At 40.0% G+C, this 515337-nt stretch overlaps 3 protein-coding genes and 3 long non-coding RNA genes across 8 annotated transcripts; 1 reads left to right on the forward strand and 5 right to left on the reverse strand.

Moving 5' to 3' along the window:
• Positions 1–26136: 26136 nt before the first annotated feature.
• On the reverse strand, positions 26137–353137 carry grid1a (glutamate receptor, ionotropic, delta 1a). 2 transcript variants are annotated; one of them, XM_037781636.1, is made up of 17 exons: positions 352526–353137; positions 350486–350641; positions 158764–159048; positions 134777–134982; positions 91793–91846; positions 79386–79559; positions 72825–72986; positions 71027–71146; positions 57563–57664; positions 54654–54851; positions 52889–53219; positions 48259–48397; positions 37664–37859; positions 35099–35265; positions 32125–32365; positions 28133–28271; positions 26137–27069 (listed from the first exon to the last, which is right to left on the reverse strand). In XM_037781636.1, the coding sequence occupies exons 1-17, from the start codon at positions 352605–352607 to the stop codon at positions 26657–26659; spliced, it is 3165 nt and encodes a 1054-aa protein (XP_037637564.1). In that variant the 5' UTR covers positions 352608–353137; the 3' UTR covers positions 26137–26656. The 2 variants fall into 2 exon arrangements, with proteins under 2 accessions (XP_037637564.1, XP_037637565.1); XM_037781637.1 differs by lacking the exon at positions 28133–28271 and having other exon boundaries at positions 352526–353128.
• On the reverse strand, positions 201576–218893 carry LOC119495292. Its single transcript, XR_005208426.1, has 3 exons — positions 218883–218893; positions 210801–210806; positions 201576–203145 (listed from the first exon to the last, which is right to left on the reverse strand). It is a non-coding gene; the product is annotated as an uncharacterized LOC119495292 (long non-coding RNA).
• On the reverse strand, positions 266986–276571 carry LOC119495290. The gene is made up of 3 exons (XR_005208424.1): positions 276381–276571; positions 271006–271009; positions 266986–266996 (listed from the first exon to the last, which is right to left on the reverse strand). It is a non-coding gene; the product is annotated as an uncharacterized LOC119495290 (long non-coding RNA).
• Positions 281229–293103, forward strand: LOC119495291. Its single transcript, XR_005208425.1, has 3 exons — positions 281229–281239; positions 288600–288604; positions 292843–293103. It is a non-coding gene; the product is annotated as an uncharacterized LOC119495291 (long non-coding RNA).
• Positions 353138–442041: 88904 nt separating the features above from the next.
• On the reverse strand, positions 442042–466809 carry wapla (WAPL cohesin release factor a). Its single transcript, XM_037782791.1, has 20 exons — positions 466497–466809; positions 463139–463549; positions 462220–462937; positions 459505–459812; positions 458994–459124; positions 457927–458022; positions 456364–456525; positions 455248–455384; positions 453838–453949; positions 452422–452652; positions 450963–451074; positions 450699–450796; positions 450321–450397; positions 448051–448226; positions 447432–447547; positions 447058–447291; positions 446291–446507; positions 444470–444558; positions 444263–444358; positions 442042–442579 (listed from the first exon to the last, which is right to left on the reverse strand). Exons 2-20 carry the CDS (start codon positions 463518–463520, stop codon positions 442514–442516), a joined length of 3558 nt encoding a protein of 1185 aa, XP_037638719.1. The 5' UTR covers positions 463521–463549; positions 466497–466809; the 3' UTR covers positions 442042–442513.
• Positions 466810–474087: 7278 nt separating this feature from the next.
• Positions 474088–509951, reverse strand: LOC119496095 (serine protease HTRA1A-like). 2 transcript variants are annotated; one of them, XM_037783163.1, is made up of 9 exons: positions 503114–503145; positions 497275–497374; positions 496408–496612; positions 480296–480490; positions 480182–480214; positions 479716–479830; positions 478945–479002; positions 478696–478791; positions 474088–474769 (listed from the first exon to the last, which is right to left on the reverse strand). In XM_037783163.1, exons 3-9 carry the CDS (start codon positions 496609–496611, stop codon positions 474601–474603), a joined length of 870 nt encoding a protein of 289 aa, XP_037639091.1. In that variant the 5' UTR covers position 496612; positions 497275–497374; positions 503114–503145; the 3' UTR covers positions 474088–474600. The 2 variants fall into 2 exon arrangements, with proteins under 2 accessions (XP_037639091.1, XP_037639090.1); XM_037783162.1 differs by lacking the exon at positions 503114–503145 and adding an exon at positions 509489–509951 and having other exon boundaries at positions 474601–474769.
• Between the last annotated feature and the right edge of the window lie 5386 nt (positions 509952–515337).

Below are 515337 nucleotides of genomic sequence, written 5' to 3' on the forward strand. Positions count from 1 at the left end.
TCAGCAAATATCCACATTTCACATTCATTTGTTTCATTGCTTAAATGACTTCAACAACTAACCAGTCATCACTGACGTTGCAGATATATTTTCTATCAATTGGCTTATTGATTTAACTCTCCGTTGCGCTATTCCTGCTGATGGTTTCTTGCTATCCTACTGATCAACACCTAATGGTAGAAACATGCCAAAAAAAAGTAGCAGTGCACCAGCAAAATGTGTCCTCCTAAACTTTGAACATGGATCTAAACAACCCTGGTTTTAAAAATGTTTTATGTATAAGAAAATCCCATTCAACACATCCAATTCACATTCAGAATGCGTTTTGCTGAGAAACACTGAATATAAAGATACCGGTTTGTTTACATGAAAACACCACAAGGTAGAGCTTAAAAAATCTAATGATTTTTACAAAGGACACCTGAAACATTTTTGATAGATCAAATAAAAGTGTGTTCTCGGCTTTGGGTGATCACACTTTGGTTTTACTTTGCAGACCAAAGGCAGTTTCTTCATGGAAATATCCCAGAATGGATAGCTTAAATCCTGTTACATTTTGTTCTTGTCCTCATGCAAATAAGGCATTCTAAAAGTCATTAAATGATAAAATGCATCAATAAACAATTAACTGACAGAATGTAATTGGCATTTCCTTGGACATGGTATTTCTCTATATGTGTCTTTCTTGCTTTCATGGAAAAAGGTAAACAGAAGAAACCTCATTACCTACTGTTCCCTGTGTCCAACCTGTGAACTCAGAATGTTAAAAGCAGACCTGAATTTTAATTTCTGAGCAGGCATTTAAATGAGCTAACCGACTTTGTGATGGTAATGCCAGTTTAATGCTCGCAATTCACCTTAAATCCACTTTTGAATTCAATTGGCGAAGCGGCTACTGGAGCTTGCAGCAGTTTAGTTCTGCCCTGCTGGCACAACTCGCATGACGCTATGGAACTGATGGCACTTGGGATTGAGGCATGACACCCTCCACCCACGGCCTCCACCAGCTACAACACACACACACACCACTCTGCAACTCTTGTCTGCTTTTGTAGAGGACAGGCTGACTCACCCGAACTGTCAGCATGAACTTGAAACGCGGACAACTTGAACTTTGAATAGTAACGATGAAGGACGTCATGTGAAAGTTGTAGTGTCTATTTTATGAGTGTGAGTGTGTGTGATTACATGTGTCGTGTCCTGTTTTTATAGGCGGGAGGGTGTGTCCGTATCTCTGTGTTTTGTCACTTGACTCGGTCTGGAAATAAATTCCTGTTCCGTCCTTCTAACAGAGTGACCACATCTGCCACGCTTCTGAGATTAATATTCAAGCTACGCGGCCGTCTGCCTGACTCCATTACTCATGTGGCGTCCGCGCACGGCGGTTTGCACTACAAGGCCTAACAGCGCTACCCAGAGTGCACCAATTATTTTCTAGCACTCCTATCTCCCAAACACAATTCGTCAGATGGGATACAGTTTCTAACAGACACACATTGATTCTGACTTTGTGTAATAAATATTTCGAATTGTCCCTGGCCCTGTCAAGTCCCAATTGACCATAAACTGTGGGAAACTAGTATAGAGCAAATCTCCCATTTGTTTTATACTGATTCCCCAGAGATGAAGTTGCAATCTGAGTAGATAATCAGAAAGATCATCACTCAGAAACAGAGGGAGTAGCTGTTTTTGTAGTAATACTGTCTCCTAGACTGGGCTTAACACTTGACTCTGTTAATGAGAGAGCACATACATCCAGTGGACATTATACTGTAGGCACACCTGATTCTCCCCATATAATGCTTTAGTTTTTGTTGGCACTGCAGAGAGATTTTAATACAACTATATACTGTAATTGAGGTCGTAGATACTGTATACTGTAGATGGTGTTGTATTGGACTGAAGTTGTGAAAACTCACTCATTAGAACCCTATATTTTTTTTATGCCTTCATGCCGGCGACAGCCTTGGCCAGAGGCTTTATGTTTTTGGGTTGTAAGTCCGTCGGGACCATTCTTGTGAACGCGATAGCTCAGGAACGCCTGCAAGGAAATTCTTCAAATTTGGCACAAAGGTCCACTTGGACTCAAAGATGAAGACTAATTTGATTTTGGTGGTCAAAGATCAAAGTCACTGTGACCTCACGTCCGTCCCGTTCTTGTGAATGTGATATGCCTTGAGCGAATTTCTTCAAATTTGGCACATTGTTATGCTAATTCTGACAATTTCACAGACATGTATAATAGGATAAAATGATAAAGTGATGACATTTTGGACGGACTGCAACTTGACTGGTTGGTGGAGGCGTGTGATATATGATTCAGGAAGGCTCAGGCTGAAAACTAGCTGTGTTAACCAGGATGCATTTACATTTTCTCGTTTACATGACGTTTTTAGAAAACTGTTTTACAGCAGAAAGTCGACAATAACTTGATTACCGTCGTGTAAATGCGTTTCAATTTACTAAACGAGATGAATATTCATGACAAGTAAACAGATGTTGCTGTCGTGTAAAAGCAGGAAGGCGAACGCACTGGATTCATACATTGTGAATATCTCTGGCAGAAACATTAGTTAATATTAGATGACTCACAGTTTGACAGATGTCTCCTCGTACATTCACTTTCACCTCTGAACAGACAGGGACATCAATCACCACGCTTCTTTGTGTGAATTATTCAGCAATTAAAAACATTTTATCGTCATTTTTTTGCATTTTTATAACAGAAATCTCATTTAATGGAGATGTTTTAGAAACCAGGCTATTCTTGTGATACTAGTGCAGTAATCTTAATTGATTCCTCACCCAACAGTCAGACAACATTGTGTTTTCCCATGAGAGAGACGCCTAGGGGGAAAAGAATTCCAACTGGAAATGACTCTGACAAGTGCAACATGTTCACTGGTGCTCTGAAGTGTAGTCGGTGGTTGCATCTCTTTCTACTTTGAGCTGTGGGTGTCTGAGGCGGTTTACTCTGTGCCCAGTGTGTTGGCTGCCTCTCAGTGAACAGCAGCTGGTTCATAAACCTATGCTCGGCTGTGGGATTGCTGTCGAGGCTCGGAGGTTTTGTCAGAGATGGTGAGCTGGACTGAAACAGAAACAAATATGTACAATATTTTGACAGTCTAGTGTGATTTGGGTTACCACACCATAATAAAGGAGTATTTGTTAAGTTTGAAACTAAAATAATTCTACTTTTCTACTCAAGTTTGCCTGAGGTTGTATAAAATTGAATTCCTTGATTGTCCTCCAAGATGTGTTTAACTTTTTCCAGTCAGCCTTGTGTGTAACATGGGAAAAAAATGTCAGTCTTTGTCTTTCTACTGTTTTTCAGAGAGATATGAAACAACTGTGATAACAAGCAAGCAACCTCAGTGTTACTTTGCTGCAACAGGTTTAAGTGGGAAAACGCCAACTCTTTTCTGCAGAAAAATAATTGCTCCTCACAAAATCACCAGAGGTTGCCAGATGATATCGCACTAATTTGCATAGGAAGATATTTCCTGCAGTACAGCAAGAGGCTAAACTTTGTGTGGGACGCACTGTGATCATCAGATCTTTTTTGGATTAAAACAAGCAAGTGGAACAAATTGGTAGAGAAATAGCAGTACCAGCTGTTCCTAAATGGAGTGCTACAGGAATGAGTCCGAAAACAGTGAAACGAATTAGTGTTTTAGCAGATCCAAATGTAAGACATTTTAACGTTTTGGTCTACAACATCAAAATATGTCAATAAATACTCCACACGTGAATTTTTAAGCCTTTACGTGTCTTAAAAAAAGGCGGTTGCTAACATGTGGTTAAATGAGACTACTAAACGTCATCACGTCGACTCGTCCGCCTTTACGGCCTCGTTGTGTATACTTGCGTTCATGTGACCGTGGTGTAGTTTGTTTATAGCCTAACGTTAGCTTTGTACTTCTGGCGATTGGGTTCAGGCTTCAAAAATCATAAAAGTGGTGTTCATTTGTGAAGATTATCTTGCTGAACCAAACGTGTTTGCCACAGAGCTTATTTTCGGCAATAATCAAAAACCAAATGGAAAAATCCCATTAACTTTTTGTGGAGGGAACCCAGGGTGATGCGAACTTCCTTATTGGCCTACACAAATACATCATCCCTGTAGCACTCTCTACATTGATCAGAAATCCATCACACTTAAAGAAACGGAGTGGGCCATTTGCTAGATTTATTTAGTTACAAGAAAATTAAAAAAAAAATCTAGTAAATACAATTTTTAAAGAGCAAAGAGTTTTTTGCAGAAATGAGTCTTTATCGGACAAGTTTCTGTTGTTTGAGTAAATGATGCCTGTGAATTTGGTTTTAGAGCAGCAGAATGTTGCAGATTAGTCAGCAAAGCAAATTACACACAACATTTGACCTTATACCAAAATTACAAATCATTGAGAATAATTAATTCCGAACAAATTCCCATTCGGATTTGTGATATTTGGAATTGAACATTTCTGACTTTGACTCGCCTTTTGGAGAATGACTGCCGGAAGCAACATAGTTATTATGCCAGTTTTCACTCGGGTTGTCTCATTATTTTACAACACAAACTTGTGCTATAAGAATCATATAAAGATTCTATAATCACATAAAAATGGTGGTGGTGGTGAATTTGGTAAATGTTTCAAATTAAAAAGTAAATATTTAATAACTACTGTAACAATAAGTTCCTTATTGCATTGTGTTAAAGCAGCAGTTGGCAGAATATTTTTGGCATCATTGGGTAAAATGTCCATAATAACCTTTCAGCATATTGTAATTCAAGTGTTCTGAGAGAAAACTAGACTTCTGCACATCCTCATGGCTCTGTTTTCAGGCTTTAAAAATCCTAGCCCATGACGGGAGACTTTTGCCAATCACAGGTCATTTCAGAGAGAGAGAGTTCCTGTTGGCTGTTCATTCAACGGAGGCAGCTGTGAATCACTCGCAAACTCAGATCAAACAGTCAAACTGGGCAGCGCTGATCAAATATGAATCAATATTCTGTTGCTGTAATGCCTATTTTTCGTCTCAAATGTTTTCAGAAACATCTCGTAGTGTACTGTTTAGCTGTAAAATGAGAAAGTTTGCTCCGGCTGGTGGGCGGTGCTTGGTATTTCCTCAACTGATCTCAACATGGCTGCCGGGTCACAGACTTTCTCATTTTACAGCTAAACAGTACATTACGAGATGTGTCTGAAAACATTTGAGGCGAGAATTAGGCATTACAGTAACAACATATTGATTCATATACTCTTGGCTCCAGCTCGGCTCTGATTGGTTGGGGGACACAGAGGCACATGATTTTATTTCAGATTCCATGTCTCATGCACTACTGTCAGGATATAGTGACTGCTTATAAAAATAACTTTTTGTAATCATATTTGCTCCATTTCTACCCACTGCAGCTTTAAGGCTGGTTTATAGGTGATAGATTTTTTATAGAGGAAAAATCGTTAAAGCCATTTGGTGTTAAAAATCCACAACATAAATGGTATTTGTGTTTATTTAATATCTGTTAGTTATAGGTTAGTGCGACACAAGGACACCCTGTTTTTAATTACTTTATAAAACTGAAAATGGTAAATGTAAAAACTCAAGAAAGCAGCTGCTGTAACAAAAATGAAAGAAAGGTGCAGTTGTAAAACTCATGGCCTACAGATGGTGCGAGCATCTATTGCTTCCTTTACCTACAGGTCACAACGTTAACATTTTAACATCTGCTGGTCCAAACTGCTGCTATTATCATCCTTTCCTGAATAAGAGAGCAACAAGTTAGTCTCACAAGCCACGCTAGCGTCTCTGTGAGGCTTTGATAAGGCACGGTGGTGCTTTGAGCAAGATGGTAACATGCTAGCAATGACAATGACTCACTTGGACATAAATAACCGTTTATGATCGGGTTATTGGAGTATCCCGTTTATGCGTTTGAGCATGTTAACACCATATCTAGTTTTCAGAAACCACGGCACTGTGCTCTGGCACGGCACTTCTCAGAGGCTGCGGATTTATCAACACCATGTGTCCTGCTGCCTTCAGATGCTGCAGGGATTTCATGAACTGAAGGAGAAGCTTTTCATACAGCATAAAGCAGCTGTGCACAGCAGATACTGTAAGAACAACCACCGTTTATGTAATGCAGACTGGTTTACTGACTTTCCTGCTTTAACCATATTCATATCTTTTAAGTAGGACTGTGCCAAATTGTTTGAAGCGTCATTCTTAATGTTGACATTCAAATTTGATAAAGATTAGGCTCCACTAATATTAATAGTATTATACTAGTTATAGGATTAGATTCCAGGTGTGGCTGTGTAGGACTGTTTCCGACTTGTGTGATCCAAAAATTTCCAATAACTCGAGAGTGTTGTAAAGTCCAAAAGTCCAAATTTATTGAAAAAAAGATAGATGTAATAATTTCTTAAATTCACAACATGTTTTATCTAATGAAAAATTCTGATTTAGTCCATATCTGTTGTTGTTTAGCCTTTAAAAAACTACATTTTCACTGAGGTAAAGAAAACTGTTTGGTCTCCCACATGCAAAGGGATCACGCACCTGTATTACAGTAACAGGGCAGTCAAGCAGCACCATAAATTACATTTATATAACCACGATAACACAGAATCTGTCTAAATCTCTGATCATATATTCATATCATATATTCACTTATCTGAATCAGCTTCTTGAGCCATATGTTGCTGTGAGACACGTCAGAGTCGTGCGCTTACATTCCCTCACACTGTATGCATTGCTTTGCTTTACTTTGCTACTAGTACTTCTACTGTATGTATGCTGTGGGTGACTATAAGATATGAAAGTAAGCCTGCTTACCACTTTTAATTATGTCTTTGTAATTATATTTTATTTGCATCCCAGATCTGTTTCACACCAACAGGGTTGTAGCTGAAAGAATAAGTCTAATATTGTCATACACGCCATAATTTCCATAATAAGGGGATGAATAAATACCGTTTATCTATTCTATAAGAATACATCTAAGCAACCCATTAACTTAACGGAATTGACAAATGTAATTATGGTCACATATGTGCGTGCGCCACAGCTGCGCTCCGGTACTTAAACAAATAGCAGGCTAATAGAGAGTGAGTGGATGCACTCAGAGCATACAGCTCTTGGCGAAGAGAAGAAATTAACAGTAAAGTTGTCAAGTGGTAGTAAATGTACAGTGTAGTTTAATATTTCCTGTCGCTCTCATCTCAAATTGTTTGTTTTTGTAATGCAGTAATCAGTAACCAGGTTACTAGTATTTCTCATGTATACAGGGAATATGAAGAACTCGATTTCTCTGTGCTCATGTAAACACCATATCCCAAATATGATCATTACCAGGATAAACACCATAAACGGGTTATTCATTTCCATGTAAACATAGTCAATGCTAACATACTGATGTTTAGGTAGCGTTGACGTTGCTAGTTTCGCTTAAAGGTGCCTGTGGAGTTTTCTTGTAATCAAAGTTTCTGTTTGCATTCAGTGTTTCTCACCAAAACACATTGTGTGTATCCTTAAAGGTATAATATGCAAGAATTTCCTTAAAAAAACAATGTATGGACTGATACAAAAATAATCCCTCTCAATCATCACGTATGAGCCACCAGAAGAGTCTGGGGGCCAGCTTTTCTCCTTAAAGTGATGAGCCGCTCCTCTGAGTTCAGCTCAGCTTTTTAATTAATTAGTAATATTTCTTTTAACCGTATAACCGTTATTGTTAACCGGATACAATTCTTAATGTCAGTTAAAGGTTAAACGGTTGATTATTAACATCCCTACTCAAAACCACAAATGTCAACTTTTGTGCCAATCCATCTGGTAGGTGTTGGGATATTTACCTGGGTAAGTGAAATCCACCTACTGTTGGTGCTAGATGAAAAGTCAGGGGATCACCAAAGTCATTAGGATTCATCCTCTAGGCACCATGAATGTCTGTACCAAATGTAATGGCAATCCGTCCAATAGTTGTTGGAATATTTCAGTCTGGATCAAAGAGGTGGACTGACTGACATTACCATTCCGAGAGTCATTCTGCCAGTGTGACTAAAAAGTCCACCTCTGTACCCACAGCTCCTGCTGTTTGGAGCAAAGGTGCATCAGTTTTGTTCTCTGCCTCATTCCACTGACATCCACACAGTCTGTGGATTTCATCTCATGTTCTCTTCAAGTTATTGGCACATTATCTCCAGTATATTACTACTCATCTGAGAACAGGATAACCTTTGAACATGACACTGGTGTTTCCATCCAGCCAAATCAAACACACACAAAAGCTTTTTCTTACTGACCTTCTGGGTTCATCTCGATCCAAAATCATGAAGAAAAATGTCAATACATTTAAACGATAAAATAGGGCTTTCAAAGTTAACGCAATGATAACGTGTTAACACAAATTTGTTGATCTTTCGTAGGATGTAGTTCAGTATTAAAGCTAGATTGAAGATACTGGTATCATATGAAACTAGAAAACCTAAAGAATCCATGACAACACCATTTCACCTTCGCTTTCCAGGAATGAGGTTAAATAACTCTCCAAACTTATGCTAAATTTTGATAGGAAAAACTGTCATGGCCATTTTCAAAGGGGTCCCTTGACCTCTAACTTCAAGATATGTGAATGAAAATGGGTTCTATGGGTACCCACGAGTACCCACATGCCCACTTTATGATAATCACATGCAGTTTTGGGGCAAGTCATAGTCCCGTGTTGATAAGAGTATTAATTACTCCTTTAAGTTACATTTTGAATAGATAATAAATGTGCAATTCATTTGTGATTAATCCCAATTAACTATAGACAATCATGTCATAAATCGCGATTACATATATAAATCCCAAATAATTTAATGTTTACATTTTTTGTTTGTATATGTTAATGACTGGATGCTTCCCTGAAATGTGATATTTAAATAACCAGATAATATGTGGCCTGATTTTTGACCCAAATGTCCTCAGCTATTGACCAAGACAGTCAACAGTCAAACTAGAAAGAAATCTGCATTGTAATTGCAAAATTGCTTTAATATTTTATTTTGCAACTGCCACAGTCTTTCTGTTAACAACATAATATAATCATTAGATTCATATTCATAAATCTGTAAAGATAGTCATTACAAAAAGAATGGGGAAACACAGAGATAACGGAGAGTAGAGAGACACTGAGACAATGACAGGCCAGAGAGAGTGAAAACTGATTCTTTTCTCCCGCAATCCCATTCTGTCTGGCCGAGCTGTATAAAAATAGACTTGAAGAGTAAATACAGACAGTTTTTGCAATTTTCTCTACACCAGTAGGATTTTGCCACAATAAAAGCATTTAATTGCATTTCCAAAAAGTTAATATCTTCAAGGTGTTAAACCTGTTAGTTTCTATGTCTGAAAGAAATAATAGAATCTTCATGAAGTGTCGGTCAACAGGTCTAAAGACTATAAGCAATCAGGATAAATACGATTTTTGTTCAAGGAGAGACACCACTGAAATAATGTCAAATTAGATGAAATGGAAAATGAAATTTGAGTGCTTAACATTTATTCTTGATAGCCCAGTTATTTAATGTTCATCTCAGTTAAAACAGGCCTATTCATGATAGATAATATAAAGGTCATTTTAGTTTAAATAGTTCTTTGTCAATGTTTTAAGGTGCTAAATTTGATATCCAGACCATTACTATAGAAGCAAACAACAATTTGCTATGTGAAGATACAACATCGGACCAATATACCATATTTTACCACTAGGTGTCGCACTTGACACAGCAGCAGCTTGTCACAAAATGGGAATAGCTGGTCCTCCTTAATAGCCCACCTTAAGTGAACCTGGGCCGAAGTTGTTGCTAACATCGGGGCTAACCCACTTCACTTTAATCAGCAGGTTGCCTATTGTACAAGACACAGGAACTTGGCTTGGGTCTTGATGAGTTGTAGCATTTATTCACCGACAGTCTAAATTGTATACACACTGCACTGCTACGTTCACAGCTATAATGTTACTATAACTTCATTCACCATCACATCCTCACTCGTTCCATCACTCTCTCTCTCTCTCTCTCTCTCTCAAACGCACACTTGCTAACTTTACGGGCCGCTGGACTTGTAACAAACTGGCTGACGAAAGCCCGTCTTGTCACGTCACTCCAAAAAAAACGTGAACCTTCTAGTAAACAAACATGCTGTGCGACGTACGCCCCTTCCCCTCTCCCACCTCTACTGAAATGTGACCTCCTTCATGTCGACGATGTTATGTCAAAGCCAACAGCCTTGGTTCGCCAGATGTGCACGACACTAGCGGTTCCGTTCACCTAATCACCTTGTCATATTGCTTATCACTAATGCAAGCTGAATTTAACACCGTGACGCCGCTGGCACCTGTTGCTGATGTTGGCTACTTTTTAATTTTTCAGAACTTATCAAATGCCAGTGACAAGCGGTTAACAAATGCCGGTTCAAGCGGTTGGCATAAAATCATTATGGGCCGGGCATAGCCGCGTTGGCCGTGCGTGCTTTTAGTGCATGTTAGTGTGTCCCACTGGCTAGCTCACGGCCGCTGCTCTACACTGTGCTCATATATGGCAGTTATAGCTGATAATGTCGTCCCGACAGACAGCATCATCATGGAAGCGTAGCACCCACCCTCCGGTTCCCCCTCAGGTTAACACTGTTATCTCTGTCAGCATTTTGCACTGTTAGAACTAGTAGCACCGTTAGCTTGCCGGCACCATATTGATTGCCGTTGAGAGGCAATAGAAATGCTCCCAATCCCATATTTAGCACCTTTAATGTTAAACAAACTAGGCAACTAAGTTGTTTAATGTGCAGTTGTTACTGCGATGATTACATTTGCTGAAAGAGCTCAATCACATTTTCACCACTGGCAACACATATGTCACATTTAGAAAAAAAACACTAGCAAATTAAGGACCGTTTTCACCAATTTGACAACACATTAAGAAATGTGCTACCGATGTAGAAAACACGAGCAAATACAGAAATGCTGCAAGTTGTTCAGACCAGAAAAGTTCAAACCAGAATCGCACAACACAAAATTAAGTTTTCACCTCTAAAAAAGTAATGAACCCAGTAGTAATTACAAAAAGGCTGGTTTATCTCCACTAGTATAGGAATCATACAGTTGAAATACACATTACTATGCTTCCAATCATGATAAAAGATTCAGAGAGTAAAGTTGTGGTCCACTTATTGTACTTGTTGTCATTTTATTTCATTGTCCTGTGATCTAGTCATTCATATAAAAGATAATAATTTCTTCATCGCAAATTGTGTTGTAATTCTGTTCTCTATTATTCTCCCACTAGCAGATGTATCAGCATGTATCTGGATGAGCTTCCTACTTTAAAATGCATGTAGCCTGGAGCTGAGGTAACCAGGGCTCGTAAAGGCCATAGACCTGGCTCCAGTCTGCTTTTCATTCAGTCCCAAAAGACGGGGAAAACTCACCCAGACTGCCTGCTAAAGAGGGCTGGGGCTTCTCATCAACACAACACTGTCATGTCTGAGTAGATCATTTGGTGGGAGGGCGGAACGTACACATCTTAACAAGCTGAAATGATATTTAAAGATTCCTCTAAGGTTTGCTGTTGCTGTTGGGAAGAAGAACAACAACAAACTTTTTGGTTGAGCATATTTTGGCTAGATAATAGTGGGTTAGCTCTGAGTGGTTGACAGGGCCCATCTCTTACAATAACAGGTTGTGATTGTTGTTAAAATGCCCTGTTGCAATGGAAAACAAGCAGTGCCAAGGATGCTGAAAATATCTGCAAACATTTAAGATTTCAATTAAAGTCAAATCTTTCTTCAAAATTTGATCCACCAACTACTCCAATACTGACCAAAAAAATAGTAGAGTTATTGCATGATGATGTTTGACAAGCCAAATGAAGGCGCATCCAATCAGCCTTCAAAACACACCATTCACTGGCCGCCTGGTTAAAGTGTCTGGGTACTCTAAATGCCCACAATAGGACAGGACAACTTGTGCAACAGTGTGCAATAATGAATACTGTGTCATCGTTCATCTGTGTTTGCTGTGTTTTTGGCTTCTCTTTCCCTCCCCCTTTTTAGTTTGTGCTGGACTATGACTAGCATAGATAAGCCATAACAAAACACTATTAGTTGTACCCACTGCAAAGTTGCAATTTCATAACTATGCACCACCAACAAGACTTAAAAATGAACAAATCGCCTACTGCCTTCAGCCATGCCACTAGTGTGACTTAAAATAAAGGCTGAGCGATTTTGAAAAATCTGATTTTGATAACTGATATTGCAATTGCGATTTGATTTGTGATATTAGAGGGAATGATAGTTTTTTGCAGTCTTAAAGCTAGAGTGAAGATACTGGCATCATATGAAACTAGAAAACCGAAGGAATCCATTGGTACCATGTAATAATAGCTTGTTGGGAAGGACGCAAAATAACGCTATGAAATCAGGCTAAATTTTGGCAAGAAAAAACTGTCATGGCCATTTTCAAAGGGGTTCCTTGACTTCTGATCTTGAGATATGTGAATGAAATGGGTTCTATAGGTACCCACGAGTCTCCCCTTTACAGATATGCCCACTTTATGATAATCACATGCTGCACCTATGCTACAAAACATATTAAAATAATGATGGTGTGATTTATGCGGGGATCTGTACCAAACAGAGATGTTTTCTTAAGTCTGTAGAATATGATGTGTAGGCCAGGACATCTCGGCAGCATTTTGAAATGGTATTTTTGACACACATTTTGCCTTTAACAAATATTGTGCCTCCTGTAATTTGAAAATTACTGTAGGCCATATTGCGATTTCGCTAAAATGTTGATAAATTGTACAGCCCTACTTAAAATAACTCCTCAATAGTCCAGTGATCAAAAATCCATCAGAGAGCTCTAAATCAAATGGACCAATGTTTTACATCCGTCAGTACATCCATGACAATTATCAATAAAAATGTGCCAAACTATGTATTCATTATTTCTCTACATTCTTATTTCCAACACTGATAATCTGAAGTATAAGAAACACACGAGACAAGAGAATGAGATTTACAGATTGTTACAGTCCAGTAAGTTTATGGAAGAATGTGTATGATGAATACTATTAAGACAGCAAAGTGATGGATCTCTAAGGTCTGTTTATTTTATTTTAACCAGATGGTCACACAAATTGCCACTCCAAAAAAATCCCCAAATAAGCAACAGTCTGTTGGTGTGTCTTATTAGATATCCTCCAAAACAGTGTGTATGTGTTTTTTTTCTCTTTGGACAGTTAACTGTTTTCTCTGCACTAGAAATAGCATCTTCATTAACTGGCAGTCTGCAGGGGAAGAAGAAGTATATCAAGACTCATACACTGTGGGTGCACAACAACCTGTTGGTGTGAAGAACATCTTTCCCAAGCATACACAGAAAAAATATATATATATCTCTGAATACCAACATTCAACACAAAACCAGCAAGAGAGAAGGAGGCATTTTAGATATATTTGAAGAGACCGACATAGTCAGGGAGAAAACAGATGGAAAGAAATAGAGAAATATTGGGATTCTGCCCGCTCCCTGAGTTATGTCTGGTTTTCGGTGAGAGAAAGAGCCTCTGCGGCTCAGGGCATAAAACTTTCATAGCTCTGTCTGTGTTTCTCTTGGATTATTTATCAAATAGTGAGGAGTTGTTTACCACACAGCTAATACGGCTCTGCTCAGGTAGGAGCTGGGCAACTTCACATATACTGGGCCTCATAATAAATATTAATCTGTTTTACAGCAACACAAAGAGGGAAAAATGAATGTGCCACATTCATTTGACCTAAGTGTGGAATAAGGTGGATGGTACGCAGCTCAACTTGAGAGTTCTTCCTCTGATGTTGTCTGGAAAAACATATGTGACATACATGATTTAATGAGGATTATTATAAGTGATGGATATAGTACAGTGTTGTGATTCACCCCGTGCTGAAAGACAACAGAGTCAATACTAAAAGAACTAACATACAAAGCAAAACAGTCCCACAGAAGCAAGAGAACTCCTGTTATCAAAGGCAGTGTCTGTTGAGGTAATCAAAGGTCATTGCTAATTGACCCTATTGAGCCTCTGAGGCCATTGTTTTGGCTGCACACCAAAGTCATTATCGCATCCTAATTAATCCCATTATAAGCCATGCACAGGTCACTGATGGTTGTATGTTGGAGAGAGGGCGAGGTATCAGAGGCCTCTGCAGTACTGACCTGCAACAAGAATAATAAGACGATATGATCAGTAATGTTGTTGTTGCTACAGTTGATTGAAAATATCACAGTTTGAACAAGCAATTAGGTTTTTCCTATAGTTCACGGTCCCAATCATACATCGATTGAAGGAAGTGGTACCTCCATATTGATCCTGCAGTTGAAGCAAAGTTTCTGTTTGCATTCAGTGTTAACAAAACACATTGTGTGTATCATTAAAGGTATAATATGCAGGAATTTCTCAAAAAACAATGTATAGACTGGTACAAAAATAATCCCTCTCAATCATCACTTCTCACCCACTAGAAGTGTGTGGTGGTGTGTGTTCGCTGTGAGCTTCTCTGCTCCTAACCCTCTGCTTTTTGCAGAGCAGTGGGCCGGTACTCTACGGCGTACCGTTTTCTTGCGCACCGGCACTTCTCACAAGCTGTCAGTACTCTTCTCTGCCCCGTCAGGTTCTCTGGGAGATTCATAATGGCAATTCATAATGGTGCAGCCCTAATCCTGACCACAAATATAATTAATGAAACATTATTTAAAAGTTTTCTGAATCTGCCCTTTTGATTTATATAATCTGATTTTACAGGGTAAACATTTTCAGAAGAATTGAATGGTCAGACGAAGGCTGTGATAAATATTAAAAATGATAATTTAATTAGTAATAATGATGGTCCAAAATGATGTAAAATTGCATAGTTTTAAGTCAAAAACCTTCAAATTTTCTTGGGGGAAAACCCCCAAACCCAATATCTCCTTGTATCTTTTATTCACTGCTGAAATTCAGAATGTATCTCTGTGCGTTTACAAACACCAACCAAAAACTGTAACATATTATACCTTTAAGGCCTAATAAATGTGTTGAATGTATCTCTTTCCTCATAAAACATTTGGCAAGCCTTTTTTAAAAAACCCTGCTTTGTTTACATCCATGTTTACTTGCTTGCAGCCTTCTTCCCTGACATTGACGCTAGCTAATTAAGAAACAGATGTGGCTTGTTGTGTGAGATATATCTGCACTCATTATATTATGGACGAGAGGAGGACATTACAGGATATAAACATAATGACTACAAGAGGTAGTCGTTAGATTTATGATTTTGTTTTCCTCAGTTGACCTGAGGGTGGATGTGGATGCATGCTGTTATTTTTAGGCATGTAAACACTTAAGCAGGAACAATATGGCATCACATTTATGTGTTTCTCTTGCTTTACCACTGTACCACTCTCTAATCAGAGCTAAATTGAGACAGGTGGTTAGAGGGTGGAAACTGGTCCAGTATTACTGATTCAGGAAAAAAACAATGTGTACTACTTGAGTTTGTCTCACAGCCAAACACGGACACCCATAGACCTGAACATAAGGCAAATAAAATATCTGATAAACATACAGCATATGCTAAAACCTACAATTTAAGCTCCCATTAACTACAATGTACATAAAAGTGACAGCTTAACGTAAAACCTGGAGCACTCCTGTCTGTTTCTCGATGCTGGGTGCATACCTACCGTCATCTACTGTAAGTAATACACCTCCTATGGATAAGTACCTCATATAACCCCACTTCAAAACACCCAAACTATCCCTTTAAAAACACAAGTACCATAGTGTTGCATTTGGGTAACATTCATTTATTATGACGAGCATGGCAGCTCATCACACTTACAATGCAGTGCAAACTTGCTGTGCGTTCCAATACATGTATACAATACCAATACCCAATACATTCTACCATACTATTTAGTTTGCCAGAAAAAGATTAAGTATGTCCCTATACTGTACATAGTATCTCAAATGCAGTATGACAAAAATAAAATGATGTCCTACTACGTCCTGTTGCTTTATGCAGTATGCAAGCCAGCGGCCTTCTCTGACTATTCAGACTCACAATATGGGTGAGCAAGAGGGTCAAAGTTCAAGGTGCAATGTTATTATGTTACTTTGTAAGGGCAGCTGCAGTATGTACAAAAAGTAATAAGAAAAAGTATGGGATTTGGAACGTAGCCTAAGTCCTTGAGCATGCTCGGTGACCTCCGCCTGACATGAAGCTACTCTGCAGAGATTAAACATGTAGTAACAGAGTTGTTTCAGAATAGGGTTGCGGCTAAAGATTATTAACTTTGGTCGGCTGTCTTGCCGTTTGAGCAGTAATTCAAGGTCAGTTTTCCCTTATGGCTGCTGTCAAAATATCTGTTATAAACTGTAGTGAGCTTGCTTGAACTTCATCGGAGTAGTACTTTAAATGTGACGGTTCTGGTCTCTTCTGCAGATTTGTTCATGATAATAAAAAGATAAAAATAATGCCAGCAATATCCTTAAACCCCTCTGCTCTATACATCTGCTGCTGCTAAATGCTGTTTACTGGCCAGAGGCTGAAAACACGTAAACACCAGCCTTAAATGATATGCTGATGGTTTAAGTTGATTCATGGACACTAGTTAACCGTATCAGCTATAGTATATTTATTATACACAGGGAATTTTAAACTACTGTGTCATTCAGCCATGTTGTACAGTATGTTGTCATGTGTTCAGATAACCACAGTTTTGTTCACTCTGCTCCCACTTGGGGAATATTTTTCTTACTGTGACGTGACTCTCTAACCAGGCCGGGAGGCTGTTTTTAAATGCACACATTATGCTGAAGTCAAATGTATTTGCCTCAATAGAAAAGGGCAATCTCCCACATTTGAGAAAACACTTTTCAAATTCTTTCCACAACTCAAAGAAATGTTTTTTAAAGTTTGGACATTGTTTTGCAGGTAGTCAGATTTAAGAAACATCTACTGTAGGTGGACCACCAAACAAGTTTAATAAGAAGTGAAGAATACATAATTTAACAGTAAAGCACTTATGCAGCTTTACCGATATGAAATAACATTGGTAACACTGAAACTCTCACAGCAGAGGCCCTTTTGCTTCATGAAAAATTCAACACTTTTTAAGCAACTTTGTTTTTTATTATAATGCCAGGAATGAAATGCAGTTCTCTTTTCGCTATTGTTTAAGTTCAGTAGGTTTAGGTTTGTTTTAGCCCCAAAGGTCTACAGAATAATTGTGTACAATAGAGCGGTATTCTGTTGTTTTCCTTCTCCACATTGTGGTTTGTTTTTGTCTTATTCAGGAAACAGTGGACTAATTTATTCTACTTATGAGGGCAGCTGAGTGTAGTCGGATGGTGGGTCAACAACTTTAGTTCAGAATGAAATATCTCAATAACTATTGGCTGGATTGCCATGACATTTTATGTGTTTAGTAGGGTTGTGAAAAAAAAACACGATTCACCTATATATCACGATTGTTGTTTTTTTTTACGATTTTGAAATACATTTTTTAATGCCAGAATCAATAATTGTATAAAGAGAACGCAGCTCCGTTGTCTTTATACATCCATGGTCAGCTCCATGGGAGAGCTAGAGACGGACTTGGCGAAGTTAGCATAAGAATACACGTGTGACTACGTCCGGTTTTCAAAATAAGGTGTTAACAAAGGGAACTGTATATACAAAATGCATATATGGAAATAAGATTGATTGGATTATATTCACCAGAAGTATAAAAACGTTACATGTCATTAAATTACATTACATTAAATATAAATTAATAATAAAATACCACTAATTTGTGAGAGAAATGTGTTTATTCTTTGATTTTTGGGTTGCTTGAATGTTTTTTATAAATAATTAGGGCTGTCATAGTTCACGCGATAATAACAAGTTAATTGCTATTAACTATGGACAATCATGCAATTAATCGCGATTAAATATTTTAATAGATTGACAGCCCTATAAATAATGCCTGACAATGACTGATATATCTGACTTCAGGACATCTCTGACTACATACATGCTGAAAATCAAAAAATGTTACTGTATCGATTAAGATATTTTCCAAAGTAAAAGTCCCTAGAAGTGTATGATTCAACTTTATCCCATGGTTTAGTGTTAAAAAAGTTAACAAAAATCGCAAGAAATCGCAATGTCGAATCGCAATACTTAAAAATCACAATATATATTGAATCGGCACCCAGTGTCGTGATAGTATCGAATGGGGAGATAGGTGTATCGTCCCAGCCCTAGTGTTTAGTGCTAATTAGCAGACTTAAACAGGCTAACCGACTAAAGTCAGATGGTGATCATGATAAACATACTGTATGTGCTAAATGTCATCTTTATTATACAGCCTCACAGAGCTACTACCATGGCTGTAGACTCTGTCTTGTTTTTACACTACTACTTTCTTTATTATACTCACTCAAACTTAAACTGTTTTGCGTTCATCAGGTCACCATTTCATTAGTTTTGTTGAAAGCTGAGCATAAAGCAGATATTACCAATAATGTATCAAGGCAGCATAAAAACAGTTTTGATGAAAATGGCTCTGGTTGAAAGCACCAGTTTATTTATTTACCCTCTCAACTTTCCACTGGAACAGCTGGTGTGTTATTAAAAGTAATGCATGTTAAATTATTGCAGTCTGAACAGTATGAAGTCTGAACCACTGACTATCAGTTTTTTGGCTTTATGATTGTTGTTAAACTCATTTAACCTTGTACATATGCTGTTATTGAATATTATTTAAATTTGATGTATCTTAAGAGCGAATATCTTGCATACAGCTCCGTGCACAGTAATACTAGTTTTGCCTGCCAGGACACTAACAGCGGTCTACCAGGTGAAAGTCCTGTGTATTTTTGACCCACCCATCCATTCCGACCTGCTCCATATGAGGACTATGATTAGAAATTTGTGATACGTAAAAAAGACTGCCAGAAAGAGACCAGACTGCCCTGAGTGCTCAACGCACTGCAAATTAAGAAACCACATGCAAATGGACACAACACAAGCAAATGAAGAACCAGCCACATCAACTTGACGACACTCGTAAACTTCAATTTGACGACACATGTACAGCATTTACAAAAAGCGCTGTGAAGAGCTCACAACACAAAGGAAACTGTTTCTAGGGGACACTAAAAAGTGATGCACACGGCTGGGACATGCTTGTTGTTGCCATGGTTTGTGGTTCCTGAAGTTATTGAAGTCGGCTATCCATCATAATGATCACATGATTCAGATATTAAAATAAGTAAAAGGCGAGGTTAACAGCAGATGTCTGCTATAATATCTGAATCCTGACATTACAATGTTAAAATAATATTAAGATAAGATAAGAAATAAGTACATTTTATGTAATTTTCCAACACCACGGGTAGCTGACTTCAATATCTTCATAATCCACAAGCAACAAGTGTGTCTCAGCTGTTGTCAAAATGGTGAAAATGTTTCTTCATTTGCTTTTGTAGTCTATTTGCATGTGTTTCCTTAGTTTGCCATGCGTTGAGCTATCTGGGCCCCCGTAGCTATGTGCCAAAATGTTGTTTATACACTTTTTGTATGGATCAAATTGGATAAAACATGTTAATTATTGAGATTTAGCAGTGCTGGTGCACGGCTTTTGTTACCAGCATAGCTGTTTCCCCTTGTTTCCAGTTTTTATGCAAAGCTAAGTTAGCCGGAAGCTTCATATGTATCGTACAGACATGATATCTATCCTCTCATTTAACTCTCGGCTAAGACAGCAATTAAGCGTATTTCCCAAAATGACGAACTGTTCCTTTTAAGACATGTAGTTGAGTCAATTTATGTTTCCTAATTAAAGCTCCCCATCTGCTATTCTTGTACTTGAAAGAGTGAATTATTACGTTGTATATAGATGGCTCTGTAGGTAACAGATGGGCCTTAAAACAATCTCAGCCTCCAAAAAGATTGTCTGCCTTGAAGAAAGGGAGAGAGGCCACATTTAAAATGATTCAAATAGTAGATAATCATGACCCGTGTGATCTTGAGCCATGTTGTGTAGATCGTGCTTCTATGTCAAGCATTCTAGGATCAAGTAAAGCTGAGAGGCTATTTCTATTCCAAGTACTAAATTTGGAAACCAAGTTAATGTCATTAAAAATTTAAAGTTTCGGGGGCTAAAAAGGCAAAGAGCTTCCCTGCGGACAAGAAAGTGAAAGCCCTGCATGCAGTTTAAGGTATGATGGCCCAATGAATGTATAATAAAGCTGCAGCGGCAGTCTGGACAGGCAGACGGTCAGTGATCTCCCCGCAGGGAGAATAGAAGTTATTTTACAGCAGATTGCCTCACACTGCCCACACGAGCTAATTATACAGACTATTCATGCGAGTCATGTATGGCAGAATTGTATAATTACAAAGATCCTGTTTCTATGATAATGTGGGTTGTGGAAAAACTGATGGAGATTTTGGTTGAACAAGTAATAAGCCCATTAGGTGATTTTTTTTATCCATGCACAGTACATTATCTATATTCAAACATTAAGATACATATGTATTCATTTTATTCTGCGTTACGCAATGTTTAACACTTATCCCAGCAGACCCCAGAGGTATACTTTTTTTATAATTTTTCATAACTTTGTCAATCAATTTGTTCATAATGACTTCATAGCATTGTTTTGTTTCTGTTTTAATGAATACTTTTTAAAAAGACCAATGTATTGGGTGTCCTTGGGGACCCCAGTCAAAAGCGCCCAATTTCAGGCTATGCAGTTAAAATAAATAAAATAGAATAGATAGATGCAATTTTTACCATGGGTCCTAATTTAAAGGGATAGTTTGGGTGTTTTGAAGTGGGGTTGTATGAGGTACTTATCCATAGTCGGTGTATTACCTACAGTAGATGACAGTCGGCACACCACCAGTTTGGAGAAAGACTGATTGTGTTTGTGGGTTAAAGAAATTAGTGGCATTAAAACAAATTTGCGTTAACACGTTATTATCGCGTTAACATTTTAAGTTAACATTTTGCTAAGATTGTTGTTTTTTACAATAGTTATTCTTGGGGTCCCAAAAACATGAACTTGTGTTTTAACATGACCTCTTCAATAATCTCTTCCAATGAAAGTTTCCTCAGTAGCTTCTCCGGGGAATTGGATTTTTCTATTAAAGCGTTCGAAATGAGGCTTCTGTATGTGCTGTATCTGATTTGGAGGTGAAAAAGGCCATGCCATAGGATGAGTCATAAAGTGGTGGCAGCGGACAGTCTTAGGCAAAAATAGGACGTACGTTCCTGACAGGACTCGGTTCAGCTCTCAGAACAAGGTCAGTGGTTCCTTTTGAGCGCAGCCATAGAGACTTTACAGCATCGCTCAGCACCATGTCTAAGGCTGGCAGGCAGGACCGCCGGACAGGAAAGGTGACGAGGGCAAATCAACAATCTCAACACACATACGAACGCAGACAGATCTCCTAACTCGAGTATGCTGAAGTGCACACACAATCTTGCACAAGCAATTTTAAAGTCCTTTTGAAGTTTTCAACTTTAGGGGCACAGTGCAGTCAAGTGGAGCCTCCTTCGTTATTACTTGAAAAGGTGAGCAAACACTCTGCCGCCATTGCATGAACCCGGCCAGGTGCCATGTTTGCAGAGAGGGATCATGTCCTTGTTGCTGCAGTCGTGACTCCTCCAGGAACTTTTCCTTGTTCTCATCCGGCAAAACTCTTTGCCTTCAGGTGAACATGAGCAGATGGTGGTTCCATGTGTTTCAGAGGAGGCACATGTTCGTCTACAGCAGCCTAGCCAGGCCAGCAGAGTGGATCAGTGGCTGCAATGACTGTGGTACACAAAAATGAAATAGGCAACAGCATTTCCCCCCTAACACACAAAACCCCCCACTAGTAGAAGTGCTGCTGGCTCAGGCAGTCACAGTACCGTTGATGATGAAGATGATGATGGTAACACCTGTTTTCCTTGCATCAGTGGTGACCGTGACAAAGTGTACTGTATTTATTTAGTATTTTAAATTTACTGGGGAAAAAAATCCTTTGCCATGAAATACACAGACTAAACACAATCAAAATTTACTTTTGGTCTGCATCATGCAATTGCAGGCTGTTTTCATACCCTGTTCATAGCTATACCTATGAAGGTGAATGCACTGTGATTCATAAATATATATCCCACAAAATCAATTTGTATGTAATCATGAACCACGAAGTATAAAGAGCGACAAATGCCATAGGGAGGAGGTCGTGGTGGACGGGTGGTTCTGTTACTGATACCCGGGGCTTTAGGTATCGTCTGATACCGAATACCGATCCGATATCACTGTGTGATTAATAAGCTGCGTGCCTCACTGTGTGGAAGTGACTGGGATCATTCTTTTATGTGTAAGGTAACATCAGGCTTGACTTAAACACTGTTTTCCTAACTTTGTAAAACAAAATGTGACCAATAAATACATGGATGTAAATGTATTGAATTGTTATTAATTATTAAAATAATAAATCATACACCAGCAACTTGGTAAAAAAATCTTAAAAATCAACAGGAATTACAATTCAAGTGAAAACTTTTTAACGCCCGATATCTGATTCAGTATTGGTGCATCCCTACAAAAAAACACTGGACTTTGGCCCAGGAGACTGCTGGTCATACCCTGTGTGAAACCAGAAATCAACGGTGATTTGTCATGTAACTTCCGTACTTAATTTTTGCCACTTTCGGAGTTATTTTAACCCAAACCGCAATATTTTTCTAGACCTAACATAGTAGTTTTGTTGCCTAAACCTAACCAAGTCTATCTTCTCCTAAACCTAACTAAGTAGTTTTGTTGCCTAAACCTAACCAAGTCGATCTTCTCCTAAACCTAACTAAGTAGTTTTGTTGCCTAAACCTAACTAGTTTTGTTGCCTAAATCTAACCAATTAGATATTTTTCTAAACCTTACTAAGCAGTTTTGTTGCCCAAGCCTAACCAAGTTTTTTTCCTTTGAAGACAGAAGTTTATTTTGAAAAGACTGTATGCATGTAACATTTTGTATGAAAAAGTGTAGTTGATGAGTTATTGGCTTACATACCGTACAGGTCTTTCCCTGAGACCTTACTGTATTCCTCTAAGTGATTTTAATGAGCTGTTCTTATCGCTCCGGTAGCAGTTACTGCATTTTAATTGTATAATTATTTCTCTGATTGTTGAATGATAGATAGAACCAGAAAAATCGATCCCTCAGGGGTCTTCATCCAGTGACTGTTTTGATCTGCTTGCGGAATTAGACAAACTAAATGTTACCTAATGCACACCTGGTGGACAGGTTGGGAGGAAAATGTAAGAAAAAATTGAATACATGCACATTGTTTGCACTGAGTGGCACTGTCAGACACGTTTTGGTCATTGACATTCGTCAGTTGTGTGTACTCAGTGCTGACAGTGAAAAGAAATCCATTAAAAAAATGCACATTGACCAGAAAGATTGCCCAAAATGCAATTCTCAGCTCACTATTTTTTTTTGTCATTTTTTCAATAGGTCTTTAAATGAGCCTACTTTTCTTGGTTGGGGCTTGAGGTTGCACTTGCCAGAAGTTTGCTTGATTAGTTGTTATCTCCAATGGCAGACTGTAGGATTTGAGTTAAAGATCTTGTTGTTCATAAACAGACATCAGCAGTAAGCTCCATGTGCACAATTGGAATCAGGTCAGGGAAATCAGCAGGAGAGCGGGGAGGAACGCTTTGTTTGTCAAGAACATCGCTCTACATTTGTTGAAATCTCACTGGCTGGAAGGAATTCTGCGCGATATGATCTCAAATTTATATTTCCATATATTGTCAAATTAAACCATTTATTCTATACATGAGTACATAATGATTTTCTCATTCTTACTTTTTTGTTTGTCTGGATGAATTATAGTTTGACCAGTTCTGGTCCTCTGAGGCCTGTACTACGAAGCAGTCTATTGGGGTTAACGAGGTAACTTCAGGGTTAACCCTGGGTTTTCAGTCCTACGACGGTGATCACTTCTTACTGGGGTAGAAGATCTCCATGGAAACTTATGCTGAACACCTAACCTGCTCCGGAGCAGGTCATGTTCGAGATAAGAGATCAACTCATATAAAAGCCCATTTACTGACCAATCAGAGCTTGGTGTGCAGATCGTAAAATTTAAAAAGTTTAAGTCATAATCCAGGCTAAAAGCAACACAGTTTAAACTGCCAAATGCAGAAAGGACAGCTGGCTGTATGCCTTGGGTGATTGCCGCTTTGAATTATGTTTTTATATTTCTTTTTTCATTTGCTCCCAAGTCCATTTCACGCTGCCGTAGTTGGGGAAGCAGTTGAAAGAAGGCATGCCACGATATTATCAAAGGTCATAATGACGTGAAATCTATTCATTTATTCTATTCTGAAAGCTATTGATATATCACTGCCCCATCTACACGACTATAGGCCTCTCTGACTTTTGAGTATTCCATTAAATTAAGAAGTCTGTTAATTTATGCATTCACACATCGGCAGTGTTTTCTTTTGCCAGCTGTCCTTCCTGCATTTGGCAGCTTCAACTGTGTTTCTTTTAGTCTGGATTATGTTTATGTTTATTATGTTTAACTTCTTCATATTTGTCTGATATTATAGTTTGCTCTTCCTTTGTAAAATGTGCTGTTCTGCTGACAGTAAACTTGTCCATGTTTGTGATTGGTCAGATGCTGCAAACACCGCCCCTTTTATGCTCATTGTCAGATTGAGAAACGCTGGGTTGATTTACAGAGTTGATAACCACCATCGTAGGAGCACTTAGCAGGAATGTGGTTGTTCGGGTTAGTGAATGTTGAGCTCGCTTCGTAGTACAAACCTCTGGACTGGAGTTAAAGCTGAATGGTTGGTTGAACGTCTGGTTAGATGTCATTGGCTTTTATAGATATGCTTAGTTTAACTATATGGGATTTAGACTATTCATTTATTGAGGACTATGATTACAGTAAATTAAGCTCAGTAAGAGATTCACAATGCTGGTTATTCGATAAATTAAGTTTATTGTCCAACCCTAAGACTGGATCCAGACCAACTTGAGCTTTCGGTCTGAATCCCCAATATGGCCTCCTACACAAACACCATTACTCTGGCCAGCTACACATGGCCAGCCCAGCGGAGTCTGCTTGGCTAACGTTTGCTTTCCCAACTGCCATGTCCATGTGGGCCCCTCATGCTACGGCTGGCACTGGTGTCCAGTTTGTTCATATAGGCCCCATGAGTGTCTGCTTGGACTGGTGGTGGTGTGACGGTGGCTCCAATGTGAGCAATTATCCTTGATCCCCACATAGCTGTTTTTTTTCTTCCTTTTACAGTATTTGTGGGCTGATAGTTGTGCCAGGATGGACCACAAATGAGGCCCTTAGCGGCAAACCTGGGCATGAAGTGAGATTATCAGTTGGTATTAAATAGATTAAACGTGGGTATAATGGACAATATTATTGTTTTTGGGGCATTATTCGGCTTTCCCAATCCCAGTTCTTGGCAGGAACTGGTAAGTATTTAAAACTAGTTAGATATATGGATAAACAAATGGCAGGTCTGATGAATCCTTTCTTGGCAAAAATATGTATACGGCTCAACATTTTTTGTTTTTATCAAAAACACATTGTTTTAAACTGATACCTAAAGGTGTTGTTTCGTACCGCAAGAACAGTCATTTACAGTAAACCGTGCTTATTACAAGGAGAAATCCTTGTAGTAAGCACGGTTCAGAAAAAAAAATCAATAGGGGAGATGGAAAAAATGCAATGAGCTGCTGATAATGGAAAAAAAACATGATTATCATACAGTTGTTGAATTGCAAACAGTATTTTGCAATTCCAATTCTAACTGTTTTTTCCTAATATTTAAAACATCAACTCAGCAGTTCAGACTTTTTTTTTAATGAAGGAAAAAAAAGAAAAATAATGAGACCCTATTTATTGTACAGGAAAATGTGTGATAAACATTTCTGGCTTTCATTTCCTTCCTATTATACTCTAAAAACCATTTTATCAGCGATCCCAGAGTCACCGATACACACTGGCAGCATGGCACAGATATTCTAAATATGTTTAAAAGCACACGTCTCAATGTTTTTGTATAATAGTTTTTATTATTTTCATATGAAACAAATCAATTCTTCCAATGTCTTTTGAAGTGTGAAATGTCTTTTTTAGCATGAATTCTCACAGTACATTCAGTTAATGTTGATCTGAAAGAAAACATCTTTAAACTTGGCACTTAGAAAACAACCACAAAGAATTGTCACCTTTATTGATTTAGAACAAAATTTACAAAGCCATTCAAACAGTCATTTTTTTTTTTTTTAATACTTTTGTGTTTTTTAAACTCAACTGTTGAGAATATTCAAAATACTCTTTTTAATGTTGCTTCTCTCTCTCTTTGTACTTACAAATATGTACATTAAAGTCTCAGTGTCTTGTCGCGTGTCGTCCCACTGACTCGTCATCACTGGTAATAAAAACCCTTTTTTAGTGTTTTATTTATATCTCGTCACGCGGTTAGCACTCTTGTTTAGCTCTCCGCTATCTGTTTGAGCTTGAGTGTCTGTGAGTGTTTCGGTGTGCTCAGATGGATGTCCCGTGGCTGGGCTCACTGGCTTCTGGGATGGGTCCTCCTGGCACTGGTTGGTAGGACATTGGCATGGGTGTCTTGACTGGGCTCTGCCGGAAGAGCCCCCCATTGGGCGCCCTGTGTTTGCAGCGGATAGAGGGCATGGTGGCACTGCTGAGGGGCAGGGGCAAGGTCCTGCCGGTGGCTGCGCCCAGTATCCTTCCTGATCTGTGACCCTCCTGGAGGAAGGTGGTCACAGAGAGCCGCGGCGGCCCCCGATGGGCTGGGTAGTCCCGAGCAGACAAGGCCTCCAGGGACTGGCTGGGCTGCATGCTGCCAATGTCCAGGGCAGAGATCTCGATAGACTGGCCTGGCAGCTGCTTGTGGGCCAAGTCTTCGTCCAGGAGGCTGTTCAAACGATGGTGGACCTGTTCCAGGTTCACCTCTTTGTCCTAAAGATAGATAGATGGAAAGAAAGAAAAGGCAGAGCCACAGAGTGTGTGTGGAATAAAAAGGGGCCAGGAGAAAGGATGGAGGTTTTAATGGAAGGGGAGAGCATGAATGTAATTAAAGAGGAGTGTGATAAAGAATGAAAGTGAAAATGAATGTGCAGTGAAAGGGTTTAGGAGGTTATAGGAAAGAATGGGACGGGGATAGAGAGTGAATGAAGACAGAAAAAAGACAGGTTATAAGGGTTGTTTCTTCATCACCATCATGACCAGTTTACATGCAATGCAGTCTACTCTTATTATTATTATTATTATTCAGTTCACATGAGTTTGAAGGGTGCTGAAATAACACACTGGTTAATTCCAGCTTTATTCAGGAAACCAAAATATATAATAATATACTGGAATTTTTCAAGCAGCCAACATCAAGAGAGACATTACCTTAGAACACTAAATCTTAAATATTGGGTCATAAAAGGTAATGTCTCTACTTCTGAAATGAACTTAAACGGAGATGTCTCTTCATGAAGAAGTGTTTAAATTTTCTCTCCAATTAGGTGACCACACATCAGCATGTGGGCGACTCTTGCATGAAGAGCATCTGCTGTTAACAAGACAGGCTCCAATGGACGCACAGATCCAATGAATCAGACTTTGTGAGACAATCAAATCTAAATTAAGACAAAGTAGTAAATGTCGCTAGATCAAAATAGTCTAAATCATATTTTAAAATATTCCTATTTTTTCAAAAACATACATCAATGAGGTAACACAGATATGGGAGAGGGGAGGGAGAAGCCAAATACAGAGCACATGATTGTTTATCAGACACATTTTGGCGACACCCTGCCCTCCACACAGAAATATTTGATTCTATCATCATGCACCCATTTAAGTCGAGCCACACTGAAGACAGACAAAACAAAAAAATAACAGGAGAGACCATGGGGTGAGATGACAAATGAAGCAAACTACAATCTACCCAATCTGCCCGGCCCCATGCCCCGCCCCTTTGCCCTGACACAGCCAATGGGCATCCAGTACAGTACGCCAGGCCTCTCCTGACCTGCGTCAAGAGCCTCAGCCTCCTCCCAGTCTCTCTCTCTGTCTGTCCATATGTGTCGCCTCCCTTCTGATGAAGCGCTTGTTAAGTCATTATATGTCAATGGACCAGAAACCCTTTCCAGACCGTAATCCTTAGTCACCTGCTGAAGATCATAGACAACGATACATTACCAAAACGGTCCCGTGAATCCGGACATTGACATATAATTGCAATTAATTACTATTTGGGTAATAAAAGGAATAGTTTGACATTTTGGGGAATACTCTTATTTGCTTTCTTTCTGAGAATTAGATGAGATTATACATACCACTCTTGTGTCTGTGCGTTAAGTATAGAGCTGTGAGATGAGAGGGGCGACTTCAGGCACACCTGGTTCTAGTTTGATCCTTTTCTTCAGAGACATTGGGCCTCATGCAGCAACATTCTCTTAAGTTTCTCTTATATTTTTTTCTTAATTTTCAGTTAAGAGAAAAACTAAGAGAAGTCAACTCCAGATGCACCATCCAAATCTGCTCTTACCGAGGTGTGCTGAATGATGAATCCCACTTGATCTTCAATTGGAGGCGTGTTGCATATTGTTTATTATTAGCATAGGTAACGCCCCCTAAACACTACATAAGGGCAGGTATTGGCAAAGGCAACGCCCCCTAAACACTAAGGGAAGGTATTAGCATAGGTAATGCCCCCTAAACACTACATTACGACAGGTATTAGCTTAGGCAACGCCCCCTATATGCATTGAAACAGACATAGGTCTATATCACTACTGTTACTGGTACTGTTAAATAAACCTAAACAATGTAAACATGTGATTTTCCAGAGGGTCAGTACTGGTGTTTACAGGAAATTCAAAAAGCATCTAAAAGCAGTGTGTTGGCCACGCAATATCATTAAAGGGTTTTTATAGTATAAATAGTAATTGGGATTAAAGGTCCAATAGTACTTATTTAACCCACAAATGTTATAGTCCAATCATTATAATTACTCTAAATATAATAATCAAAATTTAATGATATGATATTCATATGTTTTTTTTTAATGTTCCTCAAATTTAAAACTTTTGTTTCTTTACATTGGACAAACAATTTTGGACTTTAATGTTTTTGTCGAATTGGTAAGAGTGCTCTCGACCGCTCGTAAAATGTTCTCTTACAGAGAAGAACAAAAATAAGAAAACATCAGTGAATCCCAGAAATCAATGGGTACTGACAAAACGAGAACAAATCATAGATTCGAACAAAAGTAAGAGAACATTTTGTTCGTATGTCGCTTCCTGCATGAGGCCCAATGTAAGGCAACTGACTTCCTTGGCTAACCATCTCCTGGCTGTAGCTTCTTATTTAACAGACAGATGTGAGAGTGGTATCAATCACCTCATCTAACTCTCAACAAGAAAACAGATAAGGCTATTACCCAAAAAGTCAAACTGTTCCTTTAAATGGTTGATGTGTACAGGTTTGCAGTAGGTTCTGTTTGAAATGGCTGTCATAATGTCCACATACTGTATGTTTGTGCCGTCATGGTGCCAGCGATGCTTAGAACAATTTAAAGTGAAACTCCACCCAAATCTGATCAATATTAAGCACTCGCTCTGCGCAGGCTTGAAAGGTAGCTGTGAAAAGTTTGTAGTGTGAAGAACAGCTGCTGTGGTCGGCTTGAATTCATTACTGTTAAGCAATGATGAATGAATGTCCAACTCTAACTGTGAAAATTGAAAGCTATTCAATTAAACGAGGGTATAAAACTGAGAAAAGCAGCAAATTCTAACATTTTAAAAAGCTTAAACCAGATAATTCTTGCTCTATAAATGACTTAAATTTGTATTCTATTTTAGGGCTGCAACTAATGATCATTTTATTTTATTAATGATTAATCTGTCACAAACAAGGGATTATAAAAATTGTTGCCAAATAATTTTTTCTGTCAAGCAACTAATCAGTTACTCTTTTTTTAATTTAATAATCGATTGATATCTTCTTTATTACTGAGAATGCAGATGGACAACAGGGTATTGAAGCTGAAGTCGGTAACTTTGAGCAAATATTATAAAAAAAGTTATTTTTATTAAACGGTGACTATATCCTGATAGATGAGACAGATAGTCTGTGAAAAATCATATTCCTCTGTGTCCTGTGCTCCTAAAGGCATTTGTAAGATTTCACAGCGCCGAAGGAAAAGGAAAACAACCAATCGGAGCCGAGCAGTCTCTACAGCAGCTGTCAATCACTGCTCGCAAAACTCGCAAACTCCGATCAAACTGTCAAACTAGGCAGCGCTGATCAAATATGAATCTAGATTCTGTTACTTTATGCTTATTCTTCGCCTCAAATGTTTTCAGAAACATCTTGGAGTGTACCGTTTACTTGTAAAATGAGAAACTTGCTCCGGCTGGTTTTGGCTCGACTATTTCAATATGGTGGCCGGGTCACAATTCACAGCTAAACAGTACACTAAAATATGCTTCTGAAAACATTTGAGGAGAGAAATAGGCGGTAACAGAATATTGATTCATATATGATAAGCGCTGCCTAGTTTGACAGTTTGGGCAGCTGTCAATCACTCCTCGCGAAACTTGCAAACTCCTATCAGAGACAGCTCGGCCCTAATTGGTTGTTTTTGTTTGGGCATGGTGGAATCTTGCAAATGCCATTAGGAGCACTAGGAGGAAGTACAGGAACATTACTTTTTTTTTCACAGATTATCTGTCTCTTGCACTACTGTCAGGATATAGTGACAGTTTTTATCATATTTGCTCAAAGTTACCGACTGCAGCTTTAAGGGTTTTGACAAATTTCTATGCAGATTCTGATACTTTTTTTCTGGTTTGAAAACCTGCCACCATGTAGAAAACTACAAACTTTTTACGATCGCATTTCCATCCCACAGGGATGTGAGTGTTTGATGCTAAAAAGATACATTTTGGGTGGAAAATCGCTTCGAGACATGTCAACAAACATAATAATAGCGGAGCACACAACAATGATTATACTCAAACAAAACATCGAACACATCCTATGTGCTATAAATAAAGAGACGGTGATGTTTTATCTGTTGTGAATCTCACATGACAGCAGTATGTGGTTATTATGACAGCAGCTACACACAAAGACTGAAATAGAAATCAACAACAGTAAGTCAAACTCTCATATGCACCAAAAAAACAGCATGGGTGGAGTTTGATTTACTGGGTGTATTTTCAGGACAGGACTGGGTCTTTGATGGGTGTCCTAAGCCAGTGGTTCTTATTGGATTGTTGGACTGTCAAGTCAAACAGGCAGGTCAAGGCTCAGATTCTTTACTATCTGCTTTTGCTCACACTTTAGTTTAGGGATCCATGTCAAGCCTTAGTTGTCTGGACGCCTCATGCAGAGGGGCTGCCCAGTCGACAGTAGCGAGATGAAGTCTGAGCTCTAAAGCATTAAGACTTGAATGGATTAGCTAAAGAGAGCTATTGTACAACTGAAGCACTTATTGACTCAGAAGTACAATTTCAGTATGTGGTTTTGAATTTGCAATTCAACATTATATTTACTGTTATGCGGTTTTCTCACATGAGCACCAGAGACTGTGATTGTCTGTTCAGGCCAAAGGTTTGGCAATTAATCTGTTTTTCTGTGTCAGTATGAGAGAATCGCAGTGAGTGTGTTTGAGAGAGAAGCCTCAGAAGTCCCTAACAAAGCACCCCAACCTCTCTCCCAACATGAGAAGGAATGAGTAGATTGATCACATGATGTCTGGACTATCATCAGGGGGCACACCTATTATAACTGGGTGTACTGCAGCTCTACTAAATCGGGGCTGGCGTCAGCGCCTGCTGGATCCATAAAGTAGAGTGTGGCAGTGGCATCTCTGGGCAGGACCGGGGGGCCCGGGGGTCTGGGTCTCGACCGGGGCCTTGGTGGGGCAGGGGGACCCGTGGTGGCCACCATGGCCCGGTTCTGGGTTAGCAGGCTCGGGACTGGGCCCTGGCCCGACGAGATGTCAGTGGTCACCTCTTTGGGCTGCTCTCTCCGGCAGTGGTTGCTGTTCCACCAGGTCTCCAGTGCGGCCACCAGGAGGGCCAGCAGCAACCCGGCAGCCAGGATGCAGAAGACGCCGGCAAAGCTGTGGAGACGCAGCGCCCGTCCCTCCGGCTGGGCGTCTGCGTGGCTCTGCAGGTCGCAGCGGCCTTTCGTCGGCCACCATTTCTGCTTCAGGATGTCAAGGTCACCTTTTTCCTGAAGCTCCAATATCCTGTGGACAAGAAGTAGTTCTTTCACACAAGTAGGTGCAAAGTTTCATGTAAAAACATCACAAGACGAGGCTTGTCGCGGTGGTCGGTGTTACCGGTGTTACACAGTGCATCCATACGGAGTCTCAGCTCAGAGTAGCAGGTGTCATATTTCACACACAAGGGACGAGAGAGAGTTGGCAGACCGAGAGATGGCAGAGGATTTGGTGTCGAAGCGAGAAGCAAACGCGCCTATTTGGCAATATTTCAGATTTTTAACCCAGTGCTATAAGGAAACCGTAATGTTAATGAGGCAGCGTTAATCGCCGCAAGGAGGACAGAGCGGTCACAGCTGGTGTGCCCGGCGCTAGGTAGACCCCTGCAGCCCCTCAGCAAAAGCTCTACCAGAGAGGCCAAGTTTGTTAACCGGTGGGAAAATTTCCTCACCGTCACATCCCTCATCCTATATTAAATTATTTTATTACACGGCTTGGTTGAACACTCAATTCTGAACTCAATTCTGATTGGTCAATCACAGTGTTCTACGGTCTGTTATTTCTTTATAGCAGACCGTTGCTACAGGCGCAGTTCTGATGTCAGACTCAGGAGGACTGTTTTTGTGTAAAATTATTGCTTTCATAAGTAAGTAGCCATGTAATAAGCGGGATAATGTACAGCTAGCGGGGTCATTGTTGTGAAATAAACCCCTTCAGGGCGATGCAAGACCCCTTCGCTTCATGTCGGGGTCCACCACCGCATTGCCCTGTTGGGGTTTATTTCACAACAATGACCGGCTCACTGTACATTATCCCTTACATAGCATTCATTCAGAAATGTTGAATGCTGGCTAATCAAATGACAGAGTCATTGGAGTAGAATAGAAATTAAAAATAATTTTCATAGTGAAACATGAAGGAAAATTAGGAAAGCAATATAACTGCTCTGAACGACTACAATTACATGAAAATACTGTGTAGCTGCTAATGTACTGCATTAGCATTGATTGTTAGCTCACTAAAGACCCATAGTGGGTATAAAGCTATTAAACGCTGCAGTTTGCACGGCAGCAGATTGTAAGATGTGTGATACTGACTCATTGTTGCAACAATTTCCAAATGCTAACAGACCAGTTCTCTGTTAACAAGGCAAAGAAAAACAATCCCATTAATTGGTTTCATATCAAATTGTATAAGCGTGGAAACAGAGATGATCAAATACTGCAGCTCATTAGTTAGCGTACAGAGAGGAATGGATGGATGCTGGGGAGGAGAATGATCTGTCACTGAATCTGTCCCATCGGAGCAGTTAGCTTTCGGCATAATCATTATTCAACCTCTTCAACAGTCACTGGCACATGTGTGTTTGTGCACAAGCCTGCACAGTCACCATTTCTGTCCTGCAAGTCATGTATTTAAGCTCTTTCTCCGAGGCAGTGTTGCTAGTTTACAGGGTGATCAATCGTCCAATTCCCATCAGATTGTGTTTGTCCTGAATTTATATATTTAGTATTTTGCTGGCATGATTTGAAATTGACTTCTATCAATCTTGTAAAACTGCACTGAAAATGTATAGAGCAGCATATTTCTTTCTTGTGTCTGGGGAAAAAACAGATTAACCAAAAACAATGGACTGAAAAAATGAAATATGTACTTTTCAGTCTGCGTCTTCAAGAGAAACTGTGACTATAAATGTTCAAGTTCCATTGCACTGTACCTAGACATCAGTCAACATTAACAAACCAACTTCCTGGTTTAACTTTGACCTACCTTACTTGCCGTAGTTGTGTGTGCTAAAGGTTTTCCGGTGTTATAGAGTGCTACAGGAATGTGTCCAAAACCCAGAAATGAGTTTGCATTTTAGCACTTCCAGTTCCCTCGTTTGGAAGTCAATGGGTTTTTTGAATGTGTTTTTAGTTAGATGCCTGAAATCAGGTCTGTGGTTAACACAAGCTTAATAGATTTTAAAGTTTTGTTCTATGAATTAAAATACGTCTGTAAATACCCTTGCTATTTTAAGTTGCTAACAAGTGGCTAAACGAGATTATAATACCTCATCACAGCGACTCGTCCGCCTTTACAGCGTTGTTGTGTATGCTTATGCAACCGTGGTGTAGTTTGTTTATAGCCTGACGTTAGCGTTTCACTTCTGGTGATTGCATTTATGCTTAAAAAATTATAAAAGTGTTGTTCATTTGTGAAGATTATCATACTGAACAAAACGTGTAAGCATCATAAATGTTTGTTTGCCACAGAGCTTATTTTCTGCAATAATCCAAAACCCAATGGAAAAATCCCATTGGCTTTTTGTCGAGGGAACCAGGGCGATGCTAACTTCCTGGTTGGTCTACAAAAATACGTCATCCCTAGAGCACTCTATAAGGGATTATTATCGCTCACTTTTGGTTTTTACCTCCAAATAAAGTTGTTTGATGACCTGGCTGAAGTGTCGGCTCGTGATCGTCTGACCACTTGTATTTCATGCCCAGTTGGACCTATTTTTAGGGATGTGTCTGTGTTTCCAAATCTCAGCAATAATTTTGTATGTTCAATGTTATCAAAACTGTTGGAACCGATGACCAGAACTATGATAATAAAACCCAATTTGTAATACACCGTAGCTTTCAAATAATTTACAGGTTGAATGATACCAACGTCGGGCAATATCAGCTCGTTCTACTACCGTTTGGCTAAAATTAATTCTTCGCACCTAATAAATATATCAATGCATAGGTGTAAAATATATACCAATATACGTACTTCTGAGAGAAGAGGTCTCTGTAAGGACTGCCGTGCTGCAGGGCCATGCCGTAGCCTCGGGTGCTCATGCTGTTTCCTGCTACAGTCAGTGTGCAGTCGTCATCTGTTAGAGCGGCGTACTCTACCACCGCCATGTCCCACAGAAAGGCATATGACTCTCGCTTTGCCTGGATGGTTCAACAAAAGACATACAAAGGATAAATACATGGTAGATGTGTTTATAGCTGAGTGACACTAGCTTAGCTGAGAAACCTCTATAGACACAGTAAGTATATATAGAGAGACTGAGGTTTGGAAGTCAGTTTTGAAACGTGTCCACACACGTCATTTATTTGTGCCCGTCACAGGGTCTTACAACACAATGTAGTTCAGAGAGTCCACTGGTCTAAAAGCAACCTAGCTCACATCTATCCTGGCACTGATGTACACTGTGATAAATGTAACGACCTAACCTGACGTGCCAGATGGATTATTACACTGAAACATCTGAGAAGCTGTCATTGTTGTTAGGAAAAAAGAGCAGGCACTTTCAAAAACACTTGGCAGGTTATTGGATGAACTATCCAACATTCGCTCCTTGTTGTCTCACACACACCTAAGGCACGCTTGTAGCTTCTCACAGGACGCTGATTGGTCCGTGATCTGGCTTGCCGGACACAAACGCATTACTTGAAGCCTGACGAGACGGATTTTCATGTGATATGTGATCTCGCAATTCTCGCGTGATCTCGGGACATCACAAGAATGAACGACGGTGGTTCACTTCTTACCAGGGTAGATCGCCACGGTAACTTATGCTGAAGATAAGAGATCAACTCGTATAAAAGCACCGCCTACTGACCAATCAGAGCTCGATGTGCTGATCGTATGATATTACGCAAATAAAAAGAAGTTTAAGTCATAATCCAGGCTGAAGAGTATGTTATTGTCTCCGAAATATGCTGTATATTGGATGTATCTTTAGTTGTTTTTTGTTTTTGTTTTTTCTCTATTTATTTATTTATTCTTATTTATTATGTTATATTGATTTTTCTTTTCTTGTGGTTGTATCATTGATACTACCCTATGGTCTTTACTGGGGGTATCATTACTACCTCTGCCAAATGTCTACTTCATACTATAGAGTGCGGTCTAGACCAGCTCTATATAAAAAGCGTCTCAAGATAACTTCTGTTATGATTTGACGCTATATAAAGATAAATTGAATTGAATTGAATTGAATTCCCACAAATCCCACGAAAGTTGTGCACAGGAAGTCTTTTTCACTAGGAAAAAAAAGATGAGTAGAGCAAACACTAGAGCTAAATATTTGCACAGGAATTAACATAACCATTCTGCCCACTCAGTAATTATTAAACAGCACAACATTAGAATTCTTTACAAAGATGATGAAAATAGTTGCATCCCTATTTATTTTCCAGCTTTCCATTCCTCTGCACGTAGCATATTTTCAGAGACGCGATCATATGCTTTAGCCTTAAGCGCACACTGTGGAGAATATGTAGAACAACCACAGCTGAAAATTTGTCTGAAATCATTCTGGACTTTTCTTTTTTTTTTATACGCACTTTTCCGGCTTTCTTCCCTGTGGTGTCACTACATCCTACGTCTTCCAGAGTTAGACTGTGCTCTCAACAAATACAGCTGAGCAGCCTTTTCACCTCGTATCTCATTAGGACTGCACAGGGCTCTCAAGTTCACTCAGGTTTAATAAATAAACACATAGTGGAGAAATGACATTACCATCAAACTATAAAACTGAAGACAGAATGCGGCACATGCAATATAGTTATTGGGCTTTAAGAATCACTTTAGTAATTCAGCAACTGCGACTAAAATGGCTTCTTCTCATCAAATATGGTGGAGATGGATTTAAAACAGAGAAGAGTTGTTCAATTAATCTGTGAAATGCAAACTGGCCTGACTACACTGAATGCTCAGATAACGAAGCAGTTTAATAACAAATGCATACGTCTAGAATCTGTAATCTGTTTAATTATGGATTATTCTTTAATCTTGTGTTTGTTTGTGTGTGTGTGTTTGTTTAAAGGAAGATAGAAGAGAGAATGCATGACATTTAAATTAAATTAATCCAGCAGCACACAGAGTTTTTGAGAATAATTGAAAAACCCTGACAATTCAGTAGATTAAAAAATATCATGTTACTCACAACTAACTCACAGTTTGTTCCTACCTGGTGGTGTGACAGTCAAAAAATATATTAGATTATAATCAAGGCTGAGCTTATGTTTCGCAGTATTCATTTCTCTCTTAGCTGAAGATATAATCATATTACATTTTACATTTCTAGAGGACAAGGCAATCCGTTCATTGCCAGCCTGTTTCATGTAAAAGAATAGCTAAATGCATGCTAAATTGATTGGTTTGAACCAAAATTATGATTTAAATACCACTGACTTGATAGATTGTTTTGTTATTATTTTATCATATTGCTGTGAAAGAATATAACGTTTGCAAAGATGCCTACAGAAGTCTAACAATAGCAGCATGATTTAAAAGTGCTCTGACAACATTTAATTTAGGAATACCAAAATAAATACTCACCTTCTTGATTCCTTCTGATGGGCTGGAGACAGAGTTGTCAAAGGCGTTGTTCTTGTTGATGGTCTTCCAGAGCTCAGCGAATGTGCTGTCCTGCTCCAGAGGGTTGGTCCCTTTGGCCTGGAAATACTCGTACACCGCAGAGTCCCTCACTGTCCCGTAAACCAGGTCCACCTGCTTGGACAGGTCCTGGAACGACCTACAGTTAGGGGCACATTAGTGAATTAGTTTAGTAGGTTTGATAAAACACTGTGATTGGAAAAACAGGAAATAACAAAAAAGAATCAAACAGAAACAAACCTTTATAGGAGAACATTTACCTATCATTATATTACAATCTGTAGGAAATATGAATATAGTGGAAGTTAAAGTCCATGTATGTACATGTAGAATTACTGCCTAGCGGTTATATGCCTCTGCCAACAAGTCAAGTTGTTGCAATTTACATCCATTTCTGTCCAAAATGTCATCAGTTCATAATTTTATCCAATTAGACATGTGTGTGAAATTGGTATAATTAGCATATGGATTCTTGAATTATGGCCAAAATGTGTTTTGTGAGATCACAGTGACCTTGACTTTTGACCACCAAACTCTAATCAATTCATCCTTGAGTCAAAGTGGAGGTTTGTGCCAGATGCAATGAAATTCCTCCAGGCTTTCCTGAGATATAGTGTTCATGAGAACGGGACAGATTTGAGCTCACAGTAACCTTTACCTTTAACTGAAATAGCCATAGTATAGTATGCCATAAAACAAGTTATTAAAAAGGTCATAAAAAAATGCCAGAGGATAGTATGTTGATGAAATGCCATAACAAAAGCCATAGTATGGTATGTCATAAAAAGTCATAGTATAGTATGCCATAAAAAGTCAATACAAATGTCATAGGATAGTATAGTATTATAGCTATTATAGGATAGCTTAGAGACACCATTATTTTGAAAAGGAGACATAAACCAGTGTAGCAACATAGATTACAAATATGACTAAACAAATAACCCATCCTGACATTTTTCAAAGCTTTAGAAACAAGGTAGCTGACTTATAAAAGCCATTCCATTCTGTCATTTACAGTATATGTGCAAGGCACAGTCTACTGCAGTGCAAGATTTTACCGAGTCCATTTCACCAATGCAAGACCAGCCAATATATACCCTGGCAGTACTGATACATACAACAGATGTACATATCATAAAAAGTCACCTTTGTGCTTTCTCGTCTCGCAGGTTTCCATGGATCGGGGTTACTGCTGGATTGTGGTTGCGCCTACTGCCATTAGTCGTCATATTTCTATTATCATTACTGCTATTATTATTGCTATTATTATTAGCAGTAGTCCTATTTCTATTACTGCTATTATTATCATTCTATATAAATATATTATGTATACTGTATATGCAGTATATGTTCTTGTTGCTGTGCATCTCTCTCTCTCTCTCTCTCTCTCTCAACCCAACCAGTCGAGGGAGATGGTCTCCCACCCAGAGCCCAGTTCTGCTCAAGGTTTCTACAAAGTAAAGGGAAGTATTTTTTCTTGCCACTGTCGCCCCAGTGCCTGTTCATGAGGGAATGTTGGGTCTCTAAATTATAGAGTATGGTCTAGACCTGCTTTATATGAAAAGTGTCTTGAAAAACTTCTGTTATGATTTGATGCTATATAGGTAAATTGAATTGAAATTGAAAATTTAATTAAATGTTTTAGCCTGCAATATTTGTTGCACTTAGTGGGGTCTTACCCAAAGCAACACAATAACTTGTTGACGTGTGAAAATTTGTGAATGTTTCCTTTGTGTGTTTGTGTAAAATGATTGTCTAAACAGAAATGGAAAAATGGCCTTTTTGGCCTCCCTCTGTGCGAAATATCCCAAAAAGTGTGATTTTATGCAATGAATGAGAAAATTATCTCATTCTACTGTGAGCTAACCTCAATTCTCTTACAGAGACCGTCCAGTTTCCTCCGAAGGACAAACCGAGCCAAAATATTCAACCAGGAGACTGGGTCTGCATCAGAGAGCTGCACCAACAAATACCCTGAAACCCCGCTGTTCAACACAGAAAAACATCCACCTCCACCATGCACCAAACATCGGCAGGTCCTCTCTTCATCGCCTACGGAGCCATAGAGGTTTGCCTGCATCCCTGGGAAGTACCTCCCACCCGAAGGACAACACATGCCCCGGAGGCCCAGAAGAAGACATAGGACACCCACAACCATCCAAAGAGTAGAGGAGCGACGCAGGCCCTGGAAGCCCAGACAATGATCTAAGACACCCACAGTTGTCAGACTCACAGCCTTGTTACAGTATATACTGTAACAATTGTAACAACCACCTATGAACACGACAACAACACAACCCCAGAAAACTCGACACATCCTCCCCCTCTGGGACCCTTTGCCATTAAACTATTTATATGCCAAAATCTCATGGTATAGTATGTCGAAAAAGTCATAACATAGTTATCATATGTAGAAAACAGTCATAGTATAGTGTGTCGAAAAAATAAAGTGCTAATATATTATGTTGAAAAAATAAGTCATAGTATATTATGTCGAAATAAGTCAAAGTATAGTATATCCAAAAAAAAAGTCATAGTATAGTATGTTGAAAAAATAAAAAAGGTCATAGTACTATGTTGAAATAATTAAAAGATTCATAGTATAGTATGTCGAAAAACAAATATTTTTATTATATTATATTATATATGCCAATGTTATTGTAATTAGAGTTTGCTTCCAGTGTAATTTGAATGGCAATCTATCCAGAAGATTACACAATTCCTTGACTGGTATTAGGTTGATATGTTACATTTCTTTAGAAAATCAACATATTAGAGTAGTAGAGTAGATTGTCTTCCCTAAAAAGTGAATAGCTTATCTCAAGATAATGATGTTGGGACTAATTCAACCATTTAATTGGAAGCCTACATGTTGCAGCTGTGGTTGTAGGGGGGTGAGGGGTGGGGAAACAAGTGAGAGAAACAACTGATTAGATATTACATCTTATTCTGTAAGAATAAACTGCAAGCTTTACAGCACGGAGTAAAATATTCTGCTTTAATTTTGTCGAACAGCTTACTTTTATGTAACTACACAAGCACGATCCACCAGCTGGAGTAAATAGAATTAATAAAAGAGGTGAAAGCACATGTACTGTAAGAAAATATGAAAAACAATAGACAGATGGCACATTTTAAAAATCAAAGATCCGAGTGATAACATTGGACAAAGACTATTTGAAGTGGCTTGTCCAACGCGCGGTGTATAAAATGACTATATCACGAACATCAACTACAAATTGTTATGTAATGTTTTTAAGCCGACCCGCCGGCATGAGACTCGCTTTGGCATTCCCTTCTCTCCCTCCGGCTCCCTAGCACAGACACACACGTCACAGACACACACGTCACAGACACACACGTCACAGACACACGCGTCACAGACACACACGTCACAGACACACACGTCACAGACTCCGTGTCCATCCAGACCACTCTCATGGGCGGGTGTGTGTGACATATGCGGCCGTCGTGTATTTATATTTGGAGGGACGCAGCGGAGAGATACAGCCCGGAGCCGGGAGAAAGCGGAAGACGACAACACGACCAAAGCAACCAGAACCAGCCAAGAAGCAAATGACTCTTGCTTCCTCGCTTTCCAAAGCAATCCCATATGGCAAAAAAGGTGTAAAATGCAAAGAAGTCATGGCCGTTGTAAACACCTACATCGCAACGCCGGTTAGCGTAGTTGAAAAGCCCAGATTCGAAAGACTCATTAAGACACCTAATATGAAATATGAACTGCCTGGTCGCAAATCTTTTGCGGAGAAAGCTCTACCGGAGTTATACATTTCAGTGAGAGTAAAGTTGGCCAACCAGCTAACAGAGGTGACCCACTTCTCCACAACTACCGATCTGAACGTCCAGCTAACAAAACCAAAGCTGTGAGCCTGAATAAGTGGACCAGACTGCTTTGGCCATAGGCTGTGAGTCTTTCTATACTAGTGGGAAAATAATCATTTTTATTATCAGCAATGTTATAACAGCTTACTGGTAAACAAAATGGCAGAGCAAATACTGAAATAAGCACAATACCATACACATTTCTCCCTCTCTGCCATGCACAGCGACAGAGACACAAGCTTGTAACAAATATTATTCTCTTCTTATGTGTGCATGTCTATAATTTGCTCTAAGGTGTTCTTGTTGGTATCAAAGGTGCTAAATGACTGCCCGCACGGTCGGTCATGGTTATATTTAGCTTTATAAATGTAAAATTGGCCATAGCAGCAACAATTAAAGCAACATTAAAAACAAAAAAACAAAAGGGTTCAGCAAAAGAGTTCACTTAATTAGCATTAATCCATGCGATATCCTGGAGGAGAAAAAGTTGTGAAGCTAATTTGACTTTCTCTTTTTCTCCCTCTCACACATATAATAGTTTTATATCGCAGTGGGCAAGGGTAAAAACACTGTTTCACCTCTGTGTCCCAAGGCGTAGGTGTTTTGTAAAGGCTTATTTACAGAAAGAACAAACAAAAGGGGAGAAAGCCATGCGGTGTTTAAAGAAAAATTCTAATATGCAAATGCTGGCTTAAGTAACCACACTATTTTCAGACTAAGTCGTTAATTGTTCCCCCAGCACATGAACTTAATGTTTAATGGACACACTCAGTGGGAAGCATCCTCATACACATACTAGTAAAGGAGGGTATGTAGTCTCTGTACATACTGTAGGCAGTGAACCAGCGTTTGTACAGTAGCAGACTTGTGGAAGAAAGAAAGAATTGATTAAAAGAATAAAAAATAACAACAGAAAACTTGACTTTTGATGTTTTTAAAATGAAGGAAGCTGGACTGAACCCTCAGTCTATTTTTTAAGATTCAATACATATCTGTCAGAATCTTTCCAAGGTTTGAATATTGGATTCATGTTGGAGGACAAACTGCTGATGCTTTTCTGTCAAACTTTCCAAAGCAGGTAAGAAATATCCAATTTACCAATTTGGAGATATCCACCCATTTATGTGAGACACATCATAGCAGATCTGTGGTTACTATGTATAATAAAAAATATGGCTGTCAATCGATTAACATATTCAATCGCGACTAATTGCATGATTGTCCATAATTAATCACGATTAATCGCGCATTTTTTATCTGTTCAAAATGTACCATGAAGGGAGATTTGTCAAGTATTTAATAATCTTATCAACATGGGAGTGGGCAAATATGCTGCTTTATGCAAATGTTTGTATATATTTATTATTGGAAATAATTAAGAATTAAGAACACAAAACAATGACAAATATTGTCCAGAAACCCTCACAGGTACTGCATTTAGCATAAAAAATATGCTCAAATAATAACATGGCAAACTCAAGCCCAACAGGCAACAACAGCTGTCAGTGTGCTGACATGACTATGACTTGACTAAAACTGCATGTGATTATCATAAAATGTCTGTAAAGGGGGAGACTTGTGGGTACCTATAGAACCCATTTTCATTCACATATCTGGAGGTCAGAGGTCAAGGGACCCCTTTGACAATGGCCATGCCAGTTAGAGATGCACCGATACTGAATCAGATATCGGGCTCATACTGACTCAAATAGCTGGTGTTATTTAGCCTTCTCGACAAGCTAGTATGACATGGTTGGTACCAACCAAAAAATCCTTAGGTTTTTTAGTTTTATACGATACCAGTATCTTCACTCTAACTTTAAAACTGAGCCCGCTATAACTTCAGAAAAATTGATTCTGTTATTGCGTTTAAACAAATTTGCGTTAAGGCATTATTATCACGTTAACTTTGACAGCACTAATAAAAAGGTTATCATCTGCATAAAAAGAGACATTGCATTCTTGCCAAGTTGCCAAGTTAGAGCACAGAGCGATAAAAAGATGGCACCTAGAACTGAGCAGTGAGGGAACCCTCCAGGCATAGTGTATCAGGCGAGGAAGATTAAAAAACTGCCTATTGTAATATAGCAATCCAAATTCTCATAGGTCTTTTGCTCAATCCTTGGGAGACAGCACTGCCTTCCCACATCTACCACAATGACTCCAAAGCAGCATCTGGTTTTGTGGGCATTGTGTAAGGATTTCTGCAATCATCTTTCCTTTTCCAAGCCAACCTACAATCTGTTCATTTACTTGCAATTCAGTAATCAACTTATAGTCGGCTTTCTCCAGTAAACGAGAAATCTGTTAACTGTAATTGAGGATAGGGGAACCCTAATTTCCCCAGGAACATTTCACCTGGAGAACACTGATTTCTTCGCCATGTATACAGGAAACCGGTTTTCTAATCTGCAATTTACAATTACACATGTGCATGACAGAAAACTGCATGTAGAGAAAGTAACAGCTGAGCAGCTGGATGAAAGGAGAAATAATTACAGAGCGATGCGTCCTCGTCTTTAAACTGGTTCCTCCCAAAGTCCGACTAAAACTGAAACTAACACAAAGTAGTCTACAGAAGTTTACATGAGTCAGTTTCCGCACACACGCACCTGTACCCGCACCCGCACCCGCACCCACACCCTAATCCAGAGTTTTCCACCCTGTGCTTTGAGGGGAATTACAACTGTGTTTTGTAGTTTGATAAACATTGATTTCATAATAGGAAATCAATCACTGGTGTGCGTTGAAAAAAGCCTACCCTTTCACATCCACTCGCTAACTGGTAACATTACTCATGTTAAATATCAGTCCACTTCCGTGTATCCTGATGCGAACCGTACCCCAGTACCCATGAACCGTACTCAAGACCATCTTTTCAAGTGGACTCGAGTACGGATCGACGAACCGTGCCCATAGTTCTTTACGGAGTGTTCATACAAATCAAACGAACTAGACTTTAGGGCCAAGTGTACTCTGATCCGGGCCGGGGTCCCTGATGTGAAAGCGCCCTCAGTCTTTTAGTAAAAAAAATCCTCAGAATGTTAATCTACCTGTTCCTTAATATGTCCAATTGATTTTTTTGGGGGGGGGGTTCCTGTTTTAATTAAGACTTTAGGGAGCAGATTTACCAAGCTGTCACGTCAGGGTCACAAAAGATTGTCCACAAAGTGTTCACAGATAGTTTTACATTTTAAATACATTTAGCAGAGTAGTCACTCATAAATATTATGTAATTGGGAAGAGGGGCAGCAGAGTTAAGTTGAATGCACTGCTGCTAAGTACGACCTAAAGCCCGGGCAATTTGTCTTATACATGTCAGGAAAGCAATGGAGTACTAAAGAAAGGCCTCTCCTACCTCAGCTTGAAATGCTGGTTGAAGAAACCAATTAACACATATTGGAATTGCAATGAGTTGATCTTTTTCTTGCAAAAAAGGAAAGCTACATGTAAGCTAGTGAATATATATATATATACCATATGGGCTGTTCTCATATTCTCCTCTAATGAACAAAAAGTATGTTTTTAGTATGCAAGCAATTCTGGTTGCTTGACAGTTCATCACCTCCAGGACATCTGATCTTGAGATAAATGTACTGTACATCTCAGGTGTTATTGCCTTAAATCTGTTCACAGTTTCTGCACAATTAATTTAGATTAGCCAAGCATGAATCCCACACAGGCTACAAGTTCTCTCTTCACAGGTGAGCTGTGTGCTGCTTAGCATTCACTCCCTCTCCTCACATGTCCACATGTGGCTATTTGTTCAACAGAAGACGGACCCAATGCAATCAAATGCCTCTCTGCCCATTCTTCGGGGAAAGACAGCACACCAAATTGGATTCACTGACAAATAGCATTTGGACTGAGGACAGGCTAGTTGTTAGGCAGCGGGTCAAAAATTACAGAAAAGCAGACAGACCGAGCACCAACTGCAGCTGATGAGAGATGCACTCAGATAAATCCTATATATGATAAAGACCACCACACACTGGCACCACACACTGGCATAAAAATGCCTTATTTCCACTACACAAAGATCTTATTATGATAGAAATAGTTCAAGAGACATATATATTCAAGAGAATAATTATTTGAAAGCATGCAGAAGCTTTACAAATTTTACACTTCAAAGTCTGTTTACAGGTCCTAGGGAGTACCACTCAGTGGGGAACCTCCGGGTCTGAAAAGTGAAGCCAATGCAGAAGTGCGTTAAACTTGCATTCTTTCTAAAACCCAGCAGGGGGGGCGACCCCTCTGGTTGCAAAAAGAAGTCTGATTGTATAGAAGTCTATGAGAAAATCACCCTACTTCTCACTTGATTTATTACCTCAGTAAACATTGTAAACATGAGTTTATGGTCTCAATCGCTAGTTTCAAGTCTTCTTCAATACAGCATGATGTTCATTTAGTAAATTATGGTCCCATTTAGTAAAATAGATGATAAAGCCGGATATGCTTTAGGGCGTGGCTACCTTGTAATTGACATGTCGCTACCACGGTGTTGTCCGGTCTGGGTGTTGTCTGCATTTTTGTCTCACAACGTTAACCCTTTCACAGTGTGTTTTCAGTTCATGAAAGTTAATTAGAATCTTTTTGGTCACCTAAAAATGGCTTATTCAGCATTCAGTTGTACTTAGCTCCACCCTCTCGTGTCACTTCTGGTTGCAAAAAAACAACATGGCGATGGCCAAAACGCCAAACTCGAGGCTTCAAAATGGCAGTCCACAAACCAATGGGTGATGTCAGGGTGACTACGTCAACTTCTTATATATAGTCTATGGTACTACTGCATACAGTATGTATACAAGTTGTATGAAGCATTTTGTGTCTATCTGACAATGTTATAGGAGTGAAATGCTAAATCGTTTTAAAATTTGAGGACATATACAAACATTTTTAGAGACAGTCCTTGTCCGGTTAAGTACATCTACTTCAGTGATTGAGAATCTACTTATATTCACATTCACACACAATGTGTGTTGTCCGCCTCAGCCTGCTAGTGTTGCAGCACTGCTCTCCTTAATGACAGCTGGGCTCTGCACTGCAAGCACTTCACTGCATATGAGAGTGAAAATTAATGTGAAAAAGGATTTGGTTGCACTGGCGATTGACTGTTTTGGCACCTGGGCTGGCAACATTTGCTGAGCTCCGATGGTAACAACTCTGTTATTTCTCCTCTCTTTTTGTCAAAGCTCAGTGTTCAAAACATTTATGAAGCAACTCCTCACTTTTAGCAAGCGCTGACCACCACCGGCTGCAGGTCATATCAGCTGTCGCCAATTAAAATGAATTCCTTAAGTAACTTGATGACAGTACAAAATAAAACTGTCTGGGTGTTGTCGGGTGTTGTCGGGTTTATGTGCTCCTGTCTGTACTCAGCCAAATATTGTTTATGAGGTTAAAACAAATAAAATCATCACTCTGTAACTCTGTAGTTCCAACAACTCTAACAGAGGGAGACGTCTTCTCTCTGGAGGAGTCATATTCTTTCACTTGTGTCAAATTTAGAGGGCTACATCTGTGTGTCAGATACATATTCAATCAAGATTTAGGTAAACATAAGTATAATAGATAGAAGATTTGGGCCAAAAAACATGTTTACAGAATGTACTGTACTATTCCCACTGTGAAAATGGTAAATGGAAATGCATTTATATAGCGCCTCTCTAGTCTTCTGACCACTCAAAGCATTTTTCACTACATGTCAGCATTCACCCATTCACACACACATTCATACACTAATGGTAGAGGCTGCCATGCAAGGTGTCAACCTGCCCATCAGGATCTAATCTAAATCCTCATTCACACACCGATGGCACAGCCTTCGGGTTCAATTTGGGGTTGCTCAAGGACACTTCAACATGTGGACGGGAGGAGCCGGGGATCGAACCGCCGCCCCCAGAATAATAACATAGAAAGAAATCTCACACTGCAAGTGTAATTGAGCCTTTGCTAAGGCCCTCTCTAGAACTGAAGATACTGGCATCCTATGAAATTAGAACCTAAGGAATCCATTGGTATCAACCATGCCATACTAGCTTTTCATGAAGGAGCCTAAATAGAGCTCCAAACTTCTGCTAAATTTTGGCGAGGAAAAACTGGTATGGCCATTTTCAAAGGGGTTTCTTGACCTCTGACCTCAAGATATGTGAATGGGTTCTATGGGTATCCATGAGTCTCCCCTTTACAGACATGCCCACTTTATGATAATCACATGCAGTTTTGGAGCGAGTCATAGTCAAGTCAGCACACTGACACACTGACAGCTGTTGTTGCCTTTTGGGCTTGAGTTTACCATGTTAAGATTTTAGCATATTTTTGAGGTGAGTTGTCAAGACGTGGGGTGTGTGACACTTTCCTTTGATTTTAATGGCCTCTTCATTCACAATACTCTGAATACTGAATGTAGCTCTCAAATGCACACTGTAATGACATGTTGGGTGCGAAAGCCTAGCAACAGCAACCAAGGGGACGAAGGGTAAATTCAAGGTTAAAAAAACATAGAATAATAGGAACTCACTTATTCATCTATTATTCATTATACAGTACATGTGTACTTGAAAACACATGCAGCATAAATTAATAAATACTTTTTGCAGGTGAAATCCTGTTGTGTGAAGGTTCCACAATAATAGAATTAACTGCATTTGACGCAGTTCAAACAATGTGTACATTAAGGTATTGTGCCTTACCTGACAGCATTGTCCATGCGTGAAACGGTGAGGTAGGCAGCCAGGTTCGCTGTATAGGACGAACAGACAATGAGGGTGAAGAGCCACCAGCTGCCCATGACAATACGCAGAGCCACCGATCCCAGGATGGAGTCACTGCCTGTGGAGGAGCAGGTATAAACACATGGGTATAAAAAACTTCACAGACAAGCACAAATCATCATCATCATCATCATCATCATCTTTACTATACATCATCTCTTATCCCTACTCTGGTGTAAATACCAAAAAACATGTTATGCACTGTAATCCCATTTAAAGAGACTGTATGTAACTTTTTACATGTATAAATACATTTTTATTGCCAATATGTGATCAGGATGTAACCTAACCTAAAAAATTAGACCTTCCGCAACTTTCTGGGTTTCTTCTATCAGCCTGTAGACTGCTTTTAATGTGAGGAACCCGGGCCTGTTTTTCTAGGAAAATCCAACGGATTTGATGTCATGCGCGCTCGCGAGTACCTTCGCCGTAGCTAACGTTCGGTTAGAAATAACGCAAACTAACGACCAGCCCCCACCACAACTCAGACGCTAGTGAAGCCCGTCTTGCAAAACAGGAATGTGACCGACGTCGGGCGAAAATTAGTGTTGTGGGAGAAAAGCAGACCATTGTGGAGGAGTGTGTGTGAAGGTGAAAGTGAGTGGTGAAGCAAGAGAGAGAGAGAGCAGCGGCAAGTGTGTGAGAAAACAAAGTCGCAGTTTGTGCAGAAATGTGTCTTGTTTCCCTGCTGCTGAGTGGAGTGATGGGGGGTTAACTCCGGAGCGAGTAGCGTTATTGACTCCAACCCAGGAGACCAAAACTACGGTGTCTCCCCTGTGCCTTCTGACCACGATCGGGAGGTTGAAGCAGGAAACGTTAACACTCGGATCAACATCTGCCGGGCCTTCGATTCATGGAGGGACCTTTGTTTGGTAACATTACTGCCAAGCATGTGAAATATATAGTGATACTTGGTTGGTTTTAGCTGCCTAATGTTGCTAACATTAATCAAAATGATGCCTGTCAATCATGTTCAGTCTCGTGTGTGTCGGTAGTGTGAGCGCGAGCAACAGGACGTTGACTTTCGTCGACTTAACGGCCACAGGTGTCACTGTTAACATGCAATTTGTGATTCTTACAGATAATCCCTTTAAGCAACACATTTGTATATGTCATGCATCTCATGTAGAAGCTCTAAGGCTGCCAAAACACGTAGGCGTGCTTTATTATTATCGGGGTCTCGCGGCCTGATTTTATTGTTTCAGTTGGTAGTTATATTATGAGAGGGCCAAGAACAGAAAGGCTTTTTATCTTACTATCTTGTGTTTTGAGTCACTTAGATTATTCCCTGCATTTCAAACAAGCTTTTAGGAGATTGGTCAACTCAATGACAAAACAGACATTAACATTTTGTCTGTGTGCGTGTGTGTCTCGTAGGTAAACTGATTGTTCTGGTACAATACTTTATCATCAAAAAAGGGATTTTGTAGTATTTTGCAGTGGCTTTATGCATATCTATAACAATGATAAAACCTACTGAGTTTCCATCAACCCTGCTATTTTCTCTAGGTTTGAAAATATGTCTATCAAAAAATCTTCTTCTTAAAATGTTTAATGGACTAGTGATTATTGGGTAGTCTTTTACTGAAACTCACACAATTTACATACCTTTAAAGTACCCATCATTTTGTGTTAAAGCTGCTGCAGGTTGTAATTTTATTCTCACTTTTACGATAATAGTCATTTTTGAATGTAAAACTGGCACAGTCGACTATACGCACATGATGATTTTGTGTAATAACTGTGCGTTTTCATCACCTATTTTCTCGAGAGCTTAGCGTATTCAAAATCATCTCGCCTGAAATGTTACTCGCTCACTTTTATATTCTATTACACATTCCAATCCAATTTTATCAAAGAGTGCAGTACTCATTAATATTCATTCTTCTTCCTTGTCTTTTTAATGTTCTTTCCTTCATGTCTTTAATCCATTGCCCTTCCTTGTTTTCTTTGAGGGGAAAAGACTAGTTCGTCACATTAGCTTTTCTATCTTCACTTTCTCTCTGTCATACCGACTCTTTCTCTCCAAACATCCAACAGCTTATGAGGTGCATGAGAAAAATGTCAGCACGCATTCTAATTTTGAGGAGTAAAGCCATAGAAATGTCATCGGAGAGATTCAGGAGTGTGAAATGTAATGAAAACATATTTGTCTGAAAGTGTCACAATCAACACAGCTGCGGCCTTAGGACAGTTTGGGAAAAAAAAACTGAAGGACTTGTCAGATGCATAGCACTCCGGCATCAATCATTTTTATTACATATGGCTTTGACTGATTTCTTAAGGTCATCGAATGTGAAATGTGCATCTCAAAACTTTACTGGATCTTAGCCTGCTGCAACCGTCCAACGCGGTGCAGCCTCTTTCATCTTTGAAACAAATTGATTTAACTGTCTGATTACAATGCAAACGTGTTATCTTCATCAGTTCTCAGATCATTTCCAACCTCTCCCTGACCTCCTTATAGAACAAAAGAAGGGCAGTCCTTGTTTGAATACGGCGGTGAGGAAAGTCAGTGTATCTGTGGGTGTATAGTTAAATCCGCATTAACATACAACAAACCCCAGTGTGTTGGCATATCATTATGAAATCAGCGGAGGGGATACGGTTGCCAAGTTTATGCTCTCTGACAATGGCACACTATGCATCAGCAGTCAGATCCATATCAAAGCGACCTACGTCATCCCAAGAAAAAACATGCAATCCACTTGACTGAAACACAAAGTGGCGACGTTGGAATGCGAGCCAGAAACGAGGGAAAAAAAGAAACGAGAGGCAGAGAGAAGACATTGAATTTAGCTTCTCTTGAAATATAGTGGGTGTTGGGTTAAAAAAGGCTCATAGGCGGCGTGCCAGACTTTGATAGATGCTGTTCAGGCTTTAACATCAGTTGCTGAAGTAGTCATTTATCCAAACTGGACATACCTGGATCACCACCAGACCTAAAGATGGGATGTTCTCCTTGACAAGGGCACCTTTAGAAAATGCTAGGCTGGGCGTTGTGCCTCAAAATGACTCACTACTGAATCAGCATTTGTTGTATACGGACATCCACATGTGCATTTTCATTGATTGGACTCCTTTTTACATTAATCATCTGTCCTTAATCCCTTGTAGTAGAAGTAGTTTTTGGTGTTTTTTCAATTTTGTTCTAAGAAGATATAGGGTTGCACCTTCAAGGATCTTATGGGTGGTGCTTCCAATGATGCACTATTGAAGGTCAAGAGCAGGCAGGTTTTCATTATAGACTAACGTAACGTCACCCATGTGGACTACCATTTTGAAAACTAGGTATTGGGATTTTGGCCATCGCCATCTTCTTTTTTTGCAACCAGAAGTGACACGAGAGGTTGGAGCTAAGTACAAACGAACGCTGAGACATTTTAGGTGACCAAAAAGGTTGTAATTAACTTTCATGCTGCTTTATCATCTATTTTACTAAATGGGACCATAATTTACTAAACAAACATCATGCTGTATTGAAGAAGACTTGAAACTAGCGATTGAGACCATAAACTCATGTTTGCAATGTTTACTGAGGTAATAAATCAAGTGAGAAGTAGGCTCATTTTCTCATAGACTTCTATACAATCAGACTTATTTTTGCAACCACAGCAGTCGCCCCCTGCTGGCTATTAGAAAGAATGCAAGTTTAAGGTACATGTGCACTGGCTTCACTTTTCAGACCCCGGAGTTGCACACTGGTTTTCATTCATTCAACAGTGACACTGACTTTAACAGTTAAAGCGGCAGTAGGCAAAATAATATTTTTGGCATCATTGGGCAAAAATTCTATAATAACCTTTCCGCATTTTGTAATTCAAGTGTTCTGAGAGAAAACTAGACTTCTGCACCTCCTCATGGCTCTGTTTTCAGGCTTTAGAAAATCTAGCCCATGACAGGAGACTTTGGCCAATCACAGGTCATTTCAGAGAGAGAGCGTTCCTATTGGCTGTTCATTCAACGGAGGCAGCTGTCAATCACTCGCAAACTCCTTACAAATGGTCAAACTAGGCAACGCTGATCAAATATGAATTAATATTCTTTTACTGTAATGCCTATTTCTCACGTAAAATGTTTTCAGAAATAGATCGTAGTGTACTGTTTAGCTGTACAATGAGAAAGTTGTAAGAAAGAAAGATGTTTCAGAAATAATTTGAGGCAAGAAATAGAAATATTACAGTAACAGAATATTGATTCACAATTGATCAGCACTGCCTAGTTTGACTGTTTGATCGGAGTTTGTGAGTGACTGACAGCTGCTCAAAGACAGCAAGGCTCAAGCTTGGCTCTGATTGGTTGTTTTCCTCTGGTCGGTGAAATCTTGCAGATGTCATTAGGAGCACCGGAGGACACAGAGGCACATGATGTTTTTTCTTTAGATTACCTGTCTCATGCACAGGATATAGTGAACATTTTATAAAAATAACTAAGAGGTTGATGTATATTTTGGTAGAATAAAAACTTGCCTAGTCTATATAACAAAAAAATAATTTGTAACCTCTGTCCTTAAATGTTGTGGAGGACAGACTCAAACTATATCACCTACCTTGTTGCACAAAAGCACCGTAGACAATCCAGATGGCGCTCTGAAGCGAAGTGGAGACAGATGGGGGCGGGTGGCCTCCTGCACTGCTCTGGCAGCGCACTGCCTGGATGCGCCTGAGCAGGAAGATCATGATGCCCACCACAGGTATGGCTGCGGCAATGCACGCCCACACTGCCAAGTCAAATGGTGCCAGCAAAGAGAAAATGTTGATCTTTTCCTCTGACTTGCGCATCAGGATTCCCACTGAATAGTCCAGGTAGCGCTTACTGAAATCCACCACACTCTCACGCTCTGGGGTGATGGTGATAGCTGATAGGGCCAAGTCTGCTCGCTGTGGATGGGGAGTCATATGTTTTAGTAACATTTCTATTTTTCAAACAGTGGAATATGTGTAAGACTTTTGTATGTTGTTAGACAGTGGGAAAGGGAATCTAGTATATTTGACCTCCATGAGCTGGTCCATTGAGGTTTGTTTGTGACAGTTTTGAAAACTTGTGGCTGACTTCAAATACTCCCAAGAGTACTCTCTAGATCTACATCACGCCACTGTTTATGGTCAAATTGGAAGGTCATTTGGTGCGTACAACTTCATTACTAAACAGCAGAAACCTATAGGTTTTGTTAACATTAATACTTTTCCTCAAGAACCACCATCAGTCCACATTTTCAATATTAAAATCTCTCTCTCAGACAATTTTTCTGTGCACCTTCATGCTCTCAGCAGGATGAAAACCTTTTGATATTCTGACACAATGAGCTTTCATTATCATCATTCATCTCCCCCATACGCTGTTGACTTTGAAGCTAATAACCAGGGAGATCATTAGGCCTTCGTGTGAAGGTTTTAACTCCAGAGTGCTTTTTTGCTGATCTTGGGTTACCAGATTATTTCCACTCTTTTATTATTTCGCTATTTTATGTTGAGAGATATGGGTGAAAGTAAGGCCGACTCTATACCTCTCTATTGGGCTTTTACTCCTTCTTTTTTCTCCGTTTTCGTCCTTGTGCACATGAAGACTTGGACCTTTTCATAATGATGAAATAAAATGTAAAAATACTAGATATCTTGACATCTGTCCGTCTAGCAATCTCACAGGGGAGTTACAGGGGTGAAAAGTGTATTTCTTTATTCCTTATGTATTAGTTCATCTGTTACTTCAATGCAGAAAATGAGGAAGGCGCCCACTGGCATTTTTTAAATGTATTTATTTTTTTAAGGGTGCTACCAGAGCCCCCCAGAAGGTGGCGTCCTAGGCGACCACCTATATGGCCTATATCTATAGCCAGCCCTGGGTGAGAGTGTATGTACCTTACAGTAATAAAAAGTGATTGAATGTGAATAATTCAATTGCCTTTATACAGTAAACACTGTCGCTTAGATACAGTGTATGAATCTGAGATTGATATCATTTATTTAGCCACTATATAATGGAAAAACAAGTAAACTTCTATCTCTATCAAAGGGAATTAAAATCCCATTACCATTATGACCCAAAACAGCATTTGTCAAGGTCTCAAACTTCTTCCAAAAAGCAGAAATCAGACTGAGTTCAATCAATCAGTGATGTCACCCACTGGAGAAAACTGATGTGCAGATTGAGGCTATTGGCCTGTGCAATGTTTTTCTAATCTTTTCCATTTTACTGAGCCTTATAATTGGGATCCCATTTCAAAACAAGACAATGTGGCCTGACTCCCAGAAAAAAAATCATTTGGACTGAAATCTGGACATTGATTGACAGAGATAAAAAGAAAACACACCGACCTTGCCAATGAGTTCTCCTATCATGCCATTCCAGGATCCATTAGGGAGTGCTGAGCCGTACTTCCCATCTCCGACTTGGTAGATGTCATACTTGAAGCCCAGGATCTTGGCCAGGGCGTCCAGGACATCAATGGAGAAACCCTTGTATCTCTTGGGTTGGCCCAGAATATTCTCTGCCACCATCACAAACGGCTCTTCCTGTTTGAACGAATATTGTACTTTTTGGATAACGCATTACTGACAACGATAATGCTGAGGTATGTGAACGTGTGAGCATTTTGTCTCTAAGCCAGCAATTTATCCTCAAACTTTGGAAAAGTGTATGTGCACTTAATCACAGTTATGCCATTTATCAAGATGCACCGTAATATCCTCGGGGCCAGATTGGTGACCGAAGCGAGGACACATTCAGTCATCTTAAGAACTTTGAGGTGACACCTTTATGAAGAGTTTCTAAGGTGATCTAAGCTAAACTTCATCTTAATAAAATAGTTTCCTCAGCAACTGTTGACCTGTAACACATGGCGCCATGGCAACTGCTATGGTTAATCAACGTGGAAATTGCCATTTTAAATTTATTGCACCCAACCGTGGTTCTTCTTTATGGGTTGAAAGTGTCAGGGCAGAACTAAATGGGTAAAGAGAGCTGAAGACGACAGAGGGAGAGGGACAGAGACGACAGGGGGGGTGTTATAGAGGACAGGGGCAAATGTCTTGATTAAGTGACACTGCCAGGGCAGAGCTGAGCAGAGCTTATGTGAATAAATATGGTGCAGGTATATCATGTGTGAAGAAGAGGAAGAGAGGGGGAGGGAAGTGGCTTTAGCTGCTAGAATTGGTGAAATTAGTGAAAGAAAAACTGCTGCAATGTAGGATTGATTCTTACGGCCTTCAGTTGCTCTAGATTCACAGGACAATATGGAGAGGAAGACCTTGAATTCCCTCTTCTAAATGAGTATGAGATAACAGTGCTAGAAGAGATCTAGTTTTCCAAGATCCTGTGTTGTCCTTGTTGGTTTTTCATCGTCCTGTTTTAACAGGTCACTGAACCCAGTAGAACCTTGACTCAACTGAGGCTTTTCTTTAAAGCTGCAGCCGGTAACTTTGAGCAAATATGATAAAACGTTTTTATAAAACGGTCACTATATCCTGACAGTAGTGCATGAGACAAATAATCTGTGAAAAAATCATGTTCTCCTCTATGTCCTCTTGTGTTCCTAATGGCATTTGCAAGATTTCACCGTGCCCGAAGAAAAACAACCAATCACAGCTGAGCAGTCTCTAAAGCAGCTGTCAATCACTGCTCGGGAAACTCCCAAACTCCAATCAAACTCAAATAGCTGTAAATTAATTCTAAATTAGCTGTAAAATGATGAAGTTTGTGACTTTGTTGCCATGTTAAAAACAGTCGGGCCAAAACCAAGCACCGTCCAACCGGCCGGAGCAAACTTTCTCATTTTACAGCTGAACGGTACACTACAAGATGTTTCTGAAAACATTTGATGCAAGAAATAGGCATTACAGTAACAGAATCTTGATTCATATTTAATCAGCGCTGCCTAGTTGACCATTTGATCGAAGTTCGCGAGTGATTTACAGCTTCCGCCGTTGATTGAACAGCCAATAGGAACTCTCTCTCTCTCTGAAATGACCTGTGATTGGCCAAAGTCTCCCGACACGGGCTAGATTATCTGAAGCCTGAAAACAGAGCCATGAGGAGGTGCAGAAGTCTAGTTTTCTCTCAGAACACTTGAATTACAATATGCTGAAAGGTTATTATGGAATTTTTTCCCAATGATGCAAAAAGTATTCTGCCTATTGCAGGTTTAACTTTTGATCTCACTTGTGGTGACATGTAAATACAGATTTATTTATTTTTAAACGGTGGGGGAAATATCCTTTTTTAATAATATCTGTATACATCTAGACAGGGCCTTAGTGAATAATTTGATGTATAAAGAACAAAGAAATCTTGAATCTTGATTTATATTTGATCAGTGCTGCCCAGTTTGACAGTTTGATCAGAGTTTGCGAGTTTCGCAAGCAGTGATTGACGGCTACTGTAGAGACTCCTCGGCTCTGATTGGTTGTTTTCCTTCAGACACTTGTTTCACAGATGATCTGTCTCATGCACTACTGTCAGGATATAGGGCTGGTCAATATGATGATATATATAGTCAAAACGATATAAAAATGTCTATCGTATTTGTACCGCGATATAGGCTAGGCCTATATTAATTTTTTTCTCTCTATAATTTCACTTAAAACTTATGTTCAAATTGACATAATATTCAGTACTTCATCTGTCAAGTATTTAATTCACACAGGAGTATACAAAATAGGCTTTACCATGCAATTACATCACATAGGCTATTTATTGAATTACCAGAAAACATGCTATATCTTGATATATATTGTTATCAAGATATGAAATGACCGATATCGTGATAGAGGATTTTTGCTATAGTGCTCAGCCCTAGGATATAGTGATCATTTAAAAAAAATTAATTTTTTTTTATCATATTTACTTGGAGCTGCAGCTTTAAGACAGTTTAGCATTAGAGACAGGACTTAATTTATTAAGCCCTCCTGTAGTCTGCTCTGCTTGCTTGCTGCTGTATGCTTTTAATGCAACCTCATTGTTTTATTGTGAAACATCTGCGTCATTAACAGCGGCTGAACATAGAGAGGGGAAGGCTAAGTAGTATTAATCAAAATGAATGTATCAGCGGGTAAAAAAAACATTTTTCTGTTAAAAAGAGAAACGATTGCTTAATCTGTGGGTGTAAAGAACAACCTAATGACTGTGTTGATGTGTTTGCCTCTATACTGTGGTGTTTGTTTTCTTACTCAGATATTTGCCTACTCAGGTCAAGTGTTAATAGATGCAGTGTACTCCCACTACTCACCAGTAATGTTACAATCTTCAGCGTCACTCCCTGCATCCCGCTCTCTATCCGATTCTCCTTTAGGCTACCATTCATTCCACGAGTGGAGTCCCAAGAGGCCAGCTAATAGGGAGAAAGAAACATCCGATGGATGAGGAAAATAGATAAAAATGCAGCAGGTCTCTGAGAGACAAAGGTGGCAAACACCTCATAAATAAACATTGAATAGCAGCATAACAAAGTGAGTTAGCGATAAGTAAAGTTATCATTCTATCTGCTATTTTCTGTTTGTAGAGACATTCAACACTGAGAGGCCAATGTCTAGATCTATGTTCAAATCTAAGCTGGTTACCAAGACAACAAGCGTCGGCCATTAGTATGCTATTAGCACCCTCTATTCAAGCTCCACCACTGAAGGCTGCAGTGTATTGTCACAATCACGCAATCTACAGTATACTTTAACAGTAATCATACAGATGGAGGTGATAGTGATGATGATGATGATGCGAGGAAGGAGGAAGTACAATGTTAAATAATGAGGATTTTAAGTAGACGTGATGCTCAGCATGTAAAAAAATGCAGAATAAAAGCCTAAACCACAATTTTCAGACATGTAACACATCAGTTTGAGTTTGTTTCTTGTATCTAAACTAGCCCTCACCTTTAAAAACTCTCATTCCACACTGTCGGCGTTTTGAGCTATGTCTCAGGCTGTGAAGCTGATGTTTGTTAAATTCTTAATCAGTGCTGCAAGCTGGACAAGGATTCCCAAGGATCTGACAAATCATTTGGAGCAGTCAATGCGATTTGAGCTGACAGGACAAGAATGGTGGCTCCGGGCCAAACAACAGGCCGTTCTGGCCACAGCACACCTCAGTCTGCGGCACATGTGCCCCATGGGCTGGAGACTCATCGAGATACCTCTCCCACAGGAACAGACTGTACTCCACAGCAAAGAGAGAGACTTCATTAAAAAGCAGGAAGCTTTTAAAAGGTATGCAAATAGCTTTTTTTTTTTTTTTAATTACTCAATTTAAAATGTCCATGCAAATTTCTGTTTTGTTTTCAGTTTTAGCTTTTCATTTAAGATCACTTTGGTCCTCTGATTAACAGACTGTATCATAATTACATTTAGTTTGCTACCTGCCATCACTATTAAATTCAGTCCTCCTGTTGTCTGCTCTGCTCTCTGCTGAATGGTTTTAATGCAAACTCATTGTTTTATTGTGAAATATCATTAACAGTTGCTCAACATCGAGAAAGCAAAGCTAATTAGTATTTATCAAAATTAATTTATCTTCACGATGGGTGTACCAGTAGCTCATGGGGCGCCTGTGTACTAGAGTGCTTACCGCAGCGGCCCGGGTTCAAATCTGACCCATGGCCCATTGCTGCATGTTATCCCCTCTCTCCATCTCTCTCTTCCCCTTTCCTGTCTTCATCTGCACCATTAATAAAGGCAAAAAGAGCAAAAAAAAATCTTAAAAAAAAGAAAGATCTGTGGGTGTAAAGAACAACCTAATGACTGTGTTGATGTGCCTCTATATATGTTGAAGTGTCCTTGAGTGAGACAATGAACCTCAAGTTGTTCCCCGGGCGCTTTACAGCAGCCCACTGCTCCTAAGGTTGGGTTAAATGCAGAAGGAAAATTTCATGTGTATATCTGAATGTATATGATGATTGTAATTAAGTTTTTTTCTTAAGTTTAAAGGTTCTCTATTCGATATCCAGAGCGTTAAAGGTGTAATATGTAAGTGTTGTCTGTTGCCGTTTGTAAACACGCAGCATTCAAAGTTGGCCACACCTCCACAGCTCAACAAACCGAGAGGGAGAGAGAGCAGCAATGGTCGAGCGAGCTATAGAGTGACTGAAGAGATGGAGCGGCGTTAGTGAGAACAAAGCAGCGAATCAGAGAAATAAAATCGTTATTTTCTGATTGTTTCCCGGCGGTTACGTTCTAAAACACAAATAAACACACAACTAAGTCCGCAAAACTCCGAATAATCCTGCAGGAAGATGCCGATTTGCCGGATTTTGAATGAATGTAGGCTTCCTGTCTTCTGGCTGTCGCTTAGCGCTGCTCTCGTCAAACTACAGATACACACCGATCATAGCTGCACTCACAGCTCAGAGAGCCATGCGGAGGCAATAGAAATGCTCCCAACCTCGCATTAAGCACCTTTAAAGGAACAGTGTGTAGGATCTGGTGGTATCTAGCGGTGAGGTTGCAGATTACAACCAACTGAAGCCTCTCTTGTGTGCCAAGCATGTTTGAGAGCTATGGCGGTTGACGCAAAAACGCAAATGTATCTCTCTAGAGCCATTTAGACAAGAGCCCCAAGCAGGAAATGTTAAGAGAGTTTGGTTTGTCTGTTCTGGGCTACTGTAGAAACATGGCGGTGCAACATGGCAAACTCTGTGGAGAGGACCCTCTCCCTATGTAGATATAAACGGCTCATTCTAAGATAATAAAAACACGATTCTTATTATCAGGTGATTATACACTAAAGAAAACACACTTATTAATATTATATTCCATTTCTGCAAATAGATCGCCCTAATTGTTACACACTGGTCTTTTAAGTTAACTAAATATAACAGCACATATTTCAGTACAACCATTTATTAATTTATACATTATTATATACATGTTAATCACTCACTACAAGTTATTGCTGCCAAACTATCAGCTTGAACAAGATAATTTCTAACTAGGAGAAACTGCACACGTGTCTCATTTTGGCACATTTACATCCAACTGAATCTTAACAGGCAGTTTGTATGACTCACTTTCATCAGTGAGGGAAGGTTTATACAAAATGCTGAAAGGCTGTTGGCCCCCTCGAGAAGATGGATCTGGACATTCCATTCAATATTAAGTAGAGAAAGGTACCAGAGATCAAAACCGTGAACAGGTGCAGAGACATTTTTAAGCTTCAAGATTTCATCACAAGTCCTGCACTTAACTTTGAACTCTTGCTTCATGAAATGTTGAGGGTACTTTTGCTCTTTTTACTTGATTGGACATAGGCAGTTGGGTTTGAAACTGGAAATATCAGAGCCAAAACAATGAGCATATTGTCTCTTTGTTTGTTTGTTTTAAAAAAAAAACTCAATTTTGTATTCTTGTGATGTTCCATTTGGCTACCAGTGGAGATTGATGCAAAAAACAAAATGAACAAACATAAATCTCTGTCACCATTTGCAAAGGCAAACGATTATGCAATCAAAAGAAAACAACAATTACTACAGATACACAAGGCGGCAACAAAGGCTTTCAAGTGTGAAGGAAACTGAATCATGAGAGGCAATGAAAGAGGCTCGCAAAAAACTTCACTATTAGTTAAATCTTTTGTTTCACAAACCATCTGCAGAGCATGTGATGCTCCAAAGACTCTCAGTCTTAAGAGTTACGCTGCTATGTATAGCTTCACTGCAAAAACTGCTAGTGAATCATGTTTATAACCTTCCAGCTTGTGTGGGTGTATATAAACTGTTTCCCCATTCAGGATGTCACTCATGAAATGTGCCTTCTAGGGGTCTTTATCAAAGCACTGTGTGCATGTCAACGATATGGAGATCAGTTAGTCATAGAGCTGCTCATTGTAAATGTAATATAAGATTATGCAGCATGTATTTACATCACTTTGCGCACCTAAAGGCTGCCCTGCACTTTGCTCAGAAAACTGTGTTGATATGATAATGAGTGCAATTCTGTAGGCAAGTACAGCACAATCTAATTGTAATAGCTTGTGTACTTGTTCATCTGTGTATATGTGAATGTGTCCGACTGTGTCCAGCCATGTTGTGTGTGTGTCTGAGTGTGTGTGTGTGTGTGTGTGTAGGGACAAAATGTCAGTCTGCATTGCCGGCTTCACAGGGGGACTATTTTCTCCATGAGCAACTTTGTCCTCAGTGAAAAACACGGAGCAATCTCTGGTCTGTAAACTGAAGAACACTAAAGAGGAACACTTCTACTTCACAGAGCTTTGCACACCAGCACGCCACCGGGAAGGTCACAAACAATACATACAGCCGAGCCAAACCACCTGCATATGAACGAGTTAACACTTGACTGGACACACTGTGATCTTTGAGTACCAGGTTTTCAAGGACATGACACTGAAACAGGATGCATATTTCCACTGAGGACCGATGTATTATATAAAAATATGCTTAGCAATACATGACAGGAAAAACAATATTTGTTGCTTGACACCCAATCTTTAAAAAAGGGGCTTTTCTAGCTTTTTCCCTGCTTCTTTCTTTGAAGTGTCAGCTCATTGAAGATTTAAGTTTTAGATAAGATGCCTTCAAATGGGGTCGTGTTTACCGTATTCACAAGAAGAGTCCATATGAAAGCCCCCGCCTCTTGTAAGTAGAAAGTTTCTGAAAGCTCCAATGTCACGAGTTGTGACGTGTTTGTTGATGTTGTCAAAAATGGGGGAGGCCATGGAAATTCCTTTTTCGGTGCATAATAAGTTAATGTATTGTAATTTTAGTCGTACATTGTTTTTCTTCATAATTTTATAATAGGTCTGAGGAAAATGTTGATATTCCCAACGCCTCATCTTTTTCCTCTGTCATTACGCCTTTGCATTCCCTGCATTACCTTACCCCCTTACCCACTCGCTAAATTGTTAGCATCTGTGGCTTCTATACACTACAGTACCGTTAATATTGCCGTTGCTTAGCAACGGTGTTCTCACGACTTAACCACTTGAACGCCAGATATATCGTGTACAGGACAACTAAAAAACCTAAGGAATCTATTGGTACCAACCTTGTTATACTGGTTTGTCGCCAGGGAGGTTAATTAACCCTCCGAACTTGTATAAATTGTGGCGAGGAAAAACTGGCATGGCCATTTTCAAAGGGGTCCCTTGACCCTCTGACCTCAAGATATGGGTACCCACGAGTCTCCCCTTTACAGACATGCCCACTTTATGATAATCACATGCAGTTTGGGGCAAGTTATAGTCAAGTCAGCACACTGACACACTGACAGCTGTTGTTGCCTGTTGGGCTGCAGTTTGCCATGTTATGATTTCAGTATATTTTTTATGCTAAATGGAGTACCTGTGAGGGTTTCTGGACAATATTTGTCATTGTTTTGTGTTGGTAATTAATTTCCAATAATAAACATACTCATACATTTGCATAAAGCAAGCATATTTGCCCAACCCTATGTTGATTAGTGTATTAAATGCTTGTCAAATCTCCCTTTAAGGGTACATTTTGAACACATAAAAAATGTGCCATTAATTTTGCAATTAAACATGGGCAATCATGCGATTAATCTCGCAATTAAATATTTTAATCTATTGACAGCCTTGTATTTTATAGTTGTGAACGTACACATTCCACATGTGTCCCAGTTTGCTTCATGTTGCAGTGTATGTGAATGATAGAAGCCGACAGCACGTAAACATGGCGCCAAGCTGCTGCCTAAAGCAATTCGATTGAAACGGTCTATACTGTATGCTTTGTTTTTATCCTACAGTACAATGGAGAATATTGAACCATGGGATAAAAGTCACAAAAATAACAAGGCTGCTATTTAGCTAATGGTTAAGATGCTCAATAACCTAAAATAATCATCTGTAATGGGGCTGAGCAAATGCCAATGACCATTCTAAAATGACAAAGGGATGGAAGTCAAATAGCCCTGGATTCTTAACGCTATACAACTGTCTCAATTACAGTATCTCCTAAAAATCCTATAGAAAGCAGTCTGTTCTCTTTCATGGAACCATTTAAACTGCATCATTATGATCACGGAACCACAGTTTGAGGAAGTTGCTGCTTTTCTGCTTCTTCTTTTCCCCTTTGCTTGTTCAGTTCACCAGGTGCTTACATATTGACGAGCCCATCATGCCACTGAGCTTCTTATTGACCCGCAGTCCTTTGTTTGACCCACCAACTGGATTGACGAGACTGTGCGTGCTTGCATGTGCAAGGTTGTGTTATGTCACATTGTAATTGCCTGCCTTACTTACTGCTTATTTAAATGCGTCAAGACAAAGAGATATCTCATCTGGCCAAATATATTAGAGATGAGTTGGGCTGACATGGTGCCAGTCTATCGCTCTATCAGTCTAATGAGCCCCGTGGTTCTGTAGGATGTGCTACTTTGAACTAGGGAACTTGATGAGTCACTTATCGAGGTGTTGTGCTTTGCAGCATAATTTTCCGTCCAGCTCAAAGATGCCGGGTGACTTTACCTCACCCCCAAGACTTCATAAATTTCCTTTTTGGTTTTCGCTCAGGTTTATTCGGTTCTTCGTCAGTTGAATCAATTTGCACATTCATTTGTGATGTTGACGGGTTAGTCTAACTTTTCAAAGACAACTGTCAAACAACTTCAGTTGCTTCACCATTGTTTCTAAAACAGATGCCTGTCCACCCGTGAGTAAACACACAAACGCACGAGCAGCGTTTTCACATGCAGCGTTGTCTGGTTCTGTTCCTGACTGTAACAACACCATTTAAATGTCACTAATGCAACACATGTTTAAAAAAATATTTATTTTGGCGTACACATCTTGGATGTCGATTTCTCAAAATAGTTGCCAATGGCAACCTGGCAACTGCTACTGTCAAGCCCTGCACTATGTCAGAAAAAGAGAGTAAAAGAATAAAAACCAAACACATTTAGAAAAGACGAGACAGGAAGGAAAAGAAACAAAGAGAGGAGATGAGATGAGATGACGTGAGATCATTCCTCTATTTAAATGAAATCACTGAGGGAAAACACAATAAGAAATCTGAACCATGGAAATTAAAACTCTCCATTATCAAATTTTTTCCCGTTTTCCTTCATTCCCGCATTTATTCACTGAAGTTCCCCAGATTTGAATACAATATGTTATCTTGGAGAAAAGACTATCTGTATCAGTAGTTAGATTAGTGCAGTATACAGCAGAGTTATCCTCTACCATCATTGTTCCAGCATTTATTATCATGTTGCTTAAAAAAGACTGCATGCAAGACACGAAAGAAGACAGAAAGAGAGCCAAAGCTTAAACAAAAGTGTTGCAATCTAAATGTGAACATATGACAATGAAAGGGACAAAAACTTGTTATCATAAAACTTGAATTACCGCCTCACGTTGTATGCCTCCGCCACCCAAGTTGCGGTTTACATCCATATCTCTCCAAAATGTCATCACTTCATCATTTTATACTGTTCGACATTTGTGTAAAATTGTCATAATTATCATTTTCTTGAGTTAGGGCCAAAAATGTGTTTTGTGAGGTCACAGTGACCTTGACCTTTGACCATCAAAATCTAATCAAATTTTAAAAAATTCCCTCCAGGTGTTCCTGAGATATTGCATTCACGAGAATGGGACGGACGGACGGACGGACGGACAACCTGAAAACATGCCGCCTCCGGCCACGGCTGTCGCAGAGGCATAAAAAGTGAGTTAATGATTCTGCTTTCAACTCATCTTATCCATCCATGAACTGAAAAGGATTTTTTTTTTACATCACCTCATGAAGTGAGGGCAACAAAGAGCAGGTACTGTAGGTGATGTTGTGCATTTCAAGTGAACTGGTTGATGATAAGGTTGGGAATATTTGTTACATCCACTTTTACTAAATTATTTACTACTTACTATTATTTAAGAGGATTTACTTTTGCCAGTGTAGCAGTCGGAACAACCTACAAAAAGTAGGTCCTGCCACTTTAATGCTTTCCTTTTAATGCAGACTGTGAGAAATGGCAATTCACACACAATTACGGTTCAATATATTACGGTATTATTGCCATGTTGGAAATGTGGCTGTCATTTAATTATCCGTGGCTAAGCAACTTGATCAGTCTAACACTGTTTTCAACGCTGCTTAATTGGATATGGATATATGCCATTATTACATAAAGTTGCAAACTTGTACAATAGAGTGATGTTTTATACTAGCTGCTGTCTCAGTGATGTTCTTTATCTTCCTGCAGGTGAAAGTCCCAGCAGTTAGGGGAGATTTCAACAACTGTTGGAGCCAGAAAGTAAGTTTCTAAAAGCTAGAAATCTCAGTGCCTGGCAAATGGATCACTGGGTCAACAGCTCTACCAACCCCATGCAGATCTATTGTTGGCAAGAGAAAAGCATCCTTAGAGACTATTTAATGCCATTTCAGCTTCATGAACCAGTGAGAAACAGGCTTTAGCAATAGCACGAATACATCAGCTTTGAACATCTGCAGTTTGGTTGACGCAGCATGCAAGGGGGCACATGGAGCTCACATGACTATCACTGGTTGAAGGGGTGATGATGGCCAACAGGAAACATCTGTCCTATCATCCAACCTGCATGGTCGATTGCAACCAAGTGGTCAGAATACCTGGCTAATGCCGGGTACACGCTACACAAGCCCAATATCCAATCCGGTATCGGTGCATCTCTACTTAATAACAACATAAGACTACTGTTTAAAAAACAAAGAATACATGTATTAATCAGAGCACTCACATAAGAACGTAGCACTAGCAGAGCGCAACATATTTTTTTGTACTTATAAATGATTCTGACAGATGATAGAAATAGCTGTTTGCGGCTTGCAGCCCTCTCTTTTTCTCTCTGTCTCTCACTTCCTCTATTTGTAAGGCTAATGGCACAGTCACATGTCTCAGGGAGCCAGGCTATATATTATTTCCAGCACAGGTTCAGCTATTTAGAAATGACATCATGTGGCATGTTAGAGGCACTATAAATCCTATTTTACACGTTATGAAAAATGCATTTTCATGCACTTTGCAACCGGAAAATTGAATGAGGGGAATTTGGAGCTGCCCCTTTCAGAGACTCTGCACATCAAGCAGGCACACAGCATTAGGCTGATAGTTTTTTTTGCAATAGAGTAGTACAAATGTCACTGAAAATGTGATTTTGAATAATACAATAATGCCAGCGCTGCTGCCGTGGACACATTTGCGAGATAACTGCCGCATGATGCGTGCAAGATGCTTGGCTAGGAACAATTCCATTCAAATGAATTGACTTTTCTCTATGACGAGCTTTGTGTAAGCTGGAAGTCATTAGCAATATCTGCTTAGAGACGAGCTGACACATCAATAAGAGCAAACTGGGAAACCAAAACAACAACAACAGCATCGATCACTCCGCCGCAGCACAGGATGGTGGAGAAAACTCACGGTAGCCATCCAGGAAATAGTATTTCAGTCTTCATTACAGTGTCTAACCAGAAAGACGCCTCATCTAAGAGCCATCAGGCTGGGGAGAAAATGGACTGAATGCAGATAAACGATGATGGAGAGGCTGGAGACCGGGGCTGAAAAATGGGGAGAAAGGGTTAGGGGGGAAGAGAAGAAGGGAAAGAGGAGAGGATGGGAGATGAGATGAGAGGAAAAGATAAAAGAGGGACAAAATGAGGATGGCTCTTTGGGGCGGGGGTTTGAGCACCACATGCAATCACTGTTACACTCCACTCAAAATGAATACATAGGCCTGACAGCACGACATTATAGTGCATTTCCGAGAAAACCATATAATGGTGTAGTGGCCTTTCTTGATGGACATCACTTTTGCACCACACGAGGCAAGAAACATGCTGGATGTATATAAAAATTTCCTATTATAGAGAAGCAGAGAGGAGAGTACAATTGTGTCTGCTTTCCTACAGAAAATGGTTCTGTCAAGTAGTGGGCAGACACACAGATATATATATACATGAACAACAGCACTGAATGCATTTGTCATCCCATTATCTGGCCTTGCTGTCCCCTTCTGCATCTAATGATTTTGAGATACAAGCACCCACATGTTGATGAGATCTCATGTCTGAGATCCAAAACAGTGAGTTAATGTGCTTCGGGGCTCCATTGTTTGTGTGTCTCTCGCTGTGCGACTCTGCTGGCAGACATTAAAAGTGTATGTATGTTCTTGTGTGTGTGTAAACACATGGCACCGCATGCAGCGCGTCTCGTCCTGGCTAATGCTAATGGCCACATTATGATGAATTGGCTTCATGATTTCAGTTAGGCTGAGTGGTGATTAAATCTTCATTACCGCTTCTGGTCAGTCCTGCTCTACATAGATTGCCAAGAAACTCAATCCCTCTTCATTCTGCAAGGAGTCCCTGACTGAATCAGGACATCCACTACGACAAACAAATTACAGCTAAGAGAAGAGGGCGCTGATGGCGCTCTCAATCTCTCACTTCAGCACTGCAACGCTCAAAGAATGGACTCTCGGTAAAGACTTCATGGTCAGCTCATACAGCCAGCTCATTATTTTTTTAAATGTCAATGTACAACACGTTACCACAAGATCAAACATACTCTGACAAGTCAAAGGTGAAGTGGAAGTAGTATGTTTTGATTTTGTTTGTGAGTAAAGTTGAGAAGCACACATTTCATTTATTCTAACAGCCGGGACACGCTGCCCTCATGAGCAGTGCGTGACAGCTACCGCGCTGAACTGCTGCGTGTCTCACACGTGGGTTTTCCACACTGGCAGCGTCTCTGCTGCAGCACTGCTGCCAGCCCTTTCTTTCCAAATAGAGTTTGCCTTTCATAATGGACATTTTATTTAATGATAATTGTCATTTATATTTGTTTTAGACAAAAAAAAGGTTAAGAAGCATGTGCTCATTTGTAAATAATAGTTATAATCCACAATTAAAACCCGGTACTTTGTTCATTCATGGAGCCCTGAAAGTCACTGCATTTTCTACAACACTGTCCTGTTAATATTTCAGAATAAAAGCCTCCTGTTGACAAATTAAGGAATTCTGTCCACAGAATAAACGCTTGAGGGCTTTTTGTTTTGAAACAGAAGCAGGAAACGTTGATTTAAAAAATAAACCTTTACTTGTTTTCATGTCTGTGACATATTCTACAGATATCTAGACATTGAAAGTGTGGTAATGTTGTTGGTATAATGTCAATACAGTCAAAAGAACATTTTCACTGTCTGTTGTTGTTGTGAACTGCGAGCAGCTCGCGGTAAAAATAGGAGAGACCTTGAATCTCAAGAAGAGATGCAGCTGACACATTGGTCAATAAGTTAAAAGAACATCAGGTGAACGGCAGTATTGTTCCTCTCCCTCTCTCCCTCTCCCTCTCTCCCTCTCCCTCTCTCCCTCTCTCCCTCTCTCCCTCTCTCTCCCTCTATCTCTCTCTCTCTCGTGGAGGTAGAGAAACACAGAACTGCATGATCAACAGAAAAAGTTTTATAAAGATATAAGTTAAAAAAAAAAAGCATGGGAAGAAGTTGCCTCAGCTGTTGGTTCTGATGATAAATTTCTCTTTTTTGACCGAACATAATTAACTCTGAGCGAGGAGAAATCTGTTTGTATTAATATTTATAAATTACCACACTGTCTTAAATAAATAGAAATCACATTTATAATGAAATGAAATGGCCATTATGAAATGCAAACTCTATGTAGAAAGAAAGTGCTGGCAGCAGCAGCGCCGCAGCAGAAACGCTGTGGACACCACACGCGTGAGAGGTAGCAGTCACACGCTGCTGACATGCCCAGTCTGGCCTGGGCGTCAGTCTCAGCTCATCCAACCCAGGATGTGTGGTGTGGTGAAATGGAAGGTGATAGTCTGATGTGGTTAGTTCAGAAGCTCCAGTAGAGGGCACCCTGATACCTGACACCTCACTGTCAAATATGAAGCCCTGCCCTGAGACAGTGCTCCTCAGGGATCAGAGTACAGCTGATTCTAGTCCTACCAGCAAGTTAATTGCATTCACCTGACATCCCAGAAAGGAAAAAAAACAAACAGCAGGATCCTGAGGATTAAGATTGAGAACCAGCGGTCCATGAAAAAATAACAGAAGCACAATCAATAGACGGTCGGAAGCCTTTCTATAGAGCTTTTCATCGCCAGGGCAACAGCTTTGGTCCAAGGTAACTTCCTGTAAGCTACTGCATTAGCAGCATTGGAACATTGTGTCTCCAATGGAGCCTTAGGGTTTCTAGAAGCGGTATTTAATTCCGATCCTCGAGGGCAGGTGTCCTGCAGGTCCTTTTACCTCCCTAGTGGTAAATCAGCCACCCCTGGCAGGTGCTGGATAATAACCTATTAGAGAGGAACTAAAACCTGCAGGACACCGGTTCTTAAGGACTCAAATTGAGTACCTCCACTTAAGAAGTTTGCAGGGGGGATTTGAGAAAATGAGAAATTGTTTAATACTTACTCTGATTTCTCTCCTCAAACAGCAAGTGGTCACATTGACACAATGTCTGAGAACAGCTATTTTCATCAGTGGTTTCACAGTACCTGCTGTTTCCTCAACACCTACAGAACGGACAGTTATGCAAGTCCGTGCAAAATCGCGTCTACGAATGAAAAGCTTCTAATCGAATGGTCTGTGGACTAATGCACCAAGTGTATACACTAACTGTGACATGGCACAGTTGTGAAATGAGAAAGGTGGGGCACCCTGCTGCGAAATACATTACGCTAACAAATAGCACAGCTACTCTGTTATTTCTGACAGTGAAAGGAGAAAAAATGGAACACTGTTACTGAATCTCTGAGCTACTGGAGAACAAGGGAAAAAAGAAAGTATTGGCAATATTGGCAAATTTCACAGGTATCAATTAATTTTAAATGCATGAACTTAAACTGTCCTTATTGTCTGGAACACTTTGATTTACTTATACGTCAAATTATTCACTAAGGCCGTGTCTACACCTATACAGTAGAGGACTTTATCGTGTGATTTCCACACAGATAAAAAGTAACTGGAGTTTTAAAAAACTCCACCTTAGAAGGCGTTTTCAAAAATATTTGTTTTTGTTACTCAAAACTCTGTTTGTGTGTAGATGAAAAGCCAAAGTGTAGAGAAAAATATCCGTTTTTAAAAATATCTGTACACGTGTAGACAGGGCCTAAGACGCTCGGATCAGATCCTCTTCGATCTGAAGAAGTTGGTAAAAAAAGCTTTTATGTTTCAGGCTCCTTTTGATTGGAATAAGTTACCTTTAAATATTTATTCTCTTCTCTGTCATCTTTTCACGTATTTAAAAATGTTCATCTTAAAACAGACTGCCAATGCTTTCAATAATGCCATCACTGTTCACCTCTCTATTTAGATATTGATCATTGTTCGTTTGATTGTGTCTAGTCTAAGGTTGTACTCTTTTTCTTTTCTATCTTATTATTATTCTTTTTTTTATTATTAATATTTCTATTTTCCCTTGGTTATTTAGTTTGTTAAATGTTTGGTTATATGTTGTTTGTTTTGCCACTGTTGTGTCTTGTACTGTTCTGTTTTCCATTTGTTTTGTGAGTGTTTGTTTGGGACCCCAATGAAAATGATTCATCAATGGTTCATCCTCGTATAATAAATTAAATTTAATTGATCTACCTGCTACACCATAAGATTTTATGAAAAACATCAAGATAAAGATACGTAGTAAGTGTCTCATGAGGTGTCCTTAACAGACAAGTAGACAACATATATGTGTATATATATATATATATAGCAAATATTCTGGACTGACCCGTTTCACATCCTTCCCAAACGTCTCACTGTAGCTGGTTCCAAGAACCTCAAATTGCACATGGGAATTAGAGCCTTCAGCGCGGAAGTCCATCATTCCCGTCAGGCCACTGATCCGTCCCTGTAGTAACAACAAGCAGAAAATAGTTACTGTGTGAGATATCACAACACAGGAGCAGCAGCAGTAATGGTGGGGTTTAATTGTGTTTGTGTTTCGGTTCCGTAGCTGTAGGCAAAGAAAAATAGCCTGCAAGCATTAATTAGTACTCCTTAGTACATTGTATTTATCATCCCATGCTAGTTTAAATGTTTGCACTGAATGGATTAACACAGTGACACTTCAATGTATATACTGTAATCATCAAGGGGAAGTTTTCACTGTTGTTCACCATCAATTATACCATAGGATTTACGCAAATGGCGAGGTTAAAATCACCTTTCATGACAAATTCTGTTACAATTTTTAAACAATTATGAAATGTGACGGGAATCAAATCAATTTAATTTAGTTTATGTTCGGTTTGAATGACATCAGCAACACAACAATATGACAAGAGCACCACTTCTTTGTTGCTCTTAATGCCCAGCTTGGTCATCTTACTGTATATCACACTTGAGATTAAAGCAGCGGGACTCTCTGCAACAATGCAAAGCTCCATTATCAGATTGAACTGGATGAAAGTAAGCCACTTTCTAGAATGTAGCCTTGTTTCAATGAGAAAACTAAGAGGGTTATACACAAGCAGGTCCAGAATCTGCACCGAGGCCAAACCTGGAGATCCCATTTAGTTCAATTGACTTTCCAAAAGAGTGTTTGGGCCCTATCTTACACCACAATTGTCATTTTCACACCCAGCGTCCCTGTTGTCTAAGTATGTACTTGCGTCCATCTATGCGCACATGGGCGTGTTGGTCTTAAAAGGAGGTGTGGTCAGGCGCTTTGTTGGCGCGTTGTTATCTTGAGGGAGCAGAAAATGATTGCTCCATTGACCAACAAAAACCTGGTCTAAAGTCTGGCGCAGCATTTTCCTGCTATTTAAAGGGCGCATTATTCAGATAGTAAGATGCATCAACATAGGCAGGTTCACAACACGCGTACATTCTGCTTACACGCACAGGGAAGGCGTGATCAGAGAGATCACGATGCACACACACTTCTGTGGCATCTCCTCTCATCACCCCGCTGTGTGTGCGAGTGTAGGCTACTTCAAAGTTTACTTCTAAAGGGTTTACTTCTAGGTTAAATAGGTTATCGGGGTATTTTCTCATATGCAGTCAAATGGAGTTGTTGATGGGACAGCAGATTGGGAGACGGTGGAGGCAGAGGGTCCACCAGCCAAGCACTACATACATCTGCTCGTGCACTTTCACTTCACACATGAGCAGATCCGTTTCCTCAGCAGAAAACAGCTCGCTTCTCCAATTTGCCGAATCCGCCTTTAAAATAGCAATGTGCCCGGTACAGGCACACCTGGCTTTTGATTCCTGTTACGCCCAAAACACACCTATGATTAATTAAGAGACTAAATACAACCTCTTTGCCCCTTGTGCCTTACTCTGCATCCAGATTATGAGACGCTTAACTAGGAAAGTGGAGTTGGACATGCCCTAAATGTACATCAGACCATGCGCTATAGACATTTATACATGTTCTCATAAATCCTTGGATGTGCAGTTTTTGCACATAATTAATTGAATCATCTATGATAGAATCATTCATAATTTCTTACAAAATAGCAAATACAAAGCAGCAGCTTTGTTAAGCAAGAAAACAAAAAGGTAACTCCCAACTCAAATACCTTTTGGATGGTGTCCAACATAGACCATCCTCCATTCCATGGCTTAGTGGACTTCCTCATGCAGTTGAGGCTGGCCATACTGTGCCACTTCCTGTCCTCCAGTTTTCTGTAGAAGGCGTTGGCTAGCATCAGAACGCTGTCGTACAGGTAGAGATTGGACACCTGTTGGAGAAAAAAAAAAAGAAGCAATTTCAATAAATACATTCTCGGATTTTGTTGTCATTGTTTGTGCTGTGCAACAGAGAACAGAACGCAAACTCTGGAAACAACAAAGAAAACATATATTACTTTTTTGGGCTCCAACAAATATCACACAGCCCCTTGGTGAACCCTTATGAGTGAAGCAGTGACACAAAAGACACTTGTCTTTCAGTCCTGTGAGGTTTTGATGGTGAAATAAAAAATTCTCAGAGGGGAATAAAAGCTTGTCTCTCGCTCGGAGAGAGAATGGAAAGCAACTGACGAGCAGTTTTTTTTTTAGTTTGTCTGTCAATGTTATGGCTGTCATTTGGTGTCGAGATAAAGACCTAGTTTCTTTCTTCATTACAACAACGTTGAAGGATGAACAATCATGGGATTGTACTCCCTCCAGCAGGTGAAATGACATGCACGATATAACAAGAGGCAAAGGGATTATCTGAAATCAAGAGAGAGTGGCCAAACTAAAATTATTTCTGGTTCAATCATCCTCCGTCGAATGAATTTCAGAGCTGCCATCAGTCCAACTGTCTCCCTCCGACTGCAGTTCACCCTGTCAGGATGCATGTCTACCCCTCCTGTCTTGGTGTGACAGTGGATTTGATAGGTCCTCTGGGTCAAGTCAAGTCAAATTCTCCCACAGCAGAAGATCCACCGAAGCAATACTTGCTGCCACTCCAGGCATTCAGTTCATGACACCTCCAAGCCTCTCAGTGGTAAGACATCACACAAGCCGCAAGGTCACTCAGTCAGAAGTCCAGATGCAATGCAACGTAGTAGCTCTGGATATCTGAGGCTACACCACTGCTGAGTGCTTATGAGAAGGGATTAGTACGAAAAAAGCACTGCCATCTCCTCTGCGTAACTATTCTGATGAATGCTTAAACTGCCATTTGCCGATATTTAACCCTCTTTCATGTAAAATATTGAGAGCTGTGGATGCACACATCACATGGTTTTTGCCATCTGTCTGGGAAAAGGAAAATTAACGTTTCAATAGAGCTACAGGGAACACAGCTATTGCGCTCCAGATGGGTCGAGCAAAAGAAAAGTCCAAGAGGTTTAAGGAGGAGCTCTTAACTCACTATAGAAAGTAATAAGTGGCAGGGTGAGTAAGGTTACTACGAAGACCCAGGGTAATAACATTGTGTTAGATAGATAAAGCTCTGATGGTGCTGAAGGGCATATCTCCCTTTATTGACTCTCGTCGTCATGCATAATTTACCGTATGTTGGGTTCCTGGTTGACAAATCCTTAATACAAATCATAGATAGCATAATCTCTTATAGAGCATAGAAAACTTTCCACAATGGGAGCCTTTGTTAAGCTTGTGATATCTCAGTAGTTTATCAATAAATAATTAGGGCCGTCAAAGTTAACGCGATAATAACGTGTTAATGCAAATTAGTTTTAACGCCATTAATCTCTTGCTATTTTTAGGTTGTGGCGGGTTTTAACGATAGTCAAGATACTGGTATCATATGAAACCAGGAAACCTAATGAATCCATTGGTACCGACCATGTCATACTAGTTTGTCGGGAAGGAGGCTAAATGACGGTACAAACTTGTGCTAAATTTTGGCGAGGAAAAACTGTCCATTTTCAAAAGGGGTCCTTTGACCTCTGGCCTCGAGATATGTGAATGAAAATGGGTTCTATGGGTACCCACAAGTCTCCCCTTTACAGATATGCCCACTTTATGATAATCACATGCCGTTTGGGGCAAGTCATAGTCAAGTCAGCACACTGACACACTGACAGCTGTTGTTGCCTGTTGGGCTCGATTTTGCCATGTTATGATTTGAGCATATTTCTTATGCTAAATGCAGTACCTCTGAGGGTTTCTGGACAATATTTGTCATTGTTTTGTGTTGGTAATTGATTTGCAAAACTAAATATATACATACATTTGCATAAAGCAGCATATTTGCCCACTCCCATGTTGAAAGAGTATTAAATACTTGACAAATCTCCCTTTAAGGACAGCCCTAATTTAAAGATGTGATCATGGGCACTGGAAACTGATCATGACCATTTTATAGATTAAACGTTTAATTTATTAATTATATTCCCACCACTGCCAGTCATACCCGATCTAAAAAATGATTAACAGAATAATAAATGATGAAAATAGCAGCCCTGAAAATTGATTTCCAATAATAAATATATACATACATTTTCATGAAAAACATATTTACCCAATCCCATTTTGATAAGAGTATTAAATACTTGACAAATCTTCCTTTGGTAAATTTTGAAAAGATAAAAAATGTGTGATTAATTTGTGATTCATCACAACAATTATGCCATTACATATTTTAATCGATTGACAGCCCTACATATAATATGTTGTTTTTAGGCTCTCTACAATTTGAATATGTTCAGTTTTAAGTAGATTTGCTCGTTAATGAAAAACAAGCTTTTCTTTACTTTAAAACTATATTTTACTCTGTTCTGCCACTTATTCCCCAGTCGCATTGAGCTCAAGTCATTTATATTCATGGACATTCATGTCCCTCATAATTGCCTTATCTAGGGAGTCTAATCTATATTCAGTTGCATACATAATCAGTTAATATTAGTATTCATGTGGCACTTGGCAGATGCTTGTCTATACTGTCCTACACCATGGCTGCATGCTGTACGGTCACTACTGAAACTGTGAAAAATGTGTGATCAGGCAGATAATCATGCCCATAACTCCTTACAGTACAAGAGGGACACTTGTTATCACCTGGGTTGTCAGAATCACACAACAAGCACAATGTGGTCTTTTTCTTCGTAAAGAAAAAAGACCACATTGTGCTTGTTGTATGATTGTGACACTCCAGGTGATAACAAGTGTCCCTCTTGTTTGCTGCAGACAGTGGATGAAACATGCTGGTTGTTACACAACGTTGCTGTCCTATAAATACTCACAACAAAAGGGGTAAAAATAACAAGAAAAACACAACCTTGCCACTAGTCGAATGTTCAATACAGCCTCATCCATCATACTGCTTCCGTGTTGTGCATTCACCATCCTCAAAGCTCAGAATCTCCACTGAAAGTAGCTTCTGCTGGTGAATCTGTGACTGTTTGGGGCATACCGAGTATTTGCATGAACAGTGGAGAATTTAGAGTGGTTTGAGAATCTCCTTCGTTAGTTTTACTTTTTCTTGAAATCGTCACCATTGGAATTCATTGTTACCGACTGAATTCAAACTGACCACAGACACTATCTATGGAGGATGGAACCTGACAAAAAATAAAAATAAATGAATAAAAAAAATGACTCAATAAATGAATAAATGTATTAAAAATAATATTAAAATTAATTTAGCCATTAAAGAACTGATAAAATATTTTTATTTTTTTTATTTCTATCACTTAATTAATAGCTACATTTATTTTAAATATTATTTTTGCTGCATTTAATGATTTTTTTTATTGTGTCATTTATTTATTTATTCATTTATTTTAGATTTTGGCAGGTTCCGTCCTCCATAACTACCGAACTACAGTGGGTGACCTTTTGAAACTCAAAATCTGTGATTTCGGTATCACTGCAAATTGTGAAATAATTTGAATTCTAAATCAAATCGGTCACAGCTGAAACAAAATGTGTCTGCATGTTTTGCCCTGTCTGCACTGGGAACATGTCGTAATTTGTCACAAATCTTGATGGCCCATAAAAAAGGCAAGAAGACCACAGCTGCTTCCAAACAAGATGAACAAGATTCCAGTCATCTACCTGCTTGTCCAAGAAAGTTTATGGCATCCAGCTGCTTCTTAGCTCCTTTGCTGCTCCGTTTACTTTTATATATGTCACTGATTTTTTAAGGGCAACAATGTCAAGAAACTAAATTGAACTTTAAATGATCTCCTCCTTTAGCCACATTCACTCCTCTCTCTGTTCTCTTCCTTGCTGCTTTAGGTATTTGATTTTCCCTCCCCCCGCTTAGAGGTGTGTCTCATTTATCTCCCCACCTTCTTTTCCTGTCAGGCTGGAAAAGGGCTACTCTGTACTTTTTCTCTATTTTCCCCCTTTCTGCTACAGCTAAGGCTATTTAAAGTTAAAGTATTTCCTCTCTCGTACAACTGCCGATCCTCCGGCTCTGCGACTACTTCACTCAGAGAAGCAGTCAATCCGAGCTGTCAATCATGACGTCTCACCTCCTTTTTTTAGCATCAAATAACTAATTAAAACCAAACTTATCAGAAAAATTAACGCTTGAACATACATCAGTGTGATAAGAACTACCTAAAATCCATCTTTAAGAATTTTTTTTTTGACGTGTACTTTGACTTTTTAGTTTGGCCCACGTCCCATCCGCTAACATGGAGGAGGCGGGATTTATGACCTATACTGCAGCCAGCCACCAGGGGGCGATCCAGATGTTTTGGCTTCACTTGTAGGGGAGCTGTAATGTCGTCTATCTTTGTGTACAGTCTATGGTAAGTAATCATTAGATAATGATGAAGTAATAAGGGAATACTTTGTATATACTCAGTAATCTGGTTCACTTTACTTGATGGGGAAACAAAAACAGTAACTAATGTTTATGTAATTCAAATTAATGAGCCGGTACTAGTTTTGTGCCGCTAGTGGTCAGTGTAATCAAGTCACACATTTTTATGAACTAATCATTAATTAATGATTCATTAAGATAGGATCTTCCAGTCTGTTCTCTAGTAACTCATCATTATCTACTATATAATCCTCCATTTGGAATTATAAGGGAAGTACTTATTAATGATTCATCAACTATCAAGTTTGACACATTTGACTCACTAATTATAAACTTATCATTAGCTATTCAATAAAATTTGATAAGGACTTATGACAAGAGTCATAAGTCCTTACCAGGTGTGTTTCGGGAAGGGAATCTTTTTCTTTGTTGCAGATTATATTTGTAGAGGTTGGAAAGAAAAAGTAATTTGTTTGTTTGTGTCTACTTGTCATTTAGCAGGATGTCTCAAAAATCTGTTAACAGTTTTCAGTGTAATTTGGTAGAAGGTTAGAAGGCCGGCGACCAAAGAATAAGTAATTTGTTTTTGTTGTCAAACAAAAAGGCATTTTTCTACATTTCAGCAGTTTTTTTTCTTCAAAAATTAGTCACTCTATCGCCTCCAACTAGTTCAGTATACAGCAGCTGAGCTTCTCGCTGCTTTTAACAGACGACATCACTTCACCCCAATCCTGGCTTCTCTCTATTGGCTCCCTGTTTGTTTCAGAATTGATATTAAGTAGGGCTGTCAAAGTTAACGCGATAATAATGCATTTATGCAAATTTGTTTTAATGACACTAATTTCTTTAACGCAATCGATTTTTCAGAGGTTGTAGCAGGCTCAGTTTAAAAGCTAGAGTGAAGATACTGGCATCATATGAAACTAAAAAACCTAAGGAATCCATTGTCATACACGCTCGTTGCAAAATAGGTTAACTAACGCTCCAAACGGCGCTACATTTTGGCGAGGAAAAACTGGCATGGCCATTTTCAAAGGGGTCCTTTGACCTCTGAGCTCAAGATATGTGAATGAAAATGGTTTCTGTGGGTACCCACGAGTCTCCCCTTTACAGACATGCCCACTTTATGATAATCACATGCAGTTTGGGGCAAATCATAGTCAAGTCAGCACACTGACACACTGATAGCAGTTGTTATCTGTTGGGCTGCAGTTTGCCATGTTATGATGATTATGATTTGCATATTTTTTATGCTACCTCACCAGTACCAGTGTGTCATTGTTTTGTGTTGTTAATTGATTTCCAGTAATAAATATATACATACATTTTCATAAGGAGAGCATATTTGCTCACTCCAATGTTGATAAGAATATTAAATACTTGACAAATCTCCCTTTAAGGTACATTTTGACAGCCCTTATTATCATATTTTACTGATCACTTTTAAAGCATGTCTAGGTCAGGCCCCAAGCTACATAGCAGAAATGTTGAACCCATATGAGCCAGCTCGCAGCCTTAGATCCTCAGGTGGGGCCCTTCTGGCTGTTCCAAAGTCAAGGCTTTAATCTAAAGGTGACCGTGATTTTGCCATCAGGGCCCTTTGGAACGACCTGCCTGAGGAGATACAGTAAAGCTTGCAGAATCAGTAATGATTTTGGTTGGCTTTCTGTTGTTATAATGCTTTGTATCCCTTTTGCTTTGCTTGTCTGTAACAGCACTGTGTTACTTGAATGAAAAATACCTCATGTATCCAGCCATTACCTATCACCATCTTTATTTGAATGTCCAGTCTATAAAATAATTCTTACGATTCTCTTTTGATGAAATAAAATAAGGGGATTGTGGCCGATCTTATCAATCTAACTAACAATATTTCAGGGGCTTCAACAGTAAATCTTTAAGCATTTTTTACCTCCAGGGACTGCAGGTAGCCTTCCTGCGGGTCACAGAGCAGCGAGGAGATGCGATGATTGTTCCTCATACAGCGAACGTTGGTGTCTCTCCACAACGGGAAGATCTGACGAATGATGGTCATCCTCCCCAGAGAGCTGTGAACCAGCTCCATGATGTCGGCATCACTCACCTCCTGAATATGAACACAACAAGATGGATTTTAGTTCAATACATCTTTGTCTTTAATCTCCGTGTAACGTATGGTGGCGCTTGTTATCTTAATGGGATTTTTTGCACAGTGGGGAATCGTGACACAAACCGTGAATTTGCAGTTTTTGAAAAACAGTTCGAGTGTATATTTGGATAAGAAACAAAACCCCAGAGGTGTTTGCGTTGGCTGTGCCTGCTTCTTAAGCAATTAAAATATCAGATGACACATTGGGGGGCTACAGAGCAATTAGATACAAGACAAAGTGAGGTAAAGTGAGAATAATGGAAACAATGGTTAGAGGCTAGGGCTTGAAATATCAACTTTTGTGCTCTACTTGATTTTGAGAATTTTCTTTCTTTCTTGCTGTTTGTGAGACATAAATCCAGTGTATACTGTAAAAAACAGTCATTGCCAAAGACTGGGTCCCGACATACAGGTCAGTTGCAGGAGATTTTATTAAGGTAACCGAATAAATTCACAGAATTTCTTCCATAGTTTTTAACATTTATATCTGCAATACACCTTTGAGCTACATGAGGAAGCCTGAATGCTCGTATTGTTCTGCTAATTGTATGAAAAGATCCTGCAATCTCTGCCTAAATGCATTTATTTGGTCTCATTAAAGTATTTAACATGTGGATGTTTTCAATAATGCGCATAAAACAAATTTGTGATCCACGAGGTTGAGCGGTTTGGCATTTTTAAAAAATGGGTCCCCAGGAAAAAGTTTTGAAACACTGGTATAAACGATAAACAACCAAAGCTTAATTCACATAGCATTTCCTTCCCAACATTGGTTTATTTAATAACTTCAATCAACTGAGTCCGTGTTTTAGACCAAAAGACACAGACAAAATCCTTTCAATGTATTTTCGTATGTCAAATTTTATGATAGAATTCATCATGTAGGAAATTCGCCTTATTTTGTCATTCACATGAGATTGACAAATCAATGAACATTTCAAGTATATCCTTCACAATAATAGTGCAGGTGACCCTTGGCCCTCTTCTGTGGGGAGAAACGTGAGTGGAGATCTCCACTGTGAAGGGTCAGATCAATATTCATGAGACATTGAGCAGTCGGCTAGTCTCCAGAGCAGGACAATGGTCAATGCTGAGGCAGACGGTCTCTTGGGAAACGCTGGGTTCATACGCTATCTGACAATAAAGCTGTGAGGTTACTGTCGGGTCAGAACTTAAGCAGCTCTGGGCTGTTATAATCCTTAACCACACATGCCTGAATCCATGCTTCCTTATCAGACATTCTGATCTCTCCCTATTGCATCGACCTCTGTTGTTACTGCTGGTTTCTGTCGTCCCTCGCTGTTAATCCCTTCTGGCTTATCACTTTGTCTTTCTTTGTATGTTTACTAGGGCAATAGTCAATGAAAATACTGAATCGCAATTAATCACGTGTTTTTTATCTGTTCAAAATGTACCTTAAAGGGAGATTTGTCAAGTATTTAATACTCTTATCAACACAGAAGTGGGCAAATATAGTTTCTTTATGCAAATGTAAGTATATATTTATTATTGGAAATCAATTCACAACACATAACAATGACAAATATTGTCCATAAACCCTCACAGGTACTGTATTTAGCATAAAAAAATATGTTCAAATCATAACATGACAAACTTGAGCCCAACAGGCAACAACAGCTGTCAGTGTGTCAGTGTGCTGACTTGACTATGACTTGCCCCAAACCGCAATGGATTATCATAAATTGGACATGTCTATAAAGGGGAGACTCGAGGGTACCCATAGAACCCATTTTCATTCACATATCCTGAGGTCAAAGGTCAAGTTTTGAGCATTATCTAGCCTCCTTCGCGACAAGCTAGTATTACATGGTTGGTACCAATGGATTCAATAGGTTTTATACCCCCGCGACAACCATTGTTGCGGGGGTATAATCAGAGTTTAACTTTTAAACCCCTTTTGTTTTTCTGCCTTTTCTCTCATGTGCATACCTCATGTTATGTACATATCTCTATTTTCAATGAAAAACCCCTTGATGGTGCGCAAACTGAATAAATTATATGGATTCTTTCTTCCAGAGCCAGTATTCCCAGATCTTTCATCTGTGTACAGCGTGAGTAAAACACTCCTCGGGTGATTCTAGCTCATTTAGTTTAATCCTCTGACTCTTTTTCTGACTCAGTCAGGTGGAAACTATGAATATTCATGAGTTGCCGCGACACATTAATCAGATGAATTATGCCGCATGGTTCACAGAGTCGAACCCTCACGTCCAAGCTAATAACTTCCAGTGCCACCCAGTCCAAGTGTTCTGTCACCATCGCGGGTGACATTTGTGTCATAACCTGACCCGGCGATGACACTGACCAATGGGACATGGCTGACGTGCCTTTTTACCTCTGTTTGAGGAGAAAGTACAGGCGGTATGATATACTTCACGTGTACAAAATGCACACAAAAATGATCCATTAAAGAATACAAAGGACTGATACATTCAGGCCTCTGACTACAATGGTCATCCCATGGATTCTTAGAAGCACTAGAGAAGCATTATTAATCTAAATGGTGTACTGTGTGTGGTTATGATAGCAAGTCGAATGACAAAATCACTTCTGAACTGTGTGAATACACAGTGAATGCAGCACAGCTATGTTTCAATGACAGCCGACGACCAAGATACACACAAATCAAGTTCAGATGACAGATTATCCTCTTTGTGCTGCTCAGTCAATGTCATTAGTCATTTCCTAGAAATAAATAAATTAAATTACCGGTAATCATGACAGCAATTTAATTAGAAGTTAAGGTGCTTTCTGAAAACGGCAGGCAACTAAATTGAGAAGTAATGGGAGTCAGGGAAGAAGAGCAAAGCACAGTGTGTATGACATTATTTTGAGCTGTACTTGCCTGTAAAACACACAGATGTCTTTTTTTATGTGCTTTCAGTGTAAAAGTTAATTAGTTAGACAGAAAATAACCTCAAGATTGCATCATTATCTAGTTGATAAAACCGAATAATTGGTGTCCAATTGTCCTTGCAATGGAGAAAAAAAAGATCATCACAGACTTCAATTAACACAAGGCACAAACAAGCCTTTGCTAGAAATGATCTGAGTTGTAATTCTCAATATTCCAAACATCAAACAATAAAAATGATAACGCTTAGGGCTGTCAATCGATTAAAATATTTGTGATTAATCGCAAATTAATCTCACATTTTTTATCTGTTCAAAATGTACCTTAAAGGGAGATTTGTCAAGTATTTAATGCTCTTATCAAAATGGAAGTGGGCAAATATGCTTGCTTTATGCAAATGTATGTATAATTTATTGATTGAAATCAATTAACAACACAAAATAATGACAAATACTGTCCTATTAAATATTTAACATAAAAATATATGCTCCCTTTGAAAATGGCCATGGCAGTTTTTCCTTGCCAAACTTTTGCGTAAGTTTGGAGCGTTATTTAGCATTCTTCCCAACAAGATAGAATGACATGGTTGGTGCCTATATATGGATTCCTTAGGTTTTTCTAGTTTAATATGATACAATCTTCATTCTAAATTGAAAACTGAGCCCGCTACAACCTAAAAATCTGAAGTTGTGTTAACGCATTAATAAAATTAATGACGAATTTGTTATTATCTCGTTAACTTTGACAACCCTAATATCACAATATCACAAATATCAAATAACACAAGGCACAAGCAAGACTTTGCTGAGTTGTTATACTCTGACCTAAAGTTTTTTTTTTTTTTTCCTCCAGTGCTTTAAGAGCTTGTTTAAAGGCTAAAGCCTGGCCTAGCATACTGCAAAAAAACTGAGGAACGCAGTATATATACTGCATACTGCTTTTGTCAGTAGCATAGGGTTTTAAACACAGCCTATGTCACTTCCCCAGCAGATCAAAGTAGTTATTTCTTATTTAATATCCAATGGTGGGTGCATCAGTGTGACACACCACGTCTATGGCCTTTGAATTTTTTGAAAAAGCAAACGCTAGTGCAACCTGCGGGCGCCTGCATACGTGTGTGGGGCGTAATTTCTGCAGCTTTGGTGAACAGATGTGAATGTAAAGAGGCTGGATATGGATGAACACATTTCAATTAGTTGGCGGAATGCAGTATCAGGAGATGGAGTTCTTGTCTGTTTGCAATGATGTGAGGTTATTTTGTGAAAAGAGGCAGCAACTACAGCAGCATTTAATATGTTTAAATGTGTTTCAAACCTTACTGCCAGTTCCTATAGTTTATCAATTAATTAAAACATTTGCTGTCAGTTAATCACGTTTGTACATCTTCATGCATGTAACTCCACTATTCATAATAGAAAAAAGAAAAGCGATAGACTGGCTGCTCACACTTCATAATTGCCCAAAAGGGAAGGACTTTAAATGAAACTGAAACAAAAGGAGGACCATTTGCAATAACATGTGGTCTGAGCAGGCGGAGATGCGACGCAATTTCATGCCAAATTGCACTGCGCAGTCTGATCTGCATCAACATAACCATAGTTTTGCCACGCCAACTGCCTCTGTTCAAGCAGGTTTGGTTTGAGGTAAAAAAATATTGACTTTGACCTAAGAGGATAGTACTGCGAGTGTGTTAGCTCTTAAGATTAGATTCGCTGCTTAATTCAAACAGGATATCTCAAATGCAACATGAAGAATGACATGTAAATAATTACGTTAAACCTGCAGTAGGCAGAATGTTTTTGGGCATCATTGTGCAAGAATTCCATAATAACCTTTCAGTATATTGTAATTCAAGTGTTCTGAGAGAAAACTAGACTTCTGCACCTCCTCATGGCTCTGTTTTTAGGCTTTAAAAATTCTAGCCCGTGATGGTAGACTTTGGCCAATCGCAGGTCATTACAGAGAGAGAGAGAGCGTTCCTATCCTACTGTTCATTCAACGGAGGCAGCTGTCAATCACTCACAAACTCCGATCAAATGGTCAAACTAGGCAGATCAAATATGATTTATTATTATTTTACTCTAATGTCTATTTCGAGAGTAAAATGTTTTCAGAAACATCTTGTAGTGTACTGTTTAGCTGTAAAATGATAAGGTTTGCTCCGGTTGGTGGGCGGTGCTTCATATTTCCTCAACTGATCTCAACATGGCTGCCAGGTCACAACTTCTCATTTTACAGCTAAACAGTACACAACAAAATGTTGCCATTACAGTAACATAATATTGATTCATATTTGATCAGCGCTGCTTAGTTTGACCGTTTGATCAGAATACTCGAGTGATTGACAGCTGCTCAGAGACAGCAAGGCTCCAGCTTGGCTCTGATTGGTTGTTTTCCTCCGGTCTGTGAAATCTTGCAGATGCCATTAGGAGCACCAGAGGCACATGGATTTTTTTCAGATTACTTGTCTCATGCACTACTGTCAGGATATAGTGACCGTTTAATAAAAATAACTTTTTTTAAATCATATTTGCTCCAATCTGCCTACTGCAGCTTTAATAAATAAATGAAGGTGCTCATTTCTAAAGTACAGTAAACTATATAAACCATCCCATCACATAGCTCATTGTTCATGAGTACGGTGCAGTGTAGTATCTACTGTGCTGTATATATGAGTTGCTGTATTGCTACATAATGGAACTTACAGCTCAGCCCGGAGGAGCAGCGGGTCTTATTCAATGAAACATGCTGGATGTGATTTGAACTGCCCACCTAATAACCCCAGTGACATAAAATGACTGTAACTGTTGTAACATTTAGATAAGGTGGTTAGTGAAGGGAGTCGCCTATCTGGGGTCCTTGATTTATGACCATGAAGCAGGATGTCTCCTGTGGTCACCATTTGTGGGTTAGTACATCATTTTCTGACATCTGCATTGGGTTTCTGCATAGATTCTCATTGTGGTTAATGGCACAAAGAACAAGAACAGCCAATCCAGGGGTTTGATAAATGCAATGTTATACAGTACTTTGAGTAATCAATAAGCTAATTGGAAAATGAAATATGTCTTTTTCTCGTAAGTGGCCTCTTCAGTAATCCAACCTTCCCGTCCCACAGTCCAGTGTGGTGGAGACGGCGTCAGAAGAAAAGGGTTTCCATCTCGTCTGCTTGACGGGCAGTTACCCAAGACATCAGTCATATCATGACTGTCCTCCTCGACTCTGTCTGTCACAGCAGGCACAGCCACCTAATCCATCAAACATTCAGAGGTGTCACCGTCCCGCCTTTGAAGGGGGGAAAAAAAACAACAACAAAATTCTCCCAGAATGTGCAATCCATCTGAGTCCACTAGACAGTGTCAGAGGCAGACAACCTTCTGTGTGCTGGCAGCTGCAGCACCCTGGTTCTGTGGGTGGGTTGGAGAGATGCACGCCTGCCTGTCATCCCCGTGCCCTCCTGCTCACATCAAGCCGCACTTCTAAAACTGAATTTCAAAGTTTTTTGCCCTAAACATTATGTTGGTCATTTGTGTGTTGGATAAGTTTCGTACCCTGAGGCTTCATGAACTGTGGGCCGTTCAAACCCACTCCTTTGGTTTTATAATGCATTAGTGTCAAACTGAAATGTTTGCAACTGAAGAAAAGTTTGTTGAGAGAAAAGTTCATTGTTTTCAACCCAATTTGTTTTCATTAAAGGGGCACTCTACTGATTTTAAACATGAACATTTTATAATGTCTTCTGTGGCTCTGTGGCTCTGGAGAACCACGCGAGAGTCGTGGAATCACACATCGCACGAACATCCATCTCTTCAGGCTTCAAGTAAAGCCAGATCATGGACCAATCAGCATCCTGGGATGAGCTCCTGGCAGCTAAGAGTGTGGCTTAGGTGTGTGAGATGAGACGGAGGAGAAGCGACTGTTCATTCTCAGACAGTTCTGTGTAACTGACGGGTCGGGTTAGTAGCTTAGGAGCAAGGCTGAGAAAATGACTCAAGTGACATGACTTGAATGCAGACTGAGGAAGTCAAGTTTAAAAGACCAGTTAGGGTCTAATGAAAAATGCTCGTCGGATGCATTATGGGAAAGAAATTTGTGGTTTTGGAGTTTGACCCATACTAGGGACTAAAGGTCAGGTCATCTAAGTGTGAAACTAAATTGCTGGAGTTCATCCGTGTGTGATCAATAGCTATTAAAAGGTGCTAAATGTGATATTGGTTGCATTTCTATTGCCTCCACACAGCTCTCAACATGGCGACAGCTGAGTCGGCGGCTCATAGCTAACACTGCAGTCAGAGCTAATATTGTTAACCTGGGGGGAACCGGAAGGTGGGTGCTTTTGCGACGGCGCCATCGGTAGGGACGGCGTTATCAGCTTTAACCGCTGTTTGAGAGCAGTGCAGAGCGGCGGCCGTGAGCTAGCCAGTGGGGCATGCTCACATGCACTAAAAGCATGTGCTGCCGGGCCGGCTATGTCAACAAAGCGAGGAGAAGCTCCGATTACAAAACACAGAGGGAGAGAAACTTCATCCTCTGCTCAGGTAGACATTACTCCTCTAGATCTTTACAAAGAAAATAGTTGTTTTCTGCTTTATTAATGCTATGGATATCGTATAGAGCACCTTTAACCTATTACTGTATCTTTATACCATCAAGTTACTATATGTATATTGTCTATTGTATGCTTATGTATCCCTGAATGAAAAGACGGTCTTATCATGATCTGTTTTATTCCTTTTTTGTTTATCCGTTAGTCTGTTACGTCTTATTGTTTTCCGACTTGTGATCACACTCACTCATCATCATCACTTTCCATCTCTATCCATCTCACTCTGTGCTCTTATCACAATTCTAGCTTGACAGCTACATTCATCGTGCCACATGTTGCCGCTGGTGGGCAGATTAGCATAACCGCTTGTCGTGAGAGTTGAATGAAATGTGAGACCTTGCCGACTGTGGTGGGAGCCCGGGGCGCTGATGGGGCGGACAGCGGCGAGCCTCGAGATCAACTGGTTAAAATGAATGTCACAACTCAGTCATGACCAGGCAGCTGAACAGGGGGAGCTGTCCGCGGGGACCGTCGGTGCATACAGGGGGCAAGAGGTAACATAGAAAGCTGTTATTTCCCTGCAGGTTTTTGTGATACAGCCGGGCTGCATCTGGTCAGACTAACAGGATTTCCTTCAATGCAGGAAACATTATCTAGTATATTATAGCTGTGCAGTAATGTGGGAGTACAAAATTCACCAGCAGCTGCTACAAAAGGATTCATAGTTTCTGCCGTTTGTAAAATAACCCAGACAATATAATAAAATAGAAACATACTACAAATCCGACAATCAAACACAAAACGTGTGTATGCTCTAGGTGCCATCAGGCATCTTAGCAGCTTCTCAGAAATCAAATCACAGGCTAATGGAAACAAATTCCTTTAAATCTCCTTCTCCTTCAGAGATAAGCAAGGATTGTCGCTAAATCATACACGCCTGGATTCAATTTAGTGAACTTGGTGACTCTATTTTCTGATAAAAGTATAAACATTTCGATGAGAAAAAAAATAGTATTTAAGTGAAATGTGAACTAGTAAAGTAAGCTTAAAGTTTTCATGTTATTTTTTTTCCCTTTTACATGAGAGGAGCTCTGGAGGCCAACGTCTGTGAGAAAAACAGGTCGGCATGAGTGGTAATTGAATTTTCTTGTTAGCCTTTTCAACAAGGCTGAGTTATTCTTATTTCAAGGTGACTGCCAGCTTCATGCACAGTTTATCTTGGGTGATGGATTGAAAGGTAAGGAAACAGAGAGAGAATAGAGAAAAAGATAATCAAACATTACAGGAAGAGGAAAAGAAAACATGGGGAAAAAGCGTTCATCATTTAAAAAAACTAAAAAATGTAGTTTTCATTAAAGGGGCACTCCACTCATTTTACACATGACCCTTTATAATGTCCTCTGTGGTTCTGGAGGGAGCTGTGTTACCTTGGGCTTGATGTTATTCGTATTAGCTAAGAGGTACTTACCTATATTATGTATTGATAAATGTGTGTATATTGATTTTTGTATATATTGTTGTTTACTATGTATATATAAGTTTTGCGTAACTACTATACTACTATACTTGGGTCACTGGCGGTATCAAGTGACTATTATATAACCAAAGTGCTTACCTTTTACGATGATGTCTCTGTGCAAGTTTATTAAGTCTGAAGACGAGCTTGTGCTTGAAATGTCACTTACTAAGATGTGCCAATAAATTGCACTTAAAGGGAGCTACAGTATGCAGACTTTCTTCTACGTTTTTCATAGGTGTTTTACCTCGTACGGCAGCTGGATTCTCACAATGTCACAAGATCACACGAGATTTCACATGAAAATCCATCCTGTTGGGCTTCACGTAATGCGTTTCTGTCTGGCAAGCCAGATCACGGACCAATCAGCATCCTGTGAGGAGCTACTGGCAGATACAGGTAGGGCTGCATAATTAATCAAATATTAATCTTAACATTAACTGTTAAAAAGCATGCTCCGCTTATAGAAAAATCAAGTGGAAAGCAGTGCTCTGTTGATTTAATTTCTGGTAAAAAGTTTTGGTTCAATTTCATTTATATTTTGCTTTGTGGAGATGCACTGTGACTAAGAACCGGTCTTATTTTGATGCAAAGATTTGTACATTAGCTGGAATGTAGCACAACATGGAAGTGAAAGCAGTGCTCATTGTGAAAGCACAATAAAAATATTTTGTCCCTTAAATCGATGAATCATTTGTGATAAATAATCGTGATCTCAATTTTGATCAAAATAATCGGGATTATCATTTTGGCAATAATCGTGCCGCTCTAACTATGGGTGTGGCTTAGGTGTGTGTGAGACGACACGGAGCGACTGTTGGTTCTAAACAACAATGGGCGGTTCCTGAAGAGGTTAGAGTAGATGATGCAACAGCATCAGTTATATCAGAACTGAAGGAAAAGAAACAAAGAACGGCACTGAAAGTTTTTCTTCATGGAAAATATGTTTTCGCTCTTCTCCCGAGTCAACTGGACGACTTTGATTGACAGACGATTCATCAAATTATCAAAGTATTTTTTGAAAGTCTATCTCGGGTGATGGATTGAAAGCCAAGGAAACAGAAAGAGAAGAGAAAGAGATAATCAAAAATGACAGGAAGAAGAAAAGAAAAAAGATCTTTCCACTCTCTTTAGAAAGAGAACAAAAAAAGAGAATTGGGATATGATTCATAGCTCACAGATTCATTCTCCCCATTCAAATGTGTACCAGGGAGAGATAACTCTAGAGTAAGCCACATCACATCAACCATAAAGGGAATGCCATAGAAATTAACATGACATTAGTTCATACTTTCCCGGAGTCTGATGCAATTAAAGCTAATGTCTTGGTGGAAGTCTGTGGTAATTGACTGTAAGCCATGCATGAGTTTAAATGTGAATACTGCTTCAAATAAAGAATATCTTATCATCTCGTTTGAGACTACTTAAGCCTATTTGGAGATATATCAGCAAAACAATACGGCTTAAGCTGCCAGACACAGAACAAAGTTTCAAACAAATCAAGGACTCATTAGCTGATGTAAATCAATACCTCGGTTATGTGTTTGCTGAAATGCACGGTGAAAAAGGTAGTTATTCTATAAAGGCTCATTATAGTCTGAAATTAGGTAATTTGGGCTTCCACATACCAGAAGGTTTTCAACACACTGAGCCTCATTAACTTTTGTAAATCAATATTTAAGCTACTGAAATACACTGAAATGCTGCACTGTGAGTTTCTAACTAAAGCATAAATGACAACTATTTCTTACTCGTCTAAGTCTAATGTGTGCTGTATTGTGTTTAGATATTACGATTTATTGAATTTTTTTTATTTTGTAACACTAGACCATGGAGAAAAAGTTGAATCATACAATTCTGGGGACTTTTACTTGGAAAATATCGAAATTAATACGGTAAAAATGTTTGATTTTCAGCATGTATGTGGTCAGAGGTGTCCTGAAGTCAAATATATCAGTCATTGTCAGGAATTATTTATTAGATTTTTCCAGCAGTCGCAAAATCAAAGAATAAAGACATTTCCCTCACACATAAGTGGTATTGTCTTTTTAATTTATAAGGGACACGTAATGTTTTATACTTCTGGTGAATATAATTCAATCATTATTATTCCCATATATGTATTTTGTGTATACAGTACAGTTTGTTAACACCTATCTTCAGCGGACCCTCCGCCGTTTTCTGCGTTCTCATTCTAATATTATTACTTATCTTAATATTATCCATGGTTTCTGATCACTGTGGCTTTATGTTTTGGTTATTGAAACAGATGTGATGTCCCGTTACTCGGACTACAACAATAAAATCAGTAACATCCTTCAATCGCCGTATAGACTCAAATGATGCAAATATATTGATTCTGGGACTAAAAAATCTTTTACAAAATCGTTAAAAAAGAAAAATCACGATTCATAGGTGAATTGATTCTTTCCTCCTACCCCTAGTATGCTGTGGCCAATTTTTTTTCTTTGAACTTCTGCATCAAGAGTTCATTTCCCATACATGTCTGAATATTGAATGTTGCTTCAATAACATGGCTCTCTGGGCTACATGCGCACATTAATCATGCGCCATGGAATACGGATCAACACGTGTCATGTTTTGGATGTTGAACACAGGTTCTGATGTTTGTATAAGTGAGGAGGTGACATTTCATTGAAACACACGGACATTGATTTATGCGTGTGTCAGACAGGATGTTCCTAATAGGCACAGGAGTGCTAATATTCTAAAGCAGGTGGGAGAGACATTTTATCTAAATGTCTCTCATCCACTGCTTTTAGTATCGGGCCAATCCTCCCCCCTCCCTTATCTCCAAATCACTTTGAATCAATAGAAATGCAGCGCTGAGGCACTAGAGCTAAACACAGAGTCCACTGTTCTGTATTCACAAAGTGCACCTGGATTTTGTGCTGTTACAGCCACTTTAGAAGACCATTTAGGTCAATGTCAGACACACAGAGAGAGCACTGGTACAGAGGGGGAGAAGACACACTAGCATCAACAGTTAAAGGGAGGGCAATTATACAATATCAAATAAAGGGCCAGTCCCTCAGGCAGCCAACATAAAATTAAAAACAAAAGATGTGCTGCTAATTTAACTGAATATGAAAGTGTACAGAGTGACAGTGTTGTAGTCTTTCATGTGTTTGTGCGTGCCTTGGCAGCATATGAGACTGTGTTGACAGTGGCAAGCTGACACCGAGGTCTAAATTCACTCAGGTGCATACAAGTGTGTTTGTGTTTGGCCTCACCTCATTGGCATAGACCCAGTGGCTGTCCTTGGATGCCAGGTTGGTTTCCACAGCCTGCAATGATGAATAAAAAAGAGAAAGAGAGAGGACAGACAAAGAGAGAAGGACATTTTAAGAACCTGGTGTGCAAATTCGTTGAGATCTTCAATGTCAGTCAACCCTCAGGTACAGTATCTCTGGAGCTTAATTTGTGAATCAAGACGTCCTGTATCACAGAGAGAGGGTGCTGCTCCGACTGGTCAGGGGAGGAAAACACATCATGGGATGCATCACAATCACACTGCCCGGAGGCTACCGGACAAACCAGCCTGATGAATTATGCTATGTTGAGCACAGCTATATACAAGCTGAATATTTTTACATTGGCTATGAGAATGAAGCATGTACAGATACGCATAATATTATGTCCACTGCTATGGGACTTCATTAGCTTTACTCAGTTCAGACCACAGAGATTGGTGTCAGTGTTGGTTATGAATCTGTAACCTGTCATATTCAGTGGCACTAGAGGGTAAACTCTGAAGAAATACTAATTGGCAGTGGTGGCCTAAATTTTAGAGAAGCAAGCAAGGCCTTTAACCCCTTCCTATTCTGCCCCCAGTGCAGCTCAGCACTGTGTGTCAAGTTGTTCTAGTCATAAATAAGACATTGAAATTAATCAATTAATTTATTGATTCATTAAAATAAATTCTGAAAGTGTATAAGGGCTTAGAACATTATTATATAAGTTTGTGATGGCCTTTCCAATGCTCTATACGTTGTTGCAGCAATTTTTTGGTTGATATCATTTGTTACACAGTTTTGGTGCTAAATCTAGCCATTTTTTACCACTCAAGAATTGAAAAAAATGTTCAATAATCCCTCCAAAATACCACATTAAAACCCCAAGACCTTGAGGAACACCATAGAAAAGGCCATGCTTTTGACATTTGGAGATTTCTGGAGATTTCATTTTTCAGCGATTGGATGGCAAGCACTTCTGTTCTGGAAACTGCTCGAAAACCCCCTTATTGTCAGTATACCAAGGAAAGCCACCCATCCTCTGAATGCCCTAGGTCTGCAGTTAGTGGTTGTACAGTTTCATAAGGCTGTGATTATCCCAGAGGTCACCACAGGTCAATTTATACAGTGAAGTCAAGTTTCAGAAAATGGTCTCACTATACTGTATGAAATGGCTACTTCTATAGTTGTCTAAGTGCACAACTTTTCTCTACAGTGCGACTGATTGAACTTTCAGTCAAAACTCCAGCAACATGTGTTGTCTAAAAAAAACAACTTCATTGTCAGACCAGCACATTTGCTTGTGGCGTCAACCAATGATGATGTCTGTGCACTCTCACAACACTTTTGACCCCTTCACACTTCATGGGCAGAAATTGGCACATGTTGCTGGACATTCATAGGAGAAAGCACAACAAATGAAGAATAACTTAGATAACTAAGATATCATACAAACCGTCGTATGAGGATACATTGTGGAAGTACATGTTGTGCCAAATATCCAATGTTGGAAACCTTATATAGACATATAACGGCTACTTTGTGAGAGTTTCGGTTTCAGTCAGACGTTGAATGGAATTGTTTGAATACAAGGACGCACCTTTCGTAATACTCTCTCCCTTCATCCCGCTGCTCTTCTGTCACAGTGATACTTTCCCTATCTGAGGTCTTTGTCAAGCAAATGTGTAAACCCTGTAAACCCTGTCACACACAGCAAATAAATTGGCTTTTTCCGGGAGAAAATCAGGTTTCTCCACTTCAATTACAGAAACCATGTTGCTCTTATACATGATGTTTAGAAATCAGGTTACCGGCTTACGGCAGAAATTGGACTGTAATCTGGTTACTGAGGTGCATGTAAATGTGATGGGAAACCTCTCAGTACAGGTGAAAATAACCCCCCACGGGATTACCATAAACCGTCCATCTCATTATGAAGTTCCTACACCTGTCACGAAACTGCACACATTTGACATCTGTCATGCTTAACGTCGCGATGCATGCCCTCTCCTGCAAATTGCTATCATTAGTGTCTAAATGAATCCTGTTCACACAACGCAATGAAGACTGATGTCTCAACATATTACGGCAAGAAACATGCTGCATTTTTACTCAACAACACGCTCATCGATAATAGCTGGTGCAGAGCACAGCACCAAAAGCTGCCAATCGATCTTCTAACCTTGGAAGAGTCATGATTTGATTTTAATGCTCCTCTCATTCCCAGATTGAGCTCATCAAACTGCAAGAGAACCATACCAGTGAAGGAGCAATATTTACCTCCACGGTTGAAATGCCACGTCTCTCGTGCTTAAAATTAAAGACTGTGGCTGTATGCCTTCATAAATTGCCCTGACATTCGTATGTGTATGTATGTATGTAATGTAAAGCCCAACGTTATCAATGGGTGCTATGAAATACCAGACAGATGCTGGACTTGAAGATTTATTAAGTAAAAGAGCAAGAACATGTGTTCATGGGGACTACCTTCACCAAAGAAGGTCAATAAATGCTTCTAATCTGTTTGAAGTTATGGTTTCATATTTGACAACAAGATTTCGGAGCAACATTTATTGTTACACAGACAAAATGGTTAATTCCTCGATTGGTGGGCTAGTTAGTTACTAGTGAAACCATAGACTTTAAATAAGAAGTGGACGTAGTCACCATGACGTCACCCATTGGTTTGCGGACTATGCTTTTGAAGACTCGAGTTCGGCCATCGCCATCTTGGTTATTTGGCCGTTGCTATCTCTGTTTTTGTCCGTTACCGACTGCGGTCGAAAAGTCAAAAAATTAAGTCCTAACGTTTTTTCCTAACCACTTTTCCTTGACCTCGATGGAAAACGTCATGAAGTCAAGGAAAGATGAGAAGGAGGATTCAGAAGGATTTAAGAAAATACAACCGTGGTGTTAAGAAAATCCGACTGCACCTTCACTAGGCTCCGTAATTATTATGCCATGGCGGCGGATATTAGTGACGTGAGTCTGCCGTGGTGAAACTGCAATGTTCTGAAGATGAACTACAAAAGGCGTTGCTTTTTCACTCCGTTAGGAACCTTCCTACTCAAAAAGGACTTTTCGACCGCAGCCTCCACCTTGTTTTTTTGTGACCAGAAGTGACACAAGAGGGTGGAGCTAAGTACAACCGAATGCTGAATAAGACATTTTTAGGCAATGGACTATCATGAACTGAAAACACACTATGAAAGGGTTAAAGTTCTAAGACGGAAACGTGAACAACTCCCAGACCGGACAACACCGTGGTAGCGACCTGTAATTCACAAGGTAGCCACGTCCTAAAGCATACCCTGCTTTATGGTCTATTTGACTCTAAGTGGGACCATAACTTACTAAATGAACATCATTCTGTATTGAAGAAGACTTGAAACTAGCGATTGAGACCATAAACTCATGTTTACAATGTTCACTGAGGTAATACATCAAGTGAGAAGTAGGCTCATTTTTTCATAGACTTCTATACAATCAGACTTCTTTTTGTAACCAGAGGAGTCGCCCCCTGCTGGCTAATAGAAAGAATGCAAGTTTAAGGCACTTCAGCATTGGCTTCACTTTTCAGTCCCCGTAGGTTGCCCACTTGGTGAAACCACTCAGCTGAATTAAGGCATATTCAGATCAAGAGGGTTCAGATCAATATACAAATCAGATCAGTATATTTATACTACAGCAAAAGTGTCACATTTCAAATTGATGTACAGTTTAGCACTTTTTCATTCCAAACATTGTCCACTGTGCATACTTTACTACAAGGGCCGGAAATGAGAAATAGTTTTGCAGTACTTCCATCAACCATTAATTATATACATTCACAATAGTGGTACTGTAGATGATATCGTTATTTATGTAATGTAGGCAGTTGTCACGCCGTGACATTTCAAATGCGATAAAGGAAGAGAAGAAAGGAAATATTTCTCTACTGTGTAGCACAACCTTAAGGCACAGCATAACACTGGAGGGCCTGTGTATGTGTGTATGTGTGTCTCTGTGTGCAAGTGTGTGCATTTGTTTGCAGGCCTGGAACAAGTGAAGATTCTGAGAAAAATGAAGGCTACACTACCAAACGTAGAGCCGTAGGGACCACTTTAGGCAAAAGGTGAACAAAAAGAAAGAAAAGCAGATAGATGAAAGGGAACTGTATGTGCGTGCGTGTGTGTGTGTGTGTGTGTGAGTGTCTTTGGAAGTAAATTCTTAACAGTATTATTTTAGGAAATTGTTAATCTCAATAAATATGCTCATACGGAAACACTATTTTATTACTATGTTTGAGTTTTATTATTTTAGTTGCAGTTTTCCAGCTCTTAATGTGCCGTGTAAAACACATCAGCACATATTGCAGATAATGCAAGACCTATTTCTTCACATGGATAATTACATTACAACTTGAACGTGTCCCTGAATAACACAATAGGACTGGTTGCTTTAAAAAGAGACATAACTCTACACATTCTTTTATCAGCAAAACACCGCACACCTTTAAGTTCAAATAATTGAAAAAAAATCACTAGGGGATTCCTGTAATTGGTATGATGGGAAATATCTGTAAAATCCTTTCATGTGTGAGTAATCCATTAATTCAAATTAGTATAATGTTTCTTCAGCCCCGAATTTTTTTTTTGCGATGGAACTATTGTCTGCCTTGAAGAACAACCTTGACATTCAAGAGAGATGACAGCTCCTTGAACTGCGTTAATTGTTCCAGACTAAATCTGTCAGATGCCATAATGGCAAAAAACAAAGTCAAGTACAGTTGTATGGGTTAATTAATGTGTACCAGCTGGAATACAGTGTTTTGTTGAAGCCTTGGGCACAACAGAAACCACCATGTGAGAGGTTCAGCCCTAGTTCACAGCACAACTGAACACTTGACGACTTTAAACACTCTAGAAATAAAGTGTTGTTAAGCTAAATGACAACTGTGCACTGCTGTATGGATGTGATAAATGCACAATTGTGCTGACATACAGAAGTGTTTGAGAGCTGCTATAACAGACTGAAAGCTGATCGCTGCGTGGTCATTCATTGTTGGTCGTCTTTGCCATTTTCTCCAACATCAATCTAAGACATAGAGTTGTTCCAATACCGATACCAGTATCAGCAATGCGTCCAATACTACCCAAAATTCAGGATTGGGTATCGGCAAGTACGCCAGTCTATGCACCGATCCGATACCATAATTTATTAACCCAGAAAAAAATCAACTTGGTTAACCGGAAATCAATTCTTCTTCGCTGCTCCAAAACAGTAGCCTTCACTGAGCTGTTGCCCTGGATGTATCATGGTTGCCACTGGTAACAACTGTTTTAGAGCAGCGAAGAACAACTGCCCATACCGCATGTTCAGGTATCAAAATCAGTATCGGGAAGGAAAAATGTTATCAACAACAACTACCGTTTTGAACGTCACGGGAATTGAAATATACCGTATTTAACAGAACACTGAACTTAACATTCATTGCTGATTTTGTTTCAACTGTAACTGTGAGTGGCCCATAGTTCAGATTTATTCATTCCAAATGAGAAATAGCATTTTAATTGAAAAGCGCCTGGATGCTGAGAACTCAAAAACATCACAAAACATGCTGTGCTTACAGTTCTTCAGGGAGTTGCTCATTAGGATTCAAAACTTGCAGCTTTTAAATACAAAAGCCCCTTATGTCTCAGTACAATTCTTACATTATTTTGCCTAATCAGCCCTCTCCTAATCGCACGTAGTCCTATTTCATTTGAACTAAGCATGGGTTTTCCCCTTTGCTTAAAATTTATCACACCAAAGCCTAAAAATCCATTTGAGACCTTAAATGTTATCGACATCCAGGCAGAGTAATTTCGGCTTTGTGTGTTTTCTTTCTTTCCTTTCACTTCGGGAGATGATGTAACACTGAAACTCTGGAGAGCAATGTGGTTTTGGAGAAGGAGGCTTAAGACAAGAGCCTGGAGTGACATCTGAGGAATATTCTATACTGTTGATACAGCCAAAGCCTGGCGACGGTAAGATCTCTAATCAGAGAGGCAAAGTACCCCAGGCATGTTCTTATACAGTAGCAGCGCCACAAAGGCAGCCAGAGAATGCCAACTCCAATTTAAACCGTGACAGCCGAGGAGGGATTGAGAGGAATTGCAGTGAGAAGGATGTGAAAATAGGTGGGGGGAGATTTGGGCAAGGCTCACACGACTGAGGATGAGTCTTCTGAATGTGAAAAGATTGAAGAAAGAGTGCTCAGTGTAAACTCATTCAATAGAATTATTATACAGTTATCTCAATTATTTATTAAATGTTTGAAAGCAAAGCCGGCTTGTATTGTACACCCTAGGTTATTAGGTACATCTAACTAAACGTATTCAGTCTAGGAGAACAGTCCTGCAGTAAGTCCTACCTTCATGAAGGTTACAGTGTTCAGTTTTTGTTAAAACTGTTTTAGAGAGGTGTTGATTTGACTTTATGATCATTTTGGAGGATGTCAATTTGTGATGCTGTTTAACCCCCTGAGATCCGCGGGATCGTGGGAAATTGCAACCAACTTTACTGTCTTTCAGAGACTGTAGCAACTTCAGTTACTAGTTTTAGAGACTAGTTTTAGAGCTATAGTGGGGTTCCTGGTATCATATGATACTAGAAATCCTAAAGAATCTGGACTCCTACCAAGAGTGAAGATATTGGTATCATATTAAACTACAAAACCTAAGGAATCCATTTGTAACCATGTCATGTTAACTTGTCGGGAAGGAGGCTAAATAACGCTCCAAAGATAGGCAATATTTTGGCGAGGAAAAAGTGGTATGGCCATATTTACAGGTGTTCCTTGACCTCTTATCTCTAGATATGTGAATGAAAATGAACTGTTTCAGTACCCATGAGTCTCCCCTTTACAGAGCAGTTTGTTTGTGATTATTAGTTGTTTGCTTCTTATATGACCTACAGGAGATTTAAATCACAACAACTACTGTAAGTATTCCAAATTTGGCAATTTCACTTGAAACTGGACTGAAAAATGAGAAAAGAAAAAAATGCCTTGCTTATAGAAACACACACGCGCATGTATAAATGTTGTTTGTGTAATCAACGACTTTCTCATTTGCTCACATCACAGTGTACAGATCTTGCAAGTGAAGCAAATCCCCACCCTGCAGCTTACAGTTTAGATAATGATCTAAATTCAAAGTGTCTTCACAACAAGTGGCTACAGTATCACCATGTGGAAAGAACAAGCACCCGTCTTCCCAGCTGGAAAACAAATAAACAAATGTATTTGTTCAGTCGGTGCATTTGCTGTTCACTGAATGATACAAAAAGGATGTCTTGTTTACTTTAAAATAAACAAAGATATGAACGATTTGCTCATTAAAAATTAGGGCTGTCAAAGTTAACGCAATAATAACGTGTTAACTCAATTTTTTTTTAACGCCACTAATTTCTTTAACGCAACTTGCAATTTCAGGGGTTGTAGCGGGCTTAGTTTAAGTGAAGATCATATGGTATCATATGAAACTACTAACCTAAGGAATCCATTGGCACCAACCATGTCATACTAGCTTGTCGCGAAGGAGGCTAAATAACGGTCCAAACTTGAACAGATGATAAATGTGCGATTAATTGTGATTAACTATTGATAATCATGTGATTAATCACAATTCAATATTTTAATCGATTGACAGCCTTATATTAATGTATAATTAGTTTCAGTCTATCAATCTTAATCACTCAATGTATCTATCTGAATCTATGCGTGTATCAGTCTGCCAGTACCTACCCATCTATGTGAATCTATATCTACTAAGGGTGGAAATATTAATCAATCTCTACAATCACATACCTGCTTCAGTTCATCCTCAACATTCCCACACTAAAACAAATGTCAGACTATCATGTACAACCCTGCGTGAATTCTTTACATTGCACTTGCAGTCTCTTCAAACACCACTATTAGCAGTCAACAAGAGGAAAGCGATAGCAGTAATGCAAATTCTAAATGGCCCCAACTCCTCCTGCTTCCTGTAGCCAAACAGCATTATTGAAAATACTAAATTCAGAGGGCTGACACTGACCCACGAGGTAAACAGTGCTCAGTCTGCATCATTTGAGAACTCAAACTGAACTGGCTAAAATATAATCCAGTGTCCCTGCCTGTGTTTACTGTTGTTTGTGTGATAGAAGACATGAATTGTCTGACTGTAGACTGGGTATCTAGATACTGAATCGTCTGGGAGGGAAAGATACAATCATCTAATATGTATCTGCCCATCCATCCATCCATCGTATATAGTATAGTGAGTACATTCATGCACATTGTTGCATTTTCTTGTAGCTGAATTGCTCTCAGAATGCAGAAGTAGCTTTGTTTACCCCTTTTCCTCTCTCACACACTTACTCAGTGATTTCAATGACAACAGATTTCGCCCCTCGGCCATGCACCATAGTTTTAAGGTCAGCTCTGTGTGCATAGCAACCAAGGGCCCCCTTTTCGTTTGAAGTGGGAGTCTCAGTATTTGGCCATAATTTGAAGAGTCTCACCTTTCTGTGTTCTCTCGGTGTAAGGAGCTCACAAAGAAGCCAGGAAGGACAAATGAGGTCTGTCATGAAAGATTCACAATAGTCCCTGTGAACCCAGCCTTGCCACCGTTGCTGGGGAAACACACCTTCAGACCACTTAATCCGCTCCGTCGACACAGCCTTGAACACAAAGGTGCCAGCAAAATGGGCATGCCTTTGACAAAAGCACACATGCCTATATGCCTATTGAATCCATACATGTACGGGTTAGTTTAAAGCCTGGGTTCATCACCGCTATATGAACTAATGACTGATGCTCAAAAGACACAGCAACTGATGAAACCAAGAGAAAAGTCATCTGGGATACTGATCCGCAGTCCTAAGTGATAATCCAACACCTGATCAAATCTCTTCTGACCTTCCACTGTCAGTATTCAAGACCAGGTGGCCCTCCCTAGAAGATGGCACACATGTGTCACATTAAAAACAAATCACGACTCCCATCTGCCATGGTGCCGAGGCCACTAGCTTCTCTCTGCATGTAGTTAGCTTCCCACAGGGTTACGCTATAGCCATGAGTGGAATAGCTAATGTCCCCACTAGGACACTCACCAGTTGGCACATTAGCCTCGTTATATGGACTAAATTAGAGGAACTTTAGTACTGTGCCCAAGGCTGCAATACAGCACATTTTGTATGTATATTAATGCACCAAAGGTACATTTGAACTATATTTGCAATAAGTTGTAATATTTAATCTTCAGTACAATTTATAAAAAAAAATAAAAAATACAAATTTTGTCAGATTTTATTAAAAAACGTAAAAGGTCTTATTGAGAATATATATATTATGATTGTGAATGAATCATTTTAAAAAATGTTGGCGGGTCCAAAATTAATGTTTTGTTTATCTCTGTGGAAGATATCCAATGTTTGGTTCCCACATCTAACAAGGCTTGTGAGCCAATAGTAAAATGACATGAAAAAGAAACAATAAACTGCTGAAATTGATTGAAAATGCCTGGCAGCGCCTTGCTGTGAAGTAACTGCAATGGAACAGGGGGAGGGAGAATGTGACATCTAGTGGCTGAATGATATCAATATTATCAATAGCACCTTTAATATCTGACATGTTCCATAATAATTTATTCAGTTAGCCTAAATAGTTGTCACATGAATGAAGAAAAGTGTTCACAAAGAGTGAATGAAGCTGGGGGAGGAGCATCAATATCAATATCAGTCTTGGTACAATGAACCAACCATTCTTCTATAACATCTGTATTGTTGGCATGTTCAGCAAAAGAATGTGGTGGCTACTCTTTAATAGTCCCTATGAAAAATTCCCCCTGTGGACTGCTGCATAATTTGTGAGCTGTAATGTTGTGAGGGCGGTTTCTAAGCGTCACTAACAGGATTAAAACTAGGTGTGACATTTTATGAATACCATAGTAGGCTGAAGAGCCTTTTGAGTGCAGGTATTCAGTCTAAGGCCTAAAAACCTTCAGTTGCTATTTTTCAAACTGTGCAATGGGCATGGCCTTAAGCATGGATTTAAGCCACCACACCAACAAGTAGTTTTGCTGCCTTCAAATGGGGTCGTGTTCACCGTGTTCACCAGAGGAGTCCATGAACGCCCCCCTTTTGTGGTATTCACGATCTCGTAAGTGGACATTTTTTTGCAAGCTCCGAGTTCATGAGTTGTGACGTGTTTGCTGACGTTGTCAGAAATGGCGGAGGCCCTGGAAGTTAATTTTGGTGCACAATAAGATAAAGGGACTATTTGTAACTTTGTACGCGCATAAATGTAGCGGGTCGTCACACATGCGCGCTCGCATATGCCACAGGTGTCGCTGTTAAGAAACATTTCTGAAAGTTACAAATAGTCCCTTTAACACAGTGGAAACCGCTTATAGTGATCACGTCTGTCTGGGTCAAATTGATCACTATAAGCGGATGATTATTATAACCGGATTTCTGTTGTTGTGCATCATTTCTAATGCAGATTACCATCTAAAGTGACATTTATATATTTAATACATGGATACAAAGTAATGAAACAGACCGTGTCGTTATTTACTGGCTCGCTGTTGATTCTTCTGCTTTTTCCCTCACCGAGGGTGAGGCATTGCTGTTTTTGGCCGGCTCTGCAGCAGAGGGAGGAAGACGGGTGCCGGTCTGCATGAACTGCCAGCGCTGGAGTGCCGAAGAGCCGGTTGGCAGAGTTTCACTTTGGGGACATTAGGTGATGAGGCACTATCAATCCACTTGACGATGGTGGCTTCAACCGCAGGTGCTTTCCTTGTGCGCTTTTGTTTTTTATTCAGAGAAAATTCCTTTCCTTTTCGTTATCCGTTATGATTTCAATGTGCACGCAGCCTCAGCCTCAGGTATCCAGGTAAAACAGATATTCCGCGAGGCAAAGTATCAAGGGAGTAAAGTAAAAAAAACGAAAATAAAAATTCAATTAACATTAGTCTAACGTAGTTTTAAAATGTTTTTCCATGTGTTGTCATGTATGAAAAGACCAAAAATGAACATTGTAAGCGGACTACTTGATTACTAAAAGCAAATTATTTAAACAGCGTTTGTAAAGGAATGATTCTGTCCCAAGCTTTTTGATCCATATAGCAATTGATCACTGTAACCATGATCACTATAATAAGTTTCAACCGTATAATGCAATTTTAATCACATAGAGTTTTTTACATAATTTTATAATAGGTCTGAGGAAAATGTTGATATTCCCAACGGCCTCATCGTTTTCCTCCGTCATTATACCTTTGCATTTACTGCATTATGCTACCCTTGCTGGCTTGCTAAACTCTTATTCTTAAACAACTTCCATTTGGAGGCAGCATCTGACACAGTCGTGTAATTATAGGGTCTGTACATAAATAAACTGGATCTAGTCATATCCCATTGAAGCTACTGAATGAAAATGCTTTCTCTCCAACCAATTCTATAAAATATTTATAGTATTCAAAGCTTCTTTGCCTACATTTCATTAGCCTAGTTGTAATTGCTTTAATTACTCAAATCATTTTTTTTTTCTCTTTGCATAATGCAGCCAAAATAACTCCTCCTGTTTTAAAGCAACCATCAAAACAGATGTCATGAACACCACAGAGACATTCATTGTACTTTTAAAAGGTCTTGCACATCATTTATCATGCCGTTGTCACAGACATCAAACTACTTATACAGCCAAGATGATTGATTGATTTGGGTTTAGTCCATAGTTACACTCTTTTATAGACAGGAATCTGAAGCCCTGGCAACATATGCATATGTTTCATATCCAAAATATTCTACTTACTCATAATCAGCTATTTTTAGCCAGGTTGCTGTTATATTTTAAGAAACAAAGCACATCAGTAAGTGTGTGACACTGTGAGCAAGCTTTGAACAAAGATAGTTTGTAGGAAAATCTAAACTTAGTTAGCATTTTAACAAGACACCAAAGAAGAACACCTCTTGAAAAATACATCTTAGCAGAATGCGAATTACTTTGCATTTCTGCAGGGTGCCCTTGGGGAAGCACTGAGCATAAACTAAACCCCTGCACCTGGGGGAAATTTATGTTGTGGATCTTTGATGGTATTTGCAATTGGATTTTTATTGCACAGCTGATGAATGTAATAAACCAGGATAATTAACAGAGAAGAAACTGATTACTTCACTAAAAGTTATTTTGTTCGTCTGTGACTACAGTTACAACACAAGGACAAGCAGATATCAATGTACTGCGAGAAGCAACACACTCTAAGATACAAGCTTATATTATATTTACCTAACACCAACAGAAATCTAGCGTTATATTAAAGGCTAGCAATCGATTAAAATAGTTCATCACAACTTAATCACACATTTTTTTTATCTGTTAAGAATGTACCTTAAAGGGACATTTATCAAGTAGTTCATACTCTTATCAACATGGGAGTGGGCAAATATGCTGTTTTATGCAAATATATTTATTATTGGAAATCAATTAACAATACAAGACAATGACAAATATTGTCCAGAACAGGCAACAACAGCTGTAAGTGTGTCAGTGTGCTGACTTGACTATGACTTGCTCCAAACTGCATGTGATTATCATAAAGCGTGCATATCTGTAAAGGGGAGACTCATGGGTTCCCATAGAACCCATTTTCATTCACATATCTAGAGGTCAGAGGTCAAGGAACCCTTTTGAAAATGGCCATGACAGTTTTTCCTCGCCAAAATATTGCGTAAGTTTGGAGCGTTATTTAACCTCCTTTGCGACAAGCTAGTATGACATGGTTGGTACCAATGGATTCCTTAGGTTTGCTAGTTTCATATGATGCCAGTATCTTTACTCTAGTTTTAAAACTGCTTTGAGCCCGCTATAACCTAAAAATCACAAGTTACGTTATTGCATTAAAGATATTAGTGGCGATAAAACAAATTTGCGTTAACGCCTTATTATCGTGTTAAATTTGACATCGCTAGTTATATGTATTAACAATCATATTCTATTATACAGCTTTGCTGAATATTCAATTCTGATTGGTCAATTCCAGCGTTCTATGCTCTTTTATTTCTTTATAACAGACAGTTGCTATGGATACAGTTCTGATGTCGGACTCTGGCGGAACATTTTTGTGTCAAATTATTGTTTTTTTTAAGTCAGTAGTCGTGTAATAAGAGGGACACCCAGATGCGAAGCCATGATCTTACATCACCCTGAAGGGGTTTATTTCACAACAATGACCGGCTCGCTGCACATTATCCCTTACTTAACACGTGCAAGTGTAAAAGGAGAGGACAATATTACAGAACATTAATGTTCCACAGAAACAAAAATTAACAATAATTGTACACTGCATGAGGATTGTATTTTTAGAAACAAAGGAACGTCACTGAGATCTTTCCCGACCTCGCTAAGATCTTTTTTTAATTCATTTTTCAAAACATGTCCACAGGACTGTAGCAGCCATGTGATGCTCTTTGGTGTTATTTGAGTGAGACACAATGGTTTCTGCCAGCTAACAGATGACCTGAGACAAGGACGCCTGGGCAAGACCTGAAAGCTGCTAGACCCAAAATGAAGTTGACAAGCAAAATCCTATTTAAATTAAAATCTGTAATCCATGGGACTGGCTCCAAGCAAAGACAATAGATAAGCAGAAAGAATGCTGTTTAAATGCAACTGAATAATGCATGCCACCATTACGTGACATTAGTCGAGTGATTTAAGGTGAGTGAAATACAATAATTGCTTTCCATAAAAGCACTTCGTACCATTTCGAGGCCATTAGCTTCAAATAATGGATCGCAGAACTTTCCTTTCACACTGAACTTAACACCCCAAAAAAACACATCTTAAGTGAGAGATAAGTGATTTTTATTTGGAAACATATAAATAAATTAAGCTGTCCCTTTAGTCATTCAGTGCAGGATCGGTAGTGTCTTACAAAACTGGCACAAACAGAAATCTCTCCATTGTTTTACACAAACTTCTTGAAACAGTTTTGTGTAGATGGTGTTGAGTAAATAGAAGCTGTTTTGTTCTGACAGAGTGGGAAGCTGAGACCTAATTGCTTCTTTTTGTATTGCCAAAAATAGACCACTTTAAATACACGCCAAGACGATTCCACCAGGGTCCTTTCGGAGCATTACAGTAAAGTTATAGAGGCCTCTAACTAAACTCACCTCACTACAATGCAGTGACCTTACATCACATCCATGTCAGTGTCCTTGAATGACACCCATGGCTCTCAAAGCCTCTCTGGCTCTTCATGATGTTCTCTGGACTTGATTCAACACGGCCTATAAAGAGGCACTGCCCACCAGGTAAGAACACCCAGACACACACTCGCAGGCGACTACAGACACACTGCTGTAATCTCCGCTCGAGGGTTCACAATCGCACTCTCATACTGATGAAACCGCCTCAAAGTCACGACTCACAGGCGGCTGTCAGGGAAGAAGAGGTGAAAACAATGGTGAGGTAAGAAACCTGAAAAAAACTAAAGGTGGTATTAAGATACGAGGGCTTAGTCAGGATATGCTGAGAAGTACGGTGTCAGGCGAGATCCTACGGCACGTCATTCACACCACTTATTGTTTTTTCACAATTCTTTTTCCCCTTTTAATTCAAACTTTTTTATGCTTGGCTGTCTGTCTACTTAGCTGTGACCTGCCTCTGGGATATGGAGCATATGTGGGCAAGAAGTACTGCAAATGCTTTAAAAAAAAAAAAAAAAAAAAAAAAAAGAAATACTTCTAAAAACACAGCTTTTTGAGGGTCCAGCTTGTGTGCAAGTATTTAAAGAGGACCTTTTGTGCTTTCTCCCTTTCCTTGGATTCATATCTCTAGAAAAAATATTGTTTTGGTGCTACAATGTTAAAGCTGTAGTGGGTAGAAGTGGAGCAAATATGATAAAAAAAAGTTAATTTTATAAAACGGTCACTATATCCTTTAGCCGACAGTAGTGCACGAGATCGGTATTCTCAAAAAAAATCATGTGCCTCTGTGTCCTCCGGTGCTCCTAATGGCATCTGTAAGATTTCACAGACCGGAGGAAAACAACCAATCAGAGCTGAGGCCGTCCAGCCGCCTGTGAGCAGCTGTCAATCACTCGCAAACTCCGATCAAACGGTCAAACTAGGCAGAGCTGATCAAATAATATGAATATATTTTGTTACTGTAATGCCTATTTCTAGCATAAAATGTTTTCAGAAATATCTTGTAGTGTACTGTTTAGCTGTAAAATGCAAAAGTTTGTGACATGGCAGTCGTGTTGAGATCAGTTGAGGAAATACCAAGCACAGCCCACCAGCCGGAGAACAGCCAATAGGAACGCTCAATAGGAAAGCTCTCTCTCCCTGTGATTGGCCAATGTCTCCCGTCACTGGCTAGATTTTTTAAAGCCTGAACACAGAGCCATGAGGAGGTGCAGCAGTCTAGGGTATTGTGGAATTTTTGCTCAATTATGCCAAAAACATTCTGCCTACTACTGCTTTAACTGTCATATCACATTGTCATGCACTGCCTCTTTGGAGGCACGATTAAAACCTAATTGTATTATTTTCATTTTAACCAGGATTAATTGCAGTTTGCATTGCTAAATGGAAAACAGAATACACTTTCAATACTTTCATCATCAGTTCTCCATGTGTGCGAGATGAAAATGCAGGTATATATGAATACACAATATGCTTATTACACACACAGCCTTTAATACACACTGAAAATAACAGGCAATTCAACTCACTGTAGAGGTTTGTCTGTCATGTATCCAATAATGGAGAGATTGTTGACTATGTATACTGTATGTACAGAGTATGTTCTCAAGCATTAATGTAGGCATAAGTACACATTATGTATATGTTTATTACATAAGTATGTATTTACTTACATGTAGATGTAATCATTGTGATATCTATGGTGATGTTTTTGTACATACTTGAACTTTATATATATTTCAGACCTACTTTGGATCTTTTGCACTAATGGAGCATTAATGGTAGTATTTGTAGTGCTGTTCAAATGTTTTTTTTTTCTTATATTTGTTAAAATTTTCATTATATCTCGACAGTAATCAATAAATAAAATGCTCTGACAAAAAAAGGGGAAAACAAATGGTATCTGTGGCTGTCGCAGGACTGTAATAAACCCATCCAATCGTTTCATTCAACCTGAATAATATGATTAGACGGGCTATCTGTTAATGTTTATTATGATAATTTTGGGGGAGTGGCTTTGGAGGAAGGCCTGGACAGTCAGTGTTGCCGACTTTCTCACTAGATTTAGGGACTTTCATTGGAGAAGAGTCGGCAACACTGGGCTGTTTTCTTTTGGTTGGATCATTTTTAAAATCTAGTGTACTCATGCTAGTTTCTCAGTATTACTATCCCTACCTTTAATGCTTCAGGTTTTGTACATTTCCATTGGAGTGTATTTCTTTGTAGTATTAATAGTAATGTCCTAAAGATTGGAGTAGTGAGTATGTCAGTCCCCTCTGCTTAAACCCCCTGTAGTAGAGGGGAACATCTGCACAGGGTGCATCATTTAAAACCCTTAGCACTTTTACAGAACCTTTGTCTCTCCTCGTCCACTGTGACAGACAAGACCACAGAAGAAGACGTGCTATCGCCTGCCAACAGACAAATAGCCTGGGATGTGCCAAATGAGGGACATAGTTTGAAGAAATTGCTGCTTTTCTGGAACATTAACACTTGGAAAACAAGACAGGTGGTGTCCACCTATGCAGATATGCACCTTACTGCCACCGGTGTGTGAAAAATAACAGGTGTGGCTGGCCAGCATGTCGAAACGTTGTGGATTTTAACAGTCCATCCTCCCTCAATAACCGTTCTTGAGGTAATTGAGCACTTACCATAGTGCTCAGTGGCTGGTGGTATGAGACTGCAGGTGTGCTGGGCTGGGCAGCTCCCTGTAGTGTACAGTGTGTGAGTAAGAGCCAAGGAGGTCCGGAAAAAGACCATTCATGCTCAAACCTACTCTAAGTAAATACAGACTGGTCTACAGGGGAGTAAACAGGGATATTTTGAAGTGAGAAGCCTGAGAACACAGACTGAGACTAAAAGGAAAAGATGTCAATGCAGGAGCAGAGGCCTTAAAGCGGGGGTAGGCGGTATATTTTTGGCGTCATTGGGCAAAAATTCCATAATAACCCTTCAGCATATTATAATTCAAGTGTTCTGAGAGAAAACTGGTTCTATTTTCAGGCTTTAGAAAATCTAGTGCATGATGGGAGACTTTGGCCAATCACAGGTCATTCCAAAGAGAGGAAGTTCCTATCGGCTGTTCTACAAATTCAGATGCATGTCCCTTCAGATGATCATCTGAAGGCCTAATTCAATGACAGAGTATCCCTCAGGAAAAGCTACAATTCCATCACTGGCAAACGACTGCCTACACTGGAAAACAACCCAAAAATGTGAACAAATGAAAATGTAAAAATATTTGTTTTTCCAGACTATTGCCCCTTTTCTACTTTCTAAAATATAACATTTTGAATTCATAAAAATAAATTGATCGTTCAAGCTGAGTGTTTTTTCATGGCATTTGGAGCACGCAGCCAGTGCACCCAGAATGTTTACCACTGTGTGATCGCGGGTCAGACATGGATGTATAAGCATCCATTAGCCATAGCAAGCTTGACGTTGTCTAAAGCAAGGCCAGAAGTATAGCGTGCACACTGAATGCACCCTCCTACGCAGAGCAAGAGGCGAACTGGCCATCGGGAAGCTCTGGAATTTTTCCGGTGGGCCAGTATTGTGAGGACCAGTCTCTGGCAGTTTATTTTTATTTTTATAAAGACCTTTATTGAGTTTTAATAAGTTTAAATGTACAACCCCGGCAAGGGCCAGCCTGTCCCTCGCAGCCACAGACAAATTATGTTCTACCCAAATATTGGTAGGTACATGTCCCTACTGTCCATATGCAAACCCAAGCCCTTGTACCACAAAAACTGTATTAGTGCTAAAATTACAGCAAAAAAATGTTCTGCTCTAGCCCTCCGGCCTCTCGCATTTAAAGACCTCTCCGTGTCAAAGTCGTGGGCTTAATTTCAGACCCAGTCCGCCCCTTCACAGAGCTGCCTCTACGCCTCTACGTCACAGCCTGCAAAACGGCTCACAGTATCTCAAAGGGCTTTACAGGCCCACAAGTTTGCAAAGAAAACAGGACGGTAATTCTCATAGAATTGACACTATATGATGGCATCAGGATCACAATGATGATTGGGATGACTAATACAGGTTACAGTATGGAACGTGTGCATGTGCCCATGTTTGTCTGGTGGGAGGGGCTTAGGACAGAAAGGGGAGAGAAGAGAGCTGCTGGGTAAAGGCTGTATTTCCAAATTCTGTTTTTTTTTTTACTTTTCCAGACAACTGCCTACCCTGGGGTACTACTTGAATTACAATATGCTGAAAGGTTATTATGTCATTTTTGCCCAATAACACACAAAAAAACCTACCTCCCCTTGCTTGAACAAATGTCCAACAGGTGACATCAGGTGCAAGGTTGTTTTCTCCAAAAAAAAAAACATCACTAAATAGAGCTGTTTTACAAATCCCTGCAATGTGACCGATGGGTATTGATGCCATTTCCCTCTTCTTGAACAAATCAAGGACATCTTTGTGCCTCCAAGCACCAATCTCTTCCTAATTGGGCATGAATAAGCAAGATAAGTGGGCAGGCAAATAAGAAAGAAATAAGACAAGAAGGGCGCAAGAGAGGTAACTGTGGGAGGTTAGCTGGGCCAAAGATGAACGTGAATCTCATCCTAATTATTCCAGCACGGCGTGAGACGCGTCTTCTCAGAACACCATGGGAAAGAAGAGGTGTTAAGAAGAGTGGGAGTGTGAAAGTTTAAGTTTTGACACAATGCTAATTCCAAACTGCACTGACAGCCAGGAAGGCTGCGAGAGAAAAGGAGAGGAGGCGGCGGCGGCGGCGGCGGCGGAGATGGCACTTTGCCAGCTACATCTCCTAACAATGTCGAGAGATATCGTTAGGCGTTATTTGTTTTATGAAATGTTTTTAACGTTTGCTTAATCAGCATTGTGTTTACAACAATGGACTGAAAAGAGCATACATACTAGCATGTACTTGTTCGGGGCAATGGGCACTTTAATAGAGGCTTTATAGATAATAATTCCCAGTAAACAACACTCCAGGGCAATTAGAGTAAAGTCAGAATAGGTTGCAGTTGTACATGTACAGACAATAAATTAGTCAAATGTGCTGTAAATAAAGCATTTCTGAGTGTTCTTTTGTATTCCCCCCAAACCACTGGGGTTGTATCAAAGATACAAATAGTTTGTCTCTGAGCGGTAGTTTATGCTTTGCTTGGAAGGAATCTAATTTTCCAGCACACTCTGGCTGTGCTATCGAGCTGGCACAAGCTTTTCAATACACCTGAGGAGCACTTTAATTTAATCCGTCTCATCAAGATCAATAAATGTGTCTGAAATGTGATTCTTTGGGACATACAGTACTACCCGTTAATAGGTCACAGTGATTTTAGAGTGACCATTTTCTGCACCCTCGCATACGCATATATTTGGCACTATAGTGGGAATCTTATCAAGCCGGAGAGACGCAGCACTGCCAGAATGTGCGAAAGCAAAGCTCTTACGCGCATTAACAGAAGACTAAAAAGGGCATAAAAGGATTCATTTTTCCCATCACACAGCCCTGTATGTGGTGAAGTGCACATGGAGATGGGCTGTGAGGAAAAAGAGGATACGGGAGGGTGGGAGGAGAAGGGTTCCCAAAGCTCAGAAGAAGGCGGAGTTGTGGGAGAGGATAGAGGGTGCATGATCAAAGCCTATATTTTGAAATCACTTACTTCTCCATTAGTTTGATTAATGGGACCAGCCTCACAGCCAGACAGAGGCAAGGGCCTTGAAAAATGATGCAATTACTGCTTTTTGAATAGAGGGCTGAAAAGGCCTGCTTGAAAGAAGGATCTGGAGGAGATTCTACAGGGCATCCTGGACAGTAGACTCCCTCCTCTTCCATCCATCTATCCCCCCTGCCACACACCCTGAAGCCCAACAGCACTGCCATAACCCTTCCCCCCTCCCCCTCCGAGACTTCTCTCATCAGGCTTAGCGGCATGCTTCACTGGCCCTCTCTAAGCTGGGGAAGCACGCTATAAATTGTGATTAATATGTATCTGCAGTATCTTCCAATGTTTACGTCGCATTGTCTTTAACACTCAGATGATGCTCCACTTCATTCCCTTAAACGTGGTCTTTCTTCATTTAACGCCTTCTTTGTCAACATCATATTTTCAGCGCACTCGTGCTGTTGATGTTACATACGCTTATCGTGCAATATGAGAAGAATATTGTGTAAACCTCTTGAATGATCAGCAGTAATAGAAAAGTCTCAAGTGCCTCTTGGGAAAGCCGTTTTAATAAAACAGTGTGACAGTCATCTCCAAGGGCTTTGAAATCACGTCCACTTTAATTGGGCGGAAATAATTAGACATAATGCACACAACAAAGGAAGCCTTTCCATACCTTATCTGAAGTGTTCACATCTGCGTCAAGTAAGAACAACAGAAGACAGTTGATACCGTTTTAATATTCGGTTGGTGTTTGAGCCAATTTAGGTTTTAGGTTTCACTAAATTAAAAGAGACAAAAATAATCTGCCTGGAGATACGCTTTAAAGACTTACTTAAGTATCACTCAGACAGATTTTAGGGTGGCCTTCCAGTAGAGAAAATGGGATGAAGTGCCAAACAGACCAAAATCACCCTCTTGGATGCCCTTGCAGTTGAGAAAACGGGATGAAGTGCCCTCTAGGGTGCCCTTACAATAGAGAAAATGGGATGAAGTATGCTCTAGGGTGCACTTACAGTAGAGGAAACGGGATGAAGTGCCAAACAGACCAAAATTGCCCTCTTGGATGCCCTTCCAGTTGAGAAAACGGGATGAAGTGCCCTCTAGGGTGCCCTTCCAGTAGATAAAATGTGAAGAAGTACGCTCTAGGGTGCCGTTCTAGTGGAGAAAACAGAATTAAGAGCTCTCCAGGGTGCCCATTCAAGTTGAGAAAACTGGATAAAGTATGCTCAAAGTGCCTTTAAAATTGAGAAAACACAATGCAGTGCCATATAGGCAACCCCTACACGCTAGAAAACTTTCTGCGTGCTTGGTCCCCAACGCATGCAGCTGGTACCCTCTTTTATTGTTTTTCCCCGCTACCCCTCAGACAGCCTGAGTCCGCCACTGCCTAGATGAACCCCCTCCCCCCCCATTGTCCAATCACAGCTGCTTTCATGACCCACTGTGTATGGGAAGAAGTCTGCATGAGATTAAGCAACAAATTGATCAGTTAGATTCAAGTTTACTAATTAGCCACCGAGAGAATGAGAGGAGGAGATGAAAGACTAAAATGAATAGAAGGAAAAACAGACAGACAAAGACAGACAAAGAAAAGAAGGGCATGTAAGGCTGAAGTCATACTTGTCAAAATCTTTATGCATTGGAGTTTTCAGCTGAATGCAGCAGGTACATGGCAACTCTCCTGGAAAGTAGAAAGGGCAGGAAAACCTTTTCTTCTGCAGTTCTTAAATGCCACCCAGTCTGTGTAGTTTTGGATAATAGCTACTTCTCACCAGCTCTCTGTTGTAACTATGATTACATTTTGTGCTATGTGGAGGTCTTCCTGATTATTTCTGTGAGACAGCAAATGTCTATTTTACCGGCAAGTCCCGAGAGAACTTTTAACTCTTTAGTTTCTTTATCTGCTTGGGGTAAAATCTCAGACAGAGTCACAATGCCCATGGTTGAATGTAGCACCTCAGAGAAATCCTGTCATGTTATGCCAGTGTGTGGGCGTGCATGCTTGCTTGTGCGTGTGTGTATGCATGAGTGCAAAAATTGTTTATCAGGAGAGGTGAAGCATGGGGATAGGGAAAAGACAGGAGAGCGCTTCAGGAGAAGCTTTAGGGACGCCCCTTTGGAGAAAGGAGACGTTTAGAAGAGCGAATGGATGGAAGAGAAAGTTTTAAAAAATGAAATACATTTCTAACAAGGCCCAAATTTCAATTCGAAGGAAGGCTTGTTGGCATGACAGTGTTGAAATACTTCAGCTCTAAACTATGCTGCTATTAAATACGAGATCACGGTAAGTGTTGGCACAATAACATCAAGCAACATTCTTGGCAGAGTGTGAAATCCGAGTTCAAAATATGTCCCCGTGTGCTCATTTACACATTAGCATTTACAGTGATTCTCTCCAGAGTGCTCTTTGGGTTTTTACATCAAAATCAGTTAAGGATTTTATTCAACGATCCCAATGCAAAGTAAATCCGCTAATGCAACTGCAGAGGCACTTACACCAGCATGAAACTCCCACAGGCTGGTGAGAAAAACTCAATCTCAGAACAGCAGGTTTCTGCACTGAGGTGTTGATGACCTGTTGCGCAAATAATTGTATGATTGTGACTAAATCCATAATACCCATAATTATGGATACCCGGGAATCTACAGTTTGTACCTTTGTAAACTATTAGACTGTAATGGTCAATGAAAATATGTGTTACTGTAAACTACTCACAATGAATGTTGTTCTATAAGGCTAAATAGGTTCTTGAATTTCTTCGTAACCAACAAACCTGAGGCAAGCAAACAAATCAGAAAAAAGCACCAATATCAAGCTGTTGGTAATTTCCAAAAGAACAACATATAAAAATAAAAACATACTGACTGATATGTGAGAAAGATGCTACTAAATTCTTACATAAGATCATTTATACTGCTGGAATAATTTTGGAAAATCTCCCTTTTCTAAATGGCAAACAGATTCTAGTTCCTCACCGAATAATGCCACCTACATATCTTTATATACAGTATGCATAAATGGGACACAGTATATGGTTATATCTTTCAACTGTGGGCGTTAACACAGACCTGCAAAGGAGACATCAAAGGAACATATGAATATGCATGTGCACATGTTGAACACTCACTCATACATATTTGTGCAAGAACAAAATAAGGACAGGAAAAAGCCAGCAAGTAAAACAGGTAAGGAAAGGGTAATAGGAGGTAAAATGGAGTTTGTATTTATATTCTTTCCACTGGGACTGCACTTTAATCGAACATTTTTCTCCAGAGCTTTTGGGTGGCTATACGCTGTGTGCTGGGTACCAATACAGTACTTGTTTTCCGAGTGGTTGGCTTTGCAATTACGCTTACAACTCCTACTGTATTTGAGTCTACCACTTGGGAATTGGACAATAATCCTGAGCCCACAGCAACAATTTCACAGAGACAGAACTTTCCGACAATATACGGTTTTGGTATAATTACATCTCATATTATGCTGCAGGGAGACAAATATACAGAGTGATAAAGCCATTAACACATACTGACAAAGTAATGTGTGTTTCTCACTATTCCAATTTAACAAGAATATGAAGTACACAAGTGTTTTGCAAAAACTTAGAAATGTCTTAAATGTCTCTACAACACTTAAAAAAATACAACTAAATTAATAGGGCTGTCAATCGATTTAAATATTCAATCACAATTAATCGCATGATTGTCCATAGTTATCGAGATTAATCACAAATTAATCGCACGTTTTTCATCTGTTCAAAATGTACCTTAAAGGGAGATTTGTCAAGTATTTAATACTCTAAACAGCATGGAAGTGGGCAAATATTCTTACTTTTTGCAAATAGATGCATATATATTTTTATTGGAAATCTATACACAACACAAACCAATGACAAATATTGTCCAGAAACCCTCACAGGTACTGCATTTAGCATAAAATATATGTTCAAATCATAACATGGCAAACTCAAGCCCAACAGGCAACAGCAGCTGTCAGTGTGTCAGTGTGCTGATTTGACTATGACTTGCCCCAAAACTGCAAAGGATCATCAAAAAGTGGGCATGTCTGTAAAGAGGAGACTCCCGGGTACCCATAGAACCCATTCTCATTCACAGATCTAGAGGTCTAGAGAACAAATTTGCACATTATTATCTCATTAACTTTGACAGCCCTAAAAATTAGGATTGCATTCACTTAACACGTTCTAGCCAGCTGGTCTTTGTGCTCTAGTTTTACTGTTGGCTGATTCACTGAAACAAAAAGGGAACAACAGGCTCTGAAAAAGCAACCCTGCTTTTTAAAGGACTTCTGACACTTCTGTACAATTCCAGAGGTCATCAGATAAATGAGATCGACTTCAGCGGGTACCTTTTATGAGATCAACCGTTTTCCCTCCTGAAGAAATAAAAATCGCCCAAGAGGTTTACTGTTTCAATAATGCTAAGCATGACTCATAATAGCAAACATCAATCAAAGTTTATCACCCTCTGTCAAGACAAGACCTAGTTTAAGGTGCTGCCACTGAGATACACAAACTGAGAAGGGGCCGGCTGTGCTAAACAGTTCCTTTTCTTACTTTATGCAGCAGCATAAAGCACAAGGTTAGAGTGATCGCAGAGGCTAGGAAGCTGCCAACTGTGGGGCAGTTCTGCCAATATTGTTGTTTCCATCACTTTCCTCCCCATCGTCATGATAATCACTTTCACCCACCGCCGTCATCAGTAAAACAATGTTCAAGTTATTTGCCCTTCGAAGGCTCTTTCCCACATTTTAAAAAGTCCCCTGACTGACATTGATTAATGTGAAGGTAGAAGCCATCACCTCAAACACACCGCACTTTTAATTCTCCAGCATTACTTATGAAAAGGCAAATTATTTATGAAAAGCTCTTTAACTTCATCGGATGATTCATACTTGCGCATGTAATAACGATCCATCAAGTAAAGAGCGTGCCAACTGCCCCGGTTTCAATTTTTTAATACCAGAGTTTGGATATACAACCATTTCTCTTGATTATTCTGCCCTCCCGTGAAATATGTACCTGAAGAGGTGGTTTTATTTAGATTTTGTTGGAGTAAATTACTGCGTAACACGTTGCTGTGCTGTTGGATATAATGTATGTCTTGTATGTATAGGTAAACACGTTCTGAATATGTGAAACTCACGGAGACAGAACGTTGCCGAGTTTCCCACCAGCTCCCAGGAGGGGAGGAACCATTAATTGATCACGGACAGAGAGGGAGCAATTATTTACCTGTCAAATTGTAGCGTTTATTCATCACGCAGTAGCAATTAATGTTTTGTCTGTGTGCACTACAGTCTTTCAATGCTCCACGGTAATAGCACTTTGCTTATTATGGAGAAAAATCACAAAGAGTTGCCAAATTTAGTCACACAAACTAAATGGTTTGGCTTCAAGCCAGGGATGGTATTGTAAATGAGTTAGTGAGTATACAGGGCTACAAAACGGCACTTGCACTACCAACACATCTGCTACTAATACTTGGGTCTATATTGTAAGGCTGGGATGATACGCCTATCTCCCGATTCAATACTATCACGATACTTGCATGCAAATTTTATATTGTGACTCTACATACAGTATATCGCAATTCAATATTACGATTTATTGCGATTTTTGTCAACTTTTTTAAAAGTAGACCATGGGAAAGAAGTTACACTTCTATGGACTGTTACTTTGGAAAATATCTAAATTGATACATTAAATATGTTTGATTTTCAGCATGTATGTAGTCAGAGATTTCCTAAAGACAAATACAGTATATCAGTCATTGTCGGGCATTATTTATTACATTTTTTCCAGAAAAAAACAAAATCAAAGAATAAAGACATTTCCCTCACACATTAGTGGTACTTTTTTTTTTTTTTTATAAGGGACATGTAATGTTTTATACTTCTGGTGAATATAATCCAATCAATTTTATTTCCATACATGTATTTTGTGTATGTAGTTCGTATCCTTGCAGACCCTCCGCCGTTTTCTGCTTTGTCGTTTCCGGCTCACTGCGGTTTGTTTTGGTTGACGGATACGGAATGAATATGACGTCACGTTACTCAGACTAGTACTACTATAGACTCAAATTAAGCAAAAATATTGATTCTGTCATTAAAATCAATTATGACTAGGATTTCAAAATCATAAAAAGAAGCAGAATCGCGATACATAGTTGAATCTAATTTTATTTCCCACCCCTAGAATTTAGTCACACCAACTAGGTTGTTTTGCTTCAAGCCAGGGATGGTATTGTAAATTATTTGTTAAAGTATACAAGGGCTACAAAATGGCACTTACACTACCAAACACATCTGCAACTAATATTTGGGTCTATATTGTTAATACTATACACATTAAAGTGTCTAGGTTATTAAATTACTGCAGGGGAATAAAGATATCATGTTTTTGAAGAGTGTATGAATCCATACCATAATGTATCCGTCTGTAACGCAACCAGCGAGGTGACAGAACAAATAGAGAATATTACAGAACAAAAACAAGTTTGCAGAGAGGGTGAGGAGAAATGAACAGAGGAAGAGAAATGGAGGCAGAGACAAAAGTATACAGTGCAATAAGAGAGGAGACACAAAGGAGATGAGGTTATGGGTGGTGGGAAAGAAAAAAAAAGCAAGAGCAGAAAGATAAAGTGCCCATGTAGAGGAAAACACAAAACCATTAAGATGGGAAAAATACAAAGAGGAAAAGAGGGAATGTCCTGTAACAGGGACGGAGGGGGAAAGAGATACTAAAAGAGAGAGAGAAGAGAAGGGAACAGAGGGCAGAGGAGGATGAGATGTAGGACGATGATAGATCGTTTTCTGGCAGGCTCAATTTGTCACTCTGTTATTGGGAGGAAAATGGAATAGAGGAGCAGCAGTGAGGGTCAGAGGGAGAGGACAGGGGTCCAGAGGTGGGAGAGTTAAGCCAGGAGGGAGCGACGCCAGCGGAGGGTGAGAGAGATAAACTCCACACACCTCTTCACCTCTGGCCTCCAACAGATGATCACTGAGGTTACAGCGCTCTGATGACTCCATCTACACGTAACCAGTGCCCCATCGTACACCCGTGGACTAGTTTGTGTTTGAATTTCAATATGTGCGTATTGAATGTGCATGTGTTTTTGACATAGATTAATGTACTCAACCTGCAGGTTGCTGGTGTGTTGGATGGATAAAGACACACTTTATTTATTAAAAGGGGCGTGCCATGGAAAAAACACTTGGCCCAAAATGTGGAATCTAAAAATCTAATCTGGAAATGTGGGGGTATTTTGGGGATACTATGACAAAAGACACGAGGGAGTGTAGCCTCAACATGCGCAGTGGAATTTTACACTTTTTACACACATGCATTACATTTAGGGCCCTATTTAAACAATCTATAGCGCATGGTGCAAGTGCATTTAGGGCGTGTCCAACTCCACTTTTGCTAGTTAAGCGGTGCTTAATCTGGTAGCAAAGTAAGGCGCAAGGTGCAAAGGGTTTTTATTTAGTCTCTTATTAAAGTGGCAATAGGCAGTATATTTTTGGCATCATTGGGCAAAAATTCCATAATAGCCTTTCAGCATATTGTAATAAAGTTTTCTGAGAGAAAACTAGACTTCTGCAGCTCATCATGGCTCTGTTTTCAGGCTTTAAAAATGTTTTGCCCGTGACGGGAGACTTTGACCAATCACAGGTCATTTCAGAGAGAGAGCGTTCCTATTGGCTGTGCTCCGGTCATGTGACCGGAATTTGGCCTTCCTTCAACAGATTTCACAATGGCGGCCGCGTCACAAACTTTCTCATTTTACAGCTAAACCGTACACTACAAGATGATTCTGAAAACATTTGAGGCGAGAAATAGGCATTAACGTAACATAATATTGATTCATATTTGATCAGTGCGGCCTAGTTTGACCGTTTGGTCGGAGTTTGCGAGTGACTGACAGCCGGCTCTCATAGTAGGCTGCTGGACAGCAGACCTCAGATCAGATCCGACTGCTTGTTTTCCTCCGGTCTGTGAAATCTTGCAGATGCCATTAGGAGCACCGGAGGACACAGAGGCACATGATTGTTTTTTCAGGATACCTGTTTCCTGTACTACTGTCAGGATATAGCTACCGTTTTATAAAACTAACTTTTTTTAATCGTATTTGCTATAATCTTGCCTACTTCAGCTTTAATCATAAGTGTGTTTTGGGCGTAACAGGAATTAAACCAATCAGAGTGTCATCTCCCATTCCCTTTAAAAGTTAGGTGCGCCTGCACATTGGTGCATTGCTATTTAAAAGGCGGATTCGGCAAATTGGAGAAGCAAACCGTTTTCTGCTGAGGAAACGGATCTGCTCGTGCGTCAAGTGAAAGTGCACGAGCAGATGTATGTGGTCCTCGGCCGGTGGACCCTCTGCTTCTGTGGTCTCCCAATCCTCTCTCCCATCAACAACTCCATTTGTCTGCATATGAGCAAATGCACCGATAACCTATTTAACCGGTGCAGGTTAAATGAATTATATGATAATAAGCACTAGGCTAAATATGATAAACATGTATTAATAAATAATGGAAACTGTATTGCTTTCCGATGCAACCCACGGGGGGCTCGGACTGGCTGAGCAAAATCCTCGGAGATGCATTACGCACAGGCTTGCAGCCGGGCACTGCTGAAGAGGCGGTGCGTGACGCGCAGATCCATCAGCCTCAAAACGTTGCGTTTAGGGGGAGAGGGCCCGCAAACTTTGAAGTAGCCTCGACTACACTTGCACACACAGAGGGATGATGAGAGGAGAAGCCACAGAGGCGTGTGTGCACCGTGTTCTCTCTGATCACAGCGGGCACCCCCAGTGACCGGAGGAGCGCTGAGAGTGCACAGCAGGTTGAGCAATACAAACTGCCCGAGAGTCTTACTTCATCATATTCCATTATATTCTGAATTGTCAGCCGACGTCTGAATTTAGAGTTTTCCTTAACATGAATAAAAACACGTTTTAGCGCCGACCCCGTATTTAACTGAGGAAGAGGAGAGCTGCTGCGCTTCCTTGTGTGTGTAACAAGCAGAGTGTACATGTGTTGTGAACCTGCATATGTAGATGCATCTTACTATGCACCCTTTAAATAGCAGGAAAATACTGCGCCAGACTATCAGGTTTTTATGCAATCGCTTTCCGCTGCCTCAAGATAGTAACAGCGCCTGACCACACCTCATTTTAAGACCAACACACCCATGGGCGCAGGTACATTTGCTGCTTGCTTACACAACATGGGCGCTGGGCGTGAAAATGACGACTGCGTATGTCTGAAACTAGCAATGGCCGTTGTGGAGCGCTGTGCCGAATGTAAGATAGTGCCCTTAGTGAAAAGCGCTTTGAGTGGTCAGGACACTAGAAAGGAACAATACAAATGCAAGTCCATGTACCATTTGAAGCTAATCTTTATCCACAGTACTTGGTTAGCCTTTTGACAAAACATAATGCAGCTTTACAAAGCTTGGAATTCAGTTCATATCAAAAATATGCAGAATAGCAAATGCATGCAAATTTCATTATGTGAAACTTAATAATAACATTGTAATTTATAAATAAGTGCACAAATGCAGTTTTTTTCCAAACAGCCCATTATATGGCAATTATCATGTTCAAGCTGTAGCACAACTGAACTTTTAAGTATGTCTGAATTATAAATGGGGATATCTCCCATCAACTATTCACTAGTGGATTTCCATCTAAACAATAATGCAATCAGTAAACATGATTAAAATCTCAGACTGCAGCCATTGTCTGTTTATACAGCACAGATGATCTCGATAGTGTGTATTCTCTCACACAGTGTCCTCTACTCAAAACTTTACCTGCACTCCCCCTGCCAAGTACTGGCCATCCCTAATGTGTTGCTTTGTTTTGTCACCTCCATAAACTCTTCCAGCCTCTCATTCCAAATGATGCCAATCAACCAATAACACACTGTGGCCTTCATTTGTACTCTGGGGCCAGTCTGATTGAATCTTCTGGGTGTGTTTTTCTATGGCTGAGAAGTACTTTTGGAGCCATGTAATTATACCTGGCCTGACTCATTAGCACTAAGGGAGGGGGTGTAGACAGAACTGGCAGTGATAGATCTGGAGAAGGGATGAGGGGTGACGCAGTGAAGGTGTTCTCGTGTTTGGGCATCCTTCTGTGTGTGTGCATGAACGCAAAGGATGTTGTTTGTGCCAGTACTACGCTCCCCTGCACCAACACCATGCTCTCTGTGTCAGGTTAATGAGTCATGCTGGGATAAACACTTCCAGGTCATGGCCAGCTTTATTCCGTGTGAGAGGGGGAAGTCCAGGTGCCAAGACACAACTGTGCTGCAGGAATATTTAGAAAAATGGGAGGAAAAACAAAAACAGAAAAGGGGAAATCAGCACAGCTACAAGAATCTAATGATTGTGATTGTTTTTGATGTTATATCTTCATTTGTATAGCTAAGAAATACTGTCAAACACTGGAGCAATAATGAAAACGGAGTAAAAATTGTAAAAAGTAAGCAAACTAAAAGGTACTGGACACAGGAAATGAAGACAGTCTAGACAAAGGGGATATTAGCAGTTATTACTGAAAAGGTGCTGTAGGTGTAAAATGGTTTTAGACCTTTTCCACAGTTTGGTAACAACTTAAAGTGCTGCAGATAATAAGGAGGAGGAACATTTGAATTGAAAACATGGCAGACAGAGACTGAGAAATTTTCTTTTGCTCAAATTATGCCCTCTTTTCTAAGTCTGATGTCTGTTTTTTGGAACATTTTAAAAATGTTATATGCATCCTGTAACCTTAAAGTGATGGGTGTTTTGAAATGGGGTTGTATGAGGTACTTCAATTCAATTCAATTTATTTTTATATAGCCTCAAATCATGACAGAAGTTATCTCAAGACACTTTTCACATAGAGCAGGTCTAGACCTTACTCTATTTATCCATAGTATGTGTTATTACCTATAGTAGACGGTCGGCACGCCCCCAGCTTGAAACAAACAGGAGTTACCGCACTGAAGCAAATCAATGTAATGGGGCCCGCAGCAAAACATATTTTAACCATCTAAAATAAAGGCTCAGTTTATCAATATCAGTTTAAGAGTATGCTATATTCAGAATACTTTCACCGCTTTACCTTGCCGTCACACAGACCTTTCCGATAGGAAACTTAAGTCGTTGTATCCATCTACTGTATGCTCTCGCCAAAGCCACCAGACTCAGTTAATACGGATTCACCGAAGTCACACAATAGCACAAAAAGGTAAGGTGAAAATATTATGGCTGTCAAAGTTAACGCATTAACGCAAATTTGTTTATATGCCACTAATTTCTTTAACACATTAACACAATTTGATTTTCCGGAGGTTGTACCTGGCTCAATATTAAAACCTGTGGCACTCTGACTTAGACAAAACCATTGTGAAGGACACAGAAATGTTACAAAGTGAGAGCTCACTGTCAATAGGCATCTACGACTTTCATGTTAGTGTGTGTGAAGTGTGTGTGAGACTTGCATGTTTGTATGCTTATATGTCTGTGAGTGTGATTTACGCCTGCACAAGCTGTCATGTCAACAGCACTGAATTCCCCAAGCAAGAAAAAGCCATCATCGCTGTCTTTTTCTAAATGACCCCATAATAGCATGTCAACTCAGACTGCTGTTAAATCGCCGTACACAAGTATTTGTGACAATAAGACGGAAAAGTCCTTGGCATCAAAACACAATTCCAAGACAAGGGCAAATGTGTTTATTACATCTCACGCTCAGGTGTCACAGGGGTCCATTTTTAATCAGCGATCCATGGTCTCAAGTCCTGACAAGTGAATCTGTTTCCAACACGGCAACCTCGTCTGCCATGCAGTCAAATTGGTACACAGATATGTTCTGAAAGCCCTTACGTGCTTCTGCTGTCATCCAGAAAAGAGGTAATGGTGAGCGGTGGTGGAAAAAGTACTCATACCTTTGACAAGGTAAAAGTAGCAATACAAGTCTGACATTCAAAATCTCACTGCAGTAAAAGTACAACAGCAAAATGTACTTTAAGTGTCAAAGTAAAAGTTCTTGTTGGGCAGAATGGTCCCTTTCACAGAGTTATATTATTATTAGGGCTGTCAATCTATTCAAATATTTAATTGCAATTAATCGCATAATTGTCAATAGTTAATCATGATTAATTGCAAATTAGTATTCAATAATCTTATCAACATGGGAGTGGGCAAATATGCTGCTTTATGCAAATGCATGTATATATTTATTATTGGAAATCAATTAACAACACAAAACAATGACAATTATCGTCCAGAAACCCTCACAGGTACTGCATTTAGCATAAAATAAATATGCTCAAATCATAACATGGCAAACTGCAGCCCAACAGGCAACAACAGCTGTCAGTGTGTCAGTGTGCTGACTTGACTGACTTTCATTTTCATTCACATATCTTGAGGTCAGAGGTCAAGCGACCCCTTTGAAAATGGCCATGCCAGTTTTACCTCGCTAAAATTTAGCGTAAGTTTGGAGCTTTATTTCGTGACAAGCTAGTAGGATATGGTTGGTACCAATGGATTCTTTTAGTTTCATATGATGCCGTATCCTCACTCTAGCTTTAAAACTGAACTCGCTCCAACCTAAAAATCGCAAGTTGCGTTAACTTTAACAGCTCAAATTATTACATGGTACATTATTGGAATATTATTCCTGATGCTTTAACACATAAGCAGCATTTTAATACACCTGGTGGGGCTGTAACATTTGACTACTTTACATATTGTTAGATATTCTATATATATATATAGCACAGTATCATATTTTATAAATTGATCACATGTTTTGCTGTTTAATCTGTACAGTAACTCCACTTGCTGATAAATGTAGTGGAATAAATTGTACAATACTTCCCTCTGAAATGTAGTGAGTTAGAGGTATAAAGTAGCATAACATTGAAATACTCAAGTAAAATAAAAATACCCCAAAACTGTATTTAGTACAGCACTTGTCTAAATGTACTTAGTTAATTTAACCACTGAAGAAAACTCACAGTTTCAGTGTTAGGTGTGATTTTTGTTTTGTTACACAGGATGACATTTAAAAAGAGATTGGAAAAAAACAAAGATGGAAGGAATTATTTACTGAAATAAATCATTTCAATCATCGAGCCAGATTTGTTGAACTTGCTGAGGTTATTTCTGTGACAGAGCAAGCAAATAAAACTATGTTTCTGCTGAATGGCTGACCTTGAAAGAGTACTCAAACCGCTCCGGTATATTTGCTTAGTGCTGGCATTTATATTGCTTCCTTCCCCTTGAAATAAATACGTGGATGTTGAACGAGATGTTTCAGTTGGCAGATACGGTCCATAAAGCGGCAGGAAAAAGCAACATACTCAAGAGCACCAGCTACAACTTAAAAGAAGGCACTACTAATCCACTACTACCAGCAGGTGAAGGTCATCTACGTCTTGAATCCTTTGGCAGCTCATATGGAGCCATGCTGATATGACTGCTACTGCTTTTCGTACTGTAGCTTCTATTCAGGATGGAAAATAGAACAGAAAAAAAATAAAGTCCCATTTTTATAATATAGAGACAAATTCTGGAAATCTGCTTTTCAATCTGAGGTTTTCATGACAAAGTTGAATAATGATAATATATTCTCTCAAAGACAGGGAGAGTTAATGCAGTATACTGTATTTCCTATGCACCACAGTTGAGTCACCAGTTCTGACAACTCATCATTCCTGCACAAACATAACTTTAAATATAAGCAGGGCGTTCTGCACTAAGACAGGCTGGGAGCGGCTGTGGCTCAGAGGTAGAGCGGGTCATCCACCAATCGGCGATTCGATCCCCGGCTCCTCCAGTCAACATGTCAAGTGTCCTCGATACTTAACCCCAAATTGTTCCCGAAGGCTGTGCCATCGGTGTGTGAATGAGTGCTTAGATTAGATCATGATGTGCAGGTTGACACCTTGTATGGCAGCCTCTGTCATCAGTGTATGAATGTGTGTGTGTGAATGGATGAATGTTGGCATGTAGTGTAAAGGGCTTTGATTGTGGGAAGACTAGAAAGGCGCTATATAAATGCCGTTTTATCACTCTGCGGTCGAGCAATTGTGGCTTCATGCGCCACTGAGCAACTCTCTGAGGAATGAGCAGGAGCCTCCGTCCGACGCTGTATCCAGTTCTCTTTATACATCCATGATGTGAGGCTGAAAGGAAGTAAACATGGACCCAGTGATTGCAATTTGGTTGAAACAATCTATTGCTGCTTGCAGCTTTCTCTAGAATCGCTCATCCCAACAACTTCAAACTCGACACTGACACAGTTGACTGATTTAATTTGTTCTGTGGGACCACCGCAGTCCCTAGACAGTGTCTAGTTAGCTCACTAATGTTAGACACGCTAGCTAAGCAGTGTCATCTTAGCTGAAGTCACTTGTTTCGACATGTCAGGCTAACGTCAGGGCAGCTGAGAACTGCTCAGGCTCTTCCCGAACTCCTAGACATCCTTGTCAAAAGTAACTTTCATAGAAGGTAAAGGCAAAAGTAGAACATTGTAGACTTGTTAGGAAAGCTTGCCTTTAAATGTGTGCTTATAGGGAGACGCCAACGCAATAATGGCGACTTGTTTGCGTCCAGTATATCCCCAGATTTGTGTATTGGCAGTGTTGGAAGAAGGAGACTCAAAACTTTTTTTACGAAGTAGCTCTGCAGTAGTTTTGGTTAGATGATAATTATGAGCTTTTTTTTCTGTGCAATATGTCAGTATTCTAAAATGTCATCAGATGATTATGCAGCGAGTTCTGGAGGCAAGTTTTTCTTACAAGTTTAAAGGGGCCGATGGTTACAAGGCACAATCTAGTCTTTGCTGATTTTTTTAAGGAAAACAAGCTGTACCTCCTTCCAACTGAATTCATTAAAACCGTCAAAAAGTGGAAGAAATGTACAATAAACGTGAACAATTTTTCATATTTTCCACATGTGCAACGTGGGTTGCATTCACACTTTCACAGACATACAGATTAAACCGCTTACAGATGTCTAAATCTATACCTTAATTATCTCTTTGCACATAAGCCATCTTTTTTTCCAATAGTTAAACATCCTCCCTTCTTAAATAGGATCTGCCTGTTAGTTAACATACTCCGCTCATGTCTCTCAGCACTACTCTCTTTTGTCTCTCTTCCCTGCCATCTCTTCCATTAGATTTCACCCATTACTGTTTCACACAGAAGTGCTTTATGTTGGAAGAGCTCCCCATCTCTTTCTCATCTTTGACCTTTCCTCCCTACATCCATCTCCCACTGTCCTTTATTTCTCTCCCGGCCTTTGTATCCCTCTCATTTGTGCTCTCTTTCTCTCTTCCTGTCTCCCTCTCTTTACCCTCCTGCCAAGCTGTGCAGCATCTCTTTCTCCCTCTCACGTTCCCTGGCAGCAAGCAGCAGCGCTTGTCACTCTTGTAGCTCAGTGTAGCCGCCTCACAGGAGGCAGACCTCACCCAGCCTCTCTGCTCCATCCATCAACTGGCCTGCAGAGCTCGCATGCCAACTGACACCTCCCATTCTGTTTCCACTCACATCAACACTTAGGAGGCTACTGTCCCGCAACTGCAGATAGACGAAATGCAATAGAATACAAGAATAGATAATAGATTTAACATGTGTTACATTACAAAAGCTGACACAGACCAAAACTCACAGGCCTATGAGACCAAATCCATAATTGTAATCTGAAAAAGCTTGCTTGCTAATAATAATGCAACCCGTTCTCACTCCCAACTCGTCAAATACCAGTAAGACACACGGCGACACCCTCTAGCAACAGTATGTGACGAACCGGGCTTTAAACTAACTCCAATATGAACCCACCCACGTCCTTATTCGACGGTAGGTAGTATTAATAGCATGAGGGTCCGTTCAGGGCGGACGGGAGGGTTGGTGGATGAGTCAAATAAACACAAGACTTTCAACCAGGACACCGCTGTTCGTGGCCCGTGCGAAACCAAAAGTAACGTTGACTTATTTTTTCACGTCAGTCTTTAGTCACATGATTCATCGGTATCGTCAGTCCCGTGAGTTGGTAGTGACGTAAGTCGTTAGTGTCGTCAACACTGTGAGTCATATGAGTCGTTAGTATCATCAGTCCCGTGAGTCTGTGAGTCGTTAGTATTGTCAGCCCTGTGAGACATGTGAGTCGTTAGTATTGTCAGTCCTGTCAGTCAACTGAGTCACTATTATCGTCAGTCTCGGGAGTCACATGAGTCGGTAGTTATGTTAGTCATTGGTATCATCATTCCTTTGAGTCACGTGAGTCGGTAGTCAAATGAGTCGTTAGCATCGTCAGTCCCGAGAGTCTGTGAGTCGTAAGTATTGTCAGTCCTGTGAGTCACGTGAGTTGCTAGTGACGTGAATCGTCAGTATTGTCAGCCCCGATGAGTCGGTGGTCATGTGAGTCGTTAGCAGTGTCAGCAGTGACGTGAGTCGCTAGCCAGTGAAGTTAATGTCAACTACGACCGTTTCCTAACCCTAACTAAGTGGTTGTGTTGCCTAAGTTTTCCAGTTTTCCAGGTCACTATACATGTAATGAGCGTATATTGACACGCCGTCCCTGGTCCGTCCAAAAGTAACGCAAGAGGGACACTGACCAAACGCCGGTTTGACGAGGAGTGAGAATGTGTTGCATAATAATACACTGTTAATACAAATTTTCAATCTAATGTTAACATGTATTAGTCTTACTATTCTGGGAAACTGTTCATTTCCACATTTCACATTCAGTACAGGTATTTCAACTGCTTAAAGCATTTTAATCAATGTTGGTGAAAATGAATGATTATCTCCCAAAGCCAGGACCCAGAGAGCCAAAAATCTAATTTGGGTGTCTTCAAGATATATAGCTTGGAGCTGCACCGTTGACAATTAATTGGAGAGTGACTTTAGTAATTCATAAAATGTGTCACGTTTCTGTACCTAAATGTGCATCATTTTATGTAAGTGATTTAACAAATGCTCACTAATCCAACCCAAGGACGTCGAAATGGGACAGTTGAAAGCTTAAAGTTCCACTTTATGACCCTCTAAAAGGCTCGCGTGACTCAAGTGAAGTTCCCCTATCATAAAGGGAACAGAGAGTAGTTGGCTGTCAGGAACGAGGCGGCACCGGAGCTGACAGAAGACGCTACATCCTCTCACGGCCGAAGTGAACGAGAGGCGAGATGGCAACTGTCTGCATGGGAGAAAACAAGAGCCCAGAGTTTCAGCGTAAAACCGCAGACACTGTCAATGACATATACATCTTGTTCAAAGTAGAAGAAATGACTTTGGCCTCAGAGTAGACTAGAGATGTGACAACTGACTTGTGACAGAATATGCTACTCAGGGAAGTAGAGCATTATCAGAATAGAATAGAAAAGAATAGAATATGTGACTTAGGATGACTTCTGCTAATGCACTCGTCCTCTGTTGGTGAACTTGAAATTAAAGAATATATTAGTGTATGAATAAAGTCCAGCTCTATTAATCCTTTCATGAACAGTCGGCCTGACAAGGACGCCTCTCTTTCATCTGCCCAATGCATATTGAGCATTTTTCCCTGACCCCCACTTGACATTGTAGAGGGATAAGTAAGTAGGCATGGACAAATTATGAGAAAATGGACTCTGGACACAGACAGAGGCCCCTTCACCCTACGTAGGAACAAGATGCACCGACTGAAAGAGACGCGGTCGTGTCATTTGTTATTGTTTTGTCTCTCCTTGAAGTCATTTTGCATCTCTTTGGGGTAATTTTGCACGTCTTTGCGGCTGAAGTGTGTCTTTTTTTAATCGTTTATGTCTCTTTGTAGTTGTTTTGCATCTCTTTCTACACATTGTCTATCTCTTTGTCATTTTTTTTTGCGTCTTCTTGTTATTTTGTGTCTCTCTGTAGTCATTTTGCATCACTTTTTGGGGTAATTTTGCCTGTCTTTGCAGCCAATGTGCGTCTCTTTGTAGTCATTGTGCGTCTCTTTGTAGTCATTGTGCCTCTCTTTGTCGTTATTTTGCGTCTCCTTGTGTTGTTTTTGTGTCTCTGTGTTAATTTTGCATCGTTTTGGGGTAATTATGCATGTCTTTGAAGCCGATGTGCGTCTCTTTGTAGTCATTGTGTGTCTCTTTGTAGTTGTTTTGAGGCTTCTTGTTGTCGATTTGTGTCTCTCCGTAGTAATTTTGCATCTCTTTAGAGTAATTTTGCATCTCTTTGCAGCCGATGTGCGTGTCTTTGTAATTGTTTATGTCTCCTTGTAGTTTTGTTGCATCTCTTTGTAGTCATTGTACATCTCTTTGTAGTCATTGTGCATCTCTTTGTAGTTGTTTTGCATATCTTTGTTGTCATTTTGTGTCTCTCTGTAGTCATTGCGCATCTCTTTAGGGTAATTTTGCATGTCTTTGCGGCCGATGTACATCTCTTTGCAATCGTTTATGTCTCTTAGTAGTTGTTTTGCATCTCTTTGCAGTCATGTTGTGTCTCTATGTAGGCCTGTTCAGTAATCCATGCACGTCAGCAGGTATAGAAATGAATAAGTGTACAGTAGAGCAGAGCAGAAGAGAGGAAGAGAAAATAATGGAGCCGAAAGAACTCTAAAACACACAGACGACAGATTCAGAGAAGAACAGGTCTGTGTGGTAAACAGCACTGCTACCCAGCTATAGCTGATCAACTTTATATAGTTTCACCAACGCTGCCTTAATGCATTTTTTGTCACGCCTTGTGCAAATCGTCAAGACCACTAACACCATCAATCCTACTAATTAAGCACATTTCTTAACATTTACATTAGCATCATGAACAAACTCTAGTGCTGACACAGCACTGTGGAGATAGGCCTGGCTATGCGAGACGATGAAAAAACAACAGATTTGTCGCCTGTGATGAATTTTTGATTCGGCATTCTGTCGACTTCTAGTCACCATGGCAACTTTACTTTTCTTCTCTCGTGCTGAGAAACTTCATGAGTGCTTAACCCTCCAAGGCATCATCATCATTCTCCATTCAGATATTAGCATATTTACATTTTCTACCCCAGTATCTCTGGTGCGAGAGCGGGTACGCTCTGTGACAACAGTTACTGTACCAAGGTATTAATGAAGCTTTGATGAATTAACAAATCCGCACCACTTCTAATATATTAACATATTCACAGGAGGATTCGGGAGCTGTGCTCCAAGATGTCTCATGTTAATTGTATAAGGAATGATAAAGAATATACTTGGCGGGATTAAAAAAAGGAAGAAAATATTTCTACAGCAGTGTGTGTGTGTGTGTGTGTGTGTGTGTGTGTGTGGGGGGGGGGGGGGGTAAAGGAAAAGATCAAAGCAGTATGTCATTAATAAAACTTGAAAGCCTGTTAGTTAGTGTATTCACAACCTGTGCTCTGATTTATTTATTCATACAGCAAGTGCTTCACTTTTAGATTAATAGTGAAGAATTTACAAGAAGCCAATTGGAATACAAGTGAGATTTTTTACTTCCTGTTAGTTGAGGCTTTTTTCTACTGTATTTGCTCACAATACATAGAAAGATTAAATGAGTTTGTACAGAAGATGGTGGATATGCAGAGATAGAGAGTAAATCTTTTTGAGACATAGAAACAATCTCATGAATACAGTACTGTCTATGTACAGTATGTTGTGTGTTCTTAGAGATTTCAAGACAATAACTTGGTTACGGGCAGGATTGCAGTGCATGTGCAAGCGAGCTTAAAATTCAATGAAAACAATCTAAATCTGGACATATATAAGTACAATCATACCTACATAAAGTGGATAAATAAATACTTATAGATACATATTATAACTAAGCTTAAGTATTTATTTCATTGCAAGTGATATTAAAGGAAGTGTGAACAGGTTTTCCATCCAGAAAAAATACTTTCCCAGTGTCCTGGGAACAAGAAAATTATAATGAATATAAACCTAACCATAAAATAAACAATAAACAATTACCCGATCGATGCAGCTGTAGATCAGCAAGTCCCGTGTTCCTCAAGGTAAAATTACTGTTTTTGTGAATGGAGTCTGGTCTGGTCTTGAAGACTGATATGGCCACTTCAGTCCCCTGTCATAAAGGGCTGTCTGATGGTAAGGTTAAGCGGTGAATATATTCTAAATATAGTGCACACTTAAACCAATATTGATTTTTTTAGGTGGCTAAAATAAGTTTTTCTGCTGCTCCCGTCCACAGCCGCTTTACCTTGCTGTCAGACAGTAAGTTATATCTTGGTCAGACCAGACTCAATTCACAAAACACTGATTTTATCTCGCGGAACCGGGAGTATACATACAACCCCACTTCAAAAAATCCAAACTAACCCTTTCAGTTATTTCCAAACTTAGCACAACTAACTTTGACTCAGCCAGTGCTAGCATTCACATTTTTCATAACCACATTGATTAGCTTAGCTTGATGGCGTTTCCATTTGAAAACAAACCGAACAGAACACAGATGGAGCCGCCCTTTAAACATTGGGCTCGACACATAACATTGTTTTTTTTAGGTAGTAATACAGAAGCAACCATTTTGAAAAATATAAAAAGTCAAATGAGAAATATGTATTACGTCTGAATGGAAATTTTACATATTTCACATAATAAGATGCATAATCTTTTAATACTCCGCATTGCCTTCTAAAATATGTATTCACGTTTTTGTATTTTCTGTACAAATATGGGCTCCTTCTGCTGATCCAAACGACATGAAATGTGTAGATCTCACTTTTGTTTTACACTGTTAATTTTAAAATCAACCGCCTTGGTCCTCTGACTATTACATCTTGACCTTTATGAATGACATTTTACTTTGACAGAAGTTGAGTAACATTGATGAGTTTGCTTACATGTCTAGAAAGCTGATCAACCAAGCATCATAAATGGATTTGTGATAAAAAAATATATTCAGTTAATAAAAAGGGTAGATATTGTAACAATGAAAAGACATATTCAAGAGTTTACTGTTAAATGGGAGGTTTGACTTTTACCTAAAACCGTATGTTAACAACCACTTGTCTACTGCCCTGTATTTGAGGTCCAAATTTTTCATTTATTTTGGAAATCTTCAATGTTTAATAGTGTTTTCCTGTCTTTGCCAGATGGGCAGAAGATTAAGTGTCAGACGTTGACGTGTTTACTGGGCAGAACAAGCCACTCAGCTTGCTTTAATGTTGCCATATTTTTCACTGTCCCCAACACTGCCAATGCCACGCAAATGTGTTCTTCAATCATGCCAAAGTACTACAGTGCAAAATCATTCAACATGGTTTGACGAATTGGTTAAAATGAGTAAAACCCCTGCAGCTGATTAAAGGAAAACCTTCCACTTGTGTCTGCCATTAGCGGGGGGAACATAGAGAAATGTGTTCTTTGTTATTGCAACATCTAACCCAATTACTATTAGTTTACTGGACTTTAGGTCAGTCATGGGCCAGGCAGTTCATCTCTTATGAACCGTTTTGAGGCCAGGACAGCTGATTAACGGATGAGCTTTGAACTTAGTAAGGTAGGATGAAAGAGGGAAAGATGTGCGCTAAAGTTGGAGCTGGATGCATTAACTACTACACGTTCAATAATTAGCAAACATGATGTGGAAGGAGCAAATAGGTCAGAAGTTAGCTTCCATGTAGGATAGTATGAGCTATAGGCGGCAATGACTAATGATCAGAAATAAGCCTCTGGTGGCAAAGGGTCTATATTTCTGGGGTTCCGGTGTAGCCAGCAGATATCCGGGCCCAGACTTTATTTTCTGTACGTTGCTCGTTTTTTACAATCCGATTATCAACTTCAGATGCAAGACTGGAGTTGGAGTTGAGAGACGACATGTACGACCGGATTGTTTCACAAGTAGCCAGTTTACAAGCTAATTTTAAACCAATAAAAAGCAAAATCATCATCAGACGATGGTCGATGGGTTCCCAAATTACATTTCAGCCAATGTGTTTCGCCTCTTTTGCTCTCCACACAAGCTGCTTACCTGCATTCAACCAAAGCCTGCTCAAACGTGATTGGTCAACACTACTCGGATTACAAACGTAAACCATAAATCTTGTCCGGTTGCCTAAAGACTCCGCACGTGAATGCAAAATCTGTTTCAAGAGATTAACTAATCGATTAAATTGATTCTAAAAGTAGTTGGCAACAAATTTCATCATCGTTTAGTTGGGTCTATGTTATGTTGGAATATTTCATGCCTTTAGTCACAGACGGTCCAAAAAAGTGAATCCTTTATTTTTTCATAACAGAAACTTTAGCAAAATCTGATCCCTTTTATTCTCAGTGCATGGCTGAATCCCCAATGTCCATTTATTTAATTTCATTTTTTTATTGTAGAAAAAGAGCATTGTATAAGAAGATGAGGAATAAGTTTAGTTTTTTGGATACAATTCTGGAAATCATAACATTCAGCTTTTTTTATTGTTATCTGATTAATAATCGATTAATAAAATTAATAATCAACAGATTATTTGACTATCAAAATAGTTGTTAGCTGCAGCTCTAGTGAGCTAAGAAAGGTGCAAATCATGTGGCTACGACTTTAACTTTTTTTGAACTTTGCCTGGGGTTATATATAGTGTTGCTGATTTGTGCAGTAAACAAGACTCACTTCACTGGCAGCGCACTGAAGGTAGAATTAATGTTTTACTGTAGAAATACCATTTCTGCTGTCCAGAGATATATTTGTAACATCTGATGCAGAATATTGGCACCTGAAAAGTGTTTTTTTTTCTGGCCAGCTCAATATCGAAGGCAACACACACAGTCTGATCACTGCCATTTGCTTTGGGTCAGAACTTGGGTTGAGTCAGGCATCTTTACATGTTGTTTCATCAGTTTTAACAAGGGAAGGGGTCACGATTGTGGCAAGTTCCCAATACAAACTTGGTCATTTATCTCCTATTACTCAATTATTTTGCTGTGTTTTTCATTCACCACAATTGAAGCAATGAAATGTTTGATCAACTGTCAGATTAGCGGTGCCAGGCAAATGTGCTCCCTTCATGGGTGATCTTTATTGAATAAACTGTTTCACTGTCTCTCTGCTTGTGTTGCTGATCCCTAGATGAAGAAAACTCTCAGCAATATAACTTACCTGGTGGATGAACACCTGTGCTCCTCGAGGGCTCATGAGCAAAACGGCCCGCCGCAGTGTGTCCCGGTACCGGTTGAGTTCCTCCGTGCGCATCGTGTTGAAGAGGTCATTAAAGACTCGGCTGACGTTGCGGTCCACCCTCTGCAAGGAAACATCCAGACCCAGCCGCGACGACTGGTCCATAAAGGTTTGCAAACCCCGGATGTCTGGAGGAGGAGAAGGAATGACAGAGAATGAGTGATGGGGGGGAGACACAAACAGACAGAGACAGAAATACTTAAATGGTAAATGGACTTGGACTTATATAGTCTTCCGACCACTAGCGCTTTACACTACATGTCAGCATTCACCCATTCATACAATGATGGCAGAGAATACTAAGGTGCCAACTTTGCCCATCAGGATCTAATCTAAATACTCATTCACTCACCGATGGCTATGCCTTCGGGAGCAATTTGGGGTTAAGTGTCTTGCTCAAGGACGCATCGACATGTGACCTGGAGCAGCCGGGGATCGAACCACCGACCTTCTGATTGGTGGACAACCTGCTCTACCCTCTGAGCCACAGCCGGCTTAAGGCAGGTACTATGTTATATAATACTTTATTACTGCAACATTTCATCAGAATTGTGGGTAAACGCTAGGGCTGGGACGATACACCTATCTCCCGATTCAATACTATCACAATACTTGAGTAATATATATTGCGATTCTACAAATATTGTGATTCGATATTATGATTTATTGTGATTTTTGTTAACTTTTTTAACACTGGACCATAGGAAAAAGTTGAATCATACACTTCTAGAGACTTTTACTATGGAACATTTCTAAATTGATAGCCTAAAGATGTTTGATTTTCAGCATGTATGTAGTCTGAGATGTCCTTAAGTCAAATATATAATATATCATTGTCAGGCATTATTTATTTATTTATTTTCCAGCAACCCAAAAATCAAAGAATAAAGACATTTCCCTCACAAATTAGTGGTATTGTTTTTAATTTATAAGGGACATGTCATGTTTTATACTTCTGGTGAATATAATCCAATCAATCTTATTTCCATATATGTATTTTGTATATACAGTTCCCTATGTGAACACCTTATTTGGAAAACCGAACGTAGTCACACGTGTAGACTTCCGCTAACTTCGCCAAGTCTGTCGCTAGCTCTCCCGTCAGCTCCGTTCTCTTCATACATCTATGGTCAGCTCCATCGGGGTCGTTTGAATGCATTTAACATAAATGTAAGTATGGGTGCTCTACAGTTGTAGCGTCGGCTGATTTGACTACGGAGATGAGAGTGACGGCTGGCTCGACCGCACATTAACGCAATACAATAGCGTTTCCTGTCCGTGACAGAGTTGGCATGCAGCTTTAGCCATGATGTCTAGCTCTGCTTCTCCTGCAATGTGTGAAACCCAAAGTGTTTCCATACTTTACTGTACATTTAGTGTTTACCACGTTGGATTTAAAATGTGAGGGTTCAGGTCGTATCCATGCAGACCCTCCGCCGTTTTCTGCTTTGTCGTTTCGGCTCGCTGCGATTTGTTTTAGTTGACAGATACGGAACGGATATGACGTCACGTTACTCAGACTACAACAGTAAAAGCGGTAACTTCGTTCTACCTCCATATAGACTCAAATGAAGCACATCGATTCTGGCATTAAAAAAAAAATAATTGCGATACATAATTGAATCAATTTTTTACCACTCCTAGTAAACAACCTGTACTTTGAGAAACTGCACATGCACTCTATATTTTCTGGCTTTATTCCAGTGGCTTCAAGGCAGGTTTCCTTCTTTGCTCCTGATCTGAAGCGTGACAAAACACAACAGGCACTCCTGTCTCTCTGTTTCCTGGGGTTTACAGGATCTGAAACTGCAGGCAGGTGTTGCTGTCCCCAGAGATCTAAGTTTGTGTGTGTGTGTGTGTTCTCTATATAGGAAACCACTTAAAAGAAGCCGGTGCTGCACACACAAATCAAAGGTGATGTGCAGCGGAGGGCTCACAATAAGCACACCAATCCCAGCAGTCACAGGGGGAGCAGGAGCACAGCATGTGCCAAGTCATGCCGCATTGTTAAAGAGAGGTTAGGCAAAATTGCTATAGGGCCAGACCTTTTTCTGGATCAACAATGGTGTGTTGTGTGTGTGTGTGTGTGTGTGTGTGTGTGTGTGTGTGTGTGTGTGTGTGTGTGTGGATGGGTGGGTTTTCCCCTGTTGCATCTCTGGAGGTTTGATGAGTCATCGAGTGCTTTAGTGCTCAGAACAGGCAATATACAGAAAGATAGAAAGGCAGACTAGCTCAAACAGCCATATAGCTGCTTAAATGCACAATACACACAGACACACAAACCTACAACATCATACTGTATGTAGGGGTGTATTGTCGTTATTTGAAGTGATATGGCACATCGTTTTTAGATGCTCTGGGCCAAAACTGGAAATTAGGCTAATAAGAAAGCCCCTGACCCGGTCTGAGCAGTGAAGCAACATATTGGTACATCGCCCCCGTTTTCTCAGTCTAAACCTCGGGGCAAAGTGAGACAGCAATATGACTAAGTACCATATGAAGCAAATCCTAAAGAATTAGATGCAATGTTCGATTTTTTTTTTCCTGGCATTGTTCTTTTGCAATTTATTTTTGGGGGTAACAAAAATACTCATGGAATAAAAATGTTCAAAGGGCAGAACAAAACCCGAAATTAAATCATTCATCATTTTTGAAGCGTCGCCAAACTCTTACTGCGGCACTCTCTGAAAACTCTTCCAAACACACACACACACACGCACACACACGCACACACACACACACACAAACACACACACAGACACACACCTCTTTGCTTTCTTTGTCTCCAAATTGAAACAGTTACCCTTGGTGGTTGTTGCTTTGAATACAATGGGCAAAAACTCAACCCCGGAGTAATCCCTCCTTTTGTTAGAGCACAAACAATTTGTAAGTTAATCATAGTTCCTTCCCTTCTGTTCCACCACTGGACCATTGCAATTAATTTTGGATACAATATTTTCTATATGCGATTTTCAGCTGCAGTAACTGACTATATACTAAACATATAATTGGATTTCATATTTAGGGGCCGTTCATAAGCCGCATCAAAAACGCGTGGAATACGCCAGCCGAGCCACATTCATTCTTTTATCCAAGGTGCTTCAGAGGTTACGCTATTGTCGCGCCTTCCGTTACTAAGCAACTGAAACATGTGTGCTGTGATGATGACGATGAAGTTGCTGTAATTTAGCAGTAAAAGCCTCACTGACTAAACTAAATGAAAACAAATATTAATGGATTTACAGCAGTGTAAACCTCACAGCAGCTTTAATGCTTGATTCCTCTGTGTCAGTTTGGCTAACCTTTCACCAGATGTTATGGCGTCCTCGGTCAGAAAGGATGAAGCAAGTAAACATAGCCCGTGGGACAGATGTAAAGCTCAGGGTAGCAGCCTTCCAAAAGGTGAACTATTTTTATCTCAGAGCACAGCCGTTGCGCCCTGAAAAACAGGTGCTTTGGAGCGCTTGTGCGTCACGACGGCGTCGCTCCCGCGTTTCAGCGCACCAGCCGCGTCTACATTGACAACAATGGATTGAGTGTACAAAAAATGCGGCATGTGGACAGCCCCTTATTCTGTTCTTCAGTGCGAGGCATCTCTGTTGTAGGAAACCCAGAGAGTATAAAAGGGTAAACCTTTTGTACATTCGTGATGACTCAATAAGCAAACAAATTACTAACCCATAAACACAAATTAACAAGTTGTAGAGTTGAAGACATTTTATTACTTATCCAAGAGGCTTTGCCAACATTATTATTCGCACGCTGATGTTTACAAGAGTCTTAACATGAACAGTGTTGTACAACCTGCATAAATAAGATGAACCCACGCAGAGGTATAAACAACAGACTTCCAATGCAACAAAAATATATCTTGTCGAGGCCTACTAACTCCTTGAAGAACAATGCAGTTCATATTAAATCAACAAGACAAGAGATCTAGAGAACTGATCAGAAGACAAAACCTACAGTATACAGTAGTAACATACAGTAGTGTAATGTTGCTACTGGCTGAAAACCTTGTATCTCCAAATGGGAAATAGAAGAAATGTAACAAACAAACAGAGTTTTTAATCCGCTGAGGTGGCGGGGGAAAGCTACCATGCGATAACTCTACTCTAGGACCCCGATAGAAACATTGGACTTCAAAGCCAGCGTTCCAAACCCGTAGCAGGCTTTTCCACGGGGCAACCGTGTCAGCCATGGACGGGGCTGCAGAAAAGAGGATTAACGTGGAATTAAAGGTCTGATTTCTGGACATGTTTACCCGAGCGTCATTTCTGAACAGAAATCTGCTTCTGAAAGTTTCAGATATCAAAACTTAACCCTTCTCTGCCCGTCATGTATCAGCATCCTGCTCTCTCACTCAACAACTTACTCACTCTCCCTGTTCTTTACTCACTTATCTTTTGCTTTAGCAGTATGCATCTGTTTTAAAAAAGGACAGGAAAGACAGATCGAGGGAGACAGGGAGAAATATCCCAAAAAGTGGCTCTAACATCCTTTTCAGCTCTATCTTACTCGAGTTGTAACTTAATCGGGACTCCCTCTTGGATTGGAGTGATGCAGAAATGAGCATCTCCTGATCAAAGGGCTCAGAGGTTTTTACTGGGCTGTCAAGCTGCGTTGCAATCCAAGCGGAAAAATTCTGAGAAATGGCTACGCTACCAGCCTGTGTTTACTCAAAATTGAGATGAATCGAAGAATAACATCAGTTAATTATATGCAATATAGATTTTTTTTTGCAAATCTGAAATGTATCAGGCACTGAGTATGCTGTGCTTCGCCACAAGAGCAACTAAAAGGAGACAGAGAAAAAGCAGTAAGTGAGAAATTACTGCTTCAGTTTGAATCCACCTTCTTTTTACTGACTGCTGGTCTATACAAAGATTTTGTTCCCGTACAACGAAATTGCATTGTGGATTACGTTTCAATGGAAACATATTTTGTCATGAATAACATTTGTTATCACAAAAACTTTTGTTATAATAGTCCGTGGAAGTCTACGTAGGAAGGATTTGGGGTATATGGGTGGATCAAAAAACAACGGATGCCCAGGAGACCAGTGTTTGTGTCAGTGTATTACGGCATGGATATGAGGTTTTGTACCTCATATCCATACAGCAGTAACTTTGTCAGTCATCATTTATTTCTGTGGCTTGATGCACCTGCCAAACACAGGAGTTCAGTGCAAGGCTGACATTTGTAATATCAGCTCATATCTACTTGTCATGCAGTCTCAGGTGAAGTCAGGCTCATTCTTTTTCGGTATTTGACAATTTTCACAGAGAAAAAACAACCCAGATTTTTTTTTAAAAGTAAAATCAGTTTAAACAAAGTTTACTTGGATTTTACGACCACACTCATCCAAATGTTTGAAATGTGTTGTGTGTCAGTGATCAATGCAATAAATACCAAATAAAAATGGGGTTGGGGGGCAAAAGAAATTGGCTGTTGATTATGCATCAGCCTCTAGTAAGTAACACAAATTGACAGCTGAACCAGCTAAGGATTGGAGCTGCAATTGTTTTTTTGTTTTTTTTACAAAATGTAATCTTCAGTTTGATTTTTTATTTTTAATGTTATTTGTATTATCCAATTTGGGTAGTCAAAATATAACACAAATTTCTAAATTTCTAAAAAACTGAAATATTGAGCCCTACACAAAGGTGATAATACATACTTTGGAAGCAATGTAGCAGCATTTAAGGGACTTGAGAAAAGATCAGTGGGATAAAGTGGAGAGAGCACTTCAATCAATTATCAGATCATGTAAATGAAATAACTACATTTTGTCTTCTAATCATATTTAAGTAATTATTTTCGGTGAGCAAAGAACAGGGCATATTAGGGTAGATGAGGATATTAGGGCATACACAGTCAGCCTTTGTATGTCTGTCTGTACACGTACATTATGTGTTATGAACTGGGCTGTGGAGACAAACAAACCCAACACATTTGCAGAGGAGAAACACGGGGTGGAGGAAATTATCCTTTAATGAATCGTTTGTAAAACATCTAGAAACATGACATAGATAAATGGACCAGAAACCAATTATTAACCATTGACAAAGTATTAACTATCTATCTAAATTTTGTTTGCCTTACAAGGTATTTATTAACAATTTAATAAGGTATTATAATTACTAGTTGAAACTTTATAATAGCCATTCAAATAATGTTTATAGAAAATGTACAAACAAGTTAATAACCTTTAACAAAGTGTTACAAATATCTATGTAATGTTTATAGATGAACAATTTCTGTAAGGTTTACAAATAATATCTTAATCATTACCAAATACTTTATTATAGCATTACTAATAATTAGAAAACATTATTAATTACCATTAGTTGTTTTTTAACAGTAAAATAACTTTTAACAAAGTTGAATTAACTATCAATTTACCATTTATAAATGATGGTCATTATAAAGTGTTACCAATAATTCAAAGAAAACACAACACTAGGTGCTCAATAACATTCAGATCTGTACCTACACTTCCTCTGCTTTTGACCTCATGGTAGGAACTCTGCTTACAGACACAATTAACACTAGGACCGCCATGGCCCACACCATTTAACACTGTCATTATGTATGATATGTTTCCCTCCTGCCCTGACTTTTTCTAAATACCTATTCTGCACATGCCTGTATTTTCATAATGATAAAATAACATTAAGAAAACCAAATAAATATGTTTTTGATGGCGTTTTTTTTTCATGACAAAAGCCCCATTTAGAGTAGCGCCGATTAACTGTGGTACTCTGCCCCAACAGCTGAATCGATGCATTTGCATAATGGTTGTATAAGTGCATTGAGACCATGAATGGGACAGAGAAACTAATTTGCACGTCAATATTCACTCACATGCACTTATAATCACTTATAATCACACTAAGGTATGTAGGCTCACAGTATTCATCTTATCGTATGTGTAAAATATCAGAAATGACAGCAAAATTAATCACATTTTTTGTTAAATTATTAAAGTTGTCCCATGTGTGTACTATATAATACTATCAGAAATGTCACACAAACGTTTCTAAATTGTATTAATTGTATAAGCTATTGTGGCTGGCAAGTTGTGTGTGGAACTGAATGACCCACGGTGCAAGGATGGAGAGATGGAGGGACAAATATAAATGCTGAAGGGGACTTCTTGTCGTTCTTTTGTAAGACAAAATGTGATAATGTAATAATTTGCACAATCATTTAGAATACATTTACCGTATATTTAACTTGCCAAATTTAAAAAGCTGCTGACCTGAATGACACAGCGCAAGTATGGCGAGATGCAGTTGAGTCAAATTAATTATACTGTAATGTGCATTTAGCATAATGGCTGCATAAGTGCTCAGAGACAATGTATGGGTCTTGGAAACTAATTTTCACACCAATATTCACTCACATACACTTATAATCACTCACATGTCTTCAGCACAATAGTTTAATGAATAACTGTAGGAGGTCTTATTACTTTGGTTAAGGCTAGAAATGGTATATGCAGAGAAGTTGAGGAAAATGTCATACCTGCCCAGGCTGATGCAATGTATTAAATAAAGAATAATATAAATGACATCACGTTATCAACTCTCATTTGTGTCATTGTAGGGACAGTGAAGAGTTAACACAAGGAAATGATTGTTATATTCTGTCCCCTTCATGTATGTAAAGGGAGGTGGTCAAAACAATAGCAATATCTTTCAATTAGAGCTGTCAAAGTTAACGCGATAACACGTTAACGCATTCACGCAACTTTTAGGTTGTACCGGCTCAGTTTTAAAGCTAGATTGAAGTCATATGAAACTAGAAAATCCAAAGGTACATCCATGGGGACCAACCAAGTCATACTAGATTGTCACATTGACACACTGACAGCTGTTGTTGCCTTGAGTTTGTCATGTTATGATTTGAGCATATTTTGTATGCTAAATGCAGTACCTGTGAGGGTTTCTGAAATGTGTCATTGTTTTGTGTTGTTGCAAGCATATTTGCCCACTCCCATGTTGATAAGAGTATTAAATACTTGACAAATGTCCCTTTCAAGGTACATTTTGAACAGATAAACGTGAGATTAATTTGCGATTAACTATGCTATGCTATTAACTATGGACAATCAACAATAAACAAACAATACATATTTGAATCGATAGCCCTACTTTAAATATAATACAGTCCAATACAAAACCAACACTACACAAAGCCTTAAAATGACCATAGTACTGGATTGTATTGGTTTGTACAGGTGTACAACTTCACAGATAACGATTTGTGCTGTTCTGCTTTATGGAGAGGGGGACATTGATTTTTTGAACATTTTCAGTTGAGCCTGTTGAAATTAAAATGATCACTACCGAGCCTCAAAGCTTTTATGCATTGTTTGGACACGGGTGGTCTATATCTATTATTGTCATTTAACTGTGGTCCATTCATCTGGGAAGAAAGAAGCTGTTTACTATTATACTTTTGGTTGGCATGAATATATTGCATCACTTTTCTCCTTTTGTGAGTCAAAGACTATAAAAACCACAACAAAATGGTTCCAATACAAGCAGTCGGATCTGAATGTGCAGAACGGCTGGAGTTACAGTCCCGGACTCAATTATTCTCTCAGTCCGGGCCCGATGAATGGTCTCAAAGATACTGTCCAGTGATTGCATTTTTGGCTTGCAACACCGCCATGCGAGCTCTAGTATGGAATACAATTAATTGCCCTACTTTGTTACTAAGTTTAGCTGGTATGCCTTTGAGACGCTGTGTGCTTAGAAAGGAGACCGTCAGACCAGAATGCAATCATTTGAATGATACAAATATAATATTAAAAGCAGGAAATAATACAGGAATAAATCAAAACTGAAAAATTAGCCCTGCATAAGACTGTAGAGTCAATTTTTTAAATGAGGTCAGTTTTAGGGTTAAAATAACTTGAGATTCAGAAAAATTGGCCTGAGACATTTTCCAGTTTTTGTCACCGAGTTGTTGAACTTCAACACAGAACTATGCAAATCAGGTCTTAGCAATTATTTTACTCTTTCACAAAAAGGTTAAGTGTCTTTCTGTGTGGTCATGCAGGATTTAATTCTGCATTTCCAACTGGTCATCAGCATGTTGGTGAGGAGAACAATGGAGCAATATCTATAGACAATATCTGTATATTTCCTACTGTCATGGTGATTAACATTTCTTAACATTTATTTTCCAGATGAAATTTATTACAGACAGCTATCGGATGTAAAACTGTTTTCTGACTGGCAAGTACATACATTTCCTGTTAATTTTTATCAGGATATGTTAAGTATATGTTTGTTCATCGACAAATATTATAATGTGGTGTACATATACTCTATATTTGTTATTTCAATCAAACTTTTCATTGTGCCACTTTAGGAAAAGTGGGACAGCATGATTTGCCTAATATGGGACAGCATGGATTTGCAATAGCAATGATTATTTATAGGGTTTTAGTCTTCTAATGCATTATTTTATATATTATGCCAATGCATTACAGGTTATTAAACCATTATCCATAATGCAGTGAGTGGTAAGCAATGGTTTTACACAGGTTGAGGTTTTATGTGTTGCTTCAAGGTTTGCTGTATTGGCTTCAAATAGGCCCAATTATATGTGTTCCCTTTTATTTTTGGCTGTGCATTTAATTATGCTTTCTTACCATAACGGATATGATAATATACGCTATTTAATGTCTTTCTAATATGCCTAAATGCTTCAAAACTATTGTAGTCTACTGTGTGTTTGATGTTGTTCGATTCTTCATGTATCATCCACACCTATAAGCCTAGGTTTTGTAACCAGGGATTGCACATTTAGCCTAGAGTGTTTCCTTCATTAATAAAGGTGATTTCGGCCTTTTAACAGACTTTTCATTATCCCACATTTCGGACATGACCACATTAGGAAATAAAGATTTGTCGTAGGCAACTTGGCACTAAGAGTACTTATATGTCTACTATTTATTTTGTGTGATATCTGCATTTTCTTTTTTGGTTTGATTAGGATACATTCTGGGGATTTCAGAGTGGTACTGGGTGTGGATTTAATGTATTGGCTTTAAAATCGCAATATATTCCATAAGTCTGAAATGCAAATGTCCCACGCTAGTCTAATTCACCGCCTACTGCATAACATAGCTAAAAATATTCTCCATATTTATACAGTTCCTCTTCCTTCGCACACCTTTCCTTCTCTATTTGACGTTCTCTTCGATCCTCTCCTCTCTATTCTTATGAAAGCCAATTAATTGAAGGTCACCAGCGTGTTCACTCCCTGTGAAATTACCTGACAAGTTAGTTTGGCAGTGTTACAGACCTTATGGCCTAAATGTAGCATTCATTTTGATTAAATAAAGTAATACAATAAGAAGCGTGCGGAAGAGTATGCCATTACACAGAAGCGTCTTCACTGCTATCAAAAAGCCTTGCTTCATATTCGCAGATCTGTCACTAACCCTAACATTACAGACTTGCTTCAAACTCTGCAGGAGACTTCCTTTGTGATGTCCTGCCTGTGTTATAAGAGCACTTTCTACATTAGGAACCACCCCTTACATGGGACCAAAAGCAACTTAATCAATCTCACACCTAATCCCAGCCTAATTCTCTCCTCTTGTAACAGAGAGCCAGTCACCACAGGGCGGGCAGAGACAGATGCAGCTGCTCCACAGTCATTACTAAGTGCAGGACGGTCCTGCCAAGGAGCCCTACTGATTTTTCAAGAAAATCGACCCTTCTTTAAGATTTCCGATAACCGTGCCTCAGTCGCCTCTTATGCTCTCTTTGTTATGATAAAATGACATGGTAATTTTACATGAGCTTTTGTTTGTAGATGCTCTACCCACTGGCCACCCTCCCACACAGAATCAATAGCTGGCTTCCTTTTACATACACACAATTGTGAATACAGTGTGAGCAGACCTTAAATGACATTTGCACAGGCTTACAGATAATATATTGCAAACCTTTAAAACAAGACCAAGAGTCTACAGCCATACTAGCAGCTCGGTCAGGCTGTGCTAAGACACAGTGGTGCTTTGAGCTAAATGCTCACAATGAAACTGTAACAAGCTATGTGTTTGTAGTAGGAGGTATTATGTTTACAATATTACCAGTTGACATACCAACTTAGTTTACATGGTAGTAGGTAGGGCTATCAGAGTGAACGTGAAGGAAAAAACGGCATGGCCATTTTCAAAGGGGTCCCTAGACCTCTGACCTCAAGATATGGAAATGGGTTCTATGGATACCCACGAGTCTCCCCTTCAAAGACATGCCCACTTTATGATAATCACATGCAGTTTGGGGCAAGTCATAGTCAAGTCAGCACACTGACACACTAACAGCTGTTGTTGCCTGTTGGCTTCAGTTTGCCATGTTATGATTTGAGCTTTTGGTTTCTGGACAATATTTGTTTTGTGTTGTTAATTGATTTCCAAGAATAAATACATACATACGTTTGCATTAACGTCCACTCCTATGTTGATAAGATAATTAAAAACTTGACAAATCTCCCTTTAAGGTACATTTTGAACAGATACAAAAATGTGAGATTTATTTGCGATTAATCGTGATTAAATGTTTCAATCGATTGACAGCACTAGTAGTAGGCTAACGTTTGCTAATTGTGGTGGACATCTTAACCAAATTTCATGGCATTCCATCCAATAGTTGTTGAGATATTTCACTAAAAGTCACACATGTAAACCTCATGGTGGTGCCAGAAGAAAATTCAGGAGATGGCCAAAGTCATTAGGACTCAGCTTTATAGACTTTACTTAATTTCATTGCAGTCCATCCAATAGTAGAGATATTTCAGTCTGGACCAAAGTGGTGGACCGGCCAGGCGACCGACCTGCAGGCTGACCAGATGGTCTACTAGAGCCATCATTTAAAATCATCTATGTTAGCACTACCAGAACAGTTCAATTCAATCAGTTTAAGGGTGAATGTAAAGAGTTTGACGGATGTCAACGGTTAACCGTTAATTGGTTAACCACCAAGAACATTTTTATCAGTTGCACATGTCGGGCTATAGGTTAATTTATGGTCTATATGTTAATCTAATGTGGCTGTCGTGTGTGTATGTGTGTGTCCAGCTGTGTCGCTCTCAGAGAGAATTAAAGTGTAGGTGAGAAAGACAAATCAATGAGTAGCGAAAACGTTTCAATTCAGAATTGATGCATCATCTGATCGACTCTTCTGATCGGCCTTTATAGAGACCACCGATCAGACTATTTTGAACGTATATCAGCTGATAACAATTGGCGACCAATCGAAGCACCTGCGACCTGATCAAAATGCGGCAATGAACTTCAGCAGAGCTAACAGAAAATAAAATAAAAAACGCATTATTGGATTGGATGGATATAGAGCTTCAAAATGCGCGGTCAAAGCTCATTGAGTCAATGGAGCACCAGAGTGAAAGGAAAGCATCTATTGTATTTCACATCTTTTTGCATTTTTGTTCTTAAAGATTAACCGGTTAGTTACAGGTTAATGGTTGTCGGACTATTGAAAATTACCGTAACTGACATCCCTAATATATAGGCTATATAAAATTATTATTATTTTTTGTTTTCATTTTCAAATGTAATCTCTGATTGAACAGATAGAGATGACATATTGCATTCAAGGTATTTTCAGTAGCTTACTGTTTGGGAAGATGTGGGCCAAATAGAAAGGCACGTGGTGTCTGATTTTAAACAAAACACGGCATAATAATTTGCAGCCATTCTGCTGAACAGTATCTATTCAAAGACATGATTGGTTCAAAGCAAGGGGAGAGGACAGCATGACCCTCAACTGTTTCTGGTCATGGTCAAATGTAAAATGAAATGGAATAAAACAACATCTTTTGAGTCACCGCACGAGTCAAGGCAGCAGCCAACAGTTGTTTGTGTGTATGAAAGTTTCATTTGATATCTGGACACTGGTTTGTTTGAGAAGAATGCCCAAAATGCACAAGGGGCAGCATAGTCCTTGACGGCAAAGCGAGAGTTTGCCGTCAAGAAGTTTGTTTTTCAGTGGGAGAGAAGAACTTTTGTGGCCTTGACATGCACTGGGTTTGTTTTGTCCATTTCAAATAAAAAGCTGAGGCATTAGACTACCCTTCAGCGCAGTCAGAGAGCATGGCTGAAATCTGCAACAGAACGACTGTTTGAAGAAAACAAAACAGTATTGGCAAAAAAAAAAAAATAAAGGTGCCGACGAGAAAGAAAGAATGAAGAGAGGAAATAAAAAGAAAGAAACAAGAAAGGCCAAAGGGAAGAATAAAGAATGTGTAAAGGGTCTTCTGGTTAGCAATGGGCTGTGATAGGATTATCATATAATTTTGTTCTCTTTTATTTGCCTGAAGACGCAAAAGGCAAAACCACATAAGGATGCTTTGCAGTCATAATACAAAGTCGGCTTTCTCCGGCACAAGAATAAGGTTATTTCTGTTATAACTGAATCAAATTATGTGTTGAAAATGTACAATGGCAAATGGAACCAGAACGAAGTTGTTTACATAATGTGCCTTTTATGCAACTGATGCATTGGTGGAGACTGGACTGAATCAGATCTCCCGACACACTTCATTACACAGAGCTACACTTTGCCCCTGAGGTCAGGGAAGCCAGCTGTTTAAGCTGTGCTACTGCAGAGTCTGGTGTTGCTCTCACCATCAAAAAAAAAACAAAAGGATTAAAGAAACATGATTGATCATAATGATAATTGTGCAGATAAGTGTAATATAGATAATGAGGTTTTGAACAATTCTTTGTGCGTTGTGCTACAGTGTGATGCCCGGGGGCTATGTGCAAGAAGGTGCTCTATCTTTTCTAGCATCTGCTTTTTTGTAGACGAACGCAACACCAGCAAATTGATGACACAGCAGTGCTGCGAAAACACAGCCTTATCATGCCATATCCAGAGATGCATCAGTTCACTGCTAATTTATGTGTTCGATAAAGATGGCCTTGGTATAGCAATCATGCTTCTAATTAACATGTTCATTCTGACAGTCTTTCATTTTGGTATGAGTTTTATCAGATTTAAAAAAAATAATAGAACAAGATGATCTTTCTGATCTCTGAAAGAATAAAAACCTTCCATCTTTCTATAAGCAGTTACTATATCAAACATTACACTAAACGGAGATACACAGACTGAGCACTTTGATGATCATAAGGCATGTTTCCATCAAACAGTCCAGTTCAGATCAATTCAGTTCATTACACATTAGAGCGATTATTTATTTTATTATTATTTCAATTAGAAAAGTTGTGGATGGTACCAATAGAACCACTCCATTTCTGTGTACCACCTCGGTCGAGGCTCCAAGCAAGTTTTGCCGACTAGAAGGTGGAGTTAAAACACTGCAGACCACTGATTGATCGGAGAGAATAGTCAATAGATACTAACGGCACAAACCCGCGATTTTCAAATAGCCAAACTGCCGTCATTCAATTTTTAATTCACTCGACCCAGATTATAAAAAAAGTCAGCTCGCAAAGCTACGGCGTACGATTGACATAGTGCAGACGTTTCTCTGTTTGGTTACCGTTGAAATGATTCAGTGAGTGTGTTGTTGAAGATAATGTCAGGGCAGTTTCATGCGCCACCGCTATGGCCGTCAGCTGAGAATCGCGTACGCCTACAGTGAGGGGGTAACATCCGCTGTGGAAAATCATCAAGAGAAAAGGACCTGGCACCAAAAGTGTGTCAAGTCGAGCAGAGCCGCATCATGCAGTGAAAACACGGTTACAGATCAAGACGTCTTGAACATAGTCTCAGTTAAGGGGGAAAAAAAACACATGCCATGGCAGTGCAGACAAGATTCTTGTCCAAAATATGAATGTACTGTAAATGCTATTTAAGGGTTAAATAAAGTCTAGACGTTCAGTGCATCAGCCAGTGAGTCATTTGTTTTAATGTCACATGTTGTATGTATAAACTAATATGACAAAAGCATCGCAGTACTTGATAAACCATCTCAATGTGCCTTGCAGAGATGTTATTGTAATTTAAAATAAAAATAGCCATATCTGCAGAATAATGACATATTACAGGTAATGTAACAACAAGTTTTCTGCTCTGGTTTATGAGTCAGGATAACAGCTAGGAATGCACCGATTAGACTGTTCAGTCCCGATACTGATAGCGATACCTGGGCTTTGGGTATCAGCCAATATTGAGTACCGATCCGCTACCAGTGTTTACTTAATAAGCTGTATGCCTCACTGTGTGGAAGTGACTGGGATCATTCTTTTTTGTGTAAGAAATCATCAGGCTTGACTTAAACATTGCTTTCCTAACTCTGTAAAACAAAATGTAACAAACAAATACATACATACATTTAGTGAATTGTTATTTATGATTAAAATAATAAATCGTACACCAGCATCTTGGCAAAAAAAAAATCTTTAAAATGAACAGGACTTAATTCAGCAACAAATTGGTCAAAACTTAAACAGGATTTCAAATTCCAGTATAAAATGCATATAGTATATAAACATTGAATTGAATTTGATAGATCAGCCCCATTGTCGTGATAACCGATCCAGCTATTTGAGTCAGTATCGGCCCGATATCTGATCCGTTATCGGTAGAGGTGGATCCCTAATAACAGCAAAGTTTCCTATATAAAGGTACTGCTATTTGCTACTGGAATAAAACAAAAGATTTACCATGCCACCAAATGTTACCAAAACTCCAGAGGGTAATCTCAGGTTTGTGTAGGGATGGGTATCGAAACCCGGTATTAAATTGGCACCAGTGCTAAATTATTAAAAACCGTAGTACTGATAAGGTGTAATTTATTATCACGCTGCACCATCTCCTCTGCTCTGCTCCTCTGCACACAAAAGCAAAGTCAGCGAACAGCAGAGCAGAGAGGCCTCGGTGGAAACAGGTGAAGTGAAGAAAACTTGAAGATTACTCGAGTTGATGACAACTACGCTGTAAGTGCAATGAAACCTTTGCTTTTTACAATACACCTCTTCAACAATCATTAACATGTAAACATGTAGAAGAGCAATATTTTAATCTGCTCTGTCTGCGGTCTCTCATCCGCTGCCACTATGTTTTAGCACAGCGTCTGCTGTCTGTATGTAGTCTTACTGTTTAGCTTAGTTTGCCACATTTCTTAAAATTCTAGCTGCTGTTAGAGACAAAGCAGCCCCTCCTCTCTCTACCAGCGGTAACGTTACCTGCAGGCAGTGAATCACATCAGCAGAGGGAGGAGGAAGGACTGATACTGACTCATGTCTGTGGTCTTCATTCTTTATAAACTTCACTCAGGAATATGAATTATTTTATTGACATTTTAGATTTGTTTCTAGTGATATATTATTGAGTTTATATAGTGACGTTGCTGTTGTAAACAATACCGTTGCTGCTCTAGAAACAAATTGTTATATTTAAAATATAAATAAGTTATAATCCTCTTCTGAATTTATTCTTTTTTTTTAAAAAATTGCAATTTTTTAGTATTGAAAAAGAATCGATAAGAGTATCGTTAACGAACAGAATCAATAACGAGTGTCGATAACAGTAGTAGAATTGATAAAATCCTAACAACACCCATCCATAGGTTTGTGACAAAGCATGGATTTTGATAATGTTACAGTAGCTCTGGTGCTCGAAAGCAGCTTACTTTATCATCATTTGTTGATTGGCTGAAAGCACTTGCACTGGCGGGCGTGATTATAGTTTGGTGGGCAAACAGCTCCGGTATTTTTGTCATTAGTTGACAGAAAATGTATCAAAAATAATTTTGAAAGCAAAAATGACAAAAATGAAATTCACTGGTTCCACATTCTGAAATGTGATTTTGTGATTTTTCTTAGTCTTATATGATTGTAAAATTAAACTCTTTTCAAATGTTGGATAGGAAATCTTGAGAGGCATTTTTTAATCAATAATGAAAAAAAAGCGTTAGTAGTAGCGCTTAATGAAACTAAAGATGTATCTGTGTAAACTATTAAACTAAATAGACTAGTTCTGTACTAGTGTTGGACCTGCTGCCCTTTCCATGTTAAACATACTGTAGACTGGAAAGAGAAGACAGGGAGGCTTTGACAAGATCCCACCTGATAGAACCTGATCTGAGCTCCGGTGCTGTGAGTTAAATTACATAATCTCATTTCTGCTCTTTGATTATCGCTGATCTGACAGCATGAGTTGGAAATGATGTGATGTTCAACATCTGTCCATATGAAGGTCTAGCAATGATGGAAAAGGTGGTGGGAGAACAGTAGTAACACAGATTAAAGTAGTTTCTGAACAGCTGGCAATGCAATATACCCTTTATTTATAAATGAAAACAATGCATAGCCCTGGAGATTCACTTTAAATAAAATAAAAGCAAATCACTAAATGAAAGAGAACATAAGTATTTTACTTTTCTATATATCCATTGGAGAAACTGTACATTTCCATATATTAGGTACATTTCAATTTTGAAATTCATCCATTGAAAGCAAAAGCAAAGAAAAACAAAAAATAACGATAAACCACCTGATAGTCCATTCTGAATGTTTTTGTTCACTTTAAGTAGATGCCTTTGTTTTTAACTTAACCCACATCATTAAGAGAAATAATTTAATTGACCAAAGAAATCAATGTGTGTTCAAACAATGTTTCTAACTTTAAATTAAGTATAATTGACCAAATGCTGTCTAATTAATGTTGTGCATTTTTCCTCTATTTCTTCTTCAGGTAACAATTATGTGAGCAAACTTTACTGAGTAACTTTGCATTGAGTTTTACACTTTATTTTGAGTGTTTAACATAAACCATCAACCTGTTTTTATACGCATTTTCAATTTGAGCATAATTGCATCATTGGGCAAAAATTTCCATATCAACATTTGAGCATATTGTAATTCAAGTGTTCTGAGAGAAAACTAAACTTCTGCACCTCCTCATGGCTCTGTTTTCAGGCTTTAAAAAACTTTGGCCAATCACAGGTAATTACAGAGAGAGAGAGAGCGTTCCTATTGGCTGTTCATTCAACAGAGGCAGCTGTCAATCATTGCTTGGTATTTCCTCAACTGATCTCAACATGGCTGCCTGGTCACAAACGTTCTCATTTTACAGCTAAACAGTACGCTGCAATAAGAATTACAGAAAGAGAATCTTGATTCATATTTCATCAGCGCTGCTTAGTTTGACCGTTTGATCGCAAGTGATTGACAGCTGCTCAGAGACGACAAGGCTTCAGCTCGGCTCTGATTGGTCGTTTTCCTCCGGTCTATGAAATCTTGCAGATGCCATTAGGAGCACCAGAGGACACAGGAGGACACAGAGGCACATGATTTTCTCCAGATTACCTGTCTCATGCACTACTTTCAGGATATAGTGACCGTTTTATAAAAATAACTTTTTTTAAATCATATTTGCTCCAACCTGCCTACTCCAGCTTTAAGCTCCATACCAACGGTGGAGCACATTCACAGATGTATTTTTCATTTCTCCCGATTAGACCTCTCCTCAGGACTGTGTGAGACTGACAACTCCCTGACTCTCTTGTTAACTTTGTTGCACATGCTAAAGCACAACACCTTTGTGATTCTTTGGGGTGTACAGACTTTGGCTACCTCAGCAAATCCACAGGATATTCTCCAACACAGCTAAAACTGAAAAGATGTCTAATCAGCCGGATCAACTGACAGCCCCAGAGCGGGTGCGCAGTGCTCGTTATTGAACCTCAGTACTTTTTTTGGTATCGACCGAAATATGTCCATTAAACCAAGTCTCAAAACCTGTCAAATACCAAAAGCTGGCATCCAAATGTCAGATTCATGATCTTGTTTACTTCTTCATTCTTTGATCGTTTTCTCATTTCAATCAAAATGCTAACAATTTTGAAACTGTTTTGTTTAGGAAAAGTTCTTATATGGCTAGTTGTGATTGGACAGTGTCTAAGATTTGAAAAGATTGACTTCTTTTATTGAATGAAAACAGGGTTTTGTAGAAAAACGTGTTTATATATATTTTTATAAGGCTGTCAAAGTTAATGTGATAAAGCTTTAACGCAAATTCGTTTTAACACCACTAATTTATTTAGCACATTAACATAACTTGCAATTTTTAGGTTGTACTGGACTCAAGTGGGTTTTAAAGCTAGAGTAAAGATACTGGTATCATATGAAACTACAAAACCTAAAAAAATCCATTATTATCAACCATTTCATACTAGCTTGTCGGGAAAGAGGCTAAATAAGGCTCCAAACTCGCATTAATGTTGGCGAGGACAAACTGTTGTCGCCATTTTCAAAGGAGTCCCTTGACCTTTGACCTCAAGATATGTGAATGAAAAAATTGCCAGTTTTCTTTTATGCTAAGTGCAGTAGTTTCTGGACAATATTTGTCATTGTTTTGTTAATGGATTACCAATAATAAAATATACATACATATGCATAAATCAAACATATTTGCCCAAACACATGTTGATAAGAGTATTAAATACTTGGCAAATCTTACTTTAAGGTACATTTGAACAGATAAAAAATGTGCCATTAATTTGCAATTAATCATGGACAATCATGAGATTAATCGCGATTACATATTTTAATCGATTGACAGCCCGAACTTTTTAACCTAAAAAAGAAGTCTTGTTTTGCATTGTTTCAGGTATTGTTACAGCACTAGCAGTGAAAAATACACATACAACTCATACAACTCGAATCAGGTTTGAGATGGTTTGTGTAAACACTGATTACATTTATCATTGCACCATGTTACTCATTACCACGCACAAATACATAATCTGAATAGAACTGAATGAACTGCTGCAGCTGCTTCTTTCTATTCGTACGTCTAAAGTTCAGCATTCGCTATCTCTTTAAATACTAAGTGCCAACACAGATTTACAGACAGCACTTTTCTCTCCAGGCAGTGGTGTGGGTCACTGTAGTACTGCTTCAAGGCAGGCACCAAGGGTATTTTGACTGTTCTGTGATGAGGATCCTAATTAGCCGCTACATTCCTTAATTTAACGAGTGCAGAGTTAAACAGTGTAACACAAGCACAAATGTCAACGGTGTCGACTTTGTAGCACCTAATTTAACTGGCTTAAAAAGGCCGTTTTGTTAGAGCTGGTATTCCCATCAACTATTTCTTACCGACGGCGCCTTGTTACGCCGAGCCTTCATGCGTTAGACATAGGTTCCCTCTCACAGGACTTGCAATTTAAGGCTATAGTGCACTGTGCTGGGGTGAGATGTTATACATAAAGAGTTTCTGATAGGATATGATTCAATGAGTTCTCTCTGAAACTGATTTGAAAATTTCTTAAAGTGCAGATGGATGGATAGATAGAAAGCAAGACAGACAGTCAGATAGAGAGCTGGCTAGTCAACAAATAAATACAGTAGAAACTGCTTATGGTGATCACGGTTACATTGATCAACCGCTTATATGGATCAAAAAGTTTGGGACGGAATCACTCCTATACATACAAATGTTATAAATGTTACAAATAATTTGCGTATAGTAATCAAGTTGTCCACTTACAGTGTATTTTTGTGTCTTTTCATACAGGAAAACATATGGAAAAACATTTTTAAACTACGTAAGACTAACGTTAATTCAATTTTCGTTTTGATTTTTACTTTACTCCCTTGATACTTTGCCTCGCGGACCGACTGCTTTCAGGTTGGATACCTGAGGCTGATGCTGCGTGCTGAATAAAATAACAATATGCACGGGGAAAGTACCTGTGGTTGAAGCAGCCCTCGTCAGGTGGATTGATAATGCCTCATCACGTAATGCCCCCAAAGTGAAACCCTGCCGACCGGCTCCTCTGCACCGCAGCACCGGCAGCTCATGCAGCCCGTCTCCCTCCATACCTCTACCAAATGAGAGAACGAGGAACCCCGGCAAAGGGGCGCCGTTCTACATGCACGCTCGCGATGCAGAGCCGGCAAAAAAAATGAAAAGCGTCACCCTTGATGAGGGAAAAGGCAGAAGAATTGGCAGTGAACCGGTAAATGGCAAAGCGGTCCGTTTCATTACTTTGTATCCATGTAATAAATATACAAATATCAATTAGACGGTAATTTGCATTAGAATAGGTGCACAACAACAAAAATATGGTTCTAATAATCATCCGCTTATAGTGATCAATTTGACCAGGACAGACATCATCACTATAAGCGGTTTCCACTGTAGTGTAAAAGAAAGACTGATAGATAGCAAGACGGCTGGTAAGACTGACAGAGAGCATAAGATGGGTATTGGTGGGAGAGTTATTAAACTGGATAAAGGATTTTCTTTTTGGAAGAAATCTTCAAGTACTGATTGGGTCAGACTTGTCAAATCAGTATACACGGCTGGAAATGGCACACCTCAAGGCAGTGTGATAAGCCCGCTATTTTTCATCATTCTGATTAATGATGTCTTCTCAGAGGTACCAGTACCTATAGGCAGGCCATAGGTTTGTGGATGATGGGGCCTTGTGGAAAAGAGGAAGGACTAATAGCATGCAATCAGGAAAGTACAATGTGCATTTGATGATGAGGTTGTAGAGTGGAGTTATGACTGAGGGTGTCGGTTCTTTTCGGCTTAACAGCTTTTTTCATCAGGAAAAGACTCAGTGTATGTGGCCTTGAATTGGATTGCGGCAGTATAGCGTATGGATCGACAGCCAGGTCTCTTACATGTATAAGGAAATTGGATGGGATTCAGGCACAGGCATTGAGAGTGTGCAGTGGGGCTTCTAAAACGTCGCCAGTACCTGCCCTACAGGTAGAAATAGTCAGACAGACAGTGACACTGCTAGTTAGATAGACACCAAGTTAGCAAGTCAGACAAACAGAAAGCTAGTCAGAAAGAGAGATATATAGATAGATAGACAGTTACAGTAGTCAGACAGACAGACAGACAGAAAGAAAGACAGAGAGATAACTGGTCAGACAGACAGCTAGTCAAAAAGAAAGAAAGGTAGATATTAGCAAGGACAGCTCGTCATACAAACAGATAGATAGAAAGATAGACAGATGCTCTTCCATAGTGGGATTTTAATCGATCCAACTCAATGCTGAGGCTGCACTTACTACAAAGAATGTCAATGTCAGAAACAAATCCAAGGACAGATCTCTGTACATTCACAGAGGCCGTAGGGTCCAGCCTGTGAGGTGGAAACTTGTATGGCGTTAGTGTGTGGATGTATTCCCTTGAGGGCTTGCTTTACTATACACTTTATCAACAGTAGCTACTAGCTTCTACAATACTGGAAAAAATAAAACAGATTTACGCCCTCTTCTAGATTGCACTCTTCCAAGTAGTAAAAAAGATTAGCCAGCAGTGGCAAAGTATCATCTGAGAAATGCCAATGCAGCAATATTCTCTTCATCTTTCTGCCCCTGTACGGTCTTGCCAATCACTCCTCGATCCACGATCCTTTGCTTTTAACCAAAACGTGGGTCAGGAAAGGTCTGGTCCACGGGGGCGTCGTGGTGAGAATAATTAAACACATTTGAGAATATATAAAGAACTGTTGGGACACCGTCATTCTCTGGTGCTTCAAATGAGCCAATTAGGCTCAGGCTGGTTTCTTCATGAGGATGCTACTAAGGGTGAATGCGGCAATGAGATCTTGTTTTTCCCCACAATTTCTACTGAACTTTGATTTTTTTTTTTTTAGCAGCGTGCATGTACAGCAATGTGTGTGTTTATGTGTGTGTGTCTGTGTGGGAGTGGTGATGTTCTTTTATCTTAGTTCCCACTCCATGTATTCTTTTCAGCATATGAATTCTTAGTGTTGATGCGGCTTTACTTCAGCCTGATTTCCCCCTGACATTGGAGATGGTTTTAAAGCATTGACATTTAAATGAAAGAGCTGAAATAATCTTACATACAATGTTTACTAAGGGTGGGATAAAAAAAATCGGTTCACCTATATATCGCTTTTTTTATTTTACGAATTTGAAATCAATTTTTTAATGCCAAAATTAATATAAGTGCATCATTTGAGTCTATGCAGAGGTAGAAGGAAGTTACCGCTTTTATTGTTGTAGTCTGAGTAACGTGACGTCATATCCGTTTCGTATCAGTCAACCAAAACAAACTGAAGCCGGCCGTAACGAGAAAGTACAAAACGACGGAGGGTCTGCGTGGTTACGACCTGCATCCTCACATTTCTAAATCCAAAGTATGGAAAGACTTTGGGTTTCACACATTGCAAGGAAAAGCACAGCTAGACATCACGGCTAAAGCTGCATGCTAACTGTCATGGACAGGAAACATTATCGTATTACGGTAACGTGCGGTCAAGCCAGCCGTCACTCTCATCTCCGTGGTCAAATCGGCCAACGCTACAACTGTAGAGCATCCATATACTGACAATTATGTTAAATGCATTAAAACTGCCCCGATGGAGCTGAGAGGGGAGGTATAAAGAGAATGGAGCTGACGGGAAAGCTAGAGACGGACTTGGCGAAGTTAGCAGAAGTATACAAGTGATACTACGTCTGGTTTTAACAAAGGGAACTGTATCCACACAAAACACTTATATGGAAATAAGACTGATTGGATTATATTCACCAGAAGTATAAAATACTTATAAATTAAAAAGAAATACCACTAATTGGTGAGGGAAATGTCTTCATTCTTTGATTTTTTTTGGTTGCTGGAAAAAATGTAATAAATAATGCCTGACAATGACCGATACTGTAATGCTTTACCTATTTTCCAAAGTAAAAGTCCCTAGAAGTGTATGATTATAATTTTTCCCATGGTCTAGTTTTTAAAAAAGTTAACGTAAATCGCCATAAATTATAATATCGTATCGCAATTCTTAAAAATCCAAGTATCAAGATAGTATAGAATCGGGAAGTAGGTGTATCGTCCCAGCCCTAATGTTTACGAGATACATTTGGCCATTAACTGCTCTCATTCGTCTCAACTCACCGTAGTCGCTTTCATAAAAGATGATGAACTTCTGCCAGTGTAGCTCTGAGATGAGGGTGAGCAGGACGTCGTTGATTCGAACAGGTGGACGGGCGGCCAAGGTGTAGCTCTCTCCTTCTGGGCTGGGGTTGAGCTGGCAGGCGGTGCGGGGCGTGCCGTCGCCATTTCTCTGGATGAAGAGGTGGGGAATGTGCATTGCATCCGTCAGAGACTGTAGGGCACTTGCGGCCGCACAGCCCGTGGATGTGACCAGAGCGAGGATCCCCTGGTTCATCAGCTCACATGCTGGATGGAGGAAAGAATAAATGGAGGGAAGGAGGAGAAGGAATAAGATAAAACATGGTTAGATATGTATTTCACGTCAATTCAAACTGTTATCAAGGTTTTCATTTAAAAAATCTCTCAGGTTTTAAGAGCGCTGTACATTATTCAAGAAAGTGTGCTCTACTGGTTTTATGAATTCAATACGGTTCTTTGTGTATCCTACTTAGGATTACGTCTGAGCCTCTGCAGTCGAGAACAGATCAGAGAAAGGAGGGGGTTCATACTGAAGTTGTATGATAATGCGTAAATGAGAGATTCAGTGGGGGGCATCCTCTAATGATTAGAGTCTAATCCTTGTCCCCAGACAAAACTGAGACAGCTGATTAAAGCAAAAATGCTCGCACAAGTCAACAGTCACTTGAAAACAGCAGATGAATCAGAGAGCTACAGGAGTCAGTGTGGTTCTCAGCAAAAGCACAGAACAGCGAGTCACAAATCAGGAATATTTTAGCTGGATGCAGAAAGTTAGATGCAAAATGATGCCTCAAATGAGTATGAGCTAAACTTTGTCCCATATGGTGAAAATCTGTAAACCAGCACAGACTCAGACTGCAGACACATACTTGTAATGTTTGTGGTGGGTCTTAACGTCTCGACATTTTTATTTACACGTGTTATTTGGGCGGAATCTGTTTTAGATCCTCTTAGGGCCGGTCAGCATGTCTGCTGGAACAAAATGCCAAATATCTTTTAACCCTCTGAAACCCACAATAGACATGTTTTTGTCTTTTTTTACAGGGTCCTTACGGGGAGATAGCAGGTCAGCAATAGATGTCATACAGAAGTAGTGTACATCATCTGAAAGCTGGGAACCCGAAGATTAATTTGAGATGCAGCGCAGCACTGTGTGTCAAGTTGTTGTAGTCATAAACCAGATTTGGTGCTAAATTTAACAATTTTTTATCACTCGAGAATTGATAAAATGATCAATAATCCCTAAAAAATACCACATTAAGACATCAAGACCTTGAAAGAAAAAGCCATGCTGTGATTTGGTATCACAAACTTTTGACATTTGGAGATTTCTGCAAAAATTGTATTTTTCGCGATTGGATAGCAAGCACTTCTGTTCTGGAAAGTGCTCTGAAACCCCCTTATTATCAATTTACCTAGGAATGCCATCCATCCTCTGAATGCCCTGGGTCTTTAGTTTGTGGCTGCACAATTTTATGAGGTTGTGATTATCCTAGAGGTCACCACAGGTCATTTTATACAGTGAGGTCAAGTTTCAAAAATCGGTCTCAATACAGTGAAATGTCTACTATGGGGACTAACATCATCACACATGAATACAATTGGGCTCATTGGATCCACAAGAGTCTTAGCTTTACAGTAATACCCAACGTATGTCATTATAAGACTGTTTGGGGACCCAAGTATGCAGAAATAACAAAAACAAAAATAACTGCATGGTGTTTGCCCCAAACTGCATGTGGTTATCATAAAGTGGGCATGTTTATAAAGGGGAGACTCGTGGGTACCCATAGAACCCGTTTTCCTTCACATATCTTGAGATCAGAGGTCAAGGAACCCCTTCAAATATGGCAATGATATATTCATTCTAGCTCTAAAACTGAGCCTGCTACAGCCTGTAAAAGACAGTAAAGTCGATTGGGATGGCATGCAATCCCGCGGGTCTCAGGGGTTAAAAGCCAAAATGCCATCTTCGACATTATTAATATGTCTGAAATTGACGGGAAAAGCTGCTCCATCTAAGTGGAGGTAAATATTTAATGAGAGTGGGTAGACTTGAATTTGCTGTGATATGACATATCAGGCACTCATTATTTGCTCTTCAAATTATCCGACAGTTGATCAATGGCCTAAAAAGATGATTCATTCTACCAAAATGACAATATGTTTAGGCTAGGGCTTTCAATCGATTAAAATATTCAATAGCGATTAATCACATGATTGTCCATAGTTAATTGTGATTAATCCCAAATTGATTGCACATTTTTTATCTGTTCAAAATGTACCTTAAAGGGAGATCTGTCAAGTATTTAATACTCTTATCAACGTGGAAGTGGGCAAATAGGTTTGCTTTAGGCAAATGTATGTACATATTTATTATTGGAAATCAATTAACAACAGAAATCAATGACAAATATTGACCAGAAACCCTCACAGGTACTGCATTTAGCATAAAAAAAATATGCTCAAATCATAACATGGCAAACTCAAGCCCAACAGATAACAACAGCTGTCAGTGTGTCAGTGTGCTGACTTGCCCATAACTGCATGTGATTATCATAAAGTGGGCATTTCTGTAAAGGGGAGACTCGTGGGTACCCATAGAACCCATTTTCATTCACATATCTTGAGGTCAGAGGTCAAGGAACCCCTTTGAAAATGGCCATGCCAGTTTTTCCTCGCCAAAATTGAGTTTGGAGCGTTATTTAGCCTCCTTTGCGTCAAGCTAGTATGACATGGTTGGTACCAATGGATTCCTTAGGTTTTCTGGTTTATGATATGCATATGATACCAGTATCTAGCTTTAAAACTGAGCCCGCTACAACCTAAAATTAACAAGTTGTGTTGATTGGTTAAAGAAATTAGTGGCATTAAAACAAATTTGCATTGAAGTGTTATTATTGCGTCAACTTTGACAGCCATAGTGCATACTTAAGATAGTTAAAATGTCTTTGCTATCACAGTAAACAAGTACTATACAACACATTTTAACAATGTATTTTGAACACAATTTCATACCTCTATCTTTAGTACAGTTATGTGTAGTGTAAAAGTAACATACATTCATAGGCTATTTTACTTTTTACTACAGTTTTCAAGTGCATTTGAAACATTTATCTGCAGAAAAAATATTCACACTCTCAGGTTTGATATAGGCTAACCGTGCATAGAATAAGGCAATTTTTCAAGACAAGATTTATTCTAAAGCAATATCACTTTCTCAGTCGAAACCACGGCTTATATTACTCTCATTTATCTTCGAGGACGAATTCATATTCATAATTGTTGACCCTATACTCTTGACCTACCCTTCTTGTGGAGTATATAGCCTCCAAAAGAAGAGTATTTTATATAATTTCTTAGGTTAAAAGATGCAATACACAGAAATAGGCAATTAGCAGAAAAAGAGAAAGTGATGTGAATCTGAATCCAAAACCGTTTTAATGAAGAATATTAAATTTGCATGTAATTTTGGGCTCTATCTCTGTTATGAGCTGCATAATCATCTACTACAGGGATTGTCTAATTTTGCATGTAACACGGGACAGGCTACTGCAAATTCTGCCTTTAAAATTCAAGTCACCATTTCTCACACAGCAGGGCTCTTCCAATTTCGGTATAAACAGCTGAACATATTGTACAAAACAGCAATTAAATGTTCTCTCACTGCATTTCATAATAGCACCTAATTATGCAATCTAGTTCAATGTCTGCAAAATGTAGCACAACAGCACTGCGGTCCAACAAGACCATATGATATCAACAAACCCTACAGAACCCCTTGATATTGAGCATTTTATAGAGCACAAGGATTGCACGGCAAGAAAATGCAGGTATGATTCCATTAAATTAAATCCGCCATGATACCAGAGGAAGGCGTGAAAAAGGAGGTGAAGAAAAAGGAGGGGGATTTTGGAGAAAAGGCATTAAGGATGAGGCGAGAGAATGAATGATGATAAGAGCGGGTGTTCTGTGAATGGAGCCATACTGGGAGAGGGTTGTGTATGAGTGTGTGCATGTATGGCAGAGGGGGAGGACTATTAATGTGACAAATGACGATTTCATTTACTGACTGCAAGCACAGGAGTACATTAAGGCTCCGTAAATCACGAGTACAGGGGCAACTTAATAACATGCCGAGGAGGAGCTGGAAAGTAGGAATGTCAGGTAGAGGGAGATGCGCTGTAGGTAAAGTAGAACAAGGAAGTGAGCGCAAGAGAAATAGAGGGATTATTTGTAGCTTTTTGCATGAATGCTCAGGAGAGTACAAGAAAAGAGTTCTCCAGAGCAGGAAGTGTGTGTGTACGCCACAGAAATAAACAATTACATGGACGCCAGCATGTGCCACCAGGGCACTTGGCAAAACATTCCTTTGTGCGACATGAAATGTTAATACTCCGCTCAGCGGGAAGCCATGTGATTGACAGTAATACAAATCTAGAGCACGCTTTAACGCTGATCCAGTGTCTAAATGTGTCAAGTGATAACAATAAACTGTGTGCTGTACTACCCATTGAAAACAGAGACAGTCTGTTCCTGACAGTTGCTGGTGTTATTGAGTGCTACAAGAATGAGTCCTAAAAAACGGAAATGAGTTAGCATTTTAACACTTACGGTTCCCTCGTCTGGAAGACAATGTTTTTTTTTAATGGGTTTTTAGTTAGATGCCTGAAATAAGGTCTGTGGTTAACACAAGCTGAAGAGATTTTAACGTTTTGTTCTACGACATAAAATACGTCAGTAAATATCCAACTTGTGAATTTTGAAGCCTTTTGTATTTGTCTTAAAAAAGGCGGTTACTAACAAGTGGCTAAATGAGACTGCTAAACTTCATCATGCCGACTCGTCCACCTTTATGGCCTCATTGCATACTCACACTCATGCGACAGTGGTGTAGTTTGTTCATAGCCTAACGTTAGCTTTTTGCTTCTGGTGATTGCGTTCACACTTCAAAAATCATAATGTAGTGATAAGTATCATAAACGTTTGTTTGCAACAGAGCTTATTTTCTGCAATAACCCAATGGAAAAATCCCGTTGGCTTTTTGTCAAGGGAACTACAAAAACATCCCTGGAACACTCTATTGCTGCAAAGATTCTGCATGTACTATTGTAAAACGTTATATTAGAGCTGAAACAATTCAATGAAGTAGTCAATATCAACAAAATTAATCTGCAACAATTTTGATAATAGATCAATTGTAAACTGGCAACAACATTCTCTGATTCAAGCTTCTCAAATGTGAAGACTCGCCACTTTCCTGTGTTTTATATTAATCTAAATGGAATCTCTTTGAGGGAATCTGACAAAACAAGACATTTGAAGACGTTGCACAACTTGTAATGGACATTTTCTCACTATTTTTTTGACACTTCATAGATTAAACAAATTGATTGACACAAAGAAATAATCCAACAGATGAATATAATCATAAATTGCAGCCAAAAAATTATATAAAAATTAAATTAATTACTGTAATCAAAAGTGGTCAGAATGATTGGCAGCCTTTAATTTGTGCCTGCAGTTCTGTCAGTGTTCGCAAAATTACTACAGAACCACATCTATCATTTATGTCACTTGTTCCGCCATCTGCTGATGCAAGAAACTCCAAAAACTTCACCTTCATTTGTGCTAAAAGAACAGCGACCCATAAAGAAACATCCTTTTTTCTTTTTATGATGCCCCTACCACCCGTCCCTTGGCCACTTTTAGCCGACTGTGGCTTAAGTGTGTCTGCGGCCATTTTGGCTTGATAATGGACACCCCGGGCCCATTATACAGCAGACAGCCCACTGACAGGAGGCAGGAGCGTTCCACAGTCATTGGCAAGGATGATAATGGTGGAATAATGACTCTTAAATGTTCCCCCCGAAGTGGACAGGGACCATCACTCATTTCCTGCTAGCTATATGACATCTAATGTCAGCAGTCTTAAACATACACCTTAAAGGAGCAGCTTCTTTTGCCAGGATAAAGCATATGAGGCATCCTAAAACCATTTATCTATTATAATTCTATTGATTTGGACTAAATCGATAAATGCATAGACTGTGTTTATGGATGGCAATGGATGGGTGGAATAATTTTAAAAGAGTCAACAAGTCTACTCTAATTAGGAGTTATAATAGGGAGATGCAGACAACAGCTGCTTTCTTTGGAAAAAAAGAGATTTACTCATCTATCAAAGCCTTTCTGGAGAAGCCGTGATTTTCTTCTCAGTAATGGTATGGTTGATCGATGGATGATGAATTCAGTAGCGGTGGATGCATTTTAAAACACATCTAATCATCACTGCATATCTTTAAAACCTTGATACAATTACCGTTATAATGAGATCATGTATTTTCCCTTAACTGCAAATTCACAAATCAGGGAAGTGGGGCTGGGAGATTGTAAGCAAATCTTTCATGGTCCTATACTCATAATTGAAACCATTATAAAGGACATCTGCCATGCTGATTAGGGCTGATCAACAAAAGCACACACGGTATTTTTACCGCAGAAGTCGCCTCATCAGACCAGTTCAGTCATGCACGGATGGTCTAGGGAGCGGGGAAATTAGCATCAAGACACCAGGCTCAAAGAAGACATTACAACTTTGTGCCACACAATCTGTTTGCCCATGAAAACATGATGTCATCAGTGTCTTGCCCTCATTTTACCCATGTACTATGAAGGGAGGAAACAAACCACCACACCACTGATGTAGTGAATATTGCATAAATTGGGTCTGTCTTGGTGATTTCACACTCTAGATAAGACAGTCCCATTTAGTTTGCTCTGACTCAGAGCACAATCCGGGGATTCAAAGGAGTCACCACTGAGATAAACGCTGCAATGTTTTCAACACCACTCTACCCTGCAGTGACAGTGGTGTAACTCCGATCTAATTGAGACAGCTTGTAAGACGTGATTCAGAATTAAATGGTGTCTGTTTTCTATCAGTCAGAGGCAGTTTGAAAAGGCTTTGAGAGTATTCTAATGCTCCTTGTTATTTTTAGGATGAGACATATTCAAAGTATCCTCATTAGGGCTGGGACGATACATTTATCTCCCGATTCGATACTATCATGATACGTGGGTGGCGATTCCATGTGTATTGCGCTTTTTAAGTATTGCGATTCTACAAGTAAAGTGATTCGATATTACGATTTAATGCACTTTTTTAACAGTAGACCATGAGAAAGAGTTAAATCATACACTTCTAGGGACTTTTACTATCGAAAATATCAAAATTAATACAATAAAAATGTTTGATTTTCAGCATGTATGTAGTCAGAGATGTCCTAAAGTCAAATATATCAGTCATTGTCAGGCATGTATTCATACCTTTTTTTCCAGCAACGCAAAAATCAAAGAATAAAGACATTTCCCTCACAAATTAGTGGTAATTAGTCCTAAAACCCAGAAATGAGTTAGCATTTTAGCACTTCCGGTTCCCTCGTCTGGAAGTCAATGTTTTTTTTTAATGGGTTTTAATTAGATGCCTGAAATAATGTCTGTGGTTAACACAAGCTGAAGAAATTTTAATGTTTTGTTCTACGACATAAAGTACATCAAGAGATACCCCACTCGGGAATTTTGAAGCCTTTATGTGTCTTAAAAAAGGCGGTTGCTAACAAGTGGCTAAATTGTGTATGCTTCTGTTCTTGCGACCTTGTTGTAGTTCGTTTATAGCCTAACTTTTTTACTTCTGGTGATTGTATTCACACTTCAAAAAACATACAAGTGGTGCTCATTATCTTACGGAACAAAATGTGTAAGTATCATTAACGTGTGTTTGCCACAGAGCATATTTTCTGCAATAATCCAAAACCCAATGGAAAAATCCCATTGGCTTTTTGTCGAGGGAACTCAGGGTGATGTTAACTTCCTGGTTAGCCTACAAAAATATGTCATTCCTGGAGCACTCTATTAATATCTACCATACATTACATACACACCTCTGTGTACTTCATATTCCTATTACGTCGTATCATATTCCACGTCTTTTCAGCACAAATGACTGATTACAAGATAAAGTGCTGACGATATTGAGGACAGCTAAATTGGTCATTGATGGTTGTAAAGCATTCAGCAGCGACAACTGGCACAAAGTGAGTTTTTTTTTTTATGTTTTAGCTTCTGGGAGATTCATAAGAGCTTTAAATGATCCATATCACCCTCAGCTAAGAGAAGACTGGATTTTGTGTCATTTCCTCATTATGAATGGGCCCTTCCACTCTGCTTTTGGCAGCTTCCCACAACATAAAAGCTCTTCGCCACATAGACGGGAGAAATGGGAGAGATCAGTATTATATGGCAGCTGGACCACAGCTTCGTTCGACGTTTAGGTGTACAGCGGCATTGCGCCTCCGGTAAGAACGAATCATCTCTCCATCGCTCCCTCTCATTCAGTCGCTCAATCTCGTCCATGGCCCTTTCCTCACGCCTGCACTCCTGCTGTCAGACTAAGATAAGGTTACATATCCCCGTCAATACTATTGATGCTAAGACTGCCCATGTCATCTGAACTGTGAAGGAGTGTTTCATTGCTGTAAATTATACCCTCTGGACAACTGACAGGTAGAACGGATGAAATGGACTTAGTACAGTAGATACTGTTTATATAAAGGGAGTGGATACAATAACAACACATGAACAGTATACAGCACAACCCAATGCAATAGCCCTGCAATAAATATGACATTTGTGAAGCTTAGATATTCTATTTGTGGGCTGGACAGCGACACCTCACAATACAATGTGATTTAATATAACACCACCACAACCTACAGCCTCTGAAATCAGGTGGCACCTCTCTGACACAGCCTGAACAAATATTTAACCTACAGTAGAGTCATCTGAAATTGCCGGCTGGGCCGTGACAGGGCCCAGGCTGATCCGTGGCTGATCCCCGCTGGGTCCCTGCTCGGTCCTTGGTGGTATATGATCCCCCATCGATGACGTAGTGTGTGCCGTGCCGCCTCATAATGCCCTTAAGCATTCCAAGTGTGGAAATCAATTGCAATGCTTTATCTATCCACCAGAAGGAGCAGCGATTATGAAAGCTGAAACGGTTTACTGCCATCAGACTGCTGTAGTGTGACCATTTTACTTGCCACTGGAAATTTTCATCGACTCAGTTCGCCAAAAATCAGTTTTTTTTAATCATATTTGGTGTGTATGAGGGAGTGTGTTTCCATGCTGAATTTTGGTGTCTAAAATGATTCACAAGACATCAACAATATTTCCATTTGATGTAATGGTGTAGCCATAAAAACACTGAGCATTAAGTTTAAATATTTCAGTCAATGTTTACATCATATAGTCCAACTTCAATGAAGTTGAAGATAATACACAATATGTACAAAACACTGTCAGATGGAGTGGTTTTCTTTTTTTGCTTCAAAGTCATTAAAAGACAAGTCTGTAACAATTAGTATGTTTTCTTTAGTGCATAGTCACCTAATAATAAGGATCGTTGTGCTTTTGTTACCTTAGAATGAGCCCTTCATATCTACATAGGGAGCAGGTCCCCTCTCCATGGAGTCCACCATGTTTCTACAGTAGCCCAGAATGGACAACCCAGGCACTGGGCAATATAAAGATGGACGACATGACAGCTCCCCAAAAGTGAAGCCAAAACATCTTGATTGCCCCCTGGTGGCTGGCTGCTGTATACGTCATAAATCCTGCCTCCTCCATGCTAGAGGATGGGACATGGGCCAAGCTAAAAAGTCAAAGTACACGTCAAATAAATGTTTCCCCAAAGGTGGTTTCTGTCATTTTTATTAGTTATTTGATGCTATAAAAAGGGGGTGTGATATCATGATTGACAGCTGCTCTGAGTGAAGTAACGTTAGTTGCCAAGCCCAGCTGGGGACTTGTTGCGTGACATCTCAGTCCCGTCATATCCTGTTGTCTGTCTAATAAAGGAAAGAAACATTTTGATCTTGTATTTAAGAAAAGCTCTCTTTAATGAATATAACTTCATCAACATAAATAAAGTGATGACGTCTTGATGTATTCACTAAGTAAATGCAGATACATAATTTAATCCTTTTTTTTGTAACGACTTAATTAATTTAATATAATAATGTCAAAGCCAACATTTTTGTTATTGTGGTTAAATAAATTTAATTTATGGTGTTGTTAGATTGCTGATAGACCGCCTCGTTAATACAAGTACAGGCCTGCCTTTATGTGTGTCAAGCAAAAGAGCAAACAGGTTTTTTGACTGCAGTAACTTAACGCTCTGGAGTTATTGGACATGTTTGGATCACACAAGTCGAAAACAATCCTACATAGCCACCACTGGAATCAAATTCTACTAATCGTATAATACTAATAATATTAGTGTAGCCTTATCTTTATTCGCAGCTTTGCACAAATACTGGGTTCAAACTGTGGCCTACTAAGTAGCAAAAAATATATCTTTTTACATAGACCTCTGTAAAAATTATTCAGTAAGTGTGTTATTATGATAGTTATACAGTGCATGTGCAAATCTAATTTTGACAACCTCAGAGCAGACAAATCCTGGCGCACCGCCTGTGATCTTTGGCGCCCCCTGAGGGGGACCTGAACCCCAGGTTTGGAACCACTGATCTAACACAATCAATTTTTACTGAACTAACAAGCAATATGTATTCTATTCTCCAATCTCCAAAATCTAATCCACTTTCCTCCTGGAGCAAGAACTCAAAAGTCAATGGCACTTGACTAGCATATCTTATGACTACTGCAAAGCCACTTAAGGTTGACTCTTTATTAATTTGTAATGGCCAAGATGGCTCCACTAACCTGTGAATAATCCACTGTGATGTGTCAATGATGCAGTACAAATGAGAGATATAGCTTGTGTCTTTGTTCCTGTTTTAAAACATGCCACACTAAATCATGTTATTCTCATCTTAACTTCATGTGACTGAACATGAGTATTAACCTTTACAAGCAATTTTCTAAACTTTTCTTACACAATTTACTGTAAAAACGCAATTCCTCAATAGAAATGTAAAAAAAAATATTCAGGCATTTGTAGTTATCTGGCCCGCACCATGCACAGATAAGCTTTAGTAACTTGCAAAAGAACTGGCTGCTGTTTGCTCTGTGTGCAATCTAAAGAACAAACGTATACATTAGTCATACATAGTAAAAGCTTGCAAAAGTATGGATAGTGTGTCCCTCTTTTAGTCAAAAGCTTTGTGTTAGGGCTGCTGCTTTGTGTTCGTTTCTCCAGAAGTTGCATCAATCAAAAACTATAGAGTTTATCAAGCATCGAAATGGTTTGTAGATTGACAATGAGACCCGGTTTGTTCTGTAGTGCTTTCATGTCTCCTCGCCTGGGTCCCTACGTTAAATATACGTTTGAGAACTGGTTCTTATTATTTCTGACATTGGAGCTGACAAAAGAAGATAGCTGCTGTGCCGTGTGAAATTTATGCTTGGGGATATTTTCCGTGTTCTGGTACCCGAGGGAGGCGACAGAAAAAGGCCTGCAGTCTAAATCTCTGCAGCCTGGGAGAATAGCTTGACCTAATGCAACAGAATCCACTCTTTATACATTCGGTAAACAAAGTAAAAAAAACACAGAGCAGAATTGTTAGACTGGGGAGACACGCTCAATGCGTAGTTCTCAGAAAGTGCTGACTCACTGACTGCTACTCCGACACTGAAACTAATGCCACCAGACAGTGATACAAACACCACCACCAAAATGTGATACAACTAGCTACCCTGCCGTGTGGCATCAGTTTCAACTGTCGAACAATTGGTAGTGACTTGGTTCGCTTCACAAAACAAACACGGGTGGGGAGTCTCAGCCTGTAACATATACAGAGCATTAATATAGCACCAAACAACTATATGTAAAGATATAGAGGAGTAATGTCTACCTGAGCAGAGAATGAAGTCACTCTCCCTCTGTGTGTATTGTAATCCGAGCTTCTCCGTGCTTTGTTGACATCACCCGGCCGGCCCCGCATGATTTTAGTGCATTTTCGTGCACGTGAGCAGTGGCTAGCTCACGGCCGCCGCTCTGCACTGCTCTCTTACTGTGGTTACAGCTGATAATGCCGTCCCAACCGACAGCACCATTGCAGATGCATAGCACCAACCTGGTCTTATGGGAAGGCGTATAAATACCACAACATTACACGGACATTCTGCGTGTTCACAGGTAGGTTTAGGCAAGAAAACCACTTAGTTTGGGTAGGGGAAAACGTCCTGGTTGGGCTAAAAATAAGTAAGTATACTAAGTAAAACATGTACGGAAACCATTACGAAAAACGTGACAAACGTCAACAAAAAACATGTGACATTCGTCACGTAACATATTGTATAGGCGGATGTGTTTATATTGCAGTCAGCACAGGATACATGGCGTACAAAAGACGCGCATAACTCAAAAAAGACTTACTTATTGCACACTTTTATTGCACGTTTTGAGCATTATCGTGGCATTTATGCGCCTTTTTCTGCGAATGGGCTGGTAGCACCTACCCTCCGGTTTCTCCTCAGGTCAACACTGTCAGCTCTGTCAGCCATGTTGCCTTTGTTTTCACTGTTAACGCTGTTAGCATCGTTAGCTGCGAGCTGCCGGCTCAGCCAGTGCTGATCACCGGCTGCTATCAGTTAACACTGACAAGAAAGCATTAATGCAAATATCCCGATCCCATCCCACTTCATGAATTAGCCGATCCTTGTCCATTGCAGACCTTTCAAAGCGAGCGACAGGAATGAATAGAAGCAGGGCGTCCGACAAAAGTTCAGTCGCGCTGTGCAGCACTGCACTGCTTCCGGACAGTTAGGAAACTCAATATAAAACAATGCAATCAAACTGATTTTGTTGTCGACACCTGCTCGCATTGCATTCATTATACAGTTTACAGTTAGGACATGGACACCGTAATCTCTTTGAGATGCAGTTCCAAAACTACAGTGGATGTTCGGTCGGGCCATCGGGCCTTGGTAATGTTGAACCCTGTACATAATATTGATGTCTCTGTTAAAACAAGAAGACAAATGCCACTCTGAAACTGCATTTATATTAAGCCATTTAAATAAATCCCCACCACTCTGTGTTTCCTTGTTATCTCTCCGCTGCCTCCTTCTTTTTTCAGAGTGCTTTCGACTCTCTGTCAGTTGTTCTCTCATCAACTTAGCACAACCATTGTTGGGCTAATATGGTCAGTCTAATGTGCATAACATAGTCCTTTGCATACACAACGATGTGTATTTGTTTGTTTTTTCCGCTACTATGAGGCTGATTAGCCTTTTACAATTAACATGCAGCAATGCCTGTTGGGACAAGGTAGTCCATTGGCAGCACTGTGCTGACTGTTGAAACAGGTGAATGGGGAGCCCAGTTTTTATATGGCAAACATGTGTTTGGGTTTTGTGATGATTGATTTGGACGATGGTATCGAGAAACATTGGCTAGCATTGTCAGAGTATAATCATGACTCATTCACCGTTGGGACAGGCTGGGTGTTTGCTTGTCTGCTGGAATTAGAAACATTAGGAAACATCTCACGCTCTCTCTTGGTAATGTGTCATTTGCTCTGATATCATCTCATTTCTTTGTCTCTCTTTGTCCGTAATCTTCTGGTCTCTTTCTCCCTGTCTACATATCTCATTCTACATATCTACATATAGTATATTTTCTCTCATCTGATCCCTCTATGTTTGCCTCTCACTTGTCTTCTTCATCTCACCCCTGCACGCTGCTTATCACAATCTGCCCTCGTCTTCCTCGGCCCATTTGTATCTCGAGCAACACCTCAAACATGCAAGATAAATAATGAATTACCATATGTTCATTCATGGATGCTCTCTTCCTTTGTGCTACGGTATAATAGAATATTTTATGAGAACTCAAGGTTGGAGGATTAAATAACATCTTTTATAAGGTATTTTCATCAACAATTCAACATCAGTGGTCAAACAATAAAGTGCTCCAGGGATGAGGCATTTTTGTAGGCCAACCCGGAAGTTAGAGTCACACGGGTTCCCTCGATAAAAAGCCAATGGGATTTTTCCATTGGGTTTTGGATTATTGCAGAAAATAAGTTTTGTGACAAACAAACGTTCGTGATACATTTTGTTCCGTAAGATAATCTTCACAAATGAACACCGCTTTTATGATGTTTGAAGTGTGAATGCAATCGCTAGAAGTAAAAAGCTAACGTTAAGCTTAAACAAACTACACTACGGTCGTATGAGCGTGAGTATACACAACGAGGCTGTAAAAGTGGACGAGTTGGCGTGATGATGTTTAGTAGTCTCATTTAACCACTCGTTAGCAACTACCTTTTTTAATACATACATACAAATTCACGAGTGGGATATTTACTGACGTATTTTATATTGGCACAATGACTGCGCAAGATCGCCGAATGATCCGGGTACTTCCCAACTCGGCAGTCGATCCATTTTGGCTTCATGCGCCACTGAACAACTCTCATAGGAATGAACGGGAGCCCGCCTCCAACGCTGTATCCACTTCTCTTTATACATCCATGGTAGCACCCTATAAGACCGAGTGTATGCCTGTTCTATGAAAGTCAGAGCCAAATGGAAATTTGTAGAGTCTGATTTCTTGTCCAGCACCTTGTTCTTAATTTTCCTGACAGGGCTAACATGTGGTTTACGTGATAACAGTGTGAAGGGCTCAGGAGTATAACCTCTTTAAGTGCCTGGGTGATTTATGGTTCTTCCCCGACATCTCACAGATACGTTTTTAAATTCTTTAGGCAACCCTGAGTTCCCTTTATAAGTCGACTCTATCTGTCTGCAGCAGCTAATTTTCCAGTAGCAATAGTGCACCATTAGCAGCTGCTGCACTGAGAAGTGGGAAGAAGTGAGTCTTTGGTCCTCTGACGTCAAGAATAAAGGGCAACCACTAGCGAAGTAGTACCACAGCTGGTTATTGGTTCAAAGTGGAAATAATGCTACTACAGTGTGGAGGGTTAGAACTTGTACTTGAGTGGCAAAGCGCCATGTGATAAAGTACTGGCCGAGAGAAATTGTCATGTCATTGTTTGTGTTTGTATTTTGGCAGCAGTGTGCATTGTTTCGATAGCAACCAAAGGCCAAATTTAGCTGAGCTGTTTTGTCTTTACAATATCATTTGGTTGAAGAGGACATTTTCTGTTGGAGAAGAAGAAGAAAAGAGAGACAAGCACTATATAGCACAATACATCAAGTACCATACAGTACTACAAACCAGGCCTGTGCAATTAATTAAATTTCAATTCACACTCATTTTGTCTGGTGTTATAAATCCAGCGTATCCCTTTCCTTTACAGCGGTGCGCTTTCGTCCCGCTCGGTTGGTCAGCGACGGCTGCTTGCTATGGGAGGATCTCCCTGCTGCAGGCTGGCCCTCGCCGGACGTTTTTCCTACATGGTGGTGAGCCGTGACAGACTCAAGGTTGGCTTGGAGAGGCCTAGGGTGAACGTGACGCTTTACAGTTATGTTGATGGCATTTCTATGCCTAAATTTCCTCTTTAGTCACTTCACTGTAAAGGAATAAGCTCAGCTACTTAGAAAGCTCCAGCACTATCCTCCTGCAATGACATTGCATTCATCATTTCAATTGGCTAACGTGAGGCTAGCATTAGTAATCAACTGCATGAAGGCTGTGCATGACCACTAGAGCGTGTTGGCCGTAATACAACAAACACTGACCAGCTCCACTGAGGCTCATGTTGGCACACAAGATCACGGCCACCTGTTCTCCCAGTTTGAACATGTGTTCATATGCAAGCCTGATGGCAGATAGGTGTTCACCTACTTCACAGAGGAACTCATCTAAATCCAACCACCACTACCATTATTAACTGAGACCTGACTCATAGTGAGGAAAAGCCTCCTTCTTCAATGTTAAATCAGCTTGATGGGCTGATTCTGCTGAGTTGACAAATACATCAGTGCAATGTCAAGCAGTTAAAAGACACAGGACCTGCGTAATGTAGCTTTTGGCACTGCTACTGTAAGTAAGGGACTTCCTTGAAAAACCCAGTGCTAAAAATGCATATAACCTAATTACTGTGAGGTACTTTAGATGAAGCATGTAGATGTGATCTGCTTTCTAAGCCCTGCAAAGGTTGACAAAGAATTGGAATCAAGGATTTTGAATAGGGCTGTCAAAGTTAACGCGATAACGTGTTAACGCAAATTCGTTTTAACGCCACTTGCGACACTCTTTTAGTCGCAGCAGGCAGGTATTGGTATGATACGAAACTAGAAAAACCTAAGGAATCCATTGGTACCAACCATGTCATACTAGCTTGTCGGGAAGGAGGTTAAATAATGCTCCAAACTTGTGCTAAATTTTGGCGAGGAAAAACTGGCATGGCCATTTTCAAAGGGGTCCCTTGACCTCTGACCTCAAGAAATGTGACTGAAAATGTGTTCTATGGGTACCCACGAGTCTCCCCTTTACAGACATGCCCACTTTATGACAATCACATGCAGTTCGGGGCAAGTCATAGTCAAGTCAGCACACTGACATACTGACAGCTGTTGTTGCCTGTTGGGCTTGAGTTTGCCATGTTATGATTTGAGCATATTTGTTATGCTAAATGCAGTACCTGTGAGGGTTTCTGGACAATATCTGTCATTGTTTTCTATTGTTAACTGATTTCCAGTAATAAATATATACATACATTTGCATAAAATAAGCACATTTGCCCATTCCCATGATGATAAGAGTATTAAATACTTGACAAATCTCCCTTTAAGGTACATTTTGAACAGATAAAAATGTGTGCTTAATTTGCGATTAATCGCTTTTAACTTTGTGCAATCATGCAATCAATCACAATTAAATATTTTATTAGATTGACAGCCCTTATTTTACATAATCAAATTACGTGTGTTCTAAAAGTGACTTTTTTTCAGCTCTACTGCCCATCCCTCTGAGAACCAGAGTCTGCAGCTATGTGCATCTTTCAGCCATTTTAACCTTTTTATTTTGGTTTGCCAGTCCATATGATAGAGTTGGTCTGGTTCTTAAAAAAAACATAAAACACTGTATAATATATATATATATCAGTGTTTTAGTTGGTGATTTGGTTGGCATGTAGCAAGCTAAAGATCCCAGATATTCAGAGGAGCTGGATGACTAAACCAGTGAATACTGGACTTGCGGTGTGAAAGAAGACTGTAATGGGATGCTTGTGTTGCTCTATGGCGGTGGTTCTCAAACTGCGGGGCGGGGCACACGTGACTGGGGGAAAATGTGATGTGCAATTAATGTTTTGACATCGGACTTTTTTCACAAATGGGCACGTTATACATTCATGGTAGCAATGTAGTTCATTCAGACACGTAGTTTGTAGGTTTACAGAATGGACAGATGTTTGACAGGGATAAAAAGAAAAACAAGACAACGTGCTCATCTGATGGTAATCAAAAGAAAATACATGTATGACGAAGCAGGACTGCACCGAGTAGTTCGAAGCTTCATTCATAACGTCGACATTCCAATAATTAATAAACTTACGGAAACATTAGCCTACCTTCCACTTTCTCTTCCCTCCTCTCTCTCAAACACACACAAAGCGAGCGACGCGGCGCCTCCTCCGTCTCTAATTCCCTCAGTTCTCATTCCAAAAGTCAAAAATGTATTGAAAAAAGACAGATCGTAATAATTTCCAAAATTCACTGCATTCTTTTTCTAATGAAATATTTTGCCTCAGACAATTTTTCGTCCTTCAGCCTTTCAAATACTGTTCCACTGCAATTAAAAACTGTTTTCTTGTGGCGTGAAAATATTTCTTACTCCAAAGGGGGGAATGATGTTTAAAAAAAGTTTGAGAACCACCACTCTATGGACATTTTTAAATGTCAGTCTTTATAATAGGAATGCTCAATTGATCTTTATAATTTTATTTTCCTAGTGAGTGCTGTAAACTCTACAGGCAGTCTCCACGCTTTAGAAGAGGTACACATTAATGAAACTGCAATTAACACAAGTGAGGTCTTTAGATGAGGGTAATGGTGTGGCTAAAAGTAAACAAACAGCAGCGAGGCAGATGGAAGACTATTAATTTAAACTGTTCACCGTTCTAAGTAACGTTTCTCTCTTAGGGGGGTCGGCTTATGTAAGTCATTTGGAATGATTTTTAGTAAATTGGGCATTGACCAATTTATTAATGCAGAAGATGCAACGTTTCTTTCTCCTTCACCCTGGAAGCAATGGTAATCTCTATTCATTTCCTGTTGTCAGTAGTATTTCTAATTCAGAGCACCAGAATCTTTTGTTCTTATCTGAAATTCACACGGATGCGAGGTACAAAATTTTTTGATTTTAATGAGATCAACAGCCAGCAGCTCATCCATCAAAGTACGCGCTGTAATTAGGAATGCCTTTCTCGAGCTTATATTCATAAATCTTTGTGGATTTGTATCCAATAAACAGCAATAAATCACTGATATATGATATGAATGTTCTGTAACATGATATGAAAACAGTTAAAAGAATAATTTGTAGTTTTGTCAGTTTGTGATAAACATGTTTGGCTTTCGTCGGTAAAAGGCTCTTGTGCTTTTGCTCTCATCTTGCACATTATTACCTTGTCCTACTGTATAATGAGCCCTAATAACTGAACACAAATGTGTATGAAGATTGAAAATGTATCATTCAGAGCTATTCTGCGGCACATAAAAGATGATGGTTCTTTCTTTTGAAGGAGAAGAAGAACCGAGTTTTCCCTAGCGAGCTGCTCCCTGCTTAACGCTAGCGCTGTCCTGTTGAAAAACAAATTAGCTCATTATCCTTGGAAGGCTGGGCACATAGGAGCAGCATGCGTGACGAGCCAAGCCTTTGGATGTGCCAAGCTGAAAATGTCAACATACTACCTTGAGAGTGCACATTAAACTCAGGCGGTAATGGCTGTCACAAGACAGATCCCCATTATCAAGTCCATTAAGGCACCACACTCCTCCTTGAGAAAAAAAAAAAAAACACCCAACAAGCAGCAGGATTTTAAAGTTCGGAATGAGCGTCTGTAGGTAAATGCCAAGGTGACACACTGTGTATCGTGCTGCCAACAACACACATTCCTGAGTTCATTAACTATCTACTGATGGAGGCATGTCTCAAAACATACTTTTGTATGTGTGTGTATGGATGCCCAAGGACTGCCATGTGAAAACATATGTTAACACCTTAATAACTCCAAAGTGTAATAAACAATTGAGTTCACTCTTTCAATCCGTCTATCCTGCCCTCATATACAATACATAGCATCATCATTCATTCAGTCAACAAGGCGAATATCTGCCGATACCGATGTTTGGCCGGTAAATCGGTGCATCCCTAGTAGGGCTGGGATGATTCACCTATCTTCCGATTCAATACTATCATGATACTTGGGTGACAATTGAATATATATTGCGATTTTTAAGTATTGCGATTTAACAAGTGTTGCGATTCGATATTGCAATTTTTGTTAACTTTGTTTAACACTAGACCATGGGAAAAAGTTGAATCATACACTTCAAGGGACTTTTACTTTGGAAAATATCTATATTTTCAGCATGTATGTAGTCTGAGATGTCCTGAAGTCAAATATATCACTCATTGTCAGGATTTATTTATTACACTTTTTCCAGCAACGACATTTTCCCTCACAAATTAGTGGTATTCTTTTTCATTTATAAGGGACATGTAATGTTTTATACGTCTGGTTAATATAATCCTATCAGTCTTATTTCCATATATATATTTTGTAGATACAGTTCCCTTTGTTAACACCTTATTTTTGAAAAACGGATGTAGTCACACGTGTAGACCCCCCGATAACTTTGCTAAGTCTAGCCAAGCTAGCTCTCCCGTCAACTCTGTTCTCTTTATACATCCATAGTCAGACTAAAACAATAAAAGCGGTAACTTCCTTCTACCACCGCAGAGACTCAAATGAAGCAAATATATAGATTCTGACATTAAAAAATCTATTTCAAAATCGTAATAAAAAGAAAAAACACAATGTGTTTCCTAATCTACCTAATCCCTTGTAATTTAACCCATACCTGTTTTTGTTATTTTTCTAAAGATGTTTTTATCTGATGAATGATATATTTGCCAAAAGGCACAATCCATGTCAGTGAACTGTCAGTTACACCTTATTTTTTTGTCATCATTTCACAAAACCATGTAGTGCCATGATGAAATTGGCCTCTGTGTGGCAGGCACAAAAACTACCTAAACCCAGCAACACACCTTCAGATAAAGCCCGCACAACCATTTGTTTTATTCCAGGAGTTCTTATTGTCTAAAGTCCTGGACAGTAAACCACTAATCATTTCTTGAATTAGGATCCAATTTCCTAATCGCCAGCCCTTCTCTGCATTCGGTTGTGTTCTGCACTCTGGTTTTTATTAATTTCCTCTCTTGGGAGTTGAGTTGTGAGCAGAGAAAACAACAAAATGCGGAAGAGAGGCTCCTCATGCATGAAATGAAAGAGGGCTTTGCCTTCCTGTAGGGCCTGACACTGACGTATTCTCTAAAGGTAAAAGCCTGCATACGTTTATTGCATTTTACCGGTCCGAGTTAGATGGAATCCTCTATATTTGTCCTCTGTGACTTTATGTGCCAGTGCATACGTCAGTCTATAACGTGCAGGTTCTCCCTGGCAACCACTTCACAACCGTTTCCCTGGTAACATAAATATTCAAGACATGTGTGTTTGCCTGCATGTGCACAGTTGTTGGGGATATTCACAGGGTTGTATGTGAACTTTTGTTAAAGAAGAAGCAGTGTAACATAACAAAACTAGAGTAGCACTGAGATGTCTGTACCATCTTGAAATAATGTCACACAAGTGAACTATGGGAGTTGTTGTTAGAGGTTGCACCTCTTACATTATGAGAAGAGTCAGTTTAATTGATGACTAAAACTATAAGCATTAGACACCACAGTGATAGACAAACTACTACAACATGGATGTTGATGGGATTTTGTGACATGATGCTGTTTTTACAGCAGATGTGACAACATTATTTTAATTTACAGCCCTGCAGTACATGACAGAACACAGGTACCTACCAGATGCAACAACCTCTGAGATATATGTTTCTGTCCCGACTGTTCTTTGAATACTAATTCATATAGTCAGTCACTGATCATTTGCTGCAAAGGGTTTTACATTATCTGCACAGAAGGGAAAACCTTCGTTGACACCTGCTCATAGGCCATATCTCAATGTAATACATTTCCATCTAGTTATTATCATGATTCTTTGAACAGAGAATAATGTACAGCACATATCTCCATTCGGCAGCTTTATTAAATGGAACCCTAACCGCAGATCAATCAAACGTTACAAAAATTAATCTAATCCTAGATTAACCTTAAAGGTGCAATATGTAAGATCACACAATCTAAATTTACATTCATCGGTTATAAAAAGAAAAAGCCAACTACTAACTAACAGCAGGGCAAGAATACGCATAATTTGACCAAACTGCTGAAACTCTGAGAACCGGTCCAACAAACACGGCTATCTTAGAATCTTCATGTGTGGCGTTGGCCTATATTGTGTTTACTTTACCCCTAAACCGGGGGCTGTACAGTCCAAGTACACTTTATAGTTTATTTATTGGATTAAATCCCCAGTGGTAGAAATGAGAAAACGACTCGTAATGCCACCAGAAGACTATTTCGCCGGGAGGAGACCTTCAGTTAGCGGAGCTACAGCAATACAAATTCAGCCAGCGCAAACTCCAGCGCTGGGGGTCTGATCCCGGGGAACTGTGCCAACTCCCCGCCAACTATGTATAGATATATACATACATTTGCATAAAGCAAGAATATTTGCCCACTCCCATGTTGATAAGAGTATTTAATACTTGACAAATCTCCCTTTAAGGTACATTTTGAACAGATTATGTACATGGACCCTGTACCTTGTGATTAGCAAGCCCTCGGGACAGCTCTACTTCTTCATCCTCTCATGATGGACTGAGGTCAGACTGGACGCTACAGTGACAGTGAAGTACGAGTGGTATTACAAGACACTGGCCAGATCTTACACATTACACCTTTAATGCAGTACTTGTGTCTCCAGGCACGGCTCGAAGGGACATAATGCCACATATTTTTCAGTGAGCCAGTTCAACAGGTGGCATGGAAGACACGCAGGCCAGGCCATCTGCTCGTAGATACTCAGGTAAACGTGAGCAGACAGAGAATCTAGTGGAAATATGATCTACTTTATGTAGTCCCTAAGTAAACTGTCATCTCCCATAATGCATGAAGGGAGCCGGCAAAAGTAGGTCTATTACCATGTTGATAACATCAATTTGAAGTGTCAGTACGGGGTGAGCTAATACCCGGCCCTGCGAGGCTGCTCTCTCGTCTCCTCAGCCACAGGGTTTCTGCTTTGATTAAAATCACAAACCAGCCATTCTTCCATACACATCTCACCCACTACCTCCTGCAGCAATTAGATTTATCAAATACCCCCCCACACCCTTACACTATTAGATAGACTGACGGGTTCGGAGGTCAGGACTCTACTGTAACTGTGATGGATGCTATGAAAAGTGAAGTTTGACTGGGTATTTACAATCATTTTAGAACTGGATTTTATAATATGACATTGGGTGACTACTACTGCAAAGTTACAGTGTCATCATAGTATCCAATGACATCTGTTGTAGCAGTTTGGTGAAGTGACATGCTTGATCTCATGGTAAATACTGTATTTCAGTGATAGAAGGAAGTTACCGCTTTTATTGTTGTAGTCTGAGTAACGTGACGTCATATCCGTTCTGTATCCAACAGAAAACTAAAAAAAACACAGTCTCTGACTACATACCTGCAGAAAATCAAACATTATTACTGTATTAATTTAGATATTTTCCAAAGTAAAAATCCCTAGAAGTGTATAATTCAACTTTTTCCCATGGTGTAGTGTTAAAAAAGTTGACAAAAATCGCCTTAAATCGTAACATCGAATCGCAATACTTGCAATACATATCTAACCAGCAACGAAGTATCTTGATAATATTGATTCAGGTGATAGGTGTATCGTCCCAGCCCTACTTACCTCCGAGATGTGTGACATCTTCTTATCTCACTTTGAGTAACAGTAAAATGCCCAGTGTAATATCGTAGATGTGATTGTGAATTTAATACTTCATGTATCAGTTATGTTTGTAATTATCAGCTTCCTGCTCCCATACTGTTGAAAGTTATTTTTTTTGGTATGAGACACAGGTGGCTTACTGCTGAATCACTGTCTTCTGCACTGTGCTCCAGTGATAACCGCTCTAAATGACCCAGCAGACCTGAGCTGCCATCTGCTTGAGGACCCCTGCTGTCTCCACTCTGTCTCTCAGATCCTAACGTGTTCTACGTGTGATGTTTCTAAACCCCATTGCTTTTATCCGTCTGCCTGCATCCTCACCTTTCTTCTCTCTGGTGAGTGTTCCTTTTCCCTCATTTATTCCTGTTAGGATGTGATCTCTCTACAGCTGCATGCATTTCAAGTGCCTCGGTAGTTTCAACCCACAATGCAGTGTTAGCTATGTAAACATGCTATCCACTGCTATGTTTGCTGTCTCTCATATATAGGGGCTATAGCACCTGCCAGTACAACGGTATCATTACAGTATTCATGGTCTAACGGAGAGTTATTCAAGGTCTCTAGTTATCCTCAATGCATATAATTAAATGTATGCAGACAGTACCAGAGAGACTCTCTAAATCTCTCCATAGGTAGAAATAGCTGTGAATAAATCACAGTCCCTGCAAGAATGATCTATACTACATTTACCTCCACTTCTTTATAAAAAAAGACTATGTGAAGATATGAAACACTGAATAAAACAAGATAAGCTAGTATCAAGTCATTTGAATAAAAACTTTATCAGAAGATATTGGAATTATTTCTCTTAGTACTGTGTCCATTCAGGCCTCCTACACACTCACCACTGTAGCTTCAACTGGACAGTTGTTTTTGCTTTGCTATCTTTTATTCCCTCTCTGTTAAAGCTGCAGTGGGTAGAAAATGGAGCAAATATGATTAAAAAAATGATATTTTTTATAAAAAGCTCACTATATCCTGACAGCAGTGCATGAGACAGGTAATCTGAAAAAAAACAACAACATGTTCCTCTGTGTCCTCCGGTGCTCCTAATGGCATCTACAAGATTTCACAGACTGGAGGAAAACAACCAAGCAGAGTCAATCACTTGCGAACTCCGATCAAACGGTCAAACTAGGCAGCGCTGATCAAATATGAATTAATATTATGTTACTGTAATGACTATTTCTCACATAAAATGTTTTTAAGAAACATCTTGTAGTGTGTAGTGTTTTTTTTCCTGGTCACGCACAATGTCACAGACGCGCCAGACGGTACCAGAAGCAGGGTTAGTAAACAGTAAAAATGTTACAGTGGTTACTTCTTTTTTTTTTATCTGTTATTTATTCAGTCTCTCTCTTTCAGACTCTCAAACCAGAGTTGGTGATTGTTGGAACAGTAGAAAGATTAACAAAGACGGTTTTGATGAGTTTCATTTTGTTTCTGTCCAGTTTGAATGAAGTGTGTTTTATGACGATCTGTGAGGTAAAATTACTGTTTCTGGCATCTGGTGGCTTTGAGCAGAGCATATTAAGTATGTTTTGACGTTTATAAATTATAATAATTGTCTAAATCCCTGTTGATTTGATTTATTATATATTCACTTTAACGCACGTCACATAGCATCCTAACAGAAAATGGGCGAAAATTGGCACGTGCACTCTGGTGTCATGTTTCCATCACTGGGCTGGAGACTACTGAGTCATTCTGTCCCACTGAAAGCAAAAGCCGGATATTAGTGGGCGTAAGTGGGCTTTTTCTCCAGTGGGAAAGGGGCTTTACTCTCCCCAATAGCTCTACTGGTCAAACCATCTCACTTATGCTCTCTCTGACTGTACTTTAATCTCCAGTCCTTGGCTTCATCTCCCTCAAGTCCCTTTTGCTCCTTGGATGTTGCCATCTCTCCCTCTCTCTCTGTATTGTAAATGAGTGCAACAAGCAGGCGAGCACTCCATTTCCCACTGGCTTTGTAATTGTTTAGCCTTGAGGTCAAAGTGAGAGCAGCGGGAGCGCAGAGTAAACTAAGCAGCCCAAGACTCGTCCATTCTCGTGGGAGCTGACAGCTCAGAAGATTATTTTTAGATGTTTACATGCTCTGTATTCATGTAATGAAATGAAGGAACCTACATCACTTCAGGAGCAGCTTGACCATTTCGAGATATGATTTATTAATTTCCTCACCGAGAGTCAGTCGATACCGCTAAATATGAAGCTTACAGCTGTAGTACCGGCCAGTTGTCTAAGCAATAAAGACTGCTAGCAGGGTGGAAACGGCTAGCATGGATGAAAACTGTATTACATCAAGTTGGGGCTGTTAAATATAAAGCAATAACACAAATTTGTTTTAATGCCACTAATTTCTCAAGCGCATTAGCGCAACTAGCAAATTTTAGGTTGTAACTGGCTCAGTTTTAAAGTTAGAGTGAAGATACTGGTATCATATGACTCTTAAAAAACCTAAGGAATCCATTGGTACCAACCATGTCATACTAGCTTGACAAGAAGGAGACTAAATATTGCTCAAAACTTGCGTTGAGTTTTTGCGAGGAGAAACTGGCATGGCCATCTTCAAAGTGGTCCTTTGACCTCTGACCTCAAGATATGTGAATGAAAATGGGTTCTATGGGTACCCACGAGTCTCCTCTTTACAGACATGCCCACTTTATGAGAATCACATGCAGTTTGGGGCAAGTCGTAGTCAAGTCAGCACACTGACATACTGACAGCTGTTGTTGCCTGTTGGGCTTGAGTTTGCCATGTTATGATTTGAGCATATTTTGTATGCTAAATGCAGAACCTGTGAGGGTTTCTGGACAATATTTGTTATTGTTTTGTGTTGTTAACTGATTTCCAATGATAAATATATACATACATTTGCATAAAGCAAGCATATTTGACCACTCCCATGTTGATAAGAGTATTAAATACTTAACAAATCTCCATTTAAGGTGCGTTTTGAAAAGATAAAAAAAATATGTGATTAATTGCGATTAAATATTTTAAACGACTGACAGTCAAGTACATCTAAAAGTGAAAGACCAACTTGGGTCAATGTTTTAAGGATAAAGAATCATGTATAGTTGCCCCACATGATTGATACTGAAAGTTAGATTTGATCTGAAAATGTTTCATCTTTGCCGGCCAAGCTGCTTTACCATACCCCTTATCGGAATGTAAAAGCACATGTGCTTTCATAGAGAATACAATGTTCACATTAGTTCATCTGGCTATTCCTCCCAAGACTTCAGATGCTAACAAGGTGTAAAGATCATCTGGCCCGTGCACAAAGAACCCCATTCTTCAGTCCCTATCTAACAGCTAATAAGCAGATGCCCTCCCGCTCGTTCTCCTTCGCCTACTTGTCTGTTAGTTTTATTCAATTTACAAGCCTCTTTATATGGGCCCTGTGATGCTAATTGGCTAATCCCACACTCCTGCTCTACTAAGAACCTCCCGCAGGTGGTATGCGGACCTTAACAAGGATCCTGCCTCTCCCACTTAACCCTATGATGGAGAAAGTAAATGCCTTCTTCTCCAGCTTCAAAGCCCTAATGGTACACTATACAGCATATGCAGCAGGTAATGCATTTCATCCCATCACTGAGCTCTCAACAGACTTGTTTCATTGGTATTGGCACAATATCACCAGTGTATATATTTGAGTGTAATATATTGCTATTAGCTTTGAACTTGTCCATTTGAGGGTGGATAAAACAAACAATGCATTAGGTCTTGATGCGATGGTGTAATTGGCAGAGTGGGTTAGCGAGCAGCTGATGACGCACTGAGCAAGATCTGGGCTCCATCTGGAGCATTACTGGATGGAGAATGATTGACTTGACCATACCTCTCAGTAATCTCACCCAAACTGCACCTCTTCCATCCAGAACCCTTCTTGCCGAGTACCTGTTGGTGAACCTCTCAACCACGACTGATAAGTGGAAATTAAAGCTCCCTTTGAGGGAGGGACAGCTTTCTCATATCCCCACTACAGGCCATCTGTTTTAAAGGATAAAGAATAACAGACAGCTCTGAAGTCTGACGACGGATTTTATTATAGACTGCTGTCTAAGAAATTTAGCAACAAACACATACTTAATTACATCTATATTAAATCTATCTGCCCTGCCCTATCATGTTTTTAAAAAAACAAAAAATCAAATGCTTTCCTTGGTAAAAAGTGAATTATAACGAGCTACAACCAGTAACCAGCTGTCCGTAAAGAGACTAGTGAGTAAATGTAGTCCAACTTTGGAACGTTATTTAAACCTCCTTCCCAACAAGCTATAACGTGGTTCGTACCAATGGATTCCTTCGATTTTCTAGTTTCACATGCTATCTCTATCTTCACTCTACCTCTAAAGCTGAACCTGCTACAGCCTCTGAAAGACAGTAAAATCGGGATCGCCTGTGATCCCGCGGGTCTCAGAGGGTTAAAAGATCAGAAACAAACATTTCAGTACAGTAAAACACAATACGTGCTATACTGAATTGTTGGTGTAACTCGGCACAGTGCAGTGTTCTGACCTAGAACAAAGCATCATCCACAAATACCTATAAATGTATCAAAGTGCAGACAAAAGCCTTTTTTTATCATCCTGCTTCTGCTTCTTGTGTTTTTCCAAGTGCTTTTCTGTGTTGCAACGTGTAGGGCTTCTGGGAATTACGTTTACGATTATTCCAAATTCTCTCATCTGTTGCCTCAGGTTTCATTTTACATCTTCTTTATTCGTATTTCGCTACCTGTTCCAAACACTGATCGCTCTAGGCTTTTTTTTTTTCTAGGCTCAATATCAGATCTTTTGTTGAATGCCAACGCGATAAAAAGCAATGTCTAAATATATGTTTAAAAAAATATATTTGTGCTGTCAGGAAATATTCCATACACATCTGGTCTTCATTTAATGCCACACATCCGCTACCTTTATCAGGCTCATATCTATTTCATTCACTGTCACTTTGGTTCATCCACTATCACTGAAAAGATCAGGCGTTTAATGCGTGTAGAACTTGGCTATCTTATCCTGTCGAGTCCCCCGGGCCTATTTGTTAGCTCTCACTGACTATCTACCTTCATCCCTGCCCCATTGTGTTTGCTGGCTCGTGCTACCAGGAACTGGATCTGTCAAATGGCCGTCCCCGTGGGGTAATAGCAGAGCTCTGCATTTTGTTAAATCGATCCTGGGAGACGCATAAAGAAAGAAAGAGAACAAGGATGAGAGGGAGAGCGATAATACCGCACCAAGAAGCTAGTTAGAGGGTGATGCCGAGGAGCAAGCAGACAGGTTTGGGTTGACAGAGCATAAAGATTAAAAAAATAAGATGATGGATAGTAGAAATGAGACCGAGCTCTAGCAAGGGAGATCTCCTGGCGCAACAGATGGCCAGTGGGTAAAAGGAAAAGATGAAATGATGAGATGAATGAAAAAAATAGAGATGGAATAAGCTGAATGGAAAAGAACGATAAGGAACAAGTATGAATGTTTTTTTTTTTTGGAGCAGTGCAGTGGTTATGCCGACTGATTTACCTTTGACTGACCCCTGACACCTTTTCTACCCACATGCACAGACTACCAAGGAACATGCTAACAACGGGAGGATGCAGCTCTTCTGTGTGTGTGTGCCAAGCCAAGGTGGAAGAAACAAAGATTACAACTCAGTAGAGGAAGGAATTGACAGCAGAAGCCAAGAGGGAAAGAAAGAGACTCAGTAGAGGAAGGAGGGATAACCAGAGAGAGAGAACATTCAGTGAAATTGTATGCATTTCTTTGCAGCAGAGCAGCCGGATGGCAGTCTGCACTGAGAGCCATACATTCTCATTAGAAACCCTGCTGCCGCCCTACACTTACATCAGCAGAACCACGCACAAACTGTTGGAGGGGAGTCACATGTACAATGGCAGTCTGTTTGCTGGCAGTGGAAGTGCATGCAAGTGGGCAAAAACAGGAATAAATCTTAGGGATACACCAATCCGATTCGATTCAAATGTTCAGTCCTGATACCGATAGCGATACCTGGGCTTTGGGTGTCTGCCGATACCGAGTACCGATCTGATACCAGTGTTTAATTGATAAGCTGTATGCCTCACTGTGTGACTGGGATAATGTTTTTATGTGTAAGGCAACATCAGGCTTGACTTAAAGCTGCAGCGGGTAGAAATGGAGAAAAATATGATTTAAAAAAAAGTTATTTTTATAAAACGGTCATTATATCCTGACAGTAGTGCATGAGACAGGTAATCTAAAAAAACTCATGTGCCTCGGTGTCCTCCGGTGCTCCTAATGGCATCTGCAACATTTCTCAGACCGGAGGAAAACAACCAATCAGAGCCGAGCTTGAGCCTTGCCATCTCTGAGCAGCTGTCAATCCCTCGTGAACTCCGATCAAGCGGTCAAACTAGGCAGCGCTGATCAAATATGAATCAATATTCTGCTACTGTAATGCTTATTTCTCGCCTTAAATGTTTTCAGAAACATCTTGTAGTGTCCTGTTTAGCAGTAAAATGAGAAAGTTTGTGACCCAGCAGCCATGTTGAGATCAGTTGAAGAAATACCGAGCACCGCCCGCCAGACGGAGCATAGCCAATAGGAACGCTAGATTTTTCAAAGCCTGAAAACAGAGCCATAAGGAGGTGCAGAAGACTAGTTTTCTCTCAGAACACTTGAATTACAATATGCTGAAAGGTTATTGTAGACTTTTTGCCCAATGATGCCAAAAAATGTCTGCTTACTGAAGCTTTAAACATCGCTCTCCTAACTTTGTAAAACAGGATGTAACAAATAAATACATAGATATACATTTTGTGAATTGTTATATTTTATCAAAATGATAAATTGTACATCAACAACTTGGTAAAAAAAATCTTCAAAATTAACAGGAATTACAATTCATATGTTGATCTTTTTTAGCGCAGCAACAAATTCGTCAACACTTGAATAGGAATTTAAACTCCAGTATATAATGTATATAATATATAAACATAGAATTTGATTAAATAGATCGGTCTCATTGTCACCGATATACGATCCAGCTATTTGAGTCAGTATAGGCCCGATATCGAAAACGGTATCGGTGCATCTCTAATGCCGACTGATTTACTTTTGACTGACCCCTGACACCTTTTCTACCCACATGCACAGACTACCAATGAACATACTAACAACGGGAGGATGCAGCTCTTCTGTGTGTGTGTGCCAAGCCAAGATGGAAGAGACAAAGATTCAAACTCAGTAGAGGAAGGAATTGATAGAAAAAGCCTAGAGGGAAAAAAGATAGACTCAGTAGAGGAAGGAGGGATAACCAGAGAGAGAGAGAGCTGTGACTGAAATTGTATGCATTTCTGCAGCAGAGCAGCCGGATGGCAGTCTGCACCGAGAGCCATACATTCTCATTAGAAACCCTGCTGCTGCCCTACACTTACATCAGCAGAACCACACACAAAATGTTGGGGGGGGGGGAGTCACATGTACAATGGCAGCCTGTTTGCGGGCAGTGGAAGTGCATGTAACAGGAATATATCTAAAAATAACAGTGTCAGCCATAATATATTGAAACTAAAACAGCACATAGAAGTCACCTCTCCAGATTCTTGTCCAACCTTGTACGGAGAAAAATCTCATGCCAGAGAAATGAGTCCCATAGCCAGGGATCGGATCCCCTAACAGTGAATAAACAGTACATGTGCTAATGTGTTGTCCTTCGTTTTTCAGACGTGGCTGTAAAGTGGATATTATAAATTATATGACAGTCATTGGAAATGTCAAGCCTCTATTGGCAGAGAAAAATGATTTTCCATCATAAACGTTGTCCTTTCTGTTCTTTAACTCACACACACACACGCACATATTCACACACACACTAAGGGCAAAGTGCTCTTTTGTCTGACGGTTTGCGGTTGCTCGAGTGATGGAAGGCAGACCGCCGACCTGACAAGGACAGACAGAGACATCTCTCCGTCTCCTTCCCTCTAGCCCCGAGGGCATTGATAAGAGCAGACATTTTAATTTGCTAGGTCAAAACAAATGCTTCAAGACCGTGCTGGCAGGCCCAGGGAAAACCTAATGGGCTCCTGAGTACTGCACTGGCAGAAGGAACATCAATCTAATGCAGTTTCTTATGGTCATCGTTTTCTAATGGGTCCCGAGCCAAAAAAAACTTTAATTAACTAAAACAGAGAATGTACCATATAATTACTGTATCAGTATGATATACTGTAGCGTATGCCATTTACAGGGGATTCGATTAAAGGTAAATGGAATAGTTTGACATTTTGGGGATACACGTTTAGTCATTTTCCAGCTGAGAGTTGAGACGAGATCGATACTGCTATCATGTCTGTCCATTAAATACGAAGCTACAGCCAGTTAGCTTAGCTTAGCTTAGCATAAAGACTCTCTCGCTCTGTCCAAAGGTAAAAATAATTCCACCAACCAGCACCTCTAATCACTAAGTCCCAGTAATTATACCATGTTTGTTTAATCTGCATGATCACTGAATTCTGTTGTCTTATGAGGAGTTATGGACGGGACTATTTCTTGGCCGGGTGCAGTGACTTCCTGGAGTCTTGTTAGTGTGAGGTTGTAGTCACTTTCAGACAAGTAAACAAATACAAGAGCAATTGACAACTTGTGACAATCCACACATACACACCCACATACTAGTGTGCCCATTCATCCTTTCATCAACATCCTACAACATCCATTTCAAACAACTGTACAATATAATTAGGGCTGTCTGGATTAACGCAATTTTTAGGTCGTAGCGGGCTCAATTTTAAAGCTATAGAGTGAAGATACTGGCGTCACATGAAACTAGAAAACATAAAGAATCCATATCCATATGTCATACTAGTTTGTCGTGAAGGAGGCTAAATAACACTACAAACCTATGTTACATCTGTTTTCAAAGGGGTCAATCGACCTCTGACCTCCAGATATGTGAATGAAAATGGGTTCTATGGGTACCCACGAGTCTCCCATTTACAGACATACCTACTTTATGATAATCACATGCAGTTTGGGGCAAGTCATAGTCAAGTCAGCACACTGACACACTGACAGCTGTTGTTGCCTGTTGGGCTGCATTTAGCCATGTTATGATTTGAGCATATTGTTTATGCTAAATGCAGTACCTGTGAGGGTTTCTGGACAATATGTGTCATTGTTTTGTGCTGTTAATTGATTTGCAATAATAAATATATACATACATTTGCATAAAGCAGCATATTCGCCCACTCCCATGTTGATAAGAGTATTAAATGCTTGACAAATCTCCCTTTAAGGTTCATTTTGAACAGTTAAAAAATGTGTGATTAATTTGCGATTAATTGCAATTAACTATGGATCGTGATTAAATATTTTAATTGATTGACAGCCCTAAATATAATGCAATCCAGAACAATAAACTGGCAATAAATACCTAAACTGGTTTTAGCAAGGCTGTTATGGGGAAATTACAAAAACATGTCACTTAAAATCCCTCTCTGATGTTATCCTTTTTTTTTAGAAATACTACGCTGAATCACACTTAGCACAGCTGAATAATGTCTGTCCCCTGATGTATCTGAATAATTATTGTCCTCCTTCTGGAAATGAGCAATGTTTCTTGTGTAAGAGATTCAGAAAGCTGAAATGTTCATCACAAATGCCCCTGTAATGATCTGCCAAATGGCACTGTTCTATTTCAACACAGCTTAAGTGTGCAGTGTGTCGACCGAAATGTCTCTATTACAACATTGTCAAACGTGTGGTAGTCTCTGTGTGACTGTCCTCTGTAGAACAGGAACTTTGAAATATGTCCTTAAACAGCAAAATGTTAAACCATCGGCTTTGTATCAAACAATACACCGACTGGGGATGGGTACAAAAACCCGGGCACCGGTGCTAAAGTATAAACGAGTAGTATTGATAAGCTCCGACATTACCTGTTCTTTTATCAGCATTTTTTAGTGTTTTGGTTAGAGATGTACCGATGGATCGACCGCAAATTGAAACCGGCCGGTTTTCAGGTGATCGGCCATGACCCGTGACTGGTCGATCAGTTTGATAATTCATATTTTTTGCCGGTCACATTTAGACACGTGAGCGCATGATAGTTTTACATCAGCACACAGTGGCACAGACAGTAACGTCACACACACGCAACATGTCGTCGGTGTGGAAGTTCTTCAGGGTGAGTGAAGAAGACATAAAGCTCACAATAGCTGCAAAATAAGCAGTGGAGGAACAACCTTAAAACATCTCGTCTGCCGACAGCACAGAGCTAGACAACTAACTTGCATTATGATGAGTTCAGGTTCTATTCCGTAAAATTGAGGATTAAATTAAATTATAACCTCATCATGATGTGCTCAAAGGTCATCTTGTAAAATGTAGTTTTTGCCAAGAAACTCGAATAAATACAGCTGTTTGAAGGAGATGTTTTCACAGCAATATGAAATAGATATTAGAAAGGGAATTATACCTGTTTATCTTCTTAATGCTAGCTCTAAGCAGCTTATAATATATAATTAAAACTACTAGTGCCAATATTGTTTTTTAATTAAAGCAAATATTTAAATAAAAATACAATAGTTTATTTCCTAATATTTTTTTCCAATATTCTAATTATAATGCAGTGCTCTTCAAATGTCACGCACATACAATGGATTGATTTTAATAACTTGAATATACTTGAAGTGTGAACTGTGCAGCTGTATTATCTAGGAAAATAGAAGTATCGGATTGGGACTGGGTATCGGAAGATACTCATTATTAAATGACTTGGATCAGAGGCAAAAAAACTTGATCGGGACATCGCTACTTTATATGGGCAACGTAACCCTCGGCTACAAAAGCTAAAACAAACCTGCCTGTATGTAGTCTAACTATTGAGCTCAGTTTGCCACGTATCTTAACATTCTTGTAAACTAATCTGCTGGCTGAGACAAGCAGCCCCTCCTCTCTCTACCAGCGGTACCTGCAGGCAGTGAATTATATCATCAGAGGAGGACAGAGGACAGAAGGTATGACTGATACTGACTCATGTCTGTGTTCTTCATTCTTTATAAAATTCACTTAATGTTGATGTCAGGAATATGATATTTTTTATTGACCTTATAGATTTGTTTCCAGTGAAATATGAATGAGTACATATAGTGACTTTGCTGTTGTAAACATTACTGTTGCTGCTCTAGAAACAACATATTTAAAATAAAATTAAAATAAATTCTAATCCTGTTGATTGAATTGATTATTTTGTTTTTATATATTAAAAAGGACTTATTTAGTAATGAAAAAGAACCAATAGGAGTATCAATAAAGAACCAAAACGATAAGGAGTATCGATAAGAGTAGTATCGATGAAATCCTAAGGACACCCATCACTAACACCGACAGGAAACTGTGATAATACATTGTCTTCTTGGTGCCAAGTTCAGTTATTTTAGAGCTCATCTAAGAGGAAACGTGCTGTAAATAGCTTTTCAGTTGATCAGAGAAGTGCTCAAACTTCCCAGAGTACACAACAGCAGTGGATTTCCAAATCATGCTCTCAGCAGGGTTTGCTCCCACTACGCAAAGTAAAAATATTTGTTCTGTGAACAGTATTTGCAGGGGTTATTACCCTGGAGTTGCTTTGACATATTTTCCAACAAGAACAGACTCTAAAAGTGCACCGCACACTGCACAAGACAATAGAAGATGCAGCATGTTAAGTAAGTCAGCTCGGAAAAACAGATATCTTGAATTCTCGTGTGGACATAAATACAATGGCAAAGGCAATGTTTAATGAGGAAGCAAATCTACGAACAGCAAACAGAATCAATGAGGTGCGGTTATAAAACCTTCTTGCTGTTAACAAGAAATACAACAACACAAGGCAAACACACGGTTTGTTTGCAGGGAATCGAAAAGCTATTTTGAAGACTTTCACACAGAAAAAAGTTTTTTTTTAATATTACACCTGAAAACCTGGGTCTGATTTTGTTGCACTTTGGCAAAAAAATAGCTTTAACCCTCTGAGACCCACAATAGACCTGTTTTGTCTTTTTAGGGGGGACAGGGGGTCTTTAGGGGGAGATAGCAGGTCAACAGTAGATGCCACATAGAAGTGGTGTACATCATATCAAAGCTGGGAACCTGGAGATTCATTTGAGATGCAGCTCAGCACTGTGTGTCAAGTTGTTCTAGTCATAAATCAGATATAACCATCAATTAAGATCAATTGTGAAAGTGTATAAGGGTTTATAACATCATAATGGAAGTATATAATGGCCATTCCCATGTTCATTTATGTCTCATATTGGTGTTAATTGTAAAAGTTTATAAGAACTAAGAACGTTATGATATAAAAGATACATGATGGCCATTCCCATGCTCTATTATGTCTCATACTTTTTTTCAATAATTTTGGGGTTGATACCATTTGCTAACCAGATTTGGTGCTAAATTTAACCATGTTTTAACACTTGAAAATTGATTTAAAAAAATGTCAGTTATTTCTCTAAAATACAACATTAAGACACCAAGACCTTGAGGAACACCAAAGAAAAAGTCATGCTGTGATTTGGTATCAAATACTTTTGACATTCTGAGATTTCTGCAAGAATTGCATTTTTTGATTGGATGGCGAGCACTTCTGTTCTGGAAACTGCTCAGAAACCACTTGATTGTCAATCTAGCTAGGAAAGCTATCCATCCTTTTAATGCCCTAGGTCTTTAGTTTGTGGCTGTTAAGTTTCATGAGGCTGTGATTATCCTAGAGGTCACAACAGGTCATTTTATACAGTGAGGTCAAATTTTAAAAAATGGTCTCACTACGATGAAATGGCTACTAACATCACCACACATGAATAATTGGGCTCATTGGATCCACAAGAGTCTCAGCTTTACAGTGATATCCAATTTATGTAATTCCAAGACTATTTAGGGACCCCAGTATGCAGAAATATTCAAATACATCATTTTTAGATTAGGCGAAAATAACACATGTATACTGCATTTAAAAACGTCATGGTTTTGCCCAAAATTGCATGTGATCATCATAAAGTGGGCATGTCTGTAAAGGGGAGACTCGTGGGTACCCATAGAACCCATTTTCATTCACATATCTTGAGGTCAGAGGTCAAGGGACCCCTTTGAAAATGGCCATGCCAGTTTTTCTTCTCCCAAATTTCCCGAACTTTGGAGCGTTATTTAGCCTCCTAGATGTCATGAACCGACACAAATGAAAGCCAGACGGACCAATCTGTAACTTTCAAAAGTAATTATGATAATAAACACATTCCAAACAAGATTAAAGGGGTAAGTGTAAATCTGACTCTGGCAGTTTTATATCAGTCATGTACCACAGAGCCATCAAGACATCTGCAGCGGGAGTTCTAGTTCATTTCAAGGTGAAGTAAATATTTCGATGAAATGCTGGCGTAGATTCAGAGGTATGAGGGAGTCGATTTGGAGCATTCTTTGATGCCTTCCCTGGTTGGCGAGATTCGTCAGTAATGAGCAGGTTCAGGGTTTTTCGCTCTCTCATCAGGGAGCTTTAAAAACCTTGCTTGGCTCAGGCTGACAAGTCGTAGAGGTGCAGAAAAAGGTAAGCTATCAGTGTGTCATATTCAGCTGTAAAAGGAGAAAGGCAGGAGAAAAATCAGTGTCTTTTACAGGCAAAGATTAAAAACTGTAAAAGCCAGGGCTGATAACACGCAAGCACAAAGCCTCATCAGAGGATCAGGGTAGATAAAATACTGAAGAGGATACCCACACTATTAATCCTTGTTCTCATATTTACACACCTCTGTGTGCCTATTTCTTGCAGATGACATGTCAGCACTCCGTGTCTGATTAAGGTGTCTAATCAATTTAAAATATTTTGCAAATTTATCCTCATCAAACAGCAAACAGCCATTGATCTCTAATCATTTTCAAATCCAATAAGTGATCCATTTCAAGTGGTTTTAATTGACCATGAGTTATTGACAGAACAGTTGACTGTCATGCTCCATTATCTTAACATGTGCTTTTTTATTTTCTTTAGTTTCAGCCTGACACAAAATCTTTTACATTGCTTCATGCCAGTGTGTGTGTGTGTGTGTGTGTGTGTGTGTGTGTTAGCAGTTTAGCTGAGGACACATATCAAACAGAGCAGTGCCATGTTTACTTTGTTTGCTTGTTGGAGAATTTGCTTGCAGTCTGCTCGCCAATCGTGCGTTTATGTGTGCAAATATCTCTGTTTGATTCCTCGAGATCTGAACTGTCATTTAACTTAAAGATAAGCATTTGTATTTTTCAGCAAAATGCATGATTTCATAAAATGTAGAGATTAGATTTATTTTGACAGCGAATAACTTTTTTTTTCAGCGAAGATTTATGTCAACTGTTTGTGGAGTTTTAGTTGGAAAGCAAACCATCCCTCTGAAGTGATGGATCTTGGTCGTGCCAAAAAAAGCTCCACCTGCTGCACCCATCCATCCATCCACATACAGGGAGGCGGACAGGCAGGCAACAGAAAAAGAAAATGTTCACTTTCACCCTGATGGATTGGCACCCGCGAGACCGACACAACTGTAACTCAGCCGGTGGTTACAGGATCTAATGGATGGATGAATGGATTGATAAAATCAACTCATGGTCTCCTAAAATAACAGCGACAAGACTCAGTCAAAACCAAGGTCCGGCGAGGACACTAGGGGACGCGCTGCTCCACTCAACCAGACGGGACTGTTCCCTGGTTTTCTGCTTGCCGTCAAACAGTATAGAAGCAAAGAGACGAAACGCTGGTGTTTCTTTGACAACAACCACTGCCGCCATTTTGGACTGAACACGCTTATTATATTTATAATATGTTATTGTTCAACACAGGGCATTTAGAATATGACAATAAAATAGAAATTATTTTCTTTTACTTTGTACGGCACTTTGTATGCGGACGTTTAACTGGTGTCCAGTAGTCGATTTCAGTCCAAAATTGCGGAAGCGTGGCTTTGCTGCTGGGTGCTGATGTTGCAATGGAACGAACAATTGACTTTCACTTCTTGGCAATACACGTTCTTTGTTGCCATTTCAAACAGGAAACAACATGGTGGCCTGCTCGTAAACTTTCTGTTATTCCGTCTCAACAATCCACGAAAAACTACTTCTGAAGACATTTTACGCGAGAAATAGGCGATGCCACTGCAACACAAGGCCTACCAATCCTGTAACTTCATCAGTCAGTCACTCAGTCACACAATGTCAGACTTTTGCGTTTGTAGGGCTGGCCCTCTGCGGTCCAGGAGAAGCCCTGGACACAAGCTCATTAGGGAGAGTCTACACTACCTTCTTTGTAGGTGAAGAAACACTTTCTTTCATCACAGTGCATGCCTTCAAGTAAACATAGATCTTTATGCTATTAATTAAAAGCTAATGAAACTGTGGACATTGTGTCCTGCAAATGAACATTCTTGAATAGGTATTTTTTTGTAAGCATACACATTTCTATATTCAGGCTTTCTTGTTTTAAATGTATGAATACTGAAGGGAATTAACAAGACAATAATGAATTCTGTGACATCTTACATTCATGCATGACGAGGTCAATTTAACATTCTGAACTACCTATAATCTGTTCAGGTGAAGCAAAAAAAAAAACTAAGCTATATAGGCCAGAGTAATGTGCCTTTGATTAAGATAACAAGTGAAGAGAAGAACAACTGGGTATAATGGGGTAATTATATCAGCCGTGTTCTGATGGCATCTCATCTTTTGTGATCAATTTAGTTAGAGGTTAAATGAGACTCGGTCATGTTGCTGCGTGAAACACACAGCCTAAAACCTCATTTCCAGCCTCTTTCCAGTCTTTTTCAGGCCAATTTTCATATTCTGTTATCTATCTCCGGTTAAAAGATAGCCATCATCTTGTGATGGATATAAGGTATAAACTGCTTGCATCTTTGCCATTATGCGCAGAGCAGGAAAAGCGCCCCACTGTTTCGGGAAACATCTGTTCAGAATACACATCTAAAAAGGCATAGCAGAACTCATATTTTGAAATGCTATTATGTTTTGTTGTAAAGATTTTTTTTGTTATTATGATGGTATTTACACAATGACTTCCCAAATAGTGTTGCACGGTATATCGATACTAGAAAAAGGTATCGCAATACCCTGCCGTTATAAATGGTAAAATACTCTATTTATAAGTACAGCTACTTTAAGGTTGACAGTGTTCTAATAAGAGTCTTTGGCTATTTCATATGAGTTGCGTCGATGTGCGACAGCTCTGCTTTAGAGGACGGCATTGGGATTGGGATCCCACGAATAGAGGGGCTTTATGGCTCCAAGCTATAGACCAGACCAGCATGGCGTCATCGCCTGCATTCCTTTTCTGGGAAAGAAACTCGCTGTCACAGGCAGGGTCTGAAATTAATCTTCCTCACCTGCCACTGTGGCAGGTCACTGAACATTTCTACCGGCCACTAAATTTTTTTGTCTGCCACTTCTGAAATCTAGGTAGAATGCTTTAGAGTTGTAAACACTGAGTCAGTGGTGCCAGACTGTAGATTTATGGAATATATGTTGTAACCTTAATCCATGACTAAATTTAATTTAGGAATTGCTTCTTGAAAATAATATTTCTTAACATAAGGAAACTCTATCTGCCATGGTGGCAGGTGACCTGGAATTTTGACCTGCCACAGCCAGCATTTACCCTTCATTTGGCAAGTGGCAGGTGCCAATTTCATTCCTGGTCACAGGAGTGAAATGGAAAATGAAGAAAAGCTGTTATGTAGCGGGCTAACCGAGGCTTTCACACTGAGATCTGAGGCACATACGTGAATATTCACTGTCAGTGTGGTAAATGACTAAATGATGCTGGTGATAGTGACTAGCATGGCGTCTAGCTAACAATAGCTTGAGTAGGAGGCTGCTGCAGTAATACAGTCATACATCAACATTATAGCAGCATCAGACTCGAATGAAATCTTAGCCTACAGATCAAACAGTTGGCTATTAACACGTTGGTTATTTACAGACAATACTTAGCCTAACGGGATTCAATCAAATATGTTTAGAAGTCTGGATAAGCAATATCCACCCACTGTGTTGTATAGGGGAAGACTGAAGGGACATGATGGCGATCAACCTTTTATTAAGGTATCGCGAACGCTCAGGTTCAGGCAAGGTCGCAAAATTATTATTAGACGTGCATGAAACAAACATTTTTATAACAAGTGATGAATGTAAAAAAAATAGTGTCAAAATTATAATCCACACGAACATCAAATTGCATTGAAGTCTACGGGATCTTCTGTTTTCTGACCCCAAAAAGGGGTCAACTTCTCACAGAACTTCATCTGATTTTATTTTCGTTTTGTGGGTTTTTGTTTTGGAAGCCTCTCGCCATCTCCCGTGCACAGGCACCACTCTCTGCCTGAACTGTTGCTATTACGCCGGCAGGGTTACCCAGTATATATAGTTTTTTTTACCAAAAAAAAAGCATTATACAAAACTGTTTAATAAGTGATATCTGGTTGCAAATAAAGTTAACTATCAAAGAAATCATAAACTCAACTATAGGGGACATCAGATTACTGCATGTTATGTACATTTTTAATGAATACATTTTAACATATTCAATTTATTAAAAAATAATAATTTTAACTTCTATTCACTGTCATCTATTATCCCGTTACTTTTTCTGTTTTTTTTGTTTTTTGCCGTGTTGTTCCATATCTGTTTTGAGATATTTAGGCAGGGTATTGTATCAAAGTCATCATTTTGGTATCGTGACAACACTATTCCCAAACAAGATTCCCTGACCTGCTTCAGTGTCCAATACAGAGGTAAAAATTGGCAAACACACGTATGCATGCCACAACAACACTAAACAAAAGCATACACTTGCTCAAACACATGAACACACAAATATCTCCTCGTCCTGGAGTTGGGGAGAAGAACAAGCCCGATATTGGCATTGACCATGGGCCTCGTTAACAATGCCAAAACAAAATGCTGCACTAATCCCAATTAGGCTTCTGTAATGAGGGGAGCCTGCACACAAGGAGGAAGTGCCAGGCTGCATCCCCAAAACCCAATTGCACAGCCATCCAGGCAAAGAGAGCGGCGACGGAGCCCAGTAATGTGTGTGTATATGTAAATTTATACATGCGTGTGGAGATATGGCTCTGAACAACAATGGACACGGAGTGGGGAAGCAAAGGGATGCGGAGGAGGCTCTAACTCCAAAAGAACACACACAGAGCGAGGCTTAATTCAAAGTCAGTGTTGTTCTTCGGGGGGCTTGAGGTTCACACATGAAGTGCCTTCGGAGCTGCAGGCAGCAGCCATTTCAAATAACCAACAAGTAAGAGCAAACTTTGTTACTGAGCTGACACATGAGGATGTTTGGCACGCAGGAGTCAAACAAACGGACATAAAAAAACATCTCGGTGAAAGTGAATAAAAGTAACAACAATAACAAAAGTTTAAAAGTTTTTCCATTGATGTTAACAAGAAGTGTCCTCTCTCATTCCGTAGAATCAACAGGCAGGAGTCAGGGTCTGAAATTCACATTTTTTCACTGCCTGCCACTGTGGCAGGCAAGTATTTTTTTTGTCTGCCACTCAGAAATTTTATCCGCCACTTTTGAAATCTATGCGCAAATGAAGGAATCAAATTTTAGATCTGATGTCTTTTGATATTTTTTACATGAAAAACACATGCATGCAAATTCCAGTGTTTGAATTACACCGTGGCTTCCGGGGGAGTTCTATTATTCGGGGGTGGGAGGGTACTGTACACATTATTGTACTGAACTTTGTTATTGTCATCTATAGTGGTTATTTGCATTATGATTAGTTAAAGATTTGCTCTGATAAAAAATATTGGCAAGCTGTTTAGAGCTAGTGTTAGGAAGTTGCAGTCATAATTCCCTCTCTAATATCAATTTTATATTGCTGTGAAAACATCTCCTTCAAACAACTGGATTTATTCAAGTTTCTGGCCAAAAAACTTAATTTAACAAGAATTTATTTGAACACATCATGATAACGTTGTCATTTACCTTCGCCCAAGAGTCATTTTCACTGAGCAGGACTTGAACGCCTCATAATATAACTCAATGGAACCTCCGTTAACGTTAGTAGCTCCATTATTAACCAATCAGGATTGTGCTGCCCACCGGCTGTTAACAGCTAACGTTTATAACTCTCCTCTTGTTGATTTCCACACAGAGTTGTTGTTCACAGTGTAGCATTATCAGGGATAAAATAGGGTGTGTCTTCTCAGGTTTAGTAGTAGCGCCCTGCTTTTGAGTGCTTTTTTTTCCCTCTCCGCCTTGGCTCCGGTCCCAAATAAACTGAAACATGACACAGCATGCGTATGCGTCATTGTGCATGTGTGACTGTCGGAAAGCAGCAAAGAGGACTGGATAGTCACGGAGGCATGAGATGCCAAGGAATCGGACTCGTGTGTGAAGCTTTGGTGAGAATACACCATCATGATGTGTGTAACCCCCCCGACTGACTCTCTTCTTACTGTCTCAGGTGTGCGCACTTGGAAATTAGATCTTTAAAAGTGCAGAACCTGCTCTAATTCAACATTCTAATAATAATGTTGGAGTTATCAAAGTTGAGTTAATTAAAGCATTAAGGGAAAACGTTATTCGAGCCAAAATGAGCACGAGAATCTCCACCGTCTGGTGAGCTATACTCAATAGGCCATTTGCCTTTTTTTTCAAGCAGGCTTATGGACGCTCAGTTATGTCTGCATGCAGAAAGACTCAAGGTGTGAAAGTCATTCACACTTCCATTAGGCCGTTTTACTCGAGGACCAAGTTATTGTGAGTATTCTCTCGGGTGTAAGGACACCCCAGTCGAGTAGAATGAGACGAGGTGATTTCATTTCAGTACAATTACAGTGTGATCAGATCACCCTATTACACACTCTGCGCACAAATTCAGATGTCCTGCAGGCAGGAGCCATATTCATAATGTGATACTGATTTAGTAAAAGATTAAAATTGATTTCTTAACTTTTTTTGCACAAAGTTTTTGATTCTCCAAGTTTTATGAATCCTGCATGTCTCACTTTCTCTGTCTGTGGGTGTGTGTCGGTGGAGGGATGAAAATGTATGAGCCAGGGCTGGACGATATGGACAAAAATGTTATCATGATATTATTTTTTATATTGATCGATGATGATAATTGTCACCATATACATATTTATTATTCATAATGCTCAATTTACAGTTTTAAGAGTATTCTCTTTAGGACGTTGAACCCTAAAGAAACCAGAAAGTTAATTAGTAAGGGCCATGTTGGCGTGGACCCCGACAAGGCCTAACCGCATCGCCCTGTCAGGGTTTATTTCACAACAATGACCCGCTAGCTGTACATTATCCTGCTTATTACACGGCTACTTATTTAAGAAATCAATAATGTGACACAAAAACGGTCCGCCAGAGTGCAACATCAGAATTGCGCCCATAGCAACGGTCTGTTATACATAGCAACAGTCTGCTATAAAGACATAACAAACCGTAGAACAAGTAGGCAGAGTGGAGAGAAAAAAGAAATACTGGGAGAATCGCTTATCCTGCTTTTGACTTCAAAGTTCTAAATCAAAAGCTCATATCAATACATTTTCGATTCCGAATCAAAATCCTGACACTGCTAGTTGTGACGCTCAAAATGATTTATTTATTTAACAGCCACAACAGTAGCGACAGAGTATGGTTAGACAGATTGGCTGTTCATCCAGTGTTATAAATCTCATAACTTTATCATCGTTATCATGAAAGATTTTATCGTTAACATTTTCAAGATTGTTTTATTGTCCAGACCTGTACTAGATCATGGTCTATTTATGATGCTTTAATGTTTTTGTTCTGATAAGGGGTATAATGTTTCATTAAATGGAATAGGAGGGGATCATTTGTGCCACATTACCTGTCAATTTCACTTGGAGATGACAGATGAAATGGCATACGGTTTGGTGATCGCGTGCTAACTCACCGGATTAACAGTCCTTGACTGCAGTGTGTGTGTGTGTGTGTGTGTGGCTGGATGGCTGTGTAGGGGGGAAGAAAGTAGGGTGTCTCCTGTAAAGGTCACCCAGTCCCCGATTAGACATCAGCAGGCTATTAGCAACAAGGGAACTGCCACCGCCTTTCTCCAATCAATGAAAAGGATGCCATGTAAAAGGACAGCTACCAATTGTATCAGCCTATACCATTAAATCCACCTTCACAAATGAGTCTGAACTTCTAAGCAGTGAGGGAAATAACACTCAGAATTTACCTCAAACCTCTTTATAGCAGAGTAACTCTGCTGCAATAAAATAGATGAACTAAGAAAATGAATTAAAAATGTCTTGAGGTTGAATTGGATAATGGTTTGCAATGCTATTACAGGGCCTATAAACGGTGGTGTTTCATACGTGGTAGACAACGCCGTGTGTGCGTTCAGGAATCTGTGAATATGTGCCATTTTCTTTTAATTCTCTTATCATTTAATGTTTCAGGCGAACTTAGTCCTGGATTTTTAAGCCTACCGCCACCACTGAAACACCTTAAGAATGCCTCACCTCCAAATCCCTTCACACATAAATGCACAGCCATAATTGAATTCCTCCTTTTTCAGAGTAATCGGCGAGAAGCCCTCACCTCTGGCTATTTTTATGTTCATGGTGCTGCAATTCAAAGTTTGAATGACAGTTGCATTCTGATGAGGTGCCTTTATGACTAACCCCCACCACCACACACACACACACACACACATACCCATGCATACATACATAATACACACATGTTGAATCACACTGCATTTCTCACTGAGCGGACAAATCTTTTATCTGTCACCCGTTTCTCTCATCTCTTGATGACTTCATTTGAATGATGCCCTTGAGGAGAAATAGTAGAAAGAACATTAAGGAATGCCCAATGTATCCATGCATGATGCCTCCAGGAGTCATTGCAATGCTTTGAGTAGCTTGGTGATCTATCATAGAGTTGTTCTGATACCAGTAATGGAAATGCATCCGATACTGCCCATAATTCGGTATCAGGTATTGGCGAGTGCACCAGTCAATGCACCAATCTGAAACCATAATTTATTAACCCAGAAAAAAATCAACTTGTTTAACCGGAAATCAATTTTCCTTTGCTGCTCCTAAACAGAAGTCTTCACTGTGCTGTTGCCCTGGAGGTATCATGGCTGCCACTGGCAACTACTGTTGTAGAGCAGCAAAGAAGAACTGATTGTTGATTTAACAGCTGTTAAATAATAATAATAATAATAATAATAATAATAATAGTAACAATATTAATAATAATGATAATAATAATAATAATAATTACTGTTAGCACTGTCAAAGTTAAAGTGATACGTAATTCGTTTTAACGCCACTAATTGATTAACTAACAACTAATTAACGTAACTTGCGATTTTTAGATTGTAGCGGACTCAGTTTTAAAGCTAGAGTAAAGATACTGGCATCATATGAAACTAAAAAACCTAAGGGTACTCGGCTAAATAATGCTCCAAACTTGCGCTAAGTTTTGGCGAGGAGAAACTGGCATGGCCATTTTCAAAGTGGTCCCTTGACCTCTGACAAGATATGAAAATGTGTTCTATGGGTACCCACGAGTCTCCCCTTTACAGACATGCCCAATTTATGATAATCACATGCAGTTCGGGGCAAGTCATAGTCAAGTCAGCACACTGACACACTGACAGCTGTTGTTGCCTGTTGGACTTGAGTTTGCCATGTTATGATTTGAGCATATTTTTTTATGCTAAATGCAGTACCTGTGAGGGTTTCTGGACAATATTTGTCATTGTTTTGTGTTGTTAATTGATTTCCTATAATAAATATATATATATATATATATATATACATTTGCATAAAGCAGCATGTTTGTCCACTCCCATGTTGATAAGAGTAATTAATACTTGACAAATTTCCCTTTAAGGTACATTTTGAACAGATAAAAAATGGGTGATTAATTTGTGATTAACAATGGACAATAATGCGATTAATCATGATTAAATATTTTGATCGATTGACAGCCCGAATAACTATATATTCTTTTTTAATCACGCCGGTATCGGATTGGTACTCGTTATCAGCCGATACCGCAAGTTCAGGCATCGAAATCGATATCGGCAAGAAAAATTGTATTGGTTTAATTGGTTTTGTTGAGATAATCAGATCCATCCAGAAAGATAGAATGCCATGGCTTTGGATGGAGAAAACAGAAATGTGCTATAAAAGATCAAAGAATGAGAGCTGTCCATGAAATACTTGAGTAACTCTAAAAACTAGACAGGCTAATTGGACGGGTGCAATTAGTGGGGATTATTCTGAAGAGCACTTAACGGGGATTGAATGGCTTTGTTATCTGGTTCTAACTCGGGTATTTCAATAGTAGTTTTAACATTACACACAATGACAAAAAACCTTCAATAGAGCGTCAAAAGTCTGACAGCGTATCATCCCAAGCTAGCCCTTCACCAGTAGGATTACAGTAATTGAAAATAGCAGCGGGTTTGCATTTGCATCCATTTTTGTATGGCTAAAAAGGATTAGTGTTGAGGGTTTACAAACTATCATCCAAGAACTAATGGTGTGATTAGAACGTATTTTTTCTTGTTCAGTGAACAGGTCAAGTGGGGGACTAAACTAATGTAGAGGGGGTAGCGATAAAGCACCTGCCTTCTATCCTTTTCATTTCCGTCACTCCAGCTTTGTTTCAGATCTGCCTCACTTTCTCATGGTCCTCCAGTGTGAGTCTCAATCTTCCCTTTTTTTTCTATCTCACTCTCACTTTGGGTCTCCCAATCTATTTCTTTCGGGCCCTAATTTCATCAGCAGTGGAATGTGGGACACATGGGCTCCTTTTCATCTCGACCTCGTAAAGATGTGTGAGGAGCTGGAAGCTGAGAGCCAATCTTAGGACAACAGACAATTAATCTCCCCTTTTTTTTCCATTTTAATCTCCACTCTCTCCGTCTTTACTCTGTTCTTCTTTCTTTCAACCCCCTGCATCCTTCTACACCCAGTTATCCAGGCCAATAAGGAAACAGGAGCCTGGTAGTTATCTGTAATTCCAATTACAAAGACACAGTAATTAGACGAGTATCAGAGGTCTAGCAATTACAAAAGACATCAGCTCCTTCCAATGACTCTGTTTTTCAGCTACATCCACACTAATACGTTTTTCTTTTAAAACGACAACGATCTTCGTCCAGACGGGCGTTTTAGGGGCCGTTTCAGAACACATCTCCGTCCATACTACCAACCTGACCATTCACGTACACTGGGCATGCACATACCGGTGTAAACAGGAAGCAGTGCTGGACACAGGAACTGATGCAAAATGCTTGAATAATAGCTGCCCTCCTGTGCATGTAGGCAGTATTAGCATTATGAAATGCAGAATGTAACTGCACAACAGCTGCTAGCGTAGACAACAAGGTCAGCAACGCTGGGAACTCGTTATCCATGTTGAATTAACCACTGGTGGTCAAGGCTGATGTAGTTTGTTTTCTTCCGGAAAAGGTTCACCCAATGGGGCATGATGAGACAGGGAAGGACATGTCATGACTGATAAGATCCAATTAAGAAGCGAAAGTCGGTGTCTGCATTATCGTTTTCAAAAGGTCTCCATTTCTGTCCGTCCAGACTACAACGCAACGCCTAAAACGGGGTCAGCAACGTTTTCAAACGTCTCCGTTTTAGGTGCTCGAAAACGCCAGCGGAGTGTGAACGCTAGGGACAGATGTAGCAAAATGTATGTGTTTTAAAACAAAAACATATTAGTGTGGATGTAGCCTTAATTAGTCCAGTGCTTGAAAAAAAAGTTATGCACAAATCAAAACTGATTCATACTACTATTTCTTAATTGAGGGAAATAATGATCTGCCTTTTTCCTCCTGCACATACAGTATGCTGACAGACTTAAATCACTGATATGATTTCTCTGCTGCTGGAACTCCGCTCACAGACATGAAGTAAATCCATTGGTTCTGCAGCTGAGGTTGCCAGGAATAGACCCTTTCATTCATCCACAGCTAAATAGCCCATTAAAAATATTATCTAGTGTCTCCTATTAAAAGCAAAACATAATTATTGTTACTAGGGATGTTAATAATTAACCGTTTAACCATTAACCGACACAAAGCATTTTAACCGATTAACGCTATCGGTTAAACGGTTAAAATAAATATTAACAATGAATTAAAAAGCTGAGAAAAACACAGAGGAGCGGCACGTGTCTTTAAGGAGAAAAGCTGGTCCACCTTAAGAGCTTACCTTAAGAGGCTACTTTGCAAATAGGCAATTTTAGAAACACGAAGAGCAAATGTGTAATTCCTTGTGTTGTGGGTTTTTATTACTTTCACTTCACAATGATGTTAGCCTTGGGGCTTAGTTCAAACTATGCACCAAACTGAATGACAAAAAAACTGTGCCTTCAAGGATTAATATTTTCAAAAACTACAGCTGACATTAAATTGTGCTACCAAATCATTTTGAGCTAACAAGCCAATAGGTTTGCCACACAGTCATGCTAGATACATTTATACTGTGTCTCTCTGGAAGTGTGTGACTGTGAGCTAATTTCCTGGCCTTGTTGAGTGTAATGTTTTGGTTCAAAACAGACCGTTAAGAAATGAATATATATATTCTAAGGGTGCATCAGAATTGCAATCGTTTGCAGCAGCCAGATTTATAATCTTCTTAAAGGGATAGTTCGGGTGTTTTGAAATGGTGTTGTGTGAGGTATGTATACATAGTCAGTGTATTACCTACAGCAGACGGCGGTCGGTACGCCCCCAGCTTGGAGAAGCAAACAGGTGTTACCACACAGAAGCAAAGCAATGTACTGCTGTGAATGGGGCCGGCAGCAAAACGTATTCTAGCTACCTAAAAGAAAGGCCCACCTAAAGAAATCAATATCACTTTAAGTGTACACTATATTAAGAATATTTGCACTGCTTTGCCTTGCCATCAGCCAGCCCTTTCTGACTGTATCTATCTATAATCTTGCCAAGGCCACCAGAATCTGATGTACCACTGCCTCGATCGGTTAATTTGTTTAGGCTAGGCCTGCGATGTGTGATATCATTGTTGTCTGTTAGTATTGTCAGTCTGGTTGTCTTTAAATACAGAACGGGATTATAATTCAATATTTCAAATATAACTATGCTAAATGTTGTTTCTAAAGCAGCAAAAGTAATGTTTACAACAGCAAAATCACTGTATAAACTCAATATCTCACTGGAAACAATCTTAAATGTTAGTAAAATAAATAATATTCCTGAGTGAAATGTAAAAAGAATGAAGAACACAGACATGAGTCAGTGTCGGTCATTCCTCCTCCCTCTGCTGATGTGATTCACTGCCTGCAGGTAACGTTACTGCTGGTAGAGAGAGAGGACGGGCTGCTTTGTCCCAGCCTGCAGATAAGTTTACAAGAATTTTAAGATAAGTGGTAAACTGAGCTAAACAGTTTGACTACATACAGGCAGCTGTTTTTTTTTTTAGCTTGTGTAGCCGAGGGTTACTTTGCACATATACTTTATGATAATAACACAGAGGCTCCATAGTCTGCACCCAGACAGCGAGACCTTGTCAACAACAGCACATCACCTCTTCACACCTTCCGTTCCAACCTTCACAATAAAATCCCTGCATGGACACATACACTGGAACTGCTTACCGGAGGAAACTAAAGCCATTCAGAGCCTTCACTAAGAGGTACCTCAACAAAAATACTTGTTTGTAACAATTCGCTATTAGCCGCGCTAGTGCGCTGTGCCTGTGTGAACATAGCAGCGGTGGATGAGAGACTGTGGAAAAAGCAGAATGAAATATCGATTTTCTACATGTTTACATCATGTTTATGCTTGTTGAACAGGTGTATTGATAAGGTATAGGCTTTATACTTGCAAAGGTTTTACTGCACTTACTTACAGTAACAAGTGTTCGTTGAATTCAATGCATGAATGTGTGTGTGTGTGTGTGTGTGTGTGTGTGTAGACCCGTGGCCCGTTTAATACTGGGTTTCGGTAACTATCCATAAATAAAAGGATTTATCTTATTCATCACGGCCCAGGAAGTCGTTTGCGATGTGTTTATCGTGCATGTTTGTATCGGGATGATAATGAAAATAGGATTTATCGGTCAGCGCTCTGGTTAGTTCGGATCACCAAAGTCACGCAATAGTGCAAACAAACTAACCGATCGAGGCAGCAGTAGACCAGCAACCCCCATGTTCTGCAAGGCAAAATTACTGTTTTTTTTCAACGGAGTCTGGTGGCTTTGGCGAGAGAATAAAAAACAGTTCCCTGTCGGAAACATAGACTGTATAGCTCTCTCATTGCAAGATAAACCGGCGAAAATATTCTAAATATAGCGTACACTAAAACTGATATCGATTTTTGTAGGTGGGCCTTTCTTTTAGGTGGCTAAAAAACGTTTTGCTGCCAGCCCCGTCCACAGTAGTACATTGCTTTGCTTCCGTGCGGTAACTCCTGTCTGCTCCTCCAAGCTGGGGGTGTGCCGACTGCCGTCTACTGTAGGTAATACACTGACTATGAATAAGTCCCTCATACAACCCCACTTCAAAACACCCGAATTATCCCTTTAAGAAATTATATATCTGATACAGACATCAGTAATCATTACTATAAATTAAATATTCTAAGGGCGAGCATCAGAGCTGCTGAATCGTGCATAAGCAATCGTTTGCAGCAGACAGACTTTAAATCTTCTTAATAATTAAACATTTATAAGGCTGCAAGCTATGAGTCATCAGCAGGAGTTTGACATACACTTTTTTAACTGACATTTGATATTCAGTCTGCCTCAGCAGTAAAAAACACCAAGGAGGTCAGACAGTGAAATAACCCCTTGATTCCCCCTCAATCTGAAACACCATGAATATGTGGTGACTTCTAATTATGCATTTTCTTTGTCATCCAGTTGCCCCAGATCACTCCACCCCTGGCTGGAGATCTGCATTATCGTGGCTTGTTCTATTATCTGTGTCAAGACTGAGAGGTGAAAACTAAGCCGGGGATTTGAGTGCAAAAAGACGGAGGGTGTGTGAACTGTAGATCCTCTGAAAAAATGCCATGCTTAGCTGAGCCAAGCTGGCTTAGTGCTTTCAATGGGTGATCGCATTTCTACTCTTTCCAAGGGAGGCCTCGGCATTAGAAAGTGCTTACTCGCCACGGACGGGACTGGACTGTGCTGTGACGCAAACACACAGCTTGTAGAAATCAAAATTTACAACCCCAGAGCGACATATAGTTTGTATCAATGTAGTGGGGATGCACCGATTTACTTGACTTGTTGACTGCCATTGGCCTGGTGGCAAATAAGATGACATTCGCCGACGGTAGTGCCCCGATGTTTATCTGTTGTGTTGCATCAATTTTGCGTTGGCTAGATGTTGTAATGGTTATTTGCGGTCGGTCTTGGTCAACAGTAACCAACTGCTGATTCAGAGAAGAAGCCACTGGCTGGACACGACTCTGGCATGACGGCTGGTGCCGTGCGCATGTGTGATTTCTTTACAAAGAAAGATCAGCAACAAGAACGTTATGTTCAGTGACAAATTAAGCAGTAAAACAATGGATTACAAGATTTATTAAAAACAATCACTGCGGTCTGAATGGGAATGAACCTCGTGAGTGCGTAATGTGTCACTAGAAGCCTGTCAGTCCAGCGAGGGGTGACGCAGCACTCAGTGCGTTACAGTGGGACCATCCTCCATGGTGTGCAGCTCGTGCAGCAGTCCGTCCCCTCATACCGGGATTCAGTTTCGGTTGAACGGAGTACAGCAGCACGTCAAGGCAGCCGCGACTCCGCCGTGGGTTTGTCCAGCCTGGACAGCTGAGGCAGAGAGACCCAAGGCTGCGCCTCAGCAGCGTTCTGCTGCTATTAGTCCTCTAGTTAATCGATTGCAGATCATGACAGCGTTCTCTCGGACGGATAAAAAAAATAAAAATGAAAACTGCTCAGATGGATCGCCCAATATACTTGGGCAGCCGTTAATACTGTATATGAGCAAGTAAGTAAGAGCAAGCAGAGCAAGTAAAGTCTATGCATGGAAAACACTGATTATGTTTCTAATTGCTTGATTAAAAAAAATAATATTTTAGTAGGGCTGTGTATAAGTACTGAAACATTCTTCTCAGGTAGGTGTATAGAAGCTGAAAAGGATTTTGAAGCGGTTATTTAAAAATTAAAAAAAAGAATCTTTTTCATGTGAAAGAAGGTAATATCAAAGGTTGTTTGACAAATTTGTATGATTGATTTTCTGCTCATTCAAAGACAGTGTAATGAAATGCTGAATAACTTTAAAACAGCATTTTATAATGAAGTGGTCTTTAGTTTCTCCGGCACAAAAATGGGAATAAATAACAGCAAAAACAAAATAAACAAAAACATTGGTATCGGTAAGCGGCCAAATAAGTTTTTTTAAACGTCGTTATCGGCCCTGAAGTTTGCAATCTGTGCATCCCTACAATGTAGGAAGACTATTCAAAATCAATAACACAATGGATAATCAAAACAGAAATGCTGCTACAAAGTGACCAGCAGGGGACACCATCCAACCTTGCTGTACCGTGAGGGCAAAAGGTCAGAGTCAAGGGGAACGAGGATCGAAACCAACTACATCAATTACATATTAAGCAGACTACAGAGTATCTTCTTAACAACCACAGTAGGAAAGGCAAAAAGAAGGGCAAAAACCCATTACAGAGGGCACACTACAGTACGGCAATCAATGTCACTTAACACGTCATAGTGAACCTAGCCCACTTAAGCTGGAGCGAATGGTGGTTGAGCACTCAGCAATCTTAATTAGTAAAATATTAAAGGCCTCTAATAGGCACTTTAGCTTTGATGGATGGTATGGACCTTTCCCACCCATTGTGATGTCACAACAGTGACCTGCCCCTTCCGACCCCCTGCGAGGAGATGTGAAGGGAGTGGAAATGTCAGATTTGAGTGGTGACGCAACATTAGTAAGTGTCTGTTTTCTACCACTCGACAAGGAGGCATGAGTCCATGACGTGCTGATGCATCCTGCTGATCCCACTTTAAAAAGGTGCAAAGGTGAACAAGTGACATCAGTCTGACCTAAATGTCATGGTCTTGTCTTTTCATTGCGTTTTTACATCTTGTATCTCTGTTTATATTATTACTTTGTGACCCCATTACACTCTCTCCTGCATGTATTTACACATCTTTGCCTTTTTTTTTTGTGTCTCAGCTCAATATGTCTTGCTATTTCTGTCTCATGTCCAGTCTCTCTGCACTGACCTTGAGCTGATTGGGCAAAGATTGATCGTCACTCAGATGGAAGGAAAGGAGGAGATAAAAAACTGAAAGCAAGAGATAGAGACCCAAGAATGAAAGTAGACAGTTTATTTCCTGTATGCCATCTTTCTGGGACTTGTGATGAAGGCTCTTTTTTAGCACCACTGGACAGTATTAATTACCCCTTCTTTCTACAGAAGTACATTGTAAAACCTTTAATTTATTACACTCCTCCCCCTAGCTGCTGTGTAATAACAATGTTATTCTTAGGCAACCTCTCATTTATACACAACGATGAACACATCTCCTGCAGATGTCCATGTTTCCAATTCCAACTGGCATCCAGCAGAACTCACTGGGCAGACAGAGTCCACACTCCATATTAAAACCAGACAGAATACAGAGTGCACTGCTCGACCTGCCCGTCAGCCAAGACAGATGCTGACGCTAAAACAACACATTATGCTGCTCAATTAATGATTGAAATTTTTCAGCTACAAAATAAATGATATTGGCCAGGGCTCCAGAGTGCGACCAAAACTCTGTCAAGTGCTACTAAATATTTTCATTGGTCGCGCCGGTGCGTCTCACAGGTCTGTCTCTGTGTGTACGTGTCAAACCGCGCACTGTACTCCTCTTTGAGCAATATCACAACCATAAAATATATCGATAATTCAAAATGAAGAGAACTATTGATTATTTTTTTGTCAAGAAAAATGTTGCTGTGCCCGTTACACCTGTCCCCGGCCCTGAACGGCCAAGCCCAGACCCGACATCACCGGCAGAGCACCGCTCCCCAACCTGTCTCCCCGGTCCCCAGTAAGATGCTTAATCCTGATCAGAGACCCATTTCACAATTGGGGAGAGCAAACGGTGTGAATGTGTGTGTGACATCTGTACATTTAATAACACAAGACAATTTGAACACTAATTTCTTCTCTGCTCCAATGATCGCCAAACAGATGATCTGCTCTGCTCGCATCTCTCTCTCTGTCACTTGACTACACACTCGCTATGCACTGTAAACATGTAGATACCTGACGGTACCGTAGGTAGACTGTTTGGGACACAGTAACATAAAAATATCAATAATGCTACAGTGTGAATAACAAATCCGTGTTGAAATCATCAGGACGAGAGCTTAACGGGAGGTGCCATTGTTTTACATTATGATGCGTTCAGGCTCTATTCGGTAAAGATGAGTATCGGGCAAAGGTAAATTCTAACGTTATCATGATGTGTTCATATGTAATCTTGTAAAAATGTAGTTTTTGGTGAGAAACTTGAATAAATCCAGTTGTTTGAAGGATATGTTTTCACGGCGATATAAAATAGATAGAGAGGAAATTATGACCTGCAAATGGTAATAAAGGAGTGGATGTTGAAGTACATGGGATTTATTGTTTTACTTTTGATTTTTACCGTTGTATTGAACAAGTATCGTGGAAGTATCGGTGCACCTAAATTACGTGCTGGTGCAACCTAAATGAAAAAGTTAGGCGCACGAGTGCAACCAATGTAAAAAGTTAGTTTGATGCCCTGTTTGGTTAATCACATATACTTTATTAGTAGAAGGACTTTCTGCAGGTCTCTGGCTGTCGAAGAGTATTTGATCCACTGCAGTCACATACCTTTGCCTTTAATTATAACTAACTTCACCTATACCGCCTACATCAACAATGAGTACCCTTGTGTGAATGAAAACAAACAATCTCTCACTAGCTTTCCCTCGGTAGAAGTACTAATAATAAGTACAATATTGACACTTTCATCCTTGCTCAAGTGTACAGTGGGACTTAAGTTTACTTAAGTTAAGAAGTATGTAGGTGTTAAATGTGATAACTATTTCAAATCGAATCATAACGGGAACAGAACCTTGTACTTTAACATGTAAAAAGTTATGAGAGTTACAGTAGAGAGTACAGTATCACCATCAAAGGAGAAGAATTCTTTGGAGTACAAACGTCATGGAAGAAATCTTCAGACGGATGCGCAGTTGGCACGTTCTTGTGCATGTTTGCATGCGTCTATCAAAGAGAAAGCGAGCAAATCCTGCACTTCAAAGGAAGCATCAACTGTTGACAGGTATTCTCTTTGCAGGCTCTTTCAACAGCTCTCTCTCTACTGGAAGAAGCACAACAGTTGTGGTGAGAGTACGTACAGTAGTTGATAGAGAAAAGCACCTGAGGCTCGTGTGTAATGTTTTATGGAAAATGCATAACTTCGGTGCCTTCACATCAGAGCTGTGCTCCTCCACACTGTTGAGGCTTTGAGCCAGCGGAGCCATTAGGGCTGTGCTGTACTTTTAGACAGTGTTTACTGGGCAAACAGACAAAACATCACACAGCTCTGTTGACAAAGGGGAGAAAAAAAACATTGCGCAACAGGACTGCGCAACACCATAGCTGGATCCTGAATACAGAAAATGTTCAGAGGTGATATAAAGACAAATACAATAATGGAATCCAATGCAACGTAACCTCAAACTGAAGCCTTCAATGTTACCATAGAAGTAACATTTGCACTTCTATGTCTCCTATAGATGTATTCATATAGTGTGCAACTAATTATGGTTGTGGAGGTCTGAGTGGTGGATGGTTGTATAGATGTTTCCCTTGAACTGGTGTATGCTCCATCTCATTTTAATAGGTTCCATATATATATATATATATATAATGAAGCAACACGATCCTGTACACTTAAAGAGAATTTTCTCATTATTATATATTGCGGAGTTTACAATAAGAATAATCATTGGACTGCACACTTATTAGTATGGAGCAAAAGAACACTTTGACAAATGCAGAACATGTATAGCAGAAAAGGGGTCATAGCAATGACAAGGTTTTGCAAAAGCCAAAAAGAGAGTACTGAAAATAGGAATGCTTTGGGCGAACAGCCACATACACCAACAACAAATAAAAAGAGGACTTTTTTTAATAGTGTCTTTAGTTGTTGAAAGAAGGTGATGTGGGCTTTAAAACTTTTATTTCCTTATTATAACAGCAGACCTTGGGCACTTTACCACTCTGAACACAAAGATGAATGTGTCCTCTATTTTATCTGACAGATTCGTACTGTGTGTACTGCTGTGAGATGAAAATCAAAAAGGACTAAACGGCAGTGGCCCTATTTCAACAGTGACCGTTACTGTACGGATAGCTAAAAAGCTGAGCAAAACTCAGAGGAGCGGCTTGTTACTTAAAGGAGAATAGCTAGTCCACCTTAACAGCCCACCTTAAGTGAGTCTGAGCCGGTGTTACAGGATACGGGAGCATGGCTTGGAGGAGTTGTAGCATTTATTCACCGACAATTAAACTGTACACACACTGCGCTGCTCCGTTTACAGAATCGATGACCGACGCACTTCCTGGGGGCTTGGTGCGCACCCCTTGTCGCTTTCCGGGTCCAGTTTCGACCAAACCATTTTCACAATAACAGCAGGGGGTGGGGGGTATGAGACGATTAGTTGAAAGGTGTTTTAATGATACCAATATATGTATTTATCATGTAAATATATTTAACTTGTACTGTCAGTGATATAAGTGTTGTTCTTTATCCCATTTAAGGGTCAAACATAGACCTTTACATGGGCCTCACTCCCTGGCCTTGGGCCCACCCTATCCATGGGCCTGGGGACAGCTGTGCCCTTTGCCCCTGCCTGACAGCGGTCCTGCTCAGTTGTCGGTTTTGCGCAAACACTGCAGCTGGTGATAAATGATGGATTTAACCTGTGTGTGCATCAGCTTTTCGTTGCAGCTGGGTGGCTTGTTAGGCACTAAAAATAGCACCGCTGCATGCGACGCACTAATCTTGTCAGTTATCGGTTAATAATCAGCTTATTTTGGCCCAGACCGGCCCACACACACCACCCATCTTTGAGCTCCCCTATGTATACCAACCGTGCTGCTCCGTAAAGACACTAAAGCACATTGAAATGCCACTATTCCATCATATACACTAATCTTAATCATTGCATATTTTAATGAGTTTGCCTGCCTGACTGTAACCATGATGTGAATTATTGTAAAGAAGAATTAGGCATCTCCAGCTGTGACCGCTCCGTCCTCCACACAGCGATTTCCTCATTAACGTTATTGTGCCCTTCTGGTATTAGGTTTAAATCTGAAATATTGCCAAAGAAGCGCTTTTACTTTTCGCTTGAATACCAAATCCTCCGCCATCGTCTTGTCTGTCAACTCTCTCTCGTCACATGTGTGAAATCTCCTGCTACTCCAGTTTTTTATCATCCGTCGTCCAAAAGTGTATTGATAACACGCCGCTGATACGCGAAGGTGAACTAAATGGGTTTTATTTCTGTTAAAAATGCAAAAATGACGGTGGGGGCGGTGGGCAAGTAATGTAATGGGTGTGTGCTCGAAACACCATGTAACACCGGTAACACGACTACCGGGGCAAGGCTAGTGAAAAAAATCGGCGAAGCGTTTCAGAGACGGAGAGAAAATATTGATAATAGTTTAGCCTTCTGCTGAAGGCTGCAGCAAGGTCACAGCTGTTCTTTTTTTACCGCTAATGAAAAGATAAACACACCGATGGAAAGCTGAAGATCTTGCCGTTCTAAAGTTGTATTGGTTGTCATGCTATCATGAAGGCAAGGGGGTGAAGTTTGACCCTGAAGTGACCATGCTCCTTTTATTTGGTTTTCGCATTTTTCTCAGGTTAAAAGCTTTTAAAAAGTACCCTTAAGAAATTAAGAGGTAAAAAAAACATCTCTGTGATCTTTTGACAGCTGATTTAATCAGCTTTAACACACCTTGGAACTCATCAAGAGTCATAAAATCAGTTTTCTACATCATTTTGGAACATTTAGCGCCTATTTGGCAGCGCCCCAATATCTATATTTTTTTCTAACATATAAACCTTCATCTGTGCCAAATTTGTTGCTTTTATCGCAAAATGCACAATTGTTACAAATATTTCAGCTTAGCTGCCCCACTATAAGCAGAAGGCTAAACTATTAGCAACATTTTCTCTCCATCTCTGAAACGCCCCGATATTGTAGTGCTCGCTAGAGCCTCAAATCACAGTATGTCATCTCAAAGGGCTTTACAGGCCCACCAATTTGCAAAGAAAAGAGGACGGTAGTTCTCATAGAATTGCCGCTATATATCGGGATCACAATCATAATCAGGATGATGTTTGAAATGATGGACTAATACTTGTATTGGTTACTGTATGAAGTGCGTGCATATGGCCGTGCTCGTCTGGTGGGAGGGGCTTAGGACAGAGAGGGTAGAACTCCAGGATGAGGGCTGTAGAGACACACAGGAAGGACCATTCATCATGTGTCTTTCCATCCGCCCCCCAGTTTCATGGTCCTCCTGTGTGATTGATAGTCAGCATAACTGTGACTAACGCGTTGTCCGACTTAATTAGCAAAGATGAATGGCGGCGTGTTGAAGCAGTGTCAGCCTTGTTTGTGAGGAAGCCTGTGTGTAGAGGGCTGCCCACCAGAAGCAGTGAAGAGTAAAACCACAGCACCTTGCCAACGCAGGTTAGCGCTCACTGCACAGTGTGAAAGACGAGGCAAAGTTAAGCTATTCAGTGCATCAAGACAGGCAAGAATTATTGATGTGCAGGTTTATAGTCAGGACCACTATATCACATCTTCAGTCACCTAACCTACCAGTCCTCCGATGTCTCTCAACACTCAGATAGATCATTCTATTAATCATACAGACAATGACCTCTCAGGGGGTTTGACCAAAGAGTACCACATGTTGCTCTATAAATCATTACACAGCATTACATAACTCTTATAACTGTTGCAGAGTCAAAAAAATGAGACAGGGCTTCAACATCAACTCAAATATGCAAGGCTAGTGCAAAGAACTACTAATAATCCCCCACTGAAGGATAGTTGTGTCGTTGACTCATTCAGTCAGAAATAGCAAGCGTTTTCACACCACAGTGGCAGCAAAGTGGAATTACTTTTCAAACTGACCTCTGTTAAACAGCCCACTTCAGTTAAGGATAGCAGCAACACCTAAATTTAAAAGAGAGATAGATGCTACTGCATATGCCACACAACCAAACAATGCTCTGTGATAAACTAGTGGTCTGTCCAAGTTGTTTTTTTGCTTTGTTCTGCCCAGTGCATTTTGGGATGGGCTGTACCCCCATGCGTATGCCACATTCTCGGCTGTATTCTCCTTGAATCACAGTCTTAAGCCCCTTTCAGACTGGATTTATATCTCTGAAGGTGGACTCTTGCAGAATGTCCCTCAGTGACAAGGCACGGAGAATAGAGAGCTAACCTGTGAATGTGCAAACTCTGGATATTGTTCTGCTGCTGTGACTGACACATCTCTTCAATAACTGTGCCCTTGGATAGCACAACAGGAGCGTTGTATTGAGGTTTCAACACACACAATCCGGCCTCCTTTGGGAAAGCCAATGACAAGGAGATTACAGCTGATTGTCACATCTCACATCCAGAGTGTCAAAATCACTGGGAAGTAGGGCTGGGATGATACACCTATCACCCGATTCAATACTATCATGATACTCGGGTGCCGTTTCGATGTGTATTGCGAATCATACACTTCTAGGGACTTTTACTTGGGAAAATATCGAAATTGATAGACTAAAAATGTTTGATTTTCAGCATGTATGTAGTCAGAGATGTCCTGAAGTCAAATATATCAGTCATTGTAAGGCATTGTTTATTACATTTTTTCCAACAACCCAAGAATCAAAGAATAAAGACATTTCCCTCACAAATTACTGGTATTTCCTTTTTAATTTATAAGGGGCACGTAATGTTTTATACTTCTGGTGAATATAATCCAATCAATCTTATTTCCATGTATGTATTTTGTATATACAGTTCCCTTTGTCAACACCTTATTTTGAAAACCGGACTTAGTCACACGTGTATACTTCCACTAACTTTGCCAAGTATTAGATGATACATTCTTTGTCCTACCCTAACCAAAAAATGTTGTCTAAAGATATTGTCAGTAGCGGCAGATAGTTACAATGTGTTTTATATTTTGTGAATGAATGAATAAGAACAATTTAAACGGTTTGAGAGGAAAGAGGGAAAATAAATAACCGTACAAGTTTGAAAAATTTTAATCCCTGCTTTTTCCATCAATGAAGTCAATGAATTATTTGCTATTATGAGACTCTGTAGCAAAAGAAAATGAGTACCTTGAGTCCCAGTGTTCTGCCTCAACAACAAAAATCACTCTCTGCAAAAACTTGATTGTTTCAGGCTGATGGTTTTTCAAATGATAGAATTTCCCCACCAGCATTTGTTCGTGCTATTCATTACACAGAAGAAGAAAAGGCCTCTGGGGACATGGAAAACACAATTTAACTAATCTAAATGATTCTGGATTAAAAAGGTCGGAACAAAGTTAGCTGTGTGCAATGAGGGTAAAGTGATGCAGAAAATCTCCAATAGGCTTTGTCAACAACTTGAAAGCAGGTGAGAAATTTGATCCAAATTGAACTGCTGGAGTAGACCTGCAGACACGTGTTGAAGACATTTTAATTTAATCAGAGAAGTAATGTGCTAGATTTGAGAGAGGTGAGGAGGAAGGGAGGCAGAGTGAGCTTTGAGAAGAGTACTCTCAGTTTTATTGTTTTATTGCCATAATATACATGACAGGCACATATTGCACATCACAAAGAAAGCCATCCTATTGTCCCTATTGTTATTATAATAATTATTATTGTTAGTAGTAGATTTATAGCAGAATTCTGCATGTGAAATAGGGTTGGGCGTTATTGAAATTCCTCTACTGATGATATTGCTTTAAGAAAAACAATATATGAAACTGTCGTCCAAAAAAAGCTGAAGAGAGATGCACATAGGTATAAATATCTATGGACTGGAGAGAAATATGCAATATCCATAAGTGGCCAAAACGTTTTGGGCAGTAAATGCTATTTTGCACAAGCTGAGATCAATCAAACTGGTAGTAACTGCCCTTGAACAGTCTCGCTATTGTTGACTGTCACGTTTATAATTTGTGGTAGGAGTTTTCATCCAGCTGCTCTTTGTGGATGGAGTATGAGGCAGACTTGCATATTCTGTTGGATGGTGAGTTTTAAGATGGGAGTCAAGATTTGTGGCGTTTCAACTTTAGTCCCGACTTTTTTATTGCGCAGCTTACAAATCATCTCATTTGCATTCTCTGGCTCTCCTTTTTCATTTGGTTTAAGACCAAAGAATCGCCAAATAGGCACATTTCCATTCTTTTTTTGCTAACGTGAGCGAATATCTTTCCTGCTGGAGTTAGGGCTACCAGATCAGTACATGGTATCGGCTGAAATGGTTTTGGTTTTTATTAATAAACTGCATGCCTCACTGTGTGAAAGTGACTGGACCAGGCTTGACTTAAACATTGCTTTCCAAACTTTGTAAAACAAAATGTAACAAAAAAATACAGTGCTAAAATTTTACTGAATTATATTAGAATAATAAAATTGTACACCGGCAACTTGGTAAAAATAAATCATCAAAATTAATAGGAATTACAATTCAATTGTAAACCTTTTTAACGCAGCAACAAATTGATCCAAATTTAAAAATTCCAGTATATATTATATATTGTATACAAACATAAAATTGAATTGAATAGATCAATACCATTTTCACCGATACCCGATCCAGCTTAAGTCAGTATCGGCCCAATATCCAATTCGGTATCTGTGCATCCACAAACAACTACTTATTTTTTTCTTTTAACCACATTCAGAAAGCATGTTGGGTCTTTTTACAAGTGTAAACAAGGCCAGTGGGCTGTCAGTTTATATGAGTTAGCATCTGTGGCCCTTGAGAGTAGTGCTCAAATGTTTGTTACACACTGACATCTGGTACCGACTCTTTGCTCAGTGGACAACATATGTTAATGTGGTGATTTAGTTTGAGAAACAAAAAAAGAGCACTGGGATGTCAACACTGACAAAGCCACGGATAAAGTGATGACAACAAAAACACCAATTACCCCAAAAAAAATGTGCTTCAAACAACCAATTTGCAGTCGTGATAGACAGCAGATAAGATTCAAAACAAAAACATAAATATACTTCCCACCACCAACCCAAACTCTCCCCAAGCCTTTCGCCAGCATGAATTTGGTATCATTTGATGCCCAGAGGAAGTGAGCCACGAGGCTGCACCCGCCAAACTCTCGGCAGTCTGGTTTAGCAACGGGGCCTTCCATTTTGAGAAAATTGTATAGCACCACTAACAAGATATCCAGCCAAACAGAAAGGATAACAAGCTGCATGGCAGAAGAATGCTCACACATGCATCTTGTGTGGGCCAGGGTGGCAAGACCCCGACTTGCGAGGGGTCAACAGCCATTTCTGAATCCTCTCCCTGAAGCAAAAAGATGTAATATGAGCCAGTTAAGTATTTTTGTAACACCACAAGAATAATGACGAGCCACTGAAAAGTGAAAATGGTCTCCCTCCTGTTTGTACACACACACAAACATCTGTACATATCCGCGCTTAGACGTCCAGCTAGCCTGGCGGTGACAGGGCCACGTCACGCTGTACTAATGGACCCTCCTGCTTTTTAAATGAGATCATGGCTCTCTGCAAATGAGGCGCGGAGAGAAGGGCAGTGGTCGGCTGCTTCAAAAACCGTCACCCTGGACTACTCAGCGGCTTGGGTAAACAAGAAAACAGCAACACACATACACAAAGCCACGTATACACACAGAGGTTTCTAGCTGCCAGACTCTCATTAAATCATCAACTCCTCCTGAAGTCAACTCATGAGGTGGGTGAGGTGCCAGCAAGTCAGCAGCACCCCTTTTTTTCCATGCCTCATTTACCCAGGACGGGTGTCACCAGAAAACTAGGCACCATAAATATTTACATGCAGGCTACGGCTGCAGCTGGGAATGCAGTCTGCATGTTCAGTAGTTTAAATGTATTTATCTATTTATTTCTCTAAGTCGGTGTATAAAAAGATCATAAATATTGAGGGAAGAAAAAAGAAAATCCCTAACATAATAATAAGGGATGATGCAAAATATATTAGAGCTTGTAAGACGGGAACAGAATAACATCTTTGCAGAAAATCTAAGCAAATGAAAAGAGATAATAAGCAAATACAAAGATTTTTGTTTCATGAAAAATACACTCTCATTCTCTGATTTAATAGCAACCTACACCAGACCAGATAATCCACTTCTCCAATACCAATGACTCTCTTTTCTTTATCCACTTCTATTTCTCACTCTATTTGTGTTGTCCATAATAGAAGGAGGCCATTAAGTGATAAAGCGTGAATCCATTACGTGCTTTCAATCTCTCCTCTGACCTGTGAAAACAGTTTGGCTTTTGTCTCATGGGGGGGAGGAGGGTTCGGAGTGAAAAATGAATCATTAAAGTGTGCGACAACCTCTGCCACGGCGGCTGTCACAGCGAGCCACTGCAGTTAGACTTGGCCGAACCCACGGCGGGGCAGAATAAGTGGACAGACCTATGACTCCTATGACCGAGGCACCGCAATAAGGCCACCAGAGGCTGCAGGCTCAGCAATCATACAGTCTGTCCACCGCAAAGGCAAACAGAAAACTCTCTCGGAAATATGCTGCCGTCTCCACAATGTACCCTGGCAAGAGGTGAAATCTGATGTCATCTCATGAGTGGAAATGAAATCATGTACATGTCATGTACAAATTAGGTATCGCAGCACTGAAGTGTGCAATAGAAATTACATAGAAAAGATTACCTTGGTTATGTTGTTGCACTTTAATATACTGTGTGTATATATATATACATATATATTTTAGATAAATACTTCTAATTGATATTCGTTTATGGCCATGAATAACAAACAAATTAATTTGAATTTGCAATGACTTATGTGCAAAATATTTTAATTACGTTGAGTTTTACTAATTGGAGTCATGTGTTTTCATTAATTGTGATAAGAAGAAAAGTACAGTAGAAAGAGAAACACAAAGAGAGAGAGAGAGAGAGCTCCCCGGCTCTCTGGAGCGCTGTACCCCTACAGGCTGTTGTCTGGCAAAAGCAGCGGTGCCGGCGGCGCGGAAGTCCCCGGGGACCGACGGTACAATAACCTTTTATTTTGATGTTAATACAATGTGAGTTTCTGATGCCAGGTGTGAACAGACGTACTTTAAGCTGTCCACTTGCGATCCTCTCACTGAGGACGCATGTTAATACCAGTTCTGAACAGGGCCAAAGAGGCTCCTTCTAAACACTTTTCTTCTGCTTTATCCCCTCTTAGATCTGCTTAGACAGAGTGAACATATTGGCAGGTTATTGACTAACCCACCTATTTTATTAGAACTTAACGATATGTCAAAGTGCCAATCGTGTAAATAGCCATGGACGAGCCGAGATCTTTCCCTATCCAATTAGCTAGAAGTAGAATTTGACAAAGGTCAAAGTCGATCAATCAATGGGCGTTAAGGTCAAAGGTGGATCACTTGATCTCCATATTTCAGTCATCTCAGTCCTTTATCTTATAAACCAATGTGCATTAGGTCTTCAGTTCCTTCGTGACAAAAGGAGAAGCACTATCAGGAAACCTTTTTCTTTCTTTTCTTACCTTTCTTTTTTACACTACACTAGGGGTAGGCAACCGTAAGCACGTTTTTCAATGATGGCATATATATAAGATCGGCAATACGTCATCCAGAGTAGGCTCTCATGACCACGCCCCACAATCCTGTCTCCCTCATAGATGGTAACAGAGTAAACAGAAGAAATTGAAATATGTCTACTTTAAACAAACTGCTAATAGTAATAATGCTATGCAGAAGAGTTGCTGTGTAGTCGGTTGCACCAACAGTAACTCCAAAAACGATGATCTCCCATTTGCTCCCCTGCCATGACCTAAAGAAGATATAATAGAGGTGCTTTATGGCTCCAAGCTATACAGTAGACCAGACCAGCATAGCTTCATTGCCGAGGCTGCGTTCCATTTGGGGGGGAAAAAGTCGCCATCACAGTAGAGAAAACGGAAAATGATGAAAAGCTGTTGTGTGGCGGGTTAACTGAGGGTTTCAAACTGAGATTTGAGGTACAAACGATACGTGAATATTCACTGTCAGTGTGGTAAATCGCTAAATGATGGTGGCGACAGTGACAAACATGGCTAGCTAACATTAGCTGGAGTGTGATCCTGCTGCAGTGATACAGCCATACATTGAAGCTTCAGTAGGCAACAATTTTTTGGCATCATTGGGCAAAAGATAACCTTTCAGCATATTGTAATTCAAGTGTTCTGAGAGAAAACTAGACTTCTGCACCTCCTCATGGCTCTGTTTTCAGGCTTTAGAAAATCTAGCCCATGACAGAAGACTTTGACCAATCGATTGGCAGTTGATCAGACCAGTTGATATAGCACACTGATGCACAAGAAAATGTAAGATTGGCACTTCATATCAGAAAGGTTGCCGACCCCTGGACTATACTTTTAGTAAAGAAAATCAAAACTTTGCTGAGTGCATCTGCGTATAATTGAAAACATGCTAAATCAACATTTACATGAGCCAACTGGATTTCAAGGATATTCTCAAATCATTTTTTTTTTTTTTAAAGTTATTTTTTTGGGGGCATTTTCCATTTTTATTGACAGGACAGTGGATAGAGTCTTGAAAGGGGGGAGAGAGAGAGTGGATACGGAAAGGGCCACAGGCCGGATTCGAACCCGGGCCGCCGCGGTCAGGACCAAGCCTTAATACATGGACGTCCGCTCTACCAACTGAGCTAACCCAGGCGCCCCTCAAATCATTTTTGATGGGAATCCTTACCTATGGAAATAGAAAGAGTAGAACGAACATTCCCAGATGGTCAGAGCGGCTGCCTTTTATATGTGTACTGTTGACATTGCAAAGAACTGTAACCATTGTAGCGGGCTAACTCATTCTATTTGGTCAATGCACAGTGTTGAGTGCCATTACCTTTTAGTCAAATGACCTTGGCAAACAGTTCAACGTCCGTTCTACTCTCATTCTTTTTCTACGTCCTTGCCTCTACAGACACAATAGATGTGGTACAGACAAGTATGCTAGAGTCGGGTTTTGCTTGCTGCAGATTCTTCCACCGCTGGATTGTTATAGCAGAGATTGAAATAACGGCCTATGAGATTGGTAAAGGACGAATGAGTTCCAGCAACACAATGATGTGTGTTGCTCTTCTTATTTCTCTGCAGCTACATCATTTTGAGTTTCTTTCAGCCGAACCTAGGCCACTGCTCTGTGCCTTCAAATCAATCCAAAAAACAAACTGCTCTAGTGCTCCTCTAGGCTCGGTCCAGAAGCTAACAAGATAGTGAACAACATAGATAAAGCACTGAAGTATCAATTTACCAATTTTGAGTTGTCTCACCTGTGTTTTCTCAATCCATGTGTGAACTTCCTCTGTGCTAATTTCCACCAGTTTGGCATGTGATGCTGATGGATATAAACGCTTAATGACTACATGATTGCTTTTATTTTGTTTATTACAATACTTTATTAATTTGAGTTATTTTTAGGGCTGTCAAAGTTAACGTGATAATAACATGTTAACGCAACGTTAGAGTGAAGATTGGCATCATATGAAACTAGAAAACCTAAGGAATACATTGGTACCAACCATGTCATACTAGCTTGTTGCGAAGGAGGTTCAATAATGCTCAAAATGTACCCTCAATTTTGGCGAGGAAAAACTGGCATGGCCATTTTCAAAAGGGGTCTCTTGACCTCTGACCTTAAGATATGTGAATGAAAATGGGTTCAATGGGTACCCACGAGTCTCACCTTTATAGACTTGTGCCCACTTTATGATAATCACATGCAGTTTTGGGCAAGTCATAGTTAAGTCAGATGCCCAGAGGGTAGGTCGGTCCTTTTGTCTCAGATTAAGCGCACAACATCCAAATTGTCCCCCTCAACAAAAATGTAAAACACAAACACATTTGCCATGATTGAAAAACTGACAATGCCACTTTGTGTCTATTAAAGCACGGCCAGCTCACTGGTTGTGCCATGTCACACCATGTTTGTAGGCTATTTTTAAAAAAACAACCACAACATCAACAGCATAAACACAGCATCACAGTTTGCTGGCAGGCTTTTTTTCAGGCTATTATACTGGCTGGTTCAAAGGGAGCAGGTGTTCACAAGGCCTTTCAGAACAAGCCAGCCATCCCAACTTAGATACATCTCAATTGCCTCTTACAGGTGGAGTGGTTGGCAGTGTGCAGAAAGTTATCATTCAGGATTTAAATTTGAGTGTATTTTTAGAGAATGAGGTGGGAGGAAGAAGGAGATGGCTGCCAGACTGTTCTCAAAACACCACCAAAAAGCAAGCCCAAAATGAGCGATGCAACAGAACACTTGCAGTGAACAACAGGATTCAGGATACGGAGTAAGACACAACTTTTATTTTTTGAATTCAAATCTATATCAAATTGAAAAAACATCCAGTGATCAGGGGACAAACCTATAAAACCGGTCAAGATATACACACTTCTTTATTGAGTGTGTCTCAATTTATCACTTTTAAGACTGTGAGCCAGCTTTCAGAGAGATTTACTGTAAGTAATAAACTCCAAATCCAAAGCTCAAAGTCAGTGGGAGACATGAGACTACATTACCAATAAAATTACTGTATGATATCACTTGGTTCAATGATAAATGTAGTTATATAACAGTAATGAAACTCTTAACATAAAACAGCTGTGGATACATGTTTCTACATTCTCCTATTGCTGCAAAAGAAAACGTGACCTAAAATAATAATAATAAAAAAAATGTTTCCTACACTAGTGTAGACATCTATTTTAACAATAAGGGATTTCTGGTTATTTTTTTAATTTTCAGCTTTTGTTTTGTCACCATGAAGAGTGAGCTCAAAGGTAGCTTGTACTGTACGTTAATCTCTGGACTCTTCTTAATAACAGTGTTTAATTTGTGACATAATTTCCATTCATGATAGGTATTCTGAAAAGTTAGGTATTATGTAGCCAAACAACACATTCTCACTCCCAACTCGTCAAATACCGCCGCTTGGTCAGCGCCCCTTGGCATCGGAGACTGACGCACGGGGTACCACTCTTGCGTTAGTTTTGGGCGGACCAAGGATGGTGTGTCAATATAAGCTTGTTACATGTATAGTCTCCTTTCAGAATAAACATCCGTTTTCACAGGAAGTTAGGTTTAGGCAACACTACCACTTAGTTAGGCTAAGGAAACGGTCATGGTTGACGTTAACTTCACTGACCAGTGACTCACGGTGCTGACATTAGGCTCGTTCAAGATGAACTGCGCCTCGCCTGGAAAGTAGATGAGATTAGGCGGCAGCAACACGGGGCGATGATGACAAAAAGCTGAGGTCAAGTCGGACAGTTTCCAGCAGCCTTCAAATAATTTACAGGAAGTCACAGAAATAGTTACATCCTGTTAGATCCGATCTGTAGGCTACTTCTAGTTTGCAGACCACGTTCAAATTCATATTGTTTGTAAAATATATGTGGGAATGTGCGTGTATCTGGCATTGTATTCTATCTTTTATTATTTTTATGTCTGCCTTGAAAAGCACTTTGTAATGAGCACACTATTTGATAAGTGCTATATAAATAACATTCGTTATCATTATTATCAACAAACCACCACACAAGATGTGTTAGTTAACAGATGAAACCTTCATTGCACAACATGAGACTAATTGCTTACAATTAAATATTACAATTACACAGAAAGCTGGGACTTTTCTACAACACGTGGTGATTTTGTTCAAACAACATCATACCCTGGGTCTTGCAGTCGGTGAAGAGCAACTGCGACGGCTGGCTCTAAAAACGGCGAACTACCTTGATCTCGTGAGGTCATCGTTGCCCACGTGTGCATGACGTCAGAGCAAGTCGCGATCAAGTCTGACACTAATCTAACCGGCATGCATTGTGACTAACGACTCATGGGACTGACGATACCGATGAGTCGCATGAACAAAGTGTGTTTGTTTGACCCATCCACCACACCTCCTACCGTCCCTAGGTGACTCAAGCTTTTAATACCACATCACTTGCTCCAACCATTGAATAACAGCATGGTAGGGATTACAACGGAGTTAGGTAAAAGCCTGGTTTGTCACATACTGTTGCTAAAGGGTGCCTCTGTGTGTTGGTGTTTGACTATTTGAGAGTGAGAATTGGTTCAGCCAAATGCTGAAGCTTTTCAAAATAACATAACAAAACTGGTATGGTCATTTTCAAAGGGGTCCCTTGACCTCTGACCTCATTATATGTGATTGAAAATGTTCGTTTTAAAGAAAAAGAAAGATACAAAAAGAGAAGGATAAAGTGTGTATTCAGCTTGTGTTTGTGGGTGTGTGTGTGTATGCTAAGAGAGTATGATGTGTTGGTGTGCATACTTATGTGTATGTGTGTATGTTTTGCACATGCGTATGTATAAGAGAGATGGAGTAGAACGGAGAACATGGCTGCTTGAGCCCCAGTAGCTCAGTCGCAGAGACAGAATACTGATAGAGAAATCCACAGTCGTCACACTCTACTAGCTGCTATCTCTCTATCTGCCCCCCAAACCTCCCTCCACCTCTACGTCTCGCTCCACACTCCAGCCCTGATCTATCCCTTCCTGTGTCAGGCTTTCTCTAACATTTTTATATTTGATTCATGCACACTCCAAATGCTCATCTCCCACAATCCGTGTTTCCCTCCCTGGTCAATATCCTCCCCCAGTAAATACTATTTTATCTAATCCCTCTCCGATTCTTCTCCCCTTCCATATTACCACGTCCCGCTGCCCATCTCCATCACTCACTTAATTTCCTTCTTTCCCACTCTCTTTAAATACGTGTTAGCTTAAGCAAGACTCAGGAGTCCCTCTAGCTTTGCCATCTCAATTAAGAGACCACAGCTCATTCAATGAGCCCTTAATCCACAGTGAGGAGTAACATGAACGCCTTTGCCCCTGAATATGTCCCTCTTAATATGGGCTCAAACTCCGTCCCCATTGGGTGCTGCGTGCTGAAGTGAAAACTTCTCAACAAACTAGTGCAAAGAGTCTACATGTATTAGATCAGATCTCCCATGGACTCTTTTTTTTTTTTGTTTACTTATTTTGTTCTTAGTGAACCACATGACATGTAGTCCAAAACCAAAAACAGATAGGCAGCTGCTTGCTTTACCACAGGGGGCAAACCCAAGGCAGCCAGCCAGCATTCACTCATGATGGGGTGTTTCAAACCTCTATAATGTACAGAGGCATCTGTTTTCCAATCCCCTCCTGCTCCCAAGGCTGTGCATCTCATTATGAGCAGAGACACAACCAACACTTTGCTTTTTAGGCATTCAAAAAATGTAATTATGTGCACATATGGGCAGAGCTGTGAGCCCCCCCCAGTGCCGTGGCTTAGTGTGGGATTATGACAAAGTGGGCCAATGTGATTCCATTCAGCGTTCAAAGTCATATTAGCAGGGACCAAGACACCAATGCTGTCTTGGTGAGTGTGTGCATTTTTTTTTTTTTTTCAGGCCAGCGAGAGGCAAAGGTCCAACAGCTTATATACAGGCATGTCTTCTTCTGCAGTAATACAGCCCAGTCACATAGCAGTTTGTAAAATAGTCACAAAATTGAATGTATTGATATAGACACAAATTTTACATTTTTTCATGATGGTCAGCGCAAAATCAATTTCTATGTAATTGTGAACCGGGAAGTATAAAGGGCAGCGAACGCAGCATAGGGAGGAGGTCGGGTTGGATGCATGAACTAAGTAGTTTTGTTGCCTAACCAAGTTGATCTTTTCCTAAACCTTACTAAGTAGATTTGTTGCCTAAACCTCACCAAGTTGATCTTTTCCTAAACCTTACAAAGTAGTTTGTTGCCTAAGCCCAAGCAAGTTGATCTTTTCCTAAACCTAACAAAGTAGTTTTGTTGCCTAAACCTAACCAAGTTGATCTTTTCCTAAGCCAAACTACATAGTTTTTTGCATAAGCCTAACCAAGTTGATCTTTTCCTAAGCCAAACTAAGTAGTTTTGTTGCCTAAACCTAACCAAGTTGATCTTTTCCTAAGCCAAACTACATAGTTTTTTTGCATAAGCCTAACCAAGTTGATCTTTTCCTAAGCCAAACTACATAGTTTTGTTGCCTAAACCTAACTAAGTTGATCTTTTCCTAAGCCAAACTACATAGTTATTTGCATAAGCCTAACCAAGTTGATCTTTTCCTAAGCCAAACTGAGTAGTTTGTTGCCTAAGCCCAACCAAGTTGATCTTTTACTAAACCTAACTAAGTAGTTTTGTTGCCTAAACTTAACCAAGTTGATCTTTTCCTTAACTTAACTAAGTAGTTTTATTTTTAAAAGACTGGAGCAGGTATTGACACGTGACATTCGTAGGAAAAAAACACGAAAAATGCATTGTTGAAAGTCATGCTGAGCGTCACGAAGAAAAAGGGAAATTACACGAATCAAATAGATTCAATTTTGTGACTATTTCACGAATTGCCGTGAGACTATGTTGAATAGTACTGACATAGTGGTGATATTTCTTTTAGACCACATGCATAGTAGTTTCATAGTTTCCTGACATAGTTGTATACAGTGTGGGTGTGTATGTGTAGAAAACTTTAAAACTTGTCTTACCTGGAGTAGAGGATGGCGATATTAATTCGGAACCAAGAATGAAAAAGGGAGAGATGGGCAAAGGAGTGAAAGAGAGAGAGATGGTGAAATAGAAACAGGGAGAGAAAACGGAGACACACAGTTAGTCATGCACTGTACCAAATCCATTTAGGAGTGAGTTAAAAGCGTCATTGGCAAAGTGACATCTATCAATGTCATTGTTCCCACGTCCATATTTGAACAGTCATTAATCATTGAGGCTGGACTGATGTGGGCCATAATGGCACATGCTAGTCCCAGCTCTTGATTATAATTGGCATGGACACCTAGTTGGAACTTGTTTAAAAAAACTCCTTAACATAATCTCTTACTGCCAGGCAACTTTTGTGAAAACCCTCACTTAACCAATCACCTCAGCCAGTGCCACAACTTTTCAATCAAAGCTACAGCTGTGATTTTCATTTCTTTTCGAGCTGAAATAAGACTTGATTGTAATTTCGTCACAAATCTGTGTTGTACTCGCCACCTGACTTCCCTGCACAGAGAGGCCAAATGAATATTTCAAGATTATAATTCTCTATTTGCCTTGCAAAAGATCCATGTTTAATATTGTTAATATATTTGTTCAGTGAAAGGTCAAGAAACATAGACCTTAGCTAAGTGGTTTCTGCCCACAATGAACTACTGTTAAGCATATATTTTACTACGACAGACTGGAGATAGATATCCTTAAATAAATCTGAATCCCAGGCACTCCAGAGTGTGCTAAAATGCTTGGGGCGTATTGTCTCAGAAATTTAACTTTATAGAATGATAAGCCAGAAGATTTGCAGGGGTTTTTTAACAGCCTTGCAGTCCTACTTTCATATGGCAGCTGAGGAGCCTTCCCAGTTGAAGAGCCAGGTTTTTAAAACATTACAGGCTTGGTACCATTTTTATCTCCTGTCTACGTTCATACAATATTTAAATTTTGTGTGCCAAATTCTTTTTTTGTACGTGGCATCAACCAAATAAATTATTGCACAATGACTACGAATACTCCAAAAAAAACAAAGCTTTATTTGTTTAATAGTCCCTCCGTTCATCCCCTTCTCCCAGTCATCTCAAGGGAACAAATAACCAGTGAAGTTAATCTTCACAGAGTCTTCTCCAGCCTTGTACACGATCAAGGATTAAGGAGATTAGGAAACAGCTCATGTCACATATGGAATTACTTACAAACATTTTAAGTTGAATTGTGGGCTGTTGCCATTCCTCAACCAATCAAATGCAGGATAATTAAGTTTATTTTAATGGCAATCAATGGTTCGAAACAACGATTTAATCAGAGCAATAAAGGGCAAGTTCTTTTTTTCAAAGTTGTTTTCCAAAGGGAAGTCTTTGATTACTTTGGCTGAATATGCTTTAACTGCTTTAGGTACTGTAGCCTGGTCTGGCAGACTGAGCTTTTAGTAATGAAACCAGTGGAGAGTTAGAAGATTATAGAAATAATCTGTGGTTAATGTGTTGACTCAGCTCTAACACACTGAACTCTGTGGATGGCATTTTTGACTGCACTGGTTACAAACATAGGGCCAGATTTCTGTACAGCATATTAAAGCACAGTGCACATTTACAGTATATGATTTTGAAATCAATTTTTGAATGCCAGAATCCATATATTTGCTTTATTTGAGTCTATGCAGAGGTAGAAGGAAGCAACCGCTTTTATTGTTGTAGTCAGAATAACGTAACGTCATAACCGTTCCATATCCGTCACCAAAACAAACGTCAAAGTAGAAAACAGCGGAGGGAAAATAAGATTGATTAATTATGTTCACTTGAAGTATAAAACATTACATGTCCCTTATAAATTAAAAATTTGAATTGTGGGTTGCTGGAAAGAATTTAATAAATAATGCCTGACAGTGACTGACATATTTGACTTCAGGACATCTCTGACTATATACATGTTGGAAATCAAACATTTTTACCTTATTAATTTAGATATTTTCCAATTAAAAGCCCCTAGTGTATGATTCAACTTTTTCTCACAGTCTAGTGTTTAAAAAGTCACAATAAATCGTGATATCGCATCACAATACTTGCAGAATTGCAATATCTAAAAATCGCAATACATATCGAATCAACACATAAGTATTGTGATTATATCAAATCATGAGATAGTTGTACCGTCCCAGCCTTTCTTCTTTGCATGAGCATTCGGGAAAAAAATGTGATTATTGCACGTTTCTACAGATGGCAGGTAGATGTCATTTCCGTTCGAGTGCACCTGTTTAATAAATGACAGGTAGGTCTATGTCTTTAGGCACACAATACATCAGGAATGAGGTACACATCACAATAAATCTGACAGTCTCAGCTGGTACTGTATGACCCCTGTTTGCTGCTTCGCTGCCTTATCCAAGAGGATACCAGCAAATAACAAGGTGCCCCTCTCATCCAAAGTGCAATTAAATTGCTTTACTTTACGCATGAAATGACTGAAAAGGAATACTCTTCTCACTTTTGCCTAATCTTCAATGGTAGTACAACAAAACACTCCCCTGTATCACAAAGATGTAAACCAGAGCAAACATCAGAAGAAGGAAGAAGGGAGGAAGAGACAGGTTTGGCCCACCAACAGTGAGTTGGATTATATTCCCTAGTCACTCATTTATGTTAGCTCCTCCATTTAGGCAGGTGGGGTTGTGTGAGCTTGATGGCTGAGTGTTTTTTGAATAGAGTCGCACAGTGGGATACTGACTCTCAGCTGGATCAGTGGTACTCACGGTCCTTTCACATTACCATCAAAGTAAATATGAAAAAAATACAGTAGTAATGGGTGTACTGTATATTTGTTTAGTGCATAACAGGTTGGGTGGTTTTATATACACTGTTGGAAAGCCCTCTGTGGATAGTAAAAAAAACATATCTTGGACTGAATTATTCCCCTCTCTCTGTCTCCATCCTTCCCTCTGATTGGTGATAAGATGCTCTGCCTATTTGGACCGGACTATTCTTTTTGCTCTTATCAAAACGTTTGATCACACCACTTTTAAAATGGGTGGCTTGAGAGTAAACGCTCCTTGCTCTGTTCTCTCCTCACTTGCCCTGTCATTGCAGTGTTCAATTAGGCCCTGTGGGCCCCTGATCCAACCCCTTTTAGCTTCCCCTTCAGGTCCTTCCAAACACCTTGACTGCAACCTTCCTTTTTGGCTGTCTAGTCTGAGGCAACACACACACACACACACACACACACACACACACACACACACAGGTGGATGTGCACACACACCTGATTAATCACAATTAGTGCGCAATTATGTGCTAATAACGTGTGAGCATCTGTGTTTGCGCGTGAGTGTGAAGCGTCTGCGTTGAGCTAGTGTATGTAGTGTGTAGTTCCTAGTGTCTGTCGGCATTCCAGTCTGTTTGTGTTCTGTGACTGCTCCTCTGAAACCTCTCTGTGTGATTATTACTGCAAAAACCTTTCTCTCTCTCTACACAGTTTCAACAGATTAGACACACTCCTAAAGACTTTCAAAAATCCCTGCAGAGTAAAGCAAACATATCACAGAACACACGATGACATGATCAATTCAGGCTTTAGGTTGAAAGTTGAAATATATATATTTACTAGGGGTGGGAAAAACATCTATTCACATATATATTGCTATTTTTTTTTCGATTTGGAAATCGATTTTTTAGTGCCAGAATCGATATAATTGCTTCATTTGAGTATATGTGGAGGTAAAAGGAAGTTACCGCTGTTACGTGACGTCATATTAGGGATGTCCATAATTTACCGATTAACCGTTAACCAACATTAAGCATTTTAACCGATTAACGCTATCGGTTAAAAGAAATGTTAATAATTAACTCAAAAGCTGAGCGGCTCAGAAGAGTGGCCTCTTTTTCCAATGGTCTAGTGTTGAAAAAGTTAACAAATGGTAAACAGCTTTATTAAGGTTTCAGAATCGTAGAAAACCTTGTGAAACATGTTAACTAGAAATATTCACAATGATTGGATACCAAGGACACTATCACTGTGGGGATTGTGTAAGGATAGAGTGTTTTTTGGATAAAGCAAGTGATCACAGTCGGAACCAATCAATGCAATGTGCTCATTTAAATGGATAGCGTGGGGTCGTGGGAGAACGAAACATCACCCAAGGACAGCTATTATTAGATGTTTATAATTGTGGGCTGCTTGTTCATTCACATTGCCTCCTTCATCATAATCAAATTGACACAACACAGGAGACAAAATGGACACCCAAGCCTTTGTCTCCTACAGCGACAGTGCCACTTCACACAATAATGTCTGCACTGAATGCAACCACACTGAAGGAAAAAGTACATATACAAAAAATCTCATCCCTCGCCTTTCTCTACATTCACTAACAGCATCAAAGCCGCAAAATCCTCTTGAAAGCTTCACTAATTCAAGCCACAAGAGGATGGTCATGTATCATATTTGACGAGATGAGCTGGACATGGACGGGATGATGATGAGGCCGGGCTGGTGGGGATACCAGCAGGGTGATGATGTGGCACGGTACTTTATTCAGCTGATAGGATTTGTAAAGGGACAGGCTTTGTTGGGATGAGACATTTGTTGAGGTGTGGCAGACTGAAGTTTAAAGTCCCCATGAAATGAAAAATACATTTTCCCAGTTTCAATCCGGTGTCCCTGTGTTAATTGTTCATTTACCTCTTGTTATATGCCAAATATATGTAAAAAAAACAGTGCCATTTTTGGAGGGTAGCGTACGGAGCTACAGTAGATTGTCATTATCTGTCACCAGTCTATTCATCTATCATCTGTCAATCGTTCATCTACAGAAATGTATAAAGTACGTATGAAAGACAAATGTCCATATAAAGAGAAGCTGACAGAGGAAAAGGGGCGATATATTACAAAATTGAATTTAGTTTATGATATTAATCCTCATGATTTAGGAGGACCTTGATAACTTGCACCAATAGTCACTGATGTGTTTTGGCGTTAGTAAAAATATTTAAATCTTTGGAGGCCCATGTCCACTTTACAAACGGGTAGGTATATGACCTTCAGATCTACAAGCCAAATGCCAACTACACAATCACCCGGACAAAGATAAGCTAGCCAATGTTATGCCAACGAAATACTAAGAAAATGTCGGCTAATACTGCATATTTAATCTATCGTTATCTTGTAAAATGAAACCCATAACATTAGCCTACCTTGTGTCTGACTTTATACTATATACCGTATACTACAATTCAGCTTTTGAATGTTATTGACTGTGCATTGTTTTGTGTTATCTTTTGAAACTTGCCGTAAACAGGCAGCGGATTGCAGTCTTACCCTTTATCCTCCAAAAATGGCCAACTTGCTGTCAAAAACGAATCCGATCAAATAGACATTGGGCGACTAGCTAGCCAATCGATTGTGGATCGAATCAATATAAGTTCTTTGATCGAAGTAGCTAACAGAGCAATACGGAGACAAACAGGAGGAGATGTTTTTTGGATATCACCGGGCAAAAAACGCTGTAGCTGAGGTCGAATTCATTCATTGATTTGCGATTTTCAACCGACTCGATGTCACTGCAGCGTGGCAGTACATGCAGTGAACGTCCACTGGATGAAGACGCTGGACGCCGTTCATCTGCATGTACTGCCCACGCTGCTGTAACGTCACCACACAGCCGATGGAGCAGTGTGGGGCCAACAGTCCTGTACTCTGTAGCTCCTGTCTCCATGTCGAGCTAAACTCTAAGCCCGCCCACTATTTAGTGATCCAATAAATTGCGAATGATTGGATTTAAAATCCCTCTTGTAACTGCACACCACTCAAATATTCTGTTTCGGATACGTCACAGTAGAGCAGTTAGAGACACTCTCAACTTCCGTTTCATGGGGACTTTAATACAGTGCAGTCTGTAAGTATTAGTCTCTTTTGATTTGGATGTGTACTCAATTTTTGTTTGTTAACTACCCACTGGGTTATTGAATTTAATTGAAATGAAACAATGAGTATGAGGTTAAAGTGCCAACTTACCACTCAAAACTCCATAAAACTGATTTTTTCCCCAGGCCCATATTGTACTCTTTACTGTGTTCCTCTGTTCGAATTTTGCAAAGTCAGAAATAATCCCAAGGGTCTGGAGTCTAAGGATACAATTACTTGTTAGAGGACTTCATGGAGGTCGTTCACAGAGGGATGTATAGAACTCTAGCCAGGCTTTGGTAAATGTTTGCCTGCCTATCCTGGCCTGCTGTTTAGTGCTTTAATTATGTTCATTTCAGTCCCCTCAGTGTGGGGCAAGCAGACTTGCCATTCAGGAGAAAACAATCATCACGTCAAGACATTCAAAAGGCAAATCCATTCACAATGCCCCTCAGCATTACTTCACACTACGAGCTGCCAGATAAGCCTTGCAGGAAACTGCCATTTCAATTGTGTTCAACTGTACAAGTGTCGACAGCAGGTCTCAAAACAATAATACATTATTCTACTTAATTAGAATAGGTAGGAATTCTGTATAAATAGAAGCAAATATACTATTCGAAGTTGACCCAAAGAATGTATATCGCTAAGAAGTGAAAGCCAATTATTCGTTCCATTGCAAAATCAGCAGCCCAGCAGCAAAGCTATGCTTCCGCCATTTTGAACTGAAAGCGACTACCAGATGCCAGTAAAACGTCCGTCTACAAAATGCCGTACAACAGTAAAACTAAATTATTTCTATTCTACTGTCATATTTAATGTCTCTAGCGAAATGGCCTGTGTTGAACAATACAAATTATAAATATGCATACTATTATAATTATTTACTTACTTACTTATTTATTTATTAACTTAACTAACGGGCCACTTCCCAGAGTAGCATAAAGTGAGCGATGGACATAAATGGAAGTTAGAAAAATCCAGCACAGATTTTGAGAGCAATCTCAAACGTTTTTGTGTTAAGGACCTCCAAAATGGATGTCCAATAGACCACAGACCATGGATGTATAAGAGGTTGTGTCCTGTGCTTTTGCCCTGCGTGTTAGTAAATAGCCTACAACTACATTAAATTCTGTTTATGTCATGCTACTAGCACTACTAGCTATTGGCCGATAGCCGGTTGTTTGGGAACAGAGATGTTATAACATCCACTACGGTACAGGCTTACAGTATACAGCCCATGGGTATATTATAAGATAATAAAAGTGATGAATTACAGCCAATATATCCATTATTACAGCCGCATACAGCTAGCAGGGAAGTGGCAGAACCGGATATGTCATATCAGCGCGCAGGGCGGTGCAGTCGCGTGGAAAATATGCCGAGGAAAATAACTCTGGATTCAGCTATTAGTTAATTTTACAACTTCGGACATAACGATTTAAATGAGGGCTATTTAAGTGTTCGTACCGGGAAGTTGATTTACCTAAAAAAAAAAAGTTATCCATCCATGGCCACAAACTCATTGGTGTTTTCAGTCCAAAATGGCAGCAGTGCTGTTGTCAAAAAAGCACCAGAGTTTCATCTCTTTGCTTCTATACTCTTTGGTTGACCTGTTATACACAAATGTAAAGTGCAGCTTGTTTAAAATGTACCTGGCCCTAGACTTAATGCATTCAGCAGTTGATTTTATCCAAAGGCAGAGAAATAAAAGAAAAAAAAAACATTAATCAAGATAATGACGAGAGTGAAACTAAATATGAAATGTATAGATATAAATAGATAACTTTCTATTCTAAACAGATACGGGTGTCATCAGGACCAGAGACATCTGCCATCTCGCGTGCAATCATCTGGCTGTTATGTGTAATCATCTGAAAAGGTTTTCAGATGATTGCAAGCAGGAAGTGCATAAAGGAAAATTGTAACTATTTTTATTTCATAACCTGATCACAGGGGCTCTTGTCTCAAGAAATGACAGCGCGTGTATGTGTTAGACCTGATAGAAGCCACACATTAAGGCAGCTTAAGAAGAAGTACTTTATTATTCCCTGGTGGGGAAATAAATTGTCTCATTCTGGTATATATAAGAGAAGTCACTCATCTTTCCTTTGCCTTTTAGCTCTTCAAATTGTAGCCTACTGTCGATTAATAGTGGACATTTGTCAAGCAGGTCATTTTCTGCCTTATTGCCGCCGTGCAAAGGAGAATGTTTGATAAATCTCCAGAAGAATCTCACGTCATTTAGCTAGAACAAAACAGGCCACTGCAGTGGATGATAATAATAAATGAATGCATAATATAAGAACACAAACAGGTTTCAATAGTGTCTCGGTGCTATTTGTTTATGTTTTTTCATGAATAGATTTACTGTCAACAACATGATTCACTGCTATTCATCTAGCCAAGAGAGAGAAGGGGCGCTTACTCATTAACTTAAAACTACTCTGGGACTGCTTGAATGTGATGAAAAATAGTACGCCACATAGAAATTGTATAAAAGGCGATGGCAGCCGAGACAAAATACCAGGGACAAAAGACCATTTCAGACCACTTCCTTTGTGCATCCTCTCGCAGGTATGAATACAGACATGTTTTCAACTTCAGGGATACAGTTGCAGACAGTGGTTTAGCTCTACTCCTCTACAATTGGTACAAGATGGTGAGTCTAGGACAGAGGGTTTTCTTTTTAGCTCTGAAGGACTGAGAATAAAGCTTCATTTTGGAAAATGTTTTGCTGTAACCTGACAGTTTACAGATGTGTCAGCGGGGGCTTCAGTATGGATCATCACTCTTTTCCTCACCAGCATGTTAAATGTTAAGTCTCGTAGGGCATGGGGTGAGGGAAAGAATCAAGATTCTACTTCTAAGATTATGAATCTATTCACAACTTCCAAACAACTTTTAGTTGTTTTTTTTTTTACAAAAGAGCCTAGATATTGAAGCAGATGGACAGTAATTCTACACACCGAGTCAATGTTGTGTCAAGCAGTATAGTGTGATTTGGTGAAAAATCACACAATATTTCAGTTTTATGTGCAAATTTTTGTTGTACTTTTTTTTCTGTTTCTGAGAAATAAAGGCAGCTAGCCTAAGCCTACCAATTGTATTTTTTAACAGCCACTTTATGATAATCACATGCAGTTTTGGGCAAAAAAACTACATTTCATTGTAATGAGACCATTTTTTTTTTTTTGACATCACTGTATAAAATGACTTGTTGTGACCTCTAGGATGATCAAAACCTCATGAGGCTTTACAGCCACAAACCAGAGACCTTTCAGAGCCACAGAGCCACCATTCAGAGGATGGATGGCTTTCCTAGACTGACAATAAGGGGTTTTCTGAGCAGTTTCTAGAACTAAAGTGCTCGCCATCCAATTGCCAAAAAATGCAATTCTTGCAGAAATCTCTAATTGTCAAAAGTTTTTGATACCAAATCATAGCATGGCTTTTTCTATAATGTTTCTCAAGTTCTTAGTGTCTTAATGTGGTATTTTGGAGGGATTGTTGATCATTTTTAGCAATTCAAGTGGTAAAAAATGGTTAAATTTAGCACCAAATCTGTGTAACAAATGGTATCAACCCCAAAATTGCTGCAACAACTTATGAGATATGATAGAGCATGGGAATAGCCATCATATACTTATATCATGATGTTCTAAACCCATATACATTTTCAACATTTATTTTAATTAATCAAACAATTAATCAATCATTTTTTTATTGCTGATACATGAGTAGTTCAACTTGACACACATTGCTGAGCTGCATCTCAAAATAATCCTCAGGTTCCCAGCTTTCAGATGATGTTCACCACTTCTATGTGACACGTACTGTTGACCTGCTACGATTTCCAAAAATAGAATGAGCTGTGTAAGCTGTCGTAGCTCCTGCAGTTATACTATAAGCAAAACGATTAGGCTAATTAATAGACCAAACATATTGAAATATGCCAATTCTGATATGTTCAACCTCAAACCCTAACAAGAAGTGCAGGTCACATTTTTTTTAAATATCCACCGCACTCCCCCGACCCGTTATGAGTGCCATCTGCACCGCCCAACCCGCAAAAATGCATTAATCAACCAATTCTGATCCGCAAACTGCCAACGTTATGCATTATACTTGCACAATTGTCAGGACTGAGGTCTGAGAGACAAGGACAGAAACACTTGAGCGCTGCGGCACTCACCTCATAGCTCCTGCGCTGGGAACATCAGAACAAGTAACCCTTCATTAAAGTCTCCCGCCCCTAAAAATAATTGATTAGGAAGCATTTTTCTTATTATTAAAGTAACACCAGCGATGATAACTTAATCGGGCAAGAGCATATCAGCCAACCAATCGACCAACCGACCAGAAGGTGTCAGCCCTACTGATCTCTACAAGGAGCCCCCTGGTACAAACTGAGCATTTCGTGAAGATTAATCTGGAAGCATGATTACACCCTGGAGAAGTATAAGATTATTCAATTACAGTAAAAGGAGCAGTTATTACTTGCAGCCATGGTCTTTTCCCTATGGAAATTAAATATTTACAAATCAACTGGATTATCTATACTTCCCTAGCACAAAGCTGCAGTCATTAGCTACATGTACAAGTGCGCAATTAAGTGACTACTGCCAATTCTGTGACAAAGGCAATAGTCTGATGAAGCCGTTTACATGAATACCCCCAGCAGCAGCGGAGGACACACTGGAGTAAACCATATTGGGGCCAATAGGGCAGAATTGACAGGGTTTCTCTTCCCTCGCAACGTCTTTCAGTAATTGCTTTAAGTTGTCCCCGTTTTGGTTTGGGTTGTCTTGGAAGGGATTGTGCGGGACCTAAACACCCACCTCATGCCAGTCTGTACTGGCCCCAAACAACATGACATAGTCGGCACAATTATGCCTGGGAGGCTTAAAAACCAAGTGGCGATATTCTAAAAAGGTAGGGGATAAGAAAGATGCTAAAGGAAGAGATGTTACTTTACACGACTGCTTAGTGTTTGGAGTTGTTTATGTGCACATATTTAATCTGTTACTTGTCTGTTTATTTATGTCTTCTGATAAATGGAAGGTCATCTCTGCTTTTTATAAGTAAAGGGATATTTTTTCTGTCTTCCGTTGAAACCAGTTTGCAAGATATTCTTCAGATTTATTACCATACTCAAAGAGTATATATATTTTTTAAAACGGATATTAAAAAGGTTGAAGAGAGGGGATTAAAGTCATATATTATGAAGATGTATGCCACAGTCTCTACAGCTTAGTTGGCATGATTTTGAAGAGCAATGTGGGGAGTAATGTTGGAATCACAGTATGTCTGTCAGATTTGAACATTTGTTTTCGTCTGTATTGGTTTGTTAAATGGATGTAGTAAGTATTTAGCATAATTCATTGATTTCATATGGGCATTAGTCATTGAGTCTGACTTGTATGCCTTCCAATTTTTTCTTGCCTTTGCTTTTGAATAGTTCCTCGTGTTTGAAGTGATTGAGCTTGGTAATGATGGGTCAGGGTGATTTGTTCGAACATGATCCAAGACTGTGAAGTTCGAAAGTGATCTGGTTCACAGAGTCTGCTGGGAGGAGTTTGGGTTGGGCTTTTTATAAAGTCTTTGATCAGTGTCTGGGGACTGTCAGCCGGGTGTTCTGGGATATGAGAAAAGAGGAGATTGTCCTGTGGGCTTCTTGTTTGAATGTCTACCGTGGATCATTTCATAATTGACTGCAGTGTAGTTACGGGTGAATTCAAGGCCAGAGCAGCATGTGGCAATTGACAAGAAGGTCCACTTTATTTGTGCCTATTTTATAGAAGATATGCTTTTTTCTGTTTATGTTGGATGGATTGTCTTTATGTCATACTGAGGTCTTTGCACACCCAATTTTCATCAAAAATTGTTGCACATTTAAAAATCATAACATAGCAAACTCAGGCAACAACAGCTGTCAGTGTGTCAGTGTGCTGACTTGACTATGACTTGCCCCAAACTACATGTGATTATCATAAAGTAGGCATGTCTGTAAAGGGGAGACTCGTGGGTACCCATAAAACCATTTTAAGTCACATATCTTGAGGTCAGAGGAGAAGGGACCCGTCTAAAAATGGCCATTCCAGTTTTTCCTCGCCACAATTTAGCACAAGTTTGGAGCCTTATTTAGCCTCCTTCCTGTCAAGTTTGACATAACACGTCATTATCGCGTTAACTTTGACAGCCCTATTTTATATACTGTATATCTTGACTGGTGTTCATTAATGAGATTACAATGGAACTACTCCATCTTACTATGATGCTTGATGCTTCTTCACTTTATAGCTTATTCACATTGTCATAATGATAATATTAGTGATTATATGGGCTATGCTCTACTCACATTATTGTTCTAAACAAATTACTATGATATGAGCATAACCAAGTGTGATAATGTTTAACATATGTACTGTACAGCAGTTTTCAAATAGTGCATTCTCTTCTATTGTTAGGGTTAAGGCACATAATAGGTATGCATTTAACCTTTTCAACCATTTGACAAAATGCAGTTACAAGACAACTCTCACTCTTTTCAAGTGATCGATCGCTGTGAAATGCGCCTTTTAAAGGGCACGATATCAATGTTTTCTTCCTGCCAGCACACACTGGGGCACATTAATGTCAACTCTACGATGTGTCAACTTTTAAAGTGAACAATATTGTCTGAAATACACTATTTACTAAAGAGCATGGAGGGCTCATAAGTGGACTTCAGTTCCTTGAGGATAGTGCTATTTTTTAAACCTCCATTTACAGTCTCTAATTGACTCTTCACTCGTGACAGGAGGAAATGGTATTGAACCAAACAACCTGGATGCTGGAGGGGATAAATGTGACATAAGATATAGTCAACATTTAAAATTTCACGCAGGTCATTATTTTTAAGCTGCCTCACCTCTTATGTTGCCAGAATTACTAATGCCGCTGCTGAGTGCCAACAGCCGTTTGAGATGCCAATAAATGTTTAACACTACCACTGTCAAACTAGAGACCTCTGACTTCCAAAAAGCTGTTCCGTGTTCCAGGCAAAAATCAAGAACCCTATTCTTCACCTCTCTATAACTGGTGAACTCAGAAAGTTCCCTCCAGCCCACTATTATTTATTCAGTACTTTACTCAAAACTTTTGTGACACAATGAATTGCTTATATAATGCTATGGGTGATTTCCTTTACCATTTGTGCCAGTGTCATTCCTGTTATGCAGCAACATTTCTATCCCCATGACTTCCTCATATTTTCTTTAAAATGTGTCAAATATTTATAAAAAAATCGCTTAAATTATAGATTTAGGTCTACTTTAGCAATTTTACTGTATTGAGCGTTTTTTGGTAGATGTGCACGATTTTACCATGCCCCCGCATGCAAAGTAATCAATTGTCACAAGAACTATAAGCCATATAATTATAAAATATTCTTTAATTAATTTAAAGGCCATGTTAATCTCTATGATATACAGTATATACGTATATATATATATATATATAAAATGTATTATATTTTTATTTTTATTATTTATTATTTATTATATATTTTTTATTTATATACTTATTATATATATATTTTGTTTACATTATCATCATTTACTTTAGTTTCTCGCCCTCCAAATTAAAAAAAAGACTGCAATACCGTTGAGACCGTTTCAGAAAGTGACATTTCTTTTGGAGAGAATTTAAAGGAGTAAAGTAGGGAGAGCATACATTTTCACTCATGTCTTTCCATGTTTCATGATGTTAATCTGTTTGTCCCACTCTTAAAGATCCAACCTGTTTTGCTAAATTATGAAAGCTGGTCAAATCAAAATACCTTTTAGAACATTATTTGATATATTTATAAAACTTCTGTTTATGTGTAGAAGGTTAGCTCGCTAAATCTGGATCACTCACAGAGCTATGGCTAACTTAGCTCCAAATTTTCCAGCTTGTTAGGTTCAACCCTGTTAGGTCTATAGACCAACAAAAACCAGTCGACCCACAAGGATTATTATTTGAGTGATTGGCCAATATGTTTTCCTGACAGTTAAACGTGTCATTATTCTTATATAATGTAATTTTAAATGCAATGCAACATTTATTTTTTCCAAAAGTCATGAGGCTGAAATGTTGCTGCATAAGAAGAATGACCCTCCAAAAAAACCCGGCCAAATTTGAAATAACAGAATAGCCGTTATCCTATCTTCAACCTGTACCTTTCATAATAGCAAGAAAACTGGACATGAATCCTATGAACACATATAGGTGTTAACATGAGAAAGAAATGACATAAAATGTGCCAATGTTTGAGAGTAGTGAGCCTGAGGTAACTGAGGTCAGGTTGAGGCTGTTTGAATCACACTCTCCCAGAGTGTTTCCAAACAGATGTAGACACAGGCATATCAGCTTTCACCACTTTTTTTACCTGAGAAGCAACCTCAGCTGAAGCACTAGGACAGCAGCCAACACTCACTGCAGTCGCTGTGCTGACTCAGCCCAAACAAGTACATGTTTGTCTGTTCTGAAGGGGTTGTCATTTAAGGATGCTGTTGTCATCACTGTGACTCAGCTCATCAAGTGTTGCATTCATTATGGGCAAAGGGGAGGAAACAACACCACAAACACAGTCAGTGTGTTCGAATGCCAGATAATGATTCGGTTATAACAGCTTTGAGGCAGTTCTGTGATTACATTTCCCAAGTTTTGGTTAAAAGCCCTCAATTTATTATAGTTGAATGAAGGATTTGGAGTAAGCACACTAAAATTAGTTGACCTGGATTACAATACAGTGTAAATGTACCGACAAACACATTCACATCTTTGGGTAATTTAGTCTTCTGTCTGCGGACTTAACCCTTTAACGCTTCGACGGCTCGCCGGCAGTTGAATATTTCTGCATCCTGGGGTCCCTAGACAGTCTTGGAAATAACATAAATTGGGTATCACTGTAAAGCTGAGACTCTTGTGTAGTATAGTCCCCATAGTAGCGATTTATTTTTTTGAAATTTGACTTCACTGTATAAAATGACCTGTAGTGACCTCTTGGATAATCACAGCATCATGAAACGTTACAACCACAAACTACAGACCTAGGGCATTCAGAGGACGTATGGCTTTCCTAGGTATATTGATAAGGATAAGTTAATAATAATAAGTTATAATAATAAAGATAATACGTTTCTGAGCAGTTTCGAGAACAGAAGTGCTCGCCATCCAATCGTTGAAAAATGCAATCTCCAAATATCAAACGTTTATTAAACCAAATCACAGCATGGCTTTTTTTATTATGTTCCGCAAGGTCTTGGTGTCTTAATGTGGTATTTTGGAGGAATTATTGATAATTTTTATCAATTCTTGAGTGGTAATACATTGTTAAACTTAGCACCAAATCAACCCAAAAATTGAAACAACTTATGAGACATAATAGAGGATGGTAATGACCATCATTACTTCTATCATAATGGTCTAAGCCCTTATAAACTTTCACAATTTATTGAAATTAATCAATTCATTTGTTAATAAATCATTTCTGATTTATGACTAGAACAACTTAACACACAGTGCTGATCTGCACCTCAAATTAATCTTTGGGTTCCCAGCTTTCAGATGATGTACACTACTTGTATGTGACATCTACTGTTTACTTTTTATCTATCCCTGAACATCCCCTGTCCACCATCCGTCTAAAAGAAGAGGGCAGAATGGTAAAGGGTTAAAAAAGGAGAAAAGGAAGGAAGAAAGGAAGGTCATTTAAACCTGAGGAGAGCATGCTTACTTCGGACAAAATAGGCCAAAGCTAAAGCTTTACTAAAGCCCGGGTTTCCTTGCTGTGAGGGTTACCACTGAGCCACCCGGTCCTATAAACACACATTCAAGTCCTTTAGAGTAAACAGAATGCAGCAAACCATCACCTCAACAATCCTCCCATTAAATTAATATGTGTGTCTTAGATGCTGCTCCAGGTTATCAATTACTATTCATCATGCTGCGATTATTCTCTTTAACAAAGACGTTAGTGGACAACAACACCATTGTTCATCAGCTATTTAAACAGCTCCTCGCTGCAGTGCCATGAGGTTGAATGTGATTTTTCGTTTTTTCCTTACTGTAAATGGATTCTAAGCAGCGGGAGGTACAGTGTGAGGGAACAGTCTGTGTGAGCGGTGTGACAGAGAGGGCTGTTTTGAAGTTTGTTTTCCTGCTCTCATAATCCACCTACTCAAACCCCTCTGGAAGGAGGTAGAGCTGTGAGCTGAAAAAACACAGCGTTTTGAAGCTTGACAGCCAAAGAGATACAACACAGAGCAAAGAGGACGATATTGGAATATGAAAATTACATTTAAAATGGTGCATTCCGCTTACTCTAGTGCCTCAATGCCATTCACAAAAATAGATAAGTGCACAAGTAAATAGTCAGGCTGTTCTCATACACCGTTTGTAGCTATACCTACAGAAAGTAATGCACTGTAATTCGTATATATCCCACAAAGTACATTTTTATGTAATCCATGAAAACATGAACCAGGAAGTATAAAGAGCGACAAACATGATCGTGTCTGGAAGGTAACCTGCCAATTGAGAAAACTTGCAAAAACGTGCAAAAGCTCTTGCGAGACTCGCTGACCGGCAACCTATCCTAGCCTTAACCATTTGAGGTCAATACCTAACTTTAACTATTCTAAAAACACAACTGACAAACGCCGCATAGTGAGGATGTCTGGTTAGTTAGGTGGGTCCAAAAAAACAAAAAAAACATTGTTATCCCAGGAAACCGGAGTTCGTACTAGGGATTTGCATTCCAAGCAAAAATACTATTTGAAAATCACTGGGAATTATTAGATTATTTTACCCCGAAACCATAAATCGAAATGGATTTATTTGTCACGCAACTTCCGGAGTTAATTTAACCCAAACCACGATCTTTTCCTAAACCTAACTAAGTAGTTTTGTTGCCTAAACCTAACCAAGTTGTTTCCTTTGAATCCCATTTTCAATCACATATATTGAGGTCAGAGGTCAAGGGGCCTCTTTGAAAATGGCCATTTCAGTTTTTCCTCTCCGAAATTTAACGCAGGTTCGGAGCGTTATTATCCTCTTTGGCGACAAGCTGGTATGACATAGTTGACACCAATGGATTTCTTAGGTTTTTTAGTTTTGTATGATGCCAGTATCTTCACTCTAGCTTTAAAACTGAGCCTGTTACAACCTAAAAATTCCAAGTTGTGTTTATGGGTTAAAGAAATTAGTGGCATCAAAACAAATCTGTGTTAAAGCATTACTATAGCGTTAGACAGCCCTAGTTCAAATTGTAGCAACTAAAGCCTGACTCATTTATCGGCTGATATTGGCCTATCGCAGATATATCGGTCAACGGCGAACATGTTCTCTGATTTGCGCCGTTACGAACACTTTTTAAATTAACATAATTCAGTTACAATGTTTTGATAGCTCATTAATATTGTTATAACTTAGTTTTCCCTGTAGAAAGCACTCTGCGCAACCCTGTGGATTACAGCATTAAGCCAAGGAGATGCTCTTGACAACGTCATCTTTACATCGCTCAAAATAGGCAACAATCTAAGAAATGTAACAGCCACCTCACTCATGGTTAAAACTACCAGCACAAAAATCACAATTACAAACATAACCATAGCCACCGTGTTCTGAACAGATACATAACATTACAAACACCAACAAAAATAACATTTTCAATATGTAACATAAAACATAAAACTTAAACTACTCAGTCCAGCACTCGAGACTTTGCAGGCATGATGGGAAATGTGGGCCGTCCCTGTTGCTACAATACCCAAGTATAAAGATAAATTCATCATTAGTGAAGATTAAGCTATTTAGACCAGAATACAGAATAGAACACACAATCAATGCAAATACATATTGGTTGAATTATCGATATCAGAATTTTTCTACTCCCCAATATCTGAATCGGCATCAGCCCCACAAATCCCATATCGGTCGCTCTACAGTAGTAGCAACCTGCTTGACAGCTTAGTTATAGATGCTGCTCCATGTTGCTCTGTCCGTGTAAAGTCCTCTCACTGTCTTGATCAGCTTACTGTATTAGTGCTTTATACATGCAGCTCTTCATACAGCAATGGCTGATGAGCAGAGTTAATTAGCAAGAGGCAGTGATGGCTCTAGGGTTTATGTAATGTTACACCCACTCTGTCAGGCCAGATTAGCCCAGTACAGAGGGGAAAAGGGCATGAACAAGCAAATGAACAAGGGAAATAAAGGAACAGATTCCTTCCAGTCTGGCTGACTGCCAGGCTGTGACATAGTCCATGTTGAAATCCTGCAATTATGTTGGGATACAGCTGGCCACAAATCGAGAGTAATTCAGCACAATAGTGCGAAGTCTGAGCAGATGTGTGGAAAAAAACGAAATGGGAATGATTCTAATTCACGGCAATACTCCATGCATCCATCTTCTTCATAACACTCAGCTCAAGGCTGGCCAACACTAAAAGGTTTTTTTACCCCACACATAACGACATGTTATATTAAATTTAACAATTTTGTTCCTATAGTGTGTGGAGAGCAACGATTTGGCCAAAACAGCACACTACACACTAACAGATTCCATTCATGAACAACAACGCGATCAAATGTGACTTTAGTGTAAACAACATGGCGGAAAAATTAGAGATGTTAGTTTTTGCACTACTTTCTACTGAAGATTCACGAAGGATGGACGGATGAAGTCATGGAGACACGTTGAATAAACACTTGGGTTGTTGCCACAAATCAAGAAGTTGGTCCTCCATTTATGAGGTCTGTCTTACTACTACTTTATGCTTCATGTTTTGCTTTAGCGCATGCATTAGCCGCGGCCGCCATGATGGCGGATGTTGTCCTTCTGCTTCAGTCAGCTTGGTTCTCAACTGGCTGTTGTTCTTTCCCACATGACTGCCACATCGGCTGTCCTCTGGGTTCCCCACACACAACACTGTCAATCACTCGCAAACTCCAATCAAACGGTCAAACTAGGCAGCGCTGATCAAATATGAATCAATATTATGTTACATTAATGCCTATTTCTCCCCTCAAATGTTTTCAGAAACATCTTGTAGTGCACTGTTTAGCTGTAAAATGAGAAAGTTTGTGACCCGGCAGCCATGTTGAGATCTTTTGGGGAATACCAAGCACTGCTCACATGAAAAGGAGCACAGCCAATAGGAACGCTCTCACTGAATGACCTGTGATTGGTCAAACTCTTCCGTCACGGGCTAGATCGGGCCCAAAATTGTCTTGTTTCTCGTGTAGTGTGTGCCCGGCATCAGGCGATCTATCCAGAGATGGCAACTTATTGTAAAATAAACTACCTGACAATAGTTTGATTATTGGAACAGACTAGTGCAGTGCATTATCGCATCACTCTACACGCTTTCTAGTCCAGGTTTCAGTACATTCACTGCTTTCTCAGTTATTCAAGGAAACTTAAAAAATGTCTCTCCACAAGTCTAGTTCTAGCCGCTAGCAACTTGCCTGTATCTCTGTCTCATCATGACACCTAAAGGAAGGTAGAGCATATGAATGTAAATACCTATGGAACTGAAGAAGCTGTGTGTTGCAAATTTTACAGAGGTTGTCACATAGAGTTATGTGTGAGTGCACATGGCAACCGGCAGCAGGATTCCTGGGAATGTGCCATGAGATCTCCTGGCTCACAGCTCTATAAGCCAGCGGTTGACATCTAACAGCAGTAAAAAATCCCCTCAGCACCCAGGAAAATAAATAGTGCTTATGCTCTTGCGGGGTCCCTTCAAAGCCCCCCAAGACCTGCCTAGATGGGCTGTCATGCCAATTAAAAGAAGAAAATAAAGAATGGGAATGGATTATCATGCACTATTTGTTCATGTCACTCTAGAGTCAGGACCATAGACATAGGAGTAGAACAGACATTGAACTGAGTGCTATGGTCACTTGACTAGGTCAAAAGAGAATGGCGATTGTTGTTAGTTGCTATGGTGACAAGCCACATCAGTGGGGCCGAAAAGCAACGGAGATAGAGCACAAAAGACCCTCTCCATGCTTCATACTACTGCACTGCTTGTTTGGTTGTTACTGCAAAACCTCAACTCAGTCAGTCCGTGACTTGCTGCAAGTCGGTTTATACGGAATAAGGTTGTGCCGATAGGCAATGATCTCGGGGATTGACGACGGTCGGAGCGATCGCCAATAGCCGATGCCTTTGCCAATGTCAAGTCAACATTTGGCTCTTTTCCACATTCATTTATTATTTTTTATTAGTAGTAGTAGTAGCTAATTAAATTCATATTTAATGTGCCACGTCATTAAGGGTGCACAGTTAGTCAAATATCAATAGTGATCACTATTTTGGCTTCCCAAAATTATATGAACAAGACCGACTGCAATATTTACGTTTAAAATGCAGGCTTTGCTCAAAGAAAACTGCTGCATAAATCAAGCGCTTCCTAAACTAACAGCTAGAGATGCACCGTCAATCAGCAGCTGGTCTCATTTGTCTCATATATTAATTTATTTCACACCTAATTTATTTCTATGAGCAGGACACAATTGCAGTGCAGTTGTGCTTTTTGTTTGATCCCCCACAATATGATGTGGTCAACAAGCTTAGAGTAAAGAACATTTTTAAAATTGTGTGTATATAAAAATACTGTCTTTGCCGGTTTAAGCTTGAATGTCAGAGAGCAGCCAATTTGGTTGAATATCAATTCACACAATCAAGAATATGTGAAAAGCTGTTGGTCAAAAATCACTTCAGTTTTGATGTTCACCTTTTCTGGGCAAAATAAGTATCTTCGCTACAATTGCTTCTAAAGTGATTGCGGTCACCGCTGCTGCTGAAATGATTGAGAAAGCCTGCCAAGCTGCCGTTCAACAAGCAATGATGGCGTTGTCTTCAGGGACAGCATTTCTTGTTTTCAGAACAATGTAGCTCAGGAGAAACTCTGCCCTTCATCTCTCTTCACCTCTCTTTGTTGTTGCTTGAATGAACATGATGCGCTTGTTCTATATAATTGAGGTGGAATTAAGCGACCTCGGCACAATGTGACAAATGTTTTAGAGGAGATGGAGTAATCATAATTTGTTGCTCCACCATTAAGAGTCACATTGGTGTTGTCTGCATAACGGTAGCGCAGCTGTCGGTCTCAAAAGAGCTCAGCTTACGTGAATTTCACAGTCATAACAGCGTTAAAAGTGAGCAGTGCTCTGCTGGGTTCAACTCACATACTGTAAACAGCAGTCCATACACAGAGTCTCCAAGGAAATACATAAAAGAAAAATCCTTGACGCTTGAGTGCATTTTTGCAGTTGCCCATTGATTTGCTGACTAAATGAATACATTCAACAATAATGTCGAAACATCTGCAGGGCGTTTATCAATCACAGTGAGAGTCATGGCTTTGGACCTCGTGGGTTGAGTGCCACCCACTGTGATGGACACGGGGGGAGTCGGACTGACCTTGGCATGCATATTAACTTAAATGCTCACACACGCATGCAGGTGATGCATATTTCAGTACACATTCCAGTCAGTGAGCATGGCTCAGAAATGACATGCAGCTTTAAACTGGAAAAACAGACCGCAGAGGAAGGATGAGAGGAAATGATGCAGCACTATGTTGCTTTGACCTTCAATGGCCACTTATCACTTAAAAAAGGGAAACCGTTTCTATGTCGGGTCATCTAAGACAGAGAGCTATAAAGCATCAACAGAGAGAGTGCATTATAGCGTTTAAACCCACTCGAATTGGAATGTGACCAGATGCAGCTCAACATTGCGAATGAATCTCAGCCAGGGGCCAGATAAAAGATGCGTGCGTACGAAGAAAAAAAATACGTACATGAACACAATATACACTGCTCAAAAAATTAAGGGAATACTTAATCATCACAGTATAACACCAAGTCAGTTAAACATCAGGGACATCAATCTGTCCATTTAGGAAGCACACGTGATTGTGAATCACTTTCACCTGCTTGGTGCAAATGAAAGTGACAACAGGTGCAATGGAGAGGCAACAGCAAGACGACCGGAAAGTTGCAAAGTTGGAAAATACAAAGACTGTAAATTACCGGTTATTGTTTGCTGCCTCCTAGAAAGGAGTTGCAAAAGACAACCTTCTCTGTGTAAAATGAAAAATACTGTCAGGCTGCTCAGTATCATGTGAAAGGATCAAGTGCTGGTCGTTTTAGGTGCTGACAGCGGCATCTCCCCTCCTGCTGTTAGCTTTGTATTGTGTATGAAAAACATGGGCTGATGAAAATGAGGACAGAACAACAACGCACATAAATACCAGGTGCAATTGTATAAAATTCATAATCAACCGCCTCTTCTCTTCCTTTACTTGGAGATCCTTGATCAAAGAGGTTCTTTAATCAAAGCATGGCCTGATTGCTACTCAACCAATTCTGTCTCACCTGGGAGAGGAGGGAGTTTCCCTAGACAGGTATAGAGACTCTGTGAGCTGTCCAGAGCAACCAGTACCCACTGTGACCAAGCTGAGCAGTCCTTTCATAAAGTCTATCAAACACAGGCTGGAAAGCAAAACCGCAATGCTTTGATGTGAGAAAAATGAAAACAAATTCAATTAAGTTGCGTCAGATGTGCCTGGCAAGGGTGATTTGCAAAACTGCTCACAAATCCAGCACAGCAAGCAAAGACCGGGTTGAGTATTCATAAGGAGGTGAAGAACGATGAGGGGAAACCTAATGAGACAAGTGGTAATTACTAAGGGTCGGGGCTGAGACGACACATATATCTCCCGATTCGATACTATCACAATACTTGGGTGCCGATTCAATATGTATTGCGATTCTACAAGTATTGTGATTTGATATTACAATTCATTGGGATTTATTAACTTTTTTAACACTGGACCATGGGAAAAGTTGAATCATACAGTTCAAGGGACTTTTACTTAGGAAAATATCCAAATTAATACAGTAAAAAATGTTATCAGTCATTGTCAGGAATTATTTATAAAAGAAATTCCAGTAACCCAAGAATCAAAGAATAAAGACATTTTCCTCTCAAATTAGTGGTATTTTCTTTTTAATTTATAAGAGACATGTAATGTTTTATACTTCTGGGGAATATAATCCAATCAATCTTATTTCCATATATATATTTTGTTCATACAATTCCCTTTGTTAACAACTTCTTTTGAAAACCAAACGTAGTCACACGTGTCTACTTCCTCTAACTTCGCCAAGTCCGTCGCTAGCTCTCCCGTCAGCTCCGTTCTCTTTATACATCCATGGTCAGCTCCATCGGGGCCGTTTGAATGCATTTAACATAAATGTCAGTATATGGGTGCTCTACAGTTGTAACATTGGCTGATTTAACCACGGAGATGAGAGTAACGGCTGGCTTGACCGCACGTTACCGTATTACGATAACATTTCCTGTCCATGACAGAGTTAGCATGCAGCTTTAGCCATGATGTCTAGCTCTGCTTTTCCTTCCTAGTGAAACCCAAAGTGTTTCCATACTTTACTGTATGTGTAGTGTTTACCACTTTGGATTTAAAATGTGAGTGTACTGGTCGTATCCATGCTGTCCCTCCACCTGTTTCCTGCTTTGTCGTTTTGGCTCATTGCGGTTCGTTTTGGTGACGGATACGGAACGGATATGACGTCAAGTTTACTCAGACTACAACGGTAAAAGCGGTAATTTCCTTCTACCTCCACATAGACTCAAATGAAGCAAATATATTGAATCTGGCATTAAAAAAAAACAATTTCAAAATCATAATGCGATAGCTGAATAGATTTTTTTCCCACCCCTAAACCCTACTAACTACTCCCTATTATCTTCCCTACATCTGTCTCTTTGCCATTCTCTTCCCCACCTTCTAAAAGAAAGGGGAGCAGAGAGGGTACAGGGACATAAATGGGACCCAGGTGCACCTCAATGTTTTATAGAGTCTCCTTTTACCTCTTTCCACCTCTCAGCTCACTTGTACTCGTTTCCCACACATTGACAGTACGTGCTAGAATGGTGCGATACTGCCTGCTAGATAGATAGAGCTTCATGATTCCCACACTTTTAATTCAATTACTTTTTTCCCTGACTTGTACAATAGCTTAGACAGAAGTAGCAGGGTCTTAAACAACCTCATTTGAATAATCCTATAGCGGAGGAAGGACACATTTACATAACCACAAGCTGGATTCCACTCAAGGCACTGACTGGATGCTTTGACTGCATCTTTGGATTTCATTCCATCTCCTAAAATTGGCTGGGAATTCATACCATTTTCTGGAAAATGCAGCAAGTAATGAAGTGACTCTTTTAGAAAGACAATTGAATATATCCTAGAATGTTTCAAAGCATAGTGCACTAAAATAAAATGGTATCAAAAGCTCACCCTATTATATTTCTATTACTGTTTGGATATGCCTACGCAATGTGTATCCTTCTTAACTAACAGCAACATCCTTTTGTAAAGGCTTTTGACTTATGCTGCCTTCATGTGCAGAGCCCTCAGTATCTCACGCTGATCAAAGCGGTGTCCATGGCTCGACGAGACGAGGCCGGAAGATCTCCAGATAGATGAATAGATTAGCATCATTAATGACAGTGACACAGGGATTTAATTGTGGCTCTTGTATTCCGGCTAGCGTGGCCCCCGGAGGGGCTATCTCTCAGCGGTGAAGCCCAGCCGACTCCGGCAGTCACAGAAAGGCAGGGCTGACTGATTGGCTGAGATGTTAATTCCACAGAGCTATATCCATGGCTACACTTCCATTTCATTTGGAAAGAGACGCTTGTTCATCTAGTTGCTACCACTTGACAAGCGAGCTAATCATCAGTGGCTGGGACTTGCCCAGAGATCGCCTGATTACTCATGCAAGAAGAAATTGAAGGAGTATTTTGTGTATCTTGAGAAGCAAAAAAAAAAAAAAAAAAGTAGGAGGTAAAGGGCTGTGAAGCAGAGTGATGAATGATAATGACTTAACTGGTATTTGGTGCTGATGCCTAGAACTATAAGTCTGTAAAACATGTCCTCAATAATGAATAATAGGGAAGATAACACGCATACACAGGAGGTAAGATATAAAACAATACATCAACAAAATATGCGAGCCATTTATAAAAGACTTTCCTTTTATAAATTGAATTTTCCTGTTGCAAGTGCTTTTAGCAGCTCCATTGAAATGTCAAGGACATTTTAAACCTAGATGCAATTTTCACTTAGATAGATGTTTCTACACTCCATTACAATCAATTTGGTTACAACGTTTTAAAGAAAATGAAAATAGAAAAGTATTCAACACAGTGCAGTGGTCTCATTCACAAGATTGGTGCCATAGTGCAGGGTAGAAAAATCCCCTAAGCATAATGCTTACTACCATTTGTTCTCTTAGATGCCATTAGAACTATTTGTATTCTAAAACATTTCAACCTAAATAATTCAGACCTGTTTCATAAAATAATTTTGTTCAAATTGAAAGGGGTGAGGTCAGAAAGTGATTGATTTCTGACGAAATGCCCCAGCACACGTCCTGCAGTGGTATACAATCCATACCTGAGTAAATGAGTATCTTTATAATACCAACATATCAAGAAAAACTGTTCCAGACATGAAAAGACATGTTCCAAAACGTTTAAATGTGGACCGCATGCTGTAATTGGCCAAACATAACAGTGGCTCTGAACCATGCACACTTAAATTGAATGAAATGGACCAATACGGCGTTTTCTCTCATCAGTGATATATCTTTGTTCAAAACGGAGTCGATCGCGAGCACACAAGGAATTGGATATCATGCGTAGAGATGGTTCTGGTGGTTGAGTGAGTTCCATTATGCCGAGCAAACTTAATCGATGGCAGAGATGTATTTGAGAGAATGTGAAGGTTCATTCAATAATACTCAGTCCTATAGAATATGATCACAAACTGAGCAATGTGCAGAGTGAAGAGTGAAGAGCACCGCTCTCATGACTGCTTCTGCTACTTTAACCTTTTCTTTTTCTTTACTAGACTATCCATTTCCAACAGAAAGGGAGAGCAGAAGATGAAGCAAAAGAAAGCACCACAGATAATGGGGAACGAAAAATGCCACATGGCTGCACAAGGGAGGCCCATTTAATTTGCCAGGACCAAAGCATGACCAAAGCTGGGGAACATTATGAATAAATGACATGCATTATTTCACATGGATCTGCTTTGACTTTCACTGTTTTTGTTAACTTTGTCATTTCCCCGCTCTCTCCACTCGCAGCGCCACGCCTGCACAAATGGGAGCTTCTGAATTAAGTCCAGAGAGCCAGCATGTTCCTCCTCCCCTTTGTCTGTGGTGTAAAGAATGTTCCCTCATCACTGCTGCTGTGTAAATGTCCCCTGCTTTGCTGATGGATCCTCACAGGGTGGATTCAACAGCAGGGTCTGATTGAATTCCCCACCATTAGATTAATCTCGAGCAGACACATGGAGCTGCCTGCACAGGACTACGAATAAAAACGCTTATGAATATGACCATTATCCCATACACACCAATACACAAACAAATGCAGATATACACAGCAAAATGTGCATAAACACAGCCACACACTCCCAGACTACACCGTATGGTCCCCTTTGTAATACCCAGTTTAAAAAAGACTGTCTATCATGTAGAGTAAGGTACTGTATGACTAAACAATATACCCCCGTCACACAGTGCATGTACACAGTGACTAGCCTGGATGAACAAAGGAAGCTCAGCAGTCATACCTGAAATAGTTTTTTAATAATAAAAGACCCTATTCATATTCAAACAATCCACTCTTCAAACCAAATTACCTATTTATTACGACCACAATGCAACAATAACACAATAAGAGTTGACAGCAGTGATTATTTCTCCCGACGTGACTGTACTTTGCAGCTAATTACCACTTTTTTAATGTGAAAATGTCCACTTTTCTTTGATTAGAGCACACTGTTATGGGCCTCTGGTGGCAGTCAAGCTGCAAAACAAAACTCAAGACGGAGTTGTAGGCAAGGTCCACATGGAGACAATTATCGCCTCAAATTCCATTCAAGCATAGGGGATTTAGTTTTGTTATAAACTGCAAGCCATAATCATCTATTACTGTGTTACTGTCTATTATGGGGTTGACCCATTCCACCCTTTCTCCACTCCAAATGGTTCAAAATGCAGCTGCTAGACTTTTAACTGGAACACAGAAAAGACAACACATCACTCCTGTCTTGGCTCATCTGCATTGGTTACCAGTGAAATACAGAATTGATTTTAAAATGTTACTATTAGTTTTACAGGTGGGTGCCGTCAGAGTCGCTAGCTGTCTGCTAGATGTCACCTCGGATAATTCGAGTCCCTGAACCTCTCAGCCGTGTTTATGATGTATCATGCACATATCGGACAAATGATATGGCATGCTGTGCGTTTAATGGTACGCCAGGCATCCTGCTGGCCAATGTGCGGTCGACCTCCGTGTCCGCATCAGTTTCCAAAGGGATATCGGGAACTGTAATGTCTGTACTGTAATGTAAAATAAAATACTGGAAAACAGGACAGTGCCATTCAACCGCACTTCTTTTTTTCTTAGAGGACTCTAAAAATGTGCGGAAAAAAGCCAGCCATGCCGCTTTCATTCTTTTATCTAAGTTGCTTGGGAGATTGCACTTGTGCCTGCTGTTACTAAGCAACCAAAACCTGTGCACTGCAATGACGCTAATGATGTTGGGGTAATTTGGTAAAAAAAAGCCTGACCGACTAAACTAAACAAAATCAAAACAAAGCTAAATACATTTCCAACACCGTAAGTCCCTCACTGTAACATTACTGCTCGATTTCTCTGTGCCAGTTTGGCTGAACTTTCAACCGGATGTTGTGACATCCTCGGACGGAAAGGGTGAATCAAGTAAAATAGTCCATGGGACAGACCATAAAGCTCTGGGTAGCACTGCACTAAAAGGATTAACCTCTCCTCCATATATTTACAGTAGACTGATATTTACAGAAAAAAGAATAGAAGTGATTGGTTGTTCCTCATCACATGACACGTGGTGCACGGTGCAGCGTTCCAAAGGTTGAACTGTGTTCATCTCGGGGCGCGACGGAATCGCTCCAGCGTTTAACCGCACCTGCCACACGTCTACATTGACAAGAATGAATTAGTATCTTTTATGCACCTTTTCATATCTTTAGTTATGAACACCTGTACTGAGGCAGATCCTGACCCATCCGCCTTGACTGGAAAGCACTTTGGATCAACTCACCTTTTTAAATGTGCTACATAAATAAACTGTCTTGACTTGCCTAACGATGTATTAGATTAGTCAAAGCAACAGTATGCATCTGCAAACTGTTTATGGTGGATTTTTTTACAATAATGGGCGCCCATGACCTCTGTTAAATAAAGCACACTTGCAGAAACAAACGCTTGTGGCAAAAAACATCATTGAGTTTAAAATTGAAGGCGTTAATTGTGATTGGACATAAATGAAATTACACAGACGCTTATCTTTACGTTTCTGCTGCAGTCTGTAATTGTTGTGATGCAACTAAATTGATGGTTAACTGGGCCATGATGTCTACTTAAACTGAAAAACAAAACATCTGAGTCATTATCAAGGAAGGACTGTTTTAAGTTCTAACACGTTTATTCACAATTTTCATGGTTTTTGAACAGTGGTGTCCGTTTTTTCAGGGTGAATTTCTCTCTCGCCTTGCAGTTCAACATTTTTAGTATAAGAAAATTGGATCTAATAGTTTTGTGTGGGCTGCAAATGCCCCTGCTTCTGTCGAACAGCTGTTTGTAGATAGGGTAAATATACTGAGCAGGACCTTCCCTGTTCCCTGTGCATATGTTTATGTTCAGAGGAAGGAGTTGGAATGAACCTCTGTGGAACAGTTGGTTCCCGACACATCTGTTTATGCTCAGACAAGGGTGTCATTTTTAACAATCTTGCTGACTGTCACAGTGCTATGCAGTTGTTGGTTCTAAATGAAACTTTTTGAAGTTCCACTAAGAAAAGTTGCTTGAATGTGCATTTATTTTTGTTATGGTTTCATTTGTGAGTCTTTAACTAAGATAACATGCTACAGTTTAAAGGATAAAAAACAAATCAAGATTCATAAAAATGCAAAATGAAATTCTGATAGTCTGAGATTTGTTGTGTGTTTGGCTACCAGCATGTATATATGACGTATAATGAATTCTTCAGAAAAAAGCTGGCTTAAGTTTAACCTAGAATATAGAAGTTCAAAATGCATTCATTAATTTATGACAATTCTGACTCAGAGAACAAATGATTTGAACTTCTGATACTCTTAAAGACTTGTTTACATCAGTAATGTTGGAAAAGAAAAGTCTGACCACCGGTGTAATGTCCGATCGAGGATAGTCCACAAGCATTGTTGTACTTAAAAATGGTTGCCATAGGCAAGCTATTCTGTGTGACTTGGAGCAACAGCTAATAAACACAGAGCACCATTTTTCTGTTCCATAGTTTTGTTTAGCCTGGTTTAGGCTTAGTCTAAGGCTTTAAAGTTGGCAATAGTGATTGTATCCTGCATACAGTGCCTGATAAAATAAGGCAATATTAGTAAGATACTAAAATAGTAGAATAGCAGTAAAATTGAAGTACTTGATAATAACATAAATAGGAGGTTAGTGGTCAGCATGTAAAATATCAGGGAAATACATAGAGAGATTAAAGCTTTACAACCAAGCCTGTAATAGATGACTTTGAACACGATTACTCACTGACTTTGGAAACATCATGCATTTATAAAGAAGATTTTGTAGCTTATATTTTAAAGTTAAATGCATCAACCTGGTGCACTTAAGAGGCTAGAAGTCTATGAATGACTTGTGCTCCTGTAAGCAATTTTGTGCTCTAGTAAATTATTTAATCATAAACACTTTACAGCAAAAAGTCACACCCACAAAGCACGGTAAATGAGACGGGGTCCGTATTTTAAGACGGGTCTCACTGAGGATGATTGTCGCGCCGAGAGCAGGGAGCTCCGTCCCTCCCCGTAGGGAGAGAGTGCACAGCGAGCACTGAGCAGCGAGTTCTGGACGATGGGTGCTGTAAAGCACCACCTTCACTGTGGGCCTTTCCAAGCCAACCTAGAGCCGGTCGCGGTGCCAGAGCGTTCCCACGAGGGGACCCTCTCACACCGAGTGGCCATCCCTGACCCGCAGAGCGGGTAAAGGAAAGGGGTGCTGGATTTATAACACAAGACAAAATGAGAGCATAATTTCTGTCGATTATCTTGTTTTCATAATCATTGGAAGCTAAAATCATAATTGGATTTAAAATTTGATTAATCGCACAGCCCCTGCATCTTAAAATCACGAAATGACGCCATGCACTCTTCCTGTATTGTGTAGTAAATATGAACAAATGAAAAGACCCCCTGAGGATTTCACTGTGATCATTCAATTAGCCTATGATCCTCTCATTAGGAGGGAAAAAAATAAAAAATCAGGCTCATACTTTGTGGAAAAAACGAAATGAGTCAGCCTAATTTTTGCAATGGGATAAGCAATTATAGCATTGTCAGTGATCTGTATAGTTTTTATGTGTTTTTTTTGCTATAAAGAAACAGCATGGTATTGGCCTTCTATATCAGCTAAGGCACAGGGACACATTTGTGCAGACAGCTTTGATGATTTGGAGAGTAAAGACAGCATGAATAGCTTTCAAAAGAATCTTCACTAAACAAGCTTATATAGTCTGAGTCATGCATCACAAATATACAAATAAAAAAAACACCATATTCTATATACAGTGTATCACAACCAGTACAACACATATTTCAAGGTGGTTTCTATGAAGCAGGATTAAATGTCACATAAGCTGTACAGCTAAATGTATATCAACATCAGACAACCAAAAGTCACCACCGCACATTTAGTTTAGTTTAGCAGATTGTCAGCTGTGTGTCTGCCCGGCGTAACGATGCTCTGTCTGCCCAGATTAACGATAGCGATTGTCCGACAAACAGCGTGTGTTTTCATGCTACTTTAGCAGCTGTAGCTCTGCTGGTAGCTTCGTGCTCGCTGCTGCTCTGTCATTGCGGCATAACTTTTGCGCGTGTCCGACAGACCGTGTGTATGTGTGTGGCGGCGGGGAGTGTGGGTTTGTCAGTGGCGTTATAGCTGTGAACGTATCTGTAGCAGACAGTGTGTACAGTTTATTTGTCGCCATAGTTTCAGCTGGGAGATGTGTTTGAGCGCCGGTGCATTGTAAAAACACACTTCATTCAAACTGGACAGAAACAAAATAAAACTCAAAAACAAAATACAAAAACCGACAGTCTTTCCAGTGTTCCAATAATTTGGGTTTACTTTTTCATCAATTAAGATAAGCAGTCACATGAATCTGAACTCCCTTTTTATTTAGAAAAGACCTTCCAAAAATCAGACTACAGCAGTCTATAATATAAAAAGCTGCATCTTTTCAATGCCAGTATCTGTGTGACCCACCAAAGACAAACAAAAACAAAGCATAAATGCTTCTGCAGTGCATTACAAGTGTGCTGTAATCTACAAAAATAACATAGCAGCTCTAAGACGGGGCTCTTTCTAAATGCCTGTGGCATTTTACAACGCATGAATTAGCCTACAGGCAAGCAGACTTCACCTTACTCATAGCTCTTCTACTTTGTGTTTTCAGTCTGCGTGCACGTTTTTTCCAGCCCGACATTGTTGAAACAGAGTTAAAAGTGGTAGCAAGAGCAACAAGCTGCCGGACTGCCGAGAGTGTTTGAATGCAGTCTCTCTGCTCCCTGCACACGGAATGTGTGTGTGTGTGCAATGCATCCGCCCTCACTGAATCACCAACGGAAAGGGGAGGAGATAAACTAGTGCGACAGTAAAAATGATATTCTGTCACAGCATCGATGTGGAATCGTCCACGTCCGCATTGCGATGCATCTTAGAATCAAGACATTTTCTCACATCTCTAAATAGCGTGCAGAGACCTTTCATCTACTGTACACTCGAGGCTAATTTTCCATAATGAGAGGTGGACTGATAATGACATATACATTGAACGCATGTCCAGAAGACAGAGGTTAAAGAAGAATAGCAGAGAAGCCCTTGTTAGGAAACCAATTTTAGGCATAGCATATGGTTAGCTGCCTTGGCCTGGAGCAGCTTGAACATTATAGAGGAATTACTCTCCCAGGACAGATCATAATCACTGTGTGCCCAGCATCAACATTAGGGTCATTTTTTTCCACCCATTTCTCTACAGCTATATTGTAGGTGATGCAGCATTTTGGACAAATAAGCGAGTGCGGACACCGAGGTCATCGAGGTGCTGCTGCTTTCTGCCTTCGCACCAGATGGCGAGCCCCGTCTCACCTCTTTCTTCCCTTCTCTCCGCTCATTCCTCTCAGTTTTACTACGGATGGCAGTCGACGCTATTCTTGCTGAGAGAGATATCGCCAACTGCCAAAGACGGCGCCGTGAGGCCCTGCCGTCAAGTCAAATGAATGCAGATGCATTTATGAGATGCAAGCTTCTGTTTACAGCAATAATTTCTCTCAGCGGGGGTTATCACTGCGAAGCACCCTGCGTATAGATCATCTGTTAAACACATCTCATCTCTCATGCTCTCTCTCTCTTCCAACCTCCCTCATGCAAAACAGTGGCTAATTAGTTCTACCCTGTTTTGTACTAATTTACTGCAGTACTTTTGCGCCCGTCCTCAAATCTCAAAGGTGTTTAAAGATAAATGTGTCTGCACCATTGTTGTCCATTTGTGTGCGTTTGTGCTCGTCAGTGTGTTCCGCTTGATGAAGACACGTCTTGCCGGGATGATGTATGCATGATAAGCGACTGTGAATCAAACTGTGAGCTGAATCGCAGCATCGAGAGAGAAAATGACTGAGGGAGAGATGAAGAGGGTGAAAGGGGGAGAGACAGAGAGACACTGAGAAGTGAGAGAACGCCGTTGAGCCTCTGGGCTGGGTAATTGTAATGGTGTCTAATGAATAAGGTCATTACTGTTAATGTCTTTCAGGGCATTACAGTCTATGTGTTATGTCCTTTCTACACCCAGGCATTGGCAATGACTGGATTATGACACAGTGGCTAAAGAATAATTTGCAACACTTGAATATATAACAAACATTTCTATAATATTGTCTGAGTTTAATATGTCACACTGATGACTGTGCATGAAATAATGGAGTCACTCTTGGCCTCAAGTGTCTGAACAAAGATGAGTTCTCCTGCAGTATCTTTTTGTTTTATAAAATGATCAAATATTATCCTCCCATAAAACCCAAATCTAAAATATATCTTCCTAACAGCTTGTACAAATCCCAGCAAAAGATTTTAAAATATAACTCTAGCTACTAGAAAAGCAACGATTAGTTGATTCATAAATTATTTGATAATCAATTAATATGGCTGTTAATCGATTAAAATATTTAATAAATCACTGAAAATCAATTAACAACACAAAACAATGAGAAATATTGTCCAGAAACGCTCACATGGACTGCATTTAGCATAAAAAATATGCTCAAATCATAACAACTTGCTCATAACTTGACTATGACTTGCTCCAAACTGCATGTGATTATCATAAAGTGGGCATGTCTGTAAAGGGGAGACTCGTGGGAACCCGTAGAACCCATTTTCATTCACATATCTTGAGGTCAGAGGTCAAGGGACCCTTTTAAATTTGAATCGATTGACAGCCCTAAAAGAAATGCAAACATATTGCCAAGGGCTGCTCCTGCGTCAGAGCCACTGACTGCTGTCACGCGCACCTACGTGCTGCTAATGACCCTTGACCTTGTTGGATGCCCCCAGGACCTGGACAGCGCCATTTGTCTACTCGATGTGGCTGACAGTCTGTCTGCCCAGCAGGTCCTCTCAGGCCTTACTTTCGGCCACTGACCTGCACTGATGAAAATCCAGGCCGTCTGTTAGCTTTCTCAAGCCAGGCTTGTTGGCACACGGTGCCACTGCCACCCACAAATACACACTCATGAGCACACTTAGACTGTACACAAACAGTAAACATATGCCGGCACTTAAGCACAATTATTGGTGCATGCCTGAAAATACTGTACACATAGATGACAGTATATACACAGATACATACACAAACATGCACAGTTGCCATCTTAGCCTATCTCAGCTGGTGCGGAGTGGCTGTACTAACACCATGAATCCTGCCATATGGCCAATGACATACTGCTCTTCATTAGGGCTCAAAGCGACAGCCCTCTGGGGCTAAGCTGTGACTCACTGACACATCATGGGCAAAAAGGTTTCTGCCAAAATGGCTTTTACCTTATGAACAGCCATTGTAATATGCTTATGTTTCAAAAGCTGTTTCAAATAAGTCTTCTCAGATTCATCTACCAAGACAACAGTAAGTGTTTTCCACATTTAGGAGGCATTTCAGTATTGGCGAGGGCAAATATAATTATAGCCTACTTGTAAAATGAGGGGTGTTGGTGATTAATGTTGAGTACTGGTTCATTTCTGCAATAGTCTAATATAAGCCATTTCTAACAGCAACCCTTAAAGACGATATATCATAAAAAAACTGACTTTTTCATTGCTTGTACACATACATTATGGTATCTGGAGTGCCTTCCAACCCACAAACTATGAAATAAGACAACCCAGTCAGTTTTTTGTGGGCTCCCTAGATGAGAAAACATGTGATTCAACAAGCCATGAAGATTTAGCTCCACTTATATGTCACATGCAGGCTCTTTAGAATATACCATCCATGGCTTGAGAACTACCTTTGCAAAGATGCCCCATATTTTTCTAGCAAGGCAATCAAAACAGAGCGTTGCAGACAGAGGGTGACTACAGGTATACTCAGACAGACAAAAAGAGAAAATAATAATGTTTTTTGAACATTAAAGCATGTAAACATGTTCTAGTAGAAACCCAAAATACATATATGAACCTGAAATGAGCATGATATGTCCCCTTTAAAAGCCAAGTTAGAAGTACATAGAGTGCTCCAGGGAACGATGTATTTTTGTAGGCCAACCAGGAAGTTAGCATCGCCCTGGTATCCCTCAACATAAAGCCAATGGGATTTTTCCATTGGGTTTTGGATTACTGCAGAAAATAAGCTCTGTGGCAAACAAACATTTATGATAATTACATGTTTTGTTCAGAAAGATAATCTTCACAAATGAACACCACTTTTATGATTTTTGAAAGCTAACGTTAGGCTATAAACAAACTACACCACGGTCGCATAACCGCGAGTATACACAACAACGCTGTAAAGGTGGACAAGTTAGCGTGATGACGTTTAGTAGTCTCATTTAACCACTTGTTAGCAACCGCCTTTTTTAAGACGCAAAGGCTTCAAAATTCACGAGTGGGGGATTTATTGACATATTTTATGTCGTATAACAAAAGGTTAAGATTTCCGGGAAAGGTCCATAGAGACAGACAGCCATTCACAGTCACATTCACACCTACAACCTACGAAATGATCATGATATTTTTAAGAGTTTTAATGTGTTGATCTTTCTTTAGATAGATACCTGTGGACTCCCAGTAGCTGTTTTGTCCTGGAGCTTTTTCTTTAAGACTTTTCAATACTTAAAGTAAAACTTATGTCAACTTATGACAACTTCTGTTTGTGTGTTCTTTTGTCTTGATCTGTGTGCATCTTTACATTGTTTCTGAAAATGTGACTAAGTGAGTGAACAATCTGTGTGTGTGGGTGTATTGCTTTTAGTTTGAGTTCTTCGTGGGAGATATTCCTTGTAGAAGGGAGTGGGTGTTATTTTTCTTTAATATTTAATTTGTGTATTAAATTGTAAGTTTTCTTTTAAGCTGATTGAGGTTGAAACCCATGAAGGGCTATATAAATACACAAGTTGTGTTAAAGTTTATTTGGCTGTCAGAATAACTTTGCTTCTGTCGAGCTGTAACACCTGCAGCTCTACACCCACACCGATCTAAGTGAAGGTTAGAAAGACTGCATAGACTATATTTAATTGGTTAATTCATTGGTGTCACATTGTCAGATTGTGTCATTTGGAAACACACGTAAAATAGTTTCCGCTGTGTGCACCATCGGATTGCTTTGACGGAAACTGTTACTCATGCTTCAGCAGGCTGTTCAGAATCACAGGGCATTTAAGTGCTTTGAAAAGCTATCATTTACAATTGCACTTGTGTGCCCCGCTCACTTCTACTTGGCTGAGGTTGTGACTTATAATAACTGTAATTGGTTACAGTCAAACTTTGATTTTAACACATTTTTGTATTATTTATATATATTCTCAATCTTTCATTGTTAAGATTACATTTTATTGGATCATAGTGCTGTGTTATGTATTTTGTCTTAAAATCCCTGTTCTGTACCACATGTAGTAGGGCTTTTTCATTTAATCTATCATTTATTCAACCAGCCGTCCGAAAGTGGCAGGTTGCAACAGTTGCAACAGTTGCCTTTTTAATGCTATATAGCTGGGGTTGATATTGCTGATAAGCAAGAGTACACTATATTTAAAAAATTATCCAACTAAAAAACCCAGCACAGTGTTGCCAACTCTTTTCCAATGAAAGTAGTTAGCAGCACTAGCTCCAAAAATTCCTACATCTAGCGAGAAAGTCACCAAGTCGGAAACACTGACAGTCGGTCCCTTCAGGCCTCCCTCCAAAGCCACTCCCCCAAAATCATCATAATGAAGGTGTATGTGGAAGTGACTGAGATAATTCTTTTATGTTTAAGGAAACATCAGGCTTGACTTAAACATTGTTCTCCTAACTTTGTAAAACAAAATGTAACAAATAAATACATGGATATTAATCTATTGAATTGATATTTATTATTAAAATAATAAATCATACACTAGCAACAAAATTAAGAGGAATTACAATTCAGGTGTAAACCTTTTTAATGCAGCAACAAATTGGTCAAAATGTAAACACTATATACTGTAATGTATATGGTATTTAAACATAGAATTTAATTGAATTGAATAGATCGGCCCCATTGTCACCAATACCCAATTCAGCTATTTGAGTCAGTATCAGCCCGATATCTGATCCAGTATCGTTATCGGTGCATCCCTATGCAGAGTGCATGCATGCAGGCAGGCGAGTAGGTTTATTACAGTCCATTACAGGTACCGGATTTTTTTTCTTCTTTTTTATTGATTTCTGTCAGTATGTAATGACAACAAATACAACACAAAATGCATTTGAACAACACTACCAACCCTACCTTTAAGAAAGTACAAGATGGTCAATTGACTAGTTAAACAGATAAAAAAATAGTGTCTTAAATCACGTGTGAAAAGCATATATGAGATCAATATTGGTGATATTAGCAATGAGATTTCTCACAGTGTAGTGTGAGAAATAAAATGGCTGTATACATATTTAGAAAAGGAACTGCATAATTGTAGTCTGTATACAAGCTAGCATTTTTCATTAGCTCAAGATTAAACATATTGGAAACCTTATTAAACCCATTCAAATGAGCCAGTCAGTAACTGTAAATAGGTCAGGACCTTCTCACATTTCCATTATAATGTTGCTAAAACAGTCACTTTAGTTTGCCTGTGGAAATAACAGTATTTTTCTGGTGTGATGCACATTTTAATGTATGCTCTTGGCATAGATATTCATATTCATATTTCATACTCTGTGAAAATATGACACACATGCATGCAAACACATTCATATACTTTAAATGACAAGCTATTTTCCACAGCTCTGTATGTGTCTAGAGGACTCACCAGATTAATAGGGCATTCTGCAAACCATATTGCTTTTGTCTGTTTGTCCCTAGTGCAAATATACAATACCATATATACCATATACAGTGAGGTTTCACCGTGAATTCAAAAATGGAGAGACAGGTATGGTAGGGCCAGTTTCCAGAAAAAAACATCTGTGTTGGAGCGAGGTGGAAGCAGGAGCTCCCCCGTGGGACTATCTAACTTCCCATCTGCCCTAAAAACCTTCACAGATAACAAGACTAAGGACTTCTACAAACATCCCCATCATCACAGCAGAAAGAACAAACTCCGTTGGAGTGCAATAAATACAATGAAATTATGACTCACACTGTTATGGTGAGCGGCGGGCGCTGTCTTTTTTTTTATGTTTTGTTGTTCTGTTAGCCCAATGCCACCCCAATCAATTCAAAACAACAGTTAGAAACAAGCATCACTATTTGTTTGATAAATATTGATCATGACAAAATCCCTATAATTATGAATGTCCAGAGTATTCAAACTAAAACCGTTCTGATGCGGACTACAGATTTATTGTATCACATTGTTCACCGGCAATGGATTGTATTATGTTATCTGTTAATGATTGTGTTGGCTATCTCAGTGCATAATCATAAGAGAACTGCTTGTAGACGAGTGGTTTTGTTATATGCATGCACAAATAGATAATTGCAGAAAAAAAATTGTTGTGCCTTTCAGTTTATTGGCCTAACTGGCCAATGGAGTGTGCAAATTAGAGCTCGAGCAGCCGTTCCCATGGAGCAACAGAAAACATTAATGCCTGGAACCATCGAGTCATAGGTGGTAATTGTGTTTTAGATTAAACGCTTAGTAGGCTGATTGTTGGTGCTGGCTGAGTCAATAAGCAGGCTTGGTGAGAGGAGTGCACACTGGACACGCCTTGATGATTAACTTCATGTTCCTAAATTGTATTTGTTATCAAGCATGGGGATTAAAAGCAGCAGTGGTCAGGAAGGAAACTGCATTAATAAAAGGTGCACTGGGTGCAAGGGGGTCTTCACTACAGGTTTGTTAGTGGACTTATCTGGAAATACAAAGCCCTCAGATGGCTGTATCCTCTAGCAGTGCTTGGAGGTTCACAGCAAAACATGCTCAACAATGTGTTCCCATCCGATTATTGCCTAGTTCACACAACACGACTTTAGCCCTGATTTTCCGCTCCCCAACAGTTTTTGGAGCTCCTTGACAAAAGCCCAAGATCAGAGGCACATCGGCACTTGAGCTTCCTGTGTGAACTGCTCCAAGACGCTTGCAGGTACTTACTGTATGTGTTGCAATACGGAGAAAGTTGTTGTTGCACCTAGAGGACTAAATAGTAAGAAAAGAGTGTAGAAAGGTGGAATCCAAGCCCCCAGGAAGAGCACCGGGCTGTGATGCAAATTTTCATAGTGGCCAAACGGTGGTACTACAACTTTCTGTGTCCGTCACGTGATGCCATTGGGCCCAAAAAAACTTTTTCCCATAGACGTACATTGTGAAAGAGACGTCTGTAACTCAGCGGATCTTTTTTTTAGGTAAATCAACTACCCAGTACGAACACTTGAATAGCCCTTATTTAAATCATTAGGTCCTAAAAGTTGTAAAACGCACTATTAGCCGAATCCAGAGTTGAGCAATTCTCATAGGAATGAATGGGAGCCTGCCCACAACCCTGTATCCAGTTCTCTTTATACATCCATGGTGGAAACAGGTTATTTTGTAAACACATGCCAACAACAACATCAGCAATATACTGTATCTTGCGCATGGTATCACGTCATTTACTATGTATTTCTCGCATGTGTTTTCATGGCAAAACATAGTTTGGAGACCTCATCGGGGATTCCTCCTGGTGAAAGTTCTTGTGTGTGAACCCCTGTTGCCGGTCAGTCATGTAGTGTGAAAACCACAACGACTTCAAGACTCCTGATTACAAGACAGCAAGTTGTGTAGTGTGAATAGTACTGCGATCTGACGACTTTGAAAGTTTGAAGTGTGAACTTAGCTTAAGCACCATCGTAACTCCTCAAAGCACCCCAGTTCGAAAAGGGACTTAGTTAGATTCCTTTGGTTGGCACATCTCTAACCTGACTGTAAGGCCAGGTTTCTTCTGAAATGAGATAGCCGTGTCACACTGAGCTATCACACTGAGCTGTTGACATTTTGAGAAATACCTACTGTGTCATCCCAGGTGAAAAAATTATCTTCAGCTCAATAACAATCTATTATGGATAGGGTTTTGTGGAGACACTGAGCCCTCACAATGGGTTATCATTCTAAAGGTGGGAAATTGACTGGTTCTCTCAGGGTCTCTGATATGTAATTATTTACAAAAATATCTACCTCCTTGTGTCACAACTGCAGAGGAAGATTAATCAATGTCGCTGACAAAGTATAGCAACCATAATTCAACAAAGATAATCACAACCAAGTTATTCATATAGAAGCAAAATCAGTACATTTTAATCTATGTAGAAAATGTACAAAAAAGGGGAAAAAGATGTGGCTTTCACTATTAGATAGAATCTTTGGAGCAATAAATCATTTTTCTATTTTTCATTCCATCTGTCACGCTTTGCTTCTTCACATTATTTACACTCTGACTCAGACAAAAACTAAACTATGGTTTCAGCAACAACACAACAAGGCATGTTAGTGGTTACAATGCTTTTCTACACAGCTAATGGGGCACAAGATGGTAACACTGGTGAGCAAAGCTTTGCTGCAGTGGGTGTGTGTCAACACTTGATTTGTGCAGCACTGACCTGTCAGACTTTAAGTCTCACTACTTCCGCGCTGTGCAGACAGCTTGTAATTCATGTTTTTTATATATATATATTATAGGCAGGGCTCCGACCCAGATTTTTTGGTCACATATGCAGATCTTTGGTAGCATATGCGACAGATTGTTTTGTTAGTCTGGAGCCATGATTGTAGGGCTGTCACTTTTTTTTCGAACATGGGAAACAATTAAATATTTTAATTGTAAAGACCTGTTTGAATTCAAGAGTTACAATCTATAAGTGGAAAGACAGTTTGAAGTAGTTTGCCTCGTGGTCCAGCAGTGGGCATTCTTAAAATTCACATCAGCTTGACCTATTGCACGCTCTATTGACCTATCAGTAAACTAAGGTAATAGATAAAATTAAAAGGAGGACACTGGCAAGAAAAGCTATACTAATCAGATATTACAGCTCAATATCTCAGACTACACTGCACTATAGCCCCGTTTCCGCCGGAGGAGTTTGCAGGGATGATCGTCGCTGATTGGTAAAACACACACACAGCACCGCTGCTTCAACTCCTTTACTGCTTCATTCATCTACAAGGAAGTACTCTAGTATAAATTTAGGACCATTTCAGGACGAGGGGAGAGCATTTCATTGTATTTAGTTTCTTGAAAAGTAGTCCCAGGGACTAAAAGTCCCAGAAACTTTTGTTGGAAACCCGGGTTATATGTTCAAATTACGCACCAGACTTGCTTAAATTATTTAAACTTTTTGAAAAAGCAACAGCCCTATGTATTGTGCTGTAAAGTTAAAATTCACACAAACAAACTCCCTGCACTTGCTGTGGACATGAGTAAAAATATTATTCATCAGTTTAGGAAATAAGCTCAAGCCCACCATGCTGTGAAGCAGTAGCACAGCTGGGGCACAATAACAACAACATTCTACATTTAGATTTTTTCATTTCTGTTTTGTTTTGTTTGGGTTCACACTGCTGAGCTACAAGCATGCATGACCAGCAGTTTTTCAGATGTCAACACCCTTCCCTTTACACCACTGTGATCAAATGCATTCTGAAGTAATTCCCAGTACTCTGGAAGACAAACAAGACGGGTATTTTCAGGCAGTTATTTGGTGTGACCAGAGATTTTTTTTCACCTGACCAAACAATCCAAACTAAAGTAAATGCTTCAGAGTGTTTGGTGTAAACACACCTTCAAAAAGTCCTTGAGCAAGACAGTGACGCTCTATCTGCAGGAGGATTCACCTATAGCAGACATGTACTCTCACACAATAATATGATATGGGTGCCTACTGTAATATGAAATGTTGTTCCATACATTTAATGTAGCTAATCTATGGCATTTATATTGTGAAACAAATATTTAAAGTGAGAGTCAATCAGTTGCAGGTTATTTCTCTGTCTCTATACACACATTTTATATCAATAAAAGTGTCCCTCCAGATCAAAATAGCACGCCATTTCTTGTTTTAAGGCACTGACATGGTTTAGGCATGGCCGTCCTTTCTAGAGAGTTAAGTTTAACGTGACAGGCACCTGCTGTACACAGGTGGACGCATGGCTGATTCCGTTATGGGAGGGTTCAATTTGCATCACTTAGCGTGCGCTGGGAGGTGCATTACAGAGATGAATACAGTTAAGCTGGATGCAATCTATTTACTTATGCAGCTGACTGTCGTTTTTGTTGAAAAACTGACAGGCCCAGTGTAACTAGTGCTCCAGTTCACCTAGGCATGCCTTTGAAATCAGTGCAGGGGTGACGTGTTTATACGAAATGGGGGAAGGCAGGTGTCTGCAGGCCAGCCAAGCGTCGTGTCTAGAAGGGACTCCGCAAACTGCGAAATCTCTCGCGCATGCGCAATAGATTCAGCACATTAAGCCTCTGAAAAGGGGTCGTGTCTAGAAGGTAGCCTCCAAATTGTGAAATCTGATCTGAGATCTGCAAAAACTCTCGCGAGACTTGCTGCCCGACGACCTATCCTAACTTTAAAGCTGCCTTGGGTAGAAATGTTACTGTAATGCCTATATCTCATATAAAATGTTTTCAGAAACATTTTGTAGTGTACTGTTTAGCTGTAAAATTAGAAAGTTTGTGACCCAGGAGCCATGTTGAGATCAGTTGAGGAAATATCAAGCACCGCCCACCAGCCGGAGCACAGCCAATAAGAACGCTCTCTCTGAAATCACCTGTAGTTGGCCAAAGTCCCCCGTCACAGGCTAGATTTTCTAAAGCTTACAACAGAGCCAAGAGGAGGTGCAAAAGTCTAGTTTTCTCTCAGAACACTTGAATTACAATATGCTGAAAGGTTATTATGGAATTGTTGCCCAATGATGCCAAAATATTCTGCTTACTGAAGCTTTAACTATTCCAAATCAATGCTTAACCTTAACCATCTCGCTTGAGTTTCCCCAACTTGCGGGTTCCCTTCTAGACGTATCCTAAAGTGTTTTTAAGGTCCTCAGCATCATCAGATTCTCGTTATAGCACAAAAACAGCATTTATGTTAAAATTACTGCCAAAAAATGTCAGAGGCTGAATTTCAGTCCCGTATCCCTGTCTACAATAGGCCTAATAATAATAATACGCATTGTGGTACAGAAATTATATCAGCTTTCTGTCATTGACACAGTTTGATAGCATACCAGTTCATGAATATCTTTGAAGCAATCATTACACATTAACATCATTAACATCTACTAGTTAATTCTCAAATTAATTATTTTAATTTCCTCTATAAAATTAAAATAATCCTATGATACTAAAACAACTAACTCTAAAGACTATTTAGAAATATTGATTCTGAGTAATTTAAGAACTAATTGTCGGTATTTATTTGTTAATTAGGTTAGAGCTGATTAATTAATTACATGATTAAAAGGGAAAAAAATAACTGATGATGAATATAATGATCTGTTGCAGCCTGGATTTGTTAATTATTTAGTAAGATTTTGGGTCCCTCACTGTAAAGTGTTACTACAGGCTATAGCTAGTCACCTGCCACTCACAAGTATGCTTATAGGGCTTATAGAGAAAGGTGTGTGGAAGAACCACTGGTGTTTCTTGCCATGCATGAGTGTGTAAGCTATACAAGCGTGTGTGTGTGTGTGTATTTATGCAACTCCATTTCTATCTTTTGTGTATGTGTGATGCAAGTCTACCGGAGTATTTCCACTGTGATTGGAGGGCGGCTGCAGCATTGTAAATGCCCCATCATTCTAGTTTTTCTTTTCTCCACCAGTCACATTTTCATATAAAGCGCTGACAGCCTATTGGACATCATTACAGCTGTGCTTTCAGTGCCTTCTGGCACTGTAATGAATACCCCTTTTTTGTGGTACTGCAATGTGAAAGTAAACAGTACCTGCTGCCTCTTTACACCTGTCACACGCAAACACACAAATAAAACACACACACACACACACTGACACCCTGAAAAATCGACCGACTCGGTACCTGTAGCTATTCAGACACGTAGCGTCGTATTTCAGGAAAATGCAAATTCTAGTTTTCTCTCTCTCTCGTGACCACACACACAAACGTATATATTACGATTGTGTTTGAGGGTGAGGAGAGCTGGCGGGTGGGAGCGGGACATGCACTTGCAGCCATGCTGCAGTAATGGAATCAAAGACTGATGAGTGTGCATACCAGACTATTTACTCTGCCTGGCTCCAAAACAAAAAGCCACGATCCCAACTATCTTTCATCCAGTGGCCCTTCCACCCCATCTCATAACATATGTCCCTCTGCCCCCCCTCCCTCCCTTTCGTCCTCCCTCTGAACTCCGAGTTAATCATTTAGAAATAATTAAATTCAATAAAGCGGAACAGATTAAATAAGAAACAACGATTGGGCGTTAAGGGGCAGTAGCAGTAGCTTCCTCTCCCCCACTGTAGGGAAGAGCGAGTGAGAGAGGAAGGAATGACTTACACAAGTTTCAGGGGGGGGGCGACAAAAAGGTATGACAAAGGATAAGAAAAAAGGCAACAGGGAGCACAAAAAGAGATGAGAGGGTCAGTTTAAATATGCATAAAGGCTGCGTGGTGATGGGTAGTGACGTCGAGCAGCGAGGGAGATAGAGGAGGCTGACGAGAGAGGCGAATAATGACCATAGAGAGAGACACCCCCATGCTTTACGACACAGCTGGAGGCTCACAGGCAGTCAAGGCAAAGAAGCTCACGAGTCGAAACGTGCAATTATAAAGAAGCAAACACACGTGCATGCGTATACTCTGCAAGCAAACCTCCCCATACACACAGAAAATGATCCGTTTGCTCTGAACATGTGCAGGCTTTGTCAGGAGTAAATTGCTAGTAAGTTAAATGCTGGCTTTCAATATTACTCACTGTTAACAATTCCAAGAAATATCAAAAACAACAATGTGTTGGTTTTATTTTAATACTTTCCCACTTCCCTACCCTGCCTGTAGCTGTCCTGAGCCCATTGGTTACTTCCTACTGAAGATGTAAATCTTAAAATAAGGGCCACAGATAGGCCTTCTTGAGGTTTAACTTGAAAAACTGCTCAGTCATAGTTTTCAGCAAACTTTTTAAACAGGAGTAAATATGTTATGTACCATTTTCAGTCCCAAATGAAGACACATTTGGTGAGCTTGTAAGTGTTTATGGCAGCAGGACGGCAAAACTCTGGTGCTTTTTTGACAATAACTGCTAGATGGCACTGCGGTAGCGCTGCTGCCATTTTTAACTGAAAACGCCAATGAGTGTGTGGCCATGGATGTATAAATAGACGTCTGTAAATCTTGTTCTTTCTTTTTTTTTTGAGGTAAATCAACTTCCCGGTACGAACACTTAAATAACCCTCATTTAAATCATTATGCTCTAAAAGTTGTAAAATTAACTAATGAACGTGCATCAGACCCTCGGGACTGCACCGCCCTGCACGCTCATACGACATATCTGGTTCTGCCAGCTTCCTGCTAGCTGTATGCGGCTGTAATAATGGATATATTGGCTGTAATTCATCACTTTTATTATCTTATAATACACCCATGGGCTGTATGCTGTAAGCCTGTACCGTGGTGGATGAATTAACGTCTCTGTTCCTAAACAACCGGCTATCGGCCAGTAGCTAGTAGTGCTAGTAGCATGACATAAACAGAATTTAATGTAGTTGTAGGCTATTCACTAACACGCAGGGCAAAAGCACAGGACACAACCTCTTATACATCCATGGTCTGTGGTCTATTGGACATCGATTTTGGAGATCCTTTCCAACTTCCATTTATGTCCATCTCTCACTTTATGCTCTTCTGGGAAGCGGCCGGGCAAAAAAGTTATTAAATAGATAAGTAAGTAAGTAAATAGTTATAATAGTATGCATATTTATAATATTGTTATTGTTCAACACAGGCCATTTCGGTAGAGATATTCAAATTATGACAATAGAATAGAAATAATTTTGTTTTACTTTTGTACGGCACTTTGTAGACAGACGTGTTGCGTAGCTCTGCTGCTGTATGCTGATGTTGCAATGGAACGATCAATTAGCTTTCACTTCTTATCAATATACGTTCTTTGGGTCTATGAGAGCTATACCAGGCTTTGGCTACACACATATACAATTAATTTATTTCACTATGGGTCTTTTCATGGGATTTGCAGACAATAAGAAACATAGAATATCATCGGACTTATCCTTTAAAGATGTAGTAAACTGGTTAGGTGTTGGTTCTCCCACAAATTGGATTCCTGTTGGCCGCTGCCTCCAGAGAGAAAGCACACCACTGTTGACCTTGATAAACAGATTACTCCTTCTTGCTGCGGTTTACACTGCACCACCTCACCACTGCTCCATATTCAAGTATTCTCGCACAAAGATGAATAAACTTGCTATTCCCCCTGCGCCTTGTTTTCAAATGGAGATGATTTGTAAGTTGGACCGTAGTTCCAGCTGACATGTAGGGCTTTTCAATTATGTATCATCTTTTAAGTTGGCTCCGGCCCCAGGAAAGTCCCTCTTGGCCCTTGCACTGGAGAAGAAGCTATTGACCGGGCTGCACTGGATTGAACATAAACAGTGTATTAGTGTGATTGGTTGGATAGAGCTGATCCATGCTGGGGGCAGCCTGTCTGCCTGCCTGCTGCTGCTAACCAATCTCAGAGGAAAAATCTGAATTCAATTAGTCTGGCCAGAGGAGCTCTCTCTCTCTCCCTCTCTCTTATGTTTGTTATCCAATCTCTTGGCCCTTCTCTAACTTGCTCTCTTGCTACCCTTCCTTATTCTCTTTCTCTTCCTCCCCCTTTTCTCTTTTCTCGCCTAACTCAGTCAGAATATCCTTATGACTGCTGCAGCTAACCCGACTCAGACTGGAGAGTGGAATTCAATTAGTCCAGCCGTAGGAGCTCACTGTGGTTTACTATTCATCCTCACATTCTTGCACTCCATCTGATGGTTATACTCTGATTTCTCCTCTCCCTCTTGCAGGTATCTCCTCTGTTCTCTCCCTGCCATCTGCTCCCAGCAGTAGTATAAATCCTCATAGATGGATAGAGGATAGGGCATGGGCGGAGAACAAAAGGCAAAAAAAAAAAAATAAGAAAGCTAGAAGGAGAAATGGAGAACGATCGTCATAAGAGGCAGTTGACATCCAGGGGGCTATTAAGAAGAGAAAGAGAAGATAAAAGAGGCGGGGAAAGGGAGAGATGGACCTGTAAAGAGGAATGATGGGATAATGGAGTGAAAAAGTAACAGGTATAAATAACTGGTTATGATGGCAGCAAGAGAAACGGAGAAAAAAAACAAAAATGAGAGCTAGAGGGTGGAAATACAAGACATAGAAAGTGATGGACTGAGAAAATAGCGTTGCGAAATAAGAAAAAGGCAGATGCTGTTTGCACCCAGGTGTGAATAGCCAACAATACTATCCGTACAGAAAAGGGCTTTTAGGCAGAAAGCTAACTATTGCACAATTAAGCAGCATATTCAACTTGGCCAGGTGGAAATAGCCGAATAGCTGCCGTGTGACTATTCTCACCCGGGTGCAACACACTCTTTAAGAAAAAAGGAAATTCAAGGTATGCATATTAAAAGGTAATACCCCCATTTTCAAAATTCATACTTATTCCTATTGTCTAAGACAGTCCAAAAATATTAGTAAACATGAACAACTCCCTCCCAAATCCCAAAACTAGAGTAATAAAACTCAAACTTGCGATGTCACAGGATATAAAGTCTGGAGCTGCTCCATAGACAATTAATTGGGAAAGATATTGTAGATCAGGGGTTCTCAAACTTTTTGGGGCCAGGGACCCCCTTAAGATAAAAAAAAATTGTAACACTGATTAAGCATAATGCTTACTACCATTTGTACTCTTAGATGCCATTGGAACTATTTGTATTCTAAAACATTTCAACCTAATTACTTCAGACTTGTTTGACAGTGGTAAACAGAAACACATTTCAATTTGAATTCTGTTAACGCCACTTTGTTTCGTCCTGATATTCTGGGTGCTTTGCCATTAGATTTTGCTTTAGCTTGGCCGGCTTCATGACTTCGTTTGCCAGCACTTGAAGACACATGACGGATTTTAGTCTCCCGTCTCTGTCGCTCAATATAACTGTAGTCATATTTTCTCAATTTAGCTAGCTGGGGTTAGTGTCACTTGACGATATGGAATGACTCAAATATTTCTCTAATAAGTTAAGCTAAGCAGCAGCAGGAACATTAGTTGTGCCCTGAGTGAAGTGACTGATTCATGACAGATTGATATGATGTGTCACAATCATATCAGAGTTTCTATAGGCCCAAAGCTAACGAGGGTGGGAGTAATGGACGCAATATGCTTGTTTTATTGGCACAAATGGTCCCCATCTGTAGATATGTACTTTTTATTGATACAGCACAATTTTATAATTTATAGCTAATTGTTTTGCGGACCCCCTGACAGAGTGCCCCAGACCCCACTTTGAGAATCACTATTTTAGATGACACTGAGTGCAAATATGGGGATGTTCTGAGTATATAATGGGAACATGTTCTGTTTCACAACTGAGAACACTACAATAGAATAAAGGTAATTTGGTTATAAAAAAGAAAACAAACATTTCGTGGGTCCATAAAATCAGCCTCCCAGTCATTGTCTATGGAGCAGCTCCAGACTTTATACCCTATGACATCAAAAGTTTGAGACTTACTTCTCTGGTTTCTGGCTTTGAAAGAGTGTAGCTCATGTTCACAAATATTGTCTGAACTTTACTAGGCCATGGAAATAACATATTGGAATTCTGAATTTGCACCCGATTCGACTGTTATCAGGCCATTGAAGAGGCGTTAGTCAGTCGGTATAAGCACCGTAGATATGGGTCATAAGGGGCCTACTACGCTTACTGCGTTGTAAAAGTGAAACATAAAAGCAACACGTTAAGATGTTGTAAAACTGAATGAAACATTACCTTTTGAACACAAACAAAACAGCTTATTTAGGTTTAGGCAACAAAACTACAACTTCTTTAGGTTTAGGGAAAAAAACAACAACATTGTGTTTTGGGTTGAAATAACTACGACCACAAAGACAACTACAAATTGTTGGTTTCACACGTGATGCAAACTCTGGTCTCCTGATAGAAAACCCTGTGTTTTGTGTCCCATCCATCGTCCTCGACCTCCAGCCCTTATAGAGTTTCACACTGTCTATACTACAGCACCTGACTACCGCTTCTGCTCCTGTCATAATTACTACGGTCGCTAGAGGTCGCTGTCGTGTTCTTTTATACCTCCTTTCGGTGATCTGCCATGTGAATAGATGATAAAAACCTACTAGTGTGTGTAGTGGGCCCACATCTATGGGGCTTATAGCGACTGATAACGGCTATTTAATAGCCTGACAACAGTCTAATCAACTGTAATTTGGATGGTGTTCATTTTTAATATGTACGATAGAAGCCAGAGAAACAGAAAATGAAGAGACAAGATATATAAAAACACAGACAGAGAGAAAGATGGGAAAATGTGGGAGGCTAGTATGAAATATATTCATGATGAATATCTGACTCCTCACACGACAGATGTTTTGAAACCCAGTCAGCACCGCCGCTCCCTGCATCTCACCCATTATCAGGCTACGCTGCCTGTAAACACACAGAAACACCTGCACTATCACTGCCTCATACACGCTGCTCTTGTGAGAGTGCAGATGCGGGCTACTTTCAAATCCTCTCAAACAGCGGTAAATGCAAGTCGCACAGTTGTTAGACGTCGCATTTCCACCCGAACCGGCGTGTTATCCGCCACCACCGCACACCCACCTGCGGACATTTTTATTGCTTTGAGTCTTCAGTGGAGGGAAATGGTTAGAGTTGCCCGAAAGAACTTCAGATTTGATCAATACTGCTACAGTGTGATGTGCATACTGTGCTCCAGCGCCTGCCAACGGCTTGCGCTATCCACAAATCCCAGGAGTATCATGAGTAGTCCGCTTCCCTTTGACGAGCATCTACTCTCAGTACTTTGCAGGCTTTCACAGTTGTAGGGGGGTGTAAAGTTTTCTATTACGGTCTACTCAAAGAGATGGAAGTACCGCTCTATCAAAAGAAAGCAGTGTGGCATGCCAGGCACGGTATCAAAGAAGTTGGCATAAGAGATCGGAACGGATTTAAAACATTTATTTGGTTGTACAATGTGATCGCAAGTAGCAGCTACACTTCACTACAAGACTTACCAACTGTCAACTTTATTTTACTCACTCAGGATTTTTTTAAATCTACGACAGACCAGTGCTTCTTACAGTAAGATTACCAGTTAAACCAGGCTTGCTTGTGTAAATCAGGCTCCTTTTCTGGATCATAAAGCAGGTTTAAATAAGTGTCAGCTAATCGTCACTCCCATGGAGCTTAACCCTCCAGACTAGCCTTGTAAGACTAGTTTTCAGGCTTTGCTTCAAGTTTAACATGGGTTGATTTATTGGCTATGTTGAACGGAGAGCTCATCTCTTTTTTAACCTTAAGTATATACACACATGTATGTAGTTTTAAAAACATTTGCTTTAGGCTACTTGAATACTTTAACTGAAATAATAAATACAATTGACCAAAGGCTCATTTAAAATATTATTCAAATAAAATTAGGTCACCTTAACGTAAATTTGGTTTAATGCCACTAATTTCTTTAACGCATTAACGCAACTTGCAATACTGATCTTATGGAGGTTGTAGCGGGCTCAGTTTTAAAGCTAGAGTGTAGATATTGGCATCATATGAAACTAGGTTTCCCTTTGAGGGTTTCTAGACAATATTTGTCATTGTTTTGTGCTGTGAATTGATTTCCAATAATAAATATATACATACATTTGCATTAAGCAAGCATTTTGTCCACACAAATCTCCCTTTAAGGTACATTTTGAACAGATAATCGTGATTATCTATGGACAATCACGCCATTAATCATGATTAAATATTTCCATCGATTGACAGCCCTAAATAAAATTAAAGAAACATACAACCAGAAATCCCTCTATTGAAATTACAAAAGGGACAATCTGAATGATGTTTTAGCAGCATGTTCACCATGGAGGCTGTTATGTGTCTTGTACATGCAAAGTAGCATATTGTAATCCAACTGAAAGATAGATCTCCAGATAATGTTAATTAACTTATTATCTTGATCTAAAAATATATATTAGTTGGCTCCTATGTGATACTCCTTTGTTATATATCATGTTCATTTTGTGCAATTATGATAAAAAAGAAAATTCATTACTCTACATGTTTAATACATGCTGCTCAGTATTTGTGAACATGGCGGTTTTCTCTTAAAGGAACAGGCCGACGCGAAAATGCGAAATGCCCTATCTAGAGCCAGTTGTTGTAAGAGTAGCGTAGGTCATTTAGAGAATAGCAGAGCCAGAGTGTGTGTGTGTATGTGGGAAGTGAGTGGTGAAGTGAGAGAGAGAGCGGTGGCGAATGTGTGCGCGCGAACAAGTGAGCTAGTGGAGTAGAAGAGAGTTTGTTTAGCTTTGAGAATATCAAGTGAACGAGTAACATTATCGACTCCGGCCCAAGCAGGAAAAGTTAACAGTCGTTGGTTTGTCCGTTCTGGGCTACTGTAGAAACATGGCGGACTCCGTGAAGAGGACCCACTCCGTTCATTCAACGGAGGCAGCTGTTAATCACTCGCGAACTCCAATCAAACGGTCAAACTAGGCAGCGCTGATCAAATATGAATAAATATTCTGTTACCCTAATGCCTATTTCTCACAAAAAAATCAAACAAAATGAAACATCTCGTAGTGTACTATTTAGCTGTAAAATGAAAAAGTTTGCTCTGGCTGGTGGGCGGTGCTTGGCATTTCCTCAACTGATCTCAACATTGGCAGCAATGCCACAAACACTGAGCCTTTTTAGCTCACTGAACAGATTCACGTTGTTAAAAGGAGACGGAAGCTGTAACGGAAGCTGCCTGTTCGGCATAACGGTCACCATTCCAACACCTTGAGACGTGATTTGTTACGTCACTTTGTTGGCAGTTGTTTTTTCCATCTTTTGATGTGTGTTACATGGGATTCAAAGCCAACACAACACCTGTCCTAATTTAAAAGGTGCTGCTTTTAAGGCATTCATGGCAAGGGCTTAGACAAAACTGCTGATCCCATGGAGAGATAGCAGGGCGCGACCGATTTTGATTAGCATGCTGTACGGGGAAGATAAGATGGCATGGAGGAGTGGTGGACGACTGGGGAGTTAAAGGGTTTTCAAGACCAATCGTTCTCAACATCTTTTTCTCTTTTGAGGGGAATTGCTTTGGAGCAAGCAAATACTATTTGTGGTGTTTTCTTTCCGTGTGTGTGTGTGTGTGTGTGTGTGCATGTATACCCGCCTGACAGAAGGCACAAGAAAGAAGGCGAGGAGGTAAACGGAGAAGTAGCGCTGTGTGTGTTTATGTATTTGTGTCTATGTGAGTGGGAGCTTTTCGAATCCCCAGAGAAAAAAGGGTGTTTCTTATCTGTCCTTGTGTTTCAAGGGGGGGATGAAAGCAATCTTCAAATGGCATCTGCAGTCGAGGAGCACTTGAACCCAATCAGCACCCGTCAGACCCAAATGGACCACAGGAGTGTTTCTGTGGTGTAGGAAGCTTAATGCCAATCACACCAAACGCTCACACTCACACACATCAGTCAGGCATCGTCATACGGTAGGGGGGTAATAAAAGCACTAAAATCGGACACCGGTTGCACATCTGGAAGGATGACAAACTCCAAAGAGTGAATAGCAGGAAACCATGTGGTTAGGGGGTCAGATCACACAGGTGACAGCCGCAGCCATGTAACGGGCTGCTCATTTGTTTCACTGCCCAAAAAAAGAGGCTTGTATCCTTTTTGTCCTCCCGTGACTTCTGGTGGCTCTCCTGCAAGGACCTCCATCGTCGACAAGTTCTTTCAAGCTTTAATTTCTCTGAACTTCAGAGTCCACGTGCCAAAACAACTCACATTCAGGCCACTCGGGCAGGTATGTAAATGTCACTGGCAGTGCAAGCAGACGCTGAAACACATGCATATTCTTAAAGCTGGTTGTAATGGACAAGGTTGGGTCAATTAAAAATAATGAGCTGTGGATTGTCCACGTGCCAGACATAAGAGTATATAAGGGTTATACAGTATAATGTTATTTTGGATGAGTAAAGCTTCAGTTCCACATTCAGATCCATTGTGGAGGGGGGTCTTTCAGGGCCTTAAGGCATAGGCCATATATGCGGTCGCCATAGGGCACCACATTCTGTGGAAAAAAAAAAATTAAAATGCCAGAGGGCGCCCTTACTCATGTTCTGCATTGAGGTAACAAATAAGGGCTGTCAAAGTTAACGTGATAATAACGTGTTGACACAAATTTGTTTTAACGCCACTAATTTCTTTAACGTAACTTGCAATTTTTAGATTGTAGCGGACTTAGTTTTAATTCTAGAGTGAAGATTCAATTAGAAGGTACGATATGAAACTAGAAGACCTAAGGAATCCATTGGTACCAACCATGTCATACTAGCTTGTCGCAAAAAAAGCTAAATAACACTCGGGACTTGTGCGAAATTTTGGCAAGGGAAAATTGGCATGGCCATTTTTGAAAGGGGTCCCTTGACCTTTGACCTCAAAATATGTGAATGAAAATGGGTTCTATGGGTACCCACAAGTCTCCCCTTTACAGACATGCCCACTTTATGATAATCACATGCATTTTGGGGCAAGTCATAGTCAAGTCAGCACACTGACACACTGACAGCTGTTGTTGCCCGTTGGGCTTGAGTTTGCCATGTTATGATTTGAGCATATTTTTTTATGTTAAATGCAGTACCTGTGAGGGTTTCTGGACAATATCTGTCATTGTTTTGTGTTGTTAATTGATTTCCAGCAATAAATATAGACATACATTTGCATAAAGCAGCATATTCGCCCACTCCCTTATTGATAAGAGTATTAAATACTTGACAAATCTCTCTTCAGATACATTTTAAACAGATAAAAAAATGTGTGGTTTATTGCGTATAATCAAATCTATGGAAAGTCATGCGATAAATCATTTAAAATATTGACAGCCCTAAAATGAACAAAAGAAATTCACTTTTCACCCCTGTAACTCTTTTTCTCAGACTTTTCCATCTTCCCGGCCGCACTTATTTGTCAATAAAAGTGTAAATTGTAGTGAAACTAACTAAATAGTTTTAAGCCAACCATATTAAGGACCAATTGTTTATCTATATTGTAATAAATACATACATAATTATTCACAAAAATTTAAATCCTAATTTTTGTTTTAAAAACATTGTGATGTCTGATGTATGTTGCAGTTTACGGGCTAGGGTTAGGGTTCTGGGGGGTTGAACCCTAACCCTAGAGCGGAGGATGGGGTATCAAATCCAAATTCTGCCTAGGGCACCAAAAAGGGCGAGAGCCGGACCTGGCGTCCTTCCTTATTCGCAGTGAGGGTCTAAGAGTAGAGGGTGTTTTATGTTATGCAATACATATTAAGCCATTGGAGGTAAATGTATAATTTTACTACAAACAAATGACTAGACTTGTTTTACCTGAGCGTTCACCTCCTGGGTCCAATAATAAGGACATGCTTCTGCTGTATCTTCAAACTGGCTCATTAGTGAATTCCACTTCCTCATGCACAACAAATCAGAGGGTGAAATTTGTTGAAAATGATATTTCTGTGTATATTAAGGCAGCAGGAGGTGCATTGTATTTTAGAGCGGTACTACATTAAAAGATATAATTTTTCTCACCATTAGTAACCTGGAAACTCCATTATTTGGATCACACTCTCCATTCAGCCATGTAAAGAAGAAGAGGCTTTTATGGAAAAGAAATATAGAGGCTACTCTTGATGAATACACTTTTTTTAGAAGATATTATGCTGGTGGTGAATTTACCAGTATGCAAATATTATCAACAAAAATATACACAGTATTTCCTGGTAAGGGAGAGAAAGAGATGAAAGATAAGTGGGATGCTCTATAATAGGAGCCAACATTTTATTCAGTGTAGATGCACGATTTGTAAGATAAAAATGTTTTTGAGCGTTATGAATATTAAAAATATTCATTGTTCGGCTACATTTGGCTAAGAAAAGAGGATTATTATGACCTCTTAGATCCATTCTGTTTATCAGGTGAGATCGGGCTGCATGCCAAACGTCTGAGTGTGTTATAATGACAAACTCCACCTGCGCCCACTTAAATCCAGCTTAGGTGGACATAGAGTGGTTTGTATAATTTGGAGAGCCTATGCCAACTAAAGCGGGAAAAGGGCACTGCCATGGCCAAATGACACTTTGTCACAGTGCCAGGCTGCGATGCTACGCAGCTGAAAAACCCCTCTTGTATGTAGGCAGGAAGCTGCTCATATTTATACTATAATGATTGTGGAACAAAAGGTGGCACTTAAGGCAAAAAAAAACTTTTAGATAGCGTCGGTGGGTGGCACTTCCCTGCGGTGTCGCCATGGCAACCTCACATGTGGTGAGTGCAAGCTGGTTTGCAGTATACGTTACTTCAGATTCTGGCGTTGCCCTTCGTGCTTTCTTGCTGAAAGTTGTTTGAACTCTCACCTCGTGTTTATTGTCTCTCATGTTCCATCCTGTATATATATATATATATGCTGTGAGCTTATCGTACCGCATTTTAATACAAAACTGCAAGTCTGTGCATGCACTGTGTTCTCAGCACATGTTGCAGGTTTTACCTATAATCAGCGCTTGAAGTAGAAAAATAAGTGCCAGATCTCCTTCTATTCACATGTTGGCGTGTGTATCAGCCGGTATCAGCAATCTCTTGCGACTTGTTCCTATGTATTCATTATTTCTTTAAGCATGTTATACTGTCAGACATAATCAGCTGTGGTTTTATTGCTATATTATGATACTTGGGCTATGCAACTTCTATAGTAGGCCTATAATACTCCAATAATATTCCAACTGGAACATTATAGGGTTAAGGTGGTGTGTTAAGTGCTAATAGTTGAAGTGCTTTCTTGTGTTATTTGCAGCCTATAGTAGGGTATCATTCAGGTTTTAGGAGCAGTGTCCCAGTCAGGATGCTCTTACATAATATGCAGCAGGATAAAGAGATTTAATCTCAATATTAATAAAAGATACTAGGAGATAGTAGGTTTGGGGGTCCTTCCCCAAGAAAATCTGAATGTTTTTCACTTAAAACTATGCAATTTGACATCATTTTGGACCATTATTATTACTAGTGAAATGATTATTTTATAATTTACACTTATCACAGCCTTTGTCTGAACATTTGATTCTTCTGGAAATGTTTGCCCGTATAAGAGCAGATTCAGAAAACTTTAAATATTGTTTCATCATTATATTTGTTCACAAATAAAAAATAAGTTATGACGAACAGTTCACTAATTATTTTGCAAAAAGGACGTGAACATTGTATTGATAAATTACAGCGCCCTTGTACTCATAGAAGACAATGGTTGTTTTATCGTCACCAATTAGCAGAATAAAAATTGGCGTAACAAGAAATCAGAGAGAGAAAAACAGAGAAAGAAATTGTACTTCATACAAAAACAAAATTCATGGAAAAAGAAGGCCGCTGTGCTTAAAATGGAAAGCAACTGTCTCTGAGCCAAACATAGAGCAAACATTGGTATTGAGTTTCTAAGAAGAAAAGCACTTAAAGACATGAAAAGCCTGATGAGTGATGTAGAATCGCAGCTCTTTTCTGTCTGTGGCTCTCCGCAACCTGTTAGTCTTTCCATTGTCTGTTAGCTGCAGTCGACGCTAAGTAGCTTCTTTATCATTGGTTTGTTTCGGTGTCTACACAGTAACGAGGTTTCTATGTTTTGACATATGTTGTTTTTTTTCTTTTTTTTTCTTTAGTTTCTTCCCTCAGGTCATCATTGTGTTGAACATTTACATCTGTCATACACTATCAGTAACCCTCTAACACCGGAATAACCATATCATCTGTCACTGTCAATATAAATCCTACATACTGTACATACAGTATATAGACATCTTTACATGTACATACTGTACATAACCAACCAATCCATGTATATCCAGTCACTATTTATTTCTTTACACTATTTATACTCTTAAAGAACACCTGACCTGCACATAGATGTTTTTATTCTATTCTTATTTTATTGTTGGTCATTGGTGCTTTGTATATATATTAGTGCTGTCAATCAATAAAAAAATATTTAATTAAAAATCATCGCAAATTCATCGCACATTTTATATCTGTTCAAAATGTACCTTAAAGGGAGATTTGATAAATATTTAATACTCTTATCAACATGGGAGAGGACAAATTTGCTTGCTTTATGCTAATGTATGTACATAGTTATTATTGGAAATCAATAACAACACAAAACAATGACAAGTATTGTCCAGAAACCCTTTAAAAGTCTGTAAAGGGGAGACTCGTGGGTACCCATAGAACCCATTTTCATTCACATATCTTGAGGTCAGAGGTCAAGGGATTCGTTTGAACATGGCCATGCCAGTTTTTCCTCACCAAACGTTGGAGCGTTATTTAGCCTCCTTCGTGACAAGTTAGTATGACACGGTTGGTACCAATGGATTCCTAAGATTTTTCTACTTTCATATGACTAAAACTGAGCCCACTACAACCTCCAAAAGATTGATTGTGTTAAAGAAATTAGTGGGGTTAAAACAAATTTGCGTGAATAGGTTAACTTTGACAGTCCTAAAGAATATATGACATGTGAAGACTATATCTTCATTGAGACCAGGATACTAAACCTTGTTCTACAATTTTATTTACAATATTAACAGCAGCAGGGTTAATAGCTCCACGTGACCTTTGACCTCTCTGTAGAATCAACACAATATGACTGTCAATGTCAGAAAGCAGCAGATGAGGAGGAAATGAGAGGGATTTAAAAGTTGAAAGCAGGAGGCTGCCACACTGGGGGTTTACTGTTTATGCCTTTGAGTGTGTGTGCATATATTAAAGTACAGTATGTGTCTATGCGTGCTTGTAATCAATAGAGAACTGAGAGGCGGAGGAGGAAGTGTTTGTGTGTGGTCCTTTGAGATCTTAGCATCTGTGTCACAGTAATTAATATGAGATTAGCCCTAAAAAAAAAAATCACCAGAGATATAAAACAGATCCACAAAGTAGGATTACAGCATTCTCTACATCGTTTGATCCTTTGTATCTCCGTTTCTCTCTCTTCTCACCAGCATTACTGAACAACTATGCACAAAAAAAAATCCAAACACACACACATGCAACAAAGTACGCTCACACACAAACTCAAAAAAAGAATGTCAGGCGAACAATTGGATATGTACAATTCGTAGTGACACAGAGTACAGGAGTGACACAAAGTGTATGTCAGCTCCAATCAAGAAGTATTTGTGTGCTTTTTCTCCTTTGTTATGTTCTCCCCCAGTGTAGTGTTTATCTCCATCACTTCACGCTTGCACAGGCTCATCCAAAGTGACTGGGAGTGAGCAGCGCCCTCGGAGTTGAGTGGCTCACACATCTAACAAAAGCCTAAAAGCACAAAAGGGACAGCTAATTAAATATGGATGGGGCTAAACTTATGGCTCAGGACATTTTGCCAGCGGTGCCAGTGAGAGCATGGAACCACTTCTTTTGTTTGTCACTATCTATTTATCTCATTTGAGCTATCCAAGGATTTTCTTGTACACTGTCGGTCACTGCATTTACTAAAATGGCCTCTACGTATCAGTGCTGGAAACTGACTGAAAGTACATTTACTCAAGTACTGTGCTTACAAATTTGAGGTACTAAGTATTTCATCTCTTTAATTACATTCTTCTCTCTACATTTCAGAGGGAAATATTGATAGCTAGACCTACGAAAAGTAATGCACTGTAAAGGTTTTTGCACATCAAGTCTAGAAGAAAGAAACCTTGCACACTGAGTCTGACGCGTTTTATTGTTCTATTTGTTGTGAAAACTCGCAATACAAGACAAACTGAATTAATTATGTAGGTGTAATGGATAGAGCTAGTCCCAAACGTGGCTAATGAATGAATGATATTAGCAATAAGCTATCGTTTAGCTGCCTAGAGCACAATCACTACTGTCTAATCTTCCCAACATCCTTTGTTTTGCTATCATCCCCGATTCCAAGCTGTTCTGCAATTACCTGACACAATTTATCTTTAAATTATGGATCTCTGTATTCTTTTATTTCTTTATCGTAAAGCGCTTTGTGCTGGGAGAGGAAGTGAATGTTTATCAGATGCCATTTTGGATGATTACGTTTGCACGGACGGTGGCTCTGAGTGGTCAAACAGCCCTCTTTTGCATTTTGACAGATGCGAAAAAACGCAGAAAATTGAACCTGAGCAACAAATGCCACGTAGGGAGGAGGTCAGGGTGGATGGATGGGTTAAAAAAAACACCGAGCTTTCACCCAGGAGACCGGTGTTAGTACCCTGTGTGAAATTAGAAGTCAACGTTGATTTATTTGTCACATAACTTCCATACTTAACGCCACTTCTGTAGTTATTTTAACCCAAATCACAATTTTTTCCAGCACCTAACTAAGTAGTTTTGTTGCCTAAACCTAACCAAGTTGTTTCCTGTGAAAAAGTTTATTTTGAAAAGACTGTATGCATCTAGCAAGCGAAAATTGTCACATGTTGCTGGACATTCGTAGGAAAATGCATGAAAAATGAGGAATAACTTTTCGTAAGACATCATACACACCGTTGTTTGAGGAGACGTTGATCTGAGAGCTATAGCTACTATTTTTCAGATTAAGATTTTACATTTTAAGAAAAGCTTTTGATTAGCTTCTGAAATACAATACATAGTTAAAGATTAAACCAGCGGTTTCAGATATCTATGAGTTGTTAGCAGTTCCTCCAAAGACAGATTCCCTTTTGAAACTTCTCAAATGTTTTAATCTAAATAACTGTTTGAGGCCCAAAGAGATAAATTATCCAATATTTTGTAAAAAAAAAAAAAGAAAAGAAGCAAAGATTTGCGAATAGTCTGAATACAAATCTGCGAGTAGTATTTTTGTTCTTTACTAACCATTAATCATCTCATAACCACCCAGAAATATATTGCATATTGTATTTAAGTAAATGTTATTGATAATACTTCTGTACATTTATTTAAGTAGGATCCTGAATGCAGGGATTTACTTGCAATGGAGTATTTGTACATTGTTGCATTGGTACTTTTACTGCAGTAAATGATATGGGTACTTCTTCCACCACTGGTCTTGACACCTTATTATGTATATTTAGCTCTTCCCTAGGAGCTACATGAAGTGTGCAAATGATGTGTAGCATCGAACAGACTCCCCCATGGGCTTCACCTGTTATGTTATCAAATACACGCTGCATATTTTATTACCATATAGGCCCTTACACACCACCACTAAGGACCAGTGCCAAGCAGAGCGAGGGTACCCTCTCTGGAGAGCCACAATAACAAGCAGGCTTGTCTAAGCAGATGGCAGTCATGACGTGTGGTATGGCCAAGTGCACTTGACTTACAGTGTCAGATCCGCCACAGTGGTAAGAATCATTTTCACATTAAACTCGAGGCGGAATAGATGGTTTAATTAAGGCCTTGTTGTGGTGATGGGGAGGAACGGTGTAGTCAATATATATTACAGAAAAAGGTCAAAGGGAAAAAAACAAAATCAGGGAAGTGCTTCCTCCCAATTTGACAATAATTCCTTGACAAAGCCGCAGCTCCCGGAGGGGGAGAGTGAAATCAGAAATGAAAGGAGGAATATCTGGTAAAAAGCAGCATGTGCTATTATCATGCTGTAAGGAGAAATGAGATGGAAGATTATCTATACCTAACCTCAAAGAGCTGAGCTGATAAGAGATGAAAATGACAAGCATGGGGACACTTTAGTGCAAATGGGATAAAAGAGTGATTTGAATTTTGTTGCATGGTGTCATTGTTATCTTCATGTTACACAACCCTCGCAGTCAAGCTGTCGCGTATCTGTGTACTGTTTGAAGGCATTTGCCTATGTATAGCAAACACTAACATATTCCCACTTGCCTTTATGTGTTCTTTTCACTCTCCGCTTTCTGCACTCCATCACAGATCACTTTAAACAACCTACACACATTACCACACACGCAAACACTCATCCACGTTCACACTGGCCACGGCTCATAAGGAACATCCATCAGCGCCGAATACACACTTGTGAATCTAACGCTCAATAAAGCAAATATAAACCGCCAGTTCCTGTTATCTGTCTTCAGCAGGTGCCAAAGCTGTGACGGAAAGCAGACAGAAGAGAAGAAAAAAGGAAAGGAAAAGAGAAAAGAAAGAAAAAAGGATGAAGAGCGGTCACACCTATGCATCTCCACATCAACTTTCTGGCAGTAAGTGTATATGAAACAAGGCCCCGTTATCAGAAAGCCACACTGTTACGCATAGAGAGGTAAAGTCCCACCCATTCCGGTGGATCCCATGAACCCTTATTTTGGAAAAAAATATGTGCGGTAGTCAACGGCGAGAGACAAATATTTTGTTTTAATCCTGTTTGAATTGCGCCATGAATCACACATATGATGTTTGTCAATTTAAAACATAATTTTGCCAGTTAAGAAAGTGGCAGTTTGTGGTAGGTTTCTCGTAGTATCATTTAGTTTTGTGTAAAATTGGGTTTATGGTCGCCGTAGTGAAGATGGTGCGAGATGCACGCGCCAGAAAATGACGTCATACCGGCTTTCGAGTGCGCAAAGGCTCCGCAAGTTGTTGCAAGATGTCTGTTGTTTTGTAACTACGCGCCCACTGCGCAGACATCTCTGCAACTGTTCATTGAGAGATCACAGGGACAGTCACATGCCAATAAATTCTTGGAAAGAAATAGGCAACACGCTGGAAAAAGAAAAGGCTTTTTTGCCGCAGGCTGTCAAAGAATACGAGAGATCGTTTTGGAAAAGCTACCCGAGGAAAAGCACTGAGAGACGGAAAGTAATTTTGAATTGGAATTAAGCGACAGTAATAATTACAGTACACAAATGCAATGTGTTTTACTACTGTTGCCAGGCAGCCTACTTTCCTTTCCAGTAACACTCGCTGACTTCTCGCTTATCCACAGAATATTTCTCCTGGCGTTTTGGGGCATAGCTACTGCAGCGAACAATGCAAGTATAAACAAAGCTTAAGACGGCTTAATGAACTACATCTCTAGTCTTGCACAATATACGTCACCAATAGCTACCTAACTTAGCTGAGACCACACACAGATGTAACGTTATCTTACCTGATGTGTTTCGTCCAGCGACTCCTGGTCTTTTTATCAGCCGGGAAGCAAAAGAACAAGCGAGACCCGTTGCCGGTGTGAGTACATCCCAGTACGAATCACACAGGCATCGGGACTTTGCCTCTCTATGCAAAGACACACATACAACTACATATCTCCATCTATAGCCACATGCACGACGGACACCTCCATCCTCCGCTAACAGACAGTTCAGAGGAGAGAGGTGGTTCAGCAAACTGCATTAAGCAGAAGCTCAGTCTTCCTATGGGAGAGAAATGAAATCCCATATTTCTCATGTCTCACTGCTTCTCTTTTCTCCCTTTCTCTTTATTTTTCCGTTTCTCATCATCTCACTTTACATAACATCACTGAGCATGTCCTCTCCACTGAATATCCTACATCTATAACTCTTGTAAGTAGTTCCACAGAGACCTATGCAATATAAATACATGCACCGTTGTGTGTGCAGAAGTGTGCGTCTGTGTATTTGAACTCATACTTTTATGCAAATGCGTGGCGGAGGTAATGTCGGGTGCACACTGCACGAGATTCAAGCCGATTTTGGGCTTGATTCCCCCTTCTTGACATTGGTTAGCAAAGCCCTGATTTTTTTGATGATTCCAAATATTATCTTTCTAGATATATTCCTGTGGTGTGAGGTATGTTAAGAGCGTTTTTTACATCCCCCAAATTGGCTCGGAAGTCCATCCTGGTCGCACAGATTTCAAATCGTAAATATTAAATATGTTCAATATTTACAAATCGGATATCCTGTTGTGTGTGGGGGAACCCAGAGGACAGCTGATGACACAGTCCCGTGCAAAAGAACGATAGCAAACGGAAAAGCGAGCTGACTGAAGCAGAAGGACAACCACCGCCGTCATGGCGACCACGGCTAATGCATGAGCTAATGCAAAACGCGAAACATAGAGTAGTAGTGAAACAGACCTCATAAACGGAGGACCAACTTGTTGATTTGTGGCAACAACACATGTGTTTATTTAACATGTCTCCATGACTTCAGTACAAAGTAGTACAAAAACTAACATCTCTAATTCTTCCTGCCCGTTGTCCAACATGTTTCTTTACACTAAAGTTACGTTTGATCGTTTTAGAGTACGACCATTTCAACATTCATACATGTTATTCCTATGGGCTAATACAGTTCTAGTTAGTTGAAAAATATTAGTAAACATGAACAACTCTCTCCCAAATCCAAAAACTAGAGTGCTAAAACTCAAACCTGTGATGTCATAGGGTATAAAGTGTGTAGCTGCTCCATAGACGATGAATGGGGAGAGATGTTCTAGATGACACTGAGAGAACCCAGAGTAATGTTCTGAGTATATGGAGACATTTTCTGTTTCACAACCAAAAACACTACAATAGAATAAAGCTCATTTGGGTATAAAAAAAGAAAATAATCATTCTGTGGGTCCACAAAATCAGTCTCCCATTCATTGACTACGGAGCAGCTCCAGACTTTATATCCGATGACATCACAAGTGATGCTGGTTTCTGGCTTTGAGAGAGAGTAGCTCATGTTCACAAATATTGATTGAACTTTACTAGGCCATAGAAACAACATATTGGAATTCTGAATTTGGGTGGTGTACCCCTTTAAATCCCACATTGCTAACATCCATGTTTACTATTGTAGCTAAGAGTCTTCTTCCCTGCCTTTGTTGGCGTATTACCACCACCATCTGTTAATCAGTGGAATGGCATGAAACCAACAGCAGAAGGCGAAGCGTGCTACCCGTGTGCTCCTGCATGTGCATTCTCGGGTGCATGCATGTTACAAACAAAACGTTGACCCGCTCGTAGAGGCTCTCCGTAGTGGCCAACAACTCCACAGGGTGCCTTTAAGGCAGGAGGCTGGAGTAATGACTGACTTTACAAAATGTGACAAGTCAACAATGGTGTCTTTTCACCATGAAAGATCTTTACAACATCACCGTCTTTGCCCAGCCTCGTAGTCTTAACCATAGAAATGGGAGCTCAAAGGAGTTCTTTGAGGATGGGAACATGGATCGTTTTGGAGGGCATGACAAAAAAACGATTTTGTTGCCGAGAAAAGAGGTCTTGTTGGTGTCACCATGTAAACAGCTTGTAGTGTACAACACGTCTAACTGAGACCAATCAGAAATTACTTTTAGGGGCACACAGGTGGCCCTGGGGTAAAGTTCCTGTCCACGACCAGAGCTTGAAGTGGAAAAAAAGAAGTACCAGTATTCTCTTATTCACATGTTGGCGTGTGTATAGGCCGGTATCAGCAATCTCTTGTGACTTATTCCTTTTTTTATTATTTCTTTAAGCATGTTGAGCTGGGTCTCCACCAAAAGTTCCCAGGACGTTTTGTCTCACTGCGACGATATTTACTGCTGCATATATTTACTGCTGTACACTGGATGTAATGAATTAAATGCAGCAGAGGAAATGAAACTAAGAGTGTCTGTCTCGACAGTAAATCATCTGTTGAGTGTTTGACGGTTATTTATTTGTGCTCTAGAACGTAACCGCCGTGAAACAATCAGAAAATCAGCTGTGATTATATTGTTATATTATGATACGTGGGCTAAGCATCTTCTATAGTAGGCGTATAATACCCCAATAATATTCCAACTGGGGTTGGAATTATAGGTTTAAGGTGGTGTGTTTAGTGTTAATAGTTAAAGTGCTTTCCTGTGTTATTTGTAGCCTATAGTAGGGTATCATTCAGGTTTTAGGAGCAGTATCCCAGTCAGGATGCTCCTACATATTATGCAGCAGGATAGAGAGACACAATCTCAATTTGAATAAAAGATACTAGATATTAGGTGTGGGGGTCCTCCACCAAGAAAATTTGAGGGTTTTTGACTTAAAACTAAGCAGTTTTACATAATTTGGGAACATTAGTTCAATGATTATTTCATTATTCACATATCACAGCCTTTGTCTGAAATTATAATTCTTCTGGAAAAGTTTGCCCTAAAGGAGCAGATTCAGAAAACTTTTAAACAATGTTTAATTTGTTATATTTGTTCTAGGGCTGTCATTCGATTTAAATAGTGGATCACGATTAATCGCAAATTAATCACAACTTTTTTTATCTGTTCAAAATGTACAAAAGGGAGAATTGTTAAGTATTTAATACTCTTATCAACAAGGGAGTGGGAAAATATGCTTTATGTAAATGTATGTACATATTTATTGTTGGAAATCAATTAACTACACAAAACAATAACAAATATTGTCCAGAAACCCTCACAGGTACTGCACTTAGCAGAAAAATATGCACAAATCATAACATATTAAACTGCAGCCCAACAGGCAACAACAGCTGTCAGTGTGTCAGTGTGCTGACTTGACTATGACTTGCCCCAAACTGCATGTGATTATCATAAAGTGGGCATGTCTATAAAGGGGAGACTCGTGGGTACCCATAGAACCCATTTTCATTCACATATCTTGAGGTCAGAGGTCAAAGGACCCCTTTGAAAATGGCCATGCCAGATTTTCCTCGCCAAAATTTAGCGTAAGTCTGGAGCGCTATATACCTTCCTTTGTATGCCAAGGAGTAAAATCAAGCACTGGCTAAGACCCATCCCAAAGATGGATAAGACATATGACATTTGGATGGTGCAAAAATGACTGCAACTTCTAGATCTCCCTCATTTCTTGTGCACAGGAACAGATACATACAGTATCTGGGAGGATACGGATGCGCCTGAGTCTGTCCATCATGAAACTGTTTTCATGTGACTGGTTTTTCCCTCTCAGGGTGCTTGTTTGTGGATCTCAGGGTTTAGACATGCTAGTTGGTTAGCAGCACTGTCCCTGCTCCCTCATGAGAAAGGTCAAGCTTGATTGAAATCAGCCAATAAGACCTTCACCGGCCCCCGTGGCAGTGGACACACACAGCTGCATTTTCTCAAGCTAACCGCTTGACCATTAATGATTTCCCTCCTCACGCTGCAGCCATTTATGACTCTGCCTTGTGTTATCGTAGCCCCCAGGTGAGGCCATGCTTCCCTGGAAGGAGAGAGGGAGGGAGAGGCTGAGAAGGGAGTGATGGAGGGAGAGAGAGAGAGAGAGATGAAAGGATAAACAGCTAATGGAGGGGAGGTTTGGGTGAGGAGATTTAACAGATTGAGTCAGAGGCGCCTGATGTCATTGATATTTTTTTTTTCTCCTTCTGCCATGCATTTCTCACAGAATAAATAGCCAATATTACCACCATCCATGCACAGTATAATTGAGCATTTTCTTTCTGAGGTGTAAGCACACAACAGGTTACAATAAATCATAACATGTTGGAGGAAACGCAATGTTCGAGACGCAGTGGAGCCAATTTGAGGAATTAATTGGGTGTTTCTGTGGGAGGCACTGAAGCATGATGGTACATTATCAATAAGCACACCGCTTTCTGAGGGATGAACATGTCCATCAACCACTGAGCATGGCTGGGGCCGTAACTAATGCTCCAGTATTTACGTCAATCAGCTCCTGTGATGGCTTCCTGTGCAGAGGCTGATATTTTTCTCATTTTACATTCAGCACCTTCCTTCCCTGAGTGCATCAGATGTCCTGTAGTTATATTAGTGGAAGCATTTCAACGTATTCAGTGGAGCATCCAGGGATGAAGGTTGCGTTTCCAGATAAGAAGTGTGATTTCCTTGTTGGGGAGATTTATTGTGCTTTGATTTCTATGCCCCACCATGTCAGCTCACAACCAAGATACTGTAAATCAGCGCTCGCTTACACAAACTCACACAGAACGGACCGGAGGAGAATTTGGAGATCCAACTATTCCACGACTAAGCCCCCGTGCTCTTTACGCAAGGATGCACACTAAGATAGGTGACATTTGTTTAGGCTAATTCAAACAATGACGGACGCGCCATCGATCCAACGTTTCAAATGGTGATATCATTGATATGCATGAAAATCTCTACAAAAAAAAAAAAAAAATCAGTGAACAAACTAAAAAAAAAGTAAAGAAAGACAGCCAAGAAATGAAAAACATGTGTTTGATGTGCCGCACTTAAAGAAAATAGAAAGAGAGTGGAGCTAACAGATATGAAAGTATATTTATTTCACTGTGTTCACTCGCTGTAGCTTGTGATAATAACTTTATACAAAATGATGGTCAAACCATAAAACATATTTGGCCATGAAGAACTCCTTTTGACTGCATATAAACAAATGCACCAATAACTATTTAACCGGTGCAGCATTTACGGGCAATGCCTGTCCAAATTAACTTTTGTGACCTGAACTTTTTGTGTTTATTGATAAATAATGAAAACTGTATTGCTTTCTGATGCAACCCATGGGGGAGTTGGACAGACTGAGCAGAATCCTCCGGAGCTGTATTACCCACGGGCTTACAGCCGGGCACTGCCGGAGAGGCGGTGCGTAACACGTGGATTCATCAGCCTCAAAACACCGCCGTTTAGGGGGAGAGGGCCCACAAACTCTGAAGTAGCCTACATCTACACTCACACACACAGAGGGATGATGAGAGGAGACGCTACAGAGGCGTGTGCGCCGTGATCTCTCTGGTTACGGCGGTCACGCAAGCGACTGGAGGAGACGCTACAGAGGCGTGGTCACCGTGATCTCTCTGGTCACCGCGGTCACGGCTGGCTTGACGATAACGTTTCCTGTCCATGACAGAGTTGGCATGCAGCTTTAGCCATCATGTCTAAGTCTGCTTTTCCTGCAATGTGTGAAACCCAAAGTGTTTCCATACTTCAGTGTATGAGTAGTGTTTACCGCTTTGGATTTAAAATGTGAGGGTGCAGGTCGTGTCCATGCAGACATTCCGCCTTTTTCTGCTTTGTCATTTTGGCTCACTGCGGCCAACTGCGGTTTGTTTTGGTTGACGGATACGGAGCAGACATGATGTCGCGTTACTCTGACTACAAAAATAAACTTCCTTCTACCTCCGCATAGACTCAAATGAAGCAAATACATCTATATATCTATATATCTATACAGGGTGTAACCCACCTTCGCTCAAAATCATTAAAAAAAAATGCGATACATGGGTGAATCTATTTTTTTCCCCTACCTACTTACTGCAAACTCTACACAAGCAGGGTTTGAACCTGCAACTCTCTTTCTGTGAGGCGACAGTGCTAACCACTGCACAGCCTGGAAACTTAAGGTTGTGAACACAAAGACAGCTACACGTTGGTTTCACACGGGATGCAAATTCCAGCCTCCCGGGTGATAGTAGTGTGTTTTGTGTCCCATCTATCGCCCCCGACTTCCACCCTCTATGGAGTTTCACACCTTCTATACTACAGTGCCTCAGAAATTGCTTTTGCTCCCGTCATAATTACTACGGTAACTAGAGGTCGCTGTCGTCTTCTTCTATTCCTTCTTTAAGTGATCGCCCATGTGATTAGATGATAAAACTTATTAGTGGGTGTAGCAGGCCCCTTCTGATCCACATCTATGAGGCTTATAACTGATATCGCCCATTTAATGACCTGATGACGGTCTAACTGGCTTAAAGAGAATAATAGCGAGTTACTATATATTATGTGGGTGGTGAATGTTTCCAGGCATACTCAACTACTCACCCTTACATCTATTTACAGCAGCAGGAACGTCACTGGAAGGTATTCATATAGCCTACATATACAGGAGAAAAGAGCGTTGGCTGAATCCCTGCTCCACATCAAATGAAAGCCTTTCACAACCGAAGGCTTGTTTGCTCTGTGCTGATTTATGGGCTGTCAAATGTCAAGAAACCCAGGCCCTTTTTTTGTTGTTATTAGGAATACTACTCTGATTGATATGAAACATCGGAGGACATCAATGAAAAATATCTCATGCTGAAAATCTCTATAAATGTAAATTTTGACATGACATCCTATGTATTACATCGAGCTCTTCTGTGCAATTTTGGCAAGCAATTCGTATTCCCCATCTCACTTTGAAAGCTTGGCCAAATGTGGCAGCATGGATGCCTTTTATTTGGACTGTCAACCAATTCCACACTGTAGCTTAACTTTCACAAATGTGTGCAGAAGCTTATGAATGTCTGTGTGGAGGGCCATCTTAGTCGCTGAAAGTTTTGGAATGACATGATATTCCTTGGATTTTCCATAATGTCAGATGTATCTTCTTCTGAGGATTAAAAGAAGTGGATATATATTCGCCACCCAGCCCATCAGTCCAATCAGCATTCACATACTCTGTGTCAGATCACGCAAGGGCTTCTGTTTCGATTAAACTTTGCTCACTCCCGGACGACATTTACGTGAGAGGACAGCTGATATTTTCACACTGTAATTACAGGCATAGGTCAATGAAACATAGAGGCAGCTGCCGCACGCCCGGCTCTTCACTGCCCAGCAAATCAGTGCTGACCCAATCAGAAGAGCTGAGGACCACCTTGAACCAGAGCTGCATATATTCAGCGGATGAACAAAAGTGGAACTGAATGAAGGATTTGAAAATGTACGTCTCAACACTGTGATGATAATTATACCACTATAGCAGTTTCCAGCAGTTGAAATAAAAGCAATAAACAAAAAAACACTTTTTCGACGCAACAGGACCTGCTTACATGTTACTCTTTGGTTATCCACTCCCTGAAACATATGTATTTTCTAGTATTAGATATTTTATTTATTCTGTTTTAACTCACATAAACCATTACAGGTAAACAAGGGGATTTGGGCATATACAGACATAAACTAATATGGTGCTACACATCTATCTTTTTACTTGTGAGAGGCATCATTGCATTCAGCAGAGAGTTCCTTTTTCAAGACCTCAGACCTACACATACGGGTACTTCGCAAAAAGTCAAGGCCAGTCAAGGTTGTTTCGTAGAACTCGCATCTACATTTTCATTTTGTTTTTTCATCATTCTCTCACAAATATATATAAGAGTAGAACAATGCTCTGACATGATATGTTTTGTAGACAAGAAAAGCATCTTCATATGTAAAATTGCTGCCACACAAGTTATATTCATTTTATTCTTAACTTTAACTAGCAGGAAGTATAGCGGTCCATCACAAAATCTGTATCATTTGACACCAATCTCCAGCTCAGATTGACTAACGTGAGGGCTTGTTGAACTGTGAGGAGAGTTTGTTACCGATTAGTTTATTACCGATTAGTTTGCCTCTGTCATTAAACCTTTCCCCTTTGGTGATTGGCTTTATTGATCTGGAAGTCAAAGTATCAAATTACTAGAACAGAAATGCAGAAACGATTGATTTCATGGAACCAAATCAGGTACATCTTCTCAAGAATTACAAGCTTGTTTACCTTTCATTAACCTTTAATCCCTTATTTGCCTTAATTGCACGGCTTTGTTGAATACTCGATTCTGACTGGTCAATCATGGCATTCTACGGTCTGTTATTTCTTTATAGCAGACCGCTGTATAACAGACTGTTGCTAGGGACCCAGCTCTGATGTCGGACTCCTATTATGTATCTGCATTCACTTGGCGAATCTGTCAAGACTAGGGCTTGTCAAAGTTAACGTGATAATAACACATTAACACAAATTCATTTTAACGCCACTAATTTCTTTAACGCATTCGATCTTCCAGAGGTAGTATCGGGCTCAGCTGTGTAGATACTGGTGTCGTATGAAACTAGAAAAACCTAAGGAATCCATTGGTACCAACCATGTCATACTAGCTTGCCATGAAGGAGGTTAAATAACGCTCCAAACTTACACTAAATTTTGGTGAGGAAATAAAAAAATAAAGATAAAAAGTGTGATTAATCACGATTAACTATGGACAATCATGGGATTAATCGCAATAAAATATTTTAATCAATTGACAGCCCTAGTCAAGACGTCATCTCTTTATTTATGTTGATGAATCTGATGAGTTATATTCATTAAAGAAAGTTGATTAATAAAAAAAAAAGACTTACTCATTTAATACACTGAATCACTTTATTCAAATTGAGGATTTTGTTCAGGGAGCTGTAATTTATTTTAGGGTTATGACATCAGGGGGTTCAGCTTTTCTAAGATACAAGTAGGGGGGGCATGAATGATAAGTTTAAGCAAAATGTTTAATTTTTTTAAACCATTAGCAAACTTCTCAGTTTAAAATGCCTAATTAGTGTCCAATATAAATCTGAAGTCTAGTTACAAATCACATCTATTTTATTGAGCTTGTCTCTGTATTCAATGTATGAAATATTTGAGTTGTTTGATCACTTTTTTAATTTCACAAAAACAAGTCTATTTGTATCTTTTATTTCCTCCAATCCTCCGAGATGTGAGGTTTGAGAAGGCGATTAAACATCTCCTTCAGATTCCTCTCGTTGGCTCTCTGCGTGTCTCTGAGGGAGCTCGGCTGGGTCTAGCTGTGTAGCCTTTTCATCAGATGCATGCCGATGCAGGGTGAAGCCATGTTGGGTTAAGGGGTGGATAATAAGGCACTGAGCTGACTTCAAAGTGGAAACAAGTCTAGACTAAAACTACACTGGGTGGTTTGTATGCAAAGCCACCTCGAGATGAGATGTGTGTGCAGGTGAGCCTTAACTTGGCGAGCAAACTTGTAAACGTCAAAACTGGAAATGCGAGCACGCACAAACACACCAGCAAACATGCTGATGATGTATTAACAACCTTTACTAAATGCCACGAATGCTAAATTGAGCTGTCACGGTTGGGAATTGATGGAGATGTTGATTTTCACTTTAGCAAAAAGAAGTCCAATTAACAGCTTATTGTCATTCTCCATCCATATCCCTTTAAGTTGTTGTGGCACAATCATGGAATGGCAATTCTCAAATTCTCACAACAGTAAATACATTTCTTATTGTTTTTATATGATAATCAAATATAAATAAAAATATCTTCAAATAAAGAAGTGGTGAGTGAGCCTCCGTGATCAAAATTCTAAATAACTGTTTTTCTAATGAGCTATAAAACTCTGAGACATATTTCTATGTTTCATCATTGTGTAAAACCCCACATGCAAAATGATTTGTGCCAGATGTCACAAATGTCACAAACCTTTCAAACATACATGTTTGTAGTAGGGCTGTCAATCGATTGAAATATATAATCGTGATTAATTGCAAATTAATCGCACATTTTTTATCTGTTCAGAATGTACCTTAAAAGGGAGATTTTTCAAGCATTTAATACTCTTATCAACATGGGAGTGGGCCAATATGCTCGCTTTATGCAAATGTATGTATTTTGTTGTTATTGGAAATCAGTAAACAACACAAAACAATGACAAATATTGTCCAGAAACCCTCACAGGTACTGCATTTAGCATAAAAATATGCTCAAATCATAACACGGCAAACTCAGACCCAACAGGCAACAACAGCTGTCAGTGTATCAGTGTGCTGACTTGACTATGACTTGCCCCAAACTGCATGTGATTATCATAAAGTGGGCTTGTCTGTAAAGGGGAGACTCGTGGGTACCCATAGAACCCATTTTCATTCACATATAATAATACTAATAATAACTTGGATTTATATAGCGCCTTTCAAGAAACCTAAGGACGCTTTAACATAGGCATAAATAAACACAACAAAAGGAACATAACAGTAGCTAGAGGCCATAGGCCTTGGTGAAGAGGTGGGTTTTTAGAAGCCTTTTGAAACTGTCCGGAAATGGTGCGTTGCGGAGCTCTATGGGGTCAGAGGTCAAGGGACCCCTTTGACCATCTTGGAGCATTAGCCTCCTTTGTGACAAGCTAGTATGACATGGTTGGTACCAATGGATTATTCAGGTTTTCTAGTTTCATATGATGCCAGTATCTTCACTCTACCATTGATACTGAAGCTCACTACAACCTAAAAATTGCAAGTTGCCTTAAGAAATTATTCCCGTTAAACAAATTTGCGTTAACGCGTTATTATCATGTTAACTTTTGACTGCCCTAGTTTGTAGATTATTTATTAATCTGCTAGTGTCATAAAGAGAGCTAAAAAAATGTATGATTATTTACAGTCAATTCAATTAGTAAGTAGGAAAATGTCCAATTCAGAGTTGAAACTGAGTTATGTGTCGGTATGGATATGGCGAAGACTAAAGTAGACCAAATTTGTCGGTTTGCTGAGAGTGAGGGGTGGACGCAGAGGAAGAGACAGATCCTGCATGCTACCTGTTTGTAGCCACAGCAGAGACGTGTGGAGGCGGCGGCAGTCTGTCTGCGTGTTTGAAGAGCAAATATCAGATGTGAAGTATGAAACATTGAGGCCAGACGGGAACATTTCCACAATACTTCCTAATTGACATGGAATCTGTAGTGTTGACACTTGTCTTTACTGTTATATCAGCTTTCAGTTCAAAAGTACATTACTGTCACTGTAATGTGTTTACTTTGGATAGCGGTGTCAACATCTTTTTGTGTGTTTGTATTGTGTTACTGATTGTAAGTCTACATGAGGAATACATGTTTGACTTAAAGGTTATATTGATAATATTTTTAGGTAGACAAATAATTTTTTTTAAATAATAGACCCACAAAGCTTTTAGAAAGGTGTCGAATAAAAGTATAGCATTTCTTAAAAAAATCATTCTGATTGTGAATTAATCATTTTAAAAATGTTTTCTTTATATCTGTGTAACATGTCAGAGGTTCATTTCCCACTTCTAACAAGGCTTGTGAGCCAACAGTATAACAATGTTGGTCTCACGTGGTCTCTCTGTGTCATCCGTTAGTGTGGAAAAAAACGGATAAATGGCTGAGATTGACACTGTTGTCTCAATCAGGCTGTCCAAAGTTATCAATTGTACATTTGAAGATGCTAAATTCCAATTTAAGAGCATATCTAAGATTGAGGGTTTTCCTCCGCACAGCTCTCAACATGACGATGGCTGAGCCAATGGCTGGCAGCAACGGTGCTAACAGAGCTAACTCACATGCATTATCATGCACTAAAAGGCACCTGCGGCCGGACCAGCTATGTAAACAAAGCATGGAGAGGCTCAGACTACAACACACACAGAGGGAGAGTGACTTCATTCTCTGCTCAGGTAGACATTACTCCTCTATATCTTTACATAGCAAATAGTTGTTTACTGCTATATTAATACTCTAGATATTGAAAAAAGTAGTTTCATATTTTGAGTGAGTGATGGCCTTTTGCAGCACAATTAAGCGTTGACTGATCAGGTGAATGCGCTTAAAGGTGCTATTGATAATATTGATAACATTCAGCCACTGGATGTTGCATTCTCCCTCCCCCGTTCCATTGCATTCACTTCACGACAAGTCTTTGCCAGACACTTACTGTCAATCTCAGCTACACTAGATGATGACCCAGAGACACCACGTGATACCAACGTCATTTACTATTGGCTCACAAGCCTTGTTAGAAGTGGGAACCAAACGTCAGATATCTTCCACAACATTCATATTGGCCCCGCCAACATTTTTTTAAATGATTAATTTCACAATCATAATATTTTTTCCAGGAAAAGCCATACTTTTATTTGAAACCTTTCTAAAGACTCTGTGGATGTATTATTTTTTCAAAATATTCGTCTACGTAAAAAATCTATCAATAAGACCTTTAACATCTTGAGAACGGTTTCCAGTATGGAAATGAGAGCTCAGGGAGTTGATGATACTGTGATGTTCATGATGCAGTGGTTTGAAAATGATCTGGATGACCTGTTTTTCACCTCGTGCATAACTGCATAATTGCAAGGCAGTTAAGATTATCAGCTCACATGCAGCCCACACAATGCATACAATCAATGGACCAGTGCACATATGTTAGTCATCTGAAGACATATCTTCTCTAACACACGAGCCGTTTTGTAGATGCCAGCAGAGCGTGATGAGGTTGGGTCTGTCGTTTGAGGCGATGCCTGAGGGGCAGCTGGAATGAATGGTTTGTTAGCTCGGGCGGTTGGGCATAAAGCTGTAGGTTTCTAATTAGTTTGCCTTTGGCTATAGGAGACATCAATACACAACCTACAAAGTTCTCTTATAGAAACGTAACCTTTCAGATCCAAAACAGGTGAAGAGTTTATACTTGTGCATGCATGCCGGGGGATTTGTGTATGTGTGCATGTCTGTGCGTAAAATGCTACCTGCCTGTCAGCATCCCTGTTCCAGCTTTCGTTTCCAAGTAACTGCTGGATATGATCAATCTAAGCCCTGCACAGCAGCAGGAAATCTATAGAGAATAGACAGGCCTCTATACAACCCCTCTGTATATTTGGCAGGTAAGAAGTTCATCCCTTCAGAGAGGCATATATGTGAAGCTGGCATATATAAGACGTGAAGAGCAAATATACTAAATCTCTCAATTCGATCGTGAGCAAAAACAGTGTGAAAGGCAAGATAACGTCCTTCCCCGACAAGAAATCAGCATCCATTTCTCCTGGTTAGACCGCCCTATTACTCGTGATTCACTGAGGAATAGTATGCGGCAAGTCCCATTCACTTTCTTTGACGTCTCATACGTAGGAAACACAGGGGCGTTGTGGGGGATGACAATTTCATTTTCGGCAAGTAATCCATCACCGTTGAGGAGCCAGAGATTTGAGGTGTAATGATCTGATTCGCCGTCAATCTTGAGAAAGGTCAGAAGTAAGATAAATGTCATCTGCGGTGAATTCCAGGGGAGTTGCCAAGACTTCAGAAATAAACACAAGACAGGTATTGACTTGCAGTGTTTTCGGAGGGACACCCGCTGCTGCTTCAGAGCCATAGGCCGTCGACGGATAATAATAAAGAGATTCAAAAGGCTGTTATTGAGCGCATAATGTCTGATAAAAATAATACTATACTGGCCTTGGAAAAAAATCAAAAGAGATGTGTTACATAAAATAAGAGGAGAGTGAGAATGCCAGCTACAGGTACCTTCAGTATAAATAGTGCATCACATGATTTCCCTGTGGACCGTATCAACCTCAAAGCACTCTTTGTATGCTAAAGCACTGCATTAGAGGCACAGTGATTGATCTCAGCCCCCCACCCACACTGACAGGGGATGATGCAGTACCTAAAGGCTTGACTCCATGCCAGGCACAAGGAGACGGCTCGAGAGAAGTTGGGCGAAGGAAGAGACGGAAAGGACGAAGTGAAAGACAGAGGGGAAGAGGTGGACACAGAGTGGGAGTGGAAACAAAGGAGGGAGAAAGAAAGAAGGAATGGAAGGAAGGAAGTAATTAAGGGAGTAAGGAAAGCTAACTTGCTTCCTTTGTTCCCTCCTTACCTTACTTCCTCACTTACTTCCTTACCTCATTCCATCATGACTTCCTTCCTTATCTCCTTGCATCCTTACCTACTTACATCCTCAACTCTTTCCATCCTTCCGTAACACATTCCTTCCTTCTTTCCATCATTAAGGAAGGAAGGAGGTAAGCAGGTAAAGGTTGAAGGAGATAAGGAAGGAAATCATGATGGAAGGAAGGAAGGAGGTAAGAAAGTAAGTGAGGTGGTGAGGAAGGAAGTAAGGTAAGGAGGGAACAAAGGAAGCAAGTTAGGAAAGCAGGGATTAAGAAATTAAGGAGGAAGTAATGAGGTGAGGAAAGGAGGAATGAAAGAAGTAACTAAGTAAGGAAGTCAATAAGGAAGGAAGGAAGGGTTTAAGGAAGTAAGACAGGAAGTAAGTAAGGAAGCGGTTAAGTAAGCAGGGAGGTAAGGAAATAAAGAGGTAAGGCAAGGGGGAGGAGGAGTGAAGGAAGGAGAGAAAGAAGGAAAGAAGGAAAGAAGGAAAAAAGGGGCCAAGGAAGTAAGAAAGGAATTAATTAAGGAAAGAAGGAAGGAAGGGGGTAAGGAAGAAAGTTGGTAAATAGGTAAGGATGGAAGGATATAAGGAAGGAAGTCAAGAAGGAACGAAGGAAGGAGTTAAGGAAGTGAGTGAGGAGATTAGGAAGTGAGGAAAGAAGTAAGATAAGGAGGGAACAAATGAAGCAAGTTAGGAAGGAAAGGGTTAAGAAAGTGGACGGAAGTAAGGAGGTGAAGAAAGAGAGAAGGAAGGAAGTAACTAAGTAAGAAAAGAAGTAAAGAGGCAAGGAGGGATGGAAAGGAGGACTGAAGGAAGGAGAAAAAAGGAACCCAGGGGTTAAGGATGTAAGGAGGTAAGGAGAGAAGGAAGTAAGGGGTTATGGAAAGAAAGGAGATACAGAAGGAAGGAGGTAAGGGAAGAAGGAAGTAAGGGGTTAAGGAAGGAAGGAGTTAATGAAAAAGGAGGTAAGAAAAAAAGGAAGGAAGTGGTTTAGAAGGAAGGACTCAAGGAAGTAAGGAGGTAAGGAAAGAAGGAAGTAAGGGGTTAAGGAAGGAAGGAGGTAAGGAAAGAAGGAAGTAGGTAAAGAGATAAGGAAGACAGACAGACAGACAGACAGACAGACAGCATGGCGTTGGATCCTGTTAACATGACTCATTCTTTCCTCACTCGGTAAAAACAGTTTTGTAGTAACAGACATTAAAAGTGAACACAGATTCGATTGATGATTCATTCTTCCTCTGTGCAGTGGCCAACAAAATTCACGCTGGAGCACCTATTACAGTAAGTGACCTATTGTTTGTGTCTGTTTCTGCTTCATTTGTTCCTGGACGGCGTTTTATTTAGACAAAAGTATACGAGAGGAATGCAAAGCGATAGGCATAAGCAATACAATACAGGACAATAAACATATAACAAAACAATTTGCAGTAGATCTGTGTGGTTTATGACTATCTGCAGGATCGTAACCTTAAAGCTATGATATTCAATAACAGCTCTAAACATGGAAATATAAATTTGACTGTTGAACAGAAAATAGATAAAAGCAATGTAGATATAGGTGCAAAGAAGAAAATGACCACTCTATCATCACCATCATCATTGACTCTCTGACATTATAGTATAAAATGAACTACAGCACAACCTCATCTCTATGTGTGTGTGTGTGTGTGTGTGTATGGGTGTGTTTGCCTATACTACTCTGCATGGAAGCATTTTTGAATCCCATTTTGTCACATATTTTGATCAGCATGACACAACTGCCTGCAACTCTCCTGCAGGGAAAATTGGAATGGCACTCAGAGAGCGCAGACCTCCGCCAAGCTGCCCGAGTACGGTTGCCCCCCCTCCCCCCGTCTCTGTGCAGCTTGAGCCATCATCCAGGTGTATTGTTGTTTATGTTGAGATCAGCTGTACGCAGCAGAGCATCGTAAAACACTTCATTCAAACTGGACAGAAACAAAGTAAAACTCGCCTAAACCGTCATCGTTACTCTTTCCAACAATCACAAAGTGTGCTTTGGTCGAACTCAATTGTAATTTCATTAATGTGAAAAAACGCCAAATCACCTATGAAACATGCGACCTGAACACAAGCCTTATGAAATCCCTTCAATAGAAAAACAAAAACAGCTTCAGTCTGAGACACTACCAAAAAAAACAAACCCCAGCATAAAATATTGATCCATTTCTCTGATATGTTGCTCATGTTGTTTCCCCTGACAACAGATGTTGAAACATCAGACGTTAGAGCAAAAGTGTTGTATCTAAGTAATGTGTTGACTGTGTGGGTGTGTACACACTGTAATTGATTGACATCTCTTTCACTCTCCTGTCAGCTTTGTTGCACCTGTCAGGACGGGAGAAATTACACCTTTTATCATTTCTGTATTATTAATACATGAAGTCCGGTGACCTCATAAACTGAAACTTTACTTTTTTTGGATACACCCAATATTATGAACCCCTCATATTTATGCCGGGAACATAAATGAGCATCTGGCGCGATTGTTTTATCTTGTGTAGTATATCATAGTAGATGACAACTGATGCAGCATTCAGGACGTCTCAAGATGTCCTGACAAAAATAATTATGTGTCAGAATTGTTTGCCTTCTCTTACTGTGAAGGACATTACATATATATATATATATATATATATATATATATATAAGGTTAAGAAAGGGAGAAAAGAGGGAAGTAACTAAGTAAGAAAGATGATAAGGAAGGGTTTAAGGAAGTAAGACAGCTAGTAAGGAAGGAAGTAAGGGGTTAAGGAAGCAAGGATGTATGGAAGAAAAGAGGCAAGGAGGGACGGAAGGAAGGAATGAAGGAAGGAGAGAAAAAAGGAAGGCATGGGTTAAGGAAGTAAGGAGGTAAGGAAGTAAGCGGTTAATGGGGTTATAGTTAGTTATTATAGCCAAACAGCTAATTTGGTGCTAACGAAGCAGCTAGGTGGCTCACGTCAGCAAGCTGCGGCCGTGATTGGCTCGAACGGGTGTGTGGGCGGGACCTCGCTACACCCAATCACTACTGCGAAGACCCCGGCTCCTAATGACGTTGAAATCTCAAAATAGCAGCCCCTGTATCGGGGATATTTTGACTTCACTTTTGTACAGTGTGAGGAAGTGGAGACTCGTCGTCCATCTATACAGTCTAAATACAGAACATGTGCAGTACCCGTGCTGCCGTACTTCAATCCCTACAGCATGCATGTCTCTGTGTGTGCACTGGAACACGCTTGTGTGTGCGTGAACGTCTACATTCCTGCCTGCGTGCCTCTGAGATAGACTGTCGCCAGGTTAAACCCAATAAATCCAGCCATCTAAATGATTAGGGGGGTCTTCTGCAGCAAAGTGATCGATACAGAGATAGAGAGGATGGATAGGATGAGCCACGCAGCCAGCTCTCACATCTCGGCTGCTGTTCAGCCACGTCAGAACGGACTCCTGTGAGCGCGGAGCAGCTGAGGGAGAAATGGGCGAAGGCGACCGCAGCGTTTTTTAATTTCTCAAGAGCAAACAGGCTGCCTTATCATTGTGTCAGGGGAGGCAGTTTGTGATTCACAGACGCATGCCGTAAAGTGGTCGGAGCCTTATTTAGGAACACAAACACACACATCCTGTTATACAGAGGCACAAATCTATATTATGAATGCACAAATCTAAGTGAAACTCTGGCATGCACACAAACGCTTACAATCACTCATTATTGCTTCACTTCAGCACCGCAGCAGATGCACATGGGGCCAGATGCTTATACCGTTTTCATTATCATTCCTCACGATTAATTAATGGCCTGTTGAGTATTATTTCCTTTTATATTTCAGCATATGAGATACATCATTAGCGGCTATTCTTTACTATTAGTGCGTAAAACAACACAAACATATTTACACAAACACAACAGTGAAATCCCTGCAGACTGATGAGTGCGTGACCTCTAGCGCAGGTTTAGCCGCAGCCTGACAATTAGCTACCAGAGTACAGATGGTAGATGGTTTCCCTTTCACCTTCTCATGTCCTCTCTAAGACGAGTACAAACCAGCAAAATCAGCTGATAAGGTTCATACTTACATACATACATACGCTAAACACATTATTTGTGCAAAGGTGAAGTGATTATACGTAAATGGATTACGTACAAATATGTATTCATGCATAATGTATATGTGTGCGTGACAGAGAGAGAGAGCAAATGACAACCGCTCCCTCTAGATTCTAGAGACCCACAGAAGACAGACTGCTCCCCACATGGTCCATCACTCTCCAAACAGCATCAGGACCACAGCATCAATAAATGGAGTCAGATCATCTCTGGCCTACATCTACCAACACGTCTTTAGATCCCATTTGATTCCTAAAAATCCCCCTCGAGTTGCTTTTTCAGACCAAATGGTGCCAAAACAACTCCCACTGTCTAACCAGCAACCTTTTGTAACTCTGACTCTTAGACGACTCTGAGGGAAGAGCAGAGAGAAAGGGAGAAATGGGAGTGGAGTGTGGGGCTTTAAGTGTTATTTAAAGGTCTGCAGAAGAGATGGTGGGAGAGCAACTGAGCTAATCACAGGAGAGCAGAGGCACACTTGCCAACCCTCCTTATTATCCCGGGAGACTCACGTTTTTTATTGCTTTCTCTCAGTTTCCTCCCGGGGTCACAATTCTCCTGTATTTCTCCTGATTTATGACAATTTTTCACCTTTTTTTCCCTTTTTCTTTATCACAACCTGTTTCTGGCACTGTACAGCATGTATAAGCCCTACTGTTTCCCCTCGGACAACAATACAGCTACAACAAATGTTGTTTCCCAGCATACTGGTTTGACCTGCGCTCGCCGCTGGGTTCAACGCACATCACAGCACCCAAAGTTAGGCTTGCTCAACGCAGCGAAAACTGTTGTGACGCGGAGCAAGCCTTTGGAAGTAACAGGTTTCAGAGTGCAGTGGTGCCGTCGTCGTGTTGTGTCTGAAAGGGCCTTCAGTAAGTGAGAGATGGAGAAGAAATGGAGAGTACTAAGAGAAAGAAATACTCAAGCAGTGGTGAAAAACAAATGAATGAATGAATGAAAACTGATGAATAATAGTTTATGCCAGAGATTCACACAAGTATATATTTTTTATTGGAAATCGATTAACAACACAAAACAATGACACATATTGTCCAGAAACCCTCTCAGGTACTGCATTTAGCATAAAAAATATACTCAAATCATAACATGGCAAACTGCAGCCCAACAGGCAACAACAGCTGTCAGTGTGTCAGTGTGCTGACTTGACTATGACTTGCCCCAAACGGCATGTGATTACCCATAGAAACCCATTTTCATTCACATATCTTGAGGTCAGAGGTCAAGGGACCCCTTTGAAAATGGCCAGGACAGTTTTTCTCGCCAAAATGTAGCATAGGTTTGGGGAGTTATTTAACCTCCTTTGCGACAAGCTAGTGTGACATGGTTGGTACCAATGGATTCCTTAGGTCTAGTTTCATATGATGCCAGTATCTTCTATCACTCTAGCTTTAAAACTGAGACCGCTACAATCTCTGAAAGATTGATTGCATTAATGTGTTGAAGAAATAAGTGGCGTTAAAACAAATTTGCGTTAACGCCTTGTTATCGGGTTAACTTTGACAGCCTTAGTAAAATTGAAGGTATTTAGGCCTAACATACAAATACTGGTGTAATGTTGTAATGCTGTTTAAATACTCATTATTTTGTTATTTTTATTCTTTAAAAGTCACCACAATGCAGGAAACAAAAACTCTTCCGGGGTAGGACCCCCAGACCCCACGCTTTGGTTTAGAAATCCTCTCTATTTTTGAGTTCTCAAGTAAGGCAGGTATGAGGTGACAAGCTGGCTAAAGGCTTTGACACTCACTGCCACATAGCTGTTGTTATAGATCTACCAGCTCTAATCTCTTCAGGGCCTCTAATCCAGCAGCCACCTACTGTAGGCATGAACCTCTCTAGTTTATATGGTATACACACAGTGCTAGACTGACAGTTCACAACATCCTGGTGCCTTCATGGTATCATTCATGGATTTACTCACTATGTCTACAGTGACTGGTGGACAGGTGACCAGACCTCGAAAAAAAAGTTCAATATACAGGAGTGTGGGCCTTAAATTGAATTAAATAAATTGATTTAGACCAGATTAGGTGGAATAGAGATATTTTGGTTATTTTATAAACTGTGCATAACAATGTATAAAATATTGACTTTGCACCATCTTGATACTGTGATATGTTTTCCCTTTCGATCAAGCAACTCTTCAGTCTTTGATGAGGTCATTCTCCATAACGACCATTTTATAGGCTAATACAAGGACGGCCATGAAATTAGCATTATACAACCTGTTTATTGGCACTGAGTGACTGAGTGATGAAGTTACACAATTGGTCGGCCGAGTGTTGGAGTTTTCTCATTGTTTTTTGTCAAAATGAAAAGGCGGGAACAGTCCTTTGTTTACATTTTGGGGTGTGTGTCAGCGGTTCCACTCACTGACGCGAGTGCTCCTCGATCGGCACATTTCCACTACATCCGGTGACGGAGGGCGTCTCAACGCAGGAGCCCATTGCATGGTGGGAGTGTTGCTGCGAGTTTTAGAGGGTCTGTATTTGTATTAAGTTCTCGGCTGTCGACTTCATGCAAATGAGCCCGTCCAGTGTGACGCATCTGGCTCACGGAAACTTGGACCGAGCTGTGAAACTAGGCGATGTAGTTCTAAATTGAAACGAGATTCAGCATGTTGTTTCCTGTTTGAAACGGCAAGCAGAAAACCAGGGAGCAATCAGATGCATTCAACGTCAGGGTACGTTACCGCTTGAACGGCCTGTTGAGTGGAGCAGCGCGTCCCCTAGTGTCCTCACTGGACCTGGTGGACATGTACGACTGGATTATAGACAGCTGGATAGACTGAGCATACACGGTCCAGACATGTGCTCGGTTTTGACAGTGTCTTGATTATTTAATCATCCTGCATTGATGATTATTTCATGTACACTTACAGTACTGATCCGTCAAACCAACTTAGATCTCTGAAGCACATTTTGGTTTGATGAATAATTCTGATAGACGACTGATGTATTCCAAGTTCATCAGCGCTGCCAACTGCCTTTTCCCAGAATCACGTAGCGAGAAGAGATTTGTGCAAATCGTCACCTCCGGATGGTGTTATTGGATTATTTCTGATTTGTTTGTTTGAGAGCCAACTGAATGCTGATTAGCTCACCCGGCCGTCATCAGAATATGGTTTTAAAAATTCATTAGAGTTGCATTTTTCCAAAAATGCTGATGCTATGAGGCAGGAGCTGACTGATTATGAGCAGACTCAGGAGCTAATTTTAGCACTGAAAGGCTTTGTGAATGATGTGAAATTAGGATTGACATGCCCTTTGTTTTTAAGAGTTTCTCTGAACTCGGCCAGTCAGGAGCTACTTTTAGCCTAAAGATGTTTTGTGAATAACCCCCCTGGTGACCAGGTATGTGTGTTCACCATCCAGCAGCAGCCCGTTGCTGCCATAACCATGGAGGCTCTACGGGAGTGCAAACACTACTCCGAGGGGCAATGAACTATGTCTATTTCTGTGTAGAGAGTACTTTTACCGTGAAATGTGCGAATAAAAAAAGGTTAGCTGTTACCTTAACAACTAGCCCCGGATCACAAGTAGATGCTCACGTCCTCTCGATAGGAAGAAGTGAGCTTCTGGGGATAGGCGCAGGTGCTCGATAGCATAGCTAACGCTGGAGAGAACTCCTACTGGGAGACAAACCGCAGCAACACAGCATGACGCAAGGGGGGTGAGATGAAAACAGTGAGGAGGAATCGGGACATAGCAAATGAGTGTGGAACATGTTTTTTGTCTGGCACAGAGGCCCTCAGGTCACCTCCCTGGTCTGACCACCTACCACCAGCCCACCGCATACTAAAACTCGCCTGAGTGCCCATCACACCGGGGATCAAAGTCATGGCCCGGCCTGCCTTCCTCACTGCACGGAACACAATGAGCATCATGTTCCTTGATCTCTCCACTGTTCACTGCACTCCTTGTTCAGTTTTACTGTGTGATCATACCCTCATGAGATAATGCCTTCATCTCTCTGCATTTATTAACAGTTGCTTTCTATCCTTTTAGGCACTACAGGTTGCTCTTCTGTAATGATAAATACCAATATTATTCCAAGAAGAAGTGATAGTAAAAAAAATCACCGATACAACAATAGCAGAACAAATTGCTTCTGTGTTTCTAGTAGGGCTGTAAACGAAAGTTAACGTGATAATAACGCGTTAACGCAAATTCATTTTAACGCCACTAATTTCTTTAAGGCTTTAACGCAACTAACACGATCTGTAGGTTGAAGCTGGCTCAATTATAAAGATAAGTGAAGATACTGGCATCAAATACAAAACCTAAGGAATCTATTGGTACCAAACTTCCAAATTTACACTAAATGTATGCAAGGAAAAACTGTCATGGCCATTTTCAAAGGGGTCCCTTGACCTCTGACCTTAAGATATGTGATGTATGTATTGCTTCAATCTTGCCTACTTCAGCTTTAAGGTACATTTTGAACAGATACAAAATATGCGCATAATTTGCGATAAATCGTGATTAACTATGGGCGATCATGTGATTAATCACGATTAAATATTTTAAATCGATTGACAGCCCTAGTTTCTAGTTAAAATAGTTGGTAAACCATTGCCGGCAGAGAACTTGAGTCTAACTCTATAATTAAACATGCTCTATTCACTGCATCATACTGTACATCAAATGCACCCTTTGCAAAAGGCCAGCCTGTTTAAACTCTCAGTGCTCTGCTCGTTCCTCCTCTCTGCCAGGTCTACTGCTGCACCGCTCATCTGAAAGCGCTGCTGGAGACGCCGCATGCAGAGTTTCATAAGCTCCCACATCCACCCCGGCATCAACCCATGTCCTCCGAGTCCAAGTTTCCCCGGGGGGGAATTATTATCATCACTCCCCATTCTCTGCAGAGGTCGATATTTGGATACAGGGGGTGGGTGACGCGATCATAGCCAAATATCAACTCTGTACTAGGACTGAAAATAATAATCATTTTGAATGAATTATTGATGAATCGAGGGTCTAAGGATAAAGGGTGTTGTATGATCAGAGGTTAGAGGTTAGAGCCTCTTGAGGCAAATTCTTCGGCCAATCAGAGTGATTTCTCTCACCGACAAGCTCAACATGCTGAATCGGCCGAGAAACCTCCGACACGGGCAGACTAGAGCCGATGGTGCGGGACACACCGCAAAAACTAGGCCGACAGACATTCACCAATGGCCCCAAACTGTCTGACGGGAGACCGTTGGCTTGGTGTGTCGGGGCCTTAACTTGTTATGTGGAGAGGTTGTTTGAATAACTAATCATAACGTGATACTTCAATACTTCAAGTTAGAGTGTTTGTTAGCCTACTATCTACAGTGCCTGGTTCAAGGATGCTTCAGCAGAAGAGATGCAGATGTTTGCTAACATGAGGGCATAAACCTAGATGAAGAAGAGTGGCTTCCTTACTCACTACGCCACTCCTCAGCCTCCAGTGAGCCACCTTGTAGAGGAGACTGGGAAGAATGAGGACAGTAGCAACTTCACCTCCACTACCTGTTGGCCGATGACGTGGGAGAAGGAGTAATTAGTGAGGCTGATCTTGGGATTACAAGGACCCCTACAAACATGTCATATCGAATGGATTTTATAAGGGTGTGGCCCCCGGGGAGAAGAAGACAGAGATGCCGTATTATGCAACATTCGACCTGGTAATTTGTGCTGTTTTACTGTGCGATCATGCTCTCCTCCTCGGCGGTGAACTTATCTGAAAACACACACACAAATATAAACATGAGCAGTGAGTCATACGCTGTCAAATTCCCCCACATCCTTTATAAAACAAAGGCAACCGATGGGCTCATGTTTCTATAAAAATTACATAAAGGACTGTACCATAACAACGGTTTGATTCTTTCACAACACGGTGTGTAAGAAGGAAAAGCGAATGAACAACAACATGGTGGTGTTGACAGGTCTCTGCGATTCATAAATAAGTGAGCAAGAATGGATGTTTCCTTGTGCTCTTGTTCGTCATTTGTTCTGTTCTCATTGTTTTCAGTGTCGATGCCCGACATCCACTGTTCTGTTTATTGTATAACTTTCTGTCTGCTGCCTCCGAGCTCTTCACTCAAGAGCATCTATAAAAAAAAAGTATTATTCATCTCGAAATGACTCACACACCTTAGTTAACGCTGACAAAACAATACTGATTGTGTTTAGAATCAAAGCAAAGACGCAGGTAACACTTTATAATAAACATAATTTATTAATGGTAAATTGCCTTAATTGCACGGCTGTGTTTAATACTCGATTCTGATTGGTCAATCACGGCGTTCTGCGGTCTGTAATTTCTGTATAACAGACCGTTGCTATGTATAGCAGACCGTTGTTATGTCGTGTGTAGCCGTGTAATAAGCGGGATAATGTACAGCTAGCATGTACATTACATGTACATTATCCCGCTTATTACACAGCTACTTACTTAAGAAATCAATATTTTGACACAAAAACGGTCCTCCAGAGTCCGACATCAGAGCTGCGCCCATAGCAACGGTCTGCTATACATAGCAACAGTCTGCTATACATAGCAACGGTCTGTTATACAGAAATAACAGACCGCAGAACGCTGTGATTGACCAATCCGAATTGAGTATTCAACATAGCCGTGTAATAAGTTTAATTAACTATCTATGTAATGTTTCTAGATGTTTTACATCTATATGATCTCATCAAATGATTTCTTAAAGGTTTACAAATCATTTGGTGATCACTAACAAATACTTAATATAGTATATAAAATGTCAAAATGTGTGCAACAATAAACCGTTAATACTTTACTAATATAATCAGAATGTAATTATCGTCTCTCATCACCTACGATACAATATAGAATTTATAAAGTAATTACTTAATATTTCACAAAATAATGAAAAAATAACAGAAATTATAGCATTACTAATAATTAGTAAACATTATTTATGATCATTTCATTGTTTACAGTAAAATAACTATTAACTAAGTTTAATTAACTGTCAATTTACAATTTATTAATGATGGTTATGATAAAGTGTTATCAAGATGCATATTGCAATAAGAGTGATTTCACGCTGTTCTTCTACGGTGAACATGTCACAATAGAGGAGCTATAGCCATGAGTGGGTGGAATATTTTCAGCGTGGACTACTTATACGTGAAAATAAACAGCGTTGATGTGCTTCTCGGGGCCCGTCTATGTCTCGTCATGCCCTTGAAGAGCTCCTGTAGGAGCAAAGAGGAGCGCCTGAGAGAGGTCTAATCAGCCTGTGACAAATCAGCCTCTTCTCCAGCTTGTTTTTCATTTGGATAATGCTAGCCTCCTCTCCTAAGTGATAAAACAACCTCTGTGGAGTGGTCTTTACACAGCCAGATTAAATGTGATCACCTTGCCAACATACCCTGGGAGATTGCCGTGATTAACAGGCAAGAGAGAATAATGATAATCATATGCAGGATAATAGCCCATACCAAATGGCTGCATGATCTGTACATAAATCATAGCCCATTTCCCACCCTAAAGGACATGCTTTTACCCTTTGGCTGGATTTACTTAAGAACAATCTGATTTTTAACCCCTATGTGACCTAGATTTGATTATCTTCCTATCAATTTAAAATAGAAAAAAAATGACGGTAAATCTGGATCAGAAAGGGTTAAAATGTTATATATATATATTTATATAAAAATAAACATAAAGAAATGTAAATAGAAATAAAGGAGTACATGTACATGTACATAAACATGTATATTCTACACATAATGCTACAATATAAACACAATATATGTAAAGAAATATAAGTAGTAAAATCAAAATAAAAAAATATGAATATAAGAAATATGAAATATGGACAAAATATTGAATCGAGATTAATCACATGATTGTTCATAGTTATTGCGATTGATCACAAACTAATTGCACACTTTTTATCTGTTTAAAATGTAACTGAAAGGGACATTTGTCAAGTATTTAATACTCTTATCAACACGGGAGTGGACAAATATGCTTGCTTTATGCAAATGTATGTATATATTAATGATTGGAAATCAATTAACAACACAAAACAATGACAAATATTGTCCAGAAACCCTCACAGGTACTGCATTTAGCATAAAAAATACCATTTTCATCCACATATCTTGAGGTCAGAGGTCAAGGGACCCTTTTGAAAATGACCATGTCAGTTTTTCCTCGCTAGAATTGAGCGCAAGTTTAGAGCGCTATTTAACCTCCTTCCCGACAAGCTATAGTACAATATGGTTGGTACCAATGGATTTCTTAGGTTTTCAAGTTTCATATGATGCCACATCTTCTTCTAGCTGTAACACTGAGCCCGCTACAACCTCACATGTTGCATTAATGCGTTAAAGACATTAGTGGCATTAAAACAAATTTGTGAGTTATTATTGCGTTAACTTTGACAGCCCTAGTACAAATATGTGCATTAAGACGTGCAGTATAATAACAAATAATCGCAGTGCAAATTAATAAATACAAAATGCTGAGAAGTGGGCTTTATTAAGTGTGTTAAATATAAATGTCAGAATGACATAAATAAGAAATGAATAAGAATATTTCTTGAAATGTACAGCATAAATGTAGTATTAATGAGAGTATTGCACAGTTGAATTATTGCACAAATTATTGTACAGTTGAGTGAAGTCAGTATTGTATACAGTATACAGTATTGTTAGCTGTGCAAATGCTTCTTTCTATTCGGTGCGATTATACGCCTTCAAAGTCAGCTAAAGGGCTGCAAACTGGGACACACACACAGCAAGGTTGGCACCTCATGAATGTTACAATGAGGTTAATAACCCTGAGCAAATATTAGCTCGGCTTCAAACAACACATTAATGACTATATGAGAGAGGGGCTGAGTCGGAGGGTGTAACACTGTAAAACCACTTTATGAAGCCCTGTACTGTGTACAGTGCTTAAAAAGCATGTGAAAGTGTGTATTTAAGTTAATGTGAGCGTGTTGTCAGAGTGCCCGACATATACAGAACCTGGGAGTGGTAAAGTGAACAGATTTGTTGGATATAAACCGTGCAATTGTGGGCGTATCACTTAATGAAAGCTTAATCACATCAGAAAAGCTTATGGCACAACACCAGTTCTTTATTCACCCTCGTAAGCACAGAGGGTTTTAGGTATTTACAGGCAGTATATCCGCACCAGACAAGAGCGAAAAACTGTTAGCATCCCATGAATCAGAGCACAAAGTATAACACGGTGGAATTAATTAGCATCAACTCAATTTGTGATCTATGTGATACGAGCAGAGCGAGCGTCCAGGTGAGACCTCTGACAGGCTTTAGCATTACCCACAACCCTCAGGGAAATCGACCCCAGAACTAATCCATATGAGTACACGATGAGGGAAAAAATGCAGAAACAGAGCACGCCATTAGACAGAGCAACAGAGAGATGTAAAAAAAACTAATGAGAAAACAAGTGGAACTAGATCTTAACATTTAGTCTATAATGAGATTTCCTCTTCAGGCTTAACACGGGCAAAGGAGAAGAAAAAAATGCAGAAATACACATGCATCAACAAGAAGAAAAGTTTCGCGCCACTCTTTCTCTTTTCTTGGCAGGGTCAATGGTGTTCTCTGCAATGGAGAAGGAGAGCTGCAAATGGGTTGGAGCCTCATTAGGCTGCTTTTACTAACTTTGTGCTGTACATGTGAAAAGCAAAAAAAGGTGCTGCCAGGCAACTAACCCACTCCCCCCGCTGATGAGGGGCAAAGTCATACTTCTTTTTTTGGCACAATTACCACGGGTGATGGAAAGGTCACACTCGTCAGGTTAGATCTCGTCGTTTGCAATAAAGCATGTGAGGTAAATACCAAAGAGGTTGTATTTCCACTGACTGAATGTGATTGGACGTGGTGAGTAAGATGCTGAGCTGTCGGTGGAGGAACTTTCTTTTAAATCAACTTCATTTGCTAACTACGTCCACTTCTTATATACAGTCTATGGTTGACACGTACAATAAATTTGACTCTGGTTTTAAGTCGCAATGTGCTTCCACACTGCGGTGCCAAGAACAAGTATACAGGAAGAAATGTAGACACAAGACAACAAAGCTAAACAAAGATCAGTGAACAGGTATTATATGCAGGCGGTATAAAAATATATATTGTATACTTCTGCCTAAAGCCCGGATTTGTCTATAGAACAGGGGTACAATGAATAATTGTTTGTTAAGTCTACATAATAAGGTGCATTACTCCTTACTTTGTTTTAGTTATCATCATAAGATACTTTTCTAACAAGAATTCCTCCTAACATTGTTCTAACCTTCCATACAAATATAATTTGATGGTAATCTAAGCATGACCTCAAAGCCTTTTCCTGCATAAAAACAAACAAAAAAGTTCAATTTCTTACCATCACAGTAGTAATAACGGTATTATAAAAAGCAGTTTCTTGCAGCACAGTGCTGTCTGATGTGAACGTGTCACAGTGCCTGATATGTACTGGGAATTCATGTTCATGCAAGGCTATAATCTCATCCTGAAATATCCCATATGTAATAAAAGGGAACTTCAAAGGTTCGCTTTTAATTGTGTGGCCTGAACTCTGGAGTCCAGCGATTTCTGCTGAGTGGATAGAAAGACAGCCCTTCCTTTGATCATTACAGCGTTTAGGGGAGGGAGGTGAGGTCATTTAGAAGCTGGAGCCCCACAGGGAATTAAACAAGGGAATCATCAATTCAGACAGCGCGGTCAAATCCTGTTGCTCAAACACTGCCGATCGGACTTAATCACAGGATCGTTGCACTGTGAGCCGGTGATGAGTCCAGGAGTGAGCCCAGCATTGGCACAACATCCTGATGAGGCTGAGGCAGCTCCAAGAAAGGATGAGCAGAACTTTATTCCCTATAGGCACCAACTCCTCTGCAGGCTCCACTGGCCTTCTGTGTACAAAGACCTATGCGTTGAACTACTCTGTCTACAAAGAGCAAATGCACACATCATTAGAGAGTCAGTGGTAGCCTCAAGGTCCAAGAAATGAGCTCATATGATAAAATTCCTCAGGCAGAGAAAGTAGAGGAAAGTGGATCTCTTTCACTCTGCAACAGATGTAGGTATGTACAGTATGTATGTTTATATTATTATGTATTAGGGCTGTCAAAGGCTGTTAACACGATAACACGTGAATGCAAATTCGTTCTACCGCCACTAATACGCATTCACACATCTTGCAATTTTTAGATTGTAGCAGGCTCAGTGTGAGTGAAGATACTGGCATCATATAAAAGTAGAAAACAAAAGAATCCAATGGTACCAACCATGTTATACTAGCTTGTCGCAAAGGAGGTTAAATAACACTTCAAACTTATGTGAAATTTTGACAAGGAAAAAATGGCATGGCCATTTTCAAAGGGGTCCCTTGACCTCTGACCTCAAGATATGTGAATGAAAATGGGTTCTATGGGTACCCACGAGTCTCCCCTTCACAGAGATAACCACTTTATGATAATCTCATGCAGTTTGGGGCAAGTCATAGTCAAGTCAGCACACTGACACACTGACAGCTGTTGTTGCCTGTTGGGCTTGAGTTTGCCATGTTATGAGTTGAGCATATTTTTATGCTAAATGCAGTGCCTGTGAGGGTTTCTGGACAATATGTGTCATTGTTTTGTGTTGTTAATTAATTTCCAATAATAAATGTATACTTACATTTGCATAAAGCAGCATATTTGCACACTCCCATTTCGATAAGAATATGATATACTTGACAAATCTCCATTTAAAGGGACTGTTTGTAACTTCTTACACGTATAAATCAATCAGGGTCGGTTTCCCATGCGCGCTTGCTTGTGGCTACGCTGTTCAGACAAGACTCCAACACAAACTACACGGAAGCAGTAGCTTTGATTTCCAGGGCCGGAGTCTCTGCTGTACACTGCTCCTCTGCCTGCCTGCTTTGCCTTCACTCACACCGCGCTCGTTCTCGCTATTTCACTCCACTCTCACGTGCATGCGCGCACACTACACACTGCAGGAGAGTTAGTAGCTCTGAGAATATCTAGTGAATGTACAGCGGATGTTTGTGCAGAAATAAATGCTGCAGCTCCTTCAGACCAACGGAGGTTTTCCGTGTCTTGTGAAGTGACGGTGCTCCGCAACGTCTCCCCTGTTCCCTCCGGCCACGGTCGGGAGGCTGAGGCAGGAAAAGCCAACACAAGGATCAGCATTGATTCATGGAGAGACCTTCGTCTGGTCAGCTAACATTACTGCCAAGCAGGTGAACTATAGAGTGATATTGTGGTTTTAGCTGACATGTGTCACCTCACTGTTTTGAGCGATGCTCGTTCATGTTTATGTAGAGCGAGCACAAGCGAGAACCCGACGCTGACTTTCGTTGACTTAACGGCCACAGGTGTCGCTGTTAACAAGCATTTCTGATTCTTACAAACAGTCCCTTTAAGGTACATTTTGAACAGATAAAAAATCCAATGACAAGTGTATTCTATTTATGTCTATTCATCAAACCAAATAAATGATTTGGGAACCAAATCTGAAAAGAACTGACCTGGTTCTATGCCTGCATGCTTTTGTAGACAAGATTGATTCCAAACTCCTTTAATAAAACATGGCCTAGCTAACCTCATTACATGTGGAAGAACTGATGAGCCTCCGAGCTTTATAGACTATTCCTCGCTTCACAGTGGGGAGCAACAGAATCAATAAAATAGCATGGGGCTAGCATGGGGCTAATGGGAGTAATATGGATAGCTTGCTATGATCATTAACCAATGCAACAGAAATCTGTGGAACATACATACAACATTATCTGTATCGTCATGATATGATTCTGCTATAACTCGATTAATGATTGAAATTAATTATTCCCCTGCTCTAATGGAAATTAATATGCTCCAGAAAGCACCATAATGTTAAAGTTTATATATCGTTGTGGCCGGTATCCAAAGCAAACCTTGCACATTCTCCATTATTTATTGAGCTATATTCTACTCCTAGCACCACATTTATTGCAGTCCCTTTATATTTAGGAACCTAATAACATCCTTGTTAAATTCGAGGTCCACGGGTAAGTGATAATCAACCAGCCCTGACCAATAATCAACAGTGCCCAGCTTGTTCAGGGCCAGACAATACCACAGGATACACAAACACTTGGAACTGAGGTTTTGTTCTCCCTCTTCCAAGGCTAGCATTGAACCAAAACCAGTGCCAGGTGTAATCCATTTCTGCTGAGAGCAGCTCCTGCAAACTTTTTAAAGCCTCTTCCGCTTCAGCAACACAGCAGTGGGATAAACTCTATTCATACGGCACATACAGTCAGATATACTGCAAAAGGGGTGACATTATGAGGCAATAAAAGCAGCTGAGATGGGTTGTGTTGGATTAGAAAGGGTAAGATAAGCTATGGTATGGGTTAGTTTAAAGGGATAGCAAAAGCTAAAATGGCACTGACAGCACTGAAAATTGAGGATTGAAAGGCATTACAGGACTACTGAGATTATTGATGACACATTCCAAGAGCCTTTCTCATTCAGACCTCACGCTCCGATGGAGATGGAGGAACACGTAATCAGAGATTTACACCGTTTAAGGCAAAACCCTGAAAGCCGTGCACCAGTTGCTCCTCACTGAGGGGGGATGACACTGAGCCTCTGCAAAAAAACACGCAACACACACAGCCAAACATATGCATTAATATTTGCAAACACATTAATGAACACCAACAGCGGCACAATCCTGATCTGGCTCATAACAAAAGCTGCTATTAGCCCCTTAAGAAATGGACTCGATGCCAGGCAGGAATTTTCAAAAGAAAAAAATCCCCTCCAAATGTCTTTAAAGTGGCAGTAGGCAGAATGTTTTTGGCAGAATGTTTTTGGCATCATTGGGCAAACATTCCATAATAACCTTTCAGCATATTGTAATTCAAGTGTTCTGAGAGAAAACTAGACTTCTGCACCTCCTCATGGCTCTGTTTTCAGGCTTTAGAAAATCTAGCCCATGACGAAAGACTTCGGCCAATCACAGGTCATTTCAGAGAGAGAGCGTTCCTATTGGCTGTTCATTCAACGGAGGCAGCTGTCAATCACTCTCGAACTCTGATCAAACGGTCAAACTGGGCAGTGCTGATCAAATACTGTATGAATCAATATTCCTTTCCTGTAATGCCTATTTCTCACCTCAAATGTTTTCAGAAACTGAGAAAGTTTGCTCTGGCTGGTGGGCAGTGTTCGGTATTTCCTCAACTGATCTCAACATGGCGGCCGGGTCACAAACTTTCTCATTTTATAGCTAAACAGTACACTACAAGATGATTCTGAAAACATTTTAAGTGAGAAATAGTAACAGAGTATTGATTCATATTTGATCAGCGTTGTCTAGTTTGACCATTTGATCGGAGTTTGTGAGTGATTGACAGCTGCTCAGAGATGGCAAGGCTCCAACTCGGCTCCGATTGGTTGTTTTCTTCCGGTCTGTGAAATCTTGCAGATGCCATTAGGAGCACCGGAGGATACAGAGGCCCATGATTGTTTTCAGATTATTATATAGTGACCGTTTTATAAAAATAACTTTTTTTGTAATTATATTTGTTCCAACTTGCCTTCCTCAGCTTTAAACCAGCGAGAGCAGCTTTTGTCTCAACGTCTCTTTATAAATAAAGCAAACAGAGCCAAACAATTAACCATCACAATGTGCCCCGGGAACTATTAAACATGGATAATGTGTTGAATTGGTGGCTATTGGGGTTGAGGTCGACTCTGATCCTGGTTAAATCACATTAATATTGTTCAGACCAAATTCAGGAAAGCACCACCAGCAGCATTAAAAACAAATTTAGCTCAAGTGCTTAAGTCCACTTAACTAACCGGAAAACTAAAACAGATGTGTGGTCTCAAGAGATATAAATTCGACTAAATTAATGACAAATAAAAATAGCAGCAAGCCCTTGAAATATCGACGCACAAACACACATGCCGCAACCGTTCCATCCCCACTCAGCCTGGGAGAACCAACAAAAGCAAAGGAAATCCCTGCAGCCACAACCACTTTGACTTTCAGGCTGATGCATTTTCTCTCCTCTGGGCCAAGAGAGGCAGAGAGGGTCATTACTGCTCGCTCCCTTTCTTCCTCACGACACAGAACGAAGCCGAATATTCCTCTCGCTAATCTCTGATACCATCTCTGTTACACACAGGATCGCATTATATTGAGCATTTGTGAAATGAGCTAGGCTAATTTGAAGGAAAAGCGGGCCCTGCTCAGTACGCAGTCATTATGACGGATAGGATATGAATTCCCTAGAGTCAGCAAATCAAAAAAGACAAGCTCCAAAACATTCCCCTAAAGTGACTTTATCATGCGTTTATCCATTTATCAAGAGGGAGAAAATAATTGCGTTTTAAATGATAATGCCTCAACCGCCTGCAAACGCAACGCATTTCCATTCATACTAGGGCTGTCAAAGTTAACGTGATAATAACTCATTAACGCAACTTGCAATTTTTAGGTTGTATCGGGCTTGTATCGTAGATTTAAAGATACAGCGAAGATACTGAAATTATATGAAACTAGAAAACCTAAGGAATCCATTGGTATTAACTTCGTCACACTAGCTTGTGGGAAGATCGCTAAATAATGCTCCAAACTTACACTACATTTTGGTGAGGAAAAACCGGCATGGCCATTTTCAAAGGGGTCCCTTGACCTCTGACCTCAAGATATGTGAATGAAAATGGTTCTATGGGTACCCACGAATCTCCCCTTTACAGACATGCCCACTTTATGATAATCACATGCAGTTTGGGGCAAGTCATAGTCAAGTCAGCACACTGACAGATATTGTTGCCTGTTGGGCTGCAGTTTGCCATGTTATGATTTGAGCATATTCTTTATGCTAAATGCAGTACCGGTGAGGGTTTATGGACAATATTTGTCGTTGTTTTGTGTTGTTAATTGATTTCCAGTAATAAATGCACATAAAGCAAGCATATTTGCTCACTCCCATGTTGATAAAAGTATTAAATACTTGACAAATCTCCCTTCAAAGTTTATTTTGAACGGATAAAAAAAATGTTTAGATTAATTTGCAATTAATCGTGATTAACGATGGACAATCATGCGATAAACTTGATTAAACATTTTAATCGATTGGCAGCCCTGATTCTTACGTCTCAGCCCTCGTCAACAGGGGGACGGGGAAAATGTGTTCTCTCCAATAAGGACCTGTTGCCATATCAACCGATGCGTTGGATCAAGGCGTTAGATTGCTCAGTCCAAGTGCAATCTGATATAAAACACATGGTTTATTAAGATCACGCATCATGGCCATACAGCGTAGTGCTATCTTGACATCTTGTGATGAGGGCTTTGAAGAATTGCAATTCATTAACATGCACGCCAATGCAGGAATGACAAATAAGCTAGTGTTGTTGTGCATTCTCACACACAGTGAACTCTCACCAAACACATACAAGCCCCGTGACAAAAGCACACACACACAGTTTGTGCCGGAATGAATGCGACTGTGTCCAAGAGTTTCCATTTTTGTGCCGTTAAAAGGAGGCTTTGTCATGGCAGCGAGTGGGCATGCGGTGAGTCAGTGAGGGACAACTATTCAATGGGGAGATGCCTCATTTTCCTATAGCCTCTCTTCCTGGTTGCACAGCCTGCCAGGGCGTTGCTAGGAGGAAGCTGACGCTGCCAAAAATCATGACATGGCCTTGATAGACATCCTCCTGCTGTCTAAAGAGAAAAGGGAAAAGATAGAGATATGATCTGAAACGCTGCCACCACCTCCTCCTCCACCACTGTTCCTCTCCTTCTCCCCTCCAGGCGATCTGCTTGTCTTCTCTTCCTACTCATCTCTTCTATATATTTTCACACTGCCTTCAGGGCATCTTTTTTTTCTGATTGTGATACTGTTGTTGTGCGGGAAAGATAAGCCTTTACATATACTGAAAGTTTTTGTCGTATTCCCTGTGTTTGACCTCATGAAAATGTAGCTCTTCTAAGCATTTCATTAATTTCTTTTTTTCTCCTGTTGTTGCCCAGGACACAGTGTTTGCTGCTGTGCCAGTAGTGAAGGCACTGAAAACTAAGGCTCTAAGTGGCTGAAAATCACTGGAGCCAATCTTATTTTAGCCTGAGGGTGGGTTGGTTGTTCTGCTGTGCGAGTGAGTGTGTGTGTGTACCATTGTCCAATTTCTACCTGGATGAAGTCTTAGACACCCTGTTACTAAGTGCACCACATACCTAAGGGCCAACCACATCATTGTTTGGAAGATAGTAGGTGGGTGTTGCTTTTTCCAGTCTGAAAATGTTCTTGTGCTCCTTTTCTATCTGTAAACTGACTCTATGCAAATAATTGCAATGACTCTTTGAAATGAAGATGTGCTAACATCTGGTCGTTTAAAGGCCAATTTTGACGTTGTTTAGATCAAATGAAGCTAAATCCTCATTGCGTCAGAGACCACACCTGCAGGGTTTTTACTTCTCATTGAAAAACAGAAGATGATCCTGAGGCTTGATGCTTGTTGGTGTATTGCTGTTTTTCAAGAGAATCAGGACACTCTGTACAATATTTACATGGAAGTCATATAATGGATGAGAAAACACATTATGCAATTCCCTTATGTGGGAGTCTAGGCATATGCTTAAAATATTTAAAGCCACTTGTCATGTGCACTTCCCATGCTGAGCTCATAAATTTATAATATCTTAAATGTATGCAGTTATCTGGAGCAGTTATTCCCAAACACTGGGTCGTGAGGGTCAATTTGCAGAATATTGTAACTTCTGGTTGCAAAAAAACAAGATAGCGAAAGCCAAAAACCAAGATGGTGACGGCCAAAATGCCGAACTTGAGGCTTCGAAACAGCAGTTCACAAACCAATGAGTGATGTCTCAGTGACTATGTTCACTTCTTATATACAGTCTATGATAAATACACTCTCAGCTGGTCACATCGCTGGTCTAATCGCTCTGAAACCGCTGTGCCAATCAAAGTGGCGCATGACGACAATAGCTGAACAAATACAAATTGACACTCAGCAATACCTCCCACTAGACTACCCACTAGACCCTGGTGATAATAATAACAACACCGTTAGGTCCCTCCTTGAGTGCCTCCAGGATGGAACATATTGGATGGAAAAAAACTGTCTTCAATTAAATGACAGTAAGTCCGAAGTGGTCTTATTTGGCCCCACCAACTCCATCGGGGGTGTAGCTAATCATCACTTAGGGCCTCTGGCGCCTAACCTTCATGTCCATGCCAGATATCCCGGTGTCATCTTCGATCCAGCCTTAAAATTTGACAAGCAAATTAACTCTGTTGTGAAAGGTTGCTCTTTTCAACTAGGAAGTATCACTAAACTCAAACGATTTCTCTCATTTAATGATCTGAAGGTAGTCACCAATGCCTTAAGGTCCTCTCAACTGGATTACTGCAATGCTCTTTATTTGTGAATTAGCCGGTCATCCTTGTCTCGCCTGCAGCTGGTGCAGAATGCTGCTGCTAGACTGCTAACTGGTACTAGGAAGAGAGACAGCTTCACACCTGTATTGGCATCCCTGCGTTGGCTACCAGTCAAATTTAGCACTGAGTTTAAGGTTATATTATTTGTTTTTAAAGCATTACACGGCCTGGCACCCCCAGTACATCTCTGAACTCCTCTGTCCCTTTTCCAACCCCAGATCTCTCAGATCAGAGAAGGCTAAGGGGTAAGTGTGATCGTGCATTCGCAGTAGCTGCCCCAAAGATTTGGAAGAGTTTACCAATTTCAAGCACCCGATTCGACTGTTATCAGGCCATTAAATAGGCGTTATCAGTTGCTATAAGCACCATATATGTTGGTCATTAGGGGCCTACTACGCCTACTATGTTGTAAAAGTGAAATTGAAACTTAAAAGCAAACCAAACAAACAGGCTTCTTTAGGTTCAGGCAACAAAACCACTTAGTTAAGTTTAGGAAAAAACATTTTGTTTTGGCTTAAAATAATTACATTTCAAAAGCAAAACTTAAGACTTGTGAACACAAAGACAACTATGCGTTGTTGGTTTCACACAGGAATGTAAACCCCAGTCTCCTGGGTGAAAACCCTGTGTTTTGTGTACCATCCATCATCCCTGACCTCCGCCCTTTATGGAGTTTCACACTGTCTATACTACGGCGCCCGATTAACGATTTTGCTCCTGTCATAATTACTATGGTTGCTAGAGGTCGCCGTCATCTTCTTATATCTTCTTTTGGTGATCTACCATGTGAATCAATAATCAATAAAACATACTAATGGGCGTAGTAGGCCCCTATTGACCCACATATATGGTGCTTATAGCGACTGTTAACGACTATTTAATAGCCTGACAACAGTCTAATCTGCTGTTTCAATTAAGTGTTCCCCGTCTGTAAATACTTTCAAGGCTAAACTCAAGACTTACATGTTTGTCCATCGTTAATCACGATTAATCGCACATTTTGTATCTGTTCAAAATGTACCTTGAAAAGAGATTTGTCAAGTATTTAATACTACAACATGGGAGTGAGTAAGCATGATTGCTTCATGCAAATGTATGAATATATTTATTATTGGAAATCAATTACCAACACAAAACAATAACAATTATTGTCCAGAAACCCTCACAGGTACTGCATTAGCATAAAAAATATGCTCAAATCATAACATGGCAAACTCAAGCCCAACAGACAACAACAGCTGTCAGTGTGTCAGTGTGCTTATCATAAAGTGGGCATATGTCTGTAAAGGGGAGACTCGTGGTTACCCATAGAACCCATTTTCATTCACATATCTTGAGAACAGAGGTCAAGGGACCCCTTTGAAAATGGCCATGCCAGTTTTTCCTCACCAAAAATGTGCGCAAGTTTTGAGCGTTATTTAACCTCCTCTAGCTTAAAACTGAGCCCAGGACAACCTCCGGAAGATTGATTGTGTTAATGCATTGAAGAAATTAGTGGCGTTAAAACGAATTTGCGTTAACGCATTATTATCATGCTAACTTTGTCAGCCTTAATATATATATGGTAAATAGTTAATATAGTACTCTGTGTACGTCTATCTGGACTTCTAGACTTTAGGAGGTATGTTTGTTGTAGCTGGAAGCCTGACGGCCTGGACCAGATCCTGGTTCACAGCAGTGGTGTTGCAGATTTTGAGCCACACAATAACACACAAGTCGGTCAACATTCAAGGCAAGGCATACGAAGATGTACCGAACCTGCATGGCAGGTTAAAGACGCTCAAACACACGATCACTTACATACACACTTACATAAACCCTATGACATGTACACTGTATTTATTTACACAGACCTAATGTGCTTCCCATTCCTTTAAGTGATTGAAGTGATTGAAGTGACAGCAGCAAAGCGTTGCAGAAAAATGCTCTGGAAACATGTTGTCTGAGGCAAACAAAACAACTGCGTGTCTCAGGGTGACATGATAATGCGAGATGATGAACCTGCTGTCTCGTTCAAGTGACATAATGAGTTGTTCACATTGCCTCCAGTTTGAAAAGGCTCGAAGAGGCAAACAGTACATTAGCGCCGTTCTCTTCGTCATCTCTTTCTCTGAGTAGAGTGATCCTCGATAACATGTAAAACATTCATCCAGCTGAGAAAAAAAAAAAGTCAATGGCCCAGTCAGAAGCCTTTGTGCCTGCTTAAAACCTCTTCTTCTATGATGGGCTATGGTTCAAACTTTGAAAAAACAACAAAACAAATTTCATATACTGGGCCCTTTGCGGGTGTGAGCACTATTTCCCCAAAGCACACAAACAACCGTTCAAAAATCTGGTTCAATCCCCCAAAAACTGACGGACAAACACAGTTTACTCTCTAAATGTGAAGGCATTAGACCTGTGTACACAGCAGATAAGCTAGCAGTAATGCTAAAGACAGCTGGTACAACAGGATACATACACAGAGGACGCAGCACTGCTGCAATACCATAATCTCTATAAACAGATTCTGCATTCATATGCAGCATCTGTAGGCAACGGAACAAGATTTTGGCATCGGAAGCGTTCTGGTATCTGTTTGTAATTCCAGTAGTATTGTACAATTTGTTTCCAGCAGCTTTGGGTGAATGCAGGTAAACTGTCCCTGTGGAGCAACACATTCTCTCTCCCAACTCGTCAAATACCGCCGCTTGGTCAGCGCCCATCGGCCTCGGAGACCGACGCATGGGGAACCCCTCTTGCTTTACTTTTGGATTGACCAGGGACGGCGTGTCAATATACGCTCGTTACAAGCATAGTGTCCTTTCAAAATAAACTCCTGTTTTCACAGGAAGTTAGGTTTAGGCAACACAACCATTTAGGTAGGGTAGGGTTAGGAAACGGTCGGGGTTGACATTAATTTCACTGACTCGTGACTCACAGGACTGACGATACAGACGAGCCACATGACAAAATAAGTCCACTTTGCTTTTACATAGGGGCACGAACACAGGTCACTTTGTTAAAAGTCTTGTGTTTGTTTGGGTGTGAGGGTGACACATTGTATATAGCTTTCTAACTTTGATTTGTTTGCTATCTATATATTTTTAGTAGGATGGGAATGTTGATCCGTCAGTCTACCACTTCACTTATCCTGTGAAATATTTCAACATCTACTTGAAGGATTGGCACAACATTTTGGACAGACATACATGATTTGCAGATGAAGCATTCCTCTGGCATTCCCTGACATTCCCTCTTGCACCACCATGACGTTCACATTTGTGTTTTTTAGTGAAATGTCTCAACAAATATTGGATTGATTACCGTGAAGTTTAGCACACGTTTAACTGATGATAATCACGGTTAATGTTACCTGTTACCTGTTACATGGCCATAAAATGACAGAAAATAAGAGTCTTGGTTGTGCTCCTAACTCTGCTGAAATGCTAATGCACTGTGGAATGCCTTTGTGGCTTCACCTGACAGCAGGGGTGGCCATCACAATGGGCCATAGTAACTTGCAATATTCACATGTTCATGGTATAATTCTCAACTTAAAGGGACAGCAGTACATTGCTTTACTTCCATGAGGTAACTCCTGTCTGCTTCCCCAAACTGGGGGCGTGCTGACCGTCACCTACTGTAGGTAATACACTGACCATGGGTAAATACCTCATACAACCCCACTTCAAAACACCAGAACTATCCCTTCAAAGTTAAGCATACATCTGTGCAAAAATCTTTATGAAGGGTTGCCATGGCTTTAGAAACCACTCCTCTAGAGAAAGATGCTTGTCATCAGTTGGAAGGACACTAACATTTTGGCCCCTTGCTTTATGAATAAACAGCTGTTCTTATTCCTGGTTTTGGCTATGATGAGTTGGTCATGTTAGCCTGCTGTTGGGTGTTTCTGCTGAATGAAGCCATCAAATCCTCTTTACATTGAGGTAATTAACGGAAAAAGAGGGATTCAATGAACTCTGTGGTGTGGGATTTCATAAGCTTGTTGTATTGATGATTAAAACAACAATGACCTCGCTTTGACACGGCCTATAGAGAACTCACAAACTTGTAACGAGTTAGCACAACAGAAATTAGGCCTACACATCCCATGAGTGCTCCCGGGATGAGTTGTCTTGTTGTGGTAGTGCGATGGATTGGATAACATGACAAATCGTGGCCTACTTGCTGTAATACTGAAATATGTACTCGGCTCATTTTCAAAACAATAACAAATGAATTATTTATCCGAGACTTATCTCTTTATCTTCAGCTGAGACAATCTGCGAGTACGACAGATGATCTCCAGTGCTCTGGTGTGTTCTTGTTTCCACCGTCATCGCAATAAACTGAAGAAGTGCATTTCTCTGTTTACAGAATATTAAACATCCCCGTGTGAAATAGAGTGACAGCTGCGATGTGTTGGATCAAGTGCTGTTACCGTAAAAGGGAAAACAGTAGATGAATAAGCACAGAAACAAGTGACTCAAAGAATAAATCAGCTCATCATTATGAGTTCTGAAATGAGTCATGAAGACACCTGCAAAGCTACAGCTGAAAACGCAGCACACACACGCGGTCTGTCAGACAATCGCTAACTTCATGCCGGGCTGACAGACTATGGCAAGCTATTTTAACATTTAATAGCTAGACTGGATATTCATTACAGATATCTGCAACGTCATTTTGCCCGAACAAAACTTTAATTCAAGATATCAGTAATTCTATTTTGACTAGGCAAAACTCAAATTTTTAGACATCTGTAATTACATTTTGACAATGATTCAAACTACTTTTGCCATTCATGTGTATGGGGTCTCTCATTACAGATATCTACAATTCAGTTGCAGATATCAGCAATGTTAATTACGGACATCTGCAACTGAATTATGACTAGTTGTAATTTCAGTTTCAGATATCTACAATTTAATTCTGACTAATCAGAATTCCAGTTCAAGATATCTTTAATTCCCACTCAATTCAATATCTCTATATTGTCCTTTTTAGATATCTAAAATTTGATTTGACCTAGTCAGAATGACGTTGTAGATGTAGATATCTAAAACTGGAGTTAGGAATAGTCATAATGTAATTCTAGATCTACTATAAAGTTGTGAATATCTTGAAATAGATTTTAATCATATCTTATTTGGAAATATCTTTAACTTTCATTCTGCCTGGTCAAAATGTAATAACAGATATCTAGAATTAGAGTTTTGACTAGGCGAATTGACGTGGCAGATCTCTGTAATTACGTCGGCAAGTAGGAGGCAGAAGCTATTCAAACATACTATGGCACTGCACTGCAGCCGTATGGGTTTATGAAGTGTGTCTGGAGACAATTAATCTACAATACGCTGTAGACTTCTACCACAATTCCAGAGTGAACAAAGCTCTCGTTTATCTTTTTCAATCAAGTCCTTGATAAGCTCTTTCTATTTCATGGCATTTTCTAACTACCTTATCAACAACAGCTCATGCACAACAATTGTGACTAGTCATAATGACATTTCAGATATCTGCAATTGTCATTTATTGGATGTGTGATGAGTCAAGTGTCATTTTCAGTGAAATCACTGCAGATATCTTTGACTAGTCAAAACTGAATTACAGATATCTCTAACTGTCGTTTTGACTAGTCAGAATGACGTCATAGATGTCCTGAATAAAAATTCGAACTAGACACAATGTAATTATGACTGGTCAAAATGCCGTTGTTGATATCTCTAATGTTAATTCTGTATAGTCAAGCTTAGCTAATAGATGTTAAAACGGCTTGCCGTGTGACGACGGTGAGCATGAAGTTATCAGTAACGTTATAGCTGTGAACGCAGCACATACACACGCGGTCTGTCGTATACTCGCTAACGTTACGCCAGGCAGGCACACAGCTGACAACCTTGAAGCTAAACTAACTGATGGGTGGAGACTTTTACTGGGAAAGTGGCTACATGTCTCCAAGACAATGCACACAGCATCGTGGCTGCTAACTCTCCCGTACGGGTGAACTGGGGACTCAGTCGTCTGTTTTTCGCACACACTGCAGCTGACGACAAATTATGGATTTAACCGGTTTGTGCATCGGCTTATCGTTGCAGCTGGATGACTTGTTAGGCACTATGACCACAGCACCGCTGAATGAAACGCACTAATCTTGTCAGTTAATGGTTAAAACAGCAGTGGGTAGAATTGGAGCAAATATGATTAAAAAAAGTTATTTTTATAAAACTGTCACTTAATCCTGACAATAGTGCATGAGACAAGTCGTCTGAAAAAAATCACGTGCCTCTGTGTCCTCCGGTGCTCCTAATGGCATCTGCACAATTTCACAGACTGGAGGAAAACATCCAATCAGAGCAGCTGTCAATCACTCGCAAACCCCGATCAAACAGTCAAACTAGGCAGCGCTGATCAAATATGAATCCATATTCTGTTACTCTAATGCCTATTTCTAGCATACAATGTTTTCAGAATCATCTTGTTAGCAGTAAAATGAGAAAGTTTGTGACCCAGCAGCCACGTTGAGATCAGTTGAGGAAATACCAAGCACCGCCCACCAACCGGAGCAAACTTTCTCATTTACAGCTAAACGGTACACTACAAGATGTTTCTGAAAACATTTGAGGAGAGAAATAAGCATTACAGTCACAGAATATTGATTTATATTTGATCAGCGCTGCCTAGTTTGACTGTTTGATCGGAGTTCGCGAGTGATTGACAGCTGCCTCCGTTGAATGAACAGCCAATAGGAATGCTCTCTCTCTGAAATGACCCGTGATTGGCCAAAGTCTTTCGTCATGGGCTAGATTTCTTAAAGCCTGAAAACAGAGCCATGAGGAGGTGCGGAAGTCTAGTTTTCTCTCAGAACACTTGAATTACAATATGCCGAAAGGTTATTATGGAATCTTTGCTCAATGATGCCAAAAACATACTGCCTACTTCAGGTTTAATAATCGGTTAACGACTGTTGGCTATTGGTTAGGAAAATAAATTCAAAATTAGCATCCCTAGTTCATTTCCACTGTAGAATACAGTAAAAGACTTACTCATTAGCCAAAGTGTTTGAAGTCTATCTTAGGATGCATATTTGACCCAGTTTCCAGTGATGCATGAATGTTTCACCCTCTACACTCTTTTAGGCTTTCACTCATGAGGTTTAAGCTGGGTTTTGATTTCACTCAGGGAGGGCTTACACACTAGCTTAGCCTCATCTTTGGATAAAATCCATGTTGCCTGGGCATGGTAGAGGACCCATGGCAGTGAGAGAGAGAGTGAGAGAGACAGAGAGTCAGAGGCTCAGCGAGGAAGACTGAGGAGGGATTCTTGTGACAGATGGTCCCACTCGGCACCCGTGTCTGTGGGCAGTAATGCAAACAATGGCTCCCAAATACATGTTGGCATCTCTTCATCAATGAGGCTAGTGAGCCGAGTCCGCAGTTTCGAATGACTTCGCCCCACTTGTCTTCCATACGGCCCGGAATTTCACAGCCTCGGCTCCTGCATTATCTTCCCCCTCTGCCTTCTGCCATCTCCATCATCCCCGCTTTCTCCCATGTGCTCGCCAGTTCACTCTGCTTCACCCCTTTACCCTCACTAAGACTCAACCCACCCCCCCCGCATCTTCCTCCTCCGTCTGTCTGAAGAAGAGTGTGAATTCAAAGATAGCCGCGCAGCATTCCTTTGGCTGACTCCTGTTTAGCCTCTAATAGGATTTACTTGGGGGCTGATTTTCTGCTCCTTGTCTTCCTTCCTGGAATGAAGTCTTCTCGCTGCCAATGGTGCAGGTGGTGGGTAGTAAATTATACACACTTCCCTTTGAGCTAGTCAGCGTCAGAAGTGTGACACGCTACCTCTCTCCGAACCACCACCATTTTTTCAAAAAACCATCCACAAACCTGTGTCTATAAAGTACAACCACCTCAAAAGCATCACACATAAAGGCATATATTCATACCACGATTGCACAAACAAGCAAATCCCCTCCCACCATTCATACATCCACTCCGCCGCCCTCCCAGTCACTGTCATCTCAGCAGCTCCATAAAGTCGAAGCATAACAGTGTGCAAAGAGAAATTATGCGAGTAACGTGGGACTGCGATGTATTACAACGGACGGAGGCTGGGGGCCTCATCAGCATCCATCTGATTGGACAGGACGTCTCCTTTGGGCCACCTCTCTCTCCCCGTGTCTCGGTCTCACTCAGTCTCGCTCGCTCTAACAGGTAGAGTAGTATTGATGGCCAATCCCCAGCGGTGGTTGGGGGCTGTTTGGGGTCGTGGCAAAGCACTAACATCTGTCACAGTGTTCTCTACAGCTCGTTATAAATCTGTCACACCAGAGAAGACAGGAACATGAATAAGACATGGGGCTGCGAGACCCGTGAATGGGAAGGCATATGTTGTGTGTATCCATGTGTATGTACAACCGGCAGCGCGTTGAGTTATGTGTGGCGTGTATGCAGGTGGTCTGATATATTTCTCGCCGTTTTTCCGCCATCCGTCATACATCAGATGCCGCCGTCATATCGGAAGATCAATACAGGTGCTAAATGTCTTTCAAACAACAATTATAGGAACAGGCCAGGATGGATTCGGTTGCCTGCTAGTTTGATGTCATCGTCTGACAGTGCTAAATGACCCAAATAATATTCCCTGATGCCAAATTTAGGATTCCTGTGTGCACCGCGGGAGGAACAAACAGTCAAACATCAATCACGATTTGTATTCAAAATGTATCTGCTTCTTTTCAAATGTGTTTTTCTTGCATTTGTCCTTCAGAGACAGACAGCCATCACACCACCCAGAAGCCATTAGTCAGCCATACGCACAATGACCCCCCCACCTCCTCCTGCCGGAACATCCTCAATCAAACGTGCCAGTGTGAAAAGCGATGAGAATACTTTGAAATCAGCCCTCAGCTGTCTGCCAGCGAGGCAGCGTGGGGAGTGTGATGAATACACAAACGCACAAAAGGCCCAACGTGACTGCCACTCTCTCTAATTAGCTCAATACAGTAATTCTGTTTACATCACACGCCAACTTCCCCACTTCCTGAAAAACCTGCAAGAAATCTGTTGAAATATTACAGCGAGCAAAGCAGTGCATTGCTCTCACTCTCTTTATTTACTTATATATTTATTTATATATTTGTGGGACTGTTGTAAAAACTTCTGTAAAATCTGTGTGCTTCACAACGGCGCTGGGCCGATTTACCCAAATTAAAAGATTACTAAAGTCGCTGCTCATGGCGACATTTAGTACGCCGCCGATGATTTCTTTGCATACAGATCTGACGTGGCTTTGAAGTGAATTGATGTTTTTCTTGAAAATAATCAGCGAACCGAGTCAGTTAAAGCTGCAGTGGGTAGAAATGGAGCAAATATGATTAAAAAAAAGTTATTTTTATAAAACGATCACTATATCCTGACAGTAGTGCATGAGGCAAGTAATCTGAAAAAAATCAGTTGTCTCTGTGTCCTCCGGTGTCTTCCGGTGCTCCTAATAGCATCTTCAAGATTTCACAGACCGGAGGAAAACAATCAGACAGAGCTGATCTGGAGTCCGCCGTCTATTTGTCGTCTATGAGGCAGTCAATCACTCGTGAACTCCGATCAAACGGTTAAACTAGGCAGCGCTGATCAAATATGAATCAATACTCTGTAACTGTAATGCCTATTTCAAACCTCAAATGTTTTCAGAAACATCTTGTAGTGTACTGTTTAGCTGTAAAATGAGAACGTTTGTGACCCGGCAGCCATGTTGAGATCAGTTCAGGAAATACCAAGCACCACCCACCAGCCGGAGCACAGCCAATAGGAACGCTCTCTCTCTGAAATGACCTGTGATTGGCCAAAGTCTGCTGTCACAGGCTAGATTTTTTTAAAGCGTGAAAACAGAGCCATGAGGAGGTGCAGAAGTCTTCTCTCAGAACACTTGAATTACAATATGCTGAAGGATTATTATGAAATTTTTGCCCAATGAAGCCAAAAAAATACTGCCTACTGTAATCAGCAGACCAAGCCTTCTGACTCAAAAGCCCAAATCACTGCAATACCATAATCTCTATACACAGATTCCGCATTCATATGCAAATATCTGTAGGCAATGGGACAGGATTTTGGTATCGTAGGCATTCTGGTTTCCGTTTTATAGTACTACTAAGTATTATTGACCAATCGAGCAGGCTTTGGTTGAATGCAGGTAAACAGTCTGTGTGGAGAGCAAAAGAGGCTGAACACATTGGCCAAAATGCAAACTGGGAGCCCGTCTGCTATCATGTGATGATGATTTAGCTTTTTATCGGTTTAAAATTAGCTAGTAAACTGGCTACTTGTGAAATAATCCAGTCGTACACGTCGTCTCTCATCTCAAGTTGATAATCAGACTGTAAACAATGAGCACCGCACGGAAAAGGACGTCTTGGCCCGGATATCCGCCGGCTACACCAGAACCCCAGCAAAAATATAGCCCCTTGCGCCCCCAAAGGATAATTCATCATCAGAAATATTACAGCGAGCAAAGCAGTGCATTGCTCTCACGCTCTTTATTTATTTATATATTTGTGGGACTAAAAACTTCTGTAAAATCTGTGTGCTTCACAACAGCCCTGGCCCCATTTACTCAAATTAAAGGATTACTAAAGTCGCTGCTCATGGTGACATTTAGCACGCCACCAATGATTCCTTTGAATGCAGATCTGACGTGGCATTTAAGTCAATTGACGTTTTTCTTGAAGTTAATCAGCGGACCAAGCCAGTTAATCAGCGGACCGAGCCAGTTAATCAGCGGCACGAGCCTTCTGACTTAAAAGCCAAAATCACTTTCAAAAGTTTTCATTTTTTTTGTTGTTTTTTTTTTTTTTTAAATTGGATACTAAATATCTATGTGCTCCTTTCAAGGGTAGTCTGAGATCTGCCAAATGAGACATCTGCTACAGATGTCCAGACTACTGTATGTGACACAGAGATATCCCACTGCAGGAGAGGAATACTGACCGGCTGTTCTGGTGCAGCACTGAGGACAAAACCTGTAGGCCTATATTAAGCAGATCCAGCATTTAACAGCCTTGACCTCCCTCTGTCTCTCCCTTTCTGCATTTGGCTCTCTCTCTGCAGCAGCTGCCAGACATCGCTGACTAAAAAGAAAAGCTGGAGGAATACATATTCTTTAGTGTGTCTGTCAGCCCACAGTGGACTACAGGTCCCATAGGGCCTCCCCTGTGTCATCCACACTGTACGGTGTGAATGGCACAGGCATACAGGGACAAGTAGAGGTCTGTATAATCCATAGAACTGCACTGGCAGTTACATAACAGGTGCAGTGTGACAAAAAAAAAAATCACCCGTGTAACAAAAGAAGCAGGATTTTGCCTCGGAAATCTCTTCCAGGAGATTAAATGAGTTGTAAGGAAGCAGACAGAGCAAAGAATGAGTATAACTGTAGTGTACAGCAAGCAGCAGTGGTGTAATGTAACAGAGTAGGCTAATAATACTTTGTTACAGTAGTGAAGTATTTCTTGGGAGTATCTGTACTTGAGTTTTTATTAGTGCTGTCAATCCATTAAAATATCTAATCGCAAATGAATCGCACATTTTTATCTTTAATACTCCTATCAACATTGGAGTGGGATGGGAACAAGGACAAATATTGTCCAGAAACCCTCACAGGTACTGCATTTAGTATAAAAAATATGCTCAAATCATAACATGGCAAACTCAAGCCCAACAGGCAACAACAGCTGTCAGTGTACTGACTTGACTATGACTTGTTCCAGACTGCATGTGATTATCATAAAGTGGGCATGTGTGTAAAGGGGAGACTCGTGGGTACCCATAGAACCCATTTTCATTCACATATCTTGATGCAAGCTACTACGACTCGACCTGTCACAAGAATCCCTCATGGTACCAATAGCTCCCTTGGTTTTTTAGTTTCATATGATACCAGTATCTTCACTCTAACTTTTAAACTGAGCCCGCTACAACCTAAAAAACGCAAGTTGCGTTAATGCGTTAAAGAAATTTGTGCCGTTAACACAGATTTGCGCTAACGCGTTATCGCGATAACTTTGACAGCCCTACTCTTTACTGTTGCAAGCAAGCAGGTTTGGCAAATCAGTGGTCCTGGCTTGCAAGTTACATCATTCACGTGTTGGGCAAATGCACACAAAGTGCTTTCAACGCCGTAGTTAAGTTTTGATTTACGCTAAAGTCCAGGCAGGACTGCATGTCAGATCATGCTAGGAAGGAAGGAATAACTGGGTTTTGCTCTTCACATCCTTTAAGTTGTGAGTTTTTCTTCAAGTGTAATGTAGCTTCCATTTTAAGGTGGTGAATAAACTTTAAAAATCTCAAAATTCTGACTTGCTTGCCTTTTTATTAACAGCATTGACTTTTACTCAAGTTACATTCTAATAGGTGACTTTAACTTTTACTAAAGTCATTTTCTGGTTAGATATCTGTACTTTTACTCGAGTGTGGCTTTCAGGTACTTCATCCACCACTGGTAAGCAGTCAGCAGGGAATTAACCAATCACAGCACTCAACATACAGCACTGCAATAATATCCATAAAACACTAAAACACAACACTTTGCACAATTACAATACCAACACTTCCAAGCCCTGTGATATACTGTTAACCACACATTCTTCGTTGCATTGTTTCACAACAAATGCATGAACAGTTCACACAAGCAGCAAAGACGTGGGCATCTCTCACTGTGTTATCAGAAGTTCAAACCAAGCAGGATGGCACAAATTCAAGATAGGTCATCAGGAGCCAAGACATCCATTTACATTGTGTGTGTGTGTGTGTGTGTGTGTGTGTGTTCATGTGTCTCGGCGTTTAGTCACCCGCTCCAGAATCCAAGCAAAATCTTTTCCACTGCAGATTTTATAAGATTTACAATGCAAAAGCAATGCCAAAGGGGAATGGCTCAGTGTGTGTATGTGTATCATTTTTGAATGGTGGGCACTTCATCCATTATTTGTATGTATTGATTATTACAGTGCTTCCCAACCTTTTATGTTTGACATACCCACAGAGCCCAATCAGATGAGGTAGTACCTGTTAATTGACTTGTCATGTTCCAAATGTCTTCATTTGAATCAATATTAAACTGGATGTTATTTAACATAATTAATTAAAATTAATTTAAAAAATCTTGCAATAGTCTTCTGCCCTCACTCACTATGCATGTAGGTGCACAGCTATCCAGCGAGTTAAACACATTTCCAATAAAGGTTGATGACAGCGGATTGCCTTTGAGGTTTTGCCTTGCAGCAATTCTGAAACTGTGAAAATAGTATTGAACGAGAAATTCAATGATAGTGATTACAAATTAGAATACGATGATATGTTGACCTGTTTCCGACCACTCAAAGTGTTTTACACTACATGTCAGCATTCACCTATTCACACACACATTCATAGACTGGTGGCAGAGGCTGCCATGCAAGGTGCCAACCTGCCCATCAGGATCTAATCCAAATACTCATTCACACACCGATGGCACAGCCTTCAGGATCAATTTTGGGTTAAGCATCAATACCCAAGGACACTTCGACATGTGGACTGGAGGAGCCGGGGATTAAACCGTCGACCTTCCAATTGGTGGGCGACCCGCTCTACCTCTGAGCTACAACCAATAACAACTAGACCAAGACTACTGTTAACGAGAAACTGGATTCACAAAAGTATAGACAAGCTGTTGTGCAACAAAGTATCACCAGTGAGAGATTACGTTGTCATAGGAAGCACCACATAGTAATTAATCAAGTTTAGATTAAAACATACATATACACATACTGTATCTTGAGGTCAGAGGTCAAGGGACCCCTTTGAAAATGGCCATGTCAGATTTTCCTCGCCAACATTTAGCTTAATTTAGCTCAAATTGTGACATGTTTAGGTTTTTCTAGTTTCATATGATACCAGTATCTTCACTCTAGCTTTAAAACCGAGTGCTCTACAACCTAAAAATCGCAAGTCGCATGTTAACCAAATCCTGTGGCTGAGGGTATTGCTTTGGAATGGCTGAAATGAGTAATACTCTGCCTTTCTAATAGTTTCTCTTCTCAACAGGAATTTAATCTTTTCTTTACCACTAACTGGACCACCAGTGTGCACCCAACTACAGGTTAACCCTGCAGGGATGCTGAGTAGTGAGTCTTACATTGTGAAGGGATTAAATGGTGAAAGGTATACCTCTGCCACAACATCACTTAGCTGATTAAGGTACCAGCAGGCCTTCATACAGCCCATTGAGGAGTTCATGACGGATTAAAATAACCCCTGGGTAATTAACAGGGGCCAGTAAAATGGCCTGATCATCCCCCACCCCCAACCTCCTGTGTAGAGCTGGTAAAAGACATAAAAAAAACAAACAAATCCATTACCGAGATTTATGCAGCATTATTAAATTCACCAGGACAATAATAGTGAAAGGGCAGCATTCCATCACGTTTAGAGCGCAGCGAGTAATGAGTTGTCATAAGCAGAGAATCAGATGGAGGATATTACATTATCCATGCCAACACTTTCACAGGAAGCATTATTTCAACTTTTGTCATTGCAGATTGAGCAAAAGGAGAAAAAAAGAATTGCACTGCAAGTTCTCTTCAGAGTCTATTGGCTTACAGGGCCAGAAAGAGCAAAGAATTAAATCCTCCTTGACATTACCTTGGCAGGGGTTAGATGAAAATGGAGGGTCACTTGTGGTGTGGTGTGTGAAGAGGACTCAGTGGGACAGAACACTCGACAAATGACTGCACATTAGAGGAGCAGGAAACTACCTCCCCTAACTGAGTCCAGATGGCTGTGTTTTCTACCTGCTAAGTGTATGTTTTAAAATAAAATAAACTGGGCACCTGCAGGGGCTTGACAAACCTACACGAACACCTCATAAAAAAGGATTTTAAAATCACTGCTATAAAAGGTGGGCCACAATAAAATGAATTCCAATTAGCAGAAACTGTAAACCCCCAATTAGTTTCAACTTGAGTTTCTCTCCATTTGTCATTTTTAGCAACGCCAGCTTATGTCTGTCAGTCCACCACTTTGGTCCAGACTGAAATATCTCAACAACTATTGGATGGATTGGTATGAAATTTGGTACAGCCATTCATAATGCCAAGAGGATAAATCCTAATGACTTTGGTGATTCTCTGACTTTTCATCTAGCGCCACCATTGGGTAAAAATGTTTTGTTGACTTGACTTTGTGGCTCTTCGATAGTTGTCTTATGGTGCATTGGAGTATCTTTTTATGAGGTGTTTTCATTATCTTGTCTATCCCCTAAATGCTTTGATGCCAGAAGAAAATCCCAAATGTTGCAAAAACACTATATGATTCAACTCCATCCCATCACAATCCCTTCCCCACACCCGCTCTGAGAGATGGAATAACTCAGTGTAGTCAAATAGGGGAATCCTTACATTTGGTAATCTATGTGAACATGGCGAGCTCACATCCTCTGAGCCACTACAGCAAAAAACAATTCACCTCACAGGCTAAACTTTCCTTGAAATATGCATAAGTTCGGATTTACATAATCACACAGCAAGGGTGGCAGCTTTGCTGTCCCCTTTATGCCACTTCCTTTGGATAAAATGCAAGAAAGAAAAACTTGATTAAAGCTTTGTTTCTTATGTATACCTATCTGGCTTTGAGGACAAACTTTTAGTTTTAAATCAAGGTGGGAAGAAAATCTGGGGTGACAAATCTCAAGATGTGTGAGGAAACCAGTTAAAATGCACATTCGTTTTTCTTTAGCAGCTGTCACAGCTTGATTCAGATGCCATTCATCAGACATATTACACTCTTGAGACATTCAGCTTTGTATTGTCCAATATGTAAAGTGTGACACTGGTACCTAAATAGGCTGTGGTTATACTCTGAACTTAAAGGGATAGTTTGGGTATTTTGAAGTGGGGTTGTATGAGGTACTTATCCATAGTGAATGTATTACCTACAGTAGATGGTGGTCGGCACGCCACCAGCTTGGAGAAACAGACAGGAGTTACCGCACAAAAGCAAAGCAATGTACTGCTGTGGACAGGGCCGGCAGCAAAATGTATTTTAGCCACTTAAGAGAACGGCTCACCTAAAAAAATCTATATCGGTTTAAGTGTACGCTATATATAGAATATTTTTGACGGTTTACCTTGCCATGAAACAGCTATACAGTCTCTGTGTCCAACGGGGAACTGAAGCCGTTGTCAAAGCAACCAGACTCCGTTGAAAAAAACAGTAATTTTACTTCGCAGAACACAGGCATTGCTGATTTACCGCTCCATTGATCGGTTAGTTTGTTTGTGTTATTGTGTGACTTTGGTTAGTTCAGATTCACCAAAGTTCCATAATAGCACAAACAAACTAACCAATCAAGACAGTAGACCAGCAGCTTCTGTATTCTATGAGATAAATTACTGTTTTTTTTTCAATAGTCTTTTGGCTTTGGCGAGAGCATAGATGGATACAACTGCTTCAGTTCCCCCGTCGGAAAGGGCTGTCTCACGGCAAGGTAAAGCGGTCAATATATTCTAAATGTAGCGTACACTTAAACTGATATTTTTCTTTTAGGTGTCTAAAATACGTTTTACTGCCGGCCCCGTCCACAGCAGTAACGTGTCAGTACTCCTGTCTGTTTCTCCAAGCTGGGGTCGTGCCGACCGTCATCTACTGTAGGTAATACATTGACTATGGATAAGTACCTCATACAACCCCACTTCAAAACATCCAAACTATCCCTTTAAACTTTCTCAGGTTATTACTGAGATCCTTGTGAGACCCAGACCGACTCTCCAGAATGATGACTGCCTGCTACTAGATAAGTGAGGCATTAACGCTAAAATTGATCAGAATGGCAGAACATGCAGTTAAATCGTGCATAGCCACATTATGGGAGTCTTCACAACTCCCAGAGGAAAGTGTATAATTTAAAAAACAGAATTTTGCCCATTTGTATCATCCTTGCCAGTGGCTTTATCTTGATCTCTATGAAGAACTGAAGGGGAAATGTAATAGATCTGAGGTGGGGCTGTTGCACTGACCACATGTTTGCTTGTTTTTTCCTGTGACAATATTGCATGCTGCTGGCATCTAAAAACCTCATGACAGGCATCAGATAAGCTACCACCAAGACAGATATTCGTCTGAGTTTTCGCTCCCGGTGATGAAATCGCCCCATTCATTCTCTCCGGTTGCTCCAGACTATTAATAGGACAGCATCTGGCAGTTGCGTGGTCAAGCAGTATATCCAGCCAGCCTTGAGCTGTCATCTTTAAACGATAAGAGCGTGGGGGGACTGAATAGTTGGGTGTTTCTGTGTGCATGGTGTCGATGTGACATCCTCGTTAATATATGTTCCACCGGTGCAAGGACGAAGGAGCCAAATAAGGACAAACATGACGCTGCAGCTACTCCTCTCTCTCTGCAAATTTTCCTCATCACCTCACTCCTATCTTAACTCTCCTCATGCTCCTCTTTTGTCCACTCATGTTTATTCAGGTCTTGATCATAATTCTCTCTTTTTTTTCCCCCAGCGTTGCTGATACTCATGGGTATTTTTATCCTCATTGCTCTTCTCACCCGTAATCTCCCTCCCTTCCTCTTTCCTACAGCCACTATATTATCCACCTCTATCGTCTCATCCTCATTCTCCTCACTCACCGCACCTCCTCTCCCTGTTTATGTCCAACCTTCCCCTCTCCTCCCCTCCGTCTTCGCCATACGATGGCAAGGTCCTGACTGCCACTCACAGTGGGATGGCAGCGGACAAAAGAGCAAAGCAAAAGGTCAACTTATCCCGGCTGTCACTCAAAGCTCAACCACCCTGCCGTGTGTCGAGAGCAAGAGTCCGGGGCCTCCCATTGATTCTCGCGTCACATTATTCCCAACTCTCTCCAGAAACTGAATGCCCCCTAATCACCCACTTCTGTGACTATTTGATCATCAGGAGCCTCACCATAAACAGTAATTAAGCATGTTAAATGATACCCAATCAAGGCTAACGCAAGGCAATTCAAGCGGGAGAAATAAGCTCTGAATCATTTTAAATGAGCAATAACAAGCTCTGCATTTACAAATTCTCTTCAAATCATTCGTTTTTCTTACAGCATCATCAACAACTTGTGTATATCCTCAGGCTTTTGTACAGGCGTGACATTGTGTTATAATACTATCTGGGGGATTGTCAAAAGAAAACAATTTTACTATAATTAGCTCTCAGAGTTCAGTGTGTATAATTCTCTACCAAGTGGAGGTTTAAACGCTCCATCTTTTACTATAAGAAAATAGTAATTTTACCTCGCAGAACACAGGAGTTGCTGGTCTGCCTTGATCTGTTAGTTTCTTTGTGTTATTTTATGACTTAGTTCAAATTCACCAAAGTCACACAACAGTCACACGACAAACTAACTAATCAAGGCAGCGATAGACCAGTAACTTCAGTGTTCTGCATAGTAAAAATAATGTTTTTTTCAATGGAGTCTGGTGGCTTTGGCGAGAGCATAGATGGAGGAGTTACTGAACCTGAACCAGACTGAACCAAAGCAAAGTACTGCTGGGGATAGGGCCATCAGCAAAACCTATTTTAGCGACACAAAAGATAGGCTCTCCTAAAAATATCAATATCAGATTAAGTGTACACTATATTTCGAATATTTTCACTGGTTTGCCTTGCCACCAGACAGCCCTTACCAACAAGGAACTGAAGCCATTGTATCCATCTATGCTCTCACCAAAGCCAACAGACTCCATGCTGGTCTACCGCTGCCTTGATCGGTTTGTTTGTTTGTGCTATTATGTGATTTTGGTGAATCCAAACTAACCAAAGTCACACAATAACACAAACAAACTAACCGATCAATGGAGCGGTAAACCAGCAATGCCTGTGTTCTGCGAAGTAAAATTACTGTTTTTTTCAACGGAGTCTGGTTGCTTTGACAACAGCTTCAGTGTGTATAATTATCCACTGAGTGTAGGTTTAAACACTCATTTTATGGGGTACTTATCCATAGTCAGTGTATTACCTACAGTAGATGACAGTCAGCACGCCAACATTTTGGAGAAAACAGACAGGAGTTACCGCACAGAAGCAAAGCAATGTACTGCTGTGGACGGGGCTGGCAGCGAAACGTATTTCAGCCACCTAAAAGAAAGGCTCACCTTAAAAAAAAATCAAAATCAGTTTAAGTGTACGTTATATTTAAAATATTTTTGTTGTTTTACCTTGCCATGAGACAGCAATACAGTCTATGTTTCCAACGGGGAACTGAAGCTGTTATCTATGCTCTCGCCAAAGCCACCAGACTCCATTGAAAAAAAAACATAAATTTTACCTCGAAGAACAGGAGGGTTTCTGGTCTACTGCTGTCTCGATCGCTTAGTTTGTTTGTGTTATTGTGTGAATTTGGTTCGTTTGGATTCACCAAGGTTAAAACATTACAGTTTTTTTCAATGGAGTCTTGTGGCTTTGGCGAGAGCATAGATGGATACAACGGTTTCAGTTCTCCAACTTGTGTATATCCTCAGGCTTTTGTACAGGCGTGACATTGTGTTATAATACTATCTGGGGGATTGTCAAAAGAAAACAGCTTTATGATAATTAGCAATCAGAGTTCAGTGTGTATAATTCTCTACCAAGTTGAGTGTTAAACGCTCCATCTTTTACTACACTACTGAAATAATCAGAGCACTGAACGAATGGAAAATAATTTGCTGGCAAGTCGGTTTAATTACTACACTTTTGCATCTCAAGCAACAGCGACTGGTAAATTAGCCAAGTCGCACGTGTGTGTAATAATCATTAATGTTTTTTATCTCATCTATGCAGCAGCAACCTGGAATATCTTCTCTCTCTCTTCTCTTCTACTTCTTCAGGTTTATTTAAAGATCATGGATTTAAGTTTAGAAAAGCAATGTGAATATCTGTGACATTAAGGCTAAATGACACAGGATAATTATCGCAACAGGCAGGACATATTACCATCTTTCTTTCCCTTTCAGGAGCACTATGAATAGCAATGACTCATCAAGGCCTTTTGTGCAACCGGGGACAAAAGTACAGGCGGGTAACTAAGTGCAGGGGACATAAACAGCCTTTGAAGGTCCCTATGAACCTATTAAAGTCTTAATGATTCATTTTAGTGCAAGAATTTTAATCACTTTTTGCAGTCAGCTGTACGCGCCCATGCACCTTTCAACGACTGAGAGAGAGATAACCTTGGCTAAAATTATTTCATTGCTAATTTCCTGAGGTGTGTACATTCGGGGGGCACTTGTGGGGAATCCAAATGAAGCAGATGTAAAACATTTCAAGGAAAAAAAAAAAAAAAAGGGTGATAAATGTGCATGAACGAGATTGATGCGCTCATCCTTCAAAAAAGTGACAAAAAAAGCTGGAAATATTGTGTCTCTCCTGCGACTACAGGAGTGGATTATTGGTGCTGGAATTACATTTGATCATCTTCAAAATTATTTTTTTTTTTTTTATTTCACATAACATATTATCTTCAGCTGCTGCATGGGCTCTAACTCAATGCTTCCACCTAGCTTTTCAAGCACAGAAGACACCTTGCTTTGGTACAGTGGCACAGCACTTTGCAGATAACACACACACACACACACACACATTGAGCCATTGCACTCACAGAGACACATGGATCATCATCTCCCAGCCACCACACTGACTGATCAACATGTAGCATCAGCTCACAGCCCTCCAAAAACGCAAAAGATCAAGGCAGCCAAGAGTTTTACGCACCAGACTTCTTGCCCTGCTGGCCTCAAGTAATCAAATCAAATAGCAGGGGCGATTTATTGCAGAAATGATGCATTCAAGGGGGGAACCTGGGCTTACCTTCCTGCACCGCTTGGAAAGGGTTGTTTGGCTCGATAAGTTTCACAGAGTGGGTGATTTTCTCGCTCTGCAGAATGTCATCGTTCAGACTCAGATCTGAGATGGCAAGTTGGAAAATCTCATCATCTCTCGCGGCGTTTTCCTCGAATATGGCACCTGTTGAATGAAACAATTTGGAGAGGAAGAAAAACACGAGGGGTTTGAAGTGGGATTGGAGCTGAAGGCAGTAGTGAATGAGTTGTATACCTGCATTTATAGCCATTACAGACTAAATCAAAAGGATGTTATTGTCCAGAAAAAAATGTGAAAGCGTTGCGCACTTGAATAATTGCAAGTGAAAATGGCAGCAGCTGTATTCGTAGTTCTATAGACCACGAGGTTTCCAAAATATAATTGGCTAAACACGTTATGTAATGTTTATTCTGTAGGTTTTTTGTAGGTTAATTAAACTCAATATCGGAATTAAAGCCATCCTTTACAATTAAACAACAAAACACAATATTTAAAAAAAAAAAATCATAATAATCCACCTGTATATTTACATTCATTAGAATAAACCAAATATTTGTTTCGGTAGTAGACCACTCGTAGTGTGGACTCCTCCTTTCCAAGCTGCATGTTACAGCAGACAAGCATTTAAGTTTGTAGGATCATGCATCAGGAAAGTGCAGTGTTTAACAGTACATCGACAGTGCACTTTTACAGCAGCAAATTCATCATGTAGTCATTTGTAGGTTTATTTTTTGCCTTGATGTTGCGCAACATGTGAGCAGATTTCAGCACCATGGAGAGCGACAAAAAAGCCACATCGCACATACTGTGATGCGTTCAAGGAGCCAAACTTAAAAAAGAAATCATGTCTACTAGATGGATGGCACCAAACCCAGTAAGCATTATAGGCCTAATGCATTATAGGCCCCTTTCTTTCTCCCTCTGTTTATGGCATCAGCTGCTTTTTTTCGAGACGCGCATACATCACAGAGAAAAAGGTTTCAGGAAATGAGAAGTATAATTGGGGTATGGGCAACACTATAACGTTATGCGGGGACATCGGCCAAAATATTGTCTGGACGGAGTCCCACCGCTGTATTAAGCCCAGTGACTGAGCACCTGCTGCTTGCCAGACTGTTGCAGTAAACTGTGAACACCAGCAGCAGCAGCTGCAGCAGCGGAGGAAGCACCGAGACGAAAATTTGCTCACAGTGACATTGACATTTGTATCTGAGATGTTACAACGCACAGTCATTATACGAGTGGCTGTGCGTAATTGCGCGCATGGAAAAAAGGGGGACACAAGATCATGTATGTATTTCCAAACTGTCAAATGTACTGCGATGTTTAAAGGATAAATCAGAATCATTTGAACGTCATGATGAGTTTAAAGCATCCCCCACCATCTCCGGAAAAAAAAAAAAAAAAAAAAGACAGCTCCGGTTTGAAGTTGGAGAACAAAAGAGGCTCTATGCGTTCAGCATCTCTAAAACGAAACTCCACTGACATTTTCCCTCTCGTCTTGTTAATTGACATTGCAGTCACGTTCTGGTGAAAGTTGAGGCTTGTTGGGTACAAGACAAGAGGTACAGCTTAGTCTAAAAAAAGACAAGCCTCAGCCCATGTATTTGGCTATATTGGACATTTCGTCCAAGCTTCCACGACGCAGGCCTTTCTTTTACTGTATAGTCCGTGTTTTGAATACAGAATTGCAATTTTACCAGGCCAGACAATGGTGATGTTTAAGACAACGTATCGAAAAGTGTAAAGAAATGTGATGAATATGAAGGAAATAGCTGTAAAGGTCAGTGGGGCATGGCCAGTTCACAAAAACGCGCAACTTTCCAACTCGCTTGAGAGTCAAAGTGTTGCTTTAAAACAACAGGATGCAAGCTGAATAGACTATTTATCCCGCCCTCTCTCAACCTCTCTCCATCTCTCAAAGCCTTCTGATCAAAACGCAGCAGTTGAGCTTTATTTATCCCCCCCACTGCACGCTTTTCCCACCTATAACCAAATCACAGCATCATTTGGTTATCGGACGCTTACCGATGTGTATGATGGAGTCCGCTTTGGCCGAATTGCATTGCAATATCCACAGGGCAGAAAGGCAGATCAGCAGCAACTCCATCTCGGGATTTTTCAGCGAAGCGGCTCATCCAAAGCTCTACTCGTCCTGTCCTATAATACTGTCCACAAATGGAGCACCCAAAAGGAAAGAAAAAAAAAAGAAAAAGATGATCAAAACCAAAGCGCAAAGCAGAAACCGAGAATCCTCCTCTTCCTCCTTTCTGGCACAGTAGACCCGCATGAAACCCGACAGAAATTAGCAGTTTCTCTCTCTCTCTCTCTCTCTCTCTCTCTCTGTCTCTCTCTCTTTTTCTTTTTTTTTCTTAAACCAACAAAAGCAAGCCGACCGCAGGAAAGGTGGGCTCCAAAAAAAAAAGACGAAGGAAGAACCGAGGTAAGACAGAAAAAGACAGGTATCCCGGTGAGAGAGACCCGCGTTTCCCTTCTTCTTCCTTCTCTCTCTCTCTCTCTCTCTCACTCTCGCCTCTCTCCTCCCTGCGCTCCGGCGTCTAAAAGCAAAGCATGGCAAGCTGCAAAAAATGCGGAGGAGGGACACCCCGAGAACTACACGCACGCACACACACACACACACAAACACACACACACTCTTCAGTCCTGTCTGGGAATCACGTGACTGCAGAGACTTCACGACTCGGCTGCTGTCCCGACAAGCCGGTGTAGAAATGATTTGGACTAGCCGGAGAAAGACGCACGGAGAGCGGATAGATATCCAGACCCAACACGATTTGAGTCTATCATATCAGCCTATATATATATATATATATATATATATATATATATATATATATATGTATATATGCAAAGGCTATATACTGCAAAGACAAGAGAAGTGCGTGGCAAAAGCTCACGCGTAAAACCAAACCTATAGAGAGATGGAAAGTGGACAAACAGTTTTACTTTTTGGAGAAGTTGGCGTTTTTTTTTTTATTCTCAGGGATGGTGTGCATTTTCCAGCGCGCCTCATCAGTGGCGACGGAGCGCAGCTGATGTGGCAGAGGAAAGAAAAAGGATTTACACACCGTGTTTTCTCTCGGCAGAGGGGCTGATGGATGAGAGACAGACGTGACAGACAGAAGCCACACAACGCTTGACTGAACAGAGGTGGGAGAACAGCTGGATGGGAGTCAGCAGCCTATACAGGACAGGAGGAGCAGTTTATTGGAAATAAAAAAAAAACATTGTTTTTGTTCTGTTCGATTAATTGCTTTAGCAAAAAAAAAAAATGACGCCCTCGTTTTTTTTTTTTATCGCGGGATTATTATGGCACATCGGGGGCTCATTTTGAAGGATGTTTTTTTTTTTTGTGTGAATCAGACTATACAGGGTGCCACTGTAATTCGTATTGGGCATATACACGCCTCAACAGTGTGCAGAGCAATAAGGCGTGTGTGCAGAGAGCTGTGGAGAAGAAGAGATGGAGTTTCTAGATGGGCATAATCTTACAATTAAAGGATATTTCTCGTGACTGCACTAAAAAAACGGAAATATCTCTTAATTGTTTGGTTAAGTCTGTCAGAGGCGCACAAAAACTTTCAGCACCACCGGCAAGCGGACAGCTCCCATCGCTGAAGTCCATGAAAAAGAGGCACCTGTAGAGCAAACTGCAATCGCCCTGTCTCACTATTTACCTCCGTGTTTGTTTTATTGGTGTATTTCTTTTCCAGGGACTCATTTCAATATTGGAAGCAACACATACCTTCATTCGGAGACAAAACTAAATAAATCAACATGGTTAAAGTCTCATGGTATAATCATCTGGTTTTCATTTCAGCAGAGGAACAAACATCCCATGTCTCCAAAGTTGTTGTAAAAAAATCACACACTACCCCTACTGGCCACTTGTGGATACTGCAGCTGTGTTTGCGCAAAACGTGTCCATTTTTTTCCCCCACAACGATTCATGACTTTTCTGTGTGCTTTAGATAAAAGATATAAAAAAAAGGCAATTTAAAAACGCACATCTTTTTTGAGAACAAACTGTGCCCTTGACATTAATATCTAAAAAAACATATTTATGTCTGTATATAATGCTAATACACAGCTTTGACTAAAAAAAAGGAAAGGAATAAAATTAATTATTGCCCTTTGATCCCAATTACAGTTCCCATGACATAGTGCAGAGTCATTTCAAGGGGATCAAAACAGAAAGATTAACCTTGAGATTTGTTTTTTTTTTAAGCTGACAGGCATCCACAATACCATAAACAATTCATCACATCCCAGCAGGGGGAAGAAATCCCGTAATTTCATTGATCTATGAAGCAATATGTTGCCGAGATTTCATCAAAGAAGTCTTCATTTTAACTGCCCGACTTAGCTGGCAATCCACACAGGCGTTATTCTTTGAGGTTTCTTGTGTTTTATTATGTGATGCAAATCTGCCATTTCTCTTGTGCGTCTTGTGCAAAATCTGCATGAGTAATAAAAATGTGTTTCATCTGACTACCACCTATGAGCTGCAATGAAGTAACATTTATATGTTTTATGCAGCTGTGATGTTGAATAATCCAATAAAGAATGACATTTTTTGTATGTTTGTATTGTTATGATCCACAACTATCCCTAAATAAAGAATACACAGGATGTGACACAAACAACAAGGTTGTAACTGTATCGTTCAGCATGTGAAATACATATTGTATCAAGTGAGTGTTTCTGGTGCACAGGTGACGATATGTAAGTGTAAGTCTTGCTATCTTATCCTATGTTGCCCATTACCATATATCAGCCCAGCACGTTGGAAATAATGCATGCATGTGCTCTAATATTTATTCTCTGCATATAGAAAGGTATTCAGGAGATCTTTTGAATGAATTGTGTGTTTTGTGCCGTGAGTAGGCGAGTTCCATGCATTAGAAAGTAGATTTAATATGATGGAGGGAATACCTTTCCATGGAAAGTAGGCCATCCAACGGATAATCACCCATTTTTGGAGTTCATTATGAAAGTTATTTGATTTTATTTGTTTATTTAATGTAGGACAATGGGCAGTCAGTTTGCTAGATAGCTTAAGTTCATCAGCAGTCCCTGGGCAGGCAAACCCACAAAGGAATTATGGCAGATGTTATAATTCAGCCATGATTTCAACTGTGATTTAAAACTAGAGAGAGTAGAGCATTGTCTGATAGTGCTGGGTATTGTGTTCCCAAAGTGTGCAGCTCTAAAGCAGAAAGCTGACTGGCCAACTAGCCTCTGGTCGACGCTCTTGTTTGACTGATGTAATCTGAGCATAGATAACTCTGTCAGTGGGAAGGAGCATTGTGGGTAATTTTGTGCATTAAAGGGTAATTTCGGTATTTTTCAACCTGGACCCTATTTTCCCATATTTTTGCGTCTAACTGACTAATAGGGACAACAGTTTCTGAAATAAGTCCAGTATTGAGGAAGAGCGCTGTAGACGGCAGCTGCTCTCTGGCGGTAATCATAGACGGTATATGAGAAGTGGACGTAGTCACCGTGACGTCACCCATTGGTTTGTGGGCTGCCATTTTGAAGCCTCGAGTTCAGCATTTTGCCTGACGCCATCTTGGGCTTTTGCAACCAGAAGTGACACGAGAGGGTGGCGCTAAGTACAACTCAACGCTGAATAACACATTTTTAGGCGACCAACTTTCATGAACTGAAAACACCCTGTGAAAGGGTTAAAGTTATAAGACGGAAACGGGGACAACTTTCAGACCGGACAACGTCATGGTAGAGACCTGTCAATCACAAGGTAGCCACACCCTAAAGCATACCCTACTTTATGATCTAATTGACTCTAAATTGGACCATAATTTACTAAATGAACATCATACTGTATTGAAGAAGACTTGAAACAAGCGATTGAGACCATAAACTCATGTTTACAATGTTTACTGAGGTAATAAATCAAGTGAGAAGTAGGCTCATTTTCTCATAGACTTCTATACAATCTGACTTACCTTACCTTACTTTACGTCCACTAAAAGTGCTTGTTTTTGCCATGACAGGCTCTGATTGTTATTACAAGTGTCCGATATTAAGGAAAGAGTCTCGCTCTAGGAGAAGTGTCCTCTGAAATCTGGGAAGGTGAAGTGTTGCCGGAAGACAACGGTGGAATAGTGGAATACAGCCATGGTGGAAACGCGAGTCCCAATCGGGCAGAGTTTGTTGTGTTGGAGTACAGAAAGCATAGCTTAGTGTTTTCTAAAATATTTCCAATGTCATGGCTGAACATTTAGATGATTTCGACAATGTGGATGAGGTCTTTGAATTCGATGGCCGCCCGTATTTATTTTAGCCAGAGTATATATTCAGATTTCACAACGAGACTTCTCCTTGAGCGGGACTTGGACACAATAACAAACAGACCGGATCAAGCGGAAGGTAAGAAAAACATTTTATTTCTCTGTAGGGTCCTTTCTATAATGTTGTCAGACACTTATAATACTAATCTGAGCCTGTCAGTGGCAGAAACAGGCACTTTTAGTGAACGTAATGTTACATTGACGCTGCTCACTTGCCCTCGCAGCTCGTTTCGCGGCTGCCGGTTACAGCGTTATCCCTCAATACTGGACCAATTTCAGAAATTGTAGACACAAAAGCATGGCAAAATATGATCCAGGTTGAAAAATAACAAAGTAGTAGGAGTTTGCAAGGTAGACAAAATCATCAAAGGTCAAAAGGTCGTACTTTGTAATTATATGACAGTGATGATACCTCATAGGCTTTTCGTCCAATATTTTGAAAGTTCTTTTGTGGGCCTAAGAATGTTTTTTTCCTGCTTGGGACCAAGTGCAATATGACAGGTGTGGGAAAATCAGAGCGTGCATGTACAAAAGTTGCTTGACTGTACAAATAATCGTTTCACCTGTTTTTCAAAGATTAGACGTGAGTAGATGTTAGGTGGGAGTTAATTCATACCTGCTCTGTTTTTGATCTAAAAACATTAATTACAAATTTTAAAAAAATCATTGGCATCTGTCAGTGTTTTTTGTTCCTTCAGCTCCAGTTGTGGAGCGCTCCTCGTGCATCTCCATGGGTGTCAACACGAGTTAGTCTCAGAAGTGCTGCAAAACAGTCACCGAGACATTGGCGGGTAGGTCACGCCTGGTCTCGGCGATGAAGGTGGAATTTCATTGTCACACAAACCTGAGTCATTAATGTTTATGGCTACGAGCGATGAAGTGAAACGGAAAGACTGAGTTTTTCTCCTCCTCTCTGGAACAAGGCCAAAAAGTGAATTTAAATGAAGAGGAGCTGTCACATGCCGAAGTATCAAAGCCAGCAAAAATATGTTAGTCATGAATAGATAAGTACCGCTGCTTCACAGTGACCTCTTACTAATGGCCTATTCGTCTGTGATAAACTAAGTTTTCCCTTTATCCCAAATAATACGCTTCTCTAATCAAAAGCCTACAGCACGAGTCGTGGCGTGATTAATTGTTTCTATAGAATAGCGCCTTCGCGTTCTGGATCCTCAGTTCTTTCTGATGAGTCCCATCTCTCAGTTTAATCTTAAATTATTTTCGTATGCATGGCTTGGGGCAGTGCCCACTGCTGCCTGTGATAGCTGTTTATACATGCCTTGCTCCTGAGTAGCTGGTCTCTGTCATCATTGATTAGTAGTGCTATTAATGTTATTGTATATTCACTGAATCGGCTTTTGACTCCAAGAGGAAGAGTCTATTTAATAGTTTCATTAAAGTGCATTCATTCATAAACAGTAATGGGTGGTAATAGCTGTGTTTATTGTGTCTGTCCTTATCCTTGCACATGGAGCCATGATGGCATACCGAGTGATGTGCTGTAGAATAAGTCTGAGTTTAAAGCTAGGGTTGGTAATGTTGTGAAACTAGCAAGAGTAAGCTAGATAAAAAAAAAAAGATGTGTCAGTAGCCAACAATATTATTTGCACCCGGGGCGGAATAATAGCCAATGTGGCTATTTACACCCAGGTGTATATAGCACAACAGAGAAAAGAACCCCGATGTCCGTAATAAACACATTAGATACTGTATGTATGTACTGTATGTATTGTATGTATATTTTTCCTAAACCTAACCAAACTGCGAGTGAAAACTGAAAATAATAATAAAAAAATATATATATATAATAATAATAATAAGTCAACCAATGCCTACCATACACTAGGAGACTTTGAAAAGACTAACAGTCTGACACCCTCTCACATCTAAAGACAATGTGTCTTAAGTCACAGAGTTTTTAGTCACAGACTAATATTTTGCAAAGACTGGGGATCTTGCAGGGTCACTAGTTATGGGACGACAACTAGATTCCTTTTATGTAGTTGGTTTGCGAGTAGAATAGCGAGGAGGTGACACTTTAATATCTTGACTGACGAGTCTGTCCGAACCATGAAGCTGGCCCTGTCCATCCGATTGTGGGGTGGGATGTACATATATGAAGCTCCTGCACACATTTGGAAAAAGGGTTAAATCTCAGACAAGTTGAAAATTCATTCATGTCAAGCAGAACTGTGCAGGGAATAGCAATATGTGTCTGCAGCACTAGAGGTGAATAAGCAGGACTTGCTCTTCCAAATACACAGCCCGAGGTAACATTATAGATTAATCATGTTATGGGAGAATAAGCACAACCTCCATCACAGACTCTGAATTTCAATGAGTGAATTGTTGCCTACCCGCATCATTATATATATTTCTACATTACACCATTCTGAGTGAAATATGTACTGGGTAATAAATATATAAATGATTATATATGTGTAAAAATATACCAGTGGAGAGAAGCTCGGAAACAGTGGACAATGTCGGTCTATCTGTGTCAGCCTGCAGCCAAAAACTTAGACAGCTGCCAGAGCAGACCTTTTGTATGTTTTCCATCCAGGGACATGACCCTGGATTCACTCTAATTCAAGTATGCAACCTTCAAACATGGCTCTGCTCATGTATTGCAGGCTTCTTATAATAAGACGCAAAATCAAGACCTGTTTTAGATGTGATAGTTTATGTTAGTCTCTGGAAAGACCCCCTCTTCATCAGAACCACACCTACCTTTAGAGAGATACTCGTACTTTATATTCATGCCTCACTCTATTCTATTCCCACAAAGAAACAAAACACATGCAATAATAGCCTATGGAATAGATGGACTGGCTGTGTGATCACTTGTGGTTTGAAAAATGCAAAAGACTTTGTTCTAGCTGGATGTATTGTATTGTATGAGCCTGACTGAGGCAAGCAGCTAATGACAAGTGGACAGAAAAAAAAAAAAAAAAACAGCTCTTCTGCTGTTCTGTTTCCTTTTTTCCCTGTTGTCTAACCACGTGCCTCATCATCACGTCGGTCTCCAACTGGGAGTGGATTGTGGATATTCCTATTAAAAATACAAGAAGAAGTGCACATATACCATATGTGGTCAGTGTTTTCTGTTTTTGCTGTCCACAAAAACCCTGATCTGTGAGGTAACCATACAGTAAATGCACACTATGATTAACTATCTGCCTGTCTGCAGAAATACCTCACCATATCAATCAATCACTTAATTTATCCCCAGTGGGGCGATTGGTTATGCAGCAGTGGGATGCATTCTTTGAGCACACATAAAACACAGGGCACATAAATACAACATTAAGACAAAAAAACAGCAGTATCATCAGCAAACATCAAGATGTGATGGTTTTCATACGTGCTGCAGCTGTCATTAGTAGGGCTAAGACGAGTCACCTATCTCCCAATTCGATACCAGCACGATACTTGGGTGCCGATTCAATATATATTGTGATTTTAAAGTATTACGATTCTACAAGTATTTTGATTCGATATTACGATTTATTGCGATTCTTGTTAACTTTTTTAACACTAGACCATGGGGAGAGTTGAATCATACACTTCTAGGGACTTAGTAAAAGTATAAATGTTTGATTTTCAGCATGTATGTAGTCAGAGATGTCAAATATAAGTCAAATATATCAGTAATTGTCAGCAATTATTTATCAAATGTTTTCAAGCAACCCAAAAATCAAAGAATAAAGACATTTCCCTGTTTCTTTATACATTTATAAGGGACATGTTGTGTTTTATACTTCTGGTGAATATAATCCAATCAATCTTATTTCCATATATGTATTTTGTATATACAGTTCCCTTTCTTAACACCTTATTTTGAAAACCGGACGTCACATGTGTACTGTATACTTCTGCTAACTTCGCCAAGTCCATCATCAGTTGTCCCGTGAGCTCAGACTACAACAATAAAAGAGGTAACATCCTTCTATCTCCGCATAGACCATGGATGTATTAAGAGAACTGGATACAGCGTTGGAAGCGGGGCCCCGTTCATTCCTAGGAGAGTTGCTCAGTGGCGCATGATGCCAAAATGGCTCGACTTCTGACTGGAAAAGTACCCAGATCTTCTGACGATCTTCCGCATCATTGGGCCCATGCACAGTAGCGTCCGCTCGGTCACATGGCTCGGTCGCGAGGTCCCAACGTCACACTGTCGGGTCTGTCTGTCTGGGGAGCCAGTGGATGTTACAGACAGCTCTGGAAAAAACGACTATTACTCTCACTATGTGCGTCCTGTACGTGAGGAAGTCTAGAGTCGAGCCAACAATACTGCTGTCCGAGCCAAACTGTCTGGAGACAGACTGTCCGTCTGGACTAGCAGGTGTGGCTGTGTGGAATCAAAGGCTGACGAAAAGTCCACAAACGATAATCTTGCATGATTATTTGAGGACTCAAGGTGCTTGTATATGTAGTTGAGCAGAGTCAGTTTGGCATCCTGTACCCCCCTCTTGATTCTCTATGCAAATTCAGTAGTTCTTTTTTGATCAATTTTTCACATGACTTCATTACTAATGAGGTCAGGGCTATGGGTCTGAAGTCATTCAGAGACTTGGGATGTTTGGTTTTGGAAACAGGATCTATGGTGGATTGTTTCCAACGTTTGGGGACCCTCTGCTGGGAAATTGACATATAGGGCCTAGTTGTTCTGCACAATGCCTTCCTAATTTCCTGTTTGATCTCCTTTTGTACAGACATAAGCTTAGGAAGATTTCCCCATTTAAAAGTCTGCTTCTTCTGTTTAATAACACTTTAAAAGGAGCAGTGTGTAACATTTAGGGGGATCTATTGGCAGAAATGGAATATAATAATAAGTTTTCATTAATGTATAATCACCTGCAAATAAAAATCATTGTGTTTTCGCTACCTTAGAATGAGTTGTTTATATATCTACGGAGCGGGTCCTTACCACAGTAGCCCAAAATGGACAAACCAAACACTAGCTCTAGATAGGGCCATTCACGTTTTCATGTTTTTGTGTCAGCCACCGTAGTTCTCCTACAAGCTTGGCACATAGGAGAGGCTTCAGTTGGTTGCAATCTGCAACCTTACCGCCTGGTCCTACACACTGCACCTTTAAGGGGTCTGCTCACACATGGTTTATTATTGATGTAGATCTTAACTGTCTTTACAGGAATAACAATGTCCTCCCAGTATGGTATCCAGGAACTGACTACGTAATGAGTTCATCAATGTCGCCAGAGGATTCAATGAGCTCCTCCCAGGCTGCGCTGTCCAGACGTACCCCCTCTGAACCAGTGAGCAACTCTGGTGTCTTTGAAGTGAAGCCAATCTGGAAGTGTCTTAAACTTGCATTCTCTCCAATAGCCAGCAGGGGGCGACTCCTCTGGTTGCAAAAATATGTCTGATTGTATAGAAGTCTATGAGAAAATGACCCTACTTCTCACTTGATTTATTACCTCAGTAAACATTGCAAACATGAGTTTATGGTCTCAATCGCTAGTTTCAAGTCTTCTTCAATACAGCATGATGTTCATTTATTAAATTATGGTCCCATTTAGAGTCAAATAGACCATAAAGCAGGGTATGCTTTAGGGCGTGGCTACCTTGTGATTGACAGGTCTGGGAGTTGTCTGTGTTTGCGTCTTACAAATGTAACCCTTTCACAGTGTGTTTTCAGTTCATGAAAGTTAATCATAACATTCTAAATGTCTCATTCAGCATTGAGTTGTACTTAGCTCCACCGTCTCGTCAATTATGGTTGCAAAAACCAAGCTGGCGATGGCCAAAATGCCGAACTCCAGGCTTCAATATGGCAGTCCACAAACCAACTGGTGACATCACGGTGACTACAGACACTTCTACAGTCTGTGCTCTAAACACACGTACGGTAAGATGAAACCAGATACACGCAGCTGCGATCTGTCGAGCCCAGCTGCATATTAACAAACCAGCAGGTCCAAGAATCAGAAAGTTCTAGTTTGTTTAAATAACGGTATTCATGTGGAAAATCTGCCCTTGAATTCATAATGAAATAAGAAGTTATTGTTTGAGTCAGCGCAGCCGCCTTATTATCCAGCATTAGCAGAATCTGCAAAACACTAATTTTGCCTGCAGAGATGTTTACAATTTATACGCCTACCGGCGACTGTTGAGCCATTTGTTTTGGGTGCCCTGAGCAGTGTGATTGAACTCAGTGCCTGTGTCTGCTACATTTTACTCCAGCTGTGCCTGCAAGCCAGTCATTAGTGGATGAGGTTGTTTAAAGGGGAGCCACTTAGCAGAAGCACACTTGGATATCTACCTGCAAAGAGGTACACTAAGCAAATGAGCACAACAACAAAAATCCTTTGAATTTTGATAGTCTTTAAGAGCAGGTCAATCTGATTCATTATTAAATTCAGTATTAGAGGGAAACTAACAGAGGTAACCAGAGAAAACACACACAGTGGCGAGACACAGAGAGGCCTTGTCTGAATTTTAAAAAGCTCTGCTACTTATTGGCAAACATCTATTATTCCAGTTATCCACATTTTGGAGCTCGAGAGCACAGAAAAAAAAATCTCAAAATTATGTTTGCAGACAAACGCTTATGAAAGTTCTCCATTTCTGTGGCCATTATGCAAAATAATCTAAAGACATTGTACAAACAACAGCAGCAGGCTGTAGTCTAGCAGTGGTATATATATATAATATCGCCATTCAAACCCACCATTCAATTTACTGTAGTTAAAGCTGGAGTAGACAGAATGGAGCAAATATGATTAAGTTATTTTTATAAAATGGTCACTTTATCCAGTGGTAATACATGACACAGGTAATTTAAAAAAAATGAATGCATGTGCCTCTGTGTCCTCCGGTGCTCCTAATGGTATTTGTAAGATTTCACAGACCGGAGGAAAACAACCAATCAGAGCCGAGCTGGAGCCTGCCGTCTCTGAGCAGCTGTCAATCACTCGCGAACTTCGATCAAACGGTCAAACTAGGCAGCGCTGATCAAATATGAATCAATATTCTGTTACTGGAATGCCTATTTCTCACCTAAAATGTTTTCAGAAACATCTTGTAGTGTACTGTTTAGCTGTAACATGAGAATGTTTGTGACCTGGCAGCCAAGTTGAGATCTGTTGAGGAAATATGAAGCACCGCCCACCAACCGGAGCAAATTTTATCATTTTACAGCTAAACAGTACACTACAAGATGTTTCTGAAAACATTTTATGCTAGAAATAGGCATTACAGTAACAGAATATTGATTCATATTTGATCAGCGCTGCCTAGTTTGACCGTTTGATCAGAGTTCGCGAGTGATTGACAGCTGCTCAGAATTGGCAGGCTCCAGCTCGGCTCTGATTGGTTGTTGCACTACTGTCTGGATATAGTGAAAAAAAAAAATATTTTTTAAATCATATTTGCTCCAGTTCTACCCACTACAGCTTTAATCTGCCATGCATTGTTTGAAAAAGTACAGCAAAGTCCACTTTTATAGTCCGATTCATCTTTTCATTTCACCACAAAAGGCATTTTTGTTTTGTAGTTTGACTGGAGTTTACGAGTGATTCACAGCTGCGTCTGTTGAATAAACAGCCAATAGGAACGCTCGCTCTCTGAAAAGACCTGTGATTGGCCAAAGTCTTCCATCATGGCTAGATTTTTTAAAGCCTGAAAACAGAGCCATGAGGAGATGCAGAAGTCTAGTTTTCTCTCAGAACACTTGAATTAGAATCTGCTGAAAGGTTATTATGGAATTTGTGCCCAATGATGCCAAAAATATTCTGCCTACTGATACTTTAACTCCACACAGAGTAGTGGTGAGATTTTTGGGTAAAGCTCCGTAGGTGATAGCCGGTGCTTGCAGTCATTATTACTGTGTAGAAAACATAAATTATTACAGAAAACATAAATTATTACGCAGATATTACAGTGTAATAGGAGGGAGAGAAGCCAGAAAAACAGCAACAAGCGCGCTGTTTTTAATCTATTTATAATGAAGTCAAGGTTAGGTTTCAACGCTCTGGAAAGCTGGCCCTGCGTAGGGAGCTAACAAAGAGTCTCTCTCTGCAATTTTCCTCTCTGTTTTCACTGCCTCTCATGTTGGCCCAATCTCTCTCTGTTCCTTTCTTGTCCCCTCACTGCCACCTTCACAGATGTGCTTAAGAGAGAGATCTATCTCTCTCTCTCTCTCATACTGTGCGTAAGAGGTAGAGACGACAAGAGTCTTAGTATTCAGCTCAGTTCCTGGTCTCCTTTTAACTCTATGGGGTTCCTCCCTTCCATTTGGCCCCTAAGGCTACTTTTAAGAAGTAAAAGCCTTAGGCCTTAATGGCAAAATCTAACACAATAAGCGTTACTGATATGAAACCAAATTGGGTTTCCTTGTAGTGCCTCCAAATGTATCCAAATGTATTCCCACTCCACTACTTGTGACGCTCATCCTGATAGTTACCAGAGTTCCTGTGCAGAAACGTTCCCCAGCTGCCAGTTACCACCCTCTGAGATCGACTTCACTGTCGTTCAAAGGCTGTAGCAGGTTTCAGTTTTAGAGCTAGAGTGGAGATATGAAATTAGAAAACCTAAGGAATCAATTGGTATCAACCGTGTCATCCTAGCTTGACAGGAAGGAAGATAAATAACGCTCCAAAAGGGGTCCCTTGACCTCTGACCTCAAGATATGTTATGATAATGGGTTCTATGGGTACCCACGAGTCTCCCCTTTACAGACATGCCCACTTTGTGATAATCACATGCAGTTTGGGGAAAAAAACAATGTAGTTTTTTGCATGCAGTATAAATGTGTTTTTTTCGCCGATTCTAAAAATGATGTGTTTGAATATTTGTGCATACGTGGGTCCCTAAACAGTGTTGGAATTGCATAAATTGGGTATCACTGTAAAGCTGAGACTCTTGTGGATCCAATGAGCCCAGTTGTATTCACGTGTGATGATGTTAGTCCCCGTAGTAGCCATTTCATCCTAGTGAGACCATTTTTTTCCAAACTTGACTGTACTGTCACTCACTGACTCACTGTATAAAATGACCTGTGGTGACCTCTAGAATGACTTTACCCCATGAAACTTTACAGCCACAAACTAGAGACCTAAGACATTCAGAGGATGGATGGCTTTCCTTGGTATACTGACAATAGGGGGGTTTCTGAGCAGTTTCTAGAAGAGAAGTAATCGCCATCCAATCGCCGAAAAATGCAATTCTTGCAGAACGTTTTTGAAACCAAATCACAGCATGGCTTTTCCTATATGGTGTTCCTCAAGGTCTTGGTATCTAATGTGGTATTTTGGAGGGATTATTGATCATTTTTATCAATTTTCGCTTGGTAAAAAATGTAGCACCAAATCTGTGTAACAAATGTTATCAACCCAAAAATTGCAGCAACCTCTTATGAAAAGTAATAGAGCAAGGGAATGGCCATCATATACTTTGTTTTTCTAAGCCCTTACACATTTTTACAATTCATTCATTCATGTTTATTTCTGATTAATGACTAGAACAACTTGACACACAGTGCTGACCTTCATCTCAAATTAATCTTCAGGTTCCCAGCTTTCAGATGATGTACACCACTTCTATGTAACATCTACTGTTGAGCTGCTATCTCCCCCTAAAGACCCCCTGTACCCCCCTAAAAAAGACAAATACGGGTCTATTGTGGGTCTCAGAGGCTTAACATCCTCGTAAATCTGTCATGTCCATACTGAAAATATGCAGGAATATGCCTCATTTCCTTATTTAAAAGCAGATATTATTGAAAAGAAATCTCAGCAGTTATATTACTCGCTTCCATTTGGGTAATTATCCTTCAAATTTGGGGTAAGTGACAGAGTATCCTGGTGGCATCTGATTAATTAGAATGGGATTTAATAGGCCTAGCCAGGCTCTATTGGATTAATTAATTGGCAGATGATATAGTCTAGTGTTGCGTGCTTATTACGTTAACTGTCACACTGCATTTGATGACAATGTGCCAAGCGACCCATTCAGTGACACAAACATGATTGGAGTAGGATATTATCCCGCTGAGGGAGGCCTTAGATCATTCTAAATACACGCTGTCGAGACTTAACAGTAATGACAAAACCATGAATTGTCCGATAAATGTACATTACTGTACATGGTGCATCTGTCATTCAGAATGAAAGGGGCTCCCCTGCAGATAGAACTGACCGTTCATTCAGAGGAGAAAGGTGCAGTACAGTAACACTGCACTCCTTACCTTCATTTGCATAGAGCCATTTTGGCGATGATAGATTTAAACCTTTGAGACCCACCAAGACCTTGAGGAAGACCTTGAGGAACGCCATTGGAAAAGCCATGCTGTGATTTGGTATTTTATAACTGTTGACATTTGGAGATTTCTGCAAGAATTGTATTTTTCGGCAATTGGATGGCAAGCACTTCTGTTCAGGAAACTGCTCAGAAACCCCCTTATTGTCAATCTACCTAGAAAAACCATCCATCCTCTGAATACCCTAGATCTCTAGTTTGTGGTTGTAAAGTTTCATGAGGTTAGGATTATCCTAGAGGTCACCACAGGTCATTTTATACAGTGAGGTCAAATTACAAAAAATGGTCTCACTACAATTAAATGGTTATTACATGGACTAACATCATCACACATGAATACGATTGAGCTCTACAGTGATACCCAAAGCATGCAAATAACTGCATGTTTTTGCCCTAAACTGCATGTGATTATCATAAAGTGGGCATGTCTGTAAAGGGAGAGACTCGTTGGTACCCATAGAACCCATTTTCATTGATATATCTTGAGGTCAGAGGTCAAGAGACCCCTTTGAATTAGCATACAGTGGTTAAGATTTGAATCTGTAACATGTTTATTTTTTATGGTTTTCATCACTTGTTCTTAAACTAAATATCCTTACCGCAACAATACAATAATGTTCATTTTATACATTTTGTTAACACATTTATTTTTAAACAATGTCAACATACATTTTTATAATATTTTTAAGACATTGATGTTAATTTTCATCAAGCTTTTTGCATCATTGTAAATATTAATATAAACACATTTTCTTTCATGATTTTCTTTACACCCTGAAACAATTAAACATTAACCATAGAGGTCAGTCTTCATACACAAAAAAATATAAAATATGTTGTGTTTTATGACAGATATTGCAATTCTAATGTCTAATGTCTTTACCGCAACACCTAAAGCAGAAATTACATTTTTGCTAACATTGCAGATAAATGGCAGCTAACTCTGACTCTTAGCATCAAATATACATTAATTCAACAATAATATTAAGTAATAAATTATTATATTAATTAATATTCATTTTTAAATGTAGTTAAAAATACACAATCACTAAGCTGTATGGTAAGAACACACAATGAATACTCCAGGAGGAAAGGTGACCTTAACATTGTTTTTCTTTATCTTGAGGGTCACCTATGTGGGTGGCCCAACCTGTCATCCATGTGCTCACCTGCCAACTTCTGTTTCCATGGAAACTGGATTTTTTGGGCTTTGAATGAAACTTTTACAATGGTACTTTGTCAGTGTCGCGGTAAGGACTCAGAAGATTGGGACAGGCGCATTTAGATGAAAAAATCATATAAATAATTTGCAAACCAAAAATTGTTTAACACGGTGTAAAGTAATATGCATTTAAAACAATTCAATTTGAAATACTGTCATATTATAATCGAATAAGCTCATTTTACATTTCTCAAAATTGAGACCACAGTTGTGGGACATGAAGAAAAGTGGTGTTTAGACCCATAAAATGCTTCATAAATTTTATTAAATCACATTTTTTAGTAATTCTGTTTTATGTCAAGGTGGGTAATAACACTGTGTATATATCTATCAAGCATTGCACTGCAATTTTAACATAAATCCACAATTTCATTGCTAGGACTTGCAGAAACACCCGTATATATACTGTATATGTAGCAGCGTCATCACACAGGTCACGTGGGAAAGTTTTCAGAGAGGCTTGGGAAAAAAGCATTCTGATGCTAAAACATAGGTACTTTGACCATGATGATATAATGATATAAAAACCTAAAAAAAAAATTAAAAAAGTAAAATAACAGACCTGTCCATCTTTTTAAGTGCTTCTTACAGTATGTGATAAATGATCTGCTTGTGGATCAAAAATGGTATATATATATATATATATATATATATATATATATACACACACAATAATAGGGCTGTCAAAGTTTACGCGATAACACACCACTAATTTCTTAACGCAGCTTGCGATTTTTAGGTCATAGCAGGCTCAGTTTTAAAGCTAGAGTGAAAATACTGGCATCATAATATGAAACTAGAAAATCTAAGGAATCCAACCATTGGTACCAATGCTACATTTTGCTGAGGAAAAACTGGCATGGTCATTTTCTAAGGGGTCCCTTGACCTCTGACCTCAAGATATGTGAATGAAAATGGGTTCTATGGGTACCCACGAGTCTCCCCTTTACAGACATGCCCACTTTATGATAATCACATGTAGTTTGGGGCAAGTCATAGTCAAGTCAGCACACTGACACACTGACAGCTGTTGTTGCCTGTTGGGCTGCAGTTTGCCATGTTATGTTTTGAGCATATTTGTTATGCTAAATGCAGTACCTGTGAGGGTTTCTGGACAATATTTGTCATTGTTTTGTGTTGTTAATTGATTTCCAATAATCAATATAAACATACATTTGCATAAAGCAGCATATTTGCCAACTCCCATGTTGAAAAGAGTATTAAATACTTGACAAATCTCCCATTAAGGTACATTTTGAACAGATAAAGAAATGTGTGATTATTTTGCGATTAACTATGGACATTATGGATGCGATTCAATATTTTAATCGATTGACAGCCCACACTATCTATCCATCTATTTCTATATCTATCTATATATATACTATTGACTATATTGGCCGTAACATTAATTGTATCTGTTTACCCTTTTTGTTATGAGACACCTTTCTATAAAGACACTGGTCTGTATGCAGGGCAGCAGAGATGTGGACATGAATGTGAGTGTGTTGCTGTTAATAAAACAGATTTAAACATTGTGTGTGTGACCACGGGTGTCTTGTGTTTTTGGCCTGCCCCAGGCTCTTTGTGGGAAGATATTCTATTTTGTCTATGTCTGCTTTAGCTGCAGGCAACTTGCCTCTTGCTGACAGATGATAACAGCATTTATTCACAATGACCGCGACAGGGAAATTGCATGTGTATAGTTACGGAAAGTGTTTGTGCAGGCTTGTGCATTTTTCATTCATGCTTTTGCCCGGGGGAATATTTGATTCCAAAAGGCTTCTGTGTCATTGATTAAATTTGTCTAAAGCGTGGTTTAACTGAAATGCTGTGACAACTGTTTGATCACCATTCTGAATAAATACTTTGGTGAGATGTGAGCGTTTAGTTTAAGCCACACGGTGACACATAATCAATAGCATGAATGAGTTCTCAATGTGCTTTAAAATGGCCAAAATAGCCTCAGCCTAACCGTAAGGCTCCGGAAGAGAACTGAATAAAAATATGTTTATTCTTAATATTTCAATGATACTTGGACACTGTAATCATTAGTCTATAGATTAAAATGCATATAAATGTAAATATACCATGTCAAAAAGCAGTATTCTGTAAATATTATTTAAGTATGAAAGCTATTACAAGTACACTTTTTGTGTTTCATTTTAAGTATATTTAACATGTACTTTTAAAAAGTTTACTTCAAAATAGATGTCATTAAGTTCAACTTCAATCCACTAAAAATAAATATAGTAATTCTGCAATACTTATAGTGGTATATAAGTGTATTGTACATTGTAATTTTAAAAAGAGTAATTTTAAAAAGCATACTAAATTACAAATACGTATAGCATTGTAGGGTACTTATGAAAAGCACACTATTTTAAAGTAATTTGTATTACAATATTTGTATGTTTTATTAAAGTGTACTATAATTTCACTTCATTAAACATGTATTTAAGTATGCTTACAAAAAGTGCACTTTATTGTAAGTTTATTTTAAGCTGTATTTCAGTGTACTTTGAAAAAGCAAACTAAATTGCAAATCTTTATAGTGGTAATATACACTCACCGGCCACTTTATTAGGTACAAGGTGTACCTAATAAAGTGGCCGGTGCTAGTACCGGGTGGTCTTCTGCTGCTGTAGCCCATCTTCTTCAAGGTTGGACGTGTTGTGTTCAGAGATGGTATTCTGCATACCATGGTTGTAACAAGTGGTTATTTGAGTTACTGTTGCCTTTCTATCATCTCCAACCACTCTGCCCATTCTCCTCTGACCTCTGACATCAACAAGGCATTTTCGTCCACACAACCGCCGCTCACTGGATATTTTCTCTTTTTCGGACCATTCTCTGTAAACCCTAGAGATGGTTGTGCGTGACAATCCCAGTAGATCAGCAGTTTTTTAAACACTCAGACCAGCCCGTCTGGCACAAACAACCATGCCACGTTCAAAGTCACGTAAATCCCCTTTCTTCCCCATTCTGATGCTCGGTTTGAACTTCAGCAAGTCGTCTTCACCATGTGTAGATGATGTAATGCATTGAGTTACTGCCATGTGATTGGCTGATTAGCTATTTGTGTTAACAAGCAATTGAACAGGTGTGCCTAACAAAGTGGCCGGTGAGTGTATATATATATATATTTATATTGGTAAATTAATGTAAATTAATTTTGCTACATGTGTATTGTAGTCAACTTAAATGTATGTTTTTTAGTTGTACTTTAGTTAACTTAAAATACAATCTCAAATACGTGTGTGTACTGTTTCAGTATACATATAATAAGTGTAATTTAATTTCATGTTTGGATATCATATTATTAGAACACTTCTAGAATGTTAACTTAAATGAAACGTTTTAGCCGTTTTGTAGCCATTGGGATAAGTGAATTCACAAGTAGCTGAAAATGCAGAACACGTAATAACGCACTGTGTCAAATATAATGAGGAAAGGGTTACATTTGCAACAAAGGGTTACGCCGGACGAGGATGAGAGTTGGAAGGGATGAAGAATAAACAAAATATCTTGATCTAGGATTTGTGTGCAAAATTTATCAGCGAGCAGAGTTATTTCATTATTTAGTGGTTTGAAGTAAGCAGTGTGTATGTGCGGATGTTGCTAAGCAGCAAGAGAAATGGTTCATAGGGTCTAACACCTTGAAGAGTTTTAACCCTTACTCGCCACTGTGTTGAAGCTCCTACCTGCATTTCTGTATATGTGTGTTTGTGTGTGTGTGTGTGTGTGTGTGTGGTCAACAGTCTGAACCCTGGCGCACACACACACACACACACTCTGTCTCTCTAGGCAGCGATCTGCAGTCTGCCGAGGCCGATAATACAAACAGGTCAATCGCTGGCAGAATCTTGAACGTGCAGGCATACACACCTTGTTCACGTTTAATTGGTACACTGAGGGATAAAGGTGGCTCGATGACAGCCGCATGGAGATAAGTTGCTTATTACTGTTGCATGTGGAGACCTTCTGACTCCAATTTCACATTTTTTTCATGTCGCAGTTGAAAGATGATCCAACGAGGGGGGTGGGGAGGTGGGGGGGTATTAGACGATGAAAACTAAGCAGCATATAAAATGTCTTTCAAACCCCATTAAATAGACCCAGTAATGAATGTCGAGTTACAACTGCAAAGTTGTTTCTCTGCCTTCCTGAAAATGTCATATTTACATTCAAGGTTTCAACAAACATTTAGACCTTGACATGTGTGTAATCTATTCATAAACAGAGTGAACGTGTGGAACGTGTTTGTGCTACTATTTCATCTTTGAAATGTTGTCTGCATTCATTTCATTCCAACCAATATTGCAAAGGCTTGCCCATCCACATCCAGTCTACTTGTGTTTAGTGGACTTTGGGAGGGCTTATGACCGTGTCCCTCAGGGAGGGGAGGTCAAGTGGGGGTTGATATGGGAGAATGGGGCCGCTGCTACGAGCCATTTGGTCCTTATAGAACCAAAATGGGAGCTGTGTGCGTATCCTCGGCAAGAAAGTCAAACATGTTATCAGTGGGTGTTCCGCCAGGGTGGCCCTTTGCAACACATTCTCACTCCCAACTCGTCAGTGCCCCTCAGCATCAGAGACTGACGCATTGAGTACACCTCTTGCGTTACTTTTGGACGTGTCAGGGACGGCGTGTCAATATACGCTTGTTAAGGTGGGTTTATGGTTGCCGTAGTGAAGCTGGCACGAGGTGCACGCCAGAAAATTGGCTTTCGCGTCATGCCAGAAAGCTTCACATTTGTCGCAGCGCTTGGTTGTACACCCTTTTTTGAGACCATTGTGATTCACAATGGTCTCAAAAAAGTACAAAATTGTCCTTAAAAAATAATCCAAGGCACACATTGAAAAAAAATTAAATTCCTTTATTTTAAACAGCAATAATGGTTTGAAATGAACAACACATTGCGTTCGACATGGGTCTTCATCAGGGTCTGATCTGGATCAGACTATATAGTCAATTATTGGCATGTAAAATAAAGGCATTTTAATTTTGTTCAAACACTACAGTGTGTCTTGGATTATTTTTGAGGGAGACTTGCATTTTGTACTTTTTTGAGACCATATTCCACCCATGCAATGCGCCCTCAACAAGATTGAATAAGCACATTACACCTGAAGGATCCAAAGAGCACCTGTATGTGATTACCACAGAGACCCAGCAGCGCTTCTCCTCCATTGTCTTCATGGTATTTGACGAGTTGGGAGTGAGACCTGGTTGTCCTTTGTCACCGATTTTGTTTGGGGACCTCAGAATCACTTCTCTGCTCTTTGCAGATGATGTGGTCGATCTACGTTTCCAACCCTCACCTAATGGCCACAAGCTTTGGGTAGAGATCAAAAGAACAAGATCGCAGATAAAAGCAGCTGACATGAGTTTCCTCTGCAGGATGGCTGGGCTCCCTCTAAGAGACAGGATAAAGAGCTCTGACATCCGGTGGGAGATCGGAGTAGAACTGCTACTCTTTCTCATCAAAAGGAACTAGCTGAGGTGGTTTGGGCATTGAAACATAAAGCAGCTTTGTGTTCTGTATGGCTTTTTGTATCTTACACTTCCTTTTTTGATAACAACAACAATAACAAACAAAGATTCTAGTATTCTCATCTATAAGTAAAAAATATTTTTAAAATAAAGTATGAATAATATTGTTAAGCTACATAAATGTATGAAGTCATTTTGCACCCTGGATTGATGTCTTTAACAGATCGGTGTGCATCAGTGCACCGAATGATTTACAACTAGATCGAAGTCTGATTGTGGTTCTTTGTCTGATTTCTGAAGACAAAGAAAAATACCAGCTGAGCCGCCATAACAGCAAAGAAAAAAGACCAATTCCTGTCAGTCACTACCCTGCTGCGAGTGGAGTTGTAAAGTCTAACAAGAAAAGAAGCTAGTTTGAGGAGGTCAAAAAGTGCAGACAACAATAACTACCAGTGTATTTTCTGCAAATGTTTTGTTGTGGATGTAGGCGACTGTAGGTGTGGCATGGGGGGGTTTGTGTGTGTGTGGGTGTATTTGCCTTCAAACAGTGCTCTTTATTATGATACAGTGTACAGCTACATTTGTTTTCTGAGTTGAAAATCCCCCTGAGATATAATGCAAATCAGATGACTTTTCAAAAGACACCATGTTCTGTGTTCAGACGGCTACCAGCCACTCTGCCGAGCTACTGCGTGGTGAACAAGGGGAGCTTGCCAAGTGAATGACCCTAAAGCAATTAGCATGTCCACAACCTTCTGACATTCTGCATATTTGAACTTGAATGAAAGTATGAAGAGTATCTACTTTAAAAAAAACAACTGCAACTCCTCTGGCTTTATAGAGATAGTTCAGGTGTTTTGAAGTGGGATTGTATGAGGTATTTATTGATCGTCAGTGTATTATCTACAGTAGATGAAGGTCGGTGCGCCCACAGTTTGGAAAAGAACACAGGAGTTACCGCACGGGAGCAAAGCAATGTACTGCTGTTGACGGGGCCGGCAGCAAAACGTATTTTAGTCGCCTAAAAGACAGGCCCACCTAAAAAAAATCTACTGTGGGTAATACACTGACTATGGATAAGTACCTCGTACAACCCCACTTCAAAACACCCGAACTATCCCTTCAGATTAATGCAGCTCTGTGAAGTAAGCCAAAAGAAATCAAAGTCTCATCATGGGCACAGTTTGGTTTGGTTCAGGGGGCTCACTGAACCTACTAGTGGCCGTAGCCAAAAATACATGTAGGGATTTAAATATTATCTATATCTTTTATAATAATGTATATGTATAATATGGACCTTGTTGGGTCTTCTTATTGACAAAATACAAACCAACAATACTACTTTTTGTATTAACATCAGAGCTCTCTGTCCACACTGAATCTGTTGAATATGAACTTCTGTTACGTCATGTAAACAAACCACGTACCCATCACCTGCGCGCTCGAGATCGGACTGGAGCTAGAGACGTAACATTTAAAAGATGGGTGATACTTGCCATCTTCCAATGTTTGTTGCCTACTTTTTAAACAGAAGACGCATGTTTTATATTGTGATGTTTCCTGGAAATGACATAGGCTAGAATATAGCCAATAGCAAGTAGAGAACTTTCAGGTGATCTCCCTCCAGCCAGCTGCCTCTTATTTAGGTTTTTGTTGTGAAATGAAGAGGTATCTGTTGATAACTCAAAATTTCAACTACACAAATCAGCCGTTACTCGTCCATTGCAGCGCTTGCAGCGCTTTCAACGCAAGCGACAAAAGTTCAGCTGTGCGCTCGGACAGTTCGGACATTCCAGTAGAAAACAATGCAAACTGATTTTGTCGCTGACGCTTGCTCGTGTCGCATTCAGTGAGAAGTAATATGTACACACAGCATCCCAATACACTACAGATCTCTCTGTGTGTTTGTTCGCCTTCAGTTTTTATGGTAATTCTCGCAATATTCCATCACTCACTGGGCATATTAGTCGGGACATAAAAATGCACCTGCTGGTGCCTGATTGTTAATCTTTGAGTAACCAAAGGCTCTGTTGTACACATTACATTTCCTCTACATTATTTTTGTGAGCCCCCAACTTTAAAGTTCAAACTGCGCCTATGGATTTCATCTACATTTTAAATGTGTTTGAGATGAGATCAGCTCCAAGCACATCAATCTAAAATAAAATCTAATATAAAAGACACCCCTTTGCACATTATCTCAAATGAGTGACATTTTACCCTCGATTTAAACACTGATGAACTGTGCAATGAGTGCAACAGTAGAATAGTATTTCCCCCGTGACTAAAATTCCAAGAAACCTTCATTTACACTACATCTTCTACCTATAGCACATATTGAAAATGTAGAAATCCAGCACTATCGGTGAAAAATACGCTTTCTAAGAGTTCCTTTCAAAGCAAAACAGCACTATCAAGATCACCACATAATAACTGATGTTCTGTAAAATAGTGGCCACGACACATGCGATCCTCAGCCCATTAGAAAGAAGATCAAGAGGACACAGATAAAAAAGAGTTTCTCCATGCAGCGAGGAGGCTGCTGGCAGCCAGAGATTGACTGTGGAGGTGTTTGATAAACCAGCGGTGAAATTACTCTCGCTATTCCACTCTCCACTCCTGCAGACGCACAACTACCATCGCCACCTCCAGACCTGGCAATTGAGAGAGAAAAACTGATCAGTCATGGAACAGTTGTGTGTCCTTGTGGCAGCTTGGGCTTTCTTGTGGGCATGCACGTGTGCGTGTTTGTCTGCAGCAGAGTTTCATTATCTAGTAGCTGATCCCCTACAGTGGCCAGATCTCAGCATCAGTCTCTCAGACTCTTAAGGGCCACAGCTAAGAGATTCCCTATATGGCACCGAGCTCAGGCAATCAGAACTGGGATATCCATCAAGGAGCTGGTCACGCCGTCTTGTGCAGCTCACTGAGCCGGTTTTGAGCCTCATAATACTTTCCAAATCATCACTCCATTAGTCGAGAGAGAGGTAAATAGGGAAGGGGGGGAGAAGGATGAGGTGGCGAGGGTGAGGAGGAGGGAGAAGAAGTGACAAACGAGACAAAGCCCATTGATTTTTCCTTTAGAAGAGATCATTCAGTGCAGCCGAGCGTGTTTGGTGTTTTTAGAGCTCATGAATGACGGGACAATAGAAGAAAGACCCCGAGGGCAGGTGTCTAACAGCCCAGCCCTAAACAGAAAAGTCAATTATGCTCTGAATATTTCCTGCAACTTGTGTAAGAAAAAAGACGCAAGACCATTTAGAGAGGTCTTTAAACATTCTCCGAATACAGCCACCCCTTAATTACAAGCATCACTACTTTGTGACAACAACAAGATGCCAAGTTGCAACACATTAACCGTCCGTGACAGATGCTTTCTTTACAACACCCCCATTGCTGGCCAATAACCATTTACAAGCTAGTTTGGCATTTTATGATCTCTGTTTATTTAGATACATTATATCATTACATGCGATATTCCATACTTCATAAACCTTAAAGTGGAAGTGGAACAGTCAACCAAGTTAAGCTGGTTTACTAAATGGATTTCCACTCTAATGAACAATTATATGACAAACATGACAAATGTCAGCTTTTAAGAAAAAACTAGCTTCGTTTAATTTTTCGTGGTAAGAGTGCCGCCATATTGCAGTACTCTAGAATGTGACGTCACGAGAGTGATTGGCTCGGTTGAGTTACACAGATACAACGGTAGAGACTGTGAAAGACGGAGACTGAGGAGACTAACTAGCTACCGGTTCAACATTAGCATACCAAAACTACAGTCACAAAGTAGAACTCATCTCCAAAGCAAACACTAGACATTATCAGCCTAATGTTGTTCTCCTTTAACTAACTAACCAACCTATCAACCAACCAACTCACTCGGTTATACTCCCAAGCCGACGGACACCACGGCGCGACGACTGTGGCTCCCCCATCCACACAATTTTATACTTACATAGACGCTTATCATGTTCTGCCCCACTCATTAATTAATTTGTGTGCATGCGATATACAGAGAGTCAGCACAGCGCACCCCACTGCAGTCTTTAACTAGAGTGATGTTAAGCACCGTCAAACCACAATTACGCACGGACATGGATCCAGCATCAGACTGTTAAAACCACGGAACCTTCCGGACTTATGTGCACATCAAACGTGTCATTTCGATTAATTATTCTACACAGTTCCTTCTGCGCATCAACAGGCATTTCGCTCGGCTTATAACTCCGTCAGGACCGTCTGTTCCTGTCAGTCTTTCACCCGGTGTCTCCATCCTGGCCAAAATGTCATCTGAGCTCCACATTTTTTATTTATAGTAGCCTATAGATGTGAGGCTGTGGTGAGCAACATGATGTGATAGAGATTGTTCGGGTTCAAAACTAAAGTTGAAAAATAATTTCCGTACCAAGGCCCAGACAACAATGAGTTTCTTCTGAGGAAAACTCTCTACAGGACTCCCAAACTGTCAGTGCGTCATGAGGGAGATAGCCCTGTGATTTAAGGGGGTGACAGTAGTTAATGTGATAAGTCATGACGGTCACTAATGCACCCATCTATAATAATGCCTTCTCTCTGATCCCACCCTGTGCTCAAATGCGCCACAGCTGTGCAAAGTGAGCCATCCTGATGAAAACGCCTATGGTACATGCATATTAGTGCGTGTATGGTCACCCTAGAGTATAACCAAGAAAAATTAGGAAGTTAGTTAGTTAAAGGAGAACGCAGGTAACATTAGGCCGATAATGTCTCTAGTGTTTGCTTTGGGGATAAGTTTTACTTTGTGACTGTAGTTTTGGTATGCTAATGTTGAGCCGGTAGCTAGTTAACGAGGAGAACCTAACAGCAAGTTACGTAAACAACCGCTATAACGTGGGCTTCAGAATAAAGTAGTGCTTTTGGCGTTTATTTTTAGCTCTGTGGGCTCTTTCAGTGCCACTAGCCAGCGCTGCAGTAGCGTTACTGATCTCTGTTTCAGCGGCAGTTTATGAAATGGACTGTTTTGTCCTTGGTTTTAAACTTGTAAAACTCAAATTTACATCCAGGAACAATACAATAGTAGCCGCCCTTTCGTTTTCTTCTCTGCCGTGTCTCCTCAGTCTCGGTCACCCTCTACCGTAGTAACTGTGTAACTCAGCCGAGCCAACCATTCTCATGACGTCACAGGCTAGAGTACTGCAACATAGCGGTGAAACAAACCTTCCCTTTTCTTTTAAATGCTGACATTTGTCATGTTTGTTATATAATTGTTGCTTAGAGTGGAAATACATTTAGTAAACCAGCTTAACTTGGTTGACTGTTTCTCTTCCACAGGAGATCATTCTGCTGCTTGCGAAATCAGCCACATTTAAAATCCACGGTTTCAGCATTTACCAGACATGTACCACATGATGATAAGCCTCATCAACTGCAGATAGATACAATGTATGTTGCATTTGTAATTTTCCAGAGGGAGATTTTGCTTCACCTGGCTAATTAGAAAAAGAAAACCCTGCAGAAATACTGTCAGACCGTGTGATTACGGCTACATTCTTGTAAAATATGACTTCCCTTGTCAAGGCCATACTGGCAGTTACAAATTGGGTACCAGGTGTCTTGTGGACAGCAGACAGAACGCGGAGGAGATAAGCACGGCCTCGCCTTCCTGCCAAAGGACGCGACACATTATGGAAGAAATCGTGCATATGCTGCAAGACCCATTGCTGTCTCCATCATGAGAGGAGTTAGAGCTGATACACTGACTTTCTGTAGAAGACTCCAGACCATAACACCCCCACCAAACCCCCCACAGCCTCTGATATGTGGTCATAAAAGAGGATTTCATGACTTCAGGGGTTATGCAGAGGCTAGCAATTGTTCTGCTAGTCAATCCATCACGCACACAATGTCCATGTCCTCATTAGCATGTCTGTCTGCACTCATATATATGCACACACACGCATCTTATGCATAAGCATGGAAACACTACTATTAGTACATTACCTGCTGTTAATCCTTGTTTAATTACACTTCAGTTCATAAGTAACATTAATGTTGCACAAGAAGATTCTGTTCCTTGCATGTTTTATAAAAAATATGGTTTTCTGTACATTTGTTTAATATTTATAAAGTCTATAATCTAAAATCTCATTATCTCACACATATATGGTTAAGGTTAAGGTTCCCAGGGCGTATTAAAAATTCAAACTATCCATTATAGGTATTTCTACTCTTTTATTAATGTACTGTGGTATTACTGGATTCACAAAGGGTGTGCAGCCGTCAATCATTAGTAGTTGAAACCCCTATAGTAAACCACTACATTTGTTGTTCGCAGAATGAAGGACAGATAATAATGATGATGCAATGACAGCGGAGTGATTTTGTTATTTTGAAAACTATTTTTATTGGTGTTTTTCCCCATTGTAAACTGTGGCTTCTTATTTTTTTTAAACATAGATTATATACAAAAATAATCGCATATGCATTATATATATATATATATATATATATATATATATATATATATATATATATATATATATATATATATATATATATATATATATATATATATATATATATATATATATATAACCAAATAACCCGTGTCATACTAGCTTTCGGGAAGGAGACTAAATAACGCTCCAAACTTGCGCTCAATTTTGGAGAGAAAAAACTGGCATGGCCATTTTCAAAAGGGGTCCCTTGACCTCTGACCTCAAAATATGTGAATGAAAATGGGTTCTATGGATACCCACAAGTCTCCCCCTTACAGACATGCCCACTTTATCATAATCACATGCCGTTTTCGACAAGTCATAGTCAAGTCAGCACACTGACACACTGACAGCTGTTGTTGCCTGTTGGGCTGCAGTTTGCCATGTTATGATTTGAGCATATTTTTATGCTAAAAGGCAATAAAAAACATTAAATTACTTTATGCCAAGATTGGAAAAAGCTCCAACTGCTAGAGACGGATGGAAAGCGTGATCTATAAATATAGGTGCCTGTAGTGAAAAGGTTTGCAATCCAAAATGACGTATAAAATAAATAAATACAGATATTGAGAGTCGTCTTGACTAAAATGTTTCTGCGGTATTCTGAGCTGGCTGAACCACAAGTGACATTTTACTTTGGACTCGCTGATGTTTAACATGCTCACCATCTTAGTTTAGCATGTGAGCATGCTAACAGTTGCTAATTAAACACAGCTGAGGCTGATGGGAATATCAGAAACAAATGAATGGACGCATAACTGCAAATACACACAGTCACCTCACCACACAACAACACACCACCTCCACCATCTGCCACAGGCTGTTATGATAGGATAAAAAGGTGAACTACATAAATATCAAGAGATCCTGTGATTTAGAAAGGCTTAAATAAACAATTAGCTCTTGTTGTTTCAATAACTGCTGCTTCATGACCTGACTAATGGAGCAAACTATCTGCTGTGCATGCCTCATGCCTTGCCCAAAAGCAATCACTTTTAATGCTGGTTTTTAAACACAGGCCAAACGATCGATACACATGAATCTATTTTATATCATATTCACTGCAAAATGTCCCACAGTCTTTGACCAGCGTCTAGCAAGACAAAAGTAGTTATCAAACATGTGACGCTGTGCTTGTAAGAAATATAAATGTTTTTTTTTTTATATACCTCCTCATTGCATGGTTAGAGAAGATAAGATAATTTGCCCTTTGTAATGTATGTTACTTAATTTTGCCAGTCATTTTTATCATCAATACATGCATCTGTATATTTCAAAGTCTTTGGTATATGAAATGTCACTCCCTTTGGGTCTCTTTTGATCTGCGATACATCATCAGTATATACAGAACATATCTGTTAAAAAAGACTATTATCAAGACAGTGATTGAAAATAAATGAGTGAATGTTTGATTTCAATCTCTTTAAACCTGACCTGCTTATCAGTCACAGCTAAAATTAAAAATGTAATAAAGCAACATCAGGTGGTGAGAAGGCGTAAGATTAATATGTATAGTTAATGTCGTAGAAATATGTCTTAACCATAGTCTATCATATATCTGATTCTATAAATTCTTATAAGTAATAATTAAAGCAGCTGTATGTACATTTTTACATGTATAAATCGTTTTTTATTGCCAATGTGTAATTAGGATGTAACCTAACCCTAAAAAATGCTGCAACTTTCTGGGTTTCCTTTATCAGCCGGTAGACTGCTTTTAATGTGAAGAACCCGGGACCGTTTTTCTGGGAAAATCCAACAAATGTGACGTTATGCCCGCTCGCGAGTGCCTTAGCCGTAGCTAACGTTTGGTTAGAAATGGAGTCCGCTAACGCCAACAAACAACCAGCTCTTAGGACTTAGGTTCCAACACAAACTCCACAGAAGCACAAAAAAACCAAAGTTATATCTAGTGAAGCCCGTCTTGCAAAACAGAAATGTGACTGACATCGGGGGGGAAACTAGCATTGTGGGGGTATAGCAGAGCCAGTGTGAAGAGTGTGTGTGTACGTGGAAAGTGAGTGGTGAAGCAAGAGAGAGAGAGAGCGACAGCAAGTGTTTGAGAAAAGGAGCGAGCAGCGGAGCAAAAGAGAGTTTAGCTTTGAGAATATCAAGTGAATGTACAGTAGAAGTTGCAGTTTGTGCAGAAATGTGTCTTGACATTGACATTAGCTGACTGTCGTTGACTTATCGGCCACAGGTGTCACTGTTAACAAGCAATTTCTGATTCTTACAGAGAGTCCCTTTAAGATTATTTTCATATTTTTCGAGTAAACTGCCCGCAAACAAATTCCTCAAACAAATGTTTTTGAGCTGGATCAAGATCAGATTAAAACGGAGTGATTGTGACTTTCTTCATGAGTTAAAACCAAGGAAGAGTGAGTAGAGAGAAAGAAGAAAAGAGAAACAGAGTTTCAAACGTGTTCTCAAAATGCACTTCTGATAGCAACCTTAATGAGCATCGGTTTCACCGTGTGTGTTTGCTGAACACACACACACACACACGCACACGCACACGCACACGCACACACACACACTGATGAATTGCTGAGGGCCTATAAATAAACGTGAGGGTGGGGAATTAAAATCGATAGAGTAAAGGCACAGAACAGCGACGAGGTTAATGCAACATGATTTGCTAGGGGTGAGAGGAGAGAGAGGTGGCCACTCACCTGCGAGTCGACGGCTATGCATCAGTCGCGCGTGGATTCTGGGCAGCAGGAACAGAGGTCACAGAAGAGTAAAGATGACCGCACTCGTTCATGGCGACAGGTTGAGAGGAAAACATCTCCTTGGGACTTTCGTAACTTGCTTTGCATTCTGAAAAAAACATCCACAAAAGCCGCGTCTGTCTACCAGCTTAAGTGATGGAAAACAGCCTTTGAACATGCTGGAAATACAGTACAAGCTTCACGCTGGGAAAGCAGAAGCAACAGGGGTTTGCGAGGACTGACAAACTAGTCCCCTCGGAGCCTCCATTTCCAAAATGTCTCCGCAGAGAACAGGGATTCAACGGATCCTGTGCAGTTCGTGACATGCTTGATTGAATGTCAGACGTGCAGCAGTCACTGGATGGAATGTGCGGTGTTTTCATTTCGTTTTCACCATCTGCGGCTTCATATGCGACTTGGGAGAGGAGATTAAAGACCATGAACCGAGTGCTTCAGGAAACCTGTCATTGGCTCATGGGGGGGAAATAAGATCTGACTTTCACTGGGGGGACATTTTCACAGCCGAGCTAAGCTATAGCTCAGAACAAATATTTAAAAAAAATGTAACCTTGATATATAACCATAATAAAAACGGATCCTTGCGGTGGGTAAATGATGCAGGCTAGTCATCTGCGATGCTGCACGACACTGAAACAACATAGTCAACATCATCACAGGTACATACTGTAGTGTATTTTTCTCACAGCATGTTCAACAAATCCAATGAAGAGAGCAAAACCAACAATAAATTGATCCTTCGAAGTCCTAACAAGTGTTACATGTGCAACCAAAGCCTGATTCCTCTGTGCAATAGACCTGCATTGTTGGGCAAAAACTTTTAACAAGATTAAAGCCTCGGACTTTGTTCCCTTCACAGAAAAAGCTGTCTGAGCAAAAAATGTTTTGCAGAGTAGAACTTTACAATTGCATCTTGAAGCTGCTCTGGTGGATCTGCTGCAGCTCTGTAATCTCTTGATGTATTTGTAGAAAGGCAAATAGATAATCTAAAAAATCTTTCAACCGAAAAAACGTCGACAAGTCAGCAACACTGACAGTCCGTCCTTTCATCCTTTCAGGCCTCACTCCAAAGCCACTCCCCCAAAATTATCATTATGAACTAGGGCTGTCAAAGTTAAAGCGATAACGCTTTAGCGCAAATTTGTTTTAACACTACAAATTTATTTAACGCATTAACACAACTTGCAATTTTTAACTAACCTCTTAAAAATCTGAAGGGCCGCCAAACATTTTGAGGAGTAACAAGCTCAGTTTTAAGCTAGAGTGAAGATACTGACATCACAAGAAGTTATAAAACCTAAGGAATCCATTGGTGCCAAAGTGTCTTACTAGCTCGTTGCAAAGGAGGCTAAATAACGCTCCAAACTTACACTCGATTTTGGGGAGGAAAAACTGGCGCGGTCATTTTCAAAAGGGGTCCCTTGACCTCTGATGTGAATGAAAATGGGTTCTATGGGTACCCATGAGTCTTCCCTTTACAGACATGCCCACTTTATGATAATCACATGCAGTTTGGGGCAAGTCATAGTCAAGTCAGCACACTGACACACTGACAGCTGTTGTTGCCTGTTGGGCTTGGATTTGCCATGTTATGATTTGAGTATAATTTTTTTGCTAAATGCAGTACCTGTGAGGGTTTCTGGACCATATTTGTCATTGTTTTGTGCGATTTCCAATAATAAATATATACATATAGTTGTATAATGCAAGCATATTTCCCACCCCATGTTGATAAGAGTATCATAATATATCGTAATATTTGACAGATCTCCCTTTAAGGTACATTTTGAACAGATACAAATGTGCGATTAATTTGAGATTAATCACAATTAACTATGGACAATCATGTGATTAATCGCAATTAAATATTTTAATCGATTGACAGCCCTAATATGAATGTAAACATATAATGAACATAAACAACAAACATGGCTATTGTTAGTACTCACAGCTGTCAAGCTAGCAGCTTGTGGAAGACGCCGGTGACGTGCAATGAATGCACGCTGGCAGACAGGCAGGTAACTCTTCAAATAATTTTTTTCGGGCCGAATGAAATGATTGGACAGGCTTCATTCAGTCCTGCAACAGCCACAGATTTCAGATTTTTTTTTTGTCAGTGCATTTAATTTATTGATTGCTGTAAGGGTATAATGAGAATTTCAACAAATATAACAAAACTGTTTATGAGGAACACAACCAACCCTGGCTTTAAAATCCCATTTATCAAAAGGAAAAAAAATAACCATAGTTGAATGAATCTGCTTCATGAGGGAACAATAAACAGATAATTTAATTTGACTCGTTTTGTTGCAAATTTTCCCAAACATGTGGTTCATAAAACTAAATCAGTTTACAGTGGTTAGGGGGCTATGATTTTTTTTTTATCTGCTTCCAAAGAGCTCCCAGAAGCAGGACACGTCCCCTCCTGAAATTGTCGCCAGATGCCACACTTTAGTGATTTTAATCTGTTTTTACAGTTTTTAGATTTATTTCCCTGTTATGGACACAAATGCAGGCTGAACCGTCTTAACTTGCAGCAGCACCTTGGGAAAGGAAACTCAGTCCAGGAGAAATACAGTTGTGATATATTTTGTTCTGAGGGCCATTAAATATGCCTCCCTTTGTCATCAGTGTTTCGACCTCATTCAACTTCAGTCAGGGACTCAACTTAGGTCAACCATGCTGTGAGAATCTGTATGTATGCATTTGTGAGTGTGCGTGCATGTGCGTTTGAGCCCTGCTATCTCCGCTGTGCAGCCCTGCACCCTGGGCTCCGCCTGACTTGACAGACTTGCACTGCCACCCGCCTGGATGTCACTACAGAGAGCCTCTCTTGGCTCTGGTGGTTGTGTATCCGTGTGTAGAAATGTGTGACTGTTTGTGTAAAAAGGAGATATATGAAAATGTGACATTTATTAAATACGGTTACATTAATGTACGGCGACAGTGGATCATGATTGAAAATGTTGAGAATGGGAATCACGCTGCCGTGAATAGGCTCGTACGAGATGAGCAAGGCCTGAGCAGAATCGATAACCGGCGATCACCGCGCGATGCATGCCGGTTAGATTTGCGTTCGGCTTGATCCCGACTTGCTCTGACGTCATGCACACGTGGGCAACGATAACCTCACAAGATCGAGGCGGCCGCAGTTTTTCAAGCCAGGCGCCGCAGTTGCTTTCCACTTACTGCAAGACCCAAGGCATTATGGGAATCGCCTGGCTGTCGCCTGATCAAAGAGCTGATTGGCTCTTAGTTTTGACAACAAACACCACGTTTTGTAGTTTAGTCCGAACTTTCTGTGTAATTATAATATTTAACACTAGACTGTAGGCTTGTTGTGCAATGATGATTTAATCTGTGAACTAAAACATCTTTTTTGGTTGAAAATAATAACACTTATTATAATAATGGAAGTTGTTTATATAGCAGTTATCAAAACAAGTGCTCATTACAAAGTGCTTTACAAGCGGATATCAAAATAATGACAGATAGAATCCAATGCCAGATACACACATATTGCCACATATATTTACAAACAACAAATATAAAAAAAAATCCCAACGTGGTCTGCAAACTACAAGTAGCCTACAGATGCCTACATATTACACTGTGTCTTAACTGATTGTGAGAGTCAGCAAAAAAACAAAACAGTTTGATTGCTTTGTTTTCTACTGGAATGTCCTAACTGGCCACAAGCGGTGCTTCACCACGCAGTGCAACGCCGTTTGGGACTGAACTTTTGTTGGATTACCTCTTTCTATTTATTCCTGTCACTCGCTTTGAAAGCGCTGCAATGGACGAGGAACGGCTGATTCGTGAAGTTGAAATTTGCAGTTATCAACACAATACCTCCTCATTTCACTACAATAACCTAAATAAGGTGACAGCTGGCTGTAAGGAGATCACTTGGAAGTTTCCTACTTGCTCTGGCTATATTAAATGTAATTTACAGTAAATCACAATATTTAATGTGTGTTTTCAGTTTGAAAAGTGCAAACATAGAAAGACAGCATCTATCTTTTAAGTGGTTACGTCTCCAGTCTGATCTTGAGCGCACAGCTGATTGATAGGTTGTTTGTTTACATGTTGTAACAGAAAGTGCATTTTTAACGGTGTGTGGACAGAGAGTGTCCAATGTTATTTTAAGCACATAAAAAGACCACAACTCTATGTTCTTATCTTGTTGGCTTCTTATTCTGTCAATTATAAGACACAAAACTACAAAACATCACGCCGACTCGTCCGCCTTTACAGCCTAACGTTCGATTTTTACTTCAAAAATCATAAAAGCGGAGTTCATTTGCGGACATCATCTTACGGAACAGATACAAAACACAAGGGAAAATCCTATTAGCTTTTGTCGAGGGAACCCAGGGCGACGCTAACTTTCTGGTTGGCCTACAGAAAAACATCATCCCTGCAACACTCTATAGGACAGGAGCCTATCCCAGCACACACTTGGAGCGAGGGCCCATTCTGGACACGTCTATCACATGTAGACAGACAACCATTCACACTCACGTTCACACCTACTGGCTATGTTTAGAGTTCACCTCCATGTCTGTTGAAACTGGAGCTCCTGGAAGAAACCAACGCAGACATAGGAGAGAACAGGAATGCTCGACACAGAAACCCCCCTACAGACTGACGGATTCAAACCCAGGACCTTCTGGATGTAAGGCAATAGACCTAACCAGTTCAGGAAAAAAAAAAAACTCTGTGTTAGCTGCCAGCAAGTCGAGTGCAGTAAAACAGTTAAACCACACCAGCAGACAAAACACAGAGGAGACTGAAACCCTGAAGCCTAAAATGAGAGAGTGAACACTGGTGTGGCCTTCAGAATTTTAGAGTGAAGATTCTGTTTCAGGGACAAGTGGCACACTTACATCAAGGAATCGACTATTAATAGCAAATAGTTCCACAGTTAGCGATAGAAACGGCTCCGCTCTTTGAGGCAGCTCTCAAAGAATCTGAGCAGCAAACAAGGGTTTGGCTGGGAGAACTAATCTTCCCTTGAAAGAGTACTCATTTAGCAGTCCACTACTCTCAGACTGTTTTTTAAAAGTATCGATGCAGTAGAACGGATCTATCAATGCATTGCATTCTTTTTCATTGTCAAAACGTGACGCCTACATTACCCACAATGCAGCTTCCACTGCCGACAGTTCAGCCCTATATTTGGGTGCGTTGTGCTGATAGCGGCTCATGTAACCTCCAGCCTTAAAAGGAACAGTGTGTAGGATTTGGCGACATCTAGAGGTGTGGTTCCAGATTGCATAGTACCACGGTTTAGCACTCTGCCACTCACGTTACGACAGTTTCACAAGTACGGTGGCCTTCAGGTAACATAAAAAGTGAAAGGCTCTCTCTAGTGCCAGCGTTTGGTTTGTCCGTTCTGAGCTAAACATGGCGGAGCAACATGGCGGACTCAGTGAAGAGGATCTGCTCCCTATGTAGATATGAACGGCTCATTCTAAGCTAACGAAAACACAATTCTTAGTTTCAGGTGATTATACACTAAAGAAAGCAAAGTTAAAAATATTTTATTCCATTTCTGCCAATAGATCCCCAAAATGCTACACACTGTTCCTTTAAGCAGAGATGAAGGGAGGGCTACGAGGTCTGGTAAGCTCACTTCTTTTTAACTCCAGACCCCCAGATCAACACATTCTCACTCCTAACTCGTCAAATACTCTTTAGACATGGTGATGACGCGGCAAAAAAAGTCGCACCCACAAAGCATGGTAAACGAGACGGGGTCTGTGTTTCAAGATGGGTCGGGTGGGTTGCCGACATTGCCGCACTGAGGACAGAGGGCACAGTGAGCAATAAGCGGCGAGGTCTGGGTAAGAGGTGCAATCAATATTTGACTTTTTATTTACCATAAACATTGTATTTCCCCTACCTCAACCACTGTTTTAGTTACCTAACCATTTACTTAACTATTTGCCATAACCACGATATTTCCACCTTAACCATATTGTAGCTAATGTAACCGAGCGGTCTTTAATGTGCGTTTATACTTATTTATTATGTGAAATAAGGACACGATGAGACGGAGGCTTGAACTTGCTGGCGTCTTTACTCGTTCCCATCTTCAGACTCCCCCGTGATAGTCACAGTATCATCACATTATACACATTACACTTCCTCTTTCCCTTCACAATAAAAGCTCAGCACTCCCTTGTATTTGCTAACAGGAAGGAAGTCCAACCTGAGGTGTTTCACAAACAGTCCTCTCCATAATAAAGGTTACACTAATATACACAGATATTATAGAAAATGAGAATTGTAAAAAAGCATTGTCATTTTGAGCTTTTTCCAGAATCATATTAACATTCTTATCTGGCTATAGGGCTGATTTTTTATTTCTTTAGATAACTAACTGAATGTATATATATCCACCACATACATGTGGATGTGGATACTGATGTACCTCAGTGTGTTAGCCAGGGCTGAGGGGACTGAATCTGCTGCGGGGAGAAGCATTGGTGAAGGAAGGTTTTGGCCTTGGATCATTCTTTCCATCATCCTCGAAGAAGGACCCTGAAGCATTTACTGCAAATGCATATTAGCTACCCTATGGGATAGTTTCAATAATTGCATAAACCCCTTATAAGCCTGCACATGAATTATCAACAAGTTTATTAATGTATAATGTCTGTAAGTGTGAAAATACTCGCCCCCACCCACGCAGTCAAGAGATTTCGCACCTCTCTCATATCGAGCCAAACATTATTGGCTGTCATTCAGTCACTGCAGTGAAGGGACATTCTCTCTGGTATTTAATTACACACTAAAACATGTGGTGTTTGTTCGGTTTGCATCACCCTGGCAATCATGCCAAAAGATAGCAGAATGACAGGCTTAACGTGTTTATTACAAGACTCTGTCTAGATGAGAGGTCATTACTGCAGAGGGAACAAATAACCTGTCGATTCAAGACTGATGGGAGCTTCATCAGATTAGAGTTTTAGGACTGCATTTTGCCTCACTTCAGATTAACGGCTGGAAAATCAAATATTCTGTAATGCCTGGTGATATTACATTTTTAAACAAGTGACTAGTCTGATAACATTTTACAGCCTTAAACCCCAATAAAAATATAGGCTGTAAGACGGAAGTAGGAAATACATTTATTTTTGTCTCCTGTTGACTGGTTGATGTTTTAAAGTTCTGCAGTCAAAGCAAATGAAATGAAAATGATGTGTTCCTTCATCATGAGGCAGCTGGAAATGTGATCAAACACTGTCTGCAATAAACTTTGAACCTTTGAAGAAAGGTCTTTCATGGGAGAAGAATAATATATAAATTTATATAAATACGTGTGTGTGTGTGTGTGTGTGTGCGTGTGTGTGTGTGTGTGTGTGTGTGAAAGACAGATATGGAAATAAAGAGAGTGAGAGAGAGAGAGAGAGATGGTCTCCTTAAAAGTGTTGCCCGGGGCTTTTTATGCTACAAAGTCTATCCTCAGATCAAATACATGACGGGTTAGGTCTTCGTCAGTCGGAGAAAGTGTGAACACAACACCCCCACAAGAGATAATAAGCTGTTATTTGTGCAGACATTCTTAGCATTTCAGTCATGTAGCTACTTTAAACATGCAGTATTTACATGTGTAGTAAATAATTAAGACCTTACAAGACCTTGACACAGCTCTCATAATAAATTACTGCTCACATAGCAGGAACGATATTAGGCTGTATTGGGATGAATGTTGCAAGATTTAAAGCGGAATTAATTGATTTTTTGGACCACTTGGGGATGTTGAAAAAAGCTGGAAAAAACAACACTGACATATCCTGGAAATGAGTTAGCATTTTAGCACTTCCAGTTCCCTCGTCTGGAAGTCAGTGGGTTTTTTGAGTGGGTTTTTAGTTCAGATGCCTTAAATAAGGTCTGTGGTTAACACAGGCTGAAGAGATTTTAATGTTTTGTTATACGATTTAAAATATGTCATTAAATATCCCACTCGTGAATTTTTAAGCCATTAAAACAAGTGGATAAATGAGACTATTAAACGTCATCACGCCACCTTGTCTGCCTTTACAGCCTTGTTGGGTATACTCCCACTCATGTGACCGTGGTGTAGTTCGTCTATTGCTAAACGTTAGCTATTTACTTCTGGCGATTGCATTCACGCCTCAAAAATCATAAAAGTGGTGTTCATTTGTGAAGATTATCTTGCTGAACAAAAGGTGTAAGTATCATAAATGTTTGTTTGCCACAGAGTTTGTTTTCTGCGATAATCCAAAACCCAATGGAAAAATCCCATTGGCTTTTTGTCGAGGGAATCCAGGGCGATGCTAACTTCCTGTTTGGCCTACAAAAATACGTCATCCCTGCAGCACTCTATTGGTATCGACTGCTAGATTTCTGGTATCATGACATCCGAGTCCTTGGTCATTGGCAGGAAGCGTACAGTTTTTACAGCTTCTTTGCTGAAAATAAACAATGCTGATGGGAGCGGAGCTGCGGGCCGGAAAACCAAAATAATGCTACAAAACAGACTAAACTGCTGAGCTGGGAATATTTTTCTGTTGGTTTGTCACTACGAGTAACACTTTGCACATAGACATGTGAGTCTTTAACATAACAATTATTGATTAGTGCAGCCTTAAGGTTTTTAGTTATTTGAGTCTCAATGAGGGTAACAAGATGTAAGAAATAATTCTGAAACAGGCAGCAGAATAGACATGGCCATTTTGAGATGTGAATTGCTTTTTCAATTTTTCCCGCATTAGTGTGGACATAGCGCGGTCGCAGGAGCTTAAGGAGACTCTGCAGGCATCTTAAGCGCAGGGACATGAACCAGCTGTGGCACACATAAAGGACATCAAAGGGCACTACAATTCCCATAAAAATGGTTCACTGTTTTTCAATCTCTTTAACACAAAAAAAATGAATGCTTCCAGGGCTATGAAGGAATTGAAATAAAAAAAGGGAGCCGAAAAGAGGCCAGGGGACGGAGGAAATATCAACTGGGAGAGAACAAACTGAAGAGGTGCAGGACGTCTGAAAAGCAACTATTGTGTGAGTCTCACAGTCAGTGCATGGGTAGAGTTTGCAGCCCTTTGTCACTCCCTGCCTTCCACCTAACGAAAGTCAGACAAAGTTGGGGACTAGCTGGTGCACATCAACCCGGTCTCACGGGAAGGCATATAAATACCACGACATTACACAGACATTGTAATTTGTACGCCGCTTTTCGCGTGTCATTTGTACGCAACGCAAACGTCCGCAGAAACCCACAAACTTATGTTCAGGCAAGAAAACCACTTTGTTAGGGTAAGGGAAAATATCATGGTTGGGCTTAAAATAAGTAAGTAAACTAAGTAAAATACGGAAAACAATGTAACACTACTACAGAGAACGCGTCACAAACATCAATAAAAAAGTGATAATCGTTACGTGACAATTGTTACAATTGACAAAACATGTGATGATTTTCAGGTGACAAACGTCACTAACGTAACTTACAAAACAAAACACCGGTCAACAGTCTCAAAGGCGGTTAACGGTTTAAAAACTGGTTAAAAGTTTGGTGTTGTACAGAAACAATGTAACACGACTACGCTGATGCGCCTACATTGCAGTCAGTACAGGATACATGGCATACAAATGACATGCGGAATTCAAGAAAGGCGTACTTATTGCTAGGGATGCACCGATCCGACTTTGCAGTCCCGATACCAATACCTGGGCTTTGGGTATCGGCCGATATAGAGTATCGATCCGATACCAGTGTTTAATTGATAAGCTGTATGCCTCACTGTGTGGAAGTGACTGGGATCATTTCATTTTATGTGTAAAGCAACATCAGGCTTGATTTAAACATTGCTTTTCTAACTTTGTAAAACAAAATGTGACCAATAAATACATAGATATACATGTATTTAATTGTTCTTTATTATTAAAATAATAAACCGTACACTAACAACTTGGTAAAAAAATCTTCAAAATTAACAGGAATTACTATTCAAGTGTAAACCTTTTTAATGCAGCAACAAATTAGTCAAAACTTAAACAGGAATTAAAATTACAGTATGTAATGTATAGTATATAAACATAAAATTGAATTGAATAGATCGGCCCCATTGTCAAGATACCCGATCCAGCTATTTGAGTCAGTATCGGTATATCCCTACTTATTGCACGCTAAACGCCTTGCGCATTATCGTGGCATTCATGCGCATGAAGCATTTAGCAGTTAAGACGAGTTGATAGAGACCAAAAATAGAGATGAAAGAGTGAATATTGGACTTACATCCGGCAGGCCAGAAACGCCACTCCAAATGAATGATACATTTGCTCTGTAACTGCTGGATGTGTAAATAAACAACAGTTTGCTAAAAGTTATACAAGCCATATACACAAGTTCAAAAATAAACACGTAGTGATTTCATCCACTCATCAGAGACGTATCTCCCTGATCGCCAGCTAAACCCCCATTCACATAAAGCCATGTTTATATCGACTACTACCACTGATGCTAGCAGGAGACCAGCATCCACCCACATTTCCAGCCTTCACCCATATGTTATCTAATCGAGTTGACTCATTTTCTATCGTTTCATCTTCAATATATCTATTATACAGTATATGTCAGTTATTAAGGCGGCATTTGTATTTACTCAATTCTCAGCAAAAGGTCATGTTTTTGTTCTGCACAATATGAAACAGCTTCGGCAAAGACTTTTTTAGTATAAATATGACCTAAATGTTCATGAATTAAATTTCACGATTTGGAAAAGCATTTCCGCCTTCATTTCCATTTCTTTGGCATCCATTTTTTCCCTTCTTTCCATTTCTTTGACCTCCATTCTCTTTCTAATGGGGGTCAATTGGATGGTTGAACTGTCGCAACCGGTCTCCACGACAACATCCACAGAGATGGAGATAAGTGCACCAAATTACTGACATGTATTCAAACAGAGCTAGTACAATCTGAGAACATTGGAACTAATTGCATCTACTGTTAGTCATCAGTACTAATTTATATTCAGACCAGATGAACACAGTGTGTTTTAAGGCGTTCTGGCTAACCTGATTGATGCCTATATGATTGGGGGGAAAAAGAAAAGCCATTTAGCAGAGCCGGATCCTGCGAGCTCATTAAATGCCCTGTTATAAGCTCAGCAGGTCAGCATTCAAGTCATGTCAACCAAAAATGACATGTCGCACAATAGTATACAGTAAATGCACAGTTATATATTTTAGGCCAGCTGCACCACATAAGGACTAATATCCTATTGATTTTCCGTCAGGCTTGATATGTAGACTCGAATCAAAAGCATTTCATTGAGAGAGTGTGCAGTGTGTAACACAAGGGTCATTATATTATTGACACATCCATCTTTTCAAATATAAAAAAGGCAAACTAAATGACTTTTCTCAAAGAAATAATTGGAAACTATATTAGTGTTAGTTTCAAGCGCATGTGTGTGACCAGTGAACAGATCAAGCAGCAAGTTTATCGATTTGACATTTACATAATCTGTCTTTTAAAAATGCTCATACACATACCAAGTGCCATACCACAAGATGTAAGTGCTGGGGGTGAAAGCAGTTAGGTATGTGTGTGTGTGTGTGTGTGTGTGAGAGAGAGGAAAGATATTCTTTAATCCAGATCTATTTTCAGTTTGAACTTCCACACATCTAAGGAGACCAAATATCATCTCTGCTCCACTTTTCTGTTTGAAAATAAGATTAAAAATAACTAAGCGAACAATTGACTGACACAGCAATCGGGCTCCTATTGATAGATCACCGAGAATCGTCTATTAATACATCGTGTCTGCGACGCCATGCAGGATGTATCACTTGTACTTTCTGTTGTGCAGCAAAATGAAATGTTACAGCTCGAAAAGCTTCGTGTTTTGAGATAAGGCTATGATCCAGTAAAGTTCTTCATAAAGAAATCAACCAACACAGTGAAGGCTCAGTGTATGAATGTCACTCTGTCACAGTGTGGTATGTGACTTATCTGAGACAAATCTCATCTGAGAAGAAAAGCTTGCTGCAAAGGTGAAAAAAAATGTTTTGGTGAGCCGCTAGCCAATGGTCATATCTCTCTTTAAGGATGATACAAAAAATAGTTCTGCCAGGTCTAATAAAATCTGATTATTACTGATATTGGTCCATCTTTAAAGGTCAGCCCACCTTAAGTGAGCTTGAGCCGGAGTTGTTGCTAACTCCAGGGCTATTCCCATTCACTGGCAAGACATGGGAACTAGGCTTGGGTCTTATTGTAGCATTTGTTCACCACTATAATGTTACTTTTAACTTCATACTCATCATCACACACAGGGTCTGTCGGACACGTAACGCTAACGTTACGCCGGGCAGACACAAAGCTGACAACCTCACATTAAAATTATTGATTCGGTGGAGACTTAAGCTAAGTTCACACTACACAACTTTCAAAGTCGTCAGATCGCTGTACTGTCCACACTACACAACTTGTTGTCTTGTGATCGGGAGTCTTGAAGTCGGTGTGGTTTTCACACTACATGACTGACCGATGACAGGGGGGTCACACACTACAAGATCTTTCACCAGGAGGAATCCCCGATGAGGTCTCCATTTCTGTGCAAAAAGCAACGAGAGTTTTAAAACCAAAACAGGCTCAGCAGCGTTTTCAAATGTCCCCGTTTTAGGGGTTCGAAAACACCGGAGTAGTGTGGACGCAAGGCATAAACGTAGCAAAAGTTATGCGTTTTAACACAAAAAGCCTCATACACACACTAACGGCCATCCACACAGGGAACGTCAGGAGCGCGTTGGCGGCTGCGGAACCTCTTGTTTTTTATTTCGGCGTCCATGTTAACAGGTTAGAGCAGCCACACTGCCCTCGTGAGAATGCTCGGCTGCGTGTCAGATGCGTCTTTTAGAGAGTTGAGGTTTCACTTATTTTTACCACGAGCCGCACGCGGTTCACAGCAACAGCAGACAGTGAAAGTGATCGTTTCACAGTATATTGACATCATACCACCTACATTACTACAGTTTCGATATCTAGACATCTGTAGAATATGTCACAGGCAGTGAAAGTGATCTTTTTTACTGTATTTTGACATCATATCAGCAACATTACTACAGTTTCAATGTCTGTATCTGTAGAATATGTCGTGGACATGAAAAAAAGTAAAGATTTATTTTTAAATCAACACTTCCTGCTTTCATTTCAAAATAAAAAAGCCCTCAAGCATTTTTTATGTGGACAGAATTCCTTCATTTGTTAACACAAGGCTTTTATTCTGAAGTATTTGCAGGACAGTGTTGTAGAACATGCAGTGACTTGCACGGCTCCATGAATGAATAAAGTACTGGGTTTAATTGTGGATTATTACTATTTACAAATTACCACACGGTTCTTAACCTTTTTTTGTCTAAAATAAATATAAATTACATTTATAATGAAATGAAATGGCCATTATGAAAGGCAAACTATGTAGAAAGAGCATTAGCAGAAACGCTGCTGGTTTGGACAACCCACGCGACGGACACGCAGCACTTCAGTGAGGCAGCTGACACGCACTGCTCACGCGGGAAGTCTGGACAGGCTGTAAAGGCTGCCTTGTGCATTGGTACCACACGCTGACAGGCATGACGAAATTTTACTTCCTGGGAATGAGAACGGGACGGTCATTTCCCCTCAGTCTCTCTGACTGGTCAGCTAAACATCATTCTGTGAACTCTACTCCAGTATAACAAAAACAGGTTTCAAGATTTGTAATGTTGTTTACGCCTACCCTACTTATGTTATGTAACTTAAAAATAGCAACAGTATCAGAACAGTCATCCTCAACATTTGTTGTGTTATGGTTTCATAATGATGAAGACGGTAGGAGAAAAGTTAGATACAAAATATGATTTAGACTTTACAGGATGATTTGTTCTCTTGGCAACCATCATGTCTTTCTCAAATGATGTACAGATTTTTAGGCATTGTATTATCTCAAAGGCTTGAAAAATAGAGCATATAGCTGCCGTAAATAGGAAAAAAACTCCTCGGAGGAGGATGCCCCCGTACCCTCCTAGGATTTGGCTGAGCTGGAAAAGTTAGCTCAAATCATATTGTAACACATTGAAAAAGTATTCATTTTAAAACTCACATAAATCAAATAAACAAATCTTTTTCTTCAGAGGTTTGCTGAAGTTTTCAATGCTATCCTGTTCAAAATGACCCTGACTATGACCATGTAAAATCTCAAGTAATTTTACCATCTCACTCAAAACAAAATTGAAAAGTTGGCAGCCCTGAAAACAGCTGCGCACTGCAGTCAAAAACTAAACTATCAGAGAGGTGAGAATGAACCCAAACAGTAAAAATGTGGGCCAGACAGCTAAACAATGAGCTGAGACTCCGTAAAGCCAAGGGGAGCAGCAGATGTAGGTGATTCTTATATTGTTATTATGAAAATATTGATTATAGCCATTTTAAAGTTAGAGAAAGATCATGGTTTTGGTTAAATGTTAATAAACTAAACATGTCCTTAATAAACTAAACATGTCCTGTCTCACGCTTCAAGTCACTGTTGACTTTTTCAATATTAAAACAAAATCACGATCTTTCCCTAATCTTAATAGAGTGCTGGGATTACAATAGCATAAAAAGTTTGATCATGCTTTAGTTGCAAGATATTGTAAGAAAACAAATTGAATACATTGAAAGAGATATAACTGGTTGCTCTGTGCACTCAACCGTAAGGCAACAACGTGTCGGGTGCTCTTGAAAAAAGGGGAAAATCAGATAGACAGGAAGGCAATCCAGGCACTCCAAAATATTAAAACAAGTGGCAAACGAGGAAGGAAATATATCAACAAGACTTGGTCAAATCTGAGAATATGTCTGGACCATGTATGGTCAGTCTGTGAATTTGTGGCTAAATTTTCACACAAATAGTCAGTGGTCATGTCTATAATGTTAAATCCAGCGGTACATGTCCACCAGGTCCATTGGCATCGGAAACTGACACACGGAGGCACCCTTTAGCAACCGTGTAAACCCACCTGAGGCGTTATTCGATGGTCGGAGCAAGTGACGTAGTATCCCGCTAAGGAATCCGCAAAGTGTGGGCAGGAGGGGTGGTGGATCGTTTGAAACTAAAAGTAACGTTGACTTATTTTGTCACGTCAGTCTGTAGTCACGTGACTCGTCGGTATCGTCACTCCTGTGAGTCACGTGAGACGGTAGTATCGTCACCCCCGTGAGTCATGTGAATCGCTAGTCAGTGAAGTTAACGTCAACCACGGTCCACGACCCTAACTAGTTAATCCTAACTAAGTGGTTGCCTAAACCTAACTTCCTGTGAAAACGGAAGTTTATTTTGAAAGGACACTATACATGTAATGAGCGTATATTGACACACCATGCCCGGTCCGTCTAAAAGTAACGCAAAAGGGGTACCCCGTGCATCGGTCTCCGATGCCGAAGGGCACTGACCAAGCGGTGGTATTTAATGAGTTGGGAGTAAGAATGTGTTGAATAATCAATGCGGACGGCGTTACACTTCTCTCAAAATGTATTTGCTGTTGCAAATGAGTAGTAGCCTATATAAATGTAATGTAATTTCTAGGACTATGAAATATCTGCATCTACCTCTAAAATCCAGTATTGGTCAGGGCTTACCAGTATCCACTCAATGGTGAGTTAAAATCCACGTCAGCAGGGTTCCCAGATGGCAAAAAAAACACTGGTGCTGAAAAAGGAATTTGCTAATTTTCCAAAGTGCGATACGTTTTGATGAGAAAACCCAGTTTATAGGAATAACTGGTCCTTGATATGAGCACTAATATATACAAGAAACCACTATCCATCTCTGCCAGATGCACACTGCCACAGGGAAAGCAGTGTAGGGAATGAGTGCCAGACTATGCATATGTTTCCCAGTTCTTACAGTATGCCTGATATAAAGCCTAAAGCAAGACCTGGCTGAGGGAATGCCTCCCCAGAGACCAGCCAGAGTTATTGAGCTACTCTTGCTCGTGTTATATATCTGCTTACATGATATTTATTACTGCTATAACTAAAGAAAGGAGCCAGAGACAATAACCTTCATTTTCCCCTTTCGTACAACAAAGAGGACCCATTAGCTATGCCATTATATGCTGTGCTACAGTATATTTTGCAGGACCGGACCACATTGTTCAATTGCCAGTTAGTTAATTTGGTTACATTAATGTGAACAGCAGCCTTGGAGTAATATAAATTGCCACTAGCTCAGTATCTATTAGTCTTTCAGGGCAAAATAAAAGAGGCTATTGGAAAGTATGTGTGTATGTGTAGGGTTTTAAATTTCTGACTTTGCTCATAATTTCGTGGCCAGTAGAGCATTAAATAGTGTTTCCACCAAGCAGTCCAGTTCAGTTCAGTTCGTTACACATTAGAACAGTTTCTTTTCGCATTTCCATGTACAAAAGTTGTGGACGGTACCAATAGAACCACTCCATTCTTGGTACCACCTGGGTCGAGGTGCCAAGCGAGCTGAGCCTGCTAGAAGGTGGAGTTAAAGCACAGCAGACCTGATTGGTCAGAGAGAATCATCACAAGCGTGACACGAGAATTCCTGCACAAACCCATCGTTTTTAAATAGCCAAGCTATAGTCGGCTCTAGTCTGCCTGTGTCTGAGTTTTTTCGGCCGATTTAGCATGTTGAATCAGTGGTGGTGCCCGTCGGTGAAAGAAAGCACTCTGATTGGCTGTTCAGCTTAAACAAATCAGTGCACGAGAAGAGAAACGGAAGTGAGGAAAGCAAGCCAACGAGTAAAGCCAAGAGGGCGCACACAGAGGGCTCTTGTCATTTTTCATCTTCATCTCATCTGATCATTCCAATACACGGATATTTTCCCAACGACATGGCCATCTGGAATGAAGTGGTGAGTGAGAGTGGTGTGAAAATGGTCGGCAGATGCATACGTATCACAACAACAGCTTGTATATCTGCAGTCCTCGGTCTTCAGGTTTACCTTTTTAAATGACGAATACAAACTACCGCCGCCTCCTGGTGTGGAGAGTTATTTAATCTTACGCAGGCGAAGAATGAACTGGCCGTCGGCTGTAGTCTTTGCGGTGTGTTCAAGTGCAACTTTTTGGCCAAGACTTTTTCGACGTGTGGTGACTCAAAGGTCGGACTTCGTCACCGCTAGTTTTTTGATGTCGAGATGGTGTGTCTGGGCCTTTAGAGTCCTTCTCAATCCGAGCTGGCTGACTTCCTGCTGGCTACCCGCACACATGAATAGCATGAAAACAATTTACTAATAAAGCTTTTGTTCTGTAATGACTGTGTCTGAGATGTCCTAAAGCGGCCACAGTACAGATGATAAACTCTTTTGATTCAGGTAACAACTTTCTCTTTGCTTCAGTGCCACCCTCAGGTCAAACTTGACATCTCCTGCACCATTAGTGGTCAGGATCTATCAACAGCAAAGTTGTCTTTGCGTCTTTCATCCATCCAACAATTGTTGACTGATGTGTAATTAACATTACTGCCTCAGGGAGCTTCATCCTGATACTCAGAACTACATTTATTTAAAAGGTAGACGTGTTCTTTAACACATCTCACCATGTCACCCTTGAAGTAGACATAAAAAAATAACCCTGTGGTTATTTAATGGGTTAACCAAGTGGGTGAGTGGAGTTCAAAGTGCAGATAGATGAAACTATGAGGAGAATAAGTGTGTGACTAGATTGTCCTGTTCCTCCCCGCCATCGCTCACTGCACGCTGCTGCCTTTAGCCTTTTAAGCAGATGCTTTGAATCCAGAGCGTATCTCCATTTCAACATGCGTTTGTTTGAACAAGCACGTGTGTGTGTATGTGCATATGGGGCAATGTGTGCATGCCAGAGTGAGTGCATAATACATAGAGTGTGTTTTGGTGCTGTATGAATGCATATCTACATGTAAATAACTGATGCATTCACCTGATGTTCAAACACATTTATTTATTCATATTTATTCAGTGGTGAATGTGTGAGTGCATCAGCTTCTTGAATGTACTACTGCATATACAATATACACTTCATGTTGGCCTATACCCATTTGTTCTGGTGTCTGAGTGTGAATGCAAAAGTAAAAGTAAATGTAATAAGCCATTCATTCACTTCACCCTTTCAGGCTGTTCTCATACACCGTTCGCAGCTATACTTACGAAAAGTAATGCATTGTCTATCTTTATGAGGACTAGATGTCTTTCCAATCAACAATTGGATTTGGTTTAGTGTTAAGGTTAAGTGTTAGGTTAGGCATTCAAATTAGGTTCAGCTTTAGGCTTTTGGGTTGGGTGTTATCCAAAGGCTTAATGTTGGTGTTGGCTGCAGTGTTTGGAGTTAGAAAAATATGAAATGACTGTAAAATAGAAAATGCTGGTCACCATAAAGTTAGAAAAAAACATGTTCACGCACAGGGGGCGGTCATGTTTGAGTGGGTAAGTACATGTTTTGATTTTCTAAAACATCTCAAATTCATATGTTCTGATTAATGTATGTGTCAGCCGCAATGTTTTTATATGGTGTTTAAGTTGAGTTTATACATAATGCAGCATGCGGGGGATTCATAAAGTGCATTACAAATGAAGTGGTTCCATGTGTCAGACTGAGGAATAAAACAAAATGAGTAGTTTATCAAAAAGGCCATGATGTTGCTGAGCGATACACCCGGGGGCTGTGGGTGTGTATTCCACGGATGCCGTATTTCACACTTTAATCAAATTAGCGGCGAGGTGAATGACAATCATTTCCCTTCCACCATCTGCATCAAGATGCTCCTCTTCTCTCAATTAAGCCCTATTTTCTCTCCGTTTAGTCTCCACAGGTAAGCGTCACATGCGACTAAAGTTGTTTACTAACCTTTATCCTTTAAATCAGTCTCAAGTCACCTCGTGCCCTCAGATGTGGCCTCACTGTTGATGAGGTTAAAACTGTCTCACAGTCCCGGTGCTCTTTGTCTCTGCCTCCCCCCCTTAGGCCAGTCATTATGTCCATTTTGTCGCCTGTCTTCTCTAGTGTGCTGCCCTGCAGAGTCCCGTAGCAAAATTGCTTAAAAAACACCAAAGAAATTGGACAGGAGGAGAGGGAGTCTGTGGCCTCCAGTATTCTACTCAGGGTTAACGCTACACGGGGGTTATTATTAACATCATCATCACTCCTGGTCAGAATAGAAATTTTCAAAAGCAAGAGCACGACAAGAGGATTAGACAAGAGAGGTGCCAGGGGACAAAGATCTGTACTGAATAAAACAGTAAGGGCTTTGCAAAGTAGGTGTGTGTGCGTGTGTGTGTGTGTGTGTGTGTGTGTGTGTGTGTGTAGGAGAGGTTGTGGGGATCTATGTTGCTCAGCAGGGTGCAATACAACGACTCTGGACGCAGTCACAGTTACCTTTGTTGGTGCGGTGGTAACAATGTATGGTCCTGTTGTCACTAACTGGTCTCAGAGGTGCAGCAGAATGGTGTAGAACGTTAAAGGCCATTGCCAGAGTCGGGTCAGTGCAACGGTGAGGGACCAAGGTAGTGCCGTGACCTTTAAAAGTGACCGCTGGGTTTACACATGGTCCCTGATGGATGCTAAAAAAAACAGTTTTAGTGGCTCTCTTGTTTTTTAACCCACACAATGAGTCTACATGCTAGCAGCTCTGTGAGGCCGTACTAAGGCACAGCAATACGTTCTCTTTATACATCCATGGTCAGCTCCATCGGGGCCATTTGAATGCATTTAACATAAATGTCAGTATATGGGTGCTCTACTGTTGTAGCGTCGGCCGATTTGACCACGGAGATGAGAGTGATGGCTGACCCCACGTTACCGCAATACAATAACATTTCCTGTCCATGACAGAGTTGGCATGCAGCTTTAGTCGTGATGTCTAGCTCTGCTTTTCCTGGCAATGTGTGAAACCCAAAGTGTTTCCATACTTTACTGTATGTGTAGTGTTTACCACTTTGGATTTAATATGTGAGGGTGCGCTCATATCCACGCAGACCCTCCGCCGTTTTCTACTTTCTCGTTTCGGCTCGCTGCGGTTTGTTTTGTTTTGACGGATACGGAACGGATATGACGTGACGTTACTCAGACTACAGCAATAAAAGCGGTAACTTCCTTCTACCTCTGCATTGACTCAAATAAAGCAAATATATCGATTCTAGCATAAAAGATATGATTTCAAAATCATAAAAAAAAAAAAATTGCGATACTTAGGTTAATTGTTTGTTTTTTTCCCACCCCTAGTGGCAATGCATGCAACATGCTGATGTTTAGAACGTATAATGTTTACCATGTTCACCATCTTTTAGCATGCTAACATTTGTTTATTTGTCATTGCACTAAACACAAAGTACAGCAGAGGCTGATGGGAATGTCATTAGTTTTGCAGGAATTTGGTCATGAACAAAAGTAGTGAACAAAAAGTCAGGAGCAAACCAAAGTCATTAGGATTCATAACCGGGGAATGGTGACTGAATTTCATGACAATCCATCAAAAAGTTGTTGCGATATTTCAGTGTGGACCAAAGCGGCAGACCAACTGACAGACCCACATTGCCTTCCATGGAGCCATGGCTAGAAATCATCATTTCACTGGACCGACATAAAACATTGTTCTGTTTCATAAATCCTGTTGTCCATAGTAATGTGCAATGTGTTAGTTTGTAATAGAAAAATATTTGGACGTTTATTTTAATGAGCTTTATGTCTTCTGCATTTCTCTTTTGATATGTTCGTCTCCCACAGTCCTACTTTTATGTTTTGATGAGCTTCGTTTCTTCATATTTTCACTTGTATTCAAGGTGAGTCGTCTCTCATGAGTTTCTACCCTCTGATCTCCTGCATGACTCTGTTTTTGCTTTTGATTTGACATTTCAAAAGATTCCACAACTCAGATTTATAAGCAGCAGTTTGCTACATAACTTTCATAATTTGCGACCTTGAACATATATGGCTTGTTTATTCAAGTTTAATTTGTTAGTGGCCCACTTCTGCATATCTAATTCCATCATGTGAATACTTATCAAGTATTAGTGTTTACTGAATACTAAGGTACATAAACCATATTAAACTATGGCCTTTAAACAACAGACTACAAGGCTGCAGGCAAAATATGACAAGATATGTAGAGATGTTCCAATTTGTACATATTTTATCACAACTGCAAATTATATAGTGGATCTTCTTTGAGCAAAATTTAAAGATACAAGTTGTTTTTAATGCGTACAATATGTTAATAAATAAGTCTTTAAATGTAATAGTTTATGTAATATGTTTTTTATTCATTTAGTCATCATGTATTTGTGGTGCAGACACTTGTGTAATTGAATAAGCACAGGCAAATTCTCAAATTAAAATGCACCACCACACTGTTCTTATTTACATAATTAGAATATGCAAGCAAAGCCTTCATCTGATCTTTCTGTAACTGTATTAGGAGGCGGTTACAACTGTTTGATTAGGATGTTGGGAGTCCACTTTCAAACACACAAGAGAATAAGAGGCTTATTAGCGTGGAAAGACTGTGGAGTAGCTTAGCTAATATGTAAAAATAGGAATTATGATTCATATCATAACACACCTCCCACCGTCCTGAGTCAGCTGTCACTACAGCAAAAAAATCCATCAATCGATGGACAGGAAATTATTCTACATCTATTTTGATTATTCATCATTTCATTCATTTTTCAAGTAAAAGTGTCAAATATTCAGAAGCTTTGAGGATTTTGCTGATTTTATTCGACATTTCTCAGGGTGAAATTGTGATTTCTTACAGTTCTTTGACATTTCATTGACTACATGATCAATGAATCCAGATAATAATATGTAGATCAATCAATAATGAAAATAAATGTTAATTTTACACCTAGTAGTAAACACCATACGGGCTACAACTGAGAGTGCATGAAAACTAGTTGAGTGAGCAGCTGAAAGACGTAGGTAACAGTAATGAATACATGTTTGAAGATTAATCGCAAACTAATCACACATTTTTTATCTGCTCAAAATGCACTTTAAAGGGAGATTTGTCAAGTATTTAATACTCTTATCAACATAGGAGTGGGCAAATATGCTTGCTTTATGCAAACATATGTATAAACTGTATTTATTATTGTAAATCAATTAATAACACAAAACAATGACAAATATTGTCCAGAAACCCTCACAGGTAGTGCATCGAGCATAAAAAATATGCTCAAATCATAACATGGCAAACTCAAGTCCAACAACAGCTGTCAGTGTGTCAGTGTGCTGACTTGACTATGATTTGCCCCAAACTGCATGTGATTATCATAAAGGTGGCATGTCTGTAAAGGGGAGACTCGTGGGTACCAATAGAATCCTTTTTCATTCACATATCTTGAGGTCAGAGGTCAAAGGGACCCCTTTGAAAATGGCCATGGCAGTTTTTCCTCGCCAAAATTTAGCGCAAGTTTGGAGCGTTATTTAACATTTGTTTTTTCTAGTTTCATATGATAGCAGTATCTTCACTCTAGCTTTAAAACTGAGCCAACCTCCGAAAAGATCGATTGCTTTAATGCGTTAAAGAAATTAGTTGGGCTAAAACTAATTTTAATCGATTGACAGCCTTAAGCTGTATACGTGTACACGGCCTTAGTGGACGTAACGTTACATTGATGCTGCTTACTTGCCCCCCGCACCTCGTTTCGTAGCTACCCTCTACAGCGTTCTCCCTCAATACTGGACCAATTTCAGAAATTGTTGTCCCCATTAGTCAGTTAGACACAAATACATGGTTAAATAGATTGAAAATTACAGCAGTTATCCTTTCAATTACATCTAGTTTGTCGGTCTTGATCCCTGACCTCCCTGTGTTGGATGGACAAGTGAAAACAGGATTCTCCCTTTCGGGTGTCAACACACGACCGCAGAAACACCTCCTGCTGTCATGTAAGGGTTGTTAATGCTCTCTGCATAGGGGCACGCTCGTTTCATTACTCCGCCTGCGGGGATGGTCCCGAGGGGGGGGATCGGTTTCATCACGATCCACGCACACCATCCACACCTCCACTTGGCACACAGATGCCTGAGTTCTGGCTTTAAAAAGGAGAATGAAAACCGGAGAGAATCAAACGCATCTCCCTTCGTCCCACTTCCTCGCGTCTGTCTCCTATTGGTATACCGAACCGAGCTGCCGATTTATATTTAGTCATAGCATGATCCTATCAGTACTCATTCCTACGAGCTTTGTTAACACAGATTCTGGCTCCACTGTAAATGCCCGCCGGGGGGGGATTGCTTTCTAGATTTAGTTTGGCCCTCACCTAATCTTCTCCTCTGGGTTGTTGCACTGTTTCATCCCATCTCATCATTCTCGCTCTATTTCTCTTCATCTCTCTCTTCCTGTCTGTCTATCTCTCTGTTTCTCTGACTGCGACTCCCTCTCTTTTTTTTTGTGGGTGTGTTCCTCAGAAGCAGCCAGCGGAGGAGGAGTATGGCAGGACTGTATGATTATTCATCCAGCGAGCTTTTTCCACTTACTTACTCACTCACCTACTCAGCCCACAGCCAAGTTTGCCTACCTGTGATTAAATTCATCGACAACCTTCGGTAACACTTCATTTTACAGGTTCTCAAATTTCAGGGTAAATAGGTGATAATTAGCAAGTAACCTATTTGAAATTTCTTTGGAATTACTGCCAAATTACCCCAATATTTATCTCAAAATGGATCGAAAATTACTTTATTATAATCATGATTTAATAATTATATGCAAAAATAGCATATAATCGTTAAAATAGGGCACTGTGCTGCTCTTCCTCGGAGGTGGAAAACCAAAACTAATAGAAGACACTTCTGATCAGGCACAAATCTCAACATTGTGTGACTTATTCTCTACACAAATGTAACCTGGTAGCTAATGTAATGATTCAGGGAGGTTTTTAAGAAATTTCTAATAAGTTATTTGATAATTATCATCTTTTTATCAGCAGACATGGAAATAAAGCATATCAATTAACTTTGTATTTGTATTTCCTCGAAATGTATTAAATAAATTACCATTTATTGGGAAATAGCGGAATATAATTATTAAATAATATTTATAATTGAGTGATTTTCAATTTATTTTGATGTAAATTTGGGGTTAATTTGGCAGTAATTCCAAAGAAATTTCAAATAGGTTACTTATCACCTAATTACCATTAAATTTGCGAACCTGTAAAATGAAGTGTTACCCAACCATCTTCTTTCCACACACACACACACACACACACTATTCTTCTCAGAGAAAGAGACCTCTGATGGCAACGTTGTTTGAAATAGCTTCACACACACAAACTTTCTTTACATCATGTTCAGTGAAAGTCTACACTTCACCCAGTTAAACATATACTCCCTCACCGCTTCCACTGTAAGAGCAGAATTTGTAGTTTTGTGCTTTGACCATAAACATCACTTGAATGAAGCGTATGCTTTTTTTTTTTTCCTCTCTCTTATTTATGCAAACTTGCAGACTGTGTTCCAAAACAGGCCATTACAAACCAAATTGATATTATGCAAATACGGACAGAAAATGAGCTCAAGGGATGAGAGTTGTACTATTGGGATGGTCCAAGGCTGCCAGCAGTATGAATTAATTGTGTCCTGGCATGTGGGGCCGGAGGAAGCGAGAGCAGGAGGGGGGTTTTATCCCTCTTGGTGCGGCCTTGAGCTCTGCTGGAGTTTTAGATCTGGTGATTAGGCTGTGAGGTCGAGCTGCTCAGCGGAAATCTCCTCTGAATTCTGAGGAAGCGCTGAAGGCATGTTCTTCTCTGCATCAGAAGAGGAGGAGAGAAAAAAAGGGAGTTTTTTTTTTTTTTTTTAGATGCAGACTCCGATAGAGCTGGCCAGTACACAAAAGATGAGAGGACTTCAAGAGCCTTTGATTTGAATCCAGTCTCTCATTGTGAGACTTGTGATTGAACCGTTTTAGGGCAGGGCCGATGCTTTTTACACAGGAGCAGAGAGTTTTTCCTTCCGTGACTGAACTTGAAAATCTGTTTGTTTGTTTTTAGCACCCATCACTATTCAGTGCTGCCGATGCCGATGATTTGAGTAATTTAAAAAACTATGAATGCCATTATAGAACGCCTTAACAAGGCACATTCGAGTACTCCAATTTGTAGCATGACTCACAAATCCACATGAAAACAAACTGGCTGAAATGCAAATTCTCTGGAGATCCATACTGCAAGGGAAAATAAAAATGCCCAAGGCTGTGTTTCCACCTAAGGCACTGCATTATTCACGAGATAAGTCTGCAGTGGGTTTTGGTGAACAGCATGAATACACCTTTTCCATCTCTGATAGACAAGGCATACATCTGACATGATACACCTACACCTATCCCTCAGCTCCGGCTGCCTCTCTATAAAGAAATATCGGTTTTCTCGACCAATGCAGGCGTTCATGTGTGAAAACAGGTCTTGTGCAAATGTTCACAGCGTTAACACACAGATAATGAACAGAACAGCAGAGCCCATTGTGTTAAGTGAAACTCCATAGAAAATAGGTTCAATCCTCAAAAGAGAAGGAAATAAGAGGATCTTTTCATAAATTACACTTGTTCCATTTCTCTCATTTACTTTTTTTTTCTTTTTGTCAGCACAGAAGCTTTCATGTTGAGATGACGAATTGAACGTCTAGGCTTTGTGAAAGAGGAGCAATGCGTATTGACATGGGACAAACTATAAAGACCTATTTACTACTATACATCAAACACAATGCCATGCTCTCAAACGGAGATGTGAAGGAGGAGCGTCTATCATATATACACTAAATCACGTAGCTATGTTTGCAAAACCCTATAAAAGAAACCAAATACCACATGCTGCATTAGGGAACAACACAAGACCAGTTCTAGAGCGGGACGTTTAAATATATTTTGACATATACCGTACTCCAAAGTAAGAGCAAAGGCATCAGTATGCTCGTTAAGTGCCGTGTCGAATGGTCAAACAGCGTCTGCCTCTCTGACTCCAGAAGGAAAAGGAGGAAGCTGAGCGCCAGTGGGTTGAAGCCGCTATTCAGCGCGAAAACAAGAGCAGCAAGAATTCATCAAAGAAAAAGAGAAGGACATTTTGAAGCTGCAGGAGGATGAAAAGAACTTCATCACATTGGAAAACTTGGATCAGCGTAAAGAAGAAGCTGGAGTTGGGGGGGTCTGCGTCTGAAAATTTCTGTAAGTTTCTGAAACTGAAAATCCAGTATTTACTGCCACTTCATGCAGTGATTGGCCATGCGTGTGATAGTGATTAAGTATGCAGCATTTCAACTTCTCTTATATGGAGGATGTAACCTTTAAAAATCATAAATAAATTAATAAATAAATAACTTGTTAAATAAATATGTCATTAAATTTATTAAAAGTAAAAATAAATGCAGTCATTAATTAATTGATAGGTGTGACAAATTGATATTTCAGTTTTAATTTGCTTCTTTATTCATTTATCTTTGTATTTATTCCCTTATTTATTTACTCTTCAGTTTAATTTTCCCTTTTATTTATTTATGTAGTTATTTTTTTTATTAACTTTTACTTTTATTTGGTTTTGAATTCATTTTTAATTAATTCATTTCTGCATTTATTTAATATTTATTTTTAAATATATATGCATTTATTTATTTATGCACAATTTTCCCTTTGCATTTTACCCCTTTTTTATTTCTGTATTCTATTCAATATGCAAATATACAAAAATATACAAAAATAAAAAAATGAAAAAAATAAATAAATAAAAGTAAAAAAAAAAAAATAGGAAATGGATTGAAAATTAAATAATTGGCAGATTAACTGACAATAAAAATAATAGTTAGTCACAGTTCTACTCTTAATAATGCTGATTTCTTTCATTTTGCGGTCCAATCTTGCGAATAATACCACCATCAAGCTGATCTTAAAGGGGACATAATCATGCTCATTTCCAGGTTCATATTTGTATTTTGGGTTTCTACTAGAACATGTTTACAAGCTTTAATGTTCAGAACTCTTACTGTCTGTCTGAATACACCTGTATTCACCATCTGTCTGAAACACTCTGTTTTAACGCCTGTCTCTTTAAGCCCCCCTCCTGAAAAAGCCCAGTCTGCTCTGATTGGCTTGTGAGAAAAAATATGGTGCACCTTTGCAAAGGTATTTCTCAAGCTGTGGGTGGTATATTCTAATGAGCCTGCATGTGACATAGGAAGGGGAGCCAGATCTGAATGGCTTGTTGAGGCACATGTTTTCTGATCTAGGCAGCCCATATACAAATGTATGTGCACAAGCACTGAAAAAGTGTGTTTTTCAGGATATCTCCCCTTTAATTGTGGACATCTCAACAGTACTTGATCATCATTTTTCTCTTTGTCTATACACACAAGGCAAAGCAACAACTAGGTACAGTAACCAAAACACTGTCATGGGAATGTAAAGCTGTATATGTTGGACCACCTGTATCTTTAATCAGACAAACAACCCTCATATCAGGTTTGTACCCTAATTGTCAATATTGAAGATGCAAGTTCTTCACCAAATACAAGTCTACAGGTTGAAGTTAACATGTTACAACACAGAGTGCCAGCCATCTGATTCTTTTATGTGCAATGAACGTGTCCTTTCTTCAGGCCTCTTCCATACCTATAACCACCACTGTGCACGGCTTTAACATGTCCAGGTCTATTTTCAGGTATGACAGGTACGCTGCAAGACACCCATGACATGAAACTGATTTGCTTATAATCTATCATTTCCTTGGAGGTGCTGCTCCTGAAGCAGTTCCTGTAAAGTGCCTCCAGCGCAGCGGTTAAGTCCTCTGCTGGGAATCCTTTAATTGCATCACTCGGCAATCATGACACACTTCGATCCCCTCGGGAAGATGAGCGGTTCTTTCCATTTGTGTCAATCAACTTTGCCGTGCTTAACCTCTGTCACCTGTCACTCATCTGATTAAACACTGCGGATAATGAGGAATGCCGACAGGGGAACTCTTGCTGGGTGGAACGGGCTTGCTGGAACAATTTCCAATAATGATTCATTATTTGCTGCGTTCTCACCAGTATGTATACAGTTAGCTTCGATACATTTCATCATATGCGACCATTTCAACATTGTGTACATAATCAATATAGAGGTTTCATCAATCAACAACTTGGTGATGATTTGTATCCTAGGGCTGTCACAATAGCTGCACTATTAACAAGCCGACCGCAGGGGATGGCAAGCAACTGCCACAACCATTACGTTCAAGTTTTTTCTTTTTTGAATTCTTTACAATGGGAGGGGCGCCGCATATTTACACTGCGCTATGTATAAACGTCAGCAGCGTGACAAGGCGCTGGGTTCCTATTCTGCACTGAGCGCTGCACGTATGTTGTTTTTTTCTGGTTACCAAGAGCTGAAAAATGTTCAACTTTGGGTAAAGCGCTGCGCTCATCAGAGTCACTTTTTACCTAGTCATCCAATCACAATGGAGGAAAGGCGGGACAAATACCACAAAGACCAACCGTCACTTCCTGCATGTAGGCTACAAGTGCTGAACAACACCAATGGAGGAGAAATTAATACACATATTTTTCTAAAAAACACGCAGAAAAACATCTAAGGCGACACGAACGAGAAGTCAGTGAATAAACAGAAAACTAGACGGGGTCAAAACCGAGTATATGGCTGGACCGTGTACGGTCAGTCTGTGAATTTGTGGCTAAATTGTTAGATAAATTGTCAATGGTCATGTCTATAATGTTAAATCCAGCAGTACATGTCCACCGGGTCCGGCAAGGACACTAGGGGATGCGCTGCTCCACTCAACTGGCCGTTAAAGCGGTGACATACCATATCGTAGAATGCATCCGATTGGTTCCTGGTTTTCTGTTTGCCATTTAAAACTTTCTGTTATTCCATCTAAACAATCCACCAAAATCTACTTCTGAAAACATTTTAAGCGAGAAATATGCTGTGCCACTGCTGAATCTCGTTGCATTTTAGGACTAGATCACCTAGTTTCACAGCTTGCTCCAAGTTTTGTGAGCCGGACGCTCATTTTGAAAAAGCAACGGCCAGTGAGGAAACTGACCGACCAATTATGTTACTTCATCACTCTGACAGACTTTTGAATTTGTAGGGCTGGCCCTCTGCGGTCCAGCCAAAAGGTTCTGCTCACAGTATGTATTTCAAGGCTGGACTAGAAGTCCTTAACATGCTCAGAAACTATGGAAATTTGCACATTTACCTTTTCATGAAAATTGTGCAAAGTCCAGAACATCTTCTAAATGGACCTTATGGTTTCATTATTTCCAAGGTCAAGAATGAAGTTTGAAGCTCAGCCATTAATGTACTGTATGTATCAAAATGAAAATAACTTTAGTTTTAGGAACTTTTAGGAAGTAAATCATCGCAGAGTCAGTAGAAAGTCAGACAGTATAAATAGTATGTAGCCTATATATCGCCACCATCACACAGAATAAAAGACTGACTCAAGCAACTGCCTCAGATATTTCAATAAAAGTATACAGTGTATAATAAAGTTCACATCGAAGAACTACCACAAGCCTCCCTGACTTAGAAATAGCTTACTTTGTACAACTTCCAGCTAAAATGATTGTCTCTCTAGGAAGTCAATTGAAAATAATGAGTGTCTCGCCACATTTGGAAGCACCCAATCTCCTCTGCCATTCTTAAATTTGCCAACTCCAGCGTCTGTCCTCCCCACATTCATCCGTCTTCACCCACTTACAGCAGCTGTTGCTAGGTAACAGTTCACGCCTGCATGTGCATATTAAGTTTTGTATCAAAACAATATTCAGTGTGCAATGAATCGCCTATTAAATTAAGGAATCCTATATGTAAGGCGAGTCGCTTTCGCTAGTTCGGCACTTAAATGCGATTACCAAAAATTAAACCATAATGCATTACACTTCTTTATTAGTAAGGAGAGTAATATGATCACATGAACACTTAGTAATGCATTAGTGATGTTAAACCTCAATCTTCAGGCTGATCACTCCCCTCTTCCCCTTACGTGAACCAGAAACCCGTGGCTGAACTGCTCACAGTAAACATTCTGCTTTGTAACCAAATCCTACAGGGGGTTTCTAATTAGGTAAGGAAACAGACACAACACTGCGAGTGGAAGATGGGATGAGAGGGAGGAGGATACTGGAGGAAGTGTGGAGGAGGGGGCTGATTGGGGAATGAAGAGAGAGGAAGCAAATAACAGGAGAGAGGTGGGAAGACGGAAGGAAAAAATAGCGGAAGATGACAGGAAGACTGGGGACTTATCAATTAATTATAACGCCGAGGCGACTAGAGACAGCCATAGGAATAGCATGCGGCGAAGGATTCGCTAGTGATGGGGAGATTGGGACAGAAAGAAAAGCAGAAGTACATGGAGATTTGTACATGGATAGAGATTTGCACAAAAAAGAGATTGGATGGAGAAATTTGCACATAAAAAAAAGACAATGAGAGTAGATTGAGGGAATGATGGAGGGGAATAAAAAATCCCCACACAGGCCTCTTAAACATGATCCGCGAAGGCCTTCCAGCCACCTTGTTCTTACATACCTGCCAGTCAAGCTGCCAGCTCTGCATATCCCACGGATGATGTTCCTGAGGGGCCGGGCTCTCCGTGGCAGCGCATTCCAACACAGAGGCCCTTTGAGTAGGCATGAGACGGCGGTTATGTGGCCAGGGACCAGTCTGGGTCAGCCAGCACTGCAGAGCTAATACGTGCCTAGACTTTTACCACGAAGCCCCCTCAGGCCCCGCAGTCAATGAGCCCAGAGATTGCTGTGCCGCTTTCACTTTGGGAGCTCGGGATCCGGGAGTGAGAGCGGAGGGGCGAAGCCGCGGCGCCTTGGAATGAGAAGTAAAACAAACAGACGTTTTAGAAGGAGGATACGGCTGGCTGCTTCCACATCTTAGCAGGGCCCTGATGTGTATTCAACATTAGCAGCAACACAACATCCAAGCAACACACTGTGTCCTCTCTACTGTCATGCCATAGCTGAAAATCTATTTTTAAAGCTGAAGAAGGCAGATTGGAGCAAATATGATTAAAAAAAAGTTGTTTTTATAAACTATATCCTGACAGTAGTGCATGAGACAGGTAATCTGAAAAGAAATCATGTGCCTCTGTGTCCTCCGGTGCTCCTAATGGCATCTACAAGATTTCACAGACCGGAGGAAAACAACCAATCAGAGCTGACCTGGAGACAATCAATGGAGACAATCACTCGCAAACTCTGATTAAACGGTCAAACTAGGCAGCGCTGATCAAATATGAATCAATACTCTGTTACTGTAATGCCTATTTCTCACATGAAATGTTTTCAGAAACATATTTTAGTGCTGTAAAATGAGAAGGTTTGTGACCCGGCCGCCATGTTCATTCATTTATTCCACCTTTATTTAAATCTCGAGGTATCATTGAGGGTATGTCCTCATTTTAAAATGATGTCAAGAGTAAAACAGAATAAATACACACACAAGAACATAATTAACGAATTACAAAAAGCAATCAGCCAGACAACAACAGAACATGGTTAAAACAGTTACATTAAAGAGCGGAGTAGTTTGTAATCATGGATTTAAAAGCATCGATAGGTACAATTTAGTTTAATTTAATTTTTAATGTGTTTTGTAAACTGTTCCAAGTTTTTGCAGCAACAAAAGCAGTTTTCCCAAATTGAGTGTTTCAAGCTTCAAGCTTTAGTCAATCACATTGAACGAGTCGTATAATGACTATAGGACCAATTTAATGAGGACATGATGTATGATGGCAAGCTGCCATTAAAGCTGAAATAGGCGAGATTGGAGCAAAAACATAATTAAAAAAAGTTATTCTTTTAAAACGGTCACTATATCCTAACAGTAGTACATGAAACAGGTGATCTGGAAAAAACACATGGGCCTCTGTGTCCTCCGGTGCTCCTAATGGCATCTGCAAGATTTCACAGAACAGAGGAAAACAACCAATCAGAGCCGAGCTGGCGTCTGCCGTCCAGCTTCCGCAAACTCCGATCAAACGGTCAAACTAGGCAGCGCTGATCAAACATGAATCAATAATCTGTTACCGTAATACCTATTTCTCTACTCAAATGTTTTCAGAAACATCTTGTAGTGTACTGTTTAGCTGTAAAATGAGAAAGTTTGTGACCCGGCAGCCATGTTGAGATCTGCTGAGAAAATATCAAGCACCGCCCACCAGCCGGAGTACAGCCAATAGGAACGCTCTCTCAATGAAATGACCTGTGATTGGTCAAAGTCTTCTGTCACGGGCTACATTTTTTTTAAAGAATGAAAACAGAGCCATGCGGAGGTGCAGAGGTCTAGTTTTCTCTCAGAACACTTGAATTACAATATGCTGAAAGGTTTATTATGGAATTTTTGCCCAATGATGCCAAAAACAATCTGCCCTACTGCAGCTTTAAATATGAGCTGACATCAGGATGTTTCAACAGGATTTCTCTCTTTGTACTTATTTGCAATGCACACAGGCAGCGTAGGCAAATCATACTTGCAAATGATGCATGGGAGTATTGGCAAATGGTTTCACGGGGACTTTGGGAGGTAAACAAGAATCACCTAGCCAACCAAATCAAAACCAATATTTCAGGAAACAGCCCATTGAGAAGAGCACCGCAGAGTGAGCTTAGTCAAGGCAGTTAAGACACTTTCCTTGAAGCCAACAACAAGCTGCAGTGACAGATAAAGATGTGGAACATTTTGACAGTATGAATCTGTGTTCAGCAGACAAGCACTGAATGGTAGAGAGAGCAGGAAACACCTTCAGAATAAAAGGCAGAGAGACAAAGTCCTGCCTTCTCTTTCACAAAGAGAGCAGATATTGTTGGATAAAGACTTTTTAAAGATAAGAAACACTGACTAAAACAAGATAAGTTAACGTCTTTTAAAGCCGGTGCACATCCATGTTACAACCTCACAGGAGTTTTTCTTAACCAGCTATAGGATAAATGAAAACACCTGTGTGTGTGTATGCAAGAACTTCAAATGTAGTGACACAAATAAAAACAGCAAACCACTAACATTTTACTCTTTCAGAGAAACACCATTGACAAGTGGATTCTATTTATGTATTTTCCACTTAGTTGTGTTTTTTGGAGGTGGGAAAGTTTACAAGACACATTTGCTAATTTAGCCAGGTGGCCCTCATCCTTGAAGCCTTTTGTCTTGTAATTGTTTTATAAAGTATAACAACTCACCTGTTTTTGACCACTGCAATATGTCCTGTAACTATTAGCTTTTATAAATATTTTGAGTTAATTGAACACATGCTGGGATCACTACCTCAAGCAGACACCTAGCAAACAGGTGTACCCATAATTCATTGCTCTCTTAAAGCAACAGACACACTCAGTAATGAGCCCATGGTAAACACAAGAGCTACTCACCTCATTAAAATGGAACATTGGTGTTGTAAATAATTGAATGTCTAATCCTAGACGATAACATGACCTTTGTCCCAGAAAAGGTAAATGGATAATGAGTAAATGGATGGTAAATGGAATTGCATTTATAGAGCGCTTTTCTAGTCTTCCGACCACTCAAAGCGCTTTACACTACATGTCAGCATTCACCCATTCACACACACATTCATACACTGATGGCAGAGGCTGCTAAGGTGCCAACTTTGGCCATCAGGATCTAATCTCATTCACACACCGATTGCTTTGCCTTCGGGAGCAATCATATCAGCTCATAGATGATTAGCTGAAACATTATTGTTTCCGGACCACTTTCTGGGAAAAAAGAATATAGATATCTGCTACTGTCTGTACCATACGACGGAGTATCAGGGCCACATTGAGGGGAAAAAAAATTGGAGACTTTGTGAATAAAGTCATAACTTTACGAGAAAAAAATGTATTTCCTCCTCCACAAAAGAGGCAATTTCCCCTAGATCTGTGTGGTTCTTTCTTTGGAATAAAACGCAGTTTCTTGCACAATCTTTTCAAGGTCCTGATACTTATGATAATGTGGTGGTGATGTGCCAAAAGATTAAGTATTTCGTTATTTGTGAAACCTATAAGCTACTAAAGTATAACTTCACAAGATGCTCCACGTTCCTCATTTTCACACAGGCGGCACGCTGCTGTATTTCCCCTCTAAAGAAACACGTAAAATTAAAACTACATTACAATATTCTGACTTAATTATCATAATGCTATGACTTTATTCTTGAAATGTCAGATTTTTTTTTTTTTCCTCAATGTGGCCCTAATACTCTGTCGTAGTACTAGTCATAGGATTTGAACACTTCATCATTTTATCTTTGAATTTTACTAATCAGTACACACTAGTAGTAGCAGATTCCCATGAAGCGTAGATCATAGACAGAAACATATTTCAGCTTTTCCAGCTTTTCTAGACGTAAAAATAAAATAGAAGTAGAAGGGTCATTGAAGTGTTTGCTCATTTAGCAATAGCGATGTGCTTTCCTACGCTGTGACAAGTTTTTATGGAGGAAGCATTAAATTGTTAAATTTGACTCATTTCCATGTTCCATGTTCCTGGCCATAGGAGGAGCCGCTGCTGCCGGGCGTGTAGCTCTCCACCTCCCGCTGAAGCTCCGACTGCCGGAAGCCAGATCTGGGTCTCTGCGCGGCGGGTTGGTCACTGTCGGAGGCCCTGCTGAAGTGAGCTGAAGCAGTTTCTACAGTGAACCTGCATAATGTCGTCTGATTTCACCGGAATCCGACCCCGTGGAAAAAATAATACAGCCATTTTTTCTCGCTGATGGTTTTGTTTACTTATGTAGGTCATATAGAAACATCAGTATTACATTGAGACTGTTTCAACCAGTTAAAAGTAGGTGAAAAATCAACATACAACAGGAGTCTTTTCTCCCCCATGAAGGTTCATCCCGCCCACCAGTTTTTTTTCCAAGAGTCGCTCCAATTACAACAGAACTTGACGTCATATTTACACAAGACTGATCCTTTCTAGCCATAACCCTCTGGGGATAAATGTGGGTTGAAAAATATACGGATATATTTACCACAGTTAAGGGGGCCGGAGGAGGATCCAGGCTCAATATTACAGGGGCACTGGCCCCCTTTGCCCTCCAGAACCGCCCCTGAGATTTTCTAAAAAGCTAAAAGTGAAACTCTCAATTACAGTGAGAAATGAAAGCTATACAACTGAAGTAGACACGCAGTGTTATAGTGCAAAGGGCCATTTTATTTAATACAATAAATATCATATACCTTAAAATAAAGGATATTAAAAAATAATAATATTTGGACTAAAACGCGTTTTTTTTCAACAACATTTCATGCCCTTTGGTCTTCTGCATTATTGTATTGCAACAGTAGCATGACGGGTGAGCTTCTAATTAATTTAGCAAACGTAGGAGTTGAAATAGCAGTGAGGCAGATGTTTGTGTTAACCATGCACCAATTCACTGCAATCACAGCATCAAAGAATCCAAAATATCCAGGTCAATTTCATGATAGATTCATCAGAGTTCAGTCGGTGTTTGATTGAACATTCTGCTTCTTGATCACCGCATGTCCCCCTAAACCCTGATTCTCCACTCCAACATTAAGTGAGTCTGGGGCCTTTTTTCTATCTCTCTTCTGAATCAAATCTCACTTTACCGCAGGGTGGAAATTATCATCACTGCCTCTGAAGCCTCAACATGAAAGCTCAAGTTTTTTTTTTCCATCACTGATGGCCATTGGATTTTCACAATATATTTCAAAGGCCCTGTGCGGTTGAACGCTATTTTGGTCTTATAGAGCGAGATGGCTTCAGGTGAGGCCCAGACTGAGCGTTGGTGTGATCGGCATATCGACTGACGGCACAGCAATAAAACAGGAGGAGACGGAGAGAAAATTAGTGAGAGGTTTAAAATTTAATTATAAACATGAGAGAAGATACGGCATGCAGCCAAAAATAACAATCACACAGACAAATCCAACGATCCATCTTGATAGAGAGCCTGTTAGTATTGAACTCTGCAAGAGGTTTGGTAACACCATAAGAATCAAGTAAACAAAATCCTGAGCAGTCACGACAAAGAAAAATCAATCAGGAGCTAATTTGTTAGTTTGGTTGGATGATGCACTTCTGAGGGGGAAACACAAATGTTTCGTAATGGTGAGGTAACCATAAAGTAAGGACGTGTTCCTTAAAAACTCATGACGCATTGCTTTATTTGAGGAGGCACGAAAATAGAACATATTTGTGCGTAATAAGGAAATCATGATTAATTATTCCTTGTGTGCCGTTAAGCAGCTGATTCAGAGCTAATTAGGAATAATTACTTAAGAAAGTGGTCAGAAGATTTAGAAATTTAAAAAATGGTTCATTAACACAGTGTCTATATACAATGTATTCTCAGGTAACTCCTTGTTATCTGCATTACAGATTTTGATCATACACATATTGGTATTCATATATATATATATATATATATATATATAGGGCTGTCAAAGTTAATGTGATAATAATGCGTTAATGCTAATTTGTTTTAACGCCACTAATTTTAGGTTCTCGGTTTTAAAGTTACTAGTATCATATGAAACTAAAAAACCTAAGGAATCCACTGGTACCATCCATGTCATACTAGCTTGTCATGAAGGAGGCGAAATAACGCTCCAAACTTCTGCTAAATTTTGGCAAGGAAAAACTGGCCCTTGACCTTTGACCTCAAGATGAAGTGGTAAATGGGTTCTATGGGTACCCACAAGTCTCCCCTTTACAAACATGCCCACTTTATGATAATCGCATGCAGTTTTGAGCAAGTCATAGTCAAGTCAGCACACTGACACACTGACAGCTGTTGTTGCCTGTTACGCTTGAGTTTGTCATGTTATGATTTGAGCATATTCTTTATGCTAAATGCAGTACCTGTGAGGGTTTCTGGGCTATATTTGTCATTGTTTTGTGTTGTTAATTGATTTCCAATAATAAATATATACATGCATTTGCGTAAAGCAGCATATTTGCCCACGGCCATGTTGATAAGAGTATTAAATACTTGAATAATCTCACTTTAAAGTACATTTTAAATTGATTGATTGTATCTCTCTCTCTCTCTCTCTCTCTCTCTCTCTATATATATATATATATATATATATATGGATATTGACATAAAGAGGTGTGTTCCTGGTTTAGTCTGACTTTGAGATTTTGAATCTATCTGCTAGAATATATAATATTGTCTCCCAGTTTTGTCACGGCAGCAGCCTCATCATTATAACTTTGCATTTTTCTGTCCCATTCCTGCCAATTTTCGAACATTTCATTTCAGACTTTGTCATTCCCTGCCTATCCTCAACAGACCACCACCTGCCTGCACACCTGCTCCCAATACCCTCACCAGATTCCCAGCATACAGTACATAACCGCTCGAAAACACCGGCTCCCAGATTGTCTAATGTGCCGCTGTAGCCATAGCGCTTCTGTTCTTGTTTCCCTGCCTGCTCCCTTTTTGTATTTGCCTGTCTGATGTTGAATTTTGCTTTGAATTTCAACCACATGAACCCACTCTGTTCCTGATTCTTGCTTTTGAGTGCAAAACATCCTTTACCAGAAACATAACAAGTGCTAGGTACTCTTGAACACTTGCAGTATGACAGCACTGACCAATCCTTTTTTTATAACCCTAGGCATCAACTCTGTAATGAGTCAGGGCAATAGGTTTTTATTGTGGCAAAAATGGTACACTTCAAATTGCTTGCATTTACTCAAAATCACTTTAATGTTACAGTACCTGTCTTTAAAGGAACAGTGTGTAACATTTAGGGGGATCTATTAGCAGAAATGGAATATAATACTAATAAGGATGTTTTCTTTAGTGTATAATCACCTGAAAATAAGAGTTTTAGTTACCTTAGAATGAACCGTTTATATCTACAAAGGTTTGTTTCTACAGTAGCCCAGAACGGACAAACCACTGTGCTAATTTTCCTGCTTGGGCCGGAGTCAATGACGACATGGGAAATCTCTGTTGGTCTTGAGGAGCTGCAGCGTTTTCACGTTGGCCTCCGTAGTTCTTCTACACGCTTGGCACACGGGAAAGGTTGCTATCTACAACCTCACCGCTAGATGCCGCCAGATGTTACACACGATTCCTTTAAAGCAGCAGTAGGAGAGATTGGAGCAAATATGATTAAAAAAAATGTATAAAATGGTCACTATATTCGGACAGTAATAACAAATCATGTGCCTCTGTGTCCTCCAGTGTCCTCCGGTGCTCCTAATGGCATCTGCATGGCATTTCACAGATCGGAGGAAAACAACCCAATCAGAGCCGAGCTGGAGCCTTGCTGTCTCTGAGCAGCTGTCAGTCACTCGCAAACTCCAATCAAACGGTCAAACTAGGCAGCGCTGATCAAATATGAATCAATATTCTGTTACTGTAATGCCCATTTCTCATGTAAAATGTTTTCAGATACATCTTGTAGTGTACTGTTTAGCTGTAAAATGAGAAAGTTTGTGACCCGACAGCCATGTTGAGATTAGTTGAGGAAATACCAAGCACCGCCCACCAGCTGGAGCAATATTAATTCATATTTGATCAGCGCTGCCTAGTTTGACCATTTGATCAGAGTTTGCGAGTGATTGACAGCTGCTTCCTTGAATGAACAGCCAATAGGAACGCTCTCTCTCTGAAATGACCTGTGATTGGCCAAAGTCTCCTGTCACGGGCTAGATTTTTTAAAACCTGAAATCAGAGCCATGAGGAGGAGCAGAAGTCTAGTTTTCTATCAACCCTTGAATTACGACATGCTGGAAGGTTATTTTTGCCCAATGATGCCAAAAACATTCTGCTTACTGCAGATTTAAGGATACACAGAGTCTATTGATTAAGGCTGGCCTCCACGTTGCTGTTGTATGAAAGTGAAACATGCCATGAACCCCTTGAAAAGCATTGCATAATTTTATATATTTTCACTTTACATCAGTCCATCAGTGCTCACACTTGAGTAAAGTAAATGAGATCTAATTATTTTTTAATTCGTGGGGATGATTATGACATTCCTGAGGCGACCTTAATGAAATTAGCTGTTTGATTAGCGATTTCACGCAGCGCAGTGTACATTCTGTTTCTGTCTCGTTAAAGGCTAATGAATCGACTGCTCCGCCGAACCAGAGGACTCATGCATATCCACCCCAGGTGTTGGTATGTAAAATCCAAATCGCTTTTAGCACGTCAAAGCACGACAGAACCTTTGATATCTCATCCGCAGGGCATCCATTGGTCAACAGCATTGCTGTCATTATCGCTGTTACCAAACCCTCGCTACATTGTGAGTCTACGCACCGCGCGCAGTCATCATCGCAACAACCGAGCAGCCCGGCAGGTCTGGAATTAAGCGCAGCATCCCAGCAGTAGGTCTGGCTGGTGATCCCCTGAAGCATGTGGTCCCCTGGCTGATTGCTGAGCTGAAGCTCTGATGGAGAGGGTAATTAAAAGAGATGAGAGCATTAAATGTGCATGAGACAGTGTGTGTGTGTGTGTATGTGTGCAGGTTGAAAGGAGAGCAGGAGGGTATAACGTTGATCTGGATCTCATGTTTGACACACTATTTCTCTCCATCCAAATCCATGTGAATGTAAGAACATACAAAAGGCTTCCAATTTTGAAGCACACTCACACAACCATTCATAAACCATACTTGTGAAAGACAGGTCAGCTGGGTCAGTGAGAGTAACATGCAGGGTAGTTTGTCTTACATTAACACCCTCCACTACCGCTGCTTCCATGGCAACCAGTGAGACACCCAGAAATACACACACACACACACACACTCACGAAACACAGAGCACATTCACATGAAAACAAAGAAAACAGAGATGACACACTACAAAAGGAGCTCACATCAATAGGACGTGTAATTGCATGCACAGTAGGAAACAGTATGTGCAAAAAAAGCAAGTCTTTTCTCTGTCCGATATGTTTTATGGATTCTTGTTTCTGCACCCTATGGCAATACTTTTTCTGTCTGTGTGCTGTCAGAGTGACAGCAAGACCAGAATATGAAAAAAGAGATTGGAAACACTGCGGACAGTGTGATTGTGAGAATGAATAAGAATGTGCGAGGTAGTCAGAAAGCAGAAGAGGTAGAGGGTAAAAAAAAATCTATTCTTCCCCCAGTGCATAATTTGTTCGTAAGGACAGATCTTTTGGGGGTTCATTTGCCCGGACAAGCGAGGATAATCAGAGCAGAGATGGCGAAACTCTAAGTGAACTTTGCAAAGTCTACCAGGCTCTTTTTAATGCTAGCAGAGGCTTAGGGAGAGCAAGGGAGGCACACATTGTTGTTCTGGATTTTACCATGCAAATGTTTTTAGTCACGCGTGGATAAGAACAACAAAGCCACTTTAACACCGGCAACCTCCGTTTAAAGCGTCTGCATGCCTGGCAGACTCCCCTCGACTCTTAAAAAGGTACAGCAAAGAGTGCAATGATCATGCTTCCCTCTGTTTATCAGTGATGGAAACACTGAAGTTTCCCTCAACATTAATGATTCAGCAAAAGCAATATTTTTTTCCTGATATTTTTTTATCCAGAGATATGATCAGGATGTTAAGTAGACTTCTCTTCGCCCCTTGACAGGTCTCATGGCTCAGACCAGGATCCTATCAATCAAAACGTTCAATGCAATGGTTCATGATCCTCGGAGTCTGTATATGGAGCGATGTAACAGTGGAGCAGAGTATGTTAATATTTTTCATGTTCATGCTATAAGGTGAATAGAAACTCTCCACTCTGCTTAATTTGTAGTCACTTCCAGTGTTCCAATCTTCTTTTTATGTACATTTGTTAAAGAAAATATGAGATGCAATGCACAGAAAGTATGTAAATTAGGGCTGTCAATCGATTAAAATATTGAATCGTGATTATTCGCAAATGGATCTCACATTTTGTATCTGTTCGAAATGTACCTTAAAGGGAGATTTTTCTCAAGTATTTAATACTCTTCTCAACATGGAGTGGGCAAATATGCTGCTTAGTGTGAATGTATATATTTATTATTTGAAATCAATTAACAACACAAAACAATGAGAAATATTGTCCAGAAACCCTCACAGGTACTGCATTTAGCATAACAAATATGTTCAAATCACAACATGGTAAACTGCAGCCCAACAGGCAACAACAGCTGTCAGTGTGTCAGTGTGCTGACTTGACTATGACTTGCCAAAAACTGCATGTGATTATCATAAAGTGGGCATGTCTGTAAAGAGGAGACTCGTGGGTACCCATAGAACCCATTTTCATTCACATATCTTGAGGTCAGATGTCAAGGGACCCCTTTGAATATGGCCGTGACAGTTTGGTTGGATTCCTTAGTTTTTTTCTAGTTTCATATGATGCCAGTATCTTCACTCCAGCTTTTAAAACTGAACCCGCTACAATCTCCGAAAGATCGATTGCGTTAATGCGTTAAAGAAATTAGTGGCGTTCAAACTAATTTGTATTAACGTGTTATTATCGTGGTAACTTTGACAGCCCTAATGTAAATATATTAGATATTAGCAAGTGTGCATTACAGTTTTCAAAGAGAGGACAGTATATGACACTGACACAGCTGCAGTTGGTTGGTTGGTTGTTCATCACTCCGTACACAGCAGCAACCAAAAACAAATGTGTTTCAGCTTCTCATCATTTGTCAGCTTGTATAAACAGTTTCTTTGCCTTCTGCTGCGCATTAGAAATACATTGTGATATGTTTCCTTGTATTGGGCTGATCAGGCCATCTTTATGTAATATCGTCGTTCGTCAGCTCATGATTGGATGAAGGCCAACAGCATGAAGGTCATTATTGAAATAGACCATCACAACTTTAGTCCAGACCAAAATATCTCAACAACTATTGGGATGTATTGCCAGGGAATTTTGTACAAATATTTGTTGTTTGTAGCCTACCCTAATGACTTTGGATCCCATGACTTTTTGTCTAACGCCACAATGAGGTTCACATTTGTGGATTTGAGTGAAATGACAAGTAGCCTAATGGATGAATTGCCATGAAATTTGGTTTAGACATCCATGTTAGCACCGTCAGCTGCGAGCCGCCGCCATGTTGAGAGCCGCGCGGACGCAATGCTCCCAATCTGGCATTGAGCACCTTTAAAATATATTTATCTGTATGGTTGAGTAACACAGCAACCAGCACATCAACCACAGTTGGAGTTGTTGATTATACTTCATTGTACAGTCAACAAACTGGAAATAACAAGTTTCCCACCATGTTTGTGTTTTCTCTCATTGAAAATGACCAAATGGCCATCTACTCAACCATCCACAACAGCTCTTACATTTTTTTTGCATAGTGTGACCATTATTTAAATGATCTCTCACCACTGCAGAGGATGACAGTATGCAGAAAGTACCACAATCTGCTTAGTATACTATAGGATGGACTTTACTTTTTCCTCACTTTCCCATAAAATGTCTTGTCTACATTTTTACTTCAGACTTCCAACATTTCCTACAATGACTTTTGAGAACTTGTGGATAAAATGTGTGAAATTGTTGAATTTAGCTGTGGGTTATAGTGGAGAGAGAACAGACAGGTGCAGTAATGGCATAATGAGATCAAGACAGTGACAGTTATTTTTTCCAATAAAGAAAAAGTGAGATTTTTTTTATGCTCAAACACTACACGTCTTCTCAATTGCATCATGGTCTGTTACAGGTGCTGCTGGAGGAGAAACTGGCAGCTCTGCTTCTGTTATGATCTATTATATACAGTCTGTGGTTATGATAGGTTTCTCCCTGCATGGTTGTTGACTGCTGGTGCAAACCGGTGAGTCTAAAAAAGAATGTTGTGGTTAAATAACCCTAAAACCTTATCATTATGTTGCTTTGGATGACTGAAAATGCATTTTCTTCAGCACTACAGCTACAAACAAAATGTCTTGCATTCAATAGTTTTGTTTTAACACCATTAAGAAGATTTTCCTGTAAGAGGACTACACATTTTGTGCCATTTGTTTTGCTATTTCCTGCTCATGAACTGGCACGTTTAAAATGTATATACTAGCATGGCTTAAAATGTAAATTATGAGGTGTAAAGCACATCTATCAACAAAAAATGTATGAATTGAGGAGATTCGTGATTTTGTATCTTGGTAAATTACATCACAGATTAAAATGATCTTGAATCTTTCATTTTTAGCCTTGAGTCATGTTCACAAATTTGAATTACAGCTGCCCAAGGTCATAAAATAAGCATGAGACATTCTTATTTATAATGAATCTGTGCTTTAATTATGATGGTGAGGGAGTTCTCTCTAGCCAACGCTGAAATTCAAATTTCCTCATAATGTGCCCTTGACCATACAGCGAAGACCGGAAAATTAGTTACCTGAAGACACAGATGGTAACAATGCTGAAGTATAACATGCCTAGAGGGTGTTTATCATCTCAGGCTCTGGTGAACACACCAATCTTTTACTTGTATACAAGTTTCAGTATACAATGTACAATGTGCACAACAACAAGTTTGTGCTAATTAAAAAAAAAAAACACTGCACCTTCTCCCTGGATTCCTTATTATACACCTCAAAGACATTTGGATTTTGATGATGAATGCAAAGAGATAGAAGTCTGCAGGACTTGAAATGGAGTGGTAAGGAGTGGGGCTCACATACTGTAGAAATCTGAATAAGTTCTAGTGTTGTCATGCAGCTATGAAGTTGTAATCAGTAAAGCTAGAAGCAAAATACCACACTTGGGAGATACCGGCCTGAAAGTTTGCCTCGCTCTAAACTGTTAACACTCTCACAGGGAATTAACTGCTTGTGTGCAAGTGTCATCAGCTTAAAGGGAAATCCAAAATCCAAAACAGGGTCCTGAAAGAAAAAGTTTCCCAGAGTAAAAGCTCTCCGCAGGTTAGTTCAGTTTAGAGTGTGAAGAAAATCCTAAGCAGCACAGCAGCGAATCCATTCAGGCAAAATAAAATGCTAAACATATTCCACTTAGCGACAGAGGAGACAAAATACTCCCAGATCGATGCTTTCCTTTGTTAAAAGCATAACCACAAACTTTTCCTCGCCCTCGAGGGGTTTAAGTGTTTTTAAAAGTTTCACAGTTCCTTTTTTCCTTATTTTCATGTTCCTCTACCTTTGTAGCCGACAACATGCATCTCTGGAGTATCGCTGTCCTCCACCAACAAGGAATAGGTTTACCTATATTTCCACAATTTCCATAATGTTAACACATTTCATATATTCATATTGGCAGCTATTCATTGTATTCATTCAGTGTAATTCACCAATAATCCATCTTCATCCTTTCATGCAGGCATTTACCAAACCTGTAAGACTTTATTTTAACCCAACCTATTTAACATTTATAAACACTATTTAAAAATACAAATACAAATTCATTGTTTTTTTGTTTTTTTATCTGTACTTGATTGATTGTTGTTGCCCTATCCTTGAAGAACACCTGAATTTGTTTTATTTCAACATCACCAACACTGAGTTTCTTGACCCATGGCGGGAATTTTTTATTCACTATTTATAAATACTTCAAGTGGACGAACTCCATCTGCTGATGAAGGTCATGAGATTGCTGCAAAAAGCTCCAGGAATACTCTATTAAGTAGACCTTGAGATAAAACATTTTTGTCAAACTACTTTTACCATGGTCAGTAATGAACCCTTGAGCTCAACACGTCTGCATGAGTTTTAAAGATATTTGTAAGCAAGGGATAATGCCCGACAAGGTCCATTATCAAGAAATGGACAACGGGGAGGCCAGAACCTTCGCAAAGTCCATTAGTTCCTGATTATGGACACCACGAAGGGCATTATTCCACTTTTACTATGGTCACTTGCCAAAGAAAAAAAAATAGAAGGCCATTAATTTATACTTTCATGCATTTTGCGACCAATATCTAAAGTGTTTCACAATCCATAACTCTGTTTCCTTGGTAACACCTGGAACAATCATTACCATCCCATAAAGTTCTTATGCAATAACGTTGTTCACTCATAGAACCCTTTGGCTCAGCTACGAGCCAGAAAGCTAATATTATGCTAGCAAGATTAACATTTAATGTGAACTGTGAACTAATTTGACAGTATGTTTAAAAACAAAACTAGCTAGCCAGCCATGTCATTGTCCCAAAATCAATATCAAGATTTTGATATTGATAAGATTTTCAGGAAATCTTCTGAAGGACTAACGTTACGCTCAATTTTGTGAATAAGATATTCTGATTTTTTTTTGTAGCTTTTTGTAACTACTTAGTCGGTGTCCATTATCAGGTTTTAATGGACACCCTGCAGCCAATCAGAATCAAGTATTCACCCAGATCATGGTATAAACAGTTCTATACCCAGCTGTGAATTATTTGTACATATGTATAAGCAACTAATAAATGCTTTATAGCAATGTAAGGATTTGCTCGTGTGTAATCATATGCTATTACGATTACAGCTATGTTATACTGTGTTATCAACTGTTCAAACACCAGTTATGGATATTTCATTGGAAGAGTTTTAATTGTTGACAAAAACATTAATAAACACTTACAAGAGTCCTTATATCTGTTTACAACTAGATTATGTCATAAACAATTTTTAATTTTGAAGACTGCTTAAAAATGATGAATAATGGTTTCTTCCAGGTTTTTAATCTGGTTTATTACTTTGTCATTGACTGTAAATTTGGAAGCAATAAGAAGAAGTCTCTTTTTTTCCTGTGATCTCAATGTTATGAGGTTAAAATGATAATTTCTAGAAATATATTACATAATGTTACAAGAATAATGTAATGTTTATGAGAAAAGAGAACTGTATGGGGAAATGGCACTATTTCAAGTATTAAAAGGCACATTATGGAGTTTCTGACCACTATTTAAAAAAAAAAAAGATAAATTGCAGCGTTAAAGTGTTACCTTAAAGCTTTATCAGCTGATCTTAATAGAGAGTGAATATCAAAAAAACGTCTTTAAGTGGGAGTCCCCAGGCTTGTGATAATGGCTCCCTCTCATTTCCTTTACACATTTTACATTGAAACGATTCAGCAAATCCTCTGGGAAATCTAATTCCCTCTGCAGACTACAGAGCAAAGTGCTATAGTATAGTCCCAGGAGTGCAGTGTTCACAAAATTGGCTAACAAAACAAAATCTGTAGCCTACATTTCACAGCCTAGGTATACGAGTTTCCCTGTCATGTGGCAACTTACACTTACTGCTGCTGTTGTAAAACAGTCGGACGGATAAACTAACATTGCTCCAGATTTGGAGGATGGAGTGAAGCTCACACCCCCCATAGAGCCTAGACTGTTGAGAGCTTTTAAGTCAAACCCTGCAAAGCACCGTTTAGACACCTTCCCCGAGATGCTGAATGTTTTACTTGAAGAGGATCTTGGCATGTTCTTCCCAGTGTCTCTCTGTTCTCCCCCAGGCGCTACAGCCGTTCAGGGCACCCTGCCACAGGAAAGGATTAATATTAATTCCTTCCAAATTACTCAGAGATTCAATTATGCAAGATAATGCAAATACTGAGTCTTTCAGTTCTGATTTACTTCCTACACACACAAAAGAATAAAAAAAACAAATCTGCCAATTGGAGCAGCATTGTCTGACACAGCTATTTGCTGTTCTGTGCACCTTTAGTGAGCTGGCTTCCTCTCTGTGTCAGTGAAATATCTGGTGTAAGGTATCTGGGAGATGTTGCCACTGCTATTGTGTAACGCAATCAAAACGTTGCCATCAAATGCAGCATCAGTAAAAGCCCTTTTCGCCTTGACATCTCTCAGTGCTGCATTGAAAGTTTTGCCTAGCTGAACGCCAGCCTCCGGGGAGGTATCACAGGGACCATTAGATCGGAAAAAAGGAGGTCTTCGAACTCCGTTTATAGGCTGCTGATGTTTTGGTTTGCTTTTCTGAAAAAGCCACAGGGGTCTCTGCTAGTTGGACTGGCATGCCCTCAAATGCTTCACACTGGCAGTTAATCACTTAGATCTCCAGCAACAAAAAAGCAGCCAGGCCAAGTGAGAAAGAAATATATAAGAGAGAGGAAAAGCCGTGACAGGGGGAAGTGGGGGAGAGACAGACAGACAGACAGACAAACAAAGAGAGGGGAAATTGTGCAGAAAAATAGGTAAAGAAAGTAATCTAGTGATATGTGGCCACTTCTGTATGATTGAGACCACTTGTATCTTTTTTTAGTATATATATTAATTGGACCTAGTGTATTTGTGCAGACTAATAGACTTATGACATATGAGATGTATTTTTCTCCATCAGCTAAAATGTATATCATCATACAGTTTGAATCATGTAAACAGAAATGACCACTAACAGTTCATTTGTCTATTCATGGTGCTTTGTACTTAATGTCACTGAGCTTGGTACTTGAAATGAAATGCATAAAAATGAAAATGAAATGACTGCATCTGGTTTGAAGCATTGAGTATTTAATGTCAAGTTTATCAGCTTATTTTATCTGGGCTTTGGGATTTATTCTATAATTATTATTACTGTCGATGTGAACTTTATTATTATTCATTTTTGTCTTTTTTTCTTCTTTTTTTACTATGTAACTTTGTTTTTTGTTCTTTATCCTTTTTGCATCGACAATGGGTGAGGGTTGGGTGGTCCTTTGGGGTGAAAATACCAAAATATGGAGTGATAATCATTCACATTTGTGCTTTATTTGTATGTTTCAGTACACCTGATGTAACTTTCAAAAAATGATTACGAAAAAAAAAGAAATGTGGGTACTGCAAACAGATTTTTCTTTCAATATATATATTTTTTCAACATAAAATTGTTTTTTTATATTGTAGCATATCCTCAGTAAGAAGGCGAACGACAAGACCTGGTTTTGCTGACAATCAACACTCCATTAGTTAACAGTACACAGGCTCATTGCATATACAGTATATATATACCTCCATTTATCTCTGCCAATCACAGGTTGGCCTACGCTATCTAACAAAAATAAATCTCCTAGGTAGCTGAAATGACTGACAGGCTTCACAGCATATAACTGACATGTTGACTGGCACCCTGGAAATTGCAGTATAGCTGCACCTAACAGATTTTTATCTGTGGGTTAGCTCTCTAACTGAACTATCATCTGTGAACACTGACTCATATAAACAAGTCACCCAGTCTGTTACAGTATGTAGTGTCATGGTAGAAAACAAAAGACATTTACACAAGAGGAACTGTTTGCAGACAGTTATGAACTAGAGGAGGCAACATGGATATGTCGTCATTGACACGCCTCAAAATGAAACAGCCCGTTACCAAAAATGAAATTGAGGATTTCTCTGGGTTTGAACATTGTTGGAAACATTTGAAATAATGTAAGTACACTACTAAAAAATATTTATAACATAGGTGGAGTCATTTTTAGACATTTTAATGTGAAAATGTTACATATTATACCTTTAGGGCAATTCTTTTTTTTGTATTACAAGTTTTCTAAAATGTTATGTTTAAAAATGAAAATGAGGCATTATCTTATTAAATATGCACTAATGCACTTCCAGAACAGAAATCTCAAGCATATTACTGTTTTTATTTCAGTTGGGGTGAGTGTGTGTGATGGTAAGCTAGTGACTTTCCAAACTTTAACATTTAAAGCGTCATTCGTAGGAAATTGAGTGATAATTATATTTTTTTGAGAGTGTGTTAATGGAACACATTCAGTGAGGTTAAAGTGTGAGAAGTTCTAACAGAGTCATATAATAAATTATGAAGTAGTTTGATAACAAGTAAATTCATTTTTTGTTGATGTGATGTCACACTAAACATCCTAACTGATGCCTACTTTTGGATTGTGTCCTTTTCACCCTGAAGCTGTTTTTTGTTTCTGTTTTTTTTTTAATTAGATATGTTTTACTACATCTGAATTCAATCACATGACATCTCTTGAATTTATACTTGTGCATTTATCAAAAATGTGTCAGTGATTAGTTATAGAAATCACGGTCTATTTGTGTGTCTTGTGGGGAAAAGCAGAGAGTAGAAAGCAGAATGAGCAGCAAGAATTACACTTAAAAAATGCTGAAAATGTAGGCGTAAAAGAGTAAAAAAAAAAAAATTGTAGAACAGGAGGTCAAGCGTGTACGACTGACAATAGCAACAGTGGCAACAACATACTAGGAAGAATAATAATTTTGTTTCAATAATCTATTTTGTTATTTGTGTTACTATACTGTGCACATGTACAACCTTTGTTTTATCTTTTACATTTCAATTGTTGTTTTCTTTCTCACTTAGATGCTGTGACTAGCAACAGCCAGGCCATGGAATCAAAAGTGGAGTAAAAATGTGGCTCCGCAATGCCCAACAGATAAATGATTAGGCAGACATCCGACTGGCGCCCCTGACAGGATTGTTTTTAATGTGTTTATTGTGTTCTTATGACCTATGTGGTCATTGTTCTGTTTTATATAAAGTAATTAGTTCTCAGCATTTTATTCAGTATTCAATCCATAGGGCCTATTCTCAGATTTGTATTCAATACTGAACATCCTAGACTCCTTTTTGTCTAACCTAGCTGTAATAAGGTGTCTCTTGCTTGCAATAAATGTAGTACAGAAACATATAACTCTTAGTGTGTTACTGCCATTTTCAGCAAATGCAATTATTCTGCATATGCATAAATAGTAATGTTACAGCCTAGTTTCTCTTTTTTTAATCCTTTTTTTGTCATGTTATGTTTTTTTTATTATTTATTTGGGGCGGTGGTCCTCAGAATTTTTTGAACAATCAGAAGTGGGCCTTATGTTACAAAAGGTTGAGAACCCCTGCACAAATAGGCCCTACTAGTTAATTGACTGCGGATAGATAGTAGTCGTTGTCTTGGACAGATGAAAAAAAAAAAGGATTAAAATGGGTCACCAAATATACTTTGGGGCCCGCCAAAGTAGTAGATTTGTGGGAAACACTGCAAGGGATCAACTAAAGGTCAGGATATCTCGGCTTCTGCTGCATTGATTTTTACCACTCTTTTTAAAAACATGTCTCCTGTGAGTCCCTCAACTTTATAAAAGTGCAATACTATATCACTGGAGTACCCCTTTAAAAAACCGATAGCCCCAGTAGACAGAAATAAACTTCCACTGAAGAGAACCTGGAACTGTGCTTTACCCCATTATCCACTATCTACTGTGAAAATAAATGTGTTTCAGCAGTTAAACATGGAAGGATGAATTATAAGTACAGGCCATAGACTTTATATAGCCTACAGTCTATAGTATAGGCGGGCACAATGGAGGGCTATGGATCCAAAATACAACGAAGATAATGATATCTAAGATAAGATACACTAAAACTGCCTGATTCAAATCTGAAAGGCCAGGAATCTTTGTTTGCATGTCATCAACCTCTTTCTAAGTCTCCACGATCGCCCTTCAAATAACTAGGCAAAATGCCAAAATAATAAGTAAGTAATAAAAAGTAATAAGTACAAGCAAACATTCTGCATGCATCGCTTGGTTGGCTCCAATTTTGCAGCATGGAACAGTTAATGTGCACAGCAGGAGAAATCTATGTGTCGCGTTAATTGCTATTAATTTATTCCCTCTGTTGGACCAATTTCTCTCCGTCTCCCCCTCGGTGTATGATCTCAGGACCAACGCACAGGCACAGATGCTGTGAATGAGCAAGTGTCCCTGAGCTCCTCATAACGTTCTTCTTACAACCCAACCCACACATTTAGCCTGCTTTCACACAGCAGCAACCAGTCTCACATTCAGTAGTGTTAAAAAAAAAAAAAAAAGTAAAGGAAAGATAAGATTATAATATTCAGTGTCTGATTTGTGATTATGTATTCTGAAGGTGTTTGGGTATGTTTTGGGAATTTTCTTATCAATATGCAGTAGCCTATATATGTGTGTGTTAGTGATTTGTGCTAGGCTTATGCATTGAAATGAAACAATCTATTTGCAGTTGACCCAAGAACTTCCACTCAGGTTCAAGTGAAGGAGCTTGCAATGATTTCTGCCTCAAATACATACACACAGACTGTTTTTTCTATCTTTGTAGGGATTTTTTGTGAGAGCCACCAGGCACATCAGGGGAGTCTCTAGAACTCATTTAGGGTGCTTTCACATCAGGAGACCCGGCCCCAGATCCAAGTCCACTTGACCCCAAAGTCCAGTTCGTTTGATTAGTGTGAACGCTCCATACCGTACTCGGCACGGTTTATCGATCCATACTCGAGTCCACTTGAAAAGGTGATCTGAAGTACAGTTCATGTGTACTTGGGTACGGTTTGCATCAGGTGTTAAAGCCAATTGTACCAAAACACGGAAGTGGACCGCTATTTAACGTGAGTAACGTTAGCAGTCAGCCAGTAGTTGTGAAAGGGCAGGCTTTTTTCAACAACGTCATTCTCCTCTGATATCTGTATATGCTTGCAGCATGCGCCGATCTGATCGTCTGATAAAGCAAGAAGGCAGGCGAGATGTTTCTTAAATATAGACAATAGTAGGCACTGGGGTTGGGCGATGTTAGTTATTTTATTTAGCTAGTTTAATGGTCTGCCTCCGAAGAACGAGAGCCACTCAGCTGATCAGCGGGCAAAGAGAGAGAGAGACAGCGGGGGAAACAGAGTGCAGAGTCGGCATATTTTCACATCAAACTCTGTGAAATAATGGTTTGTTTCGACCAAACCAGAGTTGGTGATTGAAGGAAAAAGTAACAACGACGGTTTTGGTGAGTTTTATTTTGTTTCTGTGAAGTTTGAATGCAGTGTTTTATGATGGTCCGCCACTAGAACAGCTGATCTCAACATAAACAAATACACATGGATAATGACACAAGTGTACTCGGGTACGGAACAACTTTACTAATGTGAAAGCTGAGTGGCGGCAAAATGGAGAGGGGGGAGGGAGGGTCGGCAATCCTAGTTGGGCACGGTACGAACCAATTGTACCTAATATGAAAATCCCCTTAAATAGCAAATAGCATTTTGGTCCCCACAAAGTTGTCAGACCCCACACCGTGAGTGGGCTTCCAGTGTTCGGACCCCACAAGTACAGAAACACAAGACCACACACACACACACACACACACACAGTGCTTCCAGCCCTACAACATACGCACAACACAGATGGACAGACATAAACTCACGCACATAAACAGCAACCCTGCTGACCCCACACAACACTCACCAGCCTCCACTGACAGAAAGAAGGCAGACTGAGCCTGGAGGTGGAGAATAGCAAAAGGCAGAGGCAGTGTAGGGTAGTAGTAGTAGTACTACCACTCTGCTGTGCTCCTCATCTGGCTCGCCCGTGGACAAAGCCCATCCGTTAGAGTGCAGGTCACGCACAGCCAGGAATACAGATGGGCTGCTGAGTCTTTCCGTCCTGCCACTCAATGATTTAAGGGGTGAGATTAAACAAGAGGAGCTACCTGCACGTGCATGAGCAGTGAGCTATGTGTACCAGCTTTGTTTTGTTAGGATGTGCGAATGCATTTTGCAGGGTTTCACATTTGACGCTGAAACGCACATGTTGTCGTGCTTTTGTTTGCTGCTTTTATTGCGAGGTGTTTGCAGGCCTGTGTGTGTTTTTTCATATGCCTGAATGATTGTGTGTATATAACCTGCAAATGTGTACTTGTGTGTGCGTAAACAAGACCCCAGTGGAAACATCCATTTGGGCTGCAGAGCACAGTGTGCTGTGGCAGCAGAATAGGGCAGCACTAGTGGACAAACTGTTTGAATAAATCCTTTGTGGTAAAAGCGAAATAATCCAAGCCTTGTACACAAATCAGTGAGCGCCGGGTCCATCACCGCGCTGCAGTGTGGTCAAGTGCAAAGTTCTTCATTCAGTTGACAGCGTGATGCTCAGGCTTGGCTCTAAGTTCTCCTGCAGTTTCAAGATAATGCGCTCAGTTCAGCCTCAGTTTACCCTCTGACTTAATCCGTCTTGACGTACAAATTGAAGAGCAGGAGTTAGAGGGAAAGGAGTTGTTCTCGGTTTTAACAGCAGTGGTGTAAAGCAACCAAGTACAATTATTCAAACACTGTTAAGTAAAGATCAGAGATACTTTATACTTATACATACTTGACTACAGTACATTGCAGAAGGTAAACATTGAACTTGTTTTACTCCATTTCATAGCCATTATAAATTATATATGTGTGATTTTCCATATTTTTCTTATTCAAAAAATACATATATACAGTATATAAATAAATTCCATGAAAAGAGCACAACCAACCATGAACTGATCCTTCTAACAAGTATTGTATTTTAAAGTTACATTTCTCTGTGCCATAGACCTTTATTGTTGTCAAAACCATTAAAAACCCACTGTTGCATGTCCCTTCATTACATTGAACATGGGCACTGTAGTTTATTTGAGACAATCCCACATATACACCCTCCTGCTGCCGTAAATGCTCACTAGTGCACCAAACCTGTAACATAAAATAGTCCCCAACAATTGCACTATTTAATCCTGTTTGAATAACATTTGCAAAAACCTACAGTGCCCAGGTTGTTTAGGAAATTAGCCTTTAAAAAAAGAAAAGAAAAAAAGATTTACAAGAAGTTTTTAAAGAATTTGTAAGAATCAGAAATGCTTGTTAACAGCGACACCTGTGGCCGTTAAGTCAATGAAAGTCAGCGTCAGGTTCGCGCTTGTGCTCACTCTACATAGACATGAACGAGCATCGCTCAAAACAGTGAGGCGACACACGTCAGCTAAAACCACAATATCACTCTATATTTCAGCTGCTTGGCAGTAATGTTAGCTGACCAGACGAAGGTCTCTCCATGAATCAATGCTGATCCTAGTGTTGGCTTTTCCCGCCTCAGCCTCCCGACCGCGGCCGGAGGGAACAGGGAAGACACCAGAGTTTTGGTCGGAGACGATAACGTTACTGGCTGCGGAGCCCCGTCACTTCACAAGACACGGGAAACCTCTGTTGGTCTGGAGGAGCTGCAGCAGTTATTTCTGCACAAACTGCGGCCAACACTGTTTTGCAAGACGGGCTTCGCTAGATATAACTTTGCGGTTTTGGTGCTTCCGTGTGTTGGAGTCTCGTCTGAACAGCGTAGCCACACGCGAGCGCACATGGGACACCGACCCAGATTGATTTATACGTGTAAGAAGTTACAAACAGTCCCTTTAAACATTTACATCCTCAGTATAGGAACCAATGGGCTCAGGGCTTATGCTGTGTTCATTCCATATCGGAGTTATCATAATTAGCAGCTTCCAAATTGCAAATAGCATTCAAATCAACTTCAAAGTTATAGTTATGACTGGGAAACTCAGATTTTTCTGAAAACTCAGATATCCCACTTGGAACTTAGTAATATTAAAGTGCCTGAAAAACAAACGGACATGGAAACCTCACGTCAGCTGAAGTGGCTCCGATGTGATTAAACCCAAATTGTATTGGATAGAGTTAAATTGTTAATGCACACTACTTTTTAACTCTCACATGACTAACACACAAAACTGTCCTGAGTTGACATGAGAGTTGAATTCTCGCCATTCGTTACCATGGAAACCTTTCCCATCATTCCGACATGACGTGAACGTGGCTTTACAGCAACAGGCAGACTGGGCAAGTCTGTATTGAGACAGACTACATTTTGCTGACAATACTTTGGTACATTTTCTGAAGTAACATTTTGAATGCAGGACTTTTACTTGTAAAGGAGTGTTTTTGACATTGTGGTATTGCTACTTTTTATGGATCTGAATATTTCTTCCAGTACTGTTTAAAAGCCTGCTTTCCTCTATGCCCTAAATGCTCCAGTTGAACTTCTAAAAAGAGGTATCCTTGAAGAATTACATCTGTTAAATATGCAGCGCTATAAATAAAACTTCTGAAAGTAAAAAGCCAGATTGAAGTAATCTTTTTTTTTTTTTTTTTTTAAATCTTCACCCACATAACTATCATCAAAAGCACACATAGCTCTGCAGATTTAAGAGATGAATCCTTCTCCACGTTCCCATCTGTTTCATGTGTTAGTACACAGGCGCCGAAATGTTTCCGCCATGCGACAGCTTGATTTAAATGTACTGAATAAGGGTGTCCAGGATGTCCAGTAAAGTAACTATTGAGCCTCTTCATAAATGTTTCACCACTCTGCGGGGATTGCACAAGTGTGTGTGTGTGTGTGTGTGTGTGTGTGTGTGTGTGTGTGTGAGAGAGACTGCATCAGCGAGGCGAGGGCGTTTATCTCTCCAAAGACAGCAGAGTTCTTACAGCTTGAGGGGAAATCAGTAGGCAACACCACTGATGAAAAGACACTTGTGTTTGTGTGTGTGTGCGTGCGCTGGTACACAAAAATATAGGTGGGTGTGTGCACTTCACTTCAGCTGTTCAGGCACTGCGGTCAGAGGCTGAGTGCTCACACCACCTAGTGGCACTGAGGCTTTGCATCGTTCTGCCTTCAGAGGAAACGGCAGGAAGATGAAAAGGACTAACAAAGCAATATTTACACCTGTAGACTAACCAGCCATCCACGAACGAGTCAAGCATGAGATAGAACATCAAAAAGGAGTCGCGTGGAGTTAAAAAGAAGAGTAGATTTTGCAATACACAACACCACAGAAACAACAGGTTATGAAAAAGTAAAACAGCATGCACACAGGGGAGAGGCAAAAGCTGAAAAGTGCGTCGGAAGACGGAGGGAGATGAAAGGATGAATGCTGGGGAGGCTGCAACATCAGTCGTTTCTCTCCCTTATGCTGTGCGGCTTCACCGAGAGGCTTTTGACTGGCAGGTGGAAAACGTTAAATCCCATGTTCTGCATCCTTTTCTTCCTCATTCATCACTCCCTCCCTCCGTGGAGGACATTTTATCAACATCGTAAACCTATAAGAAACGCTGCGTTTACCCTTATCCACCTCCTTGCCACTGATCATCACAGGGGGAACGCGCACTCTCCGCCTTTGACTTCCTACAACTGAAGAGCCTCCATGTATAATGTATAGAGGCGGATGAAAGGCGGAGGTGTCATCTACATAACTGTTCTTTGGAATTTAAATGAGCAATACCACCTCATGTATTTACATGTGGAGCGGCGAGACATAAAAGACATAATTACACGTTGTTCCTTGCGTTGTTTACCCAACGTGTTAGCCCACAATTCCTGACGTTTCGGATTTAAAGCCCGCATTTGTCCCCCCGCTTATTGTATCACGGCTGACACAGCTGTCGCCCGCGTGAAATCAGTTTTGCCAGATAATATTTCACTACATTCCCCAGGCTCCCCCGAGCTATTTGTAAGTTTGACTCTCGGCGAGCAACTGCAACAAGAATCTTTTGTTTCCATTATGCAGCAGTCAGTCAAGCTGAGGGGCCGTGTCCACAAACTGTCACCGCTGAGTGCTGTTAAGTATACCGACCACGCTTTGGACTCTCACTTCATCGCAGCCAGTTTGTCAGGGATGGGAAAGAAACAGGGGTTGCGCACACGAGACACACGCACGTACAGAGACATCCCTCAACACACACACACCCTTTCACTTTAAGCCTTGAAGGGTTACAGGCACAGCGGCAAGCTAGAATACAAAGTTAAGCATTCAGTGGCTGCCTCATGCATGAATACCAAAAGGAAACCAAACATCACTTGTGTTTGGTAAAGCGGTTACCTCCTGAGCACTGAATGCATCAAAAACATTCAACCAAACAAGTCTGGAAATGAAAGAAAGCATTTCTTTAAGGAAGAAAACACATAAGGGGGTGTACTGAAAGTAGCAACTTTTTTTTTCTTTTTGAGATACAACTATTTACATGTAACCAAAGACAATGTCCTTGAAACAGGTACAAACATTTTTGTTTTTCTCCTCTTCCTGCGATTTTTCCAAATGACAACTCAGAAATATTATATAAAATAAAAATATCAGCTTCAGGGAAAAAAAGTAGTCTAAGCATTTTTAAATGTCCGTTAACCGCTATGTACAGGAGTATTTACATTCTAAAATTCCATCCGAGACCAGAATTTTGCAAAGTAATTAACGGCAAAACACGGTTGCGACCGTGTTCCACCGCAGCCCTACAAAACCAGATAAAACTAATCTGCTTTTACAGGTATGGCTGTCATTCAAATCAGTGTTCGTACATGTGAGCAGTACAAGATAGAGGCGTTGTGAAGGTTCATGTGCATCATTACAGGGAAAATGACACCAAAAAGAATAAATAAATGGGAGCTTGTGAATGTTGTCCGATGCAGACACAATGAGAGTAAAAACATGAAGCTACATGTGGCTGGACATACAAAAATATGAAGCAATCAGGAAATCCCCTACGTCGATTAACCTAATAATTAAAGCAGCAGTAGGCAAGATTGGAGCAAATGTGATTGAAAAACGTTATTGAAGCTAAACACTACACTACAAGATGTTTCTGAAAACATTTTATGCGAGAAATAGGCATTACAGTAACAGAATATTGAGTCATATTTGATCAGCGCCGCCTAGTTTGAATGAACAGCCAATGGGAACGCTCTCTCTCTGAAATGACCTGTGATTGGCCAAAGTCTCCCATCACAGACTAGATTTTTTAAAGCCTGAAAACAGAGCCATGAAGAGGTGCAGAAGTCTAGTTTTCTCTCACGACACTTAAATTACAATGTGCTGAAAGGTTATTATGGAATTTTTGCCCAACGATGTGAAAAAAATATTCTGCCTACCCCCGGCTTTAAACCTATTTTATGAAATGCAGCAAGTTTTGATGAAATTTTTGCGAGTTCAAGCCAAAGCCATAATTCATCTAAATCTGTAACATCCATGTTATTATGTCCAGCCACTGAGCTGTGTCAAATGGGATATATTCTAATAAAACATGAACATTTTAGACACAAATGGCATCTCACTAGGTAAAGACTTTGCATTTACAAAGGAGGAGAAAACATTAAATTAAATACATTTTGAAAAATTAACTTCACTACAAATTCAAAAGGAAGCACAACCATCAAATTTTTTTTGAGTAACTCATCACATCTGTTATACCTGTGAGTTTCAATGCATAATGTACTTACATACTCTTGAATTAATTGGAATTGAAATAAGCTAAACAAAGTAAAACATGACCAAACTGATAATGGGAGAAGGAAATCTAAAATTCCACCTGATTCATTAAAGCCATTAAATAAGTGTTATCAGTCACTATATGCACCATAGATGTGGATCAATAGGGGCCTACTAGGCCTACTACGTTAACATGTTGTAAAACTGAATGAAATGTCACTTTCGAACACAAACAAAAAGGCTTCTTTAGGTTTAGGCAACAAAACTACAACTTCTTTGAGTTTAGGTAACAAAAAAAACACTCAGTTAAGTTTAGGGAAAAACATAATATTTTGGGTTAAAAGAACTACAAACACAAAGACAACTACACGTTGTTGGTTTCACACAGGATGCAAACTTCATTCTCCTGTGTTTTATGTCCCATCCATCGTCCCCGACATCCACATACGGCGCCTGACTTCTGCTTCTGTCATAATTATTACGGTCGCTAGAGGTCGCTGCCGTGTTCTTTTATACCGTCTTTCGGTGATCTACCATGTCAAAAGATGACACAACCTACTAGTGGGTGTAGAAGGCCCATATTAACCCACATCTATGGGGCTTATAGCGACTGATGACGCCGATTTAATACCCTGACAAGTCTAATCAGCTGAAAATTCGTAATAGCATGTCATTTCCAAGTGCCATTATCAGTCAAATAAAGGACATCCTATCAAAGTCGGCGTGCCACGCAGTCCTGATTTCTTTCAAAATAATTCACAATTTGGGTGAGAAAAAAAATGCCCTCTCAGAAAAAAAAGAAAAATCTAAAAACATAAGAGAATGCGACTTGCTAACACAGTTTACAAAATTAACGGGCACAATGAGAACATAAAAATCAAAAAGATTAAAAATACTCTCCTTCCCTTAAACATTCAAGCCAACTGCAAACATTTAGGTATGCATTCAAAATCATTCCACACAAGTTTACACATAGAGATGTCATTCTAACATCCATGAAAATGATTGTTTTTCCATGCTAATCGATGATTACATCCTTGGCTTTGATGTGGATGAGTTGAGATTAAAATGTAATGATCCGGAAAATTTGATTCAGAGGTTCACGCTCCAGCTAAGTGACCAGGAATCGAGAGCAGGGCGGCGGGACAGGAGACTCCACCTCAGCGGCCTTCGAGAAGAGGCCTGCTATGCGTCCATCTTCGTGTTCGACATTCCACGGGGTAATTTGAAACTTTAGCCTAGCCTCTGCCCGATTCCCAGTAACCTGAGGATGAATCTCCATCTGACTCTGTTAGTGGAGTGGATCTGCTCGTCTGTCGGCTAGCAGGGCTTTGGTTCAGGCTGTGCTCCGGAGAGGGAGTGAAACTTTTATATTTGTGTCTTCACGCAAACAAACAATTCAATTCAGAGTGTTCTCTTCGCAGCATTGGGTGATCTGGTGAAGTCAAAGGAATGCTGCGAGTCCTGTCGGGTACAGGGCACCAGAATAGCCTCGGATCCCTTTTAATGTGCAGAGTGTGAGTTCCCTGTCTGGCCGTCTGTTAAAGGTGCTCCAGGTAGTCGATGACCCGCGTGATGGACTTCTGTCCTGTGGTGCCCATCGCACACTGTGTGCCGAGACAGAATAAGAAAAACAATGAGTGTGACCGTGTTCATTTTGATAGCTAGTTTAGACTAAGATGAAAATGCTTTTTATTTTAAGTCACATTTTTAGTCATTTTAATCGTCATAGTTTTTAGTCTAGTGTCTTCATTTTGTCAGCTATATTCTTTATTTAATCTTGGTTCTGTTTAGTCATCAGATTATATTGAACATTTCTTAGTTAGTTATTTTTCCATACTTATAGCTCTTCTACTCTCACTTGGTGTAACGCAAATTCACTGCATCTCCCGACAGAACAACACCTGGGTTGAATTTCCGCCTACATGCACGTTATTTCTTCTCAACCTTGTTTGAATCAGTGCAGCTGAGATTGGTAGCAAAAGCAACAAGCTAGCTGACTGCTGAGTGCCGTCTCTCTGCTCTGAGCACACAAGCTCCGCCTTCTCCCTCGGTGACACCATGGGTGACAGAGAGAGAAAAAAAAAAGAGGAGAGAAGAAGAGCGACAGGAAATGACAACAACTGCGTAAAGTTAGATCACAGCACACTTGTAATGCACTGCAGAAGGATTTATGTTTTGTCTTTTCTTTTTATATTGCAGACTGTTGTAGTCTAATTATCTAAACACTTTCGAAATAAAAAGGGAGTTCAGTTCTCTTTTTAAAGAAGAATTTAAAAGTGTAAATGACAGTGGCATAAAGAGGGCATAAAACCAATGCTCTGTTGATCTTTACGAATCAAAACATGGCATGTTTAAATCGAAAATCGAATCCAAAAGTCAAATCGAATCGAGGATTTGGAGAATCGTGATATTCCTAGTGCTGACATGTACCACTGTACTTGTGAGGCACAGACAGCGAGGATTTTTGAGCTTCTGTTCACTCGAAAAAGGCGATATTTATGAAACAGATGGGCCCGGTCTCCAGCTCTGACGGGATGAGTCACTTTCAAAGCTGCTACAAAATGCACATCTGGGATGCAGTAACTGTTCAGTTTAATATCAATGCTTGACTTATTTTTAAATTATCCTCATATCACTACTTGAATTATGCTGCTTGGATACACAAAGAATCATATTTAATTGATGACAATGTATTGGGCACATTTTGTATTATAATGGCACATTACTGCCACGAAAGCTAAGTGCCACTAGAGGCTGTGTTTTAGACTGGGCTAAGAAGCTATTGAGATATTTTACATGAGCGACAATCACCGAGCCTTTTCATATATTGGTTTTTAGAGCCGTTCCGGACATTATGCATTCCTCAAGCTCTGCGTTAATGAAATAAAAGCTTCCATTTTCATCTAAATCATAGTGTTTTCTAAGAAAGGAGCTGAACTAAGGTGCAGAAAAAGAAATGCAATTATATTGGAAACTAAAAGGAAATGTGGAATTACTTGCTCCCAAAAGTGTTTATTTGATCCAGGCCAAAACACTGCACAAAGATGTGCTTCTTCCTCAATGAGTCAAATTTAACGGCCTTTTGTACAATTTGCCTGGAGCTAGGATGGCATCAACACTTTTAGGTGTTTACTCTGATGTCAGGGTGAAAATGATTTCTTATTCTTTAGTAAGGAAGTCGATTCAGTGTGTCACTATAGCACTACACTATAGTTAAATGCTATATTTCTTTTATCATAATAGTGACAGCCTGATGACAGAAGGTCCGTCTTGACATTCATACTCACAGTGAGGTTCATGAAACTCAAGAACTTCTTCAGCATTTCTGTCATGATGGAGAAATCCCCTGTAGGTAGATTCTCTCTCACAGTAGTCACATTTTTCTGAGAGCGACAGAGAGGTGGGTGAGCGACGACATGAATATCTTTGAGTAGGAAAAATAACCTTAAATCATACTCTGTGTGTGTGTGTGTGTGTGTGTCTGGTATTCTCACCTGGCTTCCCTGGCAGAGGCAGCCCAGCAGCAGAGCGGTGTAGGAGGCAACAATACTGTCCTCCATATGCTTGCCTGCATGCTGCAGAGCTACAGCGAACACAAGGGAGAAAGAAAAAGATTCAGATACATACAATGCCTCTTTTGGAGGAGAGCGGTTCAAATTATTTTCTTACTCATGGTTAGAGCTGCTGAATAGAACGGTTGGCTGGAAACATCCCTGTGAGAAGGACTTAACCTGTAGCTGTAATTCACTGCTCAGTTACCCAACAGCCTGTACTGTGGCTAAAACATACAGGGAACGTCACTAATAGATCAAATACTGTATGTCCTCACTGTTTTACTGTGCTTGTTTGGTAGCCACATTCAACGGAATAGCAAAAACACTTTTGCATTTCTCAACTAGTGATCAGTCGGCAACCTCCGGAGTCTGAAGCCAATGCTGAAGTGCCTTAAACTTGCATTCTTTCTAATAGCCAGCAGGGGGCGACTCCTCTAGCTGCAAAAAGAAGTCTGATTGTATAGAAGTCTATGAGAAAATGACTACTTCTCACTTGATTTATTACCACAGTAAACACTGTAAACATGAGTTTATGATCTCAATCGCTAGTTTCAAGTCTTCTTCAACACAGCATGATGTTCATTTAGGAAATGATGGTCCTATTGAGAGTCAAATAGATCATAAAGCAGGGAATGCTTTAGGGCGTGGCTACCTTGTGATTGACAGGTCGCTTCCACGGTGTTGTGTGGTCTGGGAGTCGTCTGAGTTTTCATCTTACAACTTTAACCCTTTCACAGTGTGTTTTCAATTCATGAAAGTTGATTGTAACATTTTGGTTGCCGAGAAATGTCTTATTCAGCTTTCGGTTGTACTTAGACGGACAAAAACCAAAATGGCGACGGCCAAAATGCCGAACTTGAGGCTTCAAAACGGCAGTCCATCAACCAATGGGTGACGTCATAGTGACTATGTCCACTTGTTATATACAGTCTATGCTAGTGATTCAACCATATAAATAACATAGCTATGCAGTACACGAGCTGCTGTGAAGATACAATTGGTGCACATTCTGTTGTTGCTAAAAAGAGTGATGTTCCTGTGCTGGCACAATAGGGTTGGGCGATACGTTAAAATTTCCCAATAGGCCACCATTAGCCCAACAACTGACGATTGCTGATATATTCGTGCGGGTGTGTGTGGCTCCTATTTCACAGAGTTAGATGTGACAATATGCCGACTCTACACACCGTTTCCCCTGCTGTTTCACTTTCTTTCGGCGTCTGAGTAGCTCTCGTTCTCGGGAGGCAGACCAGTACATTAGCAAAATAAAACGACAAACATCACCCAACCCTACTGCTCAATTTTCTATACAGCATAAAACGGCTGAATTGCAGATAAATAATGTGGGCTACAGCTAATGATTATTTTCAATATAGATTCATCTGTCGATTACTTCTCAATACATCGTCTGAGAATAACAGAAAGTGGTGGAAAATATCCGTTGAGAAACTGGAACTAGGTAATGTTGGGTACATTTTGCTTGATGAATCGACTTATTGTTTCAGCTCTAGTGGGTATATACTCTATTTAAAGGCGTTTTAATCCAGTGGAATTACTGCAATTTTATGGAAGAGAAAGAAACGCCGCCCTGCAAGTTTTTCTTGCTCCAAACTGAATTAGTTGAGAAGCAAAACATATATGAAGTTGTTGCCACAGAGTAATCATTAACCACATGTATCTAGATTATGATTTTAGCCGAGGCTAAAAACAGCTCCTCTTACATGCACACAGACAACTTCAAAACACACACAAAACGTCTACCTTTATTTAGATCCAACTCTTCATCCTCCTCCTCTTTCTTCTCCTCCTCTTTCTTCTCGGTTTGGTTTTCGTTGGGTTCGGCTGCCACCCACTGGATCTCTCCCGACGTCTCCTTCCACTCTCCGCTTTGGTCCAGTGCCGGCTTGGGCGCCTCGCTGATGAGGTCGTCAGTCTTCGCCTCAGCCAGGATGGCAGCGCGCTCCCTCTCCAGGAAAAGCTACCATTTAGAAGGAAATAAAGAGATGTGAACTCCAAACACAAACTTTTTTTAAAATAAATTGGAGCCAAGTAACACAGCTGATTTTTAATAATTTAAAGGGAATAAAGGGATAGCCAAGTTATTTCTTCAGGGCGAGGTCAGAAAGCAATTGGGTATGCCAAAAACTCACTGACAGTGAAAGGAAATTTTAAAGTTAATCACTACTTTACTCTCCATGGTTCCTTTCAGGCTTTCAGAAAACTGCGCTAATGAGTCGGGCAAGGAGTTTGGTTAAAGTAATATCAATAATGAAAAAAAACATTAGTAAAATCACATTTTTATCTTGAAATCCAAATCCACAGTGTGCATTGACTTGCACTTGCGTATAACTTAGTGTTCAGACGGTCAAATGTATGCAACTTCAGACTTGATGATGATTTTTTTTCCTCTTTTGCTCATCACTGTTTCTGCTCACATCCTGACTTCAAAAGAAAACTGTAGCCAAGACAAAAAAAAAAACATACTGACTGCTAAAATATTTATTAATGAGTCCTGGCACAATTCCTACCTGCACCAGGGCAGCCAAAGCACCGGAGGGCTTGGGCTTGACAGCCCCGTCTCCCTGAGTCTCAGCTGTGCTCGGTGGTGCTGACGCTGCCGCCGCTGTGTCTGATTGTGTTGGGTCAGCAGGCTGCATCAGGCTGTCTTCCAGACAGGTGTCGTCGACTATGTACTCCATGTCCACCAGACAGTGGCGGTTTCTGGAGCTATACTCCACAAGGTTAATTAGTAGACCCAGACCCTGGAATACACAACAAAATACACAAATAAAGACGTATGTACACACGGGCACAGACATACACAGAGCAAAACGCAGGTTGGCAGAATATCTTTTAACCAATTATGTGGTGTTTTGTTTTGTTTTGTTCCAAGACACCTTACCAGTACTCGCACGTCAAAGCGCTGCTCCTGGGGGATGTAGCGTGGGACTCGGAGGACGCAATTCAGAGCAGTTACAGTAAGCTGTTCCTGCTCACCTGTCTTAGTGCTTCCCCACTCTGCAGATAAAAATAACATCATTATTAAACTCCGCTCATACTAGTCTATATACTCTGTTAAGCACCTGAAGCCTGAGGGATACGGTTGATACAGTCTATTTGAGCACATTATTAAGAATATTAGGGCTGTCAATCGATTAAAATATTTAATCGCGATTAATCGTAGTGCACATTTTTTATCTGTTAAGATTTGTCGTGTATTTAATACTCTTATCAACATGGGAGCATTCAAATATGCTTGCTTTATTAAAACGAATTTGTGTTAACGTTTTATTATCTCTTTGACAGCCCTAAATACTATACATCACAATATTGAGTATGAAATATCACATATAACACAATCAAACTGCTGTTTAATGCATTAAACTGTGACTCATTGTTATGCAGCAGCCCTAATACTGAGTCATTGCCCACCCCCTAATACCCAGAAATGCCAGATAAAAGCAGCAAACACAAAACAAAGGCAAATAAAAGCAAAAATAGCAAGTAGTAAATGAGAATACCATTGTCGTGGGTAAGGTTGAGCAGCACTCCTATGATGGCCCTCATGCAGTCCTCCACAGCCTTGCCCACGTTACTGAAGCTGCAGTGGGGCAGCGTTGCACCCGACAATGACAGAGAGCTGTTGTTTAACGCCCTGCTGTATCGCTGAATCATATCCTCACAGTACCGCAGAGCTCTGGTGAAAGTAAGAAAAACATAATGATGAAAGGAATTAACCTTTTCCACTCCCCCCCCTCTTTTTCATAGACCCATTTTTAGGAGAGGAGGAGATAGCAGGTCAACGGTAGATGTCACATAGAAGTTGTGTACGTCATCTGAAAGCTGGGAACCTGAAGATTCATTTGAGATGCAGCTCAGCACTGTTTGTCAAGTTATTCTAGTCATAAATCAGAAATAAAAATGAATGAATGAATGAATTAAAATACATTTTGAAAGTGTATAAGGACTTAAAACATTATGATGGAAGTATATGATTGCCATTCCCATGCTCACTTATGTGTCATAAATTGTTGCAGCAATTTTTGGGTTGATACCATTTATTACACAGATTTGGTGCAAACAATTTTCAAGAATTGATAAAAAATTATCAAAATACCACATTAAGACACCAAGACCCCGAGGACTACCATAGAAAAAGCCATACTGTGATTTGATATATAAAAAAAACTTCTGACATTTGGAGATTTCTGCAAGAGTTGCTTTTTTCCGGATTGGATGCACTTCTGTTGTTGAAACTGCTCAGAAACCCCCTCAGTATCAATCTACTTAGGAAAGCCATCCATCCTCTGAATGCTCTAGGTCTTTAGTTTGTGTTTGTAAAGTTTCATGTGGCTGTGATTATCCTAGAGGTCATTTATATTTCATTTTATAAGTTTCAAAAAAATGGTCTCACTACAATGAAATGGCTGGTATGGGGACTAACATCATCACACATGAATAGTTGGGCTCACTGTTTCCACAAGAGTCTCAACTTTACAGTGGTACCCAATTTATGTAATTCAGACCGTATAGGGACCCCAGTATGCAGAAATATTCAAATATTCCATTTTAGAATAGGAAAAAATTACATATTTATACTGCATTCATAAAACTGCATGGATTTTGCCCCAAACTGCATGTGATTATCATAAAGTGGGCATGTCTATAAAGGGGAGACGTGTGGGTACCCATAGAACCCATTTTTATTCATATATCTTGAGGTCAATGGATTCCTTAGGTTTTTTTAGTTTCAACAGATACCAGTATCTTCACTCTAGCTCTAAAACTGAGTCTGCTATATAGCCTCGGAAAAAAGTAAAGTCAGCTGAGGATGCTCTCAAGGAGTGGAAGAGGTTAAAGAGCAAAGTTATACGTGCAGAAATTCAGTACATTTTGCAGAAAAACAAGCACAAGGGTGAAGAACAGAGGAGGAAGAAGTGAACATCAACAGAAACGAGGAGCAGGAGAATTAAAAGCATAGATTCTCATTTCCAACATTTGCTGCTGCAGTTCGTCTTGTTCTCCCCCTTTGCCTCGGTGAAGCCGTTGTGCTCTTTCGTGTGATGCGTCTTCAAAAGTTTTATAAGATTGCTGGAGTTGAAATTGGCAACACTAGTGCCATTCCTCGAAACAGAAGCCTTACATACTGTACATATCGACGTTTTACTTGCTGGATTTTCCACTGTGAAATATTGCCAAATGGCTGACACTTTCCTCGCTCTGACTACCGTTACTGTTAAACTCTCCACTATCACCGCACTGTTGTTGTTTGCCATCGTCACATGACTAACTACCTGCAATCAGTTCTTCTTCGCTGTTCTAAAACAGTAGTTGTGAGTAGCAGCCATGATACATCCAGGGCGACAGCACAGTGAAGGCTACTGTTTTGGAGCGGTGAAGAAGAACTGATTTCCCGTTAAACAAGTTGATTTGTTTTTTGTTAATAAATGATGGTATCGGATCGGTAAATAGAATGATGTACACGCCGATAACGATCACAAATCTTGGGCAGTATCGGACGCATTTCCGATACTGGTATCGGTATCAGAACAACTCTAACTGTAAGGTCTGTCCTCTACTAATTATTCCTTTGCTTCAATAAGGTGAAGATGTTTTCATTAACAGACACACAAGTAAAAAGACCCGTAACACCCCTGAGGACACGGTTTAATATGATGGCTACAATAGCGTTCCATAAAGTAAACTGAATGAAGTGTTGTTATATTAGTCAGTGCCTCAGTATGTGTTCATGTCCAGTCAATAATAGCTCCAAGCTGTATCTTGTGCTCACCTGGCAGAGGAGACAATGAGTTGTGAGTCTTTGTAGGCAATCAAGTAACCCTGGTTTTCTGGGTTCTGCACTGTCACCTGTTGGCAGGAGATGAAAGAGAAATCAAATCAATAGAGGGGAAAGCACACTGAAGGGCTCAAAAGGGGAGCCAAGATACAGAAAATGATGGGAGACACTTTTGTTTGGGTCAGACTTTTGATCAGTGACACTTTAAAGTGAGATAGCTGATAAGAAACATTCTGTTTTTTTAAGCAAAGTCTTTCATAAAAAGGTAACAATAAAAGTTACCATCCGCTTCACAGTGCCCAATTACTCTTGTCCTTGAGTGTAACTCTGTAGGACTACGATGAAAGAGGAACTTGACAGAGCAGTACTTACACTTTCAAGTACTCTCAGACACCTCTCAGCCCCCCATAAAGATGCTACGAGGTTCTCCTTGTCATCCTCTTGGCTCAGGTTCTGCACACACTCTTTCACTGTGGCAACAGAAAAAAGCACAAGGCATATGACTATTACACATCCTGACAGACACATGAACTTCAACAGCTGTGACTTTTCATCTTGGAAAGCAAATCTACTTTATACACATATACACGAGTATACAGACTAAAGACGTGCATACTATGCATCCCACACGCCTACCTTTGTCAACAATGTGGTCCAAACCGCCCAGTAGTCGCAGCTCTTCTTTGAACCAATCCCCGGCTCTCTTGGAGGTCAGAGAGAGCAATGTCTCCATGGCAAGGTGGCCCGTCTACAACAGAAAAAACACCAACATGTAAAATCTGAGATATCCTGCACACACTTTTTTATCCGGCACGACACCCTTTTTCCCCCACATTTGCATTCGGTATCATGTGCAGTTGTCACAAACCTTCTCATTTTACAGTTAAACAGTACACTACAAGATGTTTCTGAAAACATTTTATGCGAGAAATAGGCATTACAGTAACAGAATATTGGTTCATATTTGATCAGCGCTGCCTGGTTTGACCGTTTGATCAGAGATTGTGAGTGATTGACAGCTGCTCAGAGACGGCAAGGCTCCAGCTCGGCTCTGATTGGTTGTTTTCTTCCGGTCTGTGAAATCTTGCAGATGCCATTAGGAGCAGCGGAGGACACCAGAGGACACAGAGGCATGATTTTTTTAAAGGATATAGTGACTGTTTTATAAAAATAACTGTTTTTAAATCATATTTGCTCCAATTGCGTTGCTCCACAACACTATTTTGAATTTGTCGAATGCCGATATCAGACCGACCACCCAATTATTTTATTTTTTTAGACCGCTTTTTCATTTAATTTATTTCCCAGTTTTCCAAATGTAGGCTATTGTATGACTATTTAAAACATGTGTCCAGTAGTTTGTTCTTTATGCCTGGAATTCTGGAATATAAACAGCCATATTGGCCGTCAAAAACAAAAATCTAGCGTAAACCCTGAATGATAACATGAACACATTTTAGAGTTTTGGATAATATTGCCATGGATGCTTACCTGTCAAGTTGTTAAATTATCATCTCCGCCCAAAATATAATCTACTTCTATCAATTTAAGCTTGCTGATGAGGAATATAAAAGAAGCAAATGTGAATAGTGCCGTAACTTTAATATAACAAGAGCACCAAAAGGCACTAATGCCTTTATTGGATCAATTCATTTGTGACTCTAAAAACATCATTGCAGTTCAACGGAGTAATCTTCATGGGAACACCTGTCATTCTTCACATCAACTTCCATATAATAAAACTGTGATGTTCAAAACATCACCATCACTAGGATAAGTGCATCTGCATGCAACCATTTCTTACAGATAACACAATATATCTTCCACAAACAGGTGCTTAGTAGTGTTTTAGGAAAAGGAGTAGAAGAGAGTGAGGTACATTAAAAACAAATTAGTCAACATTAACATTTTATGCTCAGTTTCACAGATTTGGCTTTCAATAAAACATTTCCAATGAAGCCATTTAAGTATTAATGAAGTTTTGCTTGTTAAAAAAGAAATCATTAAAAAACTCGGAGAAGGTGGTTACTTGTTTGAACTCCAGAGGTGAAGCTTTTTTTGTTGTATTTATTTAATTATTTAAAAGACAACGTACCGTGATGTTTTCCAAGTCGAGGTGCTTGTTGTGCACGGTCTCGCACAGCTTCCTGATCTTCTCCTTGACCTTTTCCACCTCTTTTGGGGTGAGCTGATCCTGGGTGGCCGTGTAGTCCTGGTCCAGCTCCAGCAGCTTGATCATAAGCTCCAAACAGGCCCTGTCCAGATCCATGTTGAGACGATCCCGACTCAGGATGTACATCAGGGAGGCCGTGCACAGACCAAGGTTCTGATAGGACGACGGAGACAGGCTTTAACAAAGTGGTGTAGGTGGTGTGGAACATACAGAGGTGAGACATGGTGGTCAACGGTTTTAAAGCACTGGAGAAGCTGGAAAAATCTGAATACCTGTCCACTATCACCACTACAGCATTCTGTGCAAACCAAGAAAAGATGCTGCACACTAAGAAAAGGTTACACTTCGAGGATAACTGAAACTGTACTGAAGACCTCAATGCTTTGGCTTGAATATAATAATTAAAACAGAAATTATGACTTTTAAATAACTGCAGGCATGTAGACATTAAACATCCTCTTCATTAGAAAATATTGCGGAGGTGTTGTACAAGACACTAAAACAAACATCCCCTTATGCGATTAGATGTAGCATTTTTATGAAGCTACTCTAGGCCGGTTAAAAATACAGACAATTTAGCAAGAAAGATGACAGTACAGACTAACAATGCAGGTCTGCATGTCTGGTCAGAAAAAAACATCACAGCATGATATATATAGTGCATTTGTGAAACTGTAAAAACACTACATTAAAAGACAAATATGCATTAACAAACTTGGCAATTAGTTTCTGGAATAACTTTACTTGGAGTAAGTATGCATATGTCTTTTTTGTTACTTTTGGGTTATTCAGTAGCCAAGTTCACCAGCTAAGGTTCATTGGTTCAAAACTTTGGACCTGAACCTTAAGGGCATACATTTCTATCAAAGGAAAAAGAAAACAAAAGCAGTAGGTGTGGGAAAAGCAATTTTTTTTATGATTTTGAAATAGATTTTTTTAATGCCAGAATCTATATTTTTGCTTCATTTGAGTCTATGCGGAGGGAGTAGGAAGTTACTGCTTTTATTGTTGTAATCAGAGTACCATGACGTCATATCCGTTCCATATCCAAAAAAAACAAACGAGCCGAAACAACCAAGCAGAATACAGCGGAGGGTCTGCACTTTGGGTTTCACACATTGGCAGGAAAAGCAGAGCTAGACATCATAGTTAAAGCTGCATGCTAACTCTGTCATGGACAGGAAACGTTATCGTATTGCGGTAACGTGCGGTCAAGCCAGCCGTCATTCATCTCCGTTACTCAATTACTCAAAAGTGGCAAACATACTATCATCTGTCACTGCTTTTTAAAAACATTTTTTGAGGAGATGACGGGTGACAGAAAAGAGTTTTACTGACCGGGTGTTGTGGAGCATCACTGAGCATTTTGAAGACCTGGGCCACTTTCCCTCTAGCCCGCAGGTGCATCCTGAAACCGGGCATGGCACACCGCGTGGCCAGGCTGATTATACTGCAGCAGTGAGAGAAGTAGAGAAATAAAGGGAGAGAAAGTATGGATTACAGAAATGTTGGGTCAAATATTTATCACTCTTGTGCTAAAAACTAAAATAAATGAGACTGAGAGAGAATGTGGCAAAGCCTACTTCCAAATCAGCATCAACATGTTCTCATTTGTATTTCTACTCTGTCTTTTCACCCTCTTCTCTCTGTATGTGTTAAAACAAAATACTAAAGCATACAAGGAGGCCGGACTCCATGCAGCTTTTTCGGAAGTCAAGGTTGTCTCTCCTGAGTGGATTTCATTTTCACAACAGAATGGCTGTGTGCTTTATCAGACTACAGAAAAACATGAGCTTTATCTCAGCACATTACCCCAACAGATGGTGGGAATAAAAGTGAGACGCATAAACAGAAAAGGGCAGAGAGGAAAGCAAAATATAGGTACACAGCGTGCCTCTATAGGGCTCATTATTTTGTGTCTTAATTTAAAAACAACATATGTTTAACCTTTTCCCACTCCTGTTTTCCATAGACATTTTTGTCTTTTTAAGGGGGGGCACAGGGAGTCTTTTAGGGGAAATAGCACATCAACAGTATATATCACATAGAAGTGGTGTACATTATCTGAAAGCTGGGAACCTGAAGATTAATTTCCTTGATGAATACCATTGAAAAAGCCATGCTGTGATTTGGTTTCAAAAACTTTTGACATTTGGAGATTTCTGCAAGAACTGCTGCATGTGTACATGACAATGCACGCAACATCGTGGCCGCTAACTGGGAGAACTGGGGACTCAGTTGCCTGCTACAGCCTCTGTAAAAAGTAAAGTCGGCCAAAGGTCCCTCAAGCAGTGGAAGAGAAGAGGATGGTTCTTCATCAAGTAGTGCAAAAACGTTGGTCACTGTTGGTATATTGCATGTGAACAAGAAACATGAAAACCCCTTTTTACATTCTCTTGACAGACATTTACTTTGCATCGCTACCTCCTGCTGCTCTCTGTTAGAATAATTGAATCATTGTTTTGTTTCATTTAATGAGGGATACAAATTTAAAAGCTTTGATCAACTAAAGCAGCTGTTCATGTAATTGTTTTATAAATAGGCTAGGCTAATACATGAACAAGCTTTGGGTGACAGGTGCTTGTTCCGTTCAATCAACTTAGTGAGGTACTTGGTACTCATACAAATCAGTACCATCAGCATGCCACTAGAAAATAAAGTCTATGTCCAAGCAGACTTTGAGCATTTAAGTGCTCCTCTGTAGAACTGCACAAAAAAAGGCAGCACCTAGTGGTTCATTCCACTTACCTAAGGCATCTTGTGTTGAGTGGCTGGCTGCTCTTCAGCCCTGTCTCCAAGTACTCAAAATCATCTGTGAACTCTTGATTCTCTCCGAACTCCACCACGTCGTTGAAGTGCTTCACATGCTGCACCACCGTGTACAGCTGGTGAAAGGGGAATAAGGGTTAATTACAGCTAATTGGGAAGCAGTGCATCTGTCCTGAGTCACAATCAACTCGCACAAACGCAGCGAGAGAATTGCTCTCATTGTTTAATTCCTCTCTATTGGTTCCATTACCAGCAATAGCTGACTGTGCTAATACCCTCTCATCAATAAAAGCTCAGCATGTGGAGTTAGGGCCTGATCAGCAGTTGACTCTCTATGTTTACCAGTATCAACAGTCATGCTGTGTGTGCTCTCAGCACGACAGAGGAGGGAGGATCAGGGTTTAAGATAACACCAGTGTGTGGTGACAGCTTAGCTGAAGCTATTTTACCTCAGGGGATCTGCAGCTAACAGCCTGATCTGGGGCCCAGAAGGCCCATCTGTAAATGACACAAGCTGGAGGGGAGTTTAAAGGCACACAAAGCCGAAATCAGAGAACTAGCGGTGATGAAGGCCGACAAGTTGCATTTGAACACACCGCAAAGACTACAGCCGACAGCCAGTTAGCACGTACGTTCTGCACCTGCGTGAGAGGAAATAACTCTCCACACCAGCAAGCGACAGTAGTCTGATTTCGTCATTCGAAAAGGGGAAACCGAAAGACTGAGGACTGCGGATATAAAAGCCGTTGTTAACTGTCCGGCGACTGACCGTCAGCTTGGTGCGTCACTTCAGGGCCATAAATAACAGCTGCAGTCCTCATTGCTACCTCCAATCCACAAAGGGTTTCAAATAAATAACAGTGAGCTTTACATGCATCAAATGAATGCTCTGCCTTTGCTGTATAACCTGCAGCAAACTGGGTAAAAGCAGCTTGGCTGAGTATGAAAAAGAGAGATTCAAATCATAGCAGCATGCAAACAAATGTAGTAAAAACGAAACACAAATAAGCTTTTAGCTGAAAAGACAGTGCCTCCTCCTCCCCCACCCCGTTCCTCAGCCAGACGTCTAAAAACATCTGTGTGCTCCGGACTCACCTCCTTGTGCTCCTTCCTGCATTTGAGCGCAGTGACAATATCCTGGTTGAGTCGTGTGGGGATGGTCTCCGACTTAATGACTTTGGGCGGCGGCGGAGGGGCTTTGAACAAGCCATCATCTTTATGGGAGTTGCTGTCCTTGCTGCTGCTCGATAAAATTGCCTGAGGAAGAAAAGAGGCGGAGAACTGGGGCTCAAACCAAAGTAACAAAATCTGTTTAACGACATGTCGGCCAGATTTACCACAGCTGAATAGGTTGTTAAACACACAAGTCTTTAATAAGTGTTGTTAACATATGTCAGATGAGGTAGTGCAAAGTTAAAAACTACTTTTAAATCCTCTCTCTTATTAGCTTGTCTCTGAACAAACATTTATTTCCATGGGGGGGATTCAGCGCAGAATAAACAAATAAAGCCAGGTTCACTTGCCTAGGAAAATAACTGTGAACAGAAAGAGACTAATTTGAGCAATTAAACAAAACGGTTGACTACTAAGAGACCAATAAACAATATCTTGCGTTGTGAACAGTGGGGAATTCTGTAAACAAATGGTGCTAGTTATTAACAATCGCTTAACATAATACCCTGTAATATTATTTTCCTGCTTTCTGTGCAAAAATGAATGCATACATTTCAAATGAGATCTTTAAACTAAGGATGCACCAATACCGATACCAGGTACAGGGTCTGATGCTGTGCTCATGTACTCGTAAAACTACTCCGATGCAACTGCACCCAATACCACTGTACGGCAATGTGATGTTAACCAACAAGATCAGTGCCTTGCATGTTTGCTTTTCACTTCGACACCAAATCCTCTGCGATCTCTCGGTCTGTCAACGCGCCAATATTTCAGATTTAAACCCAATGCTATAAGAGAACCATACCGTTCTGCTCCATACGGAGTCTCAGCTCAGGGTAGCAGGTGTCATATTTCACACACAGGATGAGATGCATTCACTTTTAGTTTGTCTAAACTAATCTATTGATAACATGCCGCTGATATGCTAAAATGAACTAAATGGGTTTTATTTCTGTATAAAAAGCAAAAAGACAGTGGGGGCAGTGGGTACGTAATGTAATCGGTGTGTGCCTGACCACCGTGTAACACCGACTAATGTGACATGCCTATTGGTGAATATATGCTACAACGCCTAAAGACCCAAGCCAAGTTCCTGTATCTTGCTTGCCACCTGCTGATTAAAGTGAAGGGGGGTTAGCCCTGGAGATAGCAACAACTCTGCTCTGTTTCTATCAGGAAAACACAGAGTTGAATGTTAAAATGTCAGCAACAGCATCATGTATATTTAATTTGTCACAGTCAGAAAGTGAGGAACATCTGATCAAAATAAAACATGTTTTAAAAGTCAATGTTAAAACTGTAATGGTATTATTAAGTATGCATATCGGTACTCAACAAGATATCAACAAGTACCCAAATATAAGTAGTTGTACTACCTTTATTGGGCTAAAAAAAATTTAAAAACACAGCAACAACAACTAACCACACAACACAATAAAGTGAAACTCAATACCAATAACCACTAAGGGGTCGATATCTTACCGGAGCAGTTTGAGATCGAGAGAGTGGAGGCACAGGTATCTCTTCAGGCTCAGGTTGGTTCCAGTGGCGAGCGTTGTACACGGCTTTAGCAGGGGACTGGAACAAAGTAAGAATTAAAAAATTGGTTAGATATCTAAACAGAGACAACGCATAACACCTGATATGATGTTAGTCAGTTACTCATTCGTTCATTTACTGATGGATAACTGCATCTCCATAAACCATTCTAGCACAAAGCTTAAGTTATTGTTGTGAATTAGCACAACTGAACAAATAAATATTGCATGCTGCGATCATGATGATAGACTGAGACAACAGCAGCCTCAGTGTGGAGCCTAACAGTCCCAAAGCAGCACAAAACATTTCCTGAAAATGACACACGAGTGTGACTCAATTATATATTGCAAAAGACAATGTGCAGAGTTTTGTGGACGATGTAGAAACAGTAAAGACAAAGAATTAGGAAGACAGACCACAAATAACCCAAAGCCACTGCAAAACATGATCTAGAGCGAAAGCAGAGCGAATACGGGCATTACGCAAAATACCACAAATCAAAGCGGAGTTGTTTAGATAAATATGGACCTCACCCAAGAGGTAATATTGCAACCCCCTTCATACTGGAAGACCACGTGGGGTGCGTGCTACTGAACACGCATTTAACCCATTCATGTGTGACTGCTGTCAAAAGTTAATCCCTGGGCATCTCCATTCAGAGCCTCAAGTCTGCAACTGTAGTTCTAGCACACATTACAGCTGAATAAAAAACATATACAATACATAAAATGACAACCAAATAAATTTCCTGCCCCCTTCATTAATTTTTCTCTGATGCTCTATCCCATTATCTCTGTCTATTTTCTGATAAGCTGGGAATTATGTTATGTAAATGTCATTTAAACACCAATAACATTAAAAAAAAAAAGTCCCTGTTCAAAGCCAAGTAGCGACAGACCCGAGATCAACCCTAGCCAGGAGGAAGGTCGTGAAGGCAGGTTAGATGACAAAAATAAGTTTTGAGTAAAAGCAGGCAGAGAATGACAGATATTTATAGCATGCTCGTATACCTTTTTGGGTCCACTGAAGATCTTTTTGAATCCACTGCCAGTGTCCTTGGATTTGTCACTTGGCTTCCCTGAGCGTCTATTCTGCCCGTCAGCGCCGCCAAGACCGGGGTCATCAGCGAAGTCAAGCGTATCTGTTGGATAAACCATTGTTGATTGCGAAAAACAAGCATCAGTGTGTGAACAGTGTCCAAAATTAATTAAATTAAATTGATTAGTAGTTGAAAAAAATCCACCGGCTATGTGTATTTTTTACCGACAAAAACAATGTGTCACATATGCATTTGTTTCAGTACGTTTCAGTGAATTAATAAGGTATTATGTTGAATACAAAACTATAAGAACTTTATCAATAATTAATTTGCAGGTTTGTTTTGATTTTGATGTTAACAATACAGCCAAGGTATAGTATAGTTAAATACACAATATCACCAAATACTGCACAGTGGCTAACTCTTACGGTAATTAAGAGTAATTAGATGACCATATCTCTATAAATGAAGGATGAGCTCACCTGTGTTGCTGCTGGCCTGGCTGTCCTGAGAGTCACTGGTATGAGGGCTGTCCACACCGGAACTCAGAGCAGCTAAGGCCGCAGCCGCCTTCTTGGCCTTCTTCTCTTTGGCCTGAGAACTCTCCTCATCGCTGTCACTCTCGCTCAGGTCATCAAAGCCAAAGTACTTGATCTTGTAGCTACTCTTGCCTGCCATGCCACCTTCTGTACCCTCCTCGTCCTCCTGGTCCTCTTTGTCCCCAAAGCCGAAAAACTCCAGCTTGGTCTCAGTCTTGGTCTTCTTGGTCTTTGTCTGGGTGGGTCTGTACCTGCGAAGATACAGGGAGAGGATGTATTTCTTGTTTGTTTGCACTGTTGTTGTAGAAGCGAAACTAAACGCACCCACTGAAGCTAAACAAATAAAAAAAAACAAGAGTAGGGGTCCAAAGTTTTATACAACTCAATGAACAGAAAACCTGTTCACAGCAAACACACCACAATGTTACTGTTTAGAAACCACTAAAACATGATGCGTACAAGTCGATTGATGTATGCAGTAATTGCATAACTATAATAGAGGACACATACTACATACACTAATGGAAGAGCTGACTTCGACAATCAAGTTGAAAGTAATTATTTTCTATTTACTATCATTCAAGTCAATTCATTCATTGTGGGTGATGTGCCATTAAATGCAATGATATTGATATTAAAGAGAACACGAAACGTGCATGTTTTGGCACTTGTAGTGCCCAGATTTAAAAAGGCTGATTAAACCACAGATATGACAAATATATTTTGTAATTTCTACATAACCATCATTGCATATGTAACATGGTTGGTTTCATCGATGGACGATCAGACGGTCAACATTTTGGGTTTAAAAAGTAAAGATCTTTTTCCAAAAGTAAATTATTTTACTTTCCGTTGGTTCGTGATGTCTATGATATTTTTTTGTATTTGCATTGGACGTGTGTGACGCCTTTTCGGCAGTTAATATGGGGGGAAATTTCAGCGTTAGTAAACAGTGTTAATCCCACCGTTATAATTACATGATACAAGACGCAATGAGAGAAATGTTCAAAAGAAGAAATCCTAAAACAGGAGGAGGACCACAGGAAAAGCACTACCGAAATGGTACTGAGGATATACAGCGGTATGTCGCCTCTGTTTTAGGGGATAAACCGGAAAGCGGAGCATTTTGGGCGGAAGCGGTGCGACTACCGGGGCTCCCCCGCCCACATTGCCCTGTGTTGCCGCTGACAGCAGCCCACTGAGTCCCTGGTGTCCGTGTGCATGTCGGCTTGGGAGTAACGTTATAACCGAGGGTTCAAGAGGGAGAGACAGAGGAGAACACAGGTAACATTAGGCCAAGAATGTCTCTAATGATTGTTTTGGTGACATATAAGAAAAACTTTGTGACGCTGGTTTTGGTATGCTATTGTTGAGCCGGTAGCTAGCAGAAGATACTAAAGCTAGTTACATGTCAATAAACGCTATAACGCGGGCTTCAGAATAATGTAGTGCTTTCGCCGTTTATTTTCTTAGCAATCTTGTCTGTGAATGGTCTGAATGAGACAGCAGAAGAGGAGAGACAGGTGGTCAGAGAGGGGAGAGGATGGGAGATGGGGAGACAGTCAGCTGCAGCTGGACTCAGTGCCCATCGGAGGGCTCTTCTTCTTCACTGACGCCAGCCAGCGCTGCAGTGCTGTTCTCCATTTCAGCGGCAGTTTATGAGAATAGACGATTTTGCCCATGGCTTTAACCTTGTAAAACTCATTTTGACATCCAGAAGCAATACAATAGTGTTCTCCCTTTTGTTTTCTTCTGTCCCGTGTCTCCGTCTTTCACAGTCTCTACCGTTGTATCTGTATAACCATCCGAGCCAACCATTCTTGTGACGTCACAGGGTACAGTACTGCAACATGGCGGCGCTCTTGTCTCGAAAGATAAAACAAGGCTTAATTTTTTTCTTTTTGCATTTGTCATGTTTGTTATATGATTGTTGATCAGAGTGGAAATCCATTTAGTAAACCAGCTTTACTTGGTTGACTGCTTCATTTCCATGTTAACATCCATCTAGATGTATAGAGTATACCTTGGTGCTATCCTCTCCTGCATTAAATTTCAAACAACTTAGGCTTTGGCAGCGAGTAACATCTCCAAGAACACGAGATGCCTTTAGAATAAAAGCCCTGCAGCAAGTGATTAACCTACCCGAATACCGCTTCCAGTTCTACTCCACTTTGTAACAGTGCAGGGACTTTATGACAATACCATACTTGAAAACATAAGCCTGAAGACAGATTGTTCCGTTCAGACATCGATATTAAGGCCTATACTTATAATACAGTGAGTGTTTTGCTCCTCGGCGGCTGAACAAATTATATTTCATACGATTCAGTCCTGAAGCTGAAGACAGGCTGTTCATAGCCACGGTGTTATAAAGTGTGTGTGAATAAGTGCACAATGAAGTGCAATACAAAAGTGATTCATTATTAGTGGTCATTATTCGTGGCTAACTCATTTTGCTTTGTATGCAAGGTACTAGATATTTCTTCTTCTACTTCACACAGGCAAAATCCTGAATGACTCACACATGACACAAAATGTATGGAACATGATAAATATTACTACTTAATCAATTTTGTCAAACGGTAAGAAAATGTTAATATTTTTGTCCATATCACCCACAACCTTTTAGTAATGTTCTTCACAATGTTAATGACTCACCTGGTGGATTTGGGTGGGGCAGCGTCTGACTTCTTCTTCATCTGGCCTGCATCTCCAAGGTCAGCAGGGGCGGCTGGGGTGACCAGTTCATCGATGCTCCGCTCAATTGAGTCCTGGATGGTGACGTTGCACACTGACAGACAGGAAGGGTGCAGGACTGTGTAGTCCCGTACCCTCCCGCCGCCCCTTCCTGGGGGCTTGGCTGGGGGCTTGGCTGCGGGCTTGGCTGCTGTTTTAGCATTGGCAGCAGTACTACTTGCGCTAGCAGAAAGGTTGCTGTTGGGTTTATCTTGGGCACTGGCTATTTCAGTGGGCTGGTTGTTTTCAGCAGGTTCAGAGGACGTTTTGTCAGGCTTGGTGGGTCGCAGGTATTTCTTGCAGTTTGAGGCCCGTAGGGTAAATGGGGAAGCGGGAATGTTGTCCACCGGTTCTGGTGGAGGCTCTGTGGGAGGCTCCTGCTCAGCACTTCTCATTTCTTCTGATGGCAGTCCATCATAAGAGGAAGAGGTTTGGAAGTCTCTGCTACCACTTGGTGCACCAGTGGACAGTTTATTAGCAGAGGAGGAGATGGGCCTCTGGGGCGCTGAGGCGTTCCGATCATCAGAGGGGGCTGTGTTTGACAAAGAGGCCTTGCATGCAGGTTTTTGGTTGCTATCTGATGTACTTTTGTACCAGGACTGGTTATTTTTAACAACCCTCTCTTCAGATGTTTGCTTGGCTGTGAATGGAGAAGAAAATCACAGATGGCTATATGAAACAGCTGACACTGCGACAAAATGGCTAGCAGAAACTACCAGTTAAATAAACAGATGGAGATAAATAATGAAATTAAATGTAGGCTACAGAGAGTAAATGAACTGTCAAGATAATTGGGAGTGTTGTTGGGTATGTTAGTCTAGTTTACGTATTGATTACTTACTTGTGAATGTGGCTGTTGAACTTGCAGCGCCTTGTGCAGAAGTAACAACAGTGGCTGTCCCACCACCCTGCACTGTGGTCGTCTTTGTCAAGGCCCCTTCATTGACTTCCGACACACTGTGAGTGGTTACAGTCTTGGACTCATCATCACTGTCAAACCCAAATGGGTCTTCATCGCTGTCGCTGTCCTCAAGCCTGGGCCTCTTGGAAAGCTCAGAAACGTCAGGTTTTAAAATAGGCCTTTTGGCCCCCAACTGAGCCTTGTAGGTGGTCTCCCCCCATTTGGTGGTCAGTGTGGGCTTCTTATTGTTGAAGACCTCGTCAAATTTCGAGTTAGCCTCCCCTCCCTTGCGGTTGTACGTCTTACCGAATCTGGATGTCATGATTGGTTTGCTTTATGTTACATATTCACCTGTGAAATAGAAGCAGAGATGATTCAACATTTAACATTTCAGGTAAATCCTGTAATCGTCCGTCAACGCACGTTGTCTAAGATAAGATGAACCTTTATTTAATCCCCGGAGGGAAATTCAGGTGTCAAAGCAGCAACATCAGCAAACATCAGCAAACAGAGTGAAACACAGGAGAGGTAAAGGTATACAAAAATTATAAAAACAATAATAGAGATTTAAAAGATACAGAGTGAATGGCTGAACATAGTGTGTGCAGTCCATCAATAAATAAATGTAGTATGTGCAATAAATAAATGTAATATGTGCAGTCTATAAAGTGGTATATAGGATGTATAGTGTAAAGTAAGTGGTATATAGGATGAAAAGTAAGTGGTATATAGGATGTATAGTGTAAAGTAGGTGGTGTATAGGATGTATAGTGTAAAATAAGTAGTATATAGGATGTATAGTGTAAAGTAAGTGGTATATATGATGTATAGTGTAAAGTAAGTGGTATATATATGATGTATAGTGTAAAGTAAGTGGTATAAATAGGATGTATAGTGTAAAGTAAGTAGTATATAGGATGTATAGTGTAAAGTAAGTGGTATATTGGATGTATAGTGTAAAGTAAGTGGTATATAGGATGTATAATGTAAAGTAAGTAGTATATAGGATGTATAGTGTAAAGTAAGTGGTATATAGGATGTATAATGTAAAGTAAGTAGTATATAGGATGTATAGTGTAAAGTAAGTGGTATATAGGAGGTATAGTGTAAAGTAAGTGGTATAAATAGGATGTATAGTGTAAAGTAAGTAGTATATAGGATGTATAGTGTAAAGTAAGTAGTATCTAGGAGGTATAGTGTAAAGTAAGTGGTATATATAGGATGTATAGTGTAAAGTAAGTGGTATATTGAATGTATAGTGTAAAGTAAGTGATATATATAGGATGTATAGTGTAAAGTAAGTGGTATATAGGATGTAGAGTGTAAAGTAAGTGGTATATATGATGTATAGTGTAAAGTAAGTGGTATATATAGGATGTATAGTGTAAAGTAAGTGGTATATATAGGATGTATAGTGTAAAGTAAGTGGTATATATAGGATGTATAGTGTAAAGTAAGTGGTATATAGGATGTATAGTGTAAAGTAAGTGGTATATAGGATGTATAATGTAAAGTAAGTGGTATATAGGATGTATAGTGTAAAGTAAGTGGTATATATAGGATGTATAGTGTAAAGTAAGTAGTATATAGGATGTATAGTGTAAAGTAAGCAGTATATAGGATGTATAGTGTAAAGTAAGCAGTATATAGGATGTATAGTGTAAAGTAAGTAGTATATAGGAGGTATAGTGTAAAGTAAGCAGTATATAGGATGTATAGTGTAAAGTAAGTAGTATCTAGGAGGTATAGTGTAAAGTAAGTGGTATATATAGGATGTATAGTGTAAAGTAAGTGGTATATTGGATGTATAGTGTAAAGTAAGTGATATATATAGGATGTATAGTGTAAAGTAAGTGGTATATAGGATGTAGAGTGTAAAGTAAGTGGTATATAGGATGTAGAGTGTAAAGTAAGTGGTATATATGATGTATAGTGTAAAGTAAGTGGTATATATAGGATGTATAGTGTAAAGTAAGTGGTATATATAGGATGTATAGTGTAAAGTAAGTGGTATATAGGATGTATAGTGTAAAGTAAGTAGTATATAGGATGTATAGTGTAAAGTAAGTGGTATATTGGATGTATAGTGTAAAGTAAGTGGTATATAGGATGTATAGTGTAAAGTAAGTGGTATATAGGATGTATAGTGTAAAGTAAGTGGTATAGTGGATGTATAGTGTAAAGTAAGTGGTATAAATAGGATGTATAGTGTAAAGTAAGTAGTATATAGGATGTATAGTGTAAAGTAAGTAGTATATAGGAGGTATAGTGTAAAGTAAGTAGTATATAGGATGTATAGTGTAAAGTAAGTAGTATATAGGATGTATAGTGTAAAGTAAGTGGTATATAGGATGTATAATGTAAAGTAAGTAGTATATAGGATGTATAGTGTAAAGTAAGTGGTATATAGGAGGTATAGTGTAAAGTAAGTGGTATATATAGGATGTATAGTGTAAAGTAAGTGGTATAGTGGATGTATAGTGTAAAGTAAGTGGTATAGTGGATGTATAGTGTAAAGTAAGTGGTATAAATAGGATGTATAGTGTAAAGTAAGTAGTATATAGGAGGTATAGTGTAAAGTAAGTAGTATATAGGATGTATAGTGTAAAGTAAGTAGTATATAGGAGGTATAGTGTAAAGTAAGTGGTATATAGGATGTATAGTGTAAAGTAAGTAGTATATAGGATGTATAGTGTAAAGTAAGTGGTATAGTGGATGTATAGTGTAAAGTAAGTGGTATAAATAGGATGTATAGTGTAAAGTAAGTAGTATATAGGATGTATAGTGTAAAGTAAGTAGTATATAGGAGGTATAGTGTAAAGTAAGTAGTATATAGGATGTAAAGTGTAAAGTAAGTAGTATATAGGAGGTATAGTGTAAAGTAAGTGGTATATAGTGTAAAGTAAGTGGTATATATAGGATGTATAGTGTAAAGTGCGCCAGTGTAAGTGTAAAGTGAGTCTGACGTTTAGGTTAAATACAGCAGCATTGTACCACATTATAGAATAAGCATTCCTTCAACAAGCACCACTGGAACAGCTGGAATAACTAACTTGGATCACAAGTTATGAGTAAACTGTTGGTTTCATAGCAACACCAGGTTAGCACGAGCTAGCTCGCCTGCTGGTAAAGTTACTATAAAGTTAGCTTCAACATGCTAAGCTATGCTAACGTGCTAACCTGTTTATATCTCACACTTAAGACTGCATCAAATAATGTGAGTTTTAAATACGATTCAGTACATTTAATATACACATTCTGAATACAGAGATTGAGGTTTAAAACAGTAGCTAGTTACCTTTCAACTCCAATGAGTAGCTTGTTTGTTAGCCAGCCGGCTAGAGGCCTGATGTCTAACTCGCTCACTGATCAAGCGGGTAAAGTGCGTCTAAACAACACCACAAACACACATCTCCAGCCCCAATGTGTCCCAAAGGAAACGCTCGTTGTCAGAGAGAAGCGGCTGAAACGCTACTGTAGCTAGTAGAGTCTAAATGTGGAGTATAATCCGGACTTTCTGCGTTTAGTAGAGCTCCTGACGGCCATTAAAACATCCCCTCCCTCCTCGCTCCTCGCTCCTCGGTGAAGACCCCCATGTGTCGTCGCGCTGCGAGGAGGAGAACTAGCCAATCAGCGATGGGGATGGTTGTCATGTGCTTTGAGACTCTGTCAGCAAGCGAGGCTCTGATTGGTTAAGAGCTGGAATCATAACAAACGATAGGGGGCGCTGCAGGTCCATATTAGTTGATTTAAACTTGAAGACGTGCCAAAGACAAATAGTACAGATGGTATCTTCTGCTTATATATATATATATATATATATATATATATATATATATATATATATATAAAATATATTAGTTGATTTAAACTTGAAGACGTGCCAAAGACAAATAGTACAGATGGTATCTTCTGCTTATATATATTTATATATATATATATATATATATATATATATAAATATATATTAGTTGATTTAAACTTGAAGACGTGCCAAAGACAAATAGTACAGATGGTATCTTCTGATTATATATATTTATATATATATATATATATATATATATATATAAATATATATTAGTTGATTTAAACTTGAAGACGTGCCAAAGACAAATAGTACAGATGGTATCTTCTGCTTATATATATATATATAAAATATATTAGTTGATTTAAACTTGAAGACGTGCCAAAGACAAATAGTACAGATGGTATGTTCTGCTTATATATATATATATATATATATATATATATATATATATAAAATATATTAGTTGATTTAAACTTGAAGACGTGCCAAAGACAAATAGTACAGATGGTATCTTCTGCTTATATATATTTATATATATATATATATATATATATATATAAATATATATTAGTTGATTTAAACTTGAAGACGTGCCAAAGACAAATAGTACAGATGGTATCTTCTGCTTATATATATTTATATATATATATATATATATATATATATAAATATATATTAGTTGATTTAAACTTGAAGACGTGCCAAAGACAAATAGTACAGATGGTATCTTCTGCTTATATATATATATATAAAATATATTAGTTGATTTAAACTTGAAGACGTGCCAAAGACAAATAGTACAGATGGTATCTTCTGCTTATATATATATATATGTATATATATATATATATATACATATATATTAGTTGATTTATTATTATTATTATTATTATTTTGAATATTATATTAGTTGATTTAAACTTGAAGACGTGCCAAAGACAAAACGGTACAGATGGTATCATCTGCTTATATATATATATATACATATATATATATATATACATATATATATATATATATATTATATATATATATATATAAAATATATTAGTTGATTTAAACTTGAAGACGTGCCAAAGACAAATAGTACAGATGGTATCTTCTGCTTATATATATATATATATATATATAAATATATATTAGTTGATTTAAACTTGAAGACGTGCCAAAGACAAATAGTACAGATGGTATCTTCTGCTTATATATATATATATATATATATATATATATATATATAAATATATATTAGTTGATTTAAACTTGAAGACGTGCCAAAGACAAATAGTACAGATGGTATCTTCTGCTTATATATATTTATATATATATATATATATATATATAAATATATATTAGTTGATTTAAACTTGAAGACGTGCCAAAGACAAATAGTACAGATGGTATCTTCTGCTTATATATATATATATAAAATATATTAGTTGATTTAAACTTGAAGACGTGCCAAAGACAAATAGTACAGATGGTATCTTCTGCTTATATATATATATATGTATATATATATATATATATATACATATATATTAGTTGATTTATTATTATTATTATTATTATTTTGAATATTATATTAGTTGATTTAAACTTGAAGACGTGCCAAAGACAAAACGGTACAGATGGTATCATCTGCTTATATATATATAATATATATATATATATATATATATATTATATATATATATATAAAATATATTAGTTGATTTAAACTTGAAGACGTGCCAAAGACAAATAGTACAGATGGTATCTTCTGCTTATATATATATATATATATACATATATATTAGTTGATTTATTATTATTATTATTATTATTTTGAATATTATATTAGTTGATTTAAACTTGAAGACGTGCCAAAGACAAAACGGTACAGATGGTATCATCTGCTTATATATATATATACTGTATACACTCACCGGCCACTTTATTAGGCACACTTGTTCAATTGCTTGCTAACAGAAATAGCTAATCAGCCAATCACATGGCAGCATCTCAATGCATTTAGGAATCTAGACGTGGTGAAGACGACTTGCTGAAGTTCAAACCGAGCATCAGAATGGGGAAGAAAGGGGATTTAAGTGACTTTGAACGTGGCATGGTTGTTGGTGCCAGACGGGCTGGTCTGAGTATTTCAAAAACTGCTGATCTACTGGGATTTTCACGCACAACCATCTCTAGGGTTTACAGAGAGTGGTCCGAAAAAGAGAAAATATCCAGTGAGCGGCAGTTGAGTGGCCGGAAATGCACTTGTTGATGTCAGAGGTCAGAGGAGAATGGGCAGAGTGGTTCGAGATGATAGAAAGGCAAAAGTAACTCAAATAACCACTTGTTACAACCAAGGTATGCAGAATACCATCTCTGAACGCACAACACGTCGAACCTTGAAGCAGATGGGCTACAGCAGCAGAAGACCACCCGGTACTAGCACCGGACACTTTATTAGGTACACCTTGTACCTAATAAAGTGGCCGGTGAGTGTATATGACCCCCATATGAGAACTATGAGGACTTTAAGAACTTTAACATGCACTATCTGCAACCATCTTGGACTCTAACCACTGGCGCACTTTACACTTACTTTACACTATACATCCTATATACCACTTTATAGACTGCACATATGTACATATTACATTTATTTATTGACAGACTGTACACACTATGTTCACCCATTCACTCTGTATCTTTTATTATTTTTATTTATTGTTTTTATAATTTTTGTATACCTTTATACCTCTCCTGTGTTTCATTGTGTTTGCTGATGTTTGCTGATGTTGCTGCTTTGACACCTGGTTTTCCCTCCGGGGATTAATAAAGGTTCATTTTATCTTATCTTATCTTATATATATATATATATATATGGATACAGTATATGTGTGTATATATTTGACCAGGAATATTTCAAACGAAACATTAGAAGGACCCTTGATTTTTCTTTGTGTTCAACTCTTCAGCTTAACTCCTGTGCTTGTTTTATGCATGTCAGTGCCCTAGATGATAGGGTGTACTGTCCTAGACCTCTAACAATTTAGCATTATTTATGTTTATTTATTTTATTTTTGGAGCAGCACAGCTGATTATGTGGGGAGCGCCCAAGAAAATTTTTTGCCAAAGTGCTCTGCCAATGGTAAACAGTGTATTCTCCTGTTGGAAGTGACTCTTGTTTTGAGTTGTTTGGTGGATTGGATGATTGAATTCTCTATCAGTAACAAGGAACAAACAAGACATATTGGCTATTTTACACTTTATTCATTTAATACGCCGTCAGGAGCCTCAGTAGCGGGTGGAAGACAACAGCCTGACACCTCCTCCACATGCTGGTCACCAACCTGGTCACACGTTGCTGTGGAATGGCGTTCCATTCCTCAACCAGGATTCGTTGCAGGTCAGCCAGCGTGTGGCATTGGCAGAGAATTTTGGCAAATCTTTCTTGGGCGCTACCCACATAATCAGCTGTGCTGCTCATCCCACAAATGCATGATCCTTACAAGTTGGACATCATTGTGAAGGTAAATAAACAGGCTTTCCAACGATGTAAAATACAATGACCATTAGCATTGTAACAACAGAGAAATTATTGACCAAACCCAAATTTCTAAACTTTTTTTTCTGAGTTTATTTCTTAATGTGTACTCAGTAATCTTAGAGTAAATTCAATTTCAAATAATCAGTATTTAAAGGGTCAGTTCACTCAAATGAACAGTTTGTTCAGTAAAAAGTAATTATGTTCACATGTAACCAGACATGCAAGTTGCTGTTGATTTTTTTCAACGTAGGCTAATGTTTTTAATGTCAAGGGCCCCACAAGCACATTTCCATTCGCCTCCATTGTATTGGGAGCATACTAATATCATGGGAAAAACTGCATGTGATTATCATAAAGTGGGCATGTCTGTAGAGGGGAGACTCGTGGGTACCCATAGAACCCATTTACATTCACATATCTTGGGGTCAGAGGTCAAGAGACCTGGCCATGCCAGTTTTTCCTCACCAAAATTCAGCGTAAATTTGGAGCTTTATTTAGCTTCCTTCGCAACAAGCTACTATGACATGGCTTTAAAACTGAGCACGGTACAACCTCTGAAAGATCAAACAGCGGCCAGGCCCAACGGCAGTCATGTTATTGACGTTAATGCGTTAAAGAAATCAGTGGCGTTAAAACGAATTTGTGCTAACACGTTATTATCACATTAACTTTGACAGTATATATATATATATATATATTCTATGCAGCCAAGTTTGATCATTATGTGCTCACTGGACTGAATGTTCAAACACCTGCAGCATGTTGGAAACAGAAAGCATATAGATCACCAACACTGGCACTGGTCTGGGGCGCAGATGGTGTCAAATGAATGAATAGTGCGTTATAAACAGCCTGGGTCTGCAGGGCGAAGTGTTCCCAACTGTATCAACACTGAAATGAACATTACTCAGCCTGGACAGACATCAAAACATCTCCTTCAAAGCATTGGAGGTCCTTATAAAGATGGGGTCAGCTCTGTGGAAATGGCTGGTCTCAATTCAGAAACAGAGGGATACTGATTTCTCATGGGAAGCATTTGAAATGCTTTTTAGGTTGTTTTTTTCTCCATCTGATCCAAAGTAAATAAAATAACTCCTAGCCTTATATCCTATACCCCTATTATGTAACGGGGCCACAGCTGTTCTCTATATGTACTGTAATCCCATGAAATCAACAGTAAAATGGCAAATCAACATATTTCTTTTCAGATGAGGTAAAGTCCTGTCTTAGATCACAATTAACCAAATGACCAAAGGTTTCGTCATCATTATGCAACGTTTGGACGAAGATAAGTGTATGAAATCACTCATCATATTCAGTCAGAGTTCAACATGCAGATTTCTTGGCATCTGCATGTGACAGAGAGACTGTCAGTCCACATCAAGGCTCAGAGGTGGTGAGGTAATACGGCCATGCCCTGGGTGAATGATGCTTTTGAGCCCAGGGTTTGGCAGTTTGGCAGTCATTGCCTCTCTCAACAGGCAAGCTTTACGGTCCAATGTATGCTGTAATCTCTCTGAATGTTTTGCTGTCTTGGAATAAATGAGTCAGGAATCTGCGCCGGCGCCAAGTGAAATAAAAACATAGAATTTGGTGTTGAACATCTGCCTGAAATATTTGCAACATAGTCGGACGGGTAAATTAAAGAAGAGAGACTGCAACACTGACGCAGATCCATGAGATGGCAGCAATACTTGCTGTCACGTTTCTGTCTCAGTGCTTTTTTGATTGTTTTTCAAAAATGCACTTTTAGCCTTCGACCGTGAATTACAGTTTTTCTCATTGGCTTATTAGTTTAATTCTCAAATGAGAATTATTTTTTTCAAAACAAAACGCTCAAATCTCTGAACAATTAGTTTGTTGTTCACAACAGATTCAAATTTCTCAATCATTCAAGCAAATTGCACGTGTTTTGGCACGTATGTGCAAAAGAGTAAGTACAGTAACCACTTGCACATGGCTTGCTGATCAAAACTGATGAGTTGAATCTCAGTGAAACTGTCATCCTCTTCACAACTTCTAAACATTCTTTCATCGTTTGAGCCATCACATGAAAAATTATCCATTCAATTCTTAAAATCTGTCGGACTTGCATATCGTATATTCCATAAATATCTACGAAGAGGAGGTACAATTTGTTGTTTTTTAACTGAATTACCGCAGTTTTGTTTTTTCATTGTTGCAGGGATGTTTTTTTTTGGCATAGATGTCATTTTGTGACAAATTTTCTGTTCACTGTATATAACTTTACATGAACGATCACAAGATAATTTTCTATTTACAGTACATATCCTTTTTCTGTGTAGTTACTACAATATTGACTTTTCCCAGTAAACTTTGACCTACTGTTGAAATGGGAATCTGAACAACTCAGTGTGATATACAATAGCATTCGGCAAGACAAAAGTTACATTCTGGTATTGTACAGTAACCAGTCAGTGTTAACAGAAAAGTAGAACAACACAGAGATTAGTGTATAAGAAACATTTCCAGGGTTGACTGTCATGGTGAGAAAACATGTAGACATAGACAATTACAAAACAACTTTTGGTGCCATTGGCCAATTTACTGACACAATAACTTGGTTCTGAAGAATGAATGAAGTGTTTTGGGTGAGTTACGACCTTTTGCCAACATGCAATAGAGTTGTGATGTCCAATCAAACAGTTGTGACAATTTCACTAACAGTTTAGAGAAAGTTAAGACTGTTTTGAAAAATGAGCCAAAGGGAATGAGAAAAATAATACATCTATCAATTGAGGGCCCATATGTGATAATATTTATCCGAAACATGTAAAAATATTTTATAATGTCCAGTAGAGCCTGAAAAGAATGTGTTTTTATGATATATTTATGTTGGCTGCTTAACATCATGGGAAAGCATCTGTAATATCACTTCCATGTGGTGTATGGGAATGGAAAATGGGGTGTAAAAGGATAGACATCCACTGGTTATTAGAGGCATGGTGTTAAATTAAAATGTAAAAACTGGGTAGCCACACTGCTGAATGACAGAATATGTTCCTCTGTCTTTTAAATATACTTTTCAGACCTTTCATTTCCAGTCATGGTGGGTGAAAATAAAGACAAAGCTTCTGCGCAGTTTTTCCATTGCAGATTTATTTACATTTAATGATGGCGAAAGACCCTCTGGTAAATCTTGAAGCATTGTGTAATGTGTTCTCATGAGGTCTACTTCATCATCTTCATCCAAAATGTATGTGGTAAACAAAAATCTCTACCAAAACATTAAGTGTATTCATGCGAGACCCACATCTGTGGCCGCTGCATCGTGGGTCGAATCTCTGTTTGGCGCGCACTCCTGTCTCTGAGGTCAGCTTTTGCGGAGCCCCTGGCCCAACAATCACACCAAACCACTATCAAGTCCATATGAAGGCAATAAAATCAGATTTAAACCAGATCCCGATTGGTTTTATGTCCCCGTTGTGAAAATATTGTAATGTCAACCTGGGTGCAGTCCATCTCAAAATGTGTGTGTCTGCTTATGAGTGAGTGAAATGGAAAGAAAATGAGACAGCCAGCATGGTGAGTGTCAAAACAAAAGAAGGTAAACCCTTTATTTTCTTCTCAGTATACATCACATAATCAACAAAAAAAGAACATTCTACAGTACTTTAAAAAAAGGAGTTTAGAAAACAATAATTATACAAATCAGAATTGCCCAACGAGTCTCTAAATTGCAGTGGAAGGCCTGGCTGGGCAGAAGTCCATATTAAAAAAGACACAAAACAAGAGAAAGCAGATAAAAACAATATGCCGATAACCAGCTTCTTATGTTTATGACCAAACAGTAGACACATTGATCAAAGTATTAAAGACTAAACGTGAAAACACACATGGAGAACGGTCAGCGCTGCTTTTAGAGCATCTGTACAGTCGCTCCTTTCAAGGCAAAGCCAGAATTTTCCTGGATGTGTGGCGCCACTGGCCTTTGGCCACAGGAGGAGCGGGTGTCAGTAGAAGCCCCTCTCCAATGTAAGGTCCACTGGTGATAAGTAAAACCTAGCTCCAGCTCCTATGGTGCTGCTTTGTGGAAGGTCAAGGGTCGATCTCCATGGGAACAACCGTGAGGATGGCGTCCTCATTTCCACGGCGCACAACTACTCTCAAGGTGCCGTCCTGCTTGATGGCGGAAGTGACATCATTCGCTGATGAGATCCTTTGGCCGTTGATCGAGATGATGACGTCATGTTCTTTGAGCCCAGCACTGGAGGAGAGAAAAAGAAGAAGAAGAGATGGCTTCATAAATGGCACTTGTTGTATGGATAACAGCAAAACATTATGCCATTTTAGTTTTATGGGCCTGATTATCTTAGAAATGATATTCTGGCACAGTTTTAGCCACTAAGGAGGTAAAAGTAACGCAAGAGGAGTACCCTGTGCGTTGGTCTCCGATGCCGAGGGGCACTGACCAAGCGGCGGTATTTGACAATTTGGGAGTGAGAATGTGTTGGTATGGGGCTAGAAGGTCACTAGTCCAGCTATTGCATGTCACCCCCCATCACTCGTATCCTCATAGGGGGTCGCCCTCTAAAAAAAGAAAATGCTGGTGGGTGCCCTTCCTCATTTTCTGTATTGGGATAACAAATTATCAAATAAAGAAATTTTTCACCCCTTTAACTCTAGTAGTGAAACTAACTAAACACTTTTAAGCCAACAATATCAGGGACCAATTGTTTATTCGTATTACAATACATAGTTATTTTTGAAAATAAAAATCTTAATTTTTGGACAGTTCATCGGGATGTCCGGTGTGTGTTATGGTTTACGGGGCTAGGGTTAGGGTTTAAATTTCACCTAGGGCCCTGGCTGTTCCGCATGTGGCCTTAGTCAGTATACATTGTGTAAGAACTTAAATTGTATATGATAGGATATATGATATACTATGTTTTCATCATCAGCAAATCCCATGAAAGGACCAAAATCATCAATGAACTGATATCAAATATTGTCTGTGTATTTAAAGTTTGACATATCTTATTCCTCTTCTTCTTATTCTTCCATTGTTGTCAAAAAACAATTAAAAACAGATGAATGACCCACAATGTTGCCCTGGGTCACATATTCCTTCATTTCGATGAACACAGGCACTGTGGCTAAGAGCTGGAAATATTCACTGGAGTGCCAAATGTGTATTTTTCCACCGCTAAAAATAGTCCCCATCAAATGCACTATTAAATCCTGCTTGAGTAACGTTTGCTAAAAATGACAGTGCCCAGCTGTTATAGGAAATTGAAAAGTGAAATTATTCATGAGCCATTTTTTAAGATTTACATCTTTATTAGGAACCAATGGGCTTCCAGCTGAGCGTATTGAGAGACAGAATAACACATTATTGGTTTTGGTCTGTTCATTTGTTGACAATAGTAAAAATGTCCAATATCATCATCCTTATGCTTTAAAGGGACTATTTGTAACTTTCAGAAATGCTTCTTAACAACGACACCTGTGGCCGTGAAATCAACGAAAGTCAGCGTCGGGCTCGCGCTTGCTCGCTCTAAATATACCTGAACGAGCATCACTCAAAACAGTGAGGCGACACAAGTCAGCTAAAAGCACAATATCACTCTATATTTCAGCTGCTTGGCAGTAATGTTAGCTGACCAGACGAAGGTCTCTCCATGAACATGATTTAGATCTGATCCTAGTGTTGGCTTTTCCTGCCTAAGTGCAGGCTGAGGCAGCGGGGCTCTCCAGCGTGTCTCCCTGCTCTCTCCGCCCGCAGCCGGAGAGAGCAGAGGAGACACCGGCACCCGGTCGGTAACGAGAAGACAACGTAAATATCTGTAGAGCTCTGTCACTTCACAAGACACGGAAAACCTCTGTTGGTCTGGAGGAGCTGCAGCAGTTATTTCTGCACAAACGTCCCCTGTACATTCACTAGATATTCTCAGAGCTAAACTAACTCTTCTGCAGTGAGGAGTGAGCGCGCATTCACGTCTAGAGGTGGAGCGAGCTGAGCTGACTGAGTGAAGGACAGCAGACAGAGGAGGAGGGTACAGCGGCTACACGCGAACGCGCATATGCGAGCGCGCATGTGTGACGACCCGCTACATTTATGCGCGTACAAAGTTACAAATAGTCCCTTTAATGATCAAATGTGTTGGTTTTATGACAATTCCTCTTCTCTGCTTGCATAATGTTTAACTATAATTTCCTCTTTAGATTTTAGTAGAAAGAATTAAAACAGCAGTTTCAATTAAAGCAGCAGTAGGTAGGATTGGAGCAAATGTGATTTAAAAAAGTTATTTTTATAAAACGGTCACTATATCCTGACAGTAGTGCATGAGACAGGTAATCTGAAAAAAAATGATGTGCCTCTGTGTCCTCCGGTGCTCCTAATGGCATCTGCAAGATTTCTCAGACCGGAGGAAAACATCCAATCAGAGCCGAGCTGGAGCCTTGCCGTCTCTGAGCAGCTGACTCGCAAACTTCAATCAAACGGTCAAACAAGGCAGCGCTGATCAAATATGAATCAATTATGTTACTGGAATGCCTATTTCTCATGTAAAATGTTTTCAGAAACATCTTGTAGTGTACTGTTTAGTTGTAAAATGAGAATGAGGTTTGTTTACAGGCCCGTGAGCACAATCTGAACCAACGTAAAATCTAAAGAACATCAGGCGATCAGGATGGCAATGATAGCACAGCAAGATTAGAACGCAAATAAAATAAAGAAAACAAACCAGTAAACCTGAAATCAGACGCAGACCCCGGCGGTAACCAGCAGTGATATCAAAAGCTCACTCTCCACACAGCTGCTTAATCACAGCCACATGTAAACACAGACCACCACACCTTCGCTCGCTACGGCATCCATAAACAGAACTGCAGCTCATTACGCTCAGCTGCTCCAACACCTCTGACAGAGCAAATGGATGGCTCTCTACAGCGGGGTCAAGATTTCTAAAGGCCATAGTAAAGCAACACAAAACAGAGTGAGATCAAAAGCATGAAAGTGCAGCATAGAAAATAACACGGATCATAAAAGGAACCACAGAAATGTTATTATGCAGAAAGTAGGGTGATTTTTAGGTAGTGAGTAAAGTCTGTCGAGGCCCTGTAGGGGACACCGCTCTGCAGTGAGCTGGGTGAGCAGGCGCAGGAAAACCACAGCGCAGCTAGTAACCTCCCCGCATGAGGTTTGAAGGAAATTGCTGACCTCAGCGTCTTCCGAGCCCCACTCTACTGGAGCTGTGGTGGTGGCTGATTGGAGTGGGTTGCGATTGTGGGAGGAGGGGGATATTTCAGATGGCCAGGCACTCCAGACACGCCGGAGTGAGCCATGAATTTACGTTCTGCTAAAACAGTTGTGTGGTGTGTGTTTGAGTGTGTGTGTCAATGTGTGCACACTTGACAGTTAGAGGCGAGAAATCAAATAAAGGAAGGAAGGAAATGGACGGTCTATTTGCATTGTGAGAAGGGAGCAGGAGCTGCATGGAGAGTGATGACAGCGAATTAAGTGCACGTGTAGCATAAAGTGTCAAAGACAATATCCCATAGCTGAGAAAGAGTCAGAGAGAACTTGCATTTGCAACAAGGTTATAATTATAGCAACGTATTTTTGTAGGCCAACCCCGGAAGTTAGCATCGCCCTGATTCCCTCCACAAAAAGCCAATGGGATTTTTTCACTGGGTTTTGGATTATTGCATAAAATAAGCTCTGTGGCAAACAAACAAATATAATACCTAAAGTTTTATATTCAGCAAGATATTATCCACAAATGAAGACCACTTTTATGATTTTTGAAGTGTGAATGCAATCACCAGAAGTAAAAAGCTGAAGTTGTAAACGAACGACACCACGGTCACATGAGCGCGAGAATAAGGCTGTAAACTTTTAATAGTCTCATTTAGCCACTTGTTGGCAACCGCCTTTTTTAAGACACTAACTATAGAAATTCCATTTCTGCCAATAAATGCCCCCTAAATGTTACATACTGTTCCTTTAAAGGATATAGTTTGTATTTAGTTTCAGTTTACTAACACTATTTTTCAACTGCTTATTTTCGTTTTATTTTCCGTTTTGTTAAGTATAATAACCCTGATTTACACTTCACAGAAAACCATGATGTTATAATTTGACACTGAGCCCACTCTTATGGAGCCATATGGGCAAAACATCTTCCTTACGTTGCAGCTGGTGTCTTTGCGATGACCTCCATAACGTAAGCTCCAGAGGTGATGTCAGGGAAATCACGATGTCGAGTCTTCAGCTCTTTGGCCAGCCTAGAGAAAGAAAAGGGAGCAGAGTTTAGTAATTAACAGCCGTTTTTTTATCTAAAACCAGAAATGTGAATGTTGTAGTGTCCCATTGTCTAAGCATCATGAAGGTTGTACTGTTGCTATTCCTCTGGCGATGTATAAAAGTGAGCAACTCACGTTGGAGTGAGAGTCATCATCCTCACACCGATATACTTCTTCTTAGCAGCCATTCTCCCTAGAGATGGACAACAACACAATACAGATACAATCATTCAGCCTCTCGCCTGCAACAGTCTGGTTTTATGAGGGCATTTGTTTTGAACTCCAAGAAAATAAAAATCCTCCAAGGTGTTTTCTTTCTGTATGTGAGTGATGGACATATTACTTTAGATCAGACAGCGGATCACAAGATCGCCTCACTTATTTTGCACGTGTCTCGCAGGACAGTGTGCACATGTCCACACACTCCATCTTCCACGTTTCATCATCTCGTTTTTCAGTTATTTCATCATATCGACAAATCAAATCAAGAAGCCAGGTTGGCAGTCACATATAAAATACATGTGAATGTGTGCTATTTCCAAATCACTATGTGAGGTAAAGGGTGAAAAGCAATAAAATAAAAGAACAACCTGACAGGTACTGGCATTTTTCATCTTAGTAGTATATTTACAATGTCATAATCCTGTTGGGTAATGCTTAGCACGGATTCATAAAGCTAAAAATGTAGTCAATATATCTCAAGAGAGCACACTGAGATGAAAAATAACCAAAAAACTGGCACGTTGAATTATTATTGTGCTCCTTTACTGTATGTGCATATGGGATCTTGGTCCAACTCTTGTGGCCAATTATTCAAAATTTGCCTCCTACAGTTTGTCTTGGTGATTGAGTAGAAGCCATAAAATGAAAACATATACAGTAAGTTGTGTCAGCGAGAGTTCATACCTCTGGACAGCCTGTCGTAGGACTCTGTCAAGAACTCTCGAATTTTATCTGAGGGTATAGCGAAGGAGATGCCAGCTGTCACTTTCAACGTATTGATCCCGATCACCTCACCATCCTTAAAAAAACAAACCTCTGTTTAGTTTCTGGTAACGAACAACTGCAAATTATTATATGGATTTAAACCATAGACTGTATGCAAAGATAGACGACATGACAGCTCCCTAAAAGTGACGCCAAAACATCTTGATCACCCCCTGGTGGCTGGCTGCAGTATACCTAACCTTAACCATCTCGCAAGAGTTTCGCAATTTGGCTGTTACCTTATTGACACAACCATATTTTGGCTTCACTTTTGTACAGTTGGAGGAAGTGGAGACGCGTTGTCCATCTATATATACAGTCTATGATTTTAACATGTCATGGGAAAGCAAAAATGGGTCTGCAACCGAAATAAAAAATAGCTTACCAGATTTACCAGAGGCCCTCCGGAGTTGCCGTACTGCAAGCCAAACAAACATACCACTTAATATTTGTATTTGTGAGAAAAACAAAGTGTATGCATGCATCTTTGTTCGCTTACATTTATGATGGCATCGGTTTGAATATACTCCATGTCGGAGTTGGGAAGGCCCAGCTCTCTGCCCCCTCGCTGAGTGGTGCTGACGATTCCCGTAGTTACTGTGTTCTGGAGGGAAAACGGGCTGCCGATAGCAACCACAAACTCCCCTGGTCTCAGGTCTGCTGAGCGGCCCAGCGGCAGCACAGGAAGCTTGGTCTGCAAGTGGGAAACACAGAGGGACAACACGTTACATTACTGGAGGCCAACGTTACTGAGAAAAAAGAATGATTCATGAGGCTTTGCAGTATAAAACGAATGGTCATGCAGACCAGCCAGCCCAGTCGCACAGCAGTTCAGAACCAATTCGTATTTAATCCACAAACTTAAGCAGTTTTGTTGCCTATGCCTAACCATGTCGGTCTATTTCTAAACCTAACTAAGTCGTTTGTTGCCTAAGCCTAACCAAGTCAATTATTTCTTAAGCCTAACTAAGTAGTCTGTTGCCTAAACCTAACCATGTCGATCTATTCCTAGACTTAACTAAATATTTTTATTTTGAAAAGACTGGAGCGGAAATTGACGAGTGTCACGTGTTGTTGGACATTTGTAGGAAAACGCACGAAGAATATGTTGTTGAAAGTCGTGCTGTGAACGTCATGAGAAAAATGGAAATTTGTGTCTATGTACACGAATCAAATAGATTAAATTTCGTGATTATTTCACAAACTGCCGTGAGACTGTGTTGGAGCAGCAGGTAGGAACAAAAACATCAAATGAATAGTTTATAAATAAATAAAAATAAATGTATAAATTAATGTATGCAAAATGCATTGGCATATGTACAGAAAAGGTGTCATTATTGCGTCACCAAGATGACCCTCAGCTCCTTCTTATGCCTATGTAGAAAATCTAATGTCGCCTGTTAGTGGAAGGTGATCTGAATGAACGGTGACACTGTTATGTTTTGGTGACTGATACACTGTCATCACGAAAAACAATGTAGTTTCCACTTTTCTAAGAGTGCAACTCTAAAAGAAAAACACAGACTCAGTGTTGCTTCGACTGCAATTACCCTTCTTCTCATGATCATGTGTTTTACGAGTGGACGGCAGGAAAATAATTACAGCAAAACCACTAACAGTCTTCTAAACACAACCCACTCAATGCTGCATGGCAGTGCTCCCATACAAAAACAATTACTCCTTTTCCACCGCAGTAATAAAGTGACATTTACGCCAAAACAACCCGACTCAAAATGCTAATAATCAAGATCAAAAGCTTCTTTGTTTAACTGAAAGTGTAGCCCAGCTGACAAATCATGCCTAATGGGGAGTGTGGTCCACAGATGCTGGAAAATGTACTGATATATACGGTAAATAATGAGTACCTTAAGCTGCTCTGGTTAACCCTGTTACACTGCTGGGCAAGGGAAACCAGGCTACTGAGAGCTGGCCTCTACAGACAGACAGGATATATTTATCCATCCGCAGAGACAGTTTCCTTCGCTGAATGAAATCATCTCTGCCGGGCAGCCTGCAGTCAAAGGCCAGGCGCCACCACATCACGTTGAGTCCGTGAAGAGACCCAACGCCCTGCACCATCTTAGCTTAAAGGACCTGTCTCGAATGCTCCTCCTATGTATCCATTTTGTTTACTCAGGGTTATAAATAGGCTGCAAGGTAACTGAGACAGCAACACAAGTTGGCACACGCAGACAAAAGGATAACTCAGCAGGCAAATCACAAGTCATATTATTCTTAAAGGGGACATATCATGCTCATCTTTAGGTTCATACATGTATTTTGGGTTTCTACTAGAACAGGTTTATATGCTTTAATGTTCAAACAACATATTATTTCTCTCATACTGTCTGTCTGAATATACCCGTAATCACCCTCTATCAGAAACGCTCCGTTTTAGTGCATTTCAACGGAATGACAACAGAATTGCGTTGCTAGGAAACAGTTTGGGTTCATGTTTACTTCCTGTCAGCTGATGTCATTCACATACACTGCAATAAGAAATAAACTGGGACACATTTAGAATGTTTACGTTTAAAACTGTGGAATTGTCTAAATATTGTAGATTTGTGACATCACAAATGGACAGAAATCCAAACGGCTTGTTTCAAACGCACAGTTTCTGAATACGGGCTGTGTGTATTTATCTGTGGATTGAGTGTTTTGATACTTTCACAGTATTTATATATCACTTAAACCTGCTTTATAATTTAAAAGACATGAAAATCTTACTTTTTACGATATGGGACCTTTAAGTAGGGCTGTCAATCTATTAAAATATTTAATCATGATTAATCGCATGGTTGTCCATAGTTAATCGCGATTAATTGCACATTTTTTATCTGTTCAAAATGTACCTTAAAGGGAGATTTGTCAAGATGTTTTCCTTATGCAAATGTATGTCTATGTTTATTATTGGAACTCAATTGTAAAAATGTACCTTAAAGAGAGATTTGTCAGGTATACACTTATCAACATGGGAGTGGGCAAATATGCTGCTTTATGTAAACATATGTATATATTTATTATTGGAAATCAATTACCAACACAAAACAATGACAAATATTGTCCCAAAACCCTCACAGGTATTGCATTTAGCATAAAAATATGCTCAAATCATAACATGGCAAACTCAAGCCCAGCAGGCAACAACAGCTGCGTTAATGCGTTAAAGAAATTAGTGGCGTTAAATCGAATTTGACAGCCCTATTCTCAAGTCATAAAACATGACACCTCGCTACATGCATACATTTTTGCATTTCAGTGTTCATGGATGTCTGCAGATAAAGACAAAATAAACCGATAACAGACACCTGATTCATAAAAAACTGCAAATTAAATTAGAAATTGGATTGTGGGAAAACATTTAAGACACACTTTTGATTCAGTCTTGTTATACTTTGCTGTAAACAATCTCGTCCCTTAAGGTGAAGTTATTATTAGAAGCAGACAAAGATAGTGATAGCTGGTAACTGAGGAAGAGAACCTTTCTACCACCTTACCTCACACACACACACACACACACACACAGATACACATATACAAAACACACAAATGTCCAAGGCTGTGTTCATGAATCCTGTGGGCTTGTTAGAACATCGTGGGGAAAGTAAACATGGCACAAAACACATAGGCTGTAGTAGTACAGTGTACATAAACCATGAAACATGCGTTTGGCGCGTGCAAACACACACACAAACAGACACCTGACACAGGAGTGGCGGTCTGTATAATCACCCCCCGCCGCCCCTCTCCCTTCACACTCCATGTGAGATAAGAGTATAACCAGATGGAGAGAGGAAGCAAGAGAAACACACACAGCTGAGAGAGAGAGAGGACGTCAGGTGGATGCGAGTCACTGCCAAGACAACCAGGACTCGGCCTTTGCCGGTCACCATGATTATGATAACAGTTAGTGATACTGGCGGTGTCATAGCAACTGTTGCCATCAGGAAAAAACCTTGCATCTCCAAAATGTCAGCTTTGAGGAGCTGCTTTGGTTGCAGCTTGACTCCAGTTAATCATAAGGTGTTTTGAAAGAATGTAGAGAGATAGTTCGGGTGTTTTGAAGTGGGGTTGTTTGAGGTACTTCTCCATAGTCAGTGTATTACCTACAGTAGATGTTGGCACGCCCGCAGTTTGGAGAAGCAGACAGGAGTTACCGCACGGAAGCAAAGTAATGTAATGCTGTGGACGGGGCTGGCAGCAAAATGTATTTTAGCCACCTAAAAGAAAGGCTCACCCAAAAAAAATCAGTTTAAGTGTACTCTATTTAGAATATTTATGCCGATTTACCTTACCTTGACACAGCTATACAGTCTATGTTTCCGACGGGGAATTGAAGCCGTTATCTATGCTTTCTCTAAAGCCACCAGACTCCATTGACAAAAACAGTAATTTTACCTCGCAAAACACAGGAGTTGCTTAAAGTGATATGGATTTTTTCTAGGTGCGCCTTTCTTTTAGGTGGCTAAAATATGTTTTGCTGCCTGCCCCGTCCACAGCAGTACATTGATTTGCTTCCGTGCGGTAACTGTTTCTCCAAACTGGGGGCATGTCATCTGTCATCTGTCATCTGTTGTAGGTAATACACTGAATAGTACCTCATACAATTCCACTTCAAAACACCCAAACTATCCCTTTAATAAACGCGAGTAATGCAGAGTTCACGCACACACACCAACACAAAATCACAATGCATTCAGCAAAAACATGTAAAAAGAGTGCAAAATGCATCAATACGCTGACAGCCAAACAGCGCCTAGGTGAGATGGCGGAACAAACACTGAACATGCAGATATGCACAACTTTTTGAAAGACTCCTCGCTTTCATATCACTTACAAAACGTGACTAGTCAGCAATCTGGAATGAGTTGTGGAAAATCATCCAGCCATGTGAGTCTGCCTCTTCCTGGCCACCCAAGTGACTCACCCTGCTATTTCAGACGAAGGTTACGATTGCACTCGTACTTCACCCAAAGACGCTACAGCCACACTTAAAGGAAGGAGGCAAGGTGAAAGAGGGGAACAACAAACACCACAAACCGCGGGGAAAAGAGTCTGAGAATGTGAGGCGAATGAGTCAAATGCTGCCTTGTTATTGATATTATGTGATGCATGCAGCGCACGTTGGCAGAGATCAGATTATGACCTGAAAAATATTTTGGGTTTAAGACAAATAAGAACAACAGTTTGAGTATATATATATACTGTATGTCAGAAAAAATAAACCATACATGCTGCAGAGTTTTGGAAAAAGTCTCCGAGTATAGCATCTACTTTCTGAAAATGAAAGCTCTCACAAAGGAAACCATGTTTTCCAAGTTCAAGCATCAGATTAAAGGAGGGAGGACTAAACAGCAAGTAGTTGCACGTGGTGTGAAAAAAATCCAGACTTTTTTTCTCTATTTTCTGTCACTGAGTTGAGTTTTGATTCAGCCTCCTGCGCACAGACAGGCACATTTAGGTTATCGGGGACACCCCGACAAAGGGACAAAAAGACAGATATGCTGGCAGACAAGCAACCAGATCGCTTTGAAAATAGCAGCAGAGTTCCTATAGAGATGCGTCATTGTTTAACATTACGGCCTTGCTCGTTTGAAGGCCCATTTAAAAACCATTACACTAACTACCGTTTTATGACTATAGAGGACCAGGTGCAAACTTTAACTCCAGTCAAGCTGGGATGGACTGTGGCTTAATAGTCTCTGAGTCACGCAGACACACACTGAGAGAGAGAGGGGTGGCTGCTAGGGCATGAACCCTCACAAACTCAAGTCTGTCAATTAAAACCCACACACCTGGCACTGCTCAGATATACAGCCAGACCACTTTAAAATACACACATTCAGACTAGGAAGCTGCTTCGGTTGGGTCAGCGTGTGACCCTGAACTGTATATACGGTCACTTCACGCTTTCCTCTTCCTTTCACACAAGTGATTTCAAAGCAGGGAACATACTTTATAAGTTCCACCTTGCAACCTTCATAAGTACACAAAGGTATAGGGTTGTTACTGCTGACGTCTGAACGTGTGCCCTCGGGCTTGTAATGCAGATAAAAATGGGGCAGGATTCAGCACGCTCGTACATAACATCAAGTCAGAGGATCAGAAGATCAGGCTGAGGGGTTGGAGAGAGGGGACACGGTATGTGTGTGTGTTTATCTGCTTGTATGGTGTGTACGTGACTCATTTGTATGTGGATGAATGCCTGTTTTTGCATGTTTGGCAGTGGGTCTGAAAAGTGAAGCCAACCCAACCAGTCGAGGCAGATGGCCGCCTACCCAGGACTCGCTTTTGCCCAAGGTTTCTACCCGATAAAGGGGAGTTTTTTCTTGCCACCGTCGCACCAAGTGCATGCTCATGGGGGATCTCTTGTTGGGTCTCTAAATTATAGAGTACGGTCTAGACCTACTCTATATGAAAAGCGTCTTGAGATACCTTCTATTATGATTTGACGCTATATAAATATATACCCCTACTTCTCACTTGATTTATTACCTCAGTAAACATTGTAAACATGAGTTTATGGTCTCAATCGCTAGTTTCAAGTCTTCGTCAATGCAGCATGATGTTCGTTTAGTCAATTATGGTATCATTAAGAGTCAAATAGACCATAAAGCAGGGTATAGGCTTTAAGGCGTGGCTACCTTGTGATTGACAGGTCACTACCACGATGTTGTTCGTTTGTATTTTAATCCTTTCACAGTGTGTTTGCAGTTCATGAAAGTTAATTGGTCACCAAAAATATGTCTTATTCAACGTCCGGTTGTACTTAGCTCCACCCTCTCATGTCACTTCTGGTTGCAATAAAATCAAGATGGCAACAGCCAAAAATCAATGCTATGTTTCAATTAAATTGAAGTAAGTATGGAAGTACGCAAATTTTGTGTACTTCCATACTTACACTTGTTATTTTGAGTGCATAAGTGCGTTCACACTGTGAAGTATGGCAAAATGCAGTGCAATCTAAGTACCCAGATGTTGTACTCAAAACAGTTACATTTTGAGTGTGGATTTTCGGACACTTCTCGCCCTCAACAGTCGCCATCTTCACTACGTAACCAACCTATTTCAAACTTGTGAAAATGGCTGGTGAGGAGGCTGCAGCAGTTACGAATGAAACGGCGAACACCGAACTATACAAATTTAAGTGATACATTTGTTTGTTTTTTTCACTAAGTACCACTATATTGTAGTCGGATAGGAGCCATTAATGGGTTAATTTATCCGTCTGAATTGAATTACTGCCGATACGACGTGATGTCCATGGCTGACTATCACCAGCTGATCTAGAGAGCTTCCGGTGAGTGCACTACGGCCGAGTGCGATTTGAGACAACACTTCCCTGTCGAAATTCACTACGCAAGTAAGTATATAGTGTGCAAAGTGTACTACATGGAAGCATACTAACAGAAGTATCCAAATTGAGACATAGCTCAAGATGGAAACGGCTAAAATGCCAAACTCCAGGCTTCAAAACGTCAGTCCACAAACCAATGGGTGACGTCACAGTAACTACGTCCACTTCTTATATATAGTTTACGATGTTTGGTAAACTGAGATAAAAAATAGATATGTAGGTGGATGTTATGACTACGATTTTTACACACAGAGCCATAGAAGTACATTAACTATGTCTTTGCTCCATTGAGCAATTCCAAGCATGTTCAAATCACATAGGCTAAACCATATCCTTGCTGACACCAGCACGGAAACCACTATGGTTTCCATATGTTGTTGGGAAGGTTTGTAGAGTGTCTAAGAGCAAACATATGTCTGCGAGCTCCGTGTGTATGTTCCACTCTGTGTAGTTTTGCACGAGAGCTCAGAGGACTTCAGAGGCGTCTCGGCTCTGGCTAGACACCACAACAACTTTGAACTGCACAAATCACAATGATGAGAGGAGATGAGGTCTTCATTTGATTCAGGAAGTCTGCCTAAAGTATATGAACTGCAACTCTCTTTGACCTAAAGTATTAGCTCATGCTTTTATTTATATAGTTTTGAAATGTTTCACCGTGCTCTGTGATGACAGGCGACCTTTTCAGCATTCACCGCCAGGATACGTTCCTGCACTGACCTTGAACGGGAGAATAGGTTTAGAAAATGGATGGATGTTTAACTGCACGCTGAGATAATAGTGGCAAGAGTGAAAACTTTGACTGTAATTCTAATTTCTATAGGTTTATATGTCTAGGGCAGTTATACTGTAGTCTAGACAGACTACTTTATATGACTGGGGGAGCATACTGGAATCTCCTCAAGCACCTCAGAGGGTCCCTGGATCCCAGCCCTGCCTGTATGTGTTGCACTTTCCTAAAGCCTACACCCAAATTGTGGAGTACAACACTTGTAATAAATGAGTTAGTATAATACAAAGCACAACTAGCTAAATTACAAGAAAACATATTTTCTCTCTTAGTGATATCTATCTAGCTATGCAGAATGTTTAATTTCTCCAGGTTTTGAGGTATCTGGTGAATGGAATTTTGTTCCTGGTACTCATAGTATTAAAACAGTTTTAAAAAGGACCTATTATGTTTATTTTCAGGTGCATATTTGTATTTTGGGTTCCTACTAGAGCAGGTTTGCATGCTTTAATGTTCAAAAACACTATTTTTTTTCTCATATCGGCTGTGCTGCAGCACCTCTTTTCACCCTCTGTCTGAAACGCTCCATTCACTTCAAGTGCATTGGAGTTCAGAATAGGATCAAAGTACCTAGCAAAAAAAAAAAAAAAAGCTAACTGCATACTTGTCAACCTTGAGATCTCCAAAATAGGGAGGATTTCAAAACCAAAGTCGGGTGTCTGGAGGGTGCTCCCCAGAAAAACTTTCAGAGTTTCAGAGACTTTGTTTCCTGTATTCTGATGACTTTTAAAGAATGAAAATTAAATAATATGTACACTGCACCAGCATTTTTGTTAAATAGGCCTACTTTTAATTTTACTTTTAATTAGCAGCAAAGAAAACTGAATAACTCGCCCCTCTGGCGTGTGAATCTCTGGTATAAACTAGGCTAATATTCATCAGTTTCCATTCATTCATTAATTTTTTTTGCCCCTGCTTGAGTATTTCTTTCTCTTGGTACTCTCCATTTCCCTTTCAGACACAAGATGACAATGGCACCACTGCACTGTGAAACCCGTTATTTCCAATGGCTTGTGCTGCGCCACGCCAGCTTTGCTGTGATGCTGTGATTTGCGTCGAGCACAGCTCAAACCACTCCGAGGTGCTGCGAGCAGCTCTCCTTCACCGGAAAAAGACATTTGGTGTAGCTCTGTTGTCGTCCAGGTGGAAACAGTAGGGCTTATACACATTGTATAGTGCCAGAAACATGTTGAGATAACGAAAAGGAAGAAAAAGGAAAAAAGAAATGCTGGAGAACTGTGACCCCGGTAGGAAACCGGGAGAGGGCAATGAAAACCGTACTCTTACTGCACGGATATGTGCCAGTAAGAGTATGTTTGACAATGTTTTTTTCGCCCTTTTTTCCTAATTTGGGTGAATTTACCCTTAAAGGCAGGGTCAGATGATATAATCTATTCCCCTAATCCTCTTTAAAACAGGCGTTGTGACAGAATGCATCACAGCCTCTATTTAGTTCAAAAATAAAATGAATTGATAGTCAGTGAATGTCTAAAATACACTGTTCTGTTCTGACTAAAGCTGTGGTTGTTCTAAATAAGCATCTAAAGTGACGCCATTGACTGATAACCCGAAACAGTTGTGGGTATGGTTGCTGGGGTTGGGAAACAATTACGCAGCAATAAAGAAAGCCAAGAAAAGAAAGTGCATCAAGATCCAGCGGGGCAAACGAGTGAGTGTGTGTTTTCCTTGGCTTGTCTCCCATCCAACTGCATCCTTAAGCATGGGAACCATTTTGGTTGCAGGGACAAGAGATGAAGGAGAGAGGTTAGGTCAGGAGGAGCGGAGGATGTGATTCATTTCCCCTCCGCCTGTCTCTGAAGGACGACATGCTGTGTCTTTCCACTGGCAATGGAGCGTGTCCTCTCCAAGTCCCTACAGTGAGCCATTTTAAACCCATCCATGTATACACACACACACACGCACACACACACACACACACACACACACACACACACACACATATTTGAATAATTGATTGCATGATTGCAAGCTTGCGTTTGTACTGTTCATCTAGGGGAATGTGGATATCTCTTACTTCCTGGGGAAGCATTTAGCAAATGTTGCTGATAAACAGATAGATAAACGCAGGAGCACATGGCTACAGAGAGGCACATTCCTTCTCTTTCCTCTCTGCTCATGAACACAGACGCACACACACACACACATACATATTCCAATAATAGCCCAGTCCAAACCAGCAACAGGCAAATTTCCAAGAGGGGAAATGGGTTTGGGACGGGTTGGGACTCTTAATAGTAGGCGATGGGTAATACAGAGACAGACAGTGGCATTGTTTCAGGGGACCGTATGGGAAACATGAGGCCAGTTTTCTCTGCCACACTGCAGCATCTTGTAAATCTGATTTTAGCAGGAGGGTCGAGTTAATGGCTAATTTATTTATAGTTACGTCCAACCGTTTCAGTGGGATTTAATTCTTTTTGAGGCAACTTATCATTACAACACCTCTGGTGTTGAAAATAGGAATAGGAAGCTTTATGCAGTTCACATTGATAATGGTGGCAAATTAACATTTGCAGTCATTTTTGAAACAATGAGTCCTTGACTTCAGACAGAAGTAGACAAAAGAAGCTTCTCATTTTTAGTCTGCAAACGTTGATTTTGTCGGCTGAAATGACAGCTGTTGCTAGAATATTTCATAGGCTATATAGCTAAGCTATAACGTCAACGTCATTGGTTGAAATCTGTCTCCGGCTGACTTGTTTCCCTGTAAAAGGCTCTTAATATGAACTTCGTGGCTATAAATCATGCTAAAAGACAAAAAAAGAGAAGGGCATGTCTTTTTTTTCTTTAAGCAACAAGTCAGCAAATAAAAGCATGTACTTGCACTGCAGGGTACAGTTTGCCCTAGTGTTATTAGGATGGTAATATAAGGGGAAATGTAAATGTGTTTTTACTAGACAAAAACATACCTGGACAAGCAATACAGAAAAATATATACTTTGAAAGACAAAAGTCTTTGAGGATGAGGCCTAAGGATGAGGACTAACCATAGATTGTATATAAGACAAGATAGACGAAATGACAGCTCTCCAAAGTGAAGCCAAAACATCTCAATCTCCCCCTCGTGGCTGGCTGCAGAATGGGTTATAAATCCCACCTCCTCCAAGTTAGCGGATGGGACATGGGCCAAACTAAAAAGTCAAAGTAGACGTCAAATACATTTTCCCAAAGATGTATTGATGTATGTTCAAGTGTTCATTTGGTTTTAATAAGTTATTGATGCTATAAAAAAAGGGGGTGAGACGTCATGATTGGCAGCTGTGACTCTCTCTCGCTGACGGCCGTGCTCGGCTCGCGATTGGTTCGGGTGGGTGACCTCCATACTGCGACTCTACCACCCGATCACTACTAGCTGTGCAGACCCTGGCTCCAAATCACGTCAAAATCTCAAGTTAGCTTCACTTCTGTACAGTGGGAGGAAGTAGAGACGCGTCCGTCCATCTTTATATATAGTCTATGGGACTGACCGATGTGTCTGGCTAATAGGATAATGCTGCGGTTACTGGTGTGTACACTATAAATTCAAGAAAGAGCAAGAAAGACGCTAACGTTAGTGAAAGTTCAACTCCTGAAAAGGCTTTTTTAGTAACTCCATAATGTAGTTATAGCTAATAATATGCTAACTCTTGGCCTTTGGAAGTAACACTAAGATAGCTAGTGAGCCAGGCATGGAGACGTATTGCAGCTAACAGTAAAGCAAATAAACAAACAGATTAAACTATTCCTTACAAACTTGGTTTTATCAAAATATCCAAAGCTTGACAGGCCTGCTTTGCCTACAATTTTTGAGCTGCAGTGTGAACAAAGCCAAGCATCAATGCGTTCCCTGCATTCAGCTGCATTTGCAGTATGAAGCACTCAAAACCCAAGGTTAATGACTGCACAGGCCGTGCAGTAAAGTGATCTGGAATGATATGGAAAACTCCCTGCATGCTACATTTGAGTGTTTTGAAGTCATTCCAAGTCAGCGTGGTTGCTTTCCGAGTCCGTGGGGGTCAATATAAGTCAATATGATTAAGTAAATGTCCTTCCAAGTCAGCAAGCTTCTAGTCAGAGTGAAAGCAGGTAAATCTGAACCCATCATTATAAGCACTTCCAAGTGAATGTGACCGTGTCCAAGTCCTGAGTGAGCGAATGAGGTTAATGAGAGGCATTTCGCTGTAAAAGCTGAAGCACAATGAGTTCTATCATTATTGTGCTGTTGCCACATCACACAATGCACTCATTAGCCTATAAGCTCACATTGTTCTCCAGACATATGGATCCATTTTCCAGGCCTTGACCACATCGCTCGCTCTTTCTCTGTCCCTCTTGCTTTCTCTTTTCCCCCCATACTCTACACAGGAACAAGTGAGTACGGCACTCTTTCCCCATCCCCTTCCCCTCTGAAGTTCCAGCTGCTGTAGACGGACTAATGTATTCCCCAGAGCTGAGGGGTAGACCACAGCCCAGAGAACGGACTGGGTCTCGCTACCAATAAACTCCAATTTCACATAGGAAAGGGAAGAAAAATGAGACAGAAGCGACTCTTTACACTCAGGGAAAACCTAACTTTAAACTTTCTCACTCATAAACTTGTACAATTGTTTATTGATTATCTGCTTCTGGAGTGCTGACATTAACAGCATTCAGCTTTTATTTAACAGCGAGAACGCGATGAGGAAAAGTAAAGTAAGGAGCAGATGGAAGATTAAAGATACATATTCAGCACCAGTCAGGATATGAATTTATAAAATCACATATGGTAATTTTGCTATAAAACAGCCCAATTTATGCTTGAGGACAATTTCTATAAAAACTAAAACTCTAATCTGAAAATCTCCTCAACCTAGAGATGAAAAGATATTTGTGTGCTCATTTAATATTTTATTTTCACTTGAGCGTCCATTTCTGTTTCCAGTGGTGAAAGTACTCAGATCCTTTACTTAGGTAAAAGTACATATACCACATTCTAAATATACTCCATTACAAGTAAACAGTCCTGCATTCAAAATGTTACTTAAGTAAGAATATTATATTATTCGTTTTAATCACTGACAAATTCATGTAAGAGCATTTTAACGCTGTAGGTCGTCAATGTGGATCTAATTTTACATACTTTGTATACTAATGGGTATATTACTATGATGCTACTGCATCACATCATATGTTTTCATGTTTTTATGTGTAAAAAGTAGGGCTGTCAGAGCTAACGCGATAGACAGACAACTGACTTGTAATTTGCTTATGAAGACTTGTAACTTGACTTGGACTCCAGATTTTATTTGAGACTTGCTTTGGCAGCAATCTGTTAATTATACAATTCAGTGAACTGTCCTTGAATAAAGGAAGAATATTTCAAAGCTGGAATTTACAGTTATTACTCTTGGGTGCTGAAATTAAATACCCTGTAGCTATAGGTTTGGATGACTATACTTTCCCTTTTAAATGTAATCCAAAATGACAAGTTTGCACGCCCTCCTACTCTCTCATTATAACCCTCTATAGCATCCTCTAATTTTGCCCTGTATTAACTCTCACTGGTTCCACATCACGCACACACACTCACACACACACACACACACACACACACACGCACACACGCACACACACACACACACACACACACACGCACACACACACACACACACACACACACACACACACACACACACACACACACACACACACACACACACACACACACACACACACACACGCGCACACACGCACACACACACACACACACACACACACACACACACACACACACATGCCAACCTCCCTTCATTAGCAGGAATGCCAGTTCCATCTGCCTGTCCAAAGAGACCACATGTCTTCTGGGGCTTCATCACTGACTCATGGCCTGGATGACCTGCTCCGACGTCACACAATGACTTACACCCTTTATCACAACAAGCATACCCATGATGGTGAGTGTGTTTTCTACCAGTATGACGCCCTGGAAACATCTGGCTGTCATTTGATTACAACTGACCTGCTTTATTACAAACACATTTTGTTTACCAACCAGTTAAAGAGGACCTATTATGCTTATTTTCAGGTGCATACTTGTACACTTGTCTTTTGGGTTCCTACTGGAACATGTTTTACATGCTTTAATGTTCAAAAATGCTTTTTTTTCTCATACCGGCTATGCTGCAGCACTTCTTTTCATCCTCTGTCTGAAACACTGTTTGAGCTCCTGCCACCACTCTGTTGTCATTGGTCAACCGAACCAAACTTTTCGGACTCCGCTTCAGCTCTGCTCTGACTAGCTTTGTTTGAGGCCGTCCCTAACTAGCTGCTAGGCAAAGTGTGTTACTTGGTGACATCACCACATTACGGAAGAAAAGGCAGGACTTCAAGCAAGGTGTTTCAGGCAGTTCAGGAGCAGTGTTTCTGTGGAGGAGAGTAACTCCCTTTGGCCTGAAGTAACACACTAACGGAAAGGGAAAAACCACCAAAGCATAATAGGTTCTCCTTAAGTCATGGTGTCATTTTGGTGAAAGGTGGAAAATATTTCTCCATGCACTGTATAAAAAGACTTCTGCAATGATGAAGCATATATTGTTGATGAGCAGCACAACAAGGTATTTTTCATGCTTCAGTGATTCCTGAATCTGCAGCAATCTGCAAAGGCTGTACACACTGAGCATGTGATGCAAACAAATCCCCCGCATGAAGATCAGCCTGTCATCAACAGACGGAACAGCTTTTATTATAGGATGAATCAAAACAAGGCGTCTGTCACTGCTCTTTTCTGTGCATTCTTCGCTCAAAATTGTCGGCCGAACAAAACACCAGAATGTTTCAACTCAACTCTTTTCAGGTTTGAAGGTCTTTGTAATCCACCTTGTGTTTCCGTCATGAACATCTATTCAGCTGTGTCACCCAGCCATGAGAGTGAGTTCCATAATGCACTCTGCTCTGTTATGACACCCTGGATCTCTGCCACGCTAGCTTGGATCTCTTTAGTCCAGTAGACGGAGAAACAAACAGAGACAGATAGGGACGTGGAGGGAACAAGGGACAAAACTGTAGGAAATATCCTGTGAAGCAAAGTGTAGAAAGATATTCAACTCTTCAGTTAAACTGGCCACAGGTCGGGATAGTCTCTGCAAGTTGCTCGTGAGGAGAGTTTTGTAATATCTGTCGGTTGTTTTTGCAGCCTGTCGTGTCTGAACACCAACAGGATCTGGACCGACTGCCAGCCAGCTGTTTTTTAAAGACCCATTTGGCTGCAGCTGCATTCTCACTTTACTTCACTTGCACTCGGAATAATCTAGATTTAGAAAACTTTCATGCCAGACTTCAATCCCCCAGCCGTCAAATCTCCAGACAGTTTAATTACAAAACAGGAATCAATGTTTTGATCTTGTTGCATTGGTTGAGAGCGCACAGAACTTTGTCAAGAGTACCTTTGCAAATGTTCTCATTCCAATTGACTTGTACATCTTTGAAAAAACGCTACTTTGTGAAAGCAACGTTTATTGTTCTCATGCTGGAGGATGGCCAAAATGGTGGTTTTGTTGTGACGTGCATTGGTGGTTGTGACTAGACATGATGAGTAAATGTAATTCTTTGGGTCAAGAACCAAACAACAAGGGGAGGAATTAGAAAAGTGATGGAAAGTTTAGTGGGAAAGTGGAGGAAATGTATCCTCTAATAAGCCTGTTTATCCAGCCTTAATTAAACTAATCACATCTCAATGAGACAAATTATATCTCTTTTAAGGAATGGTTTTGGTAAACACCCTTATTCACTGTCCAGCTAAGACTTTGATGAAAAGATTAATACCACTCGCATGTCTGTATGCTGATTATGGAGCACGAGCCAGGAGGCGATTAGCTTAGCTTAGCATAAACACTGGAAGCAGAAGGTAACAATAACGTCAATATATTTTTTTGAAACTGTTGTTTTTGTCACGAGTACTTTCACACAGAATGCGAATATTACATGGCAATAAAAGGGAATAAAGGAATCAACCAGTCACGTGGTGCAGAACGGGTTGAGTGGTGCCTATATTTATGAAACAACAACACGTAGTCTGAACCAAGACGGCAAACTTCATTACTCCTTTCAACCTTGACAAAGGCTTCGCAGACCAGATCCACCGTTCTCGGCCTTCATCGCCGCTAGTTCTTTGATGTCGACTTGGTGTGTCTGGGCCTTCACATTAAAAGCCCTAGACATATAAGGTAATATTCACAGGCGAGTATTACGCTTAAGGCCTTTATACAACGGGGTGTGTGTAAAGTCTTAGTTAGTCGATGCTAACCCAAGGTAATCACCCCCTCTAAGGGAGACCTGGCTGAGATAGGCAATAAAACAAAAGCGAACAGAAAACATGTTCAAGCTCTTAGTTTGATCAACATTTCACTTTCTAGATGTCTCTAACTGCCACTACTAGTTCTGTCACTTTACTGACTTCTTCTGACTGTGTGGTACTTTGACTGACCGGTGCTTCGATCTTGATGAGGGCGATGTCCGATTTCTCGTCCACGTCTTTGATTTTGGCCTCGTAGGTGCCGCCGCTCTTCAGCTCCACTTTCACCCGGTGCTTATTTGCCACGACGTGGGCATTGGTCACTATCTGGCCATCCTCTGCCACAACAAAGCCAGAACCACTGGCCACGGCCACCTCCCGCTTGGAATAGGTCATCCTGTGGGAGGGAGGAGGAGGGGATTAAAGTATTTCTATTCACTTCTTCACTCCTTCAACAGGTCTCTTCTTCTAGAAAAACAAACTGAGAAAACAGCTAAACCAATGCATGATGTAACAGCAGTGTAACACTCGGGATTTGAAAGAAAAGTGAGTTGAAAGCATTTGAGTGCAGGAGGTAAATATATAAACAGTAGGCAGGTAAGCACTCAAAGGTGAGCCGGGGAGATTAAATATACATAAAAACAGTGAGAGGAAACAAACACACACTGCAGACTTAATATACAGCACAACCTCAAGGAAAAACAGCTTTCAAGTCAACCTGAGGCAGCAACAGAGGAGGAGGGAAGAAAAAGGGACAGATCTGAGTGAGGGAAAGATGGAAACGTGGAAATCAGAGAGCGGCAGACGTTCAAAGAACCACTTTACAAGCTACAGTGACAGATGCGACGGAGACGAAGAATTGAGGTGTCAAAGAAGGACGAGGAGCAGAGATAAAAGAGCATAAAAGCTGAAAAGAAAAGACGTTGAAAGACTGAAGTGGAGAATAAGGTGCTGTAACAACTGGTGTGGTCTGGGAAAGTACACAGGTGGGCTGTAAATTCTAGTGTGTTTCAATCTGTCCCACACACACACACACACACACAGGTGCACGACTCTTACTTGCGGTAAAGTTCAATGTGAACCACAGACGGAGCAATTTTCTCCACCACGTCGGCGATGAAGTTGTATTTGTGTCTTGGGCTGTCTGGGTTGTCCTGAGCTGGAAATACAACACACACACACACACACACACACACACAGACGCACGTACGTCAGGATGTGAGACGAGTAAAAGCAAACAAAAGATGCACTGAAATACTGCATGATGTAAGAGCCGTGTTGAGAATAGAAAACCAACAAATAAAACTGCCCATTATCATAACACAGAGGGGAAAAGAGAAGATGGCAGTTCTTATGCGGTTGAGACCGTCTAGGTCAGGTCAGACACACATGCACACACACACTCATTTACAAACTCTTAACCCTGGCCGTAAAACTCACTAATAAATACTTGACCTTGACCTTTACTCTTATCTTAACCCACGGCTGATTGTATAAACAGACTCTAAACTCTTTAACCATCAACAGATCTTTTGTTAAGACCAAACTGCTCCTCAGAAGTATAATACCACTCACTCACTCACACACACACATATACACACTGTCTGACAGTGTACGTATGAGGACTGCCAAACTCACTGAATCACCCATCCCACCACCATCTATCCAGGGCAAGTCAGGAAATGCTGACTGATTTACCTGGTAATTAAGGTCTACCCAGGAGACAGTTTAACCAAAGCTATGAATCAAGACCTTTCCCTCTGTGCTTTTCATCCTTCCATGCCTAAACCCTTATTTTACCATGAACCTCAAACTATTTTGTCTCACAAGGACATTTTTCAGTCATTACGTTCTCCTAGAGGACAGATTTTGTGAAAGTCAAAAGCCCATAAGCTCTGGGATATCACTGATTGCAGCGAAGGGTTAAGGAAAGAGAAAGAGACTTTTCCACTTGAGGTGCATTTAAGCTAACACAAGCATGGAATGAGCACCATCTTGCCGTACTGAATGCCACTAAATTATACAGTATGAAAACATTTGTCAACCCGCAGGGGAAAAATTCTGGTGTTATATGATCACTAAAACTGTCAGACAAATTCTGTCTGTCTATCCATCTGCAAGACTAAGCATCTACCACCATGCTGTACTTATAGGCACAGTGGTGCTTTGAGGGCTAACATGCTCCAAATGACAATGCTTACATGCTGATGTGATAACCATGTTCACCAATTAGGTTAGTGGGTAGCGCTCTAACATTTGCTTATTAGCGAATTAACACAAAGTACAGCTAAGACTGATGGAAATCTCAGAAGTTTTGCAGGTATTTGGCTGTAAACCAAAGTATTTGATCACCAAAGTGATTCAAATTCATCCTGAGAGGGACATGAATGAACCAAATTTTACCATTAATGTGAACCTCATGGTGGCGCTACAGGAAAAGTCAAAGGATACATCCATTGGGCACTAAATGTTGAGATACTTCACAGGATAGCTGAAAACTTTGACCTGCTGAGGGGCACTACAGAAAAAGTCAGGGAAAACCAAAGCCACTGGTTTCATCCTCTGGTTATCTCAGTGGGCAACTCTGAGATCTGAATGGTGAAGCCAATGCAGAAGTGCTTCCAAATTGCATTATTTTTAATAGCCAGCAGGGGGCGACTCCTCTGGTTACAAAAATAAGTCAGATTGCATAGAAGTCTATGAGAAAATGACCCTACTTCTCACTTGATTTATTACCTCAGTAAACATTGTAATCATGAGATTATGGTCTCAATCGCTAGTTTCAAGTCTTCTTCAATACAGCATGATGTTCATTTAGTGAATTATGGTCCCATTTAGAGTCAAATAGACTATAAAGCAGGGTATGCTTTAGCGCGTGGTTACCTTGTGATTGACAGGTGGCTACCACAGCGGTCTGGGAGTTGTCTGTGTTTTCGTCTTTGAACTTTAACCCTCTCAGAGTGTATTTTCAGTTGATGAAAGTTAACTGTAAGCTTTTTGGTCTCCAAAAAATGTCTTATTCAGTGTTCGGTTGTACTTAGCTCCACCCTCTTGTGTCACTTCTGGTTGCAAATAACCAAGATGGCGACAGCCAAAAATCAAGATGGCAATGGTCAAAATGCTGAACTCAAGGCTTCAAAACAGCAGTCCACAAACCAAAGGTTGACGTCACAGTGACTGTCCACTTCTTATACACAGTTTGTGGGTTATCTGTACCAAATTGCATCTAATAGTTGTCAAGACATTTCTCTAAGAGCCCAAAATGTCAACCTCATGGTGACACTAGAGGAAAAGTTAGGGGATCACCGAAGTCAGTGGGTTTCATCATCTGGGAAGCATGAATGTCTGTGCAAAAATGTATTTCAATCTAATAGTTGTTGGGAGCCATGCCGCTAGTAAAAAAAGAGGATGGTCATAAACCAATGGAACCACTTTTCTCCAAACCTTCACATCCCTGTTGAACTTTAACGCTACAAATCAAACATTAAATCTAATAAATGTCTCACAAGATTCTCACCAGAGTAAGAAAAAGAAGTAATGGCAAGACTGCAGTAATTTTCCCCATGCTTGCTTCACGCCCGGGGGGGTTCGTGGTCAGCTCTGATTGGATTACAGTTAGAGAGAGCAGGCCCAGTGTCCAGAACCTGTGTTGTTTCTGGAGCGTCCATACAGGCTTTCAGTCTCTTTCACTTTACATTGTTACGATGAGGGCTGCCTCCTCACACACACGGGGAAAATTCATTTCCAGAGACACACTGCTACAACTGCAACGCCATGTGATGATAGTAGAATTATAGGCCCATTGGTGACGAGTTACCGGAGATGGGAAATCGTGAATCAGATGTTGTGCACAGTGCAGTTACATTAAAGAGCCCAGCCAAGCCATTGTTGTCTGATTTATGCACTTTGGGAGATTATTTCACTGCTGAACTAAGCTTAGAAAGGCTTTACTGTTGTACAATTAAGTTGACTTACGAGCAGATGTCTCCTTAAATGCCCAAACCTGCTAATTCATCCTTAACTTTGAACTCCTGAATGTCACTGATGTGTGGAGAGAAAGTCTGCATGTAAAGCTTTCTGATTATTGTCTAATCCACATATTGCTGTTTTCATAACATCTCTCCATCTATTGAATTGTTGCCAGAGGCTGACTCTAAAAGGTCTTAGCCGCAGGCATCAAATATATATTTATATACAGTATATATATAGTTGACAGATAACTGGCTTTCCACTGTGTGCAAGAATTATATATTTAAATGTGGATATTATAGTGCTGACAGAGCTAACAGTATTTACCTGGGGGGGAACTGAAAGGCGGGTGGTACACTTCCGCGCCAGCGCCGTTGTACGGACACAGATATCAGCTCTAACCGCCACATGACAAGCAGTGCAAAGCGGTGACCGTGAGCTAGCCAGTGGGGCATGCTCACATGCACTAAAAGACATGCGCAGTCGGCCCAGCTATATCAACAAAAGCACAGAGAAACTGGGATTACAACACAGACAGAGGAAGAGCGACTTCATTCTCTGCTCAGGTAGATATTACTCCTCTATATCTTTACATTGCAAATAGGCCTATTGTTTGCTGCTTAGTGCTCTGGATATCGAATAGAGCAGTGGTTCCCAAACTTTTTAACTTCAAGGACCCCTAAACTGACCCAAATTAGACCACATACCCCCATTTTATATGATTTTGTCATATATATCATCATATATAAACAGGACTAAACCGAACAAATAAAAAGACAGCAAGGCCCTTCTGTACAAGAAGGTTTTTTCTAGCAATCCTCTATTTTAACAGTTGTATTTCATCAGCTGCAGTTTGATTATTCATTTAAACATGTGAGCAAGTTACAGACAGGCATGAATAATTGACTGAGTCATTTGGAAATAGTCTATTTCAAACTCAGTAAAACAGGAACAAGATAACAAAGCGATCAAAATTAACTTGTTCTAAGAATATCACTGTATATAGGAAAGAAGTGGCCCGAAGCTCAGTGATGCGATGCTATTAATACATTAAAGGCTTCCATTGTGATTTAATTGAGGAAAGTTGTTCACCATCCAATTGGTAATAATAGCAGATAAGCACCCTTGTAAAACCAAGCCAAGCTGTCAGTCAGTTAGTCTGTCTAATTGTTTTACATTAGAGGAGAGACACATTAGCCTTTACATAACAATAGAGGAAAATGCAACCAAAACTACGGGTGATTCGGTCCAAATTGACTCAGAGTACAATACTGGGCCAAGAATTGAGCCCTGAGGGACGCCACAACAAAGACGTGCAAAGGAAGACCAAATGCCTTACAGAGGCTAAAATCCCCTGTGATGTCAGCACTTGAGACTATCAATGGTAATGCTGTGATAAACAGGACTCAGTAGCATCAGTACACATGCAAATATCACTTGATAGTGTTTATTCAGTGCTGTGATTTTGAACGTATCGTGGTCCTCCTAGACATAACTGCTGTTCAACTACCACAATTTCCAATATTTTGGAGATGGCACTCAATTTAGAGATTGGTCTGCGGTTGACAATTGACAATTTGAGTTCAATGTGTCTTCGGCACTTCGACATGTGGACAAAAGGAACTGGGGAAACAGGGGATCGAAGAACCAACCCTGAGATTGGTGGATAACCCACTCTACTGGGAGGCAGAGCAGTAGGTATTGCATTGACTGATGGTGTGTGATGGGGAGTACATTTTTAAGGAGACCATACCATTGCACAGAGGTGATGAAGGAGAAAGATGAAAAAGTGATTCAAGACTATATAGTCTTGATTAAATTCCTACTCTGCAATAACTTAAGTAAGTTTTAGTCAAATAAAGTAAAGATTTCCCCCACATTGACTTTTTATCCTAGCTTCATTAGGTTCTAACCTAAAGGATCTAATCTTTTATTAGATCAGTTAACAATAATCAAATGTCTAAAAGATTATTCCTGGAGTCTAATCAAGCATTCAGTGACGGGAACCATTCAGACACAACATTTTAAAAAGAAAGTTCACATAAAGGCATCTCTCTCTGTCTCTCTCACTCTCTCACACACACACACACACACTCAAAGGCCCCCTATCCTCATCACTCCGTACACCCATTGCCCCCTCCTGTCTCTACACATTGACCTTCACCACACGGGTCCCCGCTCAAGATCTCAGCTTCTTTTCTTTTTCAATTTTCCCATACATAGCACCCACTGTTTTATAGGCGCCTGCAGGCGGAAGCAGTTTTTTTCTTATTCCCCAGACTAGAAAAAACTAGATGTGAATACAGTAAGGCCAGCTCCTCTTCTTCATGCACTGACACACTGGGCAAACCAGAGCCAGGCTTATGTTAAATGTGTGAAATGGAAGCAAATATTTCTTTTGGTAAAAAGGGTAAAGTTTTGAGAATCATGACAACCACGGTCCCTTATACTATTATATAAAATTATTTACAGTAAGCCATTGATTTTGGCTCAATACACATCTTTAAAGACTCAACAGATGTGAATGTTAGGGCAGTAAAGTGTAACGTCAGGATTCATTTAGTTTTGATGAGGCTGCTTTTCTGAAGTTAAGAAGATATACAGTTGCTGCTGTTTAAAATATTACAATGACGTATTGGCAACACTATATGACCTACTGTGCAACTGTGTGAGTAACTCGATCTAACCTCATTTTTCCAAGTCTAATTTTGTTACAATTTGACCCAATTCTAACTCCAAGATCTTTTTTTAGTTAGGGACTTCACCCAAGATTGGCAGCACACAATACAACCAGAAACACACACATCTGAGTCATGGATCTATAAAGAGAACTGGATACAGCGTTGGAAGCAGGCTGCCGTTCATTCCTATGGGAGTTGCTCAGTGGCGCATGAAGCCAAAATGGCTCGACTGCCGAGTGATAAAGTACCTGGATCACCCGGCGATCTTCTGCATCCATTGGGCCCATAGAGCAGGCGCAATAACGTTTCCTTTAACCCCTGCCTCTCAGCCCTCGCTCCAGCCTCGGTCTCGGTCTCATTCACATGAACGGAGGAAGGGAAATAACTATTAGTGCATTTTACAGCTTTTAGGACCCAATGATTTAAATAAGGGCTATTCAAGTGTTAACACTGGAAAGTTGATTTACTTAAAAAAATATATATATCCACTGAGTTACAGACGTATCTTTCCCAATGTTAGTCTATGGGAAAAAGTCTTTTTGGGCCCAATGGCATCACGTGATGGACACATAGGTTGTAATTCCACCGTTTGGCCACTACAAAAATTTGCTTCAAATCCCTATGCTCTTCCTGGGGGCTTGGTCTGAGTAAGTGAGGAGACACTTTTAGCAGCATAGTAACAGTAAGGTAAGAAGACATGAATTAGGACAAGAAGATACTCAGACCCACTGTCAAATGTACAGAAAAAATGCAAATTTATCATTTTCAAAGAGTGACTATACTGGCAGACAAAGCAGACGGGAGGTATGGTGGGTTTGGGAAGACGGATCAGGTTTGTTTGCCTTATCAGTGTGACATTGGGGAAGAGGACATACAAACATGTTGTGGTCAGAAATAGATGAGATACACAAGAGCATATAAGAGCAAAGTATGTCTATGAAAGAGGATGCAGCACAAAGAGAAATGAAGAAATAATGACAAGAAGAATTGCAGGCATCGTGAACAGGAAGGAAGATAGATGAGAAAAACAGACAGAGAGACGTGCAGAAACAGGAGCAGAGACAGACTGAGAGAACAAATTAAAAAAAAAGGGAAAAGACACGCACAACGATGATCTTTTAATATAATGAGTGGCTGAGTTAAGTCGGGGAAGAATGTGCATATTCAGCACATGTCACTAGCCGGAGTCACAGAGTGCATTCTGCAATATCAGCTGCAGCAGTACAGTCGCTCCATTCCCAGGGCATCAAATACCAACGCTTTGTCACGGTCATTGGCATGTGATACTAACGCTTAAAGCACCCTTTAGTGTCGGTAGGAGACACATCAGGCTTTCCATTAACTACAATGTAAACGAGTGTGGTGCTGTAGTTATAAAGCTTTAGCAGGCAACAAATTTTTGGCATCATTGGGCAAAAATTCCATAATAACCTCTCAGCATATTGTAATTCAAGTGTTCTGAGAGAAAACTACACTTCTGCACCTCCTCATGGCTCTGTTTTCAGGCTTTAAAAAATCTAGCCCATGACGGGAGATTTTGACCAATCACAGGTTATTTCAGAGAGAGAGCGTTCCTATTGGCTGTACTCCGGCTGGTGGGCGGTGCTTGGTATTTCCTCAACTGATCTCAACATGGCTGCAAACTTTCTCATTTTACAGCTAAACAGTACACTACAAGATGTTTCTGAAAACATTTGAGGAGAGAAATAGGCATTACAGTAACAGAATATTGATTCATATTTGATCAGCGCTGCCTAGTTTGACTGTTTCTCACAGAACACTTGAATTACAATATGCTGAAAGGTTATTATGGAATTTTTGCTCAATGATGCCAAAAACGTTCTGCCTACTGAAGCTTTAAGCACGTGTTAGCTGCAACCACAAAGAGCGATACAGAGGGGTCTGACAAAGTGTCAGTATGTGACGAGTTGGGATGAGAATGCGTTGGTCACTCAGCAGCTACAAACTAATATTGGTTTTACAGTTGGATTCAACTCTAAACAGATCAAGTACCGCAAGCATCATCTGCATACTCACACCTTTATTCGCTTCTTCACAAATGTTTAGGTTGTTTCAGCGGCCCCTGTATGCAGTTCTGTGTAAGAAAGTTGGTAATTTGGGGCGTACGCAACGCATGCAACGTCAATGTCCTGCATGTCATCCCAACATTTTTCCTGTCAGTCTCTCCATTATCACTATAAATAAAGGCTTGAAAATGCCAAACACATCAAAAAAGTGGGTCATTTTAAACAAATATAACCCCAAGGTGACAGAAATATTTGACCTAATTTTCCTTGCCAAAACGAACAACTTGCATAATCAACGTCTTTACCGTCCAGACATGAAATGACATCATGCAAAGTGTACTTGCATATGTTTTCTTAACATGGGGCCAAGTTGCAGGAGGCGCTCAGAGGGGGTTGAGTTTCTTTTTCAGTGTCAAGTCCAATTCTACAGCCTTATGTTAAAGTGAATTTAAACCAGGAGAGATGCTACTACACGCAGCATTATTCACCATCAGCGTAGACACCTGATTCATCAAATGACTCGTTTTATTGCAGCTGGGGAAATTTTCCCTGGGTGCCTTGGAAAACCAATGACACCACTCACCGCAGTCTTGCTCTGCTTCAGACATGGTTAGCTGCCTAGGCAGGAGTTAACTATTTAAGTTGCTTACACGACTGACAAACAAATGTTGCAATACAGCCGCGCCCACACGTGCTCTTGATGTACATGTAAACCTTTTCCCCAAAATACGGGTTGCTAATTTGGTGTTTTCCTCGGTGACTCCTGCCTGTTTTAAACCGTCTTCAACGGGAGGAGGAATTATGGCTTTGAATCAGCGCCAGGCATTCCTTCATGTGACTGTGAAGTGTGATTTATGAGGGACAACAGAAACACAGAGAGGGAGGGAGAGAGAGAGAGACACACAGAGAGACAGAAAGAAGACAGAGGAAGGAGTTTGGGGGGTTTTGGGAGGAGGTAAGTTTCCAAGCTTCGAGCTAGGTCTTCGAGGCAGCAGGTGTTGAAGCTGAAGATATGCAGATGTAGCGCACACTTCAGATAAACACATGTAAAACACATGCGCACACACACAACAGATACAATGTCTCTACCACCTGTAGCCTCACGTGTGTGCTTTTTCATTCCTGGATATTTCATATGATGTTTTAAAGCAGCAGTAGGCAGAATATTTTTGGCATCATTGGGCAAAAAATTCCATAATAACATTTCAGCATATTGTAATTCAAGTGTTCTGAGAGAAAACTAGACTTCTGCACCTCCTCATGGCTCTGTTTTCAAGCTTTAACATATCTAGCCCATGACGGGAGACTTTGGCCAATCACAGGTCATTTCAGAGAGAGAGAGCGTTTTCTGAAATTATTTTTAGATTTTGCAAACTCGTCTGTTAGAGACACAATTACAGGTTCAAAGGGCCTGTTTAAACAGGTTTAATAACCATTTTCTCTATAAAGTCATGATGTTACACACTCCGCTACAGTAGGGTGGCATGCACCTTTAACGTTGGCAGTCTGCCAGTAAAAACAAAGAAGAAGAAGAAGATGTAGGTAGTGAATTTCCTAATGGCGCAGGCTGAAAACTAGTAAGTTGAGACATTAGCAAATGAAATTGCTAAAAGTTCTGACAGAGAACGGGGCAGAGTGGTCGTTATTACCATAGATATAGGTTATAACGGGATAACATTTAATGAAAAACGTTTATCTACAGGAAAATTAATATGTGTCCACCCTAATGTTGAAACAAAACCTACGCCCTTGACTGTACACATGTCACATTCTCATTAAGGGCTGAGCCCACCCTAAAGGTCTGATCCTAGACTCGTCCCTGGCCTCCATCCTACTTATCAGGCTTTGGAAATTCCTTTCTGCTCAGCTATACTGCAGACTGCACTGGCATGAACTGTATTGTGTAAAACAATCAAACGGATTAGAGCCATGTGACGGCTTACGGTCGAGCTTTACATCAGGGTTAGAGCCCATAACCAGGGCAAAAGTAAAAAAACAGTTCTGTGATGGAGTCTAATTATAATGCAGGAACAAGAGGGAAACACAGCTGAATGAATGCTGGCTCTTGTTGTCCTAAACACATGGGGATTGTGTGCCACTGAATGCAGCTTGAAGCTCTAACATCTGTGTGTGTGGTTCAAAACCACAGACGTCCAGCAGTGAGGACTCGAGGGGTCATGTTGAGAAGAGTGAAGGTGGAAATGACACTTTAGCCAATCTGGATATGATGTGACTGACATAAAGATCTGAAAGTGTTTTTCACAATAGTTTAAAGGTGCTATTGATAACATTGATAACATTCAGCCATTAGATGTCACACCTTGTTAGAAGTGGGAACCAAACGTCAGGTATCTTGTGGTTTTAGCTGACGTGTGTCGCCTCACTGTTTTGAGCGAAGCTCGTTCATGTATATTTAGAGCGAGCAAGCGCGAGCCCGACGCTGACTTTCGTTGACTTAACAGCCACAGGTGTCGCTGTTAACAAGCATTTCTGAAAGTCACAAACAGTCCCTTTAAAATAATAAATTCACTAACAGATTTTTTTTCTTTTCTTTTTAGGGAAAGCCATACTTTTATTTGGCACCTTTCTAAAAGCTCTGTGGATATATTATTATTTCTTTTTTATTATTCATCTACATAAACATGTTATAAATAAGACTCAGCATATTCCAAATAATCATCATACCACAACAATCATAACCATCTACCATAACCTCCATTAGTGTTGGGTTTGAGCGTTACCTTTCCTGCGAAAAGGACATCTTAAAGTTTGTTTCACAATAGTTTAAAGGTGCTATTGATAACATTCAGCCACTAGATGTCACACCTTGTTAGAAGTGGGAACCAAACAGTCAGATATCTTCCACAGAGATAAACAAAATATTAATTTTGGAACCTTCAAAATCTTGAAAATTCACTATCAGATTTTGTTTTTCTTTTTAGGAAAAGCCATACTTTTATTTGGCAGCTTTCTAAAAGCTCTGTGGATATATTATTATTTCTTTTTTATTATTCATCTACATAGAAAATGTTATAAATAAGACTCAGCATAAAGTATTCCAAATAATCATCATACCACGACCATCATAACCATCTACCATAACCTCCTATAGTGTTGGATAAACCATCTACCATAACCTCCTATAGTGTTGGATAAACCATCTACCATAACCTCCTATACTGTTGGATAAACCATCTACCATAACCTCCTATAGTGTTGGATAAACCATCTACCATAACCTCCTATACTGTTGGATAAACCATCTACCATAAACTCCTATAGTGTTGGATAAACCATCTACCATAACCTCCTATAGTGTTGGATAAACCATCTACCATAACCTCCTATAGTGTTGGATAAACCATCTACCATAACCTCCTATACTGTTGGATAAACCATCTACCATAAACTCCTATAGTGTTGGATAAACCATCTACCATAACCTCCTATAGTGTTGGATAAACCATCTACCATAACCTCCTATAGTGTTGGATAAACCATCTACCATAACCTCCTATAGTGTTGGATAAACCATCTACCATAACCTCCTATAGTGTTGGATAAACCATCTACCATAACCTCCTATAGTGTTGGATAAACCATCTACCATAACCTCCTATAGTGTTGGATAAACCATCTACCATAACCTCCTATACTGTTGGATAAACCATCTACCATAAACTCCTATAGTGTTGGATAAACCATCTACCATAACCTCCTATAGTGTTGGATAAACCATCTACCATAACCTCCTATAGTGTTGGATAAACCATCTACCATAACCTCCTATAGTGTTGGATAAACCATCTACCATAACCTCCTATAGTGTTGGATAAACCATCTACCATAACCTCCTATACTGTTGGATAAACCATCTACCATAAACTCCTATAGTGTTGGATAAACCATCTACCATAACCTCCTATAGTGTTGGATAAACCATCTACCATAACCTCCTATACTGTTGGATAAACCATCTACCATAACCTCCTATAGTGTTGGATAAACCATCTACCATAACCTCCTATAGTGTTGGATAAACCATCTACCATAAACTCCTATAGTGTTGGATAAACCATCTACCATAACCTCCTATAGTGTTGGATAAACCATCTACCATAACCTCCTATAGTGTTGGATAAACCATCTACCATAACCTCCTATAGTGTTGGATAAACCATCTACCATAACCTCCTATAGTGTTGGATAAACCATCTACCATAACCTCCTATACTGTTGGATAAACCATCTACCATAACCTCCTATAGTGTTGGATAAACCATCTACCATAACCTCCTATAGTGTTGGATAAACCATCTACCATAAACTCCTATAGTGTTGGATAAACCATCTACCATAACCTCCTATAGTGTTGGATAAACCATCTACCATAACCTCCTATAGTGTTGGATAAACCATCTACCATAACCTCCTATAGTGTTGGATAAACCATCTACCATAACCTCCCATAGTGTTGGATAAACCATCTACCATAACCTCCTATAGTGTTGGATAAACCATCTACCATAACCTCCTATAGTGTTGGATAAACCATCTACCATAAACTCCCCTGTAGTGTCCGGTTGGAGCTGTTACCTTTCCCGCAGGCTCCCCTCTGAATGAACAGGACAGGTGGCTGCTGGAGCTTCTGCGCCCGGCTGCTGACCCTCTTCAGCTCGCAGATATTCCGGTAGGACACCCCGTCGCTTCCACACACCGGCTCTCCGGCTTTGCACACGCATACCCCGCTCTTGCTTCTTCTCCTCACCGTGATGGTGTAGGCCACCCCGGCGGGCACCGAGCACTCCAGCCCGTCTCCGCACACCGGGTCTCCGAGCTTCCCCAGTCCGCCGCAGGCTTCACCCTCGCTGGACGCGCACACCAAGCAGCAGCGGCAGGCGTCCAGGCTTTGTCCCGCCGCCGGGCAGTCCGCCGGTAACCGGGGACACATCGACTTGTCGCACCGAGCGGGACATCCGACGGTGTACCGGCTGGAGAGTTGCGCATCAGCCGGCACGGACGCAAAGGCTCCGATTACGCACAACAGTGACCAAAACATGACTCTGAAACTAAACTAAACTTTAAAATAGAAAGTTGAATAGAGTCCCAGAATAAGCTCGCTCTCTGCTTGCAGTGTAATGGGATGAGGGAGAGCTCAGTAGTAATGAAGGAGGGAGTCACTGGAGAGGCTGGAGAGGCATTTAACACAACGTAACCAATTACGCACCGCATCATAGACGCAACTCACTTTCTGGATAATCACAACAAGACGGTGATTGGTGCGTTTACGTGACGTAGTGAGCTGCTATTGATGTGTCTCCAGAAAGCCTGAGGATAGAATACAACAAAAAAAAACAGAGGAAAGAGCAGAAAATAAGCCTGCATGGAATTGATCAGTGTAATGTATTTAAGCATCTAAGAGAATTGCAAAAGAGTTGTGTTTAAAGTCACTTTCTCTTGCTTCCCTCTAAGGGGGGATTGAGGAGGTCAAGGTCATCTAACAGCACCTCTTGCAGACACTCAGAGAAAAGTTCTAGGACATTTCAGCTCACACACTTTAATAGGCTACTCTATCAAAAAGTAAGCACAACTACAAGCCAAGTACCTTTCTGTAGGCCTACTTATACTTTTCTTAAGTATAGATTGAGTACAAGTAGGCCTATAAAAACAAGCATACTGACAAGTATACAGAAAAGTCTCAGTATACTTGTTTTATACTGTATACTTAGACTTTTCTGTATACTTGTCAGTATGAGCCAAGTATGTAAACTTTTTGTTAATTATATCTCTGATAAGTAAAAGTAAAAAGTAAACTGAAAGTATACTCTCATTTGAAGTTTAAAAGAAGTATACTAATAATAGCACACTTGAATAAACTCTTTGGTCATTGTTTGCTGATATGGGCACTGATATGTGTTCTCAATCTTTTTGGGGCCAGGGACCCTTAAAGGGTAAAACATTTTCCCAGGACCCCCTCATAATCGTAACACAGATTAAGCATATTGTTTACTACCATTTGTACTCTTAGATGCCATTGGAACTATTTGTATTCTTAAATTCTTTAACATAAATACTTCAGACCTGTTTGATAGTGATAAAACAGAAACACATTTCAATTTAAATCATGATAAAGCTGCGGTGGGTAGAAATGGAGCAAGTATGAGACAGTAGTAGAACAGTAGTGCATGAGACAGGTAATCTGAAAAAAAAAAAATCTTGTGCCTCTGTGTCCTCCGGTGTTCCTAATGGCATCGGCAAGATTTCACAGACCGGAGGAACACAACCAATCAGAGCCGATCTGGAGTCTGCCGTCCAGCTGCCGTCTATGAGACCCACGAGTCAATCACTTGCGAACTCCAACCAAACGGTCAAACTAACCATCATAAATTTTTTTTTAAAGCCTGAAAACAGAGCCATGAGGAGGTGCAGAAGTCTAGTTTTCTCTCAGAACACTTGAATTACAATATGCTGAAAGGTTATTATGGAATGTTTGCCCAATGATGCCAAACAATTGCTGCCCACTGAAGCTTTAAGATACAATTAGATAATCTGGGGAAATTTGCAATGTTACTGAATGTTAATACCACTTATATACCTCTTAAACAGAGGGCGATTGTATTTAAATTACATTTGGACTCAACTTGACAGCATTTATGGCCTACATTTTAATGAATTGATCTTAAAAAGATACAGAGAATGAACAGTAGCAAGACTGGCATAGTCCTAATAAACTCAGATACTTAAACTTACCAGTCTAAAGCTGCTAAAGTGCTTCAACTTAAAAATAATGAACTTATTGCTGTGCGTCACAATATCAGTGGTTCTATTGGCCTAACGTGGGAGTAATGGACACAATACGCTCGTTTTGTTGCTGCAAATGGTCCTCTTCTGTAGATATGTACTTTTTAATGATACAGCACAATTTTATAATTTATAGCAAATTATTTCACAGACCCCCTGACAAAGTGCCATGGACCCCACTTTGAGAATCACTGCTTTACAAACACAAAAAGAAAAAGAAAAAAACAACAGTAGTGGAAGGAGCCACAGCACGCTCAGCAGCCCAGATGTTTTATACGCTGCACAGCCCTCCACACATCCTGCTGGCCTATTTCCTACTTGTTTTTTTTTTTTACTACTCCCTTTACGAATTAGTCACTCCTGGCATCCACACAAGCCCTATGGCTAATTAAGAAAATCAGTGGTGGAAAAAAAAAAAACTTGGGTGGATTGTGGGATTTGTGGAGTTAATGTAGCACTTTATAAACAGCCAAATTTGTTCTAATTGGAAAGTTGCAAGAGAACATCGTTTATGATCTTATTCCAGCTTTATAAGCACCCAGCTAGCAGGGGAATAAACAGCATCTCATCCAAATTACAGCAATTATTTCATCCCAAGTTCAAGTGTAAATCAATCAAAGATCCAAATATGTCTTTCAGTAACCGTTTGTGCCACAAAACCAACACGTTCTCATGACATACTGACACTTGTCAGACCCCTCGGTGTCACTTTTCAGTTGCAGTATACACATGCCCAATGGTGTGAAGTAAACAAAAACACTTGCTTAAGTATAGGCAATAAAACCGCTATAGTTTATAGGTTTAGGAAAAAACAACATGGTTGGGCTTAAAACTACTACGGTTGTACAGTGAAAACAGGGCCAGCTCTGGCCTTTTTGGTGCCCAGGGCAAAATTTGGATTTGGAGCCCCCCGGTGGGTCCCCCTCTTCATTTTCTGCATTGAGCTAACAATTAAATAAATAAATAGACTTTTCACCCTTGTATCTCTCTTTCTCACACTTTTTCATCTGCCCAGGCACACTTATTTGTTAACAAAAGTGTAAATTGTAGTGAAACTGACTAAACATTTTTAAGTCAACAATATCAGGGACCAATTGTTAGCTGAGGTTATGTTTTCACCAGCGTTGCTTTGTCTGTCTGTCTGTCTGTCTGTCTGTCTGTCTGTCTGTCTGTTAGCAGGATTACTCCAAAAGTTCGTGATGGATTTGAATGAAATTGTTTGGAGGGGTAGAGTGTAGCACAATGACCAATCCATTTGATTTTGGTGGCGATCCGGATCATGATCCGGATTCAGGAATATTTAATATATTATATTAAATATATATATTATATATAATATAAGGATTCCGATCAGCCTGAGCATTAAGACCACAGGGTATAACACATGCGCAGTGTAACTGATGATGCGTTGATGATGCGTTGATGACGCGTTGATGACGCGTGGCCCCGCCTCCTTCTGAGAGCAGAGCGATACGTGTGTGGCTGTGTGTGCGGGAGCTGCTGGCCGTCTATGACGGGATGAGACACAACATAGTTTAACGTTATACAGACATAACAAGGCTGCTGAATGAGAGAGGCATCCGCCAATACGTTACACGGAAACACACCGTGTTAATAACAAGCCAACCACATCACGGTACCGCCAGCTGTGAGTTGTGATCTGTTTTTAAAGTCACGCACCTTGGCGGAGGTATGTGCTCTCCGAGTGCCATTCTAGTTTATTTATATTATAATAAATAAAAATGAAAATAAAAATCTGAATTTTTTTCTGAAAGCCATTGTGATGTCTGATGTGTGTGGGTTAGGGTTCTATGGGGGTTGGACCATAACGCTAACCCTAGAGTGGTGGGCGGGGGGGCTCCACATCCAAATTTCGCCTAAGGCACCAAAAGGGCAAGAGCCGGAGCCGGCCCTGGACACATTTCAAGTATCAAGGGACCAAATTCTAGTGTTGGTGAACAAAAAATCTCTGTTAGGTTGTGAGCTGTAAAAGAATCCAGTAAAACACTGAGGCAATAAGCTCACCTCAATATAATGTGATGGATTATGGGCACAGGGTTGTATTAATAATGGCTCTTAGTTTAAATGGCGTGGCTGGACGCAGGGGAGCACCTTGGGAGCGGAGGGGATGGAGGGACGAGGCCCCCCGCAGTGCGCCAGAGATCACGGTAACACAAAGCTCTGTATCCAAAAGGCCATTAGAGAGGGGCATAAAGGGATGGAGGGCAGTCAGAGACTTGACTGCCTTGTGCAGCACAGGAAACAGTGGGGGTGTACACTTTAGACTGGTAAGTCTAAGAGAGTTCAAGGCAGACTAAGTGTTCTCAGTTAAATGAGAGCACCATGTAATTTTGATGCATAGCGGCACGCGCCGTCGACTGATCTAAAAATGAATGAAAGTCATACAGCAGCAGTAGTAGTAGTAAGGCCTTACAACATCACCAGACCCATTATGTGGCAATACTCGTGGAGCGCGAGGACGTAGGCGACAGAACTGGTGGGAAAATCCGCAGATGAAAACAACCTCATGTATGAGGAACACCCATTCTCCAACCAAGGCCAGAGAGTTTAACCCAGGATGGACTCCACTGAGGTTTGTGTGATGTCTGCGCTCCAGTCCGCAATGATTGTCTCTGGCTGTGACCGAGGCCCTTCATAGGGTTTCATTTCCACGTCTGCAGCCACACCAAAGTCTCGCATCCTCCTCCAATGAGGAGCTGAAATGTACCACTTGACATCATCCTTATTATACATGCAGTATATTGTGATATACTGCACACACAAAGACTGGAGCCCAGAACATGTCACAGCCGGGTATCGGACTGATTAAAGAGGCTTTACATAATTATTCAGTGTAGCGCCATGAGCTCACTCTGCAGATCCATTAACACACTGTATAAAGCCAGAGGCTGCATGTGTACCGAGCTAATGAAGGATGACATGCATGACTAAATCCTCAGTGTCGAGGAGGAAATGTACACTGTATGTGCAGTAGTGGAATGTAACTAAGTACAATTACTTATGTACTCTACTTAAGTACTTAGTACTTCGTTGCCTCCGCCAAGGCCAGGCGGCCTAGCAAGGAGGTTATGTTTTCACTGGAGTTGTTTTTTTGGTTTGTTTGTTGGTTTGTCCATTTGGAGGATTACTCCAAAAGTCCGCGATGGATTTGAACCTGTAGATTCGGCGTTTTTTTACATTAAACATTAAACATTAGAGTTCGACCAAAGCACACTTGGTGATTGTTGGAAATAGTAATGACGACGGTTTATGTGAGTTTTATTTCGTTTCTGTCCAGTTTGAATGAAGTGTTTTACGCTGCTCTGCTGTGTTGATCTCAACATAAACAACAATACACCTGGATGATGGCTCAAGCTGCACGGAGAGGGGCGAGGGGGGGGGGGGGGGGGGGAATCGTACTCGGGCAGCTTGGCGGAGGTCTGCGCTCTCTGAGTGCCATTCTAGTTTCATTTCATACTACTTTATACTTCTACTCCACTACAATTCAGAGGGGGATGCACTTATTGTTACTTAGCTGTAGTTATTAGTGCAGATTAAGATTTTACCTACAAAACATATGATGAACTCAGTAATAATAATTCTATATATGATGTATAGCCATAATATAGTATATTATGTTATAC

Source organism: Sebastes umbrosus, chromosome 10 (assembly GCF_015220745.1).
Source record: "Sebastes umbrosus isolate fSebUmb1 chromosome 10, fSebUmb1.pri, whole genome shotgun sequence".
Taxonomy (NCBI): Eukaryota; Metazoa; Chordata; class Actinopteri; order Perciformes; family Sebastidae; genus Sebastes; species Sebastes umbrosus.

Bases quoted from the DNA above. Each gene is read 5' to 3' on its own strand.
- grid1a (XM_037781636.1), bottom strand. From the start codon at position 352,607: ATGGAGTTGCTGCTGATCTGCCTTTCTGCCCTGTGGATATTGCAATGC. The intron at 72,987-79,385 runs GTAAAAAATGCT...TTTCTCCAACAG, and splicing joins GCTACCTGCAGTCCCTGGAG to GTGTCCAATCTCTACCTGTA. The intron at 27,070-28,132 runs GTCAGGAGAGGC...ATCTATCTTTAG, and splicing joins GGCTGAGGCTCTTGACGCAG to GACAAAGAGGTGAACCTGGA.
- wapla (XM_037782791.1), bottom strand. From the start codon at position 463,520: ATGACATCCAGATTCGGTAAGACGTACAACCGCAAGGGAGGGGAGGCT. The intron at 452,653-453,837 runs GTCAGTAAAACT...TCGTCCTATCAG, and splicing joins GTGATGCTCCACAACACCCG to AACCTTGGTCTGTGCACGGC. The intron at 447,292-447,431 runs GTAAGGTGTCTT...TGTGTATTCCAG, and splicing joins GCTTTGACGTGCGAGTACTG to GGTCTGGGTCTACTAATTAA.
- LOC119496095 (XM_037783162.1), bottom strand. From the start codon at position 509,951: ATGTTTTGGTCACTGTTGTGCGTAATCGGAGCCTTTGCGTCCGTGCCG. The intron at 496,613-497,274 runs GTAAGAGTCGTG...TCCCTCCCACAG, and splicing joins CACATTGAACTTTACCGCAA to GATGACCTATTCCAAGCGGG. The intron at 479,831-480,181 runs GTAAGCTATTTT...TGTTTTTTTAAG, and splicing joins GAGGGCCTCTGGTAAATCTG to GATGGTGAGGTGATCGGGAT.